The sequence below is a fragment of the Oryctolagus cuniculus genome, chromosome 7, assembly GCF_051225735.1.
Source record: "Oryctolagus cuniculus isolate XC-2025 breed Fujian yellow rabbit chromosome 7, ASM5122573v1, whole genome shotgun sequence".
In the NCBI taxonomy this organism is placed as follows: domain Eukaryota; kingdom Metazoa; phylum Chordata; class Mammalia; order Lagomorpha; family Leporidae; genus Oryctolagus; species Oryctolagus cuniculus.
In genome coordinates this window covers 50,894,657-51,471,372 of record NC_142873.1, presented here as the reverse complement: position 1 = coordinate 51,471,372, position 576,716 = coordinate 50,894,657, and the positions used below count along the sequence as shown (strand labels likewise).

At 45.2% G+C, this 576,716-nt stretch overlaps 6 protein-coding genes, 2 long non-coding RNA genes and 1 pseudogene across 48 annotated transcripts; 5 read left to right on the top strand and 4 right to left on the bottom strand.

Annotated features, from left to right (window-relative positions):
• The first annotated feature begins 30,870 nt into the window (after positions 1-30,870).
• PHGDH (phosphoglycerate dehydrogenase) lies at positions 30,871-62,308 on the top strand. The gene is made up of 12 exons (XM_002715676.6): positions 30,871-31,148; positions 39,132-39,283; positions 40,875-40,940; positions 44,213-44,267; positions 44,366-44,464; positions 53,887-54,019; positions 54,504-54,652; positions 57,278-57,430; positions 58,472-58,604; positions 60,093-60,223; positions 61,050-61,287; positions 62,024-62,308. The coding sequence occupies exons 1-12, from the start codon at positions 31,011-31,013 to the stop codon at positions 62,176-62,178; spliced, it is 1,602 nt and encodes a 533-aa protein (XP_002715722.2). The 5' UTR covers positions 30,871-31,010; the 3' UTR covers positions 62,179-62,308.
• A 4,217-nt stretch (positions 62,309-66,525) lies between these two features.
• Positions 66,526-88,239, bottom strand: HMGCS2 (3-hydroxy-3-methylglutaryl-CoA synthase 2). Of its 2 annotated transcripts, XM_002715673.6 has the most exons (10): positions 88,086-88,239; positions 81,711-82,165; positions 78,499-78,624; positions 77,484-77,648; positions 75,676-75,841; positions 73,316-73,486; positions 72,254-72,360; positions 71,204-71,329; positions 69,531-69,642; positions 66,526-67,669 (listed from the first exon to the last, which is right to left on the bottom strand). In XM_002715673.6, exons 1-9 carry the CDS (start codon positions 88,187-88,189, stop codon positions 69,536-69,538), a joined length of 1,527 nt encoding a protein of 508 aa, XP_002715719.2. In that variant the 5' UTR covers positions 88,190-88,239; the 3' UTR covers positions 66,526-67,669; positions 69,531-69,535. The 2 variants fall into 2 exon arrangements, with proteins under 2 accessions (XP_002715719.2, XP_089156224.1); XM_089300098.1 differs by lacking the exon at positions 81,711-82,165.
• Positions 88,240-99,712: 11,473 nt separating this feature from the next.
• On the top strand, positions 99,713-105,672 carry LOC138850559 (uncharacterized). Of its 2 annotated transcripts, none has more exons than XR_016210708.1 (3): positions 99,713-100,053; positions 102,326-102,444; positions 105,078-105,672. It is a non-coding gene; the product is annotated as an uncharacterized LOC138850559 (long non-coding RNA). The 2 variants fall into 2 exon arrangements; XR_011390493.2 differs by having other exon boundaries at positions 99,723-100,053; positions 102,298-102,444.
• Positions 105,673-119,719: 14,047 nt separating this feature from the next.
• On the bottom strand, positions 119,720-144,762 carry REG4 (regenerating family member 4). Of its 3 annotated transcripts, none has more exons than XM_070076896.2 (6): positions 144,638-144,762; positions 142,344-142,517; positions 136,301-136,398; positions 134,833-134,970; positions 125,116-125,221; positions 119,720-119,897 (listed from the first exon to the last, which is right to left on the bottom strand). In XM_070076896.2, exons 2-6 carry the CDS (start codon positions 142,408-142,410, stop codon positions 119,830-119,832), a joined length of 477 nt encoding a protein of 158 aa, XP_069932997.1. In that variant the 5' UTR covers positions 142,411-142,517; positions 144,638-144,762; the 3' UTR covers positions 119,720-119,829. The 3 variants fall into 3 exon arrangements, with proteins under 3 accessions (XP_069932997.1, XP_002715716.2, XP_089156223.1); XM_002715670.6 differs by having other exon boundaries at positions 142,344-142,570; positions 144,638-144,696; XM_089300097.1 differs by lacking the exon at positions 125,116-125,221.
• Positions 144,763-193,199: 48,437 nt separating this feature from the next.
• ADAM30 (ADAM metallopeptidase domain 30) lies at positions 193,200-206,022 on the top strand. The gene is made up of 4 exons (XM_008264579.4): positions 193,200-195,375; positions 202,512-202,712; positions 205,222-205,376; positions 205,846-206,022. Exons 1-4 carry the CDS (start codon positions 193,200-193,202, stop codon positions 206,020-206,022), a joined length of 2,709 nt encoding a protein of 902 aa, XP_008262801.3.
• A 14,994-nt stretch (positions 206,023-221,016) lies between these two features.
• On the bottom strand, positions 221,017-457,470 carry PDE4DIP (phosphodiesterase 4D interacting protein). 37 transcript variants are annotated; one of them, XR_016210704.1, is made up of 48 exons: positions 457,217-457,470; positions 397,939-397,994; positions 392,241-392,392; positions 365,669-365,779; positions 333,401-333,477; positions 330,361-330,484; positions 330,014-330,189; positions 327,119-327,236; positions 294,369-294,500; positions 293,154-293,273; positions 292,844-292,936; positions 292,524-292,736; positions 290,497-290,673; positions 289,552-289,665; positions 289,240-289,377; positions 288,371-288,550; positions 287,238-287,432; positions 285,910-286,077; positions 285,272-285,353; positions 281,313-281,404; positions 278,809-278,925; positions 278,442-278,579; positions 276,433-276,545; positions 274,969-275,096; positions 265,351-265,439; positions 258,712-258,944; positions 257,112-257,544; positions 256,107-256,299; positions 255,042-255,161; positions 254,113-254,638; positions 250,075-250,310; positions 248,992-249,043; positions 247,413-247,636; positions 246,670-246,822; positions 244,520-244,702; positions 240,694-240,945; positions 239,001-239,132; positions 235,767-235,886; positions 233,781-233,970; positions 233,068-233,192; positions 229,966-230,205; positions 227,122-227,238; positions 226,292-226,515; positions 225,251-225,394; positions 223,787-223,925; positions 223,453-223,499; positions 222,720-222,780; positions 221,017-222,057 (listed from the first exon to the last, which is right to left on the bottom strand). XR_016210704.1 is itself a non-coding variant. In XM_089300082.1 (48 exons), exons 1-48 carry the CDS (start codon positions 457,453-457,455, stop codon positions 221,933-221,935), a joined length of 7,602 nt encoding a protein of 2,533 aa, XP_089156208.1. In that variant the 5' UTR covers positions 457,456-457,470; the 3' UTR covers positions 221,017-221,932. The 37 variants fall into 37 exon arrangements, 30 of the variants coding, with proteins under 30 accessions (XP_089156208.1, XP_089156209.1, XP_008262788.4 ...); XR_016210705.1 differs by having other exon boundaries at positions 255,042-255,158; XR_518132.5 differs by having other exon boundaries at positions 290,497-290,655.
• On the top strand, positions 448,093-449,453 carry LOC103350080 (mRNA export factor pseudogene; annotated as a pseudogene).
• A 13,134-nt stretch (positions 457,471-470,604) lies between the features above and the next one.
• On the top strand, positions 470,605-494,889 carry SEC22B (SEC22 homolog B, vesicle trafficking protein). The gene is made up of 5 exons (XM_002715667.6): positions 470,605-470,821; positions 480,014-480,123; positions 484,420-484,580; positions 487,895-488,041; positions 492,923-494,889. The coding sequence occupies exons 1-5, from the start codon at positions 470,747-470,749 to the stop codon at positions 493,075-493,077; spliced, it is 648 nt and encodes a 215-aa protein (XP_002715713.1). The 5' UTR covers positions 470,605-470,746; the 3' UTR covers positions 493,078-494,889.
• Positions 494,890-496,769: 1,880 nt separating this feature from the next.
• Positions 496,770-505,188, bottom strand: LOC149125558 (uncharacterized). Its single transcript, XR_016210703.1, has 2 exons — positions 501,097-505,188; positions 496,770-500,751 (listed from the first exon to the last, which is right to left on the bottom strand). It is a non-coding gene; the product is annotated as an uncharacterized LOC149125558 (long non-coding RNA).
• Between the last annotated feature and the right edge of the window lie 71,528 nt (positions 505,189-576,716).

Below are 576,716 nucleotides of genomic sequence, written 5' to 3'. Positions count from 1 at the left end.
CCTACAAGACCTTGTCTTCATCTCCCCAGTACTTCGTACAGTTGGCACATTATAGGCAACCAGAAGTTGTTTGTTGAGAGAGGAAACACTGAGCCATTATGAGCTGGGAGCAAATACTGGCGCCAGTGTGAGCTGGTGCTACGGAAGACATGCGAATCAGGAATGTGCTGGGGAGGTTGTGCAGGGGGAGTGCAATGCCTGGAACTGAGCAATCAAACCATCAAGGAGCTTCTGAGACCCCAGACAGCATCTCCGGGACACACAGGAGGCCACCAGAATTTTCCTGGTGCTTACACAACTTGGGATAGAAGACGTGTCTGTGACTTAACCCTTCCCTGTTGCTCCTGCTCTGTCCCTCTCAGTTCCCCCAGAGAGCAGGTCTCAGGGGAACTAGCAAGCCATGTCAGCTGCCACAGGTGGGCCTGGTGGGTATCAAAGCCAGTACTGCAATGTATTCAGATTTTCCAAAAGGATCGGAAATCTTGATTATCCTGTGGAATCCCAACATGTTCTGTTTTTGTCTCCAATCACTTTTGAAGCATTCCATGGGCCAAAACAGTATACACATTTGTGGAGAACAGTGAATCATCAGAAACATTCCACCAGCGGCCAGCGTTGTAGTGCAGTGCATCAAGCTGCTGCTTGGGATGCCAGAATCCCACATCAGAATGCCGGGTTTGAGTCCATGCTACTCTGCCTCCCATCCAGCTCCCTGTTAATGCACCCAGGAATGCAGCAGATGATGGCCAAAGTACTTGGGTCCCTGCCACCCACATGGATTATCCAGATAGAATTTGAGACTCTTGGCTTTGGCCTGGCCCAGCCCTGGCTGTTGTAGCCATTTGAGGAGTCATCTCATGGAAGGAAGGTATTTCTTTGTCTCTGTCCACTCTGATGTTCAAATAAATAAATCTTTTAAAAAAAAAAAAAGATCTCAAAGTTCCTTTCAATTCCTGTGACATGCTGTGGCTGTGACCTCTGCCCAACAGGTGCGACCTATTGGCTAATTCCTAAATGAGATCAATTGGCAGTCCTGGGCTAGCAGAAATGCAAGGTCAAGACAGTTCCTTCTCTACAGCTTCTCTGTAGGGAAAAGACCAAAGTGTGTCTCCTTAGGTGAAGCACTTCCCCATCTCACCCCACTCCACCTGCCCCCGGCACCACTGCCGCCTGTGCTTTCTGCTATGGACCTCTGCAGCCTGTGCGGTTTTGCACATTTTGAACTGAATCAAGCCTCTGCTTTCTGATTGCTTCCCCACACTAAGGTCTTTTTCTAAACTTTTGGTGTCGTTGACTTAGACGTCTACAATACTAGCAAACTTATTAAGCTGATTCCATTCGCTAGTGAATCACTTTGCCAGCTGATCTGTAAAAAGACCAGGGTTGGAGCGGGCGTTTGGCACAGCAGTTAAGTAGCCACTTGGGATGTGGGCATCCCCTATCGGAGTGGCTGCTTTTAAGTCCCACCTCTGCCTCCTGCACACGCTGGGAGGCAGCAGATGAAGGCTCAAGCACTTGGGGCCCTGCCACCCACATGGGAGACCCAGGTGGAGTTCCTGGCTCCTGGCCTCAGCCTAGCCCAGGCCTGGCTTGTTGTGGACATTTGGGGAGTGAACCAGCAGATGGGAAAATCTCTGTGTCTCTCTCTGCCTCTTTGCCTTTCAAATAAAATGAAAATAAATAAGTAAAAATAAATTATAACAAACAGGATTGATATACCCTGATATGTTACATATGTAAGATATATATATATCTAATACATATGTAATACACCAGGGGCTTCATTGAATGCAGACACACACGTGCGTGTGTGTGTTCCTAGCTCCCGCTCCTAGCTCCAGCTACACACACACACACACACACACACACTTGACCCGTGAGCTCAGCCTTGCTGGTGGTTGTGGGAATGTTACTGGAGTTCCCAGTTACAGTCCCCTATGAGAATCTGATTTTATTTTATTTTATTTTATTTTATTTTAACTTTATTTAATGAATATAAATTTCCAAAGTACAGCTTATGGATTACAATGGCTTCCCTCCCATAACGTCCCTCCCACCCGCAACCCTCCCCTTTCCCACTCCCTCTCCCCTTCCATTCACATCAAGATTCATTTTCGATTCTCTTTATATACAGAAGATCAGTTTAGCATACATTTCAACAGTTTGCTCCCACACAGAAACATAAAGTGAAAAATAATAGATGATTTTTTAAATGATGAGAATCTGATTTAAGGAACTGAGCCTTCCCTCAAGATCACAGGCACACTATTTGCTAAAGCGTGTTCACAGCCCCGTCAGCACACATGTAACCCAGGTCATGAACCCCCCCAGGGACAGATGTTGGGCCCAGCAGCTTGGTTAAGAAGCCAGCTAAGGTTCTCCATGTCTGTATGGAAGGGCTAGGTTCGGTTACTAGCTCCAGCTCCTTGTCAGTGCTCCTTGTTCAGCCAGTGCAGATCCTGGGAGGCAGCAGGTGATGGTAGCTCCAGTAGTCGGGTCCCCGACACCCTTAACGGAGGCCCAAACTGAGTTCCCAGGCCTTGGCTCTGGCCCAGCCAGCCATTGTAGGCCTTTGGGGAGTGAACTGTGGATTGGTGCTCTCTTATCCTTTCTGGATCTCCCTGCCTCTTAAACAAATGCTTTTTTTATTTTAAAATAAAAGAACACTTGCCACATCAATGGGAGGCCAGGCAACTGCTTAGGACCTGTAGCTCTCCTCTGACCCGAAGCCAGCCTGTGGAGCACAACTCTTGCCTCATCCTTCACAAATCACAGCAGAATGGAACCAAGATCCTGAGACACTGTCCTAGGACCCAGGACCTGCCACCATGTGTAGTTCCTCAAGGATGTTTTCTGACACCAGCCAATCTCTGGCACTAACTGCATACGCAAATTTCAGTTGTAACCCCAACCACTGGGAATTAGTGCAGCTTCCACAAGTCCAGGTCTCAGTCTAGAGAGCTCTCCTCCCTTCAGATACTGGTCACATGTCCCAAGCTACCAGTACTTCCAATCTGCCAGCTATAAATCAAGTGTTTCCGTGACCCTGTCTTCCGGTTCAGAAGTTTGCTAGAATAGCTCGCAGAACTCAGGAAAACAGTTTGCTTACATTTGCTGGTTTATTGTAAGGGGTGAAACTCAGAAACAGACAAACAGAAGAGTTGCCCAGGGCAAGGTATAGGGGAATTTGGAGTGGTACAGAGTTTCAGAGTCCCTGCTGGGTACCCCACCTCCCAGCACCTGGTAGCGCTGTGAATCTCCTTGTTTAAGAGCTTATATAAGGGCAGGTGCTTAGCCCAGCAGTTGACTGTCACATCTCACATCAGAGTACCTGGCTTCAGGAGTGGATCTGGCTCCTGATTTCAGCTTCGTGTTAGTGCGGATCCTGGGACGCAGCAGGTAATAGATCAAGTGACCGTGTTCCTGCCCGCACTGAGGGAGACCTGTTCTGAGCTTTGGCCCTGGAGTCCACGTGGGGTCATTTGGGCATTTGGGGAGAGAACCAGTGGGTTGGAGCTTGTGTACTCTCTCAAAATTTTTTTTTAATTTACAGAAATGAAGGTTTTTATGAAGCTCAGTCTACAGTCTCGAATCCCATTTCCCAAAAGTCAGAGTGTAGGGCTTGGAGTTCCAACCTCCTGTCTTTTCAGTGGGTCCTTCCAGTGACCAGTCCTGTTTTGAACCTATCCAGGGCACACCTGAATCTACCTCATTAGCAAAAATCATTAGCATGTTCCAAAGAGGCTCATTGTGAATCATAAGAGACACTCTCATCATTCAGGAAATCCCATGGCTTATAGGAATTCTGTGCCAGTGACAAAGACCAAATACAGTTTTTCATTATATTATAGCTTCCCTGTGACATGTTGGCCAGTTAAGATGATGCTGATCCCTAAGCATTCTCACCTCCAACTCATTCATCTCTAACTCTCTTTAACTAGATTGAGATAAAATGGATTTAGAGTCAGAACCAGGGTTCTACTGGCCAACCAGGAGAAGGCTAAGACTCCTGAACTTGGAGATCATTCTACCAGGGTGGGACAGCTTCAACAGGTGACAGGAAGAAGTCAGGGAGGTGTAGCTGCTAAATAACCCAGCCGGCAGGCGGTGCAGTGCTCAGAAAAGCTTAGCAGGATAGCCAGGAATTTAGCCAGGGAATGAGGTTCAGGGGAAGAATTTATTTTTTTTAAAGATTTATTTCTTTGAAAGAGTTACACACAGAGATAAGGAAAGGCACAGAGAGGCCGGCGCTGCGGCTCACTAGGCTAATCCTCTGCCTTGCAGCGCTGGCACACCAGGTTCTAGTCCCGGTCGGGGCGCCGGATTCTGTCCCGGTTGCCCCTCTTCCAGGCCAGCTCTCTGCTGTGGCCCGGGAGTGCAGTGGAGGATGGCCCAAGTGCTTGGGCCCTGCACCCCATGGGAGACCAGGATAAGTACCTGGCTCCTGCCATCGGATCAGCGCGATGTGCTGGCCGCAGCACGCTGGCCACGGCGGCCATTGGAGGGTGAACCAATGGCAAAGGAAGACCTTTCTCTCTGTCTCTCTCTCTCACTGTCCACTCTGCCTGTCAAAAAAAAAATAAAAAATAAAAAAAATTTTAAAAAAAGAAAGGCAGAGAGAGAGAGAGAGAGAGAGGTCTTCCATCACTGGGTCACTCCCCAGTTGGCTGCAACGGCCGGAGCAGCACCAATCCGGAGCCAGGAGCCAGGAGCCAAGAGCTTCCTCCGGATCTCCCACGCAGGTGCAGGGGCCCAAGGACTTGGGCCACCTTCTACTGCTTTCCCAGGCCATAGCAGAGAGCTGGATTCAAAGTGGAGCAGCCGGGTTTTGAACCAGTGCCCATATGGGATGCTGGCACTTCAGGCCAGGGCGTTAACCCACTGTGCCACAGCACTAGCCCCAAGAATTTATTTTTTAAGTTTATTTTTATTTATTTGAAAGAGTGACCCACAGATCTTCCATCTCCCCAAATACCTGCAAAAGCCAGAGTTGGGCCAAGACTAAGCTAGGAGTCAGGAGCTTCATCTAGGTTATCCACGTGGGTGGCAGGGATACAACTACTGGGGCCATCACCTACTGCCCCCCAGTGTGGACATTAGCAGGAAGCTGGAATTAGAAGTGGAACAGGGACTCAAACCCAGGCACTCCTATGAGGGTTGCAGGTGTCCCCAGTCACGTCTTCATTGCTGTGCCAAGCACCCTCCCTAGAACAATCTCCTGATCAGCTGGAAAAAAAACAGGGCAAAGTCCTGGGATAAGTTCCCCAACTTCCAGCAGCAAGACTTGGAGCAGTGGTGAATGTCTGCCCAAACTAGAACTAAAAGTGTTTCTCTAAAATTTGGGAAAGAAAAGCATAAGCTCTTTGCTTTGCCCCAACTCCATGGCAGCAGATAAGAGCAGGCAACAGCAAGGGAGGGCAAGTGTTGGGATGGGAGGGCAGTCCACGGAGGGAAGTACTGTTGTTTCTAGATTGCTGGGGGTTACCAGTCCAGAAAGTGTCTATGTAAACAGGGCACAGTGGCCCTGCTGGTCAGCTGTGATGGAATTGAAGCCAAAGTTTCAACATTCATAAACACTCTTGTTTCTTGCAGTTGTTAACTGATTAACTTCTCTCATCTCTTCCATCCTGCAGCCTTTGGAGTTAATTTTAGGGCAGCTCAGAATTTTTGTTTTATCACCACAAAGAAAGTAGAAAGACAACAGTGTTGTGGTACTAAGAATGAATTTGGAGCCAGACTACTTGGATTGAAATTTCAACTCTTCCATGATGTCACCTGCACATGATTAACAAGTCTTTAAATCTGTGTTCCTTGTGTAGAGGTTAATATAATCTCATTGTGTATGGGACATAGTAGCAGAACCTACTTCATAGGGTTGTTAGGAGTAATGGATGAATGTGTACAAAAGTGCTTATACCAAAGCCTGATACATAATAAACACTGCATGTATTGAAATACAAAGTCAGTGGAATCATTTCATGACTCAGGTCACTTCATATGCGTCCTGAGCTTAAGTGAAATCTCTATGGACAGAAGAGTAAGAAATTGTCCATGGGGTTCCTGGTTTTAGCCTGGCTGGGAGGCCTGGCTGTTGCAGGCATTTGAGGAATGAACCAGCAGATGGAAGATCTCTTTCTCTCTCTCTCTGTCCCTGCCTTTCAAATATATATATGACTGTGGATTAAATTTGGGTGGAGTAGGAATGCCTCTGAAACAGGGGAGGAGAGGGATAAAGAAAATAAGGGAAGGAAGAGGTCAAGGAGAAGGTTCTCGTTCAGGGGTTCTGCATTAAATAGCATGTTGTTGTTGTTGTTGGACAGAGTACCATTGGATTCAGTATTGGTCAAGGTTCTCCAGAGAAACAGAACCAGTGAGGGGTGATAGATACAGAGAGAAAGAGATTTATTATATGGAGTTGGATTGTGCGATTACAGAGGCTGGAAAGTCAAAAATCTGCAGGTGGCCAGCAAACAGGAGCCCCAGGCCGGTGACAGCCTGCTGGAGAATTCTCCCTGGCTCAGGCAGGCTCGTCTCTGTGCTATATTCACCTCCGGCTGACTGGAAGATACTCAGCCACATGATGGAGGGCAGGGGGCTTGCTCACAGAACCCAGATTTAAATGTTACTCTCATGGGAAACCAACCCCAGACTGACACATACAAGGACCTATCACAAGCTCAAAGTCTCCAGAAAGGATCTACTGTTCTTTATCTGTATTTTGAAGCAGAATTAACACAATTTTAACTTTTTATGTTTTTAACTGTTATTGAAGGGGCAGAGAGATGGAGAGAAAGAGAGGGAGGGAGAGGGAGAGGGAGAGGGAGAGAGAGAGAGAGAGCTCCCATCTGCTGGTTCACTTCCCCAAATACCCATAATAGTGGAAGCTAAACAAAGGTGAAGGCCAGGAGCTGGAAACTCAAACCAGATCTCCCACACGGGTGGCAGGAATGCAATCCCTTGAGCTTTCACTGCTGCCTCCCAAGGTTTGTTAGCAGGAAGTTGGAGTCGGGAACCAGAGCAAGGAATGGGAATCAGATGCAGGCAGTCCGATGAGGGACGCAGGTGTCTTAAATGCCAGGCTAAACACCCAATTAGGTCCTCATGATTATTATGTAAGTGGTTAAACAATAAATATCACCTAGAATGGATAGGAATAATTTACCTAACTGTTTTCTCATTTTGCACTTCTATATCATCACTGATTATTCTCTAAATTATGTAAATTCAGCAAGGATAATTTAAATGATCTGAGCTGTGTTTGGAGATATATATTCGTTGAGGAAACTGCTGCTTCTGTAACTGCCCGATCTCAGCGGTGTGTTTCTCAGTCATCTAACAGCGCAGTGTGGAGTAGTCGTCAACATCAGGGCAAGCACTGCCCTCCATGCTCATGAAGAGGAACAGGTGATGGAGACTCCACCATCGTCAGTACACGGCTTCCGAGGTGTCTCTGGGGGCCGTCACCAGGCTGCAGACAAATAGCAGAGAGGGGTTCATGTGAGAGTTTCTTAAAATAAAATTCAGGGCCGGCGCCGCGGCTCACTAGGCTAATCCTCCGCCTAGCGGCGCCGGCACACCAGGTTCTAGTCCCGGTCGGGGCGCCGGATTCTGTCCCGGTTGCCCCTCTTCCAGGCCAGCTCTCTGCTGTGGCCAGGGAGTGCAGTGGAGGATGGCCCAGGTGCTTGGGCCCTGCACCCCATGGGAGACCAGGAAAAGCACCTGGCTCCTGGCTCCTGCCATCGGATCAGCGCCGTGCGCTGGCCGCAGTGCGCCGGCCCCGGCGGCCATTGGAGGGTGAACCAACGGCAAAAAGGAAGACCTTTCTCTCTGTCTCTCTCTCTCACTGTCCACTCTGCCTGTCAAAAAATAAATAAATAAAATAAAATTCATCGAATTTAATGGTACAGTTTGACGATCTTTTGATAATTGTGTACAGAAGTATAACCACCATAAAAATACAGACATTTTCATCACCCTAAAAAACTCCTACTGCCTTTTTTGCATCTGGTCCCTATCCTCAGGCTCCTATCAATATAGAGAAGTTTCGCCTGCTCTTGAGTTCCAGAGGAATGGACCACAGCATGTATTACTGTGTGTTATGCTTCCCCTGCTCAGCATATTCCATGGAGATCATTGTATTAGTCTGGGTTCATTGCCTTGCATAGTATTTCATTGTGAGGATGATGATTTGTTCCTCTGTTCACCGGTTTTTGGACATTTAGTAGGAACAACTTGAAAATATGGCTCTATGACACATATACTTTCTCTTGTGTAAATATGTGGAAGTGGGATGACTAGGTCCTACGGTAAGTGGATGTGCACCTTCGTAAGGCACTGCCATAATGTTTACCAACATTGTTGCCCCATCTTGTGTTGTTACCAGCAATGTCCGAGGGTTTAATTGTTCCACACCACCATCAATGCATGCAACTGTCAATTCTGTGAATTTTAGCCATTGTGTAGTATTTTACAATGACGGAGATTGTTAGTCTCTCCCACTAGATGTGTGTGCCTCTGGAATGGGGCCGTGTCTCATTTTTCTTGTGTTCCATTTTGGCACATAAATAATAATTATTCAATAAGTATTAGTTGAATATTTATTTTAAATAGATCTGAGAGCCAGAGATTGATGAGGGAGAGAGGAAGGGAGGAAGGGAGAGAGGAGAGAGAGAGAGACTTTCTTGGTGGTTCACCCACTAACTGCTCACTACAGCTGGGGCATGGCCTGTTCAAAGCCAGGAGCAGGAAACTCATTCAGGTTTCACATGGGTTTCAGGGCCCCAACCACTCGAATCATCATTTGCTGGCACTCAGGGTGTGCATTAGCAGGAAGCTAGAATTGGGAGCAGAGCAGGACTTGAATTCAGGCACCAGCTATTGATGTCTTCACTACTAAGCCACACACCAATTCCTATTTGAATATTTCAATCATCTTATATCTAGAATCAGATCTGAGATTTGCCTAAAAATCTCTACAAGTGGAGGTCATTTGGCATAGTGGTTAAGACATCAGTTGGGATCCCTGTGAACCATATCAGAGTTCTTGGGTTCAAGTCCTTGCTCTGCTCAACTCTAGTTTCCTGCTGATGTGCATTCTGGGAGGCAGCAGGTGATGAATGAAGCACTTGAGTCCCTGCCACCCACACGGGACACTCAGATTGAGCTCCTGGCTCCTGTGTTTAGTTTGGCCCAGCACTGGCTATTACAAACATTTGGGGACTGAACCAGTGAGTGAAGCTCTCTCTTTCAGCCTGTTTGTGTGTGTGTATGTGTGTCTGTGTTTCTCTGCCTCTCAAATTAAACACATACATACATACATTTTAAAACATCTTTATAGCTTGTGTCACACTTCATACTCTAGAAACACCAAATGCTTGTAGTTACCCCCACACCCAGAATGTTCCCCATTCCTGTGCTTTTGTTAGCATTGTCCCTTCCCCCTAGAGTTCCTTCATCCTGTCCTTCATTTTGCTAATTTCTTCTTTTTTATATATAAATATTTACTTATTTATTTGAAAGGCAGAGTTACAGAGAGAAGGAGAGACAGATGTGTGTGTGTGTGTGTGTGTGTGTGTGTGTGTGTGGAGAGAGAGAGAGAGAGAGAGAGAGAGAGAGAGAGAGAGAAATCTTCTATCAGCTGGTTCACTCCTTAAATGACTACAATGGCTGGGGCTGGGCCACACCAAAGCCAAGAAACCAGAACTCCATCCAGGTCTCCCATGTGGGTGGCAGGGGCCCAAGTACTTGGGCCATCTTCTGCTGCCTTCCCATGTACGTTAGCAGGGAACTGGATTGGAAGTGAAGTAGCCAGGACTCAAATCGGTATCCATATGGGATGCTGGCCAGGCAGGCCGTGACTTAACCCATTGCGCCACAATGCTGGCCATCATTTTGCTAACTTCTTGGCCTGTTCTTTATGACCTATCTGAGTCATCACCTCATTTTTCCCTTCTTTCCCCAGATGCCTTATGCACCTTTCCTCCCAATGTTTATAAAATCTTATGTCTATCATAATTTACTTACTGTATTTTAAGAAATTTTCCACTTACTTGAAAAACAGAGAGAGACAGAAATTTTTATACAAAAAGATCTTCCACCCATCAGTTTCACTCCACAAATGCCTGAAACAGCTGGAGCTGGACCAGGCTGAATCCCAGAGTCTGGAACTCCAATCAGGTCTCTCTCTTGGGTGGCAGAGACCCAAGAACTTGAGCCATCACCTGCTATTTCCCAGGGTGCTCATTGGCAGAAAACTAGATCAGAAGTGGAATAGCTGGGACTTGAACCCAGGCACACAGATATGGGATATGGGCATCTCAAGTAGGATTTTTTTTAAAAAAAGATTTATTTATTTATTTGAAAGGCAAAGTTACAGAGCTGTTTTCCCAGGCCACAGCAGAGAGCCAGATTGGAAGTGGAGCTGCTGGGACTGGAACTAGTGCCCATATGGGAATGCCAGCACTGCAGGTGGTGGCCTTACCTGATATGCCACAGTGCCGGCCCCTTAAGTAGGATTTTAACTGTTGCACCAAACACCAACCCCATATCTGGAATCAGTTGTATGACCTATATGCCCTAGTTTTTTAAGCTGTAAAATGTAGATAAATTTTGTTATTATAACACTCTAAAAAGTTAATTCAGTAAAAGCATTATAACAGTCTGGCACTTAGAAAATCCTCAAAATTATGTGTCTATACAAAAATTTAGCCATTTCAATGGATATGGAGTAGAATCTTGTTTTTCATTTACATGATCATAAGGACTAACAGAATTGAGCATCTTTCTATGTGACTATTGGCTATTTGCATAAATAAGTATAATGTGAAGTGCTTGTTCAAATATTTTGCCTTTTAAAAACCTGTATTGTTGGTTTTATTATTGAATTGTAAGACCTCTTTATAGACTCTGGATACAAGCAAAGAGTGTACTCCACACTCTCCATCACTTTCCAGCACCTTTAGGTGGTCACTTCTGAGTTATGTTCGTATTTGCAGTTGTTTTCTCTGAGGAATTACTCCTGTAGGATTGTGTTGTATCCTTACAGGAGGCGGAAACTATGACTCAAGCTTTAATACCAAGATGAGGGTCACTCTCATCTGTTTACAGGGGCAGGCAGTTAAGGTGCCACTTAGGATGCCTGTATCCCACATCTGAGTACTTGGGTCTGAGTTGGACTTTGCTTCTGATTCCAGCTTCCCAAGGATGCACACCCCGAGAGGAAGCTCAAGGACTCGAGTCCCTGCTACCCCTGTGAGAGACCCAAACTGAGTTCCAGGATCCTGGCTGCAGCCTGGCCCAGCCCTGACTGTTGTGGGCCTTTGGGGAATAAACCAGAAGATGGAGGACCTCTGTCTGTCTCATTTTGTGTCTCTCTGCCTTTTGAATAAATCACAGTAAATAAATTTTTAAAAAGCTTATAAATTCTATTTACATTTGTTGGTTGCAATTCAGTCATATGACAACATCAAACTCCAAAAAAAGCTGGGACACGCTGTCTGTCTGTGCCCTGGGGGTGAATATATTGATGATAAGCTGGCAGTACCTGTCGTGGGGGCCTGAAAGGAGTTTCAGAAGTTCTGTACCAGGGATGTGATAAATCTATTTCTAGAATCTTTTCATGTCAATAATTATGGTCTACACACTGCCTGCTAGACAGGGGGCTTCAATAACTGAGACCAACATTCACTGAGCATTTGCGACATGCAGCGGGCATGGTTCATGATTGTGAATGGACTCCATCTGTTGGAATGGCCTGGGAAGATGCCCCACGCCCATGGCTGCCACTGTGTGTACCTTGGTGTATTGGTGATGCTCCCAATCTTGCCGGCCCCAGCAGAAGCCGAGTTGTGAGTGATAAGGCTGTTTGCCAAGTTCTCTCAATTCCCTCGAGGGAGAGGCTCACTGGAGAAGCAGAGCATTGCTAATGTCCCCAGATTTCAACAATCCAGTTTTTCCACTTTCTGGGTAATTATCTGTGGGCTCTCATTGACCTCAGGGGTTTTGGTAAGATTCCAACGCATGAGCACTCTCTTTATTCTCCACTGTGTCTCCGCACAAACTCCTACCTGTTCATAGCATTCCATGCTGGGGCTGTTCACAGACCAGTGTTTCTGATCCTGTAGTGAATCCCTTCCACCTACATGGTGTTGCCATTATTTGTAATAGTTCGTTGATTGCCCAAGCAGATTAAAAATGCTGCCTAGGTTATCATTTCCCTGTTCCGAGCAGCTAGGTTCATGTTCACATGCTATTAGAGTAAAAAGTGCAACATTTTAAAATATTTATTCATTTATTTGAATGGCAGAGTTACAGAGAGGCAGAAGCAGAGAGAGAGAGAGAGAGAGAGAGAGAGAGAGAGGTCTTCCATCCAATGGTTCTCTCCCCAAATGACCACAACGCAGAAACTGTGCTGATCCAAAGCCAGGAGCCAGGAGCTTCTTCCAGGTCTCCCACACAGGTTCAGGGGCCCAAGGACTTGGGCCATCTTCTACTGCTTTCCCAGGCCATAGCAGAGAGCTGGATTGGAAGTGGAGCCTCCAGGACTTGAACTGGCACCCATATGGGATGCCAGCACTGCAAGGGGCAGCTTTTCCTGCTATGCCACGTGCCAGCCACCATATGGCCACAGTTGATCTTTTCCCCCATCCTACTCTCTTGCTACAAAGGTAATCAATGCTGAAGTGGTAGAGAGACATTTTGTAGGGATGGTCAGTGGGGGAACAGAAGGACAGTACAGGAAGGGCCAAAGCCGCCTCTGTATCTTGCAATCAAATGGTTGTCAATTCCCTCACACTTAGCACCCCCTTACTCTTCCGAGGTCCCACCACCTTGTCCCCTCTAGCCTTCCATGCTGCCCTATCTCTTTTTGGATAAGGTGCACACACCCGTGACTGCACAGCTCTTCCTGGCTTGGCCAGTGCCCCTTCTCCTGTGTCGTTATCCATCACCACCCTCCATCCCAAGTTACTGATCTCATGGCAGGTTCCTGGATATGTCACGGCTGCTCAGGTATTGTCTCTTGTAGGCGTCCTATTCCCTTGACACAGAGTGTGATTTAGATGGTTGCTGCGGTCTCTCCATATTCAGCTCAGTGCCAGTGGCATTGGAAGCATTCTCAGTCCAGCCCCACAGCCCAGCCAGCCAATTCTATTTCTATCAGAGCATCTAGGAGGACCCTCATCCCAGCCCTTTGACATGGTATTTTCTTTTTAGTGTTTGTATAATTACCTTCATCTACTTGAAAGGCAGAAAGAGAGATTGGGGGGGGGGGAGGGTGGGAAGAGAGGAGAAGAGATGGAGGGGAGGTGAAGGGAGGGGAGAGGAGGGATTTAGGGGAGGAGAAATTTTCTATCTGTTGGTTTACTCTGCATATTTCTGCAATATCCAAGGCGAGGCCAGACCAAAGCCAGGAGCCTGAAACCTCACACAGGTCTCCCATAAGGATGGCAGGGGACCAGGTACTTGAGTCTTCATGCTGGCTTAGAAGCAGAGTGGCCAGGACTCCAATCAGGCACTCAGATATGGAATTCAGGAGTCTCAAGTGGCAGGTTAACCTGCCGAGCCATAACACCTACCCGTATTTTACTTTTCTTAGCAATTTAATTATGTGACCACTGGTACTGCTCCTTCATATATCTGTGCTTGGTTGGAGTTCATTGAGTTTCTTCATCTGTCAATTTATAATTCTCATCGAGGATTTTGGCCACTGTTATTTCAAATGTTTTTTTCTCCCACTCTGTCACCTCCTCTCTTTCAAGGACCCCGATTACATTTACACTGTTCGGCCACTTGTTGTTTTCCAGCAACTCCCTGATACTCTGCTCATTTGTCTCTAATACGTGTTTCATCTTGGATAATTGATACTGATATATCTTCATTAGACATTGCATATCCTGTAATGTTTAATCTGCAATTAATCTCATCTAGTGACACTCCATCTCAAACACAACTTCCATCTCTAGGAGTTTGGGTCTTTTTTGTTTTTCTAGGGCAAGTCAACACTTAAATAACATGTATTTGAGAGGCAAAGAGACAGAGACAGACAGACAGATAAATAGGGTTCCCATCTGCTGATTCACTCCCCAAATGTCCTCAACAGCTGTTACAGCGCTGGGCTGAAGCTGGGAGATGGAAACCCAATGCAGGTCTCCCACATGGGTGGCAAAGACCCAAGTACTTGAGCCAACACTTACTGCCTCCTAGGGTCTACATTAGCGGGAAGCTGGACTCAGACACCAGAGTTAGGTATTGAACCCAGGTACTCTGGGATGGGTTGAAGGTATCTTAACTGCTAGACCAAACATCCACCTCAATATGGATCTTTTAATATTTTTATGTCTGTACTAAACATGTTTAATCTTTTCTTTATTCTTTTGCATATGCAGAATATAATTACCATAATTGTTTTTATGTCATTGCCTACCAATTCTATCATCTATGTGAAGCTCTGGGTTGACTTCCATGGAAACTTCTCTTCATTATGGGTCAAGTTCCTGCTTCTTCACATGCCTCATAATTTTTTATTGAATTCTATAACTTGTGAATTTTACCTTGTTACTTACAATCATCATCCTTCTATATATTTTGTTTTATTTTAACCTTTTTAAAAATATTTATTTATTTATTTATTTGAGAGGCAGAGTTACAGAGAGGCAGAGGCAGAGAGAGAGAGAGATCTTCCATCTGCTAGTTCACTTCCCTAATGGCTGAAATGGCCAGAGCTGGGCCTATCTGAAGCCAGGAGCCAGGAGCTTCTTCTGGGTCTCCCACATAGGTGCAGGGGCCCAAAGACTTGGACCATCTTCTGTTTTTCCAGGCCATAGCAGAGAGCTGGAAGGGAAGTGACACAGCCAGGACTCGAACCAGCGCCCATATGGGATGCTGGCAATGTAGGTGGTGGCTTCATCTGCTACACCACAGAGTCAGCCCCTATATATTGTCTGAAATTGTTCTGGGACATAATTAAGCCAGTTGGGAATAGTTTAATCCTTTAGGTATTTCATTTAAGTTTTGTTAGGTCAGACGAAAGTAAGGATTAGTTTAGGGTTAATTTTTCCCTTCTATCGAGTCAAGATCCAGTGTCCTGTGAATTAGGATGTTCTAATCTGGTTGGGGAGAAAAGGGACAACTCCTGGCCTGTGTGAGAGTTAGAGATTGTTCCTTCCAATCCTTTCCCTGGCTTTTGGTAGTTTCAGCACATGCACAGCAGGGGAAGTCCCTGCTGGAAACTCAAAGGGGCCCATCTTACAGATCCTGGGAATTATCTCCAACTTCAGCTCCCTCCTCTCCATGCATAGCTCCAGCTCCTTAACTCAGGGAGACCTCCAGGGACGCCTGGTTTCCTCATCCATGTGCTGTGACCCAGAAACTCCCCACTCAGAGATCACTGCCATTTGTTGCCTGGAGACCAATGTCTTAGAAGCCCTGTTTCCCAAATTTTGTGCACTGTTTTACTTATCTCAGCTGGGAGGTGAACCTGAACTCTGCTACTCTCTCTGACCCAGGAGCAGAAGTCCTAAGCAGCTTCACTGAGACTCAGTTTTCTCCTCTCTTCTCTTCTCTTCTCTTCTCTTCTCTTCTCTTCTCTTCTCTTCTCTTCTCTTCTCTTCTCTTCTCTTCTCTTCTCTTCTCTTCTCTTCTCCCTTCCCTTCCCTTCCCTTCCCTTCCCTTCCCTTCCCTTCCCTTCCCTTCCCTTCCCTTCCCTTCCCTTCCCTTCCCTTCTCTTCCCTTATCCCTCCCTCCCTCCTTCCTTTCTTTCTTTCTTTCTTTCTTTCTTTCTTTCTTTCTTTCTTTCTTTCTTTCTTTCTTTCTTTCTGATTTGTTTATTTTTTGAAAGGCAGGGTTACAGAGAGGGAGTCTTCTGCTGTTTCACTCTCCCAAATGTTTGCAACAACCCAACCTGGCAAGTCAGGAGCTTGGAACTCATCCAGGTCTCCCATGTGAGTGGCAGGGGCCCAAGCACTTGGGCCCATCTCTGCAGCTTCTTAGGCACATTAGCAGGGAGCTAGATCACAAGGGAAACATCTGGGACTCAAACAGGTGCCCAAATAGGGTGCCAGCGCCACAAGCGGCAGCTTGCTCCAACACGCCACAACGCCAGCCTCCTCAATTCTCTTCTCTTTGAAAATGATGTTGATGATTCCAGTCTGTCCTGCAATACTAGCCATTGCTATGTTGGGAAATATATAATCCATACATAAAGATAAGGTCTTCATTTAATAGATAAAGAATGCATGTAAATAAATATTTGGTTTGTGTCAGTCATTTTCAGGTCAGTGAGAATGTGTTAGCCACAGTTTTTATTAAAACAGATTCAGAGTTGCAGGTAGAGACCCACTTTTGCCACAGCCATTCTCACTCCAGATGATATAAGATAAAGATCAGGGATCCGATACATGAGGAGGAACCTAGATAAGAGTAGGTTCGTCAAGAAATCATTCCAGATTGCCCCGACTCACAATGTTATATGTTCCGGTCAGAAGTCAGAACTGGACCTGGCCTGGCTAGAAAAGAGCATCATTCCGGCCAGGACTTGAGGGCCTGGAAAGCAGCCGGGGCCTGAAAGTGAGAAGGCAGCCTGAGAAGAGAGAACAGTTTCCAAGGTCAGGACCAGGAACGAGTCAAAGCAGTAAAACCTAAAGGTCCTGGGAAGAAGAGAGATCAATGCCTGCAGCCCCATCGGTGCGAACTCAATAAATGGAGACTGAATTTGTAATTGAACTCATCCAGCCACGTCTGAAACCCCCTGCGCACTGAGCTATGGACGCTGGGACCTGACCGACGTTGGGGAGTCCCCAGCCCTGGAGCCTGGGTTGTGGGTGGGTGGGGAATGCTCACGTTTTGAAAGACTTTTGCCCACTGGCCCCCACAGGTCTTTCTGACTTGTTTTTGAGAATGAAAGGAGATGAACGGGAAGGAGTTTCCTGTCTGGCACCTTCTCAGAGACACTCTTTTTGGCTTGATTTCCATTTTCTATGTCCCTGGCAATCATCAAAGGAATCCTGCCCTCCTCGGGCAACAGGGGCCAAACCACACCTGCTCTGGGCTTTGTGTTGGTGGTTGATTCTTCCAGGGCATGACAGGCGAGCACCGCAAACCGCAGATCTCCACCTTTGGACGTAGTTTCCATGTTCTTACATGACATTAACAGAGAAAGCCTGAACTTACTGGTTCTTGCTCTGCTTACTTTCACGGAGGTGTGAGTGTGCCTCCCTTCCGCCACTTGGCTGGTGCTCGCTGTGACGCTACGACAACCTCTGCCAGTGATACAGCCACCGGTCCTGGTGGTGTTAGCATGCAGTTCTGAGTCCTGGACTGGCCACAGGGGCCTTCTCCTAGCATCAGGGAAACGCCATGTTTGCTCCCCATGCCCACGCCCAAATGATCTGTACCCACCCTGTTTCCTTTGCCTGGGGCATTCTTTCCCCTTTAGCTCTCTTGCTCATGAAAGGTTCAAAGGGCCTGGTTAATACCTATGCTTTCTTCAGCTATCATCAGGAACTTCACCACTTCCAAGAAACCTCCTATCTCTCCTTCCTTCTTCTCCTACAAGGCTTGAATCCTTTTTTTAAAGCCTCAAAATCTTCCTCAGCCTTAGTGCCATCTTGGAAATCTCCAAGCCACAAGAGCCAAGTGGAGGAAGAAGCAAATGCTTCAGTTGCAGTGCGAAAAAAGATGCACGAAAGGTCCAAGTAAACTGTAGCTTGTGCCCCAGGGAGGCCAGAGGGGCAGAAATAAGAAACAGCAGTGACGGGGGACACTGGTAGAGTCGTTGGACTGCTTGCTACTGTCTGAGCTTGTCTCTCAATGGCTCTAGAACCTCATTTGCCCTCTGATCTCCCAGACCACCTCTGAGAAACCCACCTTGCCCACACATTGGCCTTGGGTCTGTGACATTCTAGGCTGGTCCAATTCTCAGCGGTGGCACAATGAATCACTTTTTCCCCTGTCTTAGCTGGAGAATAATAATGATAAAAAGCCTCTGAAAGAACCAGTTCTGTAGTACGTTTGTGCCTATTTGTAATTACCTCACTTGTGTGATCTTTTGATGAAGGCTTATCACATCCAACTCCACGAGTGCAAGGGTCCCAGCCCTCCCTGGCCTGCCCTGGTTATTCAGTTATGCAGCATTAGTGGAAAGAATGAATGAGGAGTGGGACCAGTGTGCCATTCCTTCTCTCCCCTGCCCCCCAAGTGCACTAAAGCAGCATTCCTCGCATGGCAGGGACACTTTCTTAAATAGCTCCTGTGGATTTTGCCTATAGTGCTAGGCTCTGAAGGCTTAAAATCAGTTTTTTTTAGTTAGGGGCTAGACAGTGTTTCCCAGCTCATCTCTGGCTTCAAGCATCTTTAAGCCACTAATCACTCTGGGAAACCTGAGCTTAAAGCATGAGGAGGAAAGAGAGAGTTTCCTGGTCCTGTCCATCATTCTCTAGGCTTAGCAGGGACTACTAAAGGTTGTTTTTTTTTTTTTTTTAACTTGTCTTCCATCTTATTTGAAAGGCAGTGAGATAAAAATACAGAGGGAGAGAAATTTTCTAAATGCTGGTTCACTTCTCAAATGCCCACAACAGCTAGGCCTGGACCAGTCCAAAGACAGAAGCCCCAAACTCCATTCAGATCTCTCAGCCAGGTGGCTGGGACACAAGAACTTGAGCTTTCACCTGCTGCCTCCCAGGCTTCCCCTTAGCAGGAAGCTGGATTAGAGATGAAGTAGCTGGGAATCGAACCTAGGCAGTCTGATACAGGCACCCAATGACTTAACTGTTGTGCCAAATGCCCACCCTCCTACAACGGTTTTTGTTGCTGTTTTAAAATTTTTTTTCACTTACTTATTTGAGAGAAGAGAAAGAAAGAGACAGACATACAGAGCTCTCATCTGGTGATTCACTACCCAAATGCCCAAAACAGCCAGGGCTGGGTAAGGCTGAAACCAGAAGCTAAGAACCCCAAGCAGGTCTCCCAGGTGAGTGGCAGAGACTCAGATACTTGATCCATCACCTGCTGCCTCCCAGGATCTGCATTAGCAGTGAGCTAGAATCAGCAGTGGCACAGGGGCTTGAACCAAGGTACTAGGATATGAGAAATGGGTATCTTAACTGAATAACTTAACTGCAATGCCAAATGCCTGTCCCTGGGTCCTGCTTTTAATCAACATGAATTTCCTGATCTAATCAGAGGGGATGCGGGGAGGTTCCGTTAGGTTCCTTCCACCCTTCCTGTCTTCTAGAGTCTCTCTGAATTTCTACTGCTACTTAATCTCCCTGTTCTTGATGAGGTGCGGTTGTTCTGCTTGACCTACAAGTACTTTCATTTCCTATTGCTGCCACTGGAACAAATTCATCACGAATGTGGCGGCTTGAAACAGTGCACATTCACTCTCTTCCAGTCCAGAGGTCTGGGCTACAGTCAGGTGCCAGCAGGGCTGGTTCCTGCCGGATGCTATGGTTGAGAAGCAGTTTCCTTGCCTATTCCCATGTCCAGGAAAAGCCATCTGTATTCCTTGGTTTGGGGCCCCTGCCTCCATTTTCAGAGCAGCCACTCCCTCTCTGCTGTCTCCATCAGATGGCCACCTCTGACTCTGATCGCCCTGGAAGGATCCCTGCGCTTCTATCAGGCTCACCCAGATAATCCAGGAGAGTTTCCTTATCTCAAAATTCTTACTGTAACCACCCCTGCAAGGTCCCTTTGCCACATGTTTCCATTCACAAATTCTAGACATCTTTGGGGGTTCTTATTCTGCCTGCCACTCCAAGACGCACGTGCATCAGTAAATACCAATGCTTTGGAAGCTTCCCAGGCAACAAAGAATCCCTTGTTTCTACCTTTCAACAGTACTGTAACATTCAAGCCTTTTGCACTGTTCCTCCTTTCTAAATTGGACATAATATTTCAGAGATTGAAGATCCTAAATTTTTTTTTTTGACAGGCAGAGTGGACAGTGAGAGAGAGAGACAGAGAGAAAGGTCTTCCTTTTGCTGTTGGTTCACCCTCCAATGGCTGCCGCGGCCAGCGCGCTGCAGCCGGCGCACCGCGCTGATCCGATGGCAGGAGCCAAGTGCTTCTCCTGGTCTCCCATGGGGTGCAGGGCCCAAGCACTTGGGTCATCCTCCACTGCACTCCCTGGCCACAGCAGAGAGCTGGCCTGGAAGAGGGGCAACCGGGACAGAATCCGGCGCCCCGACCAGGACTAGAACCCGGTGTGCCGGTGCCGCAAGGCGGAGGATTAGCCTAGTGAGCCGCAGCGCCGGCCTAAATTTTGTTTTGAAAGTGCAACACAATTAGAAGCTTAACCAGAGAATTAGAGAAATGCTTTAATCTCAACTTTTTTTTTTAAGATTTATGTATTTATTTGAAAGGTAGAGCTACAGAAAGGCAGAGGCAGAGACAGGTCTTTCATCCGCTGGTTTACTCCCCAGATGGCGGCAATGGCCAGAGCTATGCCAATCCGAAGCCAGAAGTCAGGAGCTTCTTCCTTGTTCCTGTACAGTTTCAGGGGCCCAAGGACTTGAGCCATCTTCTATTGTTTTCTCGGGCCACAGCAGAGAGCTGGATTGGAAGTGGAGCAGCCTGTACTAGAACAAGGGTCCATATTGAATGCCGGCACTGCAGCTGGTGGCTTTACCCACTACACCACAGCACTGGCCTCTCTCAACTTTTTTTTAAAGATTTTATTTATTTATTTGAAACAAATAAATACAGAGAGGGATATATATATATATTTATATATGTACATACCTATCTATATCTATAGATAGAGATAGAGAGAAAGAGAGAGAGAGAGATAGGGATAGAGATAGAGATAGAGATAGCGATAGAGATAGAGATAGAGATAGAGATAATCTTTCATCCTCTAGTTCACTCTCCAAATGGCTACATGGTCATGGTTGGGCCGAGTCAAAGCCAGGAGCCAAGAACTCTATCCTGGTCTCCCACATGGGATTCAGTGTCCCAAGTGCTTGGGCCATCTTCCATTGCATTCCCAGGTGCAATAACAGGAAGCTGGGTTGGAAGTGGAGCAGGGATGCTGGTGTCACAAGTGGCATCATCACCTGCTGTACCACAACACTGACCCCTAATGCCATGTAACTAAACTGGAGTGACTATGATACATCTCAGATTTGTCATATGTAAGATGAGAATAGAGCTTCCTATCTCTAGGGTTGTTGTGAGGATTTATTGGGTTATACCGATCTAGCAATTTAAAATGACCAATATGTATCTGTATTATCATTATCATGGAGATTTTTGCATTCTGTTGCCATGGATACTCCTTAGAAAATATAAGCCTCCAATAAGAGGTTCAAGGGATCCTAGGAGGTTCACAGATGGACTGCAGGAAGTGCATGAACCTTCCAAACTGCATGCATGACCTAGGAGGTGATAAGGTTGGTAGCTTTCATCAACCTCTTAGGGAGCTCAGTGCTGCAAGGCCTGTCTCGGGTATCAGGCTGCATGGGAGACTACCTGAGCATCACTCCCCCGTCAGCTGGTGGAAAATGGATCCACTCAGTTGCCGTTAACTGGCATCCAGGCATCTGGAAAATAAAATAATGGAAAAATCAAATCTGGAAAAGCAAAGAAATGATAAAGAAGGTGGCTAGCATTGTGGTGTAGCAGGTAAAGCCACCACCTGCGGCACCAGCATCCCATATGGGAGCTGGTTCCAGTCCCGGCTGCTCCACTTCCACATCCAGCTCCTTGCTAATGGCCTGGGGAAAGTAGTAGCAGAAGATAGCAAGTGCTTGGCCCCCTGCCACCTTTGTGGGAGGCCTGGAAAAAGCTCCTAGCTCCTGGCTTTGGCCTGGCCCCAGGTTGGCCAGTGAAGCCATCTGGGGAGTGAACCAGTGATAAAGATCCCCCCTCCCCAATTTTAACTCTGACTTTCAAATATATAACTAAATCTTTTTTAAGATTTATTTATTTTTACTTATTTGAAAGTTAGAGTTACACAGAAAGAGAAAGAAGCAGAGACACAGAGAGAGAGGTCTTCCATCCACTGGTTCACTCCCCAGTTGGCTGCAACAGCCGGAGCTGTGCAGATCCGAAGCCAGGAGCCAGGAGCTTCTTCCATGTCTCCCACACAGATGCAGGGGCTCAAATACTTGGGCCATCTTCTACTGCTTTCCCAGGCCACAGCAGAGAGCTGGATCAGAAGTGGAGCAGCCGGCACTCGAACCAACGCCCATATGGGATGCTGGCACTGCATGTGGTGGCCTTACTCACTACGCCACAGTGCCAGCCCCATAACTAAATCTTAAAAAAAAAAAAAGCAAATGGTAAAGAATGGACATTGCAGGAGCAGAAGGGGCATTTTTATTCAGATTAGGATGGAATCTGATGACTTCTCCCCACCCACATCACAGCACACCTCTCTGAGGGCCATGCCACTTGCCACTCCCGTCTGCAGTCTGTCAAGTGGGCATCTTCCCCTCCTCCTCCCACAACGCCCCTGGCAAACGCCAAGGCTCACCTGGCCTCCTTTGTCTGCACTTGTAAACCAGCCCTTTCCATTAATAGATTCTTTCTGCAGAAGAATTCACACAACTGAGTATGCTACCAAGATTCTCTTTCTATTTAGCACTCAATTGCATTTTGATGAAACAGTACTCCCCTTCCCTTTGTCTCCCCAAACTCCGTCTTCAGGCATTTGCTTTCTCTCAGGATGAGCTACTTTCTCAGCTGGTAACCTTCATCCATTATTCATCGATTCTTATTGGTTCTCACTGTCAGAGAGCTACCTTTACAAGTTCTGAGTGTACCTTACCAAGTCACTTTGGGCACCAACCAAGGGAATCACCTTCCGGCTAATCATTGCCATCATCTCTCACTGTCAGCATCATCAACATGATATTTTTAAAAATTTTAAATAGAACTTTTTCTAGGTGCACCCATAGAAAGAGTTCGTTTTTAAAATGTAGCTAGTGGGGCTGGCGCTATGGCATATTGGGTAATGTAGTGCCGGCATCCAATATGGGTGCCGGTTCTAGTCCGAGCTGCTACACTTCCAATCCAGCTCTCTGCTATGGCCTGGGAAAGCAGTGGAAGATGGCCCAAATCCTTGGGCCCCTGCATCCACATGGGAGACTAGGAAGAAGTTCCTGGCTCCTGGCTACGGATTGGCCCAGCTCTGGCCATTGAGACCATCTGGGGAGTGAACCAGTGGATGGAAGACCTCTATCTCTCTCCCCTACCCCTCTGCCTCTGCCTCTCTGTAACTCTGCCTCTCAAATAAATAAATAAATCTTTAAAAAAAAGATTTAAAAAAGAAAATATATAGAAGGACAATGATAGTAAGTAACAAGGTAGATACAGAATTCAATAAAAAAAATTGCCAGGCATGCAAAGAAGCAGGAACATGTGACCCATAATGAAGAGAACTTTCCATGGAAGTCAACTCAGAGCTTCACACAGATGATATAATCAGAAGAAGCTCCTGGCTCCTGGCTTTGGCCATCTGAGGAGTGAACCAGCAGATAGAAGACCTCTCTCTCTCTGCCTCTACCTGTCTGTAACTCTGCCTTTCAAATAAATAAATAAATTTAAAAAAATGTAGTTAGTACCGTCCCCTCCTAAGACTTCAATGGTTTCCAGTTCTGCTTATAATAAAGTGTAAACTTTTTACCATGGTATAGCGGTCAACTGCAGGTGCTGCTTTCTTGTCCTCCAATCTCTATTCCCCACCTTCTGGTCCAACACCCTGACTTTTCCTTTGGAAACCCATTTCTCTCAGTCTTTTCATGAGTACATTATTATTATTATTATTATTATTATTATTTGAGATGCAGAGACAGATGGAAAAAGAGAGATGCAGAGAGTGAGAACCATCTACCATCTATTAGTTCACTTCTCAAATGCCTCCAATGGCTGGGGGCTGGTCCACAGCCAAAGCCTCTTGGGAGCCCAGAATGCAGCCTGGGTCTTCTACACAGGTGGCAGGAACCAAGTTACTTGAGCCATTACGGCTGCCTCTCAGACAAAAATCCCAGACTCCTCACCCAGCCTCCATCGCCTGGCCCCTGCTGACCACAACTCCCCTTGCTCTCTATATTACAGGTGTCTGACCTCCCTTCAGTTCCTGGAAACTTCTTATGCTTTCCTACCCAGGGGACCTTGTTCTTACCGCTCTCTTTCCTCCAAGAGCTAGTCACTGGCTCTTCTCCACCTCCAGGTCTCTGCCTTTTTACAGCTTTCCTAGACAACACAGACCACTAGACTACAAGTTCCCTGAGGGCAAAGACCACGTGACTTGCCCATCATCATTACTCCTGAGCCTGGTGTTGTGCCTGGCACACAGCAAATGCTAGGGAAATACTTGCAGGCAGATTCACTGAATGTTCCACACACTAGTTCTGCTTTCCCCTCTGCCTAGAATTCTCTTTCTTTAGTTTTTTGCATAGTTGACTTCTTGTTTCATCTCAATCCAAATAGCTTCACAGGAAGGCCTTTCCTGATCTAAAAAAGTAGCCCTCCCCATCTGTTCTTCTTTTTAAAAAGGTTTATTTATTTATTTGAAAGGTAGAGTTACAGAGAGGCAGAGAAAGAGAGAAAGATCTTCCATCCACTGGTTCACTCCCCAATTTGCTGCAACGGCTGTAGTTGCACCTATCCAAAGCCAGGAGCCAGGAACTTCCTCTGGATCTTCTGACATGAGTGCAGGGGCCCAAGGATTTGGGCCATCTTCCACTGCTTTCCCAGGTCATAGCAGAGAGCTGGATTGAAAGTGGAGCAGCCGGGACTCGAACTGGCACCCATATGGGATGCTGGCACTGCAGGTGGCTACCTTATCTGCTAAGCCACAGTGCCAACACCTCCCATCTGTTCCTTCACATCATCCAGTTTTGCATTCTTCACCATAATTATCATGCCCTGAGACTATTCTGTTTATTTTTTTAAAAGGGTTACTTACTTATTTATTTATTTGACAAGCAGAGTGACAGTGGGGGTGTGGGGAGATCTTCAATTCGCTGGTTTGTTCCCCAAATGGCCACAATGTCCAGGGTTTTGCCAGGCCAATGCCAGGAGCCTGGAACTCCATCCATGTCTCCCACATGGGTGGCAGAGGCCCAAGCACTTAGGCCATCTTCCACTGCTTCCCCAGGCACATTAACAGGACACTGCACTGGAAACAAAGCAGCTAAAACTCTTATTGATGCTTTGATAATGGGATGCCAGTGTTGGAAGTGGCAGCTTAACCCACAGCGCCACAACACTAGTCCCCTGTCCTGTTCATTTTTTCATTTATTAATTTATGTAGCTTCCCTATCCAAGCAGAATATAAGCTCCATGAGAGCACAACCTTATTCTTAGCACAATCAATAAATGTGCATTGATTGAATGATGAATGAATGAGCCAATGAATGAACGCAAGTCAAGCACTGCAGATTACACTCAACCTTCACAATAACCTTAGGAAGTGAGTAAGGACTATCTTGCTAATAGTTTCATAATACAGAGAAGAAAGCTATCTTAGAAGAAAGCCGTCTAGGCAGTGCGATTTGCCCAGTCACATTATTCAAAATTTGTGAAGCTAGATTCAAACCCAGATACACTTGTTTTGTGGATGACAATTCATTTTCTATATCTTGAAATATTGCTTTACTCCTCATAATGCAAGTTTGGATATTGCAGCTGGGCTTCAAGTAGCTTACACACAGCTACTAACCCCAGATCCTGATCCTCACAGCCACAGGCAGAGGGGGGCCGGCAGAAAGATCCTGCCCTGGGAGATTGACTACACACAAGGAAGCAGCCAATCACACACAACAGAGTGCCAAGAAGGGCCTGGGCACACACTGGGACCTTTGCCCCAGGCTTAGCTAATGCACAAAAGTCTCTGTCTTCCCCAGGGGCTGGGGCCAGGAAGGCCGTGAGGGGCTGGAGAGGGCAGAATCATTTCCTTAAAACTTCCAAGAGAGCCCAAGTTCTCATTTCATGGCCGGAGGCAACACTAGAAAGGGAGGGAGAAATGTCCCCATCTCCAACCCTCCTTTATACAGGAAAAGCCCTTAATTTGCTGTTGATGTTGAGGCCTGTGGGGTGAGTTGGTAAGAGATGTTGCTTTAATAGTAGTGTCGGAACTCAGCTCAGGCAGCAAATTTAATCATGTCACTTCCCAAAAACTCACCCAGGGCCTCTGTATTAACTTTAGTGTTGAATTTAAATTCTTAGAGCCAGGCCTTCCAGGAGCAGCCTCTCACCTCTTATCACTCACCGGCAGGCACCACCCATTCCCCTAGCCCAGCCGGGGAAGCCACAAACACCTTGCACTTCTGAGCCATTGTCAGTGGCATTCTTCTCCACCTGCTTACTTCCTATTTGGCTCACAAGATCAGCAATTAACTGTGAGAAGCTCCAAGGCAGGTCAAGTTTCCCTCTCTATCCCTGGACCTCTCAGAGTGGCTGCCTTGAATGGTTTCAAGGCTTCACCTGAAAGACAACCTTGACTGGAAGATGTCCTGGCTGTCTCAAGGTGGTCCTCCTTGTTCCGAAAGTACCCAGCAGATTCCTATTCAAAATTCTTTTTCTAATAATGAGATTTTTTAAGCTTATGTATATTTCATCTTATTTGAAAGGCAGAGAGCCAGAGAAGAAGAACAACTTTCCAGCCACTGATTCAGGCACTCCCCCAAGTGCTTGCAACAGCCTGGCCTGGGCCAGGTCTAAGAGAGGAGGCAGGAACTCCATCAGGGTCTCCCACATGTGTGGTAGGATCACAACTACTTGATCCTCACATCACCTGCCTCCTGGAGTATACATTAGCAGGAAGCTGAGCTTCGAAGCGGAGCTGACACTCAAACCCAGGCATGCCTATATGGGACGCAGGCTTCCCCAAAGCAGAGCCTTAGCCACTGTGCCACTGTGCCACTGTGCCAAAACCCTGTCCCTATTTATAATTCCTGCTATATTGTCTGTTCTTCCTGTTTTTTTTTTTTTTTATGTTTAACTTTCATTTATTTGAAAGGCAAAGAGACAGAAATCCTCCATCTGCTGGTTCACTCTCCAAATTCCCACAGCAACCAGGGCTGGGCCAGTCCAAACCAGGAGCTCAGAATTCAGTTCAAGTCTCCCACATGGGTGGTGAGGCCGGCCAGTAGAGCTGGGGGTCTGTGGGCCCCTCAGACACAGGTAGAATGTCCTTCACAAGCAGGCTGTCAGCTGTGGCTGGAAAGCCTGTCTCCAGGCCAACCGGTATCTCCCCCACCAGTAGCTTCTTGTGCTGCGTGTGTGACCTTGCGGCTTTAACTCACACCTTCAGGGTGGGTGCACTCTTTCACCCAGAGGGGGCAGGGGAAGGAGCTGAGCCCCTGGGGAGAGTCAGACTGGTTCCAGGGGATCCAGGCTATCCTGTGTGACCTTATGACTTTAAATCACACCTCCAGGGTGGCTGCAATCTTTCACCCAGAGCTAGCAGAGGAGGAGGGGGCTGAGCCTCTAAGGAGACGGACAGTCTCCAAGAGACCCCGATACCTCCATGAGCTCCAAGCCAATCAACATACGTATGTGAAACTCCCTGTCCAATGGGCACCTCCGATAGGATAACCCAGTGAACAGATAGTAATGCTTTCTCCGTCACTTGCCAATCAGTTTCTGCCTCTTTGCAAATTGTTTCCTGGCTTTTTATTTCTATACTAAGCTGAGGAAAAGAACCCATGGGACTCACTCCTGCAACTGCCCTCCCCTCCATGACCGGTAACAGGTGGCAGGGATTCAGGTACTGCAGCCATCATCTACCGCCTTCTAGGATGTGCAGTAGCAGCAAGCTGGATCGGAAACAATGGAGTCAAGGCTTGGACCAGGTGCTCCAATACCAGATACAGGTGTCCTAAGAAGTGTCCAACCACTGTGCCAAAAACCTGCCCCTGTCATTTTTCTTTCTTCCTGACTGTGTCTATGTATCACCCTAACCCCAGTGTTAAGCCACAGTACCCGGGACACAGTAAGTTACTTTCTGCATGAAATCTCTTCTGTGGGGCGAGTGTCGTGGCACAGCAGGTTAAGCCAATGCTTAGGGCCTGCATCTCATCTCAGAGTGCTGGTTGCAGTTCCAAATTCAGCTTCTTGTTAATGCATCCAGGAAGGCAGCAGATTAGGTCCAAGTGCTTGGAGCCCTGCCACCCTGTAGCAGACCTGGAAGGAATTCCTTGTTCCTGGTTTCCACTTGGCTGAGCCCTGGCTGTTGAAGGTATTTGGGTTTGTTTGCTTTATCTCAGGTACTCTGCCTTTCAAGAAAAAGAAGTAAGTAAAATGAGTAAACAAGAAAGAAAGGAAGGAAAAAAGGAAGGAAGGAAGGAAGGAAGGAAGGAAGGAAGGAAGGAAGGAAGGAAGGAAGGAAGGAAGGAAGGAAGGAAAAAAAGAAGAAGAAATCTCTTCTGAACCTGTACAATGCAGAAAGCCCCATGGAAATATTATTGGGGGTGAGAGGGTTATAAAGTCATGTTTGTGATCTTTATGAAATGAAAGTGGTTGGGAGGGGACAGGACATGTAATGTTCACCTACATTAAGTATAGCATTTTGAGATAAACTGAAGACAATTAATGCTATAAGAATTTAAGAGAATGAGAACATTTCTCACTTGCTTATGGTTACAATGATCACACACCCTCTTATCCACCCTGAATTTGACATTTATCTGTTAACTATTTTCTTAATAGATTTAGAAATGCTTTTTTTTGCATGGATTGGATCTGTTTTAAAAGTAGGTGGAGAGGGGCATGGACATTGGCCTAGATGTTAAGCCAAGGGTAGGTGCAGCTGCCTCCTATGCTAAGAGCCTGGGATTGAGTCCAGGCTCTGTTCCTGTTTCCACTTCCGGCTGATGCGCACTCTTGGAAGCAGTAGGTGATGGTTCAAATGGTTGGTGCTCTCCCCCAACAAGGGAGACCTGCATTGCATTCTTGCTTCTGTCTTTGGCCTTGGCCCAGTCCTGGCTGTTGTGGGTAGTGGAGAGTGAGCCAGTGGATGGGGGCGCTCTCTCTCTCTTCTTCTTCTTCTTCTTCTTCTCAAATAAATAAATGCATTTAAAAATTAAATTAATGAAAATTTTGAACTGATAATTCCTAGGCACAAATCATATTGGATAGCCAATGCTCCCAATGGGAGTGACAATGATTTGTCCGTCCTATGCAAATGTTTGGGTGCTTTGTGGTTCCTACATCCCAGCACTCCTGAGTGTCCCACTGCTCTGCCTCCCAGGAGGTATCTACAGTCTCGAGGATCCTATGGAGATGGCAGACCTTTCCACGGAGGCTAATGGCAGGAGTTGAAAACACCCATTTCCATACACCTTCCTTCAACTCCTCCCAGGGTTCGTCACCTGCTTCCTTTCAGTGTGGTGCCTAAACCTTGCTAAATCTGTATGATAATTCCACTCCTTTATGCCCATCAAATCTCTCAGATTCCACCTGAAAACAAAACCCAAAGAGCTTTTCAATCTTGATCATCTAGGCATTGTCTTCTTTTCTTTTTTAAAGATTTATTCATTTATTTAAAAAGCAGAATGACAGAGACAGGGACAGAGTGAGAACTCTTTCATCTGCTGGATCACTTCCCAGATGCCTGCAACAGCAAGAGCTGGACCAGGCAGAAGCCAGGAACATAGAACCCTATGCAGACCTCCCACAAAAGGGGCAGAACTCAGGGATTTGGGCCGTGATCTGCTGCCTCCCAGAACGTGCCAATAGCAGGAACCTGGATTGGAAGTGGAGGCAAGACTCCATCTCCAGTACGTGTTGCAGCCGCTTGGCCCATTGTGACACATCTACCTTGCATTGTTTTCTTTATTATTTGTGCCCCACATTTATTATTTTTAAATCTATTTTTGTTTCTTTTTTAAAAAAATATTTATATGAGAGAGAGAGAGCATGGACTCCACTGTCTCCCAGGGTGTGCAGGTAGCTGGAGTCAAGAGTGGACACAGGACTCAAACTCAGGCACTCCCATAAAGGATGCGGGTGTCCCAGCCAGTGTCTTATCCGCTAGGCCAAATGCTTACCCTTTCATTACTTTATAGGATTGATGCTGCATTTTCCTTTGGCCTCAGGATCTAGCTGAGTTTTGTTGACTGCACTGGAAATGCCTGTAAAGCTGACTTTGAATCCAACTAAGGGCGTCCTTTTTTCTGCTTCTGCTCCTTGTGACTTTAAATAAATCCCAAACTGGGTTTTTCAATACTCTGTAAAATGGGGCATAGAAGGGCACATTCGTTGTGGGATTTAAACCTAAAGGGGTTAAGAGCCCAGAAGTGCCTCCTTGGTTGATATATAAGTGAGACCAGTTGAACAGCTCATTGTTTTTTTCTTTTCCATAAAGAGAGAGGAGAATACAGAACTTAAACAAAAAGTCTGGCCAATCTAAATGTTAAATTACCGATTCTCCTTGCATCATTCGTTTGGAACAAAAGTTAGTTTCATATCGCTTTGAATTGTGCAATTCCCCGTGTTTCTGTGCTGGGCACTCGCAGACCCCAGGCCAGCAGAACAAAGGAGCTCTACGTTTTCCCGTTCACGCCCCCTGCGAAGTCGAGTCCAGCACGCTGCCTTGCGCAGGTACGCCCTCAAAAACGGAATTAACTCCTTGTCAAGGAGTTAACGAGTGAGTCCTTCGGGGAAAGAAGTGACGATGAAAAGTTCCTTCTCTCGCGGTAAAGACATATTTCTCCGTTCGTTGTAGATATGAATCAGCGAGTCAGCGTAAACCGTGCGTGTGCACGTTCACCAGGTGTGGGTAAGTGCTTTGGCTGCGCTTGAGAAATTCAAGTCGGCCGCATAACAAGTGGGCGAGGACCTGGCAGGCTCGGAACCGCGAGGGGGAGGCGGAGTCCCAGAGAGTTTGTGCGTTTCTGTCCAATCCAAAGGAGCGTCGGAGCCGGAGGGGGAGTTAAGGGGGGCGGGGGCTGGGGTGGGGCCGGGGGTGGGAGGACGCGGATCTTGCCTAGTTACTCGCGCCCGCCAGCCTCAGCTGCAGCTTTTCTGCCCACGGAGAGCGGACGACTCCCAAGCCTGCTCCAGCAATGGCCTTTGCAAATCTGCGGAAAGTGCTCATCAGTGAGAGCCTGGACCCTTGCTGCCGCAAAATCCTGCAAGATGGAGGTCTGCAGGTGGTGGAGAAGCAGAACCTGAGCAAAGAGGAGCTGATAGCGGAGCTGCAGGTGAGGGGAGAGGCGGGAGGTGGGAGCGAGGTGTCCAGGGGCATCACCCGCCGAACCCGGCAGGGAGCTCCGGGGCCAGCGCGCCCCGCTCCGCTGCCCGGCTATCAGCCAGATCCCGGCTTCCACTGCCTTGGGGGCTCGCAGTGGGAGAAGGGAGGAGGCAGAAGCCAGCGGCGGCAAGCGGCAGGATGCGAACTTTTCGATCACTTCGCAACCGCTTGTTTCAAGTTGGCTTGTCTCCGGCGGCGCGCACTGCAGAGGGCAGACTGCTCCAACTTGTCCTGCAAGCTGCCTGCGGGATGCCAGCGCGACTCCCCGCGCCCTCCTGCCCCGTGGTTCAGGCAGCCGGGCTCCGCCTCGACTCCCGTCCTCCAGGCGGGACCGTCGGAGGAGGGGTGCCAGCGGCCCGCGACTCTTACCCGGATCGGGTGTCCCCCTCTCCGCCCCCCGCCTACTCTCTGGGGTGCGCTGGCGGGGTCCTAGCCTGTTGCGTGGCTGCTAGAGAAACTGGCAGCGCGCACCGCCTTTTGTCTGATGCAAGACTGCCGCGAGCTTTCACCGCTCCTCCGCTGCCCCTTAGCGCTCTGAGAAGAGGGGGGCGGGAGGGGGGCGCCGCGATCTCCCGGGGGCCGCTCGCGCCACCAGCGCAGCAGAAGTGGAGACTGAGGCTCTGCCCAGGGGGCTCCGACAGATGACCTTCATCTTGGCCTCATAGCTGCCCAGGAAGTGATTGGCCCGCACTAGAGTCAGACCCCAGCAGTCCCCAGGAAATTGATAAGTTTAGCAATCTTAGGATTGTGATACTTAGCTTAGTCTACGTCCGGCAAAGTTTGGGGACCTTGTGCAGTCTTAGGACATTTTGCTTTGTGAACTCTTCACTCCTGTTCTTGCACTTCCTACCTTTACAATCTACCCAGCTGCCCGGGTCACCCCCTGCCCCCTAAAATCACACAGCCCTACCAATCTCCAGTATCAGCAGCCTTCAACCTTCCCTGCCCCAGAGATCTTGGGCCTGCCAGCTGCTGCACTTGCCCCAGCTGTGCTCCAGCTGTGTAGTCCTGAGGGCTGCCTGTGCCCTTGTCCATCTGTGTATCTCTTGCCCCATCCCACTCACCCCCCGTGGTGCCATGCCCTGTGTCCAGTGTCCGGCCCCCAGCCCTTCCTCAGAGAAGCTTGCAACTAATTAGGGAGCATGGCCTACACACCTGAGACACTGGCCAGGTCACCAGCGCTGGCTGAATTGGTAGGCAGGTCCCAGGCCCTGGCCCTGGCCCTTGAGGCACCATGAGCACTGGATGGGTTCCTTGTCCCCTCCTCTTTTCCTGTGTGAATGGCATCAGTGGCCTTGGCTCTGGGCAGTGACCAGGAAGGCAGTGGAACAGCTTCCAGATCAGCTGCTCCCCTTGCCTCCAACGCAGCACCCGGCTGGGCAGAGGCCACACAGCTAGGTGCTATGCAGCTGGCTAACGGGAGTGAGCCACCTTACAGGTCCACGAGCCACTCTGCGGAGTGGTGGGGGCAGGGTTCAAGGGAGTGGGAGGCCTCGCCTCATGGAGGGGTCCCGTGAGGTTGAGAAGGGGGTCTAGCATGAGTCTGGGAGAACACTGCAAAGGCCCTGAGACTGTTGGCAGGAGAGCAGGGTGTTTGCTGGCTCTCTTGCTGCTGGGCACTGTTGGGCAGCTTGGGGGTCGGGGAGTTCAGCCTGCATGTCTTGTTATAAATAAAACATTCAGTTCAGAACACCGATTCTTCTCCACGGGCAGCAGCTGCTGCAGGGCCCTCATTTCCACACTGTGCCCTTCATTCTGCATGCAGAGATGCCTGCAGTGCCGACCCTCCCCCACTTAGCACGGCAGAAAGCCCTAGCTCCCTTGCTAGGACTGGGCCCACTGCCTGGCCTTCTGGGCTGGCACACTTTGCTCTCCCTCACTGCCTGGTCGGGAGGCATAATCATTCCCTCCCTGTTTCCAGTGGTGCGTTTCGGACTTGGAAACAAGTCACAGTTCATTAGTGTTAGGGAGCCAAGTCAATGGTTTAATAGGTCATGATCAGCATTTTAAAAACCAAAATAGGAAATAGCAGATTAATACAGATTTGAAGATATGTGTATGGGTGTGTGTATGTGGAATGGAAGTATACAATCACAACTTAAAGATTGTGTTTCTTACTGTAGGTCTCAGTCAAAAAAGTTTGCAAAACAGTGGCTTAGAAAAATAAAGCATGTTTGAGACTCACAGTAAATAAGCCTGGTATGCAGGAAAACATTTAAAAAATCTTATCATGTATGAGTGGCATTTAAACTTTGACCATGGCTCCCAATAAGAAATTCATTTTGCATCATAACTCAGCACACTGATATACACATCTAGTGAAATAATGCATCATATAATGCATTCTAATAGTTTCTTCTGTTTTATTAAATATCACTGCTGGTCAGGACTACTAAACAAGACATCAGCAAATTTATTGAAGCACGTTTATATCTTTCACTCCCTTTTTTCCCCAAAGATTTATCATTTATTTATTTGAAAGGCAGAGGAAAAAAGAGAGACACACACACACTGACTGCTGGTTCACTTCCCAAGTGGTGCAAAATCCAGGTCTGGGCCAGGCTGAAGCCAGGAGCCGGGAACTCCATCCTGGTCTCCCATGTGGGTGGCAGGGGCCTAAGCTCCTGGGCCATCTTCCACTGTTTTCCCAGGGGCATTGGCAGGACTGAAAGCAGAGCAGCCAGAACCTGAACCTGCAGTCTGTTAGACAATGGCAGGGATGCAAACAGCGGCTTAACACACTGCTCTATAACACTGGCCCCGCATGTTTATAGCTTAACCTCAGAAATTTGAGAAAGACTAGAAAGGAATAAATGTTTCTATGCAAGAGTCCAGCATTTCAAAGACTTTTAAAAACAGCAAGTTTCCAACATTTACATTAGGATATGATTGGCAAAAAGCAAATAACCACCGAGTTAGGATCACATACATAGTGCAAAACCAGTCCAGCTGTAGCTGGAGAGCGGGATGTGGAGAGCTTCATTGACTTGCCGTCTGATTGAAGTCAGAGGCTCCCACAACGTTAGGATTACCTGCAAGGCCAAGCCTGTCTTCCTGTGGAAGCATGTGTGAGCTTGAGGAACTGAGTTTCCACTGCTGAGTCAGCACAGTTTGTGTGGAACAGCCATAAATCAAGTAGATCAGTAGTGTGTGGTTTCCCTGCTCTAAGGCAGCTTAGGATATAAGGGCATGGGAGTGGGAGGACACAACGCAATGTGATCCCTGTGGGGATGCGTGGGGAGTGCCTGTTCCAGCTGCAGCCCAGATGCAGAAACTACACATAGAGCAGTGAACAGCAGTGTTGAGACTTGTGTTCCTGCCCAGGGCACTGGAGAAGAAAGTTCTAATAGTAATAGCACAGAGGATGTGAGAGAATGTGTGCACTCGGGTAAGGCATAATTTGCATAAACAGAGCAGGTAGCTGGAGCAGTCGCTGAGGGATGAGTCATGGCCAGAGCAGGGGTAGTGCCTTGGAGTACCTGAGGGGATTCAAGGGCTCAGCAGGAGATAGGTGGGCATGTAGACTCACAATACATACAGGGCTGATTGAATGAATGGAGGGAGTAGGGATCCGTGAGGTTGTAAGAGGCCTTGGAAGAGTCTCCATGGCTAGAATCCTGCCTTGGGACAAGTGAGCTTGAACACACATCCCTGAGGGTCTGATTGCAGCCTCTTCAACTCCTGGCAGCATAGAAGGCTGGCTTGTGCAGCAAATAGAGACTGCAGGGCACACCTCTCTAAAGGAGATCTATCCAGAGAAGAAGCGGACCCGGGAGCATATTGAGTGGAGTGTTTGGAGCAGAGCTGGGCCTGAGGTGTTGGTTGTGGAACTTGATAAGAGAGACAGGGTGATAGGACTGTGACTCTTTGGTGGTCCCTGATCTCCTTGTTCCATGCTCTCCTTGTCAACTGAGCTTTGAACCTTGGTCATGGGCTGACCAAGGAGATTGATTTATTTTCCAAGTGGGTTACCAATTACCTAGAGGGTCATTGCTGGTTGCAAAGGAACCACACTAAAAATGTGCCTAAGTGTTGCCCAGTTGCCTTCCAAAAATGTTGTGGAATGTACATTCCTCTTTTCCTACATTCTCACCAACACTGAATATTGTCAATTTTCTTTTTTGCCAATATGATGTTTGAAATGCATTTTAAAAACATTTTAGAGTCAGAGAGACAGAGTTCCCATCCACTGGCTCACTTTCCAGATGGCCACAATGTAGGTAGGAGGATGAGGAACCCCAGTCCAAGTCTACCACGTGAGTGGCAGGTACCCAACTACTTGAGCCATCACCTGCCGCCTCCAAGAACATTAACAGGAAGCTAGATATGGAATCTGGAGCAGAGCCAGGGCTAGAACGCAGGTATTTCAATGTGGGATGTGAGTGTCCTAGGCAGCATCTTAAGAGTTAGGCCAAATGCTCGCCCCAGGAGAGTTTGTTGTGCCTTGAAAGGTCAGTAGATGTTGGCTGGGCAGGGGTGTCCTTTTCTCTGGAGCCAGCGTGATGAACTAGAATGTAGGACAGATGGCAGTGTTCCCCTTCTGCCCAGGCATCGACTGATGTCCAACTAGGTTGCTATGAGGGAGTCAGGGCACCCTCCAGATACCATCCGGTGTTGGCCTCACCATCAGGTCAGTCATCTCTGAGGTGGCTTCAGTTGGTCCTTCTTATCCACAGTGTCCATGAGACCTGTCCACTCTGAGGTCACAGCACTCACATCCAATAGTAAATTTTGATGTTTCTATCACTGAGCTCATTGAGGGTTGGGACTATATCTCACTCATCTTCAACCAATCTAGCCTTATACCAGATACATACATAGCAGCACCCAACAAATGGAAGAAATGGAAGAGGCAGAGAGGACGTAGGCAGCCTTAATGTTGGACTTCAGTTTCCCTTCTGCAAAATGAGGTTGGATCAGAAACTTGGAGACATATTTTTCTATCTCTGGCTTTAGGGCATCCTGCGTGTAACTCCCTGCTGGCAGGCACCGCCTCAAGCAGTGAGGGAAATAGTTCTGCAACTGTGCTTGAATGCTCATTCCAGTATTTAGAAACCCTCAAGACCTCAATATGCAGAGGCCAGTGTTGTGGTGTAGTGGCTAAAGCCACCACCTGCAATGCTGGCGTCCAATATGGATGCTGGTTTCTGTCCTGGCTGCTCCACTTCCTATCCAGCTCCCTTCTAGTGGCCTAGGAAAGTAGCAGAAGATGGCCCAAGTGCTTGGGCCCCTGCACCACATGGGAAGCTCCTGGCTCCTGGCTTCAGCCTGGCCTAGCGCTGGCCATTGCAACCAGCTAAGGAGTGAACCAGCAGATGAAAGCTCTCTCCTTCTCTCTCTGTAACTCTGACTTTCAAATAAATAATACACTTTAAAAAAAAGACTTCAATATTCAATGCTGTAGCATAAGTTTCCATTGCTTCTCTCCTAATAGCTCTCTATTCTCTACATTTAATTGAGCAAACTTGCTCCTAGGATCTGGGCTTGGATCCAGTAAAGGTGGGGCTGCACTCTAGGAGCTGAACTCTCCTGGCCTTTCCGTCTCCAAAAGCCATGTGACAAGAGGGAATACAAGGATCCCATTGACAGTGCCACTGGGGAACACGGATCTCAAGAGCTACATGCTCCAGCCCTTCTGTTTTGAAGATGGGACTTATAGGCAGGGAGTGAAGTGACTTACAGTGGTGACCTACCTTGTCTTGGCAGGCCCTGGACTAGAACCCTGGTCTTCTGATTCCTAGCTTGGTGCTTTTATAACACTTGCTGCTTCCTCACCAACCTGGGGCAGTTTGTGACAGTTTGTGGACTTGTACACCTGCTGCATTTCTTGAGGATTCTCAGCTGGTTCTTGGACAAGAAAATCTGATTCTGGATAGATCTAAAAAAGATTGTCAGGGGAGCCAACTTAGCCCAAGTGTACTGGCAGTGATGAATTTAGAGTCTCAGTACTTTAATTTTGAAGATTTATTTATTCATTTTGAAAATCAAAGTTACAGACATAGAGGGAGAGGCAGAGAGAGAGATCTTCCATCTGCTGGTTCACCCACCAGCTGACTACAATGGCCAGTACCAGACCAAGTGGAAGCCAGCAGCCAGGAGCTTCATCTGGGTCTCCCATGTAGGTAGCAGAGGCCCAAGCATTTGGGCCATCTTCCGATGCTTTTACCAGGCCACCAGCAGAGAGAGTGGATAGAAAGTAGAGCAGCTGGGACGTGAACCAGTGCCCATATGGAATGCCAGTGTTGCAGGCAGCAGCTTTATACACTAGGCCATAATACCAGCCCTTTATTATGTTTATTTTTTTAGATTGACTTATTTATTTGAAAGGCAGAGTGACAGAGAGAGAGACAGACAGACAGACAGAGACACACCAAGAGAGAGATCTTCCATCTGCTGGTTCATTTCCCAAATGGTCACAACAGCTGGGGCTGGGCCAGGCTGTATCTAGGAGCCAGGAACTCCATCCAGGTCCCCTGCATGAATGCCAGGGGCCCAAGCAGTTGGACCACCTCCACTACCTTCCCAGGTGCATTAGAGGTGAGCTGGATGTGAAGTGGAGCAGCCGGAACTCAAGCCAGCGCTCAGATATGGGATGCTGGCATCACAATGATGCAGTGCACCACAACACGCCCTGCGGGCTGTGGGGAGCAACTGGGAGCAACTCGGACTAGACTAAGTTACTGGAATTAAGACTTATTCTATGCATCTGCTCTCCCACAATATGGCGCTGAGAAGGGAAACAGCTTCTACACAGCTGCCTCCAGTTCAACCAATAAACTGTAGGACCTACTCCTGATTGGAGGAGAGCAGCGTACTCGGCGTGTGGGTAGCAGAGTTGGGATTGGCAGAAGAGGACTATAAAGGAGGAGAGAGACAACATGCACCAGGAACATCTACCTGAAGGAACACCTGTGCAGCCCCCGAGAGAGCCGGCCGGCGGTGTGCCGCTCCCCCGCGGAAGTGGGGAAAAGTGGCAGGGGGAACCGCCCTTCCACAGAGGTGGAAGGGATGGTAGCCAACCCGGGAAGAACCAGCAGCAAACCCGGGGAGGGCCGAGCAGACAAAAGAACAGCACAGGGTCCTGTGTCGTTCCTCCACGAAGAGGGGGAGCGACACGGGCCATGCTGTCACATGTGTGCAGTTAGTGGAGAGTTTCCCAGGGTCCGCCCTGGAGGAGTTTAACCCCTCTCCTCACCCTTTCTCTTCCCCGCTGCTTTGGTCTCTGATTTAGATGTTTTTCTTTCCCCAGCTGTCTTTTGTTCACTTCATTTACTCGTTCAGCCCCCCAGCATTTGCTGAGTGCCTTCCCTGTGTCGGGCTCGGGGTGGACAAAGTGGAAGTAGACGCTCTGTGTCTAATGGAGGCAGTGCTGTTCTTACAGGGGCCAGGTGCTGCACCTCTCCCTTCTCATTTCCCCCCTCACACGCTTGAGGCTGAAGCTCAGATTCGTAGCTGATGAGGGACAGAGCTTGGATTTGAGCCCAAGCCTGACTGATGGCAGAGCCTTTCAAAGGTGCATACGAGAGGCACTGAGCTGCTCGCTCTGCATCTGTGCCGTCAGCCAGCACGTAGATACTCTCATGTTGAGCACAGCCATGTGGCAAGGGTGATGGCTCTGACAGAGGTGACTAGAAACGGTCCCTGGCTTCCAACACGTGTCCAGACACACAGACAGGACGTCCATGACGGGCGGGCCTCCTGCTGGTCCTGGGCAAGCCTCAGGCTTCCGATGTGGTGGTGCCATCTGGAGAGAGATGAGCTGGGTACCCAGAGCCCGCACACTGGTGCTGCCCCTGGTTGAGCAAAATGCTTGTTGTTTCAGGGCCACGAGCTCCTGGTCCACATTTCCCTGGCTTTCCCTGGGTCTGGGAGGGAGTGAGCACTGCCGGGCCTGAGCTTCAGCAGGCCATGCAGGACGCTTCTTCTGCCCTAGGACTGTGAAGGCCTCATAGTCCGCTCAGCCACCAAGGTGACCGCGGACGTCATCAACGCGGCCGAGAAGCTACAGGTGGTGGGCAGGGCCGGCACGGGCGTGGACAACGTGGACCTAGAGGCCGCCACGAGGAAAGGTGTGCTGGTCATGAAGTAAGTCGTGGGGGCTGGGAGGTGGGGGTGGGGCGGGAGGGGAACTTTGCCTTAGAGGAAGCCTAGTGAGGGTCACAAGAGCTGCAAGGGCTAGGCCCAGGGTCCAGACAGTCGGGCAATACTCTACAGGTTAGTGGTTCTGGGGGCTTGGGAGAATCAAGCTTCCTGTGCAATCTCAGTGTAGCCTGATCCAGGCATCAGAAGAAGGTGAGGGAATTTATCTGTGTTCTCTGCCCCAGCTGCCCTCCCCTCCCCTCCTCCTCGCCCCAGCCGTCTCTGTGGCAGATTTCGGTTGGCTCCATGTAACTCAGCCTTGCACGGATGCACAGCCTGTTCAAGTAAAGCAGCTCCACGTCATCTTCCTCACTTCGCCGCACCCTTCTGGAGCCAAGACCCCAGTTTCTCTCTGTGCACTCCAGGGCCAGGAGGAGAAGGGTTCCTGTTGCAGCTGTTTTTGTAGGATCTCAGGAGCAAAGGTCCTGGTGGGCATGCCAGTACTGCGTGGCACCCCTTCGGGTGCTGGGTGGTGTGCAAGGCCATCCCCAGTCCTATTCTCTGACCTCAAGCCTTTTTTGCTTCCCTAGAGGGTAGGGTTCATCACCAGTCACCTGACTGAGGTCAGTATCTGACAGCAGAGATGTTAAACGATAACCCGTCCACAGCTTGCCCTGGACTCCCAGGTCCCCAGCGGCTGCACCCCTACCAGCTCCTGCGTGCAGTGTGTTCGCTGAGGGCGGGCAGGAAGCCAGATGGTCTTGTGGAAAGACGGACCCTGGAGAGTTCTTCAAACTTGGACGGGGGCGTTTGGCTTTTCCTCTTTATAACCTTCATCTCCAGAGTTGAAAAGACCCTGTAGGTATAGGCACAGAAGGAGGGCGGGCACGTGTGTTTAATTCTTCCAAAACAAAACACACACACACACGAAAGTCCTTTGAAGAAAGGAAAATAGTTTCGTGGGGCTCTACATCAACTCTCATTTTTACAAAATGGGCAGTCAACATTTCCCTGTGTGTGAGGGAGTGAGGTCCAGAATTTGTTCAGAACTTGAGAGATGGGAGGAGAGGTCAAAGAGGTGAAGATAAAAGTATTAACTTTGTTGCTGTTAAAGCCAGCTTAGGGGATGTGATGAAGGTCTGTGGGCCGTGGGCTGGCCTCTAAGTCCAAGGGACTCACTCAACCTTGGCAATGACAGCATGGAGCAGTGGGAAAAGCGGACTTGCTGCAGGCAGGCAGATCCTGGAGTGGGAGGAGAGAGAAAGCGCTGAGCCCCATGCAGGTCTCTCCAGTGCTTGAGAGATTTCTTCTCTGCCTCGGGAGAAGTACATGCGGATGCAGAGAGGGGCCAGCTGTGCCTGATGGGAGCAAACACACAGCCAGGACCAAGGGGCTTCCTTCCAGCCCTGGCTTATGGCAGGAGTCCCACAGAAGATTCAGGACAAAGGCACAGGGTTGCAATCTCAGCCCAAGAATGGGTACAAGCTCATGGAGCAAGAGAGAGCACAGTCTGCCCTCCAGGCTTTCTTTCTCTGGGGACAGGTATGCGAGTCGTGGGTCTGGGTCCATTGATGTCCCCCTCTTCCTTCTTCTTTAGCACCCCCAATGGGAACAGCCTCAGTGCTGCGGAGCTGACCTGCGGGATGATCATGTGCCTGGCCAGGTAAGTCCCTGACGTCTCAGCCAAGGCAGGCTCTCCAGTGTGTCAGGTATTACTTCTGGCCACACAACGTGACCCAGAAAAGCTTAGAACACTTGAGTTAGGCCAGGTGCAGATGCTGAGTTTCTTCAAGGCCGCCTGTCATCCACTTAGCGTTTACCCCGCAGGTTCAGCACACAGAGGTCAGCTTTCTTCTCGGGTCCTTAGGGATTGTGTATGAGGAGGAGGGGGAAACTGGCACTTGCTCATTGCCCAGGAGCAGGCTCGTTGAGAACATAAGAGTGTGTGCCATGTCTTCTTCCTTCTGCCTCCCCTTACTTATTCTCACTCTCTACACTACTGCTCTAGCCTCCAAGCCTTGCAGATGCTCTCCGTGCCTGGCTGCCTGGAGCATCCTTCCCCAACTCCTTTGTCTCGATTCCCTTTGCTTACTTTTTAAGGTTAAGCTCCAGTGTCCCTCATGGATCCTTGTGATCCCCAGGGCCTCCCTCTGTTACTGTCCTTACAAGTCTATATTGTTTCAGGATCCCTGTGCCTCCTTGTGGGTTCATAACACAATAGAACTCATGGTCAATTTGCCCTTCCAATAGCATGTTGGCCTCCTGAGTAGAGGGGCCAGTGTGGTAATTAAATGGACAGGGCACACCGTGTGCACGGTCTTACTCTGCTGGGCAAGGAACAGTACTCAAGCACCTCTGTGGCCAAGTTTCCTAATCAACTGGGCAGGAGGCTGGGCTGGGCTGCTCTGAAGTTCCCTGTATCCTTAAACTGGCTGATGAAGGCAGCCAGGACTCCTGACTTCTCTACGTGGGCCTGGAACCTTTTGGGACTAAGAAATTATTCCTTTCTCATCTTAACACTTGTTTTCCTTCCTGCTGGGGGAGGAGAGGAGGAGATAACCTTGGCTCTGATTCCTCTCCAAGATTTTCTGCCTGAGATCTCGTTGATACTGAGTATTCATTCATTCCCAGAGGATTCACCAATACTCAGTGGTTGGTAAGGGGAGGATAAGGAAAGGGAGGAAAAGGGACACCTTTCATACCACAAGGGCCTCAGCCTAGACGGGATCTTGGGCTGGCTGTCTGGATCTCCTAGAATATCTGACTGAGTACCTCACTCCCCAGAGAAGTCCAGAAGCCTGGTGGTCTGATTTCATGGGTGCTATTAAATTCAGTGATTATTACTGCTATTTTTAAATTATTTATTTATTTATTTCTTAAAAGATAGGTTGACTTGAAAGAGTGACAGAGTGAGGGTTGGATGACATAGAGATCTTTGTCTGCTGGCTTACTCCCCAAATGCAACGACAGCCAGGCTGAAAGCCAGGAGCCAGGACCTTCATCTGGGTCTCCCACACAGATGGCAAGGGCCCCAGTACTTGGACTGTCGTCTGCTTCTTCCCAGATGCATTAACAGAAAGCTGGGTCAGAAGTGGAGCTGTAAGGATGCAAACCAGCACTCCAAAGTGAGATGCCACTCTGATATGTGAGTGGCAGCTCACTCTGCTGTGCCACACTGCTCCCTGTTTTATTTATTGGAGAGGCAGAGAGCTTCCATGCCCTGGGTCACTCCCCAAGTGCTCCCAACATTCAGGGCTGAGGTAACCGAAGGCAGGAACAGGGAATTGAATCCAGGTCTCCCCCTGGGTGGCAGAGATCCAGCTACTTAAACCATCACCCGAGGCCTCCCAGGGTGTACATGAGCAGAAAGCTGGAATTGGGAGTACAGCCAGGTCTCCAGTCAATCAGATATGGATGTGAGTGTTCCAAGCAGCGGCTTAGCCACCGGGCCAAATGCCTCGCCCCTATTATTATTATTGTTATTCGAAAACAATGTAAGGGGAGGACTTCAGTGCAACTTTCTAATGATTTCCCTTACTTATTCTGGCAGTGGCAGGAAAGAATCCAGAGCCAGGAGTAACCTCCCTCCTGGCCAAGGGCCAGCTCGATGTGAAGGAGAGATGGGGAGCTGTGATTTCGGGGGGTGCTCCCCACCTCCAGCCACATAGGGATAACCTCACTCACCTAAGGTGGCTGAAAACAGAGAGGAGGGCAGAAGCCGCCTCTTAGCTCACTGCATGCCAGCCCCAGCAGAGGCTTAGTGGGCAGGTGGTGCTGGGTGAGGTGTGTGTCCCCCAGGACCTCTGCCAGGCAGTTGTTGGGAACTTTCAGTGAGCATTTCTTACAGCCTGAGCACAGCGGAAAAGGTGCTGTTTCCACAGTGTTCCTCCTCTCTCCCTCTTTCGTGTCCGGAGGTGCCTGGATGACCCACGGCCTATGCGACAAGGCTTACTCTTTGACCTCTGACTCTGCCCTGAGTCAGCCTCCCCTATGAACCTCCTGTGAAGTGTGCAATGTGGGTGGGGGTGGGGTGGGGTCGGAGGGGTTTTGGTACTGGAAGTATTGGGAACAGGCATTCAGGACAGAGTGGAAGCTTCTGGACTTGGCACCCATGGACCAGACTCGCCCAACAGCCTTGGGGCTTAAGAAACTCTCAAGGAAGAATAAATGATCGCGTGTCCCCTTGATAGCAGAAGACTGTAGGTTGTGGACTTGGCTGAGATGGGAAGGTGAAAAGCCTTGAATTTCTGGAGCCCTGGATGTCATCACAGGTCACCAATACCCCATTGTAGTCCCTGGGGAGTGGCAATGGCTTAGGGGAGGAACCTACTCAGAGTTATTCTTCTTGCTATTTTTTTTAAGATTTGTTTATGTATTTGAAAGTCAGAGAGAGAGAGGAAGAGACAGAGAAATCTTCCATCTGCTGGTTTGACTTATCAAATGGCTGCAGTAGCTGGAACTGCGCCAGGCCGAAGCCAAGAGCCTGAAACTCCATCCAGGTCTCCCACGTGGGTGCAGGGACTCAAGCACTTGGGCCATTTTCCACTGCTTTCCTAAGCACATTAGTGGGAGCTGGATCAGAAGTAAAGTAGCCAGGACACACACCTGTGCTTACAGGGGATGCCAGTGAGGCAAGAGGCAAATTAACCTGCTTCGTCACAACTCCAATTGAAACAACCCCCACCCAGACTCCTGGCTGGTGACAGAAACCCCTGGGCTCCACATGAGATCTTGCCAGAGGCGTCCCTCTCCCACCCTCCCCTTACGCTGCTGGTTGTTTCTGAGCCTGAGCCCCAGCCTGCTCCCAGCTTAGTCCCCAGGGAGTGACTGTCGCAGGCTGTCACAGGTTATAGCTCTGCACAACTTCTTTTGCACCTCCTTTCTGGGCTGGCCGGGGCCTGGATGGGCCTGCTGACCCTGTGTCTGTCCCTGCAGGCAGATTCCCCAGGCGACAGCTTCCATGAAGGGCGGCAAGTGGGAGCGGAAGAAGGTGAGTGGCCGGCCTTTGGTCCCCTGACCCGGCTCACCCGCGAAGTCCACCCTTGGTGCTGACGTGGGCTGCTTTGCCTTCTGCCCATTTGCTTGCAGTTCATGGGAACAGAGCTGAATGGAAAGACCCTGGGGATTCTAGGCCTGGGCAGGATTGGGCGAGAGGTGGCCACCCGGATGCAGGCCTTTGGGATGAAGGTAAGAAGTCACTGGGCGCCTTGGAGGTGTGGCTTCCTATGGTAATTGTGGGAGAGGCAGCACGGCCAGCCTGGGCTTTGTCCTGGGGGAAACCTGACCCTCCTTCAGAGCTGCCAGCTAGAAAAGTCGTAACACCAGGGGGGAGGGAATGCCAGCCTGCAGATCTGCAGACCCAATGCACAGGCTGAGGCTGCAGGTAAGTCAGTAGCCGTGTGCTCCAGGGGACCAGAAGGGTTCTGTGTCCTGTCCTTTCCTCCCTCCTTTGCTTCCAGGGCCTCTTGGTTTGCTGCACCTGCTCCCCTGTGATGATTCAGAAAACAGGAGCAAATTTACAGTCTTCTAACTGAGTGATTGCCAGTCCGTCCATCCCGCTCCCTTCCATATCTCAGGAAAGACGAGGGTGCTTGTGTGCATACTGCTAGGATTGTAGAGCCCATGGTGGCTGGAAGGCTTCACAGTGTCTCAAGAAATCTCACCCGACACCTGCCTCACCCAGGCACTGCTCTTTCCTGCAGGATTGTGATCAATAGCAGTGCCACCCCATTGGGCCAGTCCAGGAGTCCTGGCACTGCCTGGTGAGGACTGCCCAGATAAGCCCAAGGGACAGGTGGCTAGGGGTGCCAGTGGACTCTCCATGCTCACCGTGGGCGCTGAGGGAACCACAGGGGTGGTGGCTTCAAACTGCAGCCTGGATGGCTTTGGTTAAACATTAAGGAAAGTTGTTTTGACAATCAGGTGATCCCCAAGCCTAGCAACATTCACACAGCACTGCTGTGGAGAGTCCCTTTCCTCTCCTTGCTCTTTCCCGTTCTTCCCATTCCCCGCTCCCTTCTTAGAGGTGGAAGGGGTCTTCTGGGTTAACCGTTCATTTTAGATGGACATGGGGGATTTGTAAGTTTGTGACTGAGGACTCACAGCAAGTGGATGGTAGCCTCGAACCCACCTCCTTGCAAAGCCTTGAACTTTATCCCCTCCTCTCCTGTCACCCCACACCATGTTTTTTTTAAGTCAGCTAGACTGTTTTCCTAAGCCTCAGCAGTAGTGTAGGCAGGGCAAGTGTGTTTTTCAGGATCCCTGGGTGTGGCCAGGCAGGACCCACTGATCATGGAAACAAACTCCAGCCTGGCCCTGTGTACAGGGGTGGCTGCACGCCATCAGGATCAAGGAGAAAGTTCAGCACGTGGAGGATTCTGGTCTTCCACAGCAAGGGCCAGGAGTTAGGTAAAGCAAGAGCACTGCCAACTGGGTGAGCGTTTCGTCGATGAGTGGCTTGGGGCTGGCAGCCAGGCCAGGGCAATTCCACAACTCCCACTCCCCTTCCCTGGCACACCGTGCCCTTCCCCCACCTCTAGCTCAGTGTTGTTCATCATAAGGAGCTTGGCCAGTGACTTAAACCAGACAAAAGCGCCACCTGGTTTCCTGCACAGTGGCAGGTAAGCTTGTCTGTTCTCTGGGTGCCTCTCAGGCACCCAGATTCTGCCCTGGGCTGCTTCCGAGAGGCATAGGAGATGCGGGTCCTTCAGAATCAGCACCCAGAAGTGGCCAGCCCCTCTTGGCGTGTTTGATTCTGAGCTGGTTCGTCTGCCTACAGCAGTGGTAATCTGCATCTCTGGCACATCGCCCCAGCACGCCCTGCATGGCTTTCAGTGTGCAGGTGCGTCCGTTCAGGTTGCTCTGCCCCCACGTCTCCGGAGTGTCACTCTTAGCTTCTGGAGCATGCAGCATGAGACGTGGCTTGGAATGTCCCCTCCCAGCTCAGCACCTTAGGGGCTGCCTAAGGAGTGGTCCAGGGGCTTCTCTTCATGCATAGCTGCTCACCTTGACCGTGTTCCTGGGTCCAGATGAATTTTGTATACAGGCACAGAGACCACCAACCCGCGCCACGCTTCTGCCAGTGTTCTAGTGGTGTCCATGGCAGGCAGGGTGTTCTAAAGGGAAAGGGAGGAAGAGTTTTGGACAAATTATGAAGGAGACAGTCTACATCACTGCAGACTAGCCTCATTGTGAAACTGACAGAGTATGAAAACCTCCAAGTGTAAAACATCTGGACTATTTGGAATTAGATTTTAATCATGTGGTGAATTAATGCATTCACAGAAGCACTAAGACACAGATAAAGGTCTCCTTGAATGCCATCCCAGTCATCTCCTCTCAGTAGTATCACTTGGCATGTGTCACCCCAGGCTCTCTATGTACTTATGTAGAACGCATTCAGTTCCAGATCTATAGGGGGTTATATGCCTATAGAGAACAGAATATTGTACACTGTGTTGGAGATTTAAAAAAAAAAGTGTGTCTTGGAATAACCAGATCAATCTTTTGTTTTAAAGATCTATTTCTTTGAAAGACAGAGTGATGGGGTTGGGAGGGGAGAGGCAGAAAGAGTTTCTATCCACCGCTTCACTTCTGAAATGGCCGCAACAGCTTGTGCTAGTCCTGGCTGAAGCTAGGAGCCCAGAGCTCCATCCGGATCTCCTGCACCGGTACAGGGGCCCAAGCACTTGGACTGTCTTCCACTGCTTTCCTAGGCACATTAGCAGGAAGGTGGGTCAGAAGCCAGGACTTGAAACATCACTCAGATATGGGATACCATCATCAAAAGTGGCAGCATAACCCACTGAGCCGCAATGCCTGCCCCTATCATATTTTTTAACTATTTCGTGGAATTCCCTTTCATGGATAGATTGCTTTTTACTTAGTCATTTAGATTGTTTGGAAGTGTGGGCTTTAGTAAGACAAACTTCCATGATCCTTTGGGGTTAGAGTCGAAGCCTTAAGCTTGGTGTTAGCACTTAAAGTGATTAGTAACTGGTTGAAGAATGCACTGTTTCAATCTGGAAGGAGACTCTCTATCATAGTACAGGGCTCTGCTTTCTTCAGTTTTTTTAAGATTTGTTTTATTTATTTGAAAGGTAGAGTTACAGAGAAAGAGAAGGAGAGACAAAGAGGTCTGCCATCCCAAATGGCTGCAACAGCCTGAGCTGAGCCGATCCAAAGCCAGGAGTCAGGTGCTTCTTCCAGGTCTCCCACATAGGTGGGACCCAAGCACTTGGGCCATCTTCTGCTGCTTTCCTAGCTGCATTAGCAGGGAGCTGGATTGGAAGTGGAACAACTGGCACCCATATGGATGCCAGCATTGCAGGCCATGGCTTTACCCACTACATCGTAGCACCAGCCCCCTACCATTTTTTTTTAAAGATTCTTGATTTTGGGGCCAGTGCTGTGGTGTAGTGTGTAAAGCTGCCACCTGCGGTACAGGCATCCTATATGGGCACTGGTTCAAGTCTCGGCTGCTCCACTTCTGATCCAGCTCTCTGCTATGGCCTGGGAAAGCAGTAGAAGATGTCCCAAGTCCTTGGGCCCCTGCACCCACATGGGAAAACTTAGAGGAAGCTCCTGGCTCCTGGCTTCGGATGGGTGTAGCCGCAGCCATTGTGACCAACTGGGGAGTAAACCAGAAGATGGAAGGCCTCTCTCTCTGCCTCTCCTTCTCTCTGTGTGTAACTCTGACTTTCAAATAAATAAATAAATCTTTTAAAAAGATTCTTGATTTAAAATAATTTTAAAAATTATTTATTTTCATTTTATTCAAAAGGCAGAGAGATCTTCCATCCACTGATTTACTCCCCAAATGCCCACAACAGCCAGGGCTGGGTGGGTAGGAGGCCAGGATCCAAGAACTCAATCCATGTCTCCCATATGGGTGGCAGGGAGTCAAATACTTGAGCCATGGCTTGCTGCCTCCCAAGGTGTGCGCCAGCAGGTAGCTGGCACTGGGAGCAGTGCCAGGAATCAAACCCAGTCACTGCAACGTGGGCTGTGGGCATTCTGGGCAGTATTGTACCTGCCACTCCAGATGCCCAAGCTTGTGCACCATTCTTATCAGCAACCTGGACAACGTGCACTTGAGGATGGCAGGAAGCAGGGGGAAGTGGGCTGATACTTCAGAGTACAAGACTACATCCTGAAACATGCAGGAAGGCTAGCATGGCTGAGCCCTCCAACAAGAATTCTAGTTAGAATACATTTCTGTGCCCTGCGTGTGAGTCCAAAAAGCAACCAGACAAGGCTTGGGTACAGAAGACTTTGTAAAAGCTCTTGTGGGCGAGGAGGGCTTTGGTTGGCAGAAGCGCACTGGTGAGAGGGATGTGTCTGATAGAAAAGGATATGGGATGTTTGGCAGCCTTAGAAGAAGCCTGCCTTCCAGAGCAGGGAGGTGCCAGTCCTCGCACTCCGCAGGTCAGGCTGCAGAGTGCCTGCTGGGGCCTGGAGTTCTTCAGGTCTTCCTCTGTACGCTAGGCTTTAGCTTGAGGCACTGTCTCTATAGTGTTGCCAAGTCAGAAACCCAGTTAGTTCCTTTGTGCTGCTGTGGCCCCTGGAGCATGCCAGCAGGCCCACGCCAGTCAGAAGCTGAGCCTTGTACTTTCTTATCGACGTTTTCCACGAGGCTGCAGATCGGCATCTCCTGGCTGTGTCTCTGCAGCCGGTGTTGTGGTGAACCTGACTTTAGCTCAGAGGGATGGACGTTGAACCCAAGCTAACCGTTGTCACCAACTTCTTCAGGTCCAGCTAATGTTTACTGAGGTCTGCTGTGTCAGTTGCTGTGCTCACAGCAGCCCTGTGGGGTCAGTGGTATCGGTTCAGCTTCCCCGATAAGGAAACTGAGGCCCAGGAAGTTTCTGCGACACGCCACCCCTTCCAGATAACGGCAGGAGGAAGTGGTGGTGTCCACCCCATCTCTGGGTCCCCTGATCTCCAGCCTGGTGCTCTTTGCCCAGCACCACGCTGCCGTCTGCATCCGTGACCCCTATGAGTGAAGCAGTCCCTGCGCCACGTCACTGGGTCAGCGGTCCAGGGACAGATGCCCTGCAGGACAGGCAGCTGCCACCTCGGCTGGCTCCCAGGAGTTTATACTGCCCAAGAGCCGTGTTCGGCAGACTCTCGCCAGAGCCCAGCTTCTGGAATGCCGCCTTAGAGACACAGATGGGAGAGAGGGGGGCGCCCAGGGAGACAGCGGGTGGGGCTTCTGGGCCTCACCTCTGCAGCATTCAATTGACCCGAGTTCCTATTGGGTTTCTGGTTTAAGAATTCATTGCAGCATCAGGGAGAGTCCCAAGGTTAAGCCAAAATCTTGGCTGTGGGTTGGGCATGACTGATAGGGTTCTCCCTCCTTGGTCTTCTGCTGAGTCAGTGGGGCCCTGGAGCTGGCAGGATCTCCATGATACCAGCGAAAAGAATCCTCAGGGTATGGCTTATAAGGCACCCCCCCCTTCCTCTGCTGGGGCTGCTTCAGGAATCTGTCCTGGAGCCAGGGTGTGGTGGGGGAAACCTCCACATCCTAGAGACTCCTCTCTGGAACAGTCTCTGAACAGGGTACACCTGCTCCAGGACACATCAGGGCCTGGGGCAGGCCCGTGGCTTCCCGGCCCAGTGTCTCCTTTTTCACTTCCTTCAACTTGGATTCTGGGTGTAGGAACCCCAGCCCTTGGCTGAGTGCAGCTTCTTTGTGGCGTGCTTATCTCAAGTGAGAAGTCAAACGGGTCTTCTCGGTCTTCTCAGCCAAATTTGTTCCCTGCACTTGTCTGCAGATAAATGAGCTGCTGTCTCTCTGTGGCAGAAAGAAGCTGAGTCAGGGGGCCCCGCTGACCACTGGGGCCTCTCTCCCCAGCCTGCTCCCCTGCAAGCCCAGGCTCCTGCCAGTCTGCAGATCCTGTCGCCTGCTAGCCCGGGGCCGCTGCTTGGCTCCCGAGCATACAGCAGACCAGGGGGTCCCGGGGCTCCCTCAGTCAGGCTCGGCTTTGTGATCTCTGTTGCTGTCCCGTCTCTCCACACTGTGCCTGGAAAGAGACTGCGTCGGGGTTAGAGACAAACAAGACCGTGGGGGCAGGCAGCCTCAGATCCAGCAGACAAGGACTTGCAAGGACTTCTAGACATTTCCTTCTCCCTGTGAGCACTGAGTGGTTTTATGGTAGAGGGAGAGTGGTGTCTGGGAAACATGCCCAGAGCCAGGAAGCCCCTGGTGCTCCGAGTGGGGGGTCCTCACAGGGGATGGAGGGAGGTGCTGCCTTTTCCCAAAACTCTACCAGTCCCGCTGCTTGGGTTTGCTCACTCCACAGGGCTGCTGATGAAGAATGGTACCCGAAGCTTCCCTTGATTCTTGTTTTCAGTTTCTTTCCTATATTTGCTGAATTTGAAATAGAGTATTTTGTGGAAGAATGGAATCGAAAGTTTATGTTGGTCAAAAATAATTTTGAAATCCATGCGTAATTTTTAAATACATTTCTTATGAAGCTTTTGGAAAATCTCTCACAAAAGTCTTCTTTTTGATTTAAAATAAAATTTTTAAAGATTCATTTATGTATTTAAAAGCCAGAGATACAGAGAGAGGGACAGAGAGAGAGGTCTTTCATCCGCTGGTTCACTCCTGAGATGATTGTAACAGCCAGCTCTGGGCCAGCCTGAAGCCAAGTGCTTCATCCAGGTCTCCCACATGGGTGCAGGGGCCCAAGGACTTGGGCTATCTTCTGCTGCTTTCACAGGCAAATTAGCAGGAAGCTGGATCAGAACTGGAACAGATAGGACACGAACCAGTGCCCATATGGGATGAAGGCATTTTAGGCAGCAGCATTACCGGCTATGCCACAACACTCAATTTTTTTTTTTTTAAGATTTATGTATATATTTGTAGAGCAGGTTGTCAGATTGAGAAAGGGGGGAGGGTGGAGAGAGCAACCTCCCGCCCACTGGTTCTCTCCCCAGATACCTGAAACAGCCAGGGCTGGACCAGGCCAAAGCCAGAGCTAGGAGCTGGGAACTCCATCTAGGCCTCCCAGTGTGAGTCCTTTGGCAGGAACCCAGGTACAGGAGCCATGGTCCAGACCCCCCAGGTGCACCAGCAGGAACTGGATTGGATTGAATCAGGCACTCTGGAATGGATGTGAGTGTCCTAGGCAATGGCTTACCCCTCCGTGTCACGACATGTAACCCTCAATTATTTTCCAAAGCAACGTGTCAATTTCTCTAGTTTCAAAGGCAATTCCTAAGCAGTGTAGTAGAGAGCTCAGGAAGCGCAGGAAAGCACGAGGGAGAGAAATGATCCCAGCAGCAGAGACAGCCGCTGTTGAGAATGACGCTCTGCGTTGTCACTTGTTTGTTTTTGTTTAATCTCAGGCCAACTCCGAGCATTCTCCTTAGGGTTGTGGGACGTTGCTTTTCAAATAATTTTGAATTACCAAATGTTACAGCAGAGGAAGCCTGGAATTATCCCTCCCTCCTTTGTATAGGGTTGAGGAGCCAGGTCCAGAGAGGGCCTGACTCGTGCCTAACGCCGCTGGGAGCAAACAGGACAGAACCCTGGGTTCTGAGTACACCCTGTGAGTCCCCCAGGCCTGCCTAGCTCTGCCAATGGTCCTGCCTTCTTCTTCTGTTTATTTGAAATGCAGAGAGACAGAGACACAGACACAGATACACACACAGAGCAGCCGTCCCTCCTTGGGTCACTCCTCAATTTTGGCCCACAAAAGCCAGAGCTGGGCCAGGCTGTAGCCAGGAGCCGGGAACTCCATCCAGGTCTCCCATGTGGGTGGAAGGGGTACAGGTACTTGAGCCATCACCTGCTGCCACCCAGGATCCGCAGCAGCAGGGAGCTGGTGTTGAATGCGGAGCTGGGGCCTGAGCTAAGGATGTGGGCACCCTGGGCGGTGTCTTGGTCACCACGACACACGTGCCCCGCCCTGTCTGCTCAAGGACACTGGTGCTCCTGAGACGCTTGTGGCTCCTGTACCTCTGTTCTCCAGTCATCGTGGCTGACGTGGGCTGAGCCCTTGGAGAGAGCCCTGGGAAGGCCTCTGGGGTAGACCAGTCAGATGACGGACAGGTCTTTGTTGTTGCAAGAGGCGGACCCTTCAGCCCGGTGCAGACTCGGCCTGGCTGCTGACGCTGTGTGGTGACCTTTAAAGCATGGCCCTTGCTGAGACCCGCATGACTGCCCCAGGGCTGTCTCTGATGCTGATGGGACGCAGTCCCTGTGCCTCCCTCCATCATGGCTGCGCAGGAGACAGAGGTCACTGTGCTGACAGTGCCCTCGTCTCAGGCCTGAGCCACCTTGTAAAGGGTAGGCACTAGGTGGGGTCAGAAAGTCTGACTCCTGTCCCATCTCTGCCACTTGACCTCTCTGCCTCAGTTTGCTCACCTGTGAAATGGGGAAATAATGGTTCCTGACCATGAGATAGGAGTTGGGTGGAAGCTCCTTGTGCATGGTGAATGCTAGGTAGAGGTTTGCCATTATCATCTGTGACCCCATGGCCTTTCTTCTTTCTGCCAAGCTTTGTCTTCCCAACGTCCCCTCTTCCCTATCTGATTTCTAATGACCTTTGGCCCATTTCCTGGGCTCCATGTTGTTTTCACTCCTAGAGTTCCCTGCCTGCCCCCATCTCCCAGGAGCCAATCTCTCCTCCTCAGAAGCCCCAGGGAAGCCCCTGCTTTGAGCCTGGAGTGAGGTCCTTTCCCCATCTCTGGTCCCTTGTGTCTCACTTTCCTCTCCTTGGTGTCCTTTGCCCCCAGCCCAGTCAAGCCTGCCATGTTTTGTTTTGTCTGTTTATTTACTTGAAAGCCAGAGTGACAGAGCAGAGACAGGGATAGGCAGAAAGAGAGAGGCCAGGGCTGGGGCCAAACCAAAGCCAGGAACTCCAACGTGGTCTCCTATGTGTGTGGCAGGGACCAAGTACTTGGGCCATTATCCACTGTCTTCCCAGGTGCATTAGCAGGAAGCTGGATGGGAAGTGGAATCGCTGGTATACAAACTAGTGCTCTGATAAGAGATGCAGGCGTCCTAAGTGCTGGCTTACCCCACCACACCACGTCGTCCTCCCCCAAGTCCGCCACGTTAAAAGGACCTGCCGTTAGCCCCTTCTCCCTCTGGTCTTAGTCTCCACGGCTTGGTCCCGATCCTGCTCTGCAGCACTGCTGCCCTCGTCCCCGGCTGCTTCCTTGCCTTTGTCTGGTGCCCTGTCTGTCTCTGGACCTTGGGGCCCTCTCCTCCCTGTCCTGAATGTGCCCTATGGTGAAGGCATGGCTCCCACATGACTGCCCCCCTCCCTAAGGGCTCCTGCTTTCTCAGGGCTCCCGAGCTCCACTGTATCCAGGTGACATGAACTGCTCTCGCATCTGTTTGGGGTTAGCACCGAGAGGCAGGCAAACCTCCCTTTCCAGCCTGGCTTTGTCCTTGCTGGCTGCGTGAGCCCTGCATGCCTCAGCTCTGAAGCCTTAGAAGACCATCACCTCCCTCACCGCACTGCTGTGTGGTTGTAAGCCTCGAGTTAGGCTTAGCACGGTGCTTGGGCCATGCACGTGCTTGATTAGTGGCTGCCACTGCTAACAACCACCGCTAACAATAACGTTTCCTCCCTCTCGCTGGTGGCCAGACTATAGGATACGACCCCATCATTTCTCCAGATGTCTCGGCCTCCTTTGGTGTTCAGCAGCTGCCCCTGGAGAAGATCTGGCCACTGTGTGACTTCATCACAGTGCACACCCCTCTCTTACCCTCCACCACAGGTAGGTATGTCACCCCCTGTGGGCTGGCTGCAGAAGCCATGGACCAGATAATGAGTGGCTGGGCCTGCTGCAGACACTGGGGTCCAGCCATGTTGGGGTGGGGTCCCTTGTCCTGCAGCACTTGGTAGTGATTTCTCAGATGGGGGCAGCAGGGAGTTGACAGGTGTCTGAGCACCCTGGGCACGTGAACAGTCACTGGCCCTTTGGGTGCCCCCGGAGGCCCCTGCAGGGCATGGAGTCCCAGACCTACTTGAAGCATAGTACATCAAGGACATCTAGGATGCTTCTGAATGGAGTCCAGCCCAGAAGCAGAACAGGAGCTGCTGTCCTGGGGCATCTGGGAAAGGAAAGGAGAGAATAAGGAGCCTCTGCCCAGAAAGAAGGAAGGAGCTAGATCAAGGGGGGTTGGAGGTGAGGGAGGGGCCGGAAACCAGGGCCTGGGGCCCAGGCACTGAGAGCAGGAACATGCTCCCCTCTCCTCCAGGCTTGCTGAATGACAGCACCTTCGCCCAGTGCAAGAAGGGGGTGCGGGTGGTGAACTGCGCCCGCGGAGGCATCGTGGACGAAGGCGCCCTGCTCCGGGCCCTGCAGTCCGGTCAGTGTGCTGGAGCCGCGCTGGACGTGTTCACGGAGGTAAGTGCTGCAGCCTTGGCGCCAGGGTGAGCTTAGCACTTTACCAGCGCCTTCTTTAGCTCCCATGGCAAAGTGGGCAGTTGTGTCGTCTGAGGAGCTGTCCCAGAGCTTAGTATGGAGGCAGCCGTGGTGTCTTCTGCAAAACTCAGGTTGGTTTTTCTTTCTTTGTTTTGACATTTATTTTCACAACAGTGAGATGGAGATCTTCCACCTGCTGGTTCACTCCCTAGGTGGCCACGATGGCCAGCACTGGGCCACGCTGAAGCCAGAAGTCTAGAATTTAATCCGCATCTCATATGTGGGTGGCAGGAACCTAAGCACTTGAACCATCACCTGCTGTCCCACACGGTGCCCATTAATAGGAAGCTGGAATCAAAAGCAGAGTTGGGGGCTGGTGCTGTGGCATAGTGGGCAAACTGCAGCCTGCAGTGTGTTTTTTTTTTTTTTATTTGACAGGCAGAGTTAGACAATGAGAGAGAAAGACAGAGAGAAAGGTCTTCCTTCCATTGGTTCACCCCACAAATGGCCACCATGGCTGGCGCTGTGCCAATCCGAAGCCAGGAGCCAGGTGCCTCCCCCTGGTCTCCCATGCAGGTGCAGGGGTCCAAGCACCTGGGCCATCCTCCACTGCCTTCCTGGGCCACAGCAGAGAGCTGGACTGGAAGAGGAGCAACTGGGACTAGAACCTGGCACCTATATGGGATGCCGGTGCCGCAGGCGGAGGATTAACTAAGTGAGCCACGGCGCCAGCCATTGCCTGCAGTGTTAGCATCCCATATGGGCCCAGTTTGACTCCTGGCTGCTCCACTTCCAATCCAGCTCTCTGCTATGGCCTGGGAAAGCAGTAGAACATGGCCCAAGTCCTTGGGCCCCTGCACCTGCGTGGGAGACCTGGTGGAAGCTCCTGGCTCCTGGCTTCGGATCGGCCGAACTCCGGCCATTGTGGCCATTTGGAGAATGAACCAGTGGGTGGAAGATACCCCCCCCCTTCTCTCTCTGCTTTTGCCTCTCTGTAACTCTGCCTTTCAAATAAATAAATCTTTTAAAAAGAAAAAAGCAGAGTTGGGAATTGAACCCACGCATCCCATATGGGACGCAGGCTGAGGGGTACCTTAACCATTACACCAAACAACAAACATTACACATTATACCACTCCCAAGCTCAAGTTTTATTCTTTTAAATGTTTATTTATTTCATTTTCATCTACTTTAAAGGCAGAGAGACAGAGGGGGAGAGACATCTTCCATCTACTGGTTGTTTCCCAAATGGCCCCAACAGCCAGGGCTGGGGCCAGGCTGGAGCCAGGAGCCTGGAACTCCCAACTGAGTCTCCCACGTGGGTGGCAGGCACCCAAGCACTTGTGCCATCTTCTGTTGCCTTATAGGATGCATTAGCAGGAAGTTGGATCAGGAGCAGAGGAGCCAGGGGACTGAAGCTGGCACTTTGGTGTGGGACTTGGGAGTCCTGAGCAGCGGCTTGCCCAGACTGCCCCACAATGCCTACTTCAACTTTAGGCTGTAGATGGGACCCAATTCCTGGTCTCAGGTCCCCAGACCTCTGCCAGATCCATAACTCAGGGAAGACAGCCACAGATCAGTTGTGAGCTTGAGGATTTGGGGAAGGGAGAGAGAAGGGCTTAGTGTACAATCACAGATCCCTCACTGGGATTGCCAGTCCACCGGCATTCCTTTTCCCTCGCTCTTTCCAGTGGAGGACGCAAGCCTGGGGATAAAAGGCAGCGTTCCCTCTGGCCCTCTGCAGGGCTCTCCGGCAGGAGCAGGTCTCGGCCTCACTGCATATCCTATGGGGAGGAATGCTTGCATGTCCGCTGGACTCCTGTTAGCCCCGCGCCCTCAGAGCTCCTGCCCCCCACCTCAGAGCTTGCCCTACTTGTTAGGTAGGGCAAGAGTGTGGCCTCTGGGTTAGGTATCTGTGCCGTGCAGGATGCTGGCTACGGGCCCTCGGCACATCACAGGGCCGTCCACGTTGCAGGGTGCTTGCCATTCTGAGCCAGGGCGTACAATGCTTCCAGTCATTCTTCTGTGTAACACCGGCCTCTCTAACACAGTGCTCCCCAGTGGCCTTGTCCCAGCTGCTCCCAGGAGGCCTGGGCTCATAGGGTCACGTTATGTAATGTAGCAGAGCCGACAGAGCCCCAGGAGACGGCACACAGAGGAAGCTCAAGTCGCCTTCCCAAGGGCCACGTTCCCCTTAGTGAGCAGAGTGGTGGCAGGGAGGAGGGGTGGGGGTGAGGGTGCATAAGCAGGACCTGCCGAGAGCCCGCACATCCTTCAAGGATGCAGGGCAGGGGCGAGACAATCCTCACAGTATTGTGTAGATAGCAGTAACCCATTTCCTAGATAAAGAAACCAAGGCTTGGGGAGCCAGGTGTGCTTGAAGGCATGGCGGTACCCGGCGGTAGAGGTGGAATTGTGACTCGGTCCACAGTCTCTGCCCCGCCCACTCTGCTGTGGTCCAGTGGTCCAGCGACCACCCTGACCGATGAGGAGTAGGAGGTGGCTTCTGCCGCCTTCCTCCCCTCCAGCTTCCCCTGCACCCTGGGCAGCCCCAGGGGGTGTGAGTAGTGCACAGCAGCCAACCTGGACGTGTTCCTTTCTGGGCAGGAGCCGCCACGGGACCGAGCCTTGGTGGACCATGAGAATGTCATCAGCTGCCCGCACCTGGGTGCCAGCACCAGGGAGGCTCAGAGCCGCTGCGGGGAGGAAATCGCCGTCCAGTTCGTGGACATGGTGAAGGGGAAGTCTCTAGTGGGGGTGGTGAGTATCGCTGTGTGGGGCAGAGAGGGGCGAGGCCAAGTGAGGGTGAACAGACGCAGCCCTGGAAGCTAAAGTCACAGGGAGCAGGGGGCGGGGCAGGGGGCTCTGTCTCCAGCCTTGATGGTCAGCCCTGGGGCATCCCTGCTACATTGTGGCCCTGCTGCAGACACTGGCGGTTCCCAGGGCCCAGCCACTAGAGAAAGGCGGCTTTGTTCTCCTGGTGCCTTGGGGCTGGAGGAGTGTTGCTAGGGTGACAGCTGGCCCTGGGCGGGCGGCAAGCTGGCCTGTTCCCAAGGCCTCTGCAGGGAGCTTGCACCCAGTAAACTCCCAGAGCACTCTTTCCGTCCCGTCCATAGTCAGGGTCTCACCCTACTCCCCACACCTGCCAACATGAACCCTCTGTGCCAGCCGGCCTCCTGAGCCTCCCTAAATCATGTCCTGCCTCACCGTGGACTCACAGCATGAAGTGATCACCCAGATCATGGATCTGGCTTTATGCATTGTGCTATGTGTTCATGGTGTTTCACTGGGACGTAAACACTCAGGGCCATCAAGGCAGAAGATGAGAAATGAAGACAAGCTTAGAATGCTATCCTATCGCTTCCCGGCCTTTTGGCTAAGATCAAGTGTAGAATGCCATCCAAGGGAGATGCACATGGGATGCCATGTGTTTTTTTGTGCCAAAGACCCCCCCCCCCCCGCATTGTGCTCTCCAGACCTTAACCCAGCACAGGTGAACCCAAGTTTTCATAGAGAGGCAAGGCTGACATACTCCTTGATGGAGGAAATGCCCCCCGCCCCTAGTCATTTTGAGTGTTCTTGGCCTTTTGTGTCCATTTCTGGCTCTCTAGCTCCCCTGCAGGAACAAGTCATTGTCTCTTTGTTGGCTGGCGGGAGTTGCCACCCACCAGGCACCCAAAGCAAGGCAGGCCCTTTTGTCCAGCTCTCAGCAACACAACCTTGATGTGGTTGCTAAGTCGGGCAGGTGAGCCCCTGGCCTGCCTCTTCCTGACTACAGCACTGCCCCCCCTTTCCCTGCAGGTGAATGCCGAGGCCCTGACCAGCGCTTTCTCTCCACACACCAAGCCTTGGATTGGCCTGGCAGAAGCTCTGGGGACTCTGATGCGAGCCTGGGCTGGATCCCCCAAAGGGACCATCCAGGTGGTGACACAGGGTGAGCCCGGAGTTTTCAGCATCACCCTCTGCATGTGGACATAGCAAGGGGCTGAGAAAGGGGTCATGGGCCAGGTTTGCTGGGGGTGTTGCACAGAGCTGGTAAGAGACTGGGATGAGTCTGACAGGAGACCCGGCCTTGCTCAGGCTGGAGACACAGGGAAGGAGTATGCAGAGTTCCTTGGAAGAGGTGTTGAATTTTCTAAAGTCATTCTGTGTAGTATTTGCAAGATATACTTGTTTTGTTTGCAAGAGAGAACCTCTACAAGAGAGTTTCATGCAAGATGTGGTGGGCTCGGTGGAGGGAGAACCAAATTAAGCACCAGGGGGCTTAATTCTGGCTTTGACCTTGTTGCTTACCTACTGTTTGTCTTTCCGTTTTCTGAGCCTCGGGTCCCTTACATGGCGAGGGAGAGCCAGTGGGTGGATGCTCCCGGTGCAGCGATGGGGATGTTTTGTGCTCTGTGACTTGCTAAGGGGGGCAGTCCGCAGTCCTCGGGTGTCTGCTCGGCCATGGAGGAGGATGAGAGCAGGGCCTGTGTTCAGCCCCGGGGCTGCTGAGCAGCCTGTGGTGGCCTCAGCATCGCCAGCACCATGCAGATGTGCTTGGGTGACCAGGGAGGGCTGCAGTTCCCTGAACCCTGGGGAGGCTGGTCCTCTCCCACTGCCTGCTAGGCATCTTCATGCTGGGAGAGACTGCAGGGTGTGGGCAGTTAAACGCCAGGCATTGACAATGCCGGGGAAGGGCAGAGCCTGGGGATCCCCGCCCCCTGGGTGCCCAGCTCCAGGAAGGAACAAGGCAGGGCAGCAGTATAGCAACCGCGGCTTTCCACTTTCCTTTCCTGGGCCCACAAGGGGCTGAGTGCCAAGTAGGATGGGATAGGACATTTTCTCAGTGGCTCCTGGGAGAGCAGCAGGCAGCCCAGAGCAGCCAAGCCATTGGTAGGGAGCAGCAGAGCTGGGCTGAGCTTTGCCAAGGAGTTTCTTAGGTTGCTTAAGTAACCTGGGTGTCTCCCATGGCTGCCTCTGAGCCCGCTGTGGGAGAAGGGGGACTGCGCAGGGCACACTGCAGCCCAAAGCCTGGAGCTAGCAGTAGTGGCCTCCAGCCCCTTTTTAATTTTGATTATTTTTAAAAGATTCTTTATTTGGAAGGCACAGTAGCAGAGAGAGAAGGGGAGAGAGCGAGTGCTTCCAACTGCTGGGTCACTCCCCAAATGACTGTGTCAGCCAGACCTAGAGCAGGCTAAAGCCAGGAGCCAGGAATTCCACCCTGGTCTCCCAAGTGGTTGACAGGGATCCAGATTCTTTAGGCCATTTTCCCTTCTCAAGTGCATTAGTAAGGAGCTGGATTGGAAGTGGAGCAGCTGGGACTGGAACCAGCACTCCTTTGTGGGATGCGGGTGCTGCACGCAACAGCCTTGACCCACTGCATCGCCTTCTGTGGCACTCCGTACAAAGTGACCTTATGGCAGCGTCTCTCTGTCCCCAGGAGCATCCCTGAAGAATGCAGGGAACTGCCTAAGCCCCGCTGTCATAGTCGGCCTCCTGAAAGAAGCTTCCAAGCAGGCGGAAGTGAACTTGGTGAACGCCAAGCTGCTGGTGAAGGAGGCTGGCCTCGCTGTGCGTCCGCATCCCCACGTGTCCCCTGTCAGCGCTGCTGGCGCCCCCACATGTTCAGAGCCCCCACATGCTGAGTGCCCCTCACTGACATCCATCCTGGGTGCACACCGGGTGCCCCTGTGAGAGGTGGTTTTCATCTCTGCTGCAAAATGGAGAGCCTTGCTGGGTGCCCTGGGCCTCAGGAGAGTGCTTGTGAGCAGCCCGTGGTGGCAGTGCCTGCGTGGCCCAGCTGAGGAACCCAGGAGCTGGGTTGATCCAGACCAGAGGCTTGGAGAAGGCCCAGCTCTGTCCACCCTGGCTCTCCACCCAGGTCCCATACTCCACAGCGCCCAGCGCCTTTGCTCGTGCTGCCTTTTATCCCCAGGTGGCATGGTCTCTGCTGCCTCACTGGCTTCCCTTTGGCATCTTCCCCACTGAGTTTCTCAGCCAGAGGGAGCTGGCAGGAGCAACAAGCAGTAGCGTTCCCACGGCCCCGCCTGCAGGCCCCTCCTCCCTCCATCCGGGGCAGGCCGTTGGTGCTGTGCAGGAAGCAGCAGGTGGGAGCAGGAAGTGCCCATCAGCTCAGCGGTGGAGGCCTCCTCACAGCCCAATCTCCCTCCCTCCCTTCCTCTGCATGGTTCCCACCCCTCCCCTGCAAGCCTCTGCCTGCCCTTGACCCTTAGGGAGGTCTGTGACTGTTTTCCAGCTCAGCCCATTTGCCCTCCCTCCACACCGCCCCCAGCCTCAGCCCTGAATTGGAGACCTTGTTGGCCAGGCTGGAGCCCAGGGGGAGGGCTGCTGGGATGCAGCCAGGAGGAGTCACGGCCTCCTGGCCTTCTCTCCGCAGGTCACCACCTCCCACAGCAACACTGCTGCAGGGGAGCAGGGCAGTGGGGAATGCGTCCTGACCGTGGCCTTGGCAGGTGCCCCCTACCAGGCTGTGGGCTCGGTCCAGGGCACCACACCTGTGCTGCAGGCTCTCAACGGAGCTGTTTTCAGGCCGGAAGTGCCTCTCCGCCGGGGCCTGCCCCTGCTCATGTTCCGGGCTCAGCCCTCCAACCCGGCTCTGCTGCCTACGATGATTGGTGAGAAGGGCCCTGGGGAGCTGGTTAGGGCAGGGGCAGTGGGGTGGGGGTGGGGGGCGTCTGCTCTGGAATTGGGTCCCAAGGACTTTCTGCCTCCTCAGTCCCTCTCCATGCTTTGGTGTCTCCGGGTCCGCGCCTTACAGAGCAGTTCCCAGAATATCCCGGTGTGGGTAACGAATTCAGAAAAAGCAAGTGCCTTGCCCCAGGGCAATGTGAAAGGTGCAACCAGAGCCGCTGTAACCGCCTTGACTATGTGTTCTGAGCTGGCCATGTGGAGCACAGTTAGGCCCTGCCAGCAAGTGCCTGGCTACAGCAAGTCCTACAGAGCCATCCCCTCCAGTGGTCACCGGCATCCCAGACCTGCCCCGGGCCCCTGGGACCTAGGCTGCTGGGGGTTTTGGAGCACCTTTGGGTTTTGCAGAGCATGTGTCCAACCAGACTCTGAAGGGCCAGCCTGGATACATCTGTCAGTCTGCACGGCAGAGCCTACCATTCTGTGGCCAGATCTGTCCTGCCCTGGCCTGCCCGGTGGTCTGGGTGGTTCTGAAGAGTCTCTGGAATAGCGGGGGCAGCGGGCAGGTGCCCTGTTGTTCCTTTGTCTCAGCTCTTTGACTCTAAGGCCATTGCCACCTCCACCCCATCGCAACTTTGATTGCAGATGCCTCACTCTGCTACCAGCCCCCATCTTCCCCCTCCTTCATGCCCTGGGTCAGTCTGAGGCTTCTTCCACTTCCAGGACTCCTGGCAGAGGCAGGCGTGCAGCTGCTGTCCTACCAGACCTCGATGGTGTCGGATGGAGAGACCTGGCACGTCATGGGCATCTCCTCCCTGCTGCCCAGCCTGGAGGAGTGGCGGCAGCATGTGACCCAGGCCTTCCAATTCCACTTCTAGACGTGGGCTCACTGTCCCAGCCTCCAGGCCTTCCTGAAGACGCATAGCCACTGTGACTGACAGGGTGACAGCTGCTCTATGCTCACCCTGTAGGACCCCAATAGCCACCTAATAAAGAGCCCGCTCCCAACCCCTTGTGTGGTGTGTTGCTGTTGTCCCGAAGAGCCACCAGAGGGCAGCCGTGAGGCTTGGTTTTGGCCGGGAGGGTACGGGTATGAAGGGAGACTGGACTGGGCAAAACGGCTTGGGTTGGGCCCTCTGAGGGAGATCCCTGTGGAATCAAGTCTCTAAGGTTATTCAGAGGCATTTCTTACAATGGTATTTTCAATGGTATATTTCAAGGTATTACAGATTCCTAGGTATTTCACATTATTTCCATCTGGGAATACATATGCACATCAGAAAGTAAAATTCCCCAAATATGCACAGCATTATGTGCCAGGTGCTGGACTAGGTACTTTGTCTGGAATTCACCCTGACTCCTCTCCCATAACAATCTTGTGGTGGGAGGGACAGCATGCCAATGTCCCTGTACGCATGAGTGAGGTGCTGCAACCCCGGGGGTACAGAGAATTCTCTTGAGTTCAGAGGAAGAGGAGCTTTGTGCTGAGAATATTGGAAGGATTTTGTGAAGGGAAGAGAGCTTGTGTAAAGGCATAGGACGTGAGAATATCTGGCAGGTGCACAAGCAATTTCAGTGTGGGCTGGACACGACATTATTATTTCTTTTAAGGTGACTTTCATGAGAGATAGCAAAATAGCACTTGCTTACAAAGGTTGCACATTTTGCAAGAAGTCTTCCATTCTCTGGGTCACTTCCCAAATGCCCATGACAGCCAGGGCTGGATCCAGCAGAAGCCAGGAGCCAGGAACTGTATCCGGGTCTCCCACGAGGACCATCATCTGCTGCCTCCCAGGGTGCATTAGCAGGGAGCTGGATTAGAAGTAGAGGTGGGGCCTGATCCTAGGCACTGCAATATTGATGTGGGCATCCTAAGTGGTGGCTTAGCCGTGGTATCACAGCACCTGCTTCTCTACTCTCCACCCCCCATTTTGTTTTTTTAAGATTTATTCATTTATTTGAAAGGCAGAGTTACAGAGGGAGAGATAGAGGTCTGTCATTTGCTGGTTTACTCTCCAAATGGTCACAATGACTAGGATTGGGCCAGGCCGAAACCAGGAGCCTGGAACTCCATCTGGATCTCCCATGTGCATGGCAGGAAACTGCTACTTTCCAAGGTGCATTAGTTAGCAGGGAGCTGGTTCAGAGTGGAGCAGCCAGGATGCAAACCAGCACTCATATGGTATGCAGCATTGCAAGATGCAAACCCGCACTCATATGGTATGCCAGCATTGCAGTAGTGGCTTAACTCTCTGTACCACAATACCTGCACCTCTAAGAGAACATGGCTCAGGACAACTGTTTCACACTGGCCAGACCAAACCCACCTTTGGCCTTGTGCTGTGACAGAGTTTGGAGCCAGCAGGGACTCCAACAGTAAAGGCTATGCTGGCGCCTGCAGTGAGCTCTCAGGACTTGGAGGACGATTCAGACAGGAGTACCAAGGAGAGTTCTGGGCAGCTACAGTTGTCCCAAGCCCTTGCTCCTCATCTGTAGGAGGATAATGAGCTGCAGTGAGGGTCTCATGGATTAAAAAGTCATTTATGGCAAAGTCTCTGGGCTTGTGATGAACATAGGTTTCTCCTTCCCATGCCTATCAGAGAGTAGAGGAGCTGGTCTCTCTCTTAGGTAGAACCCACGTCAACCAGAGACCTCCCAGGGCCCTCATTGCCATGGTGTCCAGCCAGGTCTGGACACAGTGAGCTCACATCAGACAATCCACTTCTTCCCATTGGGAAAATAGTGGTGCCTCACGTGGCATCTGCTGAGTGGTCCCTGGAGTCCTCTGACTGCTAGAAAAACAGGCTAAGGTTGAAGAGATTAAAAATTCAGTTAAGAATTGAGCCTAATGTTCAGCTTCCCAGCCTCTTCCAAACATCCTCAGACAAAGCCGCCTTCTGCACTAAGGTAGTCAGGACAATTCCAGAAACAACTTTCTTGAGCATCTCAAAATAGCTTCCTAAACATGGGTCACACTAGAAGGCAGGGACAATCTTACTGCATCACTTGTCTTGCGGCTGCCCACATAAATTTTCCCAAATTTGAAGTGCAGGATTGGTTTTCAAATCCAGCTGGTGTTACGGAGACAGAGGGAGCCATCCTCTGTTGCTCTGTGGCTTGTGGCATCTCTGCATGCTGAACTCTAGAGTTTTGTTTCATTCTCCTGAGTGCTGTGTGCATGCTAAAGCTCAGTGTTGGAGGCTGGGCAAATGCTGGGGCTGCACTGGGGAACTGAGCTCAGTCCTGACTCTCTGAGCTTGAAGATTGAGAAGTGTGTGTGTGTGTTTTAACGTATCCCCTAGAGACCGGAAGTTGCCTCGTGCTCAGTGGGCTGGGCCATTCTAAACTTCCCTCTTCCCAGACCTTGCTGCACCTTCCTATCTGAGGTGAGTGGAAAATGGCTCAGTGCTTATCTGACCTTCGTTCATCCTCATTCCTGCTCTTGGTCCCCCTGGGTGATTTTTCATTTGCGTGGCATCGCCAAGTTTCAGGGTGAAAATGGTGGCAGGGCAATTGGAAACCCGTTTCCTCTGGGTCTGTCCATGCCTCATGGAGAGGGCCTTGTTCAGAGCAGGCTGGCTCCAGTTTTCACGCAGAGGATCTCAGCACTGCCAGCACAAGGCCCTGGGCTCAGCACAAAACTTGGTGAAGAGGAGTGAGAGGGGAGGGGGAAATCTGCAGGTGCAATGGTGGTGATAAGCAGGTGGAGCAGGGCTGAAATTCAGCTGTCGTGCACGTGCAAGGACAGCATCCATCCCTTTGGTCAGTGCCCTGATGCCTGGTTTTTAAGCATCTTTAAGAACATGGGTGTGTCCAAATGTCCAGCATAGTGGAGGCAAACCTGGCACCAGCGGCCAGTGGTGTGGAAAGTCCTTGGTTGCCAAGGCCACCAGAGGCAGTTTCAGCATGGCAACCTTTCCATGGTCTCCAACATCCGCCACAGATACCGGCGCTGCTCCAGAGCCTTAAGAGAGGCCGACGTCCCCCCTGCCAGAAGTGCCTACCAGACACCTGCTGAGGGTGAGCAGGTGCAGAGGGTGGCGGGGAAGGGCTGGCGGACGGCAGCTGGTGTAGTAAACACAACCTCAGCAGCAACTTGAGAGAGGACTGGGCTGACCATCAGCACATGCTGGATTAGCTGCTCAAATTGGTTGATTTCAGATAGGCAGGTGGTTGTTGAGACTTGTGCAGCCTTGAGCGGAACAAGGAAGGGGGCGGGCCCAGCCTCTTTCCCATGTATGTCCCTCTGCCTCCCGGGCCAGCAGGGCTTGCTCTTCATGCAGAAATGGCTCTGTCTTCTCCAAAGCTTCCTTTTCTCATTGGGGTGCCTGAGGAAACCCTCAAGGGGAAATAAAAAGCAACAACCTACTACCCTCACCCCCCTTCATCTCCCCTGCTCTGCTCAATCCCATCTCTCCAAATCGTTGCTGTTTGACTAAAAGGACCCTGGGAAAAGCTGTATCCTCACTCAATGGGGGAGGGACTCAATGCCCTACTGGAAAGTTTCCTGCAGGTTTTATCCAAATGGAGGAGCCAGAAACTTAACCCATTTTCCTCGGCTTATTTGTCCAGATAAAACAGGCACGATATGGCCAAGGAGATTCTGATCTCTAACTCCTGCTGGCCCCTGTCTGGACAGTATCTTTCTTTATTTACTTGTTTTCATTTTATTTGAAAGGCAGACACACAGAAAGACATAAAGATAGAGAGAGATCTTCCAACCACAGTCTCACTCCCTAAATGCCTGCAACAGCCAAGGCTAGAACAGGCAGAAACCTGGAGCCTGGAACTCAGTCTGGGTCTCCTCCATGGGTGTAGGGAGCCAAATACTTGAGCCATCACCTGCTGCCTCCCAGGATGCACACTAGCAGGAAGCTGGACTTGGAAGCTGAGTTGGGACTTGACCCAGGCACTCCGGCACGGAATGCAAGCATCCCAGGTGGAGGCTCAACCACTGATGTGAACGCTTGCCTAGGGCCAGTGTCTCTAGGGCAGGGAAGTAAGCTGGGGAAACTGCTTCACCAGGTTATTTGCCTTGCGGATGTCATAGTACTTGGCATATGGCAGAAATACAATGGAATCTGAAAGGGAAGGCAGGAAGGCACAGGTGAGTCAGACCAGAGTTATGTATATGTCAGTACATGTGCTCTTCTTGGTCTTGGATTTTCCAAGAAGTAGGGTACTGTATTTTCCAAGATATACAGGGGTAATCTTCTCCTTCTCTCTTTTTTTTAATGTTTTAAAGATTTATTTATTTATTTGAAATTCAGAGTTACACAGAAAGAGGAGAGGCAGAGAGAGAGAGAAAGAGAGAGAGAGAGAGGTCTTCCATACGCTGGTTCACTCTCCAACCAGCCACAACACCAGAGCTGTGCCAATCTGAAGGCAGGAGCCAGGAGTGTCCTCCAGGTCTCCCACATGGGTGCAGGGGCCCAGGGACTCGGACTGTCTTCCACTGCCTTCCCAGGCCACAGCGGAGAGTTGGATTGGAAGTGGAGCAGCTGGGTCTTGAACTGGCGCCCATACGGGATGCCGGCACTGCAAGAGGCGGCTTTACCTGCTTCACCACAGCGCCAGCCCCTCCTTCTCTCTTCTTAATTGCCATATATTAAGGTACTTCAAAATGTTCATGGAAAATGGATTATAAGCTGAATTCATTTTAATGCAAAAAGCTGTTTTTTAAAAAATTTCACTTTGAGAGAGAGAGACAGACGGAAATCTCCCATCTGCTGGCTCACTCCCCACATGCCGGCCACAGCCCATCTATGGAAAAATGTGACTGTCCAAAGCAGTGGCTTAGCTGCTGCACCAAATGCCTCCCCCGGATGCAAAACAATCTTGAAATCCATGCATATGAGGGATCTTCAAAAATTCATGGACGGTATGTATTATGCAAAGACTTCAAATTTTTTTGCACCAAAATAAGTTTGTCTTTTAATTCCATTTTTCCACCAGCCCTTTGAAGTAGCCTTGTATTAGTAATATCCAGGAAACCTTAGAAAATGAATAAAGCTTTAACAACTCAGGAATTTGTCAATGCTAATAAAACCACGACATACGATAGGAAACTTTTGTGGATCGTGAAGAAGACAACTGATCCGCCACGTTTCTGGAGGCCGGTATATGAGAGGGGGCCTCCTCTCCATTCCTGCATCTGCGTTTTCGCAGGGGGCCCAGGCCCTTTCCATCACGATCCTGTGCCAGTGACTGCATCAGGGAGACGCGCCGAAGGACCCATGAAGGATGGCTCCTCACCACAGGGGCGATGTGTGCAGGGGCTACCGTTACCGGCTACAAGCAAGATTTGCAAATAGGATTTGTGGGCAGACAGTCTGCTAGCACACTCTTCCCAGAAACAACTGCACTGATCTGTGGAGCAGAAACAAACAAAAGATGATCAATCGCTCACGCGTCTCAGCCTGGGCCCGTGCCCCCAGGACCCGCACCCTGCCAGGGGATGTGCAGCGCACTTCCCTACCTGCAGCCTGAGGAATGAGAGCACTCACGCCCACCCAGCTCCCAGCCTGGATGCCAGAGGGACCTGCGCTCAGGGCTCAGGAGCTCAGGCAGGCGGTGGGTCTGCCTGTGCACCGCCCTGATGCAAAGCCTCCGTTTCACCTGTAGTCTGGTGTGGGTTGCTTGCGTGAGTGATGAAACCAGACAAGAACAAGTGTCTACCACCTGTTATCTTTGTAGGTACAGAGCTGCCTGAGCACTCGGGAGGACTGTCAATCATGAGAGGATGAGAGAGGGCTGATTCGTAAATTCTCCCATGAAAACCCCGAATCTCTCTCTCTCTCTCTCTCTCTCTCTCTCTCTCTGTGCATGACTGAACTCACTCAACACATGTTAAGAGCTGCCTCTTCGGCACCAACCTGCCCCTAAGAACAGAAGTTGAAACAAACAGCTCTCTGTTGGCACTGGAGTCTCCTGAGCCTGCTGACGGAGCTTGCCTTCTCCAGCTGCCTGTCGGCCGCACCTCGCCCAGCCCCTGACACCCCAGCTGCAACTCTTCAGCACCTCACAGTGGGGGCCAAGCAACCGGGGCTGTCCCAGTGGTTGGGGGCGAGCCCTGCGTCTTTCCTCTTCCGCTCATGTGCTTGCTACTGCCTCTCCCGCACCGGCGGGCCGCCTGCTTTCCTTCCCCTGGCCCGTGCCCTGCCTTGAACGCCTTTTTGTGGTTCTCCCTTCCTCTGCTGAAGGAGAGGAAAAGTTAAAAACTTGGGGACTGTATTCATTGAGATGTACAGGTTGTGAAAGAAGTCACTTCTCAGTCTTCCATTCAGCGGATCCTTCCTGTTTGCTAGGCAAACTGAAGGCTGGGTTTGTGAACAAGAAGATTCCAATTCTGAGGACAGGTTGAGCATCCCTAACCCAAAAATCTGCAATACTCCCGTGTCTGAAACTCTTCAACCTGACATGACACTCAAAACGTTTTGGATTTTGGAGTACTTTTTCATCTCAGATTTTTTGAGTAGGGATGCTCAGTTAGCAACGTATGCATTTACCCCAAAATCTGAAAACCCCCCACAGCTGAACCATTATTTGTCCCAAACATTTTGAATAAGGGATACTCAACTTGGACTTGCTTTTCCCTTTTAGAATGTCATAAAGAATTCTCCCATTTCTCTTGTCTTTCTGTCACCCCAGCCTTCTTCCATTGAAGTCTCTTCTTCCTGTGTGTGTCCATACTGATTTCCCAAACCTCATTGCTTCTGCCACAAGGCATCGTTTGACATGAGGTTTGTCAGAGGGCCCTGGTCTCAATTTCCCTCCAGCTGAGGCCTCTGTCTCCAGCAGAACCCTGGGCATCTCTGCTTCCTAACGAATCTGCCCCAGCACACCGGTGTGTACCTCTTTTGACGCTCTTTGCCTTTTGATGATCTCACCCTTTGAGAGCAATGAATTCCATAGCTTCAAGTTCACTGCCTGCTTCCTCTTAAGGATGCTGATCCTGTTTCAATCAAGCTTCTAGGGGAGTTTCTTATCTTGAGCAGATCAGGAAAACATGTCTACTCTTCCCACCCAAGATATCAGAATATGTCCTTCCTTCAGTTTTTTTTTTTTTTTTACTTTCCCAGGCAAAGAGCCCCAAGAGTCTTAATTGGTGCTCATGGTACAAAATCCCCCCCTCTGACCCTCTTGGGCCTGGTTACAGTATCAGACGGCATCTGTTTCCCCAAGAAAGACATCAGGGTTTTATGTCACCAACACTGCAAGCTCCACTCACCACATCTAGATGGGACGCCGGGCATACTTCCGGCGATGGAGCTCGTCCACTCGCTCCAGGTACCAAGTGCCTGGGAAAAGGTTCTTTGTGTCACCGGGTGGTGAGAAATTCACTGTGGAATGAGGAAAACGCACATTAGTCACCAAGAGCTACATGAATTTGGGGAAGAGAAAAAAAGTGATAGGGGTATCTCCAGGTTCACAGTGATGCTCTCCCGACTGGCTGCCCCAGGCTGCGTGGTTGCTTTTGGCACAACAAGCAGAAGCCTGCACCAGCAGAACCAGAGAGGCAGCCACCTTGGATCCAGTAGATTTTGCCATAGGCGCATGCCATCTTCCTGCAGTAAACATGTGCTTCATCCACTGACATCTTCATCACACTCTTGGCAACGGGACCTAGGTTGAGGTGGACCCCAGAGCTTCATGCTTCCTAATAGACACTTTCTCGCTACTCGTACATTGTCTAGCTCTGATTTCTTGCATTGCTCATTCATGTTCATCTCAGAGGTCATATTTTTATTGCCAGTGGTTTTGTTTGCTACAAGGGTCCCCTGTCTCAGAGGAGATGCATGACCGCCAGTCGGTCATCAAAGTGTCCTCAGACACTCCCAATTCTTTGCGTTCTTTCTCCTTTAAGACCACGATACAAACCATGCACCCTAAGTCTTGTTTGAGGAAATGTAGTTACCACAATTTAAAAAATAACATCTGGTATCTCCAGTCCTAACTTTGGCTTTTGTTTCCTTTACATTTGTTGCTTTGAGGGTGGGTAATTTTGTATAGATATTTGATGGAGAAAGGGGGCATTGGGAGAAGACAGTAATATTCATTGATATCTTATTTATGTGCATGAATTCCTCTAATATGTTTGGAAATCTTGCATAGTAAGTATGATTTTAGAAATGAGACAACTAAGAAAAGGTAAATAATTTTCCCAAAGACAAAACAACTAGTACGTGACACAGCTCAGGTTTAGATATGGTCTCCAAGCTCTAAAGTCTGAACTCTCAACTTTTACACTGACAGCGTTTCAACGACTGCAAGTACTTCTGGTTTCCATGGGACAAGGTGGTCTGGTTCAAGGTCTGGGTGGTTAGTTGAAATCCACACTACATATTGCCTTCTGCCTCTTCCCAACTCTGCCTTCTGCTTCTCCTTCCTGCTCCCTTTCCTTTAAATTTATTTGTTTTATTTGTGAGGCAGAGTTATAGAGGGAGAACACACACACACACACACACACAGATATAGATAGAGAGAGATCTTCCATCTGTTGGCTCACTCAAAACAAATGCAATGGCCAGGGCTGGGCTGGGCCAGGCCAAAGCCAGGAGCTTCTTCTGGGTTTCTCACATCAATGCGGCTTTCCCAGACACATTAGTAGGGACCTGGGTCGTAAATGGAGTAACTGGATTCACACTGGTGTTCAGATGGGATGCTGGCACCGCAGGTGGCAGCTTAACTTGCTACTCCACAAGGCTGCCCCCAGCACCTTACCCCAACCCCCCTCCCATTCCCCTTTGACAACAGATCGTCTGGCAGATCTCACAACCATCTCTCGTAGCAGGCTTGACTCTGGACTACGCATGCTAGATTTCTGACAGCTCCCTGGCTCCCAGCTACTGACATCAAGTCTGAGATTGACTTTCTCCCCTTGCTTCCTGCCCTTCTCCTCACCCTTGTGGTAGAATTGCTCCCTTTGGTTCATTATTTCTGTGAATTCCTCAGGAGACATCCGCTTCCGGGAGGCCAGGCGTTTTGGCAGGTCTGATATGCTGGACACCAGTTTCTCCAGAGGAGAGCCTGAGAAGCAAAAGCAAGATTGTTAAGCCTATTTCACTGTCATTATCATTGGTGCCAGTCACCAGTCCAAATGACAGCAGGTTCTGTGGGAGCTTGCACCCCTGGAAAAAGTGCTCTGAGTGTGGCTTGGCATACCAAAACCATAAGCAAAACCACATGTTCATAAAACATACAGGCAGGCACACGCATTTAGTCAAGGCATATCTCACATAGTGCCTGCATCTATCTTTCTTCCTTCCTTCCTTCCTTCCTTCCTTCCTTCCTTCCTTCCTTCCTTCCTTCATTCCTTCCTTCTTTCTTTCCTTATTTGAAAGGTAGAGTGAGAGTGAGAACAAGAGAGGGAGAGAGAGAGAGAGAAAGAGAGAGAGAGGTTTTCCATATACTGGTTCACTCTCCAAATGCCTGCAAAAGCCAGGTTGACCAGGCTGAAACCAAGAGCCAGGAACTCCATCTTAGTCTCCCACAAGGGTGCAAGGGGCCCAGGCACTTGAGCCATCATCTGCTGCTTTCCCAGACACATTACAGGGAGCTGGGATTTGAACCAGTGCTCTGACATGGGATACGGCATCACAAGCAGCCACCGAACCTGGTGCACCACAACACCGGCCCCTGTGTGTTTCTTCTTAATCACATCAGTCATAGAACTGATCAACTTCTCTTGAGCCAGTTGCCACCAAACCACCATTACCCTCTGCCTGGACTCTTGGCTGAGATAATCTGCTCTCCCCATGCCAACCTTGTCTCTAAGGAGTAGCCAGGGAAGCACCGAAATGCACGCACCCCACAGAATCCCTGCACTGCTAACCCCGCTCCGTGAGTTTCTCTGCTTGTCCAGACGGCAGCTTCAGTAGCGAAGAGGCAGAGGTGACTGTTTTGCCAGATGACTGTCATCCAGGGTGCCTGACAGGAAGATGGGAGACTCACCCGGAGAAGCATCCTGGGACACGCGGAATGAGAAAAGGCTTGCTGCTAAGCCAGAGCCGTAAGAGAAGGCGCCGATCCGGGAGCCCGCTAACTCCTGCGCAGAGTGGCTGCAGGGAAGGAAGCCCAGACCAGAAATGCATCAGCACCATGCACTGCACTTCTAATACAGCACCGGCCTCCCAGCCAGACACCTCCCGTCCACCTCAAGGCGCTGGAACCCGGGGCCCGGCACTTGACTCAGCGAGGGACGCTGGCAGACCGGGGACAGGCCTGGGACTAGGAAACCTTAGGAACAGGAAAGCGCTTAATACTCAACATAAGTAAGGGACAGTGAGCACGCAGAATTTGGGGTATAAAGGGAACTTCTCCCCACTCGTGGGAAGAGGAATTCAGAAAATTCTGAAGCCACCTCCAGGGAGAGGGAGGTCAGACCATTGAACTCTCCCTCAAGCCTCCCGCACTGACTGCTCGTGGTTCAGCACTCACATCTTTTTGATTATCCCTTGCTAGGAAAAATTTGATCAAGTTCACTGCTAAGTATTTTTCCTAAGTTACATTCAATATTTCCTTACAAATTCCCACAAAATAGGAAATGAATAGAAATCACACACATTTGGGCACCTGCTACACACTTCAGTTTTATGTCATTTTGGACACTTGGTGTTCATCACAAGTGTGAAGGCAGGTACTGTTATTTTACAAGGGGGGAAATGAGGCACGTGGAGGTTGAGTACTTTTCCAAGGTCAATGCTACTAAGTGGTAAGGGGATTTGAATTCCAGCTGTGGGCCCTGAAGCTGAACCCTCTTTAATCACCATACTCTACTCAGTACATGGAGGTTTTACATAGGTGAGACAAAATTATGTACCCAAGTAGACCTTACACATCCCCTTACATATGCGTGCTCACTCTGGAGACCACTGATTAACACAGGTCGTGGATCTCCCCACACCACTACCTTTGAAACAAGCTTCCTCTCTGCCTTCTTCCCTCCCTTGCTCCAGTTGCCCCCGAGGACCATGTGATTTGGGGTGTGGAGGAGGGGCCAGACACAGAACTCACTGGGACAGGAGTGAGGCCAGGCACCCATACAGGGATGAGGTGTACATGTTCCCGTTGTGTGTGGAGAGGTAAAGGGAGGCCTTGGTCTTCTTGTTGAACGTGTCCAGAGAGGCCTTCAGAAGAGCTTTATCCACTTCCTTGTTGTTGTAGGTATCTTCCAGCTTCAGGCCCCTGTGTGGCAGGCAGAGGGGGCCAGGTGAGGAGCCACAGGAGGGGGTGGGGGAGCAAGGGGGGAAGGAGCAGCTTCAGGAGAGAAGACCTTTAGGCACATGTTTTATGACAACATTTGGAAATACGGAAAGGCATGCACGTGCGCATGCACACACACACACAGAAACCCACGGCAACTGCAGTGCTACCATTCAGAGACTGCACTCAGGGTGTAGTTTACTTGTAGCCTCTACATCTACTTTCATATGATCTACTAGCAAACTAGAGATAAACTATACCATGCATTCTGTTTAGCGTGTTGTCTTAGTAAATACTTTTTTCCACGACAGTGAATAATCTTCCATAATGTAATTTTCAAAGAGCACAGAATGGCCCATGACAAGGTATCTTGCTTTAAATAATTTCACCCCTGCTCCTCACTATTTAGCTTACAATGAACAGCTCCTTGTCCTTCTACTTTTTATTTGTTTAAATTGTATTTATTTGAAAAGCAGAGAGACAAAGAGGGAGGGAGAGACAGACAGAGAGCGACAGAGACAGAGAGAAAGAGATCTTCCACCTTCTGGTTCACTCCCCAATGCCCACAAGCACTGGGGGGTGGACTGGGCTTCAGCCCGGGAGCCCAGAACTCACTCCAGGTGCTTCTCATGGGTGGCTGGGACCCAAGCAGACAAAGAGTCATCACTCTTTGTCTCTCACAGTGTAGTGTACATGAGCAGGAAACACTGGAAGCGGAGCCAGATCTCTAACCCAGACACCCAATACGGGATGCAGCTGCTTAGACCCAGCCCTGCTTGTGTTTTCAACACGAATAATGAACCAAAAGGCATGCACATCCTTTAAGGCTTTAGCTTCATGCTCTGCTATTACTCTTCTAAACACTTGTATCCGTTTACACATCCACTATTGTTCCTTTTTCCAAAGCCTTGTCCATTCTGGCTATTCAAGTCCTATAAAGATTACATTGAAGAACATGGTAACTTGCCTATTTATTTCTTTAACACTTAAAAATGTGATTATATGCATTTCCTCTTTAAGAAAATTTCTTGTTCATCTCTTTTGCTCATTTTTTTCACTAAGGTATTTATCTTAATACTGATAAAATCTTTTTTAAAAAGCTTTACTTTATTTATTTATTTATTTGGAAGGCAGGGTGACAGAGAGAGGGAGAGATGCAGAGAGATCCTCCATCTGCTGACTCATTCCCCCAAATGGCTGCAATGACCCAGACTGGGCCAGCCAGAAGCCGGGAACTCCATCTAGGTCTCCTGATGGGTGGCAGGGGCCCAAGTACTTGGGCCATCTTCTGCTGCCTTCCCCGGGATCCTGACAGGGAGCTGGATGGAGAGCAAAGGAGCTCATACTCATACTGGCACTCTGGTATGGGATTCTGGCATCGCAAGGGGCAGCTTCACCCACTGTGCCACATCACTGTCCCTGATAAGAGCTTAGATTACAGATACTAAGCTGTTATCTTTGGTACATTTTTTACTTAAATAGGGTGGGTCTTGCAAGTGTTGTTTGTGCTAATTGTGATGGTTTAGCCAGTGAGTTAGTGGTAGGGTTGGGAGCTGTAGTTAGTAACAGGGACAATGTTGGTAAAATAGTCTAAGCTTGAAATTAAAAAAAAAAAATCAACAAGAAAGGGAAAGCTTGGCAGTGCGCATGCTGCTTTCCCGCATATCCCACAGTAGCAGCCACACAGAGCTCTCTTCCTGCCCTTCGACATCTAAGGGGGTGGGCCAGACTAGCTCCATTCTACAGATGGGGGAGATGGAGACAACAAGCAAGGGACTCCCAGGGTCTCCTGCATCTGCCGGCTGTGTCCCCGCAGACTGTGAGACCTCCTAGGGCAGGGGTCCTGGAGTCACACGCACCTCTGTGTCTGGAGCCTTTAGGAGGATGCCCGGTGCACAGCAGCTGCTGAGCACGGTGCCATCGCCACACTCCCCTTCCCCTCCTACTTATTCTCTGTGCTTTCTCACACACAGTCACAGGATCCAGAGGTGCTGGCAGATGTTCTGTGCCCCCGCCCCGGAAGTACACGCGGAGGGCTGTGGGCAGACTGTAGCCCCTGGCTCCACATAAGTCTTGGCAACCTTCCCGTTGCTGTTGTCCAGTCTCGACATGAGGGAGCCTCCTCCCTGCTCACTCCTCAGCCTCTCTAGGTCCTCCCACACAGAACTTACCTGAAGGCCTCCAGCCCCTTGTATACGCTGGATTGGGTGTCGTCGCTGGCTGACAGGAAGTCATTGAGCACCAGGCGAGCCAGAGATTTCTGGACCATCTTGCAAAAGGGGGTGTGGAAGATCATGTACTGCAGATCATCGAGGGTGAAAGGTCTGTCGATGCCGTCTGGAAGAGCAAGGGCAAAGTCAAGGGCGCAGCAAGACACATGAGCCACGAGGAGCAGGATGTGATGGCACTTGGGGGCTGGGGCTCCCAGAAAACTAGTTGCTGCCCCCAGCAAACACAGCTCATCCATTTCACCTGCACTTCCTACACACCCTCTGTGAATGAGAAAGGTGCGAAGGAAACGAGCATCTTTGTATCTACCATCGCCAACCTCTGCAGCAGCCGCTTTCTCTACACCAGACTGATGCTGTCCCATTTGCTTGATTTTCTGACGCAGGAAATAGGGTCTCCAAAACACTAAGTGAGTCATAGAATTACTAAAAGCCACCCAACTTAAAGAAGGCAGCCTCAGGTTTGCGCTCTGACACCTCTGTCCCTGCAGCACGGCCTGGTCTCCCACTCTGAAGGGGAGGGCACTGCAGCCTCTGGCTGTAGAAGTTTGCAATTTAGCGCTGTGATCAAAACAGCAGCCATCAAGGTCCACAGGAGAAAAGGGGTCAAGTTTAAATGCAATGTGAATTCAGAGGGCAGTGGGAGCAATTAGTTACTAGCGACTGTACAGTGGGAAGACAGAGACAGGCTAAGTTGACTTCATACCCATACACCACCTCTACCAGGAGCCACAGCACAGTGGAAAGGGGCAAGAAGTAATCCTGATGCCCCTCCCTGAGCATCCATGGTGCAATGCTCCAGCTCAGGACTGTCCCACAGTGAGCGCTGCCTTTCACACCTGTCACCCACCTGGGCACAGCCAAGCACGTAAGCACACTTTTCACTTTTTAATAAATGGATCTCCCTGTATTTTTAAAGCAAAATCCATTTGCTTCTTTTCTGATGATGAAAGTAATCATTTTAACAGGAAAATTAATAAACTAAAGGTAAAAATAAAATCAACCTGGAATACCCCATCCAGAGAAAAATTGCTCGTAACACTTCAGTATACAGAAAATATAGGTAAAATATTTCAACATCCATCAGACCAAGAGTCAAATTGTACCTGACTCAGAAACAAATCCCAGCCCCAGCAGGATGTGGCTACTCTGCCTCACAACAGTATCTTCCCAGGTGGCTGACACCACTGGTTTCATCCTGGGAGCTTTGGCCCTGCATCATTTACTTACTTTGATTTAGCACAAGTTAGAGGCAATTTTATATTTGGGTTTGAGAGACATCAAATAGGTTTTAGCATAGACCCTGGGAAGAGCGTAAGAGAGGGATATGATGAAACTCTTTTAACACTGCTTTTCATTGAAGGAAAAAAAAGATCTTGTATGCATTACGATTGGCTCCCTACACTCATGAAGACATTTAGGCCCCAGAGTCTGATGTAAATGGTTAATGAATTAGGATGGAAGTTTGATCCAACTATAGTGTCCCAAGGTGGGGCCTTAGGGGAGTGATTAGATTTGATTTGGTTCCTGGGTTGGAGCCTCATGGTTGAATCATGATGCCTAAACCAATGGGGTTGCCAAATCTTAGGCTGAGAATCCCCCAAATGGCAAGTCAAAATAAACCTTTTCCCTTCACAAACAGTGCCTCTCAGGAATTTTACTTTGTTAGTATCAAAAGCTGAACAATACTGTGTGGCTGACACTTTCAGGCACAAATAGAGCCACCACCTCCCGCCACCTGGATCCCCTACCTCGCTTCCACTGCTTCTGGATCTTTTGGCGGTATGCTGTGTAACATCGATCCAGTGCCCGAAAGTAGCACTGGATGGACAGCTTCCCATCCACCAGCGGGTACTCGGAGGCCAGATTTGGTTTGTAGAAGTCATACGCGTTCTCCATATGGGTGCCCCGAAGCCCTGGAAAGACAGAGTGTTGAAAGGACTCCACAGTGTGACCCTCCTCAAGTAGAAAGGGTGGGGAAACCATGGAAAAGGAGCCTCCGTGCCCAAGCCAAGGCCTGATCAACGCTCCTCCTGTATCGAAAGGAGTGGAGTAGATTGTTAGTTTCACATAAATGAGATCTGTGTTTCCCTTTCCACACCTATGTGGACTTGGCAAAACCTGCCACAGAAGCCAAACGCCTCAAAGGGAAGACTTTCTTTTTTTCTTTTTTTTTTTTTCTTTTTCTGACAGGCAGAGTGGACAGTGAGAGAGAGAAGCAGAGAGAAAGGTCTTCCTTTTGCCGTTGGTTCATCCTCCAATGGCCGCCGTGGCCGCCGCGCTGCAACCAGCGCACCGCGCTGATCCGATGGCAGGAGCCAGGTGCTTCTCCTGGTCTCCCATGGGGTGCAGGGCCCAAGCACTTGGGCCATCCTCCACTGCACTCCCTGGCCACAGCAGAGAGCTGGCCTGGAAGAGGGGCAACCAGGACAGAATCCGGCACCTCAAAGGGAAGACTTTCACTGCACACCCAGTCAGCTTCTTTCTTCTGCAGCTGCCAGTTTGGTTTCCTAAAGTCCCTCATCAGCAGCAGTCATTCCCCATGTCCTTGTTCCAATGCATGACAATGCAGAAGAGCAAACCTCACTGATTGCTCCAAATCCCTTCCTCCCACCCTGTGCTCCCCAGATCCACCTTTCGGTGGCAATCAATACCACCCTCAAAATCACATCTCAGCTCTTAAGCAATGAGGATGCCAATCTGGGATTAACATCTATGCATTCAGCTCTGTCACACACAATCCTTTGGTAACAGTGTGCTACAAACCTTGCTCCAAGGCCAGAGGGGCATGGGGCCCAATCAGCATTGCCACAGCTCCAGCCCCACCTGTAGGTCGGGCATTACCGTCAGGATAGACTGCGATGTCGCCACAGACCACCAGTGCATAGCGACCTGCAAAGGGAAGGGAGACAGAATTATCATCATGAACCAGCTCGAGAGTGGACAGGGCACCTCCCATGTGTCAGGCACAAGCATAGGTACTGGGAATAGAGCAGTGAACAAGCCTCAGAATCCCAGCTCTGTGAGTTTATGTTCTAGTGAAGCTCGTGGTCCATCTGACATGCAAAGTCCCGACATGCTAGCTCAAGTATTCAGAATTCTGTCTCTGAATTCAATGAAGAATTTGCTACTTGGTGTGGTAAAGACAATTTAGGTTGACACTAATCACCATATAGCATTTCACGATCCTAAGATTTCTTCCAAATTACAAGAAGGCCAAGGAGTAGAGGGAAAAACTAGTATTTACAATACAAGCTAGATACTAGTTATTCTCAAACAATACTTAAACCACCCAATGAGGTACTTAATGTCCATATTTGTGGGTGAAGACACTGTCTTCCAGAGAGATGTTTGCAGTGATGTGCTTCAAGCTATCAATGTTCCGAAGAATAGGCTCTTTGATTTTTGGGTAAAGGCTGATGGATGTCCCTTGCCTGTCATTTCTATATTTCAGTTACATATCGGTGCTGGTAATGATGGTAGGGGTTGCTAGAGAGGTAATAGTCAGGTGTTAAGTGGGAAAGAAAGTGTAGGAACAGATTTGACTACTCAGAGACAGGAACATCCCACATTAATGGAACCGTTTATGGTAAGGCCAGCTAGTGCCATTTAAAAATCACCGAGTGGGGCCAGCGCCGCGGTGCAGTAGGTTAGTCCTCCACTTGCGGTGCTGGTATCCCATATGGGCGCCGGTTCTAGTCCCGGCTGCTCCTCTTTCAGTCCAGCTCTCTGCTAAGGTCTGGGAAAGCAGTAGAAGATGGCCCAAGTCCTTGGGCCCCTGAAGTCGCATGGGAGACCAGGAAGAAGCTTTTGGCTCCTGGCTTCGGTTCAGCGTAGCGCTGGCCATTGCAGCCATTTGGGGACTGAACCAATGGAAGGAAGACCTATCTCTCTGTCTCTCCCTCTCACTGTCTGTGACTCTACCTCTCAAATAAATAAATCTAAAAAATATATGGAATTGCACTGTCTTGCTATATGAACAGAGACAAACAGTTAAACCTCTCTTGGCATCTTTTTAAAGCAAAGGATATTTGATTAGATGACCTCTAAGTTTCCTATCAACATCAAGATTTTATAATGAATTTTATAAATAATGTTTACTGCAGTTCCCAAGGTTTTTAATCCTAGTTTCAAATTTAGTACATATCAAGTGCTTTGATTGCCAAGGTACTATTCTTTCACATCTCTGTAGATTATTTTACTCAACCCTGCTAACTCTGCTAGTCAGACAGGCACATAAGAACCCCTGGGGCTCAAGGTGGTTAAGGTACTTATCAGCAGTTATTAACAGAGTTAGGTTTTCTTTTTTATTTTATAGAAAGCTTTTATTTAATAAATATAAATTTTATAGGTACAACTTTTGGATTATAGCAGTGGGTTTTTAACTCTTATTTTGTACTATTTCCCTTGGACATTTTCTTGCCATCACAGCCTGGGTTATTCCTTCAACATAGTATTGATGGAAGATATAAGGAAAATACATGGTAATATTACCACATTCAGCAAAAATCAAAAATGGAGGAGCCACGCAGGAGAGGAGGGTTGGAAATACTGTGTGACTGTTTATCCTGAGGTTCTCTGGACCTATTTCTATGAGGATATTGACCTACTAACATATAAACTTAGATAAATCTTTCTTTTTTATAAAAAGATTTATTTATTTGAAAGATGGAGTCAGAGAGAGAGAAAGAATCTTCCATCTGCTGGTTTACTCCCCAAATGACCACAATGACTGGGGCCAGGGGCATTAGTAGGGAGCTGGATCACAAGTGGAATACCTGGGACTCCATGCAGCACTCATATGGAATGTTGGTATTGCAAACAGTGGCTTAACCAGGTCTATCAATATCACCTATGAGCGTGGGCATTTGGCTCAGCAGTTAAGATGCTACTGCTTGGAAAGCCCCCATCCCTACTGGAATTCTTGAGTTCAAGTCCCGATCTACTTCTGATTCCAGTTGCCTGCTAATGTCCTCCCTGGGAGGTAGTGGTTATGGCTCAAGTACTTGAGTTCCTGACAGCCACATCGGAGACCCAGGTTGAGCTGCCATCTCCTGGCTTTGGCCTGGACCAGTTCTGAGTGTTGCAGGTATTTAGTGAGTGAACCAGTAGATGGAAAATCTCTGTCTGCCTCTGCCCCTTTGCCTTTCAAATAAATAAAGCATTTTTAAAAATTAAAAACTCAGGCCGGCGCCGCGGCTCACTAGGCTAATCCTCCGCCTAGCGGCGCCGGCACACCGGGTTCTAGTCCCGGTCGGGGCGCCGGATTCTGTCCCGGTTGCCCCTCTTCCAGGCCAGCCCTCTGCTGTGGCCCGGGAGTGCAGTGGAGGATGGCCCAGGTGCTTGGGCCCTGCACCCCATGGGAGACCAGGAAAAGCACCTGGCTCCTGGCTCCTGCCATCGGATCAGCGCGGTGCACCGGCCGCAGCGCGCCAGCCGCGGCGCCCATTGGAGGGTGAACCAACGGCAAAGGAAGACCTTTCTCTCTGTCTCTCTCTCTCACTGTCCACTCTGCCTGTCAAAAAAATAAATAAATAAAATAAAATAAAATAAAATAATTAAAAACTCAGTATCACCTATATCTCCTAGATTCTTAGAAGGTGTTTAAGAGATAAACAGGTGCAGTCAAAAGAGAAATGTATTGAGTTTGGTTTGGTGTCCTGCCTCCATTCTCATTATGAACAATATTATCAGGTCTTCCATTTTCTAATCTGCAAATCAAGGATAAGGCTCACATCCTAAGCTGTTGTAAGGACTAAATGAATGGCCAGGTGAACATGCTTCCTACCTACCTGTGTAGCTCTAAACAGTGCATTTGGTTATTACTAGACTGGTCTGTTGAACAACAGCAGCAGCTGTATGAGTAAGTTGTCCTTCCTTCCCAGGAGGAAGCCATCTGGGGATCTGAGAAACAATACCAACAGGGTCCGCCTCCAACCCCAACTCCTTTCTTACATAAGGCCCCTGGCCCCACATACCATCCCAATAGCTGGACTCCATCCAGTTGGCGGCATTGAAGAGGGAGGCAGTGCCACCATAGCAGGCATTGGTGGTATCTATGCCTTCGATGTCTGTGTTGCCTGAGTCCTGGAAGAGTTCCATGAGCACTGTTTTGACAGCCTTGGACTTGTCAATGATGGTCTCTGTGCCCACTTCCAGCCGGCCCACGGAGTCCCACGGGAGCTGTGTGCGCTCCATTAGCCGTTGCACTACTGTCAGGCAGAGGGAATTGATGTCCTCCTGGACCGAGCAGAAGCCCATCTGGGTCTGACCCAAGCCCACGGTATACTTTCCTGCTTCCACATTGTTAAACTTCTCCAGGTCAGTCTGGTCCACGTATTGGGCTGGGAAGTAGACCTCCATGGCGAGGATGCCCACATCCTTTGGCCAGGTATCTGTTTTGGCCAGGGGGGCAGCAGAGACTGTGGAGAACCTGTGGTGGAGATAACGATCACAGTTCCACTGGAGTCCTCCAGCCACTTTCCTCAAAGACAGTCAATGGTAAACATGTAACTCTCTTTTGAAATATATGTTGAAGCTATGTTATCAGATGACTACAAATTTAGTACTGTTCTGCCTTTAAAATGAATTGGTTCTGGCTGGCGCCGCGGCTCACTAGGCTAATCCTCTGCCTTGCGGCGCCGGCACACCGGGTTCTAGTCCCGGTCAGGGCGCCGGATTCTGTCCCGGTTGCCCCTCTTCCAGGCCAGCTCTCTGCTGTGGCCCAGGAGTGCAGTGGAGGATGGCCCAAGTCCTTGGGCCCTGCATCCCATGGGAGACCAGGATAAGTACCTGGCTCCTGCCATCGGATCAGCGCGGTGTGCCGGCGCGCTGCGGCCGGCCGCGGCAGCCATTGGAGGGTGAACCAACGGCAAAGGAAGACCTTTCTCTCTGCCTCTCTCTCTCACTGTCCACTCTGCCTGTCAAAAAAAAAAAAAAAAGAAGAATAAAAAATGAATTGGTTCTTTTATGCCTATTAAATATCCCTTTTTATGTTGGGGATACTTGTCTGCTTGTCGTGAAGTCAGCATAGCTACGCTGTTTGACTATTGCTTGTGTGATGTGATTTTTTTCTGTCCTTTTATATTTCCTCTCTCTCAGATACTTTGTACTTAACATGCATTACTTGTAAAAAGTATCTAGTTGAGGGGCCAGTGCTGTGGCTTAGTGGGTAAAGCCACCACTTGCAGTGCCGGCATCCCATATAGGCACCGGTTTGAGTCCCTGCTGCTCCACTTCTGATCCAGCTCTCTGCTATGGCCTGAGAAAGCAGTAGAAGATGGCCCATGTCATTGGGTCCCTGCACCCGTGTTGGAGACCCAGAAGAAGTTCCTGGCTCCTGGCTTCAGATCAGTGGAGCTCCAGCCATTGAGGCCAACTGGGGAGTGAACTAGCGATGGAAGACTTCTCTCTCTCTCTCTGCCTCTCCTTCTCTCTCTGTGTAACTCTGAATTTCAAGTAAAATAAAATAAATCTTTAAAAAAATCTGGTTGAGTTTTTAAAAAACGTTTAAAAAATCTTAAAATAGTGATAATTTAATTAGAGTATTTAATCTAACTCTATTTATTGTAATTACTGATATAGTTGGAATTAAGCCTACCATCTTTCTATTTGTTTCACATGTTCTTTGTGCCTTTATTTTCCCTTTCCTATATTCTTCTTAATTAAGCAAATATTTATTTTTAAATTTTACCTCCTTTTCCTTTTAGTGGTAACTGCAGAGATATGACATGTATACATAACACATTATGATTTAACAATACTTCTACTCCTTTCTGAACTTTAGGTTGACTTCATTTAGCATCCCCTCTCTTGGAGCTAGTAATGTCATATATTTTATATCTATGTCTGTTATAAACCTTTATGGGACATAATTTTTTAAATTTCACTCATTTAAAATGTGTATGTCTCATTATCTGTCTTTCTCTTTTTTTTTCCCATGCAAGAACATACCCTGTTTTTCTCCTTTTAAAGGAAGTTTTCTGCTTGTTTCCCTCTTGTCTGGTTTTCCACTGTTTACAGAGCACACCCTGCATACCACCAGTCCAGAAACACAACAGGGGATAAGACTGTCTTGGTGCCTCCAAAGGGAACACAACCTAATGGAGGAGCAACAAGCAAACCTGTGGGCCAAAGAGAGCAATTCTCCCATCCAAGTACTACCCAGACCCAACCCTGCTTAGCTGCTGAGATCAGATGAGATCGGGTGTGGTCAGGGTGGTATGGCCTTAGACCAAAGAGAGCAATTCTAAATGAGGGCAGAGAGAAAATGGGGAGGGCCAGTAGGAGAGGGAAGAATTCTATTTCTCTCCTGCATCTGCCCACCTTGCTTCAGCCCTGACTCTTGATTAAAAATCTGGGGTTTCTCCTCGCAGTTGTAAATACGGAATTCACTAAGTTTGTGTCTCACATGCTCCCGTGTGGAAGCACCTGTGGTCTCGTCACTTTTGCCATGTTCTTTACTGTACAGGTGGTGAAAGGCATACGCTGGTGAAATGCTCCAAGTGACTTCATTGTTTTTTATGTGTCAGAAATACTCTGGCCCTTTGCTGCTGCCTTGCATGCCAGGCTTATAAATTTATCTCTGATAAATTCAGCCCAAGTGTAACTATTAGTTATTATCAGGATTCTGGGCCTCTGGGAGACCCAGTGTTCCCACCAGGAGGGTCACGGTTAAGGATGGCTCTGAGCAAAATTGGGTCGTATCGCAAGCTAGTGAGGAAAGGGATTGATGTCCAGCAACAGCTGACAAGAGACACTCGGAGTTTCTTTATCTGCCCTATTTATGTGGTGACCTCCAAATAACTGGAGTTTGTACTTTCAAATATTTGTGGAGGAGCTTCCCCTAGGACCTCGAAGCTAATGGTTAGCCAGCGCTGGGGCCTGCCAGTGTGGCTGGCTTTCCGCACCAGCCTCATTCCCAATCTGCCTTCCCTGGGTTAAATCTCCCTCTATTCGCAGTTTGAAATCTAAAGTTGCACAGAGAAATGATAACTGTTTAGGTGCTGGATATGCCAATGACCCTAAACTCATCATTGTAGGTTATATACATGTATGGACATGTCCCACTGCACTTCATAAACAGGTACAATTTTTATGTGTCAATTAAAAGCAAAAACATGTTAAAGCAGCTTATTAAATTTATAGTACTTTGGGGCCGGCACTGTGGCGCAGCAAATTAAAGTTCCAGCTTGCAGCACTGGCATCCCATATGGGCACCGGTTCGAGTCCTGGCTGCTCCTCTTCCAATCCAAGTCTCTGCTGTGACCTGGGAAAGCAGTACAAGATGATCCAAGTCCTTGGGCCCTGCACCCGTGTAGGAGACCTGGAGGAGGCTCTTGGCTCCTGGCTTTGGATCAGCTCAGCTCTGGCCATTGCGGTCATTTGGGGAGTGAACCAACGGAATGGAAGACCTTTCTCTCTCTCTGGCTCTACATCTCTCTCTGTAACTCTTTCAAATAAATAAAATAATTCTTTAAAAAATAAATTTATAGTACTTTGTTAAACACTTTAATTCACTGTATCAGCACAATATACAACATTTCTTTTAAAGAACATTCTTAGACTCCTATTTTCAACAAGTCCCTACAACACCCACAACTCCTACAATACCAGCTCCTTGAAATAGCAGTTTTTACAGCTCATCATTTTGCTTAAGAAGATATAGTTTAGAAGAAGTGTTGGTAAGCACTTCCTTACACACATATAGCTCAAACACTTAACATTCACTGAATTTCACATCTTTTTGAGCAACATTATTTTTAACATGTATCCAGGCACCTCACTAACATGCATTAGATCTGCAAACTGGAACAACGGTGTTTACAACTAAGCCTGTGGCCCACATGGTAAGAAATACCTTGAAAGAAGCTATTTAAACACTTCATTACACACACACACACACACACACACACACCAGAAGAAAGAAAAGGAGAACTCTAAGCGTGCAAAGACAAGTTTCAATAATCAATTGCTTTGTAAGTTTTGTAACTCTCTTGGTAGGGGGCTATTTCTGGAAATAGATCACAGAGCCTTAAAGTTAACAGAGAAAAGCTTCCAGAAGCATCAGATCACTGTAGCTAAGGGAATCCTTCTAAGGGGCCCAGGAGCATTTGGCCTGGTGATTAAAACTGATTGGGACTCCCACATCCCATACTGGAGTACCTGTGCTTGAGTCCTGGCATCACTCCCAATACCAGCTTCCTGCTAATGGACATGCTGGGAGGCAGCAGGTGACGGCTCAAGTATTTGGGTCCCTGCTACCAGGCAGGGAGACCTGGATTGAGTTTCCAGCTTCTGCTTGTTGAGGGCATTTGGGGAGTGTACCACTGGATGAGTCAGTCTCTCTGTTTCTCTCTCTCTCTCTCTCTCTCTCTCTCTCCTCTCCTCTCCTCTCCCCCCACCTCCTTCTCAAGTAAATAAATGAATAAAAATTTTAAAAGAGTGTCATTCTAACTTTCTTTAAAGAATGATCACTTTATTTAATTCAAAATCAGCTTTGCTCTGGTGCTGCCTAGTTCAAAAACATGCACAAAGCTTTGTTTCTTTACTCCATCTCTTCTGCTTTCCTCCTATTTCAAAATGGATGATGCCATGCCAGGCGCTGTGCTGGGAAGGGGCTCCAGGGGGAAAGAGGCTGGGCAAGCAAAGACAGGACAGTGTTCTGGAGGCCCTCCTTGACCAGCATGTGCAATGAGGTGAGCACACAGATAACCTGGCAAGGCAGGGCGTGATGAGGGACACAGAGGCATATGGGACTTCAGTGGAAGCGGAGATTTTTGTGGGTGGGATCATCGGGTAGGGCTGAATCAAAGGGGCTGCACTGGAGATGGTTCTCTCTCATCTGATGAAGAGTTGGAGGGGATAGAAGGGGCAGTTGTCACTAGAGGGAGTGCTTGAGCAGGAAAAGGGAACCTGGAGACAAGGGTGTGGGGGGTGGAATAGGGAGACAACATGGGGGTGTTCAAAAAGCTTGTGGGAAATGCATGCTCTCAAGACACTATGAGTGGATTTCGGCACTTCTATCACCAATGCTAATGTGTTTTCTAATTCCACTTTTTTCCAGGAATTTTTGAACCAGCCTCCCATGTGAAGACAGTAGGAGGTGGAGGGCACACTTCCTACTAAATCCTACGGGAGCACAGCAGACGCTGTGTGGAGGAGTTCTGAGAATGGGCTTAGAGCTGAAGCAAGTGGGACTGGAGGGGGCACAGACACACAGCAAGGAGGTCACTCATAGAGGACATTCTTGGCGTCAGTTCATGCCAAGGGCAATGGATTGACTGTGAATTCACCAAAAGGGAAATGTGAATGACACGTACAAGAGTGTGAACCAAGGAAGTTGGACTGTTGGTAGGGAATGAGTTTTGCAGAGTAAATTCACGCCAAGCTCTTTCTTACAAGTACGGACGCAGGTTAGAGTCTGAGCCTGGATATTTGATCTATATGCAACAGTTTGGAAGGGGGTGGGGAGACTGTGGACTACAGGAGAATCATGAAGAAGATGAGAAGCTAATGAGTGCCACCCCTCCCCCCATCTACACACCAGGTTCCTTGTATCCTGGGCAAGAGAAGACAATGGATCAAAATCATGTTTTCTAAGGATTCAGTCTTCATGGAATGTTAAGATGGAAGGAAAGGAAAGGCTAGTCCTGAGGGGTGTGGGTGGCTTAGGGGTGGGGGCTGGGAGCCTGGGGCACTCGCTTAACTCTGTGCTGCCATTGCAACTTGGAGACTGCAAGTAGTTGGGACTGGTGGAAGTTTTACAAAGGGAAGGTGTGTGTGTGTGTGTGTGTTCTTTCACAAGCAAATGCATGCACGCATATGCACACATACACACACACACACACACATACTCACTCATCTTTACATTTCACTTTCCCTTTTCCTAAAATCGGAGCACAGAGGAGACAGCTCTTATCAGCCCATTTCAGATCTTGCTGCAGGGACTCAAAGCCACTGATTTTATTAACACTGCCATTGGCACAGAGTCCCCAAGGGTCTTGGCAGGGCCTGGGAGCAAAGGTGGGAGTGTTGGTGGAGATGCCGGAGCTGCAGGCCCTTGTTCTTAAATTGCTGCTGCTTTGTGCAGCTGCTGGAGTCAGATGCCATCATTGGCCACAAACACAGCCCATGTGGTAATTCTGAGACCCCTTAATTCTAAACTTGAAAGAAACTGGCTATTCAGAGATGAGGTTGAGACCCCGAGGAGTCACCCTGCTTGTCCAAGGCCATGCCCACCTGGCCAACTTTTGACCAGCATTCCAGAGAGATTGTCCTGGGGCAGGCCCCCTGCCTGTGTCTCAGGGTCCCACAGGCTTCCCTGGACAGCCCCTGAGAAGGCCGTGACTCACCTTTGCTGGGCTGCGGGGAGCAGGCGAGCAGGTGCCAGGGAGGCCTCCCGCAGTGCTGTGTTCACTCGTAGGACCTGCCTCACCGGAGTCAACAGCCGCTGCATGTTCGGAGGAGCAAGCACAAAGCTGGGAGTTCACAGCCCTTGGGAGAGATGCCCAGCGACGCCCGAGGAGGCTTTATAGAGCCCTGAGACTCCTGCCTTCAGAAGCCCCGCCCCTGCTTATCCAGGCACAGTCTGCTTTGAAAACTGGGCCAAAGGTCTCACTAGGAAGAAACAGGGCGGGGGGGGGGGGGGCAGAGAAAAACATCACCTCTTGGACATGCAGGCAGCATGCAGCTGCCTTGCTCCTAGCCATGTGTGGGGACGGCTGGCTCGGATTCCTCCTTGCTCAGGCTCCTGTGGGCTGTTATGCTTCTGCACAGCCGTGGAAGAACGGAAGTCATGACGTTCCACATAGCTTGTCCCAGAGTGAACCCCTGGCCTGTCATAGTCCTGGACTCCTCACCTGAGTGGCTCTCATTTGGTCCTCCATCACCCTGTCTGTGGTGTTAGCTGTAATTAATGCACTGTGCTTTATAAGAAAAATCTTTCAAAACTAAGAGGAATGAATGTTTCCGCAATAGCTCTTCAACTAGCTGTTGGGAGTGGATGTTGGCACACAGCAGAGGACTGGGTGTGAGTGCCAGCTGCCAGCTGTGCTTCTGCTGCCTCTATTGTCCCCTGCTACAGGTGTACAGCTCGACAAGGCTTCCAAGTGGGATGTAATTAGTCCTGCAGCAGAGGTATAGGAGCCCCATGGGGGTGACTGCCATTTGAAGCTCAAGTTCACCTAAGGAGAGGTTTGCTTTACAGATGAGGTCACAGATAAGCAGAAAGCTATGATTTCCCAAGAGACCTGGTAAGTTGCAGCCTGGGGATGCAACCAGGTGTTTTGACTTCAGGTTCTGGTCTTTCCACTTTGTTCTTTTTTCCTGATACTTTTTGTTTTTTTCATGTTAATGCAATATTAACACAATGAGAATAGATTCAATGTAGTTCATAGATGCAATTCTAAGAATATAATGATATTCCCTTCCTCCCTCTCACCCATCTTCCTCCCTCCCTCCCTCCCTCCCTTCCTTCTTTTTCAAGTTTATCTTTAATTAACTTTACAGTTAAGGGCTTACTTCTCCACTGAATAAAGAGAGCAACAAGTAAAAAGACCTAGTTCATCAGTAACATAGGCAAGGACTATAAACAATAATCAAATCGAAAGATGACCATTTCACACATATGCAGGAAATGTGAAATGATCACAGATTAAAACTATAGTAGCATAACATTCTTAACCATTGGTTTGACAAAGATATAAAGCAAAGTTTGACAAAAACATATTTGCAACAATACTGACACACACTGGCACTTCTTTTTTTGTTTTTGTTTTTTGATTTTTTTCTCTTTTAATTTTAGTTCCCACATATAAGGGGGAACATGTGGTATTTGTCTTTTTGTGACAAGTTTATTTAACTCAAAATGATGTCTTCCAGTTGAATCCATTTTGGTAGAATCTATATGGTAGAATTCCATTCTTTTTATAGCTGAATAAATATTATGATACATACACATAAACACACACACACACACACACACACACATGTTTTCTTATCCATTGACCTGGTGATGGACACCTTGTTTCCTTGATTGATTCAGTATTTTGGCTGCTGTGAACAGAGCTGCTACAAACAAATTGATGCAGGTACCTCTTTGATACATTGTGTTCATGCCTTTTGGGTATATACCCAGTAGTGGGTCCACTTTGCTCTTCTACCCCACAACAAAAAAAACTCCTGCCTTCTGATCCCCTCACTTAGTCTCTCCCTCTAGTGACACCAACCTTCCTCTGTCTTTGTAAGGAAATGCATTCCACTCATTATTTCATGGAGTTAACACAACCATGACTCTGTGGAGAACACAGAGAAGAGCCAGTGTGGATCCTGCTTCAGAAGGGACTGAGCTGACTGACTTCATTTTCCTGGAAACACAGAACATCCAGGAGTCCTCAGAAGTCCAGGACCCCCGGTCTTCTGTGTGCTTTAGCTGGCCTCCACACATCTTGGTGCGTTACTGTTCCAATTGCATCTCCCTCCTGCTCTGTCCCTCCATGGCTTCCCACTGAGCCTTCTGCAAAGTTCTGTCATCCATAAAATTCCTCACTTCCAGTGTCCAGCGGCAGCTCTTTCAAGTGGAGTTTGCATTCTTCACGTCCTCTACCGTCCCCACCCTTTGGTCACCAGTACTCAGGGCACTGCGTGCCTTCAGTAAGCCTTGTGTCCTCTTGGCTCTTCAACAACATTTCTACACTGTTTCCTTCTCTCTCTCCTCTCAGAAACCCTTGATGTCTTAAAGCACATGCCATCAATTTGTGCCACCTAGTGCCCTGTTCTTAGAGTGAAATAATCATCTGGTTCATGAAGATTTTTTTAAGATTTATTTATTTATTTGAAAGTCAGAGTTACACAGAGAGAGAAGAAGAGGCAGAGAGAGAGAGAGAGAGAGAGAGAGAGAGAGAGAGAGATGTCTTCCATCCAATGGTTCACTCCCCAATTGGCTGCAACGGCCAGAGCTGCACAGATCTGAAGCCAGGAGCCAGGAGCTTCTTACAATCTCCCACATGGGTGCAGGGGCCCAAGGACTTGAGCCATCTTCTACTGCTTTCTCAGGCCATAGCAGAGAGCTGGATCAGAAGTGGAGCAGCTGGGACTAGAACCAGCGCCCATATGGGTTGCTGGCACTTCAGGCCAGGGTGTTAACCCGTTGCACCACAGCACCGGCCCCCACAGTCATACTTGATCTTGCTATTTTTTCCTAAAGATTTATTTGAAGTGAAGAGTGACAGAGAAAGATAGAGATAGAAATAGAGAGGGGGCAGGGAGAGAGAGAGAGAGTCTTCCATCTGCTCATTCCCTCCCCAAATGGCCTGAACAGCCAAGGTTGGACCAGGCTAAAGGCATGAGCCAGAAAATCCAGCCTGGTCTCCCACGTGAGTGGCAGGGACTCAAATACTTTGGTCATTTTCTGCTGCCTCTCCAGGCCAATAGCAGGAAGGTGTATCAGAAGCAGAGTGGTTGGCACTCTAATCAGAGTTCTACTCTGGGATGTTGGTGTCTCCAGCAGCAACCACACTATCACCCCTTGACCTTGCTATCACTGTGCCTGTACCACCTCCAAAAGTCTAATTGTATGCAATGCAATTTCTTTTTTTAAATAAATGCATCTCTTAATTCCATTTTTTTGCAAACTTAAAAGAATTTTTTTCATTTGAAAGGCTGGGGAAGGAGGTTGCAGAGAGAGAGAGAGAGAGAGAGAGAGAGAGAGAAAGATACACCCCATCCACTGGTTCACACCCCAAAATGCCCACAATTGCCAGAGCTGGGTTAGGGACAGAACTCAGTCTGGGTCTCTGACATGGACCCAAGTACTTGAGCCATCATCTGCTGCTTCCTAAGGTGCACAGTAGTAGAAAACTGGACTCAGGAGCAGAGGCTGGACTTGAACATAGACACTTTAATACGGGATGCAGGTGTCCCGGGTGGTGGCTTAACTCCACCAAATACCCACCCTCCATGCATTACAATTCTAACAGCCTCTGTCTCCTCAGCTCATTGCTACAGCCTCTCCCCCTTTGTCTGCTGGGACCCTGTGGGCTCAGCTACTCCTCACCATTTGTCTTACGCACGCCCTCTTTCCTCTCTTTACCCAGATAACCTGTGGCACATTGTCATAAACAATCATCTGTACACACTTTCACATTTATTCTGTCATACTGGCCTGGAAAACCTTCAACTCTGGTTGAACTCACCTCTGGCTGTACTCTCAATGCTTGCATCTGAGCAGCTAAATGCAGCTGGAGAAAAACTCCAGCTTAGTAAACTTACAAACCTGGAGCTCAGGGGATCTTCAGCCTGGTCTGGCAAAGCTACTATGTATTCCTGGTCCCAGGGGGCACCACTCCTCTTCCGCCTTCAGCCCCTTTTTGCTGACTCTCAGCTAATAGCTTTGACTCCTATTTCACAGATAAATAGTAACCATCTGAAGAGAACCACTCCTTTTCCACTAGCAAATTCAGCACCCTGCCTTTCTTAATACTCCCACACTCTGCCTGGCCACTGGTGCCGCATAGACAGAGTTCTTGCTCTCGCTCCAGGCCCACGTCGCCACTGGTGCTGTGGTTTCATTGCTCTGTTCTACGGGAGGACTGGGCTTCTGCAGTTTTCCTTTCCTTCCTCATGATCAATTTTCTCTTTTACTAGACTGCTCTTCTCCTACTGTTCTTGCACAATTCATCTTGAAAGTACCACTCTCAGGCCGGCGCCGTGGCTCACTTGGTTAATCCTCCGCCTGCGGCACTGGCATCCCATATGGATGTCAGGTTCCAGTCCTGGTTGGGGTGCCAGATTCTGTCCCGGCTGCTCCTCTTCCAGTCCAGCTCTCTGCTGTGGCCCAGGAGTGCAGTGGAGGATGGCCCAAGTGCTTGGGCCCTGCAACCACATGGGAGACCAGGAGGAAGCACCTGGCTCCTGGCTTTGGATCGGCACAGCGCCAGCCGCAGCGGCCATTGGGGGGTGAACCAACGGAAGGAAGATCTTTCTCTCTAACTCTTCCTGTCAAGAAGAAGAAGAAGGAGGAGGAGGAGGAGGAGGAGGAGGAGGAGGAGGAGGAGGAGGAGGAGGAGGAGGAGGAGGAGAAGGAGAAGGAGAAGGAGAAGGAGAAGGAGAAGGAGAAGGAGAAGGAGAAGGAGAAGGAGAAGGAGAAGAAGAAGAAGAGAAGAAAGAAAGAAAAAGAAGGAAAGAAGGAAAGGAAGGAAGGAAGGAAGGAAGGAAGGAAGGAAGGAAGGAAGAAAATGGATGGAACTAAATAGGAATGCTAAGCTCTTACACAAATACTCACACACGAGGTTATGGACACATTTAGATCGGTTTGATAAAACTGAATACCCAAGCCATCCAACCTAATGCAAACTTCAGGGTATGAAGCAAAGTAGGCACTTTGTTAAGCACTGAGAATGCTGACAATGGATCAACTTCAATTCCTTTTCTTACTTTTAAATTTATTTTTTTTTTCAAAAAATTTTTATTTATATAAAGAGAACAAATTTCGCATATTCTCGTCTCTTTTAAGCCAGCCTGTTCCATGTACTTACTGGCTGCAGGGCACTGTGCAAAGGACTCTGTGTGCATCATCTCACCTGGTTTTCAAACTGTCTGAGGTTAGTACCATTGTTATGCCTATTTTGCAGGTGAGGACACTGAGGTTTCAAAAACTCTATAATGGTATGTAGCTTTAAATCTACAAAGTTGAAATGGCCTCTGAATCCAAATATCTGGCTCTACACATAAAGTGAGCCAGTTGAGAGCCATTTTGTGCCCTGAAAAAGCAGCCATTTCATATTCTTCAGTCTCATAGTGAGTTATTCTTTTGGAATAAGGGAAACCTGTAGACTGATAAAGTATTAGAAATGCATTATGTAAAGCATAAATTGAGGGAAATGATAGTAAAACACCATTAGGGGGGAGTGCTGTTGCCGCCTGCAACGCCGGCATCCCATATGGGCACCAGTTCAAGTCCCGGCTGCTCCACTTCCAATCCAGCTCTCTGCTATGGCCTGGGAAAGCACCTGAAGGCGGCCCAAGTCCTTGAGCCTCTGCATCTGCATGGGAGACCCGGAAGAAGCTCCTGGCTCCTGGCTCCTGGCTTTGGGTTGGCCCAGCTCCTGTCTGTAATCCTACCTCTCAAATAGAAATAAATAAACTGTTTTTAAAAATAAAAAATAAATAAATAAAACAAAATACCACTGGGGGGTAGTTTTTCCACAATGAAGGGATTTAGTTGGCATAGTCAAGTAACTGTGTTTAAGTACAATCAAGTAATTGGTTTATTTATTATTTACCTAAAAGGTTGAAGGGATTGGATTTCAACACTTGTATTTATTTTTTAATTATTTATTTATTTTCATTTATTTGAAAGAGGAGAGACACAGAGGCAGAGAGACAGGTAGAATGATTTTCCATCTGCTTGTTCAGTCACTAAATATTCTCAATAGCTGGGGGCTGGGCCAGGCCAAAGTCCAGAGCCCGGAACTCATCCAAGTCTTCCCGATGGGTGGCAGGGACCCAAGACATTAAGCCATCACCTACTGCCCCACAGGGTGTGAACTAGCAAGAGACTGGACAGAAGTGGAGCCAGGACACAAACCCAGGCACTCCTATATTGGACATGGGTATCCCAGCTGGCATCTTAACTTCTGTGCCAAACGCCTGCCCCAACATTTATATGGGAACACTAAGTGAACCCACATTTTGATTCTTCTTAATTGAAGATAATCATTTTCATTCCTTCTTTGAGGTTTTGGGGCCATTCAACTCCTGGACTGCAGCTTGCCAGCTGGAATGTTAATGAAAGCTAAGATGAATTTGAAAATGTGCATTAAAGACTAGATAAACATTAAGAGAGAAATTGATTAGTAGGGAATAAAAAGGTTTAGACATCTAAGGTGATTTCTTGCAAAAACAATATTTGTTTTGTAAGCTGTTCTGCCAAGAGAGCTGGTTTAAAGAACAAAATTTCTAAGCAAATCTAGATTCGCCCGTTTTAGCCCACATAAGGTCTGTAACTCTTCCCTCTCAGAAACCTATGGTTCCCCTTTCAATAAGCGCTGTGGGAAAGCATTTACCCAAGGCTCCCAGGATAGAGAAACTGAAGCAATCCTTCCCAGGCAGATTTTCTATTAACGCCTCAACCTATAGGCAAAGAGCTGGAGAACAGTTTCTGTGAAAGCCTAGAAGGAGAGGTCTTTACCGATTTGGAAATGAACATTGTTGATTTCCTAACAGCACTCACACCCTGCAAGCCCAGTGGGTGCTCTGTCCATTTCCCAATGCTCTCTCCTGCAGTTATACTCACAACAATTCTGCAATGTTGAGAGGAGTCTTAGCTCCGTTTGGAAGGAACAGACATTGAGGCTTTGAGAGAAAAAGAGACCTGGCTTGTGAGTATGTGATTAGTACGTGACAGTGGCTGGGAGTGCTCGCAGCCTGGCGTTCTTCCACTGTTATCTGCGTGTGCATTGCACCGTGGCAGTGGAAGAGCCATCCCTGTGATTCTGTTGTTACTCAGCCCAGGCTGCTATTTGCCAGGTCTTGCCTTTTGTGATTGCCTGGGATGACGCTCAGACCTTTGATTCCAACGCCTGCAGAGTTTGGTGAGGGAGGAGTTTTGAGCCCTGCGGTTAGTGTGCATAGATTCCAATCTAATTAGGTGAGAGGTTCTCGGGAAAGTAGGGGAAAGGGCAAAACCGGATGAGATTTCACAGAAGAAAAACAAGTAGCCCTGGTGCTTTTGTGTTTCCTCGGATCTGTTACACAGCCTCTAGGGAAGGAAACTAGCAATGGGGTGGGAGAGTCCTTCCTTGCAGGGGGAGACCCTCTGAGGAGGTTCAGCTGCCCATGATTCCAGTGAGCAGACCCCAGGTGTCCCATCCCCCCCATCCCTCCCCAACCCCCCCATCCACTGCCAAGTCTTCCTCCTCACACACATTTAGATAGTTTGAAACAGAAGTGCCCTCCTCCCATTTACATCAAGGACAAAAACCATGTCACCAAATACCCGATTTGCACAGCGATTGCCTTTTCTTATTTTGAGCTCTCAAGAGTTTTATTGCTAATTATCAAGTTTTATTGCTAATTATGAATTGCTATTGAAATCATCAAGATTTATATTTGCATAGGATTTTATGGTGAGGAAACTCTTCTACCTGGTAACATGGCAAATGGTACAGGCTCCTGAGGACTTCCTCCTAAGCCAATTTGGAAAGCACTAGGATAAAAAAAAAAAAAAAAGGAAAGTGTGAGTGTGAATATGAGGACTTCCTGAGGAGTTGGAAGTGAGCAGGAGGATTTGTGGGCATAGGCTGGGGGCTGGGGGGCAGGGAGGCTCAGGGCCGGGGCTGCCAGCCAGGGGCTGAGCCTGTGGTGGAGGATGGGGGAATGGAGAGAGGGGCAGCATGGAGCCATTGCCTGAAGAGCTGCAGATCCTTCGGTTCTGCTCAGTGACTGCCAAACCTCCGTGCCCAACCTTGGAGAGGCGGCTGCAGTGTTTCCCCCTGGAGCTCTTGCTTGGGTGCACTTTGCATGTGGAGGCAGCACCAGCTGCAGTGCCCAGATCACCACTGTGAGGGTGGGAATTCTCCCCGCCCCCTCCCCTTAAACATGGCATGAGGGGCATGGCCTGGGGCCAGGCCCTCAATACAGCCCCAGGGCTGCACCAGAAGGAGCCGCCTCTCTCCCCAAGGAACCTGAAGGCACCACCAGAATAGCCACATGGCTGAACACCAGGAAAGAAGAGGGCAAGCCCAGCACCTCCAGGCCCTGCCACGGAATGTTTGCAACGGGCGGAAAGTCCGAGTTCTCACAGGGAGGGTGCTTGAGAAGACAGAGCGGCCGGCCTTGTGGCCCAGCAGCCTGAGCCGCTGCATGGGAGCTGGTGTCCCAGATCGGAGAGCTGGTTCCAGTCCTAGTTGCTCTGTTTCTCACTCATCCATCCTGGGAAGGCAGTGGACGATGGTCCATGTTCTTGGATCCCTACCACCCACGTGGGAGACCCAGGTGGAGTTCCTGGCTCCTGGCTTTGGCTTGGCCCACTGCTGCCTCTTGCGGCCATTGGAGAAGTGAACCTACCGATGAAAGGCTTCTCTCTCTCTCTGTTACTGTGCCTTTCAAATAAATAAATAAACTTTTAAAAAAATACAGAAGACATGTTTTAAAATAGAAGACAAAGAAAGATTGCATTCTGTGAGGCATCAAAAGTAAACGATAACTAAGAATTAAATAAATAAATAATTAGATGTAATGCTGAAATAAACAATACACTAGATAAAAGTATATTATAGGATGGACATGAATAAAAATAATTTGAGAGTAGGAACATTTGGAGAACTCTTAGAAAGGACCAAACATAATGAACAAAGAGAATTTTTAAAATTACTTACTTACTCATTTATTTGAGAGAAAAAGACACAGAGAGAGAGAGACATACAGATTGAGAGAGAGAGAGTGCTCCAAGAGCTCCAACCTTCTATTTCATTCCCTAAATGCCTGCCACAGCTGGGACTGGGGCAAGCCAAAGCTGGTGGCTGGGAGCTGAATCTGAGTCTCCCACATGGGTAGTAGAGATCCAACTACTTGAGCCATCGCTTGCTGCCTATTAGGGAGTCTATTGGCAGGAAGCTGGGACTAGGACCGCAGTCAAGATATGCAAAATTATAAACGAATGTAGATGTGGAGCAGAATGGCCCACACACTGTGCATATCAGGTACTCTGATATGGAGCAGAGTGCCCAAACAGCGTCTTAACTGCTAGGCCAAATTCTTGCCCCAAGAATACATTTTTTAAAAAATGCTAAGATATTGGATGACCAGATACCGAAGTATCAACAATACTTGAATGACGTGAATTATCAAAAGAGAACTGTTGGAAGAACTATTAAGATACACTTTCGGGCTGGCGCTGCACAATAGGCTAATCCTCCGCCTTGTGGCGCAGGCACACTGGGTTCTAGTCCCGGTCGGGGCGCCACATTCTGTCCTGGTTGTCCCTCTTCCAGGCCAGCTCTTTGCTGTGGCCCGGGAGTGCAGTGGAGGATGGCCTAAGTGCTTGGGCCCTGCACCCCATGGGAGACCAGGATAAGTACCTGGCTCCTGCCATCGGATCAGCGCAGTGCGCCTGCTGCAGCACGCTGGCTGCAGCGGCCATTGGAGGGTGAACCAACAGCAAAGGAAGACCTTTCTCTCTTTCTCTCTGTCTCTCTCTCTCTCACTGTCCACTCTGCCTGCCAAAAAAAAAAAAAGATGCACTTTCAACTCAGTCTGAAAAATATCTCAGTTTGAAAAAAATCTTATCCAGGGACCCATAACAGAGTAAAGAGGTAAAGCATATATAAAAAGAGAGTATTATAGAAGTTTCTGGAGAGAAAAATCACCTAAAAAGAGATAAAATCAAGTGCCATTGCACTACTCAACAGCATCCTAACTAAGCTAAACAATGAGGTCATCTATTTTAAGAGCAGAAAGAAATGACACATCAAATTGGTGTTCAAATTGTCATTCAAAACAAAGGGGCATAAAAAATATGAAGAGACTTTACAAAGTTTGTGGAAAGGGCCAGAAATGGGGTCAAGCACTGTGGTGTAGTGGGTAAAGCTGCCGCCTGCGATGCTGGCATCCCATATGGGTGCCAGTTCTAGTCCCAGCTGTTCCACTTCCAATCCAGTTCTCTGTTGTGGCCTGGGAAAGCAATGGAGGATGGCCCAAGTTCTTGGGCCCCTGTACCTGTGTGGGAGACCTGGAAAAGGCTCCTGGTTCCTGGTTTCAGATCAGCAGAGCTTTGGCCATTGTAGCCATCTGGCGACTGAATTAGCAGATGGAAAAACTCTCTCTCTCTCTGTCTCTCCTTCTCTCTCTGTATAACTCTGACTTTCAAATAAACAAATAAAGAAATCTTTTAGAAAAAGAAAGAAAGAAAAGGGCCAGGGCTTTGGTGTCGTAGGTTAAGTCTCTGTCTGCAGTGCCTATCAGCTGCTCCTCTTCCAATCCAGCTCTCTGCTTATGGCCTGGGAAAGCAGTGGTAGATGACCCATGTGCTTGGAACCATGCACCAAGTGGCAGACCTGGAAAAAGCTCCTGGCTCCTGGCTTCAAATTGGCTCAGTTCTGGCCATTTCAGCCATTTGGGGAGTGAATCAGTGGATGGAAGACCTTTTTCTCTCTCCCTCTGTGGTTCTGCATCTGAAATAGAAAAATAAAGTTTTTTAAAAAGATTTATTTATTTATTTGAAAGAGTTACACATAGAGAAGAGGCAGAGAGATAGAGAGAGAGAGGTCTTCCATACGATGGTTCACTGCTCCTGCCATTGCAGCCAACTGGGGAGTGAACCAGTGGATAGAAGACCTCTCTCTCTCTCTCTGCCTCTCTTCTCTCTGTGTAACTCTCTGACTTTTGAATAAATAAATAAAGTCTTTTTTAAAAAGTTTATGAAAAAATGGAACTAAAAACATAAATTTGATTTAGTGCAAAAAATTACAGCATCAATGTGGTTTTTTCATGATACACACTTTCAATGAGTTTTTTGAGCACGCCTCAAGAGCTGACAGATACATAAAGACCAGTGATGGAAACAGAATGGGGAGAAGAAGCTAAACACTAAGAGAAACAAAGTCAGGAGAATGAAGTGTTAAGTACAGGAAAAGCGTGAGTGATCACACATTTTGGTAAATACATTGCTGATTCAGCAAAGTTGCCGGAGATAACATCAATGTCTAAAAATCAATAGGATTTCTTTCCATTAGCATAAACATCTGGAAAATATGATGAAAAAAATGAGCTGACAGTGACAATTAACGATAGCAATTAAACTGTATAGTGTCTGGAAATTAATTTAACCAAGACTGTACAGAGCAACTATGAAAAAAATGTTAAGAGCTTTAGATTTTTTTCCCATTTCCTCTTGAAACCTGCTCATGTTTGGCTATGGGGAGGCAGGATCTGGAGGAAAAGTCAGGTGTTAGAGCCTTTGAACTGAGTACACAGGCTCAGAAAAATGAAATGCTTTGCTGATATGTACACAGCTGGTGAAGTGGTGGTACCAGGACTTTGGACTGCCACTGCTGTGAAAACTCTGTTGCCTGCAAAGTATTATTCAGTATCTAGAATTCTGGCTAGAATCTAAAAGCTTGATGTTTGCCTTGTAGTTGAGATATGGGTGAAGACACCCACATCCCACATCATCATACTGCCTGGGTTTGAGTCCTGGCTTCACACCTGATTCCTGCTAATGTGCGCTGTGAGAAGCAGCAGAAGGTGGCGTAAGTAGCTGATTTCCTGACATGCACATGGGACACCAAGATTGAGTTCCTGGCTCCTGGTTCTAACCCCCAGGCAAGTGAATCAGTGAATGGGATCTCCCTCTCTCTCCCCCTCTCTCCATGTCTTTCCATGTGCATGTGCCTCCCTGCCTCTCAAATACATGATTTAAAATATGGGCCATTAAATGCAAAGCTTTCCCCAAGGGCAGTTCCCTTGATTGTTCTCTTCAGTCTGAAGACAGGAGGCAGTGCTGTGACAATGGTGCCAGGGATGTGCATGGTGGGTTGTGCCAATGCTTGCAATGCTGGTATCCCTTGTTCCCATCCAGCTCCCTGCTGGTGCACCTGGGAAAAGCAGCAGAGGATGGCTCAAGTACTTGGGCCCCTGCTACCCATGTGAGAGATCAGAATGGAGTTCCTGGCTCCGGGATTCAGCTTGGCCCAGACCAAATGTTGCAGCCATTTGGGGAGTGAACCAATATATTCAGGGTTCTCTCTTTTCTGTTGTTCTGCCTTTCAAATGAATAAATTAAAAATATTTTTAAAAATCTGAAGACAATTTCATTTCATAAAAATGCAAGCAAGCAGTGAAAACATACTTATTCTGTCACAAATATGATTAACACCTGCATGTGTCTCCTTATGGCTGGCTTCTGAGTAGATAAAGAAGAAAAAAACATGACATCAGTGCAGAACACTCCTAGCACCCGTAGCTGAGGGCGACCTGTGGATTCGAGCAGAGTCCTCTTCCTCTGTGTTAGGTTTCTTTTATTCTAATTTAAAAGTCACCTTTTTCTTCACTCTCTGTTTAGATGAGGGACTTAAAAATTTCATGGAAGTGGAATTAAAAGATAAGGTTTATTAAAAATTGAAATACCTGTGCATAGTTTTTTTCATAATATTTGTTTTCCATGAGCTTTTTGAAGACCTTCACACATTACTAAGTTGCTCATGGTGCACTCCTCATGGATATGTGTTTTGTACATCTCATCTATGCCAGCTCACCCCGTTCCAGAGCTCAGCTCACCGCTCCTAGACAGCTTTCAGACCATTCAGCACAGCACACACGCCTCACTCTCTTTCAGCTTCTAGAATTTATTACTCTCGGTCATCACTGGTCATGATTTATCAATTCCAGGGTCCTCATGCTCTTCAAACAGCATGAGCTCCCTTATGGCTTCTGTCTTGCCAGTGTCACAAAATAGGGTGGCAAGGTTATTAGAAACACGCTCACTTCTTATCATATTGGAAACTTTCATTCACCTTTTATTGAATCAACAAAAATGAATCAGATGCCTGCTATGTGGAAATCAATCTACACAGAGCTACTTCCTTCTGTGAAATAAGACCTGCTGAGTTCTGGCAATGGTTCGTGATAAAAGGAAGAAATAAAACCAAGCAAAAGGAAAGGAAAACAAGGGGGGGGGGACGAAGAGAGAGAGAAGGAAAACAGATGTGAGTGCAGGGGATGGAGGAAGAAATCCTGGGTTTGGATTTGTGCTGTTGCTCTCTACGGGATCCCAGTCGATTTATCTAACTTCCCAACCTTCAATTTCATCAACTATAACATTGGAATGAGTGTGTAAAATATTTCAAGCTTTCTATGAGAATGAAACAAGATAATTTATAAGTCATGAATACTTGAAAAATTTCCAGCAGTGCTAGCGATTGTGATGGTTAATTCTATGTGTCAGTGAGACTGGGATATGCGGTGCCCACATATTTAGCCAAACATTATTCTGGGTGTTTCTGTGAGCGTAAAGTCACAGATGAAGTGGAGCAGGTTGACCTTCTCTGCTCATCTAAATGGCTTCAGCCAACATGGGTGGGACCCATCCAATCAGCTGAAAGCCTGAATGGAAGGAAGGGGCTAGGGGCAAGCAGCAGTTATGATGCCACATGGGATAAACTGCATCCTATACCAGAGTGCCTGGGTTTGAGTCCTGGCTCCACTCCTGAGTCCAGCTTCCTGTTAATGTACACCCTGGGAGGAAGCAGATGACGATGATGATTCAAGTATGTGGTTGACTCACATTGAATTTCAGGCTCCTGGCTTTGGCTGGCCCAGCCTTGGCTATTGTGGGCGTTTGAGGAGTGAAGCAGCAGATGGAAGATCTCTCACTGGCTGTGTGTGTATATGTGTACCTGTGTGTGTGTGTATGTGTGTGTCTGCCTTCCAAAACTTTATTTTTTAAAAGAAGAAGAAAATGCTGACCCTCTCCTGAATCAATGGGAGTTCCTCCCGTCTGACTGCCTTTCAGCTTGGCCACCTTCCTGCGCCACCTTAGGACATGAACTGAAACACTGGCTCTTCCAGGGACTCAAGCCTGCCTGTCTTTGACTAGAACTCCCCCAGCGGCTCCCTCGTCCTTGGCCTTCAGATCTGAGTGACCAACATCTCCGGCTCCTCTGGACCTCCAGGGGCCATCAGCAGATATAGGAACTCGCCAGCCTCCAAAAACAAGTGAGCAAATTCCTTACACACATGCGTGCGTGCACACACATACACGCACACACACACTGCCTGTTGGCCTTGTTTCTCTGGAAACCTCTCACTAACACAGTGTTAACATTATCATTTGAAAATTGCACTTTATATGCCTTTCCATGGAACTCAGGATAAATCCACTCCTTTGTCTAATCCAGTCCTGCGGAAAACTATTTCATTGTCAAAGTGAGGAACTGAGGTTAAGTCTGAGGAGAAATTTCCTGAGCCTCAGTTCTGGAACCTTCTGTGCTAGGGGAGGCAGTTTCAGAAAAGTAGCTCTTCATTTGGTGGTAAAGTTTTCAAGTATATATATATATATATATATATAAATATACATATATTTACATTTTTGTTGGTGTAGCATCCGCTGAGTTAAACAGTGACCAGAAAGCAGGCAGTATCAGAGGTGTGTGAAGCAGGCAGAAGTTCACCAAGAACAAAGGGGAAGCTACAGGGCCCCAGAGGGCTGGCAGCTAAGGGGAAGCATTTCTACCAGAGTGTGACAGAAGACCTTTCTATAACAGGTGAGTGACACTCGTCCTGACCCCAAGGAGGCCTTCAGGGACTCGATGAGAGGCCAGCAATAGCTCTAGGTCCAGCTCGCTGTTTCATGAAAGAGTTTTAGTAATTTGAACCCAGAAAATTTCATAATTGTAATGATCTTTGGAAGTCACCCAACTCGGATTCTGGGAAGGTGGTGATGGCATTGTTTTGGAACATCTCAATCCCCAGACAAGAAACAGAAGAAAGCCAAAATCTCATGAATGCTTGCCAGAAAACCGAGTGATAGTGTATCCCCATAATCCTTAAAATATGAGTGGACCAGGGGCCTGAGTTTGTGGCATGGCGTGTTAAGCTGCTGCCTGCAACGCTGGCATCCCATATTGGAGTCCTGGTTTGAGTGCTGGCTGCTTCACTTACAATGCTGTTCATTGTTAATGCACCTGGGAAAGCAGCAGATGATGGCTCAAGTAATTGAACCTGCATTACCCATGTGGGAGACCAGTATGGAGTTCTGGGTCCTGACTGTTGTGGTCATGTTGGAAGTAAACTAGCACATGGAAGATCTCTCTCCATCTCCTTCTCTGTCATTCTGCTTTTCAAACAGATAAATAAATCTTTTAAAAAATGAGAGGACCAACATCAACCAAAAATCAAGCCTGGGATGGCACCTGCAAGAGAGAAAGGATTCTGAGGTCAAAGGAGCCCCTAAACAGCCAAAAGAGAATGCAGAGGAGAGCAGGCAGGACAATTCTAGAGCAGTAGCTCACACAGGAGTGGTCTCGCCCACCCAATGCGGATGAGGGCAAGCACCACCCAGCCAGCCCTTTGAGAAAAGCATAGCCAGGGGTGTGCCGATGACTGCTTAACTGCCTGGCTTGCAGTGCAGATTTCCACAGTGCAATTATTCCCATCACGGTCAACTAACAGCTACCAAAGCAAACAAGCCATTGGGAAGAGCTGCACACAATTACCTCCGGCAAGGTGGATCTGGCTGTAAACAGTGGGAAGAGCTGGGGCTCTTACCCAGGACTGGCTGTGCACTGAGACGGAAAGTGAGCAGGATAAGTACAGCATCTGCGAAGGGAAGATAAGGTTGAAATGAAAAGCAAGGAATGGGAGAGAGCCAGGAAATTTCAGAGAATAAGCAGCCTGTTTCCGAATAGGCCACAGGAACAAAGGAAGAAGAAACTCTGTAAAGCTAGAACTGCTGTGAACCACACTGTCTTCTAAAAGTTCAGGACAAGTAATGTCACATGAGAATGAGTAACACAGAAGTATGGAGGTAAAATCTCATGCAAAGTTACTACAGAAGTCATTTACTCCATAGTTCCCAGTCCTGCCAACCATGATAATCACTAGAAACAAAACTCAAAACAGAAAATGCTCTTCCTGGGCCATTTATATGGGGTAGAGGCCACACCCCTGACTGCCTACACTGAGCTGAACTGACATAACCAAAGTGGTGGTGTTGACAATGGCCGTCATCAGCAGCCTCCATCCAACGCCAAGTCCCTGCATCCTCATGATTTGTTCTCGGTTGCCCAGAGATTCTCGCCTGCAGGAAGAGACTGTTTTGCCCTAATCAAAAATTACCCATTCTCTCTGCTGTTCCTCCCTAGTTCTAAATGAGGGCTTACATTAAAAAATCTTTATTTTCATTTTTTATTTTAAAGGGGGAGAGCGAAAGCAAGAGTGAGAACGAGAGAGAGAGAATGAGAGAGAACGCTACAGAGACATCTTCCATTTACTGATTCACTTCTCAAATGCCTGCGACAGCTGTGGCTGGGCCAGGCCAAAGCCAGGAGCCTGAAACTCTATCTGGGTCTCCCGAGGGTGGCAGGAACCCAAGTAGTTGAACAGTTAGCTGCTGCCTCCTATGGTGTGCATTACCGGGATTGGCAGCAAAGCCAAGACTTGAACCCAAATGCTCTGGTATGAGAAGCCAGTGTCCTGAGAGATGTCTTAACTCCTAAGCAAAATGCCCACACTGAGAGCTGATACATTTTTGACAACTAACATTTCCATAGTTAATTTTAGCTTAATGGAATTTCTTTTCCTGATACTTCCATACAATAATTGTAACATTGCTTTTATTTCCATTGCAGATTGACTCAAGTAATCTCCAACTCAAGTAATCTCCAATTTCAAAAACTTTCATACAGAGATGTGGGGGAGAAATTTTTGGTGAGAGGAACTCCAACAGGAGCTCTGAACAGACTAGAAAGTTGAGTTGTTCATAGTCTCAGGAACAGCCAGAACCAGGAACTCTGGGAATCACAGCAGCCCCTCATTCAAGAGCGACCTGTTCTGAGTATGCATTTGCTAGCTGAGTTTCCACACATTTTGATGGTTAAGAGTGAAATTCCTGAGACCAGCACCAGGCACACTAGGTTAATCCTCCGCCTGTGGTGCTGGCATCCCATATATGGGCACTGGTTCTTGTCCCGGCTGCTCCTCTTCCAGTCCAGCTCTCTGCTGTAGCCTGGGAAAGCAGGAGATGGCCCAAGTCCTTGGACTGCTGCACCCATGTGGGAGACTCGCAAGAAGTTCCTGGCTCCTGGCTTCAGATCTGTGCAGCTCCGGCCGTTGCAGCCAATTGGGGAGTGAACCAGCAGATGGAAGAACTCTTTCTCTCTATGCCTCTCCTCTCTCTGTGTAACTCTGACTTTCAAATAATAAATAAATCCTTAACAAAAAAAGAGTGAAATTGCTGAGAATGGAATCTTTCATTGGCCTGTGTTGGGTCACACGCCCGCTCCCATGATTAGTGAGTAGGGTTTTATAATCAGCAGCTCTGGACTATGTGGAATTTCTCAAGAAGGGACGCAAAGAAAAACTCTAAGAGACATCCATTAGGGATTGTTCCCAGGAGCCAGGAACCTGCAGAGTTCCTATCAATCTGACCAGGGTACATAATGCACAGGGTACATAATCGGTTGAGTAACTGAAGATACTAAAACATTGACAACCTGATGTGTCTGGTTCACGAGTAGCTCTGCTCCATTCCACACTATTCCCCACCCTGGACTCGCCTTGGAACCCTAAGAAAAGCCAGGTAAGCAGGTGGACTAATAGTGCTAAGATTGCATGGGGCTCTGGCTTCTTATCTATGCCTCCACAGCAACCGGGCAGGCCCCAGTGATAGATACATTTTCTGCTGGTCAGTGGGCCCATTAAGGCTGATACGTTTTCTGCTATGTAAGTCCTTGGCTAACGGCCGATATTGTATAACCCTGTAGAAAAGGACCAGCCCCTGTGGGCTGTGTTCTGGTCCCCTGTGCTGCTGTGGCTGCTGCTGGCTAAATGAAGAGCGATCCATCTGCCTGCAGCTCCGCGAGTGTTCTTTCAGCTCCCGGGCCTGTGTGCCTCAGCATCCCTGACGACCAAGCACGGGGCTGACAACTTGGCACTTCTCTGCATTCACCTTACAGAGTCCTCTCACCTCACACGCCACTGAGCTAAGACTTCATGTTGAGACAGAGAATGTAACTGACAGCAAACTAAGTAAAATCCTATTAAACTACACAATGCCATCATCAGTAGAATAAACAATAAGATGTACGTGTTTGCAGAATGGAATACTGCTGGCATGAGGATGAACAATCTACAGCTATGCAAACCACGGTTAGGCTCACAAAGAATACTGAGTGAGAAGAAGCCAGACAAAAACAGGAACAGGCGCTGGTGTTGTGGCACAGTGAACTAAGATGCCACCTGTTGGAGTCCCAGCTGCTCCAATTTTTTCCCTTAAAGATTTTATTTATTTATTTGAGAGGGAGAGTTACAGATTGAGAGAGAGAGAGAGACAGAGAGAGAGAGAGAGAGAGGTTTTCCATCCACTAGTTCATTCCCCAAATGGCCACAAATGACCACAGCTGGGCCTATCCGAAGCCAGGAGCCAAGAACTTCTCCTGGGTCTCCCACATGGGTGCAGGGAACCAAGGACTTGGGCCAACTTTCATTGCATTCCCAGGCACATTAGCAGAGAGCTGAATCAGAAAAGGAGCAGCCAGGACTGGAACCAGCTCCCATATGGGATGCCAGTGCCATAGGCAGAGGTTGATTCCACTATACTACAGCACCAGCCCCTGCTCCACTTCTGATCCAGCTCCCTCCTGATGTGCCTGGGAAAGCAGCAGAAGATGGTCCAAGTTCTTGGGCCTCTACCACCCATGTGGGAGACCTAGATGGAGTTTCAGCCTCTTGATTTGGGCCTGGACCAGCCCTGTTGCAGCCATCTGGGGAGTGAACCAGCAGATGAAAGATTCTCTGTCTCTGTCTCTGTCTCTCTCTCTCCATCCATTTCTATCACTCTATTTTTTTTTTTTGACAGGCAGAGTGGACAGTGAGAGAGAGAGAGAGACAGAGAGAAAGGTCCTCCTTTTTCCATTGGTTCACCCCACAATGGCCGCTGCAGCTGGCGCACCGCACTAATCCAAAGCCAGGAGCCAGGTGCTTCTCCCGGTCTCCCACACGGGCGCAGGGACCAAGGACTTGGGCCATCCTCCACTGCCTTCCCGGGCCACAGCAGAGAGCTGGACTGGAAGAGGAGCAACCAGGACAGAATCCAGCACCCGGACAGGGACTAGAACCTGGTGTGCCGGAGCCGCAGGTGGAGGGTTAGCCTATTGAGCTGCGGCGCCAGCCCACTCTATCTTTCAAACAAATAAATAAGTCTTAAGAAAAGTTTATATTTTCCAACTCCATTTACATAAAATACAAAATAGTTGAAACTAACCCATGCTATTCTATGTCAGGATAATGGTTACATGGGAGGAGGGTCCATGGCTGGAAGAGGACAAAGGACAGCTTTTAGGATACTGGACACCTACTGCTTTTCCATCTCCATCCTGGCCAGGGTGTGTTCTGTTGTGAAAACTCATTAAGCTGTGTACTGTTGATATGTGCACGTTTTCAGTTCGATATTATATACCTCAAGACAAAGTTCAACTTTGTTAAACATCGCCACCCTTTCCCAAGTCCTCCTAGCCAGCTGGCCAGTTGGGGGGCCTCCCTCTCACATCTCCCAGCCACGTCCCTGCTAAAAACCTTTTCTGCATGTGCTCCAGACACACTTCTTTCTGTGTGCAGCACAGCTCCCTGGAAGGTGCACAATCTTTGCTGTTTTTCTCTCAGCCCTGCCTGGCTCTCCGGCTGTCACCGGCTCTTCCACAGTTCTCGTAAATAAAATGATCTCTGTCTCATTATGTAATCCCCTGGCAAAAGTTTTTACAAATATCAGCATTTTGGATTGTCACATTCTGTCCCCAAGGAATGGATTAGAAGAGAAGACCTGGTGTTATCCCATTAACTGACAGTCCTGACTTAGTTCTTCCTCTTCTGCTTGTTCTCTCCTTTCCTTCTTTTTAGGGAACTTACACACCAAGTTTCAGGTGTGCAAATCCAGTGATGGCCTCTGTGATGTTTGTGACTTCAAAGTGACTGTTTGGGTGCTGCTCAGATCCTGTCAGTCATCACCATTCTCAGTGCCTTCTGTTGGTGTATAAATACCTCGGTACCCTCCTCCTTGGGTACAATTCTGAACCATGCATATTCCATGGGCTTCCAGAATTCCCCAGAGAGGTAAAAGCTCAAGTTCCCCTCCGTTTGTAAGTTATTAACACACCTCTATTTCCACCAGTTCTCCACTCCCCTGCAGCCCTGCATGTGTTTGTCTCCTAGGATCATCTCCCAAGTACACCAGTTAGAGCTTTCCTCAAAGTCTGAGTTGGGAAAGATACAAACCAAGGAACTGAGCGACCTTTCCCATAAACATACACACACTCCGTGAGCACATGGACACACTCACACACAACTGTGGCAGTCAAGGCCCCTCCTCTTGTATGTAGAAGGAACTCATGCCTTACTTCTGGCCAACAGACTGTGGCAAAAGTGATAGGATAGGGCCTGCATAGTGGGTAAAGCTGCCACCTGCAACACCGGCATCCTGTATAGATGCAGATTTGTGTCCTGGCTGCTCCGCTTCTGATCCAGCTCCCTGTTAATGGCCTGGGAAAAGCAATGGAAGATGGCACAAGCCCTTGGGCACCTGCACCACGTGGGAGATCTGGATGAAGCTCCTGGCTCCTGGCTTCTGCCTGGCCCAGCCCTGGCTACTGTGACCATTTGGGGCATGAGCCAGTGGATAGGAGATATTCTCTCCTCCTCGCCCCCGCCCCCCCACCCCATAACTCTGACTTTCAAATAAAATAAATCTTTTTTAAAAACTGATAGGCTAGTCATCCTTGTTATTATGTTACATTATAGCAGGCAAGAGAGATTCTCCTGTTGGGTGGAAGATGCATATTACTACGTCTGAGCTGTTTGTGGAGGTCCCATGGCAAGGACTGCCAGTGGCATCTGGCAGCTGGCCTGGCCTCTGACAACAGGCTGCAAGGAAACAGGAACGTCAGTCTTACGACCGTCAGGGGATGAATTCTATCAACAGCCCGAGTGAGCATGGAAGCAGACCCTTCCCACATCAGCCCTCAAGATGAGACCATAGTCCTCCGACACCTGACTCTGCCCTGTGACACACTGACCAAGAGGACCCAGCTAAGTCACATGCACACTCTTGACCCACCGAAATTCTGGGATAATAAACGTGTGCTGATTGAAGCTATGAGTTTCGTAGTGCTTTGTTACTCAGCGATAGAAAAGGAATACATTGTCTGAGGGACCTTTCCACCAGAGGGGGAGATTCGCTCCTCCCCATTCCCTCAGACCCAGCTGGCGGGGACCTGAGCTCAGGGTGCCTCCAGCCCCGCTTTACTCTTTGATTTCACTGTCCGAGAGCAACCAGTACTGCGACCCTCTTCAGTTCCTCTGGAATTGTTTCCACAGTGAGTGTCATGATGACCCAACAGTTCTCGCTGGGGACAGGTTTCTACACTAAGTCTTCCCTGCAGGCTCCTGATGGAGGGCTTGATCCAGCAGAGCCTGAGTTTTCCAACGTCAGGACCAGGTCAAGGTTCACAGGCCCTTGTTTCGTGGCTCATTTCAAAGGTCTGTTGTGTTGTAACACAACAGATCATGTTCTTTTCTTTCTGAGCACGTAAGTCAGAGGTTCTGCTGGTGGCTGCACAGTGCTGTAACATGCTAGCTGGGCGGCTGGGCTCGCTTCTCTGCAATGAGCAGGTTAACTGCATTGTTGACAGCTGCATGGATTTCCAGACCCTGTGCTCCTGGCTTCCAGGAACTTCCCCATCTGAAGCAGAAGCACCTCAGCTCCTCTGGGGCTTCTGCTGCTTTAACTAAATGCTTCAGCCCTCTTTCTAGGTGCAATGCAATGATTTCTTCCCCAGGGAGACTGGGCAAAGATGAGTCGTCATCTTCTTTTTCTTCTTCTCCTTCTTCTTCATCTTCTTCTCCTTCTTCTCCCTTTTTTAAGGATTTATTTATTTATTTATTTGAGAGGCAGAGTTACAGATTTTGGGAGGAAACCTTCCATCCGTTGGTTCACTCCCCAGTTGGCCACAACAGCCAGAGCTGGACCTATCCAAAGCCTGGAGCCAGGAGCTTCTTCCGGGTCTCCCACATGGGTGCAGGGGCCGAAGCACTTGGAACATCTTGTACCACTTTCCCAGGCCATTAGCAGAGAGCTGGATTAGAAGAGGAGATGCTGGGACACAAACCAGCGCCCATGTAGGGATGGCAGTGCTACAGGCAGAGGTTTAGCCTGCTGCGCCACAGCAAGGGCTCCTTAAGTGCACCTCAGCATCGCCGTCAGGCTGCAGGGAGCCAGCCTGCATCTTTGCTGGTGGTCCCTCGCTGGCAAGCAGCTGTGCTTTTATAACCCAGGCCACCACTACTGTGTCCCAAGAGGAAGGTTTGTCTTTTGAGGAATTCAGACAAGTTAGGATATTACAAAATCACTTTCTGGTAATTTCTCCTTATCACCCTGGAGGTCTCTGAAATTAATAACTTAATAAACTTTTTCTTCTCCTGTAAGTAATTGTGCAAACTGCTTTATATTTTCTGTGAGAACAGAACAAGACCAAGAGGAGACAGATCATGGACTGTAGCCAGAACAGGTTTATTAAGAGACAACCTGAGGGGGACTCACTGCTGCCGAGGGTAGAAAGTGCACGGTGGAGAGCTCCGTTCTCTTACAGACCGGGGTTTATATAGTTAAGGCAGCTGAGAGTCCTGAGTGGGCAGGCATTAGGTGGGCTGAGCTGATTTGCTCTGGTTTCTTTGGTGGGGCACCTGCTAATAGCAGAGACAGGGTGGAGCTGGTTGAGGAAGATTGCAGGGGGATGGGAAGCTTCTCAATGAAGCCAGGATGGGTTCTGCTCTCAGCCACGCAGACAAGGAACCAAAAAGTAGTGAGGTGTTTTCAGTCTGCTTCCATTCTTGTTCCTTCGTTTCTTCATGCTCAAAAGTCTTCAAGTAGGACTCACCCTTTCTTTCCTTTCCCTTTCTTTCTTTTCTTTCCTTTCTTCCTTTTTTCCTTCTTTCCTTCTTTCTCTTTCTCCTTCCTCCCTCCCTCCCTCCCTCCCTCCCTTCCTTCCATCTCTTTTTGAAAGAAAGGCAGAGTGACAGAGATCTTCCATCCACTGGTTCACTCTGCAAATGGCTGCAATAGCTATGGCCAGGCCAAGCTGAAGTCGGGAGCCTGGAACTCCATCTGAGTCTCCCACGTAGGTGGCCAAAGTCCAAGTACTTGGCCATCGTCATCTGCTTTCTGAGGTGCATTAACGTGGAGCTGGATGAGAAGTGCGGCAGCCAGGACTTGAATATGAAGATACCAGTGTTGCAAGCAGCAGCTCAACCTGCTGCACCATGACACTGGCCCCAAGTCAGATTCTCTCAAACTCTGCCTCCTCACAGCCCCCAGGTATTCCAAAACCAGCATCGGCACCACATATGCACCCGAGTTCTTCACAGGGCAGCCTGTGCTCCCCAACACTCGACCATTGCTGCTGTCGCTGAGGCATGTCCCGTTGACATAGTCTTCCATAGCCACAGAAAGGCACTGTGTTCAGGGTGTTGTTGGCTATGAGCTCCCCCGTACGCACAGGCCCCTCTCCGTGCTCAGCCAGCACTCCCCAAGCACACCCATGGTGTGGGAGTCTGGCTCCCAGCAGTCTGAGAATCAGCATGGGCTGTGCTGCTGCCGAGCCTCCCTGCTCAGAGCACAGCGTGGTCCTTGATACAGAGCTGCCAGAACTTTGCTCTCTGTGATGCTCTGGAATTTTAATCAAATAGCAAAGCTCTCTGCCGAATCTTTATCCCATGGGAAATGGCTGCCCGGGGCAACACACAGCGCAATGTACTCAGCAGCTGTGCAGGTGCGTTCTTTTCCTAAAATACATTTTCTTCTTTTGAAAAATCCAATTCATTGTGAATATTATTGTCATAAAGAAGATGTATTATTTAATGCATACAACTTGATGTGCTTGGGGAAAAGTATCCAGCCATGAAATTATAACTATAGTCAATGCAATGAACTTGGCTATTGCCTCCACACATTTCCTCCCACTTCCTTACATTTTTTTAAAAGTGTATTTTCATTTTTCTGATAATATGGGGAAAAGAGACAATTTCCTGGATAAGATACCTGATTACTTTCTGAGTAACACCTTGAGGCTTGCGTGCTACCTTTTGCATTTATGATAGAATTCGCTGGCACTAAGTTGTGTTACCTTAGGGGCTGATGGGGCACTACACAGGCTGATTCCCAGGTAACGTGGTGTGCAGTAGAGAGAGGCCAGGTGTCTGCACAGTGCTTAAAGAATGAAGGCCTCGCGATGGACTGACTGCAGACAAGTAGTGATATTTGAGCCACAAAGTGACTGTTGAACTCCTGAACCATAGCAAGAACATTCCTGGCTCTTATTCTTGGAAGCCAAGTTTAGTCAAAGCAAACCAACTTTCTCCGTCCAATCGAGTTCATGTAAATTTTAAGTTTATTAAATGTGCACTTTTATTTCTATTTAGCATGTCTTTTTTTGCCTGCATAAGACCCACATATTTAACACCTGGTTTAATGTTTGCACATTTTTAACATAAGAAGATAATTTTCTTATACAATGGGGAGCCAGCAGATGGAAGATCTCTCTTTCTTTCTCTCTCCCTCTATCACTCTGTCTTTCAAATAAATTAATAAATCTTTAAAAAGTTTATATGTCATTCAAATCCTTAATTCAGTTGTTGTGGTTATTCAGCCCTAGCTTTGTAATTAATTAGGTTCAATGGCTATTAATAGTTTTAATTTAAATTAATTAATTTATCACTGTAGCTATTTTTAGTAATGTTTTCTCTTTTGGTTGTTTGGATTTCATCATTGGAGAAATTTCTCAGAGATGTTCTGAGTCCATACTTGTTCGGGCATTTATTTGTTTAGTGCTGTTATGCTCAGCTGAGTATAAAATTATTAGCCATACTTCTCTCCCTCAGAATTTTGTAAATATTATTTCACTTTCATCTGACATTGAGTATTGTTGTCAAGAAATCTGAGACTAGCAAGATATTTGATTCCATGTGTTTGCCTTTATTTTTGCCCATGTGTCCACTGGGCACTTCACCTTGGCATTCAGGAACTAGGACATTTTGAATCAATATTCCAGGAACATACGTGCCTCTTCAATGAGCAGCTTCTGGTATTTAGCTCAAGGATATTTTCATATATTTTATCTATGAATCTTTTTCCTGTTCTTCATGCTCTCTTACCTTCTTCAGGAACAACATTCACACATGTTTACTTTTTGTGTTTTCCTTGTCAGTCATCTTCTCTCTAACCACTTCTTTGTATGATTTTTCCAAGCCAATTCACCATGCTGCATGCTTTTCTTACTAATATTTTTCTCCCTTAACTATTTCTACTCCAGCTCTCATTTCAGTATTTTCTTAAGATTCATTTTTAATTCATATATAACATGTATACTTATTTATGGCTCTACATGATTATAATTTGATACATGTATATAACGTGTAATGATCAATTAGTAGTAATTAATATTTTATTTCTTTTTTCTTCCTTCCTTCCTTCCTTCCTTCCTTCCTTCCTTTCTTCCTCTTTCTAGAAGTCTGGCAGATCCATTTATTGTTTCTGCTTTGAGCTCTTCCAGGGAGTAAGACATGGAGTGCTATCACAGTATCTACAATCAATTTGAATGGATGCAGAATCACTTTTATGATTTTGCTGGTGTATTTCCTTAAGCCGTTCCTCTCTGGATGTTGTTCTGCTGTGTGTGTGTGTGTGTGTGTGAATCCTGTCTTTACTTTTGCAATATCTATTCATAGCTTTGTGATAATTCCACTTTAATTAGTAATGTAGAAAAATTTTGTTTCAATGAAAATCTAAGCATTGTCTAAAACGTCCTCTCCAGCTGCCTTCATGGGGCCCTTGGGCCAGAGGGCACGGCTTTGAGGTTGGTTGTGAACGTCTGCTTTCACAGCCTGTTTGTATGTCTACACTGGCAGTTTCTTGGTTACAACATAGCCTAGAATGACTCTCCTCCAGTAGGGCACATCTGGTTTCTCCTTATTGTGCATATTCTTTGGTTTTATGTTCACTGTTATCTCATAAGTTTGCGGTGACTTTAGAGACTGACCCCTGACTTAGAGAACTATATGAGCCAGATATGAACAGAACAAGAAAATGTTGGAGCCAGAGGAGCTTATTCATTCTGGGGTGGCCAGCTGGGCCCCACTGGGCAAAGGTCAATAGCCCTGCTTTGTTTGATTCACAAAGTTGAAACAAGTTAATTTGCATGCTAGTTTCTTAGTCAACCGAACTTGACCCTGTCAACACTGGAGTTTAGTCAAGGTCCCTGTTTATGGACAAAGAAACTGAGGTTTGAAAGAGAGACCCCCACTCCAGGTTATGAAGATTCAAATTGGCCATGAAAATGAGAGAGTGGCCGTGTGCCCTAGCAATTAGGAGAGCCACAGCTAGGGCAGGTGCCTGGGAGAGGCAGGACACCTCATCTGAGCCCTTCAGAGCCACTGAAGGTGTTCCAGGCCACTCCCCACTGAGGTCTCCAGGTGTTTGAAGGGAGGGAGAGGGATTAGCCCATTCTCTCTCACTTTCCTGGGGCCCTTTGTGGCCTTAACAGGGCTAAGTGCCTTGGTATTTTGGCTACAAAGATAGCAGCAATCCTAAAGAGCATGGCTGGAGGAGTGCAGGGCAGAGATGGAAAAGAAATCATTCTGAAAAGGGCTGAGGTGGAGAGGCATTGAACACGCACAGGAGAGATTGTTGTAAATAAACAGATTCAGACTCAAAGATTTTTCTCCTATTGGCCAAAGCCCTTTATCAGATATATGTTATAAAAATATTTTCTCTCATTCTGTAGCATGTCATTTAGCTTTTTAACAGTACATTTTAAAAGTTTTTAAATTTGAAGATGAATTTACCATTTTTTGTTTTTTTTGTGTGTCCTACAAAATCTAGCTCGATATTACACAGATTTTTATCCATATTTAATCTTTTTTAAAAAGATTTATTTTAGTCATTTCATAAGACAGAGTTACATAAAGGTAGAGACAGAGAGACAGGTCTCCATCCTCTGGTTCACTCCTCAAATGGCTACAATGGCCAGAGTTGAGCCTATGCGAAGCCAGGAGCCAGGAGCTTCTTCTGGTCTCCCACGTGGGTACAGGAGCCCAGGCACTTGGACCACCCTCTGTTGCTTTCCCCAGTGCATTAGCAGGGAGCGGGATCAGAAGTGGAGCAGCCGGAACTGGAACCAACGTCCATATGGGATGCTGGGGCTGCAGGCCGGGGCTTTAACTCACTGCACCACAGTGCTGGCCCCCATATTTAATCTTAAACTAACTGGTTTTTGGTTGAATCATCATGGTCTCAGATTCCTCTATTCTGGATCTATGACTCTCATAACTCCAAAGCCTTCACAGCTACCAAGCGCAATGGAAAAGCACGTCATTGTCGACTCAGGGCTGGGTATGTACCTCTTCCACTCTCTCATGTCTATATTGCATCTAACAAACACATCACAGACACAATCGCAGGGCCTCTGAGCCCAGGGTTTCTTCTCAGGCTTCTGTCCCAAGCTCCAGCAGGAGAGCACATCTCACCAGTAGACAAGAGCTTGCGTCTCAGCAGTCAAATAGCTGCTGACAGCTCTCGGGACTTTGATGGAGGACAATTACGCATTTCAGCACTTAGGGCAGGCCCCATTCCAAACTCTTGGGAAGCAACACCTACGTCAGTTTTTAGGGGCTTCTCCAGGCTCATTACAGACACCTGAATCTAAACTCCTGCAGTGGGGCCTCAGAACAGACTTTCCCTAGGAGGACCATGGGATGAGGACACGAGTCTGTGCAGTACCTAAGAGGACATGGCCCCAGGGGGCAGTGCGGCCTCAAATCCAGCCAGCGTTGGTGCTGCTAAGTGCACGGGGCTGTGTCTTCTCCTGAAAACAGAGGCATCCTTTGTTTCAATTTCTACGTGGGTTAGAGCAATCTTGTCTTCCTGGTGAAGCTAAGCAAACCCTTGGGCTCTAGAGGAGTCGCAGGTGGTACATCTTGCCTAAATTAGCCATCGCACTCCAGCTACCTGGCCACGGGGACTGCCTGGGCAATGGGCACATAAGCCAGAGAGGGCTAACCTGATGGCTGTTCTTTGACGACTGGGAACCTCTTTTCTCGCAGGAACTGTCAGAGCCATTCTGCAACTAAAAGGGCCTGGGAATGAAGACAAATTCCCAGCAAAGGGGACCAATAAAGGAGGGAGAGAAACAGCATCCTGGCGAATTTGTTGAGCCAGCAGTCAAGATAACCTGAAGCGCGAATCTGTGCTATAACGCAGACCAAGAAATGTCCTTTTATGCTGAGACAGTCTGCCAATCACACGTGACCAAAACATCACGCCTGCTGTTCCCTACGCACCTGCTCCTCATGCTCCTCTGCTATGCTCGCAGCTTCTCATACGACTCTCATTCAGCTGGTTTACGGCTTGTCTCCCTCCACCTCTCAGCTCTGCTGAAATGTGAGCCCAGAGGTGGCCAAGGCATTTTATCCCCTTGGTTCACACTGATGGATTCCCTGCCCTAACACAAATTCTCCACACTCAGCATATATTCAGTAGAGAGTTGCTGAATGGCTTACTTTCCCAGTGAATTATTACGGATTACTAAGATTTAAGGGGCCGGCGCTGTGGCTCACTTGGCTAATCCTCTGCCTGTGGTGCCGGAATCCCATATGGGCCCCGGGTTCTAGTCCTGGTTGCTCCTCTTTCAGTCCAGCTCTCTGCTGTGGCCTGGGAAGGCAGTGGAGGATGGCCCAAGTTCTTGGGGCCCTACACCCGATGGGAGACCAGGAGGAAGCACCTGGCTCCTGGCTTTGGATTGGCGTAGCTCAGGCTGTAGCAGCCATTTGGGGAGTGAACCAATGGAAGGAAGACTTTTCTTTCTGTCTCTCCCTCTCACTGTCTGTAACTCTACCTGTCAAATAAATAAATAAATGATCTTTAAAAAAAAAGATTTAAGATGAATAAGTGAAAACCATCACACGGTCGTGGTCTTCCGTTGAGTAACTGCTTGTCCATGTTTGGCTATGTCGTGCAGCTCCTACTGTGTGCATGTACCTGCACGTTACTGGCATTTCAGAAACTTCAGGCAGGGCACTTTATTTCTATCTCATCACCAAGATTGTCTTAAGGCATGGTGCTTCTCCTCTGGGACTATTTTAATATGTTTTTTTTTTTTTTTTTTTTTTTTTTTGACAGGCAGAGTGGACAGTGAGAGAGAGACAGAGAGAGAAAGGTCTTCCTTTGCCGTTGGTTCACCCTCCAATGGCCGCCGCTGCAGCCGGCGCACCGCGCTGATCCTGGCAGGAGCCAGGAGCCAGGTGCTTTTCCTGGTCTCCCATGGGGTGCAGGGCCCAAGCACCTGGGCCATCCTCCACTGCACTCCCTGGCCATAGCAGAGAGCTGGCCTGGAAGAGGGGCGACCGGGACAGAATCCGGCGCCCCAACCGGGACTAGAACCCGGTGTGCCGGCGCCGCAAGGTGGAGGATTAGCCTATTGAGCCACGGCGCCGGCTTATTTTAATATGTTTTTCAAATATGTTGATTGGACGGTTGCTAGATTTTACTGTTTTAGAGTATATCTGCTCTCTGGCACTTTGGGCTGTTTATTTTGTTCATCTCTGCTAGCAGGAGGTATTTTTCTCCTTGAAAGTGTAAATGAGTTAGCAAATGAAGGTGGTCCAAGGTGTCTTTTATCTGTCACGTGTACACAGTCAGAGAAAAGGGAGCGCTTCCACGTTTGGGGGCTAGTCTCGTCTGGGATTCCCTCGTGTTCGTTTAGTTCTAGTGCAGAATCGGCACTTTCTCCAGCAGGTCTCCCCACGGGTCCTGTCACCCAGTCTTCCCATGTGCCACTGTCTCTGTGGAATCTGGCCCTTCTATTAATCTCCGTGACAGGGGCTTGCCCAACCCTCTTAAGAGCTGACAGCTGCCTGCCGTCTCACTGGAGCTAATTAAACACTTTGAAAGAATGATCCTTTCCCCTGCCTCTCATCTGGTCTGAAATCTCACAGTAAGACATCTATCTTCTGGATTGGTAAAGTCTTTTAATGCTTGGGAGGAGCAACATGTTGGTCTGATGTTTTCCTCTTTGACAAGGGTGTGGGAGAAAGAGGAACAGGGAGTCATGGGGGGAGAGTGGTTGGGGCCCATGCCCCATCCATCCCATCCCTTCTTTCTCGGTCGTGCCCTTCTCTCAGCCACCACTCACCAGCTGCTCCTAGCGTGATGTGGTGACAGGGCACTGCTCTCAGATTACGGTGGAAGACAGTGAGTCCTGGCTGGCTGAGCAAGGCGGAGGAAGCAAGCAGCCACCTACGTGGTCTGAACAGTGCAGCCAAGCCACAGGCCTCTCGGCCTGGTGCTGTGCAGTGTGAACACGGCCATGCCAGAGGCACACTTTCTGGAACCATCGAGTCCACATGGTTTCTCCTTAAGTTGCCATGGAGATTCATGACCTAAGCAATCACATGCCTGAGAGCAAAATGACCTCCGACTGCCGGAACAACCACCCCCTTAAGAAACCCCAAACCTCACAGGCAAAGGGAAGGGAGCAAGACCGCACAGGTCGTTCATGGCAGGGGAGAGATGACCCCTCAGGCCAAAACAACACCCACTGCACTGGCCTGGCTGTGACTGTCACCTCGGCCTCATTGCCGAATAACTGCCCCTCACTCAGCCCTGCTCCAAGGTTGGCAGGCCTCTGGCCTCCATCTCGTCTCTCCTCAAACCAAGGCTGTTGCTGGGGAGCTGGGGGCAGGGGGCAGGGGCCAGGAAGAAGGAGATGAAGAAACACTTGGGCGTTTGTAAATCTTATTTCACCTCTCCACTCCCATCACTACTGGACTGGAACTCAGCAACCTCCCATCTATACAGCTGTTTATTGAAAGAACGTATGGCCTGTATCAGCCTCCCAGGGACTTTCCTGGTGAGTGTGCCCACGGGAAAAGAGAAAATAAGCAGATGACTAAGGGGAGGACGTGGCAAATGAGAGGGCAGGAGGTTCAGAACCAGAGGACCAGATTCCCTCCCTCCTTCTATCTTCAAATTTTCAATCCCTGTGGCCAAAGACCCAGTTGGGGTCACCAGCTGGGGACACACACTCCTGGATCACTTGAGGCAGCCAGAGAGAAGGGAGGAGAAAAAAGAGTAGGAGGGAAAGGGCTCGTGGCGTGGACCTTTAGAGATAGAAGCCACTGCTGTCCCAGTGCTGTCTCTATGCCCAAGGAAGTCAGTGCAGCAGAGGCCTCCTCCATTTAGTTGCAAGGTTTACTCTCAGAGATACAGCAGTTTAGCCAGCGTGGCAGAGAAGGAAGAGGAGATGGGCCTGTGCCAGGGTTGGCAGAATCTTGATTCTTGCTCTAAGGTTGGTACTTGCACAGGAAGTGTTGGCGCAGGCTGCATTCATTGCTGCTCCAAGTTAAAAAATCTGTAAGAAAACAGAGATTGAAATACATCCAGTTCTGTATTGAGCTTTCATGGTTACTTTTTTAACCTGTCAATCTGGTTAGGAGACGGTGTCCAGCTGTTTGGACAAAAACCAATTTAGATGATTCTGTGTATACATACATACACACACACACGCACACACACATATTTGAGAGGCACACATACACCTAGAGAGACAGGGACAGACAGAAAGAGAAAGGGCTCTCCACTCTTGGTTCATTACTCAGATGCTCACAACAGCTGGGACTGGGCTAGCCTGCAGCCAGGAGCCAAGAATCCAATCCTGGTCTCCCACGTGGGTTGCAGGGACCCAAATACCTCAGCCATAACACACTGTCTCCCAGGGTGTGCATTAGCAGAAAGTTGGAATCAGGAGTGGAGCAGGACTTAAACCCAAGCACTGTAATTTGGGATGCAGACATCTCCATCAGAATCTTAACTGCTGGGCCCAGTGCCTTCCCTTGAAGGTTTTTGTTTGCTTGCTTAACATATGATTGATATTTATTTACATCGGTAGACTTTGAGTAAAGCAGATTATCCTTTATAATGTGAGTGAGCTGTGTCTGACTGTTTTCCCAAGAGGCAGCAATTCTGCCCCTACAGTGTCTGGATTTAAGACTGAAACATTAACTCTTTCTGGAAATTTCCAGCCTGCTGGCCTGCCTTGCGAATCTGACTTGCCAGTCCCCATGTCCGCGTGAGCCAGCGCCTCATGTTTCTCCCACTCTCTTTCCTTCCACTTGATTTTGTCTGTCTCTGGAGAACCCTGGCATAGATGCAAAGCTCACTGAGAGAAAGCAGGATAATTTGTGTGTCCCACTCGATTGCAGAAGCCCCACTGAAGCTTCTGAGGGGCGGCAGGGCTTGTCCTGGACCCAGCGAGAACCAAGGGCTCTTGGGTGTGAACCAGGGCCGTGGTGAGAGTGGTAAGGTCAACCGCTGAGATCCCAAGCAGCCGTGGTTGAAAGCTCAAAGAACGGCAAGCTTCTGAAGCCAGGCGCATCACACCATTGCACGTGTGCCTAGAAGGACCAGGTGGGAAGCTGGCAGCCTACAGAGCGACGGACGTGTCCAGTGACAGTCCTAGCGGATCCCTCCCAGAAACTACACTCGTCCTGGGCTGATGGCTCGTCATCCTGTCTGCAGCACAGTGGTGTTTCCCAGGGAGGTTTCTGCTCAGGCTTGGACCTGCTGGCCAGGTCCTGTCAGTGTGTTGCGTACATGGTGGAGGGTGGGGCGCCCTTCCCATTCCTAGTTCTCAGGAGGTTGCAGAGGACTGGGCCTGCCCCTGCCTGTGCACCTGAGACCTCACACTGGGGTCAGAGAGTAAAACTGAAATGAGGGCTGCAGGGGGCCGGCGCTGTGGCACAGTATGTTAATCCCCGACTTGTGGCACCGGCATCCCATACAGACGCCGGTTCGAGACCCAGCTGCTCCTCTTCTAATCTATCTCTCTGCTATGGACTGGGAAAGCAGTAGAAGATGGCCCAAGTGCTTGGGCCCCTGAACCCGCATGGGAGACCCGGAAGAAGCTCCTGGCTTTGGGGAGTAAACCAGAAGAAGGAAGATCTTTCTGTGTCTCTCTCTCACAGTCTGTAACTCTACCTCTCAAATAAATAAATAAAATCTTAAAAAGAAAGAAAGCAAGAAAGAAAGCAAGCAAGAAAGAAAGGAGGTCTGCACACTTTCTGTGCACTGTCACAGCATGGGGCAATGAGAACGTGGTGCAAGGCCACTGGCCAGCACCTGCTGCAACAGACGAGAGAGCTGGTCTGGGAACACATCGGCCATGGGACTGCTTGAGATTGGCACCCGCTGAGCCTATGTGTGAGTGGGACAGACAGCTGCTGGCAGCACAAGCAGCTCACCTGCAGGCACTCCCTGCTAAGGTATCTGTTTGCATTCTCCTCCTCTTCTTCCGCACCAGAGGGCGCAGGGCAATGACACTGGCTCTGAGAGCATCCTCTCCACTCCAAAGCAGGGAGCCATGGGCCTAGCCCACCCCTGATGCCTACTCTTATTGCCCCCTCTTCATGGGGAGGCAGCGCAGGTGCAGAGAATAAGAGGTCTGCCCAGGATCGCACAGCTCAGTTAAGTGCGGTGCTGCAATTCTACCCTGGGTGTTCAGAAGGCAGAACCTGGGTCCTGACCACAAACTAGACTGAGTGTGAAATCTCTGCTACACTGCCCTATGAAATGCCTCCCAGTGAACAGGAGAGAAGCCACGAAGCACTGGGAGCTGCAATTTCCCAGCCACTGACAGTCACGTTGTGGTGCAGGGCAGAGCAGAAAGGGTGAGAGGAGGGCACAGGGTGTAAGACACTCTGGAGTTCCTTCTAAATAGACAGGAAAAAAAAAAAAAAAACTCTTCACAGAGGAAGAGTGCCTGGGTGGCTGTGTAAGGCATTAATATTATGCCTTTTTGAATTTTAAAGAAAATCTCCTGAGGCGAAATCCATTCTACAAATATAAAATGACATCGATGGGGTCGAGGGGAATTTTCCTTCCAGGTTCATATTCCACCAGCTTTTCTCGAATCCTTGCTTCATTCCTTAGCTTTTCTGACTCGACAGCCTGCACAGGCACTCTGATGGCTGCAAGCTGTGTGATCGACCGCAGGCAAGGAAGGGAATCCAAGAGAGGCGGTGTTCCCAAGAGCACATGATTCTCCTGCACCCGACGCGGGTTACTTCACTACTGCCCTCACTGACATCATCACGGATGCAGGCCAAGGGGGACTTTATCCAGTGGGAAGGGCTTGAGAGGCGTCCGATCTCCTGCTTCCCCAAAGCTGGTCTGGCTGCCAGCCCCAGAGATGCAGGGTCTGAACTGAACGCCTGGGTTTTGGATCTTAAATCAGTTCCTCAGTTGGCCCTCGTGTGCCATCGTGGCTCTCTTCTAGCATGCCTAGTGTTTCAACTACAATTAAAAGGACAGGGGCTGGCACTGTGGCATAGCAGGTAAAGTTGCCGCCTGCAGTGCCAGCATCCCATATGGGCACCAGTTCGAGTCCCAGCTGCTCCACTTCCGATCCAGCTCTCTGCTGTGGCCTGGGAAAGCAGTAGAAGATGGCCCAAGTCCTTGGGCCCCTGAACCTGTGTGGGGAACATGAAAGAAGCTCCCTACTCCTGGCTTTGGATCTGCTCATTCTGGCTGTTGTGGCCAATCTGGGACTGAACCAGCGGATGGAAGACCTCTCCTCTCTCTGTGTAACTCTGATTTTCAAATAAATAAATAAAATGTTTAATAAAAAAAGGGACAATGTAGACCTTTTGCTTGGGTAACTCTAGTGGTGACTTTCTCACTATTTCCTAGGGTGTCCCAGTCTGAGTCTGGACTAAGTGTTCACACTTCCTTCCTGTGGGTCCTGACGGTGCTCCTTCCATTTTTTGCTGACTTGGGCCTTTCAAAATGACATTTGCACCTGTGAAATCACTTTCTCCAATTTTTTTTAAAGTATTCATTTATTTTCATTTTATTTGAAATTCAAAGACACTGAGACAGAGAGACAGAGACAGAGATCTTCCATCTGCTGATTCATTCCCCCAAACACCTACAACAGCTGGAATGCGGCCAGGCCAAAGCCAGGAGCTGGGAATTCTATCTGGGTCTCCCAGAAGGGTAGCAGGGATCCAACTACATGAGCTGTCACCTCCTGCCTCCCCAGGTATGCATTAGCAGGAAGCTGCAATCAGAAGTGGAGCAGGGATCTGAACCCAAGTGCTCCGGTAAGGGATACGGGCAGCCCAAGCAGCATCTTAATCACTGTGCCAAATGTCTGCCACACTTCTCCAGCTTCTTCTTATCCCAGAGACTCCTCCTCAGAAGCTGCCTCCTTGTGTCTGCTGTTGCTTTTTGCTGTTAAAAACTTGGCTCCCTCTCCTTTGTTGTTCTTATGAGCTCTAACCCTCAAACAACAGAAAGCCCTGTTTGTGTCCTGCTGGGTGCAGCAGATCTCACTCCAGTCCCTGAGTCCCCAGACCTGGCAGTCCCAGCCCTCTTCTTGGTCAGGAAGGGAGTGCAAGTGTCACTATGACGGCCACCACGACCCACTGGGAGGTTCTCAAATGTGTGAACTTTGGGACCAGTATCCTTCCATGGTCTTGTTTTACAGTGAAATCTTCTACATCACTTAGCTGTGGTTGTTGGGGAGGGTGATTCTCCCTCCTCCCCTCACTTCCTAGGACATTTGACAAAGTCTGGAGAAATATCTGATTGTCACAAGCCAGGGTGGGGAGCACTGGTATCTACAGTGGAAACCAAGGATGTTGCTAAACCTTCTACAATGTACAGAGCAACTCCTCACAAAGAATTATCCAGCTTGGAATGTCATTGGTACCCAGGTTGAACACTAACTGGCCTGAAAGAGGGCCAGGGAAAGGAGGGGGCTCAAATGACCATACGCAGCCTGCAGCTGAGGTTCTGGTCACCACATTCTGGGGGAAAACTCGGGGTAACAAGAGGAGGAACCAGACCAAGATTGCATTTCCAGAGCCCCTGAGGAACCTCAGTTTTAAAGAAATCATGAAGGAATAATCTGATTTCACTATACAGATTTACTCCCCATGGTCTGGGTCTCTCACTACGGGGCTGCCACTCCTCCATGATTCTAAAACAGATGTATTCAAGAAAGCAGTGGCTGGCTCTGCGGCTCACTAGGCTAATCCTCCACCTAGCGGCGCCGGCACACCGGGTTCTAGTCCCGGTTGGGGTGCCGGATTCTGTCCCGGTTGCCCCTCTTCCAGGCCAGCTCTCTGCTATGGCCCAAGTGCTTGGGCCCTGCACCCCATGGGAGACCAGGAGAAGCACCTGGCTTCTGCCTTTGGATCAGCACGGTGCACCAGCTGCAGCGGCCATTGGAGGGTGAAACAATGGCAAAAAAGGAAGACCTTTCTCTCTGTCTCTCTCTCACTGTCCACTCTGCCTGTCAAAAAAATAATAAATAAATAAAAGAAAGAAAGCAGTGAGCGGACTGAGGGGAAATGTGGAGTCAACAATTGTTCAGCTAGAGCATCGATATGGCAAAAATCGAAGGTAGGCAAAGTCCTTGGCAAGGCCATTGTCCTGTGGAAGGAAAGAGCTGCTGGTTGACAGTAGGCAGGCAGGAAGGAAGGCACGGACATCCATTTTGCTGTTACTGGGACCAGGGAAAGAGCTGTGACTTGGGAAGGCGACAGGGGCAGTGCCTGGGCACTTACTGTTTCTGTGGTTCACCTCAGCGCAGTGCTTGTTCCCACCCTGGGGATGGCCAGCCCAGGATCCGTTCACGTAGGTGGTCCCATCAATCCACTGCCACTCCTGGTTCTGCAATGGAGGAGATGGGGAGATGTGCCATGGGCCTGCCCCCCTGCTCATAGCCAGGATGCTCTCCTCAGGGCCCTTGAAGGCAACAGTGTGCATTTCAAACCTTGGGAAAGCCCAGAAATGCACAGGAGGGAAAACAGAAAGTCACTCCATGCAACCACTAACAGGAAAACATTAGTGATATTTTAGCAGTTTGCTACTGGAGTAGAAATTTTTATGCATCACTACATTTTTAAGTATTAAGAAATGTTGTGGCCTTTAAAAACATACATTCAATGTTGTAACTTGCTTCCTAAATATGTTTTTAAATGTTAAGACTGGACTCCCGGCAAGATGGCGGAATAGGAAGGGAGCACACTGATAGTCTGGGGAGAGATAGTTTAATAAAAGTGGAGATACTGCAGGTTCAAGGAAGAGTAGGGGAGGAAACAGCAGAAGAAACTCTTCCGGAACGCGTGACTCACAGCGGACCTGCGTGGACAGCGTGGGAGCCCACAGTTTGGGACATCAGCGGCAGACTCAACACACCAGCGCTGGAACGCGAGGTGAGCCGAACCTCAATAGCCCGAGACACCGGCAGGCAAGCGGAGAGAGGAGACTAGAGGGAACGACCCCCCGGGGGGGGGGGAAGTTCACAAGGCTAACTGGAAGAGAGAGAGAGAGAGAGAAAAAAAAAAGGGTGACTAGTACGGACACGGGTTTCTCTCTCTCCGCTCACCTCTCAAGGGCGAGCAAGACAAAGAGCAGGCGCCATCTTGGACATACGTCATAAGCAGAGCGACCTCAGGTCTGCACCGGCCCTGAGCCTAGCAGAAAAACCTGACTCTGGGCGGGGCGAATTAACAGGCGATTAGGAGCTAGTAAATTTGTGGTGCTACTGAACTGAGACTGTGAAAAAAGAGACGGTGGGGGAGAGAACTCACGGAATTCACGTGAGCACTCTCCAGAGACGCTACAATTCCGTAACTTTGGCAACCCAGTGGGAGGCTGAAGGAGAATTTGAGCCCACTCTGAGGGCCGAACAGATTCCCTGTGGGGATCTTGGGAAAGAGCTTCCGATCTCTGGCTCCTGTGGGTATATCATTTGCCTGCTAACTACCTCCAACTTCATTCAGCTGTGCGGAATTACTTCCCTTTTGAATAAAAAAAAAAAAAAAAAGGAAGAGAGAGAGAGAGATTTACCACGCCTAACCTGGGAGTGTCACCTTTGGCACACCAAACAGAGCTCTCAGGCCACACCCATCTCAAGCCCTAAGGCTCCATCAAAAACAGATAGTCCACTTAATCTAGAGTCATAGTATAACAAGAAAAAGCACCACAGTGAAGAAACCAAATATCTCCAATATGCCAAATAACAAACGCAAAAACCGAGGTAATAAAAACAAGGAAGTCACCATGACGCCCTCAAATGAAAAAGACACCCCAATTCAAGATTATGAAGATGATGACATAGAAGAAATGCAAGAAGCAGATCTCAAAAAATTGATAAGAACATTAAGAAGTTCTCAAAAACAAATTCTGGAACTACACAAATCCTTAATGGACAAGATAGAAAATCTCTCTCGTGAAAATGAAATATTAAGGAGGAATCAAAATGAAACGAAACAACTAGTACAACAGGAAACTGTGATAGTGACTGAAGTGAAGAATTCAATAGATCAAATGAAAAACACAATAGAGAGCCTTACAAACAGAATGGGTGAAGCAGAAGAGAGAATATCGGACTTAGAAGACAGAGAACAGGAAAGGATACAGTCAGACCAAAGAAAAGAAGAGGAAATTAGAAATCTGAAACATATTGTCGGGAATCTTCAGGATACTATTAAAAAACCCAACATTCGGGTTCTAGGAGTTCCTGAAGGCATGGAGAGGGAGAAAGGATTAGAAGGCCTTTTTAGTGAGATATTAGCAGAAAATTTCCCAGGTTTGGAGAAGGACAGAGAAATCCTAGTACAGGAAGCCCACAGAACCCCTAATAAACACGACCAAAAGAGATCCTCACCACGACACGTTGTAATTAAACTCTCCACAGTGAAACATAAAGAAAAGATCCTAAAATGTGCAAGAGAGAAACGTCAGATTACTCTCAGAGGATCTCCAATCAGACTCACAGCTGACTTCTCATCAGAAACTCTAAAAGCTAGGAGGGAATGGCGAGATATAGCCCAGGTACTAAGAGAGAACAACTGCCAGCCCAGAATATTATATCCTGCAAAGCTATCATTTGTGAATGAAGGTGAAATAAAGACTTTTCATTGCAAACAGAAATTGAAAGAATTTGTTGCCACTCGTCCAGCCCTGCAAAAGATGCTTAAAGATGTGTTACACACAGAAACACAGAAACACGGTCATCAATATGAAAGAAGGTAAAGGAAGGAAACCAAGGAAGGAAACCTCACAGCAAAAGATCACAGGGAATTCAAAGCATATATTAGAACTTATCTTTGGCAAATGGCAGGGCAAAGTTACCACTTATCATTAGTCACTTTGAACGTGAATGGCCTGAACTGTCCAGTTAAAAGACACCAATTGGCTGATTGGGTTAAGGAACAAAACCCATCTATATGCTGCTTACAAGAAACACATCTTTCCAACAAAGATCCATACAGACTGAAAGTGAAAGGCTGGAAAAAGATATACCATGCCAACAGAAATGAAAAAAGAGCGGGCGTAGCCATCTTAATATCGGACAACATAAACTTTACCACAAAAACTGTTAAGAGAGACAAAGAGGGACACTATATCATGATTAAGGGATCAATTCAACAGGAAGATATAACAATTATCAATGTATATGCACCTAACTACAGGGCACCAGTTTATCTAAAAGATTTATTAACAGACTTAAAGGGAGACTTAGACCCCAATACAGTAGTACTGGGGGACTTCAATACTCCACTCTCAGAAATAGACAGATCATCCGGTCAGAAGATCAACAAGGATACAGTAGATTTAAACGACACCATAGCCCAAATGGATCTAACAGATATATACAGAACTTTCAATCCTACAGCTAAAGATTTTACATTCTTCTCAGCAGTACATGGAAGCTTCTCTAGGATTGACCACATACTAGGCCATAAAGCAAGTCTGAGCAAATTCAAAAGAATTAGAATCATACCATGCAGCTTCTCAGACCATAAAGGAATGAAGTTGGAAATTAGTAACTCAGGAATCCCTAGAGCATACGCAAACACATGGAGATTGAACAACATGCTCCTGAATGAACAATGGGTCATAGAAGAAATCAAAAGAGAAATCAAAAACTTTCTGGAAGTAAATGAGGATAACAGCACAACATACCAAAACTTATGGGACACAGCAAAAGCAGTGTTAAGAGGAAAGTTTATATCAATAGGTGCCTACATCAAGAAATTGGAAAGACACCAAATAGATGAGCTTTCAATTCACCTCAAGGATCTAGAAAACCTACAGCAAATCAGACCCAAATCTAGTAGGAGAAGAGAAATCATTAAAATCAGAGAAGAAATCAACAGGATTGAATCAAGAAAAACATTACAAAAAATCAGCCAAACGAAGAGCTGGTTTTTTGAAAAAATAAACAAAATTGACACCCCATTGGCCCAACTAACTAAAAAAAGAAGAGAAAAGACCCAAATCAATAAAATCAGAGATGAAAAAGGAAATGTAACAACAGACACCACAGAAATAAAAAGAATCATCAGAAATTACTACAAGGACTTGTATGCCAGCAAACAGGGAAACCTATCAGAAATGGATAGATTCCTGGACACGTGCAACCTGCCTAAATTGAACCAGGAAGACATCGAAAACCTAAACAGACCCATAACTGAGACAGAAATTGAAACAGTAATAAAGGCCCTCCCAACAAAGAAAAGCCCAGGACCAGATGGATTCACTGCTGAATTCTACCAGACGTTTAAAGAAGAACTAACTCCAATTCTTCTCAAACTATTCAGAACAATCGAAGAAGAGGGAGTCCTCCCAAATTCTTTCTATGAAGCCAGCATCACCTTAATTCCTAAGCCAGAGAAAGATGCAGCACTGAAAGAGAATTACAGACCAATATCCCTGATGAACATAGATGCAAAAATCCTCAATAAAATTCTCGCCAATAGAATGCAACAACACATCAGAAAGATCATCCACCCAGACCAAGTGGGATTTATCCCTGGTATGCAGGGATGGTTTAATGTGCGCAAGACAATCAATGTGATACACCACATTAACAGACTGCAGAAGAAAAACCATATGATTATCTCAATAGATGCCGAGAAAGCATTTGATAAAATACAACACTCGTTCATGATGAAAACTCTAAGCAAACTGGGTTTGGAAGGAACATTCCTCAATACAATCAAAGCAATCTATGAAAAACCCACAGCCAACATCCTATTGAATGGGGAAAAGTTGGAAGCATTTCCACTGAAATCTGGAACCAGACAGGGATGCCCACTCTCACCACTGCTATTCAATATAGTTCTGGAAGTTCTAGCCAGAGCTATTAGACAAGAAAAAGTAATTAAAGGGATACAAATTGGGAAGGAAGAACTCAAACTATCCCTCTTTGCAGATGATATGATTCTGTATTTAGGGGACCCAAAGAACTCTACTAAGAGACTATTGGAACTCATAGAAGAGTTTGGCAAAGTAGCAGGGTATAAAATCAATGCACAAAAATCAACAGCCTTTGTATACACAGACAATGCCATGGCTGAGGAAGAACTTCTAAGATCAATCCCATTCACAATAGCTACAAAAACAATCAAATACCTTGGAATAAACTTAACCAAAGACGTTAAAGATCTCTACGATGAAAATTACAAAACCTTAAAGAAAGAAATAGAAGAGGATACCAAGAAATGGAAAAATCTTCCATGCTCATGGATTGGAAGAATCAACATCATCAAAATGTCCATTCTCCCAAAAGCAATTTACAGATTCAATGCAATACCAATCAAGATACCGAAGACCTTCTTCTCAGATCTGGAAAAAATGGTGCTGAAATTTATATGGAGGCACAAGAGACCTCGAATAGCTAAAGCAATCTTGTACAACAAAAACAAAGCTGGAGGCATCACAATACCAGATTTCAGGACATACTACAGGGCAGTTGTAATTAAAACAGCATGGTACTGGTACAGAAACAGATGGATAGACCAATGGAACAGAATTGAAACACCAGAAATCAACCCAAACATCTACAGCCAACTTATATTTGATCAAGGATCTAAAACTAATTCCTGGAGCAAGGACAGTCTATTCAATAAATGGTGCTGGGAAAATTGGATTTCCACGTGCAGAAGCATGAAGCAAGACCCCTACCTTACACCTTACACAAAAATCCACTCCACATGGATTAAAGACCTAAATCTACGACCTGACACCATCAAGTTACTAGAGAACATTGGAGAAACCCTTCAAGATATTGGCACAGGCAAAGAATTTCTGGAAAAGACCCGGGAGGCACAGGCAGTCAAAGCCAAAATCAACTATTGGGATTGCATCAAATTGAGAAGTTTCTGTACTGCAAAAGAAACAGTCAGGAGAGTGAAGAGACAACCGACAGAATGGGAAAAAATTTTTGCAAACTATGCAACAGATAAAGGGTTAATAACCAGAATCTACAAAGAGATCAAGAAACTCCACAAAAAGAAAACCAACAACCCACTTAAGAGATGGGCCAAGGACCTCAATAGACATTTTTCAAAAGAGGAAATCCAAATGGCCAACAGGCACATGAAAAAATGTTCAAGGTCATTAGCAATCAGGGAAATGCAAATCAAAACCACAATGAGGTTTCACCTCACCCCGGTTAGAATGGCTCACATGCAGAAATCTACCAACAACAGATGCTGGCGAGGATGTGGGGAAAAAGGGACACTAACCCACTGTTGGTGGGAATGCAAACTGGTCAAGCCACTATGGAAATCAGTCTGGAGATTCCTCAGAAACCTGAAGATAACCCTACCGTTCGACCCAGCCATCCCACTCCTTGGAATTTACCCAAAGGAATTTAAATTGGCAAACAAAAAAGCGGTCTGCACCCTAATGTTTATTGCAGCTCAATTCACAATAGCTAAGACCTGGAACCGACCTAAATGCCCATCAACGATAGACTGGATAAAGAAATTATGGGATATGTACTCTTTAGAATACTATACCGCAGTAAGAAACAACGAAATCCAGTCATTTGCAACAAAATGGAGGAATCTGGAACACATCATGCTGAGTGAAATAAGCCAGTCCCAAAGGGACAAATACCATATGTTCTCCCTGATCGGTGACGACTGACTGAACACCAAGAGGGAAACCTGTTGGAGTGAGGTGGACACTATGGGAAATGGTGGCTTGATCAGCATAGCCCTGACTGTTAATGAACAACTTAATACATTATCCCTCTTAGTAGTTTTTTTTATCTGTTCTACTTAATATGACTGGTTTAGATCTGTAATTGATGCACAGTTATTCTTAAGTGTTGAAAATTAACTGAAATGTGATCCCTGTTGAACATGGTGGTGGGAATGGGAGAGGGAAGAGATGTATAATTTGGGACATGCTCAGGCTGACTTGCCCCAAGTGGTGGAGTTGGAAGCATACCAGGGGATTCCAATTCAATCCCATCGAGGTGGCATGTACCAATGCCATCTCACTGTTCCAGGTGATCAGTTTCAGTTCACAGTTGGTCATGGTGAAGGGACTGGGAGTCAAAGGGAACACATAGACAAGTCTAGTACCTGCTAACGCTAACCGATGGAGTAAATAAAGGGGAGAGTGATCCAACATGGGAAGTGAGATACTCAGCAGACTCATAGAATGGCAGATGTCCTAAATAGCACTCTGGCCTCAGAATCAGCCCTAAAGGCATTCGGAGCTGGCTGAAAAGCTCATGAGAGTATTTCAGGCATGGAAAGCCAAGACACTCTGGCAAAAGATCTCTGCGAGTGAGATCCCAGTGGAAAGAACAGGTCGTCGAAGAAGGAGGTACCTTTCTCTGAAGGGAGGAGAGAACCTCCACTTTGACTATGACCTTGTCTAAACAAGATAAGAGTCGGAGAACTCAGAGGGCTTCCATAGCCTTGGAAACTCATGACTGGAGCATAGGGAGATTACTGATGCCATAGACAGGAGTGTCAATTGGTAAAGTCAACAACAGGAGTCACTGTGCACTTACTCCTCATGTAGGATCTCTATCCTTAATGTGCTGTACATTGAGATTTAATGCTATAACAAGTACTCAAACAATATATTTCACTTTGTGTTTCTATGGGGGTGCAAACTGTTGAAATCCTTACTTAATGCATACTAAACTGATCCTCTGTAAAAAAAAAAAAAAAAAAGAAAAGAAAAAAAAGAAATTATCAATTCCCAACTTGACTCTCACTGGGATTAAACATGACAATAGGTCTGCTCTGATTTCATCATCATTTAAAAAAATCATCTATTATTTTTCACTTTATGTTTCTGTGTGGGAGCAAACTGTTGAAATCCATACTTAATGTATACTAAGCTGATCTTCTGTATATTAAGATAATCGAAAATGAATCATGATGTGAATGGAAGGGGAGAGGGAGTGGGAAAGGGGAGGGTTGTGGGTGGGAGGGACGGTATGGGGGGGAAGCCATTGTAATCCATAAGTCGTACTTTGGAAAATTATATGCATTAAATAAAAGTTTAAAAAAAAAATGTTAAGACTGTACCGTAATTCACCTTAATATTCTTCTGTTGACTGATAGGTATATTGTTTCTAATTTATGATTATTCTGAAGAATCCCTTTATTAAAAATTGTGTTAATAAAGTTGTTTTGGTATCTAAAACTGTTTTCTTATGCCAGATTCCCAGAGTTAGAATTGATGGGTCAAAGGGAATGCCTAGATGAAGTTATTGATAACACACAGCCAAAAGGCTTTACCAAAAGCAGTTCATTCACTTGCAGGAACATACAGCCATACCAACATGGCACAAGAACAACTTCTCTATGCCCTTAAAAATGCAACTCACTAAGACAAAGCTTGATAATATAATAAGCAAATTATATTATTGTTTTAACTTCATGCCTTCGATTATTAGAGATAAGGCACAATTTTGGGAATATTTGCTTGCCACTTATGTTCCTCAGTCGTTACTATGGTCTGAATGGGTCTCCAACAATTCATATGTTGCAAAACTCATTCCTCAGCGCAGCAGTGTTGGAGGTGGTTGAGACACAGAGGCGGAACCTTGCAAAGGGGTGGAGACCTCACTTTGGGGACTGAGATAGCTTCAGTTTGGCCTCCTCCCCTCTGTCCACCCACACTTGTCCTTCCACTTTATGCCATGAGTTGCCGCAGGCCTAGGCCCTTCCCTGATACCACCACTCAAGTCTGGACTCCCCAGCTCCCAGAGCTGTGAGCCCTGTTTTCTTTATAAATCACCATTGTTTGTTGCTATAGCAACAATGGATGAAGACAGTCGTGAATGTAAATAATTAAACTGCAATAAATATCCTACAGAAATAGACGTAAATATTTATCTTGTCTTTGAATGACAGGGTTGTGATCGATGACAATGTGAATATATAAAAATCTAAACTTCCTGACCTGCAAATAAATGCCATTTAAAGCTAAATGCATGGATGAAATATAACAACTATGGCAATGAATTACTAGCTTTTCTACAACATAATATTCAAGAGGAGAAAACACACAAAGATATTCACTAGTAAATACTAAAGGGTAAACACATATTCATAAAAGAGGATGTATGACTGTGTGGTGTCTTCAGCAGTTTTACCAAGAAGCCAAAAGGATGGGAGCTCTCTTCTTGCATTTGCTGCGTCCATTTGAACAAACTATAGGAGCTGCTCAAAGAACCTGCACACTGCAGGCCTCACAGAGACACCTCAGCACCAGGCATTCCTAACGAAGGCCTCCTGGACCATTCCTTACAGCACGATGCTGACGGAGAACAAGTGAGCAGTCAGTGCTGAAAACTAAGGATACCATAAAAAGTAGCAGACTGTAAGAAAAGGGATAGCTGAAAGTTTCCATTCAGCTAAACACCTACTGGGGATTTGAGTAATCTGAGTCTCATTACAGGTACACACAGACACACACAGAGACACAGACACAGAGACACACACAGACACACAGACACACAGACACACACACACAGAGACACAGACACAGACACACACACAAGTCTGTTTTTCATGCCGAAAAACTCGAGATCTATGCATATGTGAAATCTTCAAAAAATATTCATAGAAAATGCATATTAGGAAAACTACCAATCCTGGATTCCAAAATTCTTTTGAATTAAAATTTACTTATTTTTGAATTCTATTTCCATGAACTCTTTGAAGCACTCTTGTATACAAACTGCTTTTTCTGGAAGACTCTCTGGAAAGTTGGCAATTTTTTGTTCTAACAGGAGGAACTAGATTAGACAGGAAATCTATAAAATGGTGTCACTCAAACCATAACCTCCACTGTGGGCCAGGACTGGGCCCCTAACCTTGAGACTTTTCCCTTGCCAGGCGGAGGTGCTTCATTGAAGATCCACACCTGTGTCCCTGGGAGGGGGCAGAGCCAGTTCTCAGAAGGGTGCGCTTGAGGGGTACTCAAGAGTGGACTTGGTCAGATGTTACCTTCTGCAGGTCACGCAGGCCAATCCAGACGGGCTGGTTTCTTTGAAAGCCACGTATGTACTTGGCTATGACACTGGCCTCCTTTGCGTTCAGGATGGACACCAGATGGGTTCCATTTCCATAGGACTGGCACTCGAGCTGCACGCAAGCAGAGGTCCCGTTAATGATGACACCTCAAGGTTTCAATGCACAGCCCTTTCCTACAGCCCTGCTGTGCCAAGACAAACGGACCCAGGCAGATCCCATCTCTTTCAGCAGTTGGGATCCAAACCCCATATGGGACTTCCTGTCACTGTGGGAGAAGACACAACTGCCACAGTGTCAGGTCTCGAAGGGAGAAGCAGCTCAAGGCAAGAGCGAGAGATTTAGGGCCCTGAGGAAGCGCCTGGGGCCCTGGTCTCACCCCTCATTCGTGTGTGTGTGTGACTCTGGCATGCCACGCCAGCCCTCTGAGGCTCAGCTTCCCAATTACAGCCACAGAAACTCCATCTTTGCTTATCTATCTATGGATCAATATCTATCTATCATCTATCTATGTATCTATCAATAACTACCTATCTATCTACCTATCATCTATCTATTACCTAATTATCCAGGACTTAGAAAAAGCATTGTGTTAGGCTAGCCTTCCCTGGATTTGCTCTGCTAGTCACTCTCTGGGCAATGTTGACAAAGGCACTTATGTTCATTCTGCACTGAGATTTTCTGTTTAAGCACCAACATCTTGCATTATCCTGTGTGTGTGTGTTTTTTAAGGCCAGAGACTACTTTTGAACCCTTGGGAGTTGTCTCATGGTAGATGGTATTTTTCCTGTTCTTCTTGTTGGGTTATGGACAGGAATCCTGAGGCCGTTCTGGGCCCTGACCATGCTGCAGTGTTCCCATCGTCCCCCGCCCTCCCCTCCCATCAGTCACTCAGTCCAGCAGGCACAGGTCAGGGCCGTGCAGCACTGCCTCCCCACATCTGCTGGAGTAACTTAGGGTGTCTCAGACCAAGACTGTGAGACGCAATCGACAGATTCGTGGGTCCTGACGGCACTGAAACCTGCCCACGGTTTTCATGGCATCACTCTGACAGGAAGCCCTGGGTCTTCCTGCCCAAGCACACCTGTAGCCCACTCTCTTACGGTAAATCGCGTACAGCGATTCAGTGATGCTTCCTGCACATCCCTCGTCTTCTTTCATTTCCACATCTCTCTTTCCTGACCAAGAGCTGACTGAGGGCCAGAGGCATTTCCTACTCACCCTTCTGTCCATGCAGCCCATCTGGGCTCCGGGATGCAGCACCTGCTTCATTCTTAATCACAGCATTGAACAAACCGAGCACTCAACCTCTTCTCTCCCGTCCATCAGCCAGGCAGCTCCCCTCCCACTGCCCAGGAAGGAGCCTTGATTCTGAGTGACTCAAAGGCGACTGGGGCTCTGACTGGCCCTTAGTCCAGAGAAGCTGAGTGGCCACATTTCTTACCTCAGCATCAGACCAGCTCCTCAGCTTCCGGAAGTATCCATAGCAACTGGCTCTGTTGTAAAACCACCCTGAGGCACAGCTGGGTCTCAGGATGTTGCCTGCACACAACAGAAGGCAATTACAAGTGAGGCCGGCAGACACTGTAAACCCAGGCTTGGCAGTCTCCCGCTCCAGAACCCTTTGAATGACTCCTTTCCTCCCCAACTTCGTGGCGTCCCGAGAGAGCCTTGAGGTCTGTGCTTGTCATCAGCAATGGGGGTGTTGGGGATGGATGAGGGCGGGTGCTGTCGCTGCGCATGGCCGTGGTGGTCCGGGAAGAGGCCCTTCAGGAAGGACCCTGGCAGATACATAGTTAAACGTTGACCTTGTTAATCCTTCTCCCTGCCTTCCCCAAAGAGACCGATGGCCTTTGACTGATGACAGTGTGTTGGAAACAAGAAATAATCAGAGCTTTCTGCAACTACAAGCCACTGACTGGGAACTGGTAGTAATTCCGTTGGACCTCCAAGGTCACAGGGCCCCACAGTCAGAGCAGGGGTTATGGAGGTCAGGTGGTCGACAGGTTGAGCTCTGATCTGTCTCACCTTGGGCCCAGTGGGCCCCTGAATCCACTCTGCAGTTATTCCTCAGTCCCAGGATGCATCACTGGCATAGACAGGCTCAGCAGTGGGCAGAATCCCACAATGGTGGTGGACATCAGACAGCTATGATTCAAGGTAGCACAAGAGTGGACAAGGTACATAAAGGGGGTCATTTTAAGCATAACTAGGAGAAAGAAGTCCTTTTGGTCTGGGGGACATGGGACAGGTTAGCTGACAACTTTGCTGGAATTTGAGCACAGTGGGCTATTTCTCAGTCATAAGGGGAGGGGGAACTTCAGGCAAAGGAGCTGGGCTGGGAGAGGAATGGAGGCAGGAATGTGCAAGGCATGCATAGAAATAGCAAGCACTGGAGTCCAGCCCTGTGGCTCAGCAGGTTAATGCCCTGGCCTGAAGCGTCTGCATCCCATATGGACACCAGTTCTAGTTCTGGCTGCTCCTCTTCCGGGCCAGCTCTTTGCTGTGGCCTGGGAAAGCAGTGGAAGATGACCCAAGTCCTTGGGCCCCTGCACCCATGTGGGAGACCAGGAAGAAGCTCCTGGATCCTGACTTCAGATTGGCACAGCTCTAGCCATTGCAACCATCTGGGGAGTGGGCCAGAGGATGGAAGACCTCTCTCTCTGCCTCTCCTTTTCTCTCTGCCTCTCCTTTTCTCTCTGTGTAACTCTGACTTTCAAGTAAATAATAAATAAATCTTAAAAAAAATGAAATAGCAAGCACTGAAGTTTGCTTGAAGTACAGTGCGTGTATCCAGGAGAGGAACAGGAGACAGCCAGGGCCTAGATGCAAAGAAAGCTGTGGTTCTGGGAGGCTCAGAGTCCTCCTGCCAGTGGGACGGTGAATGGGCCACACCACTGAGTCTGAGGGTTAGGAAGAAGGGGAGATGGCTGGTTCGGAGGATGCAGGGGGCACCACGCTCACTGGCTCCTGTGACAATGTGGCTGCCCCCAGACACCCTCGAGGGGCACAGGAGTCTTTCTTTTCACCGTGGCTCCCTACTCCAGTGCTTCCTCTCTCCTGACTTGGAGGACACTACTGTCGTGGACTGGCCCAACGCTTCCGCTGCATTCCATTCCTTGCCTAAAAATCTCCCAGGTGTCCTCTTGCTCTCTGGTAAGTCCCCTGCTCAGCAGCTGTTTGTAGCTTTCTTAAGCTGGTCCTCTGACTTACAGCACAATGCGCATTGTTGATTTAGGTCTTATGCATGCACTGTACCGTGTATCTACAAAGGATGGACGATGACTAACCCAGCCAAGGCGTGGCAGAAAGGCATCGATGAGTTCAGATATACTGAAGCCAGCACAATAATACTGATGTGACTATTTGGAAATCTGAGCATAACTGTATGTTAAGTAAGAAGAAAGCCTTTCTGTCATCATTGCTGTCACTGTCACCAGCTTCCACATATCAAGTGCCTACTTGGTGTCAGGCTAAGCCATGCATCCACGCTACATGTATTCTTATCCTAATGACAGAGGGATGTGGGAAAACAGTTGGTAAGGCGGCCACCTGCCCATGGTTACACAGCAAGAGAGAAAACCCACTTTTCAGAGTCAGTTCTCTCACTCAGGAATCTGTGTTCCTGCCACCAACCCTTCCAACCTTAGGTTGTTACAAATATGGAAAGATGAGCAATCAAAACTTAGCAACAGAAATAATTGGAAGGTGGGAAACCTCATCCACTCTGTCAGGAGGACAGAAAGCAGAGTCTTGGGGAGGGCATTTTGTCCTGTCGATAAAATGTACTTGGGCACTCACAGTCCACACTGGAGGGCCTGGGTTCAAGTCCTGGCTCCCCTCACATTCTGGCTTCCTGCTAAATACAACTCTCAGGAGTGACAAACACGGCTCGAGTAATTGGGTTCCGGCCATCCATGGGGGGCTCGGGTGTTGAGTTCCTGGCTCCCAGCTTCAGGGTCCCCGCCCCTGCCCCATTGGTTGCAGGCATTTGGTGAGTGAATCAGCAGAAGGGTGTTCTTCGTCTCACTCTCTTTTCCTCTCAAATAAAAAAAAAATCCTTGATTGTTTTTAATGTTTATTTTATTTATTTTTATCTACTTGAAAAGCAGAACGACAGAGAGAGAGGGAGATGGAGAGAGAGAGCGATGTCTTCACTCCACTGGATTGCTACTCAAATGCCAGCAACAGGCAGGGTTGGGGCAGGCTGAAGCCAGGAGCCCAGAACTCCATCAGGGTCTCCCACGTGGGTGGCAGGAACCCAAGTACTAGAGCCATCATTGCTTCCTCCCATGATCTCATTAGCAGGAAGCTGGATCAGAAGCAGACGAGACAGGATTTGAACCCTGCTCTGATGCGGATGCCTGCATCTTACGTGGCGGCTTAACCCGCTGCCTCACAAAACCTGCCCCAAGATCCTAGGCTCTTAGAGTAAAAATTGATCTTAAGGAGCGGGCTGATCACTGAGTACCACGCCCCACAGGCAGATCACGAAATGGGCTTGCAGGTCCGGAAGCGGCGGCCTGGAGACAGGAGGCGGCAGGCCTCGCGGTGGAGCGCGGGTGAGGAGAGTGAGGGAGGAGCCCTTGACCTGAAGCCCGAGCACGAAGCCCTAGCGACAGCCCGGTGCTTCCGGCACAGCTCCGCCGGCTTCCTCGGGAGCTCCAAAGGGTCCTTAGTGTCTCTGTCTCCTCTCTCCACTTGGTTTGTCTCTCTGTCTCTTTCTGGTTCCGGTTCCTGGTTGTCTCCGCCTTTGTGTGCCTCTCTTTACCCCGACTCTGTCTCCGCCTCTCATTCTGTCCTTGCTTCTCCATCTTTCCCCTCCATTAGCCCCTCTCCTTGCCCCGCTAGGAACGGGCGCCCCCTGGTGGAGACATTTTAGTTCTAGAAGTGCAAACCCAGCGGCTGGTTTGTGGAAGCGCCCGCTGGGTGTCCGAGCCATCACTGAGCGTTTCCGGGGTGGTGCTGCTCCAGGCAGCTTGCACAGGTTCTCGCCATCTCCAGGATAACCCTGTGAAAGATCTGCCAGTCTTATCTCCATGTTCCAAGAGAGGAAACGGAGGCACGAAAAGTGGTCATCTCCCAGGGGCCCACAGCCAGCAAGTGCAGGAGACAAGATTTGGCATCGGCAGGTCCAACTCCAACAGGAGTCCTGAATGAGACGTTTGTCACTATGCTCAGGCATTTAAAACTCTGAATGGGCCAGGCGCAGTCATTCAGGCTACCTCATATAATTACCAGAACCTCACCAAGGGAGAGAGAAACAGAGGGGCATTGCCACCATACAGGGGGATGAGTGACCTGTTGGGGTCACCCAGATGGGATGAGAGCTGAGTGATGTCTCCTGGGCAGCCCTGGAGCCCACCCTCACCCCCCACGGTGCTGAGCTTCTCATCCCTGCACAGGTGGCATCAGGAGGTCCAGCTCCCAGCACCTCCTGTACTGCGCCAAGTCTTCCTATTTCACCTCTTCCTAGACGTGTGACCTTCAGAACATTTTCTAACCATTTTAAGCTGTTGTTTTTCTAATGCATAATTGGACTAATGAGCGTGAGAGTGGAGGACCGGGGCTGCATCCAGACGGTGTCTGGTCAGACATTCAGCAATCTTCCTAGGATGGGTGGGAAGACTAGTTGGGGTAATTCATGTAGAGTGATCAGTCCAGAGCCCAGAATGTAGTAATGGTTTAATAACTAATAACCAGCTAAAATTGTAGCTGTGAAAAAGATCCTCACCCCCATTACTATAACCAGCATGCTGCTCTGGAAGATATAAACTGGATCGAAGCAGGATGCTGCGGCGGCAGCGCTGGCACTGCATGCCGGGAAAAAAAAAAAAAAAAAACATAAAAAGAAAATGTTAACTGGGTGGAGTTTCCATTGTCCATAAATGGCATTGCCCTCTGTCTCTCCAGGAATTGAGTCAACGACATGCCTCGCTTCGGGAGGAGGACTGTCACAGGCCGGGGCAGAAAATCCCTCTGCAGGCACTCAGAGTTGTGATCTTGACCACCAGATGTTGTTCAGAGAGAAAAAAGAATACATCCCCCTGTACTTCCACTAAGGGCAAGATTTGACTTTTTTCCCATAAGCCATAGCTTAGATCATGTAGGCTGTGTCCTAAGAGGTTCTCTTGAGAAAGTAAGATAAACAGAAAATTTCTCTGCAGCGGGGAGGAAGATCTGTCTGTTGTAGAACAATGGAAGCACCTGTGTTGAATATTGTGATATTGAATATTGTGATCCCACCTCCTTGGGGGAGAGAGAAACCAGAGGGTTGGTGTAATCCCAAAGTGAACTGATTTTTTATTCCCTGAGATATAGCTGGGGCAAATCTCAAGGTCTTTTAGGAAGCCTGAGGTCAGCCGAGTACCAGAACAAGGTCATCTCAGCACCAGAACAACAGGGAAGTAGTTGGCCACGTGGAAATGGCCACAGAGGTGGCTCGGTGGGAGGGGCTCCAGGGCAGCCTGCCAGCATGTCACACCCTCCTGAGTGGTTCAGAAGAGTGGCTGGGTTCCTTACGCAGCCATCCATGGTCCAGAGAACTGCTGGCTGGAAATAGGTGTGGGGTTGAGGAAAGGGAGCCACGGGGAGCAAGGACAAGTCAAGGGCAGACCATGACAAGGGCCACAGACTACAGCCATGTGAGTCAGCACGATGCCCAAATAACCCCGCTTCTCCTAGTGTTTCTACCAAAAGACGCTCCCCTTCTCTGGCAGTAGTGCTGAGTGGTACACGCTGGATCCCACAGGAGGCTCTCTCTTCTTATCCTCAAGCATGGATTCTTTACTCACCCTTCACATACAACACCCAGCAGGGCCACAGCAGACTGTACAGGCACCCCAAACCAGCAGCCACCACACCTCTTAGTCCTGCTGTGTGACCTTGGGCAAGTATCTAGCCTTCTCTGGCCGCATTTGCCTCCTAAGTGGAACAAAGAAGTTCCACCAATGAGCCCATATCTTGCATCCTTCCTTTTTAGTTATTCCATGACACTGTTTCTTAGCACACTCATACAGCTTTCTTCCCCCTGCTTTCTTTTTTGAGCAATTATACAGTATTCTTTCCACTCAGCTCGCTTGCCATGCAGTACTTGATGTTTGGTCTGTAGGTTGTAGGTCCCTTGCCAAATGAAATCCCTAGACACAGTGCATCAACATAGGGAGGTTCTCACCATGGTTACAACTCAGGACAGACTGCTAGGTGGCAGGTGCTTTAACACAGCATCTCTATACTGCACAATACACTTGCAAAATTAATCAAATTTACACTTAGTTGATGTTTTACCGTGGCTTGCAACCATATAGGGTTGGGTCTGTTTGAGTCTAGAGCCTTTGGATTTTTTACAACACTATGCTGGTTTCCATTCTCGTCTTTAAAATCTATTTGCTGCCTAATTTGGGGGGGGGGGGCAAGCAGAGGGCTGTGTAGTGTGAAATGCGTGAACACTGACCTTGGGCTTGACCAGCTAAGTGACCAGTACTCACCGCCCACAACCTCAGTGCTGGCCAAACAGCTCAGCAGGAGGAGCAGCCACATGCTTCCGGAAGCCATCTTCCCCTTCCCCTGGGCACAGGCGAGCTTCGAACCCCTCTGCTGCAAGGATCCCAGAGCTGTGTCGACTTTCCTCTGCAACTCCTGGATTCCTGTAGATCTGCAAGCTGAGCACAGTTGCACTGGTGAGAAGGATCCGGGAATTTAAATGTCAAGTCGCCTATGGGAGAAGAGAGTATTTTTCTATATAAATACAGGTTTGGCAACAAAGGGAACCTCAAGATAAATGTAGAAATGAAGGAAGTTTAACTTGAGGTTTTCTCACCTGCAAGGCCTTCTAGACCAGAGCCAGAGACCTCACTGTAGCAGGAGGCCTCGTCTGAGTGATGGCAATTTGTGAGCTGTGACACCTCTGCTCCTGTTATTTTCAGAAATGCCAGCAGAGGGCATCCAAGGCAAGTTTTTGCAAAGTGAGGCAGCAACAGCTTTCTCAAGTCAAGAAAATCAGGTAAGCGATTCCAACACGAGATGTTTAAATGTTAAAAATGAACATATGGTTCAACACCCCTGTTTTACACAGGAGAAACCCTGCGGTCAATGGACGTGAAGTCCTTTGCTCACTGTCCCCAGACACAGCCAGTCCAGCACTATGCTTTATACATAGTTGACATCAGTTTTATTTTTTAAAGAAAATACTTAAAAAAAATCTCTTCTCCATTATCAAACAATACATGAATTATTAAAAGACCAGTGAAAAACCAGAAAAACAAGAAGCACATATCATCTCCCAAGGATAAACAGTTTGTTGAATTAGCCTACAGAAATCGTCCATGAATGTGTGTGTATGTGTGTGTGTGTGTGGTTCATATCAGTGAGACCACGCAGTTCTGCAACCTTCCAGTTGGATTGCAGCGAATCATCTTGCACCCACGCACCTTTCTGCAGCTTTGAGTTGCTCTTGTGTGGAAAGTCACCTGTGCGGGCTGCAGCCTCACAAAACAGGCACAGTGTCATTTGGACACTCAGTTACAGTGCCCTCAGAACTGGCCGCACGCCACACCCCACTGCTAATGCCCAGCAAGGCTGGGTTCCCCTCCCCCCCCAACAAGCAGCTCATTTTGTCCATTTCTTTTTTCCTGATTTTGTTATGCTAAAAATTTGTGGCTATTTTTAAATTACAAATGGAGTTGAACATCTTTTCATATAATGATTACCTTTTTATATTTCTTCTGTGAATTTTCAATTTGCACCTTTGCTCCTGTTTCTGCTTCATTGTTCTTTTCTTTTTTGGTGATTTGTGACAGCTTTTTTGCCTATTTATATCCTTCACATATTACCAATAGTATTTGCCAGCTTGTATTTTTTTCTTATAACATGTGTTTTGCTATTCTGAAATTTTCAAAAATTTATAGTATCGCATTTATGATTTCCCTTATACTTTTTGGACTCTATATCAGAAAGATTGTCTGTCCCTCTTGCATATTCCCATCTCTTCATCTATCTAGGCCTTATTTTAGTGTAAGCATGGGATTGGGTTCTAGATTTTCTCCCCAAATAATTATTAAAATGAGAAACTTGCTCAATTCTTATTTGACCCTGCTTTATGATGCCCAAATCAGGACACACGGTCTAAGTCCCAAGCAGTACTTGCAGGGTGCTTCCAGGGGAGGGTGGCATATGATAGTGGAGTGCAGGCTTTCCTGGAGCAGCTAATCTGGGGTTCTTGCGCCCACAGAGAAGGGGACACAGGGTGAAGAGTGGAGCTCCCCCGCCCACCCCGACCCCCGGCTGCTGCACGTTCCTCCCGTAAGTAATGGCATATTTTCAATGTCCCAAGGCGCCTTTAAAATCGAACTGTTGGGGCTTCTCCATCAAGCTGATTGCCTGGGAGAAGGGAAGAACAGCATCTTTCTGATCCATCTAGAAATTAATTGCTGGTGTGCGCGGACTGCCTGCACGCCCTCGCATTGAACCCGCACAGCATAGCTCGGCCTGGGTCGTTACTGAAGCCTGCGGATGAAGAAGCGAGGCTCACTGGGATCAAACAACTTTCCCCGAGTTTCACAGCGCCTGGACCACAGGGCTGGGGTTTAAGCCAACGCTGCCACCAAAGCCGCTGCACCTTCCAGCGAAGGAGAAAGACATTAAGTAGTTCTCAAGCAACACAGCAACAGCAAGCGTGAGGAAGGGCATCCAGGCTGTGACAGGTCGTTTCTGGCCTGGATAACAGATTGCAGAGAAGAGGCGTTGCGAGAAAACCCTGGGCCCCAGCTGCAGACGGGGTTACCTGGCACCGGCGAGCTCAGGGGACCCTGCCTTCCTCAGCGTCTGGAGTGGTCCCGGCCAGAGTTTCTAAAGCTTTTATATGTGCTTCCCCCGGAATTAATCACCTTTGTTTCAATCAGGGAGCAATAATGTTGTTTACGAATAATATTCCTTTCATAAAAGTCTTATCTGTAGACAAAAAAAAAAAATAGAGTGATGACTTGAGAACATACGTGAACGGTGCCCCGGGAGCCGGGATGAGGACCGCTCCCTGTGCGCAAACAGAATCTTTTCTTTATATCCCTGTCATCAACACTATCAACATCCTGTGATCTGTGATAAGACAGCCTTCTTCTCCCTTTATTTTTCTTTTTTGGGGATCTCCCTTTAAAATTTTTTTTTTTGACAGGCAGAGTTAGTGTGAGAGAGAGAGAGACAAAGGTCTTCCTTCCGTTGGTTCACCCCCCAAATGGCTGCTATGGCCGGCACTGTGCCGATCCGAAGCCAGGAGCCAGGTGCTTCCTCCTGGTCTCCCATGCGGGTGCAGGGGCCCAAGCACTTGGGCCATCCTCCACTGCACTCCCGTGCCACAGCAGAGAGCTGGACTGGAAGAGGAGCAACCGGGACAGAATTCAGCGCCCCAGCCAGGACTAGAACCCGGAGTACTGGTGCCTCGGGTGGAGGATTAGCCTAATGAGCTGCGGCGCTGGCCTAAAATTTTTCTTTTAATGTATTTATTTTCATTTTATTTGAAAGGCAGAAAAACAGAGACAGAGACATGGGCAAAGATCGTCCATCCATTGGTTCACTTCCCCCCAGATGCCTGTAACAACCATGGCTGGGCCAAGCCAAAGTCTGGAGCCTGGAACTTAATCTGGGTCTCCCACAGGGGTGGCAGGAACCCAAGTACTGAAGCCTGAACCTGTCGCCTCACAGCGTGTGCTGTGTAACGCAGCAAGCTGGTCTCAGAAGTGGAGCGGGGCTCCGGATCAGGCACCCCCAGCCCTGCACCAAATGCCTGCCCCTGGGGCCTCTTTTATCTCTGCATGCTGTTTTTCCTTTATTGCTCCTCTTTTCTAGAAAGATGCCCAGTTCAAGGGCTGGCGCTGTGGCGCAGTGGGTTAAAGCCTGGCCTGAAGTGGCAGCATCCCATATGGGCTCCGGTTCTAGTCCCAGCTGCTCCACTTCCAATCTAGCTCTCTGCTATGGCCTGGGAAAGCAGTAGAAAATGGCTCAAGTCCTTGGGCCCCTGCACCTGCGTGGGAAACCTGGAGGAAGCTCCTGGCTCCTGGCTTCGGATCAGTGCAGCTCCAGCCGTTGCAGCCATCTGGGGAGTGAACCATGGGATGTAAGACCTCTCTTTCTCTCTGCCTCTCCTCTCTCTGTGTAACTCTGACTTTCAAATAAATAAATAAATAAATTTTTAAGAAAGGGTTTGCCACTGGGACCCGACGTAGGTTATGACCCACGAGGTGTGACTTGAGACGCACACATGGACCTTCCTCCCTAAAGCACCAGAGCAAACTGTCCAGCTTGCATCGGAGTCCCCAGATTTCTGCCACTGAAGCTCCTCCCGTGGAACTAGGCACTGGAATCTTGTTCTGATGTGGGACAGTTATGTCCAAATAGCTTACTTTGGTGGAATATTCTACCAGATGTTTCCACTGAAGTCATCAAATGAAACAAATGAGATTGCTACCACAGAACCTGTGCCAGTGTTGAACCTCCTCGCTACACTCAGGGAACCTGTTGCTAAGAGAAATTAGGAAACAAAAGGCTCACGGGGCCTCCCCGCCCAAATCCGGCTCTGTTTGCTCAGGGAGAAATGGGCTATCTGTAGCAAACACTGCTATAACTCTATTTGGACTTCCTCCCCTTACCTGGTTCGTCTTCCAGCAATGTTAAAACCTGGTCTTCGCCACCTCAAACAGCAGCTCCTCAAACTGATGTTTCACTGCTAAGGTTTTTCTGTGGGTGATGCTGGAATCCTATCATTTGCAATGTATGTTTATCTACTTTTACAGTAAAATCTCATTAATTCCTCCTGGAATTTAAGATAACGGGATAAGCTAAAGGGTTTGCAGGAGCCAAATAATAGTAGTGTAAGGAAACCCGTTTGAACTGCATAAAGAGTCTGAAGGTTCTCTTTAAAAAGCAACCATTTACCGTTCAAATGCCAGGTAGTAACTTCTCTTTGCAATTATATCACCTTTTTAAGAAATTTTTTAAAATATTTATTTATTTGAAAGAGCGACAGGGAAGGAGGGAGAAAGAGATCAACCATTCATCCACTGGTTCACTCCCAAAATGGCCGCAACAGCCAGGACGGGGCCAGGCTAAAACCAGAAGGCAGGAACTCCATCCGGGTCTCCCATAAGGGTGGCAGGGAATCAAGTCCTTGAGCCATCATCTGCTGCTTCTCAGGTGCATTGGAAGTGAAGCATCAGGGGCTCGAACCTGCATCCATACAGGATGTCAGCAGTGGGAGCAGCACCTTAACACGCTGCATCACATTGCCAGTCCTCACACTTTACAATTCTTAGTTATTTAGATTTATTTTATTTATTTGAAAGAGGGACAGAGAGAGGAGAGACAGAGAGAAAGAAAGAGATCTTCCATCCACTGGTTTACCCCCCAAATGGCTGTAACAGCCCTGGTGGGGCCAGGTCAAAGCCAGGAGCCAGGAACTCTGTCCGAGTCTCCCATGTGGGTGCAGGGGCCCAAGCACTCAGGCCCTTCTCCACTGCTTTCCCAGACCATTAGCAGAGAGTCGTATTGAAAGCAAACCAGACAGGACTCAAACTGGCACTTGGATATGGGATGCTGGCATCACAGTGATGGCCTAACTGGCTATACCACAATGCCAGCCCACACATTTTTTATATGCAAGCAGTTTTACTATTGACCCTTGAAATATATACCTCTGTGTTTTTATGGAAAATATGAATACTTTTTCTTTTAAATTAATTTCTGTTTTTCACATAGTCAAATTCCTGTTATCTCCAATGAATTTTAGTTAATGGTTTTTTTTTTTTTGTTTTTTTTTTTTTTTTTTTGACAAGCAGAGTGGACAGTGAGAGAGAGAGACAGAAAGGTCTTCTTTTGCCGTTGGCTCACCCTCCAATGGCCGCTGCAGCTGGCACGCTGCGGCCGGCGCACCGCGCTGATCCGATGGCAGGAGCCAGGTACTTCTCCTGGTCTCCCATGGGGTGCAGGGCACAAGGACTTGGGCCATCCTCCACTGCACTCCCTGGCCACAGCAGAGAGCTGGCCTGGAAGAGGGGCAACCAGGACAGAATCTGGTGCCCCAACCGGGACTAGAACCCGGTGTGCCGGCACCGCAAGGCGGAGGATTAGCCTGTTGAGCCGCGGCGCCGGCCAGTTAATGAGGTTTTACTGTAGCTTATTTTTCTCTCAATGCATCTTAATATGTAGTTTACTTGTTTCTATTTTGGTTTTTGTATCATTGATTTCATTCATAATCTCTTTTAAATCTAAAGATCCCTGTTCTGTTTTGTGAAGACCCAAAGACTCCTAATAAAACTTTGTGCTTTAAGCAGTTACGTAAAACCAAGTTTGAGGGAATACTTCCAAGTTTGCCTTACCTTAGAAAAGCAGAACGGATATTTATTTATTTATTTATTTACTTATTTGAGAGGCAGAGAGAGAGACACATACAAGGAGAAGCTCCTCCAGATCTTGCGTCCTGGGGATCTTAGTTCAGGTCTTAGTTCTGTTCCCATCCAGAAGGGTGATTTGCCAAGAGCATCTTACTTCCTGCACTGATGTTTAGCATAAGCCCCTTTCCCTTTAGGCAGCTGGATGGGCACCCTCACTGCCTAACAGCACAACAGCCGACAAAGGTACTAACTCCAAGTCTTCTGGGTTCAGAAACTCTCGCCCAGATGTAAAACAGAAAAGCCATGACAACCTAAGTCACTAGGTAGATCCCCCTTCCTCTCCTCCACCCCACCCTCACTTACCTCCATGCCTCTAGTATAATGACTTTAAGACTAGAGAGAGTAAAGCAGGCAAGAAGATGCGATGTTGGTAGATCCCATGTCTCTCACTGAATCCTCCCACTGATGAACCCCCAGTGAAGTCAGGGAGAGAAGGTACACAAACCTCAGGAAGGTTAAGACCATAAGGGATCAGGGAAATATCTGGATGGAAGAGGTCCACTCACACAGACACACACACACACACACACACACACACCATACACGAAATTCTCAAAGTGAGCACCCTAGACCCCATAAATCAGCTACAGTTACCTAAAAAGTAACAAAAATCTGAATGCACCCTGTTGGAGACATAAAATGGAAGGCAGGCAACTTTAGAGTAAGGGAGAGTATCCCTTTTCCCAATGCTTGGGGCCAGAAGTATTTTGGATTTCAGAATTTTTTATTTTGGATTTTGGCAAATTTCATATACATAGTGTGATATGTTGGGGATGGGTCCCAAGTCTAAAAATGAAACTCATGTATGTTTCATACACTACTTATACACATAGCCTGAAGGTAATTTTACACAGTGTTTTTAGTGTGCCTGTGGTTTGACTGCAAATCATCACATGAAGTCAGGTATGAACTCCCACTTGTAATGTCATTTTGGTGCTCAAAAAGTTTTGGATTTCGGACCATTTTTTGAATTTTGTATTAAGAGCATGCAACCTGTAATTTCAACCCAGAACTCTGTACTCCAGCAACCAGTCATTAATAAGGGTGAGTATGAAATAAAGACAAGTTAAAATTACAAGAACTTAAAAAGGTTGCTATCCAATATGTGTTGAAATTACTGCGTAGCATGTCCTTTGGCTGAAAAGAAAAAAAGAAAGGAAAGAGAAGAAAGAGAGGAAGGAAGGAAGGAAGGAAGGAAGGAAGGAAGGAAGGAAGGAAGGGAGGGAGGAAGGAAGGAAGGAAGGAACCTTGTAAGAAAAGAATATGGTGTAATAAAGAAAAAGAGAGAACTGTTTCCTGACTTGGAAGAGTGGGTGCTCTCAGCCTGCTAGAAGTATCTTACCTCCACCTATGTGGTGATTCCACTTAGATTCCTAAAAGACTCTCCAGGTGGAGACACATTCATGTATCTCTATATATGGATGTCACATCCCTGAGAAGGGGTAGGTAATTTTAAAACTTCTCATATCAAAGTGAATTTCTGATGAAAAGTGAAAATGCAGTGTCTCCTCACATTTCCATAAATTTTCAGAAAACTCTCATCGATCCATGATGCACTGACACAACTATCCAGTAGAATTACCTGAGATGATGGACATGTTCTAGTCTTTGTTGTTAATGAAATAAAGTATAGCCACATATTGCCATGAAACACTTAATATATGACCATTAAGGATGAGGAATTGATTTTTGTTTCATTTTATCTATGTATGTATGAATATATGTATGTATTTATTTGAAAGAGAGAGAAGGAGAGACAGAGACAAAGATCTTCCATCCTCTGGTTCACTCCACAAATGGCCACAATGGCTGGGGCTGGGCCAGGCTGAAGCCAGGAGCCAGGAGCTCCATCCTGGTCTCCCACATGAGTGGCAGGAACCCGAGCACTTGAGCCACCTTCTGTTGCTTTCCCAGGTACATTAGCAAGGAGCTGGATCAGAAGCAGAGTAGCTGGGACTTAAACCAGCACTCAGATGTGGGATGCCAGGGTCCCAAGCAGCAGCTTAACCTGCTGTGTCACAACACCACCCCTGAGGAACTGAATTTTAAACTGTACTTAAGTTTAATTCATCAAATTTGAATGTAGACCATGTGTACTGGCTGCCATATTGGACAGCACAGGCCATGAAAAAGGGAGCAATTTTTTACTGAAAAGTTTTTTAGTGAAAATGAATTGATGTGAAACAAAGGAGAAATCACTCCTGTTTGCAGGGAATCTTGGAAACAGAAAGAGACTAGGGGAAGCAAGTCCAGTGGAATTGAAGGAATTGTGAGGAAAGCTATAGAACTAGCATTTGAGAGACATTGAATTAGATCTCCAGGTGGGGTGGGGGTGGGGTCTCAGCTGCCATCTAAGGTACCCTTTGGTCTGAAGTCTTCTCTGTGATGCTACCAACTAGCTTCTGAGGTCTTCTGTCTTAACCACAGCATGTTGTGTTGACTCTGCTTTCCCTGGGTGCAGACTGATCGGTCAGAATCCTTTGCCTTCCTCTTCAAATGACTGAGTCAGAGAGGGTAGGTTTTCCTTGTTTCTTAATTTGAAGTCATGGATAAATTATTTCCAGCTTCGGTATAGCAACAATTCACTTAATAGCCATTTTCACTAATGAACTGTTTCTATGTCACTGTTGGTACATGTCACAAGGTTTTTTGAAAGTGTCAACTTATTTATTCATTTACCTTTTTTTCACATCTTAACCTTATAATACCACTGGATTGGCATGAAAGGAGAACCTAGTCAGGCAAAGGCAGTGGTATAGGAAGCACCTTATGGAATGGGAATTGTGTGTGTATGTGAGAGAGAGAACAAATAAGGGTAGATTGGGGGAAATGTAAAAAAATAAGTCTGACAGAAAAATTTCAAAAGATATGAAATGAGTATATAATGGGGCGGGAGGTCTTGAAATTTTTTCCTATTCTCAATCATAAGAAAACAGCATATATTACTCATTATTTTAAAAAGTTATTCGGAGCTCTTTGCCGCCTCCCTGGAGTGCAGATTTTTATAGCTTTGGACTTTGTTCTTTCATATTTGACAGAGATATTGACCAGGAGCACTGATGCAAGTAATCCCTACTAGATCCCTTGATACTGAAGTAAATCCTACCAGTGCGAGGGAGGAAATGAGTCACTGTGGAGGTGTTCATTAACTTTTACAGCAGTTCTGAAGAACTCTGTCTTGAAATCAGCAGGCTCCATTCCACTCACTCTGGCCCAAGGTGGGAGACAGTAGCAGAGAGCCCTCCCCCTTCCCACCTTTCCATGGACCGTCTATTATCTATCTCCAGGGAATGCTGTGTGCCTTAGAAAGCATCCACTGACCTGCTCTGCAGGTACAATGGAAGTTCTCCCACCAAAGTGTAAATTGAAGTCTTCATCCTTCCAGATCTTCAACTCAGGCTTCAGCTCCTCCATAAACCTGCCTTAAACCTGCCCCCTCCTCTACCACATTTCCCAGAGTATCTGGAGACTTTGTTTATAGACCAATTGCCCTCAGGAAGGTGTCACTGCCAAGAACAGAGATGTCTGTGCTTAGGTGAGGTTCAAAATGTATTTTCTGGATCAATCCCCGTCTAATGAAGTTCTAGGAAAGTGCTTGACTCGTAGAAGTTCCACAAGTCACGTTAGCTCCCATATCTACATTTTCATCTAAAGAGTTCCACAGACTAGACTGGGTTTGTCATCTTAGTAAATCACATGCATTTTACAGGTGCATAATAGAGGCATGAAAGGTGTTATAAGAGCAGGCACAATGATTCCTTTTTAGAGATTGTCTTTGATAGGAAAATACTCTAGAAGCAAATTGATATAGAAAGTAAGACCTTAAGAATATGGATTAGAGGCTGGTACTGTGGCATAGTAGGTTAGGCTGCTGTCTGCAGTGCCAGCATCCCATATGGGCTCTGGTTCCACTCTCGGCTGCTCCACTTCTGATCCAGCGCCCTGCTGATGTGCCTGTGAAAGCAGCAGAGGATGACCCAAGTACTTGGGCCCCTGCACCCATGTGGGAGATCTGAAAGAACCTTTTGGCTCCTGGCTTCAACCTACCCAACTCCAGCCATTGCTGCCATTTGGGGAGTGAACAGCGGAGGGAAGATTCTCTCTCTCTCTCTCTCTCTCTCTTTCTCTTTCTTGTTCTCTCTTTCTCTCCAACTGTGGCTTTCAAACAAACAAAATAAATCCTTTTTTTAAAATATGGATTAGGAGACTATAAGGCAGTGGGGCTTACACCTAAATTTTTCTGTTTATTGAGCAATAAACTTCAAATTCAGTGGAGGAAAGGAAAGAGAAGTAAAGAGAGAGAGGAACAGTCATGAATTATGGTGTGTCCAAATGACTTTCAAAAACATGTTTGTCTAACATTAATTTCAATTGTTTAAAATTGTTTTGTAAACTGCTCTAGATTTCTCTAAGAACTTTATAAATTCTGTCTCATATTCACAGAGACCCTGTAAGAGTGGAGATTGTGGTTTGTTATTTTATTTTTATATTAGGATTTTATGGTATAATGTTGATTGAAAATTACAGTATTGTATGTGGACTATGTTTCCAGTTTTGTAAATGAAATCAGCTATATAGGTATTCATGTATTAAATTATGTGCTTAGAATGTCATGCAAATCACATTTATCATGTTCGTCCATGGGGAATGAAGGAGGAGTAGGAAAATAGAAGAATTTTTGCTTTTTATGTGATCCTGTATTGTTTGAAAATGGCCATTATCATGTTTCACTTTTGTAAGCAAACTACAAATAAAAGAAATCATCCCTTGCCTACTCATCTCTCCATGCTGCTGGGAAGGTCAGTTAGGATCATCTTTGTGGAAGTCATTTAAACAGTCAAAGATTCTATGAGCTTAGCAGTGTAATTTGTGTGTAAGGGATTATTTATGAAATTGAGCATTATGTCCTATGTCTTTGGCCCTTTGTTTTCCTGTTGTTCCATTGAGAGAGGTTTCTTAAGCTGCTGCTAGGTTCAGATTCTTTGTGATTTATCTCTGTCCCCTGGTTTTTCAACCACCAAGCTCTCAAACTCTCCTCCTCCTGCCCAGCAGGCTTGGGAAGCAGGTCCTCAATAACTCACCTGTTGCACTGCGGGGGGCTCAGTGAGAACCTGTGTTGGAGGAGGGCTGCCCTCCAGTATGACACATACAGGAAGCCTTTCCTGTTTACTCGCCTCATGGAATTGCCATAAAGCTGGATTAGGTGTCTGCAAACATCTCTAATGACCAGTATTATCTGAGAACTTAACAGTACCTGCTTGTTCTTGGAGAAAGCTATTTAATCAGACAACAACAACCAGTCATTTTTGGTTACTTGCTTTCTCTCATTTTTTTCGTTGTATTCACTTTGGATTCTGATGGGCTTCGAAGCCCTTCCTCCTCTTTCTCTCCCACCTTCCCCCTTTCTCCCCTTCTCACCCTGCTCTTTATGTCATGTTCTTTCTACTGTATACAGGTGCTTGTTCCTTATCTGTTGGGTCTTGTCATAACATCTCAAAATGACTAGGTAAAAATCTACTTTCTCTTATTGCCTAATTCCTTTTTAAATTTGGTTGTTTCTCATCTTTAATGGGTTTTTACAATGATATTACTTTATTATATAATTTACATAAAATAAAATGCATACACCTTAAATATTAAAAGTGAAGGATTTTGACCTGAGTGACAATGGCCCAGATCAAGACAGAAAACACTCCCATAACCCAGAAAAGCTCCCTCCTGACCCTTCCCAGTCAGTTCCCCACCAAAGCTACAACTGTCCTGACCTCTATCACCAATAGAGTCATTTGCTTTTTTTGAATTATGATCAAATGAAACAAGATCAAATGTACCCTTTTGCGTCTGGATGCTTTCACTCAACGTGGTGCTTTTTGTGACTCATTCTCATTGTTGTCTGTATTGATAGCCTGCTTTTTTATATTGTGAAGTAACATTTTATTACATGAAAATAGCACAAGGTACTTATTATTCTTGATATTCATTTATAGTTGATGGACATTCTATCTATGTCATTTCTGATTAAAAGCTGCTACAAACATTGTTTTATAATCTTCTGATAGACATATGTTTTTATTTCATGTCTAGGAGCATGGGTAGGGATATATTTAGGTTTATTGGAAACTGAGAATCTGTTTTCCAGCCATTGAGTTCCAAGTACTCCACATCCACAATAATACTTGGTAGTGTCAACCTTTTAATATATCATAATTCAAAAAGTAGGATATTCATTTCATGTGCTGTAACTTATCACAAAGTAAGGTATTAAAAGCTTCCCAACAATAGAGTGAGAAGGTAACCCACAAGATGGGAGAAAATATTTGCAAATCGTATATCTCATAAGGTATTAATATCCAGAATATATAGGTAGCCCTTGAGTTCAACAACAAAACAAACAACCCATTTTAGAGACAGACCTGTACTCTCATGTTAATTGCAGTATTATTCACAAGAGCCAAGATATGGAGTCAGTTTAAGTGTCCATCAATGGATGAATGGATAAAGGCAGCCTGGCATCTTGACATATATGTGTGTATATATAGAATACTATTCAGCCCAAAAAGAGAGGGAAATTCTGTCATTTTCAAAAACATGGATGAAACTAGAAGACATCATGTTAAGGAAATAGACCAGGCACAGAAAGAAGCCTACTGCATGATCTTACTTGTACTCATTTGTGGTATCTAAAATAAAGTTGATCTCACAGAAATACAGAGTAGAATGGTGGTTACCAGGAGCTAGGGGAGGGGGTGGGTGGGAATTGAAGTGAATTAGTGGCCGGCGCCGCGGCTCACTAGGCTAATCCTCCGCCTAGCGGCGCCGGCACACCGGGTTCTAGTCCCGGTTGGGGCACCAGATTCTGTCCCGGTTGCCCCTCTTCCAGGCCAGCTCTCTGCTGTGGCCAGGGAGTGCAGTGGAGGATGGCCCAGGTGCTTGGGCCCTGCACCCCATGGGAGACCAGGAAAAGCACCTGGCTCCTGGCTCCTGCCATCGGATCAGCGCGGTGCGCCGGCCGCAGCGCGCCGGCCGCGGCGGCCATTGGAGAGTGAATCAACGGCAAAGGAAGACCTTTCTCTCTGTCTCTCTTTCTCACTGTCCACTCTGCCTGTAAAAAAAAAAAAAAAAAAGTGAATTAGTGTTGGGAAGATGTTAGCTAAAGGGTACAACTTCAGGTAGATGGGAGGAATGAGTTAGGAGATCTATTGTATAGCAGGTGACTATAGTTAATAATATATTGTATTGAAAACACCAAGAGAGTGGATATAAAGTGTTCTTACCACAAAAATAGTAATTGTGAGGTAATACATATCTTAATTATCTGGATTCAGTCCTTCAACTATGTATGGACTAGTATACTTCATGTTATACATACTTTGTATTATATATCTTTCCAATAAATACATGAAAGATGTTCAAGAGAGCCAGCCCTGTGGCAAAACAGTTAAAACCCTGGCCTGCAGCACCAACATTCCATACGGGCACCAGTTTGAGTTCTGGCTGCTCCACTTCCAATCCAGCTCCCTGCTAATGTGCCAGGGAAAGCAGCAGAGGATGGCCCAAGACCTTGGGCTTCTGCACCCACGTGGAGACCCAGAAGAAGCTCCTGGCTCCTGGCTTCGAATTAGCTCAGTTCTAGCCATTGCAGCCATTTGGGGAGTGAACCAGTGGATGGAAGACCTCTCTTTGTCTCTACCTCTTTCTGTAACTATTTCAAATAAATGAAATACATCTTAGGGGGGAAAAAAGATGCTCAACATCACTAATTATTAGGGAAATGCAAATCTAATTATGAGATGCCTCACACCCATTAGGATGACTACTATCAATCAAACAGGAAATAACAAATATTTGTAAGAATGTGAAGAAATTCAAATCCTTGTACACTGTTGGTGGGGTTGTAAAATAGTGCAGCTGCTGTGGAAAACAGTATGATGAGTACCTGAATAGAATTTTCAGGTGATCCACCAATTCCACTTCGGGGGATGTATCCCCTAAAATTTAAAGCACACCCTTGAAGAAACGTTTACATACCTACAGTCAGAGCAGCACAATTTACAGAGGTTGAAAAGTAAAAGCAACTCAAATGTCCAACAAAGATGAATGGATCAGCCAAATGTGCTATATCTATAAACTGGAATACCAGAATACTAGTCATCCTTAAAAGGGAATAAAATTGTGCAATATGGCACCCACATGAGTGAACCTTGGGGATGATCTGCTCAGTGAAATAAGCCAGTCACAAACACCATTGTCCATTTGTGTGAGGTACTTAGAATGGCCAAGACCATAGAGACAAGCATTTGGCACAGCAGTTAAGACACTGTGTGACACCACCATCCTATTTCAGAGTGCTTGGGTTTGAGTTCCTTTTTAATGATAGAAAATTGACATTTTGGTAATGATGTGTTATACTCAGACTAACAGTTGGGGCCAGTGCTGTGGTATAGCAGGTAAAGCCACCGCCTGTGGAACCAGCTTCCCATGTGGACACCGGTTTGGGTCTCAGCTATTCCATTTCCAATCCAGCTCTCCACTGTGGCCTTGGAAGGCAGTGGAGGATGGCCCAAGTTCTTGGGCCCTTGTACCCATGTGAGAGACCCGGGGGAGGCTCCTGGCTCCTGGCTTTGGATTGGCGCAGCTCTGGCCATTGCGGCAGATTGGGGAGTGAACCAGCGGATGGAGGGTCTCTCTCTTTGCTTCTTCTTCTCTCTGTGTGTGACTCTGACTTTCAAATTAATTAATAAGTCTTTAAACAAAAAGAGAGAATAACAGTCTAAATTTCTGAATCATTTAATTATATCACTGACAAAGTTAAAATACAATATATGTATATGAATTGGTATGTATGCAGTTTCTTTGTATATGCTCTTAAGCCAAAAATTTGAGAATTGTTCTTTGTATTTTAAGAAATAAATATGCATATTGAATATATTTTTATTAAATCATAGGACATTTTGGATATTGCTTTTTTAACCAAAACACCATAAATAGAGAATTGTTTACTGAAATCATAAAATTGTACTTGTTTGGGTTACTACTGGCCTTGGCTGTCAATGATGACCAATAAATATTAATGAGTATTGCCCAAAATAATTAATTAATCTTTTGGGATAAGAAATTGGTTATTTAAAAAAAGGAAAGAAAAGGAGAGAGACAACAACACACGCAGAAAGATATATCCCATCTGCTGATACACTTTCCAAATGATTGCAATAGCCAGGGCTGTTCCAGGCCAAAGCCAGGAGCCAGGAATCTCTGACTGAGTGGTAGGGACTTAAGCACTTGAGTTATCATCTGCAGCTTCCTGGGATGGACATTAGCAAGAAGCTGGAGAAGCAGAGTAACCAGGACTTGAACCCAGGTACTTCCATATAAGATATGAGTGTCCCAAGTGATGACTCAAGCCACTGCACCAAATCCTGCCAAAATGTTAATACTTAAATATACCAATAGAGGGACAAAATGGTGGTTGCCAAGGGCTGAGGGGAGGGAGAAAGGGGTTTACTGTTGAGAGGATATGGAACTTTAGTTTTACAAGATGAAAAGAGTAAGGAGATACGTGGTAGTGATGGCTGCAAAATATTATGAATATATTTCATACCACTGATCTGTACACTTAACAATGGTTAAGATTATTAATTTCATACTGTTTATATTTTATCATAATAAAAATGAAAAAACACCCAGGGAAAATGGCCCAGCCCTTTTTGAGAAGACAATTCAACCTCTTTCTGGGCCTCATTTTCACCACCTTTGAATAATGGGGTTGGAGTAGGTGATTCCTGAAGTTAATAATTTTCTTTCCTTTTTTCAAAGATTTATATTTATTGGAAAGAATTACAGAGAGAGAATGAGAGGCCCAGAGAGAGAGCTTCCATCTGCTGGTTCACTCCCCAGATGGCTGCATTGGCCAGGGCTGAAACAGGTGGAAGCCAGAAACCAGGAACTTCACCTTGGTCTCCCCTGTGGATTGTAGGGACCTAAATATTTGTGCCATCTTCCATTGCTCCCAGGCCATTAGCAGGGAACTGGACCATACATGGCTAAACTACAACACCAGTCGCCTTAAAGTTATTTCTAACTCAAGTAACAGGTGTGGAAGGAGCCACAGGGTGTGATTGTTGCTGCATGGGTTGTGGTATCCAAGACAGGTTCTAACTGGGCACTGCTGCTGTTAGGCGGGGAGCTTGAGGGTAGATACTAAGCCTTGACAAGCATACATGTTCCCTCTAATAAAATCAGATTTTAATTGTACTCTTCCATCAGGGAAGCTGTGAATAGTAAATAGATGACAATTGCAAAGAGGTTAGCACAGTATTTGGTGTACACTAAGAGCTTAATAAATTGATTCTTTAAAAATTTTATTTAAGTTATACAAGTTTCATGTATTTCATATATACAGATTTAGGAACATAGTGATACTTCCCACCCTCCCTCCCTCCTACCTATGCTCAAACCCTTCTTCCTCTTCCTTCTCCAATTCCCAGTGTTATTTTTTATAAAGATTTACTTTCAGTTTACTTAATAATCATACAGTTAACCCCACACTAAGTAAAATAGTTCAATAAATAGAATTAAGAAAAAAAACACTGTTCCTCAACAGAGGAGACAAGGGCTATAAACAATCATTGAATCTCAAAATGTAAATTTTACTCCAATGCATTACATTTTAGATACTCTGTTACCTCAAATCAGGGAAAATGTATGGTGTCTGTGTTTTGGGGACTGGCTTATTTCACTATGTATTATGGTTTCCAGTTGCTTCATTTTGGTGCAAAAGACAGGATTTCATTTTTTTTACGCATGACTAGTACTCCATAGTGTATATATATATATATATCATAATTTATTTATACAGTCAATACTTGACGGACATCTGTGTTGATTCCATATCTTAGCTACTGTGAATTCAGCTGCAATGAACACAGAGGTACAGATAACTCTTTAATATGTTGATTTCTTTCAGTTGGTATAAATTCCCAGGAATGGGATGGCTGGGTCATATGTTGGGTCTATCTTCAGATTTCTGAGGTATCTCCATATTGTCTTCCACAGTGCTGCACCAGTTTACCCACCAACAGTGGATTAGGGTATCTTTTTCCCCCTACATCCTCACCAGCATTTGTTGTTTGTTGATTTCTGTATGAGAGCCATGCTAACTGGAGTGAGGTAAAACCTCATTCTGGATTTGATTTTCATTTAATGATGGCTAGTGATGCTGAGCATTTTTTCAAGTGTTTGTTGGCTATTTGAATTTCCTCTCCTGAAAAATGCCTGTTCAAGTCCTTTGTCCATTTTGGATTTTTTGTTGTTGTTGTTGAATTTCTTAAGTTCTCTATAGATTCTGGATATTAACCCTTTATAAATTGTGTAGTTTGCAAATATTTTCTCCCATTCTGTCGTTTGTCTCTTCACTTCATTGAGTGTTTATTTTGCAGTGCAAAAGCTTCTCAGCTTGAATTAATCATATTTTCAATTTTGGTTTTGATTGTCTGTGCTTCCGGGGTCTTTTCCAAGACATCTTTGCCTATGCCGATTTTTTGCAGAGTTTCCCCAATGTCTTCTACTAATTTGATGATATCAGGTCGAAAATTTAGGTCTTTGATCCACTTCGAGTGGATTTTTGCATAAGTTGTAAGATAGGGGCCTAGTTTCATACTTCTGCACTTAGAGATCTAGTTTCCCCTGCACCATTTTGTTAAAGAGACTGTCCTTGCTCCAGGGGTTGATTTTAGCTTCTTTATCAAAGATAAGTTGATTGTAGATGCATGGATTGAGTTCTGAAGTTTCTATTCTGTTCCATTGGTCTATAAGTTGGTTTTTGTGCCAGCATCAGGCTGGTTTGATTATAACTGCCCTATAGTATGTCCTGAAAGCAGATATTGTGATGCCTCAGCTTTGTTTTGTTGTATAAGTTGCTTTAGTTATTCAGTGTCTCTTGTGTTCCCCTATGAATTTTAGCATCATTTTTTTCTAGATCTGAGAAGAATGTCATTGGTATTTTGATGAGGATCACATTGAATCTATAAATTGCTTTTGGTAGTATGGACATTTCGATAATGTTATTTCTTTCAATCCATGATCATGAAATATTTTTCAATTTTTTAAGTCTTCTACTTCTTTCTTTAATGTTTTGTAATTTTAATCGTAGAGAATGTCAATTTTAAATTGACATTAAATTAAATTTATTCCAAGCTATTTAATTTTTTGTAGCTTGTGGGAATGGGATTGATCTTAGAAGTTCTTTCTCAAAAATGGCATTGTCTGAGTATACAGAGGCTATTGATTTTTATGTGTTGATTTTATATCCTGCCACATTACCAAACTTTTATGAGTTCCAGTAGTCTCTTAGTGGAGTCTTTTAGATCTCCTATATATAGAATCATGTTGTCTGAAAATAGGGCAGAGAGAGAGGTCTTCCATCTGCTGGTTCACTCCCCAAATGGCTGCAAAGGCTGGAGCTGCACGGATCTGAAGCCAGGAGCCAGGAGCTTCTTACAGGTCTCCCACATGGGTGTAGGGGCCCAAGGACCTGGGCCATGTTCTACTGCTTTCCCAGGCCATAGCAGAGAGCTAGATTGGAAGACGAACAGCCAGGACTCAAACCAGCACCCATATGGAATGCCAGCACTGCAGGCAGAGGCTCTACCTGCTACACCATAGCACTGGCCCTAATTTGCGAATGTTAAACCATCTGTGCATAGCAGGAATAAATCCCACTTGGTCCATGTGAATGATCTTTCTGATATGTTGTTGGATTCGATTAGCTAATATTTTGTTGAGGATTTTTTGTCTATGTTCAGCAGAGATATTGGTCTATAGTTCTCTTTCTCTTTTGTATCTTTTTCTGGTTTAGGAATTAAGGGGATGCAGGCTTCATAGAAGGAGTTGGAGAGGATTCTCAACTGTTCAAGAAGAATTGGAGTTAGTTCCTCTTTAAATGTCTGGTAGAATTCAGCAATGAAGCTGTCTGGTCCCGGGCTTTTCTTTGTTGAGAGGGTCCTCATTACTCCTTTTTCTTCTCAGATAGTATTGATTTGGGTCTTCTCCCTTTCTTGATTAGTTGAACCAATAGTGTACAATCTTGTTTATTTTTTCAAAGAATCAATTCTTCCTAATCTGTTTTTTCAATTTTGCCTATTTATTCTTCAATTTTATTCATTTCTTTCTTCCTATTAATTTGGGGTTTGGTTTGTTGTTGTTTTTCTAGGTCTTTGAGATACATTGATAGCTCATTTATTCAGTACCTTTCCAGTTTCTTCATATAGGCACCAATTGCTATAAACTTCCCTTTTTTTAAACTTTTATTTAATAAATATAAATTTCCAAAGTACAACTTTTGGAGTATAGCAGTTTTTACCCCCATAACCACCCTCCCACCTGCAAACCATCACATCTCTTACTCCCTTTCCCATGCCATTCTTCATTAAGATTCATTTTTAATTATCTTTATATACAGAAGATCAACTTACTATATACTAAGTAAAGATTTCAACAGATTGCACCCACACAGACACACAAAGTATAAAGTGTTGTTTGAAGACTAGTTTTACCATTAATTCACATAGTACAACACATTAAGGACAGAGATCCTACATGGGGAGTAAGTGCACAGTGACTCCTGTTGTTGATTTAACAATTGACACTATTATTTATGGCATCAGTAATCACCCAAGGCTCTTGTCACGAGTTGTCAAGGCTATGGAAGCTTCTTGAGTTCACAAACTATGACCTTATTTAGACAAGGCCATAATCAAAGTGGAAGTTCTCTCCTCCCTTCAGAGAAAGGTACCTCCTTCTTTGATGGCCCGTTCTTTCCACTGGGCTCTCACAGAGATCTTTCATTTAGGTCATTTTTTTGCCACAGTGTCTTGGCTTTCCATGCCTGAGAAACTCTCATGGGCCTTTTAGCCATATCCAAATGCCTTATGATTCTGAGGCCAGAGTGCTGTTAGGGCATTTGCCATTCTACGAGTCTTCTGAGTATCCCACATCCCATGTTGGATCATTCTCTCCTTTTTAATTCTATCAATTATTATTAGCAGACACTGGTCTTGTTTATGTGATCCCTTTGACACTTAATCCTTAAGTTATGAACTTAAACTGATGACTTTGACTAGTGAGATGGCATTGGTACATGCCAACTTAATGGGATTTGGAGTCCCATGGTACGTTTCTAGCTCTACATTAGGGATAAGTCCGAGTGAGCATGTGCCGAACTGTACATCTCCTCCCTCTCTTATTCCCACTCTTAATTTTAACATGGATCAATTTTCAGTTAAATTTAAACACCTAAGAACAATTGTGTGTTAATTAAAGAGTTCAACCAATGGTATTAAGTAGAACAAGAAAATACTAAAAAGAATAAAATATTAACCTGTTCCTCGACAGTCAGGATAAGGGCTGATCAAGTCATTGTTTCTCATAGTTCAACTTCCTTCTTAATACTGCTTTTGTTGTATCCCACAAGTTTAGATATGATGTATTGTCATCTTCATTTGTTTCCAGAAGTTTTCTGATTTCCATTTTGGTTTCTTCTATGACCCACTGTTCATTCAGGAGCATGTTGTTTAGTCTCCACGTTTGCATATGATCTAGAGATTCTTGAGTTGTTGATTTTCAGCCTCATTCCATTGTGTTCAGAAAAAATGTCTGGTATAATTTTGATGTTTTTGAATTTGTTGAGACTTGCTTTATGGCCTAGCATGTGATCTATCCTAGAGAAAGTTCCATGCATAATGAGAAGAATGTGTATTCTGTAACTGTGGAGTAAAAATTTCTGTTGATATCAGTTATATCCATTTGGTCCATAGTGTCGATTAACTCTTTGTGATTTTTTGTCAGGTTGATCTATTTATTGCTGAACGTGGGGTGTTGAAGTCCCCCATTACTATTATATTGGAGTCCATGTCTCCCGTTAGATCCGTTAACATTTATTTTAAATAGCCAAACACCCTGTAACTGGGTGTGTATACATTTATTAGAGTCATACCTTCCTGATGAACTGATCCTTTAATCATTATATAGTGCCTTTCTTCATCTCTCTTAATAGTTTAGTGTTAAAGTCTATTTTCTCTGATATTAGGATTGTTATACCTGCACTTTTTTGCTTTCCATTAGTATGGAATATCTTTTTCCATCCTTTCCCTTCCAGGTTCTGGGTGTCTTTGTTGGTGAGATGTGTTTCTTGTAGGCAGTAAATAGATGGGTCTTGTATTTTAATCCATTTGGCCAATCTGTATCTTTGAACTGGATAGTTGAGGCTATTTACATTCAAGGTGACTTTTGATAAGTAACAACTTGGCCCTGACATTTTCCCATACATATTCCTATTGTATATTTGGATTTCTTTTGTACTTTTACTGGGAGATTTTCTGCCTCCACATTATTTCATAATGATGGCTATTTTTCTGTGTTTCTGTTTGCAGCACATCCTTAAGCATCTTTCATAAGGCTGGAAAGTGATGACAAATTCTTTAAATTTCTGTTTGTTATGGAAGATCTTTATGTCACCTTCATTTTTTTAAGATTTATTTATTTTACTTGAAACAGTTACACAGAGAGAGAGAGACAGAGAGGCAGAGAGAGAGAGAGAGAGAGGTCTTCCATCCACTGGTTCACTCCCCAATTGACCTCAATGGCCGGAGCTGCGCCAATCAGAAGCCAGGAGCCAGGAGTTTCTTCTGGGTCTTCCCATGCAGGTACAAGGGCCCAAAGACTTGTGCCACCTTCTGCTGCTTTCCCAGGCCATAGCAGAGTGCTGGATCAGAAGTGGAGCAGCCAGGATACGAACAGGCACCCATATGAGATGTGGGCACTGCAGGCGGTGGCTTTATCCACTATGCCACAGTGCCGGCCCCTCACCTTCATTTATAAATGAGGGTTTTGTAGGGGAAAGTATTCTGGGTTGACGGTTTTTTCTCTGAAGACTTAGACTATATCTCACTATTCTCTTCTGTCCTGAAGAGTTTCTGATAAGAAGTTAGCTAACTGGAGAGTCTCTGAAAGTAATCTGGTGTTTCTCTTGTGCATATTTTAGAATCTTTTCTTTATGTTTTATTATGGAAAGCTTGACTAAAATGTGTCATGGAAAAGATCTTTTCTGGTCATGTCTATTAGAAGTTCTATGTACTTCCAATACTTGGACTTATTTTCGTTCTCCAAATTGGGGAAATTATCTGCAATTATTTCACTAAATAGACTTGTAGTCCATTCTCTCTTTTCACACTTCAGGGATTCCTAAGACCCCTATGTTGGGTCATTTGCTAGTTTCCCATAAATCTCCAACACTTTTTTTTTTAAGTTTTCTAATTTCTTCTTTGCTTTTTTTTTTTTTTTTGTCTGCCTGAAAGATTTTCAAATATTTGTCTTCTAGCTTGGATATTATATCTTCTGCTTCACCAGTCATTGTTCATGGTTCCCACCACATTTTTTATTTAATCCATGGAATTCTTCATTTCTGATATTTCATTTTGATTTTTCTTTAAAATCTTAAATTCATGTAATGTATGGTTGTTTTAATTTGTGGATTTGTTTCTGACTGCTTTTGAGTAATCTTATTATTAATTTTTGAATTCCATTTCTTGCATTTCATCAATCTGTTCATCTTCACATTGAAGTGTTGTGTTCCATTTTGGGAGTGGTCATGATGACTTCCTTATTCTTGTTTCTTGAATTTCTGCATTTATTTTTAGGCACTTGTGGAGTTATCTGGTTTTTTCCCTCTGATGGATTTTATCTTTGAACTGTGCCTCTGTGGCTTAGTGGTATATCAGCACTTTCAATGAATACTAAGAGGTGTGTGGTAAGTGTGACCAGAGAGCTCTGGTCAGTGCTCCAGGGTGGGGCAAGTATCCAGGGTAATACCCAAGTTGAGTTAGTAGATCTCATCTTTTTAACAGAAGGAGGAGAAAGATCACCTCTGTTGGTGTGATCCCCCCCTCACCTCCTCTAGTTCAAGCTGAGCAGTATCCAGGTGTTGGCCCCCAGTGGGTTCAACACTCATCTGTACCAACGTATGAACCACACAGATGATCTCCATAGTCCTCACTGTGAACACAGTTCCCGCTGCAATGACTTGCCCCAGGAAACCAAGGAGCTCCAAGTGGTTGGAACTGTGGTATGTTGGGAGGCTAGGGATGCCTCTCAGTCCTACATGGGTGCCCATCCACCTGTCCATCCTCAAAGCCAGGCTCAAAGTCAGTAGGGACTGTGAACTTTTCCCTCTGCTAGAATCTCTGATCACATGCATACACAGGAGCCAGTGGCTGAATGTTGCCCTCTCCCTGCCACTGCCACCAATACCACCGGGAAGATGGTGTTCTGTCTCAGCCAGTTCCAGTGGGCTTGCACAAAAGTTTCCTCAGCTACTGGCCAAGCCCAAAATAGCACCCAGCCTTTCTCTGCTGGGCTGTAGGTGCTGTTATGTGGATGATGAGGCAAGATAAATGTGCCCTTTTACTTCTGCTGGGTCCCTGGAAAACCACTAGCCCTTCGTGCTCCAGGCAGGACTCATGTCACACTCTCCCTTCAGCTATATCACCATGGTTGCTGCAGTCTGGTCTCATCTCCGTCTCCAAGCTACCACCTACTCTGGCTCTCGACTGCTGCAGTTGTGTGTTGTGTCTGTGTTCATGCTGCAAGTCCTCGCCTTCCTCACCGGTCAACAGCTTTCCTCTTCCTTTGTAGAATTTCCAGTGTGGTTTTCAGTTTTCTCTAATTCTCCTGAGAGTACACTTCCTACACCTTTTTTTTTTTTTTTAACTATTTGTTCCTAGCCTAGTGCAGATCGTTGTTTCCTGTCTGTCATCTTGGAATCCTCCAGATTTAAAAAAAAAAATTGATTCTTTAAAATGGATCTATTCAGGGGCCAGCTTGTGGCTTAGCAGGTAAAGCTACCACCTGCTATGGGTGCCACTTTGAATCCTGGCTGTTCCATTTCTGATCCAGCTCCCTGCTAATATGCCTGGGAAAGCAGTGGAAGATGGTCCTAGTGCTTAGGTTCCTGCATCCACATGGGAAACCCTGAGGAAACTCCTAGCTCCTGGCTTTGAACTGGCCCAGCTGTGGCTATTGCTCAATTTGGGGAGTGAATCAGTGAATGGAAGATCTCTCTCTCTCTCTCTCTCTCTCTCTCTCTCTCTGTAACTCTTTCAAATAAATAAATCTTTTAAAAGTGGAACTTTTCTGAAGTACTCACAGGTGCTACTGTGATGTACGTGCAAGCTGAGAATGAAGAGAATGCAATGCACTCCCAAGAGTCTAGCCAAAGCACTTTCTCTCAGCAGAAGATGAAGTTCATCTTCATGCACAGAGCTTGAGTATTCTCAAGCCTTCCAATTTTGAATTCTAAAATACATCATTTTTTGCACAAGCAACGGAACATAAAGTTTTTTAAAAAAGGAAAAGTGAATATTAACCGTTTATTTTGAGGTTAAGACTATGAATGTATATATTTTCTTCTTTTCTATGCTTTCAAATATTTCTAAAAATTAAGAGTCAACAACTGGACAGACTTTATGTTTTCTGGCTGAGGGAGGCCTTGGTTCTGACGGTAAGGGAATAACAGCCATGCTTATATCAGGTACTCCTTAGGTAGTCGGGAACTGGATTTTGGGTCACACAGTCCTGTGTGCTGAAAGGTAGGTCCTGTGGTACAAGATTTCAGGTGACAGTAATTGATGTGTTTTGTTACCTGAGGCTTCAAGTTCATGGGTGGGTTCCAGTGTACTCATCAATTGTTTCAGCAATCAGTCCTGGCTGACATTAGCCAACCATCCTGGAAAAGCCAGAATCAGAAAGTGAAAGCCTAGGGAATTCCTGTGTGAGGACGTGGCAGTAAGAGCAAGGGTGGCTACAGGAAGGCTGACTTTATGAGCCTAGAGGCAGTTGAGGACTATTGCTCCGTCAGCACCTAACACGGTGCCTAATTTGAAGAAAAGGCTTAATATACAAGTGCTAAATACATGTGAGAAAATGGTGAGGCTCCGTGGGCTTAGGCACCAGATTGGCTACAATCCCCTTTGTGGTTTTCTTCCTAGGGAGACTTCCAACATTTGGAGGAACAGTTTATCCAGCAAAGGTTATCCTAGGTAAGAGAGGCAAATTCAAGTCTTCTGCAAGAACACCAGGTGAGAAGCAACAAGCAGCCATCTTTTCATGTCATAGACCGTGGTTTGAGCAGTTACAAGGAAAAATTAGAAAATGTGATTCTTACTACTCTATGGGGAAGAGAAACAAGCAACTGATGTTAATCACCAACTCCATCCTGATGCAGAGTCAAAGCCTGGCCATAGAGCTTGTTACAGCTGGACAAGCTTTGACAGTTCCTCTTCAAGTTGATGACAAAGGATGACTTACTCTGGACTAGGAGTTTTTCTCATCAACACTGTCAATACTGTCTTGATGTGGTTCACAGAAGACATGGCAAATGGGGTTCTCCAAAAGCTTGAAGTACTTCACTATTTAAAAAAAATTTCCAATACAAAAGCAATGTTGAAGACTTTTACAGGGGTGATGTACTTTTACTGTATAACTGTCTCCTAAATTCTATCAGTAACACTAACTATCCTTGCTATAGCATCTAGCTATGCATTTACCCATCTTCCAATCCATTCATTAACCCACCTTAGTTTTGTGGTGCATTTTAAAGTAATTTGCAGTTATCAGATACTTCCTTCTAAATACTTGAGTATTTCTATCTTCTCCTAAAGTTGAGTATTACTATTTTCTTTTGAGATAAAATTTACAAACACTGAAATAAAGCATTAGAATGTATTAACTGGGCTTTTACATATGCATATAGAACATTTCTATCACCCTATAAAGGTCCTATACCCATTCCAGTCAATCCCTACCCCATCCATAGGCAATGGTTTTTCTGATTTCTTTTCCACCATAAGTTATTTTTTAGGTTTCAGAACTTCTTAAATGGAATCAAATAGACAATTTTCTGAAGTGTTCATACTGTTGAACATTTTCATCTTATATGTAGGAGAGGAGAGGGAGCTTTTGCTACTTCCAAATGAACTTTTCTGTATATGTGTTGATTTCCCTAACAGGAAATGTGGCTGATGACTTCAAGGGCATGAGCAGGAGACTCCTCTCACCACCACCACTACCACCACCACCAGTGTGCCATTGTGCTTCAGGAAGGAGGCTATTGTATAAGTAATCTGGTCACCAGCAGGAACTGTTTTCAGACCATACAGGGTACTCAAATGATCAGAGCATAGGAGGCCCTGGGGTCACTGGAAAGGGGAGTGTTTCACCGGTGAGTCATGACACTTCTGCCCATTAGACAGATAAGTAAACTATTTTATTTATCCCTTCTTGACAGCCCTTGAAGGTACATAAGTCTAACAAAATAACATCATATCCAGAGAAACCTAAGTCTTTGTAGGATTTCAGAGTTGTGAATGTAGTGTCATGCCAAGAAGCAGTCATCTGGCATCAAATTTGAGTTGGCTCTGAAGGTGGAGATGTGGAGTCAAATACAGTGATTTTTTTGGAAGATGCTACTGGTAGTTTTTCCAGGGTAGAAGTGTATTCTTGGTTTATTTTTCTAATATATTTCATCAGCTTAGCAGAAAAAGCATCTTTGTATCACCTTGAATGATGACGTTCCTTGTTCAATCATTCCTTGATAATTTTTCAGATAAGAATTTTATGGACATCCTTCATTGTGTTAAGCTTAAAGTGAACAAACCTTGTACTACTATTAAAGGGTCTTGCCTTTGTATCCTTTTGAAGAGGACATAAATTATAATACACAAGTTCACTGGCTGCCTCCTCCCTTTAGGTACACATCAAAAGAGCAAACATTAGGCCAGGAGGCAGATGGCCATAACGTCTGATGCTTGTAAGTATACAGGAATCTGAGAATATCTTATCAGGAATAGTCCTAGGAATGCCTGGATAGAGTAGGCAAAGGTTGTTCAATTGACTACCATAAGGTATGTACCTCCAAAGCAAAGGAGTTGAAAAGGAACCAGAATTACAGAATGGGAGAGTTGAATTTGGAGATGATTCAGCGCTTTTCTTCTCAACTCATTGGGAGAGGCCATAGAACTGAAGCAGAGCTGGACCTTGCTGCTGTCCTCACAGTTCATTGGAGGCCATTACTATTAGAGCTTTGTCGTTCCAAGAGAAATCCACTCTGGCCAAATCAACTTCAAGTGAGCTTATTGAAAGAAGACTTTCAAGCCTGACTCTTGAGGGCTTTGAATAGGGAAGTGAGCAATCATTCATGGCTGAGGTGGCCACCGATCTTCTGGGGCCGTGTAGTATATGGCTCCCTTTGGACATCCATTCTTCTCCCTTGCTTCTTTCCTTAGTCCAACATTCTCTGGGTATTCTTTTTTTTAAAGACTTATTTATTTATTTATTTGAAAGCTAGAGTTAGAGAGAGAGAGAGAGAGAGATTTTCCATCCATTGGTTCACTACTGAGATGGCTGCAATGGCCAGGGTGAGGCCAGGCTGAAACCAGGAGCCAGGAGCTTCCTCCAGGTCTCCCACAAGGGTGCAGAACCCAAGCACTCGGACCATCCTCCTCTGCTTTCCCAGCTCCATTAGCAGGGCGCTGGATGGGAAGCTGAGCAGCTGGGACTCAAGCCGGTGCCACCATGGGAGGCATTGTAGATAGTGGCTTGACCCACTATGCCACAATGCTGTCCCGTCTTTGTGTTCTTCAACACATCACTGCACATGGCTGCCCAGTCTCACTGCTATCTGACACTCTAGGTCAAATTAAAAAGATGTGAAATGAGCTGGCCCTTTATGCTTTATGCTAAATGTTCTTTTCTGAACACAAACTCAGACTTTGGGAGAGTTTAACCTCAGTCTCCTCACTGGTAAGACAGGGATAATGATAGATCTACCCCATAGGGTTGTTTTTTTTTTTTTTTTTTGACAGGCAGAGTGGACAGTGAGAGAGAGAGACAGAGAGAAAGGTCTTCCTTTGCCGTTGGTTCACCCTCCAATGGCCGCCGTGGCCAGCGCGATGCGACCGGCGCACCGCGCTGATCCGATGGCAGGAGCCAGGAGCCAGGTGCTTTTCCTGGTCTCCCATGGGGTGCAGGGCCCAAGCACCTGGGCCATCCTCCACTGCACTCCCTGACCACAGCAGAGAGCTGGCCTGGAAGAGGGGCAACCGGGACAGAATCCGGCGCCCCGACCGGGACTAGAACCCGGTGTGCCGGCGCCGCTAGGCGGAGGATTAGCCTAGTGAGCCGCGGCGCCGGCCCCCATAGGGTTCTTGTGATGGTTAAATACATTTAATGCATGTAAAATAAGTAGGAAAGTGGAAGACATGTTTGTCCCCAAGGCATTAAGAAACATACAGGAGGCAGGCATTTAGTGCAGTGGTGAAGATGCCACCAGGGCACCTGCATGGCCTATCAGAGTGTCTGGGTTTGAGTCTCAGTTCTGCTCTCTATTCTCACTTCCTGCTGATGGGCACTCTAAGAGGCAGCACATGATGGCTCAAGTACTTGGGTCCCTGCCACCCTCATGGGAGACCTGGAGAGTAAACCAGCAGACAGGAGTTTTCTGTGTCTGTCTGTATGTCTCTCTACATCTCAGATAAATAAATAAAAATAAAGAAAAGCAATGTATGGTTAAGGGAACACTAGCATCCGTGAAAAGGTCCCGTATGTCTATTGTCTCCTGCAGGCTGGAGGTAACAGTGGGCGATGAGCCCACAGATTCGTCTTCCCTGATGTCAGGAGTTTGGATGAGCAGAGGACAGGTGGTGGCGCTTACCCACTAACCACAAGCTGAGAGTAACCAGTGTAAGAGGCAGGGATAGTCAGGTGATTAATCACTGTGGGATCCCCAGGAGTGAGATCAATGAGAAACCTACTGTTTTAGTTCTACAACTGAATACCCAAGACAAACTGCTTATGAAGAAAAGAGAGGTTTACTTAGCTCAGTTTTGGAGGCTGAAATTCCAGATGGCATAATACAGGCTTTGGCAACATCCCTATGGCAGATGACAGAATGTGAGTGCAAGAAGGATCACAGGGTAAACCAGGAAGCAAAGAGAGTGTCCAAACTCAGGCTTTTATAACAACCTGTCATGAGGACTACCTTCTGGAGGGCATGGCTGTGGGCGCCTAAGGGCCTCCCACTAGGCCCAGCCTCCTGAAGGTTCTACCTGCTCTCAACAGCACCACCCTGAGAATGATACCTTTAACACACAGGCCTTTGGAACACATTCAACATCCAAACTCATATCTAAACCATAGCATTCTTCCTCTGGTCCCCAAAGTTCATGTCCATTTCATGATGCAAAATGCAATCATTCCATCCCCAAGAACCCCATGGTCATAATGCAATCATTCCACCCCCAAGAACCCCACGGTCATAATGCAATCATTCCACCCCCAAGAACCCCACGGTCATAATGCAATCATTCCATGCCCAAGAACCCCACGGTCATAATGCAATCATTCCATCCCCAAGAACCCCATGGTCATAATATTCCAGCACTGCTCCGAAGTCCAGGTTTAAAGGCTCTGAGATTCAAGGCAAACTCCTTTAGCTGTGAGTCCCTGCAAAACCAAAAATGAGTGCTGCTCTTCCAAGAAAATTGTGGTGGGACAGGCACAAGAAGCATTTCTATTCCAAAGGAGGAAGATAGGGGAATAAAAAGATGAGTCATCCCAAAGGAAAACCAAAACTTAACAAGGTGAATATTAAATCCTAAAGCTCCATGTCCTCCCTCCAGGCCACACTGTGGCAGGGGTGGCCTTGCTTCTATGGCTTTGCTAAATAGCACATGCCAAAGAAGAAATCATGGAAGAAACTGGAAAGAACTTCAGACATAATGAAAATAAAAACATACCTTACGGAAATGTGAGATGCAACTAAAGTGGTGTCTAGAGGAAAATGTTTGGCTTTATACGTTTTTATATAAGAGAAGGAAGTCTTGAAATCCACTATATAAATTTCTACCTTGGGGTTCTTGACAAAAAAAAAATGTAAACCCAAAGTAAGCAGAACAAAGGAAATAATAAAGAATAAAGATCAATAACATGGAAAAAAAGATAAATAATAAAAAAATTAAAGCCCAAGCTTGTTTTTGGAAAAGTTTAATAAATAGCAAATACCTCACAAGACTAATCAGGAAAAAATAGAGAAAAGGAAAATCATCTTTATCAGAAATTTAAAAGGTGATTTTTCAGACATTTGATGGCTAATAAGAGATTATAATGAACAATCTTATGTCCATAAATGCACTAACTTAAACAAAACAGACAAATCTCCTGAAAACCACCGTTCCATAAAACTGATAAGAATGGCAGTAAGAATAAGCCCTAAATATGAAAGAATTGCATTCATAATTTTAAAACTTGACACAAAGCACACAGATAATTTCACATCACAGTATTTTATTTATTTAATGAATAAGTAATACAACCATTGAAAAACTGTTGTTTTAAGATTTTTTATTTGTGTATTTGAGAGGCAGAGTCACAGACAGAGAGAGGGAGAGACAAAGACAAAAGTCATCCATCCGCAGGTCCTAGCCGCAATGGATAGAAGTGGACCAACCTGAAGCCAGGAGCCAGAAGCCCTCTCCCCATCCACGTCTCCCACATGGGTACAGGGGCCCAAGCATGTAGACCATCCCCTGCTGCCCTCCCAGGCCACAAGCAGAGAGCTGGACTGGAAGAGGAGCAACTGGGACACCAACCGGTGCCCACATGGCAGAGGCCCAGCCCACCATGCCACAGCACCAGCTCCTGAACAAATTCTTTCAGAGGAGGAAGAAACTTCCCAACTCATCTTTATGACCAGCATAAAACTAATAGCAAAACCTGGAAAAGATTTTATGGGAAAAAATTACAACTCTCTCATAAACATAGATGCAAAAAATCCTCTACAAAATATTAGCAAACCAAATCCAGACATATATAGTAGTTACAATACATCATGTGTTTTAAACATTTGGAAATCAATTAATGTAATTCAGTCCAATAACAGAACAAAGGGAAACTCATAATCATTTCAGTAAGTGCATAAAAAGTGTATGTCAAGATTGAAACTCATTCATGTTTTAAAAAACACAATTCATGAAAATCAGGGGGCCGGTGCCAGGGCTCAATAGGCTAATCCTCCACCTTGCGGCACCGGCACACTGGGTTCTAGTCCCGGTCGGGGCACCGGATTCTGTCCTGGTTGCCCCTCTTCCAGGCCAGCTCTCTGCTATAGCCAGGGAGTGCTGTGGAGTCCTTGGGCCCTGCACCCCATGGGAGACCAGGAGTAGCACCTGGCTCCTGGCTTCGGATCAGCGCAATGCACCGGCCGCAGCACACTGGCCATGGCGGCCATTGGAGGGTGAACCAATGGCAAAAGGAAAACCTTTCTCTCTGTCTCTCTCTCTCACTGTCCACTCTGCCTGTCAAAAGAAAGGAAGAAAGGAAGAAAGGAAGGAAGAAAGGAAGGAAGAAAGGAAGGAAGAAGGAAGGAAGGAAGGAAGGAAGGAAGGAAGGAAGGAAGGAAGGAAGAAAGAAAGAAAGAAAGAAAGAAAGAAAGAAAGAAAGAAAGAAAGAAAGAAAGAAAGAAAGAAAGAAAGAAAGAAAGAAAATTAGGAATAGAAAGAACTTTCTTCCATCAGACCAAATGCATCTGTGAAGAATAAAGCTAATATCATGGTTGACAGTGAAATGCTGAATGCTTTTCCACATGAGATAGAAGACAAAGGAAGGATGTTTGCAGCCTGTATCTGAATGCCTGGGATGCAGTCCTATTTTTATATCTAACCCAGTTTCCTGCTAGTGCACCTGGGAGGCAGCAGATGATGGTCCAAGTACTTATGTTCCTGCCATTCATGTGGGGGACATGGATAGAGCTCCTGACTCCTGACCTGGGCCTAGTCTGGCCTTGGCTGTTGTGGGCATTTGGGAGAGTGAACTGCAGTTGGAAGATCTCTCTCTCTCTCTCTCTCTTTTTTTTTTCTTTTTCTTTCTTTTTTTTTTTTTTTTTTTTTTTTTTTGACAGGGAGAGTTAGTGAGAGATTAGTGAGAGAGAGAGACAGAGAGAAAGGTCTTCCTTCCATTGGTTTACCCCCCAAATGGCCACCATGGCCAGTGGGCTGCGCCAATCTGAAGCCAGGAGCCAGGTGCTACTCCTGGTCTCCCATGCGGGTGCAGGGCCCAAGGACTTGGGCCATCCTCCACTGCCTTCCCAGGCCACAGCGGAGAGCTGGACAGGAAGAGGAGCAACCAGGACAGAACCAGCGCCCCAGCCGGGACTAGAACCCGGAATACCGGTGCCGCAGGTGGAGGATTAGCCTAGTGAGTCGCAGTGCTAGCCAGATCTCTCTTTTTTTACCTCTCTCTATCTCACACTCTCTGTCACTCTGCCTTTAAAATAAATAAACTTTTTTTTAAAAGGATGTCTGCTGTTACATTTGTTCATTATCATTCCAGAATTTTAGCCAATACAATAAGAAAAATTATCAATAAAAAGGAATAAAGTAGTAAAATTATCTGTATTCACAAAAATAAAGTATGTAGAAAATCCCAAGAAATTTCTTATATTGCTAGTATTAATCTGTGAATTTATCAGGGTCACAGGATTCAAAGCCAATGAATAAAAACCCAAAAGTCTCAGGAGCTGAGGAGATGTAACAAGTAGAAAGGAAGGGAGACTTTAGTGTTGTCAAACATACTATGTTTTTGTTTACATCTCCCTGGTGTTCAGTATTAACTGAAAAATCTCTCCCTAATGTCAGTGTTATAAATATGCTTTCTTAAATTGTGTTGAAAGTTAATTTTTAATTAACATTTTTGGCTAGAAACCTTTTTATTTAATGTATACAAACTTCATACATTTCATATATACAAATTTAGGAACATAGTGATTCTTCCCACCCTACCCTCCTTTCTGCCCATACTCTCAAACTTCTTCCTCCTCACTCTCCTATTCTCATTCTTATTTTTTTTACAAAGATCTATTTTCAATTAACTTTATTTGCATAAGATTAACCCTATACTAAATAGAGTTCAAAACACACTATGAAAGAAGAAAAGCTGTTCCTCAACAGTCAACACAAGGGCTGTTCAAAATCATCACATCTGAAAATGTCAATTTCTCTTGTATGGATTACCTTTTAGGTTATCTATTAATTTACACAGATCAGGTAGAACATATGGTAAATTTCTTTTTGGGACTGACCTATTTCACTAAGTATGATGTTTTCCAGATTCATCCATTTTGTTGCAAATGGCAGGATTTTTACTTTTTACCACTGTGTAATATTCCATTAAGTACATATACCATAATTTCTTTATCCAGTCTCAGCTGACGGGTGTCTGGGTTGATTCCATGTCTTAGCTATTGTGAATTGAGCTGTAATACACATGGGAGTACAGAAAACATTTTCATATACTGATTTCATTTCCTTTGGGTAAATTCCCAGGAGTAGAATGGCTGGGTCATATGGTAGGTCTATAGTCAGATTTCTGAGGTATCTCCATACTGTCTTCTACAGTGGCTGCACCAGTTTACATTTCCACCAACAGTGGATTAGGGTACCTTTTTTCCACATCCTTGCCAGCATTTGTTGTTTGTTGATATCTGTGTGAAAGCCATTCTAATTGGCTGAGGTGAAACCTCATTGTGTTTTTTATTTACATTTCCCTGATGCCTAGTGATCCTGAACATTTTCTCAAGTGTCTGCTAGCCATTTGAATTTCCTCTTTTGAAAAATTCCTGGGGGCTGGTACTGTGGTGCAGCAGGTTAATGCCATGGCCTGAAGCACCGGGATCCCATATGGGTGCCAGTTCAACACCCAGCTGCTCCATTTCCGATCCAGCTCTCTGCTATGGCCTGGGAAAGCAGTAGTAAATGGCCCAAGTCTTTGGGCCTCTGCACCTGTGTTGGAGACCCAGAATAACCTCCTGGCTCCTAGATTCAGATTGGCACATCTCTGGCCATGCAGCCAATTGGGGAGTGACCATCGGATGGAAGACTTCTCTCTCTCTGTCCCTCTCTCTCTCTCCCTCTCCCTCTCTCTGCCTCTCCTCTCTCTGTGTAACTCTGACTTTTGGATAAATAAATAAATCTTTAAAAAAAAAAGAAAGATACCTGTCCCTATTTAAAAAAGAAAGAAAGAAAGAAAGAAAGAAAAGAAAAGAAAAGAAAAGAAAAGAAAAGAAAAGAAAAGAAAAGAAAAGAAAAGAAAAATGCCTGTTCAAGTCCTTTGCCCATTTCTTAACTGGATTGTTTGTTTTATTGTTGTTGAATATCTTGAGCTCTTTATAGATTCTGAATAATAATCCTTTATCAGTTTGCTAATATTTTTCCCATTCTATTGATTGCCTCTTCACTTTGCTGAACATTTCTTTTATAGTACAGAAGCTTCTCAATTTCATGTATCCCATCTGTCAATTTTGGCTTTGATTATCTGTGCTTCTGGAGTCTTCTCCAAAAACTATTTGTCTATGCCAATTTTTGTAGGGTTTCTGCATGTTCTCTAGTAATTTGATGGTATTGGGTTATAGATTTAGGTCTTTGATCCATTTGAGTGGATTTTTGTGTAAGGTGTAAGGCAGGGGTCTAGTTTCATACTTCTGCACATGGAGATCCAGTTTTCCCAGCACCATCTGTTGAAGAGAATGTCCTTGCTCCAGGGATTGATTTTAGCTCCTTTGTCAAAGATAAAAGTTGTAGATGTGTGGATTGATTTATGGAGTTTCTATTCTCTTCCATTGGTCTACTATTTTTTTTTTTTTTTTTGCCAGCACCAGGCTGTTTTGATTATAATTGCCCTCTGTTATTTCTTGAAATCTGGTGTTATGATTCTTCTGGCTTTGTTTTTGTTGTATAAGATTCCTTTAGCTATTTGGTATCTCTTGTAGTTCCATATGAATTTCAGCATTGATTTTTTTTTCTTTTTAAAAATGTATCTATTAAATTGAAAGGCAGAATTACAGAGAGGCAGATGCAGTGAGACCAAGAGAGGTCTTCCATCTGTTGGTTCATTCCCAAATGGTCACAATGACCAGAGCTGGGATGATCCAAAGCCAAGAGATAGGATCTTCTTCTGGGTCTCCCCTATGGGTGCAAGGGCCCAAGGAATTGGGCCATATTCTACTGCTTTCCTAGGCCATAGCAGAGAGCTGGGTCAGAAGTGGAGCAACCAAGATGTGAACCAGTGCCCATATTGGATGCAAAGGCTTCAGGCAGCAGCTTTACCCTGAATGCCATAGTGCATCATTTTTTCTATTCTGAGAAGAATGTCCTTGGTATTTTGATTATTATTGCATTTAATCTATAAATTGCTTTCAGTAGTATAGACTTTTTGATGATTTTGATTCTTCCAATTCATGAAATGGAAGATTTTTCTATTTTTTGTGTCTTGTATTTCTTTCTTTAATATTTTGTGATTCTCATCAAAGAGATCTTTGACATCCTTGGTTAAATTTATTCCAAGGTATTTAAATTTTTTTGTAGCTACTGTGAATGGGATTGATCTTAGAAGTCCTTTCTCAGGGCCAGGGCTGTGGCGCAGTGGGTTGAAGCCCTGGCCTGCAACACCAGCATCCCATATGGGCGCCGGTTTGAGTCCCAGCTGCTCCTCTTCCAATCCAGCTCTCTGCTCTGGCCTGGGAAAGCAGTAGAAGATGGCCCAAGTCCTTGGGCCCCTGCACCCATGTGGGAGACCCGGAAGAAACTCTTGGCTCCTGGCTTTGGATTGGTGCAGCTCCAGCTGTTGTGGTCATCTTGGGAAGACCTCTCTCTTTCTGTCTCTACCTCTCTCTGTAACTCTGTCTTTCAAATAAATAAAGTAAATCTTTTTTTAAAAAAAAAAGAAGTTCTTTCTCAGCCATGGCATTGTCTGAGTATACAAAGGCTATTGATTTTTTGTGTATTAAGCTTATATCCTGCTACTTTGCCAAACTCTTTTATGAGTTCCAGTAATCTCTTAGTGGATTCTTTTGGACACCCTATATATAGAAGCATGTCATCTGCAAATAGGGATAGTTTGTCTTCCTCTTTCCCAATTTGTATCCCTTTGATTTCTTTTTCTTGCCTAATGGCTCTGGCTAAAACTTCCAGGACTATATTTAATAGCAATTTCGAGAGTGGGCATCATTGTCTGGCTCAGATCTCAGTGGGAATGCTTCCAACTTTTCCCCACTCGATAAGATTCTGGCCATGGGTTTGTCATAAATTGCCTTGATTGTGTTGAAGAATGTTCTTTCTATAACAACTTGCTTAAAGTTTACTTCATGAAAGGATGTTGTATTTTATCAAACATCCATCTATTGAGAAAATCATATGGGTTTTTTTTTCAAGTTGTTAATGTGGTATATCACATTTATTGATTTGCTAATGTTGAACCATCCCTGCATATCAGGAATAAATCCCATTTGGTCCGAGTAAATGAACTTTATGATGTGTTGTTGGATTCAGTTAGCTAGTATTTTGTTGAGGATTTTTTGTCTATGTTCATCAGGAATATTGGTCTATAGTTCTCTTTCTCTGCTGCATCTTTTTCTGGTTTAGAAATTATGGTGATACAGGCTTAATAAATTCAATTGTTTTGAATAGTTTGACAAGAATTGGAATAAGTTCTTCTTTAAATGTCAGGTAAACCCGGTTGCTCCTCTTCCAGGCCAGCTCTCTGCTGTGGCCCAGGAGTGCAGTGGAGGATGGCCCAAGTCCTTGGGCCCTGCACGCCATGAGAGACCAGGATAAGCACCTGGCTCCTGCCTTCGGATCAGCGCAGTGCCGGCCGCAGCGCGCTGGCCACAGCGGCCATTGGAGGGTGAACCAACGGCAAAAAAAGGAAGACCTTTCTCTCTGTCTCTCTCTCTCACTGTCCACTCTGCTTGTCAAAAAAAAAAAAAAAAAGCCAGGAAAAATCAGCAGTGAAGCAGTGAAGCCTTCCAGTCTTGGGCATTTCTTTGTTGGGAGGGTCTTTATTATTGATTCATTTTCTGTCCTGATTATTGATCTGTTTAAGTTTTCTGTATCTTAATGACTCAATTTGAGTAGATTGTGTGTGTCCAGGAATCTATCCATTTCTTCTTGGTTTCCCAATTTGTTAGCATATAGCTCTTTTTAGTAATTCTCGATGATTATTTTTATGTCTGTGATGTCTGTTGTTACAGTTCCTTTTTCATTTCTGATTATATTGATTTGTGTCCTCTCCTCCCCTCTTTTTTTTTTGTTAGTTGAGCCAATGGTGTATCAATCTTGTTTATTTTTTCAAAAAAACAGCTCTTCATTTCACTGATCTTTTGTTTTTTTTTTTTTTAATTTTAAATTTTTTCTAATTTTAATTATTTCCTCCTACTAATATGGGGTTTGGTTTGTTGTTGTTTTTCTAGGTCCTTGAGATGCATTGATAGCTCATTTATTTGGTACCTTTCCAATTTCTTGATGTAGGCACCAACTGCTTAAACTTCTCTGTTAGCACTGCTTTTGTTGTATCCCACAAGTTTAGAGATGATGTATTGTCATCTTCATTTGTATTCAGAAATTTTTTGATTTTTCTTTTGATTTTTTTCCAAGACTCACTAATCATTCAGGAACATGTTTTTCAGTCTCCATGTGTTTGCACGTGATCTAGAGGTTCTTGGGTTATTGATTTCCAGCTTTAGTCTATTGTAGTCAGAGAAGATGCATGGTATGATTTTGATGTTTTTTAATTTGCTGAGACTTGCTTTATGGCCTAGCATGTGGTCTATCCTAGAGAAAGTTCCATGCATTGGTGAGAAGAATGTATATTCTGCAACTGTATGATGGAAAGTTCTGTAGATATCAATTAGGTCCACATTATCAATTAACTCTGTTGTTTCTTTGCAGATTTTTTGTCAGGTTGATCTATCTATTGCTGAAATTGGGGTGTTGAAGTTTTCCCATTACTATTGTATTGAAGTTAGATAGCCAGGTGCCCTGTAATTGGGTGCACATATGTTTATTATTGTCACATCTTCCTGTTGGATTGAGCCCTTAATCATTACATAGTGCCATTCTTTTTCTCTTAATAATTTTTGCATTAAAATCTATTTGGTTCAATATTAGAATGACTACACCAGCCCACTTCAGTTTTTGTTAGCATGGAATATCTTTTTCCATCTTTTCATTTTCAGTCTCTGAGTGTGTTAGTGAAATATGTTTCTTTCTTTCTTTTTCTTTTTGGACAGGCAGAGTTAGACGATGAGAGAGACAGAGAGAAAGGTCTTCCTTCCGTTGGTTCACCACCCAAATGGCTGTTGGGGCCTGTGCACAGAGCCGATCCGAAGCCAGGAGCCAGGCACCTCCTCCCAGTCTCCCATGGGGGCGCAAGGCCCAAGCACTTGGGCCATCCTCCACTGCCTTCCCAGGCCACAGCAGAGAGCTGGACTGGAAGAGGAGCAACCAGGACAGAATCCAGTGCCCCAACCAGGAGTAGAACCCGGGGTGCTGGCACCACAGATGGAGGATCAGCCCAGCGAGCCATGGCGCTGACCCTGAAATGTGTTTCTTATAGGCAGCAAATAGATGGGTCTTGTTCTTTAATTCATTTGGCAAATCTGCATCTTTTAACTGAAGAGTTGAGGCCATTTATTTTCAAGGTGACTTTTGATAAGTAACATCTTGGCCCTGCCACTTTTCCAGAGATACTCCTATAATTTACTTTGGATTTCTTTTGTACTTTTACAGGGAGATTTTATGCTCTTACATTCTTTCATAATGATGACTATGTTTCTCTGTATCTGTGTGTAGCACATCCTTAAGCATCTTTCATAAGGCTGGACAAGTGGTGACAAATTCTTTCAATTTCTGTTTGTTATGGAAGTTCTTTATTGTCGCTCCCCCATTCACGGAGGAACGACACAGGACCCTGCGCTGTTCTTTTGTCTGCTCGGCCCTTCCCGGGTTTGCTGCTGGTCCTTCCCGGGTTGGCTGCCGACCCCTCCACCTCCGTGGAGGGGCGGTACCCCCTGCCACTTTCCCTGCTTCCACGGAGGAGCGGCACACCGCCGGCCGGCTCTCTCGGGGGCTGCTCAGGTGTTCCTTCAGATAGATGTTCCTGGTGCATGTTGTCTCTCTCCTCCTTTATAGTCCTCTTCCACCAATCCATGCTCTGCTACCCACACGCCGAGCACGCTGCTCTCCTCCAATCAGGAGCAGGATCAGCTCCTGCAGGTTATTGGTCGAACTGGAGGCAGCTGTGTAGAAGTTGTTTGGTCTCTCTCTCAGCGCCATATTGTGGGAGAGCAGATGCATAGAATAAGTCTTAATTCCAGTAACTTAGTCTAGTCTCAGTTGCTCCCCACACTTTATTTCTTATTTTTTTTTTTTTACTTGACAGGTAGAGTTATAGACAGTGAGAGAGAGACAGAGAGAAAGTCTTCCTTTCTGTTGGTTCACCCCCCAAATGACCGCCATGGCTGGCGTGCTGCACCAATCCGAAGCCAGGAGCCAGATGCCTCCTCCTGGTTTCCCATGCGGGTGCAGGGCCCAAGCACTTGGGCCATCCTCCACTGCCTTCCCGGGCCACAGCAGAGAGCTGGACTAGAAGAGGAGCAACCGGGACTAGAACCCAGCGCTCATATGGGATGCCGGCGCCACAGGCAGAGGATTAGCCAAGTGAGCCACGGCGCAGGCCCAGGAAGTTCTTTATTTCACCTTGATTCATAAATGAGAACTTTGCAGGGTACAGTATTCTGTGTTGGCAGTTTTTTTTTTTTCTCTTAAACTTGTACTAGTTCTCACCATTCTCTCCTAACCTGTAGGGTTTCTCATGAGAAGTCAGCTGTGAGTCTAATCGGAGTTCCTCTGAAAGTAATCTGGTGTTATTCTCATGCTCACTTGAATTAAAATTTTTTTACAAGAACAGTGCTGTGGCATAGTAGGTTAATCCTCTGCCTGCCGTGCTGGCTTCCCAAACAGGCGCCAGTTCAAATTTCAGCTGCTCTACTTCTGATCCAGCTCTCTGATAATGCTCCTGGAATACCAGTGGAAGATGACCTAAGTACTTGGACCACAGCAACCACAGGGGCAATGTGGAAAAAACTCCTGGCTCCTGGCTCCTGGTTTTGGCCTGACCCAGCCCTGGGGTCATTGTGGATATTTGGGGAGTGAACCAGCAGATGGAAGATCTCTCTCTCTCTCTCTCTCTCTCTCTCTCTCTCTCCCCCCCCATCCCTCCCTCCTGTGTCTTTATTTCTGCCTTTCAAATAAATAAATACATCTTTTAAAAATTTTTTATTTGAGAGGTAGAGTTATAGACAGAGAGAGGGAGAGACAGAGAGAGAAGTCTTCATCCATTGGTTCACTCCTGAAATGGCTGCAATGGCCATAGCTGGGCTGCTCTGAAGCCAGGAAGTTCTTCAGGGTCTCCCACTTGGGTGCAGGGGCTCAGGCTCTTGAGTCACCTCCTACTGCTTTCCCAGGCACACTAGCAGGGAACTTGATGGGAAGTGGAGCAGCAGGGACCCAAACCGGTGCCCATATATGATGCTGATACCTCTGACAGAGGATTAACAAATGCCAAATGCTGGCCCCATAAATAAATCTTTTTTAAAAAAAATTTGAGGCTGGCACTATGGCATAGTGGTTAAAGCCGCCGCCTGCAGTGCCAGCATCCCATATGGGCTCCAGTTCAAGTCCTAGCTGCTCTACTTCCGATCCAGCTCTCTGCTATGCCCTGGGAAAGAGGTAGAAGATGGCGCAAGTCCTTGAGCCCCTGCACCCACATGGGAGACTTGGAGGAAGCTCCTGGCTTCTGGCTTCTGACTGACTCAGCTCCAGCCATTGCAGTCATCTGGATAGTGAACCAGCTGATGAAAGATCTCTCTCTCTTCCTCTGCCTCTCTTTCTCTTTGTAACCCTGACTTTCAAATAAATAAATAAACCTTTAAAAAAATTTTTTGCACATCAGGCTTAAATCCATTTAGAAATTACTTTTGAATATGATGCAGCAGTGGTCCAACCTAATTGTGCCCACATAGATTATTTTTCAAGAATTTTCACTTCCTGCACTTTCTGACATATCATCACCATAAAAATTTTTTATAAACAGTGATGATTTATGTGTTCTCTATAATCCTCCTCTTGCTATTTATTTATGTGCCAAAATCACATTATTCTTAGTAACTTTCATGAGATATAATTCAAATATAAAATTTATGATTTTTAAGATACAATTGAGTGTGTTTTGACAAAAGATACACTGATGTAATTACCAGCCCCTGGAAGGATCTGGCTCTGTGGTGCAGTAGGTTAAAGCTCCAGCCTGTAGCATCAGCATCCCATATGGATGCTGGTTCGAGTCCTGGCTGCTCCTCTTCAGATCCAGCTCTCTGCTGTGGCCTGGGAAAGTAGTGGAGGATGGCACAAGTCCTTGGGCCCCTGCACCCACGTGAAGACCTTCAGGAAGCCCCTGGCTCCTGGCTCCTGACTCCTCCTGACTTTGGATTGGCTCAGCTTTGGCTGTTGTGGCCAGCTGGGGAGTGAATCAGCAGAATAGAAATCCTCTCTCTCTCTCTCTCTCTAGCTCTTTCAAGTAAATAAATCTTTAAAAAAAAAAAAAAGAAAGAAAGAAAGAATTCGTGGCGCCGGCACTGTGGCACAACAGGTTAACCCCATTGCTTGATGCACCGGCATCCCATATGGGCGCTGGTCCTAGTCCCAGCTGCTCCTCTTCCCATCCAGCTCTCTGCTATGGCCTGGGAAAGCAGAAGATGATGGCCCAAGTCCTTGGGCCCCTTAACCCATGTAGGAGACCCGGAAGAAGCTCCTGGCTCCTGGCTTCGGATCAGTGCAGGTCCAGCCATTGCAGCCAATTGGGGAGTAAACCAGCTGATGGAAGATCTCTCTCTCTCTCTCTGCCTCTCTTCTCTCTGTTTAACTCTCTGACTTTTGAATAAATAAATAAATAATCTTTTAAAAAAAGAATTCACAAAATCATACATACAAGGAATAAAGACGAGCAAAAGGTCAATTCTCATTATGCTGTAAACTTATTCTGAATAATACAATTTTTTATTTGATTGAAATGTTTTAAAGTAAGAGACATAAAGTAGAGGAAGCATGAAGTAATATGTGCTATTGATAATCTCTAACAAAGGTCACCGATGAGGCCAACAAAATTGGGAACCTGGGAAATGCAGACAAAGAAATTGTTGTGTATGAAAGCTGTGACATCTCAAGGCAATTTTTCTAGTCGAAAACCTTTCCAGAATGGTCAAATAGAAACTTAAGATTTCAAGAATCTGTTCTTTTCAATGTTTGAGAAATAACCACCCAGCATACTTCATTGTTAGTTCATTTATATTACTGCTTTCATGGCTGGTCTCTAAGAGCTGACATGATAGAGGTCCTCAATGTATTTACTACGACATATATAAATCTCTGCAATATATAGGGAAAACCCAAAGTGTCTTTCCTCCTCTTTTATCGTCAGCACAGAACATGTCACCTCTGGTCACCAAAATGTGTAAGGGGATTCCTTCCCACATACCACCAATCAATTCTCGGACAGAACCAACTCAGTGTCCCCTAATCAATTCTGACACTGTCTGCCTAGAGATAGCACAGGTCCCATGGATTGAGTGCTCATTCCCATGGGACTGGCCAGCATTTCAGATGCCTGTGTGAGCACAGGCTACGACCTAGGTTTCTGATCCATTGGCTATACCTTAGGGTTTCCATGACTCATCCATCTTTGGATTTGATTAATTTGCTAAAGTTACTCATGGAACTTAGGGAAAGATTATCTTATTAATAAATGATGTGACAAAGGAACCACGTGAACAGGCAGACGGGTAAAGTCCTATGCCCTCCCCCGTGTTCAGCTGTTTAGAAGCTCCTGTGAACCCAGCCTTTTTGGATTTTTGTGGAGGTGTTGTGAGGAGTGTTTTGCAGTGTTATGGCTCTTGTGACTCTAAGTAAATTGTGATGAAAGTGATGATGCTTTGACAGTGCTTATTTCATTTTGAGCTTTCTCATGTAACACATGTTGTATCTGAGCCAAGTGCCTGGCTGACAGTCACCCTTAATCACTCACCAACTACAGCCATATTGACAAACTGTGTGCCAATATAAAACGAGATAGTTGAGGACTGGAAACTGAGATAGACTACTTCCTGATACTATAAATGCCAGTGCCTTCAGACTGCCTTTGAGACGCGTCTTGCTGTGACTTGCAATTCTAAGTGAGTTGGAATTTCTGCCAGCACTGCACTGTAATGCTATCTCTTTTTCTGTCAGTCTCAAATACCCACCTTCCCAAGATGCACTTGTGTCTCATCCGGGACCGGGAAGGAGGAGAAACCATGGTGACAATGTGGATATTAAACTCCACGTGGAGGTGCCATAAAAAATCCCAGATGGCTTCATGAATGCCAAGACCACACCCTGTTTGTTTATTCAATTAAAGCACCACCCTTCTACCTCATAAAAGTCTCTTAGAATAGGGGAGAGCCCTCTTTTTGCCCCGACCATGACTGGAGGTGCTCTTCAGGCTTCCTCCCTCCCGCTCTCTCTCTCTTTCTCTCAGCAATCTTGTAGCCCACTCACGATGAGCATTTCTCCATATAGGGCAGTCCACACTCTCCTGTAAATGTATGTTCATTCTTTCACCTTTTACATAAATTTTGTTCTCACTTGTACACCTATATGCACCTCTATTTAGAATTCTTATCTCTGTGGGGGCAAGACACTGGATTGAAAATTAACCAGGCCCACATCAACTCCACTCCTAGTGAGTATTCATTCACTCTGAAAGACATCAGCTGCACTGGAGACACTGCCCTGGGGAGAAATTGTCATTTGCCCTCATTGCTGGCAGCTCAGTGGCACTCCTCATCCTTGTGAGTGCCACTTTGAAGGAACTGATCCTCCACATCATTTGGATGACTTCTATAAACGTGCTTTAGTGGGCTAAACTGTTTGGTGCTTGGTTGGTTACTAGCATCCATGCTTGAATAATTTTCTTTTACCTATTTTTGCCTATAATTCCATAAATTCCTTTTGAGTATGCTACTTTCTTGTGCAATGCAATAAGTTGATTCATTGAGAAACTACCTTTGCCTCAGATGGTTTGTCATTTCATAAAAGATAAAATAAAATAAAAATCATCCTTTTGAAGAATAGTGATCTTGGAGATTAAATAGTCACCAGGAATTGGAGAGGCAGACCACCCTGGCTGGTCTAGAGTGACAGGAGGCGTCAGGAGTAGGCAGGTTGATTCACTCGGGGGTGATCGGCTCAACCTTCAACCTTCAGGTGACCAGCCCCCGTCCTGGAGTAGTCTAGCAGTGGGCCAGCAGTTATTTCTTCAGCATACACAACACACTCATCATTTCAGAGATATAAAGGATTCTAGGAGCTGGATGTCAGGAAAAGGGAACTTAGACCAAATAGATATTTCACAATATCATATCTGTTTCCTAACACAGCCTAGCATTTGCAGAAAACACACTTGTACTTAGTGGGAAAAAATGCATCGTCCAACAGCACATAAAGACTGCACTGGAACAGTCACAAACAGGTATTTCATAGTTTCTGCTCTGCAGACTGAAACCTCTGTAGCTGACAAAACAATGTTAGCTGAGGCGCAAACAATGTGTAGTGTTCCTCATGGGAAATCGCTTGAAAGCGGGGCTAATCTGCCTGCTGACAGAGACACCCCGACCCAATATGGGTCTGCATCTCCTCCCCTCAACAAAATCACAAGGAGAAGTGAATTGCAGGGGCAGGGATATGGCACAACCAGGCAAGCTACTGCTTGCAACACCCACACTCCACACCGGAGTGCCTGGATTATGTCTCGCCTCTGCTTCTGATCCAGTTTCCTGATAATGCACACCCTGGAAGGTAGCAGGTGATTCGTCCAGTACTTGGCTCAAGTACCTGATGTAGTCCTACAGGTGCAGAGCCACCTTGAAAACCCCACCAAGCCAGCAAGTACTTTTCTACCACATTAGCAAATAAGCAGGCCAAAAAAGTTCTGAACTCGCATGTTCCAATCAGTCTGGTGATTAGCTCATAGTGCTGGATGAGGGAGCAGCACACCCTATAGCCCCCAGGCCATGCTCACACTTAACTCCAACAGCAAAAAATGAAACAGGGAGGGAGGGAGGGAGGTAGGAGGGAAGGGAGGAAGGGAGGGAGAGAGGGAGGGAAGCAAAAAGGAAGGAAGGAAGGAAGGAAGGAAGGAAGGAAGGAAGGAAGGAAGGAAGGAAGGAAGGAAAGAAGGAAGGGAGAAAAGAGAAGAGTGAGTTATGAACCAAGTTGGTAGAGCAAAGTCGTTGTGGTGGGGGGGTTGGATAGTGAGTGCTCAAGCATGAACACACATTGAGGAACATTGTGTATGCAGATGAACAGCATAATCAATGACATCATTAGCCTGGAATCAATTACGAGGAAGAAAATCTGGACTTCATGCTGCCTGCCTTGCAAATGGCGAATAAATTGCCTGTCTTGGGAAACTTGATTGACTAACAACCAAGGCCTGCTACCCCCAGGGCCCACCATCAGCAACTTTCCCAACATAAAGGATCACACAGGGACAGGCATTAGCCTAATGGTTACAACGCCCCCCTGGAATACACACATCCTATATCGAGTGCCCTGGTTGAGCAGCAGCTCTGCTCCTGATTCCAGCTTCCTATGAATTCACATCCTGGGAAGCTGCAGGTGATGACTCAAGTACTTGGGTCTCTCCCTTCCATGTGGGAGACCTGGACTGGGTTCTGTGCTCCTAACATTGACCTGGTCCAACTTTGGCTGTTGTGTTGGAGAGTGAACCAGTAGGTGGGAGATTCTCTCTCCCTCTCTCTCTCTACTTCTCGCTCTCCCTCTCCTTCTCCCCCTCTCTGCCTTACAAATAAATACATTTTTATTTAAGGGAGACAGAGATCTCATAACATATATTTTCCCCACTGACTCTGAAGCAAAACAACTGGCTAAAGAGAAGCAAAAAAGGGCAAACACCTCTTCACTGAATGAGGAAAATTAAACACAAATAACTGTATTAAAGAAGTAGATACACAGGGGGCTGGCACTGTGGCATAGCAGGGGTTGGGGGGTCTTCCATCCACTGGTTCACTCTCCAGATGGCTGCAACGGCCGGAGCTGCGCCAATCTGAAGCCAGGAGCCAGAAGCTTCTTCTGGGTCTCCCACACAGGTGCAGGGGCCCAAGGACTTGGACCATCTTCTACTGCTTTCCCAGGCCATAGCAGAGAGTGGGATCGGAAGTGGAGCAGCTGGGACTCTGCTATTGCCTGAGAAAGCAGTAGAAAATTACTTGAGTCCTTGGGCCCCTGCACCCATGTGGGAGACCCGGAAGAAGCTCCTGGCTCTTGGCTTTGGATCGGTGCAGCTCTGGCAGTTGCAGCCATCTGGAGAGTGAACCAGTGGATGGAAGACACCCCCCCGCCCCGCCACCTCTCCTTCTCTCTCTGTGTAACTCTGACTTTCAAATAAAAAATAAATCTTTAAAAAAAAAAAAAAGAAAAGAAAAAAAGAGGCAAGATCCAGAGGCATGGTGTGCACGGATGTCTGGGGTTACCAAAACGAGACCCTTGAAGCCTCATCCAGCTTTGAGCGCAACTTTTATCTCTTGAAGGGTGAGGAATTTAGCATCTACTTCACCCATGAAGAAACAGAACAGCAAAGAGCCAGACAAGAGGGGTAAGAGCTGATGGAATATACACCAGCCTCGTCCATAGAAAGTATACAGACTTGTCCCTTGCATTTGATCATAAACGGTTGGTGTTTAAGGACCACCATTATGTTTGAAGGACTTCTCCTGGCAAGTTCAAAGGGCTCTCAACCTCAGATACTGGTTCTACAGATAGATCCTCCAGCTACTCAAATCTGAACTGAAAATAATAAATATTGGTGTAAAACAGCTACTTAGTATTCTACACTGTTTTTCAAAGAATGGAAGAGATGTTGAATAGCCTCTAATGCACACTGGTCACACCTGTTTGTATAAGACTCTTCTGAGATGCACCTGGGAGGGCACCTGGATTACAGGTGCTTGCGATAAGTATCATGAGTCATCCAGTCATCCTCTCGGAGCTGAAAACATGATTTCTTCTGCCCGTGCATACACACATGAGCTGGAACATGCAACAAGAATGCTGCATGACTCAGTCAGGATAGAAGACGCAATCCTACTGTGTTCTGGGTCTTGGGTATAACAGTTGATTACGATATTCCAAAGATGGCATTCTCAGTGAAGGGAGGATGGTGAAGGAGAGGACTGTGACTGTGGCAACAAAGAGGACTGTAAAAGCAATAATTGTTGCCAACCAGATTGCTTATTCAAACAAGTGCCAACTGTGGCATTGCTTTTGGTATTGTGACTGCCCATGATATGTAGGCAGGAAGAAAAATGAATGTGACCTTGCAGAAAACTGCAATGGAAAGTCAAATCTTTGCCCAGATGAAACTTACAAGTAGGATGGAACTCCTTGTGATGGTGGTCCCTTTGTTACCAAAAAGATTGAAGATCACTCTGGGGACGTGCAGTGCGAAAACACATTTGGGAAAGAAGCTGTGGCTGCTCCATGTCAGGGCCCTGGTGCTGTGAATTTGCTGGGTGACTGACTTGGAAACTGTGAATTCAGAGTAGTGGTCATGTAACATGTAAAACTGGAGATCTATTATATGGAAAACTGCAATGTATCAATCCCACACGTGCCTGATCATTGAATTTTAATTTCTATTCATCTGCAGAAAGAAAATCTCTAGAGCAGGGGCAGGTGGAGTACTGCATATCTGTGTCTTCTTTTTTTAAAAGATTTAATTATTTATTTATTTGGAAGTCAGAGTTACACAGAGAGAGAAGGAAAGGCAGAGAGAGAGAGAGAGATCTAGCATCCGCTGGTTCACTCCCCAACTGGCTGCAACAGCAGGAGCTGTGCTGATCTGAAGCCAGGAGCCAGGAGCCTTCTCCGGGTCTCCCACATGAGAGCACATCATCTTCTCTTGGCTTTGCAGTGGATGGAGGGAGCAGTGAGGACTGCAGTTCACTTCTAAATTGCTCATTCCCCAGGATTCAGGGTTTAGGTGGAGATTGTGTGTAGCGCTCATTGTTTTATGATCCAAGGGGTGTGTGGATCTCACTCCAAGGTGGTATTTTTTTCTCCTACTTGGATCCGCCTCCTCTCGCCTTCCTGGATACTAATGTTGCTCTTACCATTCCTCACTATGAAACAACCCTGGGCTTCTCACTCTTTCTGGCCAGTCAGAAAAATTAGATAAACTCTTTGTGAAACAGAGTCTTATGCCAAATGTAAAACCCACAATAGACTATCCCTATAAAAAAGGCCCCCTAAACAACCCTAATACTGTCATGGCCATATGTCTACACTTCAATGAAGAATTTCTATTTACCAAACTCAAACTCCAGCAAAGCCTGGGAAGGTCAAATAAGGAATACAAAATTCTACTTTGTCTTTGAAAAATGACTACTAAATGGAATCTTTGTTTATCTGATACAAAATGACATTGTCATTTATAATTGCAAAAGAAAATACATATTTCATGATGTAGAAAGAAGCGCATGATGTCTACAATTTTATAACATTGGGTGTCCAATTTAACATTGAGAAAATTTTAGCTTTTTAGACTATCTACAGGGAAAAAGCTTTTTTCTCACCAGAGTATGGAGCTTTATTATTTTTATCATTTGACTTCAAACTCTATCAGGACTGGGAATCTTTTTTCTGCCAAGGACCATTTGGACATTTATAACATCATTTGCCAGCCATTCAAAATTATCAACTTAGAGGCTGACATTGTGGTGTAGCAGGCAAAGCCACCTCCAGTGATGCCAGTATCCCATATTGGCATTGGTTTATGTCCCAGATGCTCCACTTCCTATCCAGTTCCCTACTAATGGCTTGGGAAAAGCAGAAGAAAATGGGCCCCAAGTGTGTGTGGGTCTCTGTCACCCACGTAGGAGACCTGACTTCAGCCTGGCCCATTGTGGCCATCTGGAGAGTGAAATCAGCAGATGGAAGAATGCTGTCTCTCTCTCTCTCTCTCTGTCTCTCTCTCTCCCCTTCTCTTTCAAAAAAAAAAAATCTTTTTAAAAAAAAGTTGTTATAATAGAAAGAGTCTGAGCTGTGGGTGACACCAATATTTACGGCATTACTGATGAGCTTTGTGACCTCATTGGCTACCAGGAGGCATCTCGACATCAGCTGTCAGTTTCCTCCTCCAGAATGCATTGTAAGTGGAGTAGGTTATCTCTGAAGATCATTTTGCTTATTAAAAGGTACAATTAAATCCAACAAGCATTTGTTAAGTTGCTTTTTTTGGTGAGTAGGCTTTTATTAAGATTCTTCTTTGGGAGAAGACTTATGCGAGATCCCAGGGCTATACATATGACCTGTGTAGACATAGCTCCTGCCATTATAAACTTTCAGGCTATTAGGAAAGCAAAGCATCACACTCGTGGGACATACTGTTTTTCCCCCATACTATGATGCCATAACTCTATAAATGAAACTAAAATCCTTTTTTATGCTACTTTCGTTTCTTATTTCAATTCCATGGGTGCTAGGTGAATATATTCTTACCAAAAATATTCAGTTCATACAAAAATATCGGAGCAAAAATGAAAAACAAGCATTCTTGTCTCTACCGACACATTCAGCTCAAGAGTTATTCATTGACAGTATCAGGTGTTTGAAAGTTTCCTTCCTGCATATTTATATGCCATGTTTTATTTAATAGATAGAGTTGTTAGTTTAAATGTGAATTGATTTCTACAACTTGCTTTTGCAGTGGCAACATGCACAAATCTTTTGGGGTAGATCAGCTAGCCCAGTAGTGCCCCAGCTTTACTGTGCCCCCATTCATCTCAAGGGTTGCTTTCTTTTTCTATTTTAAATACTGTGACTTAAAACATATATATATATTTTTTTCATGTGTATTTGTAAAGCAAAAGACAGAGACAGGCAGAAAGTGAGAGAGAAAGAAAGAGGTGGGGGGGGGCCTTCCACCAGTTCACTTTCCAAATGCCCATTAGAGCCAGGTTATTTTATTATTTTATTATAATTCAATGAATGAGTTGGTAAATGCACATGCCCTTAGAATATTTTTGTACAAAGGATCTTAATAAATGTTGGCTACTATAGTTTTAATTATAGAAACACATATATAGAAATATAGAAATAATATATAATGATACATAAAACACAAAATATTAAAATTATATATATATATATCACAGCATGTAGTAACCCTTTCAGAGTGATTCCTTTTATTTAGCAATAGGCCTTGAGGCTTCTCCATGTCGTTTCATAGCTTGTTAACTCACTTTTAAAATTTCATCTATTTGCGAGCGAGAGGACTGGGTAGGGGATGGAGAGTCCACACTGATAGTCCCCTGCACTGTCCAGGCTCCCACGTTCTGATGCTTCGTCATTTTTGCTGCAAGCCACGTCGGTGGAAATGTTGAAAGGGTGCACGGGTCCATTGAAGAGGGCACAGTGGCCAGTACATCCTCCGATTCCAACCTTGTGTCCTAGGGAGTACAGACACGGGCTGAAAGGGCAGGCTATGGGAAGACACGAGGAGCCTATAACGAGTTCTCCTGTCCACCAGTTCCTCTATTCCTCCTCCATTTCCGACCCCACTCTCTGCCCCCTCTCTATCCACCGGCCAGTGACTCCCTTTTCCCTTTCATCCTCGTGCAACCTTTCCTCGTTCCCTCCACGTGCGCCCAACCGCACCTCGCAGCGGACGAACTGGATGCGTTGGCCAGGGCGCGCGCCTGCGGGCAAAGCCGGCGGGACCAGCCCGGCGAGGGTGCGGTCCCCCAGAGCCGGCGCTCCGGCGCCCCCAGCCGCGGCCCATGGAGGTGTGAGCCGCGAGGCTGCAGTCGCTCGGGCCACGCCTGGCTGGAGCACAGAGGCGAGTCCCGAACAGACCATGAGGTCCGCGCCGACCCTGCTCTCCCGAGGCCGCTCGCTCCCGGTGCTGGTTCTGGCCACGCTCCTTATTGACTCGCTTGGTGACGACTTAATTTTTCTCCCGGAATGGGGTTTTGACTCCTATGAAATCACCATCCCCAAGAAGTTGAGCTTCCGGGCAGGGAAGCAGGGTGCGGCCAGTCCCTTGTCCTACCTCCTGCGGTTAAAAGGCAAGAAGCACGTCCTCCACCTGCGGCCCAAGCAGCTTCTCATTCCGCCACATCTGCGCGTCTTCTCCTTCACAGAAGTGGGAGAGCTGGTGGAGGACCAGCCGTATATGCCCAGGGACTGCGCCTACCTGGGCTCCGTGGAAGAGTCTGAGGATTCTGACGCCACCCTAATTACCTGCATGGGAGGTCTGCGAGGCGTACTGAACATCGATGCGCAGCAGTACCAGATGGAGCCCCTCAAGGACGCTCACCATTTCGAACATGTCGTGTACCTCCTGAAGAGGGAGCCCTCCAGCAACCAGACCTGTGGCTTGACGGATGACGTAGTAGAGCAGCAGATGCGCAGGCACAGGCCTAAGGATGCACTCAGGGACTATTCCGAATCCTACAAACACCAGAAGTATTTGGAGTTGGTCATGGTCTTTGATCAGGGTAGATATAAATTTGTGAACAGTAATCTTTCTCAAGTCATAAGTGATGCCATTCTTTTGACTGCAATTATGGACACTTACTTTCAAGAAATCAATGTGAGAATAACGCTGAAAGCCCTTGAGGTATGGACAGATTTTAACAAAGTGTATCTTGACTATCCCACTTTATCCGAAGTTTTAAGCAGATTTTTGGTATACAGAAGAACCGATCTATATCCTCGACTTCCTTCAGATTGGACACATTTGTATGTCCACAGGAAGTACAGTGATGCTCTTGCTTGGTCCTGGGGGAAAGTGTGTTCTAAAATTGGCGCCGGATCTGTAAGTACCTTTCTAGATGAGAATGTCCTTGGACCTGCCACCTGGACTACCCACGAAGTGGGCCATGCTTTGGGAATGCAGCATGATGAAGAATATTGCCAATGCAAGGGTAGGCGTAGTTGCATCATGGGGACAGGGCGTACTGGGTTTAGTAATTGTAGTTACATCTTTTATATTAAATTCATATCTCTCGGAGCAAATTGTCTAAATAATATCCCAGGACTAGGTTATGTGATTAAGAGATGTGGAAACAAAATTCTGGAAGACCATGAGGAGTGTGATTGTGGTTCAAAAGAGGAATGTCGAAAAGACCTGTGCTGTGAACCAAATTGTAAATTGAAACATGGTGCCAACTGTAGCATTGGTCTTTGCTGTCACGCCTGTGGGTTTCGTCCATCTGGATATGTGTGTAGGCAGGAAGAGAATGAATGTGATCTTGCAGAGTACTGCAACGGAACCTCAAGCTTCTGTCCAAATGACACTTATAAACAGGATGGAACCCCTTGCAAATACCATGGCCTCTGTTTCAGAAAGGGGTGCCGGTCCAGATTCATGCAGTGCCAGAGCATTTTTGGGCCTGATGCCAAGGAGGCTCCTGATCAGTGCTACGAAGCAGTTAATTTACAGGGAAATCAATATGGTAACTGTGCAATTATAGGAGTTAGTAGCTATAGAAAATGTGATAAGGAAAACTCCATATGTGGCAGGCTACAGTGCATAAACGTAAAAAGCATTCCTGATTTGCCTGAACACACAACTATAATTTCCACTTATCTGCAGCAAGAAAACCTCATGTGCTGGGGCACGGGCTATCACCTATCCATGGAACCCTTGGGGATACCTGACCTGGGAGTGATAAATGATGGCACCTCCTGTGGGGAGGACCGGGTATGCATTAACAGGACTTGTGTCAATAGCTCAACCTTGAAGTTTGACTGTTTGCCTGAGAAGTGCAATGGCCGGGGTGTTTGTAACAATAATAAAAACTGCCACTGCATGTATGGCTGGGCTCCTCCATTCTGTGAGGAGATGGGGAATGGAGGGAGCATTGACAGTGGGTCCCCAAGACGGACCAGAAGTGATGTGTCTGCACCAGTTGAGGTTGTGTCCCTGATGATGTTGCGTGTGATTTTATTTGCTGGCTCACTGGTTGCTGTATTTTTCAGGCAAGTGATAATAAAATGCTTTACACCCAACCTGGAAACACCAATAAGTAAAAAACACAAGGGAAAGAAAATCAGGAAATCCACAAAAAAAGAAACCAAATGATCCACAGTCGTTTGATAGATAATACAGGCTCAGTTATTTAACAAGCTCATCATTTATTCCATGGCCCTTCCTTCTTCTTCCGGTACTTTTTAACCTAAATTTCTAATAAATAAGTTTCTAACAAATAAATAATATTCTTGTTTTGGAAACATATCAGTGCCTTTTATTCCTCTAGCACTCACTTGCCCCTCAGTCTGTGATCAGCTTTTGGGTATTCCAAGAAGAATGCGCTAATGGCACTTCTGAACAGAAAGCTCTGAATGTGGTGAGATTCGAAGAGTTACCCCTGTTTTCTAAGGACAGTCCCATCTCTCAGAATCCCAGTGAATGAAGCCAAGATCTATTGCTGTCTCTGCTCGCCTGAACTTGATCAATGTGAACATCTGTGCATGCACCCCGTGATGCACGATCAATGAGGACAGCCCATTTTATAACAAGAAATCCTGTGTTATAAGGGGCGTCCCTCCAGGAAGTATTTTCCTTGCTATTGGCCTCTCTGCAGATCACTGCAGCTCCCCAGATGCGTTCCCTGCCTCCGTGTTTGGAGTGATCTCGGAGGGTCCATGGCACCTTATCAACAGCAGCATCTGTATCGCACCACAATCCAGAGAGGGTGACAAGTCCTGGCGGTGGCCAGTGACAAAATTCTGCTTGGGTTTCTGCTTGCACAGTTGGGTCTTTTGTGAGTGGGTGCTGGGGATCCCTGCTTTTGATTTGCCACACTCTTAACTAGAACACACCACCAAGGGCTCCATGTCTCAGCCTCTCCAAATCTGCTTTCCCCTTTGCATGGTGCTCTGGGTTGGAGGCAAAGAGAACAGAGCGGCACCTTCAGAGGAGTCAGTGCCTACCTGGTAGATCCAGGCAGATCTCACCCCTCCTTACCTTGCTTCTGGTCAAGGTTTTGGTCTCATCCCAGGCTGCATCTTCCTGCTGTTCTCTCATCTTGCCCAGTGCTCTTTCCCTCCCCAGGCAGCACTGCAGGCTCTCTGTGCCCCACCTCCAGCTTTGCATGGACCCAGCTCCAACTGTTGAGCCATTTGGTGAATGAACCAGCGGACGGGAAGATCTTTCTCTCTCTCTCTCTCTCTCTCTCTCTCTCTCTCACTCCCTCTCTGTCTCTGTCTCTCCCTCTCTCCCCCTCTTTTTCTGTCTCTGTCTCTCCCTCTCTCTGTGTGACTCTGTCTTCCAAATAAGTAAATCTTTAAAAAAAAAAAAGTCTTAATGTGAAACTTGACTGTCAATGTTCAAGCTTTTTACTATTATTTTCAACTTCGTTTCTTTGAGTCAGGATCCAAATGATATCCACAAACAAGGATCAGTTAGATATATATTAAAAGCTATTGTAGGGGCCGGCGCCGCGGCTCACTAGGCTAATCCTCCGCCTAGCGGCGCTGGCACACCGGGTTCTAGTCCCGGTCGGGGCGCCGGATTCTGTCCCGGTTGCCCCTCTTCCAGGCCAGCTCTCTGCTGTGGCCAGGGAGTGCAGTGGAGGATGGCCCAGGTGCTTGGGCCCTGCACCCCATGGGAGACCAGGAAAAGCACCTGGCTCCTGGCTCCTGCCATCGGATCAGCGCGGTGCGCCGGCCGCAGCGCGCCGGCCACAGCACGCCGGCCACAGCACGCCGGCCACAGCACGCCGGCCGCGGCGGCCATTGGAGGGTGAACCAACAGCAAAGGAAGACCTTTCTCTCTGTCTCTCACTGACCACTCTGCCTGTCAAAAAAAAAAAAAAAAAGCTATTGTAGTACAAAATTCCCCCTGGCTTTCGTTCTCTCTCTCTCTCTTTCTCTCTCTCTCTTCATTTCACTGTCTCCTGTATTTTGAGCATTTCCACACCTGGATTTTCCTACTTTAGCACCTGATATCAATTACACATGTTTCCATCCTCTGTAATTTCTCTAGGTTTCTGGTAGAATCTGAAGCCAGTGATGTATAACATGTAAGCCACACATGGTTTCTAGGAGCTACATTTTACAGACTGAACAGGGGCAGTGTACCGGTAAAGCCACCGCCTGCAGTTCCAGCATTCCATATGGGTGCCGGTTCAGGTCCCGGCTGCTCCACTTCCGATCCAGCTCTCTGCTATGGCCTGGGAAAGCAGTAAAGATGGCCTAAGTCCTTGGGCCCTTGTACCCACGTGGGAGACCTGGAAGAAGCTTCTGGCTCCTGGCTTCGGATCAACATAGCACCAGCTGTTGCAGCCAATTGGGGAGTGAAACAACGGATGGAAGACCTCTCTCTTTCTGCCTCTCATTCTCTCTCTGTGTAACTGACTTTCAAATAAATAAATAAATCTTTAAAAAACATATAGGAGACAGCATACAAATCAATTCTATACACTGCTATAGGGAAAGGGAAACGTAATGCTACATAACTATACTGTTCAATGGAACACATTTTGTATTGCTTCAGCTTTTATGTTTGCATGTCAATGAATTCTCATTTAAATAATATGAAACATTAAGTTCCATGATCCCACTGACCACATTTCAAATACCAAATAGTCCATATATGCCCAGCCACTATCCACTGAAATAAAACTAAGACAAAATGCTGTGTATGTTTAAAGTTCTATGAAGTTAGGACTTTTAAAACAGGATCTTTTTTTAATATTTATTTTATTTATTTGAAAGACAGAGAGAGGTAGAGACAGAGAGAGAGGTCTTCCATCTGCTGGTTCACTCCCCAATTGGCCGCAATGACTGGAGCTACACCAATCAGAAGCCAAGAGCCAGGAGCTTATTCCGGGTCTCCCACATGGGTGCAGGGGTCCAAGGACTTGGGCCATCTTCTACTGCTTTCCCAGGCCACAGCAGAGAGCTGGATCAGAAGAAGAGCAGCCAGGACTTGAACCAGCACCATATAGGATGCCAGCACTGCATGTAGCGGCTTTACCCACTACACCACAGTGCCGGCCTCTAAAACAGAATCTTTATCTTCCTTCACATGACGGCAAGAGGAGGGATCTCTGATTTTTACAAGGTGCCTCACTCTGGCAGCGGAAGATGAATTCCGGGTGAAGGAGAAGGAGGTTCTGTGATGTGTGTCATCCTTGCACCTGACCACTGACTGAGGGCATATACACCTGTTAGGGCCAAAGGCAGGGCTGGTGATGCAGCAAGGCTGCCTCTCTATGGAAAAGGAGCACTGGTGCTCTCGCAATTGACAGGTGACGATGAGTGGATAGGTACTTCACAACAAATATAATAAGCACAATCAGATGGTGCTTCGGAAAGGAAAGGGAGTGCCTGCCTAAGGGGTGGAAGAGAGGTGTTCCCGTTGCTGTGCAGAGGCCTGCTGGTCACCCGACTGGTCTCCTTGATGTTCTGGGAATCCATTTCCTGCAAGTGTACAGTGCGCTAGGGAACCTGATCTGCAACCAGGTCCAGCCCTGGAGACTTGATAGGCGAGGCTGTTTGGGACCAGCCAGGGCCCTGTAGACAGACAGTCTGCAAAGGAGGAAAAGATGGGGCTGGTGAGAGCTGCCTGGTTCACCTCCAAGGGTGCCTTGTTGCTTAACATCCTTTCTTCAATGCATCATGCTCCTTTCACAGTTTTCTATCCGCAGTTAGTAGGAACCAGGTCTCTTCCACAACACGTCAATGCTATATCTCCAAGTCAAAATCCAATTTCATTTCCAGCAAGGTCTAACTTCCAGAAAAGCCTAGAACACACTGCAGCCAGGTTATATGATAATGGTTGCCTTTGCCACCATTTTCATTTGAGCCTTTACCAGAATCACCATCCAGGAACAAATTTCCAGCTTGCCCTGAAAACTGTTACAATCTCTACATAGGACTCAGATCCAATGCCGTGCCCACGGTTAATTCTGGTTATTTATGAGAGCAGTGCCCCAATTCTTGGTAACACAACCTTGGATCAGGACTTTGCAGAGAAGCAGATCCCATACAGGATTTACATATGAATACTAAGGTATTTGCATAGGAGATTTGGAGGCTGAAATTCTCCATATTGGCAAGGTGGAGACAGAGAAATGTAAGGAGGAGGTAGAGCAGGAGTCCACAGCAGGTCAACCCAGTGCCCAGCAAACCCACTGGGCAGGAGGATTCCATCTTCGGTTCTTTGTTCTGTCCTGGTCTTCCCTGGTTGTGGCCCACCCACATTAGGGAGGGCGATCTCCTTACTTAGTTTACCTCTGCACATTTTAAGACTTGTCAGGACAAGGGTTTTAGATATCCCACAAGCCTTGTCCTGCTCACAGTGAGGACTCCTAGCTGAGGGTACTGCTCTCACACTGGCACTGCCAGGCAGCCACAGCACCCTGATCCAGAGCACAGGTGCTCAGAGCAGCTGTGGGGCTGAGCGCCCAGGCTCAGTCTGCAGGACCACTGTCACACCTGAACCGCGAACTGCAAATCCCTCGGGAAAGCAGTCTGTGCTCTGAGGCGTACCCTGAGGCTCTGGCCCACCAGACTGGGATGTGTGTGTGCTTCTGACCCTGCGGGTCTGGGCACGCATGGCCATGGCTCCAGGGCTGAAGGGGTGGTGCCAGGGCTTCAGTCCAGAGGGCCAGGGGCAGCTGCAATCCAGGCCCTAGAACCAACAGGGCCTGCTGGCAGCTCAAGCACCATGGGATGAGGCACCACATGGTGGTGTCACCCAAATGGTGGGTCATGGCAGAGCCAAGGCCTTGTATGTCCAGGTGCATCTTCAGACAGCTCCCAGGAGGCTGTTTAGGCATGGACCTGGGGAGCAGAGCAGGCAGGACGTCACTCCCCAGAGGTGAGGTGCCCCAGGAGCTTGCCCTGCAGGTGTCCAGTCCAGTGTAGGTGGACACTGCCGCCTGCAGGGCGGGGTGGATCCGCTCAGCTCCCTTCCCCCATTGCTTGCCTGGTATGAGAGGCTCTGCATCCTCTTGGCCCTGGAGAGTGTGGCCCACAGGTCAGCAGAGCCTTTGTCCCCTTGTGGGGAGCCTCATGTCAGCTGGGGTGCTGGGAGGGGCACCTGCTCTGGTGTGCCCAAGGCTCCGATTCCCTGAGAGGCAGGGTCTGCCTCACATGTGGATGGGGGGAGCTGTTCAAGTGTGCTGGGGCAAGGGGCTCCTAGGAGCAGGCATGGCAGCAGCGTTGCTGGGGAAGGCACACTGCCACATGGTGTGGAGCAGTGGAAGAGGGACACAGGGACGTGATGGCTGCCCACCCCGACCAGACCTGCCCTCACAACAGCTCCAGACCCAAATGGTGCAGAGAAGAAGCAGCTCAGGCCCGGGGATTCAGGGGGGCAGGTGCAGTGTGGCCCCTTTTCCGGGGCTATCTCGGTGGAGCCCCCTCAGCTCCCCGCAGAGCCTGGCCCCTGCAGGATTCCCCAGCAACAGAGAGGGCAGACGCCTGCGGGCTGCTGGGGACCCCTGCTCACCCATCCCTGCAGGGAGAAGCCCCTCCTGGCTCCCAGCTCATCTCCACTGGGGTGGGGGCAGGGAAGGGTGCTCCCTTCCCCGCTCCGTGCAGCCTTTCCGGGTTTCCGTTGTCTAAGGGATTTCTGCGGCCGCCTCGCTGCTCCTGCTGCTCGCCTTTTCTGAAAGATGTAGTTTACTCGCTGTTTAATCTTTTGTGGGGTAGGAAGGGGGGAGCTCTAGGAGGTTCTGGGCAGCCATCTTGCTGACGTCACTCCCTGGGCGTCATTTGCTTGTTCAGAGAGGGTGCTGTCATGGTCTACTGATCATACAGCATTTCCTTTGCTCTCAGAGTGGAACAAAGCAAAACCAGATCCCACAGCTCGAAACCTTAGGTGCCCGTTGTCCTTTTGCAGGATAAATACCGCTGTAAGAGACCAAGACCTCACCATTCCAAGGCTCCCGGTCCAGATATTTCCTCAGGTCCTGTCAAGGTCAAGGGATTGTGGGTCTGGTCAAATGCCTGGCTCGGTTTTATCTGTTTCATTCGAGATCTCCTGTTTTCCAGCACATTCCTACCACACCCATGAGAAGTGATGCTGCCCACATCCGCTGCAGAGAAAACTGGGCGCTGAGACTCTAAGTGTCAAGTCCAGAGCTTGCAGTGGATCAGAGAATTGTACGCTGGCCTCTCACGGGCCAGGTATCTCCCTAACATCAGTTAGACTTCCCCAGAGGCTGCAGATGTGGTTCACCCCGGTAAAAAGGTGTTTTACTTCATGTTAAGGCACAGAGAGACTGCTGAAACACAGAGGGATTAAAAAATTGGTAAGAATTCATAAAGGGCCGGCACTATGACACAGTGGGCTAAAGCCTCCGCCTGCGGCACCAGCATCCCATATGAGTGCCAGTTCGAGTACCAGCTGCTCCTCTTCTGATCCAACTCCCTGCTCTGACCCGGGAAAGCAGAAGATGGCCCACGTAATTGGGCCCCTGCACCCACGTGGGAGACCCAGAAGAGGCTCCACTGGTTGTGGCCATTTGGGGAGTGAACCATCAGAACCTTTATCTCTGCCTCTCAAATAAGTAAAAATCTTAAAAAAAAAAAAAAATTCATACATATAAGATTGAATGATACATATTGTTAGAATGTGGCTCTGCTTCATCATGCACACAGCTTGGTTCAGTTTCATTTTTATATTTATTTTTATTTATTTAAAAGAGTAACAAAGAGGAAGAGACAGCTAGAGAGTGAGAGAAAGAGAGAGAGAGAGAGAGAGAAAGAGAGAGAGAGAGACAGAATCTTCCATTTGCTGGTTCATTCCCTCTGTGGCCACAATGGTCCAGGCCATTGGATGGATGCAGGACTTGTGTCCCAGTCTCCCTCGAGGGGCAGGGGTGGCATTGGGTCGCCATCCTGTGAGGCACAGAGGATGGAATCCCCAAATTGCGGGCTGCAGGCGCCGATGCCCTGGAGCCACACGCGCCAGGCCACGCGGGACCCGCAATGCGATTCATGGACGCCAAGCCGCCCCGACAGTGAAGGAACTGACGCTCCAAGCAGCGCCGACCGGACCTGGGCTGTCAGCTGCCCAGAGACTCCGGGCAAGGCTCAGGGACGACGTCCAGGGGACGCTCAGTCTGCCGTCTGGTGGCAGCGACCCTTTGAACAGAAGACCTTTCACCCCTGGGGTCACCTTCAGGACCTGTGGGTCACTTGCCAGGTCGCGGGGCCGTGGGCGGGGCCGGGACCTCGGACGCCAGCACCAAGTGCAGCTGCACAGGCAGGACTGGCTCGCAGTTGACCGGGACCCAGGCTGGCCACCCAATTCCCTGTGCGGGCGATTTTCGTGGGGACCGGGCAGCTCCAGAACCCGATTCTCGAAGGCGGACCCTAAGGGGCGGGAGAGCGGAGATGGCCCGAGGTGCGGCAGGGCAGGAGGGACAGGGACCGGCGCAGCCGTGGCCAGCGGAGCTGTCTTCCTGGGACCAGAGCGTCCTCTCGCTAATCCGGGACGAGGGGAATGGGAGCAGACACCAAGCTCCCTGCACCATGTGCTCGAGGCGAGGATGCTCCGAGGGTCCATCTGGCTCGCTGGACATGCCCAGGGTGGCCTGGGGAGAAGGATTCTGGGGCTGGGTCCCCTGAGGCCAGCATGGAGGGCCGGGTTCAGCTCAGAGCACTCACCTGACACCTGGACACCAGCACAGGCCATGAGGCTCAGCAGAGGACAATGAGGTCTTCGTGGGCCTCCACTCTTTTTTTTTTTTTGAAAGCTTTTATTTAATAAATATAAATTTCATAGGTACAGCTTTTGGATTATAGTGGCTCTTCCCCCCTTACTCGCCCTCCCACTCCGGTACCACCTCCTACTCCCTCTCCCAACCTATTCATTAAGATTCGTTTTTAATTATCTTTATCTACAGAAGACCAACTCTATACTAAGTAGAGATTTCAACAGTTTGCACCCACACAGACACCCAATGTATAAAGTACTGTTTGAAGACTAGTTTTGGCTGGCGCCGCGGCTCAATAGGCTAATCCTCCACCTGCAGCGCTGGTACACCGGGTTCTAGTCCCTGTCGGGGCACCGGATTCTGTCCCGGTTTCTCCTCTCCCTGTCCAGCTCTCTGCTGTGGCCTGGGAGTGCAGTGGAGGATGGCCCAAGTCCTTGGGCCCTGCACCTGCATGGGAGACCAGGAGAAGCACCTGGCTCCTGGCTTCGGATCAGTGCAGCGCACCGGCCGCGGTGGCCATTAGAAGGTGCACCAACGGAAAAAAGGAAGACATTTCTCTCTGTCTCTCTCTCTCACTGTTCACTCTGCCTGTCCAAGAAAAAAAAAAAAAGACTAGTTTTACCATTAATTCACATAGTACAACTCATTAAGGACAGCACAGTGACTCTTGTTAACAATTGACACCCTTTTTTTTTTTTTTTTTGACAGGCAGAGTGGACAGTGAGAGCGAGAGACAGAGAAAGGTCTTGCTTTTGCCGTTGATTCACCCTCCAATGGCCGCCACGGCTGGCCCGCTGCGGCCGGCGCATTGCACTTATCTGAAGCCAGGAACCAGGTGCTTCTCCTGGTCTCCCATGGGGTGCAGGGCCCAAGCACTTGGGCCATCCTCCACTGCCTTCCTGACCCACAGCAGAGAGCTGGCCTGGAAGAGGGGCAACCGGGACAGAATCCGGCACCCCGACCGGGACTAGAACCCGGTGTGCCAGCGCCGCTAGGTGGAGGATTAGCCTATTGAGCCGCAGTGCCGGCCAACAATTGACACTCTTAATTATGACGTCAGTAGTCACCCAAGGCTCTTGTCATAAGCTGCCAAGGCTATGGAAGTCTTTTGAGTCCACAAACTCATCCAGTATTTAGACACAGGCCTTCACTCAAGTTGGGATTCCTGTCCACACCTTTCTCTGGGGATACCCAGAGGCGGGACCCTTCATCTGCAGCCCCCGATTGGTCTTTGCTCCGCCCCCTCAGGCCTCTGCTGGGGAGAACGAGCGTGGTGGATACATGGTTGTGGTGGATCAGTACAGGGAGGAGCTTTCCAGCCTCCTGCGGTCCACCTGCAGGGCCTGGGCTCCTGTCCCACCTAGAACAGTGCTGCTTTCCTCTTCCTTGCAGTTGACCTCCCCCTGCCCCAGGGGGCGCTATGAGTTTTGGAGGATTTGTAATTTACTGGCATTCCCCCTCCTCCACTCCCTCCTCCCTCTCACCTCTTCCCTATCTTCCTCGTCATCTTCCACATTCATTTTTTTGTTTTAATTCATCTGTTTATTTGAAAGGCAGAGTTATAGACAGAGAGGAAGAAACTGAGAGAGAGAGAAAGAGAAAAAAAGATCTTCCATTCACTGCTTCACTCCCCAAATGCCCAGGAACCTGGAGCTCCATCTCGGTCTCCCACTGCTTTCTCAGGTGCATCAGCAGGGAGCTGGATTGAAAGTGCAGCAGCTGGGGCTTGAACCAGAGCTCACATGGAATGCTGGCATCACAGGTGGCTGCTTACTCTGCCATGACGTGGACCCCTCTTCATTCATTGTTCCAGCTCTGTCCAGCACCCCAAACCCTTCACCTCCACCTCCTCCTCTTTCTCCTGTGTGCAGCTCCTCTTCTCTCTGGTCACTGTTGCCCTACACACACACACATACACACACACCAGCTGACAGGAATGGGCTACCACAGTATTAGAGGAAGAGGAGGAATGTGTTTCTTTCAAGTCAGAAGCCCCTGGGGTCTTTGCTGGCCAGGCTGAGGGAGGTAACAAAATCCCCTGGTGCTAGACATCCAGGCTGAGTAGCCAAGGGTCCCCAGACAGTCCTCCAGCCTGGACAGGACTGGCTAATCCAAGACGGTTCCATACCTGTGCTGACCAAAACAGGCAGCTCCAGATCCAAAAAGCTGAAATGACTGGCAATGTCCAAACCACAGGGAGCCCTCTACTTTGCAAGCCCATTGCCCTGTGGAAGGATCACAGCGCCCCCTTGTGGTGGCCACAGGAACAACAGAGGGACCGATTGCATCACCCAGGATGTTGTGGGAACCCAGGATCCCTTACTAGAGCAGGACTAAAGGAAGCCAACAAAGTATCCCTTTTATACAGAGGTTCACCGGGTCCTAAGTGCCCAGGAAGAGATGGTTCCTTCCTGTCTTCCTGGCGGCTTGGGGAACCTCGGTGCCTTGGGCTGTTGTCTTCTATCCTGGAAACACTGCTTGTGGGGTGATCCTGTGCCTGGCTGGGAGACTGCCTGCCTAGCCCACACAGGAGGTTAAGAGGGTGTGGCATGCCATGCCTCCTGGGATGGCCTGCCTGCTGGCAGGCGGCAGGAGGCAGGAGCCCCTGGCACATTTCCCCTACCTCTGCTTCCTATTGAGGGGCCTTGTAATTACCAATCAGGTAAACTGCTCCCAGGTGTGGCCCAGACCCATAAGGCCCACCTGGGAGGCTACCAAAGCCTAGGTGACCTTCAAGCTGATTGGAGAAGCATAGTGGCGCCAATATCAGCTTTATCCTATAGAATTAGTTGCACTCCCTCTGCCTGCCCTTGTTAATAGACAGACATGTTCACCGAAACTTGTCTCCAGCCCTTCTTGTCAAAGAACACTGTCACCCCACCATCCCGGCAGAACAAGTCCGCAACTGCTGACTCCTCTGTTCCAGGGCATCTGGTGGAGCCTCTGTCTCTCAATGCTGATTATCCTCATGCCGTGCACAAGAGCCACCCCGCCTAATGTGGCAGGACGTGGAGAGCTGCCAGGTCCAAAAGAGAAAACCACAGGGCGTTCCCAGCTTCACTCAGAGACAAGTCCTGTGTTATGATTCGGATTCTGACGGAGCCTGCCGTAAGCCGGCCATCACACTGTGACCCAGGCGCACCCCGCACGACCTTCAGGGTGTGGTCAGAGCGAGTTGTTTGGCTGCAGTAAACCACCCAGTTCTCTCCTGGATGTGCCCTCAGTGGCTGGGCCTGCAGGCCTGTACCATGCAAGGAGGCAGAGCCACAGTTGCAGGGTAGGGGAGCCTGAGCTCACTGCAGGGCAGTCACAGTCACATCACAGTCACTGCTGAGAGCCAGTCACGCCCTGCAGAGGCGCAGGTCACAGTGTCCCCCAGGACCTGGAGCAGCGCCTGGTCACACCTTGCAGAGGGGCAGGTCACAGTGTCCCCCAGGACCCGGAGCAGCGCCTGTCACGTCCTGCAGAGGCGCAGGTCACAGTGTCCCCCAGGACCTGGAGCAGCGCCTGGTCACGTCCTGCAGAGGCGCAGGTCAGTGTGTCCCCCAGGACCTGGAGCAGCGCCTGGTCACGTCCTGCAGAGGCGCAGGTCAGTGTGTCCCCCAGGACCCGGAGCAGTGCCTGGTCACGTCCTGCAGAGGCGCAGGTCAGTGTGTCCCCCAGGACCTGGAGCAGCGCCTGGTCACGCCCTGCAGAGGCGCAGGTCACAGTGTCCCCCAGGACCCGGAGCAGCACCTGGTCACGTCCTGCAGAGGCGCAGGTCACAGTGTCCCCCAGGACCCGGAGCAGTGCCTGGTCACGTCCTGCAGAGGCGCAGGTCACAGTGTCCCCCAGGACCTGGAGCAGCACCTGGTCACGCCCTGCAGAGGCGCAGGTCACAGTGTCCCCCAGGACCTGGAGCAGCGCCTGGTCACGCCCTGCAGAGGCACAGGTCAGTGTGTCCCCCAGGACCCGGAGCAGCGCCTGGTCACGTCCTGCAGAGGCACAGGTCACAGTGTCCCCCAGGACCTGGAGCAGCACCTGGTCACGTCCTGCAGAGGCGCAGGTCACAGTGTCCCCCAGGACCCGGAGCAGTGCCTGGTCACGCCCTGCAGAGGTGCAGGTCACAGTGTCCCCCAGGACCCGGAGCAGTGCCTGGTCACGTCCTGCAGAGGCGCAGGTCACAGTGTCCCCCAGGACCTGGAGCAGCGCCTGGTCACGCCCTGCAGAGGCGCAGGTCACAGTGTCCCCCAGGACCCGGAGCAGCACCTGTCACGTCCTGCAGAGGCGCAGGTCACAGTGTCCCCCAGGACCCGGAGCAGCGCCTGGTCACATCCTGCAGAGGCGCAGGTCACAGTGTCCCCCAGGACCCGGAGCAGTGCCTGATCACGTCCTGCAGAGGCACAGGTCACAGTGTCCCCCAGGACCCGGAGCAGCACCTGTCACGTCCTGCAGAGGCGCAGGTCACAGTGTCCCCCAGGACCCGGAGCAGTGCCTGGTCATGCCCTGCAGAGGCGCAGGTCACAGTGTCCCCCAGGACCTGGAGCAGTGCCTGGTCACGTCCTGCAGAGGCGCAGGTCAGTGTGTCCCCCAGGACCTGGAGCAGTGCCTGGTCACATCCTGCAGAGGCGCAGGTCACAGTGTCCCCCAGGACCCGGAGCAGCGCCTGGTCACGCCCTGCAGAGGCGCAGGTCACAGTGTCCCCCAGGACCTGGAGCAGCGCCTGGTCACGCCCTGCAGAGGCGCAGGTCACAGTGTCCCCCAGGACCTGGAGCAGCGCCTGGTCACGTCCTGCAGAGGCGCAGGTCACAGTGTCCCCCAGGACCCGGAGCAGCGCCTGGTCACGCCCTGCAGAGGCACAGGTCACAGTGTCCCCCAGGACCCGGAGCAGCGCCTGGTCACGCCCTGCAGAGGCACAGGTCAGTGTGTCCCCCAGGACCTGGAGCAGTGCCTGGTCACATCCTGCAGAGGCGCAGGTCACAGTGTCCCCCAGGACCCGGAGCAGCGCCTGTCACGTCCTGCAGAGGCGCAGGTCACAGTGTCCCCCAGGACCTGGAGCAGCGCCTGGTCACGCCCTGCAGAGGCGCAGGTCACAGTGTCCCCCAGGACCTGGAGCAGCGCCTGGTCACGCCCTGCAGAGGCGCAGGTCACAGTGTCCCCCAGGACCCGGAGCAGCACCTGTCACGTCCTGCAGAGGCGCAGGTCACAGTGTCCCCCAGGACCCGGAGCAGCGCCTGGTCACGCCCTGCAGAGGCGCAGGTCACAGTGTCCCCCAGGACCTGGAGCAGTGCCTGGTCACGCCCTGCAGAGGCGCAGGTCAGTGTGTCCTCCAGGACCCGGAGCAGCGCCTGGTCACGCCCTGCAGAGGCACAGGTCACAGTGTCCCCCAGGACCCGGAGCAGCGCCTGGTCACGCCCTGCAGAGGCACAGGTCAGTGTGTCCCCCAGGACCTGGAGCAGTGCCTGGTCACATCCTGCAGAGGCGCAGGTCACAGTGTCCCCCAGGACCCGGAGCAGCGCCTGTCACGTCCTGCAGAGGCGCAGGTCACAGTGTCCCCCAGGACCTGGAGCAGCGCCTGGTCACGTCCTGCAGAGGCGCAGGTCACAGTGTCCCCCAGGACCCGGAGCAGCACCTGTCACGTCCTGCAGAGGCGCAGGTCACAGTGTCCCCCAGGACCCGGAGCAGCGCCTGGTCACGCCCTGCAGAGGCGCAGGTCACAGTGTCCCCCAGGACCTGGAGCAGTGCCTGGTCACGCCCTGCAGAGGCGCAGGTCAGTGTGTCCTCCAGGACCCGGAGCAGCGCCTGGTCACGTCCTGCAGAGGCACAGGTCACAGTGTCCCCCAGGACCCGGAGCAGCGCCTGGTCACGCCCTGCAGAGGCACAGGTCAGTGTGTCCCCCAGGACCCGGAGCAGCACCTGGTCACGTCCTGCAGAGGCGCAGGTCACAGTGTCCCCCAGGACCCGGAGCAGCACCTGATCACGTCCTGCAGAGGCGCAGGTCACAGTGTCCCCCAGGACCTGGAGCAGCACCTGATCACGTCCTGCAGAGGCGCAGGTCACAGTGTCCCCCAGGACCTGGAGCAGCGCCTGGTCACGCCCTGCAGAGGCGCAGGTCACAGTGTCCCCCAGGACCCGGAGCAGCACCTGTCACGTCCTGCAGAGGCGCAGGTCACAGTGTCCCCCAGGACCCGGAGCAGCACCTGGTCACGTCCTGCAGAGGCGCAGGTCACAGTGTCCCCCAGGACCTGGAGCAGTGCCTGGTCACGCCCTGCAGAGGCGCAGGTCAGTGTGTCCTCCAGGACCCGGAGCAGTGCCTGGTCACATCCTGCAGAGGCGCAGGTCACAGTGTCCCCCAGGACCCGGAGCAGCACCTGGTCATGCCCTGCAGAGGCACAGGTCACAGTGTCCCCCAGGACCTGGAGCAGCGCCTCCTCCCACTGAGCATTGCTTGGTGCATCACAGGTGCCAGGCCCGGCCGGCTGTGAACAACGTCTGCAGCTTGAGCAAACCACGGTGCTTGCCCCATGATGCCCACCTCTGCAGGCACAAGAGAGCCCCATGAAGGTTTCCTGCTCCCTGGTCCTGAGAGTCCTGCAGAGGGCACGGAGCAAAGCCCAGGCGAGAACGGCGCATAGATGACTTCACTCCAAGAGGCTTCAGCCCGCACCTGCAGCCAGGTGTCGCTGAAGCAGGAGCAGCCAAGAATGGTCTCACCCAAACCTTCAGGAATTGAGGGTCTTTGTCTCAGCCTTGGGAGTCAACCCCAAACTTGTTTAAAGACAGGATTTGATGCCTCACACCAGCAGATTTGAATATCTTTTCCCTCTATTTCAATGTGGCTTTCCCTCTATTTGCAGCCATTTTATACCTCTCTCGTCTCTATAATGCTGCCTTTCAAACAGATCTTTAAAAACATAAAATAAATAAATAAAATAAAATAAAAACTGAAACACATATGGGGTGTCCATTGTGGCACAGTGGGTTAAGGCACCATTTATGACACCAACATTCCATATCAGAGTGCCGCGTTCAAGATGGTTGCTTGCTTCCAATCCAGCATTCCTGCTAATGATGAGAGGCAGAACATGGCTCAAGGTCTTGGACTCCTGCCACCTCTGTAGGAGACCAGATAAGAGTTCCTGGATCCTCACTTCAGCCTGGTGCAGCCTTGGCTGGTGCAGGCATTTGGAAAGTGAATCAGCAGATGGAATATCTCTCTCTTGGTCTCTGTCTCTCTCCCCCTCCCCACTCTCTGCCCTGCAAATAAACCATCAATAAATCAATCTTTTAAAAATTGTTAAGCCCCAAGATTTGATGTATGACAAGTTATTTGTTGTAATGGGTTATAACATTGTAATAAAAAATCCAAGTGAAAGAGAAAAAAACTCACTTGTATGAACTAAAACTAAATTTGAAATAAAATTACCTTCTAGACTATGCACAACAGCTAGAGTCACTAATCAAGGGAAAATGACAAAAGCAGCACTATTCTAGTCATCCTAGAGTTTCTCCATCTTTTTTCAATTTCTCCCTTAGAAAGATTCCCTTTTAGGATATTATACTAACATATAGGACATTAAGAAAGCCAAATATAGGAGAATGAGACCTAAGATCCTTTATTGGAAATTAGCATGATAATAAAATTAGATAAAACATATTTTTAATATGTATTTCTCAACTAAATAGAGGAGTGTAAATTCACGTTAGGAGACGGTGAGCTGCGGGCTTTAAAGGAGAAAAGTTAAAACATCACAATTTTAAACTTATGATATGAGGGAGGTATTATATGTTGTATATTAGGTTTCTGTGTAATACTTATTTCTCCTGTATCTTTTATTTTAAAGTATTGATCCAAACAGCGAGGTTACAGTTCTAGCCCATCTTTCTGTCTCTCTTTCTATTCTCTCTCTCCTGGTTGTGAAGCACTTCTTTCGAGAGAAGAATTCTAAACCTATCAATGGTTCACATGCAACTCTTCCACGAAGCAGCCACACTTGGGACGTGGCTCTGCTGAATATTGAGATGCCGCTAGATCCAGTGTCCCTCTAGCTCCCAGATGCATATCAGAGGATTCCTTTTAAAAATAACCAATGACCAAACCCCACCTCATTGGATTTAAACCAGAATTTTGAAATGCTGGGTCAAGCTGTCCCTGCAGGTTGAAGCCCACTCGGTGTTTATTCCACGAAGGCGTGATTTGGAAAACCTCAGGAGACCTGTGTCATTCCACACAATTCCTGTTGCTTCTGTCTACCCTACCACAAGCCCCCTTCCCACTGGCCTTAAAGATTTAATCTTCCTCCTGCCACTTCCAGGTCAATGCCTTCTCAATGCTCTGCTACCATCTCTGGTTTCAGATTCAACTGAGTTCATTTTTTCAAGTTTCTTCAATGAGCCTGTAGAAGTGCGTGTAGATGTAAAAATATAGACAGGCCATAGTGCTCTTGTGGCCTTTTGAAACACTGGCCTCCCTGTGCACTTGGAACTGAGTTCTCTTCAGCATGCACCTAGTGTGCTCCAGCTGTTGCCAGCTCAGATGAGCCCATGACGTGCAGTGCTGAGTTGTGTGGAGCATAAAGCACTGTGCAGTTTCACACAGGTGCACACATCTGGAGAGGAAGACAAAACCGCTCCGGCCCAACAGGGCCCTCCTGCCTGTGACCCAGGTTCTAGTCCATTTCTGAAATCAGAGCACCTCCCCCTCCGGTTTCAGCACTTCCAAGTCACACGTGGAAGTGGAAGGCATGGGGTTGACTTAGGCACCCCAAAAGCAGATCTAAGGAGATCCGTGTGCAAGTGATGTAAGTATACGGTGCTCCCACAAGAAAGAGGAGGTGAACTTGTGAAGCCGGGAAGGGGAGGCAAGGAAGTGCCTTTCTCAATCAAAGCACCATGCGTGCAGCGGCTCACGGATGCCCTTCAGATCGTGATGAGGACACGGGGCTGGGTTTTGCTATGGACGTAGTAAGGGAGACTGGGCAGCAGCACTGGGACATAGTGGTGCTCAGACTACAAGCAGGTGGTGGACATGGAAAGGCCTGAGAAGGGGGCAGCCTGTGCGAAGCAGAGACAAGACCTGATAGAGGTTACAGCAGCTGCTGGGAGGACAGCGGAATGGGAGAATGAGCCATAATCTCATGAGAGAGTACTAAGGAAAATGTGCATCTGAGACAGCAGACATGATTACCTCTGGGTCCTAGGCTTGAAGGCCAAGGAGTCTGCATGCGAGTTTCCACTTCATGGGCTGTGGTTTTCATTTCAAAATCTGGAGCTTCAGGGCACTAGTGACTGAGCTTTCAAGAGCGTCTCCCTCCAGCTGGGAAGGTGTCTTCATCACTCTGGGATCATCCAGACCCAGCTCTGAAAAGAGAAACACAGCTGTCAGAATCCGTTGCTACCCATGATCTCTCTGTGCTGTTCTGTCCCACCCCAGGGGACAGCAGGAAAACAGCCTTGGAGAGAAAGTCCAGAGGGTGAGATGGAGTCTGCACAGACACTAAGATATTTTCATCTGGGTTGATTTTTATACATATTCAGTAAAAATAATTTTATCATTGGGCAAAAGCAATAAAAATATTGCTCAGTTGATAAAAATATTCAGTGAAGTTGAACTAAATAAAACAACTCCCAGGTACATAAGGCACACTGGATATGGCACATCTAGGGGAAAGGAGCACACAAATGAGACAAAGTCAAAGCTGAAGGGCTTCCTAATGAGGGACAAGAGCTGGGGACAACCAATGCTTAGGATTAACAAATCTGGCTCAAGTATCGATGCATTTCATATACACATACACCATATTTAACATATGCCAAGTACATATAACGTGCATGACATAAGGCTAAAGTACATGTACACATGTATTGAATCAAAGAAGTTATTACTTCGGGAATAGGGAGATATTACAAAAAAAATGTTATCTTTTTTTGGTCATTTGAAGTGGGAGCAAATTTACAGGCACCTGAAGAATGAGAGAGAGAAGTTGCGGTGAGAAGCAAATGCCAGGAAGAAATCCCAGGGTGGAGTTGGAGAAAGAACAAGGAGCTGTCGAAGCACCTGGTCTGCCTTGCTTTGCCTGGCACCTGGCTTCACGCTCAGGCTTCCACGGACAGTGAGCAGGAGGAGCTGCCGGGCCAGTGGGGAGTCTCGGCTGGATCTGTGGGAACCCGAGCAGAAGGAAAGGAGATCCGGAGGAGAAGACAATGGGAAACCACACAGCATCACAGCACGTGTCAGGCCCATGCATCTCCCTCCCTCAATGTTAACTGCACGCGAGACCTTTTCATGGTGCCTGACTGGTGCCTGTTAGCTCCCAGCCCCTCACCTCCTCCTGAGGACAAGGGTTTCCTTGTTTGTCAAAGGAAGGCATTGCTTGACACAAGCCCCAGGCAGCCCCAGAGGCTCTGGGAGGGGAAACTGAGAGTGGTAGAGGAATAGGATGGATGAGTCCAGATGGAATGGATGTGATTCCGCAAATCTGAGAGAAGTGGATCTTGGTGTGAAAGAAACTGAGGACCGGCCATGGGTATGAGAGGAGCTGTTGGATTCCATGGAGAACCAGGACACAGACAGCTTTGTTCGTGTGAAGGCTGACCCTTATCCAAACGAAGGGGTAAGAGAAAAATAAGTTAGATTTATCAGGAGACAGAGCTGGGGGCCCAGGAATTGTGTGTTACTGAATGCGCCTGAAATGTTGCTCACGGAAGTTCCTAGCAGTGGAAACTGGCCAGCAAGGGATGCCTAAGGAGAGGAATGGTGACTCATCAGACTGTGTGTGTAAGCAAAGGACGAGGGGCTCTCACCAAGTTCTCTGCCTCCAGTGAGACACAGCGTGTGAAGCCAGTGACTAAATGCACACCGCCAGAGAGAAGGCTCAGGCAAGAGGCATCCACAGGTCTTACTCCGCGATTCTTACTGAATTAGGAACTCTGGAAGTGAGAGTCATTCATGATCTCAACAACAATTGGATGCAGATATTACTTTCAGGTTTTTCAGGGGAAGGAACTCACATGTAAAGACATAAGACAAGTAACTTGGCCATGGGAAATGGCCAAGAAATGGTAAACTCAGAACCCGAGACCAGAGCTGATCCAAACCCTGGACACCAGCACACACACTGGAGCGCCTCCCTCCCCAGCCCTCCCCTGCCCTGGGAAAACCTCCGCAGCTCCCAGAATCTGTGCAGGTCTAGGACCTGGACGGGAGGCTTCCCTCGGCCCAGTGCACCCTCCTTGTTTCCTAGAGGCACGGTTTCTTCATCAGGAATCCTCCGTCCCTCAGGTTACTCAGTAAGGAGCTGGGAGGGTGCACGTTGGGCTGAGGGGCAAACACCCACGACACCCAGTGTGGTTGGTGAGAGGCGGGGCCCCTGGGCCTCTGCGTGGCTGCCGAGGACCCAGCTCTGGGACGTGCCAAATGACACCCATGGAGCTTCCTCATGCTGTTTTGCCCTCCTGCACGTGACTGAGACTTCTGCAACTCAAGCTTTGGATGTGCTTTGCATGTGCTGCAAAAATGAGAAACCAGTTCATCAACCTGCGGAAGCCCCGGCTCCTGTTGGTGGTGGGGCAGGTGGCAGAGAGCTCTCAGTAGGAGACTCAGTTATCCTGTGGCTTGCATTCACCTGTCTCTCCAGGAGTCTTCTCTGTGTGGAGGAGGTGGGTGGAGGTCTTCCCTGTGGCAACGATGCTGGGGTGAAGGCCATGCACTGCACACACTAGTCACATGTGTGTGTCAGTTACCCCACATAGCCAGTGCTGTGGCTCACTTGGTTAATCCTCCGCCTGCGGCGCCGCCATCCCATATGGGTGCTGGGTTCTAGTCCCGGTTGCTCCTCTTCCAGTCCAGCTCTCTGCTGTGGCCCAGGAAGGCAGTGGAGGATGGCCCAAGTCCTTGGGCCCTGCACCCACATGGGAGACCAGGAGGAAGCTCCTGGCTCCTGGCTTCGGATTGGGCAGCTCTGGCCATTGCGGCCAGTTGGGGAGTGAACCAGTGGATGGAAGATCTCTCTGCCTCTCTGCCTCTCTTCCTCTCTGTGTGTAACTCTGACTTTCAAATAAATAATGAGGCTAGTGCTGTGGTGCAGTGGGTTAAAGCTGCGGCCTACAACACCGGCAACCCATATTAAAAAAAAAAAAAAGATGCTCATGTTTCATATCAGAGCATCTGGCTTCAAATCCCAGTTCTGGCTCCTCACTCCAGCTTCCCACCAGTGCAGATCCTGCTATGTAGTGATAATGATTCAAGTAATCAGGCTTCTTGAACTCAAGTAATTAGTGGTAATGACTCAAGTTATTAGACCTGCATTGAATTCTTAGCTCCTGGCTCCAGACTTAGCCCAGCCCTGGCTATTGCATAAAATGACTATGAACCTTTTCAAAAAAGCACTTTGTGAAGATATGCGCTGGTTTCTCCTAGGTATTTATGGATGAGGCGGATTTGCTTGGTGAAACAGTAGAAATTAACATGAAATTTTGCAAAATAATTTTATCATTTTTTAAATTTCCATGAAAAGTACAGGCCACTTGCAACTGCTCTGTATTCCCACACACGGAGTGCTTTCAGTCTCTAAATTTTTGCTCTTGCACTAGATGTGCAGTGATATTTTGGTTTTCACATGCCTGTTGGTGATCTGGAATCTTCAACTGCAAAAAAACATTTTAAGTCTTTCTGCTTATTGCTATACTACAATGTAACCATTTTATTCATGGTTTGTAGGAGTTTTGCTTGTTTTGAGAGGTAGAGAAAGAGACATATAGCCCTCATCCACTAATTCACTACTAAAATGTCCACACTGGCCGGGGCTGAACTGGGCTAAAGCTGGGAGCCAGGAATGCAATCCAGGACTCCAACATGTGTGACAAAAACCCAAATATTCGAGTCAAACTTAGCTGCCTACTAGGCTCTGCATTAACAGGAACCGGGACTGCATTAACTGGAACTGGGACTCAAAGCCAAGTGTCTTGACCAGCATCTTAACTGCTAGGCTAACAGATTACCTTTGAAGGAGTTCTTTATATTTTTGAATGAGTCTATTTGCAGATATATGTATTGCAAGTAGTTACCCCGGGTCTACAGATAGTCCTTTTGCTTTCAAAATAACATCTTACAATAAAAAAATATCTTACAATAAGGTGAAGTGTTTGTTTGTTTTTCAATGAATTACAATTTAATCCATTCTTACTCTAGTATGTGCTATGGTATCCTAAGAAATATTTGCCTGTCCTTTATAAGCTTTCTAATTTTAACTTTCATTCAATGTATGGTGGCAAGTGGTTGCTAATAATAATTTAAAGAAACATTCTTTCACTCTAGCACTTTTTATGGAAAGTCTGGTTTTTTTTCTTGTGAAGAGTATTTGTGTCTTTTTTAAAATTTATTTATTTGAAAGGAAGAACTAGAGGGAGAGAGAGAGAGAGAGAGAAAATCTTTCATTCGTTGATTCACTCCCCAAATGGCTGCAATAGCTGGGGCTGGGTCAAGCCGGAGCCAGAAGCCAGGTGCTTCTTCAGGGTCTCCGATGTGGGTGCAGGAACCCAAGCACTTGGGCCATCTTCTACTGCTTTTCATTGAATGTGATGTTAACTGTGGGCTTCTCATAAGTGGTCTTGATAATGTTGAGGATATTTACTTTTATACCTTCACTTGTTGAGAATTTTTATCATGAAAGGATGTTGAACTTTGTCAAATACTCCTCTGTATGTATTGAGATGTGCATGTAGCTTCAACTCTCAAAATGCATCATGTTACTTGATTTGAGCACTTAATAAAACATGCAGCCCACAGATAAATACTATTTTGGTTATGAAGTATAATCTTGTCTCTCTATTGCTGATATCATTCTGCTACTATTTAATTAGGAATTTTTTGCATTGATGTTGATCAGAGATACTGGCCTGGATTTTTCTTGTGGTGGCTTTTTCTAGCTTTAGTATCAGGGAGATGAGTTGTAGAAGTCCTCCCTCAACTTTCATCTTTTGGGGGATTTAGGAAGGATTGCGTTAATTTTTCTTGACTCTTTGGTAGAACTCACCCATGAAACCAGCTGATCCTGAGTATGTCTCCATTGTAGGTCTTTAATTACTACTTTAATATCTTCACTTCTCAATGGTCTGTTCAGGCTTTCTATTTCTTCTTAATTCAATCTTGATAGCTTGCCTATTTCTAGGAATTGATCCATTTCTTCTAGGTTATCAAATTTCTTGGTATAGGATGAGTTTTCCTTACCAAAATGCTTGAGACCAGAACTGTTTTGGAATTTTGCAGATTTTCGAATGTCCTCATATACATAATTAGGTAGTTTGGGGTTGGGACCCAAGCTTAACCAAAAATTCATTTTTACCATTGCCTGAAAGGAATTATAAACAATATTCTTTTAAAAAAAGATTTATTTATTTATTTGGAAGGCAAGGTTGCACAGAGAGAGAAGGAGAGGCAGAGAGAAAGAGAGAGGTCTTCTATCCGCTGGTTCACTCCCCAGTTGGCCGCAGTGGCCGGAGCTGCATTAGTCCAAAGCCAGGAGCCTGGAGATTCTTCCTGGGTGCAGGGGCCCAAGGACTTGGGCCATCTTCTACTGCTTTCCCAGGCCACAGCAGAGAGCTGGATCAGAATGGAACAGCCGGGACTCAAACCAGTGCCCATATGGGATGCTGGTGCTGTGGGCAGTGGTCACCCGCTATGCCAGAGCTCCAGCCCCTATAAACAATATTCTAAATGTCTGTACATGAAACTACATTTGTGCACACTGACCCATCAGAAAGTGAAGATGCTTCTAACTCAGCACCTGTGTTGACCGCTTGTGACTGTGTGGCATCACCATCACTCTTGACTTTGAATTGGTGTCCTACTAAGAAGTAATCATTTTCTTACGGTCATTCACACGTTGTAAAAAATACAACACACCATTCAACAGTAACAATCTCCTGTGTTCAGGGTAATCACACAGCACAGCAGCAGCAGCAGAATATTCACGTCAGTCGCTAAACAACCACAACAGCCACCGTGCAGGCTTGCAGCCCCCACCTCTGACGCTGGGTTTGCATTCGGAGGTTACTGTTCCAGGTGGTTATAATCACCAAAGTGATTGAAAGGCTGGGAAGCGGTTCATCTAGGGATGAGGAGGCACCCTGATCCTTCCTACAGAGCCATCTACCTGTTGCAATGGTATTTATCAAAGCCTCTCTCTGAGTTTAGACACTGACACATTCACTTCCTTTCTGAACACCTGCTGTCTGTCCTTCAGCAAGCCCATCACACCTTCTCACCTTGTCCTCAGCAGGCACTTCACTGCAGCGTTGGCAAGGTCATCTTCATCATTACTGTTACTTCAATCACCTCGACTCCCAACTACATCAGTGATTTTGTCATCAGTCACGAGTAAACAACAAGAGCTTCATCATCTATGGTAAAACATCAATACCCGCTTCTTCCAGCTCTTTGATGGATCATGAAGGTATTTTTTTTTCACATATAAAGATGTAGGACATCACTTTTTTCTTGCTGGATGTATAGGATCTTTCGAATTCACCACCTTATTCCTTATCATCACTGAACATACTCACAGGCCAGAGGTTGTGCCATTCATACCCAGTTATGTGCTTCAAGTGTTGACAACAGTAAAAAGTATATGGAATATCCTTCATGCTAAACCACTTTTGAGATTTTCCCACACCTGTGTTTCTGCTACTGCTGCGTGCATGCTGTTCTAAAGGTGTTTTTATAACTATTCTTCATTGATCTGAGGATAACCTTGTCACATGGCTTAATTAATGAGTCACATAGGTGCTGGCATAAGCATCATTTTTAATGAGAATTTCAGCTGGAAGATGAGCCAAATAGTTGTCAACAATAACAAGATCTTGCAGTCATCATCTATCCCACTTTTCCTGCAGTGAGCATGAGCATTTCTGACTGTGAGATTTTGCATGAGAGATGTACAACTTGTACATAGTTGTTCTTAACACTCCCTTATGGGGGGCTGGTGCTGTGGCACAAGGTTTTTTTATATTTTTATTTATTTATTTGAAAGGAAGAGTTACAGAGAGGCAGAGAGAGAGAGAGATCTTCCATCCGGTGGTTCGCACCCCAGTTGGCCACAATGGCTGGAACTGGATCCAGAGCCAGGAGCCAGGAGCTTTTACTGGGTCTCCCACGTGGGTGCAGGGCCCAAGCACTTGGGCCATCTTCTACTGCTTTCCCAGGCCATAGAAGAGAGCTGGATCGGAAGTGGAGCAGCCAGGACTCAAGCCAGCATCCTTATGGGATTCCTGCACTGCAGGCAGTGGCTTTGCCTACTACACCACACCGCTGGCCCCAAGGCGTAGTAGGTTAAGCCTCCAACTGCAGTGCCAGCATCACATATGGGCGCCAGTTCAACTCCCAGCTGCTCCAATTCTGATCCAGCTCCCTGCTAGTGGCATGGGCAAAGCAATGGAGGCTAGCCCAAGTTCCTGAGCCCCTGCTACTCTAGTGGGAACCTGGATGAAGCTCCAGGCTTCACCTTTGCCCAGCCCTGGCCATTGCAGACATCTGGGGAGTGGACCAGCAAATAGAAAAATCTCCATCTCATCTCTCTCTCTCTCTCTCTCTCTCCATCTCTGACTTTCAAATAAGTAAATAAATCCTTAAGAAAAAAATTTAGGTTTTCTTTTTATCCACTCTAGCTATCTCTGCCTTTTAACTGGGGTGTATTTAATACGATTGTTGGGATGGCTAGGTTTCAGTCTTTCAGCTTGCTTTTAGTTATTAAGTTTTTTCCTCCTGAATCAATATTTGAATTGTCCATTGATTGCTGATGATGTTATCTAAGCCAAACGAGCCCTGGCAGCACAGGAATTGAAGGAAGGAGAATTGCTAGGATGCTTCAATAACCATGGGCAAGAGGCATTCACATTTCACTACTAGTCCTTAAATAATGTTTAATAGTGTCCTGACTTCTCATCTATTCCACTGATCTTGCCAGTGAGTTTGTTTTTGACAAACACTCATTTAAACACTGTAAAAGCTGATGCCACTCTAATAATTAGAGTACAGTATGTTCCCACCTAGGCAAGAGCCTGCGGAAGGGTCTTGTATTGGCGGTAGTGGTTCTGTTGATAGTTTTTTGTTCTAGTTTATGTTTTTAAGTGTTGATAGGAAACAATTTATTATTAACCTCATTTCAATTCTGGAAGGCGAAAGGATATAATCAAGAACTTCTCCCAATAAGTAGTTTAAGATCTTATTTCAATATTTATGGAATGACTGGTGTATTTTTCAATTAAAGGCTCTTAATCACAGCAAAACAAATTCATTTGTAGTTTTGATTCAATGTTTTGGGCCAATACTTTTAAGATGTGGTCTGCAGTCCACTTGCATCAGCATCACCAGGGGTGCTTTTGTATAAAAATGCAGACTCCAGGGGCCAGCGCCGTGGCTCACTTGGTTAAATACTCCGCCTGTGGCGCCACCATCCCATATAGGCCCCAGTTCTAGTCCCGGTTGCTCCTCTTCCAGTCCAGCTCTCTGCTGTGGCCTGGGAGGGCAGTGGAGGATGGCCCAAGTGCTTGGGCCCCTGCACCCGCATGGGAGACCGGGAGGAGGCATCTGGGTCCTGGCTTCGGATCGGCATAGCTCTGGCCGTGGCGGCCATTTGGGGAGTGAACCAATGGAAGGAAGACCTTTCTCTCTGTCTCTCTCTCACGCTAACTCTATCTGTCAAATAAATTTTTAAAAAATGCAGACTCTAGGGCCTCACTAACTAAATACCAACTAAAGCTCTTGGGATTGGATTACAGGAAGTACCTGCCCCCACATCCACAGCTGACACCAGCACACCAAGTGTAAGACCCACTCTGTTACACTTTCAGATTGGGGGTTCCTAGAAAACAACAGAGTAAAAAACTTTGTTTTTTAAACTTAGACCTTAAGCATTGGGCTATAAGCTTCTTAATAGTACTTTGTCTTTCCAATTCCCATACACTCGATTCTGGGACTTGTGCCCAAATGGGAAACAAAGCAGGCGAGAAAAACTCTTTACTTTATACATGTTGTCTTTAATAGCTACCAAAAAGACTTTCATTTCCTCTTGCCAAGCCTGTCCACGAGGTATGTTGCCCTTCACTATGGCTTTAGCGCATATATACGTCTGTACCATACATGTGTACACATGGACACACCATCCATGTGCACTGTGAAGACACAGGCTAGGCTTTAGCACAACTGGAGCCCTCTCCCAGGCCACTCAAAAATGACTACAGCTTGTTGTACCAAGACTTTTAATAGACGAGGTGTGGCCATCAGTGCCCAAATCACCCGGATGGATTTAGGGTGAAAAAAATGGAACAGCATATTTCGAGGGAGGTCATAGATGAAAACAAACAGGAGCAGCAAGGTCAGGCATGAGACGGCATCCGTGAAGTGCCCACGTTCACCACGTGGACTCAAAGTGCTCAGGTGCAACACTGTAGACCGCAGAGTGTCTGTCTCCATCCGACCGGGCTGAGCAGGCGTGGCTCTGTGAGTCGAGGTCGCCGAGCCCCTGACACTGTCCAGTAGGGCGCTGCTACTCAGTAGTCTCAGTAGTGTGCTTCTAGAACTGCCTGAGCAGCTCCAGAGTGGGGACCACATGTCCCATGTGTAGGCGGCAGGGTCCTATTTGCCTTGAGTCAGTCAACTAGGGACAGCTGCTTAGGTGAGAATCATGCTGTGGCCAGTCACGTGCCACTAGGGCTGCTTAGAAGCAGTGTCACAAGGTCCTCTATGCAGACTATGCAGGTTTTGCTTAGTGTTGGGCCTGGCGGTGCTTGGCTAGTGGTGTTCCTTCACTGCCAGCCAGGCATCCTGCCTTTCTCCCTGCCCCACCACGACACCTCTCTGACCCCTTCTTCTGGACCTGCAGCAGGTCTGGAGGAACGGGCTCAGGTCCTCTCCAGCGAGTGGGTAGCCGTGCTACAGGCGGCAGGCCCATGCTCCTTGGTGTTGCAGAGATCTCTTTTGGCTGCGCTTCCTGCAAGGCTCCTGGAAGGCAAGCGTCACAAGCCTGGAGTACACGAGAGTGCCCTTTGGGATTTCACCTGTAGACAGACAGAAACCAATCGAGTCAGTGTGGATTGTCAGGGGCTGCTGATGGCTCCCTGGGGGCAGCAGTGAGAGCTAGGTGGAGATAAAATCCAGGAACGTGGTGGCAGCCAGTTAAAAGGAAGCACAGAGGGGATGCGATGTGGTTTGGAGAAGCAACAGGTGCCCCCAGGTTAGAGGCAAAGCCTCTCTGTGCCGAGGTCCCTGCCCAAAGCCGCTGCTCACTGCTCAGCCAGATCCTACCACGCTCTCCGCAGGGGCCCATCACTCTCCAAGCCTCCTGGGCACACAATGACAGCTTTTGCCATCTCCCGAAAGACAGGTGCTTAGCATGACTCATGCACATGGAAAAACAGCTGTTGCAGGAAGGGGAGGGCATTTTGCAGGGAAGTCCCTGTTGAGCTTGGCTCCCAGTTACCTTACTGAGGGGCCAGGACAGCAAGGACCTCAGAAATCATCTAAGTCTAGTTCCACCTTCTACAGATGGAGAGTCAGCGGTCTCACTGAGACTAAGGGGCCTGCCGAAGCCACGCAACCAGTTAGTGACAAGCCTAGGGTGGGAACCTAGGCCTCAGGCCCTCTACAAGCACCCAAGTCAACCAGAGAGTAAGCTTCCGCGCTGGAGGAAGCCGGCGGGGACTTGAGGCTGGCGGGTTACCTTTGCTGGGACAGGAGTAAGGCTTTACAGAGGCAATCTTGTGAGTGCTGTGCTAAAGAGGCTCAGGAAAGAAAGGAATTATGAGAAAAACAGAAGGGAATCAGAAAAAAAATGTAGAGCAAGTTTAATCCAAGCTCCCATCACTAACCACACTACGGGAATCAACACTCTCAGTTACACTTCTGAACATTCCTAGGAATATGCTCTTTAGACCAGTGAGCCCCAAGGAAAACACTCTTGTGATGTTCCTTAAAGAAAAACATGCAAGTGAAATTTCTATTCCTCTCCCAATTTGTGTGCAGTGAGACCAGTTGCTGAGGCTGCACCTTGCTTTATTTTTTCATAAAGCAGTAGAGGAAACACCAGAACACATCACGGCCTCAAGACGCCCTCCCAGAAAGCTGGCTTAGAGGCAGCCCCTTGAGTGTCTTCTGGCCTCCAGAGTCCATTACCAGGCTTTTCTCCAGACTCCTCCCATGGCAGAATGGAGGGACCAATGGAACGTAAAGAAGAGACGCTGACAACGTGAGTGTGAACACAGAAGAGGGGAGTGGGCAGTGATGGGGATGTAAAGTACAAAGATGCTCATGGTGTCCCTGTGACTCCGCAAGGGGACCAAAAACCTTCTCCTGGAAGGTCAGATAAGGTCAGGGTCACCTACAGAATCGGATGGCAGATGGTGATGGGGTGGGGACGGGCTCTGTGGCTCAGACTGGTGCAGTACTCTCCTTACCTCCAAATTAGTCTTCGCCTTCTTCAAAACATCATGTGTCCTGGTCACTGAAACAGAAACAGCGCCCAGAGCAGAAATTACCAGATGGACTCTACCTGCGTGGCGTGGCCCTTCCAATAAGCATTGCCTCCTGACCACTCAGCTCAGGATCTCCCGCCCATCCTCCCTTCCCTCTGCCCCCGGTCACTGCTGGCGCAGGAGGGTCAGGGACACCACATCAGGCTTCCTCTCCCGATGTCCCCGTGCCTCTCTGCTCACTGCTCCTCTGCAGCACTAGTGGGGCCTTGGAGGCGCACCCCCTTCCCTCTCCCGTTCCCAGCACAGGGGCACCTACGCTGGCTGACGATGAACTGCTCCATGCTCTCCCTCTGCTGGTTGGCAGTCCTCAGACGCTCCGCTGTGCCCTGGAGGAGCCGCTGCTGCTCCGAGACTCTGGCTCGCAGCTCCACAAGCTCCCTTTCCACTGACTCCCCCTGGGAAGAGGGACGGGCTCGCAGTGAGCAGCCAGCAGGCACAAAGTGCCTGTGCACTGTGCCTCTTCACCGTGCCGGGGAGGATTCCACAAACTTCCCAGCACTCTCCAACCACATTCCCTCCTCTAAGGGCTCTCAAACCCTTGGGAGGAAGGCTGGAAGTCTGGAAGCCCCCAGGCAGAGCAGCCCAGGCCTGCACCTGCGCTGTGGAAGAGAACACGGTCCAGGCCAGTATGAATCTCCCATCCGGGAACAAGACCTGAATTTCCTCCTGATCCCAGTTCTCTCTCCCCCTTCTCAGGCTACAAGGTCGGGAGAGAGAGAATGGCTAATTTGCAAGCTTATAAATATTTATACAGGATGAATACTGTAAAATACCCACTCCCTGGAATTAATCCAGTGGATTCCAAAAGGTATCAACAACATTGATCTCAGGCTGGAATCTATGGGGAGGGTATCCTGTGACCTGTTTGCCCAAGGGTCAGCCAATCAGGGTCAGCCTGAGATCAGAAGAGATCTCGAGAGGTAGCTGCCTTTCCTCACCCCTGGCTCAGAGATACAAACTTCAATGAAAAATTGAGATTCCACAGGGTGAAGCTGCTCTGGTCTTAACGCATCCTCCCAAAGTTCATGTACTGGAAATTGAATCCTCAGTGCCTTGTTGGAGAGGTGGGACTAATAGTTTAGGTTAGGTGGGCTCATCCCACTGAATGGTGTTAGGGCAAGGGGGGTGTGTATCAAAGCTCACTCAGCCTCCCCATGCCCTCTGTCATGTGTTCTCTGGCTGTGTGCTGCTGCACACCAGGTTATGAAGCAGAAGGAAGGCCAGAACTTGGCTTCCCAGCCTGCAGAACCATGAGTCAAATAAACACCAATGTTCACGCAGCATGAAGTCTTTGATATTCCATTACAGCAGCACAAATGACCTAAAGAGTGGCCAAAAGAAGCTCACAGTCTGTGATCACCTTAACTACGTGGACCTGAGGGGTGGGAGAGGAGGTGCTGAAGCTTTGACACAACCCTGACTGTTGGAGCTCAGCTGAAGTTCAGAGTTACAGAGCCTGCACACTGATGGATGGGTGGCCAATGTCACAGCACCACTCAGTATCCTTTCCTTCTGCTCTTTGGCTTCTTCTCCCAGGGCCAGAGGTTGGGTAGAGGGAAATGAAAGCAGTTGGATGGGCCAGAGGTCTCCCAACAGGGACGCTCCCCTAAGGTCCTGTCCACCCCAACTCACCACGCAGCTCCTGAGGCCCCCGGGGACGGATCGGTGATGGGGCAGAGGAGCTGGGTGGAGCCAGTACAGGGAAGTAATGGCCTCTTACCGCTTTGCCTGGCAGCACAGGGCTGGGGGAACTTGGCAAGGCTGCCCGCCAGAACATGGAGAGGAGGGAGGCCGCCTCCTCCAGGGTGTGGTGCAGGGCACTGGCACTGCTCCGGAGCTTCTGGAGGCCTTTGCAGTCCAGCACCTGGGGAAGGGGGCAGCCGAGTTATCAGTTCAGTTTCCCCTGCGAGCACAGGGCTCAAGCTTCCTTGTGACTGAGCCACAGAGCAGAGTCCCGTTTGAACCTGCAAAATCCTGTTCAACTACTCGCAGCTCTCAGGACTGATGTGCTGCCCCTTTTACCTGGAGTTCCCATATCCCTCTGAATATGTCCTCTGGTTCCTGTTCCCTTCCTTGCTGGGTGCATCTGCACAGCACAGAGGATGACGTCTCACACTGCCTGTCACCCCTTCTCGTGCCTATGTACTGGGCAGTGTGGCTTGTCCTCTAGAGAGGGGTCCCTGGAGGCAGGGCCATCCCTGCACACCCACGGGTCTCCTCCAGTGGCTCAGACAGCACAGCCACAGGAACCTGCACTCCTCGCAAGGTGAAGCGCACTGAGACTCTACTAGGTGCTCTCCCTCCCCTGCTCACTGCGAGCAAGGAAACCATTAGCTGCCAGGCTCTCACCCCTTCTACACACGTGGCCCATAGGGCTGTGAATCCCTCAACATCTCTGTCCATCTGATAGACTCCATCCTGCCCAGAGGGCCATGGGCCAACAGGTCTGGAGCAGATAATAAGCTCCCAAAGAGTGCTCTGTATAATCACACCTAACACATGTCCTGCTGCTGCTGCTGCTGCTGCTGCTGCTGTACAGGCTTTTCTGTGGTTCGGAGGGAAGTTACTGAGTCAACCCCACCTGCAACACAGCAGAACTTGGGGTGAAAATAGGAGGCAGAGGTGACAGGGTGTAAATGGAACATGCTTCTTCAGCTGCTCAGTGAGAGCAGGAGAGAATAGAAAACAGTGGAAAGGAGCTAAAGACAGGAGAAGAAGGCACAAATGGAAAGAGTGCACCTAAGAGGCACGGTGTGATTACCTCTGTGCCCTGAGCTTCAAGGCCAGGGAGGTCACATGCTGGCCTCAGAAGAGATGTTATCTTTGTGACCAGCAGTTTGCCCTCCTCAATCTGCTGCCTTAGGGCACTGTAGTCATCAATGTGGCCAATAACATGGCGGCCGTGCTTATTGGCAAAAGAGCCGTCAGTGGCATCACCCTCCAGCTGGGGAGGGTTCTTCATGAGAGAAGTACACGAATTCAGCTCTGAAAACGAAACACAAGAAGACAGCATCCGCTGTGATTATTCACAATAACTTCCTCACTTGGATGCAAAATACAGTGAAAAAGGCCAGGAACAAGAAAGGCAATCTTCAAAAGTATGGGTGGACGTTGGGCACAGAGGTTCAGATGCCACTTGTCATATGCCTGCATCCCAATCAGAGCGGCTTGGTTCAAGTCTCACATTCCTAGTAACACATACTCTGAGATGCAGCAGATGATGGTTCAAGGACTTGGGTCCCTACCACCCACATAGAAGTCTCAGATTGGGTTCGTGGCTCCAGGCTTCAATCTGACCCAACCCCAGATGCTCCAGGATTTGGCAAGTGAACCAGTGGATGGCAGATCTCTCTCATTTATAAAAATGGAAATATTACCACCCAATGATGCTACTAAGAGCAGCAGGAGAACTGTAGGATGAAAAATAATGACCAAAAACATGGCACAAAATGTGCAATAAGTAGGACTAATGGCCTTGGGACACACAGAGAGAAATTTGTAAGTTGAGATAACCTCTAAATAGACAACCAGTGCTTTTTGCATCAACATTTTCCCATCATCATCCCTGAGCCCCTTACTTGCCACACTTACCATTTTTCTTGTTGAAAATGGCAGTTTCTGAGGCAGGATCAGAGGAAGGAGAGCTGGGGAAGACCAGAGCTGGAGCATTCATGCCAACGTCCCGAACTGGAGGGGAAGCAGCTGAGTCTAGGGAGCAAAGACAACCAGGGTTTTCAGGAACCCAGACACACCCTGCACAGCCTCCTCCTCACCACCTGAGAGCTCACATAGCACAACTGAGACCTGAGACCTCTCATATAATTATCGTTCGGATGCCAAGTCAAAGTCAAGAACCAACAAATCACTCAGCCCAGTGTTTCCATTCTCAGAGAACATAAGAAAACTTGGATAATGGGAGGGTGTTCCATGAGAAAGCAATTTCTAGTTTGAAAAACTGTTAGGTATATTTTATAAACCAATTCTTTAGTACAATTTTATATGTAGTATCTCATACAATGCATTGTATCTATGTTAAATTGTGGATCAAAGAATGAATGGATTTATGGGGAATTAAACCCAACAGCCTAGTCAAATTCTGGTGAGTCACTGTGAGGGAAACACTGAGTTGTATGAGAAGTGAAGAAGGCTCATTGGGCTAAAGATGCCCTAGTAGAGACCAGGAAGCATCCCTACCATGAGGAAACTGGAAACCATCAGAAAGAGGACAGAAAGGACCTGCTCAGGCCAGAGTGGCTCAGAGGCTGCTTTCTGAGGAGGAGCAGGGACTGGGCCTTGGAGCCTGTGTCATGGCAGGTGTATGGGAAGCCAATGAGAAGGAAAAGCCTGGTTAAATGAGAAGAAGACACTGTGACCATCATGGCAGCCCCAGGAGAGCAACGTAGCCACCCAATGCACACTGAGAAGTTCCTGTGGACAGGTGCTGTGCTGGACAGCCCAGGTACACGTCTTAATGACCATCATGGGTCATATGATTGTCATTTTCATTTGTCAGATGAGGTCATTGTGTGATAAATGAGTATCCAACAAACCAGAGAAAATCAGGACTCCCTTGGCCCAGGGAGAGTAGGCATGAGAGTCTGCAAGCTCAGCTTTGGAGAAACAGGAGCAGAAGTGATTCTTGATTAGGATCCTGTTGAGGACACAGCCATGCAGATGAGTGGAGGTGCTGAATTGCATGGGACACCCAAAGGAAAGAGAGAAGGGGAAGTAGAGGTTGAAAGTCAAAAGACTGGGGAAAGGGACACGATTAACATTAGTATTGAAGCTGGGGTAAATGAGATTGAGGCTAGATGTTGAAAAGAGAAGGAGAGACCTGGTTAACTTGCCTATCTGGAAAGGCATACAAAGGGGCAAGGCAGAAGAGGACTTCTGTCCCCGGGAATAAACATGTCCACAGCCCAGTGCTTCCTCATAGCCTTGGTTTCCTTAAGGACAGGAGCATTTTGTCAGACATTGAATTCTCCACATATGAAATAGAGACTAGTCTAAACAGGAGAAGTCGGGATGCTGAGATGGAGCATGTGGAGGCAGAAGAAACACGGACAGGAAGTCAAAACAGCTGGTCCTAATCCTTCGTGTCTCTACTGCCTGTGAACCCCTACTTGTCTGCTAATGTCCCAAGGCCTAAGCTTCTTATGTGAAATACATAGATAGTGAAACCTTCCCTACGCCAGATAAAAGTATATGAGGATACTTCAGAAAGTATGTGGGAAAATGAAATTAAAAGACAACTTTAGGTACAAGCGGTTAGCTTAGTGGTTAAGGCACCCACATTCCATGTCAGAGTGCCTGAGTGTGATTCCTGCCTCTGGCTCCTCACTCCAGCTCCCTGCTAATACAGCACTGATGCCTCAAGTCGTTGGGTTCCTGCCATCCACATGGAATATCTGGATTCACGACTTCAGCCCTGACTCAGTACCAGCTGTTGGGGCCATCTGAGGAGTAAGCTACAAGGTGGGAGCCTTCTCTATCTATCTCTCTCCCTGCCTCTCTGTGTCTAAAATATAAAATAAGATTTTAAAAAATGAATAAAAAGGTATGTTCATTTTGGTGCAAAGAATTTTGAAATCCATCATAGTTTTTTATAATATACATTTTTTCTTGAAATTTTGAAGACTCCTCATATATTTAAAGATGCTTGGCAAATTTTAAAGTACTTCACAAATACAGTACAAGGAATAGATATTAATGCATATAGTTGTTAATTATTGAGAAATTAATGTATATAGTTAAGTATTGAGCAATTCTTATTGTAGCAGGCCCTTGTCAAGTATGTCATTTAATGCCCCAAATAGCTATAGAAAATACATATTATTACTCTCCCCATCTTACTAATGAGGCTGCAGCTTGAATACCTGAGAGTTCAAAGTCCCCACCCAGAGTAAACAATCTGTGCATAGAAACTGAGAATCTGCAGCAAGGTATAACCTAAATCCAGTATTCTCTCTTGGATGCTGTCATCTCTGATTTCTTTTCTTTTTTTTTAAGATTTATTTACTTGAAAGGTAAAATTATAGAGGGAGAGAGGGGGAGAGACACACAAAGAGAGGGAAAGAATCTTCCATCCACTTTGTCCACTCCCCAAAATGAACACAACAGCCAGGGCTGGGCAAGGCTGAAGTCAGGAGTTTCATTTAGGTTACCCATGTGGTTATGCTTGGGCCATTCTCTGCTGCTTTCCCAGGTACATTATCAGAAAGCTAACTGGAGCATAAGTAGAGCATCCAGAACTTGAACTGTGTCCATGCGGGATGCTGGAGCTGCAGGTGGTGACTTCACTCACTGGCCACAGCAACCCCAATCATTTCTGATTTCAAGCTTATCCTAAGAGGCATCAGAGGGTCAAGACTGCCCTCTCCCTGCAGATGTCCTGGTGAGCTCCCACTGGCTGAAGGGACCCTTTTTCAGTCCTACCTTGGAAGGCAGACTGCTTGTTTCCAGGGTCAGTGTTGGTGGTGAAGTTCTGGTTCATGGAAGAGGAGCCGAGGCTGGCTTTGCCGACACCACTGTCCAACTGCAGCTCCAGCTGCAGTCGCAGACAATTGTTCACCTGGATGCTCTGCTCCAGCTGCCCTCTCAGAGCTCGTATCTCTGCCACCAGGCAACTCAAGTCACTGCTCGAAGGGACTTGGTGACAGGTATCCAGGCCAAAAGCTGCAAGGAGAGAGACAGGAGGGGTCTGGTAGCACTGAGTTAAGAATGTCCAAGCACTTGTCAGAACACTGCTCTGTCAGAGTCCTTTCCATTAAGGACTCCATCACTATCTCGGGGTCCGAGGAACTGCACAGACCAACATATTATAGAGATGTCAGCACTTCAGTGTGAGGCTGGGGCACACTGAGATGGCACGTATCCAGTCTGAAATTTCCCTGAGGTTCAAATTACCCACCGGCATTTAGAAAGCATTAAATTTGCAGACAAAAACAAGCCTATTACTTCATCTCCATATTAACCTGCATCCTGCAGGCTAGAGAGCAGGGCCCTCCAAGGCAGGAGATGGGTAGAGCCTGAGGGAGACAGGGACTTGATGACCTCACACTCAGAAATCAAAGAGGAGAAGTACGGACTTTGGGTAGCATGGAAGAATCAGAGTCTGGCTCTTAGAGCAACGACCCGAACTAAACGAATTTTCAACTCTTCTATGTTTTTCCTTCACTCACCACATGTACTTCTACATACTGGCGTAGAAACCTAAGCAATACTTGTAATACTCTCCAAGGCCACAGTCTCACATGTGAAAAACCTTAAAGCTCAACAAATGCATTTCAAAAAGGTAGAATTGCTTTGATATTCAGCAAAGCAATGGGAAGCATATATCATATATACCATATACCATATACTATGTGCACCCAATTGCATCTGAGCCACACCCTTAGCCACATACATGCTCATTTCTGTAGTGAGCAATGCAAATATTCTCATTGCATTAATAAAGACTATGAACATCCTCTTGCCACTTCAGTTAGGTTTTGTCATTTAACCTTTCAATTCAGAGATCTTAACTGGATTTTAGAATTAAAAAGAAGAGATTATGGAGATTTAGTGTTAGGTGCTTTGAACTGAACCCTAAAACACCGCTAAACAGGGGACATCATGGATGGGGAGGTGGTTCAGGATGAAGTTGTTTCAGAGAACAACCCCAGCGTCCCACAATGTTCCTCTTGGTCCTTCCTTCCCTAAACTCAAATTCGCACTAAGTTTTGCTTATTTCTTTTTAGAAGCATGTTTCCTCTATTATTCACTTTTATCCTCTAAGTACCTTACATTAGATGCTTCTCTCTTAATGCTCAGAATATCAGTAGGCCCATCCAATAGGCTCCCAATATTCTAATGTCTCCCAATACCAGCATGTTCCACTGGACTTGGTACCTGAGAGCTCCGTTTTCATCACACATGTATTTTTCTTTAAAAACACTTACTGTTCTTGTCTAGTACTTAATATGTGCACTATTATCCTGACTTACGTGCTTGCTACAATACCTGACTTCCCACTCCCCCAGCCCTGCTTCCTACGGGTATGTTGGCCTCCCCACTGACCCAGCACTCACCACGACTTTGTAGTTCAACTTGTCTCTCAGCCTGCTGAATCCCCTACATTTAAGTTTTAGTGTAACTTCTCTTAAACAAATTAGGAAAGCAAATTAAGTTTTATGAAGATTAAAAGTCAGCTGAAGAGAGAAAATTCTAATCAGCACTCCACTGCCCTTCACCCACTGTCTGGCCCTCTGGAGGGTCACAAAGCACATCGGCTCTCCTTCATCTGATGGTTCCTCAAACATGTGAAGCCAGTTCTTATCTCCTCATGTTCTTTTCAAGACCTGAGGCCTTTTCCTTACTTCAACCAATTCAGGATGTCTGGACCCACACCATCACAGCCCCTGATGTCATGACATTGCAGTGTGCCAGCATCCCTTTTACAAGATGGGCTGCACAGTCTAAGAATATTTCAGACCCGGTCCCACCATGTGGACACCACATTTACACTCCTGAAGACTCAAATTGAGTCACCAACACTTGATGAAGAGTTTCCCTGTGCGCGCAGGTTTGTAGGTGATTCCCTCTCCCCATGAATGGCTACAGGGCCAGGCCTCCCAGTTCTATGATCTGATCACAGAAACTTTTTTCAAGCTCAGGATTTTGCTTTTTCATCTCTGCTAAATTTCACCACTTCGATGTCAGCCCCTCTGTTCCAGCCTGCTGTGATTTATTAACACTGACGTTTCAAATACATTTCTCCACTTGAAGAATGGGAAACAAATCAGGATTCTCAAATACTAGATCATTATTTCAGCAGGTGGCAAAAATCTTCAATAAAAGCACTTAACATTTAATCTAAACTTGAAATTTAAGTCCTACTAGTGATATTTTCTGAAGGTTTTTTTTTTTTTTGTCTTTTGTTCTTGTTTCTGGATTGTCAATGTGTGTGATTCACAATATTCAAGATCTTTTTGGCCGGCGCCGCGGCTCAATAGGCTAATCCTCCGCCTAGCGGCGCCGGCACACCGGGTTCTAGTCCCGGTCGGGGCGCCGGATTCTGTCCCGGTTGCCCCTCTTCCAGGCCAGCCCTCTGCTGTGGCCAGGGAGTGCAGTGGAGGATGGCCCAGGTGCTTGGGCCCTGCACCCCATGGGAGACCAGGAAAAGCACCTGGCTCCTGGCTCCTGCCATCGGATCAGCGCGGTGCGCCGGCCGCAGCGCGCCGGCCGCGGCGGCCATTGGAGGGTGAACCAACGGCAAAGGAAGACCTTTCTCTCTGTCTCTCTCTCACTGTCCACTCTCCCTGTCAAAAAAAAAAAAAAAAAAGATCTTTTTAAACAATGGCAAAGTGGACAGCTCTTTGCATTGAAAAAAAAAAAAAAAAGGTATAACCTAGACATTGTTCAACTTGTTTCAGGCCATATAAGTGGGTAAAGTTTGACTCCTGTAATCCATTTTTAAGGATGTCCAGGACAGACATTTCTCATGCCACCAACATCTCACCCTTTGGCTTTGGAGGAAAGGGGGATGGGAACACATACCTTTTAGCCCCCTCTTAGAATTGCCATAAAGTGCTTCATAGATCTGTAGCTCGGACTGGAGGGTCTGAAAGAGCTGCTGTTTCTCTTCACACTGCTGCTGCAGGAGGGCCAGCTTGTGCTGCAGCCTGCAGGGAAGGGGCAAGGGTCACTGAGATGCTGTGGCCACCCAGCCTTGCCAGGGCAACATACTGGGAGTCGACCTTGGTAGGCCCCCAGTGTCAGCTCAGGGATCACGAAGACCATCACTTTCATCTTGCAGACGTGGAAACAGACACTAGGAGAGTGAAGTGATTTTGCTGGAAGTCACGCCATTAGCATCACCAGCTGGGAGGAGAACGGACAGACCCGCACAGTCCTCTTACTGCTCCTACGGTGCCTTCCTGTGACAAGCGCTTGCAGGACGTGGGGAGGAGACAAACAGCACCCACGCCTGTGCTGGATTGGAAGCTTCTCAGCTGTGGCGAGACCAGTGTCCTACATCCACCTGGAAGCAGGGGGGTGTTCTTTCTCTGGTCTCTGATGTGTGAAAGCCTCCTCTTACCAGGGTCTCACTCTCTCCACTCTGGCGAAAAAGCTTTCTCAGAGAAGTCCTTCCTTCCGCTCAAAGGCAGGGAGAGCCAAGGAGAAAGTGAAGTTTCCAAAAGCAGACCCACCTCCCTCCTTCTAAATCGGAAAATGCGGCCACCCTCCCCGGTGGGTGGGCCCCCTCTTGCCTGGAGTCGTTTTCCTGGAGGGACAGACGTTCCTCCCTGAAGTGCAAGATCTCCTGTTGCTTCTCCCGCAAGTCTCCCAACAGCTGCTGCCTCTCCAGTTTCTGGTGTTCCAGCTCCTTTTCCAGCTCTTGAAGTTGGGATCGGGAGGAGAGCAGAGCCTCCTTCAGGCATTCTGTTTCCTGAGAGTGCTCTGGTGGGCAGAACAACACGTGTTTTTATCCTGGGGAGACAGCTCAACAGGAAGATAAGCCCAAGCACAAACAAGTGAACCAAGACAAGGAGAAGGAAGGCCCCGTGGGGCTGGGCAAAGAGAGTGTTGGCTGACCACACCACATATGGGGGCAGGTGCAATCTAGCTTGCAATGCCCTTGATTCATGACTTACTATTGCCTCCCTTGTTCTTAAAGCATTCTGGTCTCCAGTGTTCACTACTTTCCAAGCACCCGCATACCATCTGTTCAATAATCTATTCTTCAATTTTGCCAAAGATCAACATCAGTATTTCTTCCCTATGGGTTTTAGAATATTTCATTAAATACTGGGATATTTGTACTTTTCTGGGCTTGTAGCATCTCTGATCATAAATTCATGAAGATTATCGGCAGAGACTCTGAAAGTAAGGCTGTAAGTTTGGGCATTCTTCTGGGAAAAACTCTCCTGGGCTTGGCAAACTACTAACTAAAATCTGGTACTATCTTCTCACCTGTGAGGCCTTTTCTAATCTTCCCAAGCATACAATAGCGGTATGATAGTCCTGCTTTCTCTTTCATCTATTAACTTTTTTTATTTTTCCCAGGAAGTACCCTTTCTGTCCACATCTTCTTGCTCTGAGATGGCTAATTTAGAAATATCTCTTTGGCTGGCATTGTGGCCTAGTAGCTAAAGCTGTGACACAGGCATCTGATATGGGTACTAGTTCATGTCCCAGCTGCTACACTTCTGATCCAGCTCCCTCCTAATAGTCTGGCAAAAGCAGTGTAAAGTGATCCAAATGTTTGGGCCCCTGCCACCCATGTGGCAGACCCAAATGAAGCTCCTGGCTCCTAGCTTCCACCTGGCCCAGCCCTGGCCATTATAGCCATTGGGGTAGTAAACCAGCATATATGGAAGATCTCTCTCTCTCTCTCTCTCTCTCTCTCTCTTTCTGTGTATGTGTGTGTGTGTATGTGTCCCTCTCTCTCTGTAACTCTTTCAAATAAATAAATAAATCTCTAAAAAAAAAAAGGCAGAAATACACCTTGATGTCTTTTCTCTCCACAATCATTCTTTCATTCTAGGATTAATCCTTTCAGATACTATTCTTAGTCTTTTTATAAGTGTTCAATAAATATTTGTAAATAAAGAAAAATGTTACTGATAATACATTGTCTCTAACAAGTCAATTAACACCAAGGTCAGCTGCCTCCCAGCCACTCGGGAAATGACACCACCTACGGATGCCCATGTAAAAGGCTCAGGAAAGCTCGGGAGAACATTTGCGGACACTTCTCAACACAGGTCACGGGAGTACTGATCAATGAGGAGCCTTGAGTATGTGAGTGAGGGCAGGCGAAGAGGAGGCATAGGCATGGCAGAGCAGAAAAGGGCTGCAGCGAAGTCCAGAGAACCCTGAGACGGAAAACAGGCACTCACATTCCTTCCTCTCCTGGTTCCAAATCAGCTGTGAGGTGGGGAGGGGGCAGAACTGAGGCCAAACTGATACCAGCTGGATAGCCAGTGACTAGGGTAAATGCAAATGGGCTTTTCAGAAGTGATGGTTTTCCAGAGTCATTTCCCCTGGGCTCTAAGAATCCAAGGGCCTGTGGCTGAAACCTTTTAGAATTCAGCCCTTTCTAGACTGAGAATAGCTATGAGAATTTGGGGCAGGGGTATCTGGAGAGCTCTTTTATCTAGTCTTCTCTTCTTCACTTCTCTCTCTGGTGACTGGCTTAGCCAGGGAAGAAAGGACCCAAGAGTGACCATAGTTAGTGGCTTTTGATCACTCACCTCTAGAAATGTGGCTCAGCTGGGCCTGAAGGCTCCTGTTTTCTTCCCTGAGGACTTTGTTCTCATTGTAGAGCTGAGGAATGGATTCCAGGCCTTGACCGCAGAAGTTAGAGGTGGATCCTGTCCCAAAAAGCACACACCGGGGTAACAGATGCTTTCAGAAATTTTCCATTCTGTCTCCCGAAGGTACTGTCCTTCCCGGCAGAAAACTTGGGAACCCGGGGCGTGGAACTAAATAAAGCATGATGGACCAAGTGCCTGGGTTTTGTGTGCCTCCTCTCAGTGGATGGCACGTATGCACGATCACGTGCCACAGCTGCACTTGCATGGGAGCCTCTTTCTCCCTCAGCAGTTGCTGCTGTCATATGGACAGGATACTGATGCAGAAGGGATGGCCTCCAACAGGCAGCAGCTCAGGTGGAGGGTGTGAGGGGAAAGGTCATGCAGTGAAGTGGCTGGGGGAGGGTCCCAGGGACCAGTCTCTACCACTTGTAAATCACACAGAAAATGGAGAGCTGGTTCTTTGAAGACATAAATAAAACTGATAAATAGTCAGACTAATTTAAAAAAAATAGGAAAGACCAAATAAATAAAATCAAAGATGAAAAAGTAAATACTACAGCTGACACCACAGAAATACAAATGATCATTGGGGACTATGGTGCACAATGAAATGCCAAGAAATAGAAAATCTAGAAGAAATGGATGTCTATAGACACATATAACTTACCAATATTGAACCATAAAGACACAGAAAACCTGAACAGACCAAGAACAAATAATGAGATCGGATTAGGACTGAAAAGTCCCAACAAAGAAAAGCCCAGAGGTGGCTTCACTGAGAATTCTAACGAACTTTTCAGGAAGAACTAGAGCAGTTCTTCTCAAACTACTCCAAAAATACAAAAAGTGAAAACCCTTTAAATACATTCTATGAAGCCAGCATTGCCTTGGTCCCAAAACCAGACAAGGACACACAAAAAATAAAACTATAAACTACTATCTCTAATGAACACAGATGTAAAAATTTCACAACAAAAATGAGCAAATTGAATCCAATAGTACATCAAAAAGATCATCCACTCTGACCAAGTAGGATTTATCCCAGGAATGTGGGGATAGTCCAGCATGCACAAATCAATAAAGATAACGTATCACATCAACAGAATAAAAGGTAAAAATCCTATGATTATCTCAATAGACATAGAAAAAGCATTTGGTAATATTCAACATCCATTTAAGATAACAGAAGAACATGTCTCAACACAGTAAAGGCTATACTTGAAAACCCCACACAGAAAACACCATATTGAATGGAGAGAAGTTGAAAGCATTTCCTCTAAGATCTGGACCAGACAAGGACGTCCATGCTTACCACTCTTACTCAACATAGAAGCAGAAGTTTTAGCCAGAGCAATAGGGAAGAGGAAATACAGAAACAGAGGAAGTTAAATTATGCCTGCTTACAAATGACATTATTTCACAAGGAAAGATTATTAGAACTGCAAAAAAAAAACTCATTAAAGTTGCAGGATACAAATTCAACACCCAAACCTCAGAGGTGGTTTTACATAGCAATGATAATAAGCTCACTGAGAAATAAATAAAAGCAATAGCTACAAAAATAATGAAATACCTTAAAATAAATTTAACCAAAGATGTGAGATTCCTATATGAAAATTGCAAAACACTAATGAAAGAAATTGAACACACACACACACACACACCAGAAAGAGTCCCAATGTTCACAGATTAGAAGAATTAATCTTATTAAAAAGTCCACACTACCCAAAGCAATTTACAGATCCAACTCAATCTCTATCAAAATACCATTGACATGGGGCTGGCACTGTGGCACAGCAGGTAAAGCCACTGCCTGCAGTGCCAGCATCCCATATGGGTGCCGGTTCGAGTCCCAGCTGCTCCACTTCTGATCCAGCTCTCTGCTATGGCCTGGAAAAGCAGCAGAGGATGGTCCAAGTCCTTGGGTCTCTGCACCCACGTGGAAGACCCAGAGGAGCCTCCTGGCTCCTGACTTAGGATCAGCCCAGCTCCGACCATTGCAACCAATTTGGGAGTGAACCAACGAATGGACGATCTCTCTCTTTCTGTCTCTCCCTCTCTCTTTCTCTCTGCCTCTCCTTTTCCCTGTGTGTAACTCTGCCTTTCAAATAAATAAATAAATCTTTAAAAAAAATAGCATTGACATTCTTTGAAGAACTAGAAAAATAACCTTAAAGTTCATGTTGAAACACAAAAGCCTCCAAGTAGACATAGCAATCTTGAGCAAAGAACAAACAAAAAAACCCACAAAGCTGGAGGTATCACAATAGCTGATCTCCAGATCCTACAGAGCTGCAATAATGCAAATAGCATAGCACTGGCATGAAAAAGACAATGTTGACCAGTAGAACAGAATAGAGATCCCAGAAATGAATCCATGCATCTAGAGCAAACTGATCCTCCCCTGCCCCCCCCAAAAAAGGCACCAAAAACATACACTGGAGAAAAGACAGGCTCTCCAGTGAATGATGCTTAGAAAACTCAATACCCATGCACAAATGGTTGAAACTTGACCCCTATCTCTCACCTTTTACAAAATCAACTCAAAATGGATCAAAGATCTAAATGGAAAATCTGAAAATATCGCAGTGGTATAACAAAACAGGGGAAACACTTCAAGACCTTGTTATATGCAGCAGTTTTCTGGATAAGATCCCAAAAGCACAAGCAACAAAAGCAAAACTAGACAAATGGGATTAAATCAAACTGAGATGCTTCTGTACAGCAAAGGAAATAATTGCAGAGTGAAGAACCAACCAGCAGGATGATAGAAAAGATTCTCAAGCTATTCATTTAGCAAAAAGTTAATATCCAGAACATATAAAGAACACCAAAAAACTCAAAAGCCACAACAAAACAGCCAATTACATCAAAAGGGCACGGAGAATCAGCATGGAATGTGAATGCAGGAGAAAGAGGGGGTGAGAACTCAGGCAAATCTGGAGACCAGGGCTAGTTCTGCCTTGAGGAAAGGTACCCTCTGAGCCCAGATACATCCACAAAACAGGCATAACAGTATGTGCCCCACTTTCTCACTGCGCTGTCTGTACAGAGCAAGTGAAGGAAAGCATACCAAAGGGCTCTGAAAACTGCAAAGCTCTGCCTAAGGCCCATCATTTCAGCAGTTCCCTAAATACAGCCCAAAACCAAGAAGACCCGGGCCTCCCCTACCGCTTCCACGGGCAGTGGAGCTAAGCCGGTGTTCCAGTTGCTCCCGCAAGCGGTCATTAATGCAGATGGACTCCTCCAGGCGTTGGCGCAGGTTCCGGATTTCACCAAGATGCTCTTCCAGCAGGTCAGCCCCTGCAAGCATCCCATCAGAACACGGAGAAAGGTGGGAGATGGAGAGAACTGGTTATTAGTGGAGGTGCCAGGTAGGCTTGGCCAGCAGCCTCTCAACAAGATCACTGTTCTGCCAACCACTGCATCTTCTCTGACAGTTACCCAGGGGATGCAGGTAATTTTAGTCAAAGAGCGAATGAGCTTTCAAACACAGATAGCCCCCTAAGGGGCTAAGGAATTAAGGGGATTGCTAAGGAAATCCCATGGGCCTCCTACCACACAGTTGTGTGGTATGTGAGAGGAAGTGCTACACATTTTAGAAAAATAACTAAAGGCTCTGGATAGGGTCTACTTAGCACCTGGAAAGGCGTGGTCACCTCCTGGGTGTGACTTTGAGGATGAAAGGAAGGCCTCACTCAATCTTTCTCCTAATACTATCTTTTTTACTGATTCATGACTGAACATTCTTTAGCAAAGGACAAAGCCCTTCCTCCCACCCTTAGATGGAAGGCTTAAGGTAAAAGTACATGACCTTCAACTCATCCAATGTGGGTCGTGGCTGACACTGAATGCTTTGCTCACATCAGTTATAACAAGGTAGGAACAAAGGACAGCTTACATGGATCTATGGATCTAAGGTAGATCAGAGGAGAAAGGAGCACCCCTCATAAAGAACAAGGATACAGGCAGGCGTCGCGGCTCACTAGGCTAATCCTCCACCTAGTGGCGCTGGCACACCGGGTTCTAGTCCCGGTCGGGATGCCGGATTCTGTCCTGGTTGCCCCTCTTCCAGGCCAACTCTCTGCTGTGGCCTGGGACTGCAGTGGAGGATGGCCCAAGTGCTTGGGCCCTGCACCCCATGGGAGACCAGGATAAGTACCTGGCTCCTGCCATCGGATCAGCGCGGTGCGCCGGCTGCAGCACACTGGCCGCGGCAGCCACTGGAGGGTGAACCAACAGCAAAGGAAGACCTTTCTCTCTGTCTCTCTCTCTCACTGTCCACTCTGCCTGTCAAAAAATTTAAAAAAAAGAACAAGGATACAGAAAAGCAGGAAGATGCTAAATGACACATCCCATCAACCACATCAGTTTGCTTGGGCTCAGTCTTTTTGGAAAAATTACAATTGTCTTTCTGCTGCAAGTGAGTTGTACCTCAGCATTCACCTGCCTAGCTACACCTGTCCACTTGGTATAACTGGGTTTGTGTGCAGCACACAGATGTGAGATGGAAGAGCTGTTTCCCTTTCTATAACAACTCCTGACTGCTGGAAGACAGTCCTGTGAATGTGTGAGCCTAGAATCCTGGAAAAGTCTGAGAGTGGTCAGGGGATAGAGGGAGAAGTGACACAAACATAAGAATGCAGGGGACAGTCCCTGATTTCCCCTGTCCTTGTAGAGCACCAAGACCCGGGCAGGGAGAATGAAGGATGCACTTAGAACGGATCCAACATGCATGCAAGCCCTTTCCTTTTATACCCACTCTGTGAGCCAGGGACTGGAAGAACGATGAAAAAATCTGCCCCAGTAGGAAAGTAGTAGACTCAGAATGAGATTTCAAAGGCTGGCCTCCTTCATGCTTTACCTGTGGGTTTGGAGTGAAGCTGGGACACAGAAGAGCCTGAGGACAGGTCTCCAGATACACTCCCTTTCTGAGGTCTCATCATGTCCCATTGGCCACTGCTGCCCAGGTACCCAGGCTCCAGTATTCTGCCCAGATCTACGGTGCCTCTTGCGGGAGACTGGGGCTGAGCAGGGCTGAGATAGTGGGAAGAGTTGGCGTCCAGATGGTTGCTTGGCAATGTAGCTCTGGGGGTAGGAGGGACAGTGCTGACACCTGGGAACAAAGATACATGAATGAGACACAGGGAAGGCTCAGCAGTGACACATGTAATGCCTAGGAATGGAGACTAACCAGGGGTACGTGGGATGTCACAGATCCTAGTCCAACACGGGAGGCCTTTGAGATGAACACACATAACCTAGAGACTATAATATTTACCATTCATATTTCCTAGCATGAGATACAAACAGCAGATGAACCAAGTATCTGAAAGTCTCCAGGGTGCACAAAGGAAAAGTCCAGCGGCCCACTTCTACTTCTACTGTAATTCCCTGTAACAGTCCAGGACAATTCCAGAAGTAGGACTCACTCCCAGAGTTAGGGCTCATGTGATGGGACGCAGGATGCAGCATGAGGAGAGCATCCTGTGCACAGGAGTACTTGTTTGCCTGGAGGTACTTGCCTTCCCCAGAAGCCAACCCATCAATCTTCCCATTTCTCCTTTGGGGTTTTCAGAGGAGAAAACAGACATGAAATCCAGTTGGAGGTGGTGACCCTGACTCCTCCAGACTGAAGAACTGTTTGCTGAGGCTGGGGGAGTTCCTACATAAGGTAACTGAGGGTTGGATCCTATCCTCCATAATTCAAAGATCTTCCACATGCCATCAGTCTTGTCCAAAGCATCACTGAACGTTATCCCAAGGAGGGAGGTGAGACCCTTCAACGCACTAGCTGATTGTCATTGATCCTATGAATCATAGGCTTTTCCCTTGGTCCCGATAATCTCTGCCTCTATGTAGAAAGGGGAGAGGGAAACAGAGGTGGACAGGACCACAATGCAGGAAAAAAATTAGAAGTCTGCTTCTTCCAAGGATCATCAACAAAGGCTGCGGATTAGACATGCAGCTCCCCTTAGGCAAACCAAATTTCTCAGAAGGGTAATTGCCAATTTTTATCCCCATATGTAATTGGTTCTCATATTTGGCCACATACTGGAATCAATGTGAGAAATATGCTGATACCGGGGCCCCCAGAAAGTTGGCCTCAATGGGTATGAGATACATCTTGAGTATTGGATGGCTTAGAATTCACTCCAGGTGATTCTGATAGGCAGGAAAGTTTGAGAAATAGTCTCATGAGTCGCTCCTTCCCCAATTCATAAAATGCTAGATTCCTATTAGGATCACTGGGAGTTAAAGAGGAATTGAAGCTTCCAGTATCTAAATTTTATTAGGAATCCAATAAAGACATGATTTTCTACCCTCTTTCACACCTTGTTCAATGTCACCCCAACACAAGACAAAGGCTAACACTAGTGGTTGTAGACAGCTTACTGTTTAACCAAGGTCATGGGAGAGTCCCAGTCTATCAGTAGCAATGATTAGTGTTCCCATGTTCCAGTCTCCCCTGGCCCCTCAGTCCAGAGCACAAGCCCTCAATGGTGCAAAGTAATAAAGGTATTAACAAGGAGGGATCAGTCCCACCATAACCTGAGAAGCTGCCATGCACCACGGTCCACAAGGAAAATTTATTCATAGGAAACAGTAAGCATTGGTAAGTGATGGTCCCTTGGAGAGGACTTGGCCTTTAAGTGGGGAAAGGAAGGAGCCATAACCTTCATCACAAAGGATGGGACCATCCACATTCACGTTAATGGCCTCATGCTAGCTATGACTCCAGTTCAACCCACAGTCACAGACTCATGCAGAGTACTCTCCTTCATCTTTCCCTTTGGACAGAAATAAGTTAACAAACACAGGAAGATAAAGAAAAATGATAGGAGGTAAAGAAATGGAAGGGGGCCAGCGCTGTAGCGCAGCAGGTAAAGCCACCAACTATGGTGCCAACATCCTATATGGGTGCCAGTTCGATCCCCGGCTGCTCCACTTCCAATTCAGCTCTCTGTTATGGCCTGGGAAAGCAGCAAGTTATTGGTCCCCTGCACCCGCGTGGGAGACCTGGAAGAAGTTCCTGGTTCAAGGCTTCAGATCAGCTCAGCTCCGGCCATTGTGGCCAACTGGGGAGTGAGCCAGCAGATGGAAGATCTCTCTCTCTTTCTGCCTCTCCTTCTCTCTCTTGTGTAACTCTGGCTTTCAAATAAGTAAATAAATCTTAAAAAAAAAAAAAGAAATGGAAGCTAAAGACTCTCTTAATTAGGACACGTGTTACCCATCAATTGTTGGTGCCAGTAATACTAAAGTAATGAGTTTTAGGTCAGAAACACCAGCACCTCCCACTGGTCTCCAAAGGGAGAGAAAAGATTGCTGCAGTCTCCAGTTTTGTTCAGTCCCACACCCTGAGCATGATAGTGAAAAGTCCACCCTAAATAGAAAGGGTATAACAGAGACATGGAACCTGGAGCAGAAGACTGGGTTCCAGCCCACACCACCCACTTACTAGCGGCATTGAATGAGTGACTCCACTTCTCTCAGCCTTGGTGGCCTGCGCTGGCTCTATCTATTGCACAGAAGTTTGGGAAGGTTCAAGTAAGACCGAGACCATGTGGGCAGGTAAACCCAACACAGCTCCACCTGTGCAAAGCTGATAAACAGAAGAGTTTGTCCCTTAGATTTCACTGCTTACTGAATGGACAAACTCTATTGAAAATGGTCTTGGTCTAGCTAGTTCTGGAAATCAAACTAGAAACAGATTATACAGAGTATCTATTTTCAGAATCTACAAAAGCAATAGGCTGGGCCAAATGACATTTAAGGCTTCAGGGGTACAAACTCCTGGCTGTAGTCTTGGGGCACAAAAAAACCTTGCCATCAATCTTCAGTTCACTCGAGCTTCTTTTATAGACACAAGATAAAGTTTTAAGCTTATTTCACACTGATTTCTAATTTTGTAAAGCACCACTGGAGAACAAATTCGTCATATGAGGCTCCCCTCCACCCCAAACTTTAAGAGGTCACACACACAAAAAAAAATATGATGAGACAAAATCATCCCCTAAAAGATTATTGGACAGTCTCTGGATTACATGACTGCATAAAATCAACTATGTTTGGCAGTCAGAGGACACAATTCACAATCAGACATCCCATCCTAGGGATGTGGTACTAGCTGCCCAGGAGCCATCTGTCCTGGGGCAGGAATGGACCTAGTACAATAGGAAAAGGGGCTCTGTCATGTCCACTTCTGATTCCCTCTGCCACCACCCTTTTTGCCCCAAATCAATGATTCAGGAACTGAACCTGATTGAAAGTATTCTGTAGCAGCAGGACATGATAGCCACACAAGGAATCCCACTCAAACATGGCCATCATTGTCATGGCCACGCCATCCTGCGTGGCATGAAGTCTGTTTTGCACCCCACCAGGAAGCACTTCCCCAGTCTGTCAGGGATTCAGCATCCTTGTGGTACCCAACACTGTCAACAGCGGGTGAGCCCCAGGTCTAGAGCCCCAGAACATACGCCCCCTCCAACTGATGAGACACACATGCCAAAGACCACAGTAAACGCATTTCCAAAACAGCAAGCAGAGCTAGCTCTCCCTCCACCTTCCATCGGCAGCGCGTACCCCTGGGTTGTGTTTTTAACTCTGCCGTCAAGCCAAAGCCATGCAGAGCAGCACAGTGTGGGGCTGCCACTCGCAAGCACACAAACGCAGCAGGAAGTGCTCACTTTCTCCCAACTGCTTCTGCAGCATCTGCAACTCCTGTTGAGCCTCAGCCAAGGAGACCACCGGCGTCTCACAGCAGCCGAGGGGAGGGCCAAGGGGGCTGAAAGGCAGGAAGCTGGATGGAGCGGAGGGCAGTGGTGGCTGGGGGAGGCTAACCAGCTTGGGCATGGAGTTAAAACGAAAGCCTAGAAACAGAGAGTTAGGGAGGAAAGAGATACTCCATTAAAGAGAAAGCAAGAGAAGGGAGAAGATAAAAGACGGAGAAGGTGAAACCATTCCCTGAGCAGATGTCACTTTGGGGGGTGGCTGTAACTGAACGCGGTGCAGACTGAGACGGCCAGCACAGATCACTGCTCCCAGAGAGGCTGGCCTGGCTGGCCCCTCCCCCTTCTCCCCAGACAGGGCTGTCCTGCACACATGTTCTGTGTTCATCTAGAAGCCAAGGGGGCCTGACTGAGCCACACCCCAGCAGGTCAGGATGGCCGAGTCCTGAGTGCTCTCCAGGGTACCTGGGGTGCTGCTCCCAGATGGACCTGTCCTTGTCCCCGGGACAAGATTCCCCCTGCATCTAGAGCTCCTCCTCTGGAAGCATCAGTGGCCATCCTGAGAAGGGCAGTAGTGGACACAGACTGTGGGAGAACGTGCTAGTACATGCAATTCAGGACCCGGAATGAAAGGAGACCTCCGAATCCCAACTCAGTGTGCATATTCTTCAAATGAAAAATAGAGGCCTCATGGCATGGCTTAGCTACAGTGACCGGGCATTCTAATCATTTAGGAAAAATTGTTCATTAGGCCTTCATACAGAACTACCGAATTTTAAACTCTGGGAATAAACTTGGGAAATTTGCAGGCGATCTCTATGCAGCCCATCTCCAGCCGGGTCTTCAGGAACCCTGGGAAGTTCCAATGTTTACATCTGTCTCCTCTTTCCTACAAACAGTGCCAGGGGATGTTACACACGGAGGGAGCAGAGATCAAGACTGAGCTGTGGGATGTCTAATGTAGGACTCAATGCTTCCATTCTCAATCACAGCCCTGGCCCCTTGATGCTGACACCATGGCAGGCCCCTGAGTCACCAGGTGACACAGCCCAGGCACCCTTGGGGAAGCAATTTGGATTTTAAATCCCTTCACTTTGCTCTGCTTAGACCCAAAGCAGGTAAGCCGGGGTCCACAGCTCTGGAAAAACAGCTTTTCCCTGTGATCTCCCAGTCCGCTCTGGCCCCAGAAACCTTGAGCCTGGGCTCAGGAAGAGTCAGAACACTGCCTCTTCATTGATATCTTTTTGCTGAACTGCCCTCAGGAGAGATGTGGGTGGCAGAAGAAGGCACTGTGCTTTCTGAGAGCGCCTCAGCCTGAGTTAGCTCGCAACTCAAACCACAGTGAAGACAGCTTGTCAGTCATAGCAGGAATCGCTTCTCAGCCTTTTGGCTAAGATCAAGTGTAGTCATAGCAGGAGATGAGAAGACGACCAGGTTTGCTGTTTTCCTGCCATCCCTGGTGCGGGGCTATGCATGAACAGTGCAGCCCTGGCAGCTAAGCTGAGGCAAGAAAATGAAATGCACCCTTCTAGCTAACCCCTGCATAGGTACCAGGTACAAATCAAGGAGCACCATTGCATTCACCAGTCCATGAATGGTAGTGCCTGGGGAACACAGCCTCGTCTGGGGACGCTGGAGGCTCCCGCTGAAGCCTCCCTCTTCAGAGAGCTGAAGAGGCTCTCTGCGGATGAAATGGGGAATGGGAGTAGATCAGCAGGTGTGCACTTCCGTGAGTCCCCAGATGTTTTAATTCTGGGAGAGGCATTTTTCCTTTTTAGTCCCCAGGGTAAAATCAGAGAAAGCAGTGAAACTTTATTTTTAAATGATTAGCTGACTATTGGCCAAACCTGGTATGCAGATCAACCCCTTCTGTAGATTACACATTTCCTAAAACATGTAAGCAAAATCAAAAGTTTAAAATATTTAAAACAAAAATAAAACTAAAATATTTAAGACAAACAAAACAAATTGGTGAATGAGGATGGTCTCTTATTTTTGTCTTGGAGCTGATGCGAATGAGACCCTAACAGGCCCAAGCCTTGTCCCTGGGAGAAGGAAAGCGCTGAGGGAGAAGAGACGAAGCTACTGCTCCACTAGCTATTGCATACCTGGCTGGGCCTGGCTGGTCTCCTTTGGGGGGCTCTGGGGAGTTGTCAAGCTGATTGGGTTGCTGCTGGATTCGGCCTTAACCCCCTGAGATGCACTGGTTGTTGATGGCTTAGAAGACAATGCAGCAGAATGACTCGAATGATGGATGGAATCTATAAAACCCATGAATGAAAAAAAAATTTGATGTTCTAGAAAGAACTGGCAGCCTGGCCTTATATTTCACCAAGAGTACCAGGGTTAGAGTCTGGCTCCCAGGGAAAGCACCAAGCACAGGCACTGTTAGTAGCCTTCATTTTCATCCTTGAAGGTGGCTCCTTTAGCGAGGTAAACTACCTTAGGGTTGAGAGTTGGGCCCCAAACCCTGAAATCATAAAAATGGTACCTCCAAATACATCAGAAAAGAATGGCCACCTCTGTGGGTACCCACAGATACTCTGAGGAGCAAGAAGCAGGATCATTGTAAGAGAGATGATGGCCCATCTTAAAGAAGGAGTTCCATCAATGGAATATCTGCAGATTTCTCCTGCTTCCCACTACAGCTCACCTTGGTTCCAATAGGACAACAGAGTCACCTGGAGGACAGGAGCAGACCAAAGATCCTGACCCACTATAGCCTGTGCTTGGCACTTGGTCCAGAGCCACGTTCAGCCTGATACACACCAAGGTGGATCTATAAGGCCTGGTTCCCAAGGTCTTCCCTCAGCCTAGATAAAGGTGATGGCATTCTGAACATGGAGGCTACCTGAGTGGCTGGGTGAAGCTTTCTTCTCTTCATAATGTGTGTACTCGCTGGCTATGTCCATATCAGAGCAGGCTTCCAGCTCATCAGACAGGAAGGAGGTGCTGCTGGGAGAACGGTGGGAGTCAGACAAGCCATGGCTGCTGGGGGGCGAGAGGGACCGGGCATCCAGCTTGGCCTGCAGGACTTCAATCACTTTCTCCTTCTCCTGCAGCTCCCTGGTGAGCCTGGTGGGGAGAGGGAAGGCGACAGGTGAAACCAAGGTCCTGACTAAAGCTCGTGGGAAAACCCTCACGCGCCAAGGCGGCCCTTCCCACAGAGAATAATCCAAATAACTTATTTCCAACTAGGGATGAAGAGTAGATGGGTGTGCAGGGCGAGACAATAGTAGCTACCCAATGCACTGGCCATGTGATGTGTCATTCTACATGCCATCTCCAAGGCAATGCTGCATGAAGTATATGCCCAGAACAGTTGCCCTCTGAGACCTCTCTGTTCTCCTCTCCAGTAAGACAAGTGCAAAAATTTGAAAATGGGAGTTGAGAAACGCAGAGCAATTGGATATAGTCACAACATCCAAGAGCATAAGTGGAATCATCTAGTTGATTAGACCATGTGATGGATTAGAAAAAAAAAATAGAAGCCACACAACTTGTCCTTCACTGCTGATATTTTGAGAAGCACTAAGGAACTAAGGTCTAAGATACAATCGTGACACAAAGAGCTGAAACTACTGTTTACAACTGACTCTGAGTAACTATTTTCCTGCGTATTCTATGCAGTGACTCATTCTGGGGCATGTACCCTCCCAAGAATCTGCTGTCTAAGTGCCTTTCTCTAAGTACTCTCATACAATTCTTTACTCCCCAAGGAAATAGGGTGACTATTAAACCAGCCATTGATTCAACTCAAGAGAGGTGACTTTCCAAAAGGCTCACCTTGGTTGTTAGACACACTGGGGACAGCTGGGAAGACCCCCAGGGGTGCAGAAGACTTGAAATCTAGTTAGTTCATTTTTACTTATCTTTTAAAAGATTTATCTAATTTATGTATTTGAAAGGCAGAGTGACAAGGAGGGAGACATACATACACACACACACACACACACACACACACAGAATCTTCTATCCTCTGATTTACTTCCTAAGTTCCCCCGTCCCCCAACAGCCAGGGCTGAGCCAGGCCAAGGTCAGGAGTTCAGAACTCCATTCGAGTCTCCTACGTGGGTGGACAGGGACATAAGTACTTAGACATCATTTACTGCCTTCCCAGGTACATTAGTTGGAAGCTACAACAGGAACAGAGGTGCAAGGACTCAAACCAGCACTCTGATATGCGATGTGGGTGTTCCAAGTGGTAGCTTAACCCACTTTTAGGTCACACTGCATCTAGATTACTAAACCTGTAGAATTAGTGTGTCAATGGGTCTAAATCAAGTTACAATAAAGACTTTGGGTTAAAACAATCATAAAGTGCTCAATGAATGTCACTTTCCTTATTTCCCCTGGTTTGTAAGTTGAAGCCACCCTGGACCCATTAGGCCTGGGTCCTGATCTCTTTCCCAGGCTCTGTCCTGAGTTACCTGAGGGCCAGCGGCTCAAGTGCAGCTTGTTCTTTCTCAGTTTTATGATCCTCTGCAAACCAAGAATAGAAAGAAGCAATGAGAACTTACATGGGTCTCACTTCACATATCCCAAACCCAGAGCTTGTTTGGACACCGAACAGTGGTCACTCCAGGTGTGCACTCAGGATGACTATTCTCAGAGGCCTCACCTTGTGTGCTCAGAGCAGTGGGCCAGCAAGCTCCCCTGAGCTCCCCAGGCCCACCTCCCATGACCTGGCTGTCACCGTCAGACTTCCCTGCCCTGAATCACAGCAGAAAGGTACAATGGCTTTTGTCCCATTGATCATGAGGCCTTGCCCAGCGACCCCCTGGAGCACTCCGGCCTCCGTGTCCAGGCACAGACTGGCTCTCAGAAGCACAGCAGTGTGCCCCTTCACAGCTTTCATGTGGACCCTGATCTTATCTCCAAGAAGGTGCCAGACCTTCCTGTCCCAACACTGCCCCTGCCACCAGTAGATGGGCAGCTCGGTCCCCAAGTATGAGTTTGCTGTACTCCCTCAAGTGCTCTCAGGAAATTCTAAGTAAAGAGCTTGAATGATCACCTAGCCTTAACTGCTTCAGCCAGTATCTTAACTATCTCCAAAACTGCAGGGATCTTCCTCCACATCTGAAGTGCAAGCACATGTAATACTAAGCGATAAATGAGGAAACAGAGACACTGAAAGAAGCCACGAGCCCAAAGCAAGCTGATGGCAGCATCCAGGCTAGAGCTCGGGTTTTGCAACTCCAGGCTGTACACACTGAAACAAGGTCTGTTATCTCATCTTTCTCTCCCTCATTAGAAACAAATGACGGCTGCCTCCTGTCCCAAAGGCCACACTCCGTGAGTGAGGAAGTCTCACTAGCTGTAAATATGGCAGCTCCAGCCACGCATGTTCTTCCCAGCCTCCCTGCTGGCCAGTCCTGATCCTGTAATAACACCCCTGACATGAAGTGGAAACAGGATGCAGACTGAAAATCTGCAGCACAGCTATGTTGAACAGCTGGGCCTGAGGCTGTGGGGGTGACCAAGAATATTCCAAAGTCCCATGGACAACTTACTGGTGCTGAGTTTGCTGGTGAGCCTCTCAGTCAGCTGGCCTCCCTGGGCGAGTTGCTCCCTGAAGCTCTGCCCCAGGTAGTAGTCGATGTCATTGCTTCTTAGGAGGTCCTCAAAAGATTTTACTGTATCTTTTGCATGCTGGGTGAGAAGATAACAAATACCTCTCCCTTCTCTAATTTTTTGCCGGAGATAAGATAATTCTCGGGCCTGATCCTGAATCAGGGAATCATATTTCCTAATGCAGAAAAGCAAAAAAGAGATTAAGAGGCATCATAATACCAGATTTTAAGACATACTACAAGGTACTGGCATAAAAACAGACATGTAGAGCAATGGAACAGAACAGAAACACCCACCCCCCAAATCCACATTCCTACTATCAACTTATCTTTAACAAAGGTACTGAAAAAAGATTCTCTGGAAATGAGTCTTTTCAATTCAATAAAATGGGTTGGGAAAGTTGGATTTCTACATGTAGAAGATTGCAACAAGACCAGTTCCTTATACCCAATATAAAAATTAACCCAGCATGGATCAAGGAACTGAACTTAAGACCTGAAACTGTGAAACAACTAGAATAAAACACAGGGGAAATATTCCAAGACACCAGCACAGGCATTAACATTTTAGATAAGACTCAAAAAGCACAGCCAAAAAAAGTAAATACAGACAAACAGGATACATCAAGCTAGGAAGAATCTTCACACAGAAAAAGAAACAATCAACAGACTGAACACACAACCAACAGAATAAGAGAGAATATTAGTAAATTATGCATCAGGTAAAAGATTGATATTCAGAATATACATTGATCTGAAGAAATTCAACACAAACAATCCAGTGAAGAAATAGGCAAAGGATATGAATAGACATTTTTTAAAAGAAGAAATACAAGTGGCCAACAACCACATGAAAAAAGGCTCAGCATCACTAGCCATAAGGGACAAGCAAATAAAAACCACAGTGAAGCACCATTTCATTCCAGTTAGAATGGCTATTAACAAAAAGTCAAAAAATAACAAATGCTCATGAGGATATAGAGAAAAGAAAACTCTTTACACTGTTTGTGGGAATGCAAATTAGTATAGTCAATATGGGAAACAGTATGGAGAATCTTCAAAAAACTAAAAATAGACTCAGCTATCCCACTTCTGGTTATATATGCAGAGAAAATGAAGTCAGCATATGAAAGCACACGCCTGAACTCCCTGTTTATAGCAGCCTAACTCACAACAGCAAAAATATGGAATCAACCCAGATGCATATCAGTGGATGGCCAGATAAAGAGAGTGTGGTGTGTGTGTGTGTGTGTGTGTGTGGTGGGTATACATACACACACAGTGGAATATTACTGAGCCATAAAAAAGAATGAAATCCTGATATTTGCAACAAAATAGATGGAACTAGAGATCATTATGCTAAGTGAAGTAAATACAACATGGAAAGATAAACACCATAGGTTTTCTTTCATATGTGGAAGTTAATACATATGTGTGTATATATACATATACATAGCATACAAATGTGGATGCCATATTATTTGGCATATAGGTGTTTATAAAATTTGTCACCACTGAATTATACCTGTTACATAATAATATACTTTTCTATCTCAACTTTATGATATTTTTCATGAATCCCACATTATATTAATATATCCATTCCTGGAGGCCAGCGCTGTGGCTCACTCCATTAATCCTCTGCCTACGGCGCCAGCACCCAATATGGGCACTGGGTTCTAATCCCTGTTGCTCCTCTTCCAGTCTAGCTCTCTGCTGTGGCCCGGGAAGGCAGTGGAGGATGGGCCAAGTGCTTGGGCCCTGCACCCGCGTGGGAGACCAGGAGGAAGCACCTGGCTCTTGGCTTCGGATCGGCTCAGTGCTGGCCTTAGCAGCCATTTGGGGAGTGAACCAACAGAAGGAAAACCTTTCTCTCTGTCTCTCTCACTGTCTAACTCTATCTGTCAAATTATATATATATATATATATATATGTATACATATATATACATTCCTTCTCTCAGGAAAAATAGCACATATGTGTATATACATAATACTTACATATGAAGTGAACATGGCAAAAAGTTAAAAATTATTCAGTCTCTGAGTGCTCATTGAATTCATCTTTATATTTTCCTATATTTGAAATATTTTTAAATCAAACATTTTTTAAAGAAAAAAGGGAAAGAGTGAGTGGTAAGTTATGGAGATTTTGTAGAGGTTTCTGTGAGAATATCTCTAAGAAACTCTTCCAGCTAAAGTCATCAGAAGTATTTAAGAGTAAATTCTGGGGCTGGCACTGTGGCATAGCAGGTAAACTCTCGCCTTCAGCACCAGCATCCCATATAGGCGCTGGTTCGAGTCCCCGCTGCTCCACTGCTGATCGAGCTCCCTGTTAATGCACCTGGGACAGCAGTAGAAGATAGCCCAAGTCCTTGGACCCCTGCACCCACATCGGAGACCTGGAAGTAGCTCCTGGCTCCTGCTTCAGATCGGCTCAGCTCTGGCCGTTATGGCCATTTGGAGAGTGAGTCAGCAGATGAAGCTTGCTCTCTCTCTCTCTCTCCCCCTGTGTGTGTATGTGTGTGTGTAACTCTGCCTTTCAAATAAATAGACAAATCTAAAAAAAAAAAAAAAAAAAAAAAACAACAAAAAACAAAAACCCAGGCTCAGGCTTAAAAAACAAAAAAGAGTAAATTCTGCTCTGGAAAACTACAGTAGCAAAGGAAAAACAGCTACTGCTCCTGTCCTTCAACTGTTTTTATGAGCTAGTCAAATGTCCAAATATATGTCAGTCCAATGTCCAAAACCAAATCATAAGTTCGGTGAGGTAAAGACAATGCCATATTTAACATCCTGTCCAGTACCAGTACAGTGTAGACACGCAGCAGATCCCCAGTAAACACTTAGAAACACTTCACCCTAAATACACATGGGACCTGCCACGTCTTCTACTCTACACACCCTGCGATGTCTGGATTTCTTGTATACTATGATACTGCATCCATTACACAGCTCCCACCCCACGTCTTCTGCAATACAGCTTTCTCTCCTTCAGCAGCTAGAGGGTATTCATCCCCTTACATCTGAGCAGTCTCGGTGACCACTTACACCAAAATAATAGAGAGAAAGTAACATGGAGTCAAGTCCAGGAGTGGTTCTTAACCGGCCTGGCAACTTGTACTTCCTGCCTTAGAAGCCACTGCCCCATGGAAATGAAAGTACCTGAGACCACCCACGCTAGGAGAAGCTGAAGTCAGGCAGAGAGGCCCTGGAAGACAAGAGCTTCATGGAGAAAGAGAGGGGCCAAGGAGCACAGAGTCAGCACACAGGTGCCTAAAGGAGCGGTGACCACCCGGTCAGGCCTTTCAGCTGGCTCCAGCCCTGGCTACCACCTAACAGCAGCCCCATGCAGGACCCAGCTGAGCCAAGTCAACCCGCGGAGATGACGGCTCATCATCCAGAGTCATCAAGTTTTCAGGAGGCTTTTTCTTAGCAATGGATGACCAGGACATGCCAAGATGAATGTTTACCCAGTGTTTTTCAATGCAAAGCATCAATACCAATGATAACGATGGCAAATAGGGTTGGAGAGATTAAGATATGTTAGGCACTATTCTAAGCACTTGTATTAATTCTTTTAAACCTAATAACCACCCCCTCTCTGAGGTGTATTCTTTTATTATCTTCATTTAATAGGTAAGGAAATGGGCTGAGGCAGGATGGGTGGGTTGCACAGGTAGTAAATGGCAGAGCCGGGATTTGAACCCAGGTTCTCCAACTTGGCTCTTCCTACTGTGCTGTATTACCCATACTGTCACTTTTCTACTAAATGCCTGCAGGGACATTCCAGAGACCTGGCAGCTCCCAGCCTGCTGTTCGTCTATCTGTCCTTTCCGGAGACCTACGTCTACCACGGCAGCAAGTGCCCGCATGACTGCCTATATATGTTCTCTCTTTTACCTGCCTGGGCTTCTCTACTCCCAGCACAAACTTAGACGTCGTCAATCGAGGACGGGCCCGACACTGCCCTCCTTACCCAGGCCACGAAGCTGATCTCAGTTCCTCGGCCAGTTTCCCTTCCAGTCCGGTTTTCGGCAGCTGGGCCTCCAGCTGGGAGACTCTCTGGATAAGGCACTCCAGATCCTTTTTGGCCTGAAGCCCTGGCGGGTAGAAGGCCCCGGTGCCATCCGACAGCCAGCCCTCATCCTCATCAGTGACACTACGAGGAGAGCACCCCTCGAGGGTGCCGACAGCCCTCAGCTTCCGGGGTCTCTCCAGACTCGATGAGTAATCGCTCGTGACCGACAGGGACCGGACCCGGCTCTTGAGGTTTTGGATGACCTTGTTGGCATTCTGCAGCTGGGCTTTCAGATCCCTGATGTCCTTTTGCAGGGCCGAGATGTCTTCTGATTTCCCATATGCCTGGAACTCTTGTTTCCTGAGTTGGCTCTCCGAGGGCTTCTTCCCGGGGGTGCTGGCCAGGGCCGGGCCCAGGCATCCCTGCCCGGAGCACAGCCCCTCCCTGAGGGCCATTCCCTTGAGACTGTCATGCTCCTCACACTCTGGAAAAGGACAAAGACATCTTCCTGAACAGAAGCTCCATGTTCTGCAGTGACCCCTCCCTGTGAGGGGAGGCGGGTTTGGCTATGAGGACAATAGTCACTCGAGCAAAAGCTGAGGCAGAACCTTATTCAGCCGGGTTATTCTGAACCTCCCGACAGCCCTGCAAGTTAGGAACGGTCACTTTCTAGGTTACTCACTGTGTAAACCCGCACTCAGAGAAAGGTAAACGAATGTATTCCAGATCACTCCAGCTAGCACATGGCGGAGCCTGAATTCAAATCCTCCCATGTCCTGTGTCTCCCTCAGTCACAACACCCTCTTCCCCTTCTACTTCTCAGGAGGGGTATTGGCCAGGAGCACCCAAATGTGAGGGAAGGTGGAACCCACACCCTGCACTCTTACCAGGACTTGTGGTCTCCTCCCGCTCAGCCTCGTTCTCGCTCCGCCCACAGGTCTCATAGCCCAGGTCCTGGAGGTCCACCTGGACCTGCTTGCTGTCTTGCTTCACCAGGGACTCACCTGCTTGGGAGAGACTAATGAGTGTTTCAGAATATAAATGCACTCCCTCAACCTCAGTGCCTTTAGGGGTTGGGAGATCAAATCCAGAGTGGGGTAGATGCTTTGTTTGGACTCAGGTGAGAGCAGAGAACACCTACTTTATGCAGCATAAGTTGGCCTCCCTTTCAAATAACATCGGTTCAGTTATATCTGAAAGTCGGGTGTTGCATGTATGATCCCTGAAGCCCCCGTGGAGCCAGCAAGTGCTTTATGTCCAGGGACTCAGTAATCACTTGAACAGAGCTTTACTAATTTAGAGTCCTAAGGCATCCAGACCTGCATTGTCCAATAAGACAGTCACTGGCCACATGTACCTCACATACAGTCTACATGACTATTTTATGTTAAATTCATTACAATTAAATAAAACTTAAAATTTCCCTGTTGCCACTCTGCCTGTCAAAAAAAAAAAAAAAACTTAAAATACTAAAAAAAAAAAAAAAAATTCCCTGTTGCACTTGCCATGTTTCATGTAGTCAATGGCTACATGTGATGTACATAGGAGACATTCCCATCCACTGCAGGAAGTTCTGGGCCGTGCTGATGCTAGACCAACAGTGATGGTATCTTTTTGGAAAGTCTGATATGGTGCAAAGACGAGCAGAGGAAATACCGTTAACTAGGTTGACAGAAGTACAGCAGTGTACTGGGTACACCACAAAGCAGCAAACCTAGACGGTCAGCCCATTTCTTGCCTATCCTCTCACTGCAAACTCGAAACCTTACTTGCTCTGTTTATTCTTTTCTACCATCTGCTAATGGAAGTAAAAGGTCCACTTCCACAATTCCAGGAAGATGGTCAGGATTAAATTTGTTTTCAGGTTGGGAAAGAAAAATCAAGTCTGTGGAACCTGTAGCTGCCCAAGAAGCAGACAGACATTGTGGTGACAGTGAACTTGCAAGACTTACTGAATATGACTCTGTATTTCTCCAGCTGGTTCGCCTGGGCGAACACAGTGGCTTCTGAGATCAGCAGCTTCTCTTGGAGATCTTGGTAGCGTTGTTTGCATTGTGCCAGCTGGGAGCGCAGGTGCTTGGTGGACCCTGGGAGGCTAAATTCTGACTGAGGCACAGGGTCCCACGCCTGGGACTGGTTATCCAGCTGTGAAAGGGGCCAACACAGGGATCAGGGCAGTGCAAGCTCATCCCACACCCAGGAGCAGACACTTCAGCCTCTGACCCCTGTGGACTCAATGCATGTGTCTGTCACAGCACTTCTCACGCCATCCGGCAGTTTCTTATTTTCCAGACAGGACTCCTGGAGAACTCGGATTTGCTTTATTCATCTCTGTATCTACAGCACCTGGCACAGCACCACTCAAATCTGGACAGGAGACCTCAGTAAACAAATGCCATCTCCCTGCTTTCCTTCTGCAGGGGCCATCTCAGATCCCTCTGTATTCTTCACTTTACTAAGTCCTCAGCAAAGCTGCTTCCCTTAAAGGGACCCCAACAACCCTTCTGAGACCCAGGAACTGTGTGAGCTGTGGTGAGCTGTGATGAGCTGTGATAAAAATGGCGGTGAGAAGAGTTGTCACTGCACAGTGACAATCTGCGCTGCCTCAAACCCAGTGCATCCCTACACCACAGCAGCTGCCACAACCTATGGCCTCTTTCCCCACCATCTTGAGGTCCTCAAAGGCATTGGTCAGGCTTTTTTGCCTGCTGCTAATGCCTACTGTGTTACCTGGAAAATTAAGCACTCAGGAAACATTCATGAGATACTGCTGTAAAAGCATTCTAGGGCAGACTGTGTACAGAATATTATCATCACCACTGTTTTTGGCGCAAAGGTGTTCTTCCCTCTGTATCTCCTGACACAAAAGGCAGAATTGTTTAAGGTAAAGACTGGTATCTCCAGCCCTTCTCCAAGTGTGTATTTTTTTTTTTTATCTCATCCATGCCCACACATACTTGCTGTGCATCCACAGGGCGGGCAGCTCCAAGGTCAAGGCTCTGGGGTCTGGGGCAGGGCTTCATGCTCACATCCTCCTCTTGGCCCTGGTGCTTCTCCAGAGAACAATGCAGTTCCGGGTTGCTTCCGTCAGCCTCCTTATCCTGATGCCCAAGGAGTTCCGGAGTGGGTTTACTCTTCCCTTCCTTGCTGCTCAGCACCAGCTGTTCTTTGAGGAGGTTGATGATGTTGTGGGCATTCTTCAGTTTTCCCTGGAGCTTTCTGAACTCAGCCTGAAGGCTGCTGTCATTCAGACCCCCTTTGGTGACCCCAGTCTCCACCATCACCTCGCCCTTCTCCTTGTCGTCCTCTATCTCCCATCCATCAGACATTGCTTCTCCCATCTGCTCTTTCAGTTCTGCATTCTCAAGGCAAAGGCTCAGCATGGCGTTCCTGGTGGAAACAGACACAATCAGGGGCTGGCGCTGGGGCTGGGCTTCACCACAGCTGCTAATAGTCCCTTTTACCCGCATCTAATTCCATGATTTCACTCAGAGACACCCCAGAGCATAAAGTAACCTCATAGATTTCCAACAGCTCCCCTATTTCACAGATGAGAAAATCAAGGCTCAGGAAGGCCGAGAGACTTGCCCATACGTCCACAGTGCCTCATTAAACTCTTGGTCTCGAGACACCCTGAGCCACACAGCCTCCTGTGTTCCAATTGTCAGTGGCCTCTGAACAAAACAAAATGGGGACTTACACTCTAAAGAAAAGAGCAGAAAGGCCCCTGCCTGCAATAATTGTATTGTAGTGGATTATATAATTGCATTAATTATAATCACCAACAGTTTTAAACCAATGGATGATAAATAGGGACCTAGGAACACCGAAGGAATAAATAATGCTAATCAGAATTATAAGCAAATGTACCTATATAATTATTTGCTTGTGGAGGCCGGCATTGTGGGGCTTCAAGGTAAGCCACCGCCTGCGACACCAGCATCCCATGTTAGCACCAGTTCAAGTCCCAGCTGCTCCACTTCTGATCCAGATTCCTGCTAATGTGCCAAGGAAGGCAGCAGATGATGCCCCAAGTACTTGATCCACTGTCCCTCCCACATGTGGGAGGTGTGGATAAAGTTCCTGGCTCCTGGCTTTGGGATGGCTCAGCCCTGGCTATCAGAGCCATTGGAGGAGTGAACCAGCGGATGGCAGATCTCACTCTCTCTGTCTTCCCTCTCTCTTTCTGCAACTCCACCTTTCAAACAAATAAATAAATCTTTTTTAAAAATAATTATTGGGCTGGTGTGTGGCATAGCAGGTAAAGCTGCCACCTGCAATGCCAGCACCCCATGCAGGCACCAGTTCGTGTCCTGGCTGCTCCACTTCCAATCCAGCTTCCTGCTAATGCTATGAGAAAAGTAGCAGAGGATTACCGTTAACCTAACATTACTGATTTTTTTCTCTAAAGAATGTATGGAAGCATTCATGCCCAGAGCCTGGGATGTGGACTAAGCAGTCCATGGCAACATGATTGCCCTGGTTGCAGCAAAGTGACTGCCTTGGCCACGGTGCCTCATGCCTAGGAAGCTCCCCTCTCTTGGCAGAACATCCTACCTGATGTGGGACACAGAGGAGAATCCTGCTTCCTCAATTTGAGCCTTTAGCTCCTTCAGTTCCCCCTCAGCTTTTCTCTTCTCCTCTAAGTGCTGGTGAACCTCAGCCCTCAGTTGCAGCATTTCCTCCTGAAGACACCTGTTACTGTCCCCGCCTACTGGGGAGGGGGAGGAAAGCGACATGTCTGGGGTGTCCACAGTTGCTAGGCTTTTCTCCAAAGCCACTTTGATGAGCTGAAAAAAAATCAGAGGTTAAAGAAGTTAGGTCATTAAAGAGGATCCAAGAACAGGACATTGCAGGGGTGGTCTGTAATAGGGATAAAGGAAGCAGACCTAAAAAGAACTCCCACCAAGGACTTCTTCAGTCACAAGGGCGCTGACACTGGTGCGGGTGGTAAGGACACACCAAGTGCACAGGGGGAAGAAGATGGGAACCCAGAAATGGGTGTGAAAACACCCAAGCATGTAGGAAATTGATACAAATGGAGTTAGCCAAAACTGGAGCATGTGGGCACTTTGATGTTTCTCTTCCGTAGGTACAGAACTCCCAGGAAGTCTTCTTACAAGTCAGGGAGCTTCATCAGGTCCACGACACTGGAGTCCTGGACTGCCAATCATGGCACAAGATACCAGTCTCAAAGCCTAAAATTCTGCCTATAACTTAGACGCCAAGAGGGATGACTGAAAGGGAAGATGCGGGGTACAAGGGAAGAGCAGTCATGATTACAGAACTAGTGCAACACAGGAGCTACAGGTAAGACAAGGCAAGCTGGACTTCACGGGCAGCAGGAGAATCATGCCCTACAACTACTGAGACGGTGGGGTGAAGCCACCCTGCCCGGCACCCTCTGTACTCCTTAGTCATTACCCTTTTGCTGACACTGTCAGACAAACTCTCTGCAAATCTAGGCACAGGAGAGGGAAAATCCCAATACCTTTCTTTTTCCCTGAGGATACTCTTGAAGCTACTCCTCTTTCAGTTAAAAAAGATCTTGTGTTTTCTCTTCAAATCGGAATGTGTTAACTTTTAGATTTTATCATTGTTCATTTTGGGATCTTCCCCAGTTTTTTTTGCCATGCTTTTATAAATGTAGAAATCAAATCTGAATATGATAATCTACTTTGAGCCTGATTGCTTACTTTAGCACCAGGCTATTTTGCCTGTCAGTCCAATACTAATCTTAACACATCCCAATATCATATTGGCTTCTCGGTTCCTCTGAGACAGCATTTGCAGGTTTCACTTAACTTCAGATCAACATAGACCTCCTGATTTCCACTGCTCCTCCAGAGCTAAGTCTGGGTCACGTTTATCTCTGTAAATACTGTGACTTGTACTTGCCATATATAAATCCATTCTGGCTATACAGAGTCACTTCTCAATTATCAAATTCATCAAAATATTTTATGTGCATCTCCATAAATCATGTAGTGGCCATCTGATTCAGGATGACTTGTAGAATTAGTTACAGGCTTTACACCTTCATTCTGGTCACCAATACATTCAACAGAACGGGGTCCAGAACAGAACCACTTATCTGGATCAATGACTGTTGGAACTGTTTGGATGGCACACTTCTGCTCTTCCCTGCAACAAGGCACGGTAAAGTCCAGACCACACACTCACAATAGGATTGTTTCACAGCACACATGTGTAATGGTGGTCAGTAGCATAGCAGCTGAGGTTGGAAAGAGATGTGCACCCGTGGCACAGAAGAAAGAGATCCACAAATGCTCAATTCCTATGCACCAGTCCCACCCGGGGCTTGTAGCCTGAGATCCAGCAGGCTCCTGGCTCCTGAATTCTAAGATTCTGCTGCCAGCTTATTCAGGCTGCTGGTCACTCTAGCTATGTCACCAAGCTTTTGTGACAAAATAAAGGAGGGGAGACTGGTTAACTCTGCCCCCCTTAAACTATGTGATTTTATCTTTCTATAGAAACTCCCTCAAACTTACTTAACTAAAATAACACTTATTCCTTTCTAAACTTTAAAGAGTTCCTTCCGCTTAAAACTGATGTCTGACTTTAAAGAAGTCTGTCCATTTATAAAGTGCTTCCTGGACGAACATTACTTAATTCCATTGGTTTCAAAATACTCATCTTCTTTACAAAGAAAAATACAATCCATAAATTATTAGTGCCAGAAGAATATTAAGGTCTATCTGGTCTAATTCACTGTTTTAAAAATGAGAAAATTATACTAAGCTGATCTTCTGTATATTAAGATAATCGAAAATGAATCTTGATGTGAATGGAAGGGGAGAGGGAGTGGGAAAGGGGAGGGTTGTGGGTGGGAGGGACGGTATGGGGGGAAGCCATAGTAATCCATTATTCGTACTTTGGAAACGTATATTCATTAAATAAAAGTTAAAAAAAAAAAATGAGAAAAGTAGTCACTGCCTAGAGATCTGATTTTTGCCTGGACTAAAGTTTAGGTTTTCATATTTTCATCACACAAGGGTCTCCAGTTTGGCTAACTTTAAAATTTAAAAGTAGATACAATTTAAATGGAAATGTTAGCCTTTTCATCAGTTTTAATCAACTAAGAGAAGCAAATATTTCTGTGCTTTCCCTCAGGAGAAAAAAAAAAAAAAAAAAAAAAAAAAAAAAAACAGGGATTCCAGGATGTGTGATGGCAATATGAATTGATTATATCTATTTTAAGTTATTTCTCTCTCACAGGTTTTGTTTTTCACATTTCTAATTCACTTGTTTGTTTTTTGTTTTGTTTTGTTTTTTGACAGGCAGAGTGGACAGTGAGAGAGAGAGACAGAGAGAGAAAGGTCTTCCTTTGCCGTTGGTTCACCCTCCAATGGCCGCCGCTGCAGCCGGCGCACCGCGCTGATCCGATGGCAGGAGCCAGGATCCAGGTGGTTTTCCTGGTCTCCCATGGGGTGCAGGGCCCAAGCACCTGGGCCGTCCTCCACTGCACTCCCTGGCCACAGCAGAGAGCTGGCCTGGAAGAGGGGCAACCGGGACAGAATCCGGCGCCCTGACCGGGACTAGAACCCGGTGTGCCGGCGCCGCAAGGTGGAGGATTAGCCTATTGAGCCACGGCGCCAGCCTCTAATTCACTTGTACTATTACTTCCATACAATTTAACTTTCTTGTGTACTGGGTTCTCTCACAAAATAAGTCAGCATTAAGGATGTCAAAAATTAGCTTTTGTCAAATGCTCAGCACACTAATATTAGAGAAATGCAAATCAAAACCACAATGAGAGATCACTTAATATCTGTTAGGATGGTCTGTATCAAAAAGATAACAATTGTTGAGTGAGTGAATGCAGAGAAAAAGGAACTCTTAAACATTGTTGGTGGAACATAAATTAATAGAGCTATTATGAAAAACAGCATGTGGTTCCTCAAAAAACAAAAAATGTAATCACCACATGATTCAGTAATCTCACTTTTGGGAACATTTCAAAAAAAAACTGAAGTTAACACATCAAAAATATGTGGGCACTTCCACGCCCACTCTAGTGCTACTCACAGTGGCCAGGATAGGGAATCAACCTAGGTGTTCACCACTGAGTGAATGGATAAAGGAAACGTGGTAGAATATACACAATCAGGGTACTCCAAAAAGCTCACAGAAAATGAAATTAATAGCTAGATTTTGGTGCTAAAATTTTAAATATATGTACATGAGGGGTTTCCAAAAGGTTCATGAAATGGATATTATGGAAAACACCCAGCATGGATTTCAAAATTTTTGCACCAAAATAAATTTAGTTTTTAATTGCATTTTTTTCCTCAAACTTTTTGAAGTATCCTTGTACTATTCAACCTTAAAAGGATGGTGACGGATGGGGAATCCTGTAATTTGCAACAGTATAGATGAATCTGGAGGACCTTATGCTAGCTGAAATAAGGCTAGCATCTAAAGACAATTACTGCATAATCTCCCTTGTATTTGGAATCTAATAAAGTTGAGTTCATAGAAGCAGAGAATAGACAAATGGTTACCAGAGGCTAGGGAGCGGAGTAGAAAGGGAAAGAAGGGAAATTGTTATCAAAGTGTACAAAGTGTCAGACAGGTGTAATAGGTTTTCAGATGTATGGCACTATGACCAACAATCACGTATTGTAATTTCAAAATAAGAGAGTAGATTTCAAAATCTCACCATAAAAAAAAATAGATAGGCAAAGTGTTGGGTATGTTAATTAGTTCAATTTAATAGTTCCACATAGTATTTATATAAAATCATCATATTGTACCCCATAAAATATAAAAGTATGATTTGTCAATCAAAATAAGATTAATAATTATCTTAAAATACCTTTTCTCAATTTTATCACAGTATATGGACTTCTGTTATTTGTATTTGAATCCCAATTCTTGATTAGCTTTTCTCTTTTGCAAAGTTTTAAATGAAGAAAAGCAATGGTTTAGTTTCTTCCAGAGGAATTTCCTAGGTGTTTATTATAGATGCGATATTTGCTTGAGAATGAGGTTTGTTGGCTATCCCTAGGGAAAATTAGTATCAGATGTCCAGACCTGAAGCTTCCTTAGGTGAGTGAGTCCAAAAGTAGGAAGGAATCAACTTGTCTGAGCAAAAGGTCATTCTTTCGTCGGAAGGTGCACAAAGTTGGATGAGTTTTTTAGGGGAAATATGTGTATTCTTGAGGTAGGAAGGGAGTTGGTTGTCAAAAATAAGGTTTACTTCCCAAGGACACAACAGAGCCTAATCTTAAGTGGTTACTTCCCTGGAAACAACTAAACAAATGTTTGAGAATCTGGACACAAAACAGTATGGCAAAGCAAGCTTTATTTAATTTGTAGCAGGACAGTCATAACCTCAAACTCCAGAAAAGATGAAGTAGTTTACAATGATTTCGCACACCATAGTTCCTCCTATCCAAAGCTGTAGAACTATTTTCAAGGAAAAGCGATACAAAAAAAAAAAAAAATTATGCTTATCTAAAAGATTCTTCATTCAACAGACATACGCTTTATCACAAGTCAAGCCCTGACTCACAGGTTCCTTAACCTATGATTATACTAAATACTCCTTATGCCAAGTACCATGGCAAGCATAGTGAGGAAAACATTAATTCCCCGATTTAAAAGTTCATTCTGGGCTAGATGGACCATCTCAGAATGGGGTCCAGTCCTGTTCTCCATGCTGGGTTATAGAGGAGGTTGAGGAAGAAATGATTCACAGGCCAGTTTGCCTACAACTGAGAATTTGAACAAAGGACTTAAATGATCAGGGACAGCTGACCATGTCAATCAGACATATCTCCCCACATCTGGTCTCCTGTTCACTTATTCTGGGGTTAATCCTGTCTCATGGTCTCTGTAACCATCAGTGACCAGTCAACATCCCAACCTAGCATCTCTTTTAGAATGGATATTCACTCATCCTACAGCTCCTTCTTTTTCACCCAAGATCCTCAATGAAATCAGGGAACACGGGGCAGAGGGATCTCTCAGAGGGACAGTGGTACGCATGATTAAAGGTGTAACCATAGGTTAGGAAAGCTCAGGAGAAGCTCTTCAAGCAGAGCTCATGCAAGAACTCAAGGGACAAGTAAGGTCAGGCATGGACAGGACAACAAAATGGGCATCTTTCTAGAAGGTAAAGAAATTGGTGAGAACTTGAAAGGTATCCCAAACTCACATCCTCAAAAGCCAGAGATGGTGGGTGCCAAATCATGGCCTCTTATAAGTTTATGAGATGTCTCCTCTTTTTCTTATGAAGGAGACGTACAGGCAGACCCAGCAAGCCTCGTTCCCGCTACAGCTGTCCTAAGAGCACCAACAAAGCTGTCGTTGGAAAAGCTCAGTTACTTTTGCAGAAGGATATTGACCAGTGACCCCCTTTCACCTGAACAACTTGGAGCGTCATAGGCATGGTCCATCTAGGAGGTGTGATTACTCAGTGTCACTGAGCAAGGTGGAGACAGGAGTTCCAGTGAGTGCTGTGGGATCACTACCGGTGACTTAATTTCTGAGGTACAGGACATTCACTCTTGGGCTTGAGAACGTGCTGGTTTCACCTTCACTGATGGTGACAACAGGGTTTGAGCCTTGGGCAGCAAGTTCTGAGGCTTGACTGGAGCTTGCCGATGAAGCACCATCTGCTGGTCTTTGAGTCGTCATGACCTAGGTGATGTGTCAGGTTGTGCAACTGAGTTCCCTTTCATACAATAAGATTTCATCAAGAAAGATCCCTGCTTTAGAAGCGTTTTGATCCTCTTGAAGCTTCGCAGAGGGCATTCTCCAGGTCCTAGGCCCTGTGACCAAGCTGCCCTTTGGGGACTCCCTGCTTTCTAGAGTGTATTCCAGTTACCAAGGCCCAAGAGGAGAAGTGTCCATGTCTTGTAAGTAAACATTTTTCTAAAGCTTTAGCTACAAAGAGTATACAGAGGCAAAGGTAGGCAGAGAGGGGGGAAGCAGAAGGAAGAAATTTTAGTAGTAAAAATCAAAGAGTAGATTAGAGAGGAAGGTGGAGTGAGGCTGTGGCTTGAAGAGGCAGCTGGAAAGCTCAGGAGATCAGGAAGCAGCCAGGAAGTGGTTTATATCAAAAGGTATCATCTCACTCCAAGTCCAGATGGGCTACAGGAGGCATCAGACCTCAGAAGGGCTGTGCGCCTCCCACCCTGGGAACCCCCGAACCTGACACTGACTTACTTGCTGGTGGCTCCTGTGAGCAGCTTCCTCCTCAATACTGTCAGTGAACTCGGTGCTGGTATCTTCAGTGTCATCCCCTGTCGCTGCACCTGCAAGTAAGTCCAGAAAAGAAAGGTGATTCCCTTCACAGATGGCTTCCAGACAGCAGGTACAATTAGTCTTTTTAGCCATCTACTTCGGATTTCTTCCTTCCCCCATATGCCTGGGCCCCTAGCCAGCAGGACCAGCAGGGGAGGCAGAAAAACAAACAAACAAACAAAAAAGCTGTCTTTTAGTGTCACTGGTAGTTTCTAAAGCTCCAGTCTAAACCTCAGGATGCAGGATGGCTTTGACTGCATGGTCTTGCACCTCAGTAGCCAATGGCCTCTCTCCCATTTCGGGACAGCCTGAATTCTTCCTACCAGTGACTGGCTGTGTAACAACTTTCCCTCTGTAACATGGGCTGCACACGACCAGCCTAGCTCCCAACACTGAGTACTGAGAAGTTCCTTCCTTCCCTGAGGATTAGGACAGCTCTGCTCATCTCACACTCTGCCACTGTTGGGATCAGTTGTGCCGAGGGTGATAATCTCTCTGTGGACCTCCCCTCCTGGGATCCTGGTGGCCTCCAGAAGTCCAAGTCTAATCAAGACCCAAGGCACAGAATGATTCATATTTCCAAATGCCTTCCCCACCCTCTCCTTCCCGTGTTTCTCAAACTCTTGTGCCATGTCAGCACCCTTCGCATGAAGGCTTTCTTGTCCTGCTTTGCCCAAGTGGGATTTAATCCATACTTTCATTCCCCAAAGATGGGCATTATCACCCTAGAGGAAAAACATCTACCCTCTGCTCCAAGGTACAAGGTTTGTGATCTAGACAAAGTTCTAGGCCAGCACTGACAGAACTTTCTGCAGTGGTGGCCATGTTGTGTCTGTGCTGCCCAATAGCATAGGCGCCAGTCACAGGTGGCCCTCGAGCCCCTGAAATGTGGCTACGCTGGAAGGATTCTATTTCTTATTTTGTTTAAACTTTTTTACTTGGGTAGCCACATGCAGCTGGGGGTACCCATATTGGACAGCACAAATGTGGGGCATTTCTTCCTCTTCCCATTGGTTAAACAATTGACCAATGTTAGATCAAGGACTGTGGTCCACAGGATTACTGATTTTTTTCTAAAACTGTAGGCATTCATACAGTTAATTCATTTGAACACAGAATCTGCCCAAGTTTCAGAATCTTCAGATCTAATTTTGATCCTGACCTCAGCAACCAACTTGTTGAAACTCCTTTTCTGACCAGGTAATAACCTGGGCCTCAAAGAGATGAGGTGGCTTGTCCAAGGCTGCACAGTTGACCTGACAAGAGCTATGCTACCAATTCTTGTGACAAGTAATACCTTTGTGTCTTTCTCCAAGACCAAACAATCTGTTCCTGGGAAGACATCCACGAATGAACACTGAGCATTCAGTATCCTTCGCAGCTGAGACGAACCAGAGCAGTCCACATCTATACTCTAGTTCTTGGTAACTTCAGCTCGGACCAAGGTGTTTGCAATGGCCCAGGCTGATCTCATCAGAGAACTGAGAGACAGTAAGCAGCACACAGTCCCAACATCTGCAGTTCCCTGATCCTCACTGAGCGTTGTGTCAACTTTGGACCAAGTCAAGACCCTGTTCCTGAGGAGGCGCCATCAGTACTCAGCATCCTTAGAGATCCAGGGCAGACAATGCATTGCAGGAATTTTTTTTTCTTTTTCTTTGTCTTTTTTTTTTTTTTTTTTTTTTTTTTTTTTTTTTTTGCATTGCAGGAATTTCTAACACCCTTTCTGGCTTTTCTGGCTAGCTCCAGAACCATTTCATTCAGGTTACTGGTTGAGTAGCTTTGACTGCTTGGAAGACTCAGTGAGCACAGGATGCTAATTCACCTGAGGACACCTGCGTTCTACCACACTCATTTCACAAAATCTCACCCTACAGGGCAGTAGAAAGCACAACCTTCCTTCCTGAACAGGAAATGAATTGTCCCACTCAGTGACAGGTTAAGAAAACATACTTTTCACACTGTTTCCTTCTGCGACCCTGTAGTTGAAAGCAGTTCAGCTCTCTATGGGGTCAGGATCCTCAGGCCCTTACCTTTAGTGGTGGAACAGTCATGCCAGGCCTATGTTCCAAGGAGTAAGTGCAGTGGGACTTAGAAAAGGTGACTATCACTGGTTTCGAGGTCTTTAATATAATAGGCTCTGCCCTCCACTTACCTTTGCCAGCCCATCTGATGCCACATCTGTATTTCTGGATAATGGTCCCTCTCTTTGATTCACTTGGGGGCAAGATGCTATACTTCTGACTTTATCAGGAATTAGATGGAGGCGAAAGAAGAATGTCCACCTGATCCCAACACTCTACTACATAGGTGTTTTGTACAATTTGCCCTTTTTCTTCCTTTTTTAAAGCTATCTCACAGTCTGCTATATTTCTCTTATGTGAACTTAAGGGTTGATCAGCCTTTTTACCAATTTGTGTTAGAATACTGAAAAATTTTTCCCGCATATTTGAGTAAAAGAATAAAGCTAAAGAAATCTTACAGGCATTGTGGGAATGAGTTAATGATCTCACACAAGGTCCTATATTTAAGTTTACATTAAACATTCCTCTTTCTGATACCATTTCCATTTTTTAAGTAAATAATAATAAAAAGTGCTTCCCTTTTGTGCGTGATACCTCTTTCTAAGCTTTCATGAGCAAAATAAGAAAACCATTAACTTCATTGTATGGAGTGCTTTAAAGTGACCCATACTTTAATTAATGAATTTGCTTATTTTGAAAGAAACTGGAAATAAAGTGGTTTGCTCCCTTTGGATTCTCTGAAAGCTAACTACCTATGCCTCCAAGTTAACTTGACTCTTCTGGATAAGTCTTTCATGTCTGGCATTTTTATTTAAAAAAATAAACTTTTTATCTGAAGCTTCTTTGGAAGTTCTTATGTTGTGGCTTTTGGAACTTTCTAGCCTCTGAGCCACACAAAATGTCCTTTCTTTAGATTTTGGAAAGTATGCAAAATAATCCTGGGTGAAAACCTAAACATTATGCAAATATTTTCTTATCATTGAGGCAAAAATTCATAGTTTGGTGAAACGTTTTAAATTGAGGATGCAATAATGATTATGAACATGGACTCTGGAGCCAGAATGTCTAGGTTCAATTGTGCTTTTGTCACTATTTGATTTTAGGCAAGTCATTCTTTCTGTAACTCAATTTTCTTGTATATTAAGTATGATTAATTGTATTATGCACTCCAAACATTTGTGTGAACTTAAAAGGGTTTGCTGATTTTGAAGTGTTTAAAACAGTGATTGGCACAGAATATATTAGTTAATGTGACCTTTAAACAGTATTTCAAACTATTATTATTGGTAAACTGAAGTGGCACCATGGGCTGCTAGAGAACTGAAAAAGTTGGAAGCTACAGAACCCAAATGTGTCAGCAGAGAGGGTTTATAACTACAGCTATTAACTGGATGATCTTGATTCTACCTGTTCTACCTGTACTTTCTCCCTCCTAAATACCTGTTCCCCTCAGCAGAGGGCTTGAAATAAAAGTTTGTTCTCCCTGCTCCACAACACGGTTGAAAAGGCTCAGAGGTGTTGGTGAACAGGTGCTTTACAAACAGGATTCATCAGCATTAACTGCCTTAAAGCTCTGCGACGTGGGAATAATCTGTATCGGGGAACTCATGAAGTATCACTTCAGTTCTATTCTAAGGCATCCAAATTGGGTGGTCAAGACCATTTTCCTCAAATTCTACTCTGCAGTCATGATTTCCCCTTTAAACCATTTATATGGGATCAACAGAAAAGAGGTAGTATTTTCCCCTATAGTTGCTGGAAACACAGCAGGGGTCAGCAATTTACTGATTTTGAAAGGGGATTTGAAATCTACACCTTTACAGCATGAGTACGTTTGCCATGCCATGTTCTTTCCCCCAGTGCTGGGCTCTTGTACTAAGCTGTATCTGGTCGGCCTCACCTTCAAGCCCAGGCACTCTGCCATGTGCTCATTACAAGATCTCGCATGTTCATGTCATGAGCCAGCAACTGCTGATTTCACAATATGATGCTATATCAAAGAATCAAGGACAAAAAGTCTCCTTTCAACCTGTAAATTCACCTGCATCCATTCCCTTCAAGACACACAAAAAAGAATCAAGATTATATGTAGTCTCCCACAGCTTCTGCCAAGAAATAAAATTCTTCATCCAAACAGATTCTGGCCTTGGAACTGAAGTCAAAGAAAATGGCTCAAGCCCTTCCCATGGTGTACCTTTGTCTTTCCATTGTGATGTCTCTCAAGAGTCTTTCAGCTCCTTTTTTTTTTTTTTTCCAGAAAGCAGTTAAGTAACTTTATAAAATCAAACTATAATCCAAAAAATTTAGGGGATATGAAATTTCACTAGGATTCTGAAGAGTTTCTTTTTCAAAACAGTAATTATTCATTATTCATGAATTCATTATTCTAAAACGAGAGTCAGCTGTCTTTAGGTGGATGGGGACATGTGTACAGGACTGTCCTGGGCAGACTGGAAGATATGACTGCTGTACCTATTCTGCGATGTCAAGAAACTCTTCCTGCTCATGGTCTCTTTTCCTCAAGGACCATAGCAGCAAGTGTCTCTGGGAACATTTAAAGAGACGGCACCACCCACAACAACCTCCTTATATCTCTGTCCTGCCTTCTCATATGACTACCGGTTAAGGCAAGGAGAGAATGGGAGGATTTTTAAAGTAAAGTAGCCCACTTCACGTTTCTAGGAAAAGTGCAAAGCTGTTAATTTAGTCTTACTCTTTTGGGAGGAGAAAATTTCAAGTTTCTTCTTCTTCCTTTAGGTAAATAAATCTCATTCCACAGAGCCTTAATCGACTGAGAATTTTAGGACAATTGATAGACTGATTTTCCTCTAAGTGGTAAGTGAAAAAAAAAAAAAAGTACTTTATTTCTTTCTTATACATCTTTTAAGAATGAAATCAAATAGCTTCTGTTGGCCTTTTGATACTTTTATTGGATCAGTAACAATTTGTTGTGTCTCAACTAAAGTAGCTGAAATGCTAACACTTTATACATAAAAAATGTACACTCTTCAGCACAAATGTTAACACAGTTTAACAGCATGGAGCTAGGAAGAGATAACTTCCAGAGAAAAACATACAGCTTAACTTTGGCAGGGAAATAGTGCTGGATAGAATCTAAACCCAAAGTTCTGATCATTTTACATGGTACTTCCTTCTTCCCTGAAACTGTTAGGAATCACTTTAATTTCTCTCAACAGCCTACAAAATTTTAAGTGATATTCTCAAACTGATACTTCGTGAACACAGAAATTCATGATTTATAAAACACCTGTGTTTACACATGCATCTGAAGTGTTTAGATTGTGAAAGGGACCTTAATGACTTTGACAACTGCAAAAAGCAAATCTCCAAGCATTTGCTGGCCAATGAGTTCTTCAAGGGAGCATGGTGGAGCATTTGGTTCATGTAATTAACAGTCCTGCTCTTCATATTATTTGAGATCATTTTTCTGATGTTGCCTAACTTTTTATATATTTTATCCTTCCAGCTTTAGAAGAGGGAAAGAATATGATATTTTTATTTCTGTAAACTCTAAATAACAAAGAAAATGGAGTAACATAAAAAGTTAGCACATCACTGCCACTTTAATTATTCTATTTGAAATCTGATGAAATAAGTATTGTCAGCTCTACAGTTTTGGGTTTCCCCTCTGATTACCATTCTTTGTCAGAGGCACAATTTTATTTGAGAAATCCATCCTGCCTCACGTGATTACATAGAAAGCAACTGAGGACTTACCTTTTGTCAATACTCAGACTACTTAAAAGTAACAGTTGTTTTCTAATCCTGCTTTAACAGATATTGCTGCAAATGGTGAAGAGTAGCTTAAATTCATATTCCAAAAACGCATCAACACTCAAAGCTATCACCCTACAGTAATCACTCCAATGTATTAGACTACCAATACAATGTATTAGCCTACTGACTCACTCCTTCTGCTTTTTAATGTTGGGTTGTCCTATAATAGCTCCACATTTCCAGCTGTTCTTTCCATTATACAAACGGCTTCATACTACCAAAAGGAGATTAAGAGAAATCAGAGAAAATATGTGCTTGCATCTCACAGAATGATGGTGTCTGAAAAAGTGAGTAGACTTCATTTATTCTACCTCTAATGTGATTTCCTCAAGGCAAGGCGGAAGGCAGACTTCAAGTGTGGGGGATACTAATACTTAACCTCATGGAAGTCTAACACCTTTTCTTGCAGGACCCTGGCTACAGACCTGCAGGATACTATCTGATGCCCTTTGTTGAAAAGGCAACTTGAATTTTTCAGGGATGTCAAATGTAAAGATTCTGTGACTCTTTCATATAAAAAGATCATGAAACCAGAAAACAATGACTTTATTCTTCCATTAGGAACTAAAGTTTCCTAATTCTAGCTCAAGGGAAGCAAAGGTGCTATTGTTCTCTATAAGGTTTATAGACTAAAGGAAAGGAACTTTAGATAAGTCAATCTTTATTTCTCAAGGAAATGAGTAATTTCCAGGGTAGTGTGACCTTCTCTGTCTTTCCCTAATCTGAAGACCTTAGATCCAACCTGAAGACTAAAGCAGAGAAATTCCAATCAATTTTCTTGAATTGGTTTGAAGCAATGAGCCAACCTTCTTATAACCCACATACTGAATTAGAAGCATAAATAAGCATGCCTCTGATAGGTCTTTTATGCACATCTGCCATAAAGTCATATAGGTATAAACTGTGTGAGTGGAATATACTAAAGAACCTTCTAAGTGGCTGGGATCTAATATCCTATACAGGTTAAGATTTTCTTTAACCTTAATAGATTTCTTATTATATAATATAATTGAAAAATCATTTTAAACTATGAACAAAGAAAAATGTGCTTTCTCTAAGAAGTAGATGTATTAAAAATATTTTCACTGTCCACAACAGAATAAATAAAAAGCAGATGTAGAGGACTGAAGTGGGAGTTGAGGAACAAAAGTAAACCCTATTAAAGTAAAAGGCTTATCTATTGAAATAGCCCAATAATGCCTTTTCAAAAAAGTCCTAATTTGGCTAAATAGCCAAAAAGAGGACATCAGACAAATGTTGACTTATACTAAGCACTAACAATCATCAGATTTCAGTAATATAGTTTAAACCTGCAACAGAAAAAAATTTAGATGAAATTTGTCATAAAGACTTCTATTTCAATCAAAATAAATACTATTAGATATCCTTTTCAATTCTATAGTTCTAAAAACCAGTTGTAAAAACTTCATCTACCCTGATGACTTGTAACTCTGCATATTATTAAAGGAGAAAATGTGGCAAGAATGAAATGTATCCACCTAGGTTTTTCTCATTTTAAGTTCTATACTTCTGATCAAGCATGGCCTAAGTAAAAATTTACTTCATTATTTCTTTTTGAAGATTTTTTTATTCAACACAAGATTCTATAAGCACATGATGCTTTAGCTAAAATTATTATAATGTTGAAAAATGCCTGACAAGGTAGAATAATCCAACAAGATAAAAAGTTATGCTCCTGGAAGGCGAATGGAATCATATGATACTATAGTAAATATATGAATGATGTATCCAATCACAGTGTCACCCATCTGTGAGTTAAGACAAAATTCATCAGAATCATATTCTCTATTCAAACATCAAATTATCACATAAAATTGTGAGAGCAGCGGGCTCTTTCCTGGTAACACCATTTGCATGCCTCATTCCTGCTAGCAAGACCAGAAAGTTAGTGCCCGATCTTAGCCAAATTTATGGTGTCAAGATCACACCCTTAATTCATCCTTCTATCAACTCACTTTCATTGGAGGTTGATAGAAGCAAGGTGTATTTACTATTAATCACTATATTCACCATGAGACCCTAGACCCAAAAATCACCTATGGTTGAATCTTAATAGGAGACTTAAAGAGTTTCCTTTATCTATTAGTAAAATTAAGGAAAGACATTTCCTAAATGCCTTGTTGTAATGACATGACAGACTAGTACTAGATGGGTTGTCATTTCTACTGACCACATCCATTATCCACCTCACTTTTGGGAAGTTACAAAAAGTTTTTTGTAGGAAAGAGGCTCTTAAAATGGAAAGAGTAAGAAAAGCAGGTGGTTCTGCTTATACCTTCTTTCTCAAACTCCTTTTCCCTTTAAAAGCCACTAAGACTGGAATGACATTTCTATTAAGAGAAGGGCTTAAAGCTGCCAATCTTTGCAAACCACTTAGGAGATTCCAGGAAGTTTCTTCAGTAGCACATTTTCTTCCTATCCATTTTAGTTTGACTGAAGCTCTACCTGTTTCAGGAACAGGTAAACTTACAGAAACTTGGAAGGGATTCATATTGTAATGTAAGCCATGTCAACACAGGAATGTGAAAGAAATAAAATGTCATGTAAAAAAAAAAAAAAATGGAATGTGTCCCACCTAGTTTAGAAAGGATCCTCAATCACATTTGTGGCACTGGAAGCTGTCAATCGCTACCCCCCAAATTCCATATTTAATGGAACTGAAATCTCAGTTTCTAATCTAAGAAACTTATGTGCAGCAGAAAAAAGAAACCTCATGGTGCTGAGCCTTCAAAGCTCCAAAATTATCTTGTCACTTTTCACACTCATGACATTTAAGACTCCAGAAATACAATATTGAAAATTATAAGAACCTGCCACTATCAAATGGAAGTATAGAAGCAATACTCTCTTCTGGCTATAATAAGCTATTTAGTGGAATACTGAATTTAAAGGGAGACACTGCATTTGAAATTACCTTTATACCTGGAGAATTCTGGCTCTGAAAGACCTTTCTTGAAATTTTGTTCTGACTAAATAACATCCCTTGGTTTAAAGGAATCTACAGGGATCAGTGAAGAAATAATTTTAAATAGGATTTAATCTGCACCAATTTAATTGCACCTGTGTCATTCAATATTTAACTCTGAAACAACACTAGGGCTAAAGCTTTACTGTAAACACCTTAATAGTCTTTGTCTCTGATCTCTAACTGGCCTTCTCAACACCTGCAGTCTACCATTACAAGACCACTCTCCTAGTTCTGATCTACTTTATCCTTTGATTTAATTTAAAAAGTGCTCTCACTCAAAGAGCAGGAGTTGATTGAATGGTAAAAATAATACACACATGCATTTATGACATGATATGGAACATAGGAAATGGATTGTGAAACTGGGGAGGAATAAACTTTATTGGCCCATAGAAGGATGAAGGAATGAGAAGGGGCTAGGGAAAGGAATGCATATGGGTGGAAAAACTAAAATGGAATGATTTAAAATGTGCAAATACACTTTGTCACCTCCACCATCAATTCATAGATATGTACAATGAGATACAGGTAGGCTAAAGTGAGTTCCACTTTGTGGTTGATGCTACTTGCACCAGTTCTATCATTAGTAAGTCACCATTTAATTCTAGGAAGTCAGACAAGGCTCCCTCTGGTTAGTGCAAACAAGGTTTCCATCCTGGGCTGCAGTCTGACCCGCCAGTGCTCAGAAGGCATGCTTGTGACGAACTCGCACACTTTCCAGTTCCCCACCTCCAATGGCGGCCAGGGTCTCCAGCCTGCTTAAGCGCTCCAGGCTTCTTCCAAGAACTTCTTCTAGTCGACCGCGTAACACCTGGGCCCCTTCCAGTTCCACCTGCAGAGTTCTGTCTCTTTCAGAGCTGATTAAACATGCCACGTGGAGGAAAAAGGATTAGTCATCAATTTAATGAACTCACATATATTTCCCAAGAGACATCAATGCCACTCAGCCATGAGACATTCTAAAATAATGGTTCTGCAGGACACAATAAATGGAAGGCGTCTTTGTTGGGCACTCATGTTCACCCCTGCTGGGTTAACAAGGCCTACTCCTTTCTTTAGAGTTTGCCCATTTATGCTAGGTTCTGGGTCAATATCACATAAAATTATAGCTCCTAAGATTAATTCCATACCCCTTTAGTCCATAAGAAGAGAAATTTCATTATCTAAGAGCTTTACTTTCTGAAACACTAAAATCCAGGAAAAACGAATTATGTTCTCATCTGCTATAAAACTTGACAATGCTCTGATAAAGAATTGGTTCAAAAGACTAAAGTTGCAGAGGTTCTTTAAAAGCTAACACAATCAAGTAGTTCTATCATAAGTTCCTCTGCATTCATTATCCTGACATAGAAAGAAAGCATTTTTAAAAACACAATAATGAGCCGGCACTGCGGCTCAATAGGCTAATCCTCCGCCTGCGGCGCCAGCACACCAGGTTCTAGTCCTGGTCGGGGCGCCGGATTCTGTCCCGGTTGCCCCTCTTCCAGGCCAGCTCTCTGCTGTGGCCTGGGAGTGCAGTGGAGGATGGCCCAAGTCCTTGGGCCCTGCACCCCATGGGAGACCAGAAGCACCTGGCTCCTGCCTTCGAATCAGCACGGTGCGCCGGCTGCAGCGTGCCGGCCACGGCTGCCATTGGAGGGTGAACCAACGGCAAAAAAAGACCTTTCTCTCTGTCTCTCTCTCTCACTGTCCACTCTGCCTGTCAAAAAAAAAAAAAAAAGAAAGAAAGAAACACAATAATGAATTAGAAGAAAGTAAATAGTAAAATAATAAAACATGTAGGTTAGTATTCCTGCTCTAATGTTTACTAACAGGGGCCGGAGCTGTGGCATAGCAGGTAAAGCTGCCACCTGCAGTGCTGGCATCTTCGGGTGCTGGTCAAGTCCCGGCTGCTCTATTTCCAATCCTCTCTCTGCTATGGCCTGGGAAAGCAGTAGAAGATGGCCCAAATCCTTGGGCCCCTGCATCTGCATGGGAGACCTGGAAGAAGCTCCTGGCTCCTGGCTTTGGATTGGCTCAGCTCTGGCTGTTGCAGCCATTTTGGGAGTGAGCCAGTGGATGGAAAACCTCTCTCTCTCTCTGCCTCTGCCTCTCTGCAACTCTTTCAAATAAATAAGTAAATCTTTGTAATAAATAAATAAATAAATAAATCGTTTTTTCAAAGAGTAAAAGGAAAAACAGTCACTCTCTTACTTCTCTGGATGGGCATGGAACTTCACCAGACTGCTATAGAGCTGTCGCTCTGCTTGCAAGGCCTCATTGAGCCGACTCCGTTCATCTACCAGTCCCTCCAGCATCAGCAGCAGCTGAGGAAAGAAGAGAGAAGAAGCAATATGCAAATAGCAAAGGGAGACAGAGAGAAAAACAACAAAGAATGCATTCACATGTACCATGACTAAAAAAAGCCCACTGTCTTATTACTTGCCTCAGCTTCCTACAATATATCAGTTTTCAAATCAACGTCACACTCATTAAAACTTTTTATCTTTAAAACACTATAAGGCATGGCCGGCGCCGCGGCTCACTAGGCTAATCCTCCGCCTAGCGGCGCCGGCACACCGGGTTCTAGTCCCGGTCGGGGCTCCGGATTCTGTCCCGGTTGCCCCTCTTCCAGGCCAGCCCTCTGCTGTGGCCAGGGAGTGCAGTGGAGGATGGCCCAGGTGCTTGGGCCCTGCACCCCATGGGAGACCAGGAGAAGCACCTGGCTCCTGGCTCCTGCCATCGGATCAGCGCGGTGCGCCGGCCGCAGCGCGCCGGCCGCGGCGGCCATTGGAGGGTGAACCAACGGCAAAAAGGAAGACCTTTCTCTCTGTCTCTCTCTCTCTCACTGTCCACTCTGCCTGTCAAAAAAAAAAAAAAAAAAAAAAACAAAAACAAAAAAAAACACTATAAGGCAAAATTCAAACATGGGATGAGAAGAAGAAAAAGGAGAGGGAAGCCAAAAAACAAAAACAGCTAAAAGAAAGGACTTTGAAAAAGGAAGGAAGGAAGAAAGGATGGAAGGAAGGGGAGGAGGGGAGGAGGGAGGGAGAGTGGGAGGGAGAGTGGGAGGGAGGAAGGGAGGGAGAGGAGGAGGGGAGGAGTTGGGGAAAGGACAACAGGGAAGCATATATATAACAGGACTTACTAGTATTCTTCATTCATTCAAGAAATATTCATTGAGCAACTTCTAGGTAATAAACTCTGCTTTGGGTTTTAAGGAAAATCTATCTAGTGGGGGTAAAAAAACACATTCACCAGTCATAGACATGTGTCACTGCAAGCTGTATGAAGTGCCATAAAGACAATGTGCTATGGTAATTTATAACCAGCAGAGATCTGTTTAAGATTAGAGCCGAAAGCTAAACTGCAGCAAGATGAGTAATCAAGGAAAGAGATGATGATGAAGTCAGGGGGGACAAGGGGCCTCAAACAGTTCATGGGAAATTCACACCATCCTTCCACTCAAGCTGCTGTTGAAGCCCCCTCATGAAAGCAAGTAAGTCTTTTTGAAAGGTTTGCCTTAAAGAAAGGTTAGACACAGGGTGGTAACTACAAAAGAATTTGAGATAGAGTTTTTTCTCTTTATTATGGACATGTAGATGAGAAGGATTCAGCTGAGAGGGGAAACAATGAATGAGGGATACCTGACAGTATGTGTCCAGTAAGAACTGCTGCTCCTCTTAGAACTACAAATGTCAGAAAGGGGCACCCATCTATGCAGACTTTAAAGCAGGAAACTTTGGGGCCAGCATTGTAGCATAGTGGGTAAACCCACTGCCTACAGCACTGGTATCCCATATGGGTGCCGGTTCAAGTCCCAGCTGCTCCACATCTGATCCTGCTCCCTGCTAATGCACCTGGGAAAGCAGCGGAGGATGGCCCAAGTACTTGGGCCCTTGAACCAAATGGAAGACCGGGAAGAATCTCCTGGCTCCTGGCTTCTGACCTGCCCAGCTTCAGCTGTTGCAGCCATCTAGGGAGTGAACCAGCTAATGGAAGCTCCTTCCCTCTCTGTCTCTTCCTCTCTCTCTCTCTGCAACTCTGCCTTTCAAATGAATGAATAAATATCTGAAATAAATAAATAAAGTAGGAAACTTCAGAGGATAGACACAACAGGAAATTCACTGATTCCTTTGTAAGTAGCTGAATTTGACATTTTTCCCATTGTTCATCCTGCAGTAAAAAAAAAAAAAAATAAGGTTTGTATTCTAATAATTTACCTGTTGTCTTCGGTTTCCTGAAATTTCTTGACCCTGGGATTCTACAGAAGAAACTTTTTCCCGAAGAAGTAAGACTTCTTGGGTCAGCCGTTCCATAGCTGGTATGTCTTCAGGATCAACCAATTGCATTTGCAGGTCCTAGAAGTTTAAAAAAAAAAAAAGTAGTATAGATAAAACAATAGTAATTATAAAAACAACCGTTTGACAAGGAGCAACAAACGCCCTTGAAACAGTCCACGGTACTTTCAAGTGTGATATGGATAAGCACTGGCCAAGGGACTCAACACATCCAAATATTGTGTGAAGACATCCTAAGTTATTCTGAGTGACAAACTTTTCCAGTGGTCTTTAAAAAACTCTGAAAGACCTTTATGAGATCTTCTTTTATCTGTATGTTCCTGGTTAGGGACTCCAGGTCAGCAGCCTGCACCTGCAGCTCTTCCTCTTGCACAGCCATCATGGACTGTAGAGCAGAAAGTTCCATCTGTGGAGAGATGAAATCCTGAAGTCAGTGGCAGAGGAAACAATATCTGTCACATTTATACTTTAATACTTGGGCAAATGCTTTTCCATCTCATATCACTATCAGCCGGCAATGCACAAAAAACAAGAACATGAATAGTGCTCTACTGGACGCAATAGATAATCATGCAAGGCCACACCAAAGAATGTTGTATGCAGAGCTGTAAACGTTGTGTTTAATGATGTCCTCCACTTTAGTTAGCACAGTAAGACACCAAATTTGCTAGGCCATTTCATCTTTCCTGCATCGTTATGTATCAGGTATCTGCTCCACTGAAGAAAAACGAAAGCAAGATGTTTACTGCAGCATGATAAAGGTGTGCAGACTGACACAGGTATAAATCCTGACAGAAGCTCCTTGACAAGGAATCTTAGCGGAGATTCGGTTTCCTCAACTATAAAATGAGAATAATAGCTACTGTCCCAGGCTACATGAGAATTAAGATAAAGATACACATAAAATGCCTGGCACCTAGCAGGAAATCTATGAACACTAAATACTACTGCTACTGCTGCTGTTGCTGCTGCTGCTGTAACTACTATCTAAAGACAATATGAGCAATAGTTAAAATTTTGGGAAAATCTACATTACTGTTGGTAAATGCTTTATATTACAGGAAATGTGGTTATAAATATATATGGTCTTGGACTTGGAGGCAGGTAGTCGATTAAGGATACATAAAGATGAGCAATTGACAAATATCACTCACTCAAAATACTCATTAAAAGGCATTACAATTTTATGATACTAGAAACAGCACAGAACCAAAAAGTAACATTACTCTAGATTTCATATATATGAGAAAAACAGAAACAGCACATGGAAACTAAAATATCTGGCATGAATAATCAGATAAGGTAGAAACAAAAAATGAGGGGAACTAGGGGATTTTTAAAACTGGTATTTTTAAACTGACACACACTCTCACATCCTCAAAACTTACTGAGTCACACAGCATGAATTTGTGAAGACAGTAATGAAATCAAGGAGTATAATAAGAAAGTTCCATCAGAAATACAGGCACAGGTTTAATACTGTAAGCCTAACTATGGCAGAAAGGTAGAATACAACTGAGGAACTCTACAGAATAGCTAAACAATTTAGAGAGCCAGGACACTGACAGGCCTTCTACAAGAGATGACAGAGTAACATGTACGTTTCCAGTTTTACTCTGTAAATCTGCTTGTGGTCCTAATTATCTTCTCCATTGCAGAGGAACATACAACTGTCTGTACAGGGCAGTCAAAGGGAAAACGATTCTGTAAAGCTAAGGGGCTTCTCCTGAGAACACTGTTGAGGACTCTTACTGCTAGAAAGAGTAAAGCATAAGGTAACAAAAATGATCTGCACAGGAAATAAATGCTTAGTAAGTATTTGGAGTCACAAAAGACTGAGTTTAAACCTTAGCTTTGGCATTTATTAGCTATATGACTATTTCTCAAATAATTCATGTTAAAAACAAAAGTTAATCTTTTAATTTCTTCATCTATAAAATAGGACCAATACTATTTATTTCATAAAGCATTTCATTTTGAGCATTAGTGCTAATTTAAGGACACAGCACAGTGCAATGCAATAAGGAGGATTCAATAACATCTATTGATCATACTCAAATTTCACTTGTTTCAGGGGTTTCAAACTAATTTAATAGGCCTAATGTCATATTAATTGATAATTATAACTGGCAATTACAGAGCACTTCCTTTTTTCACAGGTGCTTTACAAGTATTTTATTCCAGGAAGCAACAGATACAGAAAACTGTATTGTTTCAATACTTAAACAGCTTTAGTAGTCCTCATTACAAAACCTAGAGCATTGGGGCCCAGTGCTGTGGTGTAGTGTGTAAAGCCACCACCTGTAGTGCTAGCATCCCATTGGTGCCGGTTCAAGTCGCAGATGCTCCACTTCCAATCCAGCATCTCTGCAATGGCCCAAGTGCTTGGGCCCCTGCATCCGTATGGGAGTCCTGGAAGAAGCTCCAGGCTCTTGGCTTCAGGTTAGTCCAGCTCTGGTTGTAGTGGCCATTGAACCAGCAGATGGAAGATCCCTCTCTCTCTCTCTCTCTCTCTCTCTCTCTCTCCCTCTCTTTCCTGCTCTCCCTCTCCCTCTCCCTTTCCACCTCTCCTCTTTGTAACTCTGCCTTTCAAATAAATAAATTCTTTAAAAAAAAAAAAAAGCATCCTGTTGAGATTATGTATATGCAATGCTATTTAAATTTCCAAAAAGAAAAAGGCTCATCTTGCATCTAGAATTAGACATTATACTTGCAGAACTGTACTCTTTCAAATATAAACTATTTTGAAAAGAAAATGGGAATTTAGAAACCAGGAATGACTACAGAACTCACCTGACTTTCTCTTTCTTTTTTAGCCATGAGTTCAAGTTCCTCTTTGGCATTACTCAATTCTTTTTCCAGCCCTGCAACAGTATCCAAATCTCCTAAAATGAAAATAATTAGTTTTAATCACTATTAGCAATGTAATCTCTGATGCCTCATTTCTGAGGAATTCATTCTGAGATACATTCCAACAATAAAAAAAAATGTACAAGCTGTTCTTTGCAACATTATTTATATAACAACAAATACCGTAATCAGCCTACATGCTATAAAGACTGAAAAAAAGATAGTACTATACATCCACAAAATGGAATACTATACATAGCTGTGAGAAACAAAGACCTTATACATGGAGTAATTTCAAGGTTATATTAAGTAAAATAAGCAAACTAAGCAAGGTGCAAAAGAATACATCTAATATAATGTGTTTTACTTTAGGAAAAGGGAAAAATAAGAACTTACAATGCATTTCATACACATAAACATATACATACACACACACACACACACACACAATTCACCTGCATATTTCAGCAAAAACATACATAGGAAGAGCAACCCAGGAATAAAATTGGTTACCTTCAGAGGATGATCAAAGACAGAAAAAAGGGGTAGGGAAATAGATGACATGTTTGTGCATATCTTTGATTATTTGAGTATTGATTCAAGTTAATGTTTAATTTTTAATGTGTGAGTTACTTTGAAAATAATAAGGGAAAAAAATCATAAACCAAATACTGGCATAAATAAATGAATCTATATAGCAAATATATAATATAATCACCCAGAAGATAATAAAAATTAATCCAAATAATTTTTCAATTCAGTGCTCTGACTGTACATCCTCAGTGAGAAATACCTTAAGGATAAAAATAATTACAAAGAAATCTTAAACATTACTCAACAGATTCATTACTGATAGTGTTATTCATATAGCAATTCTGAAACTATTTCTGCATTTTGTAGTACTGTGCAAATATTTTCATATACATTGGTGCTATTCAATAACCACGGCTCTCAGTGTTGAGAGATGGGAGATACAAACACAAAATGAATCTAAGAACTTCACTGTTAAAGTGAATTGGGGGAATCAGTATCAAATCCTCATAAAATATCATATACATACACATTTTGTGTTTTTAAATTCATCGCTAGCTCTGTTCACTTAAGAGGGCCTAGAAACAAATGACAACATATAGCAAAGAACACATTTTTTGCCTAGATCTTAATTTCTAAACACCATTGCATACTAAAATGAATACTAGGGAAATGGTTGATTCCGGGGCTAACCCAGTAAAAGGTGATCACAGAATACCTACTGTGCTAAAAAACTGAGGAGGAAACAGCAAAAGGACAGAGGAACAGCATGAAGGGGTACCAGCTGGCCAAAGCTCAGATAATTTAGGCATCAAATGGAATAATGATAAAAATGGATAATACAATGATTTTTTTTAATGCATACTGACACGAAAAAACAAATGGAGTATGGAGATAGGAGAATGACGGTTTTTCTTTGTAGAAGAGTACTCACTAATAAATTAAGATGAAACTTTACAAACAGAAAATCACTTTTTAAACTACCAATGTAAGAGTTAGTTCAGGCAACATTCAAAGAAACCACTGAGGAAATGACTGCTTGAAAAATATTTCTTAGTATCATCTCCAAGCTAAATTTCAAAAATATTTCAAGTATCATCTCCAGAAATCAGCCAATAGATCACTTATTAATTACAGAACAGAAAGTGATACAGTGGAGAGATCTGGCAGATACAACCCAACCCAGTGACTAAACTTGGTGTCACTAAGGATGAAGCAATGTTTTGATCATGCACTGATGTGATACACTGAGAAAGATGTCACTCACATTGTATTCTTGACAAATATATTTAACTAGAATATAATCACCAGGAAACAGAGCCAAACTGAGGAACACTAGCTAGCCTAAGTTCTTCAAAAATGCCACTAACACAAAAAAAACTGTTACAGATTAAAGGAGACTGAAGAGATATAACAACTGGGCACAATGCACGAGCCCTGGGATAGGGCAAAACAGCTACCGACAACACTTACTGGGGCAACAGAATTCTGAATATGGACTACGTATTAGATACTATGGCTACATTCAGTTTAAGTTTCCTGAGTATGACAATGATATTGTAGGTATATAGGAGAATGCCCTTGCTCCTAAGAAATATTTACTGAAGTACTTAGGGGTGAACTGTCATGATGCCTGTAAGAAATTTTCTCATATGTGTATACACGTGAGCATGTGTGTTTGTGTACATAGGAAGAAATGCAAATATAGCAAAATGTTAACAATTAGTGAATCTTAATAAAAATTTAGGGGCTGGTGTTGTGGCACAGAGTTAAGCCACCACCTGTCTAACACTAGCATCCCATATGAGTGCCAGTTCAAATCCCTGCTGCTTCACTTCTGATACATCTCCTTGCTAATGCACTGGAAAAGCAGCAGAGGACAGCCCAACTGCTTGGGGCCTGTCACCCGCATGAGAGACCTGGACAGAGTTCCAAGTACCTGGCTTTGGCTTGGCCCAATCCCAGCCATTGCAGCCATTTACAGAGTGATCCAACAGATGGTCTCTCTCTTCCCCTCTGTCTCTCCCTTTCCCTCTGTCTCTCCCTTTCTCTCTGCAACTCTGCCTTTCAAGTAAATAAATAAATATTTTTAAAAATTATATGAGAGGCCAGCGCTGCAACTCACTAGGCTAATACTCCGCCTTGCGGCGCCAGCACACCAGGTTCTAGTCCCACTCGGGGTGCCGGATTCTGTCCCGGTTGCCCCTCTTCCAGGCCAGCTCTCTACTATGGGCCGGGAGTGCAGTGGAGGATGACCCAAGTACTTGGGCCCTGCACCCCATGGGAGACCAGGATAAGTACCTGGTTCCTGCCATCAGATCAGCGCTGTGCGCCGGCCGTAGTGCGCCGGCCACGGCGGCCATTGGAGGGTGAACCAACGGCAAGGGAAGACCTTTCTCTCTGTCTCTCTCTCTCACTGTCCACTCTGCCTGTCAAAAAATAAAAAAAATAAAAAAAAAATTATATGAGAATTCACTACACTCTTTTTTTGCCATTTTCTGTAGGTTTAAAATTTTCAAAAAATAAAAAATTGTGGAAAAGTATGCTTCTTAAGAAGGTAAAGAGAAAGTGAATTAGACAAAAAAAAGTGAATTAGACAAATCTAGCATTCTTTACTTTTTGACTAGCATAGAATTTTCCTACTGAAGAATGACTACGTCTCTAATGACCTACACCAGAACAAAGGCACCCAGTTCCTTCATTTTTGATATAATTTAAATATCGTAAGTTAATTTTCCAAGTCTACAACCTTTCTTACCACAGCATTATAATCGCCATCTCATTTAATCATCACAAGTTTGTACTTGGGGCACTCTCTGGATAACATGTTCCTTAAAGCTACCCTAAACTTCAATCTTTTGCTCTGTGACAGAGGTTTCAATCCAAGGTATCCATTTGAGTTCTGTACCCACAAGACATAGAATTTGGTTCTTTAGAGAGCTGGAACTGAGGTTGGCAAGTAATGTGTACTATCTACCCCTCCCAATATTTTTAATGTAGATGATGTCAAGTTACAGTGAGTAGCCCTATCCCTGAAAGATACACAGGAGAAGGTGACAGTTCCAAAGCACTGATGTACAGATTTGGAAGCACTACCTCCAGAATTTTTGAATCCCTGCAAAGCTATCTGAAAAGGAAAACCAGGATGGATTTCCCTGGGGCAAACTGTGAACCCAGAGACATACCCTCTGGGTTATGGATAGAATAAGGGTAGCTCTTTCGAACAGATGTGCCTTCAGCCTTTCAGGGAAATCTAAACATTCTTTTCCATTAAGGTAAGAGAAAAAAGGGAGTGTTGGCCAAACTATTAGTACTAAGACACAGAAGGAAAAAAGAGAAGGTCCTTTCATGAAACAAAATTTTATACTTACCTAATGTGGACCTGGGTATGCTGGCATCCTCTTTGGCAGTCAATGAAGTACTGTCATCTCTGGAGAGTATTTGTAATGAACCCTAAAAATTGGAAGAGTCAGAAGATTCAGGAAGATGCAGGAACTACGATCACAATGACAGGTCTTAAAATTTCTCACACAATTTGGTATTACAGTTAACAAGCTGGAGTGGGTGTTTGGCCTCGCAGTTAAGATGCCAGATATGATGTCCATGTTCCTCAATGGAATGCCTGGATTTGATGCCTACCTCCAACTCCTGACTTTCTTCCTGCTAACACAAACCCCTAGAGGTAGCAGCGATGGCTCCAGTAATTGAGTTCCTGACCCTCATGTGGGAGACCTGGATTGAGTCCTTGGCTCTAGGCTTTGGCCAGCCAGAGGTCATTGTGGGCCTTTGGAGGGTGATGGGAACTCTGTCTCTCAAATTATACATACATATATTATATAATATATAAAGAGAAGGTCCTTTTATGAAACAAAATTTTATACTTAACTAATGTGGACCTGGGTCCAAATTTTATATATAAGTATATATAAAGAATTATCAAACTTTATACCTCAAATATAAAAAAAGGAAAGAATCAGCATGATAATCTATAGACGTCTATAATTCTTACTTGATCAGTCTGCTCTCCAAGAGCAGGGCCAATTGAGGTGACTTCAGCCTGTTGGTGAGCGACGAGGGCTTGGGACGCCATGAAGTCTTTCCCTCCTAGGTACTGGCGCAGGGCCTGTAATTCTGAATTCCTTTCCATTAGCGCTTGCACCATCTTCTCTGCAGCAGCCTAATAAGAGAAAATCCAAAATAGCATTAAAAAGATACTTTAGTAAAACAAAATTTGTATTCTAGAGTTATTTCTTAAAAGCCAACTGCTTATTAAAAAGCCACTAGGGCCCTAAGCAATAGTTTCCCTGTAGTTGTTCCTTCAGCCTGAACCCCTCTTTACCCAAACATTCATGTGGTTTGCTCCTTCCAGGACTTTGCTAGATGTTACCTTATCAGATTTGTCTTCTTTGTATATACTATCTAACATAGCAACTTCATTGGTCAAAGGACATAAACTTTCAATTATAAAATGAGTAAATTCTATCGACTATAGTTAATACTGCTGGATGATTTATTGAAAATGTGCGAAAGGAGTAGATCTTACATGTCCTCATCCCCCTCACCCACCAACCCACACATTCACATGCACAATATTAACTATGGGTCGTGACAAATGCGGTAATTAATTTGATTTTAGCAATCATTTCACAAGAGATACATATATCAAAGCATCATGCTGTATACCTTGAATATATACAATTTTTATTTGTCAATTACAACTCAATAAAACTTGGGGTGGGGTAGCAGCAATGTATACTCTACACCTAATTCCCTTTGCTGTGTTTAATTTTTTGCAAGTACTTACCATTTTCTGATACATCTCAAATCTTTCCTTCTTTTTGTCTCTATCTCTTTCTTTCTCCTCCCCAGTTGGAATGTAAGTTTCTTAAGGTCAAATTTACTTGGTACTGAATCCCAAGCACTAGAGCAGTATCTGGCACATAGTAGGTACTCAACAGAGTAGTGACTAAATGAATCAATTACATAACTATTTCAATCATACCACATGATCATAGGAATCAGACCTCAAAATCACCACAGCCTGTTTCTTTCATTTTAAACCTCACAGTTTTCTAAGACAGCACACTATATGTGCATATGATAAAGTTATTGGATGTATGTACCATGTAGACACCCTTCCAAATATAGAGTGCTCAACAAATGTTTCACACTTTGATGCTTAGTGTAAAGCTGTAGTCCGGTTAATAAAATGAAGGAAAGAAACTGACAGAATTGACTGTGCAATGATAGATACATGTTGTAAGTTTCAAGGGCATCCTATTTACAGACCACATATGCACAAAGGGACACTTTTCTGATACGTGCAATAGCCCTTACTTGGCTTTCCTGCTCCCTGGTGCTCATGGACTGAAGCAGGCTCTGAATCTCCATTTCATGTTCTACCACTTGTTTGTTCCGATCGCTTAGGAGGTCCTGTAGCATCCTTTCCTTTCGCTGCAGACGCTGGCACAGCTCCTCAGCTATTTCACTTTGCCCTGGTCCAAGTTTGCAGAGCAATGTTGCACTGAGATCCTAATACAGAAGCGACAACGTAAGTATCCAGAAGAAGACTACTACATATCTCTACCACATATTAAGGGGTTTATATAAACCTATTGCTGAATAAAGAGCTGTGAGATTCTTGTTTTATTCATTTTTGTTTCCCAAAATCTATCACAGTCCTGTGACACAGAAGGCTGTAAATATATGTTCAGTGAGTGAATGCTAACAACACAGTAAAATCCCTATCATGGCAACTTACTATTGTTTTCTGAAATAAGTCCTTTTCCTATTTGCTCAGAGTACAAAACGATCAACACTAATTAATAATGTACACTCAGTTCATTTATTTCACTTATTTTCTCCCCAGGATCACTTTGTAGAGGAAGCACGAAATAAACTGAAAAGGAATAATGAGCACTATATTTATGAGCATGATTATGCAGTTCCCATTTCTACCCTGAGAGCTAACACATGATGATTAAAACTGCGGCGCCAAACCGCCTGGGCTGAATGCTGGCTCTGCCACTTAATGAGCTGTGTTACCTTGAACAAGTTACTTAACTTCAGAAGCCGACTTTCTTGTCTATAAAATGCGGACAAGGGCATGTCCCTCACAGTCTTATGAGGAGCAGTACACCAACGGCCATTAAGTTCTTAAAGCAGTGCCTGATCCAGCATCAGTATACTCTAATTAGTAAAGGTTAGCAATAATATTGTAGGTGTATTTTTCAGATCTCATTAATTCTCACATTAATTCAGATCTCATTAGTTCTCTTTCTTTGAGAAAGATAATTGTCATTTTTGGCTTATACATGTGAACAAAACACTCCCAGTGAAAGTCAATGGCTTGCCCAGGCACATAATGAAATTAAAGATGGAGGTTGCTGGCCTCCCAGATCTCAAGAGTCCTAATTCAAGGCTGAGACTATGTCATCCCTAAACCAACTTTAGGTTAACTGAAGCCTTGCCTCCACTTCTTTGTTCCTGTCATGTAAAGATGTCTGTAACTGCTGAATAATGCTCTCTTGTTCTTTCTGCCAATGGCTGAATTTCGCTTCCATTTCTTCTTTCAGCCACTGGAGGTTCTGACAGGTAGCAGTTAACTGTTCCACTTCCAGGCCTTTGGCCCTCAGGAGACTCTCCATACTCTACAGTAACAGAAAAAGCAACCGTCAGTCAAAGGGGCAGCCCACACTCCTCAAGATAAATAAGCAATCAGATCCATGTTCAAGTATCTCCCAAATTATTGCCTAGCAGCTCTGTTGCAAGAGGAGGAAACTTAGATATCATCTAACAGTGCCATGCTCATTAATTTTTTGTTTTTAGAAACTCTTATTTGTGGAGAGACAAATACTACTCATACACAAATACAGTTTTCTGGAAGAACTTCATGATGCTACAGAGAAAGTAGGGGACCAGTGAAAGAGAGTTAGATACTTAAGCTCTACAATGAGTCTGCAAGAAAAGTCCACAGTAAACATTAATAAAGGCCCCAATTATGGCAATCTATGGACATATAATTAATACTAATGAGTAAAACACAATATAACAGTCATGCCTTGTCAATGCTTGTATGTATGTGCACGTGTGTGTGTGTGTAGACAAGATTGGGAGTAAATTAGAACCATGTAAATATAAGTCAATATTTACTGCCCCACCCCACAAAGTTCATAACAAAAAAGAAAGCTGATGTGCCAAAACTTCTTACTTTCTAATCTACAACAACAGAACTAATGACTGCTACGTTGGGTTGTTTGTGTACTCTTCCTTATAAGCAAGTGGTGGGAGAGGCTGATGCTCCAGGCTTACGGAGTTCAAGGGGGAGATTTGCTCGTACCTGCATGGTAGCTTCGTTAGCGGAGAGGACGCCACGCAGCCGCTCTAGGTCATGGTCTCGCTCCCTCACAGCAAGGTGCAGCTGGCGCAGTTCTTTCTCTTTTTCCTCTAGAGCACAGAACTTTTCATCGATAGCCCGCTGTAAGGAGAGGAAGGCTTCTAACGCTCTGTAACTCATGTGCTGACTGCCTTTACTCAGTAAGATTCAGAATACAAATGGTGGGAAACCAATGCCCAAAACAAGCAAATTAAGTTGTCGCACACCTCTGTGGTACCTTAGTGACAGAGCGATCTACAGCAGTGAGATACGCACCTCTAGAGCAACAGCTCTATCTTGTATTCGTTGCCGAAGCTTCTCAAGCAACAGCTCATTTGTTTCAAGGGTTTTGTCTGAGTTCTCTCGGTACTGTAAGAGCTCCTGAAATTCCTAAAGAGACCAAAAAATATTTTCCTTGATTCATTTACCCAATATCAACTGAATTCCTACTTTGCTAAGTAATTTGTTAGTTATTCAGAGTTTTAAAAAAAATGTGATCACTCTCCTCAAATGGAACATGTGTAGCTGAAATATCAGACACATACAGTGTGAATATTCTACAACATAGAGCATACATATCGAATTGTAACCTTTTTACAACATACATGCTGGGGAACACAGGCTGTATTGCCCAGCTCTGCCTGAAGGGGTCAGTAAAGACTGCACCAAGGAGATAACAAGCGCTGAGGATTTCCCAAGTGAAGAGGTGGTGGGAGTCTATCTGTCAGAGAAAAAAATTATGCACAACATACACATATCTGAAAAAGTTGTGCACTCAAGGAAATGTAAAGGATTCAGTGTGACTGAAGCTTAGAGTAGATGGAAGAACTGATCACTCTTCTCTCAGCGCCCTGTTGTCCCCTAAAACTTTCAATCCATCACCTAAACTACTCTGGAAGTTTCCGTACAGGGGTCTTCACTGACTGAGAGCAACGGCAAAAGCTGGTACTGCACCTGACTCACAGTGGTCCATACTAACTACCTGCTGAATACTTACTGCTTCAGTCTTTTCAAGCCTATGTGTACTGTTCCTCAGATTTACTGATCAGCATCTTGATTCACAAAACTATTTTCTGTTTATTTCAAACCCTCCTGATTCCTCCCATTCTGTATTCTACATGTAGCAGGTACTCAATGCAAGTGGATTAATATCTTGAGATTATGGAAAGGAATTTCGGAGCGCTATGAGCCCCAGTTTAGGTTGAAATCACAGACACTTACCTGCAGCAGCTGATCTTTGTGACTCAGACTATGGTTTAGGTGCTGGATGTTTTGTTCCTGGCTTCGAATCTCACTGTATTTTTCAATCTCCAGGGTCCGAAGCTGTTGGCTTTTATTCTGCAATTCTCCCTGAAGCTGCTGTAAGGCTTTCCGCAATTCCTGAATTAAACATATTCCCTTTTCAAAGCCGTCTAAAATGTTCACATGGTCATAGCTATGAAGGTCTTAAAGCTTTCAAGGTACATAGAATGAAATATAAAGTAGCAGAAAATGCTATGCTGAAAGCTGCTATAGGAATATTATACAGTACATGAATAAGATGTGGAATATTGTGAAAACCGTGGATGGAGTATGGTTCAATACTTTTTTTCAGTTTATTTAAAGAAGACAGATGTATACAGCCACTAAGCAGGAATCTGTCTCATTATAAGCCTGGAATCTTTACAATAAGCTCAAGGACAGGACAGAATACGTCTATCACCCTCATGAAGACTATCACTCACCTTTCTTAGTCTGCAATATACAATATCTTTCTAATAATAAAATCAGTATTCTTTTAAACATCTGCTCCTTTAAATGGTCCCCAAATAATTATCAATTCAACAACGTTTAAGAAAATGTGTGATTTAGGTAAATTTTAAAAGTTAAGAATTATTCCATCCCCTCTACCAGCAACCCCAACCCTGCCAAGATATCTGAAATTTTAATATTTTTAATGGAAATTCAGGGCTAATAGTTAACCTCCAAACTACCAAACCACAGAGATTCTTCAAAAACTACATTTTTAAATCTAAATGTTAAAGAGCTTACAAAAAGTTACACTACAAAAAAGATCTTTAGGGGTGGGCATTGTGGCATAATAGGTTAAGCTGCCGTCTGCTGTGCCAGCATCCCATATGGGTGCCGCTTCAAGTCCAGCTGCTCCACTTCTAATTCAGCTCCCTGCTTATGAGCCAGGGAAAGTAGTGGAAATGACCCAAGTGCTTGGGCCCCTGCACTCACCCAGGAGACCTGGAAGAAGCTCCTGGCTCCTGGCTTCTGCCTGGGCCAGCTCCAACCATTGTGGCCATTTGGAAAGTAGAAAACAGATGGAAAATCTCTCTTTCTCTCTCTCTCTCTCCCTTCCTCCCTTTGTAACTCTGTCTTTCAAATACTTAAAATAAATCTTAAAAAAAAAAAAAAAGAGGCCGGCGCCGCGACTCAATAGGCGAATCCTCCGCCTGTGGCGCTGGCACACAGGGTTCTAGTCCCGGTCGGGGTGCCGGATTCTGTCCCGGTTGCCCCTCTTCCAGTCCAGCTCTCTGCTGTGGCCCGGGAGTACAGTGGAGGATGGCCCGAGTGCTTGGGCCCTGCACCCCATGGGAGACCAGGAGATGCACCTGGCTCCTGGCTTTGGATCAGTGCGGTGCACCGGCCGCAGGGCACTGGCCACAGTGGCCATTGGAGGGTGAACCAACGGTAAAGGAAGACCTTTCTCTCGTCTCTCTCTCACTGTCCACTCTGTCAAAAAAAAAAAAAAAAAAAAAAGATATTTGAAATCTTAAAAAAAAAAAAAAGCCAGCAGAAGCTCTACGCTAGCAAGGGAAAGGAACCACTAGAATTGTGCATGCATCCCTTTGGCCTAGGTTCTTTCTCACCTTTCGTTTAGCTGACTTTTATCCAACCTTCAGGATTAACCTTGGCTATTCTCTCTTTCATGAAGCATTCCCTGACTTCTTTCCTTGGCCTCCTAGGGACCCCTACAGGACCACACAGACACCCCCTTCAGCATTTACCACACTGAGATTCTGTTTATACGATTGTCTCTCACATTAATTATGACTTTATGGGAAGGAGCCTGTGATATTCACCCCTACATTTCGAGAACACAGCCTAATGCCTGGCATCGGGTCACGGGGACAACCAATGCTGAACTGAATTACTTAGGTTAAGTAATCGACTCAAGGGTTCAGCACCAACTGTCCTGCTAAAAAGTTATTATCAGGGCAAAGTCAGCGTTCAGGGCTACAAAATGGCTAATGATTTACCTGGTTATGTTTCCAAGAAGCCTCTTTCTGCCGCTCTCTCTCTTGTGCCGCAGCCTCTACGAACTGCACACACCGCTTGGCGTCGGTCAGCTGGCGTTCTTTCTGTCGCACCGCTCTCTGGAGCTTCTGTATTTCAAGCTGGCTGCAGAACAGGGCACTCTGAAGATCAAGCAGAGCCACCTGTTGCTGAGCCGGAGCAGCACCCTCTGAGCTCTGAAAGGATAGGAGAAACCATAGTCACAGGGAGGAGACAATAAAGACAAAGTCAAGGCCGGAACCAAGAACAGCAGTCTCTCCTGTCCCATGTGACCCTCACATACTTGAAGCTGTCCGAGCTGGCTTTGGTGCAGCATTTCTCGAAGCTTGGCCATTGTGTCATTTTGACCTTCAATCACCTGGTACAGCTCCTCAGTCTGAAAATGAGAGGAGTATTCAACATGGTAGAAAAATGAGTATAAACTCCATTATCTTGCCTGCTACAGAACTATTCCAAAATACCAATTTAGATTACGCTAGAATTTCTAAAATGGGTTAGTTTGACAACACCCATTTCTACAAAATATGAAATATCTGTCCATTTGAATGGGACAAATCAGTTCCTCAAAGGTCCTTGATTGCTAAGTACTTTACCTCATTTTCCCTGCTTTTCAGAGTTTCCTTGAGGCTTTGAATGGTACCATCTTGCTTCTGTGATGACTCCTGAGCAGACTTTAGTTCACAGCTCATTTCATTCAGTTTCTCCTGAAGAATCTGAATTCAGCAAAGAAAATTAGCTTTTTAGGTCAATGATTTATTTTAACCACAAATGCAATCATAAAGTCTTCCTCAAACCAAGGGTTTAAATAATTCCTTGGGAGAAATCATGTTGTTTAGTTTTTTCCATATACAGTAACTGATAAGGTCCTAACTCACTAAGCAAAAGAAAGCTGCAGGGAAAATGAAATACGTGCTTTAAGACACAGTTGCCTCAGTTCTCACACGCTGTTTACACTCTGATGTCTGTCATTTCGGGCACTTATCCACAAGAGTTACTGTGGGACCCTTAAACATGGACCAAGGAGCATCTGCTGTCCAGCACAGAACAGGAAGCTACAATGGCACACCAGGCCAGAAGTTTGGCATCCCATACTGTAGCAATTTTCTTCTCAGAAAACATTTTTAAATCCATGGGCCATAAAAGGGTAAGAAGTTAAGCTAAACCAAAAAGCACAAACTTCCTGTCCAGGCACCTTTTACAGTTAAAGACTTATTATAACACAAGTTATAATCATACACCTAAAAGGCACACCAGAAATTGTGGTCTGTATAGAGCAAGTAAAATCTAGATAAGAAAGAAAGGGAGAGGCCGGCGCTGTGGCGTAACAGGTAAAAGTCGCCGCCTGTAGTGCCAGCATCCCATATGGGCACCAGTTTGAGTCCCAGCTCCTCCACTTGCAATCCAGCTCTCTGCTATGGCCTAGGAAAGCAGTAGAAGATGGCCCAAGTCCTTGGGCCCCTGCCCCCATGTGGGAGACCTGGAAGAAGCTCCTGGCTCCTGGCTTCGGATTGGCGCGGGTCTAGCCGTTTGCGGCCAATTGAGGAGTGAACCAGAAGATGGAAGACCTCTTTCTCTCTCTGCCCCTCCTTTCTCTGTGTAACTCTGTCTTTCAAGTAAATAAATAAAGGAAGGATGGAAGGAAGGGATGGAGGGACGGAAGCCTATACCTTTAAGTGAAATATTCCCTAGAGCACTAGGAGTCCACAGAATTCATCTCCCACGTCCTATCCAGGTTAACAGGCTCAAGCTAGAGCCAGCACAATCTCAGAAAATCCAGGTGATCTCCAAGGGCATAGAATTCATCATACCTTGTTGGTGGCCTCTGTTTGTTGGATTTTTTCTTGGAGTTCTGCCAAGTGGGAATCAGGTACAGATTGCTGAGTTGTAGTGGTCTCATTTGAATTCATCTTTTGTTGTTTGAGTAACTCTTCAGACATGGGCTAAGAAGAAGTAGTGAGACAAGTTGAATTAAATGAAGCCAACAATAAATGCTATCTTCATATTCAAATGTGTGAGGCATCTTTTGCCAGAGACCTGGAAGATTGGAGCTGTTGTGTGAAATAGCTACAAGGTTTCCTGAAGACAGTCCTGTTCCTTATTAGAGCAACAACTCTGGTGCCAGCCTTGTGGTTATGCAATGCTGGCATCCCATATAAGCACTGGTTGTTCACAGCTCCCTGCTGATGTGCCTCAGAAAGCAGCAGAAAATGGTCCAAGTACTTGAGCCCCTGCCTCCCATGTGGGACACCTGATGGAGTTCAAGGCTCCCAGCTTCAGCCTGGCCCAGCCCCAGCTGTTGCAGCCATTTGGGGAGTAAACTAGCAGATGGAAAATCTGTCTGTCTCTCCCAGGATCTCTCTCTCTCTCTATATATATAAACCTCTGCCTTTCAAATAAATACATCTTTGGGAAAAAATAGTGTTAAAAAAAAAAAAAAAAGAGCACCAATTCCATTCCATCCTTACTATGCCCTGTCCCTCCCCTTCCCTCCCTGCCCTCCCCTACCCACCCACACAAATATACGTATTCACTCAGCAAATACTTCAGTGTTTAAAGAGAAGGGAGGGAGTTACAAAAGAAAATGCTTACAATAGTCAAATATTTGCTTTATCCATTTTGCATCAGGGAATCGGAAAGACTAAGCAAACACATCATTCCTAAGAGAGGAAGTATAATATTCCAATTAACCTTTCTTAAAACATGCCTGTTCACATTACTGGAAAAAAATGGCAGATTTTGAATATGGACTCTGTATTAGACAATAGCATTTTACCAGTATTAATATCCTCAGTTTGGTGATTTCATTGCAGTTGTGTAAGAGATATCCTTGTCCTTAGGAAATACATGTTTAAGTATCTAGGGTAAAGGCTATTATAGCTGCAACTAATTCCCAAATGGTTCCAAGATTCTAAAAAATAATAGCAACATGCCTAAACAGAAAGAGCGGGATAAAGCAAGCGTGGCAAAATATTAGCTACTGGTAAACCTAGTAAGGGTGGTTCTTTGTATTTCTCTTGCAACCTCCCTGTATACCTGAATCATTCCAAAATAAAAAGGAAAAAGACTTAAATGTAAAACATATGCCTATTTAAAGATAGATTTATAGCACATGTCTGGATAAATAATCCACAGCGGTCAGGGAAGGTGGGGCTTTTTATAAGAATATCAATTCACTAAGACAATCAGACTAAGATAAACTTATTGAACTTAATAATCATCATAAGCCAAGGATATTAAAATAAAATTTAAGGAACTCACTGTGGCATTAAATTTCACCTCCTCTCACCATACCTTCTTCCACTCCAATCAGCAATCCAATTAGGAAAGGGGGCGGGGGGGGGGGGGGGGACAGCTGCTATTCATTTTTTCTTTTACACTTTCACCCTTTATCACCTTCCAGACAGGGGAATCACAAGATATTTTAAAACTCTTCCTGCAAGCAAGTGACTGGAAATACAGAGTTTAGAAGAAAAATATTTCCTATTCCTCTAGTACTACTTATGAAACTTCCTAGCATCAATAACTGCTGTAACATGTGCAGCAGCATGTGAGAAATTCAGTGTTGACTAACACATCGCCCTGGCTCCAAACCATCTCAGTCTACTGAGGAAGTAGTAATATCATGAAAATAGAGAAGAAAAACACTCATTTCAAAAGAAGTATAGGAAAGGCTTCTTGGGGGACACAAAATTTAATCTGGAGAGGATCTTTACAGGAGGCTATGGTGGATGAGGAAAGCCATTCTAAGAAGAGAAAAGAGAGAGGAAAATGTAGGGCTAGTGCATACAAAACACTGACTTCCAAACGATACCATTACCTAGAAATGGAGTACTGTATTGGAGCAACCAAGTCCCTGTTCCCTTGAAACTTATATTTTCAGGGGTTGGAATGGGGAGCTATATAATAAAGAAATATACAAAATAGCAGACAGTGACAAACCCCTCTAGTAAAACAGGAAAGCAGGACAGAGAGTTGGCAGCCAGGTGATTAAATTAGTCAGGGAAGGTCTCTGTGAGGCAGCATTTAAATAGAGATCTGAATGAAAAGGAGCCAGTCCTACAGAAGATCAGCAGAGCGTGAGTCTGGGAAAGAGGATGGCCCATGTGGCTAGGGTGGTGCTTTCCAACAGAAACATAATGTGAGCCACATATGGAACTTTTAACTTTCTAATCATTTCATTGGAGAAAGTAAAAAAAAAAAAAAAAAAGAACTTAAAAAATAAATTTAATACTTTAACCCAATATATACAAAATATCATAAGCATGGAATCAATATAAACATTGTTTAGATATTTTACATAATTTTTTCAGATGAAGACTTTAAAATTCGAGGCACGTTTGACACGGCATATCTTGATTCAGACTAGCTGTATTTCCAGTGTTCTATGGCCACCTAAGGATAGTGGCTAGCTTATGGACAGCACAGGACCAGAGAACAATGGGCAAAGAAAAGTGTAATACCATGAGGTATATAGGTAGACAGCACCCAGGTCACATGTGGCTTTGGACAGCAGAGTTAATGAACTCGGATTTCATTCTAATTGAATTGAGAGTGGGCTACGGTGTGCATAACAGAAGAGTAATCATAATCAGATGTTCAAAAGATCATTCTTCTTGGCTTAGTGGTGAATGGATTGCTGGGGAGCACCAGTAGAAATGCAGAGAAGGGCAAGGAGGCTGCTGCAGTCACACAAGTGAGGGATAACAGGGCTAGGATTACAGTGCAGGGGAGAGAAATGGAAAGACCTGAACACATTGTGGAATCACAGCTACGGCTGGGGGACTGGATGGTGGACAAACAGAAAAAGAGAAACAAGAAGGACTCTTAGAAAAAACAATGTCAAGATCTTTGTTTTTAGGGCCAGTGCTGTGGCAAAGCGAGTAAAGCCACTGCCTGCAGTTCTGACATCCCATATGGGTGCCAGTTCAAGTCCCGGCCGCTCCACTTCCAACCCAGCTCTCTGCTGTGGCCTGGGAAAGCAATAGGAGATGACCCAAGTCCTTGGGCCCCTGCACCTACATGGGAGACCTGAAAGAAGCCCCTGGCTCCTGGCTTCGAATTGGCCCAGCTCCTGCCACTACGGAGGCAGGAGTGAACCAGCAGATGGAAGACCTTTCTCTGTCTTCTTCCTCTCTGTCTGTAACTCTGCCTTTCAAATAAATAAATCTTAAAAAATAAAAGTCTTTGTTGTTGTGGGTTACAACAAGGAGTCTTCCCCTGAAGCAGCATGAATTGTGTCACAACATGGGGGAGGTTATAATTCCATAGATATTTATAACAATTCTAATTTATTAAAAAAATTATCATGTATATAATGATAAAATATTCTCTATAAAATTTGGCTTTTTACTTCCTCAGGGTAAAACAACTTTCCAATAACATCTACTATAAGACATTTTTGGAATTTAAACTGTAACAGAGTTAAAGAAAATAGCTGCAAGATTAAAATGGTAGGGAAGGTGGTCATATGTATTCACTTTAAAACAAAAGATCTTAGAACTTTGAAAGAAATTTTATCAACTAACTATCTGATCTGATCCCATTTTACATACAAGAAAATGGAAACTTGCAGATGGCAACTAAGTTGTCCAAGGTTACTTAGGAAGTCAGGAAAAGGATCCAATTAAACTGAATGCACAGTAATGTATCTTTTATTTCTATCAACCCATTGCCCCCTTCAATGCCAAAAATATTATAGGGACCCAAAGCTTTTGTTTCATGAACAAGAATAAAAAAAAAAAAACATAAACACAAGTAAGGCTGTCTCCTAATTCTCAGTCTAAGGTTCTAACCCTTCAGTGGCTCTTACAAATAAGAAAAAAGAAAGAAAAATATATGTGCACATATAAAACAGAAATTTTAAAGCCAAAGAATGCCACAGAAAAGTATATAATGAATCTAGATCTTATCTGAACCCATCTTGCCATGAATAATCATAAGAAACCCCTAATTCTATTAATCTAATCTATTAACTTAAAAGCTGAAAGCTTCTTGTTTATTTGTAATAATTTGCAATTTTACTTCTCAGAAAAATATCCTTTCAGATAACAGGCTGCCAAAGAGCACTTAGCAAGTTCCCCTGGGTCAACAACTCACAGTCAATCCTTGTGAAGTGCCAAGGACAGAAACCAATCACTCCTACAAAGATTTTAAAGGGCCAAAAATCAGTAATACTTGATTTGGCGGAATCAGTCTTACTCCGTAGACAAACAGATCCTTAATAATACAGTTTTAAATGAAGTCACTTTTGGCTCCGAGTTTACACAAATGCTTTCCAGCATCAGACATGAGCACGGCTTCTGAGGCCACTGTTGCTTAATGTAAAACCTTGGGCTAAAATGCAGTTATTTAGAACTTCTGCATAAACAGTATTTTTCGTGGCACCTTCTAGTCCTCACAACAGTGAGTCATAGGCCCCAACTGCTATAATTTTTTTATCTTATTGTTAATATTAAGAGACAGACAAGAACTACCAACTAGCATAAAATTAGAACTAATCTTTGGTCAGCATCTAATGTCAACACCTTCCAAAGGGCTTGATCTACTTAGCACAGCTAAGCTATGAGTGGGATAAATTTACCATTGCCACAAACAACAGCTCTTAGCATCACAAGGATTGAAGCAAGGATCTACTCTTTGAATTTAGAACGAAGGGAAAAGCACACAGGCCAGGGCTCTCTAAATTGCTGTTCACTAAAAGACCATACATCTCCTTATTATAGCTTTTCTGAACCAAAGCCAAACAGTAAAGAAGGAAACTATCAATGATAAATAATTTTGTATAATAGCAGAAAATGAGAAAGTAGGAGAACTTCATGGTTGCTATTATTAATATAGAGAGGAGAGGGGAGGGGAAGGGAGGGGAGGGGAGGGGAGGGGAGGGGAGGGGAGGAGAGGAGAGGAGAGGAGAGGAGAGGAGAGGAGAGGAGAGGAGAGGAGAGGAGAGGAGAGGAAGGAAGGAGAGGGGAAAAAAATAAAGAAAAATAAGAGGCAATCAGGAAGGATTCTGATGTTGATATTTAATAGTGCGTACAATGGGGTAAGTGGAGGATTAAACAAAGGACTCAAAAGGACCTAACAGAACCATCTCACTCTCTAGCATAATAGGTTTTCTTCTTATGTAAGTAGAATTTAACTAAAGAATTTTTCTTTCATGTTTTCTTCTCTCTACAAACTAAAAAGAGAGCTGAAAGGAATTTACTTATTTCTATCCTTTCAATATTTGTGCAGAGAAACAGACAAAAACCAGTCTGCCTTTGTCCCACTTAGCTCTGGTTTTGCCTGAAAGCACAGCAGCCCTTAAGGAGCTTAAAAGTCAACCAGACTTAAAGAACAGATCAGGTATCCAAAATAAAATGCACACCTTATTTACAAAAACACTGAACCCAATTTATCTATTTTCTACCTCACATACTAATTATTACAGGAAACCGCACAGGACTGAAACACCACATTTCTTGGAGCTGAATACTATTTCTCCCTCCTCCTCCTGTTTTATTATTCCACAAAGAGGACAGAAGCCAGGTGAGAGCAGAAAGAGCATACACTATGTCAGAGCTCTACTGTCCAACCTTAGTGAAGGACAGGGTCCAACCTCAGGACACAGTGCCCACTTGTGCTCACTTGGATGACAATTTCCTTGACAAAAACCTCTCAAGAATCCTCCTGGAATCCCTGAGGTATATAAAGAGAGCTCCTGGCTTAAAAGCCAATATACCGGAAGCACTGTACTTTACTGTACAGAATTTAAAGGTCTTGGCCGAAAACAGCAATTTTTGACTCTGCAAGGACTAAGATACTGAAACCATAAGCTTTCCATATCTCTACAATGAGTGATAACATGAGATGATCTTTAAAAAGTTTTACCAATTCCAAAATTCCAGGCACTCAAAAAGAGTATTTTTAATTAAATATGGAAGAAAATGCCCATAATGTTCTATAATACTGGCTATATCTGTGAGGGGAAAACAACTTATTTCCCTCCCACCCTGCTCAGTCTACTTTTAGATCCTAATACAAGAACATGATATTTGATTTGTTAACATTTATGTCGGGTCACAGAAATACTGTAAGGCCCAAACTTAGCCATGAGGCTTCACTTAAGAAAAATAAGTAAAAGAAAAGAAGAACACAATATTAGATATACAATACTTAACACTGTCTACAAATGAAAACCTATTAATTGTTTTTTACTTTCTCCTAATATTTTCATATTGATACACAAGGGCACTTCAAAAAGTTCACAGGAAAGTGGAATTAAAAATGAGTTTACTTCAGTACAAAAAAATGCTATGATATACAGAAAAATGAGTATTATGAAAAAACTATGCAGACATTTCAAAATTTTTTGCACTCAAATTCATGCTTTTAAGGCTATTTTCCACAAACTTTTTGAAGTACCATTGTATACTGTTTCTGATAATTCTGTGTAAATTTAAAAACCTTTCTCATTTTCTGCTTTAATTCTTATTGTAACACAAACTTTATATACCACTTTTCAAAAATTTCATGTAAGAACAATTTTATCTGTTATCAAAATAGAATGATGTTGACATTCTAAATGCCTTCTTGATTCCTTACCTTTGTAATGCTATCACTGAAAAATGTCTATCAAGTGGAACCTGCCAGAATGCTTCCTGAAGTTAACTGATCCTAGCATTTACTATTGCTATAGAAACAAAGTAGCATCTGGCTGATCTCTGTTTACAGCTGAATTGAAAAGGCTGGTGTGAAATCAACTGAATATAAGTAACTCAGATTAAAATCATCTGCCATTCTCTAGTGACTGACAAATGTTAGAGTATAATGGATGAAACTATAATCAAGTAATTGACATTATTTCTTAATATCAACTATCTTCTAGTAGGGCTCAGTAGAGAAACTAGCTGTGCAGTTTCTGCCTTAACATTTTGAGTGGTCATACCAGAATTCCAAAGGCTCTTTCATGAACAAGTATCATTAATTAAATATAATACAGCCCAAATATCATAATACTTTATTGACTAATCAATAGGTTTTCCCCTAATGCTTACCCTAAACTCTAATCATTTTCAGTCATGTGAGGGATGAAAGGTTTACTGCTCCAGGGAGAACTAACTCCCTTACAGAAAGCCAAAGAGAGAAATATCTATAACTTTAAAATCAAAACAGAAAAAGGTAGGGGGACAGGGAGAAGAAAGGAGGTAAGAGAGAAGTTCTAATGCCAGAAGTCAGATTGAATGTCATCCTTTCATAGGCTAAATCAATGGGAAGGAAATCTTCATGTTCTTGTATAAAACAAGGGTATGCAATTCTGATAATAAATGAAAAGGCCAACAGATAGTGTTACAAAAGAACTGGGAAAAGCAAATTATCTGAGTGTGATTCACATTTACTAACTGGGACATACACAAAAGGTGCAGCAAAAGTGGACTCCATGTTCAGTTTTCCCAAGCGTACAATAGCATTAATCTCCATTCTAGACAGAGATCATGCGAAGCGTGAGGCCAGCTAGCTGCAATCAGAAAGGCACTGGGTAGCCATTTTATACCTGGACCCGTAAGGGCAAATACTCTTCACAGAGATCATCCCACAGCTCCTGCAGGTCTGAAATCTCCAAGGGATACCCCACAGGTGTCTTGTAAAAGGGTTTCAAAGACCGGTTAAGGAAACCGGAACTAACTCCATCTGTCATGATATGGCCAGGCTTGGCTCCAGGTGGGCTGGACCTGATTGGGACAGGAAGCTTGCTCCCTCGGGGACTCCGGATGGGCTTATAATCAAGCCCTTTAATCGTGCTCAGCGCTAGCTCCAGCTTGTGGCTACACACATGCTGTGCAGCCTGTTCGTCTGCACAGCAGTCACACTTCGCAAGTTCCTTCGCACTCCTCTCCGCCTCCTCGTCCTTGTGTTGAGGAGGACTAGGTTGGACACTTGCATCCAAAGACTCCACAGAGGACCCCGGCGTCCCTTCCTCCATGCTTTCCCCATCCGGGGGCACCTTTGTGCCCGCCAAGTCCGGGGGCCCGACCTCTGACAACGCTGGTTCTTCAGTGCAGATGCTGGTAGACCAGCGGCTGGAAGGGCCACAGGAGATACTCCTGGCCACCTTTCGAGGCACTTTACAAATGGCCTCATAGTCAGAGTCGGCAACGCGCAAAGCTGCACAGCCACGGCATCTCCTGGGTCGGTTGCCAGGGCCTTCCGAGGCATGGCAGCTGTGCGGCTCGTGGATCTGATCCTCACTTTCCACCCAGCACTCAAAGCCCGAATAGGCAAAGTCTTCCTGGAGCAGAGCGGAGTATCTCACATCGGGCAAGCCGGAAATGTCAACCGTGCCGTTCCCCGCCTTGATCTCGGCGCCGCAGTCGTCGTTATTCTTCCGATACATGCTGGCGATGCAGAACTTGAGGCGATCCTTCTCCAGCAACAGCTTCTGCAAGCGCTCGATGGAAAGGGCTTCGATCCGGGCAATAACGGTGTCGAACCTATAAATCCGATCAAGCATGAACGCACACTTGCTGCAAGCAAACTCGGCCTTGCCATCGCGGGAAACATCCTTGCCCAGGACGTGCGACAGCAAAACCTGGAGGTTGAGCTTGGACGCCGTGTGGAAGATCCAGCGCCGCTGGTTTCCACACAGCTCCCGGGCACAGATCCTGCAAATCTCTTTCATCTTCGCTCCTAGCGGGTACCTAGCTTCCCGGCGACGACGGCGGCTGGGGGGTCGCTCACCAGCCCCGGGCTGCGCTCCGCCTCCCGCCTCGGTGGTCTCCCGCCTGCATGGCACAGCCCTGAGGTGCGGGCTCCGTAGGGGCGCGCCTCCGCCACCCGCGCGCCGGCTCTGGGTACCAGCGTGCTCAGCCCCGCCCCTCGGGCAGGGGGCGGGCGTGGAAACGCCTCAGGGGGATGCTGAGTGACAGCGGCGCAGGCCGCGCTCGGACCCCTCCGCGTCTCCCACAGCTGTCTCGCCCGCCAGCGGCCGCGTCCCAGGCGTCGTCCCCTTTCAGCGAGCCGGCCCGGTTCCCGGCACCCTAGCGGCCGCCCGCCGCAGACGCAAAGCCTGGGCGATGGAAGATCAGATTTCAAGATGGCGACGACGGCTCGGCGCCTGCGGCCTCCGGGAGGTTCCTCTGGGAGCTGTAGTCCGGGCGGGCGGCTCCCCGCTTTGCGCATGCGGGATGGCGAGTCTCCCCCCCAACACACACACACACTTTGCCCCAGACCCGGCGGCCGACGCTCGCGGTGGAACGCAGAGCTGGCTCGCTGTGGGAACGGACGGACGCCGTCCTGGGAAAGGCCACTTTCATCTGTTAAGTTCCTGCCAAAAAAAGGCGCACCGATCTCCTCAAGGATGCCGCCTCTGAAGGGTGTCCGAGGTTCCTGCCAAATCCCCTCCCCCCCTGTCCCCGGGCAGTGCCACGTACCCTGGATGAAGCAGCCCGGCGGCGCCACTAGGTACCGCTGCGCGCCGCCGCCTCCCGCCCGCAGCCCCTTCTCCTCTCCAGACCCGGCCCCGGGCCGGCATCGAAAGGCCTCGGGGCGGCTGAGGCGGTGGGGGAAGGGTTGATGACCGCGGAGGGCTGGTGGGGCGGGTTTTAGGAGGCTTAACCGTTCGCTCGACCGTTGGGAGAGCCGAAAAAGCGAGGACAAACGTTTCTCCCCCAGATGTTGGGCGGGAGAGGGGAAGGCTGTTAAAACCCGAGTGCTTTGCCGTTAGATAAAATCAGAGCACAAAGCAGTTCCTGAGAGAGTCCATCAAAGACCCTGTGAATGCATCTGGTCAACCAGGATTCTGAAGAGAAAATGGCTTTTTCAAGAACGTAGCCACCTGAGACGAGATCAACATCACCTTCGGGCTCGGTGTTTGTTTAGGAGACGGAGAGGGTAGACGAAGGTTCACACAAAAGCCTGAGCCGAAAGTCCCAGGAGTGCTGCTGTCTTCAGAGTTAGGGCTGGACTGAACAACCCTCAGCGCCCCCGCCGCCCCCCACCTCGGCTCTGGAACTCGGAATGCACACCGAGAGGACAGAAGCTGGAGTTCCGCCGAGGTGGAATGCGCAGGTGCCACCAGCCATTGGCAATGAGGAAGTCTTCCCTGGCTGAAGGAGCACGCAGACAGACACCAGCCAGGAGGAACAGTAACCTCAGCAGTACCTGGAGTCCCCCAGAGCAGGACACTGGCCATACGTCTGAGCCCAAACTCCTAAGCTTATCAGACACCTAGCTGCCTTTCTGAGGATTAACCGAGGTGGTTTCAGGGAAATGTTTTAATAATGTTTAGCTCATTAGGAAATAGCTAATATTGTTGCTGTTTTAATAGCTGAACATTTTAAAGCAGTTTAGAACATCATGGGGCTCTGCATATATTGTTCTAATGACCAAAACAAAATCCTACCGCTCCATTGTGAGAGAATAAAGGACAGTCCTCAGAACTTTGGGCTTAGAAGGCTAACAGAATTCTCTATCTGTAATTTCACGTAAAAATACATATGTTAACCCCAAAACGACTGTAAAATGTAATTCTAAGTAAAGCTACAGCTGCTTTTTTGCTTGCCTCTAGATATGTGCGTTTCAAAGTTGCTTCACTTCTTTTGTTAAGCAAAGATCTTTGGCATCTGTAGTGATCTCTAGAAAGGCAAGGGGTTTCTGAACACACTCTGGCTGATGGACACCTAGATGGGCCTGCTCTACCCTGTTATAACTGTTATCCTGAAGAGCAACCAGGACGAATGGCCCATAAAAGTGCTAATTAAAACGTTAATCAGGGTCCCATCTTTGTCAATGCAAGTGGCTATTTTCCCGTGTGGAAAATGCTAATGAACATTTCTCAATTATTTAGCAGCAAGCCCTGAAATAATACTTTGTATTATGCTCTATTACTTTAATAAGATTTTGCATGTGATAGTCTTCAAACTTCAATGATAATATAATAACTATATAGAAGTACAAATCAGTACAAATGGTGAAAAGGTGATATATCTTGAAGAAAATAAGTAAAGATGAATATGATAAAAGATATACAGATATAGATATACTTCTAACAGCAGGTAGAAATAATATTCCCACCCAGCAATCGAAGAAAATTTAAACAGCACACTATCCTATCCTAGAGAAAATATTTAAAAACTTTATCACAAAGTAGACAGTAAGCTATCATAGAACTAGTCCTAACATGAGCATTTAGTGTCATATAATAATGTAATTGCAACTAAAAAGTTACTAGTGTGTAGATAACAAAACAAAAATATAAAACTCAGAAGAAAAATTATATGATAATAATTTCAGCACTTCATAATCCTTATTAGTATTTTCTAGGTTAAGATTTTGCAGTTAGTTAACACTGGCTACTTTGAGGGGTGAGGAACAGGGTTGTGTTAAATGAGGGTGTAGTCTTTTTATTCCGAATATTGCATATCATTTCAATTTTTGGCAATGACTGTGTATTCAAGTATTACTGTTAAATCTTAATTTAGAGAACAGATTAAAGGTTATGCCAATCTATCACTAATATCGGATCTAAGTGAGTAAGATTTGAACCTAAAATGGGAATTTCCATAATAGGAATGGTAAATATTTATATAATAATAAGTGGACAACTTATATAAACAAAGGTCTAAAGGAGATATGCAATAACTTACTAGTAGTGATTATAAATGTCTATATAAATATAGATATTTATTTTCTTTGTTACTTAATTTGTAATTTGTGATTTTCTACCATAAGTATGTATTGCTTTCGTCATAAGAAAAAAAAAATATTTGTTACTAAGAAAAAGGAAGGATAGACATATTTTGGTATAGCCAACAATGTAATACTAACCAACAATAAAAAAGAACAAACCCTGATACATACAACAAGAGTATATGAACTCTTAAAGACGAGTCATATACTAGTTAATGAATACCTCCTGTGTGATTTCATTTATTGACGTATAACAAAGGAAAAGTGATTTTAGTAATAGAAATCAGGAAGTAGCTGCAAGGTAAGAGGGTGAAACTGACTGCAGAAAGACACAGGAATTTTCTAGGGTAATGAAGATGTTCTGTATCTTAGTCTGAATGATTACTGCATGAGTGTATACAATTGACAAAGCTCAATTACTGAGCACTTTTTAAAACTTTAGATTTTATATGTTAATATATTTAATTTAAAAGTTCAAAGGGACTAAATAAAAATATTATGTTGCTCCAAAACTTAATTTGAGATATTTATTTGACAAAAAAATACCCCCATTTTAACACAAAAATAGCTTTGAAAATCGGGAAGATAAAATATAGCACAGAGAGGCTGTGGCATAGCATGTAAAGCCACTGCTTGCAGAGCCAGCACCACATGAGTGATGGTTTGAGTCCTGGCTGCTCCACTTCCAATCCAGCTCCCTGCTAATGGCCTGGGAAAGCAGCAGAGGATGGCCCAAGTGCTTGGGCCCTTGCACCCGTGTGGGAGACCTGGAAGAAGCTCTTGTCTCCTGGCTTCAGATCGGCTCAGGCCATCGTGGCCAGTTGGGGAGTGAACCAGCAGATGGAAAACTTTCTCTCTCTGCCTCTGACTCTCTCTAACTCTGCCTCTCAAATAAATAAATAAATAAAGATTTCTTTAAAAGATTCATATTACAATAAGCTGTGATATATATATATCATATATATATGTATGTATGTATGTATCAGTACTTTGCCTTCAACATGGATTGAGAAATACATTTACAAGCACTTACAAGCTGTATGTCCTAGATCAAGTCGTTTTCACCAGGTCCTTAATTTCCTAATCTACAAGAATATGATGAATTTAAAAGCAATTTTCAGGCTTTAACATGAATCAGAACCAACTAGTAGGTTTGTTAAAACAGACTCCTTGGACCTACCAGCAAACGCTCTGATGTAGTAAGTAGGTCTGGGGTGGAGCCCCAGTATTTGCATTCCAAACAAATTCCCAAATCATGCTGATGCTGATGTCTGGGAACCACAAAACCACAATCTGAAAACCAATGAACTAGAACTATCCTACATTATATTCAGAAAAATCTCAAAAGATCAGAAGTTCTACAGAACACACACACACCTATCACTGAGAACTACCCATAAATCTATATTGAATTTAGAGAACTGTATCTCCACCTGGATTAAGATTCCTTGGGGCCACCTGCAGTGCCGGCATCCCATGTAGTCGCTGGTTTATATCCCAGCTGCTCCACTTCCCATCCAGCTCTCTGCTATATGGCCTGGGAAAGCAGTAGAAGATGGCCTAAGCCCTTGGGTCCCTGCACCCACATAGGAGACTCAGAGGGAGCTCCTGGCTTCCGATCAGTGCAGCTCTGGCCGTTGCAGCCATCTGGGAAGTGAACCAGTAGATGGAAGACATCTTTCTCTCCCTCTCTCTCTCTCTCCTCTCTTTCTCTCTCTCTCTGCCTCTGCCTCTCTATAACAACTATGCCTTTCAAGCCGGCGCCGTGGCTCAATAGGCTAATCCTCCACCTTGCGGCGCCGGCACACCGGGTTCTAGTCCCGGTTGGGGCGCCGGATTCTGTCCCGGTTGCCCCTCTTCCAGGCCAGCTCTCTGCTATGGCCAGGGAGTGCAGTGGAGGATGGCCCAGGTGCTTGGGCCCTGCACCCCATGGGAGACCAGGAAAAGCACCTGGCTCCTGGCTCCTGCCAGGATCAGCGCGGTGCGTCGGCTGCAGCGGCGGCCATTGGAGGGTGAACCAGCGGCAAAGGAAGACCTTTCTCTCTCTGTCTCTCTCTCTCACTGTCCACTCTGCCTGTCAAAAAAAAAAAAAAAAACTATGCCTTTCAAATAAATAAATAAATATTTTTAAAAAAAGATTCCTCAATATTCCTATGGAAGGAGACTTTTGCACCATCTCTATATTGATCTCTGGATTTTGGGGTCTGGGGAGTATCTCTTAGAACCATAATCACTTTTGTACCCACTGTGTGGCACCAGAGTTATAGTGTTTCTAAGACCTAATTCTGAGCTTGCAGGGAGTTTCCAAATCACCGAGGTGGAAAATCCCCATGTCCCAAACCAGCTGCATTAGGTTTCACTGCCCTAGTTATGACATTGGAAATAGCTGTTCTAATTACTAAAAGCTATGCCAAAGGCAGATGAGGAAATGCAAGAATGTCAAAGTAAAGCCAATTAGGCCTTGTGGTAACACACAAGCAGGTGTGTGACTTCCCCATGCATTTTGGAAATCAGAAGTCAGAAACAGTCATGGTTTGCATTAATTAACAATGCAGTATTTGAAAAACACTTGTTTTAAAGCCAAGAGATTTCTAATTTACCTAAGGGTTGCAGTATTGGTTTTCAACAAAATTTATCTTCAAATAGTGACCATTACAATCTTTCAAGTTATTAAATACTCATAGCTTGTTAAGTAAATTGTAAAGTGTATGTTGTTAATCAGTAAGCAAGAATTTATGCAAGCTCAATATGTCCTTTCTGTTTTCAATGAGCTTTCCAATTAGTTGAAAAGAAGAAAAAGATGCATGGTATAATTAGAACAATTGCACACTAAGTGGTACCAACTTAAATTCAATTGAGTACAGAAAGAGTTGAGATTCAGATGGACTGATACAGTTGAAGGGAGCAGGGTTGGGACTACAGATGAATGCTAGATGGAGAAAACAAAGGAAGGGATTCCAGCAAAAGAAAATAGCATCATCAAAATTACTGGAAGTTGGGTTAAACACAGTGCTAGTCTATAGGTAAAGGGAGATGGTGACAATTTTTGAACAACCCATATATTTAATTCTCTATAACTGTTCATTCAAAGAAAATCAAGAACCAGACAATATATCACGGAGAGTCTTGGCAACTGGAATTTAGTTGAATATAGAAGTACCTGAACAATGTCATGAACTTGTGCAAAGAATAGCTTACCAAAAATTTTTTCAAATGAAAGTTATCCAGACACATATCAGATGCTGCAGTTCCAGCATCCCATCTGGGCATCTGTTCCAGTTCCAGCCGGTCCACTTCTGACCCAGCTCCCTGCTAATGCACCTAGGAAAGCAGTGGAGGATGGCACAAGTGCTTGGGCCCCCACACCCATGTGGGAGACCCAGATGAAACTCCTGGCTCCTGGCTTCAGCCTGGCCCAGCCCCAGCTGTTGCAGCCATCTCAGGAGTGAAATCAATGGATGGAAGACCTCTCTCTCTCTCTCTCTCTCTCTCTTCCTTCTCTCTCTCTCTCTCTCTCTCTCTCTCTCTCTCTGAAACTCTGCCTTTTAAATAAACAGAACAAATCTTTAAAAAAGTTAGCAAGGCAAAAGGATGGATTGCAGTTTCGGGAAAAGGTTTTGGGATGTTACAGGACTCCCACTGCCATTATTGCCATTATTCCTGTGTGGTACAATAAGATCTTGTGTAGAGATGGAAATCTGAAGGAATGAACAGCAGGACTTGATGACATATATGTGAGAGGATAAAAAGAGAAGAAAAGGGTGAAGATGGAAAAATGGTCTGGAGTCTTAAAGCTGGTAGAGAAATGGCTTAAGCTAACAGAAATGTGAGAGTTGAAGAACCTATTTGCAAAAATATAAAATTTTTACTTGGGTTATGCTGAATATAGATAACTTAGAAAACAAAGTGTAGGGGCCGGCGCTGTGGCGCAGTGGGTTAATGCCCTGGCCTGAAGCGCCGGCATCCCATATGGTCGCCAGCATCCCATATGGGCGCCGGTTCAAGACCTGGCTGCTCCACTTCCAATCCAGGTCTCTACTATGGCCTGGAAAAGCAGTAGAAGATGGCCCATTGAGGCCAATTGGGGAATGAACCATTGGATGAAAGACCAACCTCTCCCTCTCTCTCTCTCTCTGTCTCTCTCTCTCTTTCTCTCTTTGCCTCTCCTCTCTCTGTGTAACTCTGACTTTCAAGTAAAATAAATAAATCTTTAAAAACAGAAAAAAAAAAAAAAACACAAAGTGTAGTTCTCCTGTAGTCACAATACAGGTGAGAGACAGAGGAGTCTAAAGAATGCTGGGAATTTTAACATTGTCAAACTCTCAAAAGAAGTTAACAGTACAGGTGAGGTCAGGTATAACATGTCCTGATACGACTGTCACTGGTGGCCTTGACAACTTTAGAATGGTTGCCTTTAATTCCTCAGAATCCTTCCCTGCCAAGCCAGATGCTAAGTTCTTCTCAGTCCTTTTTCTGAACATCTCACATGTCTCTTGCTTCACATTTTCACCAAATATTCCATTTCATGCTCTTACAACCCCCACATCTGAACTATATCCTTCAGTCTTGGAAGCTTACTCCTCTAATCACCTTGTATATTACTTCCAGAATATTACTAGTAAAGATCCATCCTTGTCCACTACCTATGGGAAGAAATTCAAAACCCTTAGTTTGATGTGTAAGTCCATTGTCTGTTACTATAATAAAATACCTGAGGCAGGATAACTTCATAAAGTAAAGAAGTTTATTCAGCCTACAGTTTTTGAGATTGGAAGTCCACAGCCCCATTGCCACAGTCAGGCCCTAGTGGATGGCATCATGACAGGAGCACATGCATGAGAGATAACATCACAAAACAGGAACCAGAGAATGAGTCAGCATTTAAACTCACTGTTAGAAACACTCACTGCCTCAGGGGCCCCACCAGAGCAACCTTAATCTCTTCCCAATCCCTTCAAGGGCAGCTTTCCAGTGATCTAAGAACCTCCCACTGGGCCCCACCTCTTAAAGGTCTCAGCACCTCTCAGCACTGCCATATTAAAGACCAAGCTCCCAACACATCAACCTTTTAGAACACACAAAACCATACCAAACCTTTCATTATCTCTACAAAATAATCTACTTCCTTTCCAGCTTCATCTCAGACTTCTTTCCTAATCAAATGGTGACAGGGCAAATTTTTTAACAAAATGTGCTTTGATACCTGTATATCCCTATCATAAGACTTTTTTTTTTAAAGATTTATTTATTTATTTGAGAGGCAGGGTTACAGAGAGGCAAGTCTTCTATCAAGTGCTTCACTCCCCAAATGGCTGCAATGGCTGGAGCTGAGCTGATCCAAAGCCAGGACTAGGAGCTTCCTCCAGGTCTCCCACATGGGTGCAGAGGCCCAAACACTTGAGCCATCCTCCACTGCTTTCCCAGGCCATTAGCAGAGAGCTGGATTGGAAGAGGAGCAGCTGGAACGGGCGCTCAAAAGGGATGCCGGTGCTGCAGGCGAAGGCTTAACCTACCTCTGCTTAACTCACTACACCACCTCACCAGCTCCAACACAAGGCTTCTTGTAGAGCCAAGAGCAGATGTAAAAAGTCAGATGAATTTCTAGATGATTATAAAGTTCTAAGCCTATTGAGAAAATTGAGTTAGGTGTCCAGTTCCTTACTTGGACAGAAAGACCTAAAAAGAGGAAAGGGTGAGAATTCACTCAGATTGGGAAAAGATTGGAGATCAAAAACAATATACTGAGGAGGAAGCAAGATATCAGAGGAGAAGGCAACAGAATGGCAAGAGAGAGGCTGGACTTGAAACTAAGAGGTGGTGGCTCCAGAAAAGATTTCAATACATCAAGCTGTTGGGTTGACAAAACCATGCTTGCCAATATAGATGTGCTTGAGTGGTGAACCAATGATCAGAATAGTCTCCTTGATGCTTTGACAGCTGTTAAAACCTAGGCAAGGGGGCATGCATTGTGGCACAGCAGGATTAGCTGTGACTCTGCCATCCCATATAGGAGTGCCAGTTCAAGTCCCAGCAACTCCAGTTCCAATCCAGCTTCCTGCTAATTCATCTGGGTAGCAACAAGTAATGTCTCAATTACTTGGGCCCTTACCACCTACAAAAACTTCAGGCTCCTAGCCTGGCCCCGCTTTGGCCATTACAGCCATTTGGATGATGAACCAGAGGAAGATCTCTTTCTCTCTCTCTCCACCGCCCCCCACCCCACCCCTATACTCTGCTTTTCAAATAAATAAATAATTTTTTTTAATTTTAAAAAAACCTTCAACTTTTATGTAACAGAGAATAGGGTGAGGAGGAAATACCAAATGGATACAATCAAATTTCCCTGATAGGGACTCTGGATAACATTAAATTTATTTGGAGAAACTAATGTGAAATTTCTTGTATAACTGAACTTGTAAACTAACAGTCACACCAGCTACAACCTTTTGCAGGTGTCCACTGGCACTCACTCCTAGACCCTTTTCATCTTTCTTTTCTTCCATTGTCATCTCATCCTTTCTCATCTTTATACCAGTGGCTTCCAATTTCTATCTTCTTCCTAGAATTTTCTTGGTTTGACTTTAAATAGCCAACAACCTATTTAATATTGACATATATTTGTGTCAAAGAATCTCAAAATTACCATAAAAAAGGAACTTTTAATTATCATCTTATCCATATCTATACCACCTTATCTATAATGCCTCCTACTACTCTATACAGTAAATCCCCCATCCCCTTATCCACAGTTTTACTTTCCATGGTTTCAGTTAACTGTAGTTAACCATGGTCTGAACACTTTTTTTTTTAAATGTTTATTTATTTATTTATTTGAAAGTCAGATTTACAGAGAGCGAGAAGGAGAGGCAGAGGCAGAGAGAGAGAGAGAGAGAGAGAGAGAGAGAGAGAGAGAGAGGTCTTCTATCCGCTGATCACTCCCTAATTGGCTGCAACGGCCAGAGTTGTGTCAATGAGAAGCCAGGAGCCAGGAACTTCTTCCGGGTCTCCCATGTGGGTGCAGGGGCCCAAGGACTTGGGCCATCTTCTGCTGCTTTCCCAGGCCATAGCAGAGAGCTGGATCAGAAATGGAGCAGCCGGGACTCGAACTGATGCCCATATGGGATGCCAGCACTGCAGGCAATGGTTTCACCTGCTACGCCACAGCACCAGCCCCTGGTCTGAACATTTTATACAGAAAATTCTTGAAAAATAATTCATTAGCTGTAAATTAAAGACTGTTTTAGGTAGGTAAAATTATGAAATTTCATACTGTCCTGCTCTGCCCAGCCCAGTATATAATTCATCCCTAGAGTTTCCATGCTGTATAGCCTACCCACCCATTACTCACTTAGTAACTATTTCAGTTATAAGAACAACTGTTGGAGTCGGCACTGTGGCATAGTGGGTAAAGCCACCACCTCTAGTGCCGGCATCCCATATGGGTGCCAGTTCAAGTCCCGGCTGCTCCACTTCTGATCCAGCTCTCTGCTGTGGCCTGGGAAAGCAGTGGAAGATGCCCAAGTCCTTGGGTCCCTGCACTCGCATGGGAGACTCAGAGGAAGCTCCTGTCTCCTGGCTTCAGATTGACAAAGCCCCAGCCTTTGCGAACAACTGGAGAGCGAATCAGCGGATAAAAGACCTCTCTCTCTCTCTGTGCCTCTCCTTCTCTCTGTGTGTTACTCTGACTTTCAAATAAATGAAATAAATCTTTTTAAAAAAAATAAAAATAAAGACCCCAAAGGGCAGGAGTTTGGTGAAGTGGTTAAGATGCTTGGCACACCAACATCCCATAACAGAGTCCCTGCTTCTGATTCCACCTTCCATTAAAGCACACTCTGGGAGGCAGTACATGATGGCTCAAGTGTTGGGGTCCCCAACACCCAGTGGGAGATCCAGATTACATTCAGAGCTCTGGCTTCGATCTGGCTCAGCCCAAGAATTTGCAGACATTTGGTGAGTGAAACAGAGGATGGAATATCTCTCTCTCTCTCTCTCTCTCTCTCTCTCGTTGTCTCTCTCTGCATTTAAAATACAAACACATTAATAAAAAAAATTTTAAGACACTCCAGAAAGCTACTCCTTTAACCCTGTGTGGACTCAGCAGGAAGTCCATGAATCAGCAAGGGGGTCCTCACCAAATACCGAATTTGCCAGCTCCTTTTCTTGGGCTTCTCAGCCACCAAAATGATGCTGATAAGTTTTTGTTTACAAGCTACCTCATTTATGCTATTTTGTTATAGCTCAATACCATATCTTCCCTGATTGTTTATAAAGTAAATAATCATTGAATGAATGAGTGAATGAATGGAGTAGTATTTTCCCTTTCATCTCTATATATTAAATCAGGCTTATTCTTTGCAGACCAAAATCTTCACTGCCTACTCCAGCCCAGGATGATTTTTCCTTTCTCTGCTGCTTTGTATTGGTTTCATCCAAGATTTTCTTAAACTGCAATCTCTGGAAGGCAAAGGCTAAACCTTACACATCTTTGTATTCCTCTTCGTCCACCTAGCAGTACTTTTAGTGTTATAAGAACTAAATCAGTATTTTGAGGGCCAACATAGTGGTGTGCAGGTAAAAGCCACTGCTTAAAATGCCAGCATCCCATATGGGCGTTGGTTCAAGTACCAGCTGCTCCACTTCTGATCCAGTTCTCTGCTATGGCATGGGAAAGCAGTAGAAGATGGCCCAAGTCCTTGAGCCCCTGCACCCATGTGGGAAGACCTGGAGGAAGCTCCTGGCTCCCGGCTTTGGCCATTTTGGCCATCTAGAGAGTGAACCAGCAGATGGAACACCTACCTCTCTCCCTCTCTCCCTCTCTCCCTCTCTCCCTCTCTCCCTCTCTCCCTCTCTCCCTCTCTCCCTCTCTCCCTCTCTCTCCCTCTCTCTCCCTCTCTCCCTCTCTCCCTCTCTCCCTCTCTCCCTCTCTCCCTCTCTCCCTCTCTCCCTCTCTCCCTCTCCTCTCTCCTCTCTCCTCTCTCCTCTCTCTGTCTCTCCCTGACTCTGCCTCTGCCTCTCTGTAACTCTGCCTTCCAAATAAATCAATAAATAAATCTCAAAAAAATCATCAATATTTTTGATGAAACTTTAAAGCCTAATTGTCTACTGCCTTCACTTGCCCAAAAGGATAAGAGCTATGATTGCTTTAGATGGAAAGGCCTGCTTCTGAGACACAGTACCAATGAAGGCTGTGGGGAGCAACTGGGAGCAACCCGGACTAGACTGAGTTACTGGAATTAAGACTTATTCTATGCATCTGCTCTCCCACAATATGGCGCTGGGAGAGAAGAAAACAGCTTCTACACAGCTGCCTCCTGTTCAACCAATAAACTGTGGGACCTGCTCCTGATTGGAGGAGAGCAGCGTACTTGGCGTGTGGGTAGCAGAGTTGGGATTGGTGGAAGAGGACTATAAAGGAGGAGAGAGACGGCATGCACCAGGAACATCTAAGGGGAACATCTAAGGGGAACGCCTGTGCAGCCCCCGAGAGAGCCGGCCGGCGGTGTGCCGCTCCCCTGCGGAAGTGGGGAATATGGCCAGGGGGAACCGCCCTTCCACGGAGGTGGAAGGGACAGTAGCCAACCCGGGAAGAACCAGCAGCAAACCCAGGGAGGGCCGAGCAGACGAAAGAACAGCGCAGGGTCCTGTGTCGTTCCTCCACGAAGACGGGGAGCGACATAATGGTGCCGTGACTCGGATATGAAGCCTAGGCAGGGCTTAGTGTCGTTCCTCCATGAAGAGGGGGAGCGACAAAGGCTGTGTCTGGGAGATGGTGATATTGAAGGAGGATTTACAAATGAGTCTCCAGCTTCAGCATTCATCAGGTTAAGAAGGGGATACTGAAAAACTGCTCAAAAAAATCTCCTTATTTGAAGTTGTCTAGAACTGCCTGAGCTACTAATGCCTGCAAGGTTTTCAGTCTCTGCTTTCAGCATTTAGAGCACATTCTTGCTTTAACCTCCACGTCAGATCTCTCCATGGTAACGCTGGAATGTTTGCTATTTTAGGAAATATGCCTCACTGCATGCAGTGCTATTTACATTAGGTTCCAAACAAGGCATAAATGCGATGGGCTTGAGTGTCTGGTGATTTGTGTGGAAGGAAGGCCTTGCTTGATTAACGGGTGCCCCTCCCTAATTCTGCTGTCCTGCTGCATTTGCAAGCCAACCACAGTAAAATGGTATGTTAATAGACACTGTTTATCTTATGCTGGAGAAAAAAAATGTAGAGGAATAAAAGAGAGACACAAGGTTAGAATTCCTCCAGACTCCCTTTGCAACTCTCCCTATGCAACTACATCATTTGTTTGGTCTCCATCCGCCCCCTCCCCCAGGAATGGTTTCATTTAAAAGCTGCAAGTCGAAGACAATTAACACAACTGCTGGATTTTCCCTGAAACTTCTAGAAACACTGAAAGAGAAAAAAACACTTTGTAAATTGTATTAGATTTTCTGACTCCCTAAGGGAAAGGAGGTGACCACGTTGCTGCAGCATCACAGCTACATCAAAAAGCTTCTCAGGGCCAGGTGTTTAGTCCAGCAGTTAGGATCCTGTATCAGAATGCCTGATATAGGTTCAGGTCCTGGCTCCACTCCCAATTCTAGCTTCCTGCTTACTCATGTACATTCTGGGAGGCAACAGATGATGGCTCAAGGACTTGGGTCCCCAACAACCCCATGGAGACCTGGGTTGAGTTACAATTCCCAGCTTTGTACTGACCCAGCCCTGGTCCAGCCCCAGCCAGTTGCCAGCATCTGGGGAGGGGCCCAATGGATGGGAGCTCAAGGTATCTCTCTCTCTCTCTCTCTCTAATTAAAAATTAAAAGAAAAATAAGCTCAATAACATTCTGATCAGAATAAGATACTACCAACCTAAGTGGACACTGAGAAGAATTATAGGACTGGAAGCAAATAGGTAATGATGTCAACCGTGGCATGGCAACATTATGGCTCTTTGCTATTGTAGGAAATTAATTAAATATTAGAACCGATGCCCATATGGGATGCCGGCACTGCAGGCAGTGGCTTTTACCCGCTGTGCCACAGCGCCGGCCCCTCATTAAGCATTTAATACCTGTGTCAACCATGATTTGCTTTCTCAAGAGGTGATATCAGTTACCTGCTCTCCAAGCAATCCTCAGTCTACATAACAAGATGCCATTCTGAAGTGTAAATCATAGACTTTTACTCACTTTGCTTAATTTAGTGTTAAAATTCTTGGTTGCCTGCAACATGAAGTCCTTATATTGATATTTGGGGGACCTCCCAGCTAAATATTTCATCAAACACACATCATGTGCTTAGTAACACCAGTTATTCCCAGTTTCTTAACTATTGTCCACACCACTGTATATATTGTTCCCCTGACCTAAAATGACAGTCTTGTATTTACTACCTGGAGGTATTCAGGCTATAATGCTCAATATAAAGGTGACCTCCAAGTGAGCCCCTCTCTGACATTCAAAGGCAGAGTTAAGCCTTCTCATTTGTGGGTTCCCTTAGCAATATATTAGCACCTCCCCATTCATCACACATGCACATCTCTCATTGGTCTATAACCATTTAAGGCTAGGACTTCCCAAGCCAGCAATTCTCACTGAGCAACTGTACTCACAGAGTGCATTTTGGAAATTCATGGTGATGCTTCTTTTTTTTTGTCGTTGCTGTCATTGATGAGTAGGGCAAGGAGAGTACTATAAAACTTACAATTGAGAGTGCAAAATATTGTTCCAAATTCCAAATGATGTTCCAAAGTTCTACCGGGTAATGACAGAGGTAATCATCTGAACTTGGAATTTAACTTTGGGGCATATATGAATACAATGTTACAATACATTAAACTGTCCATTAATTAAAGTACTATGTAACTTAAGAGAGGAGTGGTTTTTGTTTAGAAATTTACCAAGAATTTGCCAGTTTTTTTTTACTACCACTTGCTGTTTTTGAACTGTCAGCTTAACATGCCTGGATCACACTGCAGTAGAAGCAGTGATCCTCAGAGTAATTTTCCATATAGGTACAAGCATCTGACTACATGTTTTTACATAGTTGTGTGTCGCTCCCCCTCTTCGTGGAGGAGCAACACAGGACCCTGCGCTGTTCTTTCGTCTGCTCGGCCCTCCCCGGGTTTGCTGCTGGTTCTTCCCGGGTTGGCTACTATCCCTTCCACCTCCGTGGAAGGGCAGTTCCCCCTGGCCGCATTCCCCACTTCCGCAGGGGAGCAGCACACCGCCGGCTGGCTTTCTTCGGGGGCTGCACGGGTTCCCTTAGATGTTCCCCATAGATGTTCCTGGTGCATGCCGTCTCTCTCCTCCTTTATAGTCCTCCTCCGCCAATCCCAACTCGGCTGCCCACACGCCGAGTACGCTGCTCTCCAATCAGGAGCAAGTTCTGCAGTTAATTGGTTGAACTGGAGGCAGCTGTGCGGAAGCTGTTTACTTCTCTCCCAGCGCCATATTGTGGGAGAGCAGATGCATAGAATAAGTCTTAATTCCAGTAACAGTCTAGTCCGGTTTGCTCCCCACAGATCCCCCTTTCTTTTTATTTTTGGCGCTGATACGCGCCTGTCTTCGGTGTCCCGCAGCACACACTCTGCTCTACTTGCTAGAGTTGCCACAGGCTCTTACAAGTCCTATCCATCAGGCAAACCGAATCCGGGTCCTCTCTTCGCCATGTTGTGAGGAGGTTTTTAGGCGCTGATGCGTGCCTGTGTTCGGTGCCCTGCAGCGCATGCTCTGCTCTGCTAGAACTGCCTGCAGGTGTTTACAAAACCTATCAGGCAAACCGAATCCAAGCCTTCTCATTGCCTTATTGTGGGGGAGACTTATTAGTGTTGGTTCGTGCCTATCTTCGGTGACCTGCAGCTCATACTCTGGTCGAGCTTTGCTGGCGCTTACCGCCTTAAATCAGGCAGACCGAATCCAAGCCTCCTAATTGTTGCATTGTGGGGAAGCTTTACTGATGTTAATTCGTGCCTGTCTTCGGTGACCTGCGGCTAGCCGCCCAGGTGCTCATCGCCTCACTAATCGGGCAGACCGAATCCAAGCCTTCTAATTGGCATGTTGAGGGGAGGCCTTATTTTTCTCTATTTCTCTATCTCCGGGCATTCCTACCTCTCCCATTTCACTTCTATCTTCCAGCATTCCCATTTCTCTTTTACTTCACTTCCAAACTTCTGTTTCTCTTATCCCCGCAGCTTCCCGGCACCTCGCCCCGCCGGCGGGTTCCCGGCTCTGCGCCGCTTCAGCCCGCGCACCTCTCTCATCTGCGCAGCTTCCCGGCTTTGCGCGGCTCGGCTTCGCGCGCTCCGCGGTCTCCACGCTTAACCCTTTCGCGTCTGAACCACGGCCTACGCCAGCGTTCCCTATCTATTCACGCCCCGTGCTCTCTCTGCACGCGGCGGCTTCCGCGAGTAACACAGCGTAGCTTGCGTCTCCACCACTAGCATTCAATCCAAGTTCCCCGGGCTAGCCTGGCGAATTCAACCCAGCGTACGTCTCCGCCCCACGATCTGGCTTCCCGTCCTTTGCTCCCCGGGCTAATCAGACGGATCCCAATCTGGCTTACGTCTCAGCTTCTGGTTTCAACTTTTCGCCCCCTATTCCCGGGCTAACTTGAGAACCCCAAAGTGGCTTCCGTGTCCGCCTTGGCCTGCCCCCCACGGCTTCAATTTCCCTAACATTTTTCTCTACCCGGTATGTTTCCCCAAACTTTCCTCCAACGATATTCCTCCTTCATTTCTCCTGGCCTCTCCCCACAGTCCGCATCCGAGTCTGTTTGTTCTAGCTTTCACTTTCGCTTTCGCCCTTAGAGATTTCTCCCAGCTTCCCCCCGTAGTCCGTATCCGAGTCTATGCCTAGGCTTTCAATAGCTTCTTCTGGCTCCTTTTTCGTCCGGCTTTTCCCTAGGCTGTTTGCTAGTCTCTCTCTCCGGTATTTTCCCAATTCTTCCCGTTTCTTCCCGTTTCTTCCCTCCTAAGTTTGCTATCCGTCTTAGGTTTCCTATCCGAGTCACGGCACCATTATGTCGCTCCCCCTCTTCGTGGAGGAGCAACACAGGACCCTGCGCTGTTCTTTCGTCTGCTCGGCCCTCCCCGGGTTTGCTGCTGGTTCTTCCCGGGTTGGCTACTATCCCTTCCACCTCCGTGGAAGGGCAGTTCCCCCTGGCCGCATTCCCCACTTCCGCAGGGGAGCAGCACACCGCCGGCTGGCTTTCTTCGGGGGCTGCACGGGTTCCCTTAGATGTTCCCCATAGATGTTCCTGGTGCATGCCGTCTCTCTCCTCCTTTATAGTCCTCCTCCGCCAATCCCAACTCGGCTGCCCACACGCCGAGTACGCTGCTCTCCAATCAGGAGCAAGTCCTGCAGTTAATTGGTTGAACTGGAGGCAGCTGTGCGGAAGCTGTTTACTTCTCTCCCAGCGCCATATTGTGGGAGAGCAGATGCATAGAATAAGTCTTAATTCGAGTAACTTAGTCTAGTCCGGTTTGCTCCCCACAGTTGTGCCCAGGAATTTACATAATAAAATAAGCATATTCTATTATAACTTACTCTTTTGTCTCTTTTATCTCTACCTCACAGAGCATTTTTGAGGATTCAATTCAAGTTCATATATAGATTATTAAAAGCAAGCACCTGACACACAAGAAATGCTACACTATATGTTGTAATACTACATAAAAGTTTTTGAATATTCATTGATAAGTATTTTAAATTATACTTGGAATCTGTATTTGAAAATCCTGTGAATTCACTTCTAGACTTTATAGTTATTAATCTGAACCATTTGAGTATGTAACTGTTCTCCAAATGTTTTAGAAAGTGCTTCAATACTTCTTTTTATTTACTTTAGGAAACTAAAGTAAACTACATTACTGATTGTGATGAGTTTGCCTTGAAATCACTCATATTTCATTATGCTTCTCCTAGGGAAGAATAACACAAACTCGAAAGTTTGAGTTCAGACTTTACCTATAAAACAGTTTATCCTTGTGTAAGGCTAATAGGTCAAGAGGGAGAATTCTGACCATGCATCTCAATAATAAATAACTGCTATATTTATTAAATCTATCTTTCTCTTTTGCAAGACAAAGATGTTAACAAGATGAGTAAAATTTGCAGTATGTGACTCATTGACCACGTCTTTATCTCTGCTACTCATTTTAAGAACAGCCTTATAGGCCGGCACCTTGGCTCACTTGGCTAATCCTTCACCTGCAGCACCAGCACCCTGGGTTCTAGTCCCGGTTGCTCCTCTTCCAGTCCAGCTCTCTGCTGTGGCCCGGGAAGGCAGTGGAGGATGGCCCAAGTGCTTGGATCCCTGCACCCGCATGGGAGACCAAGAGGAAGCACCCAGCTCCCGGCTTTTGATCGGCACAGCGCTGCTGTAGCAGCCATTAGGGGAATGAACCAACGGAAGAAAGACCTTTCTCTCTATCTCTCTCTCCCACTGTCTATAACTCTCTCTGTGTCTCTCTCTCTCTGCCTGGCTAAATAAATAAATAAACAGCCTTATACTCTTCCAGATGGTTTCTAGGCATAAAGACAATAGTTATCAAACTTTGAGCAATATGCTATGTATGTCATATATATTATTTCTAATCCTTAAAAACAGCTGAACATTAGATATTTTATCCCTATTTAATGGAAGAGGCAACTGTATTTGGAGGAGTTACGTAACTTGTCCAAGGCCATGAATCTAAAAGGTAGTGATGCTGGGATTCAAATTCTAGGACATGAGCTCATTCTGGCACACTTCTGTTTCCCTACTTAAAAGACAGGAAACTGGGGCTGGTGCTGTGGTGTAGTGGGTATAGTGTAATGGTGCTGCAGTGCCAGTGTCCCATATGGGCACTGGTTTGAGTCCCCACTGCTCCACTTCTGATCCAGCTCTCCGCTATGCCTGGGAAAGCCGTGGAAGATGTTGCAAGTGTTTGGGCCCTTGCACCCACGAGGGAGACCTGGAAGAAGCTCTTGGCTCCTGGCTTCAGATCAGTGCAGCTCCGGCTGTTGTGGCCAGCTAGGGAGTGAACCAGTGGATGGAAGACCTCTCTCTCTATCTTTCTCTCTCTGCCTCTACCTCTCTGTAGCTCTGCCTTTCAAATAAATAAATAAATCTTTAAAAAAACAAAAGGGGCCAGCCCTGTGGCACAGCTGGTTAAAGCCCTGGCCTGAAGTGCCAGCATCCCATATGGGCGCTGGTTCTAGTCCCATCTGCTCCTCTTCCAATCCAGCTCTCTGTTATGGCCTGGGATAGCAGCAGAAGATGGCCCAAGTCCTTGGGCCCCTGCACCCACGTGGGAGACCCGGAGGAAGCTCCTGGCTCCTGGCTTCGGATTGGCGCAGCTCCGGCCATTGCGGCTATCTGGGGAGTGAACCAACGGAGGGAAGACTTCTCTCTCTGTAACTCTTTCTTATTTTTTTTTAATTTTTTTGTAACTCTTTCAAATAAATGAAATAAATCATAAAAAAAAGAAAAGGTCAGGGAACTTCACACTGACATCCTCAGAAAGAACCAATTTTCTTTCTCCGAGCTTGCACTTCTATAAGTCAATCTGAATCACTCAAGTGTCACTCAAAGATCCAAGATATTCCAAAAACCACTTCAGTATTTCTTTCTTGAATCTAGGCCACTGAGTATAAAATAGAAAACACAGTGATAAAATCATGGGCTCTGAAGACACTGGGAGAAGGAAGTTTTCGCAGGATTATCTGGGCGTTTATCCAAAGGATGCATTCTCTGTCCAGGCCACTGAAGGCCACTTTAGAAATGATAATATTAGCCGGCGCCGCGGCTCACTAGGCTAATCCTCCGCCTGGCGGCGCCGGCACACCGGGTTCTAGTCCCGGTCGGGGCGCCAGATTCTGTCCCAGTTGCCCCTCTTCCAGGCCAGCTCTCTGCTGTGGCCAGGGAGTGCAGTGGAGGATGGCCCAGGTGCTTGGGCCCTGCACCCCATGGGAGACCAGGAAAAAGCACCTGGCTCCTGGCTCCTGCCATCGGATCAGCGCGGTGCGCCAGCCGCAGCGCGCTGGCCGCGGCGGCCATTGGAGGGTGAACCAACGGCAAAGGAAGACCTTTCTCTCTGTCTCTCTCTCACTGTCCACTCTGCCTGTCAAAAAACAAACAAACAAACAAAAAAGAAATGATAATATTAAACAATCTTGCACAAACCACCAGTCTTTGGGGCCCAAATCGATTTTTTCATAAGCCACAGATCCAAAGAGACAAGAAACTAGGAGCTGTTGGAGGCTTTCTGTCACCCACCCCACGGGGACCACGACAGAGTCCACCTGTGGCAGAGCTTTCCACCCTGGGTATTCTAGCAGAGTGGGCCTCAGAGTGGCCCACCGTTTGCAGAGATGCTGAGCCCCTGAGCTCTCAGGGTGGTGGCTGGGTCCTGGGGTGGCCATGGGCAATCGCCTCCAACCACGAGTGGCCTTGGTTAGTTACAGTACCATAGATGTATAATTACTTCCCATGAAAGTGAATTGTCTATGAAAAAGATTGGGAACCACTGCCTTTTGAAGCAATAGCAGAGTATGATTAGGTTTCTAAATATACAAAGTGTTGAGTAAAAACAATAACAATAGTTTTATAGCTACTGTGCAACACTAAAAAGTATATTAATTTAGTTCATTAAAGAAGCACATTAATTAGTATAGTAAATGTGACTTGATGTATTTCTTTCCTTTGCCCATTGATACTGCAATATTCTCTTCTGGACACTGCATTTATTTTTGTCCTAAGCATTCACTTAGAAAGAATATAAATAATTCAGTCTCTTTGAAATCATAATTTTTCTGTTACTTTAGTCTGTTTTGAAAACTGATACCAAATCAATTCTTCTCATTATAATTGCAAATACTGAACCATAAATACCCATTTCAGCACTTACCAAAGATAATGATTAAAAGTAAGTATATTACATAGTTATGTCAGTATGATGTGTATAGAAGTGTAAAACTAGCACAATGAGAGTAATTTAACTTCAGAATTTGCAATTAGGATTACTTCTCTCAAAATGCTCACCTTAGGGACTATATACTTTTTTCCAATGATGCTAAAAACATAATGAAATGTTAACATTACAGGAGACTTTAGGGATTACTTGGGCTAATCTTCCGCCTTTCCACATGTGGAAGCTGAGAAGTGACAAAGCCAAAGTCATACAACTAATAAATCATGGGGATAGAAATCCAACTCCTTTTACTCCCAAATTTTTTTTATTAAAGCATATTAAGGGATTTTTTATTCAAAAGACCCTTAAGAAACTTTCTAAATATTTCACCAATTATCTTGCAAAAAGCCTATGAACTTTAATTTTTATTTATACCTGTCAAACTACATGCACACACATTATTCCTTAAGTTTGTTAACCGTAGCTTTCCAACCAAAAAGGAACCACAGCCTGAGAAGTTTACATGTGTGGCCATACTAATGACTTCTGCCCTCATTGTGGCCTAGAAACCCAGAATAAACACATCCAGGTGAGAAGTTCCATCCATTTACCCCTCTTCATTACAAATAAGATCACTGGCTACTTGTGCCATGACATGGAAAGGGTTGGAAAGCATTGGTTTAAACTAATTCTTATCACTGCTTTTTATCCTAATCCCAATCTACGTATAAGTGATCCAATCAATTAAAACACACATGTCCAATTTTATCTTTGGTCTAAGACCATTGTAAGAACACCTGGTAATTATTTTTATTGTGTGGGCACAGATATACTCCAGGATTCATTTAGAAATTATCTTTGTCTTAAATTAAAAGCCAAACAGAGAAGTGGAATTTGTTGTGAAGATTTCCACATGCAACACTGTAGATGAAAATCAATACAAGTATTTTCACTATAGTGGAGCCCTTCACCTCAGTATTAAAACTGAATTGGGGCCTGTGCCGTGGCGCAGTAAGTTAATCCTCTGCCTGCGGCGCTGGCCTCCCATATGGCTACTGGTTCTAGTCCTGGCTGCTCCTCTTCCAATCCTGCTCTCTGCAGTGGCCTGGGAAAGCAGCACAAGATGGCCCAAGTGCTTGGGCCCCTGCACCCACATGAGAAACCAGGAAGAAGCTCCTGGCTCCTGGCTTTGGATCAGCACAGCTCCGGCCATTGCAGCCATTTGGGGAGTGAACCAACAGAAGGAAGACCTTTCTCTCTGTATCTCCCCTCACTGTAACTACCTCTAAAATAAATAAACAAAATCTTTTTAAAAATTAAAAAAAAAACATATCAAGGGGTCAGCACTGTAGCATAGTGGGCTAAGCCTCCACCTATGGGGCCGGCATCCCAAATGGGCGCTGGTTGGTGTCCCAGCTGTTCCTCTTCCAATCCAGCTCTCTGCTATGGCCTGGGAAAGCAGCAGAAGATGGCCCAAGTCTTTGGGCCCCTGTACCCACATGGGAGACCTGGAAGAAGCTTCTGGCTCCTGCTTTGGACTGGCTCAACTCAGACTGTTGCAGCCATTAGGGGAGTGAACCAGCAGATAGAAGACCTTTCTCTGCGAATTTCCCTCTATCTCTCTGTAACTCTGTCTCTCATTTTTTTAAAAAATGCATGCAGGGCTGGTACCGTGGCTCACTTGGTTAATCCTCCGCCTGCAGCACCAGCATCCCATATGGGCGCTGGGTTCTAGTCTCGGTTGCTCCTCTTCCAGTCCAGCTTTCTACCGTGGCCCAGGAGGGCAACGGAGGATGGCCCAAGTGCTTGGGCTCCTGCACCCGCATGGGAGACCAGGAGGAGGCACCTGGTTCCTGGCTTTGGATCAGTGCAACGCCATCCATGGCAGCTATTTGGGGAGCGAACCAACGGAAGGAGGACCTTTCTCTCCCTCTCTCTCTCTCACTGTCCATAACTCTACCTGTCAAATAAATTTTAAAAAATCTTAACAAAAATGTATGTATATTCTATATAGTTACAACAAATCATTCAGTATGTGTAACAAAATTCGAAAATGGTCCCCTACATAATTCCCAACCCCTGGTATCCACACCTTTATGCAATTCCCACCTCCTCAGTATGGGTAGGACTTGTAACATGCTTTTTTGTAAATTTCATTTTATGTATTTGAAAAGCAGAAAGACAGACCCTGACAGGGGAAAGAGAAAGGCAGTGCTTCCATCAACTGGTCCCATCCCCAAATGCCTACAATGGCTGGAACTGGGCCAGGCTAGGGGTCAGGAATGCAATCTAGAAACCCAATCATTTGTGCCATCACTGCTGCCTCTCAGGATCAGCATTAGGAGGAAGCTGGAGTCAGGAGGCAGAGCCAGGATTAAACCCAGGCACTGATGTGGATGCAAGTGTCTTAACCACTAAGCTAAACACCCACTCTTGTAACTATTTTAACCAACAGTGTATTGCAAAACTGATGCAATGTCACAGCATTATTGTGCTTTGTTATATGACAAAATGAAGGAGTTCTGCAGACATAAGGAAACTAAGCAGCTGACTTCAAGTTAACCAAAACATATGTTATATATTGGTAAGGCTGGGCTAATCAGATAAGCTCTTTAAAAGAGAGTCTAGAAGTGAGAAAAACAATAGTCTGTCAATCTCCAGTGCTGGCTGTAAAGAGGTAGGTTGCCAGAATTTCTACACCCACACAGAAATACATTCTGCCAGCAGCCTCGGGGAGTTTAGAAGCAGACCTTCCCTGGGTACTCCTCCAGATGTGAAAGCCCAGTCCACACCTGACCTCAGATTTATGAGACCTTGAGCAGTAAACCCTGTCTGGACTCCTGGCTCACAGAAACTGGTATTAAAAACTATAAACTTATTTTTAACCTTGGAAGTTCGTAGGAATTTGTTACACAGCAACAGATAACTAATACTAATATTAAAGGTAGCGCTTATGAAAGCATAAAGCAAGCACGTCAGGAGTAACAGCCCGAACCTAACCTGCACATCCATGCTGCTTGGCTCCTCCAACAGGTGCAACAGCTGCTGTTTCTCCTGGGACAGCTGTTCCACCAGCTTCTCCTGGGCAGCCAGGCTCTGGCTCAGCTCTTCAATTCTCCTGGAGCAAAGGCAAAGTAACAACAACGATTATGGTGATGGTACCATGATCTCCTTTACTCTTCAGCCTACACCAGAGATAGCATGCTCTAAAACAGTAGGTTTTTTACCTTTTTGAATCATGGAGCCCTTACAATCTTTTCTTCAGAAACTCATGCATTTTCTGCCTCACCCTGTAATGGACTTTTGAGTTACAAACATCTTTTGATTTACATCTTCAGCAGGCTGATGGACCTCCTGAAGCCTATCCACAATCTATAACCAAAGGTATGTGACTCTTAGAATAATGGCCCATAAGTTGAGTTTTTGCTTCGTGGTTGTTTTTCCATTCAAGAAAGTTTTTAGATAACCACTGTGTGTACTCAGTGCTCCACTAGACTGGGAATGTAGTTAGAAACGACACACTGCCTTCTCTGCAGAAACTTCAATTCTGTTGGTGTGTCGTGTGTGCTAATGCTTTGAGGAGTGAGGAGACACAGCACATAACCAAATAACAGTACCAGAATACAGTAAGTGCTACCATAGTAGAGGTCTATATCATATGGAACATTGAGTGCTATCACGTGGCTACAGGAAGAAAAATAAGGAAGTGATTCACTTGGTGTGGCCAGTATGGGGGAAGCTCAGAAGAGATTTTGAAGATTGGGTTGCTTTCCTAGCTCAGAGGGAGCAGTTTGAACAAAGAAATAAAGATATGAAGACGCAATGTATATTTGGGAATGGGTAACAGGAACAGAGGCTGGTGGAGTCGGGCAGAGACAATGGCTGGAGAAGAGGCTGGAAATTCAGACTAGGACTAAGTTGTAAAAGACCATGCATGCTGTGCTAAGGTATACAAATCGCAAGCTCAACTCGGGAGTTACGGGGTATCTATCATGTGCAAGGCACACTGCTTTGTCTATGTTTGTATGTGTTCAGTGTATTAGAGACACTTTCCAGGGCATTGCAAATGTGCTGGGTACTAGATGAAATGTTTCCAATCATGATTATTATTTCCGTGTGAGTGCACCTTAGGAGGAATATAACTGGGCAGAAAGGTAAAGGACACCAGAAACTCAAGTAAGAATCTCATGGACACATTATAAATTTAGGATGTGAAGATAAACAAAACTCTGAGGATGAGAGATCTTTAAAAACTTAAAAACATTAAACAAATGCAATCGATGAGGAAAGAGGGAGGAAGAAGAGAGATAAGAGGAAGAGGAAGGAGGGAAGGGGAGGAGAAGAAACTATTTTTTCCAAGCCAAATCCAACTCATCCTTTCGATCCTCTGTCTTTATGAATAATCTATTCTCTTCCTCTCCAAACCAATTCAAGATCATCTGATATGAGCTGCTTCAATTTATTTATTAGGTGTGCATGTATTTTTCATGGAGTTTTGCATTAGTTTTTCCTTTAATGAGTATTTGTTAGGATATAGGTATGAGACAAAAGTCTCGGGGGATCTAGCAAGGAGGATCAGAAAATAAATACAACATTGTACTGAGACTTGTACAATAATGGATGTTTATAAAGCAGCAGGAACAGCCATATAGAGGCTTAATTCTTCTCTCAAAAAACCTTCACAGAAGTGACCTTGACGCCTTAGTTAGGTAAGAAGAATGGACAGGAGTTCACCAGGGGTCTGGTGCTGTGGCACAGCAGTTTAAGATGCCTCTTGTGACACTAGCATCCCACATGGGAGGACTAGTTTGAATCCTGGCTGCTCTGCTTCTGATTCAATTCCCCACTAATGCAATTGGGAAGGCAGTGGAAGATGCCCTAGTACTTGGGCCCCTGCCATCCACATGGGAGACCCTGAGGGAGTTCTGGGCTTCTGGCTTCAGCCTGGTCCAGCATCAATCACTGTGGTCATTTGGGGAGTGAATCACTGGATGGGAGATCTTTTTCTGTCTCTTCCTCTCTCTGTTACTCTGCCTTTTAAATACATAGATAAATCTTTAAAACAAAACAGGAGTTTGCCAGAAGTAAAAAACATGGTGAATGCTTCCCACACAGAAAAGACCATGAGCAAACTTCTGAAGAATTGATATAGCTTCCTATATGAGATCCAGGGTTTGGAGTCCAGCAGGGACTGAGACCATGTCACGTAACTCTCGTGAATGCCAGTTTCTTCACTTACGAGGAATAGTAAACCCTACCTGCTCTCTGGGTGCACTCTTGCTGTGGTCTCATATGGCAGAAGGAGAAAACAAGTTCTCTGGGGTCCCTTTCATAAGGGCATATGTCCCAACGGTTGCACCTCCTAATACCATCTCTTGGAGGTTATGATTTCAACAACTGAATTTTTGAAAGACACAAACATCTAGAACACAGCAGGCACATTGCTGTTTTAGTCTGGAATACGTGACCATCCTATATGTTTCCAAAGCATCCAAAGTGGTCACAGAATTTATTAAAATCACATAACACACTTATTGGTGATAGGTACTAGATTTTTCATTTCTGTAAAATTTGCGCTTAATGTTGTAACTGGCATATAACAGATAAATGTTTATTAGGTACTTTCTGAATAGGTGAACCCATGTCTCCCTCTTGCTACCATTTGACTACTTCCTTGTTCTACTTACAACTTATCAGGTTCTTGATTGCCAAGAAGTGCATTTTCTTAATGGATACCCTAAAAAGAAAGTTGTTGGTTATGCAGCCGTAAAGTCTTGGAAATGGTGATAATTCCATTGTCAATCCTTAACAGGGAACAGCGTGGCTAATGTATGCTCTTGTAGCCTCAAGAACAGACCAAAAATAAGCATCAAAACCAGCACCAAAGGCACCTACTTGTCCTTCCCGGCCAGGGCCTCAGTGTATTGGTCAGACTTGAACTGGTCTCCTGGCACAGCCTCCATGTCCTTGGTGACGCCCTTCAGCTTCTCTGAAAGCTCCAGGTTACACTCTTTTTCTGCTTCCACCAGAGCAGCCATCCGTGCAGCTTCATTCTTGGCTATCCTGGATTCCTGCAAAAGGAACCCAAACTGAGAGGCTGCCACGTCCCCACCTCGGTTAAGACAGCTGAGACACAAGGACACTTGTTGGCTTTGGGAAGGAAAGTATTGATGGGCAAGGTGACTGCCAGAAGGCAAGGCAGGAAGGGAAGAGGTGAAAGAAGACCCCTAGCCATGGCTCACCTCCTGCAGAAGCTGGATCTTACTCTCCAGGAGCTCACAAGTGTGCTCCGTCTCCTGCTGCCGCTCCTCATACTGGCGCCGGAGCTCAGCTTCACTGTGGCTGTTGAGGTTCTCCACATCAGCCCTGAGACCACAGAGCATTAGCCAGTTAGAGCCAGACACAGAATTCAGCAAATATTCGGCTAACTCAGAATCACACTGAAGAGAAGAAAAATTAAGCATTTTTTCTTAGCAATTACTTATGGAACTGCTCTTTCTAACCTTTTCAGGTCATCTTTTAGGAACCCTAATTTTTTGTGGCTTGGTAAGCAGGATGTGCTTGGCTCCCTAGAGGCTGCCCAATGGCTGCACACTCAAGGGCAGGAACCTTCATTTGGAAAGCAGGATATCATCAAATGGTTCAGAACTCAGCATCTGTATTCCTTGTCATCTGTTCCTGCACCCTTCTATTGAGACTGCTTCCCCCAGAGTGCTTTGCAAATTCCCTGCCTTTCTTTGTAGTTGAATTTAAAGTGTTCCTTCCATTTAAGTTGCTGGGACAGGACATCTGTTTGGATAGCCACAGAAATGCTGTCCTTCTTTACCACCAGTAATGCACGATGAGCCGTTCTCATTCTGGGCCACCTGTCCAGAGTTCTCTCCAGGTTTCCCAAGGTCCCATGCAGAGAGCAGACATTTAATCTGGGGATGCTCAGGGTTTTGGCTGAGCTTTGCTTCTCTGATATCCCTAGGAATGAATGTCCTGGCCTAGCACAAAGTGGGTAAGGTATCACCAGTGTATTTATAGCAAACAACAGCTGCCCTTGGATGTCTTAGGATTAAAAATTGGGGGTGGTATCAGGTGTTGAATGATTTTAATTCTGGTTTGGTTTTATTTCTGTTTCAAGCTAGTTGTTAAGAACCACAAACATCTTCTTTTTCTCAGGACAGAGAATCACCTTAAACCTTTACAGGCTCATCCAGTACTAAGCCCAGTGGTACTTTATTATTTGGCTCAGGAGCCTCCCTAAAGACTTCAGGACTTCTTGGCTGATAGTGGACATGACTCAGCATGATCCTCAAGGCTGTACTTGTCTTGCATTCCCTTGTCATTACACAGCCTTTGAGGGTGAAGGGATGAGGGTCTTGACTATACAAGGGACAAAAGTCAAGGGAATAACCCGAGACCCTAAAATAGGCAAATCTCAAGAATCATCAACTTTGACTTTGTCTCTACAGTTGACTCCATATCTCTAATAAATGAAATAGACAACTGTTGACTAGAAACCAGAGAGTGGAAGCTATACGTTTTCAGAGCAACCCAGTTGGCCATGAATGCTTGATTGTTGTGAAGTTAAATCCTTCTGATGTCACTTGTGAGTTCTGCAATTGATTTGAGAAATTGGGTTTTCTATACCTTAATTTTCCTCGTTTCTCAAAATAGGACAATACCTACCTCCTAAATCAAAGCTGGGTGACATTAAATTTTTTCAAATACTACATAAAACTTATACACAATTATTATTATTAGTTTTTCTAAAATCAGCTCACATAATGCCTTAGCATTTAGTGATGCCAGGATACTGTGTACACTGAGTGTGGTTCTGAGAATTCTGATCTTGTTGGCTTATCATCACGAATGAAGAAATACTGTAGACACAGAAGAAAGTCCAGATCAGATTGAATGGATGCTGATCCCAGGACATTGAAAATATTTTACTAATACTTGTCATTTAAAACTAAGACTTTAAAAATTATAAAAGTAACCATTTTAACAATGCTAAAGAGTATAAAAATAATCAAGTGTTCTCCCCACCATGAACTATTATCTTACTTCCCTGGCATAAGCAATGTTAAAGAGTTTGGTGTGCAATCCTCCAGTTTTTCCCTATGCATAAGCAAACAAACAGCATTCACACAGAGAATTATCCATCTTTACCCAAAAGGGGCTTAAACTATAAACATCACTCAGCATTCTTCCTCCTTATTTAATCGAAGACCTCCCATAATAATATAGAGATAATTCATTCTTTTACATACTGTATATATAGTTTATATATTATATAACCATCCCCCAGATGAAATCTCTCCAACCGTTGCCCTATGGATAGCTGCTTCTCATTTTTTCCATTACAAGTAATGATGAAGTAAACATCCTATCCATGTATCCTTTCACACTAGTGCTTGAATTTATAAGAAACAGAGTCCATCCAAGGATCATCTGATCAAAGGAAATGCTTGCTTTTTACTTCAGTAGGTAGGATCACATACAAAAACCATATACAAAAATGTCCTAATTCACACTCTCACCAGTAGTATGAGTGTGCAGCCATTTTCACCCACCATTATATCAGTCCTTGGTGTTATCAGAAGATTGACTGATAATCTCTGATAAAGTTTATCTGCATCTTTTCTTTCTACTAAAAGGGAAAGCATTCATTGTTTCCTGATCAGTTGATCACTTTTTAACAAGATTTATCAATCTGTTGCACAAGGTCCATCTGACTTAGTAATAGACAGAAAACTCTAAGGAAAGAAAGCACATGAAAATCCACTGTTTCTGAGCCAGCATTGTGACATAGTGGATAAAGCCACTGCCTGCGTCACCGGCACCCCATATGGGTGCCAGTTCTAGTGCCAGCTGCTCTACTTCCCATCCAGCTCCTTGCTAATGTGCCTGGGAAAGCCACATAAGATGGCCCAAGTCCTTGGGCTCCTGCACCCATGTAGGAGACCTGGAAGAAGCTCCTGGCTCTTGGCTTATGCCTGACCCAATCCTAGGCCATTGCAGCCATTTTGGGGAGTAAACCAACAGATGGAAGGTCTCTCTCTCCCTCTCCCTCCCTCTCCTACCCTCTTCCTCTCTCTCCCTCTAAATATGCCTCTCAAATAAATAAACAAATATTCAAAAAAGAAAGAAAATCCAATTTCAGTTACTGAATTGGAAGAAGCATTCACACGTCAGAGATAAGGTTAAGGAATTTAGTTCCACGTCTACTTCTCTCAGAGTGGTGAGCCTGACTCTAGGAAGCATCGGGGCTCCTCTTGCTCAGACACTCACCATGTTTTATCCAGATGCTGCTTCTTGTCCTGGAGTTCTCGTTTCAGGCTCTCCACTTCAACCTTCAGTTCGATGTTCTGAAAACATAAAGGGATTAATCATCAGCATCTGCCTCAGACCCTCCATCCCAGAATCGGGTTCCTACTTGAGCGGCACTTGGTTCACAGCTTTTCCTGTCAACTCAGCCCACTTCAGGCATGACAAATGTGGATCCACATGGCTCAGCAGCCCCGCAAAGATGAATGCACTGTCCAGATTCAGGATTTCTGCTGAGCTACCTACCCATTCTCCCACCTCACTGCCCCTGGATGACGAACACTATCCACACCTATTTACTCTCTGAGGCACTGCAGAACAGAGCGCATAGTACAACAATTTTTCTTACCAACCTAAGTCTTTTCTCCAAAACCAAATTGCTGTATCATTATATAGAATTATATTTGTAATATACCTGAGGATTTCATTAATTAAATAAATTATATTGTGAATGTTTTTGAAATCAACAACTATGTGTTTATCATAAAATTGGATTTTCATAATTTGGGTTTACTTAAGGTGAGAGGGGACTCCAATTATAAATCTATGCAGGAAATAATTTTTATTAAAAAGAACAGCAACAAAATTTGGCAGACAGAAAAGGAAATAAAAACATTCCAAGAGAAGTAAAGTATGAAAAACAGATTTGATGAAATGTGTATGATGTGTCTGATTCAGGTCAAGTGAACCATATGGTGAGAAGCAGGAAAATAGTTTTCAGCTAGCGTGTGAAACTTATGCAAGGAAGACTGGATAATAATCGGTAGAGGTCAAGCACTCATCAGAGAACTTTAGGCAAAATACTGCCATGATCGAGTCTGTGTTGAGGAAGAAACATATGGTAGATTTGAAGAAGACAAATGAGTTAGGAGGCACTTGACCAATACAGATATGGGACTGAGAGGCCAAGGAAGTGTAGGGGGAAATACTCCAAAGACATTTCTGAGGCTGATTTGTGAGATTCAGATTAGAGGGAGGGCAAAGACAATGCTGTGATTTCTGACATGTGAATGGGGATGTCACTATTAACAGAACAGAAAGAGCGGCACAGGTTGTGAGGGAACCTAAGGAGGAGTGCATAAGTATTAGGTGAGGGATTATTTCAGGTTAGAGCCTACATACAGATAAATTAGTCCCTTCCTTGATGAAGTCCATGACACAGGATTAAGCAGAAAGAAGGTTATTAATGAAAAAACTAAAGTCATTAGATCAGAGGTTGACAAACTGATTGAAGGTACAGAGCCTGAAGTATGGAAAAGTGTGTTGCAGAGACTAGTCAGTTCAAAGGATTCACTCTACTATCACCATACAACCTCCCCCAATACTGAGATTTCTAGGAGTCCAAGGCCACATGCTACACCTGGCTATCACCTGCCTTACCAGCAAAGGCATCTCAAGTGCACTTTCTCATACAGAGTGGTAGAAGCAAGAATAATAAATGGGGAAAGCTGATACATGGTTTAGGCATTAGAATTTTTTATCTTGAAGGCAGTTAGTTTCAAGGTATTTTTGATGATCTTGGTAATAAGTCTCCAGTGACATACTGAAAGGAATGCTTGCTCCTCTCCTAAGGCAACAGTAGGTGATTTTGGCTCAAGTTAGAACATAGGCTGATGTCAGATGAGTTTAGAGTATCTTAATTTCTTCAAGGTTTACATCACAGCATTTAAGAAGAAAGTCTTTTAATAGCTTCCTTTGCATCTCAGTTAAATTTGTATTTGAGATAAGCAACAAATCTTTTTATTATAAAAAATGTTCCTTGCAATATTTGGAATATACTTCTTTTTAAGGTTTTATTTATTTATTTGTAAGGCAGAGTCAAAAAGAGGGGGGAGGGAGAGAGATGTCAATCTGCCATGCACTGGTTCACTCCCCCAAATGGCCACAACAGCCAGAGCTGGACCAGGTGGAAGCCAGGGGCTAGGAGTTCCTTCTGGGTCTCCCACAGAGGTGCAGAGGCCCAAGGATCTAGGCCATCCTCTACTGCTTTTCCAGGCGCATCAGAGGGGGTTGAATTAGCAGTGGAGCAGCTGAGACTCGAATTGGTGCCCATATAGGATGTCAGTGCTGCAGGTGGTGGCTTAATCTGCTGCACCATAATACTGGCCCCATTATTTGGAACATACTTATACCAAAACAGTGTTTGTTGTCTATCTTAACTTCAAGTTGAATGAAGCATTTTGTTTAGAAATGCTATGATCAAAAGATTAACAGCTGGTAGTAAAGCATATTTCAGTTTTGTATGAAATTTTCAATTCCAAAGCCTTGCACTTTAATAACTGTTCCTCTACTTGATCAATCAGTGAAATCAAGGATTTAATGGGCAGCTTCTCCATCCCCAACTCTGTGCTCAGTACTAAAAGTAATATTGTGTTATAATAAGAAACGGTCCCTAAGCCACAGAACTTTCACAGGGGTGATATGCATTCTATCACTTGGGAGATAGGAAGAGCAGTTTCCTCATCTATGATATGGAGAGAAGTGTACCTTCCTCTTTCATAAGCCCTCCTTAGATGGTTGCCAGGCAAAAAGAAATTAACAGATCTTAAGGGCGGGCGCCGTGGCTCAATAGGCTAATCCTCCACCTTGCGGTGCCGGGACACCGGGTTCTAGTCCCCATCGGGGCGCCGGATTCTTTCCCGGTTGCCCCTCTTCCAGGCCAGCTCTCTGCTGTGGCCCGGGAAGGCAGTGGAGGATGGCCCAAGTCCTTGGACCCTGCACCCGCATGGGAGACCAGGAAAAGCACCTGGCTCCTGCCTTCGGATCAGCGCAGTGCACTGGCTGCAGCGCGCCGGCCGCAGCGGCCATTGGAGGGTGAACCAACGGCAAAAGGAAGACCTTTCTCTCTGTCTCTCTCTCTCACTGTCCACTCTGCCTGTCAAAAACAAAAAAGAAAAAAAAAGAAAAGAAAAAGGACTTCTAAGCTTGTTATTTCTCCACCAACTGATTCACTTGTAAATCTTGGGTAACATTCTGCTGTTTCTCCACCTGGAAAGTGACAAAGGCTGAGTGAAAAGTGATTCGATCCTCATCTGAAATCAAATATAATTTATAATTCTGAACTGCTATTATCAATGATATTCCTTATACTTGGCTAAATTATTGAATCAGAAAGGTCCAGACACTTGTAAGCCTCCTCAAATAAGTCAAAAATGCTTGAGCAGATTAAAAAAAGTCTCATGCAGAAAACACGTGAAGCTTCAAATGACTGGAGCTGCATAAACATGTGTAGCTAGTTCTCAATCTCAGACAAAGGGGACAGATGGAAAAACAGTGACTTCTCTGGGCTTCAGCATCAGATCCACCCAGATAGGCAGTAGGGTTTAGGAGTCTCACACAGAACTGCTAAAACAGCTTCCATGTTACACACAGAATCTTAATCAGGTGTAAACTGATCATCAGAAGATCCCTGGAGAAGTCTCTTCCTATCATTTTTGCATGCAAAATCCTTAAATATTTAAGAACAAAAAGGGGGTGTAAGAACCAGTGCAAAGCCAGAGAGGCTGCAATTCAGTCACAGCTAAGCACTCACCTGCTACAGGGCCTCAGGCAGGTTACCTAATCACTGAGAGCTCAGCTTTCTCACAGGAATAGGATGGTTACTTTATTTTTATTAGGAAGCAAGCAATGTCTATTTCACAAGAGATAGTGGGAGATAGTATGTACAACACACCCAGAACACTGCTTTACACACAGTTTTTCAACAACTTTTTTTCAGTGTACCTTCATGCCTAGGCTTGTTTACTGTAAGAGATGTCCATTCTACTAGGAAGAGTATTTAATTTTAAAGAGAGGAAAAATGAAAGATGTATGTTGTATAGGCTCTATCCATTTTAAATCCTAGTTGAGAAAATGAAGTCAACGCTTGGATTAATTTGGCCAAAAAGTCACAGCTTTGAAGACCTTAGCACATATCTGTCCAGGTTTCTCATTGTAAAGACAAGGAAATTAAAGGGTTTCCTCTAAGGTAAAAGCAATAACCCAAACCAACCCTCTGCTTTTGCTTCCTCATTTCATCAGAGACACTGGCTCAGGAAATACTGCCCAGCTTTTCCTGGTCTAGCAGAATGTGATGTTAGTGACTTAGAGAATTGCTACATGTACTTAATTCTTTTTTGAACCAAAATATGCAGACAGTAAGTATAGTGCTCAAGAAAACAGGCCCTGAATGCGAGAAAAGGGCTTGGTAAATCACTTACCCCTTGACAAGTGTCCATTTTGTCATCCATAAAGGCAATTATAGCAGTACCAACTCATGCAGATATTAAGGATATCAAATGAAATAAGGCACAAACAGCAGGTTACATGGTGCCTGGCACACAACAAGCTACTATTATTATATTCATAGCTACTATTGATTATAAAAGCAACAATGTACCCTCTCTGTCTAGGATAGCTGAAGTTCTCAGCCACAATCACATATGAGTATTAAAAACAAATATTACGGGGTCAGCATTTTGGCACAGCAGGTTAAGCCATCCCTTGTGATGCTAACATCCCATATTTGAGCACTAGTTCGAGTCTAGGCTACTCCACTTCTGATCCAGCTCCCTGCTAATGAGCCTGGGAAAACAGGTGAAATGGCCCAGGTACTCAGGCTCCTGTTACCCACATGGGAGACCCAGATGGAGTTTCTGGCTTCTTGCTTTGGGCTGGCACAGCCTTGGCTATTGGAGCCAAGTGGTGAATGAACCAGCAGATGGAAGATTCTCCATATCTCTCTCTCTCTCTCTCTCTACCTCCCTACCTCCCTACCTCTCTACCTCCCTCCCTCTCTGCCTTTTGAATAAATATATTTTCAAAATAAATTTTTAACGTAATATTATGTAACAAAAAGGAAAGAAAATTATTATACTAAATATAGAATATCCCAGGTACCCACACACAAATATACATCTCTTCTGAACATACTTTGTTTAATCCTTTTGAGATAAGTAAAAAAAAAAAAAAATCAGTAACAAAGAGGGAAAGGGGGAACAACTCACAGACCAAAAAATGGAAAACGGCTTGTCTGAGCCCTAGCGTTATGTCTATTCAAATGGGCAATAAAGTTTGAATCTCAAACAGAACTGCTAAAATAGCTTCATCTCCCAAAGATTAGATCCTACATCTACGATCAATTACTTCAGAGAGTCAAAGTCATTTCATAGGTGATACAAAATCTTGCCACATGGAAATTTGAGTACAAACTAGTAAACAGAATCAAACTCAAAGCCTTTTGCAGGTTCTATTGGCAGAAAAATCACTGCACAGTTTTTCACATTCAACTATTCTCCGTTAGTAAATATTCACATATAAATTGTAAATTCCAAGTACAACTGAAGTGAATCTCCAATTAACTGTGTTTGTTTATCCTATCATCAAATCCTGTCAGTTCTTTGTCAAGGTGTCTAAAATTTATGCCCTCAAGAAAGTGGGGCTGGGGAGTAGAGTGCCTCTTTTTCTGCATGTCTCCACAATACATCAGTCATTTCATCATTAGATGCTGACTAGTACCCCTTATATTAACTAGGTCAGGAGTGTGAGCACTGTCTCCCACATCAAACTAACATCCCACAAGATGTTTCTAGGAGTTGGGAAGGAGAAGTTTAAACTGAAAGTGTGTAGTCCAAAACTCTGTGCTGTCTTTGAGATTCTCTAAGAGATTATAACCAGATGTTTCAAAATCTCTTTCCAATCTTGCACTTTCTTTGTAGCCTCCTGGTTACCACCCTGCTAGATAACACTTCCTTCTCACATCAGGGTAAATAGTTTCACAAATACTGCCCAGTTACGTTCTCCCCAGCCTTAGCCTTTCTACCACTTACACTTTTCCTAATGTATATCTCTGATTATTTCATTTTCTTTACTCAAAAAGCTTCATTTTCAATGAGATGTTACACAACTGAGCCTGATAAGAGAGTCTATTCAAAACGTGACCTCAATCTACCTATCCTGTCACTCTCCGCCAGCCTAGCTGGATTTTCCAAACACGCCCTGTGTTTCCTTGGTGCCTCATCCCTGCTCTCCTTTCAGCACCATCACTAAACTCCATGGCCTTTATGAAGTCTTTATTTAGTATCTTATGCCTTTGATTTTATGATTTTTCATTCTTTTTTTTTTTTTTTTTTGGACTTCAACATTGACAGGCCATATAATCCTTTATATTTCTGAAAGTCTCATTTCCTTCTTGACATTACAAACTCTCTAAGAGCAGAGTTAATCATGGTGTGGTGAGACTAGCCAGGTGTGCTGTTCTCAAGCTTCTGCCTCTCAGTTTTGAGAGGCCAGGACAGGAATTTCAGGCTAGGGAGACATGGATTCAAATGCCTTTCTGCCACTTCCCGGCTTGTGACCTTTCTTGTGTAAGTTACTTCATCACTTAGAACCAAATTTTCACATAGAAAACGTAGGTATTTTTTAAAATGACCTTGAAGGACCTTGAGGGAAATAGTGAACCTATGTAAAGTACCCGGTCAGGTGCCTGATTTAAATAACACAGCTGTGACTCACCTAAGGCCTTCACAGTACCTTGTGCCTATGGATGTAATAAAAGCATTGAGTAAGCAAGCCAACAAATGAACAGACTAGGGGCCAGCACTGTAACATGAGGGGTTAAGCCAACACCTACATTGCAGCACCCCTATGAGTGCCGGTTTGAGTCTCAACTGCTCCATGTCTGAGCCAGCTGGCACAAGCGGGAAAGAAGACGAAGAAATAAAGATGAGTTTAAAGAGGAACCTTCAACTTCTTTAACTGGGCCGCCTGAAGTAATAAGAGCAGCTCTCTCTCTCTTTTTTTTTTTTTTTTTAACAGGCAGAGTGGATAGTGAGAGAGAGAGAGACAGAGAGAAAGGTCTTCCTTGCTGTTGGTTCACCCTCCAATGGCTGCCATGCACTGCGCTGATCCGATGGCAGGAGCCAGGTACTTATCCTGGTCTCCCATGGGGTGCAGGGCCCAAGCACCTGGGCCATCCTCCACTGCACTCCTGGGCCACAGCAGAGAGCTGGCCTGGAAGAGGGGCAACCGGGACAAAATCCGGCGCCCCGACCGGGACTAGAACCCGGTGTGCCGGCACCGCTAGGTGGAGGGTTAGCCTATTGAGCCGCGGCGCCAGCCAAGAGCAACTCTCTCACTTCACCTCTTCCCATCTTTTTAGACTCTAGCTCTCACATTGCCTCACCCCACCCTTCCTCTCCCTTTCACCTACTCACCTCACCGGGCTTGAACTGGATGGACACTTCTGATCTGACTCAGGACAGGATGACATCCGTCATGACCTGGTCACTTTTTTTTTTTTTTTTTTTCCCAAACAACCAGTTCTGAGTGATGGTAACGTGAAGGGCTCATTCCTAAGAGCCCACCACCCTCCTCCAAACACAAGGGCTTTTACTGACTGAGAAATCCAGCATGTAAGTGTCTTTGAAGGCCACCAAGGCTTTGCCTGGGCTGCTCTCTGCCTGTGATGCTGTTGCTGCTCTTTCTAAACCTGCTCTTCAGCAAGGTTGGGCGCAAACAGGAGCTCCTCCAGGAAACTTCCCCAACCCTGAATCAGAACTAATCCTTTCTCTTGACTCCAACTGCACTTGGTTTACTTCTAATACGACTGTACTTTACTAGATTCTTCTGAAGGTACAAAGGGGTACTATCGTAATTATAATTATAGTACTCTATAATGACCCCTATAATGACTCACAGTCATCCGATGTCCATCTAGTCCAGTGCTCACTTACTCTGCCCTGCGTTAGTTGCAAGAATGTCTGGCTTCCCCTCCAGCTTTTAGTGTCTAAAAAAGTACTTTGCCTTCAACAGCTCCCAGTATAAGTTTATAATATAAACACTATTGTTTGTCTTAAATTGTGGACTTAAACCTCTGTTGTGTATTTAATGTCACACTTCTGCACTCATGTGTAGATGTTTGAACTAATCTGCAAGTTCTCTGCGAGAACCATGCCTTATGTTAGTGCATAAGCCCTCACTGTCTACTGCTGGCGGCAGGCCTCAAAGAAATAAACAAGAGAAGAAATCCTGACAGCCCATCAGCACACATTCACTGATAAAATCAGCAAGTAAAGTATTTATTGGAGAGTAAAGGTTGCCAAAACCAAAGTGCTTTTCTTGGCATCAAGTTCTTGACCTCGAGGGGCTCTGAGTGTAATAAGAGACAAGTTAGGGTCATTGAGTGCAGAAAATGGACACCGCTCCTTTGTAAGACAGTGAGAAACCAGCCAGAGAGAAGCAGGCCTTCCACAAAAGAGGCTTTATATGGGACCAAAAACAACACAGCTGAACTCCACTCTAATCAATTCTGTAAACGAAAGGAATTCAGAAAGAAGTAGTTTAACAGGAAGAAGAGCCTCAAAGTCTTGTGAGGGGATCCTCACACGTCCCTAATATTCACCCAGGCTGAAAAGTAATGCGTTTTGTTTTACAGTATTTTCCTTTTGAAATGACATCCCTTCTAGGAAAAGAGTAGTTTATAAGTACGTTTTGTATGTAGGGTAATTTTCTTTTCCAGGCTTCTCTGATACCACTGGGGCAAGGCCATAACTCTATGAAACAGGATTAAGCCTACTTATTTTCATAGGGATCCTACCTGTGCTGGTCAAGAGACAAGGAGCTGGTCCCTTACATGATCCCTAGAAATGTGTTTTTGTAGCTTCCAAATGAGTTCTTTTGTAGACAAAGTTTCTCTCCATTCACTAAGTTCTAGAGCAGCAATGGAAACCTGGTGGCTCGAGATAGCGGGCTGTGTCACTGACCAGCCATGTGACCTCAGACTAGTCACCCCTAAAGCTCTGCATTTCTATCCAGACAATTAACTTGAGTCAGAGCCCCTCTCTCTTGCCCTTCAGAGCTGTAATACTGTTTGCACTGCTCATCTTCTTCATGGATGTGAGACATCTTGCCAGAGGTGTTCAAATGCAAAACATTAGGTTTTTAAGACTTTCCTGTGGAGTGGAGGAAAGGCTTCATGCAGAGGTGCAATCCCTAGTGTCCTCTGTCGCCAGGGAAAGGTGAGCAGGGCAGTGTCCTCAGCCTCAGTAACCAGAATACTGGCCAGGGCACTCTTCTGCCAGAGCCTGCCTTAGTGTCCCGTTCCCCTAACAGATGGGGAAAAAAAAAAAAAACCATGAAGTGGAAAAGTTTTAGTTTAAACAATATGAGGATCCACATCCAAACGGCAAAACTCTGTTAAGTCCCTGTGTCAAAGCCAACCTCTGTCAGTCCCTAGCAGAGGCCTGGAAGTTATACCATTCCTTCCCCATTCCAGTGTACCTTGATGAAATGAACACAATCACCTACAACCAAGTAAGCAGAGATCGCAGATGAGTTCTAAGGAGACTGGGTGTTTGGATGGACACAGCTAGTGTGTGTGTGTGTGTGTGTGTGAGAGAGAGAGAGTACTCATTGGACAGTGGACAGAGTAGCTGACTTGTAAGATGGTAGCATTTGTTTTATTAAATATTTAGTGAATACCTAATTTATATGTGCAAGGCATTCTAATAGGTATTAGAATGAATAAGATGGACACAATCACAGTCCTCAGAGAATTTACATCCTCCGGGGGTAATTAAACAGTTGTTTATAGTAGACTATAGTACACAAGAGTCAAGAGCTGTGTGGAAATCACACAGGTGGCAGATATAAATAGCAATAGACACACAAATCAATGCAGGTCCATTGTATAACTGCTAGATTTAGCTTCCAAAGAAACACTTGTAGACCCAAGTCAAGAAATATCATACCTTGGTTTGCTCTTCTTCTCAGAGTCCCAGTTTTAGTCTTTTAGGGAACAGGTATATAAAAGTAAATCTGAAACTACAGTACTGCTAAGGGAAAACAAAGAATCCAGTACTTAGAGCAGTGTCGTATGATACAATGCAAAGTGTACGCTTTACAACTAAATTGGCCTGGGTTCAAATACCAGCTCTCCCACATTCTTAGGTTGAACCATGTGGAAACGCAGGTACTCAACCTTTTTTTTTTTTTTTTTTACAGTTTTACAGAAATCATTCTCTGTATTCCACAGGTAAATCACTTTGATCTAAATTTCAGTTTCTTGGCCTGTTAATTTCAGGAACATTATGAAAATATAGATGAAAATACCTGACATACAGCAGGTGTTCAATCAATGTTAGTTTCCCCAAAGGTAGTCAGATACAGGAATTATTAGGAGAGAGGGAGCTGGTTCTGGACAACACTGAGCTTGGGAACCCAAGAAAAGACGGATTAAAATGAGGTTTCTTTGGAATTTGATAGTGGCTGTACATATATGGGTATGTACATGGGGGTGGGGAGTATATGGGAAGTCTCTAGACCTTGTGCTCAATTTTGCTATGAACCTAAAATTGCTCTGAAAAATAAAGCTTATTTTTAAAAAATGAGATGGTTTGTTTGTTTTATTTAGACTCTGAATAAAGAGCTCCCAAGATACATGCTGGCTTGCTGTTCACACTGACCTCCAAGTAAACCCTTCTCAGTGTGTCACGAGTTATTCATTCCCTAGGGTCACTCTGTTAGAATCTTGGTTGAATCCCAGAAGCCTCTGTGTATCTGGCCCAACTGAGCGGGCAAGTGAGCAAACATACACACAAATACCAATGACCTCAGTGGCTCTCCCCCCACCACCCCCAGGACATTCCTCAGCAACACAAATCTCTTTCACTTGGCTGGAGCCTCTCTGTTCACAAATAGGCCTAGCTGAGCTTAATTTAGCAAAGTGCAGGCTCCCTACAAAAGCCAGGGGTGAGACTGGAGCCCCTGCAATCCCCAGGACACCTTGCATGGAGACAACAACCCAGCCCCACTGAAGGAGCTGGAAGGGATGCCCCCAATGATTTGTTTCTCTCAGCTGTTTAGGAACAGGAGCTCACAGAAGCATCCTTTGCTTTCCTTGACTTCTCACACAAGGAAGCATGTACAGAACTGGGGATTAAGTAAGAATTTACTTCAGAGTCTAAGAACCATCAGAATTTTTCTATAGACAAATTGGAGCAGCAGGAAACATCTGGCTGACTGCATATTTAAAAATTTCTGTGACGTCTACCATGATCTGTTATTTAGCCCCAAATTCAGCTTCCAATCCTGGATTGACATTTACTTTGATGTATTCTCCAAAAAAGGATGAAGCCGCTCACTGGTGTCCTTATTTGTTTAGACAATAAACTGGGTTCTAAGTTCTATCATCCGGCAATCACTCCTTCCTTGGATGTCTAGCTGTGTCCTGATGCCAAGTCCTATGATCAGGCAACTCTTCTAAAGCCACGCTTCTGTTCTGGACAAGGGACAGAACTCACCATGCAGACCATACAGCTGAGCCATCTAGGATGGCAGGCATGAGCCACATGTGGCTACAAAACCCTTGAATTGTGACAGGTCCAAATTGAAATGTGCTCTAAGGGCTTCAGAGACTTACTACACATTGGAGTTCACAACAAAAGAATAGAAAATCTCAGTAATAATTTTTAAATGTTGATTTCATGTTGAAACAACATATTCCTAATACATTACTAACATTATTTCTTTTTACCTTTTTTTTTAATGTGAACACCAGAAAAATTTCTATTACATGTGTGGCTTGCATTATATTTCTGTTGGACAGTATTCTTCTATTAAGACACATTAGGAAAAAGATGTGCTTGCTTCAAGCACACTACATGAAGACTTGTTCTAACCTGTATCACAGTTAATCCTGTGGTGTAACAGCACCTTAGAGTGTTTTGTGACTTTATGGTATCATCATCCATCAAAATACAGAAGTGACTCCAGCTAATTATAAGTGAAACAAAACCACCCAGGACGTGCTAAGAGGCACTACACCAAACAGGAGTCAGCAGCACAGTAATGTTCAAACTATATTCAGACACTAAACTGCAAGTTAATGAGAGCAAAGTCTCCCTCTGTCTTACCACTGCATCCTCATTGTTAGCACAGTTCTCATATATAAAAGATAATCATCTATTTGCCAAATGAAGGGATATTGTGAAAACACAGCCCACTTGAAAACACTGTCAAGATTTTCTTCTTTCTACTCTGTTTCTTTCATAAATGTGTTTGTTCCCTACATCCACCAGCCCATCTTGGAGAGACTGCTCTGTTATAGGAAGAGCCAGAGATGAAAATAAAGTGCTCTAAAACCAGAAGCTCGGGGGAGAGCAGATAGCCAGGGATGGGAAGCAGGCTCCTCTTCTGCCTTTTCTGGACAGATGAGCCCCATCTGCAACTTGTATGGTTTCTGCAAGCATCAGCACAAATTTGCTGAATTCTTATTATGGGCTCAACAATACTGATGTTAAAGGCTATGGAGGAAATTTGGAATCAAGCCAGCCTACAAGGTATTTATAACCAAGGAGAGATTGTAAAAATGTATACATGGAAAGATAATTGCCACCAGAGATGAAATAGTATTCATGAAATGATGTATTAGAACTACAATTGCGGGGCCAGTGCTGTGGCACAGTGGATAAAGCTGATGTCTTTGATGCCAGCATCCCATATCAGCACTGGTTCATGTCCCGGAAGTAATGTTGAGTAAAAGCCCAGCCAAGCACCTGGAATCTAAGCTGAACTCTGAAAAATAAGTAGGGTTTGCATCTGTAAAGAGAAAAGATACAGGTATTCCAGGTGTGAACAAGGATGTGTCAGCAGGATTAAGAACACAGGAAGGACAGTAACTTACTCTAAAAATGTTTAAAGACATATATTGGGGAATAAAGCTTGTTTCCTACCTCACTAAGAATACTGAAACAACCAGAATAAAACTCTGACAGTCTTCTGCCACCATATCTATCCACCTACCAGCATCTGGCTCTTTCCACTTGTGACCACAGATCAACTGCCCATGCTTCCATCTAGTGCCAAACTCCCACTTAAACATTAAGTCCTATTTTCTCTACCTCTCAAAAACAACATGAAATCCCCTCCTCCCCTTTCATCAGTCTTTCATTTACTACTGAAAAGTTCTGTTGGCATATAAACATGCTATTATTCATCTATCTTTACATAAAAATCCTTTGTGGAGAGACCAGCATTGTCACAAAGTAGGATAATCTACCATCCCATATGGGTACTGGTTCATATCCCACCTGCTCCATTTCCAATCTAGCTCCTTGCGAATGTGCCTGGGAAAGCAGTGGAGAATGGCCCAAGTACTTGGGCCCCTGCCACCCACAGGGGGGTACCTGGAGAAAGCCCTTTATCCTTGTTTTGACCTGGCCCAGCCCTGTTGGGACCATCTGGGGAGGGAACCAGCAGGTGAAAGATGTCTTTCTGTTTTTCTCTCTCTCTCTTTTCTTGCCCCCTCTTTGTAACTCTGCCTTTCAAATAAATAAATAAATCTTTTTGAAAAGTCCTCCATGGACTCCACACCCTTACCAGTTTCTGTCCCATGTCTTTACTCTGCTTTTAAACACTTCCTCAATGTAATGATCCATGCTCACGGACTCTGATTCTTCTACTCTCATTTGTTTTGAAACCCACTGCATTCAGGTTTTTGCCCTCACTACTCCACACTATACCTATTCTAATCAAGATCACTGATGACATTCATGTTGTTAAAATCCAAAGGTCAGTTCTTAGGCATCATATTACTCACGCTATCAGCAGCCTTTCAAAAGGTTGATCCCTCCCTCTTTCATGATACATTTTCTTCACTTGCCTTCCCAGACTTCAGACTCTTGGTCTTCCTCCCACTTTGCGCACTTGTTTCTTCTCTGTCACTCTGGCTGGTTCTTCCTCTTTTCCCTAAACTATTAGTGTTAGAGTGACCCAGGCTTCTCTTTGGTCCTTTATCTTCCTCCTTAGTAGGTTTTACTTCTTTGGTGACCTCATACAGTCTCATGACTCTCAAATTTTTATCTCCAATCACACCCTTTCTTCAGAACTTCAGACTTGTATACTCCACTGGTAACATGACATTGCCACATTAAATATCGAACGAATATCTCAAACATAAAATGTCCAAAATTGAACTCATACTCCGTACCCTCAGATTACTCCATCTGTAGCCTTCACCTACCCCAGCTACTCTTTGGTGACTTCCCGTGTCACTTAGAGTAAAAACTAAAGTGTTTCAGATTATACAAGAACCTACCAGATTTTCATCAGTCTATTACCTCAGGGGCTTCCTCTCCTACTCTATAAGCATCCCTACCCTTTCTACGCTGTTTTAGCCACAAAGTTCTTCCTGCTGTTTCTCAGGATCCAATACCCTCCCCCCAGTTATCTGTTAGGCTAATTTCCTCATCTCCTTCAAGTGGTTGTCTTAAAATCACTTTCCATGGCATAACCACTTTGGAAAACATTTTGATAATATTTTATAATTAAATATGTGCTTTTATATGACCTAACATTTCTACCACTGGCTATGTATTTACCCAAGAGAAACAGAACAAAGATTTATATATGAATATTCATAGCAGCCTCCTTCATAATAGCCACTCACCAGACACCATATGTTCATCTACAAGTGAATGGAAAAACAAATTGTGTTATATTCAAATAATAGAATACTATTCAGCAATGAAAACAAACACAATGCTGATAAAATCAACTTGGATGAATCTCAAAATCAGTATGCTAAGTGAAAGAAACCAGATGCCACAGTCCGTACTGTAGAATTTTATTTACACTAAACTCTAGTATAGACAAAACTCATCTATAAACAGAAAACTGATGATTTCCTGTAGGTAGAGTGTGAGAGGAATGGCACCAGTGGGACATATGATAACTTTTCTTGGGTGATGGAAATATTTTATATCCTGATGGTGTGGTGATTGTTACATGGTTGTGTACATTTGCTGAAAGTCATCAAATGGGACACCTAATTAAGTTCATTTAAACAAAAAGATGAAAGGGAGAACAAAAACAACAAAGGAAGTGGCAATGCAAATATCTGAGTGCAAAGGATGAGTAAGGAGCTCAGCATGGAGACTGCCAAACTAGGACACCCTGGCCAGTTTGGAGGGTTACTAATTCTGTGACGGTAACCCAGGAACAAATCCTCCGCCATGGGTCAGTCTCATGTTTGTTTACTTCCCTTTCCATCTCATCTCTGGGAAAAAAAAAAAAGTAGGAATATAGTGTGTGGACAGATTGTCACGTGGCTCCCAGGAATCCCTTGCTCCTATGTTCCTGCTTGTGAGAAGTCTTCTCCCTGTGGGCGTGGGTGGGACCTACGAGACTAGCTTCTAACTAAAAGCATATGGCAAAGGGGATGGAATGTCACAGCTGTGATTTAAATATATATAATTTTTTAATCTGAGAGGCAGAGAGAAACACACACACACACACACACACGCACACACACAACACAGAGTGCCAGAGAAGAGAGAAAACTCCATCCTGCTAGTTCATTCCCCAAATGTCCAGAGTGTCCAGGGCTGGGCCAGGCACTGGAGGAGGGAGATGGGGATGCATTCCAGGTCTCCAATGTGTTAAGTTCTGAGATTCTGTCTTGCTAGCACAGTTGCTAGAGAGCTTGTCTTGCTGACTTGAAGTGGCCACATGGCGGTAAGCCCATATGACAAGAAATAGTGGGTGGCTTCAAGGAACTCCAAGTGGCTTCTAGCCAACATATACCAAGAAATCAGGGCCCCAGTCCTACCACTGCAAGGAAATGCAATTTGCTGACAATCTGAGAGAGCTCAGAACCAGATTTTTTTCAGTAAACCTGCTAAATGAGAACACAGCCTGGCCACCACCTTGGTTGTAGCTTAATAAGACATGAAACAGAGAACCTAGCTAAGCTGTGCCTAGATTCCTGACTCTCATACTGTGACTTAACAGAAGTGTGTATGTGTGTGTGTGTGTGTTAAATTATTTTCTAAATATGGCTTCCCCTGAACTCTTCCTTGCCACTTGCTTTCCACCCATATTTTTGACCTCTACCCTGTTCTACTGTTTCCTTTTTCCCCAAGATAATTTTTTCATTCCAACATTTTTCATATTTTATCATTTATAATATTTATTGCTTATTGTTACTCATGATAGAATTTAAGTTCCATGAGGGCAGGAATTCTTGAACAGATAGAAAAGAATCTGGATGGTAATGTGGACTCAATATATACTCTTAAGTATATATTATATTATATTATATTTAGGTTTAAACTAAATCTTACCCTCAGCAGGGATGCAGAGTAGGTAATTACCACAGGTCACATACTGAGAATTCATGTACCTAAAATCCACTATTAGATCACCTCTGAGCCTGTTTTTCTCAATGTGAAAAATCCCTCTTCTAGTGCCCTTTCTCGTAAGCCTCATTTTCTAATTTTTAGTTTGGTTTCAACAATTTCCTATTTCCTCTGAATTTCTGGAGTTCTTTAACAGACTCAGCCCAGACTCAGCAGCATAGGGAGATAAGGGCAGCCCAGGCACTATTACGCTCCACAGGCAATTGCACCTGTTTCACAAATAAAAATGAGGTCAGCACCACCTCTTACTGCTGATCAGCAAGGAGACAATTGCTACCTCTTCTTGCCACAATCCTGGTGAAAGTCACTGTGAAAACAGATACTGCTTTCTCCCTTTGTCTCAGAGACCTAACACCTGCAGTTATTCACTGAAAAACACTATTTGCATCTGAAAGAGTGACTAAATTCTACAGAATGTTCCAAGACCTTGTTTATTAACTGCAGAATGAGGCCATGTAGCTTATGGAATACTAGGTACACTCCTTGAGGCTATTTTTTGGCTAATTTGGTTAGAAAGGGGGATAAGACACTCAATTCATATGGCTATCATGTGATTCATACTAAACATGTATAAAATGCATACTGTAGTGCCTAGCTCATAGCAAACACAACCTGGATTTCTTCTCCCACAGGATTTATTTATTTATTTATTATTTCTTTTGAGAGGTAGAGTTACAGAGAGAGGGGGAGACAGAGGGAAAAGTCTTCCATCCACTGGCTTACTCCCCTGGAACTGTGCCAGGCCGGAGCCAGGAACCAGGAGCTACTTCCAGGTCTCCCATGTGGGTGCAGGGGCCCAAGCACTTGAGCCATCTTCTACTGCTTTCCCAGGCCAGAGCAGAGAGTTGGATCAGAAGAGGGACACAAACTGGTGCCCACATGGGATGCTGGCGTCACAATGCCCACCCCGCCCACAGGATTTAAATAGGAAGCATTTAGCATTTAGCATTGACTTGCCATGTGATTGAGAGAACTGGGGGAAAAGGGATGGAGGATATGGGGCAAGGAAGGACAAAAAGAGCCCAAGAGTTGAGAGAATACTAACAGCAGAAGGTGGGGCAAGACTTAGGTCTAGAAACCTCTCCTTGAGATAAGTAGCTACAAAGGATAGAAGACATCTAGGGCTGTCCCCCACCCCAACTCCCACCCTCGGCATCTTATCTGAAGGTCTTTGGGCACTGTGAAAGAGTCTGGTCCCATGAATAAGCAGAGAAAACAGAAGAGGAGACAGGGAACAGAGAAAGTAGAAGCTGGCAGTTGAGGGCCAAATAGAAATTCTGAAGTTGAATTCATTCCTAATTGATATCACCACTCTCTACTTACACAATTCATGCAAGCCCCTTTATGTGACCCCTGTGGGACTCCTCTGCTCCCACCCCCAGCTCTGCAAAAGATGGCAGGGACTGGTTCCTACTATCCTGACTCAGTCCTCTGAGGTTCCAAACGGATTGGCAGCAAGCTCCCGCAGACCGGAAGGGGCTGGAGGGAAAGAATAAGGCTCAGCATGCATACTGCTCTCCACCTCCAAGGGACTGCTCCTCTGAGCCCCAAACATTCGATGCCTTCATTTTTGATTTCTGTGCAGGGAAGACCCTGGCTTCTAGCTCTGAGCCCAATAGTTCCTGATTTGGGAGCAGAGGGATGACAACATACCCTGCTGTCACTGATTGAGTAAGTGCTAGATGGGCAAAGCCAGAAGACACTCAACTTAACTGGAGAGAGCCAGGACAGAAAGTTCTCATGGAACCTCTGAGAGTCACAAGCTACCCGTCTGGCCTCAGGTAGGTGGGAGACTTATGAGGAGAAAGGGACATGGAAGGGATGGCTTACTTCCAGCTTTGTACCAGTGCCTAGACGCTCCTTCTGCAGTCGTCCATCACAGGCTTCTCACTGCAGCCTCCCCTCACTCACTCAGGGACTTAAAGAAGGATTTCCCCTCCCCAAGCCTCGATGTGGGCTTTTGCAGGCCCTGTGTGCTTGTGGAGGCGGCTGTTAGCCCTTCAGGGCAGCAGGGCTAACATGAGGTTGGGAGATGAAAAGGTGGCATTAACAAAACAGTTTGTGCCTTTCATTCAGTCCTAACCTCTTCCAGCCAAGTTCCCAAGTAGCAGGGATGGTAACTGCCCAGTGTGGGCCCAAGTCTCTTCTGAAGTTGCTTGGCAAAAAGCCACCTGCCTATCACATAGCTCTCCACAGAACGGCATGTACCGAGGCCGACCATCGCTTCGGTGTGTGGGTGGATTAGCTGCTGTTTAACACGATAGGGCCGGCCCCTTTCAAGTCTGGACCAGCCCCCACTGTGTCTTCTCCGGTACAATGGAGCCTCATTTCTCTGCACGGTTGTTGGACATGCTTAGATGAGATGGCAAAGGCCAGCGCAGGAAGCAGAGCAAAGAGAAAACACAAAATGCTCACGGTGGCTTTTGAAAACACCGATGAAACTCCCAGAGAGGAACTAAATATTTTCTTTTGGCAGCAGGCGCAGAGTACAGAATCATTTATCTGTGAATTACTCTGGCTCCTGCTGTGTAAATGTTCTGTTTTAGGCAAGAAATGCAACAGGGAAGGAAAAAAACAACTTCCAACAAGCACATACATTTCTGGAATTTTTCTTTAAGATCAAAGTCATGACAAGCAGCCTGGACAGGCAGTTAGGCCACTGGGCTGCTATCTCAGCTTGACCTCTAATTTGCTGTCTGACCTTAGGCAAATGACTTTGTCATTAGTGGAGGAATTATAGAGATGATCTTCAAGATCCTCTCAAGCTCTACACACAGATTCTGTGTTTTTATTTATCTCCCTTCAGGTGAAAGTAAGTCTCTTTTTCAGCTACCCAAATGTAGATCCAACCTGTTGATTAACCCCAACACAAACACATTTTCTCTTTTAACATATCCTGTACTCTGAGCAAAAACAGAATCTTCCAAAAAACACATTAAAAATACCCCATCCATACCCACTTTGCTACTGCAAAAAAGTGAACTCATTCAGTCGGGAAAAGCTGCTTCGGGCACTGAATGCTTACAGAATCTCAGCTTGTCCCTAGTAACTGTGCTAATTATAACTCCAGCTGCCTGGTAACAGCACTAGGTTTTCCCGACACTGGCTGGCAGTTCTGAAGCCATCTCACTTCTGCTGGCACCACCCATCCCAGAAGCCAACAGAGACAGAAGTGGAGAGACTGAGCTGGGGGAAAGAGGGGAAAACAGTCAAAGAGGTCATCCGGAATCAGGGAACTTCAGAGCTGGAAGGGGGTTCAGTGTCAAGACTGGTTCAGCCCACTCATTTTGAACTCAGAGACCAGCAGCCTACAAAATGTGTCTGTCTTAGCCAAGAGCCTGGCAGTCTTCCTCAGTCCTCTCCAATTCTCTTATCCCAATCAGGCACCAAGTCTCATAGATATTTAACCTCCTAAAATGTTCAAAGGTCGGTCCCCTCCCCTCTGTTCCTTTGTCTTTGCTTAGTGGGTCTGTTCTGACTTCCCACTCCCCTTACCTGTCTGTCTGCCCTCGACCGAGGAATCTAGTGTGCTCTTTGTGCTTTAAAGCCCAGCAGTGGCTCCTTAGCACCCTCACACTAAAATGCCACAAAGCACCTTGCCCTGCAAACCCTTCAGGTTCATTCTGTGCTCCTTAACTCGGCAACACAAAATCACTTAGAATGTTGCTCACACGTCCTCTGGTTCTTTGCCCCTAGGCTTCTGCCTATGGCAAAAACCCTCCTTCCACTGCATCCATTGACTGGCTAAGGTTTATTTATCTTTGAAGACAATGCTCAGAAGTTATTTTCTCAAGGCATCCTTTGAAGAGTTTCCTTCCATCTGCTCTATCCATTTGGGATGCAAGGCCACATTTGACTGCCTTTATATTTTGTATATAATGCTACTACCACCTCTTACCACACTCTGCTTCCTGGGTTGGACTCATCTTGCAGCCTGTTACTTGAAATCCATAGTGGGCACCAGTGAATGAATGGATAAACTCAAAGCTCTCCATGCTCTGCCCCTTACTGACCTATCCAGCCCCAACACCCTCACCCACCCCCACCCTGGGACCACATGTTCTAGCCACACCGAATGACCAGGAAGATGACCAGACACACAACACTTCTCATGCTTCTGTGCCTTTCATATAAGGGGTCTTCAAAAAGTTCACAGAAAATGCATATTATAAAAAACTACACATGGAATTCAATTTCTGTATCAAAATAAATCTTAATTTTCTTAAGATTATATTTATTTATTTGCGAGGCACAGTTACAGAGATAGAGAGATAGACATCTTCGATCTGCTGATTTACTCCCTAAACCACCACAATGGCCAGGGCTGGGTCAATCTGAAGCCAGGAGCCAGGAGCCAGGAGCTTCCTCTGGGTCTCCCACATGGATGCAGAGGCCTAAGCACTTGGGCCATCTTCCACTGCTTTCCCAGGCCATAAGCAGAGAGCTGGATCGGAAGAGAAGCATCCAAGACAAGTCCCTCCCTGCCCTATATTCTGTTTCTTCTCTTTGAAATGCCTTTCCCCATTAAAGGTTTATTTGGGGCCTGAGACACCTGCCATCCCATATCAGCACTGGTTCAAGTCCCCGCTGCTCCACTTCTGATCCAACTCCCTGCTAATGGGCCTGGGGAAGCAGCAGAGAATGCCCCAAGTCGTTGGTCCCCTGCTACACACTGAAGATCCGGAAGGCTCTTAGCTTAGTTGTGGCCATCTAAGAATGAACCAGCATGTGGATGATCTCTTTCTCTCCCTCTCTCTGTAACTCTGCCTTTGAAGCAAATAAATGAATATTTTTAAAAAGATATTTGATTTAAACTATACACAACTGAACAAGACTTTACTGGTAGGTTTTATTGTTCTTAGTACTATAGAACAATTTGTACATACCTCTATGGTAGCCCTTATGATACCATTTAAATTTGTTGACATCATTGTCCACCAGCATCTAGCACAACAGCAAGCATATGGTAAATAATCAATAGATGTTTGATTGAATACATGAATGCATGTGTGCAAATATGAATAAATGAATGGGGTTGGCACTGTGGTGTAGCGGGTTAAAGCTCTGGCATGAAGCGCCGGCATCCCATATGGGCGCTGGTTCTAGTCCCAGCTGTTCCTCTTCTGATCCAGCTCTCTGCTATGGCCTGAGATAGCAGTAAAAGATGGCCCAAGTCCTTGGGCCCCTGCACCTGCGTGGGAGACCAGGAAGAAGCTCCTGGCTCCTGGCTCCTGGCTCCCGGCTCCTGGCTTCCGATCGGCTCAGCTCTGGCTGCTGCGGCCATCTGGGGAGTGAACCAGTGGATGGAAGACCTCTCTCTGTCTCTACCTCTCTCTGTAACTCTTTCTTTCAAATAAATAAAACAAATCTTTAAAAAAAAATGAATGGCCACAGTGATATTTCAAATGAGGAAAATATTTGATACAGGAATTTAGCATGCTTATCCCTTTAATTGTAGCAAGCTCCTCTTTTTTTTTTTTTTAAGATTTATTTATTTATTTGAAAGGCAAAGTCATAGGCAAAGAGAGAGAGAGACAGAAAGAAAGATCTTCCATCTGCTGGTTCACTCCCCTTATGGCCGCAACAACCAAAGCAAGGCCAATCCAAAGCCAGGAGCCAGGAGCTTCCTTTGGGTCTCCCACATGGGTGCAGGGGCCCAAGACGTCCCAGGCCATCAACTGGGAGCTGGATAAGAAGTGGAGCAGCCAGGACTTGAACCAGTGCCACAGGTGGATGTGGTGGAATGAAAAGGCCATGCCAAGATGGCCACTGGCAAGCCAGCATCAGTTACTCAGAAATGGCTTCAGAAACCACCTGGCAACAGAGCCTGCCTAGCAACATGCTGTGATTGGTTAGGGCATAAACCATCCCTTGACCATATTGGCTGCCTCAGCTATATAAGCTGCTGTACCAACTGAAATAAATGAGTCTGCAGGCTACTCGCCTCCTGCCTGCTTCACCCAACTCCCAGTGTCTGTGTGATGACTACGCTCCTCTTGCCCCCACCGCGCTCCTCCTCTCAGAACAAATCAAAGCAACAGGTGGAGGCTTAACCAACCACGCCACAGCACCAGCCCCAGTAAGCTACTTCTATCAGTGTGTAAACCTGAATATAAATAACTAATAAAAAGGAGTGGCTTTGTAATGAAGCATTGAGAAGTATACTATGCAGATATTTTAAGGTGATAATTGAAAATGGATTAGAATTAAGTTAGGTTCCAGAATTTAATTTGGAATTAGTTTCCCAATGACTAGAAGAAAACAATTTTAAGCATTCAAGGAAAAAATATTCTTCTCAATGGGAAAGTATTATGAATTCTAATTCTAGTTCTTTTTAAAATGGAAAGTTACAATAAGCAAAAACAGGAAATAAGGCTTTGGTTATGTTCAATGAGTTCTATCATTTTTTAAAAAAATATTTATTTATTAATTTGAAAGGCAGAGTTACAGAAAGAGAGGGAGAATCAGAGAGAGAGAAATATCTTCTTTCTTCTGATTCACTCCCCCAAATGGCCACAACAGCCCTGCAGGGCTGTTACAGGTCAAAGCCAGGAGTCAGGAACTCCATCTGGGTCTTCCAGGAGAATGGCGAGGGCTCAAGCACTTTCCCAAGCACATTAGCAATGAGCTGGATTGGAAGCTGAGCAGCCAGGACTTCAACCACCACTCATAAGGGATACCAGCACTGCAGTCCATGGCTTAACCTGTTACACCACAATCCTGGCCCCCAGGTATTCTATTATTTTTAAAGTAACTATGACAGATATGAAAATATTTGGTTTCTAAAAAAAACTGTTGTAAAATATATGCAACATAAAAATTTCCAGGGAGCCAGTGCTGTGGAACAGTGGATTAAGCTGTCGCCTGCAGTGCTGGCATCCCATATGGCTTGCTGGTTCATGTCCCAGTTGCTCCATTTCCAATCTGGCTCCCTGCTAATATGCCTTGTAATGCAGTGGAAGATGGTTCAAGTCCTTGGGCCCCTGGACCCACGTGGAAGACAGGGATGAAGCTCTTAGCTCCTGGCTTTGGCCTGGCTCAGCCCTGGCCATTGCGGCCATTTGGGGGAGCTAACCAACAGATGGAAGATCTCTCTCTTTCTCTCTCTCTTTCTCCTCTCTCTATAACTCTGCCTTTCAAACAAACAAATCTTTTAAAAAATTTTCTATTTTAACTATTTTTAAGTTTATGATGTTGTTGCATCAAGTACATTTATATTGTGGTGCAATTATCAGCATCATTTATCTCCAGAACTTTTTCCCCAACTGAAACTGTAGAATTGAACACTACCTCCCCATTCCTTCCTCCCCAACACACCCATTGGCAATCTCCACTTTACTTTCTGAATTTATTATTTGACTACTCTAGGTACCTTATATAAGTAGAATCATCTGATATTTGCCCTTTTATGATTAGCTTCCCTTAACAAAATGCCCCCTAGGTTCATCCACATTAGAGCTTATGTCAGAAGTTCCTTTTTTTTAAGGCTAACTTGTATTCCATTGTATGCATACTCCACATTTTATTTAACCATTCATCTGTTAACGGATTCATTTCTATTTAAGTCACCGTTTTCACTTCTTTTGGATATATACCCAAAATAAAATTGTTGGATTCTTTGTTAATTCCATTTTTTAATCTTTATTATAGGTTTTTGAAAGACAGAGACAGATCTTCCATCTGCGGGTTCACTCTCCAAATGCCCTCAATAGCCAGGATGGGGCCAGGCTGAAGTCAGGAGCTTTGAACTCAATCTGAAACTCCCACATAGGTAGTGGAGACCCAAGTTCTTAGCCGTGACCTGCAGTCTCCCAAGGTGCACACTAGCAGGATGTTGGAATCAGAAGCAAAGCCAGGACTCAAATCTACAGAGTCCACTACAGAAAGCAGGCAAACCACAAGTGTCTTAACTGCTATACCACATGCTTAATAGTTTGAGAAATCCATACCATCTTCCACAGCAGCTGTACCGTTTTATGTTCTACTGCCAATGCACAAGGGTTCCGGTTTCTCCAATCCTTAAAGACTTTATTTATGAGGCTGGCACCATGGCTCACTTGGTTAATCCTCTGCCTGCGGCGTCAGCATCCCGTCTGAGCGCTGTGTTCTAGTCCTGGTTTCTCCTCTTCCAGTCCAGTTCTCTGCTATGGCCCAGGAAGGCAGTGGAGGATGGACCAAGTGCTTGGGCCCCTGCACCCGCATGGGAGACTAGGAGGAAGCATCTGGTTCCTGGCTTCGGATTGGCGCAGTGCACCGGCCATGGCGGCCATTTGGGGGGTGAACCAACGGAAGGAAGACCTTTCTCTCTCTCTCTCTTTCTCTCTCTCTCTCTCTCTAACTCTGTCAAATTAAAAAAAAAAAGACTTTATTTATTTATCTGAAAGGCAGTTACAGAAAGAGAGAGGGAGAGACAAGAGAGGAAGATCATCCATATACTAGTTTACTATGCAAATGGCCACATCAGCCAAGGGCCCGGCCAAGCCATAGTCAGGATCCAGGAATTCCATCAGGGTCTCCCAGAAGGGTGGCAGGGGCCCAACCACTTGGACCATCCTCCAGTGCTTTCTCAGGCACACTAGCAGGGAGCTGGATCAGAAGCAGAGCAGCCAGATCTCCAACTGGCGCTCACATGAGACGCTGGTGCTGTGGATGGTAGCTTAACCTGCTGCACCATAGTACCAGCCCCATTATTTTGTTTTTAAATATATAATATCCATACCAATGGGTGTGAAGTTGGTTAAAAATATTTAATGAATGGCATCTCCCTTTTTCTAATTTCCGTCTCCCAAAGAAGAAGAAATGGATAAGCACATCTTCTCAGACTACAGACAAAATCAGCACCCAAAGAGCACACAGATTCAGGCACACATGGACCATGTTCATATAGGACTTCCAGGGAACTGTTAAAAAATAGTTTGGCTAATACAATCTTTTCTCCCTCTTTATGTATGTTCCTCTCTTCCCTACCATACTTATTTCTTTATGTAAGTAAAACAGAAAAAGAAGGAAAAAAAAAAAACTAGCATCTAATTAAACGATGCAATCAACTGTAAAAAGAAAACAGAGTCAGCTCTACTAAATACAAGAACAAAACCATTAACTGGCAACAGCAGCCATAACGGTCACATTAGACAATAATCTGAGAAGGTCCAAACTCTACTATTTGTTCCCAGGTATGCACAATAGGAATAATAATCCTTTCCATTTATTTAATAACCAATACATTAAGGCCGGCGCCGCGGCTCACTAGGCTAATCCTCCGCCTAGCGGCGCCGGCACACCGGGTTCTAGTCCCGGTCGGGGCGCCAGATTCTGTCCCGGTTGCCCCTCTTCCAGGCCAGCCCTCTGCTGTGGCCAGGGAGTGCAGTGGAGGATGGCCCAGGTGCTTGGGCCCTGCACCCGCATGGGAGACCAGGAAAAGCACCTGGCTCCTGGCTCCTGCCATCGGATCAGCGTGGTGTGCCGGCCGCAGCGCGCCGGCCGCGGCGGCCATTGGAGGGTGAACCAACGGCAAAAGGAAGACCTTTCTCTCTGTCTCTCTCTCTCACTGTCCACTCTGCCTGTCAAAAAAAAAAATAAAAAATAAATAAATAAATAAAAATAACCAATACATTAAAACATGTCTCTATATGAGGAGGAAAACAGGTCAAGAATTCACATTCCTAAATTCACAATTTAGGAAAGTAAGGCTCACAGAAGTTCAGTGACATGGCTGAAGTTGTATAGCTAAGAAATAGTAGATTATGGCCGGCGCCGCAGCTCAATAGGCTAATCCTCTACCTGCAGCGCCGGCACACTGGGTTCTAGTCCCGGTCGGGGCGCCAGATTCTGTCCCGGTTGCCCCTCTTCCAGGCCAGCTCTCTGCTGTGGCCAGGGAGTGCAGTGGAGGATGGCCCAAGTGCTTGGGCCCTGCACCCGCATGAGAGACCAGGAGAAAGCACCTGGCTCCTGGCTTCGGATCAGTGCGGTGCACCGGCCGCAGCGCGCCGGCCGCGGCGGCCATTGGGGGGTGAACCAATGGTAAAGGAAGACCTTTCTCTGTCTGTCTCTCTCTCTCACTGTCCACTCTGCCTGTCAAAAAATGAAAAACAAACAAATAAATAAATAGTAGATTATGACTTTAGGCTTCTTTACTGAGTCTAAAACTTACATCCCTACGTTTTGATGACCCTCTGAGATACTCATCCTTTTCTAATAGCTTTCCATTGATTCAAGTCAAGGTTTCTAAATCTTATAGCCTGAAGGGGTTTCAGAATTTCCCTATTCGGGTGCTTAATATGCAAGTACTTGCATATTGTTCCATGCCTAGAGATCCCAAGCCAGTATTAAAGCAAATTAGCCAGGGAACCAAAAAGAAATTTAACAAACCCAAGCTTTCTTCTGTTTTCTCTGAAGGGATATTTGTATCTGAGGCTGCCGGGCACTTTTACTGCAATGGGAACACTTAGATTATATGATGTTATTTATACATGGGCAAACTAAAAGGGGAGAACTGAGATACGACAAATGGTCCCAAATCCTCTACTGAGAAAAAAGAAACTAATTTGGAATAAAATATAGTCCAGAGAAAATGTGTCCAATTAAGTGAACCTATCTGGATGACTTTGTCTTTTCTCAACTTGTCACAAAAATTGTTAAATATTTATTGATAGGTATTATGCTGAGTGCAGCTAATTGGTTCACCTAATCTTTTCCCAGATTCATTAAGATAGGTATTACTATTACATCTGTTTTAGCTCAGAAAAATTACAGTATTTGCCCAACTTAATAGAGATAAAAGTATGTGATAGAACCAAAATTCCCCCACAGGTCCGTCTGGTTCAGAGCTCTTTACTGCTAAGCCCAGCACTAGCAGAACGCAGCGGGAAATGACAATCTGGTAGACAAGTGAAATCAGCAGGCTCTTTATCACAGGTGCAGAAGTATGCTATACATAAACCTCAAAGATTGCTCAGCTATCATCCAACCTCAAAAATGAAACAGCCAAGGAAGTTTTGATCTCAAAGAAGGCAGGTAGTTTATGTCATAAAACAATGGAACACAACTCTCTCATACCTAAAGGCGAAATCCACTTTCACCTTATCACAGCATCAATCATATCTCATTTGAACATCTACTCTATCCGTTCTAGGATGGCAATATTCACTTTCGCTACCAAATCTGGCTTTGTCAGATTTTCAATTCTACTCTTAGAATGGAACCTTAAATTCTTTTTAGCAATCATGGGTAATAGTAAATACACACAAGTTTAACAAGTAGTCATCATGGACAACACACACTGGATGGTGGTTTTGCGTGCTGTTTGGAGAATGGGTGTTTACCACACAGCAGTGGATTTCATAAATTCCAGGGCCAGGCATGTTTCTAGTGGCAGCACTCAGCTAATATGAGAAGATGTAGGATTAGGTAACCAATAAGGAGGATGTCAGCCAAGTTGCCACCCAGAAATGACTTAGCACAGCAGCTGCTATCCCAAAATGCTAACAAGCCAGTCTCCCTAAGAGTGGGACACTCTCAGCCGTGGGCCACCAGCAGCATTTTCTCACTTTACTTTGCTCCAGATTGGGAGCTACATATTCTGTGAGGATTTTCCCCCTTGCCTGCCTTTTCTGTTCAAAAGAGTCTTTCTCCAAAAATTGAACTTAAAATTGATATTTGTGATCAGGAAGGAACAGTAGTACCTTATCATACAGGCGTATAAAGGGTCTTCAAAATTTCATGGGAAATGCATGCAATGAAAAAATGCTGGATGAAAAACAATTTTGCAAAAAAATAAATTTATCTTTTAATTTCATGACGAATTCTTGTATGTCCCAGTTAATCTGTGCAAATAGTAGGCAGCCTTCTTTAAAAAAAAATATTATTTAGGGGCCAGTGCTGTGGCACAGTAGGTTAATCCTCCAATTGCAGCGCTGGCATCCCATATGGTCACTGGTTCTAGTCCCGGCTGCTCCTCTTCTGACTCAGCTCTCTGCTCTGGCCTGGTAAAGCAGTAGAGGATGGCCCAAGTACCCGTGTGGGAGAAGCTCCTGGCTCCTGGCTTCGGACTGGCCCAGCTCCAGTGGTTTTGGCCATTTGAAGAGTGAACCAGCGGATGGATGACCTTTCTCTCTGTCTCTCCCTCTCTCTGCCTATAACTCTACCTCTCAAATAAATAAATAAAATCTTTTAAAACAATCTCAATTTATAAAAGTATCTAGTCTCAGGACTGGCATTGTGCAGCAGGCTAAGCCTCAGCTCGCAACAACAGCATCCTATGTCAGAGTCCCAGCTAGTCCATTGACAACCCTGCTAATGCTCCTAGGAAGGCAGTGGAAGACAGCCCAAGTGCCACCGTGTGGGAGACCAGGATGGAGTTCCTGGCTCCTGGTTTTGGCCTGGCCCAGATATGCCCATTTTGTCCATTTCAAGAGTGAACCAGCAGATGGAAGATCTCTCTGTCTCTCTCTTTTCTGTGTACGTGGTGTGTGTGTGTATTTGTGCCTTTCAAATAAATAAATATATTTTTTAAAGTAGCCAGTCTCAATGAAGCAATTTTTATTTATAACTTAATTCTACTTTATTAATCCATGGTTAGTATGATTCTTAAGATTGCTGCTTTCAGTCCTCTGAACAGCTTAAAGGGGAGAAGTCCTAAACTCCTTTTTCAATTACTTGTTTTAAACTTGGTATTCTTAAATTTTTATATAACTCTCCAGTTCTTATAACTTCTCTGATACAGAAAAATCCTTTCAGCTTCCTTTACAATTAAAGATTATATATTTCTTTTAGTCCCTACTTCAATCAACCACCTGAAGAATGACTTGTCACCTGAAAAGATAAAAATAGCACCATCTCTCATTCTCTTATCCCAGGGTCTCTATATATCCATTCCTCCAAACCATCATGATGAAATGCTTGATTGTCTCTCACCAAAACAGTAATTTTTCACTGTTAAGTACAAATATCTCAACAAAATCTGCAGTAGCAGCAATATGTAAAACAGTGACAATTACCATGCACAATAAACTCATAACATATTTCATAAGCACTGATTTCTTTAAAAGAATAATGAATACAGCACTCAGATTATTGCAGATGCTAACTCAGGTGTGATTTAATGTTTTTGTTTTATTTGTTTTTAAAGATGTATCCTTCCAACACTAAAGAAAAATCAGGCTGGGTTTGGTAATAGACTAGAGTTCTAAACTCTCGTCGAAACCATCTGATTTACGTGCGATGCTAGGCATACTACCCTCAATGTCTCTTTATCAACACTGCTGCTAATCAATCTTCCTGATCTTGTGGAGTCAAGATGGGAATAAAGATATATTTGTAGCAATATATGAGTGAGATTATAAAGAATCAAGCTCCTACACTTTTAAATATCATCATAACTGTTACTATTAATAGGAATATAACTATTATCCCCTCCTAGAAGCATGATGCTATTAAGTCTGCAAAGTGCTTTGATCTTCATGATTGCTATTCACTCGACAAGTGATTCTCAATGCCTATGGCATTATTCTAATGCCAGATCTCCAGAGGCTGGAACAGGCTCAGAGAGGGTAGGCAACTTATCTAGGCCCCCTGGTCTTCCAGGGCTCCTGATTCAGTGGTTCCTAATCCATTGTCCTTCCATCAAAATGGAACTGCCTGGTGTCTACCAACCCTTCATCGCTATGAAGTATGGTGGACTAATTTCAGCTGCTATTAATGATCGATAATGGTTTTATATAATCTGCTTCCCAAATAATAAGATATTGAACTAAATCTGTAGTGCTTTTCAAATAAAATATAAAGCAATAGCTGCCTGACTAACCAACCTGCTCACACCTAAAACTAGGCAGAGACAGGGCTGTATCCACCACCTGTATGGGACTCAGTAGCAATACTGGAGCCTAGCAAAGGGGTTGTCACTTCTGCATGTGACGATGTGAATGACCCACTCCCCAATGCACCCATCCTGTGCAGCAACTACAATCTCATTATTCACACTGTTCCAGAGGAGAAATGGTGCCTTTTCACACCCTACTCAGAGTTTCTTCAGTTTCCTGAAGACTGTTCCCTTAACTAGTACACAGTAGAAGATGCAACCAAGTGATTCAAGGAGTCACTTGACTTAAACTAAATGAAATTATTGCCTTCAAATTATCTAAGAAATTGCTTCTTCCTGCTGCTTGCTTTGGAGACAGCTAATGTGAAAACTCACTCCCTCTGCGCAGCAAACAAATTCATCCTGTATTTCTGCCCTGAGGCAAACACTGCCACTCATCCTCCATCTCCCGCAGTTTCCAACCCTGACTTGGTAACACCCTAGTAGACCCCTGGTAGCTCCAATGACATTCACTATTCAGCCATGTAAAAGATGAAAGGCAAGTCCACACGGATTTCAGGAAAATTCAGATTAAAACATGGACATTCAGGAGAGATTTGAAATAGGGCTAAATCCCCCAGATTTTACTACCTGTATTATTTACCAAATCCTCATTTGGGTTTCATAGACACCAGCGCATCCTCTGATCCAAGATGTTATCTGGCAGCCTCCGAATTTCCCAAGCCTTTTCTTGAGGGGCAGGGCACTCAGAGGATATGATAATATCTATAGAGTCCTCTGCTATGAATAGCTGGAGATTTAGAATCTCTGATAAAGTCAAAGGCAACCAGTCCCGTGTCACTGATTGCCCAGAGACTAAGAGGACCAAGGAAATCAGTATGGTGGTGGCCAGTTAGGAAGCTAAATCCTTGTAACCCACGGCCTAATGTCCTCTCACTGCGGTCCTATCTCATGTCACCCTCAGACCTGCACACCAGTCCAGATAGCCACCCAACCAGGGCAGGTGCTATTCCTGCCCCACCCTAGTCCAGCATCTTCATTCTAAGGTATCTTAAAAACTTATCTGCATTTCAGGCATGGAAAGCCAAGACACTGTGGCAAAAAGTGTTCCACATTAAGGATGTCTGGGAGTGAGACCCCAGTGGAAAGAAGTGGCCATGAAAGGATGTACTTATTTCTAAAGGGAGGATAGAACTTCCAATTTGCTTATGGTCTTGTCTAAATACTGATGGAGTTTGTGGATTCAAAAGGCTTTCATAGCCTTGACAGTTCATGTCAAGAACTGATGTCATACGTAAGGGTGTTAATTGTTAAATTAACAACAGGAGTCACTGTGCACGAACTCCCCATGCAGGACCTCTGTCCTCAATGAGTTGTATTATGAGAGTTAACTGTAAAACTAGTTCTCAAACAGTTTTTTGTTTGTTTGTATTTGTGTGTGTAACTGTGTGTGCAAATTGTTGCAACCTTTACTTAGTATAGAATTGGTCTTCCGTGTACAAAGTTAACTGAAAATGAATCTTAATGGAGAATGGGACTGTGAAGGGGAGCGAGAGGAGGAGGAAGGGTGGGAGTGTGGGTGAGAGGGCAGGTATGGTGGGAAGAATAACTATATTCCTAAAGTTGTACTTAGGAAATTTGTATTTCTTACAAAATTCATTAATTAACTAATTTTAAAAAAAGCTTATCTGTCTGGTCACCTTCAACAACAAACATGAATCTCTCCAGGAACAGAAATGTCCTCGACCCCTGGCCTTTTCCCATGGCATTGTCCTCTGCCTCCCTGAAGCCAGAGCTAGAAGGGGCCTTTCTAGCAGCATATGTGGCCTGGAAGCCACCTGCATGAGTCACCTCTGCCACTAGCTTAAAAATGCACATATCCAAGCTTTCAGTTACTACGTCAGACTCTCTGGGATTGGATGGAATCCAATTTAAACCAGTTCCCAAGGTGACTGCTGCACACAGTTCCACACCAGCCTTGGAAATGTTTCCATTTGAGCCAGCCCCCCTACAGAGAAGGGAAGCAGAAAACATGCATAGAGAGGTGAAGTGAGCTTGACCAAGGTCACATCATGTCAAGGTGACCAGACCTGGACTCCACCTCTCTCGCAGACCTGCACAGCATCAGCTAGGAGAGGCCTGGAATGGCCACGGGCGAGCCAGCCGGCCCCAGTCCTAGCTCCAGCCCCAGCCACAGCCCCAGTCCCTGGCCCTGCCCTCAGCGACCCTCCAGGCACTCACCCTCCTGTAGATGTCTTCCCGGCTGGCCTCATACTTCTGTTGCATGCGCTCCTCCAGGAAGTAGATGCGCAGCTTGAGGCTGAAGTTCTCCTTCTTCAGGTCATTGAGGTGCTGGGACAGAGTGCGATATCCATTAGACATGGTGGGCGACCCATAGGGAGCAGCATGCCCGAGAGGGCCTCACCCCAGGAACATGGTGCTGCTGCACCGCGGCATGAAGCGAGCCAGCTGGGACGCGCGGAGGCTGCGGGACCGGGACCGCCAGCGAGGCCGGGGCTACGGCGACATGGCCCCAGCCGCTGGCGCGCTCTCCGGGTCTTGGGACGGGGCTCTCTGGGTGCTGCAGCACAGCGCACTTTCCTTTTTTACCTCGGGGAGATATTTGCGGAATCCCTGACAGAGGAACATGCTGTGTGAATTCAGACACAAGTGGTGTAACCTGACTCCAAGCTGGGACTAGGCTGCCACCCTCCTGGAGCCTCCCAGGCACAACTGTAGGCAGTTAACAGCTTCTTGGGAGAGAGAGGATTGACCCCCCCAGAAGCTTCCAGGAAACGGGGATGGGGAATAATTCAGGGTGGCAGTGGGGTTGCAAATACAAGAAAGAAATAGGGGTGGGAGAGAGGGAGGGGAGCAGTTAAGCTCCTGGTGACTGATTTGGACAAAAAACCCAAAGCCCTATGGCCAGAAGAAATAAGGTTGCTATGGAGAAGAGCACGTGTGCACAAAATGGCCCACAATATGGTGACTGTGGTGAAATATCCCCTTTCCGTCTACAGAGCTATTCACTCCTGGAATCTGATTTCCTTTGAAGATCCAGAGCTCCTCTCTCACTAGTTCCTTCCCAGGTTTCCTCTTTGTGCTTTATTAACACCTCCTCCCAGTTACATTATTATTAGCTTTTATCACCACGTTCCGCCCCCACATTCATCATGGCCACTCCCAAAAACAGAGGAATCTTCTGGCTCAGTGGAATCATTGCAAATCCTGTTTACTGGTTACACAAACACACAGCGACAGGTCAAGGGCTCCTTCCTCCATGGAAGGGGGATGGGGAGGAGAGAATGTGGGAGGACCCAAGAGGAGCCATCGCCAGGAACCCTGAGATTTCAGCCAGTCACTGGGTTTTAACTCTGGCACCTGCCAAGTGCAGCCAGGCACTCAACACCAGATCCTGCTCCTAAAGCAATTTAAGATCCTTGAGTGACAGCTGAAACATTAGCAGGAAGTAGTATTATTTATACCACATCACAGGGACATGGAAGGTGGCTGGGAGACAACACCAAAGCACAGATACCAAACAGGGTTCTTGATTGAGGGTAATACTAGATTGGAAAAAAAAAAAAAAAAAGATAAAAGTTCATAATTAATTTAAGCACTCACTCCCTCTCCAACCTACCTGCTTTCATTCTTCATGTCCTTCTCAAACCTTCATAATAATCCTACTCCTAATCTCCTGAGGACCCACCAGGTGGTGTATTTGAGCATGGAAGACACAAAAATGAAGATAGCCCCAACCCAAAGAGCTGGGCAGCCATTCACCGATCAATTTATGTTAAGTTACACATCTTGCGGCCGGCGCTGTGATGTAGTGAGTAAAGCCACTGCCTGCAGTGCCAGCATCCCATATGGGCACCAGTTTGAGACCCAGCTGCTCTACTTCCGATCCAGCTCTCTGCTATGGCCTGGAAAAGCAGTAGAAGATGGCCCAAGTCCTTGGGTCCCTGCACCTGTGTGGGAGACCCAGAGGAAGCTCCTGGCTCCTGGTTTGGATCAGCACAGCTCTGGCCATTGCGGCCAATTGGGGAGTGAACCGTGGATGGAAGACCTCTCTCTCTCTCTCTCTCTCTCTCTCTCTCTGCCTCTGCCTCTCTCTAACTCTGCCTTTCAAATAAATAAATCTTAAAAAAAAAAAAAGATACATACCTTACACTATAACCCTCCAAACCTATGTTTTTCAAACTTTTCCACTTTTAATCTGCAATCCAGTACACACACAGTGTCACGTAAATGTGTGAGAATTTGTTACCATCATTATGTGCAATGTTCTGTGACATTTCTGTATCTTTTCTGGGTGTGACCTTCTAAATTGACTTCATGACCCACTAATAAGTTTTAACCTGCAGTGTGAAGACTAGTTTTACTTCATTTAACTATGTTCATTAAATCTTAGAATAAATGACTCTTATTCAGTCTTAGCTAGGGACCATGAGGAAAAGATAAAAGTCTAAATTAAAACTTCAAAAATCTTTTTCTGGCCCCAGTGATGTTACTAAATAGCTGTGTGATCTTGGAGGTGTGCTTTTCTCGAAGCCTAATTGTCCTCATTTATAAAAATGAAATGGCTAGAAATGGGTGATTTGTAAGGCCTTTTTCTGGTCTAAATTTTTAGAGGGAAAATCTAGTTATTATCACTTCTCTCTTGCACAGGGGGGAGCCAGCCTGCCAGTCCTCGATTGGTGTTCAATCATACTTTGGCAGTCTACTTGGATTTCTTTTTCATCATGTAAGTTAACTTAATAAAAGTTTTATGAGAAATACAACTGCCTAAGGATGTAAAGTATTCTTATCCAGCCTAAATCTTTTTGCACATTTATGTCTATTTCCTTTCAGGCCCTGATACCTTGTTCTGCTCCTACCCCTTTGGCCTCTTTTTTAGTTTTTCTGGTTACTCCTTGAAATGAGTATTTAAATGGTAGTAAGCCCTCAGCCTTCTACATTTTTTCTTTTCACACTTTCTTCCTTAAAGATTTTACGAACTTTTAGACATGTAACTTTTCCCTCTCAAACAACCCCCCAAATCTGATCAAATCCTCTCACACAAGACCTAGCCCTATGTAGCCAACTCCTTGCTACATAGCTCAATTTGAATGTCCCATTCTCCCAATAAGCTTCACAGCAAAGATTCTTTGATTAACCTTTATCATTTCTACCAGAATCACTCTGGCCATTCATTCTCTGCAGTACAGCCACAGTCAAGTTCTCAAAACTTGCATCTTGTTCCATCACCTTTCTTTCTTTCTTTTTTTTTTTTTTTAAGATTTATTTGTTTATTTATTTAAAAGGCAGAGTTACAGAGAGGCAGAGGCAGAGAGAAAGAGACAAGTCTTCCACCCACTGGTTTACTCCCCAAATGGCAGCAATGGCCAGAGCTGGGCCAGTCCAAAGCCAAGAGCCAGGAGCTTCTTCCAGGTCTCCCATGTGGGTGTAGGGGCCCAGGCACTTGAGCCATCCTTCACTGCTTTCCCAGTCCATCGCAGAGAGGCAAATTGGAAGTGGAGCAGCCAGCACTCAAACTGGCACCCATATGGGATGCCGGCACTAGCAGGTGACGGCTTTACCTGCTACACCACAGCGCCAGCACCCCCATCACCTCTCTTTCTTAAAACACTTCACAGCCAGCTCATCACTCTTGGAACAAAGGGAAAACCCTGTCACATTGCTTCAAGAGATGCTGCCCTCGATTCTCCCCCAAGTCTGAGATGGGATTCTAGCCAAGCAAAACTTTCCTAGCTATCCCAGCCAGCAAAGAATATTTCCTTTCTGAACTCCTAAGGCAAAAGTTTACATTTAGCAAGTATGCATATGCTACTCTTTGATACTATTTTTGTTAACCTGGAGAGTTCTTTCCACCTTTTAGAGTTATCTGACTGTTCCTGGACTTGGTCTCTCCAAAGGAAAGGGTCAATGATTATGGCTCCCCCGGCAGTCTCAGGAGCCCTCCCCAGTGAGGTCCATCACACTGTGCTGTCACATCCTGGTCACATCACCTCCGGCAGACTAGAGGGTTTTGAGCTTGGAAAGGCATATTTTGTGTCTGTATTTTTGTGGCCTAGAATTTCAGAAGCATCTCCTAAATATTTGTAGGGTTAATAGATACATATTCCACAAATATTATATTTTGCTGATTTCCTTAGCTATTTATGGGCTAGTTTGCCTGTATAGTTCTTATAACTTGATAGGTTTTAATAGTTTCAAAGAAACTAGATTTGCTAGGGTGGTGAGTTTTAGAATAGAGGTGTTTTGTTCACTTAAATTTCTAATCTTGTTAGGCCTGCTCTGACCTCTTCCCTGAATTCCACTTGATTTCCATCTTCCTAGTAGAACTATCCATGTGAATATAGACATTCATACTTGTGACACTGAAAACTGAACTTCTGCTCTTCCCCAGAAGAGCTCCTCCCTCACTGGATCCCATTTCAATTTGTAAAGTTCAAAATGTGCAGAATGAACTTTGAGTCATTTTTGACTTACTCTCATTCATACACAACATCTTACCTGTCTGCAATTTTAATTATTTCTGCTGTACACAAGGATACTTCAGGAAGTTCAGAGAATATGCACATTACCTTTTCTTTTTTTTCTTTTTTTTTTTTTTTTTGACAGGCAGAGTGGACAGTGAGAGAGAGAGACAGAGAGAAAGGTCTTCCTTTGCCGTTGGTTCACCCTCCAATGGCTGCCGCGGCCAGCGCACTGCAGCCGGCGCACCGCACTGATCTGATGGCAGGAGCCAGGTGCTTCTCCTGGTCTCCTATGGGGTGCAGGGCCCAAGCACTTGGGCCATCCTCCACTGCACTCCCTGACCACAGCAGAGAGCTGGCCTGGAAGAGGGGCAACCGGGACAGAATCCGGCGCCCCGACCGGGACTAGAACCCGGTGTGCCGGCGCCGCTAGGCGGAGGATTAGCCTAGTGAGCCGCGGCGCCGGCCCACATTACCTTTTAATTCTATTTTCCGCAAACTTTCTGAAGAGCCTTCATAGGTATGTGTAAATACATGTGGGTACTTCAAAAAGCTCATGGAAAATGGAATTCAAAGCAAAACTTATTTTGATGTCAAAAAATTCTTGAAATCCATGCATATGAGGGTGTCTTAAAAACATTTATGAGCCGGCGCCGTGGCTCAATAGGCTAATCCTCCACCTTGCGGCGCCGGCACACCGGGTTCTAGTCCCGGTTGGGGCGCCGGATTCTGTCCCGGTTGCCCCTCTTCCAGGCCAGCTCTCTGCTATGGCCAGGGAGTGCAGTGGAGGATGGCCCAGGTGCTTGGGCCCTGCACCCCATGGGAGACCAGGAAAAGCACCTGGCTCCTGGCTCCTGCCAGGATCAGCGCGGTGCGCCGGCTGCAGCGGCGGCCATTGGAGGGTGAACCAACGGCAAAGGAAGACCTTTCTCTCTCTGTCTCTCTCTCTCACTGTCCACTCTGCCTGTCAAAAAAAAAAAAAAAAAAAAAAAAAACATTTATGAAAACGTGTATTATGAACAAACTAGGCACGGATTTAACTTTTTTTGTGCCAAAATAAAGTTATCTTTACTTCCATTTTTCCACAAGCTTGTTGAAGTACCCTTTTATATATTCCACCTACCCCCCACCACCACCACTAGTACCTGTACCGCTCTTGTCCAAGACACTACCCTCTCCCCTACTCATCTAAATAGCCCCTTTACCTGGTTGCCCCACTCCCAGCTTTGTTCCCCTACTGCCTATGTTTTGCACAAGCCACAGTGATCCTTGGAAAATATGTCAGAGTACTCCTGCACTAGAAAGCCCCAGTGGCTTCCTCTCGTCCAACCTAGAACAGGAGGTGCTATTGTTTCACCAGCCCAGAAGGCACAAGGCCCCAGGTGCCCTGGAGCCTCTCTCCTCACCACTCCTCTTACCTTTTGCTTTAAGCCATGTCTCTCCCATGCACACTCTGCCCCAGCCACACTGTTTCTCCTGCTCCCCTCAAAAACACAGGCACTCTCTGTCCTCAGAGCCTGTGACCCCTCTGCATGGTATGCTAGTTCCCTAGATAGCTGTGTGATTCTCTTCCTCCCTGTCTTTATCTTTAATCCAATGTCATCCTCTCAGTGAGGTGACACTAAAAACTATAACCCATTTCCAGCCTCATCCCAATACCCCAAATCTTCCTTCATTTTTTTTATTTCATGGCACTATCACTTTCAGAAATGTTATATTTACTGATTGTCTCTTCCCACAAGCATGTGAACACCACAAGAAAGCTGGGACTTGGGCCTGTTTGGTTCACCACTGTATTACCAGTGCCAAGACTGGTGCCTACATAGTAGACACTCAAATATCTGTTGGAAAAGAATGGATGAAAAGGGACCAGCACTGTGGCACAGCGAGTTAAACCACTGCCTATGATGCTGGCAACCCATAAGGGCACCAATCTGAGTCTGGATGCTCCACTTCCAATCCAGCTCCCTGCTAATGCACCTGGGAAACCAGCAGAGGATGCCCCAAGTGCTTGGGCAACTGCCACTCATGTGGGACAGCTCTCTCTCTCTCTCTCTGTGTCTCTCCCTCTCTCTGTAACTCTGCCTTTCAAATAAATAAATCTTTTTAAAAAATGGATGAAGACACTATTCTTGTTTATGTGATCCCTTTGGTTCTTAGTCCTATCATTACGATCAATTGTGAACAGAAATTGATCACTGGGACTAGTGAGATGGCATTGGTACATGCCACCTCGATGGGATTGAATTCGAATCCCCTGGTATGTTTCTAACTCTACCGTTTGAGGTAAGTCAGCAAATACTAGCTGACAGAATAAAAAAGGGAGAGAATGGTCCAACATGGGAAGTGAGATACACAGCAGACCCATAGAATGGCAAATGTCCTAATAGCACTCTGGCCTCATAATCAGCCCTTAAGGCATGCGGATCCGGCTGAAATGCCCATGAGAGTATTTCAGGCATGGAAAGCCAAGACACTCTGGGGGAAAAAAAAAACCTGAATGAAAGATCTCCGTGAGTGAGATCCCAGTGGAAAGAATGGGTCATCAAAGAAGGAGGTACCTTTCTCTGAAGGGAGGAGAGAACTTCCACTTTGACCATGGCCTTGTCTAAAAATGATCAGAGTCAGTGAACTCAGAGGGCTTCCATAGCCTTGGCAGCTCATGACAAGAGCCTAGGGTGATTACTGATGCCATAAACAAGAGTGTCAATTTGTTAAGTCAACAACAGGAGTCACTGTGCACTTACTCCTCATGTAGGATCTTTGTCCTTAGTGTGCTGTACATTGAGATTTAATGCTATAACTAGTACTCAAACAGTATTTTTCACTTTATGTTTCTGTGTGGGAGCAAACTGTTGAAATCTTTACTCAATGTATGCTAAACTGATCTTCTGTATATAAAGAGAATCGAAAATGAATCTTGATATGAATGGAAGGGGAGAGGGAGTGAATAAGGGGAGGGTTGCGCGTTGGAGGGACGTTATGGGGGGGAAGCCATTGTAATCAATATTCTGTACTTTGGAAATTTATATTCATTAAATAAAAGTTAAAAAAAAGGAAAAAAAATGGATGAACAATTAACCTGTAGACTTCTTTGACTTCACTCAATTAAATTCTAATAAAACTCAATCTGTATACAACATTATGTAGATGTGTTTGAGGATGAAGAACACTCCTAAGGAATTTCTTCCTAATAAAGAGGTCATTTTATAAGTAAAATAAACTATTCTAACAGATTAATGTTAATATCCAGTATAAAATATGAACTTGGGGGCCAGTGCTGTGGCACAGAGTGTTAAAGCCCTTGCCTGCAGCACTGGCATCCCATATAGGCACTGGTTCAAGTCCCAGCTGCTCCACTTCCAAACCAGCTCCCTGCTGGTGCACCTAGGAAAGCAGTGGAGGATGGCCCAAGGTCCCTGCACCCACATGGGAGACCTGGAAGAAGCTCCTGGATCCTGGCTTCAGATAGGCTCATCTCCAGCCCATTGCAGCCATTTGGGGGAGGGAAGGAGCAGATGGAAGACCTCTCTCTCTCTCTCTCTACCTCTCTAACTCTCTTTCAAATAAATAAAATAAATCTTTTTTTTTTTTAAATGGACTTTCCCCAAGAGTTCTGAACAAACAGGGAACAGCATATGATAGATTTCAATCAAAGGACTGTGTGAATGGTACAAATATAAAGCAACCACAGATACCATGAAGGAGAGGTTATCAGGGATGGTTCCACAAAGAACTGGCATGTTAGCTCCCCTTAAGGGATAACTATGGTTGGGGTGTGCTGGTGGCGGCAGGGGATGAAGCAATTCAGGCAGGTGAACACAAGCAAAGGTGCAGGGGGCCAGCCACACTGAAGCAAGAGGCACAGACTGTCTTGTAGTCAGAGCATGGAGGAGTGGGGAGAGAAAACGCGAAATAGGCAGCTCCCGAAAGTCGAGACTATATATGTTATATATCAGTTGAAAAAATTCAAATACTGAAAAGAAATTCAATAAATACATACCAATTACCAGAAAGAAAGAGAGAGAGAGAGAGAGAGAGGAAGGAAGAGAGGAAGGACGGAAGGACGGAAGGACGGAAGGAAGGAAGGAAGGAAGGAAGGAAGGAAGGAAGGAAAGAAGTCAGAGAGAGGAGACTTGAGTCCCCTCCTCCACCCTGGTTCTCAAACTGGGCAGAGGGTGAGGAGAAAGGCAATGGGGGTGGGTGGGGTGGAGGAAGGCCTGGGACTGCTAACCAGGAGGATAGTTTTGCTTCTTATTTATTGCTTCTGCTTTGTATTACCTGTTTTCTGTATCTCTGACAAATAAAAGTATATGCTGGGCTCCACTGGGAGCCCCAATCTAGTGGGACACTCAACCTACTATAGCAGAACTTGCAGAACTTGTCTGTGTGTGTGCACTCTGCATCGCTCAGGAGATTGAGCACTGCAAGTCCTTGAGCCAGGGACAGTGCTTCTGTTTTCATTCTTCCTTTGGTCCACAGAACATCTAAAATCTTTTCTCTCAGAATGTTTTTCCCCAAACATTAATGGCTCTCCCTTGCTTTTCCTCAATTTCTTCTTTCCAACTCTTCCTTAATGTAGGCCAGACTGGAAATAAGACTTTAATAATGACTCAATCAATGCCAACAATAGTAGGCGGATTACATCCCAGCTGTTGTGTGTCATGCCCCATTAACATAACCAACTGTCAAGTCAGCCTTTAAAAAAACTCCCTTGACGTTTGCTTAATCATAGTCAGACCCCCCAGTTAGCTCTCATAATGGAATCATCTGAAAACATATTAATCTCTCACCAATACTCCTAAATGTAAGGTTCCATTCCCCTAGAAATGATTAATCATCTCAATGGACACATTCCTTACAAATACAACAAAACTTCACAACTTACATTCTGCGAATTCGATACCTGTTATAATTTACATATTTACATTCTTTGAAAGTAAAAGGTGTTTTTAAACAAGTGGGTAAAGAAACAGAGGGGCAGGAGAATGCTTTTTTAAGTATGCCTTGACAATTTGATATTCCTTTACAAACAAGCAGTAAACATTACCACTATTACATGCACAGTTATCTAGGCAAGGTAGCACGGAACTGCAGAAATAGCAATAGCTTTCGAACCAAGAAGACCTAGGTAGAAATCTCAGTTCTGCTACTTTCTTTTCTTTTCTTTCCTTTTTTTTTTTTCTTGTTTATTTATTTATTCGAAAGGTAGAGTTACAAAGAAGAGAAGGCAAAGACAGAGAGAAAGAGAGAGAGAGGGAGAGAGAGAGAGAGAGATCTTCCATCTGCTGATTCACTCCTCAAATGGCTATAATGGCCTGGGCTGGGCCAGGCTGAACACAGGCACTAAGCTTCATCCATGTCTCCCACGTAGGCGGCAGGGACCCAGGCAATTACGTCATCTGCTGCTGCTTTCCCAGGCGTATTATCAGGGAGCTGGATCACAAGTGGAGCTGCTGGGACTTGAACAGGCACCCATATGAGATCCCGGTGCTGCAGGCAATGGCTTTTACCTGTATGCCACAGTGCCAGCATTTCTTATTTTTCTAGTTATATAATTTCAGGGAAATCACTTAATAATAGTAAAGTATAGGAAAGTAGCCAGGAGACAGATGCAGACAAGGCTACGAAGAGGGTACCTGTGATGCCAACTTTTGCTTTTTCATTCAAGGCAAATAAGAAGAAAATTTATTAACATTGAGATACCCCATCCATGGTCAAATATTTTACTATTCTTTATACCTTCCCATTGTTTGTGAAACATTCCATAATTTTTTAAGAAAAAGCCTATTTCAAAGGAAATGAATCTAAGAATTACAAGGAGGCAGCTCTCAATTAGATATAAGGATAAATTCTCTAGCAGAATTGCAAAGAATTTGCTGCCATCTTCCCTCCATACATTTATACATCAAATTTTTTGTGGGCACTTACGTTATGAGAGGGAGTGAATTTCCTGTCACCAAAAGGCCTTCACAGACACTAAAGAACACTAGTCATCGATATTATTAAAAGTCTTCACACATGAGCCAGGAGTTAGCTCTCAAAGACTTTTAAGATCTTTGGCCATCCAAAGATTCTAGGTGTGAAACCTGTTTTCTTTTAGAAACAATTCCACCAATGAGAGAGCTCCCACTCTCTGAAGAATCTCAGAATGCCCCCTCTCCCCGAGTCCCCCTACAGCCCTAAAGGTACTGAGAGTCTGCCTGCTCAGAGAACCTGCCTGCCTGTGTGGCAGGAAGAGATGAGTGAGTACAAAGGACAAAAGCAGTAATGATGACTTGGACTCAAAGGTGATCTCCAATAGCCTATTTAACCCAGAACTTTGCTCACTGTCATATTCTCAAAACAGCCCTATGGGAAGGGTTCACAAGTGCTTCCTGCTCTTCATCACCCTTCTGCATTGTGAAATACAACACAGAGGGGGCTGGCTCTGTGTTGTAGCACCACGGTAAAGCCGTTGCTTGCAGTGCCAGCATCCCATATGGGCTCCGGTTTGAGACCCAGATGCTCCACTTCCGATCCAGCTCTCTGCTATGGCCTGGGAAAGCAATGGAAGATGGCCCAAGTCCGTGGGCCCCTGCACCAGCATGGGAGACCCGAAAGAAGCTCCTGGCTTCAGATTGGCACAGCTCCAGCCACTGTGGCCAACTGGAGAGTGAACCACTGGATGGAAGACCTCTCTCTCTCTCTGCCTCTCCTCTCGCTGTGTAACTTTACTTTCAAAATAAATAAATCTTTAGAAAAAAAAATACAACACAGAAGCCCAATATATTTTGGAATGGAGGGTGGGGAAGACAGAGACAGGATATGTAAAGTTGGTTTGTGTCATAGACACATATTTTATTTATGATATATCCATGTGTTCGGCAGTCTTTATGCTGTCTGATAAAAATCTGAGATGCACAAATACGAAAGTCTAGTTCCTAGCTGTTTTGGATGATTTGTATTACAGAATTAAGCAAATACAATTATACTGCCTTTGCAACAACAATCACTTGCACAGAATTTGGTAACGCACAAAGCATTTCCTTATTCAGTTTTTCATCATGTCTTTCCCACAACCTTTGCATTGGAAAGGTGAGAGATTATTATCCCCTTTTTACTGCCTAGGAAAGACAGACATCAAGAGGTTAGCTGACTTTCTCATTTAGAAAGAAGAGGAGCACAGGCTACAACACCCAGCATTTGACGTCATGTTGTATACTCTCAGGGCGTTAACCAGGCAACTATACAACCTTGCAAAGCAGGGGTTCACTTGTGACTGACAAGGCACTTGCCCTTCACTGCAGCCCAGCTGCACATTTTCAAAAGTACCCTTCAGAGGCTGGTGCTGTTGTACAGCAGGTTAAGCTATTCCCTGCTAATATTTAAGTGCTGACTGCTCCACTTCAGATCCAGCTCCCTGCTAATGCACCTGGGAAAGCAGCAGAGGATGATGTCCCAAGTGTTTGGGCTTCTGTTACCCAATATAGGAGACCTGGATGGAGTTCCAGGCTCCTGGCTCTTGGCCTGGCCCAGCCTAGCCTTTGAGGGCATTTTGAGAGTAAATCAGCAAATAGAAACTCTCTCTCTCAAACAAATAAAAATATCTTTAAAGATTCAACTAAAATTAAAGTGAATTCATTTCAATTCAAGGCAAGTGGGTTAGAACCAATCATGTCTAAATGTTTGATATAATACTCCTACTTAATTAGGGGACCCTGATAGAAAGGCTAGATGAAGTATCCTAAAAGTCCTCAATACTAACCACTCATAGATTAGTGTGCTTTTCTATCCTCAGATAAAACAGATAGATACATAGGATTCATTCTGCATTTTGACACAAGAACAAGCATATCCATTAGGCTATCTGATGAATATGTAAAAATTTTGCACACCACATTCTTTTTTTTTTTTTTTTTTTTGACAGGCAGAGTGGACAGTGAGAGAGAGAGACAGAGAGAAAGGTCTTCCTTTACTATTGGTTCACCCCACAATGGCCGCTGCGGCCGGCACACCGCGCTGATCCAAAGCCAAGAGCCAGGTACTTATCCTGGTCTCCCATGGGGTGCAGGGCCCAAGCACCTGGGCCATCCTCCACTGCACTCCCGGGCCACAGCAGAGAGCTGGCCTGGAAGAGGGGCAACCGGGACAGAATCCGGCGCCCCGACCGGGACTAGAACCCGGTGTGCCGGCGCCGCAAGGCGGAGGATTAGCCTAGTGAGCCGCGGCGCCGGCCTGCACACCACATTCTAACAAGGAAAACGCTTGTTCCTTGTTCTTCTACTCACTAACCCTTTCTCATCAACCTAGTGCCTCCAAAAGCTGACTGAATTCTATAAAGAAATGTCTTTCCTTTTTTCCTTTTGGCTTCTACAGCAAATATCTCTTCTGAAATGCTGTTTTTAAAATTTCAAAGTAACTTCTGAAGGCCCAGAGTCTTTTAGGTGCTAAAACAATAATGCAATTCGATTTCTTCCCGTAAAACTCAGAGACTTACTGAAAGCCACCCTCTACGTAGCCTTTTCTTGAAATAACCGGCCTGATGACAAGACAGCTAACAACAGAGCTATTGCATCAGGTTGACGAGTAAACCCTATCTTAGGCAGCTTCATCATGTGAATAAAGGAGAGGGGTGCAGATGATGTTCCTGCTGCCTCCCCCACCATAGATACACACCCACATCACCCCCAATTCTGGAATAACAAGATGCTGCCATCATCATCACACTAGAGCACTGCGAACTATATAAAACCAAAACAAAACAAATAACAACTTCCCTGACCACCAAAAATAGATGGTCCGGCCAGAAACGCTCCTTCCAGAGATAGTTAAATGACCTGCAAGGCAGAGTGACAGTTGAGCTGCACTGGTGATGGGTGCTCCGAGGCTCCTAGGCTCCAACCTAGATTCAGTTGGATCCTATCAGTGCCAGCAAAACTTAGTACTTGTGCCTAATTGGTTCAACTCAGATTATTTGCTGAGTTTCTACAACTCATGAGGAAGATACTGTACCAAGTTATGGCCTCACATTTTCCTCTGGATTTTCAGCTATCCTTTGCCCACCCTACTCTAGGAGTTAAGAAAATTTTGAAGGTACAACTAAGATCTGCTCTAGCAGGAGAGGTAAGAGTTCACAGTGATACCATTAGTGGCTATGGCTGCAACAATAAAGGCTTAACCTGAAGTGCAGGGGAGACAGAACCAGCACAAATGCCAATCAACAGACATGAAAAAAGTTTTGCCTCTTGTTTCTGAACTCACTCTGCTCTCTCTGTTGCCTCCAGGACTTTGCATTTAGCATGGAATGTCACTCCTCTTCACTCTCCACCCAACTCTGACTTCAACCCTGATTCACCCTTAAGCATGTAATTTGCCGACTATCTGCTAAAGAAAACCTATCTGACCTTAAAACCTGAGTGCTTCCAAAGTACTATGCACCTACCCTGATTTTGGGCCTCACCACAGTAAATTGGGATCGTCTGTTTGACTATCTCCCTGACTAGATTTAGAACTCCTAAAGAACTAGAAGGATGGAAATCACTAACCTTTTTGGGATTTGCTGCTATCATTTTTATATACATATACGTATGCATCTATATATGTATGTATTTGAGAGGGAGAGAGGGAGATGGAGGAGAGAAAGAGAGAGAGACACACACAGAGAGAGCTCCCATTCATTGGCTCACTCCCTAATTGCCCATAAAGGCTGGGATTCGGGTGGGCCAAAACCAGGAGACAGGAATTTAACACAGATCTCCCATGTGGCTGTCAGCATCCCAATCACTTGAGCCGTCACTGCTGCCTCCCAGGGTGTGCAGGAAACTGGAGTCAGAAGCGAGAGCCAGCAATCAAATCCAGGTATTCTAATGTGAGACACTGGTGGCTTAGCCATCATCTTTTTTCTTTAAACTTTTATTTAATGAATATAAATTTCCAAAGTACAGCTTATGGATTACAATGGCTTGCCCCCCATAACTTCCCTCCCACCCGCAACCCTCCCCTTCCCCGCTCCCTCTCCCCTTCCATTCACATCAAGATTCATTTTCAATTATCTTTATATACAGAAGATCAGTTTAGCATATATTAAGTAAAGATTTCAACAGTTTGCACCCACATAGAAACACAAAGTGAAAAATACTGTTTGAGTACTAGTTATAGCATTAAATCACAATGTACAGCACATTAAAGACAGAGATCCTACATGAGGAGTAAGTGCACAGTGACTCCTGTTGTTGACTTAACAAATTGACACTCTTGTTTATGGCATCAGTAATCACCCTAGGCTCTTGTCAGGAGTTGCCAAGGCTATGGAAGCCTTTTGAGTTCACCAACTCTGATCATATTTAGACAAGGTCGTAGTCAAAGTGGAAGTTCTCTCCTCCCTTCAGAGAAAGGTGCCTCCTTCTTTGATGACCTGTTCTTTCCACTGGGATCTCACTCGCAGAGATTTTTTTTTTTTTTTTTTTGACAGAGTGTCTTGGCTTTCCATGCCTAAAATACTCTCATGGGCTCTTCAGCCGGATCCACATGCCTTAAGGGTTGATTCTGAGGCCAGAGTGCTGTTTAGGACATCTGCCATTCTATGAGTCTGCTGTGTATCTCGCTTCCCATGTTGGATCGTTCTCTCCCTTTATTATTCTATCAGTTAGTATTTGCAGACACTAGTCTTGTTTATGTGATCCCTTTGGCTCTTAGTCCTATCATTATGATCAATTGTGAACAGAAATTGATCACTTGGACTAGTGAGATGGCATTGGTACATGCCACCTGATGGGATTGAATTGGAATCCCCTGGTATGTTTCTAACTCTACCATTTGGGGCAAGTCAGCTTGAGCCTGTCCCAAACTGTACATCTCTTCCCTCTCTTATTCCCACTCTTATATTTAACAGGGATCACTTTTCAGTTAAGTTTCAACACTTAAGAATGACTGTGTATTAATTGCAGAATTCAACCAAAAGGATTAAGTAGAACAAACATAAAAAATACTAAGAGGGATAATGTATTAAGTTGTTCATCAACAGTCAGGGCAAGGGCTGATAAAGTCACTGTTTCTCATAGTATTCATTTTACTTTAACAGGTTTCCTTTTTGGTGCTCGGTTAGTTGTCACTGATCAGGGAGAACATATGATATTTGTCCCTTTAGGGACTGGCTTATTTCACTCAGCATAATGTTTTCCAGATTCCTCCATTTTGTTGCAAGTGACCGGATTTCATTGTTTTTTACTGCTGTATAGTATTCTATAGAGTACATATCCCATAATTTCTTTATCCAGTCTACTGTTGATGGGCATTTAGGTTGATTCCAGGTCTTAGCTATTGTGAATTGAGCTGCAATAATCATTAATGTGCAGACAGCTTGTTTGTTTGCCAATTTAATTTCCTTTGGGTAAATTCCAAGGAGTGGGATGGCTGGGTTGAATGGTAGGGCTATATTCAGGTTTTTGAGGAATCTCCAGACTGACTTCCATAGTGGCTTTACCAGTTTGCATTCCCACCAACAGTGGGTTAGTGTCCCTTTTCCCCACATCCTCGCCAGCATCTGTTGTTGGTAGATTTCTGAATGTAAGCCATTCTCACCAGGGTGAGGTGGAACCTCATTGTGGTTTTGATTTGCATTTCCCTGACTGCTAGTGATCTTGAACATTTTTTCATGTGCCTGTTGCCCATTTGGATTTCCTCTTTTGAAAAATGTCGATTGAGGTCCTTAGCCCATCTCTTAAGTGGGTTGTTTGTTTTGTTGTTGTGGAGTTTGTTTTTTTTTTTTTTTTTTGACAGGCAGAGTGGACAGTGAGAGAGAGAGACAGAGAGAAAGGTCTTCCTTTGCCGTTGGTTCACCCTCCAATGGCCGCCGCGGCCGGCGCGCTGCAGCCAGCACACCACGCTGATCCGATGGCAGGAGCCAGGAGCCAGGTGCTTTTCCTGGTCTCCCATGGGGTGCAGGGCCCAAGCACCTGGGCCATCCTCCACTGCACTCCCGGGCCACAGCAGAGAGCTGGCCTGGAAGAGGGGCAACCGGGACAGAATCCGGCGCCCCAACCGGGACTAGAACCCGGTGTGCCGGCGCCGCTAGGTGGAGGATTAGCCTAGTGAGCCGCGGCGCCGGCCGAGTTTCTTGATCTCTTTGTAGATTCTGGTTATTAATCCTTTATCTGTAGCATAGTTTGCAAATATTTTTTCCCATTCTGTTAGTTGCCCTTAACCAGCATCTTAACCATTAACAAATGTAAATGGTGGCTTCTTTCTTTCTTTCTTTCTTTCTTTTTTTTTTTTTTTTTTTTTGACAGGCAGAGTTAGACAGTGAGAGAGAGACAGAGAGAAAGGTCTTCCTTTCCGTCGGTTTGCCCCCGCAAATGGCCGCTACAGCTGGCGAGCTGCGCCAATCCAAAGCCAGGAGCCAGGTGCTTCCTCCTGGTTTCCCATGCGGGTGCAGGGCCCAAGCACTTGGACCATTCTCCACTGCACTCCTGGGCCACAGCAGAGAGCTGGACTGGAAGAGGAGCAACCAGGACAGAATCTGGGGTGCCAGCACCACAGGCGGAGGATTAGCCTTGTGAACCGCGGCGCTGGCCAGTATCATCATTTTTTAAAAATGATATTATTTATTTGAAAGGCAGAGTGATAAAAAAGAGATCTTCCATCTACTGGTTCATTCCCCAAATGCCTGCAACAGCCAGGACTGGGCCAGGCCAAAGCCAGGACCCTGTAACTCCACCTAAGTCTCCCACATGGGTGGCAGGAACTCAATTATTTGAGCCATTAACTGCTGCCTCCCAGGGGCATTAGCAAGGAGCTGTATTGAAAGCTGAGTGGCCGGCGCCGAGGCTCACTAGGCTAATCCTCCACCTTGTGGCGCTGGCACACCGGGTTCTAGTCCCGGTCGGGGCGCTGGATTCTGTCCCGGTTACCCCTCTTCCAGGCCAGCTCTCTGCTGTGGCCCAGGAGTGCAGTGCAGGATGGCCCAATTACTTGGGCCCTGCACCCCATGGGAGACCAGGATAAGTACCTGGCTCCTGCCAACGGATCAGCGCGGTGCGCCGGCCGCAGCGTGCTGGCCGCGGCGGCCATTGAAGGGTGAACCAACGGCAAAGGAAGACCTTTCTCTCTGTCTCTCTCTCTCTCTCACTGTCCACTCTGCCTGTCAAAAAAATAAATAAATAAATTAAAAAAATAAAAAAAGAAAGAAAGCTGAGTAACAAAACTAGTTCTCAAGCAGTTTTTTTGTGTGTGCATGTGTGTGCAAATTGTTGAAATCTTTACTTAGTATAGAGTTGGTCTTTCATGTACAAAGTTAATTGAAAATGAATCTTAATGGAGAATGGGACTGGGAAGGGGAGAAGGAGGAGGAGGAGGGGTGGGACTGTGGGTGGGAGGGTGGGTATTGTGGGAAAAATAATATATTCCTAAAGTTGTGCTTATGAAATTTGTATTCCTTAAAAATTTTTTTTTAAAAAATGCAAGTAACAGGGACTCAAACTGGTACTCCGACCTGGGATGTGGGCATACCAAGCAGTAGATAATTCACTGAACCACAATACCTTGCCCTTTTGTTCTTATTTTCTAAATTCTTACTGGAATAGAAATTATGATTAGGATGGAAATTCTGGGGGCCAGTGCTGTGCCATAGCAGGTGGAGCTGCCACTTGCAGTGCTGGGATCCCATATGGGTGCTGGTCCATGTCCCAGCTGCTCCACTTCCAATCCAGCTATTTGCTGTGGCCTAGGAAAGCAGTAGAAGATGGCCCAAGCTCTTGGGCCCCTGCACCCATGTGGGAGACCCAGAAGTTCCTGGCTCCTGGCTTCAGACTGACTCAGCTCTGGCAGTTGCGACCAATTGGGGAGTGAACCAGCAGATGGAAGACCTCCCTCTCTTTGCCTCTCCTTCTCTTTCTGTGTAACTCTGACTTTCAAATAAAATAAATAAATCTTTTAAAAAAAATGGAAATTCTGCAGGGTCCAAAGGAAGAAAGATATGGCTTCTCTTCACACAGTGAACAAGAATGAAAACAAATTCTAATGAAAAAATAGAAGTGAGATTTAAAAAATAACAAAACAATTATTCTCATTCAAGTGTTTATTTCCTGTAGAAGTGATCACTCTCTTTTCTAAGTGGGTAACCATACCCCCCAGTTTCTTCAGGGTAGTTCAATTACAATTTTATTCTTTTTGATAAGTTTTATAATTTTTATAATATGTTTGATAATATATTTGATAATTTTTACAAGTTTTTTAAAAAAGATTTATTTATTTATTTGGAAGGCAGGGTTACAGAGAGGCAGAGAGAAAGAGAGGTCTTCCATCCGTTGGTTCACTCCCCAGATGGCCACAACAGCTGGAGCTGTGACAATCCAAAGCCAGGAGCCAGGAGCTTCTTCTGGTCTCCCTTGCCGCTGCAAGGGTCCAAGCACTTGGGCCATCTTCCACTGCTTTCCCAGGCATAGTGAAGAGCTGGATCAGAAGTGGAGCAGCTGGGACTTGAACTGGTGCCCATATGGGATGCCAACACTGTAGGCAGCGGTTTTACCCACTATACCATAGTACTAGCCCCAAAGTTTTATAAATTTTATAATTAATTTTACAATCAAACATGAGCTAATATCTAACTTTAAAAAGTTTTTGTGTATTAAAAGAAGTTGTGTCCTAATATTTAGGTTTCAAAGACATACATTTGTTTGACAATTATGCCAAGCTTTACTATCTCTTCCACTCTTAGATGTTGTTTAAATTACTTAAATGAACTCTCTTGCCTCTAACCAGATCATATGCTCTTTGGGAATGATAAATTAGATATATCTTTGTATCCTCTATAGTACTCAAAATCATCTCTTTTACTCTGTAGCTCTTAAAGGGGGGGAAATGGCTGTATTGATTTATGTCTTTGGCAGTGTTGCTTAGGAACGAAAACTCTGCTCAAGGTCTAGCGGATGACGTGGAAGGGAGCGCTCTGAAAGCTCATTTCAGAAAGAGAAGAACTATGCTGATGAGTGCTGAAAGCTTGGAATTTCCCCCCTCTACAGGCTTCCTGAATATCTGAAGATCCCAGTGCAAATAAAACCAGTATGCTCGGGGCACTGTGGTTTTGGAAGCACAGATACCATTTTTTATAAAAGGAAAATGGACTTCACTGGCAGCAAGCATTGTCCAAGGCTATAATTACAGAGAAACACTCGCACAGCGCTGAAATTGCAGAACCTAAAGACAGCACGGACATGACCCAGATTCACCTAACGCATCACAGGGACCTAGACTGTGATAACTCAGTCTCCACCAAGGCAAAAAAGCAAGAGCCCGCATTTCTAGCTCTATCTTCCTTCCTTTTCCCCCACAGACTTTAAGATCCAAGTGGAAAGGTTTGCCAGGACGGGCGGGCCCACAACAGGCTGACTCACTGTGGTTTGGTTACGTGGAGCCTGCCAGGGAAAAGCTGGCCTCAGGCTACACTGAGGCAAACAAGGCAGCTGGTGTTGCTGGCGTTTTGGAGTTAAAGACGGCATTATTAGAAAATGTGTAAATAGGGCAGGGTGGTGGAGGCCCAATTTGGTTTTAGGAACACTCCCATCCTCCTCTGGCTTTTCTGCAGCATCTGCCACTTTGAGTCTGTTTAAAACCAAACTGCATGATTTCCACCAATGGAGCCTCTTCTCTAAAAAGTCCTCTCCTGTCCCTAAGAAACTTGCAATGATTGGGCTTCTCAGTTCTGTAACTTTACATCCCTACAACTTTGGGTAAATGACTTGAACCTTGGTCTCTTCACTGCTATAATGGGGGTAATATATCTCTTATAGGAAAAGGAGTTGAGGGGGTGGTGCTGTGGTGCAGTGGGTTAACACCCTGGCCTGAAGCGCCGGCATCCCCATATGGGCACCGGTTTGAGACCTGGCTGCTTCACTTCTGATCCAGCTCTCTGCTGTGGCCTGGGAAAGCAGCAGAAGATGGCCCAAGTCCTTGGGCCCCTGCACCCATGTGGGAGGCCAGGAAGAAGCTCCTGGCTCCTGGCTTTGGATCAGCACAGCTCTGGCCATTGCAGCCAACTGGGGAGTGAACCATCGGATGGAAGACGCCTCTCTCTCTCTCTCTCTCTCTCTCTCTGCCTCTCCTCTCTATGTGTAACTCTGACTTTCAAATAAATAAATCAATATAAAAAAAAGGAAAATGAGTTGAAAGCAGAAATAAAGTATGTTTAATATCAAGAAAAGTTCCTGCTGTATAACAAGCACTCAAGAAATAGCATTTGTTATTATTGGCTACTACTATGTTCTTTTTTAAAAAAAAAAAAAAGATTTATTTATTTATTTATTTATTTGAGAAGTAGAGTTACAGACAGACAGACAGAGAGAAATAGAGAGAGAGAGAGAGAGAAGGGTCTTCCATCTACTGGTTCACTCCCCAAATGGCTGCAACGCTGCGTCGATCAGAGGCCAGGAGCCAGAAGCTTCTTCCAGGTCTCCCACATGGGTGCAGGGGCCCAAGTACTTAGGCCATCTTTCACTGCTTTCCCAGGCCATCAGCAGAGAGCTGAAGCAGAAGAGGAGCAGCCAGGACACAAACTGGCAGAGGCTTAGCCTACTACGCACCAGCCCCAATGATCTTTTTAATAAATCATGAAATATTACTTCAAAATAACTGTCTTTCCCTTCCTTTACAATTCTGTCATTCCAGTCTTGGTGGAAAATAAATGTATATTTCTTGACCCCCTGTGTCCCATCCTACCAGATCAATTAACACACCAATACCCACCATAGAAGCATTCAACTTGAGGCCTGAGTTCTGGTGCAGCAGGTTAAAATATCATCTCTCCAGTGCTGAGGCATGGTGGGTTAGGTCACAGCCTGTAGCACTGGCATCCCATGTGGGCACCAATTTAAGTCCCAGCTGCTCCACTTCCAATCCAGCTCCCTGTCAGTTCAGGGAAAGCAGTAGAAGATGGCCCAAGTCCTTGGGCTCCTGCACCCACATGGGAGACCCGGAGGAAGCTCCTGGCTCCTGGCTCCTGGCTAGCTCTAGACACTGTGGCCAATTGGGGAGTTAACCAGTGGATGGAAGATCTTTCTCTCTGTCTCTCTTCTTCTTTTTCTCTGTAACTCTGCCTTTCAAGTAGATTAATAAATCTTTAAAAAAAAGAGAGAGAGGAAAAAAAAAAAAAAAGATGCCGCCTTCCATGCTAGCATCCTATATGGGTGCCAGTTTGAGTCCTGACTGCTTCATTTACAATCCAGCTTCCTGCTAATGTGCCCAGGAAAGCAGAAGATGGCTCAAGTAATTGTGCCTCTGCCAGCCACCTGGGAAACCTGGATGAAAGTCAGAGCTCCTGGCTTTAGCCCCAGCTGTTGCAGCTACTTGAGGACTAAACCACTGGATGGAAAATCTCTCTATCTCCATCTCTCCCTCTTGCTGTGTAACTTTGCCTCTCAAATAAATAAATCTTTTTTAAAAAGCATTCCACTTATTGTGAGTACCAAGTAGAGGTCAAAAAAATACAAATCCAATAAAATATCTAATCTTCAATACTTTTTAACAAGTTTAGTTTAGTTGATGAACTTTTACAGAGTGCTTAGTAGGTACTGCACTATGCTAGATTCTAGAGATTGGAAGAGAAGAAAAAAGAAGTGTTTTCTGTCCTCAGGGGACTGAGAGACTGGGTACATATTCTAGGATTAGAGAGTTAGAGAACACATCCTTAAAAAAACAATGGCATCTGAGCTGACATTTGAAGGATAAGTATGCCTCAGCTAGGTCAAGAATAGGAAAAAAAAAGGTTTTCCAGGCAAAAGAAGAGCAAGAACAAAGACATAGAAGTATGAAACAGATTTGAATTGCAAGTAGTTCAGAATTAGTGGAGTAAAAAGCACATGATGGACAATACTGAAAGATGAAAGTAGATTTATAGTTTACTGAGAGAAGACAGAGCCTGGTAGAACTCCAATCTGTGTCAATCTATATAGGAAAAGCAATGATTCCATTCCCAAAGTAGCCAACATCTTCATTAGAACCAAACTTTCACCAGCTGAGCTCCCCAACCTAGGAAATATACTATTACCACAAAAATGGTAGGCATTTTCAGGCTCATTTAGGAGACATTAGGCAAGTCCCTTTGGCATTCTTTGTGCCTTTGTTTCCTCGGTTGTAAACTGAGATAACAATCATGCCTTCTTCACAGGGTTGTCTCAAGCATTAAATGAGATAATGCTGTCACATGCTTAGAGCAGCACTTGGCACACAGAAAGTGGTCACAAATGCTGGCTGCTGTCATCCATGTGGATGGGCACTGTGACCCAGGGGAAAGCACATAGGAAGGAAGTCTCCTATCTCACCATAGCCACTGGTCGGTGAAGAGTGATCTAAGCACCTGTGGGGGTTTTCAGTCGTGGTGCATGAACACCATGACCCTGAGAAAGTCACAAGTTCTGTGAGCCCAAGTCCTCTCCCTTGAAAAGTGGGGATAGTAATGCAAAGACAAAATAAGGCACTTAACTCACTGCCCAAGTGTACAGAACCCTCCATCAGTGGATTCTCCGGAGGACAGGGAAGGAAGGACTGGGGAAGCCCCTTTACACTATAGCTGTCAAAGCTTAAAAATCAATTAAACCACTCACTCAGTCAAAACACAAAGGAAACATTTATGCTAAGCAACACTTAGCATGAGAAACAATATTGACCTCAACCCAATAAACAAGTCGAGGATTAACAATTTAATTTACACTTAGCAGGGTTAAATCCAGGAGGGTCAATGTGTCACTCTTCCCTGAGCACCTTCTCCTGCCCAGGGGTGGGGGTGGAGAATAAAAGAACAGAAAAATCATTGTGTCTTCCAAGTTTTGTCCTCTTTTTCTTTTTCCTGCATCAACATAAATGTTGATGTCATTTTCACTTCTTAATGAATTCATTAATCCATAATGTGTCAGTATTTGCATTTTTGGTCTGTTATCTCTTACTCTGGAATCAGAGGATTTTCCCTTAGAATTTCCTACCTCAGTGAACATTTTAGAAGCAATCACATTACTGAGGAACATTTTTTACTGATTAGGTACCTTTTTTTATTATTATTATTTGACAGGTAGAGTTATAGACAGTGAGAGAGAGATAGAGAGACAGAGAGAAAAGTCTTCCTTCCATTGTTCACTCCCCAAATGGCCACTACGGCCAGCGCTGCACCCATCCAAGGCCAGAAGCCAGGTGCTTCTTCCTGGTCTCCCATGTGGGTGCAGGGGCCCAAGCACTTGGGCCATCCTCCTCTGCCCTCCCGGGCCACAACAGAGAGCTGGACTAGAAGAGGAGCAACCGAGACTAGAACCCGGTGCCCATATGGGATGCTGGCGCCACAGGTGGAGGATTAACCGAGTGAGCCACGGCGCCGGCCTGATTAGGTACCTTTACTATAACTTCTCTCCTATTCTAATTCTCCTTTCTTCCTGCCCTCTAGCTCAGTCTCTCTTTGACTCAGTTCATCTCTTCTTTCCTCCCAAATTTCCCCTCTATATGGAATGTGACCTTTTTCTTCTCTGGCCAGCAAAAATGAACTCAGCTTTGGAAACCTCACCCAACATTCAGCCCCCCAAACTGGTATCCTCTGGTAGGAGGCCCTTCCCCAATCCTTTAATAAAATGAAACATTTTCTCTTAAAACCTCAGAGTACACTGTTCTTATCTTCATGAAAGCACCTGTCACATATACTGTAGTTAATACAACGTCTGTACTTCCTAATAGACTACAACTACCTAAGGGGCAGAAATGTATCTTATTTGAAGTCATCAATAGTTTATTGCATGGATATATGAAATAAGGGTGGAGTCCTGGATGCTTTTCCCAGATCTGTATTCCTTCGACACTTGGAAGCCCTGGAGGCGCTAACTCTGCTCTGGAACACCACTTTCAGCCTGTCCTTTCCTCTATACAAGTACAGCTACCCATCCCCTTTCCCAAGGCTGTGGAATGCACTCTCTAAATATTACAGAAAATATCACGTTATTTAGTACTTTACCCTTTTTAGGGTAGGACACTGGCAGGGTCCCTATCTCTCCTATATATTTTCCTGACCCACTAATCTCCAAGCTTTCTCATGGAGGCTCTTCACATAGTAGGTACAGTCACTGAAAGTCTACAGAATGCATAAACAGACGTAAGAATGAACAGACACATGGGCCCAACACCGCTTGGTGTACTGGCAACGACTTTTTCTAACAAAGAGTGTGTTGAGCCTTATTAACTCACAAGAGGAAAAGATTTAAAATTCACTTACTGGCCTTTTCTCTGTACCCTAGCTTGGTTTCTATCAGTTACTTCCAGCATTGGAAAGGATGGATTAATCCATGATACTAGACCTGAACTCAAAGAGAAGGACTTAGGGCTTCATGTGTGAAAATCAGTAACCACCCCCATCTCTCCATCCAAATCAGCCCATTATTTTCTCTCTACCCATAGCATCCAGCCATGCATCCCACACAGGGAGGTGGCACCCCTCACTTCTTTTTTTTTTTTTTACAGGCAGAGTGGACAGTGAGAGAGAGAGAGACAGAGAGGAAGGTCTTCCTTTGGCGTTGGTTCACCCTCCAATGGCCGCCGCGGCCAGCGCACTGTGGCCGGCGCACCGCGCTGATCCGATGGCAGGAGCCAGGTGCTTCTCCTGGTCTCCCATGGGGTGCAGGGCCCAAGCACTTGGGCCATCCTCCACTGCACTCCCTGGCCACAACAGAGAGCTGGCCTGGAAGAGGGGCAACTGGGACAGAATCCGGCGCCCTGACCAGGACTAGAACCCGGTGTGCTGGCGCCGCTAGGTGGAGGATTAGCCTATTGAGCTGCGGCGCCGGCCTGCACCCCTCACTTCTATGTCTCAAATCACCTATCACCTAAAAGGACGTGTAGGAGACTCTTTCAGAGTGTGTCCCCTGCAGCTTTGAGGAGCTCTGCAGTTCTGAGCACCTTTCCTGCACGGCTGTAGATTCAAAAGGTGAAAGAGGGAGGGGCGGGGTGTCACCACTCCCACTTCCACCACCAGCACCACACAGCCGTTCAGAGGTTTCCTCTTCAAAATCCACTTAGCACACCTGCAAACTCTCAAGTGTAAAAAAAAATGATATCCACAACAACTCTGAGCAAAAAAGACCAAGAATAGGCTGGCATGTGGAGCAGTACTGTCCATAGAAATATCTGGTAGGATATACACAAAACCCTAGAGAAACATTTGTATTTACAAGGAAAGATGGATAAGACCATCGGAAAACAATATTGTTTTTTAAATTAAACTTTATTGTTTCATCTCTAAATCTGTCAATTCAAGAATCCTACTTTACCTCAGCACCTACTTAGACATTACTCATTTGTGGCCTGCTCCCTGGGTATCCCCCAGGGGGCACCAAACAGCTGTTTCTTTTTTTAGAACATGAGTGTGAGAAATTCTGGGTGCCTCTTGGTAGGCCCTCAAATTCCCAGTAGACAGGACCTATTGTACATACTTCTGGCGTCAGGGAGCTGGGATCTGTATTACATTAGCAGTTACTGCTCTGGCCAAATCTAAACAAAAACATCAAGAGAGAGTACCTGGAGCTGACTCAGAAGCTTCAAGCAACATGACAAGATTCTTGTTGAGAAGCAAATGGCTGTGACAGAGCCACTTCATACTGAAAATGACAGACAGATCTCTAGAAGCCCAAGCAGGCCACAGAGAATTGTAATGCTGGCTGACACAAAACAGTAAGACCTGGGTCACTGTGTTGCATCTGCACATTCTCAGGGTACCATTTAAATTTCCTGAATTAATTTGAGAAGAAAATCAGGGATACAAAGGCTTAGACAGAATTCACTGGTACAAGCAATTATCCATAAACCACAACCCCTAGCACATGGCTAACAGAACACATGCCTACTGGGACGTACGTTCTTGGAAGAGTTACCATTATAACAACAATGCCCATAATCCAGATGAGTCCATGGATCTTATTTTTAATCAAATGGTTAAATTTTATTGAAAACCATTAAGAAACATTTAACTAAATGCACTTCCACATACTATTTATAGATTAAAAGACTCAATATTGCAAAGACATCATCATCATCCCTTTAAAAGTTGATCTACAATTAGTGGTAATTCTCATTTGCAAAAAAAAGAAAAAAGAAAGAAAGAAAGCACTTCTTTATGGTTCTATTTTATGTGGGAAATCAATGTCCCTCAACGAGCCAGAGTATTTTGGAGGAAGACACTGGAGGAATAAAAGCAACTGGGGCCCTTGCCCTAGCAAATATCAAGAATTATTATAATGCTGTCCTTTTTTTCATGGGTCATATTTTTATAGGACATCACTACTCCCCAGGACTGCTTCTAACTGGGATAAAAATTATCCCCTCATATGACTTACCTTCTCAAAGTCTCGAAGCGCCTGGGTCTGCACCTGAGGGGGTTTCTCAAATGCTCTCAAGGAATGTGTCTGCCCAAAGGGGATCTTCTCACCACTTCTCCAGGTCTGTGACAGCACTGGAGGGCCTCGGTCTTTACCATCACCAAGAAAAGCTGTCAGTGAAACAGAAAAACATCCAAAACATCTGTGAAATAAACACACCATGACTGTTTCAGCTGGCATGTTCCAGCAGAATTTGGTTCCTGAAAAACACAAACCAATTCTAGACTACAGAAGAGTTCACACACAGTAGCCCATAGTAGATCCTATTAGTAATGATCTCCAGCAAGCAAAACTAGTTTGTGTTCATGCCCCTTTGCGATGTGTTCATTCCCCTCCTGGAGAGGTTATTTCTCCACCCCCTGAATCTGGGTTGCCCAAGATGAGTTGCTTTGACAAACAAACATGGAGATGAGCTCTAGCCTTGCATCTCTATTCTTACAGTTGTAGCCCCTTCCACCCCTACCCCAGACCACCAGGCTGTGAAGAAGCTAGGTCTCTCTACTGGGAGTGGAAAAGCCAAATTCAGAGAAATAAATCTACGTCAGCTGACGGCCAGTCACCCACTGCCAGAAGTGTGAGCAAGGCCACCTTGGACCCTTAGTCCCAATCAAACTGTCCAAAGATCACAGCTCAATCTGACCCCATACAAGAGCAGCAGAAAAACACCCAGCTGGGCACCACAGAATTGTGAGAAGTAATAAAGCATGGTTGTTTTGAGGCAGGAGTGAGCAAACTCTTTTCTTAAAGGGCCAGACAGTATTTTAGGTTTGTGGACCATACTCTGACTCTGTTGCAACTATTTGACTGTGCTCTCATAACTCAAAGCAGACACAGACAACACACAAACTAAGCATGACAGTGCATGAAACTTTACTACAAAACTGTTGGCTGGGATGAAGTTTGTTGCCCCTATTTTAAGTCACTAAGTTTTGCAGTGGTATGTTACACGGTAAAAGTTAATCAGTGGTAGATACTTAACACAGTGGTTACGATGCCACTTGGGACCCCCCACATCTCTATATATGAGTGCCTGGGTTTGAGTACCCATTCTGGTCTTGATTCCAGCTTCCTGCTAATGTGCACCTTGGGAGGCAGCAGACAATGGCTGAAGTACATGGGTTCCCATCACCAACATGGGAGACCCAGATTGAATTTCTGGCTCCTGGCTTTGGCTTGGCCCAACCCCAGCTGTTTGGACATTTGGGAAGTGAACCAGAGGATGGAACATCCTTCCCTACCTGTCTATCTGTCTTTGTCTCTCTCTGTCTCTTTCAAAAAAAATTTAAATAAAAAATAATTTAAATTTAACAAATACCCTAAACAGCTTTGTTTTGGTAAAAAAAAAAAAAAAAAAAAAAAAAAAGCTATAAGCTACAAAGTATTTCTACAAATCTCTACAGAAAAAATATTTAGATTATTATTTAGAAATAATAATTTTTTTTCCTCTCAAATGGTTTATAATTAGACGATAGGATAAAGCAAATATAAATAGCATCCAAGGAACCCAGAAGGATTTCTGGGAATCATTAGTCCTATTTAAACAATGTTTCTGGGCCGGCGCCGCGGCTCACTAGGCTAATCCTCCGCCTTACGGCGCCGGCACACCGGGTTCTAGTCCCGGTCGGGGCGCCGGATTCTGTCCCGGTTGCCCCTCTTCCAGGCCAGCTCTCTGCTGTGGCCAGGGAGTGCAGTGGAGGATGGCCCAAGTGCTTGGGCCCTGCACCCCATGGGAGACCAGGAGAAGCACCTGGCTCCTGCCTTCAGATCAGCGCGGTGCGCTGGCTGCAGTGCACCGGCCGCGGTGGCCATTGGAGGGTGAACCAACGGCAAAAGGAAGACCTTTCTCTCTATCTCTCTCTCTCACTGTCCACTCTGCCTGTCAAATAAATAAATAAATAAACAAACAAACAATGTTTCTGTACGTTAAAATACAAGTTAACAAAGATTACCTAGAATAAGGTGAGAAACAAAAAACCCTAATATTTGCATAGTCAAAAACACCCCACAGAGGACTGAGTATTAGAAAGAAGGCTGCAAGATGCAGAGTTTTAACGTAAGGCAAAGTTTCTCTGCGGTCCTGTAACCTAACAACCTAGGAGTGCAACTCACCTAGGCCAATCACCAAACCTAACCAGGTTACAAGAGAATCACCTCAGAAAGAACACTGTCTCCGCCATGTTTTCCCAGCGAGCCCCGCACGCGCGCACAGGAATAATAACAATTTTAACAATTAACATCTTTTAAAGCTATTGCAGGAACCTGCCTTAAGCTGACTTGGGACACCAGCATCCATACTGGAATGCTGGTTTGTGTCCAACTGGTCTTCTTCCAATCCAGCTCCCTGCTAATGCTCCTGAAAAGAAGGTGGCCCAAGTTTTCCCATCCTTACCCACATAGGAGACCAGGATGGAGTTCCTAACTTCTGGCTTCCAACTTGCTTAGACTTGGCTGTTGTAGGCATTTAGAGAGTGAACCAGTGGATGGAAGATCTCTCTCTTTCTGTCTCCTCCTCTCTCTGTCACTCTGCCTTTCAAATAAATAAACCTTTAAAGGACATTATAGTTGCAAAATAGTTTCACATGAATTATTTCATTTATAAAGTCACTGCAACCAGTGAAATAGACAGACATGGTGATTAAATCCATTTTGCTGATAAGTAAAGAAATGTTCAGACAGTGTTCCTGCTCAAGACCACATTGCTGAAATGTGGCAGAACCATTCTCATGTTCTCCGCACTCCATTCATCTCTCTTAGCAACATTCTCATTCCGTGCTATTTTTGCAGCCAAGGAGATTGTAACGGGTCTAGGCATCAGGGAAATACAAGCAGAAGGGCACTGACTCAACTGTGGCAGTCAATGGAAGTATTGTATTGCTCTGGGACAGCCTGTTAGCCTAGGCCTGCTTCTGAGAAGCAACACTGTGAAAGCATCAGAAATCAGGGCCTCAGCCATCCTCAGTCATCCTCAGTACACAGAGTGCTGCAGATTGCCATGGGGTTGGCGTTATAGATTCAGGTAGAAGACATTGAAGACAACAACTTTGTGGCTCCAGAAGGAAACAAGTAGCCTTTATTACTGAACTTTCTTTTCCAATTAGAAACAGTGACAGCCATTGCAATACACTGAGCTCCTCAGACAGTATAAGGACAAGGCAGTGCAAAGAGGGCCCTGCGTGACTGTGTCTCATTGAGAAGTAAACTGGACATATGGGCAAAGGACACCCAAGGGAACAAGAGACAAAACACCAACAGATGTTTTTCTTTTCTTCCTCCTTGCTTTGTTTTTGCAAGCTTACCAGACAGCACAAGTAAAAGTACCTGGAGGCTATAGGCAACTTCCTAGAATTTTTTTAAGTGCTCAGAAAAAAAAGACAATCCATGTCTGCTGAAGAGGATGAGCAGTATGAAGATAGGTGAAGTGAACATAGCCATTATGCAAGAGAAAAAGAAATCTTTATTTTCTCTGCAGAGAGGAAAAAAGAGAGGTTCAAAGGTCCCAGTGTACCCAAAAGGCCGTCTTCAGCCATTTTCTTGGTTTGATCTAAAATTGCCCTCACATCACAAGAAAACATCCTCATTTTTCCACCGGTGACTTTAAAGAAAGGAAATTAAGGCTGTGGGGATGGGGAAGGACAAGAAAAAGAGGGGCGAAAAGAGGACCAGGAAGATGCTGGTGAAGACAAAGATGAAAACAAAGAAAATGATGATGATCAATGGGTTTTCCAGTGCATTTTTTTTTTCTTGACTAAAAGAAGGTAACTCCCCATCGCACCACTGCTAAAACACTGAAATGTAAAATTATGATTTACTTCTAAACGGATCACTACACAATAAATTTTGGTTTTGTAAAGTTACAACAGTACCAAGTGTGTCTTTAGATTAGATAACCTTGTCCTTAATGGTTATTTCCAAAAGCCACTAACTCTTGCCTGGTAGACTATGGGGTTTTAAATTGGCACACAAATACAAAGCAGCTGTGTGTGTCTGTGCACGTGTGTATTAGTTATACTTGGACATAATTTTTTTCCATTTTCAGTTGTCTTTGATGGAGCTTACACAATAATTGTTTTGTTAATTTTACACCACTCTGTGATTGCAAATAATATAATGATGATGATGCTGCATGTGCTTTGTTGATATTCCTGGTGTTTCTAAGTAAATGCAAACATTTTTAATGTTCATTTATTCATTTGTATCCACTTGAAAAGCACAGCAACAGAAAGAGAGAGGGACAGAGCGGAATCTGCCATTTGCTGATTCCTTCTTCAAATGACGTCAACAGCCAGGGCTGGGCCAGGCCAAAGCAAGGAGCCCAAAACTCCACCAGGCTTCCCATGTGGGTGGCAGGGGATGAAGCACTTGAGCCTCATCTGCTGCATCCCAGAATGCATCAGCAGGAAACTGGATCAGAAGCAGTAGATCTGAACCTGTGCTCCTGGATGTGATGTGAGCATCTGAGCAGCAGCTTCACTCTGTGCCACAATGCCTGCCTCCGTGCAATTTGTTTTAATTAAAGGCAGCTAGAAACAAGTATTTATTTCTCATGTAGGTGAAATTCACTAGACTACTAAATGGAGGAAAATACGATAAAGCAGAGAAAGCATACAATACCACTAGATGAGTGGGACATAGTGGGAACAGCAGAGATTTCGAGACTTGGATTTGAATCCTGACCACTTGTTAAGTGTGGGAATATAGTAAAATATTTTAATTTTACTGAGTTCCATTGCTCCATTAAATGGGGATCCTACCACTATCTTGAATATATATATATATTAATGGAAAGAATAACTGAACACATCCAACCAAGTATCTGTGTATAGTAGGGATTTTGTCGGTTCCCCTTCCATTTTTGCTCCAGTGTTTTGATCTTTGACTCAAAATACAGGATCTTGTCCCTCAAAATGTTGAGTGCAATAATACTTGGAGCTTGTAAATTCAATACACATGGTTTCAAACACTAATATTAGGTGACTCTAATGTCCTTAAGTTATTTACATGGAAACCTTTTTCACATGGTACATATGAACCATCAAGGCTTCAAGGCTGATTGAAAAAGGGCAAATAAGTTAGGAAGTGAGTAAAATCCTCCAGCAGGAACAAGTTTTTGTAAAAAATTGTCACCCCAAAGAGAGTTATCTTTACTTTGGTTTTGATATTCATATCACAGGTCTCTGGCTAACGTCACTGCAGAAATGACTGTGTTACTGTTATGAACAGACTAATAATAATAAAAAATGAGCTTTGCTAAGCGCTCTTTCCTTAACAGACTCTGTACTTCTCCCAATCTTTCCTATGAGATTGGCATTATTATTATACCCATTTTAATGGTGTATTAGGGTAGAGATTTCATTTTAGTGGCAGAATTCATTTTAATGATTTTACAAGTGACTTTAATCTTGCCATTACAGAACCATTAGAAGTGTGGAGAGCTCACATAAATTTTTCAATTATAAGTTACTGCATTGAGCAGCTTCCCAGCACATATTATTATATAGAACATGTCATTCCCAGTGGTATGGGAAAATTTGGAAATTCACAAAAGTTTGAGAACATTGACACTGTGAATTTGAAAATATTGGCCTTGTGAACCTCGGATCTCTAAGTTCAAGTAGGAAGCCTAGAATTTAGCATGCAAGGCCCACAGCATCCTTACCTGTTGCCTGGCTTGCTCTGGATACCATCTCCCCACCATCTTCTGCAAAATAATCTCTGTGGAGAGAAACATATCATTAGTTAGTGAGGTACCACTCCCCAGAGCCCAATCCCCCAGCACAAAACAACTATGTGCACAAGTATTCATGGAGGTCCTATTGTAAATCAGGGAGCGTCAAGCACTGGGGATACAAAGGCAAACACCGAGCTGGCACTGCGGTGCAACAGGTTAAGCTACCACCTGTGATGCTGGCCCCACATACTCAAGTGCTGCCTCAAGCCCCGGATGCTCCATTTCTGATCCAGCTTCCCATTAATGTGCCTGGGAAAGTAGCAGATGATGGCCCATGTGCTTGGGCCCCTGTCACTCACATGAGACACCTGGATAGAGTTCCAAGCTCCTGACTTCAGTCTAGCACAGCCCCAGCCATTACAGCCATTTGGGGAGTAAACCGGCAAATGTAAGATCTCTATCTCTCCTTCTCTTTCAAGTAAAGTGAAAATAAGTTCTTTTTTTTAAAGATATAAACCTAGATGACTTGGGTGCCAACCAAACGAAAAATGGGAGAAGAGTATTCCATTAGGAAGGTAGGGCAAAATCCCTGAGTCCTGAGTCTTTTAGAGGAACAGAAAAGGCCAGTGTTGCCCCCAGACCACGCAGAACCTTGTGGGATGGGGTAAGGACGAGTTTCACATAAAACACTATGGGGACCGGCGCCGCGGCTCACTAGGCTAATCCTCTGCCTGCAGCGCTCGCACACCGGGTTCTAGTCCCGGTTGGGGTGCCGGATTCTGTCACAGTTGCTCCTTTTCCAGTCCAGCTCTCTGCTGTGGCCCGGGAGTACAGTGGAGGATGGCCCAAGTGCTTGGGCCCTGCACCCCATGGGAGACCAGGAGAAGCACCTGGCTCCTGCCTTCGGATCAGTGCAGTGCGCTGGCTGCAGAGGCCATTGGAGGGTGATCCAACGGCAAAGAAAAACTTGTCTCTCTGTCTCTCTCTCTCTCACTGTCCACTCTGCCTGTCAAAAAAAAAAAAAAAAAAAAACACCCACACACAACAAAAACACTATGGGAAACCATTGAAGTATTTTAAATTAAGGAATGAAGGGTAAAGGACCAGATCTAGATTTTAGGTAGATCATTCTGGCTGCTGAGTGAGAGTGTATGGAGGGGAAAATTACATGGTATGAGTCTATATTCCAAGTAAGATGTTGAACTGATTTTAACTGAGGGAAAAAGTGAAGATGGGGGAAATCCTGAAAAAAATTTTCAAAATATGCTTAAGAAGTAGAACTGACCCAGAAAACCTGAAATATTTAGACAGTCCATTCATGGATGTGTTAATACCATGATTCAGCAGCAAGAGCTATCTGTCCCCTATGGCAAACACCCTAGCACAGAGGGGAAGAGGAACTCAAAGCATATTCAACAAACACCTGTCAAGCACCTACCACATTTTCAGAAACTGCAGTGAACAAAATAGAACAAAAGTCCTTGCACTTAGAGTTTACAGTGAGGGAAAACAAGTAAAGCCCACAGTGGCAGCTGGGGACAAGCACTATAAAAACTTATGAATGTGAATGGGTGCTGTAGCAGGGGAAGCAATTTTCAGTAGCTGGGGCTTCTCCAGGAAACGAGAGTAGCCTTGGGGTCTCTGGGAAAGAGTGTTCTGTGCAGAGAGCATCAGACGCAAAAGCCCCCAGGAAGGAGGACATTAGATTCTTTGTGCCAGCAGGCAGGCCAGTGTGGCTGGGCAGAGAGCAGGAGATATATAGGAGGGGATAAGGTCGGGGAAGTAATGGGAGGGCTGGGCAGGGCACAGACTTTATAAAGCCTTTCAGGACATTGCAAAGCAGTTAGCCACTGGAGTCCTATGAATCAAAATAAGAAATGAACTAAGCAACTAATGTTTTTGAAAGGCGGGCTACTGTTTTGACAACAGCCTGGCTGGGTGGGGAAGGCAGAAACAGAGAAACCATTGCAATGATCTGCAGAGAGATCCTTTCAACATTTGGCTTATTCTTTCAACTTTTGGGCCCTTCCAGTCAGTTGTAACCAAAAAGAATCCTGTAGACTCAGATTCAGAGGGGACATTCAGAAGGAGGCAGAAGAGAATCTGGCCTTTGTTTGGAAATTGTTGATGTTCTTTCTTCTCTGCCCCAGGGTTGGATCTTAGCATAAATATTCCCTTTGTTAAATCCCAGATGGATGGGGACACCCTGGACTACGTGTAACGGGTACTTCTTTATCAGTCAAAAGCAGATCAGAAGCTTAGGGTTCTCTCAGGCCCTCTGCCCCTCCCCTTTCTCCTCCTCACTAAAAACCTTCAGTGACGAATACACTACTGACGGACCCTCCTCAATGAGGCAAAGGAAGGGAAGGCTGTCGACAACATCCGCCAACCAGGAAAATGTCTTGAAGAATTTGTCAGGTCTGGGGAGCGGGGTGGGGGCTCACTGCTGCTATTCACGGAGCATTTCATGGAGCTCGGCCCACAGACAAAGGTGACTGTGCTGTGCATCTGCCGTCGGCAGCCTCAGGACAAATTCAGTCCATCCAACACGGCTTATTTAGTCCACACAAGGTTGACCCATTTCTAGCTTCTCTTTGAAAATGAGTGGGTCTAATAACCCTGAGCCTGCCTTCCCACCCAGGGGTAACTAGCCCCCCGAACACAGGGCAGGCACATGTTTTCTGGCTTGCCACAGTCCTTGCCACTCTCTGTCCTTGTAGCTCCAGTTCATCCATTTACTTGCGATGTCTGCGGGCTCCTTGCAGGCTTCTAAGGCTGTTACCCCAGTACAGACCAGGGCAACAGAATCTCATATCTGCTTAAAGACACAGTCTTGAGAAAACCACTGGCTTCAATACATAATTCATTAAATTCTGGTAACAACCTATTAAAAGGTTTGTAAGTCACTGTTATCTCTCTGGCTTCAGTCTCCTCAAATATTTGTAAAAAAAGAGTATGAACTTCTAAGATTCATTGTAGTAATTATATGATTCTATTCTAATAAATGCTCAACCATAAAACCCATTTTAACACTTTCCAAGAATCCTGGGTACTTTCCAGACAGGATCTCATTCCACACTCCTTGCTCTGCAAAAGGCACGTTATAGATGAGAAGCAGGTTAAAGCTAGGCAACGCCTGTCAGTCCTACGAGACCTTGCCTTCCCCACCCCTTCCAACACTCCTGCTCAGCTTGCTGCCTGCCCAATATGAATCAATAACTGGAAGGATAGAGAGGTCACTATAGATGGGTACTGAGTTAATAGGCATACTTGTAATCTCTCAAGAGATTTTTTAAAAATCACTTTAGCTCTATTAAGAGCTCAAGTTCCCTCTCTTAATGCTAGAGAGTGGGCTTACTCAAGTGCTCCGAAAGGTGGAAAAGGAATCTGATGCCCCTTAGGGAAGGGGCTTGCCGTGAAGAAACACACTGTATGTCTGGGGGTTGCAATATCTGATAAACCAAAGTACAAAGAGAATTAGGGCACAGTTAAGACAGACTCAAGCCTGGTCCCACACAAACACACATACAAAGCAGGAATACATTCTTCCACATTATTCAAGCCTGGAAAAAACTTGTATATCATTGTCCTGGTTTCTCAAATTCAAGTGTTTCTAGATTCTTTTAAGATATCAGTTCATGAGTGACTCATGCTCAGCCAGCATGTGGTTCACCATTGATGCCCATATATAATCTTTCCTCCAAGATGCTTTTATTTTAAAATCTGCTTTTCCTGTACAAGAAAATTATACTTTTCCTCAATAAGCCTTACCATTCACTTTATCCCCACCTTCTCTATCTATTATTACCAATACCAACTCTACTAAAATCAAGTGCATCTTAATGTTCTTGCCAAAACACTGTGGCTGCTTAGTTGGAAGAACCACACTTTTTCAGAATATAACCCACTCAGAAGCTGTTCACCTTCTAATTTATGCATGGTATACAACCCATACATTCTTGATTTGTTGATAAGTACCTATTAAGTTATTAAACTGAAGCAAAATATCAACATCTAATGTGCCCTATTACTTGTTTTTCCTATAGTTTTCCAAGATGATTAAGTTGAGAATGATCAGAAAATAATTGCTCTTCCAAAAGCCATCTGTCACTTCCTGGTGTTCTGATGCTGTCAAACTGTGCTGATGATTTCTTCCAGTAATTTTCTAAGAATGATAGTTTCAACCATAGCCAGTCTATATCCCAGGTACTCAATTTTGCTTGCTTGAAATTAGCTACAGATACAGCTCCTCTCAAGAGTCAAGCATCTCACTCACTGATCCCAGTGGTCTAGTCTCTCATGACATTTCAGGCAGGGCTACAAAACTTCTGCTCCTTCTTCCTTTCCACCAAGGCATTTTCTATACGGCAGGTACAGACTTTCCTTGACAACGGCATATTGGGTGTGATTGCTTGTAGCCTGGCCTGTTCAATTTGTGGAGTGAGAAGAGTCACAGATCACCTTATGGACCATCTTATTCACAAGGAATGACAAGATGGTGATCACTTATAAAGCAGGTTCTACAACAAGTCTTTATAGAGTATTATACAGTTGCACCCCAGGACCAAGGCTACCACCAAAACTGAATCTAAGGTGCTATCAGCCTCACTTATTAAACTAATTAGCCTCAGGTTATTTCATCCCATCTGGATGTCCAAAGTCCCAAAGAGGTGGTGATGTATGAACCACCCCTCCCTCACAGGCCACTCACATACTCTTAGGCTTTTCTGAGCACCACACAGTCTGTGCCCCACTTCCTCACTCACCAACACCCTTGCTGAGCATCTCCCAAGTGTGGGGACAAAAACCAGCTACCAGAGGCATTTTCTGTCTCTCCAGCTTCTGTTAATCATGGGATTCTTATTATAAACAAAAATGAAAAAATGAACAATCTGCATTAGCATTACTTATAGCACAAACCTGGGCCTGAATTTCTACTTTTAAGTTTAATTCCATTCCATGAACATTTTTTAAAGATTTATTTATTTATTTATTTACAAGTCAGAGTTAAAGAAAGAGGAGAGACAGAACTTTCCATCTGCTGGTTCACTCTCTAGATGCCACAAAACTGGGGCTGGGCCAGGCTGAAGCCAGAAGCCAAGGGTTTCATCCAGGTCTCCCATGTGGGAGCAGGACCCCAGTCTCTGCTGCTTTCCCAGATACATTAGCAGGGAGCTAAATAAGAAGTGGAGCAGCCAGGACACAGATAAGCACCCATATGGAATGCAGGCATCTCAGGTGGTAGCTTCACCTACTATGCCATTATGCCAGCCCCCAATTTCATAAAAATTGGTTCAGATGTTTGTTATATGCCAGGTACTAGAGACACAAAGTGAGACGCTACATACACTGTCATCAAAGAACTCAGAATCTACTGGGGAGGCAGAATGTGATTTAAATAGATAATTATGAGAAAATAGGATTTCACAGGGATTCCAGAAAACACACAAAATAGCAATTAATTTTGTTCTGGTGGGGAGTTGTCTAGGAAACCTACCCAAAAAAAAGCCACAAAAAACAGAGAACATTGGATCTAGGTCTTTAAGGATGGCTATAAATACACAGGAAATATGAAAAGGCCCTAGATAGAAAAATGAAAATGAAAGTGTGCTCAGGGCTTGCACCTATCTCTCTCTCTCTCTCCCTCTCTCTCTCTCTCTCTCTCACACACACACACACACACACCCCTCCCAACCTTCTAGCTCAACAGTCATAAACTACTCCTTAGGACTCTTCCCGACTTTTTTTTTTAACCTTTCCCTCTTCTTAAGTTTTTCTCCCCAAACTCCATCCTTCAGGTTGGAATGTTAAGGGGTAGGAAAACCATTTCTTAAATTTCACTGCCCTTCTTAATGACTATAGCTTTCTCTAATCACTTAGAACCCCCAATGACAGTTTAAAATAGTCAAGAAGAAAGGGTCAGCACTAAGATTTGCACCACCATAAAAATAACCTACAGATACAGGCTAGAAAAGACCCTGGAGATGTGGAAAGGGGTGGGGGTTTAGGATGGTAGAAAATACAGGTGATTATCTTCTCTGTCTCTGTTTTCTACTTTAACAAAGGCTTAATTCTTACTGCACAAACATTTGAAGAATGTATTGATTTAATCACATTGTTCTTCCTAATCATTGACCTTAACCGAAGATGAAATAAGTAAGAGATTAGATTCAGTGTGTCTTTTTCAAACAGTGGGGGGGCATGTGATATGGCATTCAGATGGCTAAAGTTTGCCATTTCTTGGGGTCTCCACAGTATCAGGCACTGAACCAAGCACACATTCTCTTCTAGTTCCCATACTGATAAAGTTCAGTTGACATGAGCTGCTAGATTCTGCTTCAAATGCAAGAAATATCTCTGATAATCAAAGATCCTTTTTTCACATTTTTTATTTACATCCACCACATTCAACCCTGACAAATGCCAAAGGGTTAAAAGAACTGTAGTCTGCTCCTTTTTTTCTTTTTTTTTTCAGTATATGAGGCTCTGGCCCTGACAATTTATGAATGGTAGGATTTCATAAGCAGTGTCAGCTTAAAAACAAAGACATCTACAGGAAGCAATTTCCGGACTGCCTGTTTATAACTTCACAGTTCAACATGTTTCTTGGGTTTGTTTTGCTGTGGAATCCTCCTGAACACTAATCTTGCATGAAATAACCATCATTTTGGACACAGTCACCACCATCACCACCAATGAGGCTTCCACAATTTATCACGTGGCTAATACTTCTCAGGCAATATCTCCTCCAAGCCTCACAACATTCTGCAAAGTAGGTGCTGTAATTTCTACTTACAGTCATGAAACAAGAGGCCTGGAAGGATGAATTCAATTTGCCCTAGATCACGAAGTTGATGTCAAGGCCTGAACTTGAAAACTCTGTCTAACTGCAAACCTTACTCTTTGCAACAGACCTTATTTCTTCCCACTCATTTGCAGGGAAGCTCCTTGGTATCTGGCTTGACTCTGGGGAACTGATCCCTGAGAAGCTGAAGTGAAAGGAATAGTGAGTGACTTATGTGCTGTGCTAAGGAGACAGGCTTTAGACTCAAATCCTGACTTGGAATAGCAGCTCATTCCTGCTATACACAGCTTGCACTTAAATATGGGAGTGCTGGGGTGGCAAATGCCATGTGATAAAAGAATTAAAACCCTGAAAGGGAAGTGGTTGGATGACTTTTTATATAGGTCTATCTTGAAAGGCGAGTCATCCATCAGTTCATTCTTCCCTGTTCCCGATCTCCTAGTCACACCTCCCTCAGGTGATGGAACAAAGTAGAAATGAACAGTAGGGAACAAGCTCTGAGACTTCTCAGATCTGTTTGTTTTTTTTTTCTTGCCAAGAGAGACACTGAGTACATATTCTTCCTTACACATGTTGCCAAAATACCCCCATTTGGTAACAGAATTGCAAAAATACATATTCAAATGCAAATAGAGGTGGAAGTCACAGATGCAGAACGGAAGACTATTATATAATAACCACAGTGAGATGATAATTTTTCCCATCTCAAGACCTATCATTACAATCTCTGCAAGCTGGGATGCTTAACTGGCAAAGCCCCTCAGGAGACAGGCGCATCACTGTGAGCCACTCAGCACACTAAGTGTGAGTCCACTTGGGACTGATCCAGAAACACACACTTTTCTTCAGTGCGGGCTGTAATTATTCCCTTCACTCAACACAGTCTAGTCACTGAGAGGGACCACAATCAAATGGAACTCTGCAAGGCAGTTGCCTGCAGTGCTAAGCCTTCAACAGCTACAGTGAACTACAAATATCATGATGCATCTGCAAAAAGTTCTCTGGCTTTTAGAACCTTTTTGTTTTTCTGCTCGTGCACGAATTTTTCATTCTAACATAAACAACATTAATTTTCCTTGATGCTATCCATTAAGGTTCAGAGAAATTGCATAACATTGTAAGAACAGAAAGGTAGCAGTGGGCATTCGGCCTGGATGGCCGGCAGCCCACGCAGAGTGCCTGGGTTCGACACCTTCTTCCAGTTTCTGACTCTAGCTTCCTACTAATGAAGATCTTGGGAGACGGAGGTGATGGCCCAAGTATTTGGGTTCCTGCCATCCATTTAGGAGACCTGGATTGAGTTCTTATCCCCCAGTTTCAGCCCTGGCCCAGCCCTGGCAGACACCTAGGGAACCAACAAATAGGATCTCATTCTCTCTCTCTCTCTCTCTCTTGGGGGGGGGGGGGGCTCTTGAATAATTTTTTTTAAGAATTATATCCAGGGGCCAGCACTGTGGCATAGCGGGTAAAGCTGCTGCCTGCAGTGCCAGCATCCCATATGGGCACTGGTTCGAGTCCCAGTTGCTCCACTTCCGATCCAGCTCTCTGCTGTGGCCTGGGAAAGCAGTGGAAGATGACCCAACTCCTTGGGCGCCTGTATCCACCTTGGAGACCTGGAAGAAGCTCCTGGCTCCTGGCTTTGGATTGGCCATCTGGGGAATGAACCAGTGGATGAAAGACCTCTCTCTCTCTCTCTCTGCCTCTACCTCTCTGTAACCTTGCCTTTCAAATAAATAAATAAATCTTTAAAAGAAATGTGCTTTTTAAATGTGTTCCTTTTTTTATTTGAGAGCCTGGGATTGGGGGAGAGAAACAGCAAGAGCTCCCATCTGATTTACCCTCCAGATGACCACAAAGGCCAAGATTAAGTTAAGGTTCAAACTGGAATCCCGCAACTCAATCCAGGTCTCCCATGTGAGTGGCAGGAACTAAATTACTAGCGCCTTCCCCACTGCCTTCCAGAGTCTGTGTTAGCAGGAAGCTGAATCAGGAGTCAGAGGTGGGTCTCAAACCCAGGCACTCTGCAATGGGACACAAGTCTTAACTAGGGTAAATAACCACCCCAGGAATGTATTTTTAGAGGAAGAGGGAGGGTCGGAGTAGGCGAGGGTTGGGGAGGATGCCAGTTGAAGAGGAAGAAAATTTCTTAGCAGCATTACTGATCTGTGTGAGATTACAAAGACTGAGTCTATAGTCCTCCTTCTCAGTATGGTTTCACACTGCACTAAGACAAACTTATAGTATCCCAGAGGATCATAAAATTGGCTAAAGATTACCAAAGGTTGGGGATACTAAGGCAGTTAAGAGACATTAAAGCAGTGCTGAGAACCTGATTCAAACAGCTGAGGCCTAGGCCCAGGAGAGAGACAAATTAAGAGATGATCTGGAAGACACGGAGATGGTGAGGAAATAGGTGAGTGATGAGGTAACTGAACATTCAGAAAGAAGGGGCAAATGGAGGACTTGACCCATGGACAAGGAATATAATTGCAGAGCTCAAGATCCTCAAGGTGGAGAATTTGGGTAAAGGAACTGTGAGGTTAAGGTGTAACAGTGCAAGTCCTCATGCCTGGTGACCCCTCTCGAATGTCAGCTCCCTGAAGGAAGATTTTTATATAATTCACTACCATGTATCTAGCATTGACAAAATCTGTATCACAACAGAAACCTGCTGCATATTTCTCAAGCAATGACAAACATAATTCAAATATATAATGGTAAGAAACTTTGATAACCTATTACATCTATTCAATAATGAGATATTCTACCAAAGAGATATTCCTTTCAGCCTTTCAGGAAATATGCTCTGGAAAGTTCTTAACTGAGGATCTACTTAGAGCTAGAAACAACATTAGATGCTGAAGATTTAGAGGCAGCAATTAGTACATTCTTCCAATAAATTTAGGGTTTACCATATAAGCCATCTAACTGCATGCTATAACAGAGTAAGCAGAACATGTTCTGGCTACAGAAAACACCCAGAACCAGGTGCCAAAAATTATTCCCAAAGTAGGTAATGCTGAAGTTAAACCCTGAAGGATAAACAAAATTATCCTAGCAAAGGCAAAGCTAGGTGTGTAGGTGGGAACAGCCGGTATATTACAGCCCACACATAATAATTTTAGCTCAGGGTGAATAAAGTAACAATTATTCTACAACTTGCTCCCTAGGTCTACTGGCAATAACGCACCTCCTGTGGTGCCAATAACCTGAAAATCTCTAAGAAATGCACAGAAAAAAAACTTTCTAAAACCAATTCATTTCCAAACTTTACATGTTGTCACTTGGTAGAAAAAAACAGAAAGTTCTGTTACAAAAAAAAAAAAAATACATTGACTTCGTTTTAAAGCAGCATATAAAGAGCATTTCTCATAATCCCATAACCAAATATAGCATCCATGTTCTTTTTTCTTGCAATAGACATCCTAATATGTACATATTATTTTGAATAAATTACATCTACTGTTTACTTTCTTATATTAAAATTTTCTTGTTTAAGAAACAGAGAAAACTGGGAAAGCATTTAGTGCAGTAGGATGCACTGGCTCCATTTCCAATTCCAGCTTCCTGCTAATGCACACCCTGGGAGGCAGAAGGTAACAGCTCAAGTATTTGGGTCCCTGCTACCCATATGAGAGACCCAGGCTTCAGCCTGGCCCAGCCATGGCTTTTGTGGGTATTAGAAAAATGAACTAGCAGGTGGAAGATAGATTCTCTCTCTCTCTCTGTCCCCGCTCTCCAAAAAGATGAAAAACAAATAAATAAAATTTAAATTAAAAAGAGAGGGGGTGGGGGGGAGAGGGCCCAGTGCTGTGGCAGTAGGTTAAACCTCTGCCTGTGGTGCCGGCATCCCACATGGGTGCAGGTTTGTGTCCCAGTACTCCTCTTCCATCCAGCTCTCTGCTAATGGTCTGGGAAAGCAGTGGAAGATGGCCCAAGTGCTTGGGCCCCTGCACTCATGTGGGAGACCCAGAGGAAGCTCCTGGTTCCTGGCTTCAGATCAGCCAGCTCCTGCCAACGCGGCCATTTTGGGAGTAAACCAGCCAATGGAAGACCTTTCTCTCTGTCCCTCCCTCTTTCTGCATGTAATTCTAGCTCTCAAATAAATAAATAAAAATCTTCAAAAATAAAAGATATACAGATAACAGTTTCAAGTGCATATGAAACTACAAATAACAGAATAGATGAAGTGGCCCTGCGCAATTAAAAAGATAATATAAAGCCAGAGACGCCACAATACCTGACTTTAAACCATACTACAAATCCATCATAATTAAAAACTAACACACCAATGGAACAGAATAGAGAACCCAGAGATTAGTCCACCTACATATGTCAAATGATTTTTGACAAGGATGCCAAGAACATACATTGGAGAAAGGATAGTCTCTTTAGTAAATGGTGCTGGCAAAACTGGATACATATGTATAAAAGAATGAAATTAGATCTACCTCTCATCATATACAAAATCAACTCAAAATAGACTGAAGACCTAAAATCAAGACCTGAAACTGAAATCGCTAGAAGAAAACAGAGAGGAAACATTTCAAGACATTGGCATAGGCAAAGTTTCTTGGATAAAGCCCCCAAAGCACTGGCAACAAAAGTAAAACAAACAGGATTACATCAAACTAAGAATCTTCTGTGCCACAAAGGAAACAATCAACTGGGTGAAGACACAGTTGTAGAAAGAGAGAAAATATTTACACATTTTCTATCCAACAAGAGATTAATACACAGAATATGCAAGGAATTCAAACAACTCAACAGCAAAAATCCAAATACTCTAATTAAAAATGGCAGTGGATCTGGATAGACATTTCTCAAAATAAGACATACAAATGTCCAACAAGCATATGAAAAATTCTCAATATGACTAATAATCAGAGAAATGAAAATCAAAACCAAAATAAGAGAGTCTCTCACCCCAGTTAGAATGGCTTTTATTAAAAATAAATAAATAAAATGCTGGTGAGGATGCTGAGAAAAGGAATCTCTTAATACACTTTTAGAGGGAATTAGTTAGTACAGCCACCATGGAAAACAGTATAAAGACCCCTCTAAAAACTTCAAATGTATCTATCACATGATCCAGCAGCTCCACTAGAGGATATACACCAAAATAAGTTAAATCATAATATTAAAAAGGTACTCCCAAGTTTACAGCAGCAAGGTGTCCATGAACAGTTGTGTAGATAAAGTAAATGTGTCATATAAATATAGTGGAATGTTATTCAGTCATATGATGAATAAATCCTATCATCTGCAGCAAAACAGAAGGAACTGGAAGACATGCTAAGTGAAATAAGCCAGACACAGAAACACAAATGCTGCTTATTCTCCTTCTTAGGTGGAGCCTAAAAAACATGTCAATCTGCACATAGAATAGGGATTACCAGAGACTGTGGAGGAGAAGAGGGATACAAGAGGCCAGATAATGGGTACCAAAATACACTTAGGTAGCAAGGATAAAATCTGAGTGTTTCATGGCACAGCAGGATGACTACAGCTCACAATAACAAATCATTGTTATTTTACCATTTTTGAGGAACTCAAAGGCTGCAAATGTGGGTAATGATAAGGAGACAGAAGCACTGTCTTCTTGCTCTGATTTGATCAGTGTACACTACATACATGTGCTGAAATATCACACTGCATTCCATATTTACAATTATGACATGTTACTCAGAAGCAAAAAAAGAAAGAAATTAAAAACTGTGTTTATTGCCATTTCAGAAAACACTTCCCAATAGTAACAAACATGGATGGCAACCATGAAGCATTGCACCCTAGAGAAGGTACAGCTGAGAATGAGGCTACGAAGTCACACTTTCTATCAGTGTGCCTCACTTCCACCTCTGCAAAATGGGAATTCAGATCTTGAAAATGTATTGAAGGGATGGGGCTGGCGCCTTGGCGCAGTAGGTTAATCCTCCTGTGATGCCAGCATCCCATATGTGTGCCAGTTCTAGTCCTGGCTGCTCCTCTTTCATCCAGCTCTCTGCTGTAGCCTGGTATAGCAGTAAAAGATGGTCCAAGTCCTTGGGCCCCTGCACCCGCATGGGAGACCAGGAAGAAGCACCTGGCTCCTGGCTTTGGATAAGCCATCTGGGAGATGATGGCCGTTGCGGCCATTTGGAGAGTGAACCAACGGAAGGAAGACCTGTCTCTCTCTCTCTCTCACTGTCTGTAACTCTACCTGTCAAATAAATAAATAAAATATTTTTTAAAAATGTATTGAAGGGAATGCAACAGTCTTTCATGACACTACAACTACATAATTTGCAATGTATTTTTCAGAACCAGAACTGTCTGACTTAGTAATCCTACTTCTGAACATCTGTCATTCAAAAATACTCCTGTGGAAGAAGGTGTCTTATGCACCTAGGTCTTTATCCAGTGATATCTGTAATAGTTAAAAGTTGGAAACCCATAGGTCTCAGTAGAATGGAATGATTAAGTAAAGTATTGTAACTCCACAGGACATGTTGTTCTACATGGAGTAAAATATGCTACATTTTGAAATAGATTTAAATACATTCTTAAATTGTGTGTAATGCTAGAAATTGTTTGATTTTTATCTGCCCATGCTTTCTACGCATCAGCGGTTATTGCTTCTTTGTGTGTATTCCCAACCACCCTGGCTACCATAAGAAGCACTAGCTGCAAATCACTTCTTCCCTAAAAGGCCATGGAGAAGCCAAGGGAGAAAGAAGTTCTTGCAGAATGTAATAAGCAGAAAAGGATGGGGAAAAAAATTATATAGATTAAGGGAAAATGCTTGACAGGCCATTAAAGTGCTATGAAAATATAAAATATTACTAATATAAAAATTATTAATAGTCTGTGACTAAAAGTGCTTTAGCCATGAGGGTTCAGAAAATTCAGAAAATAAAAATCAGATCACACTTGTCTTGCTGGGCGCAGAACCCAGAAGATGGCTCTGAGATGGAGAAAACAAGGCCTCGGTGGATTTTAATGCTTAAAAATAAAACTGGGAAGAGCCACCTGGGGTCATCATGCCATCTCTTTTATTCTGAACTTTCTTCTAACTTTGAATGCTATTTCAAGGTTTGCCACACACAACCATTCTGAGCCCTGTTTGGAATTTTATTTATAAAACAGAGTCGGTGTCAACAGAGTTGACACTGGGGCACCCACAGAATGATTAGGTGCTTGACACAGCCCTGCAAAGCTAACCCCGCAGCCATAGTCAGGAAAGCCTGGACATGCAGATGACAATGTGGCAAGCGCCAGGCCACTCATTCAAAGAAAACAAACAACCCCTTCCCAATCTTCTGGCATTTCAAATCCAGCCTCAGCTTAAAGCTGCATGGCAGTGGGGATGATGCTCCAGACGGGGCTGATCTATGGGAAATAAGCAAGCAGGAGTGAAAATGACTGAGCAAGGCCCCCAAGCCAAAATCTAAGTAGAGGCCTATTGAAAAGAAGACCAGGGTTGCCGAGGCAGAGATTTTCCTTCTCAAAATGCAGAAAAAAAAATTGTTAGCAGCACTGAATATTATTTTCTTAAAAACGTTTATTTTATTTATTTGAAAAGCAGAGTTACAAAGAGAGAGGGAGAAAAAAAGAGAGAGAGATCATCCATTCACAGATTCACCCCCCACATGGCTGCAATATCCAGGACTAGGCCAGGCCTGGAACTCCAATCACTTGGGCCATCTTCCACTGCTTTCCCAGGCACACTGACAAGGAGCTAATCAGAAGTGGAGCAGCCAGGACTCTAAGCAGTGTTCATATGGATGCTGGTGTCAACAGGCAGCAGCTTAACCCACTGTGCCACAATGCCAACACAAGCAGCATGAATATTAAACAGGAATTCAATGTCAAAGGTGTTTCAGTAATAATATGTTATATCAAAAGTACCACCACCATGATAAGCAAAGACATGGGAATTTACCAAACCTTCGTGCAACAATGCATACCAGTTGTCAATGCCAAGAAATCATGTAAACCATCTAACCTCAGAGCCCTATCTGCAAAATGGGGTGACATGCCATCTCTGATCAGAAATTTCCCATGAATTCAAAGAGAAATGCATATCCCTGACTCTTCAAGGCTAAGTACTAGTATAGCGTAGAATAAATGCAAATAAGTCATCAATGAGCATCTTTTCTTACTTGAAGTGTTGTAGTTTATATGTCAGAGAAGAAATAAAATCAAAATTCTTCAATTTTGAAACTGCATTATTATTTTTCTTAGATGATAATCCAAATTTTCAGACACAGTAGGCAAATATAGTCAATGCTTGAAGTTTATTACATCAACTTACAGGATAATATCAAACAAAACAGACTAATCAATTAGCTTTTCTTTCCTACCTGTCAGTTTTATAGGTTGACATGAAATGTTTCAAGTTGTTTTCCTTGAGTTATTTGTTCAGGTTTATATATGATTCACCTTTTATTCAACTTTCCCATACACTAGGAACAAGAATATTCCCACCTAAAGGGGAAGTGAATTAGTAATGATTTTTTCCAGCATTAAATAGTGTGCTAGGCTGAATAATGGCCTCCCTGGGGTGTCCACATTTTAGTGTTCTGGCCTCCAGAACAGCAAGGTAATAAAGTTGACTTGTTTTAAGTCACTATGTTTGGGGAATTTGTTACAGCAGCCATCGGTAATTAATACAAACAGTGGCCTTGATACACTCTCTGTACTGAAAGTTGAAGGCGAGGGAGCTACTAGTCCAGATATATGAATGTTAAAAGTTTTAGAACAGAAGTTCTTTGCCTTATTGTTATATTTACAAGGTCAGAAAAACTACCATCATCTCTAAGTTCTTCATCTCCATAAACTTGTTCCTTCTGTTGCAGGGCTCTGTGCTTCTTGTTCTCTACCTGCTCAGTGTCTTGTATCCAAGAATGAAAAGCATGGACAAGGGAGAGTGTGTAAAGCAGAAGAGGTTTGTTAAAAGAGAGCAGAGAATTAAAGAATAAAAGAAAAAAAAAAATCTCCTGGCAATGCTGAGAGGGGTGATGGAGAAAGAGCTGTCTTGAAGGCTGACTGTCTAGGGATTTTATTGGCTGTAAAAGGGGAAGTTCTTGAGATTGGCCCAGGAGAGGGATGGTTTTAAGTGGCTAATTGGGTGATGGTTCCAATCAAGACTTAATGGAAAACACATGAAACTTTTCCCAAGCCCCACAGAATTCTAGTTACCTAGATCAGTTACAAGAGCACAGAAAAACCTTGATTACAAGGACTAGCACATGACATCAAGATCCTTCACGGAAGTCGGTTGCTTAACTTTTCTCTCATCTCCAGACAGTGGGGAGGGTCCCCTGTCCCCATCTACCTAGCCAGGAAGCTATCTCTCTATCACGTTGACAATCCTTACCCTATTTAGGGGTATCAATGTGATTAATTATCACATCAGCTTCTAAGAGGGCCAATATGTTCATGGGAAACTGGCTGATCCAGAGCCAACCATGCTCTTCTTAGATGATTTAACCAGAAAGGCTGGCAAGTCAGGAAACTGTCACTGGAGGAAAAAAAAAAAAAAAAAAAAAAAAAAAAAAAAACACTGTCAGGGAGCTGTGAGGGGGAGGCGATGTGCATCTGAGAGTAGAGGACATCTAACTTTGGAAATGCAAATACCCACCACCACTCTGTCCTTTGTGGGTAGATTGAGCAACATAAAAAAGGTAAGAGTTCATGTGCAGGACCTATTCCATTTACTCAACGCAAGTGTAACACATGTTCACCAACAGACATATACAGGAATTTCATGGCAACACCATTTTCAATGGCTCTAAACTGAAAGTTGCCTAAATACCTACCAATAATGGAATGGATGAATAAATGTAATGTGTTTACACACAACAAGAATAAACGAACTACAACTAGATACAACAATACAGAAGAATCCCAAAACCAAACCACTGAATGAAAGAAGCTGGGTACAAAAAGAGAACACAGAGTATAATTTTATTTACATAAAGTTCCAGGGTGAGGGGCTTTCAGGAGCTACCCGAAATGAAATTTGGGAATAAGAGCGTAGACTGATGCCTATCCATAAGATTAAGAGTGTCATGATAAACCCAACTCAGAAACGAAGTCACTTGCAAGATTCAACTCACGTAAAGCAATTAGGAGCATACATTTTGGAACTGGATAGTTCCAGGCTGTACTGCCTCCTAAACTATATTTGTCATCCTCAGAAAATCACTAAATCTCTCTAAAATTTAGTTTCCTTGTTTTAAAAGTGGGTATAACAACATCTACCTCATAGGGCTGTGGGGATCCGGTAAAATAAAGTATGAAAAAAGATTCCCTCCAAAAGAGTGTTTGATAAAAGGAAGCAATTAGAGTTCACTTTTATGTTGACTCCTCCAGGTTGTGCTTTTCCCCTGTGTTCCCCAAGCAGCCAGTGCCCATATCCCTGTCCAAAACCTCTGCCTATTAAAGTTACAGCTGATGAGGCTAGAAAGACCCCAAGACAGAGACCTGCTTTCTTTTATCGCTTCATCCTCAGTGCCTGGCCTTTTTGGGGTTCTCGAATTTTTAAAAAGTGTTTATGAACGAGTCCGATCTCTGAGTTAGCAAAGATCTGAGACGTCAGCCATCATCTGTGATTATAGGATTTTTCCAACTGTGACCCATTAGGTGGTGAAATACACTCAGTGAGTCAGAACCAGATTTGTTATTTAAAGAAAAAGAATAGAATATATCAGAATACAAAACACATCCTAAGGTTAAGTATTGTTGCATGAAATTTTTATTTGTTACATATGTAAGTGTACTTGCCTGCAACAAAAATAAGTTCCTTATTGTGGATAAGAGTTTTAAAACAATGTTAAAGTTGTGACTGCTCCTCTCCGTAACATTTGATATTTTCTCTTTTTAATTCCAGCAACTCTGATTTGTGTGTAGCATGGCATCTTGGTTCTAATCTGTATTTCCCTAATGCCTAGTTATGTGGAGTACCTTTGCGTTTTGTCTCTACCCTTTGGATACACTCTTTAGAAACTTCTTTTATAACCAGTTTAGAAAACAACTTGGCAATATTTACTAAAACTAAACATGCATTTCCTGTCACCCAGCGATTCTACTACTTATTTACTTCACAGGAGTGTGTACAAATGTTCATCAAAAGACATGTACAGGAACATTCATAGTAACACCATCTGCAATAGCTCCAAAGGGGAAGCCCTCCAAATGCCTATCAACAGTGGAATAGGTCAATAAATCTCATATATTTACACCCAATGGAATCTTATTTAGAAGCGAGAATAAATAAACTACAACTACACACAACAATGTACTAGAATCACAAAAGCATAAGACAGAGCAAAAGAAGCTGGATACAAAAAAGTAAACAGCATACAATTTCATTTACATAAAGTTCAAAACTAGGCAAAACCAGTCAATGTCAAAAATAAGGATGATGGCCGCTGCTGGAGTCCTAAGGAGGACTTCAGAGACACCATGGATGTCCACTTTCTTGAACTGAGTGCCCATCATATGGGTATACTCAGTTTGTGAAATTAACTGGACTATAAATATGTGATTTGTGATTTATCCGAGTTATTTCTGAATTTGCCTGAAATTCTTAAATGTATATATAAAGTTCAAAAAGCTTAATCAGTAATTCTTTTTTAAAAAGTATGAAAACCACTGGAAAGCAAGAACCCCTGATACACTCACTCTCATGGCCATCTGGCCTTGGCTGAATAACTCCAGGGTCAGGACTCTCTTTACTGTCCAGGTAGCTCACTTGTTGGAAGGCCTTTTCCTTATACTCAGCCTTAACTTACCCCCCTACCCTGCCATTTGTCTCTACAGGTTGCTCTGTCCTTGTAAGAGGGATTCTAAATTTATCTAAATCCTCTGTCACCAACTGCTGCTCAGATCTTTGAAGTCAGCTACTCACTTCTCCCAGTCTTCACTTCTTCAGTCTAAAGAGCACCTGACATAGCTTTGGGACCCCTTGTGTCTCTTGACTCAACTCTTTTATCTTAGTGATGCCCAAAGCAGAGCCATCCTCTATAACAGCCCTGAGAACTGCAGAAATGAGCCCAAAGCAGAGCCATCACTAATAAATCTAGACCGTTCTACCAACATTTCTATCAACACACCCTATGCTTGAATTTTCCCTTTCTTTCAAAGTCACTTTATACCATGCACTCCTGTTGAGCTCAACAATAAGTACTGTTAAGCCCCAAATTTGTCTTCTGTATTTGCACAGTCTTCAGTGGGTCAGGAGTCAGATAATTGGAGATAGAAGTGTATCTGTCATGGAACCATCTCTGGAACACTGTCTCCACACCTGCTCTCCCACTAAAAACAAAAAATGAAGTCTTTGTCCAAATACATGGTCTTTTATCTTTAACCCTTCCTTGAGTGAGCTCCATTTTACAGTATATTTGAAGGGAGGAGTAAGGGATGCCCGATTTCACTGGGCATCTCCAAAATCTGACCTCCAAGCTGTCACCAGGCCCCAGGAACGCCTGACCAGCAGCAAGTGCCTCCCGGTCCCTTTCCTCTCCCAAAGTCAGTTGCAACTGAAGGCCCCTCTGGACATGAGCACTGCCCGGCCCTGCTCACTCAAGTCCTCTTCGTCTTTGTGCAAGGAGTGGATGGTGAAGTTGGAAAGGAAACAGTGGAAGGGTGAGGATGACATTGCTCCAAGTATCTGAAATCAAAGGTATCTCTAGAGAAAGACCTGCTGGATTCCCCCCCGTCTGTGGGAAAGAGAGCTCCAAGAACAAGGAAGAGGCAGAAACATTTCCACAAAAACTTCCAGGCAGCCTCCACTGGTTATTTTTAACATCCAGAGTAGGTGGCAGGGAGTCATTCAGCAAGGGGAACACCACCACCAGAGAACAGAACATATGCATGCAGGAGGACCCAGAGGTGGGCTGTGAAGCAGGGAGGGTGAGGCAGGGTGTGGAGTGGGGGTGGAGTGGGGGGACAAGGAGCGACCCACGGCCCCAGGTGGGGAGGGGGGACCTCTGGCTCCGGCGCTGGGGGCGGGGAGGGGACACCACGTCGAGAATGAGAAAATATGCAAGAAAGCAGCAGCTCACCCACCTCCACGCCTGCTCCATCCTCCAGGTGCTTCCTTACCCTTGGGACACTGCTCACCCGGGAGTGGCAGCCCCCTGGGAAAAAGAGAAGCCTTGCCCAAGAATCTCCAGTTCGAGAAGCCCCGGCGTTCTCCTCCCCAGCTCCTTCCTTCTGCGTCTGCGTCGGCGGCGAGGGAGAGAGCTCGGCTCCTGCTTTTTCAGAAACCCGATTTCCGCGGCCGAACGTCCCCTCACCGTGCGAGCGGCACAAGGGAGAGACTGTTCTCAGCGGGAGGCTGAGCGCCGAGCGAGCGGAGCGGAGCGCAGCGGCGCCGGGCCGTGCGGGCAGCCTCCGGGGCTGAGACGCGTCTGGCTGGCACGAGCCGCGCACACCAGCTGAGCTGTCAACCGCGAGCGGAGGCGGGGCTCCGACCGCCAGCGTGCGCGGGAGGTCCCTGGCCGCCGGTCACACCCTCGCGGCTCCGGCCCTCTCCCGCCTGCTCCAACCATCGGCGCTGGCAGAAGGGCAGGCGGCTTCCAGGGCGCCGCGGGCCAGTCCCTCGCCCATCCCAAGGAGGGGCTTTGAATGAAGCCAACCAACCAACCGTGGGGAGAATGTGGAGCGGCGATGCTCTCGCAAGCCTGTGCACCCCCACCCACCCACAGGTAACCCCGAAGCCAGAGACGGAGTCTCCTAAGGTTTAGATGCAATCCTGGCTGAATGCAGATGGAGCACCAGATGGCCGTAGCGCGACACAGTGCATCTTCTACAGGTTTGCCACGTCAGCTACACTGCTATGCTAGGGACAGCGACCCTAGGAAGGGAGGCATCCTAGTAAGGCCTTGCGACCTTGCTAGCCCCTTCATCTCAGACGTCCCCTTAGGTCACGGCCTTCCCCTTCCTTGGTTTTCAGTTTCCACAGCAACAAGGCTCCCTCACTAGCTTCAAAGAGCCAGCGGGTTCCTGGACTTCTCAGAACACAGACAGTGGTCCTGAAGACCTGGGGCCTGCGGAGTGTCTGTTGTGAGATCGTGGGAAAGGGTCTTTTGGAGACAGCAGTGCCCGAGACCCTGAACCATCATCCATCTGCTTATGCATCAAGGTTCAGACAAGCTATAATTGGAGTGCTCACAGCCCCAAGCTCCTTTTTATGAAGTGACATAATCACTGTTATTATTAGCATTACCACTGACCTTTTTTAATTTGAAAAAAAAAAAAAAGTTTGTAGTGCCTACATGTGGCAACATTGTCTTGGTTACACTTATTTCACAGAGGATCAGTCTGAGAATTAATGAGGCTCAAAGCCTGTGTACTGGGGCCCTGATAGAAGGTGCCCTCCCTACCGCCCAGCCGCAGAGATGCATTCTCTGCAGTCCCAAAGAGCTGACCAATAACTTTTCTCCAGAACAGATTTAGCCCCTGAAGAGTTTACGGCAAGAAGGTCCCTGGCATGGCGGAGTGCTGGAGGCTGTGGGGAGCCTGGGTTCCTGGGGCTATCATCTGACTGCTCATCACTTTGATTAGTTCTCCAATGAGCACTAATTAGATCACCAGGGAAGGTAGGGATTGGGGAAGACGGTCCCAAGGCCCTAGCCTAGAATCCCGCAAACCCAACACTTGGTTCCTAGCTAAGATCACACTGCTCCTGAGCTTAGAATGTTACCAGGAAAAAATTTAAAGTCCAGTCTGACTTGACACAAGACTCTCAGGCCACCTGTCTTGAAAAGAATCTCCTGTTGCCTCTCAGGCCAAAAAAAAAAAAGGCGGCAAGAGTCAGATTTCCATCCCCCATACTAAATGTGGTGCTATATTTAGTTTTGTCTCAATTCAAATTATGGGCTACTGCCTTGTGCAGAGGAAGACTGTCTACAGCCAGACATGCACTGCATTTAAGAAATGCTAGCACTAATTAGGCAAACGGTGGGGTCTCAGAAGGAAGGCTAGAAAATATGCTCCCTTAAAATATTTATTTATTTATTTATTTGAAAAAGGGAGAGAAGGAGAGGAGAGGGAGAGAGGAAGGGAGAGAGAGAGAGAGACCCCATCCACTCACTCACTACCCAAAGGTTTACGACAGCCAGGCCTGAGCAAGGCAAAAGCCAGAAGGAACTCAATCTGGGTGTCCCAGGTGGGTGTCCCCAGTGACCATCCCTGGGCCATTTATTAGCATCTGTGACAAACACCAGTCCCGCACTTATTTTTAAAATAATTTTTACCAAGAGTTCATAACACATTTATTGTACATTTGAAAGAAACAAAAAGGATATAGAAATTATCCATAATACCCAGAGATAACCAATATTAAGTTTGTCAAACTTCTAGTCTTAAAATATATATATAATTCAGTCAAAACACTTTTTTGCCTTTTCCATATGAGCATATATTTAGAATAAAAATTTTGTTGTTTTCAAGATTATATTTATTTTTGTGTTACTTTTTTTTAAAGATTTATTTATTTATTTGAAAATCAGAGTTACACAGAGAGAGAAGAGGCAGAGAGAGAGAGAGAGGTCTTCAATCCGATGGTTCACTCCCCAGTGGGCCGCAACGTCCAGAGCTGTGCCGATCTGAAGCCAGGAGCCAGGAGCGTCTTCCGGGTCTCCCACATGGGTGCAGGGCCATCTTCCACTGCTTTCCCGGGCCATAGCAGAGAGCTGGACAGGAAGTGGAGCAGCTGGGTCTTGAACCGGCGCCCATATGGGATGCCAGCACTTCAGGCCAGGACATTAACCCACTGCGCCACAGCGCCGGCCCCTGTGTTATATTTTAAAAGAAAATATGACTATAACCACTCCTCCAGGATAAATGTTTAAATGACTTCATATTAGGCCAGTGCCGCGGCTCAATAGGCTAATCCTCCACCTTGCGGCACCGGCACACCGGGTTCTAGTCCCAGTTGGGGCGCCGGATTCTGTCCCGGTTGCCCCTCTTCCAGGCCAGCTCTCTGCTGTGGCCCGGGAGTGCAGTGGAAGATGGCCCAAGTGCTTGGGCCCTGCACCCCATGGGAGACCAGGAGAAGCACCTGGCTCCTGCCTTCGGATCAGCGCGGTGCGCCGGCCACAGCACGCCAGCCGCGGCGGCCATTGGAGGGTGAACCAACGGCAAAAGGAAGACTTTTCTCTCTGTCTCTCTCTCTCACTGTCCACTCTGCCTGTCAAAAAAAAAAAAGACTTCATATTCCCCTTGGTCATTATCCATATGTATTTCACATCTATTTATCTAGTTTTATTTACATCTTTTATTTTTATTACTTTTCTCACTTATTACTTTTTTTTCAGGGTGGGTGTTTGGTTTAACAATTAACATATCACTTGGGGGGTCAGTGCTTTGGGGTAGCAGGTAAAGCTGCTGCCTATGATGCCAGCATCCCATATGGGCACTGGTTCGAGGCCCTGCTGCTCCACTTCCCAATCCAGCTCCCTGCTAATGACCTAGGAAAAGCAGCGGAAAATAGCCCAAGTGTTTGTGTCCCTGATACCCACAAGGAAGACCTGAATGAAGCTGCTGGCTCTTGACCTCAGTGCTCTGGTTGGAGTCCTGGCTCCACTTCTGATTCCAGCATTCTTGCTAATGCATTTCCTGTGAGGCTGCAGATGATGGCTCAAGCCCAGATTGAGTTCCCAGCTCCTGGCTTCAGCCTGGCCCAGACTCAGTCATTGTGGGCATCTGGGGAGTGAATCACTCTGAGTGTGTATGTCCCTGATTTTATAATAAATAAATAATTTTTAAAATATACCTTTTGGCTGGCACTGCGGCTCAATAGGCTAATCCTCCGCCTATGGCGCCGGCACCCCAGGTTCTAGTCCCGGTCGGGGCACCGGATTCTGTCCCGGTTGCTCCTCTTCCAGTCCAGCTCTCTGCTGTGGCCCGGGAAGGCAGTGGAGGATGGCCCAAGTGCTTGTGCCCTGCACCCGCATGGGAGACCAGGAGAAGCACCTGGCTCCTGGCTTCGCATCAGTGCAGTGTGCCAGCCGCAGTGCACCGACCACAGTGCGCAGGCTGCAGCGGCCATTGGAGGGTGAACCAACGGGAAAGGAACATCTTTCTCTCTGTCTCTCTCTCTCACTGTCCACTCTGCCTGTCAAAAAAAAAAATATATATATATCTTTCCACCTTGTTAAAGAATATTCATATTTATTATTCTAATTACTGTATAATATATTGTAATGTCAACAGAAGTATAGCTTTAAGATACTGTATAGTTATGCTATTTTTAATTTTATTTATTTATTTATTTGTAAGGATTTATTTATTTATTTATTTATTTATTTATTTGAAAGGCATAGTTACAGAGAGGCAGAGGTAGAGAAAGAGAGAGTCTTCCATCCATTGGTTCACTCTCTAGATGGCTGCAACAGCCCAAGCTGCACAAATCTGAAGCCAGGAATCAGGAGCTTCTTCTGAGTCTCCCACATGGGTGCAGGGGCCCAAGGACTTGGGCCACCTTCTATTGTTTTCCCAGGCCATAGCAGAGAGGTGGATCAGAAGTGGAGCAGCCAGGACTCCAACTGGGCATATATAGGATGCCGACACTGCAGGTGGCAGCCTTACCTGCTACACCATATGCTAGTTCTAATATTAAGCTCTTACAAATATTGTTATAATGAATTTTTTTCTGCCTTGACTATTTTACTCTTTTGAATAATGCTATTGTTTGAATGTACGTATCCCTCCAAAATTCCTATGCTAAGACATAATGCCCAGTGTGATAGCGTTAAGAGGCAGAGCTTTGGGGCATTATGTCATGAGCACTCCACCTTCATGAATGGGATTAGTGCTCTTATAAAAGAGGCCGAAGTGCGGCACAGCAGGCTAAACCATTGCTTGGAGTGCTCGCACCCCACATCTGAGTGCTGGTTCCAGTCCAGGCCACTCCACTCCCCATCCAGCTTACCGCAACTGCACCTGGGAAGGCAGTGATCATGGGCCAAGTACTTGTTCCCTGTTCCCCACGTGGGAGACCTGGATGGAGTGCCTGGCTCCTGGCTTCAGCCTGGTCCAGTCCTGTCTGCTGCAGGAATTTGGGGAGTGAACAAGCAGATGGAAGGTCTCTCTCTCTCTCTTTCTCTCTCTCTCTCTCTCTGTCTCTCTCTCTCTCCCTCCCTGTGACTCTGCCTTTGAAATAAACAAACAAATCTTTTAAAAGTAAATACATAGAAGAGGTTGAAGGGAGTTCGCTCCTCTTTGCCCCGCTGTCCCTCCTGCCACGGGAGAATGGAGCGTGTGTCCCTCTGAAGGTTGCAGGAGCAAGGAGCCATCTTGGAATCAGAAAGTCGGGCCTGACCAGTCCCCGAATCTGCCAGCTCCTTGACCTTCCACTCCCTAGCCTACAGAATTGTGGGAAATACGTTTCTAAATTTATTATTCTAAATAATCATTTGTTTTTTGTTACGGCAGCAGGAACAGACTACAGTAATTATTTCCCTGAGCTAACTTCATAGGCATGGGAATGTTAAAGGACATTCTAATTTTATCATCTTAGCCTCAACAGCACTAGAATTTACAATTTTAATTTGTTCTTATTTAATAGATGAGTAATTCTAACAGTTATAATATTTACATATATACAAGAGTACTTCAAAAAGCTCACAGGAAATGGAACTAAAAGATTTTCCATGTACTCTTTTGAAGCCCCCCCCCCACCTATTTACCTACCTATGTACCTATCTATTATACAAATAATTAAATACCATATAATTTTACTTTAAATCTCTTAGAATACTAACTAGTAAGTTCCTATTTCATATGCCTACATTATCTGTCGCAGCTATGTTCAGGAAATCCTTCTGTATTGAGTCATTGTATTACTCATCTTTTTGTTGAAACAATGCTGCTTAACAAAGAACTCCCAGGTTCCAGTATTGTATAACAAACATCCACTTCTCGCTCAAAGGCCTGTGGTTTAGGTATTTATTGGTTGGGCATGAGTTTAAGCCTGCTCCATATATCTCTCACTCTATATATCTCCTCCGTAAAGTGACATCAGTTACCTGGGGAATATTCTCATAACAGAGTGTAGTCAAGCAAGAGAGCTGACAGCGATTCTCAATGTCTTACAGTCTCTGCTCCAAACTGGCACACTGTCCCTTCTGCCATATTTCACTCACCCAAGTCAGTCATATAGCCAGGTGCAAAGCCACTGCTGCAGAAATGGACAGTCTGCCCATGGAATGTAGGAGGGGAGAGTTATCTGAAGAATACTAATACAGCCCACCGATCTGTAGTGCTTTCTGGCTTTGTTAAGCTTTTCTCCTTGAGGACACATGGTAACTTTACCTCTCCCCACCCCACTTAAAGTCAGTGTGGTCGTTAGCCAATAAAATACAATTTGCTTTGGCCCTTGAAATGTGAGAGGGAGTCTCATGTGCTCACTTCTAGGTAGAATGTAGATGTTTTTAAGATCCAGTACTCAGTTGGCCAATGTCCATTTCCACTGTTGTATTGATCCTTGAAGATCGATACTTGTATGTCAAGATGGAGCACACAGCAGTCTAGGTCTCTGAGGGAATGTGATGCTTACAGCCTTCCTGCTGACCCAAACTGAATAGATGGGAAAGGAAAGAAATGTGTTTCTGTTGTAGTAAGTTACTTAACTTCAGATATTATAACTGTAGCATAACTGGACATATCTTGACACATTTTTTAATTCCCATTTTAAATCCCACAGGACTGTTTTGTAGAAAGACACATATCTCTTTCCTCATATATCTGATGAGAGTTTTCTGGATTAGAACTCAAATAATCTGGGTAGATGATGTGAAAAATTAAACCAGTTAGGCTATTCTTTCTTGAATGTACTGTTCTTAATTTGGTCCATTGATTGGGCTTCAGGAAATACATAAATTGATGATAAGATACAAAATAATAATCATAAGGTACTGTGGTCTTTATACTAAGCTCCAAATATTTCAACGGTGCTTTTACATTCTATTCAGTTTTTTTTTAATCTTTTCCCCCTTCCTTCTCTCCAATTTGATTCCAAGTAAAATAACTATTGATCTTAATACATATGATTACATGACGTACAAGGCAATAATAAAAATGGCCAGGTCTGATATATATTTTTGTCAAATTCTCTTCTAAAAGCGATGTATGTACTAGTTCCTTTCATTCTCACAACAAACTTATGAAGTAGGCTCTAGTAATCTGTGTTGTATACATGTCTAATATGAAGCACAGGAAGGCACAATATAAAGCCGATACATGAAAATAGCAAGATTTTTAAACCAATCAGTTTAGCTCCAGTTTAGTTCTATAAAGGTTAGTGCCTAACCATTCTGCATACCGTTTCCCTAATTTTGACACGTAACATTCACTGAGCACTTAGACAGGACGACAATATGCCCCCAACATCTGTCACCTCACTGATCACTGCCACTGTTCATCAGGTGTCTCCTTTGTCTTCAGAGCTCCGTGTCCATCTCTTTAACCTTAGGTTAAAAATATCATTTCAAGAGAGAGCAGACTCTACCACAGGACCTGTGGTATTCTAAAGATGACTAGAAATTCTTTACCACTTTTCCAGTTAAGAGATAGAATCTAATTAGCCTCTAATTTGGGTTGGCCTTAGAGACTTACTTGATAAATAGAACACAGCAGAAGGGATGCCTAACTGACAAAGCTAGGTCAATAAGAAGTCTTGAAGCTTCTATGCAAGATTGTTGGAACACAAGTCAAACTACCACGCCAGAGAAACCAAGTGGAGAGATCCTGAGGCTACACGGAGAGGGCGGGGCCTATCTGACCTGCATCCAGCCCGTGAATGTGTGAAGCAGTCCTCCATCAACTGCACATAACTGAGCAACCCTAGATGTGGCCCTTATGGAATGACACTGCTCTTCTGAGCCAGGCTAGAATGACTGATCATCCAAATCCCAAGATTTAATAAAATGCTTTTTATGTTAAGCAATCAACGTAACAGCAGATTCTTAGCACATATTCTGTTGTTGTAGCAGAATACCCAAAGCTGGATAATGGATAAAGGAAGGGGTTTACTTAGGTTCGCAGTTCTGCAGAGTGGAAAGTCCAAGCACACCGCACTGGCATCTGCTCAGCTGCTGGTGAGAGCCCTGTGCTGCTCCATCTGTGCAGAAACACAGAGGGACAAGCAGGCATGTGCAGAAGAGGGAAAATGGGGCCAAGCTCCCAAGATAGCTAGCCCCCTATAAGCAGAGTTTTTAAGTCATTCATGACGGTGGATCCCTCATGACCCAAAGAGCTCTTAAATGTGCCACGACCTCTCAACGACGCTGCACTGAGGAATTAAGCCTCAACATGAATTTTTTTTTCTTTCTTTTTGACAGGCAGAGTGGACAGTGAGAGAGACAGAGACAGAGAGACAGAGACAGAGAAAGGTCTTCCTTTGCCGTTGGTTCACCCTCCAATGGCCACTGCGGCCGATGCGCTGCAGCTGGCGCACTGCGCTGATCCGAAGGCAGGAGCCAGGTGCTTCTCCTGGTCTCCCATGGGGTGCAGGGCCCAAGCACTTGGGCCATCCTCCACTGCACTCCCGGGCCACAGCAGAGAGCTGGCCTGGAAGAGGGGCAACTGGGACAGAATCCGGTGCCCCGACCGGGACTAGAACCCGGTGTGCCGGTGCCGCAAGGCGGAGGATTAACCTATTGAGCCGCGGCATCAGCCCAACATGAATTTTCATGGAGACATACCATAGCAGGTAGTTTGCTAGGTAGTAATAGATAACTATAACCAAATTAGGTATCTGAAAGTGGGGTGTTGCTATAAAAAAAAAAGCCCTAAGACAAGGTGTAGGGACTTTGGCGCTTGGATGCAGCAGAAGCTGAAAGGACCTCAAGTGTTAGTAAACGCTGGAAGAACATCGAGGAATCTAGTGGAGAAATTATTCAGGACAGTGAGGAAAATGTTACTGGGGGGATAAAACAATGACCTGTGTGATGTAGTGCCAGAAAGTTCATCAAAAACATTGCCTTTGGTAATGTGCAAAATAGAAATTACCAAACGAATGAGTGGGTCTCTGGTTAAGGGGATTTTCAGACAGAATTCCAAAAATGCTAATGTATTTCTTATAGCCACATTATGACAAGATAGATAGAAAGAAAGATGCACTATAAAAACAGCTATTCCATTTTTAAACAGAATTTGGATAAAGTATTTAAAAAGCCATGAATCCCTAGATTCAAACATCAAACTGATTCTCATTCCTACTCTCTCCAAAGAGAAAATGCTTTAAATATAGGAAATGGCTTCAGGGAAAAAATCTAATCCAAGATGTGACTATTTGACCCAAGATATATGATGCTTTTAAAATGTTTAAGTGAACTGTGCCAGCATGGACTGAAAGGGATTGAGGCAATACAAAATTAAAAGATGCTTTGGACCCTCAACCTGCCACAGAGAGGAAGAGTCTGAGAAAGATTACACAACTACAAGCAAGGATCACTTCTTATGGAAAAAGAAAATGACTCAGTGTATAGAACCAAGAGCCCAGAGGGCAAACAAAACACTAGAGAATCATTCCCAGGAGCAGCAACGGGCCCAGTCAAAGAACTGTTGATATGTACTCAGATTTCAAAATTTCAGTGGCTCACCACCTGCTGCACACCCCTGTTCTCTCACTTTTATTTTATTTTATTAAAGATTTATTTATTTATTTATTTGCAAGTCAGAGTTACACAGAGAGAGGAGAGGCAGAGAGAGAGAGAGAGAGAGTCTTCCATCAGCTGGTTCACTCCAGTTGGCCACAACAGCCGGAACTACGCCGATCAGAAGCAAGGAGCCAGGAGCCAGGAGCTTCTTCCAGGTCTCCCACACAGGTACAGGTGCCCAAGGACTTGGGCCATCTTCTACTGCTTTCCCAGGCCATAGCAGAGAGCTGGATCGGAAGTAAAGCAGCTGGGACTAGAACCGGCTCCCACATGGGATGCTGGCGCTTCAGGCCAGGGCGTTAACCCACTGCGCCACAGCGCCAGCCCCTCTCACTTTTATTTTTAAAAGATTTATTTATTTATGTGAAAGGCAGAGTTACAGAGAAAGAAATCTTCAACCACCGACTCACTCCCAAAATGGCTGCAATGGTGAGATATGGGCCAAGCTGAAGCCAGGAGCCAGGAATTCCATCTGGATCTCCCATGTGGGTAACAGAGGCCCAAGGATTTATGCCACTTTCCACTGCTCTTCTAGGTGCATTAGCAGTGCGCTGGATCAGAAGTAGAACAGCCGGAATTCAAACCCATGCTCACATGCATGCTGATGTCACAGGCTCCTTCCCTCACTTCTTGGATGGGGTGCTATTAGTTATCCTATCTTTGTCTCACTGTTCTATGTTGGCTATGAAAGGCTAGCTGATTCAGATCAAGAGGACCCACACTGAAGGAGCTGAGTGACAGGAGCCTCACCATCACATGAACCTGATTTAGATGATGAGATATTCGACTGTTAGGCAGATGCAGTAATATGATGAAATTTTGGGGGGCTTTGGGAAAGGTGTGTTTATTTTGCATGGGATAGTAACATTTGTTGCCCAAAGGAAGAGGTACATGGCAGATTAAAGTAGGCTGCAAAAATTATTTACTATTTCTCTAATTCAGAGGTGAAATTGAATTCCCCTTCCTTGAATCTGGGCTGGTCTTAGTGACTTGCTGGGCTAATGCTCATGGGAATTCATTTTACTCCCACAAACTGATAAAACTCAGGGACAATTGGGCTACCTTCCTTCATTTAATTCAACATTAGTTCGATACACAGAATGTGTTCTAGCCATTGCGCTATGTGTTTAAAATCCACTGCAAAAAGCCAGGCAGGCATTCATCAAACCATAATACGAATCAGATTGTGTAAAATGCTGCAGAAAAGGTATACACAAAGCAGAACATGAAAAAAGGAATAATTAACTAAATTTGACTCAAGAAGGTAAGCATCTGAGTAAGCTAGTAGCAAAAAACTGCATCATATATTAGGATTGCAAAATACAATGTTTTTATTAAAAACGATGAGCTTGTTTAAATCACTCTACAATGTATATACATATATCAAGCCAGTACATTACATCTCACAAATAAATACAATGATTCTTTATCAGCCAAAAACTATAAAAATAACTGTACTTAAAAAGTATCAGAAAAAATTTAATATTCACAGTAAGAGGAAAAATGTTCCTGGTCTCCCCTAGGTGACTGCCAAGGGTCTCATTCATCGGGGAAGGGCCACACAACTGATATCACTGGCAGTTACTACAACAGAGCAGTCAAGATTACTCGATCTAGAATCAATTTTGAATCTTGTGATTTTGTACAAATTGCTTACACTCTGTGATTTACTCCTTCATTTGTAAAATATAGCCAATGATAATAGCACCTAATGGGGTCTCTGTTAGAAAAAATGTGGGGTTAACACCCTGGCCTGAAGCGCCAGCATCCCATATGGGCGCTGGTTCTAGTCCCAGCTGCTCCTCTTCCAATCCCGTTCTCTGCTACGGCCTGGGATAGTAGTAGAAAATGGCCCAAGTCCTTGGACCCCTGCACCCGCATGGGAGACCCGGAAGAAGCTCCTGGCTCCTGGCTTCGGATCGGCACAGCTCAGGCCGCTGCAGCCAATTGGGAAGTGAACCATCAGATGGAAGACCTTTCTGCCTATCCTCTCTCTGTGAAACTCTGACTTGCAAATAAATAAATAAATCTTAAAAAAAAAAAAAAGAACAAATTGTGATAACATATGAAGAGTGTTTTTAATTCATTGCCCAGCATATTTTAAGCATTCTATAAACTGCAGTTATTTTGTATTAATGTTTGCTCACTAGGCAGGATTCCAGTCCTGTAAGGAAGTCGTGAATTTTCATTTCAGTTATGCTGCACACTGCTGTCTAGGTCCAGGCCAGCGACCCAGATATCCCATTTCTCAGCTTTCTGATTCCTTTTAGGAAGCTGTCAAGGAAGCTCAGTAAGCAGCTTCCCACATTTGCTGGCTGGAGTGCTAGGGACCAAAAGAAGTGGGCAATTTCTCCATCTTGTATTCCTCTTTAACTCCCAACCTTCTCCCCTGTCTGGAGGAGGGGTGTGTGTGTGTGTGTGTGTGTTCACACTCATCTCTTTCATTGGCTAGCCTTGTCTGTCAACTGAAACAAAAACTTTCAGGAAAGAAATTATGCCCAAGCCTTTAGACAGCTGGTGGTAATTTACTCAAACAACCCCCTCGTCCTTTCAACACCCACTATTTATGTGGCTCTGATGTTGGGGGAGGGAATCATGCAAAAAATGTGGTATGTAAATTTCTCAGAAGCGGGCTGGAATAATGAGGAAGCACTTGTGTGAATTATCTGAATAATTCTCCTTGCTGTGAACATAGACACCAGGTCTTAAAAACTGGAGAGACTGATGTTGTTCAGTAACAAAGTTCTGGAACTACAGACAATAATGAAATAAATTCATAAATGGTTTCCAAGGCATTCTTGACAACCACACCATAGTTAAAATCTGAGTCATTTTCCATGACAGGGTGGGCAGTCTCAGTGCAGGTCCAAGGAACTTGGATTAAAAACCCATAACGATGATAATAAGTAAATGGAATGCATAGTTCTGCTTGAAATCTCAAATTGAATTCTGAGTTATAAAGAATGTTGCTAAAATAAGACAGCCATACAAAGCCATGGCCCTTGCCTTTGTTTCCTGTGCCATGTAACTTACTACCTTGTCCCTGAAGATAGATAGATACATACATACATAAATACACACAGAGAACATAACACTGGTTTTTAAAATGTTCCATTAAAAATGTTTAACATTTTAAGCATATAGAAAATTTGAAAAAATAGTATAACAAGGTCCAGTAAATTCTTCAGTTGATTCATCAATTGTTAACGTTTTGCCACATTTGTTTTCTCTCTACATATACACATGCATAAGCACATATACACAGGTAAACAAAGCCGCATAATTATTACTGTTACTCTAATGAACCTTGTGGATTCTTCACGCCCAACTATTTCAGTGTATATCTCCAAAGAATAATTAAAATTATTAAATAATGGTGATTTTGTAAAAGATTTTACCACTCTTCCCAGGGCAGCTTTGTCCCTATTAAGCAGAATACTTTATATCCTAATCTGAAATATCCTCAGTGAATTGCTTAATTAATGTCAGGAGCTGTAACCTCCACAGACATTAGGCTCACATCTGCACAACAAAAAGGACTCATCAAAAGAATCTCTCCCATGACAAAGGCAAAATATGCAACAAAGACAAACTCCTTCATCTACTCTAAGAACTACTGGAAGCCAATTTCTTGGCAGTTGAGAACAGCTGTTTTGGCCTTTCTTCCAGCTGGCAAGTGTCCAAAAATAATCACCAAACAGCCTCAGAAAGCCTCGCACAAACAAGAAAAAATTTTAATGAGAAGATTCTCACATTTGTATATTCACTTTTCATTCTCATTTTAGCATTTAGCATATAAGAAGTCAAAATACCAAGCTGTTCAATATCAAACATCTGGCAATTCTAGATAAAACTCACAGTCGTTGCAAGTTTTAGGTGAGTATACAGGATATAAGAGTTAATTCTATCAGTTTTGTAAAAGAACAAACACATTAACCACTGTAAGTCCTTTCAGTTAAAATAGTCTTTTTAATAGTTCTTATAATTTTTTAAAAAAACTTTTATATGATCATTGTATTTATTTGGAAGACAGAAAGATGCATAGAGAGACAGATATCTCCCATGTGCTGGTTCACTCCTTAGATGACTACAACAGCAAGGAATGGACTGGACTGAAGACAGGGGCTGAGAACTAAGTACAGGTATCTCATATGGTGGCAGGGACCCAAGTACTTGAGCCATCACCTGCTGCCCCCCATGGTACACATTAGTAGAAGTTGGAACTGGGAACAAAGCTAGGATTAGAAACCAGGCACTCAGCTGTAAGATTCATGTGTTAAGAAAACCATACCCCTAAAGTAGCCTTTTAATCAGATGAAAGTATCTCATGGGGGGCTGGCATTGTGGAGTAGCATATGGGAGTTGGTTCTAGACACAGCTTCTCCACTTCCAATCCAGCTTCCTGCTTAATGAGCCTAGGAAAGCAGCAAAAGATAGTCCCTGCAGCCACGTGGGAGACTCAGAAGAAACTCCTGGCTCCTGGCTTCAGCATTGTGGTCATTTGGAAAGTAAACCAATAAGTGGAAGACCCCTCTCCCCCTTTCTCTCTCCATCTCTCTCTCTCGCTCTCTTTCTCTCTCTGTGTGTGTGTGTGTGTCTTCCTCCTCCTCTCTCTGTAACTCTACCTTTCAAAAAAAAAATAAAAAAGAAATCTTTTCTTAAAAAAGTATCTATCCCACAGCTATGTTTGTGATAACAGTTTCAGAAATATTAGAGCTGATTGTAAATCCAAGCTTGTGATAAATGCAAGAGAATTACTGCATCATTCGTTTCTTGCCTTTTGTCAGTTCTTGGAAGATGGAAGGAGGTAAAAATTAAGTCCAGAAGGTCCTGGTGCTGATGTACTAGGTAAACAGTTCAACCTTTTGATTTAGCTGTGAAAATGTTCAGAGATAGAACTACAGTGAAGTGCACTGAGGTGCAAAATTTAAGGAATGTAAAAACACAGTAATCAATGGCCAGCACTGTGGCTCAATAGGCTAATCCTTCGCCTGCGGTGCCGGCGCATCCAGTTCTAGTCCCGGTCCGGGCGCCAGATTCTGTCCCAGTCTCTCCTCTTCCTGTCCAGCTCTCTGCTGTGGCCCGGGAGTACAGTGGAGGATGGCCCAAGTGCCTGGGCCCTGCACCCCCATGGGAGACCAGGAGAAGCACCTGGCTCCTGGCTTCGGATCAGCATGATGTGCCAGCCGAAGCGTGCCAGCCGCAGTGGCCATTAGAGGGTGAACCAATGGTAAAGGAAGACCTTTCTCTCTGTCTCTACCTCTCTCACTGTTCACTCTGCCTGTCAAAGAAAAAAAAAAAAAAACACAGTAATCAAGTTAAATGATATTTTAATGCAATATCTTAGAAAATAAAATTAATGCAAAAATATTCATAATGATCAAAATTATCAAAATTCTAAATAAAGGCAGGATCTGATTCTGCACTTGCATGACCCTGGAAGTGAATGTCTTACTTGCTTTATTCTAGTCTGGGCCCTGGTGGTTCATCCCCAGATGGTGTACCAACAGCCAAAACTTTGATGCACTCTCCTGCTGCAGTCTACTGCTATGTTCTACTGAACTTGTTGGCAATATCTGTCTAAGTATTAGGAACTATCAGACACGGTGGCACCTTTATGATACCACAAGGCAAAAGCAACTATCTGAGCCCTGCCCAGCTCTTCCAACCTCCTTCCCAAACAGTTGCAATTCCCAAGGGCAAGTTTTGGTGATGTACAGTGTGGGTGATCCCATCAGTCTGCCTGCCTAGCCCATGCAGAAGGTTAGCCTGACTGCTAACCCTAGCACATTTCCCCCCAACTCCACCTTCTACCAATCAGGTAAACTGCTCCCGGGTGTGGCCAGGCCCATCAGGAAAGCTACTGTAGCCTACATTACCTTCAAGCTGACTGAAGAAGCATAGCGGTGCCAATATTGGCTCTATCCTATAGAATTAGTGTTTCCCTGAATTAGCTACACCCCTTCTGCCTGCCATTTAAAAGGTGTGCTTGCTCATGAATAAAGCAGACATGTTCACCAAAACTTGTCTCTGGTGCTTCTTGCCAAAGAGTGCCATTGCCCCATCCATACCAACAGTGTGCAGGTTTCACGAGATGAGCCCGCGATATAGTACTCTGGGGAGATGATGAGAGAGGCAGAAGTGAGCATTCTCATCATGAGTCACTACTCATGTAACTAAAATGCACTTTTTCAAGAACCTGTCCTTTTAAGAAAAACCTGGGCTCCAACTCTGACTCTGAGGCACCTGCCAAATCGACGCAAGCACCAAATCTGCCTCATCTCCACTTTTCTGGTCACACAGTCTGCAGTGGGCTTTGGAAATCAAAGTAGCCATGCTACATCACCCACGCATCCACAGTGCCTTCAAGCTGTTCAGGAAATCTCAAACTGGAGCTTCTCCATTGGTAACAGCTGCTCATCCATAAACACACCTGACCTGTGACATGGAAAACTGTCTGCAGGTGCCCCCTGCTGGCAGAATCCATCTTATGCATTAGGACCTCATTTGGCCCTAAACACTCAAGGTAGTCACAGTCACCAACAATATTACCCATGGCCATACACCTGATCTTCCTTCCATTAATTAATTAATTAATTTCTAAGAGGCAGGCAAAAAGAGAGGGAGGGAAGGAACAGAAAGAGACAAAGAGATCACAAGAGAGCGAGCTAGCTCCTATCTGCTGATTCACTCTCCAAATGTCTCCAATGGCCAGGGCTGGGCCAAAGCCTGGAGTCAGGAACTCAGTTCAGGTCCCCTACATGGATAATAAGGATGCAACTACTTGAGCCATAACCTGCTGCTTCCTAGGGTATATATTAGTAAGCTGGAATCAGAAGTAGAGCCCGCACCCAAATTCAAGCACTCCGATATGGGATGCAAGTGTCCCAACTGGTGTCCTCACTGCTTGTGCAAACATCCACCTCTGGTTTGCTTATTTATGTCACCTTCCAGGCCCCTGAAAGCAAGAGGCATTTACATTTCCTTTCAGATGGCTTGCCTGCTTCCTCACCACCTGGAAGAAGGTGGCCTGCCTTCCTGCCTCTCTCCCCATCAGTTGAAGACAGAAAGTCTAGCCCTGTGTCGGACTAGAGGGAGACAGAGAGGGTGCACAGTTTCGAGACTGACTAAGTTCATCACTGCCACTGAGGCAAAACTTGTCATTTGGCCTTGGAACACCGAGCAGCTGAATGCTGAGGTTTCTCACATTTCTGAACTTGGGCTTATGCGGACTGCCATAATATCTGACCAGCAAACTCGTCAGTGACACAAATAAGATGTGTCATTTGGATTTTTCTTAACAGCTGGATAGTCCCTCTCAAACGTAAGTAAGTATTCCAGATACAATTCAGTGAGAATTTGCTCATATACTTTACATGTTGAGATTCCATTAATTCATCAAAGTATAAATTCTGTTGTGAATTTTAAAAGTGAAATGATGCAATAATGAATAATGATTATGAACGTTATTAATTTAAAATCTATGTTACTATTATTAACAAAATTAATATATTTATAGCTAATGGTAGCTGCCTATGTTCCCACAGTTTCTTGCTCTACTAAGCCTTGACCACTCTAAGAGTAGTTCAACTAATTTATAGATTGGAAGGCTACTCTGTTTTGGTGCCAAGTACAACAACATTGAAATACATATGAAAGACAAGAAATAGACCAGCTAGGATCTTTCATTGGGCAAATTTTAGAAAACAAACATTGGCTTGAGGATCATCACTGTAAACTACATATATAACGGGGTCTCCCAGTAAGTCATCTAACACAGATCTTCTCAACCAGTGAATCCACTGGACTATAAACAGCTGACACTGTGTGATTTATTTAGAAGAGAGCATCCAAGAAGATAGCCAGAGTCCCCAGGGCCAGCAATATTTTCCAGGAATGTTTGGAGGGATGACTAACCCAGCAGAGCCTGAGGTTGTGATTGTTCTGAAGATACAGAGGAAAATCTAAGACAGGCGTCTCTAGTCTCAGCTCTCCTTACCCTCCCCGCTTGCTTTTTGTGCTTGATTTGAACTTGCCTTGTTCCAGGGGAAAGAAGAGAAAGGATAAATCATGTTGTTCCTCTACTATCCAGGAACTCAGGTAATGGATGCAGGGTATGGCAAGCAGTCTCTAAAATGAACCTGGGTGATCACTGGTAATCAAACCCTTGCATAATCCCTTCTTCTTAATTCTGGGATGGAGCTAGGACTTACTTCTAAAGAAGAGAGTAAGGTAGCAGTCATAGGACGTCCCCTTCAACATTTGACTTAAAAAACAAACCCAACAAAGTGTGGCTTCCTTCTTGTGCAAGCTTGCTCTCTTTCTCCTACACCAATTGTGCTGAGGGAAGTAAGGCACTATGTGTATTATAGGAACTGAGGTGCTCGGTACAACAGCTGTTGAGGAACCAAAGCCTGCCAACAACCAGGGAGTGGGCCTAGAAGTGGATCTCTCCAGCCCTGGTGAGTCTTGAAAAGACTGCAGTACCAGCCAAACATTTGACCCCCACCTCATGAGAGCCCCGCAGCCAATGGCACCCAGCTAAGCCGCACCCAGATTCCTGACCCTAAGAAACTGGGAGATAATAAATATCTGTAGTTTTCAGCTCTGAAGCTTTGGGCTGATTTGCTATGTGGCAAAAGTAATAGTACCTAATACACAGACTCCTGAACCTTCCCTCAATCCAAGGTCATGCTGTCGAGTTAGGGATCCAGCCCTCCCATTCACAAAGAAACTATTATTCCCTACAGTAAAGAAGGACAAAGAAATCTGAGAAATTATTGAAAACTGCACAACAGGAAATCAGATGTATATGAAAATTGAGTGTTAAATAGCAATTGTCGGCCGGCGCCGCGGCTCACTAGGCTAATCCTCCGCCTTGCGGCGCCGGCACACCGGGTTCTAGTCCCGGTCGGGGCGCCGGATTCTGTCCCGGTTGCCCCTCTTCCAGGCCAGCTCTCTGCTGTGGCCAGGGAGTGCAATGGAGGATGGCCCAGGTGCTTGGGCCCTGCACCCCATGGGAGATCAGGAAAAGCACCTGGCTCCTGGCTCCTGCCATCGGATCAGCGCGGTGCGCCGGCCGCAGCGCGCCGGCCGCGGCGGCCATTGGAGGGTGAACCAACGGCAAAAGGAAGACCTTTCTCTCTGTCTCTCTCTCTCCCTGTCCACTCTGCCTGTCAAAAAAAAAAAAAAAAAAAAATAGCAATTGTCTAAGACCTGCAGAATGTATCCCCTGAACATGCTCTCTCCAGAATGTGCTTTCAATGACTACCAAGAATCTTTTTTCTCTTTAGAAGATAGGTGCAATCCATGAAAATCTTTCTTGTTGAAATTACAATAAAGCTATGCATGTTAGTGGTAATATTTAGTTCAGAGATTTCAAACTCAAGATATTGCATAGCCAAAAAATTACAGATTGGACTGTGATGGAGACAAAAAGGATGCTAAACTACAGTACTGTTTCTGTCTGTATCCTAGGGTCACTTGTCCATGTTAACATTTCTGTCCGTGGTTCCACTTTCTCTGAGCTGGTGCTGTACGGTTAGATATGAGTGTGGAGGAGCACACACACAGTGGACAACCCCCCCCCCCCATGCACACGCCTGTTATTCTGGGCAGCAAGCCCAGCTTGCTTTAAGTCTTTATTATTTGAACAGTGTCCCAGATTCTCCTTTGAAAATGTTCGATTCATCCATTTTTATTAACCTGAATGTGGAGCTCTCTGATGCTTTTTTTTAATATATTCTTGGTCAGGTCCAGGTACACTTTCTTTGTTTTAAACAGGTCACTCATTTCTCTGTGCTGAGCTTCAGAGGTTTTGCTATTTACATGAGAGAGCAAATTCTCACAAGGTCAGATTTTAGTAATGAAACATTATTTTAAACAGATGATATTTTCTTTCTCTTTTTATTTTTAAAGATTTATTTATTTATTTGAAAGGCAGAGCGACAGAGAGGCAGAGAAAGAGAGGTCTTCCATCCACTGGTTCACTCCCCAAGATGGCTGCAATGGCTGGAGCTGGGCCTATCTGAAGCCTGGAGCCAGGAGCTTCTTCTGGGTCTTCCACATGGGTGCAGGGGCCCAAGCACTTGGGCCATCTTCTACTGCTTTCCCAGGCCATAGCAGAGAGCTGGATCGGAAGTGGAGCAGCCAGGACATGAGCCAGCGCTCATATGGGATGCCGGCACTGCAGTCGGAGGCTTTACCCACTACACCACAGCACTGTCCTTGATATTTTCATTCTTGTTAGATTGGGTCATCTCTGTCCACATCCTACGAAAGGCTTTTGTTTTATGGTTTTTGTTTAATTTTATTTTAAAAGAAAAGTAAACTTAGGGTGATTGAAGTATTTCAAAAATCTACTAGATAGAAGAAAATTATTACTCTGATGCACATGTAAAATAAATTTAGTACCTGTCAATCAAGTATAAGCTCTACCACTTTATAACTGTGTGACTTTGTCAAATTATTTAAACTTTCTATGAAAATGGGTCTCCCTTTTTTATGCTTTTCAAAAGCATCACTTTTTAAAAATTATTTGAGAGGTAGAGAGACAGAGACACATATAAACAGGGGGTGGGCCAAGGGGCATCTCCCATTCACTGGTTTACTCCTCAAATTCCAACAATGGCTGGGACTGGGCCAGGCCAAAGTCAGAAGCAAGAATTCAGTCCAGGCCTCCCATGTAGGTGGCAGAAGCCCAATTACTTGAACCTCATGGCTGCCTCTCAGAGTCTGTATTAGTAGCAAACTGGAAGCAGGAGCAGGAGCTGGGTGTCAATCCTAGAAACTCCTATGTGTAAACCTTAAAGAAAGAAATAGAAGAGGATACCAAAAAATGGAAAAATCTTCCATGCTCATGGATTGGAAGAATCAACATCATCAAAATGTCCATTCTCCAAAAAGCAATTTATAGATTCAATGCAATACCAATCAAAATACCGAAGACATTCTTCTCAGATCTGGAAAAAAAATGATGCTGAAATTCATATGGAGACATAGGAGACCTCGAATAGCTAAAGCAACCTTGTACAACAAAAACAAAGCCGGAGGCATCACAATACCAGATTTCAGGACATACTACAGGGCAGTTGTTATCAAAACAGCATGGTACTGGTACAGAAACAGATGGATAGACCAATGGAACAGAATAGAAACACCAGAAATCAATCCAAACATCTACAGCCAACTTATATTTGATCAAGGATCCAAAACCAATCCCTGGAGAAGGGACAGTCTATTCAATAAATGGTGCTGGGAAAATTGGATTTCCACGTGCAGAAGCATGAAGCAAGACCCCTACCTTTCACCTTACACAAAAATTCACTCAACATGGATTAAAGACTTAAATCTATTACCTGACACCATCAAATTATTAGAGAGCATTGGAGAAACCCTGCAAGATACAGGTACCGGCAAAGACTTCTTGGAAAAGACGCCAGAAGCACAGGCAGTCAAAGCCAAAATTAACATTTGGGATTGCATCAAATTGAGAAGTTTCTGTATTGCAAAAGAAACAGTCAGGAAAGTGAAGAGGCAACCGACCGAATGGGAAAAAATATTTGCAAACTATGCAACAGTTAAAGGGTTGATAAGCAGAATCTACAAGGAAATCAAGAGCACCAAAGGGGAAACCTGTTGAAGTGAAATGGACACTATGAGAAACAGTGACTTGATCAGCCCTTGCCCTGACTGTTGATGTACAATGTAATACTTTATCCATTTTAGTATTTTTGTTTTGTTTTGTGCTAGTACTATTGGTTGAACTCTGTAATTAATACACAATTTTTCTTAGGTGTTTAAATTTAACTGAAAAGTTATCCCTGTTAAATATAAGAGTGGGAATAAGAGAGGGAGGAGATGTACAATTTGGGACATGCTCAATTGGACTTGCCTCAAATGGTGGAGTTAGAAACGTGCCAGGGGATTCCAACACAATCCCATCAAGATGGCATGTACCAATGCCATCTCTCTAGTCCAAGTGATCAATTTCAGTTCACAATTGATCACACTGATAGGTCTAAGAGTCAAAGGGATCACACAAACAAGACTAGTGTCTGCTAATACTAACTGATAGAATCAAAAAAGGTAGAGAACAATCCAACATGGGAAGCGGGATACACAGCAGACTTATAGAATGACAGATTTCCTAAATAGCACTCTGGCCTCAGAATCAGCTCTTAAGGCATTCAGATATGGCTGAAGAGCCCATGAGAGTATTTTAGGCATGGAAAGCCAAGACACCCTGGGGAAAAAAAAAAAAAAAAAAAAGAAGACCTAAATGAAAGATCTCTGCGAGTGAGATCCCAGTGGAAAGAACTGGCCATCAAAGAAGGAGGTACCTTTCTCTGAAGGGAGGAGAGAACTTCCACTTTGACTATGACCCTGTTGGAATAAGATCGAAGCCAGCAAACTCAAAAGGCTTCCATAGCCTTGGCAACTCATGACTAGAGCCTAGGGAGATTCCTGACGCCATAAACAAGAGTGTCAAATTGTTAAGTCAACAACAGGAGTCACTGTGTACTTACTTCTCATTTGGGATCTGTCCTTAATGTGTTGTCCAATGTGAAGTAATGCTATAACTAGTACTCAAACAGTATTTTACACTCTGTGTTTCTGTGTGGGTGCAAACTGATGAAATCTTTACTTAATATATACTAAATCGATCTTCTGTATATAAAGATAATTGAAAATGAATCTTGATGTGAATGGAATGGGAGAAGGAGCGGGAGATGGGAGGGGTGTGAGTGGGAGGGAAGTTATGGGGGGGAGCCATTGTAATCCATAAACTGTACTTTGGAAATTTATATTTACTAAATAAAAGTTAAAAAAAAAGAAACTCCTATGTGTAATGTGAGCATTTTAACCAGCAACTTAACCATTGAGCTAAACTCCCACTTTAAGTCATTCTTTCTCACAGAATTTTAGTGAGAATTAAATGAAATTGTGCTTATAAAGGTATTTAAGACATGGCCTGATATATTGCATAAGTTCAGTAAATATTATTAATGCAAATTATAAATATATTGATGAGTCAGCAGTTCAGCGGCCAGTTGGGATAGCTGCATCCCACACTGGAGTGCCTGGTTCAAGTTATAGCTCTGCTTCTAATCCAGATTCCTGCTAATGCTCATCTTTAGAGGCAGCAATTGATGGCTCAAGTACTTGTGTTCCTGCCATCCACATGGGAAAACTGGATTGGGTTCCAGACACCTGGCTCATCCCAAGCTAATGATGTCAGCATTTTTGGAATGAATCAAAGGATGGAAAACATCTCTTATCTTCATGCCTGAACATATTGAGTTATTGGAGTCATCTTGTTTGCAGGTCACTTGTGATTTTCAATGTTTGGATTATTCCAGATACTCTGAAACTGCGGAGGAGGAAACAGCTTTAAAAAAAAAAAATCAAAGAACATGGCCACACATGATTAGCACATATAGTTTGTTTCCTGACTGCAGCATCCAGTTTTAGCTTTTTACCATGAAAACTGATCTTTGATTCTACTATGTTCTGTACATCCACACCACTATAAAATGAAACAGATCCATAGCCTTTGGACACATCAGCTCCATCTGTGATTACTTTCATTTCTTTGAATCATATCTAGCAATAAAAGCTTCTAATTTCAGTTTTATCAATTTTTTTTTTTGACAGGCGGAGTGGACAGTGAAAGAGAAAGAGAGAAAGGTCTTCCTTTGCCATTGGTTCACCCTCCAATGGCCACTGCAGCCAGCGCACCGCACTGATCCAAAGCCAGGAGCCAGGTGCTTCTCCTGGTCTCCCATGTGGGTGCAGGGCCCAAGCACTTGGGCCATCCTCCACTGCATCCCGGGCCACAGCAGAGAGCTGGCCTGGAAAAGGGGCAACCGGGACAGAATCCGGCGCCCCGACCGGGACTAGAACCCAGTGTGCCGGTGCTGCAGGTGGAAGATTAGCCTAGTGAGCCGCGGCGCTGGCCCTATGATCCATTTTGAGTTAATTTTTATATATGGTACAAATTATTGATCAAGGTTCATGTTTTTGCAGTTATTCCAGCACCATTTTTAAAGATTTAGTTATTTATTTGAAAAAGTTAGAGAGAGAGAGAGAGATCGTTCATTCACTGGTTCACTCCCCTGATGGACACAATGGCTGGGGTTGGGTCAGGCCGAAGCCAAGAGCCAGGAGCTTCTTCTGGGTCTCCTACCATGGTACAGGGGCCCAAGCACTTGGGCCATCCTCTTTTGCTTTCCCAGGCACATTAGTAGGGAGCCAGATTGGAAGTGGAGCAGTCACACCTGATCCGGTGCCCATATGGCATGGGATGCCAGCATTGCAGGGGGTGGCTTTACCTGCTACGCCACAATGCCAGCTCTCAACACCATGTTTTTTAGAACAGTACCATTTCTCCACTTAATTGTCTTGGTACTTTTGTTGAAATCAAGTGACCATCTGGATGTGTGTGTGTGTGTGTGTGTATACAGATTTTTCTATTCTGTTCTGTTGATTTGTCTATCTTCAGAATGATATCACACTGACTTGATAACTATTACTTTCTAAGTCTTGAAATCATGTATCAAATCCTTTAACTTTATTCGCATTTAAAAGTGCTATAAGGGGCTAGTGCTGTGGTGTAGTGGGTAAAGCTACTGCCTGCAGTGCCAGCATCCCAAATAGCCACTGGTTTGAGTCCTGGCTGCTCCACTTCTGATCCAGCTCTTTACTATAGTCTGGGAAAGCAGTAGAAGATGGCTCAAGACCATGCGCCCCTGCACCTGCGTGGAAGACCTGGAGGAAGTCACTGGCTCCTGGCTTCAGATTGGCGCAACTCCATTCGTTGTGGCCATCTGGGGAGTGAACCAGCAGCTGGAAGACATTTTTCTCTCTCTCTGTCTCTGCCTCTCTGTAACTCTGCCTTTCAAATAAATAAATAAATCATAAAAAAAAAGATTAGGCTGGGACCTCTACATTTCTATGTATATTTTAGAATCTACTTGTCAGTATACTCCAAAAGTCTTCTGGGAAAATGTTTGGGATTGTAATGAGTCTATCGGTCAATAGGGAAAAACTAGAGAATTGATATCTCAACAATATTGAGTCTGTTGTATAAACATCATACATCATTTCATTCATTTAGGTTAGTAGTTCTTCACACTGGGGGCAATTTTTCCTCATAAGGGCCACTAGAAAGCGACTCTAGTTTTGATTGCTATACTTCAAGGTGAAGGTGATGCTAGTAACATCTTAAAACACACAGAACAGTACTTATAAGGAAGAATTGCCCAACCCAAAATGTCAACAGTGTCCTCTTTTAGCTCTTCTTTGGTTTCTTTCAGCAGTGTTTTGTGTTTCTTGCTTCTGGTCTTTACACACCTTGTGGCACTCTTATTCCTAAATTCTTTGCATTTTTAATCTGTTATAAATGGTATTGTCTTAAAAATACTAGCTTCCAATCATTCATTGCTGCTTTAGGCTGATCTTTGTATATTGTGTTTGTGTCTTACAGCCTTGATGAACTGACAAGTTCTAGTACCTTACTTGAGTAAATTTACTCAAGTAAATCCCATAGTATTTTTATGTAGTGAGGATGTCATCTCCAACACATAGCATTTTTATGAGGATTATGTCATTTGCAGCACACAAGTATAACCCCATGCATATTTCTTTCTTTCTCATCTATAAGTCTCATTTATTTTTATTATTTTATTGTATTGGGTAGAATCTTCAGGAAAATCTTAAGTAGAAATAGTGAAGCAAACATCCTTGTCCTGTCCTGATCTTAGGAGAAAGGCATTCAGACTTTTATAGTTTTGAAGTATGTTACCTGTGGGTTTTCCATACATGCAGTAGTTCCTCTTATCCACAGGGACATGTTCTAAAACTATCAGTGGATGCCTAAAACTGTGGATAGTACCAAGCCACTTGTATGCTATATTTTTTCCTATTCATATGTACCTAGGAGAAAGTTTCATTCATAAATCAGGCACAGAAAGAGATTAGCAATAATTACTATAGATCTTAGCAATGTAAACATACAATTTTTAAAATCTTTCCTTATTAAGAGCTTTCTGTTTTTCTGCTTTGGCATACCCAAGTTCCCACCATCATTACTTTGGTGCTTTGGGGCCATTATTAAGTAAAATAAGGGTGACAGGGACATAAGCACTATGACATTGCGATTGTTGGTCTGATAACTGAAATGGTTACCAAGTGTCTTGTGGGCAGGTAGTGCATGCAGTTGTGGACATGCTGGACAAAGGAGTGTTTCACATCCCACAAGGGTTGGAGCAGGATGACGTGAGAATTTATCATGCTTTTCAGAGCAGTGCACAGTTTAGAACTAGTGAATTGTATATTCTAAAATTTTCCATTCAATATTTTTGGACTGCCATTAACTGGGTAACTTTAACTATGGAAAGTGAAACCATGGGTAAGTGGAGACCACTGTACCTTTAATTAGGTTGAAGAAGTTCCCATTTATTTCCAACTTTCTGAGAATTTTTTGAGGAATAGACATTTGCTTTTTCTTTTACCAAGAATGACTATGTTGTTTTTCTTTTTTACTCTGTTATTGTGGTGAATTATATTGCTTGATCTAAGAATGTTAAAATCATTGTTGGGCTCCTGGGATAAATTCTACACTTAGTCATGATATATCACCCTTTTTATACATTGTGGATTAGTTTTGCGAAAATTATGCTAACTTTTTTTGTGTCTATGTTCATGAGGAACATTAGTTTGTATTCTTTACTTGTTTTTTTTTGTTTTGTTTTGTTTTGTTTTGTTTTTTTTTTTTTTTTTTGACAGGCAGAGTGGACAGTGAGAGAGAGAGACAGAGAGAAAGGTCTTCCTTTGCCGTTGGTTCACCCTCCAATGGCCGCCGCGGCCGGCGCGCTGCGGCCGGCGCACCGCGCTGATCTGATGGCAGGAGCCAGGAGCCAGGTGCTTTTCCTGGTCTCCCATGGGGTGCAGGGCCCAAGCACCTGGGCCATCCTCCACTGCACTCCCGGGCCACAGCAGAGGGCTGGCCTGGAAGAGGGGCAACCGGGACAGAATCCGGCGCCCCGACCGGGACTAGAACCCGGTGTGCCGGCGCCGCTAGGCGGAGGATTAGCCTAGTGAGCCGCGGCGCCAGCCTGTATTCTTTACTTGTAATGTCTTTGTCTGGATTTGATATTAAGGACCCCTGGCCTCATAAAATGAGTTAGTACATCATTTCTCCTCAATTTTGGGGGACAGTGAATGTAGAATTAGCATTATTTCTTCCTTAAATGCTTTGTAAAATTCACTGAATAAGACTTTTATGCCTGAATCTTCTTTGTGGGAATATTTTTTTTATTTTTTATTTTATTTTATTTTTTTGACAGGCAGAGTTAGACAGTGAGAGAGAGAGAGAAAGGTCTTCCTTCCGTTGGTTCACCCCCTAAATGGCCGCTACAGCCTGCGCACTGCACCGATCTGAAGCCAGGAACCAGGTGCCTCTCCTGGTCTCCCATGCAGATACAGGGCCCAAGCACTTGGGCCATCCTCCACTGCCCTCCCGGGCCACAGCAGAGAGCTGGACAGGAAGAGGAGCAACCGGGACAGAATCTGGCGCCCCAACCTGGACTAGAACCAGAACCCGGGGTGCTGGTGCCACAGGCGGAAGATTAGCCATTTGAGCCACGGCACCAGCCTGTGGGAATATTTTTAACTATAAATTTAATTTCCTTAATAAAAAAGTAATTATTCAGCTTATTATTTCTTCTCAGGGGAGCTTTGTTACCTTGTGTCTTTCAAGGAATTTGTCCATTTAATCTAAGTTGTCAGTTTTATTGCCATAAAATTTTCATTCCTTTCCCTTTTTTACCCTTTAATATCTGTAGTGATGTTATTTTTCTCATACCTGATATTGGTAATTTGCATTTTCTCTTTCTTTCTTGATTAGCCTGACTTGAAGTTTACCGATTTTAGTAACTTTTTAAGACAATAATCTTTTGCATCATTGATTTTCTGTTATTTTTCTGTTTTCAACTTATTTGATTTTCCTTATAATTCTTATTATTTATTTTCTTCTAGTTTGAATTTCATTTGCTCTTACATTGTTAATGTCTTCTTTTTTTAAGTTTTCATTTTTTTTTTGAAAGGTAGAGAGAGAGTGAGCAAGCATGAGTGCAAGCAAGTGCGAGAGATTTTCCATCTACTAGTTCACTCCTCAAATGCCTGCAACAGCCAGAAGTGGTTGACCCTGAAGCTAGGAACCTGGAACTCTATCTGGGTCTCCCATGTGGGTGGCAGAGACCCAAGTACTTGAGCCATCACCTGTTGTCTCCCCAGGATTGAATTTGTAGGAATGGGACACAAACCAAGCACCCTGATATGAGATGCATGCATTCCAGGTAACAACTTACCTAACCACTGTACCAAATACCTGTCCCTTTTCTTGTTTCTTAGGGTGGAAGCTTGATAATTAATCAATCATTTAAGGAGACTTTTTTATTTTTTTGACAGGTAGAGTTATACACAGTGAGAGAGAGAGACAGAGACAGAGAGAAAGGTCTTCTTCCATTGGTTCACTCCCCCAATGGCCACTACGGTTGGCACTGCACCGATCTGAAGCCAGGAGCCGGGTGCTTCCTCCTGGTCTTCTATGCAGGTGCAGGGACCCAAGCACTTGGTCCATCCTCCACTGCCCTCCTGGGCCACAGCAGAGAGCTGGACTGGAAGAGGAGCAACCGGGACTAGTACCGGGCACCCCACCTGGGTCTAGAACCCCAGGGTGCCAGCGCCATGGGCAAAGGATTAGCCAAATGAGCCATGGCACTGGCCCATTTTCTTTCCTAATATACTTTATAAAGTTCTGCAAATTTCATTTCAAGTACTGCTTTATTTGTAGCCCACAGATTTTTTTTTCTTATGACTTCATTTCAGTTAGCTTAAAAGAATTTATTTCACTTTTGGTATCATGTTTGTTCCATGGGTATTTAGTGTGTGTGTGTGTGTGTGTGAGAGTAGCTTCCAAATATTGATGATTTTCCATACTATTTTGTGTTGTTGATTTCTAATTTAATTCCAATGTATCAGAGAACCACATTTTTTATTATTTAAATAAGTTTAATTATGATCTTGGTAAAGTTCCTTGTGTGTTTGAAAAGAATGTATATTCTACTATTGTTGGGTGGTGTGTTGTATAAAAATCAGTTAGATCAACTTGGTTCATTGTGTTCAAGTTTTCCTTTTCCTTATTGATTTTGTGTCTAATTGTTGTATCAATTTATTTTATTTTTTTTTTTTTTGGACAGGCAGAGTGGACAGTGAGAGAGAGAGACAGAGACAGAGAGAAAGGTCTTCCTTTGCCATTGGTTCACCCTCCAATGGCCGCCGCAGCTGGTGCGCTGCGGCCAGCGCAACGTGCTGATCCCATGGCAGGAGCCAGGTACTTATCCTGGTCTCCCATGGGGTGCAGGGCCCAAGCACTTGGGCCATCCTCCACTGCATCCCAGGCCACAGCAGAGAGGTGGCCTGGAAGAGGGGCAACCGGGACAGAATCCGGCGCCCCGACCGGGACTAGAACCCGGTGTGCCGGCGCCGCAAGGCAGAAGATTAGCCTAGTGAGCCTCAGCGCCGGCCTGTTGTATCAATTATTGAGCGAAGGATACTAAAATCTACCAATAGGGATTTTGGATTTGTTATTTCTCTTTGTTCAATGTGTTTTGAAGCACTGGTATTAGATATATAAATATTAGGATTGTTAAATCCCTTGATAAATTTACCTTTTGATTGCTATGAAGCTGCTCTCTTTATCAATAGTACTTTTTTATCACTAGCAATTTTTCTTTCTTTCTATCTATCTACTTGATCTGATATCAATAAAGACACTCCAGGTTTCTTTTGATTGGTGTTAAAGGTCCCCAGATCACCGTCAGGTTCACTGATTCTCTGGGAGCACTCACAGAGTTCAGTGTGTATTCATACTCACAGCTGTGGTTTATCCCAGTGGAAGGATGCTACAGAAAACCACCCAATGGGAGAGGCACAAGGGCAAACTATGGAAGGAAGAAGGCACAAGCTTCTAAGTATCATCTGCCAATGCAGTCACACAGAATACACTGAATTCCCCTAGCAACGAACTGTGAAAATATGTGCGAGATGTTATCCACAAAGAAAACATGTTGGAGATTCAGTGCCCACAGTTTTTATTGGACAAGTCATGTGGGCAACTTCTGCCTACCACAGTTGCCCAGTTAGGGTGGTAGAAACCCTCCTAAATCCAAGTTGTCAGATGCCAGCCAAGGCCACCCCTGCAAGCAGACCTTTCAATGGCTAGCACTCAGCTTGCTGTGTTAATACTTTTCTTTGCATATGTCTTTTTCCATCTTTTTACTTTTATCATATTTGTATTTTTATGTTTAAAATGAGTTTCTTATGGGCAATGAATGTTGCATCTAGTTTTTTTTAATCCAATCTGAAGATCTCTGACTTTTGATTGGGATATTCATATCTTTAACATTCACTGTGATTATTGGTATGTTTGAGTTTAAATCTACTCTGCTGATATTTGCTATCTTTCTTTTCTGTTCTATATGCCTTTTCCCTATTTTCCTGTGTTCTTTTGGGTTAACTGAATGCTTCACAATTCCATTTTGCCTCCTTTAATGAATTATTTGATTTAACTCTGTGTTTGGGGATGGAAGGTGTCTATTTCGGGCTTTATAATATAAATATATAATTTACAATCTAAAATCCTCGGGCTTTGGGACCAGCGGGACCAGCATGTTCGGCAGCACGACGACCGATAACCACAACCCCATGAAGGACATCGAGGTGACGTCTTCTCCCGACGACAGCGTGGGCTGCCTGTCCTTCAGCCCGCCGACCTTGCCGGGGAACTTCCTCATCGCAGGGTCGTGGGCCAATGACGTCCGCTGCTGGGAGGTTCAGGACAGTGGGCAGAACATCCCGAAAGCCCAGCAGATGCACACCGGGCCGGTCCTCGACGTCTGCTGGAGTGACGACGGGAGCAAAGCGTTCACCGCATCTTGTGATAAAACTGTCAAAATGTGGGACCTCAACAGCAATCAGGCAATTCAGATCGCTCCTGTTAAAACCATACACTGGATCAAAGCCCCCAACTACAGCTGCGTGATGACCGGGAGCTGGGACAAGACCCTGAAGTTCTGGGATACGCGGTCGTCAAATCCTAGGATGGTTCTGCAGCTCCCCGAGAGGTGTTACTGTGCTGATGTGATCTACCCGATGGCCATGGTGGCGACCGCGGAGAAGGGCCTGATTGTGTACCAGTTGGAGAACCAGCCTTCCGAGTTCCGGAGGATAGAGTGAGTCCCCGCTGAAACACCGGCATCGATATGTGGCTATTTTTAAAGACAAACAGAACAAGCCAACTGGATTTGCTCTGGGCAGTATTGAGGGGCGAGTTGCTATTCACTACATCAACCCTCCGAATCCTGCCAAAGACAACTTCACCTTTAAGTGTCATCGCTCCAACGGGACCAACACGTCAGCGCCTCAGGACATCTACGCGGTCAATGGCATTGTGTTCCATCCCGTTCACGGCACCCTGGCCACCGTGGGGTCTGACGGCCGCTTCAGCTTCTGGGACAAAGATGCCAGAACAAAACTCAAAACTTCAGAGCAGTTAGACCAGCCGATAGCAGCCTGCGGCTTCAACCACAACGCCAACATCTTCGCCTACGCCTCCAGCTACGACTGGTCCAAGGGACATGAGTTTTATAATCCCCAAAAGAAAAATTACATTTTCCTGCGTAACTCGGCTGAAGAGCTGAAGCCCAGGAATAAGAAGCAGCGGCCGGCAGCGTCGGGTTGGCCAGTCCACTTGTCTGCCCGCGTGCAGGTCCCAGCGCGCTGGGTTGTCGCCCACGGACGTGGATTTCAGCCCCTGGGGAAGCGACGTCATAGCCGAGCAGCCAGAGCACCGTGTGGGCGGCGACTTGCCGTCCCCATTCCACTGCCGGCCGCGGGAGGCTGGCGTTGTCCTAGAAGTTAGGTCCTTGTCGGCAGCGCCGGGGGTGCAGCGGGGCGTCTTCCAGCGCTGTGTGCATTCGAGGTTCTGGGGCATGGTCTGCACACCTGTACTGTATTTTGTAATAAACTATTTTGAAGATTGCAAAAAAAAATTCTAAGTATATTCTAAATTCTAAATATATATATAAATTTAGTTTAGCCTGGCCCAGCTCTGGCCACTGTGGCCATTTGGGGAGTGAACCAGCGGATGGAAGATCTCAGTCGTTCTCTCTCTCTTACTCTCTGTAACTCTAACTTTCAAATAAATAAATAAATAAATCTTTTTTTTAAAAAACAGTACTTAAAAAATGAATTAAGTTAATTGTCAGCTGATGGCAATCTGTCTGTGTATGCCTTCTATCTGCATAGTATGTAATTCACAGACAACTGTCAGGGAAGAAGGGCTACACAGAAGATTCAGAGAATTCCTAATATCAAACTTCAACTATCATGTCAGTCTAACCATATTTTTGTTATTGTTGTTATTTTACAACTTTTGAGATCTTACACGCAATAAACTAGGCAGAGTGTATAATCTGAAACGTTTTTACATACATATAGATTTGTAAAATCATCACCACAATTAAGATGATAAACTTGTCTAGCAGACCCAAAAGTTTCCTTCTGCCCCTTTGTAATCCCTCCTACCTCCTGTCCCACTAATACACAGGAAGCCACTACTTTGCACTCTGCTGCTGTATTTGAGTTTTCTAGAATTTAATATGAATGGGATTTTTTTTTTTTTTTGACAGGCAGAGTGGACAGTGAGAGAGAGAGAGAGAAAGGTCTTCCTTTGCCGTTGGTTCACCCTCCAATGGCCGCCGCGGCTGGCGTGCTACTGCCAGCGCACTGCACTGATCCGATGGCAGGAGCCAGGTGCTTCTCCTGGTCTCCCATGGGGTGCAGGGCCCAAGCTCTTGGGCCATCCTCCACTGCACTCCCTGGCCACAGCAGAGAGCTGGCCTGGAAGAGGGGCAACCGGGACAGAATCCGGTGCCCCGACCGGGACTAGAACCCAGTGTGCCGGCGCCGCAAGGTGGAGGATTAGCCTAGTGAGCTGCGGCGCCGGCCATGAATGGGATCTTGCAGCATGCCTTTTACTCAACATAATTGTTTTGAGATTTATCCCTACTGTGGATGGTTAATATTCTTTTATTGCTGAATAGTATTCCACTGAATGAAAGTGCCACAATTTGGTTTTTTTTTTAATTCAACAATTGTTTGGTTATTTCCAGTTTCATAAATCTGTTATGAACTCTGGTCTGCAAGTCTTCATGTATACATGGGCTTTCATTTCTCTTGGGTAAATTCCTAGGAGTAGAACAGTAGGGGTATCTTTAACTTTTTAGGAAAATGCCAAATTGCTTTGCAATTCTTTTATATTCTTACTAGCATTGAATGAAAATTCTAGTTTCTCTACATCTTTATTAACACTCATGACTGTCTTATTCAAGTGGGTATGAAATTGTATCTTAATACAGTTTTGACTTACATTTCTCTAATGACTACAGTTGAGCATCTGTCCAAGAGCTTAATTAGTATGCAGATAATAATTTTGGTGAAGTGTCTGCTGAAATCTTTTGCTCATTAAAAAATTATTTCTTGGGGGCCAGTGTTGTGGTGTAACACTGGTTCGAGTCCCAGTTGCTCCACTTCCAATTCAGTTCCCTGCTTAATGCACCAGAGAATGTGGCAGAATATGGCCCAAGTTCTCGGGCCCCTGCACCCACATAGGAGACTCAGAAGAAGCTCCTGGCTTTGGTCTGACCCACTCTAGGCCTTTTCGGCCATTGGGAGTGAACCAGCAGATGGAAGATCTCTCTGTGTGCCTCCCTCTATATAAGGTTGCCTTTCAAATAACTAAATTTTTTAAAAGTATTTCTTTATTTGAGAGGCAGAAAGAGTGCATGCTCCAATCCCCTGGGTCACTCCCCCAAATGCCCACAATGGTTAGGGCTAGACCAGGTGGAAGCCAGTAGCTAAGAAGTTAATCCAGGTCTCTCACGTGGGTGGCAGAAACCCAACTTCTTAAGCCACCAGCACTGTCTCCCATGGTTTACATTAGTAGGAAGCTGGAGTCAGGAGTTGGAGCTGGGTACTGAAGCTAGGTACTCCAATGTGGGATGTGGGTGTCTTAACCAGCATCTTACCCACTAGGCCAAAGGCTTGCCACCTTTGCCCACTTTTTAATTGATTTTTATTGTCGTACTTGAGAGCTATTTAAATATTCTAAATACATTTTTTATTTGAAATGAAGAGTTATAGAGAGAGTTAGGGAGACAGAGAAAGAGAGAAATCTTCCATCTGCAGGTTAACTCCCCAGATGGCTGCAACAGCCAGGGCTGGGCCAGACCAAAGCCTGGAGCCAGGAACTTCTTCCGGGTCTCCCACATGGATACAGGGATCATCTTTCACTGCTTTTCCAGGCCATTGGCAAGGAACTATATTGAAAGTGGACCAACCAGGACACAAACCGGCACCCATATGGGATATAAGCCTCACAGGTAGCAGCTTTACCTGCTACTCTATGACACTTGCCCCTGTAAACAGTACTTGAAAGAGATCTCCTTTGAGTTTAAGCCTCACAGATGTTTCTATCACAGCATGGGATACACTGCAATAAGGCATTTTTTCAGGGGGCACAAATCTGCTTGTGTCTGACAAAATTTGCTTCCTGCCCAACACAAATTCATTACCATGTCAGGCCAGGCAAGAATTCATCACCTATGTGAAGCCCTCTCTGACCCTCTGCCTCTCAGGACCATACCTGGGCCCACCCTAGCCACCTGGTCTGCATTGCCAGCAAGTAGGGGATGGAACAAGGTCTCTTTACCCTACTTCCCTATCCCCATTACAAATTTTGCCTATGGAAAATAAGCTTGCCTTTTGGAATTTAAAACCTCACAATCAGGACAAACTAATTTAAAGCAATGTGCTGACACTTGAAATAGACCCAAGAGGCTGGCGCCACAGCTCACTAGGCTAATCCTCTGCCTGCAGCACCGGCACCCCAGGTTCCAGTCCCGGTCGGGGCGCCGGATTCTTTCCCGGTTGCCCCTCTTCTAGGCCAGCTCTCTGCTATGGCCCGAGAGTGCAGTGGAGGATGGCCCAAGTGCTTGGGCCCTGCACCCCATGGGAGACCAGGAGAAGCACCTGGCTCCTGGCTTCGGATCAGCACAGTGCGCCAGCTCAGCACGCTGGCCGCGGCGGCCATTGGAGGGTGAACCAATGGCAAAGGAAGACCTTTCTCTCTGTCTCTCTCTCTCACTGTCCACTCTGCCTGTCAAAAAAAAAAAAAAAGACCCAAGGATTCACAAACCAAAAAGACCACAATCTGATAAAAAAAAAAAATAGTAGCACATAAAGAATAGAAAACTGAGAAAGTATCCATAAGAAGGGAAGTTGATCATTAACGGACACCCACTGTCCTGTTTTATCTAAAAGGATCCCTGACTCCAGGTAACATAAAGAAAAGTTTATTTTGGCTCATGAGTCTGCTGGCTGGGAAGTCCAAGCAGCATGGCCCTGGTACCTGGTTGTGACACAGCAGGGCAGAGAAGTGACTGTGTGAGGAGGAGATCACATGGTGAGAGGAAGAAAGACAGCAAGTACAGGAAGCCAAACTCAAGTTTCAACAGTTGGCCCTCAGAATAGCCAATCCAATTCTAAGACAGCCAGACTCACTCCCACAAATAAAGCATCAATCTCTTAGCAACTTCATCTCCTCTTTTTATTCTTTAAAGATTTATTTATTTGTTTGAATGAATTACAGAGAGAGGGAGAAACAGGGAGAGATATTTTCCATCTGCTGGTTCACTCCCAAGTGGCTGCAACGGCCAAGGCAAAGCCAGGCTGAAGCCAGGAGCTTCCTCTGGGTCTACCACATGGATGTAGAGTCCCAAGCACTTGGACATCTGCTGCTGCTTTTCCCAGGCCACCAGCAGGGAGTTGGATCAGAAGTAGCATAGCTGGAACTTGAATCAGAGTCCACATGGGATGCCAGCATCACAGGTGGCAGCTTTACCTGCTATGCCACAAACACAGGCCCCTACTTCATCATCTCATAAAAGCACTATCTCCAACACTGCCACGTTAGGGGCTAAGCCTCAAGCACGTGAACTTTTGAGAGACAAATCATTCCCAAAACATGGCACCATCTGTATTCCTTGATATACTGTTCAATGATATCAAAAACTTTTAAAAAATTAATTTACTTATTTGAAAGGCAGAAAAACAGAGAAAGAGGAAAACACACAGAGAGAGATTTTCTATCCACTGATTCACTCCCCAAATGGCCTCAATGGGTCCAGATGGGTGGAAGGGACCCAAGTTTTTGGGCCATCTTCTGCAGCTTTCCCCGACACATTAGCAGGAAGCTAGATTGAAAGTGGAGCAGCAGGGATTCCAAAGAGCACTCACATAGGATGCAGGCATAACAGGCTGTGGTTTAACTCACTGCACTACAATGCTGGCTCCCAAAATATCAAAATTCTTTACTATCTATGGATGAATTCCTCTTGTTCCAAATTCAGGTATCACAAACATCTTTTTGGTTATAATTTGACCTCCACATAGATTTAACTATGTCAAGAGAGACCTCACTGGAATAACAAGAGAATTTAATCCCCTGAAATGTTAAAATCCTTGTTATGAATTAATAATTTATCATTCTAGATATATATAATAGTCTTTTGAATTTTCCAGTTAAGAAACAAACTCAGCAAGTTAAATATCAGATTTTGACCTATTTTCTAACATAACATCACGTTGTATGGCCTCCTGGGGCCCAGTTTCCCCTGGAGAGACTCTTTTATTTACTTTTATTCCACAGTTCATCTCTCTATCACAGCACACACTCCATGCCACAGTTACAGAGTTTAGATCTGTAGATTCTGAGCTACCTGATGGTGTTTTGTATCCAGAATTGTATGAACCTCCCAGCATCGCTGCTCAAAAAATAACACTGAATTAAACTGAAACTGGACAATGTATAAAATTGCTCTTTTTTTAAGATTTATTTATTTATTTCATAGGTAGAGTTACAGATGGAGACAGGGAGAGACAGAGAGAAAGGTCTTCCATCTGCTGTTTCATTCCCCAAATGGCTGCAATGGTCAGAGCTGGGCCAATCCAAAGCCAGGATCCAGGAGCTTCTTCCAGGTCTCTCACGTGGGTAAAGGGGCCCAAGGACTTGGGCCATCTTCCATTGCTTTCCTAGGCGATCAGCAGGGAGCTGGATCAAAAGTGGAGCAGCCAGGACATGAACCAGTACCCATATGGGATGCCAGTGCTGCGGGCAGAGGTTTAGCCTACCACGTCAGAGTGCCAACCCCCAGAACTGCTTTCTTACATTTTCAATTGATTGGGAATTAGAAAATTATACCAAAAACTATGCCTTTAATAAGCTCTAATACTCCAATACTCACTAAACTCCTAACCCTATAGCTAATATAGTTCTGTTTTTAAAAGTATGCTACACTTTTGTTGTAAACTGAGTTTTAAATGAAGGTGAGTGTAGCACTAATTTGGTGAGCTTCCTGAAACAAATTAATTTGTAAATGCCTGGATTTTTAAAAACATTTCAAGATATATCATCAGCTAAGTTGAAGGTGAAGATAGTGTGTCAGATGAATAACTTTTAAAGAAACAATGAGCTGGCGCCACGGCGGCGCCGGCACACCAGGTTCTAGTCCCAGTCGGGGCGCCGGATTCTGTCCCGGTTGTCCCTCTTCCAGGCCAGCTCTCTGCTGTGGCCCGGGAAGGCAGTGGAGGATGGCCCAAGTGCTTGGGCCCTGCACCCCATGGGAGACCAGGATAAGTACCTGGCTCCTGCCATCGGATCAGCGTGGTGCGCCGGCCGAAGCGCGCCAGCCACGGCGGCCATTGGAGGGTGAACCAATGGCAAAGGAAGACCTTTCTCTCTGTCTCTCTCACTGTCCACTCTGCCTGTCAAAAAAAAAAAAAAAGAAAGAAAGAAAGAAAAAAGAAACAATGAATATTTGTTATCTATTTTGACACTTAAGCCAAAATTTAGAGAACTCAGTTTTGTTTCCAAAAACAGAAAAATCTCACATTTATGATAAGGAGTCTTGGTCCACTTTAAATTTTGCAGTATTACGGCTTCTTTCCAGATGAAAATAATTCACCCACACTATGTAAAGTGGTTATGAAGTGTTAAAATTATAAACATGCCAGAGACTCAGATTTATTTTTGTTCCAAGCTTTTAAAGAATTCCAAAGCCTGTGGTAAAGTGGGTTAAGCTGCCTCTGGGGATGCCTGTCTCCTGTACCAGGGTGCCTAGTTCCAGTCCTGGTTACTCAGCAGTTTAGATGGCTTCCTGCTAATGCATCCAGGAAGCAGCAGATGATGTCCCGAGTGCTTGAGGTCCTGCCACCTGCCTGGGAGACCTGGATGGAGTTCTTGGCTTCTGACTTCAGCCTGACCTAACCCTGGTTGTTGCTGGCATTTGGGTAATAAACCAGCATATGGAAGAACTCTCTTTCTCTCTATCCTTCTCTCTCTCTCTGTCTCTCCCTTACTCTGCCCCTCTGCCTTTCAAATAAATAAATATTAATAGAAAAATTCCAAAGTTGTATATGAAAAACATTCAACATACCACAAATACACTTTTTTTTAAAGGTAATTATTTATGGGCTAAAAGTTCACTTTATAAATGATCAATACTTCTTGCTTCATTCCTTCTTAAAAGCAGTAATTTATTATGAATTCCTTTATAGAATGTGATTCCTTTAAGCCCTGTTAACTGAATGTCTGACTCCATTTTCTCACACAAACAATAGTGTGACGAATAAATCTGTCTTCAAACAGACTATACTTCCTAGTTCACAAACACAGCAGAGTTCAGACCAATGAACAGAGTACAGACCCAGTGAACATTTAGTTCTATAATCAGTTCTCTTTTCATACAAATCCCCCTTTCATACATAGGCAACCGAAGCCTCCAGAAGCGAGGTTACTTTTTTAGGATCCCAGTTTGGTCAATGGCAACTCAGAGACTGAAACCACCATTGCCGTGTGTTTTGTTTTATTAAATATCGGCTTCCAATAAAAGAAAAAGCGTAAAAGGTTAAGCCAAGGGCAGGTTTGGCTGTCTTCTGAAAAATCGTCTGTATGACAGCCTTTCATCTTACTGCGCCAGCACGATAAGTAACCGGGCCTGATCTGTCGGGTCTTCCAGGCCCTAGCGGAGGCATGAGATTTAGGTGGCGCTTGTCTTCTTCCAGCCAACTAGCAGGGCTCCAGCCCTGCACAGGAGAGAGCCCTGGAAGAAGACAGGGCCACCCCAGTCCCACCCGACTGCCCATGTCCACTGACCCTGAGATCCAAGAGAAAGCAGAGCGCGCTCCTGCCCCTGCGCGCGCTCCTGCCCCTGCGCACACTCCTGAGCCCTGCTCTTCTGTGGCCGTCCCTAACGTCTCCATCCTCGCAGGACCTGGCGTCCTGTTCGTCTCTCCTTTAGCTCCACCCGACAGACACAGCTTTCAACCTCACCTCCAGCCACAGAGCGGCTGTCTCCACCTCACGCATACACCTTGGCACGCCCATTGGATTTCCCGAGCTTTAGTCCGGGACAATTCAGCGCCACCCCCTCATTTCCAGGCAGCTCGCAGCTGACCTGCTCCTCCCACCGGGCCACCGGCCCTCCGACCTTCTCGGAGCAGTGTCTCTCGGCGCCGACCCTCCAGCCCCCGCGCCCCAGCCCTCAGCACATCGCGCGCCAGCGCCGCGGCCGGAGCGGTCCGCAGCCTCTCAGGCTCCGGGGGCAGGGCCGGGCGGTGCCCTCACCTCATGCAGGGCGCGGCCGCCGCAGCTGCCTCCTCTTCCTCCTCCTCGGCCGCCGCCGCCCAGCTCCCGGCGGGCTCCGGGCGCCGCCTTTCCCGGCTAGGGGTCTGCCGCGGGGATTGTGGCGCGCGCGTGGCGTCCCCGGACCAGTAAGGCGCGCGGTAAGCCCGGCGGGATGCGCGGCAGCGGCCACCGCAGTGGCATCGGCGGTGGCAGCAGGACCCGCAGTCGGTCCTCTTCATGGCCTCGTTGCCGTCCCTGCTTGTTTTCCTGCGATCTTCCCCGACCACCGAGCGCGCTCTCCGGCTGTGGAACAGCATCCGCCTAGGCTGGCACAGTCGTGCGCAGGGCCCGCGCGGCCCCGGCTTCCTCAGCGGCCGCGCGGCCACCTGCTCCGCACAGTTCTGGCTTTGGTCCCTCTCCCGCGCCGCCGCTGCCCTTCAGCCTCTGTCGCCTCCCATTCTCTCTGCAGCCGGAACCTGAACCTGGAGAGCTTGTCCTTCCCAGAACCCTGTCCATTTTTTTTTTTTTTTTTTTCCTTTCTGTCTGTCCCGTGTCACCTTTCTCAATTGCTGACCTCGGATGAGTTTGTTTTTCTTCACCCCTTCCCTCAGCATTTTTTGAGATCTGCCCTCCACCTTTCCCCAGCCACCCCTCTCTTGCTCTCTGAGCACACTTCTCAAAATCACCACTCCAGGTCGTTAGCATCTTTTCTCTTTCCCCGCTTTTTCTTCTAGAATTCCTTCCTTTCAGTTGTTCTTTTAATTAGCTTTCTCCTAAACGATCTCAATTTTCCTTTCAGTTGGGGCTTTCTCGTCGTTTTTCATGAAAATCTCGAATATGTATAGCTTGGTAGCCACTGCCATCAAGCTGAATGCGTGTTTTCTCTTTTAAGCAAAAAAGGTTCAGAGGTCAAATAAATCTTCCACTGAATGTGCATTCTGAAAACCTGTTTCTTATGTTCCATGTGTGTCTTTGAGGAAGGGAGACTGGTACATTTCCAGCAAAGCAGAATGCTGCTACTGCTACCCTGTTTTCCACACAGCATCAGGCCTGAGAGCAGCAAGGTTTATCCTGGTGCGATCCGGCACCGTGGCTCACTAGGCTAATCCTCCGCCTAGCGGCGCCGGCACCCCAGGTTCTAGTCCCGGTCCGGGGCACCGGATTCTGTCCCGGTTGCCCCTCTTCCAGGCCAGCTCTCTGCTGTGGCCCGGGAGTGCAGTGGAGGATGGCCCAAGTGCTTGGGCCCTGCACCCCATGGGAGACCAGGAAAAGCACCTGGCTCCTGCCATCAGATCAGCGCGGTGTGCTGGCCGCAGCGCGCTGGCCGCGGCGGCCATTGGAGAGTGAACCAACGGCAAAGGAAGACCTTTCTCTCTGTCTCTCTCTCTCTCACTGTCCACTCTGCCTATCAATATATATATATATATCCTGGTGCTTGGGTGCGTGAATCTCAAGGCTCACAGGCAATAACCATTACTGTTGATTGAATCAGTGTGAACACAGCTGCACTGACTCCAACTCATTCTTCCTCAAACCTGCTGCTCAGTCCTCTGCTTGTTAACCCGAGCTCTATCATCCACCCAGCACATGAGATCCTGTAGTGACACCTTTGACAGTAGGGACTTCATTTTAGTGCACCCTCCCACCATGGGTCTGAAATTATGATCTAAAACTAAAACTTAGACAGTGAGCATAGAAACTCCCTAGCATGATTGCTGAAGCTTAAAAACAGGCTGCACTTGGATTAATGTTAAGATTGTAATTTGTCTATTGTCAAGATTGTAATTGATATTAGTTTCGCATAGGCCTTAGGTCACCTTGACCCTAGTAACCCTGCATTCCCCCAAATCCTAGCCACTATGTATTCCCCCTCCCTTGTGGTTTTTGCCTTTATAAACCCTGTTTCTTTGAGCTTTGGGGTCAAGAGTTCTTTAGGGCGTGAGCCTACCCTCTACCACTGGCAATAAAGGACTGTCAAATTTTATCAACGTGTGGTGCTCCTCTGTTTGCACTCGCTCAAGCACAACAATCCAGTTTCCAATTCCACTTCCTTTACTGTATTTTTTAAAGACGTATTTATTTATTCAAAAGTCAGAGTTCCAGAGAGAGAGGGAGAGATGGAGAGATAGAGAACTTCCATCCATTGATTTAGAAAGGATCAGGCCGAAGCCAGGAGCCTCATTCGGATCTCCCACACAGGTGCAGGGACTCAAACACTTGGGCCGTCTTCTCTGCTTTCCTAGGTGCGTTAGGAGAGAGCAAGATCAGAAGTGGAGTAGCCAGAACGCACTAGCCCTAGGCCACAATACCAGCCCTCATTACTGTGTTTAAGTGGTCATCCCCATCATGAGTTAAGCAGGCTCCAGAATATGAAATTATTAGATAGCTCATCATTCTTTTCTTCAATTTTCCTAACTTAATCTATGCCTTTATCCTTTTCCATCTATCTTGTCTGGGCTATTTATTATGTCACCTCTAACTGGAAATTCTGTATCTTCTTATTTTTATACTTTTCTCTCCTTGTCAGTTAGCTCATTGGCCAGCCCACAAACATGCTTCAATATTCTGAGGTATAAATAAAATCTTTCCCTCTCTAATTACCCCTATATCTCTTCATTCTCTTTCACACCTAATTAGCTCATCGTATTCATTTAATATCATTGCTTGCTGACTTCTCATTCATTATTTACCTCCTACTTTTCTGCAATCAGGCTTTTAATTGTATTTCTTAACCAAAGCCATTCTCTCAGAAGTGCTGGTGAATGTCCTGCCAGGCATAGGTAGGCAGTGTTAGATCAGTTGCCCCAAGTGTTTTTTTTCTCCGAAATTTCTATGATCAAAAAGCTGTAGCATCAAGGCCACCACATGGCACAACTCCAAAGGGCACTATTTCATTTACTTTATATAAATGGCACCTTTGGAGCCTGTACAACCATACACAATGGCCCTGAGTGACAGGGCTAGACTCTCAGATTCACATGGCTTATCCAAATATTCACATGCCTGAGGAATAACCTCCATGACAGGATGACTGTAGATTTACAAATTACCTAAATCTTTATTGTTGTGTTAAATGTCAGAGACATAGACTTCGGCTTTGCCCACAGAGAGGTAGCAGATTTTATCAAGTACACAAATTAAAAGGAACAGGATTCCATAACTTCAAAAGTATATGTCAACTTTGGTAGTTGAGGCAAATAAACAGTTTGGTGAAACTACTGCCAAACCGAAATCTAAAAAGTATGAACACTTCCAATTTCAGCCAAGATAGAAGGGTATGAACCAAACTAACTTTTCCATGATAGGTGGGTAGAATGAATAAAATATATATATATATATATGAGGTATATATAAAGTGTATATATGAAGATACTTCAAAAGCTTTATGGAAAATGTAATTAAAAGCAATCAAAGAGTAAACATATAACCTAGCAGTCACAACCCTGCATCCCACATCAGAGTGCCTGAGTTTGATTAGCCACTCCAGCTTCCCCTGGTTGCAGACGCTGAAGCAACAGGTGATGTCTGGAGTAATTGGGTTCCTGCCCCCCACCTGGGAGACCTGGATTACATTTCTGATTCCTGGCTTCAGCCCAACCTAACACCAGCCACTGTAGGCATCTGGGAATTGAACAAACAGATGGGAGTTCTCGATCTGTCTCTCTCTCTCTCTACCTCTCAAAAATAATTTTAGAATTTTATTTTGGTGCAAAAATTTTGAAATCTGTGTATACAAGCATTCTTTAAAAGTGCATGCAAATGTGCATAATGCAAAAAACTATCTGGATGTCAACTTTGTTACACCAAAATAAAGTTATATTTTAATTCAAATTTTCCATGAACTTTCTAAGTGACCTGGTATCTGTGAATACCACTCAGAAGGGCCTGAAGAGCAGCCAAAGCAGCTGGGACTCACATCTGTGATCCTTCAGGGTACATACATGAGCATCAGCGTTCAACCTGGGGTTTTTCTCCGAAGGAATTTTCAAAAATAGGTGCAAAAGAATAAAGATCAAGTAAAAAGATAATAGTATTTTTGTGCTGAGAAGTAAGAGTATTTTTGTGCTGAGAAGAAGACAAGGTTAAGGAATGACAAAGTGGTTGACATTAAGGGCAAACTCCTAGAGAGGGGAGACCTACAGGGAAGGAATTCAATAATCCAACAACAAATTTTCCCATTAAGATATTGGCCTAAGTTCCTAAATAATGTTGAGTAGAAATAGTCTTATTCCTGATTTTTTTTTTGTTCGTTTGTTTGTTTTGACAGGCAGAGTTAGACAGTGAGAGAGAGACAAAGAGAGAGAAAGGTCTTCCGTTGGTTCACCACCACCACCACCACCACCACCACCACCCCCATGGCCACTACGGCCAGTGCGCTGCACCAATATGAAGCCAGGAGCCAGGTGCTTCCTCCTAGTCTCCCATGCAGGTGCAGGGGCCCAAGTATTTGGGCCATCCTCCACTGCCTTCCCGGGCCACAGCAGAGAGCTGGACTGGCAGAGGAGCAACCGGGACAGAATCCGGCGCCCCGACCGGGACTAGAACCTGGTGTGCCGGCGCCGCAGGCGGAGGATTAGCCAAGTGAGCCGCAGTGCTGGCTTATTCCTGATTTTAGAGAAAAATCTTTCAGTCATTCATCTTTAAGTATGGTATTAGCTGTGGGTTACTTATGGCTGCCTCTTATCAGGGTTAGGAAGTTCCCTTCTGGTCCTAGCTAATTTTTTTAACAGAAAAAAAGATGTTAGATTTTCTCAAACACTTTTCCTGCATTTATGGAGATGATCCTGTGGGTTTTGTTCTTTATTATATTAATATGGTTTATTGCATTAGTTTTCATATGTTAAACCAACCTTGTATTCCTACGATAAACCCACTTGATCATAATTTATAGTCATTTTTATGTGTTGCTGGACAAGTTTGCTGTTATTTTGTTGAGGATTTTAAAATCTACATTCATAAGGTATATTAGTCTGTCTTTTTCATTTCTTAAAGTTTTTGTGATTTTGGTACCAGGGTAATACTAGCCCCATAGAATAAGTAGGGAGATGTTCTCTCTTTCCTTTTCCTTTTTTCTTTCTTTTGGAAGAGTTTAAGGAGGATGAGTGTTCCATAAAATTCGGTGGAATTCACAAATTAAGTCATCTGGACCTGGGATCTTCTTTGTTGAAAGTTTTTTCAGATAATTATTATGACTAATTCAATTGCTTTACTTGGTATGGGATAAAGGTTTATTCAGATTTCCTATTGTTTTCTGAAACAATTTAGCTAGCTTATGTCTTTCTTGGAATTTGCCCATTCATCTAGTTTATCCAATTTGTTCACATATGGTATATACAAAGAGATCATAGTATTCTTTTATAGTACTTTTTATTCTATAGGTTGGCAATGCTCCCTCTTTCATTTTACAGAAAATTTTTTGTCTACACTAGCATCCTCCCATACCGAACCAAAATCTCCAGAAAATTCCATTAGAAATAAATTTCAACAGTTACAAAGTTATAATTGTTACAAAGGCAAATCTAAAAACAAAATGCTTCTGGTATTTTTTGTGGTAAATGATCTTTCTCCTTCACGGAAAAAAAAGTTGTTTAAAAATTATGCAAATTTTGGGGCCGGCACTGTGGCATAGCCGGGAAAGCCACTGGCTGCAATGCCAGCATCCCACTGGTTCGAGTCCCAGCTGCTCCACTTCCAATCCAGCTCTCTGCTATGGCCTGGGAAAGCGGTAGAAGATGGCCCAAGTCCTTGGGCCCCTGAACCCACATGGGAGACCCGAAGGAAGCTCCTGGCTCCTGGCTTTGGACTGGCGCAGCTCCAGCAGTTGTGACCAATTGGGGAGTGAACCAGCAAATGGAAGACCTCTCTCTCTCTCTCTCTCTCTCTCTCTGCCTTTCCTTCTCTCTGTGTGTAACTCTTTCAAATAAATAAATAAAATCTTTTTTAAAAAATATGCAAATGTTATAAGAATGTCTGAGAGCACTCAAGCATCATCCATCATGCAAAATATCTATTTCCCAGAGTCTTGAAGCATTTTTGAAGTTCTGTTGGGTCTCTGTCCTATCAATATTTTCAAATTTTATCAGAAGCAATTCATAAAGCATGTTGAACAAAATCAAGTAGCAACATAAAACTTACCAAAAGCCAAAACACAGCTTCAATAATTTTAGAAAAGGCAATAAAAAATAGACACCAATAAAAATACACATCTTATACACAAAGAAATATAAATATCCAATAATTTTATTTTAGAACAGGAACTTTGTCATATTCTTGGAGTATAATTAACACAGAATGAGGAAACTACCTAAGAAAGCATTGCATCATGAAAAATTTACACAAGTCAAATCCTGAGGGGCTGGTGCTGTGGCGCAGCGGGTTAACACCCTGGCCTGAAGCAGCGGATTCCCATATAGGTGCCAGTTCGAGACCCAGCTGTTCCATTCCAATTCAGCTCTCTGCTATGGCCTGGGAAAGCAGTGGAAGATGGCCCAAGTCCTTGGGCCCCTGCACCCGCATGGAAGACCCAGAAGAAGCTCCTGGCTTCTGGCTCCTGGCTTCGGATCAGCGCAGCTCGGGCCTTCGCGGCCAATTGGGAAGTGAACCAGTGGATGGAAGACCTTTCTCTCTCTCTGCTTCTCCTGTCTCTGTGTAACTCTGACTTTCAATTAAATAAATAAATCTTTTTTAAAAAATCCTGCACAGAAATTGCATTGCGTGTATTGCGATAAAACCTCTTACCAGTTGACCAGCACCGTGGCGCAGTAGGTTAATCCTCTGCCTGCGGTGCTGGCATCCCACATGGGCGCTGGTTCTAGTCCTGGCTGCTCCTCTTGCAATCCAGCTCTCTGCTGTGGCCTGGGAAAGCAGTAGAAGATGGCCCAAGTCCCTGGGCCCCTGCACCCACATGGGAGACCCAGAAGAAGCTCCTGGCTCCTGGCTCCTGGCTCTTGGCTCCTGGTTTCGGATCAGTGCAGCTCTAGCCATTGCAGCCATTTGAGGAGTGAACCAACGGAAGGAAGCCCTTTATCTCTGTCTCTCCCTCTCACTGTCTATAACTCTACCTTTCATATATATAAATAAATTTTTTAAACTCTTAAAAAAAAATCTTACCACCGAAGGCTGGCAGAGAGAGGACAGTTGAAGGTTTTTTACATCATCACAGCCACTGGAGCTGTCTGTTGGAGACAAAGTTGGTAAGATGCCTGGTAGGGTGTCGGTCTTCCTCTGTTTTGGGCTGAACCTAGTTCCCTTCTTCACTGAGAATTCGAGAAGTCTGCCAGTGTAGACAAGTGTTTATGAGAAAGTGCTGGTCTCAAAAGAGGTACATTTTGTTTTGTTTGCTTTGCAGTAAATTGTGTGTCTGGCCACTTTGGTAAGGCCTGTTGTTTTCCATCTATCTGGGTAAGTCTGTCTAACTCTTGTGAGATATTAGCAAGACATTGGGGTCATCACTGATCTAAATCTATGTTCTCCACTTAGTTTGATCAGCAATGATAGTAGTAGTATTTCTTTGTTTGACACCTATGTCTATTTCCTAATTTGACCTGACCATTAAAAAGGAAGAGAGGATTGTTTCAACTTGATTGCCTAAAATCTCAACTCAAACCTACCATTTTAATATCCTCAAGAAGTAACAAGTTTCATAAATAACAGATTTTGAAAGGGGTGAGCTGCTTCTAAAACTACAGGACTTCGGGCCAGCGCCACGGCTCAATAGGCTAATCCTCCGCCTAGCAGCGCCAGCACACCAGGTTCTAGTCCCGGTCAGGGCGCCGGATTCTGTCCCGGTTGCCCCTCTTCCAGGCCAGCTCTCTGCTATGGCCCGGGAGTGCAGTGGAGGATGGCCCAAGTGCTTGGGCCCTGCACCCCATGGGAGACCAAGAGAAGCACCTGGCTCCTGGCTTCGGATCAGCGCAGCGCTCCGGCCGTGGCGGCCATTGGAGGGTGAACCAATGGCAAAGGAAGACCTTTCTCTCTGTCTCTCTCTCTCACTGTCCACTCTGCCTGTAAAAAAAAAAAAAAAAAAAAAAAAAAAAAAAAAAACTACAGGACTTCAAGTATCTTTCTAAGAGGACTGATGAAGGCCTCTTTAAAGAAATGGCACATAAAGCTTTCGGTCTGTCAGAATTTAACAAAGAAGAGAGAAAAAGGTCTCACATCAGGTAGAGTAAGATTGAGAGGATGGGCCAGCGAGGGAGGAGGAGGACTCTGAGGAGCTGCTGAACAAAACTTTTGTCTTTGGAAGCTAAAGAATTCATCCAAAGAGATTACTACCAGCAACTTAGTTTGTACCCCACATTTTTGTCAAATTGGATTCAGTTCTTTGTCAGGTAGACCTACGTGTGTTTGGCTAACAATTTTTTAACAAAGGATAACAAAAAAATTTTTAAAAGATTGTATTTACTTATTTCAGAGGTAAAAACAGAGAGAAAGGTCTTCATTCCATTGGTTCACTCCCCAAATGGCTGCAACGGCCAGAGCTGTGCCGATTGGAAGCCAGGTGCCAGGTGCTTCCTCCCGGTCTCCCACGTGGGTGCAGGGGCCCAAAGACTTGGGCCATCTTCTACTGCTTTCCCAGGCCACAGCAGAGAGCTGGACTGGAAGAGGAGCAACCGGAACTAGGTCTGGAGCCCATATGGGATGCTGGCGCCAAGCGGAGGAGTAACCTGATGCACCATAGCACGGCCCCAAAGATTAAATAACTGAAAAATCCAACCTTTAAGATTGCAAAGAAAAATCTCAGAGACAAACGTGCTCACAATTTCTGAAACACTCTGTGACCTGGACTGGGGGACTACAAGAGGAACCTAAGCAGCAGTGGAAGCTGTTGAGACAATAGCAGCTGAGATCAGGAAATTGTTACAGCTGCTAGGAACAACGAAATCCCCTTAGACCCAATGGTGAGGGAGTAGAGCTGCAGGCTGACGGACAATCTGCGTGGATACTCAAGGTACACGTATTTTAAAAAATTCCCCACCCAGAGCGTCTATTATTCCAGGCAGAGAGGTGGGAAAGCAGTGCAGGTGGTAGAGGTGGGTTGGGGATTGTAATGCAAGAGACAGATGCCTGTAGAAGGCAACCTCCACCTGCAAACATCCTGTGTTTTTCTGTTGTTCGTTTCTGTGTAATGTCTGTGCTTAGTATTGGTCTTGTTGTTGAACAATAAATAAATATTTGTTGAATAACTGGAGGAATGAAAGAAACGGGTGACAGATTTTGATGGATATTGTCTTCATCTAGTACAGCATGGTGAATTGTGCTTGGTATAACTAATGAGTAGTGTCTCTCCCCAGGAGACATACAATTCATCCAGTTATTTATTCCAAAAATATGAATTGAGGATTTGCTAGGTTCCAGGTGCAGGATACTAAAAGACGATATACGTTGCTTTTTTTTTTTTTCAATACAGTAGTTTAGGTGCCATCAAAACTACCCCAACTCCTTCTCACCCCACACCACCCCAAACTCCATGCGATACACCAGCTGGGCCTGGACACTGCCCCGCTTTCCTGACAAAACCTAGAACCAGGGCGATGAAAGACGCAGTTTCATGAGGCGGCTGCTTCTACAAGGCTTCACTGTAGCTCCATATTGGAGACCGGCTATGAGAAGCAGTGATTATTCTAAACAGGGCTTTCACCCGACTTCAATGCGCACCTTGTTCACTTCTTCCCCTTTCCTCCAACTCTATCCGCCCTCCACTGACTGGACCTGCTGCGGGAATGACGCAGCTACGGGCTGGGCACGAAATCACGAACAAACAGAAGACTTCGTCCTGCCGTCACAGATCGCGCAACGCAAGGTTTAGTCAGCGACGAAGAGTGAAAACAACCCGCCTTTAACCCCGCGCAGCAGCGGTGTCACTGAGCCCAGCCGAAGCACCGCTTCTCCCGAGTTCCCGGGCCGGCGCCCGCCCCGCCCTGGAGGCGTGGCTAAGGTGCCCCCGCCGGGACCGGAAGGCGGGCCGTTTTGCATTCCCTAGAGGTAGCCAATGGCTATACCTGGAAGGGAAGCTTTTGAAATGAACGGCATGGAAAACGACCAATCAGAGACTAATCTGGCGGAGGGCAGGATACTAAGCGTTGTACTGTCGGAGTAGGAGGTGGGGGTTGAAAAAGGAGGTGTTGATTGCAACAGCTTTTTACTCTTGTAAGAAAATATTTCAATCTTTTAATAAGTAGCACGAGCATCCTGGTGCATACGGTTGAGTATCAGTCCAGATAAAAGTAACTTCTTTCTGTCTGCAGAGAGCTCCACCTCGGTCTGAGAAATTCTTTGTTCATAATCATACAGTTCAAACAGGAGCTGCGGTTGGCTTGCCGACATCTTCTAAAAGACAGGGTTTGGTCTAGGGTGCATGCGGGCCACTGTTTGCTGGGACTGTTATTTGCTCATCCGCATTACCTAACTCAGCGTCTAGCATATCATTAGGCACTTGGAAACTGTTTAAGAATTAATGGTGCTTCCTTTGATCTCATTTGTAAAATATTTGCAACCCTCTGACTCTGCCGTAGTGGAATGTCTTACCCTGTTTTAGCAGTTCAATAAAAGTTGGTTAAATGTGTACGTTGCTTGATTTCTTTGATAAGTTTCATGAATTTGCTGGCAGTTACTATATTCGAAGCTTATGGTTACTTTTCTTCTCCAACATTTACTAATTCTGGGGTTTCTTGGATTTTACCATCCTCAGATTGTAAGCAGAAAAAGATATAAATGAGCTTTTTAAATTCTAATGTTCTGAACAAATAATGAGTCTTTTTTATTCTATGTAAAATAGTTGAGGGTTTTCAGTGTGCTAATCATAGTGTTAGCCATTATTGCACAATGCTGTATTGCTCAAAGGACCAAAGAGCAGGGGCTCAAAGACAACACCTGGGTGTGAGCAAGCTGATGCTGATCAAGCCAGAAGCAAAGATGACTCCGATTCCAGAGTTCCTAAGGGCTGAGTATTGGGTGGTTTAAGGCAGAGACAACGCTAGATTTCTTTTGATGGCTGCTCAGCAACCTAAGACCACTGTTCTCTCTCTAAAATAATAATTTCATTGTGTCTGAGGATTCGAGACTCATCCACTGTGTTTAAGAGAAAAAAATTAAGTTAGAATGTGGATGCTGTTCCAAGAAAGAGTTGATCCAGGATGACTCTGCATTCCTGTATTAGTTAATTTGTTGTTGTGGGGTTTATCATAAAGAAACAGGAATGTGTATGGACCTTGGGATGAGCCAGGAGCCAGGAATTGAAAAGAAGTTGGGACTCTTGCTCCAACTCTGCCTCTCTGTCCACACCTATCACTTCCTTCTCTCTCTGCTTCTCTGATATACATGTCAGCATCCTTAGTTAGAATATTTTTCTCATTAACATCTATTACTGGAATTGTTCCAGCAGTGGCTGGATGATCATCATTTGAGACTGTGCTAGAAGGTATATCCTTGATAAGTGGGAGGAAGAGAAGTTAGAACACATTATATCTATAGGGTATTTTTTCTCTCATACTTTAGCACAGTTAATGACACATTTTTTTCTTATTTATTCCAGTCTTTCATCTTTCATTTGCTCTTAATTCAATAGGTATTGGTCTTCCTCCCAAAAGCCTCTCATGAAATAGTAATTTTCTCCTAATAGCTGAAGGACAATAGAAAAAGAGGAAAAGCATATGCTCTTTCACCTATGAGTAAAAGTTAACATAATTAATCAGTATTTGAAGTTGAGCCTGAGCTCAAATCCTATTCCCATCACCAAGAGCTATGTGACCTTGGAAAAAATGCTGTGAAACTTTTCTACCAACTACAAAGTGGAAACTTAATACTAAACTATCTCTACTGTGTTGTTTGATTAATTAAACCAGTGTTTCTATCAATGCAAGCACTAACAGTAAGAACTTAAAAAAAGAACTTAGTAAAGAGTAATTTTTATTAATATAAGGGTATCTTCAAGAAGTTCATTGGGATACATATCATGAAAAAAGCTATGCATGGATTTCAAAACATTTTATACTAAAATATTCCAGTTTAATACTAAAAAAATTCCAGTTTCCACAAACTTTTTGAAGCAGTACCCTCATAAATAATGGTAAATATGTCACCAAAAGTCTGATCCTGGTCAACAGTGCTAAATCAGAATAAGGAAGACAGGTTTGAGGATATAGGAGAGAAAAAGTCCAGTCTATTGATAGGATGAGGAGGTAGCAGACAGTCAAGAGCTACCATCTTCCAGAGTGAAGGCACTTCAGTGTTTTTAAGGAGTTCAGAAGAGGAAGCTGTATTTGGGAGGACATGACTAATACCAAGTCAGGAATTAGACACAGGGGCTTAGGAGTAAACAGCCAAACACTGAAACTAGTTGTGGATCCAATCATAGGACTTTTCATTTTTTAATCTGAAATATGGTTTCTTGAGAAACATGCTGAAGGAGGACTGATGGCTTCATCTCAACACCGGTGAAACATAACAGCACATTCTGTGTGGGGGAGTGCTGCTGAACATTATTTGGCTGAGGCCTGAAAGAGGCAAAGCATTGTGTTAAGAGATTCTAGTGTTTCATTAACCCTAATGAGGCTCACTTCCCTTAAAGTCTAACATGAACAAGATTTATTGTGTCTTTAGTTACCTGCACCCCATTCAACCTGTTACATTTGTGTCACTTCTTTTGTTAAATTAAACCTTGCACTTAAATTTTCTCATCTAATATTCATAAAATCCCCGAGAGGCCAAAAATATCCATGTCCTAGAGATGGGGACACCAAAGGACAGAGCAATGCAAATGAACCCTTAAGTCTAATTGTGCTGTAGAGGCTGCTCCAGAAGGAGGCTGAATGCCCACTAGAGGTTATATGAAGTCTACCCAGCTACTTTTCATGATAGTTGTAGTAGAGATCCCAACTGATATGCAGTAAATATTTATCAATCTCTTACCAGAAACTGTAAAGATCCAGGAATATTGTATAAATAAGCAGCCGAGAGAAAGAGAGAGAAAAAACTTATGTCTGGAAATATACAAATGTAGAAAGTTTGTTTATAATATAAAATTTCCTGTAAAATAGAAAAACTACATATGAAAATATACAGACTGATTTTCAATTTTTTCACAGGCCATTGATCTGAGTACCCATTAACTCCCATCGTCCTTTTCTGTCCTCCCTCAAAATTTAAACTGTCACGAACTAGAAAAATTTTTTTCAATTTGGATGCTACCACCACCACCATCACCACCCCCACTTCCCCCCCAAAAAAGGTAAGACTTATTCCAAGCTCGAAATCCATAAAAGTGGGCAAGACCTCGGAAGTTTCTCTAGGTGGAAAGAAAGACTCCGGAACTAGTGTTCCAGTAGTCGTGTTTCTCGGTAGGAAGTCATTTCATGGGACCGGTAGTGGAAATTTCTTGAGCTGTTTCCGGCCACCTCAGCGGGAAGCGGAGACGCAAGCAGCTGGGTTTTAGGCTACTGAGGAGGAGGTGTAACTGTTGAGGCGGCAGAGGCAGGGAAGACGACGCTTACGGCTGCCCGGGCCAATTTTGGGTCCCAGTAGCCTGTGAAGATGGTGTTGCTAACGATGATCGCCCGAGTGGCGGACGGGCTCCCGCTGGCTGCCTCCATGCAGGAGGACGAACAGGTGAGCTGCTGCTATTAGACCCCAGGACCCCAAGCGAGCGCGCTTTGCCCTGAGCACCGAACCCTTCCTAGGACGCCGCAGAGCCTTGGGACCCCCCCACCCCAGGCACTCCCAACGCCTCCTGAGTGCTCCTTTATCTTTTGGTAGCGGGGAGACTACCTGTGGGCGGAAGTCTTTTCTGAAGGCGATTTTTGTGTTACTTGTGTTTTCTTTAGAAGAACGCCTGGAGAAGGAATAGGTTTGGCTGGTTATCAATCACCCAGGGTTTTGACTCTTGGGACCTTGTTAAAATTTAGTGCTTACAGTTTCCTCCTAATAAGGCTGCTGACCAACAAATTCTGAGGAAAATCCCTTGCTGAATTCTTCAACTCCTTTTTTTCTGTAACACCTGATTCTTGACCTAACTTACTGACATCTTTTGAAAGAGGGTGCAGTAATGTTGCCACTTATAAGCACATGTTAAAGTTCAGTACAGTACGTTTTTTTCCCCAAAGTTATGCCCAGTCCTCAATCAGCTGTACCAAATTCGTGTAATGCTTCTACCTTATTTTTTTCTTTGTCATTCGATAAAATGAGTGTCTTAGCAGGCAAACGACAGATCTTAATCATCTTTGTGTTCTCCAGAGCTTTTACAACTTTTACAGCCTTGTGCTACAAGTTGTTAAAAAATGTATTGAATTGATTAAAAAATAACAACCTCAGCCACCTTGAAAATCAAGGGGAGTTTCTGGAGAAAATTTGAGAGGTCCCTGAGGAAGGAAGGCTGAGAGTGGAATTTATGTAACTTTGTCAAAGTGATCAATTTTGTGTTACTTTCTCAAACAGCCTATGTAGTTCTTTAAAACCTTGAGGCTTAAAAAAGATGAGTTCTACAAAAAATTTTTTTTTACATTCCTACTCTGGACTTTTCATTCATATGTTTATGCAAAACAAAACAAACTTACTGAGCACATTGGAAGTGCAGGGATGGTATTAATGTAGGGCAGTAGAGGGCACAGTCTCTGCTTTCATAGAACTTACATTCTAGTGGAAAAGTCAGATAAACAACAAAAACAATTGTAATATAATTGCTGTGGAAGAGAAAGAGGATTCTGTATTTGAGCATGGAAAGGTATCCAAGTCAGTTTTGGTAGACTTGCCAGAAAAAAGTGACATGTAAGCTAACTGGTAGCAGGATCAAATAGTAAGAAACTGGAACTCTTCTATTTGGTTATATTCCTTTTTAGGTTTGATTTTGAAGTATGCTTAACTTTTAGGGGAGCAGTAATACAGAAGGTAAAGTTACAGGTTATGGTAAGTATAGTAAATTCTGTTCGTACAGAACACAAAGTCTGATCACTGAAAAACCTGAAAAATATACCCCAATGTTTGATTGTGAAATGTTTTTCTTTTTTCAAATTTGTTAAGAATTTTCTTAGGCCAGTCTGCAAAAGGAGTGTAACTGCTTTATTGAGCCTGGGAACATGATAACAAGGGAGATAGTGTGGGGAGATTTCCTTGAAGGATAGATATGTAGTTTGGCTGCAAAATAATTTTCCCACAAGGGATGACAGTGGGTTAAAGAGGGGCAGAATCTGCTAGTTTTCTGACTACTTTATTGAACTCCAAAGTGAGCAAAGAATATAAAGTGGATTTTAAAGTTTACTTGTTAGCGAGCCCATTCTGTGTTGGTGCTTTATTGAAAAATTAGTTGTTTTTGTTTTGCCTCATTCTGAGTTTGGTATTGGTTTGGAATCAGCCTACCAAAATGGGTTATTTGAATTGATAAGGGAAGCGATTTAACCAAAAATTTTCTGTGATTATAATTTCAAAGTGTTTTCCCTTAGTAATTTGGACTTTGAAAAATAAAATATTTTCTAACCTTTGAATATCTGCAAATATATGACTCCTAGATTTAATTTTACTGTTATAATAGTACACAAAACATTTATAGAATGCCTACCACATAGCAAGCACTGTGTTAAGTCTCTTAAGTGCAGTATCTCATTCGATCTTCAGGCCAGCCATATTAATATGGGTACCATTATTATTCCCTTTTATATTAAAGAAGCTCTGAGACTTAGGATAGGCTAGAAAAATATATAGCATAATAAATTTCTCATCATTGCTTTTAACACTCCAGCACTGTTAACATTTAGGACTGATAATCCTTCGTTGTGAGGGGCCATATTGTGCATTGTAGGATGACTGCAGTATCCCTGGCTTCTACCTGCTGGATGCAGAAAGCACCACCACCTTCTCTGCCTCTGTTGTGTGACAGCCAAACATATTTTCCAAACGTTGCCAAACGTCTCCTGGGGGCAGAATCACTTACATGTTGAGAACCACTGCTTTTTTTTTTTAATGTTATTTAGTCTACTTGAAAGGCAGAATGACAGTAGGAGGGAGAGACAAAGTGCCTTAATTATTGAGTTATTTTCCTAATAACAGATACCATTTTTCAGCTATTTACTAGTCCCTGTACAGGGTGCCTTGGTACTGGAAATGAATAGTCAGATACTATAATAGTAAAATTCTTGAAATATAGTCTGAATATTGTATACAGTGTTCGCTCTGTGCCACATTTATGCTGATTAGTCAATTTACTGTAATTGCTTTTAGAGGAAAATGGTTCTTGGTCTTATTGGCCTTCAACCAGCTGAGTTCCATAGAGATTTAAAAATGATAAGAGCTTAGCTAAACATTCTTACAAAGCTGAATGCTTTTCTTCTTCTTTTTCTTTTTCTTTTTTTTTTTTTTTTTTTTTTTTGGTATCAAATGAAGACAATTTTTACTTAAGATTCCATGTGAGGGATAGGCATTTGGTGCAGCAGTTAACATGTAGCCAGGGACACCCACGTCCCGTTCTGGCTTTACTTTCGATTCTAGCTTCCTGCTAATGTACACTCTGGGAGGAAGCAAGGTGATGGCTCAAGTACTTTGGTCCCTGCCACTCATGTGGGAGACCCAGACTGAGTTCTGATCACCTGGCTTGGGTCTAAGCCAGAGATAGTTACTGGGGAGTAAACCAGTGGATGGAAGATCTCTCCCTCTCCCCCTCTCTCTGTTCCTTTCAAGTAAATAAAAGTTTAAAAAATTCCTATGTAAGAAATTGCTAAAATTTTGCCATCTTCTGAAGTAGATGTCAAATGAAACCAGCACATTTTCTGCTTTATAGAGGGATGTCACATCTATTGAAGGCTCCTGTAGACTGGCTGCCTCCGGTTTGTTATCACCACTGCCTCTTTCATTATCCATCATCATCATGGAGTTTACATAGCTGACTGCAGTGAATCTGAGGCGTACCACTGACTATTTGTCATTGCTATCAAGGTTCCAGTAAGGCTGGCAGATATTAGCTGAAAGCAAGGCCATTGGTTAATGTATGGAACTGAAGATATGTTAGCCTTTTTTCCTGCATCTATTTCCAGCATCCTTTTCCAAGTATTGTTTTAGATAGAAATGTCTTAAGAAAAGTACAGAGAAGTCAATGAAAAGTATCTGTAGTGCTTTTTCAGTTGAGTGAAATAAGAGATTTTTTTCTTGCAGTTCTGTTGCCATATAAAACCAAAATGGTTGCTTATTTTAATAATCTGGAATAATGGGACATTTGAATGATCAATGAATACCTGCTGAACTGAGGGGAATAAAGACTTCCCTAATCTCAAAATAAGAACAACCTGAGGAATTTGGCTCAAAATGGATTAACTACTTTTTAATGATATATATATAGCTAGTAAGCAATTAATATATAGCTAGTAAGCAATTAAATGTATTAAAATTGAGGCCAGCATCATGGTGCAGCAGGTTAAGCTGCCAGAAGCTATACTGGCATCGTTTACCAGAGTACCAGTTCAAGTCCTGGCAGCTCTGCTTTTTTTTTCTTTAAATTAATAATTTTATTTTTTTAAGAAATACAGATTTTGTAAGTACAACTTTAGGAATATAGTTATTCTTCCCACCATACCTGCACTCCCACCCACACTTCCACTTCTCCTCTTCCCTCTCCCCCTCCCCTTCCCAGTCTCATTCTCCATTAAGATTCATTTTCAATTAACTTTCTACATAGAAGATCAACGCTATATCAACAGGTTGCACACATAAACACACACACCAAACAAACAAACAAACAAAACTGGTTGAAAATTAGTTTTACAGTTAACTTTCAAAATACAACTCATTGAGGACAGAGGTCCCGCATGGGGAATTAGTGCAGTGACTCCTGTTGTTAATTTAACAGTTAACACTCTTAAGTATGACGTCAGTGACCACCCGAGGTTCTTAACATGAGCTGCCTAGGCTATGGAAGCCTTTTGAATCCAAACTCTGTCAATATTTAGACAAGGCCATAAGCAAAATGGAAGTTCTCTCCTCCCTTCAGAGAAAAGTACATGAAAGATGCTTTTTGATACAACTAGTTATTCAGCAGTCACAGGTGACAGCAATAAAAAATATCATGGTTGTATGGAAAATTACTACTTTGTTCCTTTTGTAATATATAGGGCCAAATCCTAAATATGGTATTGTATATCCTCAAATCTGTTTCACAGTTTGTCCATATATTCTCATCTACTTCACTATTGGATTACTAACAGATATATCTTACTATACTTATACAAAGTTCATTAGCATGCCCTAGATAGAACACAAAATCAGGACATCGAAATTTTTTTTGGTAGACTGGCTCACAATGGGTCCTTTGTGATTTTGCTTTTAAAAGGTCAGTGATTAGAGCAGTGATTACACTGTTTTATGAGGTCTAGATGAGAGCTACCTCATGGTTTTTTCACCTCTTCCTGTGAATCAGATTTAATGTTAAATAGTAAGACATCAGCTAGAATATGGCTCTACTGTTGAAACCATTTTAATTATACAAGGTGCTTAAAAATTAGTGGAAAAATGAAATTAAAAGATAAGCTTATTTTGGTACAAAAAATTTGAAATCCATGCATAGAGGGTTCTTCAAAAAGTTCTTGGACACTGAATATTATGAAAACAAAATATGGATTTCAAAATTTTTACACCAAAATAAGTTAGTTTTATTTATTTATTTATTTATTGAGAGGTAGAGTTACAGACAGTGAGAGGGAGAGACAGAGAGAAAGGTCTTCCATCCACTGGTTCATTCCCCAAATGGCCACAACGGCCAGAGCTGCACCAATCCGAAGCCAGGAGCCTCTCCTGGTCTCCTACACAGGTGCAGGGGCCCAAGGGCCTGGGCCATCCTCTACTGCTTTCCCAGGCCAAAGCAGAGAGCTGAACGGGAAGAGGAGCAGCCGGGACTCCAACCGGCGCCCATATGGGATGCCAGTGCCGCAGGCAAGGATTAACCTACTGCACCATAGCACCGGCCCCTAAGCTTATTTTTTAATTCAATTCTTCCATGAGCTTTTTGAGATACCCTTGTAGAAGTGGTAGGAATGGGCTCCAGAACCAGACAGCCTAGGTTCAAATCCTGGCCTCTCTCTTTATGAGTCTGGGGTCCTTGGACAAGTTTGGCAACTCAAATATAAACTTGGTATAATGATTCTAATCACTCGACAGGATAATTGTGAAGATTAAACAAGTTAAATTACATGAAATGTTTAGAATGTTACCTGGTAGAAAGTGACTACTTAGTAATTTAATTTGCCCATTTCTGAAGAACTTTTTCTCGTTTTATCTTGATTTTCTTTTTTTTTTTTTTTTTTTTTTTTTTGACAGGCAGAGTGGACAGTGAGAGAGAGAGACAGAGAGAAAGGTCTTCCTTTGCCGTTGGTTCACCCTCCAATGGCCGCCGCGGCCGGCGCGCTGCGGCCGGCGCACCGCGCTGATCCGATGGCAGGAGCCAGGAGCCAGGTGCTTTTCCTGGTCTCCCATGGGGTGCAGGGCCCAAGCACCTGGGCCATCCTCCACTGCACTCCCTGGCCACAGCAGAGGGCTGGCCTGGAAGAGGGGCAACCGGGACAGAATCCGGCGCCCCGACCGGGACTAGAACCCGGTGTGCCGGCGCCGCTAGGCGGAGGATTAGCCTAGTGAGCCGCGGCGCCGGCCTTATCTTGATTTTCTTAAAGTTCACAGAAATTTTTTTTTTTTTTTTTTGACAGGCAGAGTGGACAGTGAGAGAGACAGAGAGAAAGGTCTTCCTTTACCATTGGTTCACCCTCCAATGGCCGCCGCAACTGGTGCACTGCGGCCGGTGCACCGCGCTGATCCGAAGGCAGGAGCCAGGTGCTTCTCCTGGTCTCCCATGGGGTGCAGGGCCCAAGCACTTGGGCCATCCTCCACTGCACTCCCTGGCCACAGCAGAGAGCTGGCCTGGAAGAGGGGCAACCGGGACAGAATCTAGCGCCCCAACTGGGACTAGAACCCTGAGTGCCGGCGCCGCAGGCAGAGGATTAGCCTATTGAGCCATGGTGCTGGCCCACAGAAATTTTCTTAAAGTTCACCAGAATGGCACATAATACTCAGGGTACAAATATGCAAAAAAAGGAATGAATGAATGAATAATGTTTACTGTTACAAAGGTAATCCAGGCTTATCATAGAAAGTTCAGTAAATACAAGCAAATGGATGAAAATCTTAGTGGTAACCATTATGTGTAATCTCTACTCAAAAACTTAGTGTTTATGCTTATATAAAATTAAATAAAAATATTGTAAGACTATACACCTAATTTTTCACTTAGCAGTATATAATGAATATTTTTTCATATCATTAAATATTATACATGAAAAAATTTGAGAGCGAATAGAGCTGCTGATTCATTCCTGAACTTTCCACAACATCTGGGTTGAGTCCAGGGCCAAAACTTTAAAATGGGAAGCTCAATCCGGATCTCCCACATGAGTAGCAGGGAACCAACTATTTAAACCATAACCTTCCCATGTTGCTTCCCATGGTACTCATTAGCAGGAAATTGAAATTGAGAGTAGAGCCAGGACTCTATCCAGGCACTGTGATATGGGATGCAAGTGCCTTAACCAACAGGCCAAACCCCTACACATTTTTAATTGTTTCATAATATTCCATTATATGAATATATGCAAATTATTATTTAACCAAAGATTGTGTCAGTGTATGTTCTCAGTAATAATAATGCTACCTGAACCAGCAGGCTTCGGCCTGGGAAAGCAGTAGATGGCCCAAGTCCTTTAGCCCCTGCACCTACATGGGAGACCCAGAAGAGGTTCCTGGCTTCAGATCAGTGCAATTATGGCCATTGTGACCATCTAGGGAGTGAACCAGTGGATGGAAGACCTCTCTCTCTGCCTCTCTGTAGTTCTGCCTTTCAAATAAGTAAATAAATCTTAAAAAATAAAAATACAAAAGATGCTATTGGATGGAAGAAATAGCTTCTAATATGTTCTGCAGCAGAGTAGAATATCTCTGGTTGACAGCTCTTAATTGAATATTTCAGAATAGCTCATAGAGAGGATTTTGAATATTTCTGACACAAATAAATGATAAATGTCTGAGCTGGTAGGCTAGTTGCTTTGGTCTGATCATTAAACATTGTATACCTGTATTGAAGTGTCACACTATACTCCATAAATACTCATTTGTAAGCTTACTCTGAAATTAGAAAAGTAAGAATGATGTTCAAAACCTGGAGAACACTTTGATTACAGTAATAAAGACAATGTATAGTGACTGTAAAAGATTTCAATATGGGAATGGGGGAGTGGGACAGAAGCATTCAGAGTACAGCTGGCAGAAGGTCTCTCCTTCCCACTAAGTGGGTGAATAAGCAGTGGATGTAAGTGTTTCCTTCCCATCTTTATGCACCTCTTTTCTTCTTTGTATCTGGTCAGCTAGTGAGATACCACTGTTTCTTCAAGAGACTTTTTTTCCTTTTATGTATTTTTTAATTGTTAAAAGTATTTAGAAATTATCCAGGAAAATTTCTATAATGTTATTATTTTCACTTTTGTTTGTACATATCCTTCAGTAGTCATAATTTTGCTGTCCAAACTTGGGAACCAAATAAATTTATACAGAAAAGGATATTTGCTTTTTCCCATCTTTGTTCTTACTCCTTTTTACCTGGTTGCAGTCATAGTGTTCATGTAACTTGCAATCATGGGTATACACATTTAGTTTTGCCTAAATGTTCAGTAATGTAATACTTTGTGGAATATTCTGCTTGATATCCCAGTCTAAAAATGAGATTCATCACTTTATTATTGACAGGGTTTTTTTCCTGAGTACAGCACATACTGTGCAAATCTTTGCTAACAATTGTGCAAGTGAAGTGGGTTAGGAGGAGGATACTGACCTAATAATGCACAGAACACTGGATTGAAAGAGAGTTCCTTAAATGTAGCTAAGTATACACTTTTGCTTCCTAGTTAGTAAGTAATGTCATCTTTAAGAACTAGGAGTTAGGGGGCTAGTGCCTGTAGTGCCGGCATCCCATATGGGCGCCGGTTCTAGTCCCAGCTGTTCTACTTCCAGTCCGGCTCTCTGCTGTGGCCTAGGAAAGCAGTGGAGGATGGCCCAAGTCCTTGGACCCCTGCACCTGCGTGGGAGACCCAGAGAAGGCTCCTGGTTCCTTGCTTTGGATCAGCGTAGCTCCTGCCATTGCAGCCAACTGGAGAGTGAACCAGTGGATGGAAGACCTCTCTCTCTCCCTTCCTCTCTCTCTCTCTGCTTCTCCTTCTCTCTCTGTGTAACTGTGACTTTCAAGTAAATGAATAAATCTTAAAAAAAAAAAAAAAAGAGAACTAAGAGTTAGGACTTCCTTCTTTTTTCTTTTTAAAGATTTATTTATTTATTTGAAAGCGTTACACAGAGAGAGGAGAGGCAGAGAGAGAGAGAGAGGTCTTCCATCCAATGGTTCACTCCCCAGATGGCCGCAACGGTCGGAGCTGCACCGATCCGGAGCCAGGAGCCAGGAGCTTCCTCCGGGTCTCCCACGCGGGTGCAGGGGCCCAAGGACTTGGGCCATCTTCCACTGATTTCTCAGGCCATAGCAGAGAGCTGGATCAGAAGAGGAGCAGCCAGGACTCAAACTGGCGCCCATATAGGATGCTGGCGCTTCAGGCCAGGGCCTTAACCCGCTGCACCACAGCACCGGCCCCAGGACTTCCTTCTAAAAATATGCCTTTTTTTTTTTTTTCATTAAAACAAAGGACCTGATTTACAAAGTGTCTCATAATGTCATGATGCTCCTTATTAACACGCGTTTTTGTGTGTGCAAAATGTTTAAATGGAGGTGTCATCTTCTTTCAGTCTGGCCGGGACCTTCAACAGTACCAGAGTCAGGCTAAGCAGCTCTTCAGAAAGCTGAATGAACAGTCCCCTACGAGGTGTACTTTGGAAGCAGGAGCCATGACTTTTCAGTGAGTATATTCCTGATTTCTTTTTGGTCACGTAAGTATGTAGGGTAACACCTGATGAGAATGGTAACAATTGTTTGAAAAGTTTTAAAAATACAGTCTCTTCATGGAAGCAACTTTTCTGGCTTTAATTCTGCAAAATGAAATCTCAGCTTGTTTATTCAGAAGGCCGATCATAAGTTATGAGTGTTGTTCCTCTCATGTAATAATAACTTCTTGCTTTATGACTACCTTAGAATCAGAAACATGTAGGTTAGTATTCCTGCTCTAATGTTTACTAACAGGGGCCGAAGCTGTGGCGTAGCAGGTAAAGCTGCCACCTGCAGTGCTGGCATCTTCGGGTGCTGGTCAAGTCCCGGCTGCTCTATTTCCAATCCTCTCTCTGCTATGGCCTGGGAAAGCAGTAGAAGATGGCCCAAATCCTTGGGCCCCTGCCACCACATGGGAGACCAGGAAGAAGCTCCTGGCTCCTGGCTTCAGATCTGCGCAGCTCTGGCGTTGCAGCCATTTGGCGAGTAAACCAGCGGATGGAAGGCCTCTCTGTCTGTCTCTCTCTCTCTCTCTCTCTCTCTCTGCCTCTCCTTCTCTCTCTGTATAACTCTGACTTTCAAGTAAATAAATAAATCTTTAAAAAAAAAAAATGCTGGCCGGCGCCACAGCTCAATAGGCTAATCCTCCGCCTGCGGCGCCGGCACCACAGGTTCTAGTCCAGGTTGGGGTGCCAGGTTCTAGTCCTGGTTGCTCCTCTTCCAGTCCAGCTCTCTGCTGTGGCCTGGGAAGGCAGTGGAAGATGGCCCAAGTGCTTGGGCCCTGCACCCGCATGGGAGACCAGGAGGAAGAACCTGGCTCCTGGCTTCATATCGGTTCAGAGCGCCGGCCGTTGCAGCCATTTGGGGGGTGAACCAATGGAAAAGGAAGACCTTTTTTTTCTCTCTCTCTCACTGTCTAACTCTGCCTGTCCAAAAAAAAAAAAAAAAAAGTTCACTAATAGTAGAACTTTGAGCAACTCCCATAGCTTCATGTTTCGGTTTTCCTCCATAGAATACATAAAATAGGGGGAAAAATCTTGGGAATTTCATGAGAACTATTCACACATCCATGAATAATACCATCTTGCCTGATATGTAGGGAATAGTCAATAAATAACTGATAATTTAAGAGCATCCCAATCGGTGATAATATAAACAATATGTACAGCTGAGAGAGGTGTCAAAGGAATTTTAAATTAACTACAGATAACTGTATTCAGTGTTTAGTATATGTCAAGTTTGAAACTGACAAAATAAGAAGAACTGAAAAGGAGAAAGTACAAGAAGATCACAGGAAAATACAAAAGTATCAGCTAAATAATCTTTACTATTTTAGCTAGAGAGGAACCTACTGTGTTTAATTTCAAAAAACAAGAGGCCGGCGCCGCGGCTCACTAGGCTAATCCTCCGCCTAGCGGCGCCGGCACACCGGGTTCTAGTCCCGGTCGGGGCGCCGGATTCTGTCCCGGTTGCCCCTCTTCCAGGCCAGCTCTCTGCTGTGGCCAGGGAGTGCAGTGGAGGATGGCCCAGGTGCTTGGGCCCTGTACCCCATGGGAGACCAGGAAAAGCACCTGGCTCCTGGCTCCTGCCATCGGATCAGCGCGGTGCGCCGGCCGCAGCGCGCCGGCCGTGGCGGCCATTGGAGGGTGAACCAACGGCAAAGGAAGACCTTTCTCTCTGTCTCTCTCTCTCACTGTCCACTCTGCCTGTCAAAAAAAAAAAAAAAAAAAAAAAAAAACAAGAAACTTCCACTTATCAAACACAAATATATCAAAACAAAAACAGAACCCTGGCTTACTGATTAAGAAAATGGTGGGCATTACTTTTTTTTTTAAGATTTATTTATTTATTTTAAAGTCAGTGCTACACAGAGAGGGAGAGACAAAGATCTTCCAACCACTAGTTCAATCCTCTAATGGCCACATTGGCCACAATGGCTGGGGCTGGGCCAGCCAGGAGCTTCATCCAGGAACCCCATAAGGGTGGCAGAGACCTAAACACTTGGGCTATCTTCCACTGCTTTTTCCAGGCCATTGGCAGGGAGCTGGATCAGAAGCAGGTCCTACATCCTCAAATCCAGCCAGTTGTGGATTGAAAATATTTGGAAAAAAATACTTGTGTCTGTATTGAGTGTGTACAGGCTTTTTTACTTGTCATTCTCTAAACAATATAGTGTAACAACTGTTTTCATAACATTTACATTGTGTGAGTGAATATATTATAGGTAATAGTGGGATGATTTTAAAGTCTGCTAGAAGATGGGCATTAAGGTATATGCAGATACTGCACTGTTTGCTATAAGGGACTTGAGCATCTGCAGATTTTGGTACCCACAAGGCTCCTAGAACCAAGACCCCACACATACTAAGGGACAACTGTATATCTCTACCATGAGTTGGGAAACAAAGAACTTAGGAAAGTCCTCATAGAATTGAGAAGAGATTTTCTTCTGCCTACTTCCTTTAGGACTTTGTAGTCTCACATGCTTTATTTCCATTCAAGAATTATTAAAGGTTTATTCTTTGCTAGGCCTTGTATTAAGTCCTGCCTGAAATGCCATACCTTGTTTTTGTTTTTTGTTTTGTTTTGTTTTGTTTTTTTGTTTTTTTTTTTTGGACAGGCAGAGTGGACAGTGAGAGAGAGAGAGACATACAGAGCGCACTGTGCTGATCCGAAGGCAGGAGCCAGGTGCTTCTCCTGGTCTCCCATGCAGGTGCAGGGCCCAAGCACTTGGGCCATCCTCCACTGCACTCCCTGGCCACAGCAGAGAGCTGGCCTGGAAGAGGGGCAACCGGGACAGGATCCGGTGCCCCTACTGGGACTAGAACCTTGGGTGCCGGCGCTGCAGGCAGAGGATTAGCCTATTGAGCCGCAGTGCCGGCCAAAATGCCATACCTTTTAATGAATGTATCTTCTTATTGGCAGAGAGAAGCACACAATTCCAATATATTATAATGCCTTAGGGCAAGGGGTGCTATAATCCAGTATAAATGAAATGTTTTAGAAGGACAGAGAAGAAAGCAATTAATTCCCTTTTGTAGGGGTTAAGATTGAAGAAAAGAGTAGGAAGAGAGAATACAGAGAAGTTTCACAGAAAAAATTATAGTAGAATTAAGTATACGAAAATGAGCAGAATTTCTCTAGATAGATAAAAGAGTATTACAATTGGAAAAAATAACATGAGTAGAAGTTCACAAAGATGTAAAGAACCTAGCTTATTAGAGGATGGCATGCCATTTGTTATATAAGGATATATGAGACAACGTGGCTTGTTTTGAAGAGCTATAAATAGCTATACCAAGAGTATGATTTTATTTTACAGGTAGTGGGGAACCCCTAGAATTTTTAAGCATGGCAGTATGGTCATATTGACTTTTTGGGAATAAAACTGATGTTATAGAAGATTGAAGGCAAGGAGGCTAGTTAATTCAGGTGGCCACAAGCAATAGGACAGCAGTATTACTAAGATGTCCAACAGATAATATCATAGTCTTTAAATTATCCTCTCTGGAGTTCTAGAATGCCTCAGGGACCACATAGAAAGGGCAAGGGTGGAAGTCTTTGTAATGCTTTGGGCCTTTAAGATTTTATCTGCTGTACACATTGGTCTTCTGAATATAATTTTAACTGAAAGAGTCCTATGGCTAGAAAGAAGTTTGAAAATCACTTACTAGCCTAACGGTTTTCTAGAATATCTCAGATATGCAATCCAGTAGCCTCTTGCAGAATGTTAGAGAGCTCACTGTCATAGGAGGAGTCAGTTCTGTTGTTAGATAGTTTCCAGTTGACCATGGAGTTCATCTACCTTGGAAATTAGTATGCATCTTTGGTCCTGCAGTTGCTGTTTTCTGTACCCAGTAAATATGACATTAACCTCCACAGAAATTTGCAGTTCTTTTTGTCCTTGTGACTAGAAGGAGTTTAAATATGGATGTACTAGCTTGCAATGCAGAATCAAAGGGTAGATAGTCAGAACTCTGAGTTTTCAAAAAAAAATTTTTAGGTGTTGATGTACATGAGTTGAAAATTTGTCAAATAATTAGGATAAAAATGTATAAATGCTCTTTTGGAATTTACTTCTAATAATGGAAAGATATTGCTTTCTAATTCTAGGGATTTGTAGTTTGAAACTGACTTTGTGATTTAGCCAGCATCACAGGGTTTGGACCATATAGTTGCAGAAGTTTGCATGGTTCTGAATTGTGTTTCAATCTGTTAGAAGTACTTACTGTTTAAAAATGATTTTTGTGTTTCTTTTTTGTTTCTCCAGCTACATTATTGAACAGGGAGTGTGTTATTTGGTTTTGTGTGAGGCTGCCTTTCCTAAGAAGTTGGCTTTTGCCTACCTAGAAGATTTGCACTCAGAATTTGATGAACAGCATGGGAAGAAGGTGCCCACTGTGTCTAGACCTTACTCCTTTATTGAATTTGGTAAGTTTTTGACCCTGACTTGTCAAAAGGAAGCAAACGATATGAAGAAGCCATTTGTTACACTAACACAATATTGATGCATTTTTTTAAAATTTATTTATTTGAGAGATAGAGTTACAGACAGTGAGAGGGAGAGACAGAGAGAAAGGTCTTCCATCCGCTGGTTCACTCCCCAAATGGCCACAACAGCCGGAGCTGCTCTGATCTGAAGCCAGGAACCAGGAGCTTCTTCCGGGTCTCCCACGCAGTTGCAGGGACCCAAGGACTTGGACCATTCTCTACTGATTTCCCAGGCCAAAGCAGAGAGCTGGATGGGAAGAGGAGCAGCTGGGACTAGAACCGGCACCTATATGGGATACCGGCACTGCAGGCGAGGGCATTAACCAGCTGTGGCACAGCACCGGCCCCCCTGTATATTAACATTGGGGTTCATTTTGTGGAGATCAGAATGCAGAAATCAGAAAGAATTATATTTTGCTTTTTACAGTAGAATAAGATCCTCTATTCAAAAAAAAAAAAAAAAAAAAACCCAGAAGATGGTGATGTCTGTTGTTCTCTCTAGGTTTCTTCTGCCTTTTAAATTAACAAGAAAAAAAAAAGGACTCATCACCAATAATACCTGGGTCAAGTAACTGATGGCAATAGATCACAGAAAATGTCTTAACTGTACTAAGTACAGGGAGTGAGAATAAGTAGGATCAGGCTACATCACAGAAAATTTTAGTTAAAAAAGAAATTAGTTATACTCCCTGACGTGTTTCAGGTTTGTTAGTATATGGATCATTTGCTTTTCAGAAAGAGAAAATTTAGCAAAGTATTCTAGTTTTCTATAACTAAATTTTCCAAGTGCTAATTTATATTGTGTTCAGTTTTTCAAATTTTATTTTTTAGGTAATAATATAGTCCAGTAAAGCGAAGAAAAAAATTAGACAAATGCCCGAGGGAGAATGTAAGTGGTATATGCCAGTGACCATAAGGGAACTATATACAGAGATAAGAATGGGCTGTAGGGGATAGGGCCGGCACCGTGGCTCACTTGGTTAATCCGCACCTGGCTCCTGGCTTTGGATCGGTGCAGTGCCAGCTGTGGCGGCCATTTGGGGAATGAACCAATGGAAGAAAGACCTTTCTTTCTGTCTCTCTCTCTTACTGTCTAGCTCTATCTGTCAAATTAAAAAAAAAAAAAAGAATGGGCTGTAGGGGAATCCCAAGGTACCATGCACCTGTGGTTGTATTATCCGTAGACCTGAAGTTATAAGGGGAAGAACCAAATTCAGAAACTGAGGAGGAGAAAATTTACAGAGAAGGCCAGTTCGAGGGAAGCAGTAACTTTTGGCTTTGCCAGCCCAAAGTCACTTCTTAGGGAGGAGCCAGGAGCTCACTGTCTGCTCTCCTCCTTCCGTGCTGTTGGGACTTCCTCACTGTCTCTGAACCTAACTGAAGGCTAAGGGTGAGGAGCCCATTCAGGTCAGTTTCCCAGAAAGCAAAGTGGAAAAGAGTGGAGAGGAGATCTAAAGAGGCGGATAAAAGGTGCCCAGCCAGGCCAGCGCTGCCGTGCAGTGGGTTAAGCCATGACCTGCAGTGCCGGATTCCTGTTTGGGCGCTGGTTTGAGTCATGGCTGTTCTGCTTCTGGTCCTGCTCCCTGCTAATGTGCCTGGGAACAAACCAGGAAATGAACCCAAGCATTCCAATATGGAATGCAGGTGTCCCAACTGGCATTTTTTTTTTTTTTCCAGGCAGAGTTAGAGAGAGAGAGACAGAGAGAGACTTACAGACAGTGAGAGAGAGACAGAGAGAAAGGTCTTCTTTCCGTTGGTTCACTCCCCTAATGGCTGCTACGGCCGGTGCTGTGCCGGTCTGAAGCCAGGAGCCAGGTGCTTCCTCCCAGTCTCCCATGGTGGTGCAGGGCCCAAGCACTTGGGCCATCCTCCACTGCACTCCTGGGCCACAGCAGAGAGCTGGACTGGAAGAGGAGCATCTGGGACTAGAACCCGGCACCCCAACCGGGACTAGAACTCAGGGTGCCAGCGCTGCAGGCGGAGGATTAGCCAAGTGAGCCACAGCGCCGGCCCAACTGGCATCTTAACCACTAGGCCGAATGATTGTCCTGCTTCTCACCTTTTTGGATGCTTATAAACTCGTTTACCATATTAAGTTCAAATAATACTAGAGTGTTAGCAACCTTTCAGGGAAAGTGTAGAATTAAATAATGAAGCCCTAAGTATTCTCCAAATATAGTTTGAAAATTTCTGCTTGCAAGAAAGGCTTACTGTATTGGGTCTTAATTTTTTCTTTTTCTTTTTTTAGATTTTTTAAATTTATTTGAAAGACAGAGTTACAGAGAGAGGTAATGACAGAGAGAGAGGTCTTCCATCCACTGGTTCACTCCTCAGATGGCTACAATGGCCAGAGCTGCGCAGATCCGAAGCCAGGATCCAGGAGCTTCCTCCGGGTCTCACACGCGGGTACATGGGCCTGAGGACTTGGGCCATCTTCTACTGCTTTCCTAGGCCACAGCAGAGTGCTCGCTTCGGCAGTACATATACTAGGCCACAGCAGAGATCTGGATCGGAAGAGGAGCAGCCGGACTAGAACTGGCACCCATATGGGATGCCGGCACTTCAGGCCAGGGCTTTAACCTGCTGTTCCACAGCGCCGGGCCCATGGGTCTTAATTTTTCTGAGAATTCTGATAGCAGATACTTTGAATTCATAGTGTCCAAAGGACATTTTTTTCTGAATGGTCACCTGGTTCTATCTTTACATGGTACAAATGAGGAAGTTAAAGTCCAGATTTTGAGGTAGGTGTTACAATGCAACAGCTTTAGCCACCACGTGGGATGCCCACATCCCATATTGGAATGCCTGGTTCAAGTTCTGGCTGCTTCACTTCCTATTCAGCTACCTGCTGCCTGGGAAAGCACTGGATGATAGCCCAAGTACTTGGAGCCTTGCCCTTGTGTGCAAGACCCAGATGGAGTTCTGGACTCTTAGCTTTGGTCTGACTGAGTCCAGTGGTTGCAGGCTTTTGAGGACTGAAAGAGCAGATAGAAGGTGTCTCTGTCTCTGTCTCTTTTTCCCTCTCTCTGTCAATGTGTTTTACAGATAAACAAATACATAAAGACATCCTCTATCTGTCTTCCTATCTTTAATGATGAGGGGGGAAAAAAGTCAAGATTTTGATATTTCCCAGAGTTTGGTTAGCCATAGACAATGGCAGATCCAGAAATAAACTCAAAACATCCAGTTCTCTACTTCAGCACTTTGCTATACATGAGAGAAATTGTTAATGGTAACTTTCATCATCAATCTAGATACCTTCATTCAGAAAACCAAGAAGCTGTACATTGACAGTCGTGCTCGGAGAAACCTAGGCTCCATCAACACTGAATTGCAAGATGTGCAGAGGATCATGGTGGCCAATATTGAAGAAGTATTACAACGAGGAGAAGCACTCTCAGGTATCTAAGATTAAGATGAATCTTACAAAGAGGTAGTTATTCCATGAGCAAGGATAGTTCACTTTGCAATACCTTTTATGCTGTCAGATTCTATGTAGGACTATTAACAATTCGTGTCTCAAAAAATAGATTTTTACAAAGCTTCCAATCTGATTATTTTTCTCATAGCGTGATTAATAGTATAAAGTCCCAGCCATATTAAAAGTAATTATTCTTTCCAAGATATTTTCACAGTTAAGTAAATTATATACAGAATCATTTGCAGAGTTTATAGGAAATGAAAGGACGAATGAGAGGAAATTAACAAAGATACATTGCACTGGTTTTCTGGGTAGCCCTCATTGAGAGGCTTATTACTGCCAGATCAATCCTTATTAAATGCCATTTTTGTGAAAGCATTCGTCTGCTGAAAAACTTCTAAATATGAGATTACAGGATAATATACAATATGCTTTCAACTTTTCATTCATTTCTTTAGTTATTATATGCTTATAGTGTGTAAAGCATTGTGTTCTGTGAATAAGATGTTCTGGAAAATAAGGAGATGGCAAACATCCATCATTCTCCATAATTACCAAACATTCTACCTCAGCCAGGTCAGCGTACTCACATCCGTAATAGTCCGTACTTACCTCATGCTGGATCTGTTCTTTAAGACCTAGACAAGATCTGCCTTTCAAAGAAGCCTTCCCTGATTCTTATAGCCTACATCACATTGATCTCTTCTGTACTTTAAAATACTAAAGTGATTAGTTATATAATTTTTAATCACATAATTGTATGCATATGTGTGTATTTAATTTTTAGCACATAATTGTATGCTTATGTGTGTATTTATTTACCTAATTCATCCTAAGTATACATACTGAATGTTTATGTTATCTATCACAGTATGTATTCCATACATTAATGTATTTTATATTTTTATGAATCTATAAATGTATTATATATATGCATTTTACAATTTTAAATTTTGATTTTAAAATTTATTTTATTTTACAATTATCTTTTAAAATTTAAAAATTGAAGATAATATATTTAAGGTAAATTAGGTAAAAATTAGGTAGTTTTACCTACACAAATTTTGAAATTATAGGTAATTAGTTTTTATGTATAAATTTACTTGATGTTTAAATGTCACCTAGGTATTTAATGTAGACATGTAAGCTCATTAAAGGTAGCCTTTATTTATATGTTTTATATCCATTTCATATATTTCTTTTGTATCCTTCACAGTAATGGTTACAGATAAGTTCCTTAATGAGTACTTCTTGAGTACAGTCTTGGTCACATATTTATTAGCTAATAGGTTTTCCTTTATTATGAACTAGAAACTTTTTGTTTTATTTTTAATTCATTTGAGAGGCAGAGAGACAGAAAGAGAGATAGAATCTCCCACTCATGCCGGCGCCGCAGCTCACTAGGCTAATCCTCCGCCTTGTGGTGCCGGCACACCAGGTTCTAGTCCCGGTCGGGGCGCCGGATTCTGTCCCAGTTGCCCCTCTTCCAGACCAGCTGTCTGCTGTGGCCAGGGAGTGCAATGGAGGATGGCCCAAGTGCTTGGGCCCTGCACCCCATGGGAGACCAGGATAAGTATCTGGCTCCTGCCATCGGATCAGCGCGGTGCGCCGGCCGCAGCGCACCGGCCATGGCGGCCATTGGAGGGTGAACCAACGGCAAAAGGAAGACCTTTCTCTCTGTCTCTCTCACTGTCCACTCTGCCTGTCAAAAAAAATTAAAAAATAAAAAATAAAAAGAAATCTCCCACTCATTTGATGAACTGCAAACTTTAAGCTTTATGTTAGTAGTCACCATTTATGCTAACATATCACTTCACTCTCTTTAAACAGCAAATTTTGAGTGAGTCTGTATAAGTTTTCAACATAATAAACCTCTTACCTAGGGTAAAATAGACCAGCATAGGAATTTTTCTTAAAGCTAAAATATATGTATTTGTCAGTTTATCAACAATGTAAAGGAATCTGTTCTAGTGCTTTGTTTGTCACAAAGCTGATTTGTTGATTGAAAAAAAAGTACATTTCTACTCTTAAATTACTTTGGTTGGAAGATAAAGAAACATTCTCACAGAGTATTTAATAGTGTAAGGGCACAAACATTATCCAGCACTTACCTTTCATTTACCTTAATTAAATCTTTATAGTAATCTCATGTGAACTGGGTGATATCAAATCAGTTTTACTGTTTATATGGTTTACTAAAAGTCACACTGCTGATACCCACAGAACCTGTTGGCCTCTGGAATCCTGTTCTCTTTTTTGCATGATAATTTTAAAAGGATGTATAACAGCTGCTGTGTAAAATAAAGGAATTAGATAAATTTGAAGTGAAGAGAAAACATTTCCTAAATTTAGATAAATCAAGAAGGAATGGAGAGTGGTATTTTACGTGAAAGAAAAAGCATATCTGAGCAGAACACATGTGAAGGACAGTGAAGAGATCAGCCTACCAGAATCATGTTTTTTCCTCTTTAAGCTTCTTCCTAAACATCCATCTTTCTTCTGTCTCTAATTTCTAGTTTTAGAGCTAGTCTAACTTTGCATTTAAGATCCATGAGTAGTTCCTTGCAGGTTCTTTGAACAAGATCAGATTATACCCATTTTGGCTGCCTAAATAAACCTGTTTCTTTGAAGCAGTGAGTTTTGTTTTCTCATTTAAAGGTGTCACCTCTACAAAACTCAATTCTCCAAAAGCAAGAATCATGTACATATGATCATTATTATATCTTCTAGCTCTTCACATGGTGTCTATACCATAAATACTTGTTTAATTGACGCTAAGCAATAGCTTTATCTTTTTTAAAAAATATTTATTTATTTATTTGAAAGACAGAGTTACAGAGAGGCAGAGGCAGAGAGAGAGGGAGAAAGGGGGAGAGAGAGAGAGAGAAAGAAAGAGAGATGTCTTCCATCCACTGGTTCACACTCCCTAAGTGGTCACAATGGCCAGAGCTGAGTTGATCCGAAGCCAAGAACCAGGAGCTTCCTCTGGGTCTCCCAGGTGGGTGCAGGGGCCCAAGGACTTGGGCCATCTTCTACTCTGCCAGGCCGTAGCAGAGAGCTGGATCAGAAGTGGAGCAGCCAGAACTCAAACCGGTGCCCATAGGGGATGCCAGCACTACAGGCAGCTGCTTTACCCAATACACCAGGCACCGGCCCCAATAGCTTTGTCTTTATGGTATCTTGTACTTCAAAAGGTTCTTATATTGAAGAAGTCTCTTATTTCAAATAGCCTACTAACTGCTACTCTGCCCAGTTATTCTCAGCAGATTTAGAGTCATTCAGCACTGACCATAAGCTAGGTCCTGTTCTAGGCAATTGTGATATAGCAGTAAACACGGTAGTTAAAAGTCCCTAGTGAGTGCAATATACTTTCTGGTATACCAGCTAGAAATATTGTTAAGCATTATCATGGTTATTTCTCTCACCTGTTTTCTTTCATGACTAGATGTTTTTCTTATTCATATAAGTAGTTGTTAATTTAGATGTGGCTGACGTGTCAGTAGTATTAAGTAATACCACATTTCTCAACAAAACCACTGTTTATTGAGCAACTCCAGATATTCCAAGAGCATTCTGTAAGGAAGAGCAAACAAATTCAGATTACAAAATAGTTCTCTGAAAACTTAAAAAAATGAAGTTTGAGTAAAATGTAAAAATGAGAAGTTCTGGTATTAAAATATGCTGAGTATTTTCATATGATCTAGTTTGTCTCTATCTGGCACTTTTTCTAAGAGCTCAGCTAATAATTATAAGAAGGTAACATAAATATCCTTGAAGAAAAGAAAATGAGCTTTGCAGAAAATGCTAAAAAGCTTAATTTACAGGGGCCAATGTGGCTTAGTGAGTAAAGCCACCACCTGTGATGCTGGCATCCCATATGGGTGCTGGTTTGTGTACCAGCTGCTCCACTTGCCTTCCAGCTTCCTGCTAAGCCTGGGAGGGGCAGTGGAGGATGGCCCAAGTATTTGGGCCCCTGCTATCTTTGTGGGAGACCTGAATAAAGCTCCTGGCTCCTGGCAGCAGCCTGACTCAGCTCTGGCTAGTGAAGCCATCTGTGGGGTGAACCAGTGTATGGAAGATCTCTTTGTCTCTCCTTCTCTCTGTAACTCTGCCTTTCAAATAAATTAAAAAAATAAAAGCAGCAGCTTAATTTACTAGAAATTGGTGGGTTTTTAGTACTCATTGTAATTTAGTTACGTGACAACTTTCCTATATCTGTTGAATTGTAATTTCTGATAGTCTTAACTTCAAACAGTCTTTTTTCTGTGGAGTCTTGGAAATTTTAGTGATCACCATTGAAATATAGCTTAATACTCAGACTGGTTAATTGTATTTTCTGATTATCTGAGTCTTATCTTACACAGATTATCACTTTTCAAAATATGAGAAAATGTGGATTAAATTAAAATATGAAGATGATAATAATTAGAAAAACATGACCCAGTATCTATCAAACGTTTCTTGTATGCAGGCATGGTGCTAACTTCACAGGCAGCCTCATGTACTTGTGATCTTACGATGTAGTTCCTGTTATTATCCCCATTTTGGAGATGAAGAAACTGGGCCAGAGGTTAAATGACTTGGCCAGTTTCATGTGGTTGGTACAGATGATTTTGAACGAAAGTCTGAGGCCAGAGCCTGCACTGCTGACTACCTCACTGTACAACCTCAAGAAATTGGATACAATTTGACATGATAATTTTTAAATGTATGTTTTACAGTGCTTTAGGATCATAAATTAATAAGTATATGCAAACTTACCCTTAGCCCTTAGAGTAAAAATGATCATTTAAAGCCTTTTATGCTTTTGTTAGAATACTTCCAGTTACTAATTACTGTTTTCCTTTTTGCCCTTTGACAGCATTGGATTCAAAGGCTAACAATTTGTCCAGTCTGTCGAAGAAATACCGCCAGGATGCGAAGTACTTGAACATGCGTTCCACTTACGCCAAACTTGCAGCAGTAGCTGTATTTTTCATCATGTTAATAGTGTATGTGCGATTCTGGTGGCTGTGAAGTAGTGAATCCAGTCACTGGTAAGGGAGAACCTAGAATCCAGCAGGTGTGTGTTTTCAGGAAGCTGAGCTCACAGGGATGTATATTAGAATCCAAGTGGAACTTCTGCCTCAAAAGACCTTGCAAGAAAAGACATGTCCTGAAAATGAAAGGTTACACCTCATTTAATGAAGCTTAACCCTAAGTAGAAAGTCTCTTTTGGGGGCAGAGTCTTTCTCTGGGTGCTAAGCCATGTACGTTAGGGAACAGTAGGTTGTTTCATGTTGTTTTTTCCCTCCCAGTTCATTCTTAAAACAGCACTGACTGGGGCATTCTCATTCTCTAATGAAGCCATCAGTGAGATTTAGCGTAGCCAGCCTGTGCTAGCAACATTCTGAACTTCCTTCAAAGAAGGCAGCCCTAATTTAGGAAGTTTTCTGACTCTAATCAACATTCCTTTTGTTGGTGACATTTGTGACTTTCAGTAATCAGAGCTGTGGAAGGCCTTTCGAACAAGACTCCACTATGTGAAGGTTAATTGCTGTGCTGCACAGATCTTGTCTATCGGCCCCTGTGGGAAGTTAACCTTTGTTGTTTTCCTTTTATGATATTTTGCTTATTGCACAATTGCTCTAGGGTTAAGTGAATTATATTAAGAAGCCTTGAAATTATAATATAGTATTCCTTGATTAAGAAGCTAAAATGTTTTCTCTCATTTACTTCTTAAACAAAAACTTAAATTAACTTGGGACATTACTTTATTTTGCAACATCTGGTTTTCTATTAATATAAGAGTGAGGATGGCATAGCCAGAGGCCTATGGCTTAGTGAGAAGAAAGGTATAGCTTATAACTATAGCTTCATTCTGCTCCTTTACTCAACTTCCTCTGCAGCAGTTACCCCTGCTCTTGGTTTTCCTCCTGCCACAATTTGCTAACAATTTTTAAATTCTCTTGTGCCCAGTAATTTCATGTCTTATCAACATCCTCTCAGGATATTTTCAAATTTCAAAATAGAAAATATTCAGGTATACCTTAATTAAGTCTAAACTTTTTGAAGATCAAATATTCGAACTGCTAAGTACCTTTATCTGAGGACGTCTCTGAGAGCACATCATTCCTGTTGCAGTTCATGTACATACTCTGAGAATGTTCTAGGGAAAGATAACTCATTCACAGCAGCTCTTGTTAACTAATAAAAGCACCTATGATTTTTCCCTTTTTTGCTCAGGGATGATGAGAATTTACTTTTACCTTCTGAGGTGGAATTTTTTAAATAGGGAGAATAGGCCTTTTAAATAATTATCAAAAGGGTCTGCAGTACACCCTACAACTCTTGCACATACTGCAAATATTCCTTTGAATTATACAGGAAAAAGAGCCAACTTCTTATTTCTTACCATCTTTGGAAAAAAACTTTAACCAACAGGCAATTTTATAACCCTAAGAAATCATCAAAATACTGTCTTAATTACTGGTAGAGAAAAAAAATTCTTATTTCTTTATCACAAGGCAAGGAGAATGCTTATTTTATTCCTGATAATTCACAAAACCAGAATTAATTTTTTTTCTTTCTATTATGAACCTTAATCTGCCAATTGGAATTTTATGCATGAAATACGAAGTTAACTTTTATAGACAGTAAGTGCTTTTAAGTCTGTAGAAGGCTCATTCCTCAGTAATGATATTGATTATAAAAACCTTTTTGAAAGGCTGGAAACTGAGTAGTACCACAGCATTTGGTGCTTCTATAGAAGTGGAGAGCAGCTCATTGTTGAGAGTTGCATGCTGCATCCTAATGATCAGCAATGAAATAAATACTTCTAGAATGTTCCATCAAGTGTGAAGTTGTGTTAACTAGTTCCTTATGTATATGTATCTTTTTAGGTATATTTGTTTCTTAGTGGGCTAACTATCAAAGGAGTAGAATAAATGATGAAAAAAAGTCCAGAAAATGGGTTAAGATCAGAGCAGTAGAAAAATGAGAGAATAAGATTGTGATAATACAGTTCCCACTTCTGTTCTTAATAGGAGATAGTGGGAAATCTGATTAGATGAATATATTAGCAACCAAATAAGCGTCTAAAATAGATGGGGTCATTTGAGGCACATAAAGGAAAGATACCTAATTTATTTTGGGAAGGAGTGTAGTAAGGAAACTTTCTAGAGGAGGAAAAAGGAGCATTCCAGGCAGAATTCAGTGGCTTACACAAAGGCCTGAGTAAAGAGAATGAGGCATATTTTGGGATGTAACATTTTGGTTCAGTTTAACTCATAAGGATAATCAGGCAACTGAGGAGAGGTGAGGAAGGAGAACCAGACTAGTACACTATCATAAAGGGTTTCAGTACCATGCTAAGGAGTTTGTTTAATTGCTATAGCACAGGATGGCATCAGATTTATAGCTTCAACTGATTTTGGCTATAGTATATAAGATACGTTAGAAAGCGATAATCTTGGAAGTAGGGAGATGAAACTCAGCAGCCATCAAAGGCAGAATAGAACAAATTTCAACTCATGTTTAAGAGAGGAGTGATCAGAGGTACCAGATAATACCTGTTGCATACAACATAACTCCTTTCTTTTTGGGGAGCTTACTTAGTTCTCTGATACAGCAAACTTTTTGACATAAGTACTGTTGACACTGTTTCATGGGTAAAGAAGCTTTACAAAGGATAGCACTCTGAGGCACAGAAGAGTAAAGTAATTTGCTCAGTCAGAAAGCTAGAAAGTTGATGGAGCTAAGATTTGGTCTCAGACCATTTGGCTCCACAAAACTGCTTTTCATCACTGACTATACCACCAAGAAGTCAAAGTAAGTACCAAAAAAGCATTTTGAATTTAGCAGCCAGGAACTTAATCAGACCAGCAGAAATAATTCCAGAGAGCTGAGGACAGAAGCCAGATTTCAGTGGGTTGAGGAGGATGTGAACCAGGAAGTGAAGATGGAGAACAACTCACACAAGTCACCTTTCTGCTTATTGTGACACTGCTAAACTTCATGGCTTGTTACAATTAAGACATCTCACAGATATAAAAATGAAAAATATTCAGCATATTGTACACACATCTGGCTTTTTAAATGCAGTGGTTTTTAAGCTTTTTTGTTTTTTGAGAAACCTTTGAAAATCTGTTGAAAACTGTATGCCTTTACCCCAGAAAAATGTTCATCTGTGTGTGCATACCACGTATCACATACTGTTTCAGGGTATTCAAGAATCACAGTCTGTTGATGGCCTACTAGTTGATGAGCCCTCAGTTAACCCCAGATGTATAGCATGTGGAACTTAAAGGTAGGTACCCAGAAGCCTTGGAAACTGTCCAGCTGTGGTGAATTGGACGAATTCTACAGTTTGAACTAACTTTGTGGTTGAGATATGTTCTTGAAAAATTGTGTGTACAAAAATAACTCAAGTACATTTTCTTATAGTGCATTCAGGGTCCTGGTTCTACAGAAAGAAAAAAATTGTGGTCCCAGTTCCTCAAAAATCATATTTTAAGGAACTTGAACTTTGTATTTTCTATTTATTTATATTTATCAATAAGAAATCTTCTTACAAAAGTAAGTTAGGAAAGAAAGTGGGTAATCATTTTTGTACACAAGGGATTTAATGAAGCATATATAATTAAATTTCTACTTTATTAGGAGTTGTCACAGCTTGAACGCTGGTAGCTGTGCAGTTAAGATTTTGGTTAGTGTATTTAGCAGAACTGGCTGAGTCTGGTTTAGTGGTTTTATTCCAGGCAGCACAGTGAAAAGACAAATAGCAGTGGGTATAGAGATGTTACCACTTCTATAATTGTGGATTAACCGGTTGGACCAAATAGTTTGTATTGTAAAGGACCCCAAAGAAAAGTTTGCAGCATGTATGACATAGTTTGACATAGAAAGAACAAATAGGATCTCATACCCTACTCTAATTCATTACTCTGTGGCAGATTTGACCCAACAATATCTTAAGGAATTTAGTCACTCAGTTCTACAAACTAATAAAGTTTACTGCAAGTGCTGTAATCATGGTTTTTTTAATTAGGAGATAATTGAAATTTTTGTTTCCATATAGTAGTCTTGACTGGACTTTTTTTTTCACTCACAACTTTAATTTACTGAGCACCAAATAATAGGAATTTATTATTACAGTCCTTCCTTATAACTTTTCTGTGCTTGCCAAAGGTCACTTAGCAGATTTGCTCTAGTGATCATAAAGTTGCCCTTTCCCACCCTTGCTTTGAAATACATCTCTGTTATTTTATTTGTCCCTTTTTTGTTTGATCTCAATGTTAATTCAGCCATTTTCACACCTGAATCACTAGCAAAGTAGTGTTTTTAGAAGAAATCACCCCAATTTTTATGTCCTTTTGCCATGCTCTTTACTCCCCTCATTTTTATCACTTTGTTTTTCTTTTCAATTTCTCTAGTTGCTATTTTTTATGTAATGCTGCAGATTTGCTTCTATAAGTGAGCTTCAAAATCAGTTGACTCCCATATTTACTGTTTCTTTTTAAGCCTTTATCTTACCTTTGATTTTTATAATATACTATATTCTTTCATTTTATTCAGCATATAATCAACAAAGGTATGTTTTTGCTCCGAGGAATCCATTCCTAAAAAAATTCACAGTTTTGCAAGAATTCTTCAAGAAATAAAGTCCTCTGATTTGTCTTCTGTATTTAAAACTTCAACTATTAACTGAGTTACTGATGATTTCCATATACACCTGTTTGTTTTTTTTTTTTTTTTTTTTTGACAGGCAGAGTTAGAGACAGAAAGGTCTTCCTTTTCCATTGGTTCACCCCCCAAATGGCCGCAATGGTGGCCGGCACGCTGTGGCTGGCGCGCTGCGCCAATCCAAAGCCAGAAGCCAGGTGCTTCCTCCTGGTCTCCCATGTGGGTGCAGGGCCCAAGGACCTGGGCCATCCTCCACTGCCTTCCTGGACCACAGCAGAGAGCTGGACTGGAAAAAGGAGCAACCGGGACAGAATCCGGCACCCCCACCGGGACTAGAACCCGGGGTGCCGGTGCCGCAGGCGGGGGATTAGCCTAGTGAGCCACGGTGCTGGCCCATATACACCTGTTTTCAAATTTGAATTTAAGAGTCCAGTTTTTTCCTGCTTATGGGATATCTGGTTTATTTTTAAAGTTACTTTTATTTATTTGAAAAGTAGACAGACAAGCAGAAATCTTCCATGTATTGATTCATTCCCAAAATGTCCACAACAAGCAAGGCTAGGTGAAGCTGAAGCCAGGAAACTGGAATTCAGTCAGTGTGTCCCTTGTGGGTGGTGGAGACCCAGCTACCCAAGGCGTCACCTGCTTCATGAGCCGCCAGCTGGAAGGTGGAGCAGTGCCATGACTCAGATCCAGGCACTCTGAAATGGGATGTGGGCATCTCAAGCAGCTGCTTAAATACTCTGCCAGATGCTTGCTCTGGACATCTGTTTTCAATATCCTGTAAATACTTCACTGCAAAATGGTACCCCATTCTTTTGTTCTCAACCTAACTTGTGCTTCACACTGTATTTCTAAATTTTGGGCATCACTGCCACCCCTTTACCTGAACTGCAAATCATGAATTACATTTGGCTCTTTTGTTTTCTTCCAGCTCTAACTCAACTGTTAACTGAAACTTGATTGTCATAGCCTGCAAAATATTTCTCATCCATCACTTTATTTCCTTGAGTTCAAGCACTCATTAAGTTTAACACAGCTTCCTTACTGCTTTCTTTATAAATGTCCCTCTTTGTTCCCAGGATAAGTAATATCAGACATTTAAGGTAACCATACAACAATTCTCATGGAATAAATGATAACATACTTAATGGTCACCATTCACAGTCAGGCCTCATTGTACTATTCTAGACTCATCTGCCATTCCCTACCACATGGATTTGTTTTAGCCACAGTAGATAGTCTAGGTGTCCTTAATCAGTAAAGCATGTTACATGGTGCTTTGGCTCATTTTGTGCCTTCTCTCCAGAATATGTTTTGGTTTACCTTATCCCCAGCTCTCCCCTCTGAACCTGCTAGCATTCTGTTCATCTCTCAAAGACCCAACTCAAGTGACTCCCTAAGCCTTTCTCATGTTTTTACACCCTTCCAACTGACCTGGGATAACTTACATTTTCATCATCTCACAGCCACTTGTTGATATTTCCAGCATAGAACCTACCAATTTAAAATAGCTGTCAGTACATACTTGTTTGTCTTCCTGGCTATATGCTGTTTGAGGTCCCTGAGGGTAGAGGCTAATTGTTAGTTGTTTGTCTTTGAATCCTTGGCACTCAGAACAGTGTCTGACACTTTGGAAATACTCAGCAAATATTTGCAGGATATGTGCATTGGAGTTCAAAAATGTGTACATAAGTTTTTTTTTGAACTGAGGTCTCTAAGTCATGGATGTAGTACACAGAATGAAATGAGAAAACGAAAGGGTAAAATTGTGTCAAATAAATAGGAAAAGAAAGAGGCACATTCAAAAGAAGGCAGAGCAAGGTGAGTATTTGGTGCACCAGTTAATATGCTGTTTGAAATGCCTGTGTCCCATAGCAGAGCACCTGGGTTCGAGTCTGGCTTCCTGCTAATACACCCCGTGGGAGACAGCAGATGATGGCTGCAGTACATGGGTCCGTGCCAGCCACCTGGGAGGCCCAGATTGAGTTCCCAGCTTCTGACCTGGTCCTGGCCCAGGCTTGTTTGTTGCAGGCACTTAGGAAGTGAACCAGTAGATTGGAGATGTCTCTGTCTTGCCTCCTTTAAATTAAATAAAAACAACAACAACAAAAAAAAAATAACACGAGAGGAACAATAAGATCGTATCTGTATTCGTGAGGGTACCTCAGAAAGTTCATAGGACAGTAGAATTAAAAGCATGAGTTTATTTTGGTGCAAAGATTTTTTTTTCAATAATACATGGGAAATTATATGGAAAGCAAACCCTCAGACTTTGTTTCATGAAAAGAAATTCATACTTTTAATTCCATTTTTCCGTGAACTTTCTGCCGTCCCCTCAGCACATGAGAAAAGGGGAAGAAAATATAGCAAGTGAAATTGATTCTTTGGGGCAGACACAATCGCAAAGGAGCAAAGGAAATTATTGCAGGGAGACAAATTGGTCTTCGGAAGAAAGCACAAAAAAACCAATAGATCTCGGTCTGGGAATGTGTCTGGTTAATCCTCATGGCTATGGTTTTTATGTTGGGTAGATTATATTTAATGAGTGTTTCATAGCAGTTAACTACTTACTGAGTTTTCATCTGAAAATGTACTTCTAATGCTAAGTACTTTCATCAATAGGCCATGTAAGGGAAGAAATACTGTCCCATTCTAGAGTTAAGAAACTGGTTTCCGGCTTACATTCAGGCAGTTTGTTACCTGTTAAACTACAATTAATGTCTTCAGAGTTGAGTAGGTGTAGGCAGTGAGGTTTGTTGTGCTAGACATGCAGGGATAGGCAGTAGGAGCAAGAAAGAAGACTTCAGATTCTGTTTGCCTAACTTGTGTTTAGCTGTTTGCGCTAATACAAGAGTGTTTATTTGCATACTTAGAATGAAAGTACTTGAACTTTCAAATTGCTTTTTCTTGACTTCTTTTTTGTCTTTGCTTTTTTTTTTCATCCTAAACTCACTTTTCCCCAGTAGCAGAGCTAGTCTTTAATATTACAAAACTGCTTGCTAAAGAGCCCTTTAAAAAGGAAACCTAAGCCGGCGCCGTGGCTCAATAGGCTAATCCTCCACCTTGCGGCGCCGGCACACCGGGTTCTAGTCCCGGTTGGGGCGCCGGATTCTGTCCCGGTTGCCCCTCTTCCAGGCCAGCTCTCTGCTATGGCCAGGGAGTGCAGTGGAGGATGGCCCAGGTGCTTGGGCCCTGCACCCCATGGGAGACCAGGAAAAGCACCTGGCTCCTGGCTCCTGCCAGGATCAGCGCGGTGCGCCGGCTGCAGCGGCGGCCATTGGAGGGTGAACCAGCGGCAAAGGAAGACCTTTCTCTCTCTGTCTCTCTCTCTCACTGTCCACTCTGCCTGTCAAAAAAAAAAAAGGAAACCTAGATACTGAAGGACTTCCAAGCAAAAGTTCTGAGAAATTCGGCCAAAGCCTATCCATTTGCTTATGGGATTTTTTTTATAAATATATTTAACTTGAGGAGCCGTCATTGTGATGTCGTGAGTAAATCCACCTCCTTGCAGTGCTGGCATCCCATATGGGCACTGGTTTGTATCCCAGCTTCACTTCTGATCCAGCACCCTGCTAATGCACCTGGGAAAGCAGTGGAAGGTGGCCCAAACGCTTGCCCTGTGACCCATATGAGAGACGTGGATGAAACTCCTGGCTCCTGGAGCAAGCCAGCAGGTGGAAGATCTCTATTATTTCTCTCTCTCTCTCTCTAATTCTTTCAAGTAAATATTTTGAGCACTCTAGGATAAAATGGACATTGCTAAAGAGAAAGACATTTTTATAAAACTGTGACAAAGCACTGAACTGTGGTTCATGTGTCATTACTTTCAGGCCCAGCCTGCCATGTAAGCAGTAGTACTTTAAGTTATTTAGGTACCATGTGCCTCAGTTTTCCCATGTGAGAAATGGGAATGATAACCACTCTGCCTGCTTCCAGTGGACTATTTGAGGATGAAAGGAGATTAAAATGGAACAGCAGTTGTGAGATTTTATCAATTTTGAAATGACCTATAAATATATCCTGCTGTATCACTATTACTAATATAACTGTTGAAGAAAAACATATCTGACTAAGGCAGTCTGCCTGTTCCTCTGGAAAGCAGCACCAGGCTTGACAATTATTTAACTTTTTGGTGGGGCCATATGCCCAGGGTTGGTTATGCTAAAGGATTAGAGATCTTGGAGCAGAGTGGGTTTCTTAGGCTATAACTTAATGTCTCCAGAAGAGGGCAGCAAAACTCCAATCTAGAGGCTCTGCCACTTCCTCAAAGTATCTGGTGCAGGTCAACGTAAAGAAAATAACCTTTTCAAAATGATGACAAAGCTAATCTTATTATAATAAATACCACAACAAAGATTCACTGATTTCAAATATTTTGTCTTTTTCATGTCTTCTGAAGAAAATGACTTTTTTTAAATAAAGATTTATTTATTTATTTGAAAGAGTTAGAGAGAGGAGAGGCAGAGAGAGAGAGAGGTCTTCCATCCGATGGTTCACTCCCCAATTGGCTGCAATGGCCAGAGCTGCACCAATCGGGAGCCAGGAGCCAGGAGCTTCTTCCGGGTCTCCCAGGTGGGTACAGGGGCCCAAGGACTTGAGCCATCTTGCACTGCTTTCCCAGGCCATAGCAGAGAGCTGGATCGGAAGTGGAGCAGCCGGGATGCAAACCAGAGCCCATATGGGATGCCAGCACTTCAGGCCGTTAACCTGCCACGTCACAGCGCCGGACCCCAAAATGACTTTCTTTAATCTCACTTTAATGGTTTGATCTATATAGCCAGAAACTTCTGCCCACGTTTTTCCATTTAACTCCAGATCTCACTTAGCACCAACTTTGAAATAATTTTTTTTGGTAAGAGGAGAGTAAGGTGTTCAGCCCTGATTCTTCCAATGTAAGATGCCCAGCAGAATCCAAAGACTGATTGCCAGCAGTGTGTAAGTACATCTGTCCCAGTGTCTGTATGACTCAAAGAAGAAATTATCTATATCTGGTCTTTCTCATTCAAATTTATTTTAAAATACCCTTGTGCTTTTCTACCTTTAAGTAGAGAATCATCTTGTAATAACATGATCAGATAGCGCTTAAGATAATCTTCCTGGCATAGTAAATGCCATCACAGACTTATTTTCATTTGATCCTCACTCTTACCCTGGGAGGTTGGTAGGCACCACTCCCGTTGGATAAACTTTCTCAGCTGCAGTCAGTCAACTGTTCTGCACTTGAAGAGAAAAGTGCAGGGGGTCGCTGGGCCTGTCAAGAGGGCACCAGGGGCTGGGTGATTTCTCCTTCCTCATAAGTGCTGTAAGAGCTGATTCTGAATCATGCGTTTTCTGCCTGCCTTATTCCAGCCAGATCTGGGACAGGAAGGCTTTCAATTACAGTTTTTCAGTCCCTTCCACTTTTGCCAGTTCATTTCTAGCTTTGCTTTTGAAAAAAAAAAAAAAATGTTCCCCACTCCACCCACCCTACCACCCCCAAGTCAGAGTTCTCTTTCCATTCCAACTAAGCCTCTTCCTGTTCTTCAGAATTGCACCATATTCTTGGCGTAATATAGACTAACACCCCCACGTTGGCACCAGGGAGCCTATGGGCCTTCTCTATGGGTTGAAAGTTCTTGTCTGGTGAGCACAGCATAAGTCACACACTTCCTGACTTTTAGCCCTGCCCGACTGAATTTGCCTCTGGGAAAAATATACATATTCAGATTTCTGTTTATTTATAAATCCCCTTCACTCCAGGCCTGCCCTGGAGTGAGCAAGATTAACCAAGTAGGGGCAGTGTGGACGACCATTTAGGGCAGAGGGACTTGTGTACACCTTTAAATGAGGAGCAGTCCACCCTTGCTGTTTCTAATTCTTTACTTCTCATTTTTCAGCCCAGTCTGATCTAGCACTGACTCCCATTGTACTGGAAGGGGCTTTCACTAAGGCCACTAATGCTGTCCCTGCCCCCTGTATTACCAAACTCAGTGAATACGTCAGTCTTTATCTTACTAGACATCTGAACAGCATCCGATGCTACTGACCACATCCTCCTTGATAGGCTCACTGGCTTCCTCTAGTTTCCATGTACCATTATTTCTTCCTTGCATTCGTCAAGGATCTTAGTAGCTGTTGCAAGCCTGTCTTTCTCTATTAGCTCTGAAAATGTTTGTGTACTATCCACCCAGTTGCTCCAGCCAAAAACCTGGGATTCAGTTTTTATTTTTTTGCTCTCCACATTCATTCAATAGCCAATAATCTCTTTTTTAAATATTTGTGTATTTATTTGGAAGAGTTACAGAAAGGGAGAAACAGAGAGCTTTCATCCATTAGTTCATTCCCCAGATGGCCGCAATGACCAGGGCTGAACCAGGCTGAAGCCAGGAGCTTCATCCAGGTTTTCCATGTGAGTGCAGGGGCCCAATGACTTGAGCCATCTTCCACTGCTTTGCAAGGTGCATTAGCAGGGAGCCAGATCAGAAGTGGAGCAGCCAGGACTTAAATCAGCACCAATATGGGATGCTGGCATCACAGGCAGCAGCTTTACCTACTGCATCACAATGCTGGCCCCTCAATAACCAATAATGTGTCCACTTCTTGCCGTCCCCACTCTCACAACCTGGCCCAAGTGATTACCATGATTTTTGCACATTCTTTTGCTGGTTTCCTGCTTCCAGTTTTTCTCCCTGTGGATCATTTTCTACCAACCACCAGAAGGTTCATTGTATAAGTTCACCTTGTCTGTTTAAACTTTAGTGGCCTCCCATTATCCTTGAGATAGAGTCTACAGTTCTTAACGTGGCTCGCAGCCCCCCCCCCCCCCCCCACCCCGGGTCAGCAGGCTGCCCTCAGTCTGAACTCCACTCCCACTGGACTTCCAGGGTTTCAACTCTGCTTCCTCTTGCTTCTGGGCCTTCACAAATGCTGGTTGCCTGGAACCAGTGACTCCGAGGCCTCAAACATCTAGCCCGAGTCTACCTGCAAATTGTCATTTAGCTTGCATCAGAACTGAACTTGATATTTAATGCTTAATTCTTGAAACCAGAATTTACATGTTCTCATCCTATATATTTCTCACTTATTTGAAAAATACATCCAAGGTCATGCTCTAATGAAAATGTATCTGAACTAATTAACTTGGGGTTGACTTACCATAGTTGAATATAAATTGGAACATACTTTTTAAATTGTACTGGAATGTTTTCTTGATTGTTATTCATCATGACATTCTATCTTTGGAATTTTTCTCCATTTCCAGCTGGCTTCTCCCACTCACTCTCCTTTCTTACCTCTCAACTTTTACCCTCTGGTTGCCCTACACTTGCCCCCCAGATGGATTCAGTTTGCACGCCGTGGTAGCTGCAGTGAGGCTGCGGTTAAATAGAACTGCTCAGACTGCAACAGGAAAGCCTTGAATCGAAAGCAAAGGGGGAGGAAGCACAAACCAATACCCACCACAAAGCTGCTGAGTGCCCAGCATGACCCAAGCCGCACCCTCTGATGGGGAGTCTTGTGGAAGAGCAAGAAGCCACAGAGTTTAATAAATCATCCACACAGCCTAATCCTCCACTTCCCCTGATCCAGCCTTCCTGGGTCACTACAAGTATCACCAGGTAGCAGGCTAAGAAGCTGGATGATAACCATAGAGATACCAGAAACAGGCTGGGGGGAGGTCCCTGAAGTGGATAGCTGTGGACAAACTCCCGACATAGTCCGGCTGAGTGATCGAGAAGGTCTTGGGTAGGGCAGTGTGAGCTGCTCTCTGCCTGGAGGAATTCCCAGATAAAGGCTGCTGTGTGCCCTAAAATACCTTTTGCTACCCACCTGCAAGGCTGCCTCTAGTAGTTGCCAAAACCTACATTTTTTAACTGAAGATAAACCTTCTTTGAGATAGTCAAGAAAGCTTTAAGATAAAAATGACTATTTTCAGGTTTTTCCTGAGTTCAGTGGAGGAAAGAGAATGGAAATGGAAGCATCAAAGACATAATTTTGTTTCGTGATTTTGCCCGTGGCATTCCCCCTTTATATTTGTTCCCTTTGCTATTAGAGGAGATACTAACTCCTTAGCAGCCTCAACTATAGGGAAGTGGGTGAAACATGGGACAATGTAGAATAGCTCAGTCTGGATTTTAAACACTGGTTAAGGTTGGAAACTCCTCTCTATAAATTCACCTCCTGGCTTCACTAGCTCAGAATCTGGGGAGGTGAGAGCAGGGTTCTACTTTTGCAACAGGAGAGTAGAGCACAGAGAAGGGAGGTGACCGTGTCATTCTGCAGGACAGGGTGCTTTGCTTGGCTGGAAGTGGGCGCTTGCATCCTCACAGAGTGCCAAGCTCACACTTCAAATAGCAGAACAGGAAATACCGTGAGTGCAGCTGAGAGAAGAGTGAGAACTTACTGCCTACCCAAGCCCATGAGGTTCCTTACTCACGTCTGCACTGGGAGAGTGAAGCGTGCCTTCGGATCTGCCCCACTCTCTGGCAGCATTCTCGCCCCCTCTTGTCATACTCAACTTCTTTAGTGCCTTCAACCCAGAAAATCTTGCAAGATCTAGGTCATTGTTGAAGTTAATGGAGGAATTTTAGGCTCTGTAAGAGGAGCTGTAGGAAAACAATTCTGGAGCAAAGGGATCTTCTCTCCAAGGCCTCTCTACAAGTGATTAGAAATGTGTCTTCTGTTTTTGCAACCCCAACAGCAGTGAGTCAGAAAGGACCTAATAAAGGACAAAGCATAGAATTTGTAGTCCATTGACTTTGTTTTGAGATTACCCTCCTAATCCCCTCCCAGCTCTCTAACTTTCCCCCCTCTCTTCCCTCCCTTCTTTCTTCCTTCCCACCAGCCTCACTTCTGAGAGGAAGGGAGGGGGAGGGGAGTCATGGACTGGAAAGTGCCTTGGTGCTCAGAGGAATGCTTCAGTCTTCCCAAGTCTGAGAGCCTGCCCAGAGTTGCCCTACCTTCTTCAGTGGTCAAGGACATTCTCCAAGTTGTATGTAACAATTGTCCGTGATCCAAACTGAAGAGCGAGGCCACTCACTCCCCAGGTGTGATCTTTTAGCTTGTGGCCTCCCTACTTTGCATTACTTAGACAAGGAAAATTAACAATGCGAAGGCAAAGAGGAGGGAGGCAGGGAGTTGTAAGTTACTCTCTGAAAAAGCTTAGCTGTGAAATAAGAGACGGTTTTCCAGAGAGTATGTGCAGTAAAGAATGGTTTTTATTTTTCAAAACAGATTTTTTTTTATATACTTGATGGTAGAGTGTACAGTGAAAGACCTTAACAAAGCACTTAATTCCTAAGCTTTGCTACTCTCATCTGGGGGAAAGAGAGGAGTTTTTATGCAGATTAAAAGTAAATTAAAACCATAGGCACATTAGTTGCTTATATTCTGCAAAGCCCTTTATACATGTTACTTTTTATACTGTTATCATCTAGAGACTACAGATGAGTAAGCCCTGGTCACAGCCGTGCTACCTCGGTCTCTTGTCTGATAGGGCTGTCAGGGAGAGACAGGCCCTTGAGTGGGCAGGGCTAAGACACATAAGGAAGACGCTAATTATGGTGTGATTTGTATCTTGTTGTGCTTTGAACTTTTGGGAAATGATGATGGGGTGTGGGGGTGTGGGTCTATCTAGGTGCAGTAAGTTACCATTGCATTATTTAATTTGCCCTGTATTCATATTTTAGAGCTGTTATTTTAAGAACAGACATGTAGATCCAACCTACCTGCAAAAAACTCTAATTTAGAGAAAGCATTTTGAGAAATTACAAAGTTACCATGGGGAAGTGGGTATTTGGCTTGGTGGTTAAGACACCTGCATCCTACATTAGAGTACCTGGGTTCCATTCCTGTCTTTGACTCCTGACTTCAGCTTCCTGCTAATGCAAACCCTGAGTGGCAGTGGTGATGGTTCAGGTAATTTCAGTTCCTGTCACCCACATAAGAGACCTATATTGCTTTCTCGCTCCTGCTGTAAGTCCCAGCCCAACTCTAGCCATTGCTAACATTTGAAGAGTGAACCTGTCTCTGTCTCTCCACCTCAAATAAATTAATTAAAGTTTTTAAAAAGGGGTGAAAATGCCCAAGTTGAAATGCAAAAGGGTGTACAAATAAGCTTATATACATGAACTTGTACATAGACAAAAGAGTAGGTTCATAGAAAGTTAACTGATGTTGGTCTACAATTTTGGTTATAGGAAGGTTTCATCTTTTGTCTCATATTTACAAAATCGTGTTCCAATTTTGATTTTATATAAATTTGGCAAAGCAATCAAAATTCCTATTTCTTGTTTCCTACAGTGTTTGCACATTTTTATGAAATAATTCGTATAAATCATAAACTCAGCAAATTAATGAAAATGTTCTCCTCTTGATTATTTGGTTTGTAGCATTGCTTTGAACTCTCCTACCTCCACTGCAGTAAAGATATCTGTAAATTACACTCCCCCATTTTCTCTCCCCTTTACAGTTAGTTTTCCAAACTTGAGTTGACTTGTGCCTTCTTTTCTGAGTGTCTCTTCCTCTATTTCCCTTCTCCATCTCTTATGCCTTCCCCCTCTTCCCAGAGCCTTTCCAACCTCTAGCTTTTATTACTAGCCATCCCTTAAAGACAATCCTTCAGCATGCTCATTCAAGCATTTCATGAACAAATTTTTTTAGGGCACTGAACTAATCTGGTGTCTTTTTCAAGCATGAACAAGAAGCCACTTTAAAAAAAGTTTTGTTGAGATAATTTATATACTATAAAGTTCATTTGTTTAAAGTGTACAATTTAGTGGTTTTCAGCATATTTACAGGTTTGTGTATCCATCACCATAATTAATTTTGAAATATTTTTATCAGCCACGAAAGAAACTTTGTATCTGTTAGCAGTCATTCAACATTTCTCCCTCCTCTCCCCCTATACCTTTTCTTCCTCTGACCCTAGCAACCACTAATCTATTTCCTGTTTCTGTGGGTTTGCCTATTTTGGACAGTTCATATAAGTTGAATCATGCAGTATGTGGTCTTTTGTGACTGGCTTCTTTCACTGAGCATAATTGAGGTTCATCTGTATTGTGGCATCTATCTGTATTTCATTCCCTTTTATTGCCAAATAATATTCCATTATACAAATATGTCACATTTTGTTTGTCTCTTCATTAGTTGACAGGTACTTGGATTGTTTCCACCTTTTTACTGTTACAAATAAAGCTGCTACAGGCATTTGTATACAAGTTTCCATTGCTCTTGGGTAGATACCTTGGATTGTAATTGCTGGGACACATGGTAATTCTGTTCTTAACATTTAGAGGAGTGGTGTAACTTTTCCAAAGTGGCTGCACCATTTTACTCTTCCATAAGCAGTGTATGAGGTTTTCAACTTTCCCGTATCTTCACCAACAATTGTTATTTGCCATCTTATTATAGCCATTCTAGCGGATGAGAAAGGATAGCTTGTGCTTTTGGTTTGCATTTCCCTAGTAATTTTTCATGTGCTTTTTAGCCATTTGAACAGTTTCTTTGGAAAAAATGTCTGTTGTAATTCTTCACCTATTTTTATACTGGATTATTTGTGTTTTCATTATTGAGTTGTGAGCAAGTCCTTTATCAGATATATGATTTGCATATATTGTCTTCTAGTCTGTACACTGTCCTGTCATTTTTTCCATGATGTCCTTTGAAAACCATAAGTTTTTAATTTTGATGAAGTTCAACTTGTCAACTGCTGTTTTTCTCTTTTATCACTGTGCTTTGGGTGTTATATCTAAGAAATCATTACCTAACCCAAGGTAAAAAAGATTTACTGCCTTACCCAAAATCACACAGATGTAATTTTTCTCTGAAAGTTTTATAGTTTTAGCTCCTACATCCGTGTCTATGATATACTTTGAATTAATTATTGTGCATGATATTAGAGACTCATTAATTCCTTTTGTATGTGAATTTCCAATTGGCCCAGCAACTTTTGTTGAAAAGACTGTTTTCCCACTGAATTGTCTTAGCTCCTTTGTCAAACTAATATTAGAGTTTATTTGTGATTCTCAATCCTGTTCCATTGATCTATGCGACTTTCCTTATGCCAGCATCACACTGACTTGATTGTTTTAGTTTTGCAGTAAGTTTTTAAACTGAGAAGCATGAGCCTACCAATTTTGTTCTTTTCAAGATTGTTTTGGATTATTCTGAGTCCCTTGCATTTTCATATAAATTTTAGGATCAGCAGAAATTGACACGCTGAACCAAAAAAATACTCATCAGAAAGTCCCACTTTCAATAAACAACATTTTCTTTCATACCTCGGGTGAAACTGGATACAGAAAACTGAGCAGGTACACTTGGGAGTTGTGGGAAGTGGGGGATGTATGCTTCGAAAGGGGGACCAAACTGATGGAGTTGAGAAATAAAGGAGCAAACAGTTTGGTAAACTTACCACCCTGGTGAGAGGAATGTTTGTTCACAGGAGGCAGTGTGATCTCGAACCAGGGATACTGTGGAAGATAATTGAAATTGTGAAGTCCATTGATCTCTCCAGAAGGAAAAAGGGTTTCTAAGTAAGCAGCATTGTTAGTTTGTTGATTCTTACAGAAGAAGATTCTCATCCAACTAAGGAAAGCAGCGAGTCAGTTCTCAGGGCTTTAAGACAAGAAAGAAAAAAAGGAGGAGAAATTCCTCCCTATCTTTTCTTCTCTCTCTCTCTCTCTCTTGCCAGCCTTCACCTTTGTCCATCTTGCTGCCCTTCCTCTTTATAATTCCCCCCAAACAGAAGAGAGACAAAAAAGAAGAAAATCCTAGTGGAAGAGAAAGGGATAACGGGGGACAGGAGGCGAAATTCTGGAGCATTTAAAATGAAATCCCCTGAAGTACTGCTGGTGGCGCCTGCTATGTAATATGACAGTATTCGCAAGAGTCATAGGGTGATCACATTCTTGGACTCAGTAATCCAACTCCTGGAAATTTATCCTAAGGAATTTAGACATGCAAGAAGTCTGAGTGAGAATGTTGATGAGAATATTGTTTATGAAAGTCCGAGTTGAAGCAACCAAAATCTTCAAAGTAAGAGCATGTTTTGTGACATCCTGGCATGTAAAGATAGGAGATTATCGTGGTGGCTTCACTTTAATATACCTTGAGCTGCATCACTCTTCACTGCATTCTCTGCTACCTGCGCTCCAAGTTAACCATCACTCCTCACTTGAATTATTCCTCTCAGCTGGTGCTTCTGTAGTCACCCTGGTTCCGCACTCGCTAGTCTACCGTCAACATAGCACACACAGAAAACTGAAATGTATCAAAAGCTTCCACCCCCTCCCCTCTTATTTGGTATAAAAGCCAACGTCTTTTATTAGTCCCAGGCACTACCTCATCTGGCCTCCATTATCTCTCTGAGCTCATCTGATACCACTTTTCCTGTTGCATACTCAGCTGCAGACACAGGGGCCGCTTAACTGTTTCGTGAACATACCAGGCCTCCTCTTGCCCCAGTGACTTTGAACTCAGTCTTCCCTTCTCCCAGACATGTATTAGCTCTTTTCCTCCCCACCTTCGGATCTTTGTTCAAGTGGGACAGATGGGACTCTCTTTCCCTGACCATTCTATCTAAAACTGCTCCTGCTCAGCCCCAGCATTTCCTACACTCTTCCTTGTTTGATGTCTCCATTGCACTTATCACCTTACCTGATCTATTCATTTGGGTTTCACCTGCTTCTCCCCCTATAATCTGTGCTCTTATGACAACAGAGATTTATGCACGTTCCTCACTACTGTATCCTCTGAGCCTGGACTGTGCCCTTACCCAGAGGTGCTCTTTTATGACTGTTTGTTGAATAAAAGAATATATCCACAGAGGTAATAATTCGGAAAACTGTGTGATAATTTTGAAAATGGGAAAGTATATAAATACATACTCATACTGTGGTGTGCACAGTGGCTGTGGCAGGGTGGTAAACAGTCTGAGAGCTGCAGAATGGGAGAGATCTGGATGGGAATCCAGACTCCACCACTTTCTAGTTGTGTGAACTTTCACACGTGCACTTAACCTCGATTCATCACCTATGAACTAGGTGGAGTAATGCCTTCCTCACTGTGTTGCTAAAAATTAAATGAGAACATCTGGCACAAGGTAGGCATGCTATGAAAAGTAAATCCTTCTCCTGTATATCAAGTACATGAGGACTCCCAAAGTAGAAATGATTGGACACTTCAAATAGAGGAACTATGCATTTGTATGGCTTCAAAAAAAATACACAAGTCCTCCTTAAGCGTGGAGATACATAAAGAATGGTAGATTGAGCGGGAGGGGAGCTGGGTTCAGGATCACCTCCGACACAGAGATGATGCAACGCTAAACAAGTCCTAACTTCTCTGGTCTAGTTTCCTTGTCTGTAGAATGAGGAGATTGAATTTAGTAACTTGTAATCCAGTCAATGCTTCACAGTCAAAAAGGCAGACCATTACACCTGGTTTCGCCTCACTTTCGGCCCGTCCTCCAGGGTGCTAGCCAGATGTTTCTAGTCTTGGGCATAAAAGACTCTATTCTTTGGTATTCAGAGGCCAAAGAAACTGAACATTTTAGGGAAAGTACAAGGCCCTTGATTCTGTGATTCTAATTCTTGAACAGCCACATGGATATTGCTCAAACTTAAGAAAACATGAAAAGAAAAGCAAATATGCACCTTTAGGTTTGAACCAACCATGTGAATATTTAGCCATAAAGGAAAGTGTGTTTTTTGGTTTGGTTTGATTTTTTTAAGAAACAACCAAACAGTGGATGTCAGCAGTTCTGCGCTGTAACTGTAACCTTGCGCCCACGTGGCTGAGCGCCTAAGCGCAGGAGGGAAGGCTGGGAGGGAATATGGCCAGAGCCTTCCCCTGCTCTGCAAAGCGCATTGGCTCTGTTTTCTTCCTGTTGCTACACCAAGGCAGAGGAGAGGAGGATGTTTGGGTTTACAGGCCGCTGGCCACTGTCAGCAAGTTTGCAGCTCTGGCTTCACTTCCCTGAAGGGGGTGGTGGGAGGGCAGGACGGGTGAGCTGCCCTGGCCTCCCTCCAGCCACTGAGCCACAGAGGATTCAAATACCCCCATCAGCTGCAAGGCCCCCACTTCACCCAGCTGAAAACTGACGATCTCATCTAGGAAGGGTCAGTTTGAAAATGACAGAACTGCCCAAAGTAAACAGAGAGAACAACCACAACAGAAACTCTCCACAATGTTTCCTTATAATTACTGGCCCGCCCCACCAGGGCTCCGCCTTGAGTCCCTGTCCACCCTCTCGGTTGCACTGACATGGCCTTGTTTAAGCCCTAGCTGACCTGAAGATTGTCTCCCTGTTCATATGCCTTGCCCTGCCCTCTCCTCAGAAAGCAGGGAGACTCCAGATGGGAGATTTGGAATTTGAGGATTGTTCAGGCTAGAAGATCCTTTACAGCTATTTGCTGGGTTCCCTAGCAGATGAGCAAACTCAGCTTAAATGGTGGCCCGAAGTTGCCAGCCAGGGTAGGGCAGAACTAGTCTCCTTCTTCCTAAACTGGGCTTCCTTCCAGATTACCAGTTACATTTCAAAATTATTTCTCCACCTTTTCACTCCAATCACATCCTACCCTGTTGACTTTGAAGCCTGTGGAGAAAAACATTGTGAGTTTAGACTCAAGGGTTTAAGGACTAAATCTCACACTGTGTTTACCTTGTTTGTACTTCAGAATTCATGAAGTATGTTCGTGTCACCTATTTGCTCCAGACAGCTCTGTGAGGTCAGCAGACAAGGGCTGTGGAGTGCAGCAAGTCTCAGCATCATGTCTGTGCACATTCTGGCTGTGTGAACTTGTACAAGCAAATTATCCACTCTAAGACTGAGTTTCCACACCTGCAAAATGGGAACATAGCATCCATCTCATTATATTGTCATGAGGACTTCATGAGGTGATTCATGTAATGCGCTGGCAACAGTGGAAAATGTTAGAAATTACTACCAGTCCTGGAAGGCATTTATTGTTCATTTTTCACAGATGAGAAAATCCAGGCTCAGAGTGGTCAAGGGCTATAGTCATACAGTTGGTTAGAGAGGGAACCAGGATTCAGCTCCACCTCCTCACTTCACAACCTAGGCCCTTGCTGTTGAGCTCACATAGTCAAGGGAGCTGTAGGCTCCCAGTCATGTCTGTCCCGGTCATCATGGGATGGCGTGTTATTTATTAATCCCTCACCGTGTCAGGGATCAGGACGTGGCTGTTTCAGGGGTGAGGTCAGCCCTTCAAGCACAGCCTTTGTATCACACAGCCTTTGAGCAGTTACCAACCAAGGAAGTGGAGACTGGTACCAATCCCTGGCCCATGCCCAGTGATGCTGGGCCCAGGGGCTAGATCACAAGTGTTCACATATTCTTAGCCTTCCTTTCCTCTAATGCTTCCTTGATGCTCTAGGAATACTTTGCTAACTCTGTTGTTGAAACCCTCTTGACACTCGTGATTTTATGATTTTTTGGAGTAAAAACTATCTCCTTTCTTTACCCTACTGTTCCCCAGACCCCCTCATTAGAGGTAGTCCTAAGTATTAGTTTCTTATGTATTTCTCCAGAGATTTTGTGTGTGTACACAAGCATATCTATGTATTTAAGAAAAAAAACACTTTAAATATTACCATTCAGGCAAAAGGGGTCATTCCATCCACATTGTTCCATATCTTCTTTTTAAATGTAACAATACGTGTTGGAGATCATTCCATAAATAGAAATCTGGCTTATCTTTTATAATAGCTTCTCTGTACCCCTTTGGATGAGTGTACTATAATCTGCGAGGTGAGCCTCCCACTGTGGGCAGTGGGCTGCTTACCGTTTTTATGACTGCATAAGGCTACAGTGAATATCCTTGTAAATATGCCTTAACACCCAGTGCAAGCAGATCCATACAACTTCCTGGAGGTGAAGTTGCTGGTCAGAGTATTGTGTTTTCATTTTAACAAATGTACCAAACTGCAATACAAAGAGGCTACACCAATTTTTAATCCTACTAAAAATATTTTCAATTCCCTGTCTCCCCAAATCCTTACCTCATCAGTGTTTACTATATTTTTGTAAATCTGTCATTCTAACAAGTAAAAAATAGTGTTCTTTTGTTTTCATTCTTTAAATTGCCAGAGATTGAGCATTTTGCATATATTTAAAATCCATTTGTATTTATTTATCTGTATATTCTACTCATGTCTTTCCTGTTTTAATTGCTTTATAAGAATTCCTTGTTATAAGGAAATGACCCCTTTGTCATATTTGTTACAAATATTTTTATCCAAATAATTTTTGGTATTGTAGCCTTGGTTTTATTTGATTTTTGGGTTTTGCCTTGCATAAAACTTTAATTTTCAAGGAGCCACACTTGTCTATATTTTTGCTGATGGCTCTGGATTTGCTTGAAATGGCGGGAAGTTTTGGTAGGGAAGTTTCTCTTGGTCTCAACACTGAAGCTGCTAATTTAGAAAAGCAACACTTGAGACTTCTGGGTAAAGGCAGCAGATTAAATACATGCATTGTGCTCCACTGTCTCCTAGTGCGCAACCCAAACCTAATGTTTTGATTAAGTACTATGTTCACATGGTTTTCAAGCCAAAAAAATATACAGTCACAGACCAAAGTTTCCATCAGCCATGTCTTCCATTGGCCCAGGTCCCACTTTCTTCCTGTCCATAGTAAGCAGTATTACTAGTTTCTTATGTGTGATTCTGTATGCATACTAGGCAAATAAGAACTTAGGCAAATTGATTTTTTTTAAAAGGACAAACTTACAGGGGCAAAGAGAATATGCAAAAGATAACAGGAAGATAATTTTAAAACTAGATGGATGAGTGTAGCTGAATCAGTAGACCTGAGGGGCTGGTGCAGAGAGTTAAGCCACCATCTGCAACACCAACATCCCATGTGAGCACAGTTTGGGTCCCTGCTGCTCCACTTCTGATCCAGCTCCCTGTTAGTGAGCCTGGGAAAGCAGTGAAACATGGCCTAAGTGCTTGGGGCCCTGCTACCCACATGGGAGAGCCAGGTGGAGTTCCAAGCTCCTGGCTTCAGCCTGGCCCAGTCCTGGCTATTGCAAGGCCATTTGGGGAATGAACCAACACATAAAATAGCTCTGTGTGTAAGTCTCCCTTTCTTTCTGAAACTCTGCCTTTCAAATTAATTAATAAATCTTTATATGTGTATCTATACATGCACATATACACACACATATGGAAAGAGAGACCCGAGCAAGCTGACTCCTCAGCCAACAGAAGAGAAAGCTCAAGTGATCCTCTTTTTATATTTCAGAATCCCCCAAATGCTCAGCAAGTGGTGGCAACAGGTGCTTTTGGAAATGCAGGTACAGCTGTGGCTGAAAGCAGTAGGATGAGCTGAAAGCTTGGGAAGCAATGAGACCCCTATCGGTACCTCTTACTGTTGTCAGGTATACTCCCCTTCCCTGCAGTGGCCAAAGAGTGAAGGTTTTTATTTTTTCTGGCAAGGCAGTAAGACAGAGGTGGGGACCAGGCACTGAACAACATACTAGGTGTGGGGAGGGGGTCTTACATAAAATTACCGGGAGATGGAAACCCTGCCTTTTCTGCTGCCTGCTCTTACTCATGGGACGCTAACAGCCTGCAGAAATGTTATGGAAACCTTTTCTTGATTCTGGCCCACTGGCAAGAAATATTCTAAAGATAATTTGAGAACAAGCAACTCTGAAAGAGAAACAAAGGAAAAAAATTACTAATATTCTTCAAGAGACAAGAGAGAAAGTGCATAGGTGAAATTCAAACAGAATGCTATGTTTTTAAAGTATCATTTAGAGAACAAAAAAAAATTCTAGACATTTAATATGACAAAATAAATTAAAAACCTAATAGGAGATCTGGAAAGTAAAAAGTAAAGCAAGGCCGGAGCCGCGGCCCACTTGGCTAATCCTCCGCCTGCGGCGCCGGCACACCGGGTTCTAGTCCCGGTTGGGGCGCCGGATTCTGTCCCGGTTGCCCCTCTTCCAGGCCAGCTCTCTGCTGTGGCCTGGGAAGGCAGTGGAGGATGGCCCAAGTGCTTGGGCCCTGCACCCCATGGGAGACCAGGAGGAAGCACCTGGCTCCTGGCTTTGTAGCGACCATTTAGGGGGTGAACCGACAGAAGGAAGACCTTTCTCTGTCTCTCTCTCACTAACTCTGCCTGTCAAAAAAAAAAAAAAAAAAAAAAAAAGGCAAAGCAAAAAGATAAGAGAAAGAGAACATAAAATATAAGAGAAAAGTGGGGTCCAGAGCTGTGGTGCAGTAGGCTAAGCCTTTGCCTCTATAAGGGTGACGGTTCGAGTCTTGGATGCTCCACTTCTGATCCAGCTCCCTGCTAATGGCCTGGAAAAAGCAATGGAGGATGGTCCAAGCGGTTGGGCTCCTGCACCTACATGGGAGACCCAGCTGAAGCTCCTGGCTCCTAGCTTCAGCCTGACCCAGCCCTAGCTGATACAGACATTTAGGGAGTGAAACAGTGGATGGACGATTTCTCTCTCCCCTTCTCTCTCTCTCTACCTATGCCTTTCAAATAAATAAGTAAAATCTTAAAAACAAAAAAATGAGCAAGAGTAGTTTATCTGGGAAATGATCCCAGGAAACATCTGTAGGGAAGTGGAGAATTCAGTCGAAGAAAGCAAGAAAGTTAATATGTCCAGTAAGCTAATGGGAACACCTGGAACTGGACTCTGCTGGGGCACTCTGGGAGACCTGTGGAAACAGGCCTTGTCAGGGTTGAGGCAGTAGGGGTATTTATCTACTAACTCTCATCACTCATTGATTTAGGGTTGCTTCCAGGAGGATGCGGTTAATTCCCTAAACTTCCAGAACAAACCTTCAATGGCCTGGAGAAGCCTACAGAGACAAATGTGTCAGAAATTTAGAAGGCATGGATGTTCTGAGGAAGGCATGCTAGCTCCCTATATTTTTTCCTGCTCTCTCTCTCTTTTTTAAAAGATTTATTTATTTGAAAGAGTTACACAGAGAGAGAAGGAGAGGCAGAGAGAAATCTTCCGTCCACTGGTTCACTTTCCAATTGGCCACAACAGCCAGAGCTGCGCCGATCTGAAGCCAGGAGCCAAGAGCTTCTTCCCGGTTTCCCATGTGGGTGCAGGGGCCCAAGGACTTGGGCCATCTTCTACTGCTTTCCCAGGGCATAGCAGAGAGCTGGATTGGAAGTGGAGCAGCTGGGACTCGAAACAGCGCCCATATGGGATGCTGGCACTGGAGGTGATGGCTTCACCCGTTATGCCACAGTGCTGGCCCCATCCTGCACTCTCTATTAGGAAACTTCTGGAGAATGTGCTCCACCAAACACATGAGTGAATCAATAAGGAGGAAGAGGTGGAACGTGGGTGCCATGGTACTCACCACAGAGGTGAAAGGAATCGCTGAAGGGAGGGGAGACAGGTGCAGTCAGAGGGCTCTGGAAGGACTGTCAAGATGAAGTTAATGGAATACCCATTTGACCATTTCCAGCAACTGAAGATGTGCGTGTGGATGTGCATACAACACCCAGGCAAACAAAATGAGACTACTACTTAGCAAAATGTTTTCAAGGAAAGGAAAGTGAGCACAATATATTATACAACACAGGTGTGAATAGTATTCATTTTGTCATAGTAATGTAAATAATGATATCAGTCTAATAATGACATAGGTGATGAGCCCAGGAAAAATACATGTGTGGTATTGCAAAGTGTAAAAGCTAAATTCCTTATGGTCCACCATGGAAAATCAATAGATAAATTCAGAAGGAGCTATTTAGCAATAGAGTGACTACTTAAAAATAGTTGAAGCATTGAAAATTGTTTCCTCTGAGAAATGGGGTGTGGGAGACTCCTTTTTTATATAATTAGTAATAAAGAGCTTTCTGACTCTTTGAACTGTGTGCCTACGTAACTTTGGTATAGATAACTCAGTAAAAATCACTAATGTATCTTTTTTTCTGCTGCTGCATGAGAAAGGGAGGAGGTGAGGTGGAAAATGTGCATTGTTCCTAGCAATAAAGAAACGGGGCAGGTAGAACGAAACTTTCTCGTTCCACGAGTCCATCAACCCAGCAGCATCATTGTCTTTCCCTATCCTGTTGAGGCAGAAGAAAAATTATCAGTACCTGGGAATTTAAGATTTAACACTCTTTAAAAGAGCTGTTGATGCCAGACTGGCCTGAAATTGGAGCCTGCCATAAGGGGGTTTTGATCTAAGGAATGATGCAAGGTAAACACAAAAAAAGGGATTCTGTCAAATCCAAAAATGAAACCAGAATTATGGGAAAGGGGCCATTATAGGCACTTAAGTGTCAGTACAGTAAATTGTTAATTATGTATGGATAATGAATTTCTTAAACTTTTTTTAAAAAAGATTATTTATTTGAGTTACAGAGAGAAGAAGAGGCAGAGAGAGAGAGAGAAGAGAAGAGAGGAGAGGAGAGGCAGAGAGAGAGAGAGAGACAGTCTGCCATCCACTGGTTCAATCCCCAATTGGCTGCAACAGCTGGAGCTGCACCAATCCGAAGCCAGGAGCCAAGAGCCAGGAGCTTCTTCTTAAGTGCAGGGACCCAAGGACCTGGGCTATCTTCTACTGCTTTCCCAAGCCATAGCAGAGAGCGGGATCGGAAGTGGAGCAGCCAGGACTCAAACCGCCCAAATGGGGTGCTGGCACTGCAGGCAGCGGCTTTACCTCCTATGCCACAGAGCCGGCCCCTTAAACTTTACTTTAAATGCCTATTATTTTAAAATTCATAATTTAAAAATATAATTTTTGATTTATAGTTTATTTTAGAAACTGTAGAACTGCTTTGTACAGTGTGTTTTGATTAACCACATCTATGTTTGAAATTGCATTTTTAGTTCTGTGGTCCTATGAAGATAATATTCCACTACTTCCTAATTGCCTGCAGAGTGTCTGGAAATGCAGCCTCCTGAAGGCACAGACCAGTCTTGTTTTTTCTTCCTGTCTTCACTCCCTGTCCACTAGATCTTTCTCCTGAGCCCAGAAAAATGCTCAAAAATTCTCCGTCTAAATACAAAGGGAACAGAAATTCTCCCTTAGTTGTCACCCCAACTTTCTCTTTTCTGACTTCCAAAAAGAATACATACTCACTTCCTTCTCTTCTTTACTTCCTCAGCACATACTGCTTGGACCCCTTGCTATCTAGCTTTCGCTTTGACTGCTGCATTGAACCTTTGGCCCACAGGTCTCAAAGGACTACTTAGTGCTAAATCTCCTGCCCCTACTTAGTGTTGTGCTCCTCAGCCTCTCAACCTGGGGCTTTTTAAAACTTCTTGCTGTCTCCCTCCCTCTCTCAGGGTCTCCCTGCCTTTCTCTCTCTTGATCTCTTTCAAACCCCTCCTCTCACCCCTTCCTCCCCACCCCCACCTCCACCCCCAAATCCAACTCCAACCCTGGTTTTCTGAGTCACTCTTCTCTCCTGGTTTCCCTTCCCTGTCACTGTGTTTCTTGGCTGCACTCCCCATCTGAAGAACAGGCATCCAAGGAGATCCCATGTTCCCCTGCCACAGCTGGCATCTGCCTGTGTCTCCAGCCTTATGCATATCCTGTTCTCCCCATTTCCTCCAGCTCCCTACGCCCCACCTCATCCTCTGCCTGGGATGCTCAGCCTGTACCACCCTCACCCCAAAGCCCTTCGTCTGGCTATTCCCAGCTCAGCTGTCAGGCTTCAGTTTCCAATCACTTCCTCCGAGTGGCCCAGCACCTCCCTTCCCCACCTCCACCAAAAGAAATTAGTTTTCCCATTCTGCTATTTGAGAAATAGATTTTATTCTCCAAATTATTTATACAGTTTAAAACCATAGACTTAAATTGTCTACTTACTCGCTTAAATACCTACCCTGCTCTCCAGAGGGTAAGACCTATGAGGACAGGAACTGTCGGTTTTGGTTAACACACCGTATTCTTAGCATTCAGCACAGCCCTGGAAACAGCAGATAGTAAACATTTGTTGAATGCATGAATGAACCAGTGGCTTCTTCACACCAGGCACCGCAGTAAGTGCGTTACACAAATCGCCTGATTTTCCTTCTCACAACAACTCTACGCGCAGGGACTAGTGTCAGGCCCGTTTGCAGGTCAGAAAGCAGAAGCTCGCGGAGACTGAGTAGCATGCCCCAGACGCACAGAAACAGAAGCGTGATCAGCTATCAAGGCAGGAAAGGAGGCGGAGGAAGCTTCAATACAGATTACTAAGTGAGAGAAGCCAGTCTGAAACGGCCACACACTGGGTGATTCCAACCATACGACCTTCTGGAAATGGCAAAACTGGAGACTGTGAAAGCGATCGGTGATTGCCAGGGTGGGGGAGGGAAGGACGAAGAGGCAGTGCACAGAGAAGTGTCAGGGCAGTGAGATTACTCTGTGTGACCACGCTGGGTGGTGGGGCGTCTGTGCCCCTTGCTGGAGGACGTTGATGGGGGGTGAGGGAGCTGTGCGTGCTGGGGAGGGAGCACGTGGGACATCTCTGCCTCCTGCTCAAGTTCGCTGTGATCCTAAAAATTGCTCTAAAAGTAAGATATCTGTTTAAAAATGAATGTCAGGGTTAGGCTTTGGAAACACATTTGTCTGACTCTGTGCAGGACTTCTTAGTTAGTTATATTAAATCATTTGCAAGTTAACAAATACGATATAGTCACGTTCCCAAACTTCCCTCGCACTTTGCTTGTCTCCAGGGTTTGTCTCACGTCCTCCTTGCAGGATGCATTCCAAGATGGATAATGGTACGTGGGTGGGGGCGGAGCAGGCCCGCCGCTTTCCTTTCTAACACCTGTGTCTGAGGAGCTCTCAGGGGACCTGGGAGGCAGGAAGCCTTGAGGACGGCAGCTCTCCTGCAGCTTTGTGTGCACCTTCTCACCCTGGCCTCCCCCAGGCCTTGGGTTTTGTTCCCACTGCGCAGCTCCCACTCAGGCCTCTCCCCCTCCCCTCCCACAAAAGTATCTTCTAGTCCCTTTCCCTGATAAAAGTGGCCTCTCTTGGAAAATGTTCACAATAGAATGGTAAGTTAAAAAAAAAAAAGATGCTATATCTATATTGAATAAAGAATTGTTATAGAGGCCAGTGTTGTGACATAGCAGGTAAAGCCACTGCCTGCAGTACCCTCATCCCAAATGGACACTGGTTCGAAGCCCAGCTGCTCCACTTCTGATCCAGCTCCCTGATAATGTGCCTGGGAAAGCAACAGAGGATGGCCCAAGTACTTGGATCCCTGCACCCACAAAGGAGACCAGGAAGAAGTTTCAGGCTCCTGGCTTCAGCATGGCTCAGCCCCAGCTGTTGAGGCCATTTGGAGGGTGAACTAGCGCATAGAAGATATTTCTCCTCTCTCTCTCTCTCGCTCCCGCTCTCGCTCTCTCTCAGTAACTCTGCCATTCAAATAAATAAATAACTCTTTTGTAAAGGAATTGTTACGGTTTTAATTGTGTCCTCCCTTCACATGTAGAAGTGCAAAACTCCAGTCCTTCAGAACGTGACCTTATTCGGCAGTGGGGTCCTTGTGGATACAGTGAGCCAAGCCAAGTTAAGATGAGGTCATAAGGGAGTAGGGTGGGCCCCTAATCCAATATGACTACTGTCGTTATGAAAAGAATGCAATGTGGAGGGAAAGCCGAGCACACAGGGAGCGCGCCACGTGAAGGGTGACACAGCAGAAAACAAGGAACAGCGGGACTTGCAGCAGACTCGGGAGAGGGGCTGGCGCAGTGGCTCTCACAGCTCCCCAGGAACCCTCCCAGCCGTGGGTGGGCTGCACGCCCCGCCTCCAGAAGTGTGAGACGGCACATCTCGGTTGTTTAAGCCTCTAATTGTGCTACCTCGTGAGAGAAGCCATAGCCAACCCACAGAAACACATGAAATATGATCTCAGTTTTGCACAGCAAAACAAACTCCTGTATTATGGGTTCTCCTGTCACACACACACACACACACACAATTAAAAGGAAATACACTTTAAAAGACCATAGTGATTATTCCGGGAGAGTGGATGACAGGGAATTTTGCTTCCTACTTTTTTCCGCATCTCTGGAGCATTGTCTCAGTTCTCTTACAGCTCCCCCAAGTTACCTTTGTTACAGATAAATCCCTGCACCTCAGTGTCCTCACCTGGGGTTTAAGAATAGCCCCGCCAATCTTGCAGCCTGACTGAGGGTTAGAGTGCCTGACGCACTTAGTAGTAGTTCATCATCTCCCTACAGTAGGAGCGCAGCTCCAAAGAAGCAGGACCTGGAAGCCGGGGTCCTTCTGTTCCCCGGGGGGCTTCAGCACTGCTGCTGAGAGGGTTGGTGACTGCTGTTCAGCCCTGGCCTGTGTATGCGGTTAGGTGGATACGGAGAGAGACACCACCATGCAGCTGGCCAGACATCTTGCGTTTGGGAGGGGCAGCAAAGAAAAGCCAGAGAGGTTGAGCATTTGATTGGAGGAAGGTTGGCTACATGAGGACAAGCTGTTGGGGGCAACCTTTCTTAGCTTGTGGTGGGGCAGTGGGGCAACTGCAAAGCAAAGAGGGATCCAGGCAAAGCAGAAAACAGCCAGGAAGCCCAACAAGTGCCTCCAGCAGCTCCTTCATTTCTTCTTTGAAACCCCCGTGGGAATGAGAGTGGGCAATTTCACTTGCTTTAATTTTCCAGCATGGGAAGAGGTTCTTTCCCAAGGGAGGAGTGTGTCCCAAACAGCCCTCCTTCTGACCGTATCTGTGATAGACTGTTCTTTTCTGCAGACTGTTTAGGTAGATGTTACCAAAACACGGAGCCTGGAGTCTGACACATATCTCAACAGGGAAGGCTCTTCAGTCTTGAATTTAAGCATTGGTGACTTCATGCTAATCTTTGGCCTCTAAAAATATTGGGCTGCCTTGTCTCTTTGTATTCTGCTGTGTCTTTGCCATCTTCAATCTGAATTTCAACAACTCACAGAAGAATTTGGTCCCCACAAGTCATATTCACAACCCGTTATATTATAGAAGGCCAGAGATGCCCTTTCTCTATTCACTTTGTCAACATCTACGTGTCTCCTTTAATTCCTAATTTTTCGTCTGCAAGATTAGGCAGAAACAGAGGAAGCATTATAATATTAAGTAGTGAAAAAAAGGGGGAAGCAGAAATCACATGTGAATTATAACTGTGACTAAGTAAAAAAAAATTAGCAAGCAAAAACATACATAATAAGGAAAATAAGAATGGACACAAATAAACCAAAAATTAAAAATGAGTACTAGGATTGTGGATTTTATTTCTTATCCTCTATTTTGTAAAAAAATTGTCATGAAATGAAGAAAAATTTTTAAATATTTTTTTTTAACTTGAAAGGCAGCATTACAGAGAGAGAGGGAAAGACAGAGAGGGAGACCTTCCATCCACTGGTTCACTCCCCAAAGGGCCGTGATGGCCAGAGCTGGTCTAGCCGAAGCCAGGAGTCCCAGACTCCATCTGGGTTTACCACAAGGGTGGCTGAGGCCTAGGCACTTGGGCCATTTTGCACTGCTTTCCCAGGCACATTAGCAGGGAGCTGAATCAGAAGTGGAGCTGCCAGGACATGAATGGGTGCCCGTATGCAATGCTGGTGTTGCAGCTGGCAGCTTAACCTGCTACACCACAAAGCCAGCCCTGAAAAAAAAAATACTTTTAGAATTAAAAAATGTACCTAGTATGATAAAAATAAGGGGCAGAATGAGTCACAAAGCTTGCTGGAATCAATAAAACAGGAGAATTCATTGTAGATAAAGATTTTATGGCTATAAATATATGCAGCTTTCAACTTGGCGCGTGTGAGCTGATGAGGAAATAAGGAAGGCAGCTCACCGTGTGTCACCCTCGCAGTCTACGCAGAGAATGACCAGAGAACAACAGGAAGAGCACTTCAGCCCTGTTGGGAATTGGAGAGGAGCAGAGGGGCTGGCAGTCCAGGCCTGTGTGCAGCCTGTGGGCTGAGAGGCTGTACGAGTTACTGAATTGGGGGGTTTCCGGGAAGTGCTTCAAGCATGACACAGTGAAACTGTGATACTGTTTATTTTTAGAAGTCCTGTTGAGAGGAGTCTCTTTTACCTCTCACTAACTTAGCTGTGCTCCTTGGAACCATGGACATCTTCCTGCTGTAGCTGCACTAGGATCAAAGCACGTGTTTAGAAAGAGAAGTGAAAAACACCAGATGTGAGCAAAACCACAAGGGGAATTTCAGACAGGCAGCGTGCACCAAATGACCCAGTTTGGAATGTGGCCCAGGCCCCGGGACAGAGAGACCCTCTAAGGACCAGGCTAGACGGACAGAGGTTATTGATCCCGATTTAAGCCAAATGTTGCTAACTTAGTCTGTGACCTTGTTCAAGCCATTGACCTCCCCTAAAGCACTTTCACCATCTGTGAAATGCGAGGGCTGCTCATTTCCTCTCAGGAATAGCTAATGGAAACCATGCTAAGAACGAGAGGGAAGAATACGGCATGACTGTGTTTGAGTGTATGGATGTCACAGCATAGACACAGCGAACAGATACACGTTGCTGGATGGCAAGACTGTGTCCAAAGAGATGGGATCAAAGGTTGTGTCACATCAATCCACAAAGTCATCTACAAGTTGGTCTGAAAGAAGGTCTTTATTCTCTTGCATGTATCTTTCAGACTGCTGGGTTCAGACTAAAGCAGGCTGCCCCGCATGTAGTTAACGTCAAGTAAATGTTGGTGTAAATAGTGCTTACTTCAGATTCCCACCGGCTTTACCACTGGGTGGCTATGTGGCCTTGAGTAAGTTATTCCAATCTAATTTCCTAATCTATAAAGTGGAGATAACACTAACACCTGCCTCTTAGACTTGTGAAGATTAAATAAAGTAATAAATCTAAAGAGCTTAAAAGGCTGCTGGGTGAATAGTATCTTCCAAGCTTTCAATGAGGGCTTTAAAGCTCTCTTCATTTCTTTATTTTGTTTCTTCTTCCCAGATCCTTGCTCCATCCAAGAATATTTCCTGTCTTATTCATCTGTGTAGGACACTGCTTCCTCCAGTTTCTAACCAGTCTTACTCACTGCCCTTAGAAGTCATTAATTTATTCCTATCCACACCAACTTTGAGTCAATCTCTAAGCTGAATCCACAACCAGAAGTTTATGAAGCATCACGAAGTCCTCTGTTCTCCCACTCTTGGGCTTCTTACGTAACAGGATGTCCGCCTAACCACAGGGGCCATCCCATTAGAGATGTAAATGTGTGGCGTTTCTCCTCCTTAATGGACATTACCAGTCGTGGTGGTGTGGTGTAGGCCAAGGAATCACATTGGGAGTCATTGAGCACGACTGTCTTTAGGAGAATGGGACAAGAGAGGAGTCCTCGGTGCAGTGAGATATGCCTTCATGCCCCTTGCAGAGAAGTTGTCACTGAGGAGGAAGAGGGATGGGACAATGGCTCCAGGAAGGGAAGGTGCTGGACCTCATCCTTGGACCCACTTTCTCAGGAAGTGACTGTATTTGAGAACATGAGAAACGAGACTGACATCTCAGTGAGAGCTGTGATACTTTGGATTCAGGCTGATAGGGATTGATGGCATCAAAACTGAGTAGAATATAAAATATGGATTGAGTTTACTTTTGGACTTCTAAACAATTTTAAAGATTTATTTTATTATTTACTTGAAAGTTAGAGTGCCTGAGAGGGAGACACAGAAAGCGAAGGAGATTCTTCACTGGTTTGCTCCCTCCCCAGTTGGCTGAAATGGCAGTGCTGGGCTGGGCGAAGCCGGGAGCCAGGAACTCCATCCAGGTTTCTCCCATGGGTGGCAGGGTCCAATCCTTTGCTGCCTTGTGTGGCACATCAGCAGGGAGCTGGACTGGAAGTGGAGCTGGGACTTGAACGGGAGCTCTGATATGGGATGCCAGTGCTGCAGAGGCTTAACCTGTTTGCCACAATGCTGGCCCGTACAACCTTTACCTAGACTTTTTTTTTTTTCAAGACAAAGAGAGACACAGAGAGTTCCCATCTGCTGGTTCACTCCTGAAATGCCAAAGTGGGGAAACAGGAAGTCAACACAAGTCTCCCACAGAGGTGGCAGGAACCCAATTACATCAGTCATCACTCCTGCCTCGAAGAGTCTGTATTAGCAGGAAGCTGGAGTCAGTAGCAGGAAACTGGGAATCAGATGCAGACACTGATTTGGCACATGGGTGCCCAAGCAAGCATCTCAACCACTAGGCCAAGTGCCTTCCCCATCTGGGCAAGTTCTCCCCAACAATAGCACCCTGTCTCTCCAGGAACACCCTTGGCTCCCACAACTACCAAATTTGATTATGTGACTATTGTTATCATCTTTATCATTGTTATCTTCAAATCACTTACTTTTCCTTCATCTTCCCCTAGAAAATTTTCTAGGATGATTTTACTGTAAGATGGTTTAATTCCATAGCACTTTTCCGGTACCTAGTATACAAGGCCAAGTCCCAGGGAACACAAAGATGAGTAAAATATGGTCACTTCTTACCACATGATCCAGCCATCCCACTCCTGGGAACTTATCCAAACCAAAAGAAATCAGCATATGAAAGAGCTATCTGTACCCCCATGTTCATTGCAGCACAATTCACAGCCCAGATGTCCATCAACTGATGACTGGATAAAGAAATTATGGTATGTACACACTATGGAGAGCTACTCAGCTGTTAAGAAAAAATGAAATCTTGTCTTTTGCAACAAGATGGACGCAACTGGGAATATTATAAGCCAGCCCCAAAAAGACAGATATCGTATGTTTTCCCTGATCCGAGGTAACTAATAGAGCTCTTGAAATGTAATATATTGCGGTTAAATGGACATTTTGAGATTCAATGACTGTTTGTAGCCCTTGTCTCTTCTGTTGAGGAACAGTGTTTTTTTCCTTCATGCTATTTGTTGAACTCTTAGTGTAAGGTTGACTTTATGATCATTAAGTAAACTGAAAGTAGATCTTTGTAAAAATTAAGAGTGGGAGTGGGAGGAGGAAGAAGGGTTGGAATATGGGCAGGAAGGAGGGGAAGGTGGGAACTATCACTAGGTTTTTAAATCTGTGTGTATGAAACATGTGAAACTTGTACAACTTAAATAAAATTTTTTAAAAATATGGTCTCTTCTCTCAAGGCACTGATGTCAAGTGATTTAGGCAAACTTAAATTGCTGGCTGACATTTAATACAGGGCTGATCTAGGTTCTCCTTATTCTCTTTCCTGTTGGTTTGCCTTGTCCTCTCTCTTATTTAACACATATTTATGGGGCAGGTGCTGTGGTGTAGCAGGTAAAGCCATCACCTCCAGTGCCAGCATCCCATATGGGCGCCGGTTAAAGTCCCGGCTCCTCCACTTTTGATCCAGCTCTCTGCTATGGCCTGGGAAAGCAGTAGAAGATGGCCCAAGTCCTTGGGCCCCTATACCCACGTGGGAAACCTGGAAGAAGCTCCTGGCTCCTGGCTTTAGATCGTCTCAGCTCTGGCCATTGTGGCTAATTGGGGAGTGAACTAGCGGATGGAAGACCTCTCTCTCTCTCTCTCTCTCTCTCTCTCTGCCTCTCCTTCTCTCTCTGTGTATCTCTTTCAAATAATTAAATAAGTAAATAACTCTTTTTTTAAAAAAAACACACATTTTGATTAAGTGCTAAACACTAGACTAGCTTATGGTACAGCAAGAAATAAAACACACATTGTGTTTACATTTAGAGTGTATAACTACAACTGGAAAGACTTGGGCTCAACAATACACCTGGTTGACTATGAAAGGAATAGACAACACTAAGAATTCCTGTTCATCTCCTTAGAGTAGGGTGCACACCAATGTACTCTCTTCTTCCAGCCATTGTGCAGTGAAGTTATAGCTAAAATGTTAAGTTCCTGAGGCCAGCACTGTGGCCTGCGGTGCTGACATCCCATTTGGCACCAGTTCAGGTCCCGGTTGCTCCACTTCCAATCCAGCTCTCTGCTGTGGCCTAGGAAAGCAGTAGAAGATGGCCCAAGTCCTTGCGTCCCTGCACTGTGGGGGAGGGCTCCTGGCTCCTGGCTTAGGATCATCACAGCTTTAGCTGTTGTGGCCATCTGGGGAGTGAAGCAGCAGATGGAAGACCTCTCTCTTTTCTCTGCCTCTGCCTCTCTGTAACTCTGCCTTTCAAATAATAAATTAAATAAGAAAATAGAAATGTTAAGTTCTTAAATGAGTCCAGCTTCAGAGACACCTGAGAACAAGAGGCAGAAGGACTCATCTCCATTACAGTGGTGAGCGCTCGGTGACCCTTTGTCCTGTGTCCCTCTCCGATACTCTGGGACCAGCACCCTTCTCAGGAACCAAGTCCCCTTCATACCATGCCCTGGTTTAGATGGGGCCGAATCCTTTAAACATATGCACGTGGAATGTCTTTGGCTTCTCAGTAAACAATCTAAACGACTGAAGGTAAAATCAATCAGATATGGAGCTCTGAGGAAGGGCAGGGGAGGGCTTCCCGGGAGATTCTTGTTCTTGCTGGAGGAAGCATGTGGATGAAGGAAGTGCTGATTCTCCTTTGATGGCAATAGAATTACTTTTTTTTTTTTTTTTTGACAGGCAGAGTGGACAGTGAGAGAGAGCGACAGAGAGAAAGGTCTTCCTTTTGCCGTTGGTTCACCCTCCAATGGCCGCCGCGGCTGGCGCGCTTTGGCCGGCGCACCGCGCTGAGCCGGTGGCAGGAGCCAGGTACTTCTCCTGGTCTCCCATGGGGTGCAGGGCCCAAGTACTTGGGCCATCCTCCACTGCACTCCTTGGCCACAGCAGAGAGCTGGCCTGGAAGAGGGGCAACCGGGACAGAATCTGGCGCCCCGACCAGGACTAGAACCTGGTGTGCGGGCACCGCAAGGCGGAGGATTAGCCTAGTGAGCCGCAGCCCCGGCCCTAGAATTATTTCTTAAAACCTCAAGGTGTACAGCTGATGTAACAGCTGATGTAACAGCTGACCTAACAGGGGAGGCGCCAAATCTCCTCCAGGCTTCTGCCTACACAGAAGACCCCGAGGCCTGGAGGAATGGCTCAGCCTAACAAACTCAGTCCCCTACTGACCAGCCGAGCTGGCAGAGCTCCACACTGTTAGACAAGGACAGAGCATTACAGACTGTGTGGGATTCCTAGCACCAGCACAGAATCCCATGGTCCTAGCTTCAGATTCCAGCAGGGCTCCTCTTTGCCACCTGTGTAGCCTTGGACAGTCAGCCCTTCTGCTCCTCTCTATCCTCATCCGCACAACACCGACAAATAGTCCTACCTAGGAGAGTTCTTCTTTTTCTTTTTTTATAGATTAAATAAAGTGGCATAATTGAAGGCACTTGGCAGAACAGACATTCAGTAAATGCTTTTTCTTCTTTTAATTTTACAGGTAAAGAAAGCCTGGAAGACTACTGTAGCTTGCCTGAGGTCCTACAGTTCAACAATTTGAGACCTGAATTTAAAGTCCCTGACTCTCCAACTCTTAGTCCAGTTGTCTCCTGCTGTTTCCAAAACAATATCTGTAGCAAAAATATTCACCCCTGGTTTTCTAAAGGTGGAGAGGGTGAAATAGTGGAGGCTGATGTGTAGTGAGAGGTAGGAGAACCAATTCACTCTCCTGGTCTTGAACTAACTCCGAGTTCACCCAGCCTGCCTGCTCACACAGCAGTGATGTGGCAGGATTATAATTGTGTCATGTGGACCCGGGCAGCAAACACTGTACATGTCTACAACTGAAGGGGCTGTGACACCATGTTTTTTACTTTCACATGGACCTCTTTGGGCCTCCTAGAGTCACCCCAGATCCAATCTTCCAGAAAGTCCTACTTAAGCTAATGTGAGGATTTGCAGAAAACTGCAAATTAAAGAGGTTATGCATGAAAAATCACTTCCAAGTTGAAAATTATTACAGAGTACATAGAATTGGGGCTCCATGTGGATCAAAGAGCCCTGGGCCAGGGACAGATGCCTGGCTGCTTCCCCCACACTGCTGTTAACAACCTGGAGAGAGCCAGGAGAGGGAGTTAACCTCTCTGGGCATCAGTTTGTCACCTATCCAATGCCATCAAGCAGTCATTTGCACAGTATTGCACACACTTGCCACATTTTATTTTCCTTGGCCATTATAAGAACTGCAGGACGCACAGAATACTCCCCACTTTTCACAGGAGGAAATACAGGCTCCGCCATATGGTGACTTGTCTGACACTGCTCAGCTGGTAAGTGGCTGAATCTGACAGAACCTGCACTTGAACCCAGAATGTGCTCTTAACCTCCAAGCTGTGTGAGCAGGGAAATGAATATTATAGCTCGAAATACTTCACAAGCATTTAAACAAATGTTGATTACAATCCCTAGGAGGTGCCTGACTTCAGTCATTTTCAGGTCATTGACTTTCTTATTCATTGCCCTTCATCTGATCTGTGAACATCAAACCACAGTTATCTTCTTTCACCTCATTTGTTTTTGGTGTCAGTTCTCCCACACTGGCTGCTTTGGGGGAGGGGGAGACAGTGCCATTTCTGGCCAACTAGGGGAGCGTAAGTATAGGAAGTCACTCACACACACGTAAACATGCACAAAAATACCCACACACCCTGACACACATGCGCACATGCGTTGTAAGAATGCATATTATGTAAAAACCGTGGATGGATTAAAAATTGTATGCAAAATATGAATTATGAAAGTGCGTGTTACATAAAAACTATCGATTTCCATTTTTTTTCATCAAAATAAACTTACCTTTTAATACTATTTCCACAAACTTTCACACTTATATGGAGTTTCAGAACTTGAGAATTTAACATGTCATTACTGCATTAGAACATATAGTACGTATAAATTAGTTCCCAGAATTGGAGTTTGGAGTGAAAAAATCAATAAGTAAAACAATACAAAGAGGAGAGATAGGTTCAAGAGATGCAGGCACTTCAGGCTCCAGCCTAACCTTGAATTCTACTGCAAGTTTATGAGTTTATGAATTTCTCCAAGCTCTTTCTGTCTCCCGCAAGACCTTTCCCCTTCGCAGGCAATGAGTTTGACACAACCTAAGTGGCTCTTCACCCACTGGTTCTGAGCCGTTGCTTTGATATCTGCGTATTGTTCCAGGCACTGGCAGTCAGCAGACTGTAAACTGTGCAGGTTCAGGGTCACATCTGTGGAATTCTCCCTTCCGTGGTCTGGCACTGCAGGCAATCAGCCCTTTAGTGATAACAACATTTTTCATTCTTGCTACCACTTTTTGTTTGGTTTGTCCAGGAGACAGCCACAGAAGATTTCGTGACTCGTTTCATTGTGTATAGCCAAAAACTGTTGTGACGTCTAACAAATGAATTTATTCATTAGATTTGCACTTGTTGAACACCGGAATAATGTTTCAATTTCTGCATTGGTCCTTAGTAGTCACAAAGCACAACTGTGGTTAGTGTTACAGCCAGGATTCTTAGGAATCTACCTACCTCATGATGCTTGGGAGAAGTAAATGCAACAAACAACAAAAAGCAATCAGCATTAGGGGGAGGCGCTGGCATGAAGTAAGCACTCATTAAATGTTTCTAGTAGCACAATGCTCAGCCCGCCTCACTGAGGGGGAGCCATCGTTCAGAGCAGATCAGTCATTTGCTCACAGCTGCACAGTGAACTAGAATCCTGTTGCGATTCTAAGCTTTCGGACTGCAAGCCTGTTTTAGGAAATGATCAGCTGAGATTGCAGTCATAGAAGGAAGAAAGCAGTGCCTCAAAGGAAGTGTATACAGGACAGGTTTCACGGTGGGTGAGTTGGCAGAAGCGTTTAGGAACAAAGCGCTACTCAAGGGAGAGGGCGAGGCCCAGGTCATGCAGCACGACCAGCTGCACTATTCATTTTGGTTCCTCAAATGCTCTGCCGTGCCTCAGCACCTTCCCACGTGATGCCCCTCCCCTGACCCTCCCCCCACCCCCACTTCTCCCCTCTCCTCTCACTCTTCACCTGATGAGCTCTCAGGCTTCCAGGCTCACCGCAAACAGCTCTTTTTTTTTTTTTTTTTTTTTTTTGACAGGCAGAGTGGACAATGGGAGAGACAGAGAGATAGGTCTTCCTTTTCCATTGGTTCACCCTACAATGGCTGCTGTGGCCGGTGCACCGCGCCAATCCAAAGCCAGGAGCCAGGTGCTTCTCCTGGCCTCCCATGCGGGTTCAGGGCCCAAGCACTTGGGCCATCCTCCACTGCACTCCCAGGCCACAGCAGAGAGCTGGCCTGGAAGAGGGGCAACTGGGACAGAATCCGGTGCCCCAACCGGGACTAGAACCCGGTGTGCCAGCACCGCAGGCAGAGGATTAGCCTATTGAGCCGCCGCACCAGCCGCAAACAGCTTTTCTCCAGCAGGCTTCCCTGGGACCCTGGGTGCACCTGCTGACCCTGGCACTCACAGCACCCTGACTCCAGTATCTGTCTGTCTAGCTAGCATGCGACTGCTGAGAAGTGATAAACATACATTTATTTATCTATGCAGTTATGAAGAGATCCACACCCCAAAATGCTTCCAATGCCTGAAAACAGCCTGGGCTGGGTCAGGCCAAGGCCGGGAACTCACTCCAGACCTTCCATGTGAATGGCAGGGGCCCCACTACTGCAGCTAACACTGCTGCCTCCCAGAGCCCACGTTAGCAAGAAGCTGGAATGAACTCCAACCAGGCAGTCTGATACCGGACGCCGGCTTCCAGGCAGCGGCCTAACCCCTAGGCCAAAAGCTGGCCCCGCGGCTTGATCATGCTTGCTGGGTAATTCGCCTCGGTTGTCTTTATGGTGTCTGACAAATAGAGAGCAGGTACTGGCGGGGAGGAAGAAAGCTAAGGAAAGACGGGAAGTCAGGAAAACAAGTTGAAAGTGTTTTTCTGTCTCGGAATCACTCCCGGAGGAACCGTAGGGGAGGCGACGGCAAGGAACTGAGGAGTAAGAGGCTACCCCACAGAAGGCCGACTTGGCAGTCCATCTACCCAGAGGGCAGCCAGGGCCGGTTTTGATCCTGAAGACCCCAGACGGAGCTCTGGCAGCTTTCTGGACTGTGAACTCCAAACTGTGAGCCTAAATTAACCTCTTCTTTAAAAAGTTGGGTGCCTCAGATATTTTTGCAAGGGCTGAGCCTGAGGGTCTTCCCCCAACCCCTGACCCAGGGCTTCTGTCTGCCGCCCTGTGCCCGCAGAGCTGAGAAGCCCAGCCTTGCCCTGGCCGCTAAGCCTTGCGCTGAGCCTGCGCAGGGAAGAGGCGGGAAGGAGCCGGTCCCCCGAGGAGCGCGCGTTTCTGACCTGGCGAAGGTGCAGGTGCGCTGGGTGGGCCTTTGCCGGGAAACGCCCGCCCCTGGGGCGAGTCAGGTAGGAGCGCCCCCAGCGCCAGGAGCCGGAGCCGGGCTCTCTGGGGTCCCGGGACAGCTGTGGCCGCGATGCCGGCCCCCATCTCCCCCAGCTGCCTCGGGCCAGGGCAGTGCCGAGGGCGGAGGAGCCGCCCTAGCTTCCGCAGGGGCCATTTTGTTTATGTTCCCATTGCCTCGCCCTGGGAAGCCCCGAGTTCCCACACTCACTGAGGCAGGAAGGTCACCACGGACACCTCATCTGTCTGGGCCGCTGACTAACTACAGATAAGCGGCAGCTGCCGCCTCCAACTTGGGGTCACCTCCCAGATTGCCCACCCTGGCCCCGGGCGGGGGCGGCCCTGGGCGGCTGTGCGGCCAGGAAGACCCCCTTTTGTGAGCGAAGCAGGCCATGACCAAGGTCTTGTGCAGACAGCGCAGATCTGCTGAGGGCCTACATGATAATGACCACAACTGTGAAGATCACAGAGCAATGTGTTTTGTGTCCATTTTACAGATGCGTAAACTGCCCCAGGATGTTGGCAAGGTCTGTCCAGCGTCACACAGCTCCTCAATGGTAAGGGACACCTCTCTGCCTCTGTTTGGTGGGTCTTTCCACTATCCCATGCAAACACCTGCCTGCCGAGTGGGCACCTCCCAAGTTTTAGCCCTGGGAAGAGGAACTCTTCCTCGCAGACTGGACATGTTTTCCAGCTGGTTTCGGTGCAGAGAGAAACGCCTCAGTCCTAGAGTTTGAGCCATGCCTCTTCTGTTTGCCGCCAAATGAGTTAGCAGCTGTGTGACTTTGGACGTTTCTAGGATCTGAATATTTGCCTTTCCCTCAGTTCAGGAATTTAATCAGCAAAGTCCTGAGTTAGTGCTACCAACAGGATGGAAACTTAATGCAATGATGATGTTTAGAAATGGGTCCTTTGAGAAGTACTTCGACTGGATTAAGTCATTGAAGCCCTCATGGTTGAAACCTGGTGGCTTTAGAAGGAAAGGGAGAATGATCGCATAGAAAGAGAAATAGAGGGGCCGGCATTGTGGCACAGTGAGTAAAGCCACCACCAGCAACGCCGGCGTCCAATATGGGTGTTGGTTCCTGTCCCAGCTGCTGCTCTTCTGATCCAGCTCCTTCCCTGCTAATAGCCTTGGGAAAGTAATGGAGGATGGCCCAGGTCTCCACACGGGAGATCTGGATGGAGTTCCTGGCTCCTGGCTCCAGCCTGGCTTAGCCCTGGCCATTGTGGCTATCCGGGGAGCCAACCACCAGATGGAAAATAGATCTTTCTTTCTCTCTCTCTCTCCCTCTTTCCATCTCTGTAATTCTTTCTAATAAATAAATCCTTTTAAAAAAAGAGAGAGACAGGGGCCGGCGCTGTAGCACAGCAGATTAAAGCCCTGGCCTGAAGTGCCGGCATCCCATATGGGTGCCACTTCTAGTCCCGGCTTCTCCTCTTCTGATCCAGCTCTCTGCTATGGCCTGGGAAAGCAGTACAAGATGGGCCAAGTCCTTGGGCTCCTGCACCCGTGTGGGAGACCCGGAAGAAGCTCCTGGCTCCTGGCTTCAGATTGGCCCAGCTCCAGCCTTTACAGCCATCTGGGGAGTTAACCAGCGAATGGAAGACCTCTCTCTCTGTCTCTATCTCTCTCTGTAACTCTATCTTTCAAATAAATAAAAAAATCTTTAAAAAAAAAAAAAGAGAGAGAGAGACGGAGACAGAAAGACAGAGATGCAGAGATGGACATATGCACTCACTGCCCCTTCCCTGTGACGTCCTGTGTATCTTCAGGATGTTGCCAGAAAGGACGCTGTCACACGATGATGAACCAATGGGGTCTAGCCCCCCAATCTTGGACTGTGAACCCCAAAACTGTGAGCCAAAATTAACCTCTTCTCTTTAGAAAGTTAGGGTGCCTCTGATATTTTGTCATAGCAATGAAAAACTCATTAATACAGACTTGATTTCCCTAAATATGATGTTGCCTAACTTGAAGGGTTAAGAATAACAACAAGCATCTGTTGACTGTTTTCTATACTCTAATCTCTACTCTATTCTGAGTACCTTCTGTGTATTGATACAGTGAATTCTCACGGCAACCCTGTTATTTCATATTTGCTACCATTTTGTCATTGTACTGATGAGGGAACAATGACAGAGAGGTAGAGATTACAAAGCAAACAAATGGCTGACCTAGGTGCAACCCAGGCTGCCCGGCTCCAGAGCCAAGTGCTTACTGTTCATGCTATACTGAATGCAAATTATGTTCACTGTTTAAAATGGGTACTCAGTCAATAGCACTACTAATAATTGGGATAGGGATGGCTTGATTTATAAGCAACATGAGTAACTAACTCTTGGAACTAATTAGATAAATCGAAAGACCTGCTCAAAAATATTTTCACCCAGTATGCCAAGGTTTCTAATTCCCTACCACTAGTTTCATTCCTTTAGAGCAGGAAGTCAACCTGGGAACATGTGGCATTGTTGGATTCATTTTTGGTTGTCACAGTTGTGACAGCTAATGGGCCAGACCAGAGATGCTGCTAAACATCCTACCATGCACAGAGTAGTGCTTTAACAGTTTAACAAATGGGGCCCAAAATGGGAAATGCTTTCGTATGTAGTGTTGAGTCAAGCTCCTGGCTCCTGGCTTCAGATTGGTGCAGCTCCAGCCGTTGCGGCCATCTGGGGCGTGAACTAACAGATGGAAGACCTCTCTCTCTGTCTCTACCTCTCTCTGTAACTCTGTAACTCTGCCTGTCAAATAAATAAAATAAATCTTTAAAAAAAAAGATGACTTTAGTCTTGAAGTGCCCTGTTAATAGCCTAATTTGTCATATGCAGTGGCAAAGCAGTGCCCTGTTTAATGTCTACTGATACTTTAACACAGTTCAGTACCCATGATCTGATCATTTGTTGCTACCTTTTGTTGTTGTCACTGCCGTTGTTACCCAGCAAAGCAGTTGTGTGCCCTAGAAATGGACAGGTTGCTTTGGGGCTTGTGGTAGAATTAGACAACTGAGGCTGTTCTTTTTGTGAAATTATGTTACCAACCCTTAAATTGCTGACATCTCTGAATATGTTGAAGTAGGTCATAAATACACCTACAGCAATGCTGTTTCCCTTCAGCACGCAACTCTGACTCCCTGATATCTCCCAGTTCTGTCGGCTCTGGTTTTCTGCTTGTGTTTGTGTTTTTTTACTGTTATGTACACACCAAACAGATTTGTTGGCTCCTTTTAGAAACTTCTATAGCTAGCAGCATCTTCAAAACAATACAAATTTGAGTGGGCATTGGACCCAATAGGCAAGATGCTACTTAGGTGCCTGCATCCCATATCAGAGTGCCTGGATTCTAGTCTTGGGTGCACTCCTGATTCCAGCTTCCTGCTAATGCACACTCTGAGAGGCATCCGGTGATGGTTCAAGTGCATGAGTCCTGGCTACCCATATGGGACTTCTGGATTGATTTCCAGGTTCTTGGCTTTGGCCTGGTCTATTTCCTGCTATTGTGGGCATTTAGGGAGTGAGGCAATAGATGGAAGATCTCTCTCTCTCTCACTCTCTCTCTCTCACTCACTCTCTCTCTCTCTGCCATTAAATGGTACAAATTTACTTTGCCAAACAGAACTTGGACCACAACAGTCTTGGTACCCTATGGGTACGTGAAGCATCAGTGATGCCTGGCAGTGTATTGAGCTCTCTTGCTTTCTTGGAGGACACTGTTCTCACATCATTAAGACTCTCTGATTTCCATATTATTGTACATTAGCTTCAATGACTCTACAAATGTGACATCAATTTTGGCTAGGTTGTTATGCGGTGACAAACAATCCCCCTCTCCTAATAAAAATAGATTTAATTTATGTTCATGTTAAGATTACTGCTGCCATGTTTCATGTCTTTTCCATTCGTGATCCAAATCAATGGAGCTGGTCCTGTTTGGAACATGATAACATCATCACAAAGGAAAAGAACAATGGTGGAACCACATGATGGCTCTTACAGCTCAGAATTGGCACATGTCACATATGTCCCCATTCTATTGGCTTATGCAAGTCGATGACAAAGCTAGATGTCAAATTCTTCCTATAGAAAGTTCTTTATTCCTGGCTCTTGGTAACCTAACTTTTGGACTCTATATCTCTGAGGTTCTGGAAACCCAGTCTTATACTACATCATTACTCCTGACTACTACCTATTCTCATCTTGAGGGAATTGGGGGTAGGTGCTATCCCTCAACTTATGAGGTTGCATGTCTAGCTGATTCTCTGCAACTCAGTCTCCTGAAGGGAGATGAGGGGTTGTGGTCTCAGGTGGATGCTGTTATCTATTCTGTAGACATGGCAAATTGCAGACAATGGGGCTGTTGGCTTTGAGATCACAGGTTCATGGCCAGACCTTGCCAAGTCTTGCAGTGCTTGCTGCTTCAGCATGTCTCTGCCTTCTGGTGGGCATGCCCGGTTGTTCTGCTTTTTATTCCAGCTCCAGCAGTTCATGGAAATGTAAGGTTTCTATCTGGGGGCAAAAGGACACTTGTGTACATAGGACTTCCCGTGTCTGCTGGGAGAGCAGAACACTGGGTCATGGCTCAGCTGTGGCCTGGAAGCCCACACCAGGCGTACACTGGGAGTTTCTCACAACCGTTGACTCACAAGAGCCCTTGATATTAGAGCGGTTAAGCATCCAGACCGGCCTCGCTCTCAACGACTTGAACTGACTGTGCCAGTAGCATTATGGAGCCCCTCTGAAGTGAGGGTTCCAGAATCCTTTGCTCTTTGTGTTCAGCTGGAGGCTGTACCTTTCTTTCAGCCTTCCATGACCATATCCCCCAAAGGGGTTACCAGATTAAAAAAAAAAAAAACATAGAATGCCCAGTTAAATCCGAATTGTAGACAACAAATACTTTTTTTTAGTATAAGTATTTGCCACACAATATTTGGGATAGACATATTAAGACATTATTCATTATTTATCCAAAATTCTGGTTTTTTAAAGATTTATTTATTTACCTGAGAGGCAGAGTTACAGACAGAGAGGGAGAGACAGAGAAGTCTTCCATCTGCTGAGTCACTCCCCAAATGACCGCAACAACTGAAGCTGGGCTGATCCAATGCCAGGAACCTGGGCCGGCGCCGTGGCTCACTAGGCTAATCCTCCGCCTTGCGGCGCCGGCACACCGGGTTCTAGTCCCGGTCGGGGCGCTGGATTCTGTCCCGGTTGCCCCTCTTCCAGGCCAGCTCTCTGCCGCGGTGGCCACTGGAGGGTGAACCGGCAGCAAAGGAAGACCTTTCTCTCTCTCTCACTGTCCACTCTGCCTGTCAAAAAAAAAAAAAAAAAAAAGGTGGCCGGCACCTCGGCTCAATAGGCTAATCCTCCGCCTTGCGGCACTGGCACACCGGGTTCTAGTCCCGGTTGGGGCACCGGATTCTGTCCCGGTTGCCCCTCTTCCAGGCCAGTTCTCTGCTGTGGCCAGGGAGTGCAGTGGAGGATGGCCCAAGTACTTGGGCCCTGCACCCCATGGGAGACCAGGAAAACCATCTGGCTCCTGCTTTTGGATCAGTGCAGTGCGCCGGCCGCGGCGGCCATTGGAGGGTGAACCAACGGCAAAGGAAGACCTTTCTCTCTCTCTCTCTCTCTCTCACTGTCCACTCTGCCTGTCAAAAAAAAATAAAAACAAAAAACAAAAAAAAACCAAAGCCAGGAACCAGGAGCTTCCTCCAGATCTCCCACACGAGCACAGGGACCCAAGCACTTGGGCCATCTTCCACTGCTTTCCCAGGCAGTTAGCAGGGACCTGGATTGGAAGAGGAGTAGCCGGGACACGCACTGGAGCCCACATGGAATGCTGGAACCACAGGCAGAGTTTTAACCTACTACATCACAGTGCTGGCCCCCAAAATTCAAATTTAACCAGGTGTCCTGAACTTTACCTGGTAATCCTGTGGCTACCACAACACCAATAAATTGAGACTCAATAGGAATTTATAGGCCTTAGATCCACTGGATCTCTACTTCTCCCAAGAGGGCATTGGGAGCACTTCATGGGAAAGAAGAGCAAATGGCTGGGCCTCTACTAGGTCTACTCTGGTTTTGATCCTGTCTATTTCCCTCTTGTTCCTGGGGCCAGAAGGGTCCATGAAATTAGATCTTGTGAGGGTCTACAACCTCATTTGTCCCCTATCAGCTGCATTTGAAAGACAAAGAATGGAAGGTGGCTTCCTAGAAGTGTCTGACTGGTTTGCAGAGACCCTGGTGCCCCTTGATCTGTGGCTACCAAGTGCTGAGTATCCTGCATGACTTCCTAGGAGATGGACTCTGCTCTTCCTGGACCTAAGATGTCCTAAGATGCCCTTGAACACCTCTATAACACACTCTGCCCAACTGTGCTTTCTAAGTGCTCTAGTTCCAGGAGTCCTGGGTTGCCTGAAACATCAATACCTCCCCAACGGTCTTCAGAAATGTGTGGTGTTTCTGGACCAAGTTTAGTGCAGCCAGATGTCTGTGGTTTTGGATTAAGAAACAGCCTGGTCACTTGAGGTCACCTCGACATTTCAAGAGATGCTCCAACCACATTGTTCATTTCTGTGTGCTTGCCCTAGTGATGGCTCCTAAAATAGATGGAAATGTGCCTATTGTTCTGAGGTTGACACTGTGTTCAGGTAGCTCAAGGCTTCTTTTAACTCTGCTCCAGGATAGTATCCACAGGCACTGGCTACATGCTAGGAACTACTGTAAGGACTTACTTACATTAACTAATTTATACTCATAGTAACTCTGTGGGACATGTGCTGTTATGATTGCTTTTGTATAGTTGAGAAAACTGAAATACACAGGAAGATAATTCCTCTACGTTGGTATAGATTCATAATTTGATAGAAATAAAAATTGAGATTTGAATGTGGGCAACCCAGCTCCAGAATCTGTCCTCTTAACTTGTGTGCCAACTCTTGGCAGCTGTAACCTAGCTTTGTTCAGCTCCACACTGTTGAGCTCAATGCTGCCAACCCTGTGGAACAGGCCATCCTGACCCAGGAGCGGTCCTATCCTGCCATCCATGTTTCCCTGTTTGGGAAAGAAAAAGGCTCACTCCCAAGGATGTCTTCAAGCCCGACAGGGTCCAATGCAGGAAGTGACCTCATCCTGCCTATGCCGGAAGCTCCACTCATGCTGTGCAAGGTGGCTCATCTAAGCTGTGCCCTGGGTGTTCTCATAGATACACAGTCCAGACACAAGAATTACAGAGCACATGTTCTGTCCTGGAGCCTGAGAACAGGGGCAGCAAACAAGACTCTGGTTTGAGTATTTCATGATCAGTTGGCTCAAATGATATATTTCAGATACGTGTGTGTGGTCCTAATCCAGATCCAGGGCCTCTTCGCATGCTGCTTGGAGGGGTGTAAAATGCCAGGAAGGCCTTTATAGGAGCACAGTAGTGAGTATCCTTACCAGGAACGCCTGAAGACAGCCTCAGACCAGCCATCTACTTCTGCAACCGAAGTGCAAGCTGCGGTCCTCTCTGATGTGATATGTTCTGGTATGCTGCCGTGCAAACACTGAAGCAAAGATAGCTTGGGCTTCCTGAAGAGCGTTTACGGCTCCTCTGATCCACATGCCTCTGGGACTCCGCCTGTGAGATTTCCACCTTTGGTCTGCTGCTCTCTCCCAGTCATTCCTCTCTCCTGGTGATAACAGCTGTGGGGATATGGCACAGTTCTCCCCCTGCATTGCTGCTTCATCTACCCTAGTCACTCACACCTTGATAGGTAAAAAGGAGGTTTCTGTTTCCATTATCTCCCCAAGTGCTGCTGTTCAACCCAAACCCTCAACTGCACTCCAGTTTGGCTTATCAGATCTACATCCATATGCCCATTACTCCTAGAAAGGTGACAAGAGTAGTGGAGGGGGAAACCTGTCTCCTTTGACCTCCCCCACACAACATTCTGAACTGCTTTTCTACCCAACAATGGCTCTCCTAATCATTTCCTAGCACCCTTCCTTCTAGGGACTGTTAAGGCTCCTGCCACTAGACAGTGCCCAGGAAGGTACATATCAACTACAAGGATCTCTCACGAGCATTATTCCAAGGTCTGGCTGGCGGTAGTCTTCAGGGAGAAGTTCTGAATATAAAACGCCATCTAATTCTCCCCCTAGCACATGCATTCTCCTCAATGAATGTGAAGCTAGAGAATGGCTGGTAGCGATAGCATCAGCAACAACAGTCAACATTTATTGAGCTTTTACTGTGGCCCAGGTACTGTGCTAAATGCTTTGCTTTATTCTCATAGGAATGGAATGAGAAGGATGCAGGTCTATCTATGCCAAGGTCACATCAGTGAATGGCAAAGCGGAATATGAACCTTCACTTAAAGGAGCCTACACAAGCAGCCACACTCTGTTGTCACTGTCCTAACATCAACTGACTGCCTTTACGTCTCATCTCCCAATTTCCATTCTTCCTCTGTTTTTTTTTTTTTTTTTTTTTTTTTTTTTTTTTTTTTGACAGGCAGAGTGGACAGTGAGAGAGAGAGACAGAGAGAAAGGTCCTCCTTTGCCGTTGGTTCACCCTCCAATGGCCGCCATGGCCGGCGCACCGCGCTGATCCGATGGCAGGAGCCAGGAGCCAGGTGCTTTTCCTGGTCTCCCATGGGGTGCAGGGCCCAAGCACCTGGGCCATCCTCCACTGCACTCCCTGGCCACAGCAGAGAGCTGGCCTGGAAGAGGGGCAACCGGGACAGAATCCGGCGCCCCGACCGGGACTAGAACCCGGTGTGCCGGTGCCGCTAGGCGGAGGATTAGCCTAGTGAGCCGCGGCGCCGGCTCTTCCTCTGTTTTTGTTCTGTTCTCTTCGGATTCTTCAATCGCTCACAGAGATATGGGGGATAACTGTGAACTGTGTTCATTAGGAAGTAGACTCCTCATGATGCTGTGGCCTACCAACTGGACTGTGGGAAAGGGTGAAGGCAAGAGGAGTGGTTTTAATTTGATCCTTTGAAACAGAGACTCTGCCTCACAAAATGAAGGCTTTGCTGTAAGGATTTTCCTGCTTTGTTCGCGGATGGATCCCAAACACCCAGAACCATGCCTAAACTCATAGTAGATATTCAGCAGTGGTTAGCCAGGACCCCAGCAAGTTGAGGTGGGCCTCATCGAAAGTGCAGGAGCCTCGATAAGTCTGGGTGGCAGGAAAGTTATTTTTTCAGTGGAACTGGAGACAAGATCTTCAAGATCGTGGCGCCCCCTTTCTGGTTCCTTTTTGCAGCTCTGCTTCCTTCTGTCCTATCCCCGCTAACACATTCTGTTTACTCTTTTTTTTTTTTTTTTAAGATTTTATTTATTTATTTGAGAGGTAGAGTTACAGACAGTGAGAGGGAGAGACAGAGAGAAAGGTCTTCCTTCTGTTGGCTCATTCCCCAGATGGCCTCAATGGCCAGAGCTGCGCCAATCCAAAGCCAGCAGCCAGGTGCTTCTTGCCAGTCTCCCATGTGGGTGCAGGGGCCCAAGCACTTGGGCCATCTTCCACTGCCTTCCCAGGCCATATCAGAGAGCTGGCCTGGAAGAGAAGAGAAGCAGCCGGGACTAGAACTGGCGCCCTTATGGGATGCCTGTGCCACAGGCAGAGGATTAACCCACTATGCCATGGCACTGGCCCCTCTGTTTACTCTTCACACATGTCCTCGACCTTGTCGTTGCTGCTTACTCATACGTTCTGCTTTCGTATCCAACTACTCTGCTTCCTCATGGCTTTGGTTAACTGTCCCCCTCCATGACCCCACTGTGTTGCGTGGCATCCTTCCAGCTTCAGTTTCCATGGCTAACTGCTTCTTTAGATCCACTTTTGCCAATTTAAGTGCCAGAAGGAGGGGCTCTGATGGACCACACTCATCTTTCCCATTCAACCCTGGTTTTTGGAGAAGCAGCCTTAATGTCAGTGGTTAGTCCCTGGTCCAGTCAGGACTTCTGCTTGGATAAGGAGCGACCGAGCTCGGCTTCTCAGAGCAGGGGGCTGTGGGCGGGGCAGTTTCATTGAGAAGAGGAAGTTGGGTGTGGTAGGCACTGTGTTGATATATCCAGTATAGGAGAGCTCCTGGGAGCCCATCTTTCATCTCTGAAAGAGATAACCTTGTGCGTTTGGATTTTTCAGCAGACATTCCCAGGAAAATGCAGGCAAATGCAGCTGTTAACTTGCTGAGTTTGGAATGCTTCCTGACCTACCATCTTCTTATACTCTTTCTTCTGGACTACTTTGGCTTTCCAGCATATTGCCTGTTTGGAGCTGGCTTCTTTAGGGACTCCCTTCTGCTTTGGGGAGTTAACTAATTTTTTTTTTTTTTTTTTTGAGAGGCAGAGTTAGACAGTGAGAGAGAGAGACAGAGACAGAGAGACAGACAGAGAGACAGACAGAGAGACAGACAGAGAGAAAGGTCTTCCTTCTGTTGGTTCACCCCCCAAATGGCCTCTTCGGCTGGCTGTGCTGCGCCGATCCAAAGTCAGGAGCCAGGCACTTCCTCCTGGTCTCCCATGCGGGTGCAGGGCCCAAGCACTTGGGCCATCCTCCACTGCCTTCCCGGGCCACAGCAGAGAGCTGGACTGGAAGAGGAGCGACTGGGACAGAATCCAGCGCCCCAACCAGGACTAGAACCTGGGGTGCCAGTGCCACAGGCAGAGGATTAGCCTAGTGAGCTGTGGCACCGGCCTCGGGGAGTTGACTTCTAACTGGACTGCTTGACTCTTAGACAAGCTAAGTGCTTGGATTCAACTTTGGTTCTGGACCAGTCTCTCAACTTGGAGGAAATGGCCTCATTTCTTGCTCCCCTGCCCTCTCCATTCTACTCAAATATAACCTCCTCCATGTTGTCATGTACCTGGGGTGCTGCCTCTTCTCAGGCCCACCAACCTACTCCCAAGGGAATAATAGTAAGGAGTAGATGGCACCTTTGGTGAGAACAATTTTAGAAGAATGGTCAGGGCAAAAACCAGATAGAAGCAAGTTGAGGAAGTGGAAGTAGCATAAAACTACTCTTCTTACAAGTGTGGATAAAGGGAGGGGAAGCAAACAACTGTGTGTCAAGCAGGTGTTTTTTTTTAAAACAAATAATTTCTTTTGATTACATAATACAAGATTTTGTAAAACACTTTGAAAAGACAAAAATTATAAAGAATAAATTTACAACTCTCCATTAAGCCACTACCTAAATAATTATAATAGTTGCCAACTCCTGAGCACCTACTAAATAGAATTAATTATGCTAGGAACTTTATGTGTAGTGTTTATAGTTCTTATATAATACAAAGTCCCCGTTGAACCAGAATTCAGGCATATATGTCTATGATGTAGAGTAAGACAGTGTCTCTTTCCCTCAAGCAAAGATTGGTATCCATTGCGGGGAGAAAAATAGAATCTTTTCTTCAGTAGCGTTTTGATCTGCATGGGAAATTTCCAAGGTAAGCAATGTGCTGGCAGGGGTAATGGGGTTCCCAGAGACCATGCAGTCTTTAGAGGAAGGAGTCTGTCATGGTAGGACTGGGCTTTAGTCCTGGAAGGCCATGGCCAGTCTGGCTTGGTTGGGACAAAGCGTAGCTCAGCTTCCCTGTATATATCTTCTCAGAACACAAGGAAGGGCCTCTGTGCAACAGAAAGAGCCATCTTGTGAAATTCCGCAGTGCCCTAGGGCTGTCAGCCAGTGTTAACCGAAGCTAACGTCAAGGAACAGAGCTGTTCCTTTTTCATTTTGAAAGAAGACGCTGACAGGCATCACCAGGGCCCTCAGTTTCTCACAAAACTAGCCCCACGGGGCCGGCTGTGATGGCAGGAAAAGTTTGCGTCCAACTTACGGAAAGGCGATTGCAGTCGATTTCAGTTCGGTCAGTCCTCACACTTGAGCGTGTGTGCTGACAAAATGCATTCTCTGACTTCCTGCTTTTCAGCAGCATTACTGACAAGGGAAACCATGCAGGGCTCTGCCCTGGCACGCTGGCCGTGGACCCATAGTTCCAGTGGTGTGTCATAGCCAGCGTCATGCCGTCTTCTAGGCTAGCTACAACAGTACATGAAGACAGCACTGAGTTAAGAGCACAGGCGAGATCTGCCCACTAATGACACACACATCGTTGCATGAAAAACACCTTCTAAATGAGACCCTCCCTGACCACCCTATGCAAAGTGAACATCCCTCTTGCTGCCCTGTTCCTGCTTGCTCCAAATTTCTCTCCACGGCATTTAGTGCCATTTTATGTGCTCTCATTTTTCTTATTTTTTTTTAAGAATTATTTTGCATATTTGAATGGCAGGGGACAGAGAGGGAGAGACAGAGAGATTTTCCACCTGCTGACTCACTCCCCAAATGACCACAACAGCCAGGGCTGGGCCAGGCCAAAGCCAGGGCTGGGAACCCCATCTAGGTCTCCCACATGGGTTGGTGGTAGGGGCCCAAGCACTTGAGCCATCTTAGCGCTGTTTTCCCAGGCTCATTGGCAGGGAGTGGAATCAGAAGTGGAGCAGCCAGGAATAGAACCGGCATTCATATGGGATGCTGGCATCACAGGTGGTGGCTTAACCCACTACACTATGATGTCAGCCCATATCTTTTCTTCCAAAATCATCTCTTTTCCTCTCTTAGAGTGTGGATGGAAACAATGCCCAGCTCTATTTATTGCTGTGCCCCAGAACCTGGATCAGTGATGGGCAGAAAGCATTCAATAAATTCATTGAGTTAAAAAATTTTGTGGGTTTCTCAGAAGTATTCAGGGATAAGGACAACTCTAAAGATTTTTAATAACATTGTCACACTTGAATTTGTAGCCTGGGACACCTAAAGTATTTGCTTACATTTACAACTCTACAAGATCCATACTCCAATACGCCCATTTTGCAGATGAGGAAATGGATTAGCGTAAAAGCAGCTTGCTCTAGACCCCTTAGCTAGTAGGACCAGAGGCAGCACTAACTGGTATAGTGAGTAAGGAGACCGTGTAGGAGGTATGGTTATAGCTCAGGCAAGAGCCAACAGAAGCCTTCACTGATAGGGCAGAAATAGGAGCAGAAAGAAAGGGATAGAAAGGAAGAAACTGTGAAGGCTGACTACAACTAAGGGGGACAGAATTCTGTATGCTTCTAAAAGCAGTCTATTGAAACCAAATGTAGAAAGAAGAATTTCTGAGGGGTAATTTCAGTTGCAGAAGAAAAGATTGGTTAGCTGAAAATTAAGAAAAAAAAATAGATCAAATTCAAGTCCTTTCAGCTTTTAAAAAGTCTATTAAAAAGTTATACTATTATTGATTACTTACCTGGATTTTAACTGCTGAACAGACAAGAGTAAAATGCATTCTGCAAAAAGAGTCAAATTTGAGTCACTCTATGGAAAATATCCTGGCAACAGCATTCAGGGAGCGAATCAAGAAACAGGTGTCCTGGGCAATGCCAGAGGCCCTTGAAACAGGTCTTGGATTAGGGAAAAGAAATTGTAGGTTGCAGACAAAAAAGCCCCAGCTCCTCTTGTGTCCTCCACCCCCGGCAAACCAGCTGTTGCTTGTCCTCCCAGGATTTGAGAAGAGGAGCCGGGCAGATGACCATCCAGATCAGAAGGGCCAGCGGGGCACTCAGCCATATACAGAAGGGGGCGGATAGGGAAACTGAAGGATAATGCATACAAGACGCCCCAGGAAACTAAATCCAACCCAAATCACACTGGATGCTGGCTTTGGGGGGTGGTAATCTATTTGTTCATTCAATCAATATTTACCGAGTGTTCTTTATATCCCAGGCACTGTGCCAGGCATTGGGTTTGGTGCTGGGAACCAAATAATAAGCCATTTCCTGACCTCTCTCCTCTTCTGGGGAAAGAATTGCAGTGAAGTCTGGCTTTCATTGGCGCAGGCATTGGATAGGGCTGTGTTTGCAAGATGTAGGCATCATCTTGGGGCGTGGGGGTCAGGTTGGGGGCAGCAGGACTGGCAATTGGTGTTTATTTTCATTTTATTTGATAGGTGAGGGAGGAAGGAGGGATAAGAAAAGGGAGCGAGAAGGGGAATGAGACAGAGAGGGGGAGAGGGAGAGGAAAGGAAGTGGCAGCCAGAGACAGACCGTTCATTCACTGGTTCGCTCTCCAGGTGCTCCAGATCCTCCATGTGGTCACAGAGACCCAAGCGCTTGAGCCGTCACCTGCTTCCTCCCAGGGTGAGCATTAGCTGGAAGCTGGATCATAAGCAGAGGAACCAGGACTCACACCACACACTCTGGTCTAATCTCTACACCAAACATCTGCTGCTCCATGTGTTGATTTTCTCTTAACCTGGTATTTTTTATCCTTGGTAGGCAAATTAACGTTTTGTGTTTTCTCATAAATACTGTCTAGATACATAGTTACAGCAGTGGGGTAAGAGGGGGTTTTTGATGTTCAGTTCTAAAAACAAGTTTGTCTACATTTCTGGGTTTGATAGTCATCTAAAAGGAGTGTATCTCAAGTCGTTCCGGGGAAGAGGTAGCAAACATGGGAAAAGACATGAGCCATCACCACTGTATTCCATGGTTAAGCCGTCACTCACAGTGGGAAGCCACAGTGGGGACTGAAGATTCTAAATCCTGCAAGGTAGGAGTTGGTGAGTGTGCAGATGCTCTGGAGAGATGGCCCCATTCAGAACCAGGTAAGACACAATACTTGGTAACCACATGGACATCTTGGCACTGACCTGGTCAGGATGTGTGGTTACAGTGGATGCCCCCTTTCACCCTGCTCAAATAGATCTACAAGATCACCCTGTTCTCTCAGGCAGGAGTACTTATCTCCATATCTGGAAGGAATTAAAGGAATTAAAGCGGTCTGCACCCTAATGTTTATTGCAGCACAATTCACAATAGCCAAGACCTGGAACCAACCTAAATGCCCATCAACGGTAGACTGGATAAAGAAATTATGGGATATGTACTCTTTAGAATACTATACCGCAGTAAGAAACTACGAAATCCAGTCATTTGCAACAAAATGGAGGAATCTGGAACACATCATGCTGAGTGAAGTAAGCCAGTCCCAAAGGGACAAATACCATATGTTCTCCCTGATCGGTGACAACTGACTGAACACCAAAAAGGAAACCTGTTGAAGTGAAATGGACACTATGAGAAATGGTGACTTGATCAGCATAGTCCTGACTGTTAATGAACAACTTAATGCATTATCCCTGTTAGTAGTTTTTTTTTTTTTTGTCTGTTCTACTTAATATGACTGGTTTAATTCTGTAATTAATACACAGTTATTCTTAAGTGTTGAAATTTAACTGAAATGTGATCCCTATTAAACATAAGAGTGGGAATAAGAGAGGGAAGAGATGTACAATTTGGGACATGCTCAAGCTGACTTGCCCCAAATGGTAGAGTTAGAAACATACCAGGGGATTCCAATTTAATCCCATCAAGGTGGCATGTACCAATGCCATCTCACTAGTCCAGGTGATCAATTTCAGTTCACAATTGATCATAATGAAAGGACTAAGAGTCAAAGGGAGCACATAAACAAGTCTAGTACCTGCTAATACTAACCGATAGAATAAATAAAGGGGAGAGTGATCCAACATGGGAAGCGAGATACTCAGCAGACTCATAGAATGGCGGATGTCCTAAACAGCACTCTGGCCTCAGAATCAGCCCTAAAGGCATTCCGATCTGGCTGAAAAGCCCATGAGAGTATTTCAGGCATGGAAAGCCAAGACAGTCTGGCAAAAAAAAACAAAAAAAAAAAAACAAAAAAAAAAACAAAAAAAAAAACACCTAAATGAAAGATCTCTGTGAGTGAGATCCCAGTGGAAAGAACAGGTCTTCAAAGAAGGAGGTACCTTTCTCTGAAGGGAGGAGAGAACCTCCACTTTGACTATGACCTTGTCTAAACAAGATAAGAGTCGGAGAACTCAAGGGGCTTCCATAGCCTTGGAAACTCATGACTGGTGCATAGGGAGATTACTGATGCCATAAACAGGAGTGTCAATTTGTAAAGTCAACAACAGGAGTCACTGTGCACTTACTCCTCATGTAGGATCTCTGTCCTTAATGTGCTGTACATTGAGACTTAATGCTATAACGAGTACTCAAACACTATATTTCACTTTGTGTTTCTATGGGGGTGCAAACTGTTGAAATCTTTACTTAATGTATACTAAACTGATCTTCTGTAAAAAAAAAAAAAAAGAAGAAGAAGAAGAAATTATCAATTCCCAACTTGACTCTCACTGGGATTAAACATGACAATAGGTCTGATCTGATTTCATCATCATTTAAAAAATCATCTATTATTTTTCACTTTATGTTTCTGTGTAGGAGCAAACTGTTGAAATCTTTACTTAATGGATGCTAAACTGATCTTCTGTATATAAAGAGAATCGAAAATGGGTCCTCATGTGGATGGAAGGGGAGAGGGAGTGGGAAAGGGGAGGGTTGCGGGTGGGAGGGACGTTGTGGGGGGGAAGCCATTGTGGTCCATAAGCCGTACTTTGGAAACTTATATTCATTAAATAAAAGTTAAAAAAAAAAAAAAAGACACAGAGCTGATATAATCAACAATCTTGGGCTCTTAAAAAAATTTTTTTTTGAGTTATATGAGAGACAGAGAGAGAGACAGTGAGAGAAATGCAGAGATCTCCCCAAATACCTATAATGGCTGAGGCTGTGCCAGGACAAAACCAGGCACTGGGAATTCAATATAGGCCTCCCAGCTAGGGATCAGGAATCCATTCATGTGAGCTATCAGTGTCCCTCTCAGGGTCTGCATTATTAAGTAGCTGGAGTCGGGAAGCAAACCCAGTATGAAATTGGGGCATCTTAATTTGTGTCTTAACCACCAAGCTAAATATCCACCCTGGCCTTGACTTCTTGAGTAGAGTGGAAGATGAATATTTTTCAAGATGGATTGTGTTTTCCCTAGTAACAATTGCATGACAGTATTTTTTTTTTAAGATTTATTTTACTTATTTGAAAGAGTTACAGAGAGAGGTAGAGCCAGAGAGAGAGAGAGAGAGAAAGAGATCTTCCGTCTGCTTGTTCACTCCCCAAATGGCTACAACGGCCAGAGCTGAGCTGATCCAAAGCCAGGAGCCAGGAGCTTCTTCCGGGTCTCCCATATGGGTGCAGGGGCCCAAGCACTTGCGCCATTTTTCACTGATTTCCCAGGCCATGGCAGAGAGCTGGATCAGAAGTGGAGCAGCCAAGACTTGAACTGGTGACCATATGGGATGCCGGTGCCACAGGCTGGGGCTTTAACCAGCTGCACCACAGTGCTGGCTCTGATAGTATTTCTATAATAGCTTATTCAGTACAGAATAGGCCTCTGGTTCAGTATCTTTGCTATAACTGGGACTCAAATTGCACTAATTGAAAAAAATGTTACACCAGTAGAAAAGAGGAAAGAATAGGAGAATGAACAAGAAGGGTAAAAGTGAAAGCTCACTTTTAAATACATTTAAAATGTGTTTAAAGCATGTATAGTCTCTAGGATTATAGTGCCAATTCTAAGTGAAAAGATTGCAATCTCTGCTTTAATGTAAACCAGGAGAAGGATTTTAGGAGCTACTTTTAAAAGTTTCCAGGTCTGGAGCAGATGTTTGGCCTAGCAGTTAAGATGCCCATGTTCCATCTTGGAGTACCTGGGTTTAACACCTGGCTCTACTCCTGACTGCAGCTTCCCGCTGGTACAGACCCAGGGAGGCAGTGGTGATGGCCCAAATGATTGGGTTCCTGCCACCCCCATGGGAGACATGGATTGAGTTCTCAATTTCCAGCCTCAGTCCCAGTCAGGGGCCACTGAGGGCATTTGGGGAATGAACCAGCAGATGGGAGCTCTCTCTCTTTCTGTATTTCTCTCTTTCTGCCTCTCAAATAAATAAATTAAAAATTTTAAAAACCCACAAAATTTCTAGACATGTATAATTTCAGTCTCAGTTGTATACTCATTAAGAATTTTAGGGCATTTCATGGCTACAAAGCATTGTAAAATAGACTCAATCAGTAGAATTCCTTTCTAACACTTTATTTATTTTTAAAGATTTATTTATTTACTTGAAAGTCAGAGTTACACAGAGAGAGAGAGAGAGAGAGAGAGAGAGGTCCTCCATTTGATGATTCACTCCCCAGTTGGCTGCAACGGCTGGAGCTGAGTCGATCCAAAGCCAGGAGCCAGGAGCTTCTTCTGGATCTCCCATGTGAGTACAGGGGCTCAAGGACTTAGGCCATCTTCTACTGCTTTCCCAGGCCGTAGCAGAGAGCTGGATCGGAAGTGGAGCAGCCGGGTCTTGAACCGGCGCCCATATGGGATGCTGGCGCTTCAGGCCAGGGCATTAACCCACTGTGCCACAGCACTGGCCCCTTATTTATTTATTTTTAAAATATTATTTACTTATTTGAAAGGCAGAGTTACAGAGAGGCAGAGAGAGAGAGAGAGAGAGAGAGAGAGAGAGAGGTATTCCATCTGCTAGTTCACTCCTCAAATGACTACAATAGCCAGGGCTGAGCCAGGTCAAAGCCAGGAGCCAGGAGCTTCATCAACGTCACCCACGAGGGTGCAGGGGCTCAAGCACTTGGGCCATCCTCCACTGCATTCCCAGGTGCATTAGTAGGGAGCTGGATCAAAAGTGGAGCAGCAGGGACTTGGAACAGTCATATGGGATCAGGTATATGGGATGATATCAGATATATGGGGTGATCCCATATCAGATCATATGGGATGATGGCACTACAGGAGGTGACTACCTGCCACAGCACCAGCCCCAATTCCAAAATTTATTAAGTGCTTTCTTGATGCCAGACATTTTTATAATCATTTTACATTACTAACTCATTCAGACCTCACAAAGGACTATGAAGTCAGTATCATCAGTGTTTCCATTTTACAGATGAGGAAATTAAGGCACAAAGATCATCCAGGATCTCACAGCTAGTGAATGGGAGAGTCAGGATTCACACCCAGACAGTCTGACTCTGCAGGCTGCAGCCAGGGTGCCACATGGTAACTACAGACTTGGTTAGCTCAGGACACACTCTCTAAGTACATTGTTCATTAAAACAACACTTCAGTGTGTTTCTATGTTTTTTACTCATCTATTGGGTGATTACCTATTACTGAAATTTGCTGTTTGCTTTTAAAAGTGACCAGCTTAGTTTAAAAATAATGCATGTTTCTCTGCTATTACAAGAGGTAGATATTTGAATAGTAACCTTTGAAGATCAGAAAATAAATATAGCTACTTTTATGAGGAAACCTTGTAGTGCACCATGCATTTAAGAATTTGTTTTGGAGGCCAGCATTGTGCTGCACCTGGTTAAGCTGGCACTTGCAACAGCAGCACCCTAACATGGGAGTGCCATTTGACAACTCTAAGAGAAAGCCAGGCAAAAGAAGTGGATAAGAAAGTGTTCAGGCTTGTTATTTGTTTATTTGTGATATTCTGGCCTTTCAGTGACTCTTACCATGTTATTTCTCCAGCTTTTGCTAGGTCTAGAGTGACAACATTGTCTGCCTGCCTGCCTGCCTTCCTTTCTGTTTTTAAGATTTGTTTATTACTTCCTTATGGCTAGTCGAATAAAGAAATGGATTTTTTTTTGTCCAATGGTTAAAAAAAGAGAGAGATTTGTTTATTTATTTGAAAAGCAGAGTAACCAGAGAGGGATGGGGAGGGATTGTGAGGGAGGGGGAGGGAGGGAGAGAAGCAAAGGGAGAGGGGGAGAGGGAGGGAGAAAGAGGGAGGGAGATGAGGAGGGGGGAAGGGAGATCTTCCATCTGCTGGTTCACTCTCCCAGTGGCTACAACAACCAGGGCTGAGCCAAGCCAAAGCCAGGAGCCAGGAGCTCCATCCAGGTCTCCCACATGCATGGCAGGGACGCAAGTACTTACTTGTGTTGTCATCTGCTGCCTCTCAGGCACACTGTAGCAGGAAGCTGGAATCAGAAGCAGAGTGGCTGAGGCTCAAAGCGGCACTCCAGTGTGAGATGCCAGCATTGCAAGCTGCAGCTTAACCCATTGAATCACAACACTGGCTCCCCATTATTGTTTCTTACATAGGATATAAAGAAATTTTTTTACTCACCTCACTTTGGAGATAAAGAAATAATGTCAGCCTGTAAATTGGGGATTTTCCTAAAGAATATTATTTTAACTTTCTTTATGAGATCAAAGAGAAGTTAAAATTACATTCTGTGTGATTGCATTTGGTTTAAAGTTTGCTGTGAATTTCAGAACTTTCTATGTGTCACGATGACCTAGCGAGAAAACACTTGATTCCTGAGAATTATTAATCAAATGTCCCCAAATGCATTTCATATGCAGTTTGCAAATGAAAATTAGATGCTCTAGATGGGCTACAGGTAAATGAGGCCGTCAGAATACGCTGCCCTTCCAGGCAGAGATGGTCCTGCTGTTTCTCTGTACAGGAGGCTGAGAGGTAGAGAAAGGACACCATGAGCAGGCTGAGCTCCTCTCAGCTGACAGAGTAGAACTGCTACACTGTGCATCTGAGAACCAAATCCACCCTGTGAGCTTACTCTCCAAAAATAAGCCAAGCAACTAAAAACAGAGTCCACCCTCAGCTACGTCAACACCCAAGGGGGTTACTGGCATCACAGCCTCACCCATCTCATCTGGACAAGGGACTGCGAGAGAGTAAGAGATGGGTAGTATCACCACTGTTTCTCCTTCTGTCCTCTGAACTCATAACAAGCACACTCCTTTCCTTAGGGCTGACGGAAAGGAGGTTTTACTTGGTTAAGGCATCTCCGTGTCACCGAGGTTCATTTACAAACCACTGTGGAAAAGCATGCCAGGCACAGTGTAGCAGCTTTTTCTTACAGGAAAAGGAAGCCAGGGGTAGAGTTTATTAGGAAAATATAGTCAAAGCAGGAATTTTCTTCAGTTTTATGAATAAATACAGATATTATATGAAGCCATTAGTTATTTCATATATTTGAAATCAACAATAGATAGTGACTTATTCTTTGGGGAAAAGCTAACAACCCATTAAATCATAAAAGTTGAACAAAAATATCCAACAAATTAAATTTAAATAATTCCATTTCAGTATCAGTGGAGACAGATCATGGTAGAGAAGAACACAGCAGAAACTTTTAAGTTACAGTTTCTTCTTTTAAAAAATTTTTATTACTTGAGAGAGAGAAAGAGCCCCATCCACTGGTTTCACTCTCCAAAGGCTTACGATCACCAGGGCTGGGCCAGGCCTTGGTTGGGAGTCAGGAACCCAATCCAGATCTCCCACGTGGGTGGCAGGGCCGTAGTTACGTGAGCCATCACCGCTGCCTCTCAGGGTGCACGATAGCAGGAAGCTGGAATCAGGAATAGATCTGGAACTTTGAAACCACGCATCCTGACTGGCATCTTAACCATCCTAACTGGGAGGCAAATGCCTGCCTAGACACTTGTTTTTTAATTAAGAAAAAACCCTCCGGATATAAGATAGTAAAATTGTATCACTAGCCAAAAAGAAAAAGAAAAAATGTTTTTCAAGAGAGCCGAAGATAAAGATCAGATAGCAGGGAGGCTAAGAAACCTTTGCAGGGCTTTTTTTTTTTTTTTTTTTTTTTTTTTTTTTTTTTGGTCGACTGCAATTGGCTCTGTTGCTGAAGATCCTGAATTTTATCTTCTGGTGATCAGGTCAGTAATATGCTGACGAAGCAGAAACGCCAGAGCACAGTCCACTAGATCAAAGATGTGCACAGGTTATGACAGGGACATGCAGAACCTGAGAGATCTCTGCGGAATCTGTTAAGTTAATGGAGAATTAACTTCCAGAGGAGAAAACTGCGGAATTTTTCACAGGCCTTGAATGTTCTCAAAATGCATTTGCTTTATCACTTAAAGGTTTATAATAGTAACAATCATCATCATCATCATCATCATCATCATCTAAGTTCAGCTAGTTTCATTCAAAAATGAAGAAACCTTTGAGGAGACAAATTCTGTGCCCTCATAGCAAGAACCCGTCTTTTCGCTGTGTGAATAATTTAACCAGCATCGCTGCCCATTATTCTGGGAATGGTTTATGTAACCTTTGGGTCAAGTTGTGCTTCATGGTGCACTAAGCTTTTGACACTCATTTCTGTAAACTGTTATTTAAATGACACAAATAACACCACAAAAAAGACTGCAAACTGAAAAAAAAAATAAGGAAGCTCCCTGATACGATTACAGAATGTTAGCGCAAAAGAGAACTGAAAGATGATCTTACACAGGCCGCCATCTTACAAATGAAGAAACAGAAGCAGTGAATGACTTGCAGATGTTTCAACAACCTGGGGCACAGCCGGAATTGGAGCTCAGCCGCCCCCAGCAGCACTCACGTTGCTTGGTGAATGAGTGGTGTGCTAGGCAGAAGCAGATATATAGGCCACCCCCCTAAATTTATTTATTTACTTGAAAGTCAGAGTTACAGAGAGGCAGAGGCAGAGAGAAAGAGAGAGAAAGGTCTTCCATCTGCTGGTTCTTTCCCCAGACGGCCGGAGCTGCACTGATCCGAAGCCAGGAGTTCCTTCTGGGTCTCCCACGTGGTGCAGGGGCCCAAGGACTTGGGCCATCTTCTGCTGCTTTCCCAGGCCACAGCAGAGAGCTGGATGGGAAGTGGAGTAGCCAGGACTCGAACTGGTGCCCATATGGGATGCTGGCACTGTAGGCGGCGGCTTTACTGCTACGCCACAGCACTGGCCCTAAATTTTATTGTACACTGTACACTGTTGTTACAACAATCTTTCTCAAAACACAAATTGTAAAGTTTCTGTCCTTGCTTAAAATCCTGTAGCAGTGCCTTGTTGCCTCTTGCCCATCTGATTGTATGCTGATGGCCAAGATCTAGTCAGAAAGAACCCACTGCTTTCCCCAGTGGCTCTCAAACTCTAAGGCCATTGTTCATGCTGTTCTCTGCCTGGATTGCTTGGTCTGGCCTCTTCATATCACTCTCCAAGTGATGTTTTATGAGTGCTGGTTCAAATCCTGGCTGCTCTGCTTCAAATCTGGCTTCCTGCTAATGTTTCTGGGAAAGCAGTGGGAGATGGCCCAAATACTTGGATCCCCACAACCCATGTGAGAGACCCAGATGGAGTTCCAGGCTCTTAACTTCAGCCTGGACTAACCTTGGTTGTTGTGGCCATTTGGGGATGAATCAGTGGATGGAAGATCTCTTTCTCTCTCTGCCTCTCCTTCTTTCTCTACCACTCTCTCCTTCAAATAAATAAATATTTTTGAAAAAAGAAGCAGGAGCAAATCCAATGGGAAGTCCTGGAAACCACTCAAAGGGAAGGTAAGAATTACCAGTGTCAAACTAAACAAAGTTCATTCACAGGGAAGATGGGAGTTACTAGGGTCAAAACTAGAGAAAGGTTAGAGATGAAAGAATTAGAAAAAGTTCTGGAAGAGCTGGAATATAAGGCTGCAGACTTGTTCATGGAGCACCAGAGGAAGTCCAGCAGGAGCAGGCCCCAGCTGCACAAAAGGCTCCTTCTTTTTCCCAGTCCCCTCCAGTTCATAAGCCTGAGGTTGAACTGAAACAATGATTTATGCTAAGTAGCTTCATCTAATTAGGGCTGGTGAAATTGAAGCAGTTGAACTGTCTCTGGCAAGGACTTGATACAAGCATGGTATTCTTCATTTGTATGAGCTGGGATTGGGTTAAAGAGATAGCTGATTACAGAAGTAAAACCAAAAAAAAAAAAAAAAAAAAAAGACAAGGAAGGGAGAATAAGAAATACTTCTCTTAAAAAAAAATGCCAAAAAGTAGTACCAATGCATTTTTCATTCTCCTGTCTCCACATAGTCTAAGATCTATTTATAGGAAAAAATATAGCCAAGCATGGCCAATATAGCTTCTGTGGGCTAACAAAAAATGCAGTTATCATATAATCAGGCATTTATAAAGCATTTTTTCCCCAAATTCCTCAAAACTATTTGAGTAAGAGACTTAATGAATATGGGAACTCACAATGTGGTCTGCGGACGGTGCTGAAATGGAGAGTAAGCATTTAGAAATGCTTGGAGCAAATCGAGAATGCTGTAACATCCAAGCCTGTCACCAGTGGATGCACGTCACTGAGCAGGGTATGGACTAATCTGCGTGTTGTGGAATTTGCAGTGAGTCACATGTGGCATGGGCCCGGTACGAGTCATGTGCAAGAGAGCACTCAGACAAGTTTGGAAATTTTTTTAAAAACAAACAAAAAAATTTTTAAGTTCCACAGTTAGTTTGAGAAGCACCGTTTTAGATCACAAGCTATTTCTTAAGTTAAAACTTCTTATAGTTTGAGACACAAAGCTTGAGCAGAAACTAAAAAATATAGATATAAATGAGAGAACTTTGGAAATCATGGTAGACATTTTGAATTAAAGATAGAAATATCCCAGATCACCTTCTGAGAAGATCTAGCTGAAATGTAGGCCAGTTAATTTTTAAAGCATTGTGTTCATTACACTATCTCCAGAGTTTACAAAGTAACTGGCACATGGTAGGCACCAAATAATATCTGCTGAATACAGTATTCGTTTTTCTAACGACTAGATTGAGGAAGGGAAAGGCTGGAATTTTAAAAAGTGGGTAGGATTTTACAGACAGTCTAGCTGTAAGTTGATGGGACTAACCAGCCAAGTGCACACAGAAATAAAGAAAATGTAAGTCCAAGAAACATGGGGAGGAGCCTCCAGTTTTTCCCATGTTGGTAAGCAACAGGGCCATCCACCAAAGTCCAGTTTAGAAATCTAGGGTCAGGACCACTGCTGTGGCACAGCAGGTTAAAGCTCCAGCCTGCAGCACCAGCATCCCATATGGGTGTTAGTTCAAGTCCCAGCTGCTCCACTTCTATTCCAGCTCCCTGCTAATGTGGCTGGGAAACTAACAGAGCATAGTACAAGTGCTTGGGCCCCTGCCCCTGTACCCACGTGGGAGACTCAGAAGAAGCTCCTGGTTCCTGCCTTCCTCCTGGCCCAGCCCTGGTCATTGTGGCCATTTGGGGAGTGAACCAGTGGATGGCAGACCTCTCTCTCTCTCTCTGTCTCTCTCTTTCTGTCTCTACCTTTCTCTCTAACATTACCTTTCAAATAAATAAAATAACTCTTTAAAAAGAAAAAGAATTCTTGGGTCATCCTTGACTTTTCCTTTTCTCTTTGCCATGGTATTTTTTAAATTTATTTATTTGAAAGTCGGAGATACAGTCAAGGAGAAAGACACAGAGAGAGGTCTTCCATCGGCTGGTTCACTCTGCCAGGCTGAAGCCAGGAACCTGGGACCTCTTACAAGTCTCCCACATGTATAGCAGGGTCCCAAACACTTGGGCCATCCTGCACTGCTTTCCCAGGTGCATCAGCAGGGAGCTGGATCGGAAGTGGAGCAGGCAGGACTTGAACCGGTACCCATGTGGGATGCAGGCGATGCAGGCAGCAGCTTCACCCACTTTCCCATAGTGCCAGTCCCTGGCCCAGTATTCTGTTACGCTGAGTCCCAAGGTCCTCTGCTCTGACTTTCCCTTCTGCTGCTCACACTGCTTTAGTTCAAGCTGTGCCACTTCTTCCCAGGACTTTTGTAATCGCTTCCTAAGTAGTCTCCCTTCCTCACGCTCTTCCCCAGTCTTCCTTCCAAAATGGAAAATACAGTGTGTAGTTTACTTTTTTGTTTAAAACCAAGCCTGAGAGGGTGGTCCTGCACCAGGCCGCACATGATCTAGCCCTTACCTCCCATTCAGCCTTTCCTTCAGCTCCTTACTTGGTGATTAAAAGAAAAAAAATATTTTACTTATTTATTTATTTGAGAAGTTACAGACAGTAAGAAGGAGAGGGAGAGGCAGAGAGAGAGAGAGAGAGAGAGAGGTCTTCCATCCGCTGGTTCACTCCCCAAAGGGCCGCAACGACCAGAGTTGGGCCAATCCAAAGCCAGGAACCAGGAGCTTCTTCTGGGTCTCCTGCATGGGCCATCTTCTACTGCTTTCCCAGGACATAGCAGGGAGCTGGATTGGAAATGGAGCAGCTGTGACTCGAACCAGAGCCCACATGGGATGCCCGCGCCACAGCCAGAAGATTAACCTACTGTGCCACAGCGCCGGCCCCACTTGGTGATTCTTGAAAGTGGTAGCACTAGAGCACTTCTGTGCCTTGGCTGTGCTATTCCTTCTGCCTGCAGTGCCCTCCGTCCCCACACTGTGCCTGCATCTGCATCTGTGTGCATGTCCTATTGCTGCTGTAATAAATCACAAGTTTCATGGCTCAAACATACATGTGTGCATCTGTTTGTGTGAAAGAATCTCGTGGTACTGAAGTCAAGCTGTTGAAAGGGCTGCATGTCCTGAGAGTTGGAGGACAGAATCTGTACTTTGCCTTTCCTAGCTTCTAGAAACTGTGTACCTGGGGCCAGCATTATGGCATAGTGGAGTTAAGCTGCTGTTTGCAGTACTAGCATGCCATCATCCCATATGGGAGCTGATCCCAATCCTGGCTGCCTCACTTCTAATCCAGCTCCCTGCCAATGCACCTCGGAAAGCAGTGGAAGATGGCCCAAGTGTTTGGGCCTCTGCACTCATTTAGGAGACCTGAAAGAAGTTTCTGGCTCCTGGCTCCTGGCTTTGGTCTGGCCTAGCCCTTGCTGTTGCAGCCATTTGGGAAGTAAACTAGCAGATAGAAGATCTTTCCCTCACTCTCTCTGTCCTTTCTGTCTAACTCTGCTTTTCAAATAAATAAATCTTAAAAAAAAAAAAAAACAAAACAACTGTGTGATCTTCTTGGCTGATGGATGTGTCCCTCCATCCTCTGCTTCCATTGTCATATCTCCTTCTCAGCCCTCTTGCCTCTTCTTATACAAGGACCTACATTTATTTTTTAAGTGAATTTTCCCAGCACTGTAATGAACCATTGGCATGGTACCTAGACGTGTGCACTTAAGTAGTGAGTAAAGCTAAAGTATCGCTAATTTTCCAGGGTAGTCACCTGCCGCTCATCCTGCCCTGCTCTCAGCTACTTCCCTACCAGTCACATGGTCTTTCTTTTTTAAGATTTATTTATTTGAAAGGCAGAGCTGGAGGAGTGGGGAGAGAGAGAGAGCTCTTCAAATGGCCGCAATAGCTGGGCCAAACCAGTATTCAGGAGTTTCTTCTGGGTCTTCCACATGGGTGGTGGGGGCCCAAGCACTTGGGCCATCTTCTGCTGCTTTCCCAGGCACATTAACAGGGAGCTGGTTTGAAAGTGGAGCAGCCGGAACTTGAACGGGTGCCCATATGGGATGCTGGCATTGCAGGTAGCAGCTTAACCTGCTACACCACAATGCTGGCCCCCACATGGACTTTTTTTTTTTTTTTTTTTTTGACAGGCAGAGTAGACAGTGAGAGAGAGAGAGACAGAGAGAAAGGTCTTCCTTTGCTGTTGGTTCACCCTCGAATGGCCGCCGCAGCCAGCGCGCTTCAGTCAGTGCACCGCGCTGATCCGAAGCCAGGAGCCAGGTGCTTATCCTGGTCTCCCATGGGGTGAAGGGCCCAAGCACTTAGGCCATCCTCCACTGCACTCCCGGGCCACAGCAGAGAGCTGGCCTGGAAGAGGGGCAACCGGGACAGAATCCGGTGTGCCGGCGCCACAAGGCGGAGGATTAGCCTAGTGAGCCGCGGCGCTGGCCCCACATGGACTTTCTAACCCTCTTTGATTACACTGTGTCTCTCTCATCCGCCTCATACCACAATATATGTGTGTGTTAGGGTTCTCTAGAGAAAACAGAACTGATAGAGACATACAAAGAAAAAGATTTACTGTGATTATAAAGACTGAAAAGTCCCATGATCTCTTGTCTGCAAGCTGGAGGTGCAAGAAAAGCACTGATGTGGTTCCAGTTCAAGTCCAAAGGCTGAAGAAGCAAGAACACCAAAATTCAAAGGCAGGGAAGATGGATCTCTAAGCACAAAGAGCAAATTCATGTTTCCTCTACCTTCCTGTTCTATTTGGGCCCCCAGTGGATTGGATGATGCCCACCCACTTTTCCCAGAGCTAGCAAGGATTTTACTCAGACTTCCAAGTCCAGTGCTATTGTTTTCAGGTAGCACCCTCACAGACACACCCAGAAATAATGTTTTACCAGCTATCTGGGTAATCCTAAGCCCAGTAAAGTTGACTTATTACATTAAGCATCAAACTGTGGTATCAAAATTTCATGGGAGAGAGTAATAAAAAAAAAACTAAAAAGGCTCTTCAGGAGGGCAATAATGATAAAAGAAAGGTTGAGAAACACTGTGACAGATGATAGGCTGCAATGCCAGGTGCAAGAGCACAAGGGGCCTGTGCTGTGGCACTGTAGGCTAAGCCTCTGCCTACAGCACCGGCATCCCATATGGGTGCTGGTTTGTGTCCCTGCTGTTCCTCTTCCAACCAGCTCTCTGCTATGACCTGGAAAAGCAGTAGAAGATGGCCGAGTGCTTGGGCACTTGCACCCACGTGGGAGACCCAGAAGAAGCTCCTGGCTCCTGGCTTCAAATTTGCCCAGCTTCAGTAGTTGCGGCCATTTGAGGAATGAACCAGCGGGTGGAAGACCTTTCTCTATGTCTCTCTCTCTGTCTGTAGCTCTGCCTCTCAAATAAATAAATAAAATCTTTAAAAAAAAATAGAACACAAGAGGAAAGTATGGGGTGGTGGGGAGAGGCAGTCTAGGTTGACCACTTGGCTGAGATGTAGATGATGGAGAGGATTCTGATCCAAAAACAAACTGTGACTGCTTAAATGCCATGAATTGTAAGAAACCCTTTCACATTTGTTAGCAAGGAGCTTCTCATTCAGCCTCAATGTACATGTTCCTTGTAGAAACAACAGTAACATACTCCATCCAAACAGTAGCCCACCTCTCTCAGCTTCTGCAGCTTTCATGCTAATTAGCCACTTGGAGGTAACTCCTCATTCATATTTTGCAACATAAGACAATGAAAAATACTGCCCAGACTGTGTTTGTAGAAGCTCCTTTCATGGCAGCCTTTCAACGGGTTGGGCAATTTAAAAGATGCAACTGTAATCATGACTAACTCATTAAGACGCTTGAGGGAAACCTGAATATCCTTAACCTACTTTTGAAAAGAGAGGCAAGAAAAATACAGGCTGGGAGTAATCCAAGGAAAACAATTTCAAGTCTTTGAACAATAGACAGACTCTAGAACCTCCTTAGCTGGGCTTGAGACAGACTAGGACAAGAAAACAGAATGTTGCTTCAAGTAAGCCCAGCATCTATGTCTACTTATTCTTCTAAAGTAGGACTTTGGGTTTTTTCATTGTTTATTTTCACTTTAAAATTTCCCTTATTTGTTCTCTCACAGTGTTCATCGAGACATAACTACTAAGACTTTGCATTTTATCCCGGGCTGATCATGAATACTATGTACTTGATTCTTGTGCTTCCCTACTCTCTCACCTTCCTCCTCTTGCCACAAGGGCAGAAGCAGGGTGAACAGCTGAAGGGTGGAGATGAATGAGCCATCGTGTCCACTTAGAATCTACAGCCAACTCCTTGGCAGCTTATCCGTGGTAAATCTTGCTTTTAGCTTCTTGTTGACTTTATCACCCACTCTGTGTGCTTAACTCCATGATGGATGTTATCTCCAGCCCTGTTTATTCACAATGCCAAGAGCACAAGTTGAATAAAGATATATTGAGGGAAATCCACTTTTAAGGTGTCAAGTTGACCAAGAAAAAAGAGTCGTCATTGTTTAACTAAATCTGGCATTGTTTTAGATGGAAACAATAATTTATATGTTGTCAAGGTAGTTATGTTTGTAGACACTGTGTTATTTCTGATTTCTGGTCATACTTCGCACTTGAGAGGGAGGAGAATAGGAAGAAGGATTTTAAAAGCACTGTTCCCAGGGAACAGGCAAATCACAGGTGAATGTATGACCAGTGGAAGGGGACGCATCTCTCCTCAGGTGCGACCAATTGAGAGGGACTGTTGACTACAGGAGATCCAGACAAGGAACTGTGGGGAATAATCAGTCAGCTTTTCCAATTGTAGGTCATTTTCACATTGTAGCATCAATATATGTTTTTAAAGTTCTGTGAGCTCTTGCAACATTAAACATATTCATTCAAGTAATTCTGCCAATATAATAGATATTTGCAGACTTCCCTGAAAATCAAGACACCTTGAATTTAAATTTTGCTGTGACATTGATTGGCTCTGTAACCTTAGGCTTTAATGAATAATAACACACTGGCTTTGTAATTTCTGCACAATGGGTTTAGAGTCTACCCCCAACTACTTGTTAGCTTATTGATGTTGCATAAAATATTTAACTTTTTTGAGTCTCAGTGTCTTTTTTTAAAGGTTTATTTATTTATTTGAAGAGTTACAGAGGCAGAGGTAGAGAGAGGGAGAGAGGTCTTCCATCTGCTGGTTCACTCCCCAGATGGCCACAATGGTCAGAGCTGCACTGATCCGAAGCCAGGAACCAGGAGCTTCTTCCAGCCCCCCCCCCCCCACCAGGGAATTGGGCCCAAGGATTTGGGCCATCTTCTACTGCTTTCCCAGGCCATAGCAGAGAGCTGGATCGGAAGTGGAGCAGCCAGGACTCAAACCGGCATCCACATGGCATGTTGGCACTGCAGGTGGCGGCCCTACCTGCTATGCCACAGCGCCAGCCCCATAGCTTCAGTGTCTTCATTTGTTAAATGGAGATACCTACCTTGAAAGGATGTTGTGAGGATTCAATAAGATTATACATGCCAAATACCTAGCACACAGGAATCATGATCTAAATGGCTGCTTTCCTAGGAATAGCTGTAGCGTGGTGGGGAAAGGCAAGGTGACAAGAGGCGTGGGCATTTTGAGCTCATGAGTGGACAGATGCTTCCTTAAACTTACAGCATAACCAGAAAATGAGTGGACTGCAGCCCAGACTCATAGTAACGCAAGCCTGTTCAGTTTCTAAAGGATCTGGTTCACCACAGCAACCAATGTGCAGGCTGAGGGAGAGAGGGAACAGGAAGGAGAATAAGAAGGAATGGACAGTGGGCAGTGTCTTTTCTGTCTAAAGGCAGGGACACTTCCAGCATTCCCTCAGCAGAACAGGATCAGGAGGCAAGTGGCTGCCTGCCGGCGGTGCACGCACCCAGCTACCAAAATGGTTCCTACTCACTTTCCACAGATGTTGCTCCTTAGCCCTAGATAAATCCCTCCTAGGAAGGCTTTTGCCAAAAGCAAGAAAGGCAAGCTGCATAACTAACTACCTGGTCCACAGAGCTGACAAACCACCATGTCATCAAAGAAAGAGAGAGTCATGGGAAATTAAAACCTGTGCTTCTGCCTCTCAGTCAGGGAGTCAAGTGGCATGTTTGACTCTTGCTCATTAACAAAGTTTCTCTTTATGTTCTCCTCCCTTTTGTTTGCCTACCTGCTGCTGGGTTCTGCTGCGTAGGCGGCCAAGTGCCTACCCAAATCACTATTTACTGAGGTTGTGCTATGTTTCCAACACCTAGCATTCATTCAGTACACCTTTTTGTTTGTTTGGAGTAACAAAAGTAATAAAAATAGAGGGTAAAATCAAGTAAGTCCCAATATAGGACATGTTCCAATAATTGTTAAAAGTTACATATAAGAAACAAACTGAAGATGGATTCAGTGGAAGGTGCCATGAAGCTGAGGCAGGGTTCACAGGGGAGGTGACGTTTGAGCCAGGCCTTGAGCTAGGATTCCACAGGTGTGTAGGGGGTGGGAGGGAGTATGATGGAAGGTGTTGAGGGAGGGAGTAGGGGTACTCTGGGCAAAGCACACACAGAGATGGGGGACAGGAGCCCACAGCATGTCTGGGCACTGGTCAGTAGTTTGGTGCTAGAACATGAGCTGTCCAATGTGGGGCAGGTAGTAAATATGGCCAGAGGAGCAGGGTGCTCTGTGCCAGTCTGGGGAGTTTGAGCTGTAACCACAGCGAATGGAGAGCCATTGATGGGTTTTAAGTACAGAGCGATGGAATTACACTTGTATTTTAGAAACTTCTGTGGACTTCAGTGCAGTGAATGGACTAATAGAAGATGGAGAAGAGGCCACTGACACTGTCAGTTGTATCAAATGCTGCAAACTGGTCCTCAGACTGAGCGTGAATTCCCTGGATTCAGCAGCTGGAGATCTTTGGTGGCATTCAAAGCAATTCCACTAGGGCCATTCAAGCAGAAGGCAGTTTACTAAGTCAGTGGTTCTCCAAGTGTGGGTATGAAGAACACCTGGGACCTTGTTAGCAATGTGAATTATCCTGCCCGCCCCGGGAGGCCCCCTCAACACCCTGGGGATGCAGCCCAGCGACTGGTGTTTTACAGACCTCCGAGGTTATTCTGAGGCATGCTAACAATTGAGAACCACTGGCTAAGCAAATGTTTCACTAGGACTTCCTAAGTAAATACTACTATTACTAATAAAATTAACATTATGATTCCACTGCTCTCTGCTACAGTTGTTCCCTCTGTCAGTTGTGTGCTGTGTCTGACTCAGCTGTGCCCAGTCTGCCCACCAGTGCTGAACTCAGTCTCCAGGCCTAACTCAGGCGTCACCTCCCCAGGAAGCTCTCCAGCTTCCTCTAGGCAGCCCTCCTATAGCTTACGTCTGTGCAGATTTCTATTCTGACACTTGTTTAATTGCATTGTTTTGTTTCATTGTCTTTTTAGATTTTATTTATTCATTTGAGAAATAGAGTTACAGACAGAGAGAGGGAGAGACAGAGACAAGGGTCTTCCATCTGCTGGTTCACTCCCCCAAATGGCTGCAATGGCTGGAGCTGTGCCGATCTGAAGCCAGGAACCAGGAGTTTCTTCCGGGTCTCCCACGCAGGTGGAGGGTCCCAACCACTTGGGACACATCTTCCACTGCTTTCTCAGGCCATAGCAGAGGGCTAGATCAGAAATGGAGCATCCAGGACATGAACCAGTGCCCATATGGGATGCCGGTGCTGCAGGCGGAAGCTTAGCCCACTATGCCACAGCGTCAGCCCCTTCATTGTCTTTTTTGCTAACTAGAAGCTTCCTAGGAGTAGGGACGGCCTTATCCATCTTTTTTCCCATATTATTTTTATGTAGTAGGTGCTCAATAAATGTAGGGGAGGAAGTTGTAATGGGTTTAGGGAGCAAGAACAGCAAAGGATCAAGTATTTTTTTTTTTTTTTTGACAGGCAGAGTGGACAGTGAGAGAGAGAGAGAAAGGTCTTCCTTTTGCCGTTGGTTCACCCTCCAATGGCCACCGCGGCTGGCGCCCCGCGCTGATCTGATGGCAGGAGCCAGATACTTATCCTGGTCTCCCATGGGGTGCAGGGCCCAAGCACTTGGGCCATCCTCCACTGCACTCCCTGGCCACAGCAGAGAGCTGTCCTGGAAGAGGGGCAACCGGGACAGAATCCGGCGCCCCGACCGGAACTAGAACCTGGTGTGCCGGCGCCGCAAGGCAGAGGATTAGCCTAGTGAGCCGCGGCGCCGGCCTAGGGTCAACTATTTTTAAAATTGATTTATGGGGCTGGCATTGTGGCATAGCAAGTAAAGCCACTTCAATGCCAGTGTTCCATATGGGTGCCAACTTTTGATACAATTCAACTGATACTGCTCAACTTCTGATACAGTTCTGTGCAAATGGCTTGGGAAAAGCAGCTGAAGACGGTCCAAGTGTTTGGGCCCCTGTCACTCACATGGGAGACCTGGTTGAAGTTCCTGGCTTGGTCTGTCCTGTCCCTGGCTGTTGTGGCCAACTGGGGAATGAATCAGTGGACAGAAGATCTCTCTCTCTCTCTCTGTCTTTCCCTCTCTCTATAACCCTGACTTTCAAATGAAATAAGTTGATCTTTAAAAAAAATAGATTTGGGAGTAAAAGGCAAGATAAATTTGCTTGAGCCTACAATAAGTGTGTGTATGTGTGGGGTGTGTGTGTGTGGGGGGGGTGTAAACTGGAAGAAAATTTTTGGCTGAAGGGATTAAGCCATAGAGAGGGAGAGATGAATGATGAGGCAGTGGGAGCTGATGGATAATGAACAGAAAATAATCCCTGGAAAAAGCAGAAGGGGATGAAGTCAACGGCCAGTGCAGAAGACTTGGCATTGAAGGAAGGAGAGACTCAGTAAGAAAGGACAAGCACAGGAGAGGATGGTGGTGAGGCTGAGAGCCAGAGGGCAGGGAGTCCTGGGACAGCCTGACGGCATGGCAACGGCGAGGGCTGGGGAGGTATTGCAGGGGAGGAGACTTTTGAGTTAGGAGAGTCTTTAGTGAAGTAGGAAGTGAAGCCTTTCGCTAGGAAGGGGACAAGGAACAGAAAGAGGGGAAGAGAAGGATGGGAAAGGCGGTCATGAGTTAGAGAACTGCAGCAGGGCTCTATTTTGGGCTGCCGAATCTCCCTGATAAAGAAGAACCCACCCACTCACTGAGTGACCTTGGCAATGAAAGAGGTGTGGGGGGATTGTCTCCAAGGGCTTTTATTTAACAAGATAGACAACTTCTGGTTACAGATCGCAATACCAAAAAATAATAATAATTCTAACTCTATAGATCAGTTAATATTGGAATATTTTGCAGGCAATGATGCTGCATACAGCAATTAGTAGCAACAAAGGAAAATGTTTGATGTATGAATTACTTGAGAAAGCAGGATAAAAACTTGCACATATATGAGTATTCCAAAAAAGTTATGGAAAAATAAGACTAAAAATAGGTTTATTTTGATGTAAAACAAATTTTAAAACCCACACATAGGTTTTTCTTAATACACATTTTTCATGAATTGTATGTATGGATTATAACTTTAGAAATATATGCATATAGGGGATGACACTGTGATGTGGTAAGTTAAGCCTCTGCCTGTGGTGGCGATATCCTATATGGGCACTGGTTTGAGTCCCGGCTGCTCCACTTCCGATCCAGCTTCCTGCTTTCCTGGGAAAGCAGAAGAAGATGGCTCAAGTGCTTGGGCCCCTGCACCCTCTTGGGAGACCTGGAAGGAACTCCTGGCTTCAGATTCCCCAGCTCTGGCCATGTAACCATTTGGGGAGTGAACCAGAGAATGGAAGATCTCTCTCTCTGTGTCTCCCTCTCTCTCTAACTCTGCATCTCAAATAAATAAATGAATCTTAAAAAAAAAAAAAAAAAAAAACTCCCCTACTTTAAAAAAAGAGAAAGGTATGCATATAAATAACAATTAATTAAACATTATAAAATGCTATTACTGGTGGTATTATAGTCCATTTTCCTTTAAATTGAAAATTGACGTTTTTATGTTTATAATTAAAACTATGGCAATAAACAGAATTGGTTCTTTTCCTACTGGTTTTGTCTTTTATTAGGACCACTTAGCAGAGTATTTCAAAATAAAAAGTTGTATCATGGAACCAGTCAACAAAATTGCCTGACCTTCTGCCATGTGAGTGGCAGCAGCAAGGAAAAGAAGTTAGAGGCTGGCAAGCAAGAGACTGGGTCCCATGCCGTGGGGGAGAACCAGCGAGGCCTAAGATCAGGCCCTTGTCTCAGCAAACCTGGGAGGGCAGTCGTCTGGTAAATGAGTAGAGCACTTCTCCAGAGCCCAAGTGGGCCACCTAAGCAATGGACCTGACGTGATGTCCAAGGCAGCGCTCTGTGGGCAGGCAGCACCATGCAAAGATCAACTGTGCCTCTGGAACTGGTCAGGTGGAGCTGGGCTCAAGTCCCTGGGCCACTGGTGAGCAGCTGTGTGAGCTTAGGCAACTGACTCAGGCAGGTGTCACTTTCTGTGGAGTAGGAATCATAACATCTACTCATATGCTGGCTGGAGCGTTATCAACAAGAAAGCAGGTGAAGTACTTAATTCATACAGTGCTCACATGCACAAGCACTCTAGAAACATTTTCTGCCATTATCAGTATTCATGCTATTATTGGTGTTACAGTCTACGAATATTTATGAAGGGAAGAATGGATTAGTACCCAGAGAGGGGCTATATTAATGTCTTTGGAGGGAATTGAGGGAGTGTCTCTGCTACCAATGGATCAGTGCTGTGCGCCCTTCTGGAGGAAAGCAGAGACGGGCAAGGGGGAATTCCACATGGGTTCTTCTGCTTGTCCTCGGGCTACTTCCCCACTTCTACACAGGTGCCTGGGGCTCCAGAGCACCCATTCACCTTCCTCTCCCACTGTTCTGTCCTGTTTTTTATTTTCTACATCTCTCCTGGCTTCCCTCTTCTCCTCAAAACCCCAAGTGGTGGATGAGTAGAGAACTCTCCTACCTCTTGTGTGTTCTCAGTTTGCCTTTTTTGAAACCGAAACGTTGTCTCTCACTTCTAGTATTTGGAAGTTGACATAAGTCAGGTTGTGTTCCCTCCATGCACTCCTTCCCTTACTGTAAAAATATCTGTTCCCCCAACCACTGGCTTCAGTTAAGTACTCTCAAATGTTAGTTATCAGTAGAGGGACAAGTATTCCAGGCCACAAGAAATCAATTAAGGAAGGCTTTTTTTGCAGTACCCGTGCTGTGAACTGTTCAAAGGGCTTTTTCGGCAGTCAGGCGCACCTTGCAGGATTCAGACATGGATCTTAATGCGGGAAACATTTTCTGTCTTGCCCCTACCTATCCTTTTCTCTCTGCTAACATTTCTACTAAGTGTTATAGAAAGGAAGAGGTCGAAGGTTTGACTCAGTGGTCTGAGCAAGAGAACAGAGTAGTCATATTGCAATATTTTCAACAGAGATTGGCATGATTAAAAACAAAAACACAACAGAATCCAAGACATTCAGGCACAACCACTGAATTCCAATTTCACATTCCATTTCACATTGACAGATAAGAACGATGTGCTTTTCACTTTATTGGAAACCCTACTTGCATATTTACAAGGCCATTATCTTCAGCAACAGATACCTGGTCTGAGCCCAGCAACTTCCACCTATGTCTCTTTGCGCTCATTAGCAGACATACGCATCCCTGATTTGTACTTTACTATAAAATTACTCTTTCCCTTTTTAATTAGAGTGTTTTCAGAAGCAAACCCTATCGTTAGGGCCATGTACGCTTCCATTATAAATACCTGTTGCCAGCCATTAATTATCTCCTGATGAATTACTTACTTCGAAGGAAATTTTTTATGCCTCCTTTAAAAATGGGATTCCCCTTCCTTGCTTTTGATGCCCCACTCTCTACTTAGTTAACCATTTTGAATCTCAATTAATAAGAAAATGTCCCCTTTCTTCTGCTTCAGGGGATTTCAATGTGATTTGAATGCAGATGGCATAAAGATTTTTAATATTTTAAGGTGGAAACTTTCTGTGTGCCTGGACCTCACTGCTTAAGAATTTGTTGGCTAATCATGAAGAAAGACTATCAGAAGGCTGGATAGAAACAATTAACAGGCCGGCACCGCGGCTCACTAGGCTAATCCTCTGCCTTGCGGCACCGGCACACCCGGTTCTAGTCCCGGTCAGGGCGCCGGATTCTGTCCCGGTTGCCCCTCTTCCAGGCCAGCTCTCTGCTGTGGCCAGGGAGTGCAGTGGAGGATGGCCCAAGTGCTTGGGCCCTGCACCCCATGGGAGACCAGGAGAAGCACCTGGCTCCTGCCTTTGGATCAGCGCAGTGCGCCAGCCGCAGTGCGCTGGCCGCGGCGGCCATTGGAGGGTGAACCAAGGGCAAAAAGGAAGACCTTTCTCTCTATCTCTCTCTCACTGTCCACTCTGCCTGTCAAAAAAAGAAAAAAAAAGAAACAATTGACAGTCTCTGAGAACAAACGCCATAACATTTCATAAATATTCAGTGTTGCATAACCATTGTAGTGACTAAGGCCTTGAGACTCATGCAGTAATATTGTGGTTTGATAATTACCCAGTTGTGGATTTATGATGCTCGTGAATTGGTGAGATGTCTTGGTGCATACAGCTCAGCACTTTTTTACATCATCATATATAAAAAGTATGCACCCAGTTAGGAAGTAAAGGGCAATAAATACCTCCTAGTATAAAATACTTTAACAGAAATTTTTTTTTTACAGTCAGATTGTACTAAAGTGAGCTTTTCTCTACAAATTTTCCTGCTTATATCTCTTGGAAAGCCCATGAGTTTGGATTCCTAGTTGGGTTTCACAGGTATCATTCATCATATAGCACATGCACATGAGGAACAGGTCATTATACAAAGATAATCTTAAAATCCCCCCCCTTAACATCAATTAAATTGAGGTAATCACATTCATAAAAGGGCAAAAATATGTAAAGAAGCTCAAATTAAAATTACATATATTATTTCGACCCTTAATTGGAGCAGGGACAATTGGGTCTACACCCAGTGGGAGGATCTGACTGCCTCCTAATTCTCAGAGCTAATCTGAATCTTGGGGTTAACTCCTGCCTTCTAGAACTTGCCCTCTGTTTGGCTAACTTTGTGGGCCTTTCCGAATGTGGGTCTTTATTGAGCACTTCCTCTAGGCAAGGCAAAGAACCAACTACTGTCGAGTTTATAAACCGGAAGAGGTAGTTCCTGTCTTCACACTGATTCCAGTCCAGATGTGTAGACCTCTCAGTAGCTTGCTGGCTTGGGACTGGACGAATGAAAGTGGCCCTGAAGTTAATGACAGTGCTCACTGCTTCCCCACAGCTGCGTGCCTTGTCTGTGTTGTAGTTATGTTATTTGTACACTGGCTTCCCTCAACAGTCTGTGATCTTTAGCTCTCAGGGGCTGGCTCCTATGCACATTTGTATTGCCAGAGTCAAGGAAGTGTTTTGCAGTGGGTAGGCGCTCCGAAAATCTTTTAAAACAGAAGCGTGTGTGTGTTCACGAGTGTGAGTTTCCTCAGTGCAGTAGGTCAGCTTGTTCATACAAATGTAGAAATAATAAGAAGCTGGTGGCCTCCTGCCCAGAGGTCCTCACGCTGAATATCATTTTGGATGTGTTTCCCACTGTTGGCCAAAGGTGCAATGAGATGAGACTGAATAAAATGAGACGGGGAGGGGGGTTGTCTCAGTTCTGTCACTAATTACTTGTGTAACCTTGGGCAAGACACGTGCTATCTCAGTTTCTTCATCTGTGAAATGGCAATATTAATGACTGACCTGCCTATTTCCCACGGCTGCTTTGAGGATCCAGTGAGATAATACACTTAAGAGCGTTTTAGGAAATCTAAAGCACTCCAGAAATGCAAGGCATTATTAGAAGAAATCTTCTCATTCGTGTTTCTGCAGACAGCTCATCACGCATCCCTGGGTTGTGCAGTGAGATGTGTGGAGGAAATCAGCCTACGCTTGATGTCTATCCCGGAATCCCTTCTTCAGCATCAGACGTGTCTGCCACAGCCTGGGAGTCTCCAACATGCCGAGACTGTCTTCTGCTCTTGCATCTCTCCCCAGTTTAAATGGATGGCCATGTTCCTCATTTCACATTTGTTTAAAAGACAGTATCAATCACTTTTCTACTTGACAGTGGAGAATTTATAGTTTACTGGAGCTGAGAGGGCAGAGATGAAAACAAAGAAGTGCCCAGTCTTGCATCTGTTTGGGAGGTAATTTTTACAGTAGAGCCTTCATTAGTAAAAGATACAGTTGTATTTCAGTTTTGACTAACACTATTGGTAGTGGGCATAGTCATGTTTTTCTACTGCTGATTGTTACTGGGTCCTGAAGACTGATACATGTTTGTTTTTCAGGTGAAAGTTTGTGGGATTCCTTTCTTTTTTTTTTTTTTTTTTTTTTCATCAGTGAAGCTATGGAACTTTGAGGAATAGCAATGCTTACCTATAAGACTCCCTGAAGGCTTTCCTGCCAATCTCCCCTATACAGCAGGATTTGCTGTGACTAGAAGCACTGTCTCTAATTCAGGTGCATGATGAAACTGCTGAATACATTCATGACTGATATCTCCATGCAGATCCTGGTATTTCACATTCTGAGCTTCTACTCAGGTTTTGCAACACCACCATTAAGTCTTTCCTGGATTCTAATAGGGATCAGAGAAATAGTCACTTAAATGCACACAGTGGAATGTAGGCTGAGCTTTGGTGAGGGGCCAATTGCAAGAGTGTAATTCCATCTGGGAATCAGTCAGGGTGCCTCCTGCTCCCCCTAAGGCTGAACACGGGTTCCCCTTCCAGGTAGCTTGATCTCCCGCCTACTCAGACCTCCTTTATCAAACCTCCTTTTCCCTCTATATTTCCTGTATCTGAGAATACCCCCAGAATGCCTCAAGGTACTGAGGTCATCATTGAGTCCTTGATTTACCTTTCCTCTTATCTATGCAGTTCCTAATCTTAGCAGGCAAGCCCATCATTTCTGCATTCCCACATAGCCCTTCCTAAGTTCTTATCTTCGCAGTACAGGGAAAAACTCTGATCTCTATTGTCTGCTTGCCTATACATGCTGTTCCCTGTGCCTGCAACAGCTCTAAATCTCTACACATGAGAAATCTCCTCTACCCGATTAAGTTCATCTTTTGGTCCCCCAGTTCTTAGTCCAGCTGTTGGGTGCTCCCTGACTGCCTTTCGCCTTCATCTGTGAGCCCATAACACTCCACTTGTCACACTGGATCTTAATTATTGCTTTACATTTCTCTTTCTTTATCCCTCAAGTCTTTGCCCAGGATTTGGCCCATGGTAAATATTCATGAACCTGCTAGCTGATGGGTTGAACTTATTTATTTTCATTGCTTAGTCTTTGCTAATTCCAATTTCTTCCTTTGTTTTGTAGCTCCTTTTTTGCTTTGTTTTTACCAACTTATATCACTTATTTCAATAAGTATTTCAAAATACCTCTTCAGTCATAGCCTTCAGCGGTCATTTATAATGCTACTCTTTATTCCTCTTGTCCCTGACAGGAGGCCTGCAGTAAGTTTAAGGTTATAACAAATGTAGCAGAAGTTGCATGTGAATAGTTGCTTTTTTATTTTTTAAAAAGTTATTTTATTTAATAGCGTGCACAAGGGAGAGAGAGATAGAGAGACAGAGAGAGAGACAGAGAGGCTGAGTCAAAGCCAGGAGCTAGGAACCTAGTCCAGGTCTCCTACATGGATTGCAGGGACTCAAGTATTGGAGCCACTGCTGCTGCCTCCCAGGTTGCACATTTGCGGGGAGATGGAACCAGGATTGGAGCTGGGACTTGAACCCAGGTACTCTGATATGGGATGTGGGTGTTCCGACTAGTGTCTTAACGTCTAGGCCAAATACCTGCCCCATGATTTTTCAAAAATTTGAATATAACCAAGTCATTAAGTACTATCTTTAGTGAGGAAAGAGGATGATCAAATTGGCTACACTGTGTATCAACAACTGAAATGGTATCTTTTTCTGAAGTGTTTGCACAAATTTCAAAACTATTTTGACTGTTATTTTTGAAAAGTTTCTAGTATTCCAAGGAGACTACTTCCAACCCTGAATTTCTTATTAAAATGCAGTTTTGGAACTTTCTAGGCCTTTGCTCTCCCTAACTTGCACTTGCTCAGTGTTGACTTATATCTAGTTCAACATCTATTATGTGATAGACACTGGGGGTGAATGAGGCCGTGGTGCCTGCCTGTCAGGACCTTCATCTGGCTGAGAAGATGGACATACAAAGACTCTTGTGTGAAAAATAGGTATCGGTGTTAAGATAAAGAAGCAGTATACAGGAAGCACTGTTAGGGATGGGAATTTGTTACAGAGTTGTGGATGCCTTCTTAGGACTGAAGGATAAATGATCAGAAGTTCATGGAGAAGAGGAGGGGAGGGGCTTCAGGAGTCATTCCAAGCCAAGGGAACAAAAGGTACTGAGACTGCAACAAGAAGATAGGCTTGGGGAATCTCAAGTTGTGTAATGCTCACAGCAGGGAGGACAGGCTGTGGGGCTGGTGAGGCGAGGCCTTGTATGTACCAGTTTTAGAAGTTTGGACCTTATCCTGTGGGTGTCAGGGAGAGGCTCTGTGGCTAGAATTTCCCGTCCCCAAAGCACTGCAAACTCCAACTCCAATGAGTCACATGGGTTTTGCCACCTGCCCCATCATTTCTTTTCCAAGATTATCTCAGATCTGTCCCTTCTGACATCGACCTCATTAGTTGAGGCCTTCATCACCCCATGCCTGGACTGTTTCACAAATTCCTGATGGGTCCTGGGGGGCGCTTCATCTCCTGCCCCCAAGAGTCAGTTTTGCAGAGGGTTATCATAGCACCCTTCCTTTCCATAATGTTCTCTGACTCAGAAACCATCACTGGTTGCCTAGCACCCAAAAGACCACCATCCCCCGCCAGCCTCCTCACCACCTCCCCAGCTTGTCATGCAAGCTCTGCATAATCTGATCCCAAACTCCTGCCTCTCCCTGACTCCCCTTACTGCTAACAGTGCCAGAACTCACCCACTTCCTCCCTTGTCTGTAGCTATACTTTATGGTGGCTCTTCCCAGGGTGTTACCCCCTGTCGCCACAATTTGTTGCTAACTTCAGCTTTTTTTTTTTTTTTTTTTTTTTTTTACAGAGTGGACAGTGAGAGAGAGACACAGAGAGAAAGGTCTTTCTTTTGCCGTTGGTTCACCCTCCAATGGCCGCCGCAGCGGCCTGCACACTGCACTGATCCGAAGGCAGGAGCCAGGTACTTATCCTGGTCTCCCATGGGGTGCAGGGCCCAAGCACCTGAGCCATCCTCCACTGCACTCCCTGGCCACAGCAGAGAGCTGGCCTGGAAGAGGGGCAACCGGGACAGAATCTGGTGGGACTAGAACCCGGTGTGCCGGCGCCGCTAGGCGGAGGATTAGCCTAGTGAGCCGCAGCGCTGGCCAACTTCAGCTTTTTTCTTAAAAGCCCACTTTTTCCTTGGCCTGATCAAC

Bases quoted from the DNA above. Each gene is read 5' to 3' on its own strand.
- PHGDH (XM_002715676.6), top strand. From the start codon at position 31,011: ATGGCCTTTGCAAATCTGCGGAAAGTGCTCATCAGTGAGAGCCTGGAC. The intron at 54,020-54,503 runs GTAGGTATGTCA...CCTCTCCTCCAG, and splicing joins TCTCTTACCCTCCACCACAG to GCTTGCTGAATGACAGCACC. The intron at 58,605-60,092 runs GTGAGCCCGGAG...CTCTGTCCCCAG, and splicing joins CATCCAGGTGGTGACACAGG to GAGCATCCCTGAAGAATGCA.
- HMGCS2 (XM_002715673.6), bottom strand. From the start codon at position 88,189: ATGCAGCGGCTGTTGACTCCGGTGAGGCAGGTCCTACGAGTGAACACA. The intron at 77,649-78,498 runs GTTTGTAGCACA...CTGTCTTTCCAG, and splicing joins CCCTCTGGCCTTGGAGCAAG to GGCTTCGGGGCACCCATATG. The intron at 73,487-75,675 runs GTAAGTTCTGTG...CCTGCCACACAG, and splicing joins AAGGGGCTGGAGGCCTTCAG to GGGCCTGAAGCTGGAAGATA.
- REG4 (XM_070076896.2), bottom strand. From the start codon at position 142,410: ATGGCTTCCGGAAGCATGTGGCTGCTCCTCCTGCTGAGCTGTTTGGCC. The intron at 125,222-134,832 runs GTAACATCTGAC...CCTCCATTGCAG, and splicing joins GCCTGCGTGACCTGCAGAAG to AACCAGGAGTGGCAGTGGAT. The intron at 119,898-125,115 runs GTAAGTGCCCAG...GTTTTCTTACAG, and splicing joins TGAGGTGAACCACAGAAACA to ATTTTTTAACTTGGAGCAGC.
- ADAM30 (XM_008264579.4), top strand. From the start codon at position 193,200: ATGAGGTCCGCGCCGACCCTGCTCTCCCGAGGCCGCTCGCTCCCGGTG. The intron at 195,376-202,511 runs GTAAAAAACACA...GTCACTTGCCAG, and splicing joins CAACCTGGAAACACCAATAA to GTCGCGGGGCCGTGGGCGGG. The intron at 205,377-205,845 runs GTATCCCTTTTA...CCTTGTTAATAG, and splicing joins GACTAAAGGAAGCCAACAAA to ACAGACATGTTCACCGAAAC.
- PDE4DIP (XM_089300084.1), bottom strand. From the start codon at position 303,214: ATGAAAGAGATTTGCAGGATCTGTGCCCGGGAGCTGTGTGGAAACCAG. The intron at 278,926-281,312 runs GTGAGTTCTGTA...ATCTCTCCACAG, and splicing joins AAAAAGAAAGAGAAAGTCAG to ATGGAACTTTCTGCTCTACA. The intron at 225,395-226,291 runs GTAATCACACCG...CCCCTTCCCCAG, and splicing joins TTGAAGCTCAGGGCACAGAG to GTGCTGGACTGCAAAGGCCT.
- SEC22B (XM_002715667.6), top strand. From the start codon at position 470,747: ATGGTGTTGCTAACGATGATCGCCCGAGTGGCGGACGGGCTCCCGCTG. The intron at 480,124-484,419 runs GTGAGTATATTC...TTGTTTCTCCAG, and splicing joins GCAGGAGCCATGACTTTTCA to CTACATTATTGAACAGGGAG. The intron at 484,581-487,894 runs GTAAGTTTTTGA...TCATCAATCTAG, and splicing joins TTACTCCTTTATTGAATTTG to ATACCTTCATTCAGAAAACC.